This window comes from Elephas maximus, chromosome 22, assembly GCF_024166365.1.
Source record: "Elephas maximus indicus isolate mEleMax1 chromosome 22, mEleMax1 primary haplotype, whole genome shotgun sequence".
In the NCBI taxonomy this organism is placed as follows: domain Eukaryota; kingdom Metazoa; phylum Chordata; class Mammalia; order Proboscidea; family Elephantidae; genus Elephas; species Elephas maximus.
In genome coordinates, this window is record NC_064840.1 from 56808431 (window position 1) to 57385146 (window position 576716).

At 41.1% G+C, this 576716-nt stretch overlaps 5 protein-coding genes and 1 non-coding gene across 26 annotated transcripts; 2 read left to right on the forward strand and 4 right to left on the reverse strand.

Moving 5' to 3' along the window:
- Positions 1-391: 391 nt before the first annotated feature.
- Positions 392-394679, reverse strand: CSGALNACT1 (chondroitin sulfate N-acetylgalactosaminyltransferase 1). 13 transcript variants are annotated; one of them, XM_049866770.1, is made up of 12 exons: positions 394520-394679; positions 335889-335994; positions 331806-331960; positions 204525-204615; positions 186158-186336; positions 99697-100604; positions 59066-59282; positions 36715-36816; positions 19052-19230; positions 18011-18105; positions 6445-6526; positions 392-2610 (listed from the first exon to the last, which is right to left on the reverse strand). In XM_049866770.1, exons 6-12 carry the CDS (start codon positions 100328-100330, stop codon positions 2321-2323), a joined length of 1599 nt encoding a protein of 532 aa, XP_049722727.1. In that variant the 5' UTR covers positions 100331-100604; positions 186158-186336; positions 204525-204615; positions 331806-331960; positions 335889-335994; positions 394520-394679; the 3' UTR covers positions 392-2320. The 13 variants fall into 13 exon arrangements, with proteins under 13 accessions (XP_049722727.1, XP_049722724.1, XP_049722725.1 ...); XM_049866767.1 differs by lacking the exon at positions 186158-186336; XM_049866768.1 differs by lacking the exon at positions 186158-186336 and having other exon boundaries at positions 331802-331960.
- Positions 355743-355813, reverse strand: TRNAR-UCU (transfer RNA arginine (anticodon UCU)). The gene has a single exon. It is a non-coding gene; the product is annotated as a tRNA-Arg (tRNA).
- A 56623-nt stretch (positions 394680-451302) lies between the features above and the next one.
- LOC126065476 (small EDRK-rich factor 1-like) lies at positions 451303-452942 on the forward strand. Its single transcript, XM_049865498.1, has 2 exons — positions 451303-451463; positions 452891-452942. The coding sequence occupies exons 1-2, from the start codon at positions 451303-451305 to the stop codon at positions 452940-452942; spliced, it is 213 nt and encodes a 70-aa protein (XP_049721455.1).
- A 14148-nt stretch (positions 452943-467090) lies between these two features.
- On the forward strand, positions 467091-497025 carry INTS10 (integrator complex subunit 10). Of its 5 annotated transcripts, none has more exons than XM_049866764.1 (18): positions 467095-467335; positions 467934-468001; positions 469474-469577; positions 470309-470448; positions 473481-473562; positions 473991-474131; positions 474588-474759; positions 475641-475810; positions 476651-476784; positions 478755-478911; positions 479531-479613; positions 480298-480450; positions 483266-483374; positions 488417-488496; positions 489765-489927; positions 491074-491167; positions 494375-494452; positions 496626-497025. In XM_049866764.1, exons 1-18 carry the CDS (start codon positions 467207-467209, stop codon positions 496780-496782), a joined length of 2214 nt encoding a protein of 737 aa, XP_049722721.1. In that variant the 5' UTR covers positions 467095-467206; the 3' UTR covers positions 496783-497025. The 5 variants fall into 5 exon arrangements, with proteins under 5 accessions (XP_049722718.1, XP_049722719.1, XP_049722721.1 ...); XM_049866765.1 differs by having other exon boundaries at positions 467096-467335; positions 478758-478911; XM_049866761.1 differs by lacking the exon at positions 494375-494452 and having other exon boundaries at positions 467091-467335.
- Positions 497026-500389: 3364 nt separating this feature from the next.
- On the reverse strand, positions 500390-540859 carry HGSNAT (heparan-alpha-glucosaminide N-acetyltransferase). Its single transcript, XM_049866766.1, has 18 exons — positions 540544-540859; positions 534050-534165; positions 528959-529095; positions 528613-528734; positions 525685-525754; positions 522154-522223; positions 520841-520950; positions 518425-518501; positions 517776-517806; positions 514938-515098; positions 513432-513547; positions 511411-511532; positions 510232-510358; positions 508444-508530; positions 505316-505393; positions 504619-504689; positions 504415-504527; positions 500390-502890 (listed from the first exon to the last, which is right to left on the reverse strand). Exons 1-18 carry the CDS (start codon positions 540842-540844, stop codon positions 502709-502711), a joined length of 2091 nt encoding a protein of 696 aa, XP_049722723.1. The 5' UTR covers positions 540845-540859; the 3' UTR covers positions 500390-502708.
- Positions 540860-547921: 7062 nt separating this feature from the next.
- On the reverse strand, positions 547922-575301 carry POMK (protein O-mannose kinase). Of its 5 annotated transcripts, XM_049866464.1 has the most exons (6): positions 574992-575118; positions 564486-564576; positions 563255-563354; positions 559343-559412; positions 557952-558254; positions 547922-551628 (listed from the first exon to the last, which is right to left on the reverse strand). In XM_049866464.1, the coding sequence occupies exons 5-6, from the start codon at positions 558231-558233 to the stop codon at positions 550858-550860; spliced, it is 1053 nt and encodes a 350-aa protein (XP_049722421.1). In that variant the 5' UTR covers positions 558234-558254; positions 559343-559412; positions 563255-563354; positions 564486-564576; positions 574992-575118; the 3' UTR covers positions 547922-550857. The 5 variants fall into 5 exon arrangements, with proteins under 5 accessions (XP_049722421.1, XP_049722420.1, XP_049722418.1 ...); XM_049866463.1 differs by lacking the exons at positions 563255-563354; positions 574992-575118 and adding an exon at positions 575279-575301; XM_049866461.1 differs by lacking the exon at positions 563255-563354.
- Between the last annotated feature and the right edge of the window lie 1415 nt (positions 575302-576716).

Below are 576716 nucleotides of genomic sequence, written 5' to 3' on the forward strand. Positions count from 1 at the left end.
CACATGGAAGGCGAGAATTCTACCACTGGGCCTCCACTGTCCCCCATGGGACACTTATACCTGCCTGACTCCATGGTCAAAACATTTGACCAAGGCCACCACCCTTATTGGAAATGCGTCCTCCTGACACTGGGAGAACGTGGGCAAGAGGATGCAGGTGTGTCACAAAATACAATAGCACCACTGGGGAGACAGCCAGAGGTCAGCCCTGAGTCTCCAGTATCATCATTCCATGTGACAACATTAAACACAGAGTCAAAAGAGACCTTAGAAATCATTCTCTATTTCTTCTAATTACAAAGGTCAAAAAATGGATAAATGGCTCTTCGTTATGGTTCTCACCTCCTTCCAGACCAGTGGTTCCCAACCAGGGGTGATTTTTGACCTCTAATCGACTCGAGGGCACTGGGTTTAGGGGATATCTGGCAATGACTAGAGACATTGTGGCTGTCACAGCTAGGTGAGAGATGCTATACTGGCATCCAGTGGGTGGAGGCCAGGGATGCTGCTAAACTTCCTGCAGTGCACAGGACAGAATGATCAGGCCCAAATATATCAGTAGCGCTAAGGTTGAGACATCTGATCTACGCTCAAGATAACTGTTTTCCAAAAACTAAAGACATGGCATTCTTACTCCAGGGTTCCAATATAAATCATGGTTTATTAGCTATCCAATGCTACCTTCCATTCATGTCCTGTGTTTTAATTAAATTTTATGAAGTGCCAGTATAAATCAATACAATGCATTTTTTTTTACACACCAACAGCTTGAATGTTCTTGAAGGTTTTAAATAACAAGTTTACTGTGGGCAAACAGAAGGCAAGGAATCAGAGAGATAATTAGCTCATGCATCTGGTACTGGCTAATAAATGATTTTCACATGAATGTAGAAATCAGTGTTAACTGTATTTATTTTTTAAAAATAGTTTGAAACTGTAATAAAATGCAATTCTCAGAAGCATCTTGGTGACTAAGGAGAACTGCTTAATTAAAAAAAAAAAGAGTTCAGTTTCTTCCCCCAAGACTGGGGTGGGTGAATACGTAGCAAAAACTTCCGTTCCACTAGACACTGGCAGATGGATTGATCTGTCACCAAAATGTATTTTTCTGCATTTCATCTCAGTGAAGCCAGAAGCCAGGAAGAGCACCCTGCTTTGAAAAAAGATTGTTTGGTTCACACAGTATACTTTGGTTTATTTAAACAGGTAAGAAAGTCGTCCCCAGTTTTCCTGAGGAGAAAATATGTTTTCTGACTTTTAAATATATTGAGATACTACCAGTCTGAATATTTTTTTTTCTGTGAAAGGTGAAAAGCTTTTTTTTTTTTACTCCTCCAGTGTTCAGTTGCTCCTCTTCAGAAATACTCTTCAGATAAAGTAGCTGTCTTATTCTATCAGTAACCCCCAACTATGCCTTCCACATGACTAAAAGATCTGAAGCTCAGTGTCTGACAGGAGGCAGCATTTGGCATTGTCCTTGGGTACGGATCTGGGTACTGTACGGATCTCAAGTTCATGTTTTGAACTCAACGTTCCCGTAATGCTTCTAAAAGCATCGCCTTTAAAACTATAAAAACGTATGGTAACTTGTATTTGCTTAGTAAGGCCTGCAAATCGGTATTTAAATAAGCAGAATCTAACTCACAAGCAAAAAGCAAAAAAAAAGTGCATTTTTAAACCGAATTAACCAAATGGAGATGGCTATAAGTACAAAAGAAAAAATGAACAGATTATTTTTGGCTAATGTTGGGGGGAAATGACATTTATGGTTTCTTTCTTTTTTTGGTCCATTTGGTTTTGCCTAATGGACTCACAAGGATGGCGATGGGTGTATCTCCATATTTCCTAAGGCCTTCTGGTATTTTAGCATTCTTAGCAACTACCGATATAATCATTCATATGGGAAAAAATGTGCTTGCCTTTCATTCTAATTAACTTTTTACAAAACTGCTCTTAATTCATGAATATTTCAGTGAGCACAGAAAACAATAGATCTCATTTTGCTGTAAACACCAAACAATACCCAACACCTCCTCACTTCCAGGCTCCCAATCTCACAATCATTCTGCCTTTGTTGAGACCCTGGCCAGGGTGCATGTGGGCTACTTTTGCAGGCAAAAGTGGGAGGTTTTCATTTCTGCTGCATACAAGCCAACTCAGCAGAGAGAGAATGGCGGGGCTCTCCTCTTGTCTCTTTTCCTCATTGGTCAAATTTTTCTGTTGCCCTTTATAGAAGTCTTTTCCTTGTTGCAGCCAATCTTTCGGTAATTGCAAAAGGAAAAAAAACAATAAAATGTCTTCAAAATCCATCCTTGGGAGCTCATGTCTTTTTGCTACTTGTCTTCTGTTTCTGCCTGCGGAGGTGAGCCTCGATCTCGTGCCTGAAGACCAGCATCCCCAGGTGCCCGTGGGAGGCCTCATTCATGGCCTTGGACTGCATACACATCTTGTACTGCTCCGGGGTCAGCTCATCCACACAACGCTTCTCGTGCCAGAGATGGAAGAGTCCCCGCACGGGCGTGCGCACCACTATGAGGTTGCTGTGGAGGTACTTGCGATAGAGGTGAACATCCTCTCCTCCCCAGCCTTTGATGTCCAAATCAAACCCACCTGTCAGGAGAAAGCACATGGTTGACTACTGCGGCCCATGCATTTTCAGATATATAGTTGCTTCTCTGATCTACACAAGGACTCCCTGGGTGGCACAATCGGTTAAGCACTAGACTACTAACTGAAAGGTTGGCAGTTCAAACCCACCCAGGGTTGCCCGGAAGAAAGGTCTGGTGATGTGCTTCCAAGAGGCCACGGCCTTGAAAACCCTGTGGAGCACAGTTCTACTCTGACACACATAGGGTCATCACGAGTTGGAATCCGTCTGATGGCAACTGATTTGGTTTTTTGATCTGCATAGGCACAGAGCTTCGCATGAGAAGGCATTTAGGAGGTGCTGTGTGCTTCCGAACCCCTGTGAGTTACCAGAGTATCCATCCTGGTCAGAGGCCTCAGAAATCCCTCAACAGAGACCATCCTCATGACAGACAGCACCAAGTTCTTGACATAAAAAGACTACAAACAGAATTCTAAGCATTTTCCTGTTTGAAGAGCTATCAGCAATGCTAATGAATAGCCCTAGACTCAGATTAAGAGCTACGGCATCAGCCCAACTTTTTAACTTGAAACCTCCCAGTGGAAATTCTTGTGTTTCTTTCTGTTTGAATGTGTTTTCCTCTTGCCATGGCAAACTGGGAATAAACCAGGGGCTTGCAGTACGGAAGAGTGAATCAGGATACCCACGTGAAATGAATTACTTCCCACAAAAGCACTCTTCCTTTCATGGATCACACCCGCCCCCCGCAAAAAAACCCCAAAACCAGTTGCCATAGAGTCAGTTCCAACTCAGGGTGACCCGTGGGTTACAGACTAGAACTGCTCTTCACAGTGTATTCAAGGGTGTGGACTTTCATAAGCAGAGTCCCAGGCCTTCCTTCCAAGGAGCCTCTGGGTGGCTATGAACAGCCTTACATTCAGTAGTCCCGCGCATAACTATTTGAACCACCCAGGGATAGCGGTCTTGATAAAGCTCTGTGTCCACCACAGGCTGGCGAAATCAGTCATTTTAAAGAGAACTGGTAAGGTCCCTAGGTGGCGTGAATGGTTTGAGCTAGACTATTAACCTAAAGGTTGGCAGTTTGAACCTACCCACCAGTACCGCAGCTCTACCCTAGAACACATGGGGTTGCCATGAATGGGAATCGACAGCAATGGGTGTGGTGTGGACTCAGTCAATTCTGAAGCTCTATTCAAAGAGAATCTTGTTTCGCTTTATAATGAACTCCGTCATAAAGTAACGGTCCTAAAGTTCCACCTTTGTAGACTGAGATGCCCCACCTTTTCCTAACTAAAGCCCACCAAGTTCCAGATAAAGCCAAAGAAGCACCAGCTTCCTGTTGTCATTGATCCTTCCTCACCAAGGAGATTTATTCAACTCTTACAAGAGACAGTGAGTGATCCTCACCATCTTCTTTCCTTAGAATTTATCATGGAACCTCACCCAGCCAGAGCTGCTCTGGTCAAGACTATCACTGGAATGGGAAAAGGGGCTTCATGCACAGGGAAACCACAAGTACAACACCTGAGCTATCCATGTGAGGGATTTGAGACCCCTCAATGGTGGACAGGCAAAGAAAGGTGTACAGTTATGAGTTACCTAACGCCTTCCCGTTGATTCCAACTCATAGCAACCCTATGGGACACAGTAGAACTGCCCCCACAGGGTTTTCAAAGCTGTAATCTTTGCAGAAGTTGACTGACATATCTTCCTCCCACAGAGCAGCTGGTGGGTTCAAAGTACCAGCCTTTCAGTTAGCAGCCAAGTGCTTAACAACTGCACCACCAGACCATCTCTAATTATGAGTTAAACCAAGAAACCAAACCCATTGCCGTCGAGTCAATTCCAACCCATAGCCAAATGCTTAACCACTGCGCCACCAGGGCTCCAATTATAAGTTAGGGGGCCAGAATTTGAGGCCTGGTTCTCTTGGAAGCTGTCATTTAACTTCTATTGAGTGTGTTTTGGAGCCCTGGTGGTACAGTGGTTAAAAGCTGGGCTGCTATTCAAAAAGGCAGGTAGTTTGAATCTACCGGTTACTTCTTGGAAACCCTATGGGGCAGTTCCTTCCTGTCCTATAGGGTTGCTATGAGTCAGAATTGACTCAATAGCAATAGGTTTGGTTTTGGAGTTTGTTTTTCCCTTAAGTGCAGCAGGTGTCATAATCAAATGAGTTAGTCGCAATAAGCGTTCTTGGTGAACTGTGACTGATTTATTATTATAATTGTTATCATTCTAGCTTATTAAATAGGAGTTACATAAGTAACACTTGCAAATATATTCAAGATTGCAAGAGAATGACTGTGGTCCAAAAGTGACCAAAAGACTCTGAGGTCATGGCAACAGCTGACTGAGGGAGTGCATCCTCTCAGCCTACCATTTCCGCTTTTTGCAATGAGACCTATGACTCATCGTTAGGGAAATCCAATGGACATAAACTCAAATTCTGTAAACATAAGCATTGTCACAAAACAATCCTTCCCTGTACAAAGAGCAAGGAAGTATAGGATTTCTCGCCATGGAAATCTCCTTTAGGAAATGAATATGTAGGTCACTTTTGGAAATTTGGTTTGCACATAACTGCCTATGGCTATTTCTCCAGAACACCTGTAGTTAGCTGGCGGGTGTTTGCGGAGCACACGCTACTTAGTGACCTGCATCCTGGGTGCTCTGCTGCTTCTAACAGGTCTTGATTTTCAAGTTTTGTTATGTTTTTTTCCTTTTTAACTCAGTGATTTCTTTGAGGGTTCTGTGATACCCTGTCTTTCACCTCATCTGAATTAAAAAAATAAAAGAAGAAAAACCTGGGGCTGCCCCTACTCACAGATTTTAAAAGGAGAAGTTTTGGACCTTGGGCCTGAGTGGGAGTAGACTGGGAAGGAGCAAGACTAGCCCACTCACAGGAGGTCTGCAGGGGCAGTGAGGATGGGCACCTCCCTGCTGCTTGCTGTGAGGAGCCTCCCCACACCACCCAGAGGGCAAGGCCTCCCTGACCCTGTGGGTCCAAACTGGGATCAAGGTTTTGGCCTTTTTGTCCATTTCCTTGGTCATTTATAACCCACAATTCTATTCCCTTCAGAGGAACGTAGGTATATGCTACTGTGAGAAGGTGGTGTGGTATTAAGGGGTGGGGCCGGAGACCTCTGTTCTAATCCTGGCTCTGTGTCCTTCACTTACTGTGAGGCCTGGAGAGGTTCCTTTGCCTCGAGACCCTTGGTCTCCTCATCTACGACCTAAAGGCCTCTCTTCTCTCTGTTCTGGGAACCTGTGTGTGTATGCATGTGTATGTGTGGTGTGGTGTGGCATGGTCAGCGACTGCACACTCAGTTAGGACTTGAAGTGACAAAAGGAATTTTGAAGGTTCCACAGAGAGAAATTCATATTTTTTCTGATACACATTTTTCCAAAATTTTCAATTTTCCCGTTTTTTTTTTTTTTTTTTTAATGGATTCTCCTGAAATGGCGGCTCAGGATTTTCTGCTTGAAAAGGCTCAGGAGTGAGAACCTGGCTGAAAAGTGGCACTGGAGGACTTGCTTTTAACTACCTTTATGCAACAAGCTCCCCTTTTTCCTTAGATTGTGTCTATTATTTGGGGGTGAATGAGAGGTGCTGGTGATGATAAGAGGGGCTTAAGTGCCACCCCCAAACCTCCTTTTGCTTCAGCCTCCTAATCCCTGACATGAGAAACCACTGTTTTTTTTGGAGGGAGGGAAATGGCACCACCTTTGCCCCCAAACTCCTGTGAATCCTGACCTGATTCCTTGCGGCCCACGCACAGGCCAGTGGCCTCTGGGTGGCAGCAGAGATGTAGTTTTCTCCATCCGATTTTTCTTACCGATATTGATGAAGTCTGACCGATACTGACATGTCATCCCAAATCCAAAGTCTCTCCAAAATCCAGTTTCCTTCTTTATGACCTGCAAGAAAAGTACTGTTATCTGAGGCGGAAAGATATGGCGGAAATAAAACTGACGAAGAAATCTTCACAAACTCATTTGAGCAGTGTTAAATGTGGCCCCGTCCCATCCCTGATAAACAGCCACAAGTCTCTGTGGTTTCCAGTGCCTTCAGAGAGGAATACAGTAAACTCACCACTGTGAAAACGGAGCCTTGTGATTTTTGGCACCTCCGGCTGGAATGTTCCTAGGGTGTAGGCATGAAAACACACACACATACACACACGCATGCACACACACACACACACACACAGTCAAAAACAAACGGGGTGAGCAAGTTTTTGAGCAGCACCCTGGAAAAGCCACCTACGTGTCTGGCCCCACACCAGTGCCAGAGAGAATTCAAGGCTTCAGCCCCTCACACAGGGCCAGGCAGGGAGCCAGCAAAGGGCTCAGGAAGTTGAGAAGAGGGATAGAGAACAACTCAGAATTCAGCTACCCTGGCACAGTCCACAAACAGGACTCCCTCGGGAAATAAAAAGGAATAGAGAGCCTTCAGTGGGTTACCGGTTCTCCAGCTCTGCTAACGCCCGCTTGCTGAGGAAAAGGGCACTCAAAGTCTAGGTTCTGAAGAAAGACTCTGTCCATTCATTTTTGCACCATTTTAAAACCAAACTGCTCCAAAAAGCACATGCAGCGATGCCAGCATGAGGGCTCCCTGCCGGAGGCCATCCAAGCAGTGGCTGTCTTTACAAAGAGACCCTGCCCAGCTTCTTAAACTTGCAAGTAAACTTCGAATCCATTTGCTGAAGCAGCAAAACTGTTTTTCAAATTTATAGATTTACTGGCTGAGGTAATTCTGGGAATTGTTTTAAGAATTTTTTAATGTTTGATACTTCATGTAATTTATGTCCCTTTCATTTATGTAATTCAGCTATTCTACGTGATATTTTCAATGGTCTGGAGGTCATGATAGTTATTTTTCATGATTCATTCTTACAGTAAACATCGAAGGTTAGATGAAAGTCCCCTGCCCTGGGGGACAGGAGGTGGGAGGGATGTAGCAGGTCCCCTTTCCCTGGGATTTCTGCCTTTTCTGTTTGGGACATCTGGCTCTGCTTGTGGCTAATTAGAAACTGTGTGTGGTGAGAGGAGCCCAGGGTCTTGTCCCAGTGTGACCACTGGCTGGCTTTTCACCTCAGGCAGGTCCAGGTACTTCTGTGAGCCTCTACTTCCTTTCATGTAAAATGTGGGGGTTGAGCTAAATCACCCCTAAGGTCTCCTGTAGCTTTGACATCTGAATATTTATCATATCACTATTATTCCACCTTCCTGAAGGCTCACCTTATCCACAAGGCAAAAAAAACAAAAACAAAAACGCAAATCTGCTGCCAAGTCGATTCTGACTCATGGCGACCCCATGTATGTCAGGGTAGAACTGCTCCATGGGGTTTTCTTGGCTGTAATCTTATGGAAGCAGATTGCCAGCCCTTCCTTCTGCACTGCCCCTGGGTAGGTTCAAACCATCAACCTTTAGGTTAGTACTTGAGCACAAACTGTTTGCACCACTCAGGGACCTGAACTTTACCACAGGCTAAATTATATTTGACAAATGGTTGGAAGAAGGGCTAATGAATCATAAAAATTCTTTTACCCTGTAACCTATTCAACGATCTTATTTTTACTACAGCATACAGTCCTGTTAGTATGCATCAGGATGACCTAAGGAAAACAAATATCAAGGAAGGTTCTGTCAGTAAAGTTGTCTCCAGCAGATGTTCTCCAATTTCACTTCAGAACAAAGGGCTGTTATACAATCTCTCCCAAATGGCAAGGCAATTTCATTAGTATCAACTGGAAAGAGTTTGCAGGGCAGGAAATCCTTGGGAAAAGCTCCGCTGAGTCATTAAAAAAAAAAAAAAAATTGTTCCATACTTGTCATACTAGGTGCATCATTTCTGTTGTGGCTAACGCCTTACTACCCCTTCTGCTAGCCAGGACTCAGACAAGTCCTCTAAGCTTCTAGAAAATATGGAGTCAGACAGAAGTGCCAATATCCAAACTTCAAATATTTGCCTGAGTTCTACATGGACTTTAAAAGAGAAAGCTTCAAACAGGAAAAGCAATCAGCCAGAGCTTGGAAAGAAAGGCAAGATGGAGAGCCCTTGAGGTGGCCAGCCCCCAGCCCTGGTTTGAGCTGGTGGAGGGCCTGACAAGATTGAAGGGTAAGCCTCACCTGGAAACCCTGCAACAGAGACATACTGATTTGTGAGCTGGGGAGTGAGGTATACAAACATTTATTAATAATAAGCGCCCCCCCCCAAAAAAAACCCACTGCCGTTGAGTTGATTCTGACTTATAGTGACCCTTCAAGACAGAGTAGAACTGCCCCATAGGGTTTCCGATGAGCGGCTGGTGGATTTGAACTTCCAAACTTTTGGTGAGCAGCTGAGCTCTTAACCACTGCGCCACCATGGCTCCTTATTAATAATAGCATTTATTAAAGCTGGCAAGCCACCTAAAGCCGCCATCTGAAGAGCTCACTGAAACTCAGCACTTGGTGGAAACTGATTTTGTTGTGCCCACAGCATATAATTTAGGGCAAGATGGAGTTCACATATTAAAGGCTGTGCCACCCACAGCTGTGCTGAGTCACTAACTGGAGCACTGCCCTTGCTGAGCAACCCAGTGGGAGCGAGAGCTCTCCAGTGTGTGTCAGATGACGTCGCCGTCCTCTTTAAAACCCTGCAAGAAAACAGCTGCCGTGGAGTCGACTCAAGGCAATCCTGTGTGTGTCAGAGTAGAACTTTGCTCCCTAGGGTTTTCAGTGCCTGATTTTCAGAAGTAAATCGACAGGCCTTTCTTCCTACATTTGAAGCACCAACTTTTCAGTCAGCAGCCAAGGACTTAACCGTCTGCACCACCCATAACCCACTGCCATCGAGTTGATTCTGACTCAGCGACCCTATATGACAGAGTAGAACTGCCCTGTAGGGTTTCCAAGGAGCAGCTGGTGGATTAGCAGCTGTGTCACTCACCCAGGGACTTAAAATCCTGCGGTGGTTTCCGAACGCAATGAAAATAAAATCCACGAGGGAAGCTCTAGCCTACAAAGGTCCTACACGTGCTCTGGCCCCTGCCTGCCTCGCCCACCTCATCTCCTATACTCCTCCCTTCCTTACTTCTAATTTACTATGCTCTGGCCACGCTGCTCTTCCGTCTGCCCCTTGAACTCAAAAAGCTCGCCCGTCTTTAAGGCATGGAACTTGCGGTCCTCCCTACCTGCTCCAGCTTCACTTCCTCAGAGTGGTCGTTCAGACCCTCAGTCAGCGTCAGTACTCCCTCCTCCACCATGTCACTCTATACCATCACCCAGGTTTGTTTCTACTTAACACTTAAAAAAAAAAAAAACCCAAACCTGTTGCCGAGTCGATTCTCAAACATAGTAACCCTAAGGGACAGAGAACTGCCTCACAGGGTTTCCAAGGAGTGCCTGGTGGATTTGAACTGCTGACCTTTCGGTTAGCAGCTATAGCTCTTAACCACTAGACCACCAGGGGCTCTCCTTAACACTTAGCACTCTGAAATTATCTTGTTCTTGTATCTGTGTCCTTGTTCGTTGATTGTCTTTGCCCACTGGTGCACATAAGCTCGGGGAGGTGAGGACTTGGTCCTGTTCACGGCTGTGTCTCCAGCACCCAGAACACTAACACAGCAGTACTAGTACCGGTTACCAGTTGTGTCAAGCCGACTCCAACTTATGGTGATCTCACATGTTTCAGAGTAGAACTACCCTGTGTGGTTGTGAATGGCTGATCTTTCAAAAGTAGATCGTCAGGACTTGGGGAACACAAATCTCCAACCTATTGGTTAGCAGTTGTGCCCGTTAACTGTTTGCACAACACAGGAGGACTCCATCACACACAGCAAACACTCAATAAATACTTCTCAGTGATGAATGAATGAGGAGCAGTCCCAGGGCAGGGATGGCTCCAAGCCACTGGATACAGACACGTTCCAAGTAGGGGAGTCTTGTCAGCAAGTGGGTCAGTGAAGGCTCAGGAATTCTAGTAAATTTTGAAAAGTCAAAATCGTGTGCCTCTGGACCAACAGACAAAACGTTTTCACCTTTGGGTCTAATACAGAGGGCGTGACTTCTTAGAAACTGCAGCAGGCATAAGGAGCCCCACTGTTCTGTTCAAATGTTAAAAAGATACCCTGCTCAGGGTCTGTACCAAGGATGTTTCACTACAACAACTGAGAAGGAAGAAACCATAAGATAAAGATTATACTTCAACAGAAAAACATCTCCTGTCCTGGATTTCACTGATAAGTTTTCAAGTGCTATCCTCGTTTTCTAGAATGTCCGTCTATGGCCGGCCTCCTCTCCCACCTTAGATCTCAGCGGAGCACTGCAGGCTTGAATACACCACAAAAGGACAATTGTCAGGCCTGCTCTCCCACAGGAAGTTTCCAGAGCTGCAGCTCTGTGGGCGATTCACGTGACGGGGTGACTATTTTCTATGAGGACCTAAACACAAAGCACAAACCAGCATCTTTCCCCAAAGATGCAAGAAGGCACTGCCCTGCAGCTGCAGGGTGGCTGCGAAGGCAGTCAGCGCCTCTCTGGTTTAATAGTGCTGACTTGGACACCTGCCCGCCAAGCAATCTGGGCCCTGAAATTAAATAAACAACAAATACTCACGCCGAGTGTTTCCTCTGCATCAAGAGAGTCTCCCAAGAACTGAAGTTGTGTTTGACCAGCCTCACAGTCACCAGGAATGCCCCCGAGCAGGGGTTGCAACCCAGCAGTCACACAGGGCTCCACGATAAGGCCCCCAGTCCTGGTCTAACGCTTTGCTGTTGCCCTCTTGAAATGCTTAATGATTTTGAACAAGAACCCCACATTTTCATTTTGCACTGGGCCTTGCCACTTACGTGGCCAGTCCTGCCCGCGGTGGGCAGCAGACACCCTGAGCTGCAGGGGCCTCTGTGACTGTACTGACTGCTTGCTGGCCCTGCACTCTTTATTCCTCATTATCGTGGCCCTGCAGGCTTGGTGATCATACCACACAGAAGCCAGGAAAGCTCCATAATCTCTTCTTGCTGGGGTTCTTTGTACAGAGGTAGAATGACTTGCCCAAGATCACACAACCAGGTCGTGTCCAAACACAGACCAACACCAGTATTGCTGGGACAGGTTCCATTTCTTGAGCAAAGAGGTATTCCAGAGTCACAGATGTCAAAGAATTCGATTATGAATGGGCTCAATGCCATCTCCTCCCAGATTTGTAGTAAATGTCCTACATTTTTCTATAAGCTCCCTTTTATCATATCTGCATAATGAAGTTGTTTAGTGTATCCGAAGGGAATCATGCTGGACGAGGAGCTCGTCCGGATTCTCTCTCCTAAGAACCTGCGACCTAAAATGGGGCTCTTTACTCTCCTTTATGCCTGCCTCCTGCCTCTCAGTATCGTTGACTCCGGCTCAATCACACGTGCGGGATTTGAGTCCCTGTCTCTGCTACTTAGTGGCTGGGGGACTCTGAGCACGGTACTTACTCTCTTGGAGCCTCAAACTTCTCATCTGTCAGAGGCGAATAGTAATGTCTCTCCGCCTTATTGAGTACTAAGTGAGATAACGCAGGCACCATGCCTGCTGTGGGAAGGCTCCGTAAATGGCATCTGTCATTGTTATTTTGGGTACCCAGGGAGTGCATGCTAGCTGAATACATAAAAACAGAGTGTCGGGAAGCACAGGGTGTACTAGGCTCAGTCAGCAATTTAAAAAAGTTTAAACTGAAATGCGGGCCAGTGGATGGAGAGGGTAAGAACAGGCACCAGCCTACCACGCCCACACTGAACAGAGTGGAACTGTCAGCAGACCGAAATGATGGGAGAACCACATGAGATCCAAGCGTTAAAGTGGTAAGGAGATGGCCCAGCAGTAGAACCACAGCACTAGGAGGCAAAGCAAGTGTGCCTACCTCAATTAGTACAAATCTTGAGAGTCCATCACTCTAGTTTCCATTTACTGGATGCTTACGATGTGCCAAGTGCTGGGGTGTACAGACGTTTTCTCTGTAATCGGTTCGTGAGTCAGTTTGTGGAGGGCCATTAATCTTAATAAGGTATTATGGCTTACAATGGTGTGCCGGAGTTATTGGGCATCAGCTCCTAAGAGCCAATGACACACATCTCCCCCCCGGTCTGTGTTCAGTGAAGTCACATTGGTAGCCTGAAATAGGCCCTGGTGGGAGTATTTACACCATGGAAATTGGCAAATGCTACAAGTCAAGGCTATCTTCCCTCCTCCAGAGAGCAGGTTGTTCAGCAGTTATCAGCATACCACTGGCTTTTTGCCATAAAAATTTTGGGAAAAAATTGACTAAATCTGTTTTACAACATATCTCAGGCAGGAAAGTGAAGGAAAGACTGGAGTGTGTGTGTGGAAACAGTTGCTGTCACGTTTGTTCTGACTCATAGTGACCCTGAAGGACAGAGTAGAACTGCCCCATAGAGTTGCAAAGGAGTACCTGGTGGATTCAAACTGCTGACCTTTTGGTTAGCAGCCACAGCACTTAACCACTATGCCACCAGGGTTTCCAAGATGTCTCAAGATAGTGAGAAGTAGGAGGAAGCTCCTGCAATGGCCAAACAAGAACTGACAACGCTTGAACCAGGAAAGTGGCACATTAAAGTTGATATTTATTTAAATTAGAGGCATTCCTTGCTCAGAGAGCTTTTTTACATTAAAGCACCAGGAAGGTTTAGCCCATGGTTTAAAATTAAATAAACTAATTATGACTATAAAATCCCATGATTTCATTTATTTATTACTAATGGTTTGTATTCAAAGGTAAAGAAACAAGTGGTCTGAAAAAAAAAAGAAAATCATAAATTTGGCTTCTTGCTTTTGTCTGCAGGCAAAATGTTACCAAATGACAGTGGCCAAGAGCCATGAGAAGAAAGACTGGCACATTCACTAACCAAACCAGTTGCCGTGAAGTTGACTCCAATTCATAGAGGTTCCGTGTGTGTCAGAGTAGAACTGTGCCAGAGGATTTTCAATGGCTGATTTTTTTTTGGAAACTGATTGCCAGGACTTTCTTTCCAGGCACCTCTGGGTGGAACTGAACCTCTAACCTTTCACTTAGCAACTGAGCGCATTAACTGTTTGCACCACCCAGGGACTCCTCACACTCACTACCCAGGTCATATTTGCAGGGCTGTGTCTTTTGTTTGCAGAAGTGAGTGGCTTTCGTTACAGCTGCATTTGAGATCTGTGTCCCCCCTTCACCTTTGATACCAACTGTTATAGACTGAATTGTGTCTCCCAAAAATGTGTGTCCACTTGGCGGGGCCATGATTCCCAGTACTGCATGGTTGTCCACCATTTTGTGCTCTGATGTGATTATTCTACGTGTTGTAAATCCTAACCTCTATGATGTTAATGAGGCAGGATTAGAGGCAGTTATGATAATAAGGCAGGACTCAATCTATAGGATTAGGTGGTATCTTGAGTCAATCTCTTTTGAGATATAAAAGAGAGAATGGAGCAGAGAGGATAGGGACCTCATTACCACCAAGCAAGAACTGGGAGGGGAGGGTGTCCTTTGGACTTGAGGTCCCTGTGCTGAGAAGCTCCTAGACCAGGGGAAGATTGATGAAAAGACCTTCCCCCAGAGCCAACAGAGAGACAGAGCCTTCCCCTGGAACGGGCACCCTGAATTTAGACTCCTAGCCTACTAGACTGTGAGAGAATAAATTTCTCTTTGTTAAAGTCATCTACTTGTGACATTTCTGTTTCAGCAGCAGTAGATAACTAAGACATGGACTTATTCCAGGAAGGCTACTTAGGATTTATGAATATATGTGTATATATATTTTATATATATATACACATATGCATCATATCTTTCAAAACAGAGCCAAAATGCACCCTTGGTAGGACATCTTTCCTGACCTACCCATCTCCAATCATTAGTTTTGATTTTATATCTTCTCAGCACCTACATGTTTTATCTCCGTTTTATTTCTGTAGCTTGATGTTATGCTTTGGAATTTCTGTTTACTTCCTTTATACTTCAGCTGTCATCTAGATCCTAAGCAAATCTATTTCTACCACGAGAGTAAGGAATTTTGCTGCTGTTACTTCTCATTTTGAGTTGTGCCACATTAGTAAACAAAGGTCCCAAAGGCTTTACTTCATCTGTGTCACTAAGTTCAACTCTACTTTGATGAGGCAGCTTTTTCTCCAGTACTATTTTGAGTGTTTTCCAAACTGAGGGGCTCATATTCCAGCACTATATTAGACAATATTCTGTTGTGCTCTGTGATGGTTAAGGTTGTGGGTCAACTTGGCTGGGCCATGATTCTCAGTGGTTTGGCGGTTATTATGTAGTTTGGCAGTCCTATGATGTTGTGATCAGTTTCATGATGAGATTTGATATAATATGATCACCTCCATGATGGGGTCTGCTGTGAGCAGCTAACCATTTGAAAGAGAGTTTCCTTGGGCCTGTGGCATCTAATATAAGTGGACATTCTGGCAAGGCTGGTGAGCTTTTGCTCGCTCTGGATCCTGCAGTTGGCTCCTGTTCCTCTGAACTCTGGTTCTTAGGACTTGAAGTAGCAGGTTACCTGCAGTCTTGCGTGCCGATCTTGGGATTCCTCCATCTTTGAAGCCTGTGAGCAAGAGCCTTGCTCTCTGACCTGCCAATCTTGGGTTTGCCAGCCCCTGTGGCTACGTGAATCGGGGAAGCCTCTATCCTGACCCAGAGACTTGGGAAGTTCTAGCCTCTACAACTGTGTGAACCATTTCATTGATATATATCTCACTGTGTATATTTATATACTTTATTGGTTTTACTTCTCTAGAGAACACAGCCTAAGACATGTTCCATAGGGTTTCCACTGGCTAATTTTTAGAAGTAGAGTGCCAGGCCTTTCTTCATAGTCTGTCTAGTCTGGAATCTCTGCTGAAACCTGTCCACCATGGGTGGCCCTGCTGGTATTTGAAATACTGGTGGCAGAGCTTCCAGCATCACAGTAACACACAAGTCACCACAGTAGGACAAACTGACAGATGACTGTGGATTTGCTTACTTTGAACACATCATCAGCAAAGACCAAATTCTCGAAAAGGACATCATGTTTGGTAAAGTAGAGGGTCAGGAAAAATAAGAGAGCCCTCAGTGAGATGGGCTCACACAATAGCTGCAACAATGAACTGGGACATACCAATGACTGTGAAGATGGCACAGAAATGGGCAATGTTCTGTTCTCTTATACGTAAGGTCACCAGAAGTCGGAGCCAACTAGATGGCAATAAACAACAACAACAGACTAAAGAAATCTTGGTTTTGATCTGGGCTCTGTCACTATCTGACTGTGTGATCTCAGACAAGTCATTCTACCTCAATAAAAAGTAGAGAGTGAATGAATGACACGAGCCCACAAGTCACTTCAAAACATACTAAACTATTATTGTTATATATTACTATATACTAAAACATTATCTGGGTTCTTTTGACTTCTCCAGTTGCACCTAGACTAGTGCTCTGTAGTCACAAGGCACTCAGGAAATGGTTCATCAGGTAAAGAAACATAATCATGCATTTTCTTTTTTTTGGATGGGTGCCCTTTGCCTCAAAGAGGAGAAATGTGTTTCTCCTGACTCAAGAGTCATAAACACTGAACTCTAAAATATCAGACTTATTCGCTCTAGGAAAGCGCAAAGGTGTATTTGGAAGTAAATGTCAAAGGTTATGGGGTGATTCAGAAGTTCTAGCAGTGAACACAGGGAAACAGATCTGGGGAAATTCTGTTTCTGACTTGACCACTAATTCTGTAGGATCTGAGAAGCTTGCTTAATCACGTCATACCTCTAGCTTCCCCTTGTACCTGCTTCCCTACAGGAATAATAATAAAAGGAAAAACCTCTCAAATTGTGAAATGAAAATAATTCCTGGTAAGTGAATGAGGTCTTTATGAGTCTGAAGTGGAAACATTAATCACATTCAATCTCAGATGTAAACCAGTACTTTATTTAAAACCAAATGAACTTTTATTTTGATTGGTTGAGAAAACATAACTCCGGTATCCCATTTTTCCCTCCATCCCTTTTAGAAGCTTAGAACTCTTAAGGAAAGAGGCTCAAAGGGTGTGATATCACCCTTAAGGGGATAAACACTGATTCTTGGGGAGCTAAAGACTCTTACTACTTTTATGTATAAAGCACAGATATACATACAGTACATAATAGATACACAGTATATCTGTGGTGTTAAAATTTTGCTGGGGAGGTGGGAACTATCTTTACTGTTAGGATAGTGTCTTAAGCCCAAGGGACAAACCTTGTCCAACTTGAAGGAACCCCAGCTTGAAGCTTTCTGGAAAAAGTTATTACATCAGCTGCCAGAGGTTAATTAGAGAGGGCATAGGATGAGGATAGAAAGAGCTGGTTTTATGGCTTCTGGTCAGTTCTCCAGAAGAATTTCACAGGATTCATGTTTTCAATGAAAGCCCATTTATTTACTCCCTCAGCACAGGAGCAGACAAGACCTGATCCCATCACAGCTTCACGTTCACGAAGCAGATTTCCTTCCTTCACCCTAAGAGGCTTTGCCACAGCTGGAAGCAGAGCACACAAGGCAGTGATGCACAGACAGCCCCCCACCAGAGGGGAACCCTAAGCCTTGGCCTGAGCTAGAACATGGCTTTAGACAAACCCAGCTGATCTCCCTGCAGGGAAAGACCACAGGCCAGCTTGAGGGTGGGAGAAGGGTCTTCTCCTCTCTCCATCAATGCTGGCAACATTGCAGAGGCGCTTGCCTGCATGTGGCCCGAGATCCTCTTCTGGCTTTCATTATCCTCCTGCCCCCTGCCTACTTCTCTGCTGAATGAACTGCCTGCCTAGGACAGAGACATCCAAGCTTACAGAGGTCCTTGGTGCTGTGTGGTTTCGCTATCTATCGCTTATGCAGCCAGGATCTTAGCACCTTTAAAAGCCACCTTATCGGTGACAACTCTGATGCTAATGTCCACCCAGAGGCATGGTGATCTGGTGCGAACTGTGGCAATGATGGGAAGGGTACCGACAGCCTAGGTCCAGAAAACTGGATCTGGTCCTTGCCCCTCCCCTCCCCCGACTCTATTTTCTATCTGTAAAATGGGACCATAAATCTCACCTTATTTGTAATAATACCGAGAAAATGTGCTGCTGGTTTCCAAAATGTGATACTAGTTTCCAAAACCATCAAAGGAAACCATGAAGGTGTGAAATGACCTTTGTGTAAGGTACTATTCCTATTTATTTTCCACTTTTAAATATTGCAAGCACTTTCAATCAATAAGGCACTGGAAGCAAAGGCCATAAGGTCTGTGAAACTTAAAAACTACAGAGGGAATCAGCCCACAGATTGCCCCTCACTTTTACTCATGGTCAGGCACCCCCAGTAATGAGGGGAGCTGTACGCAGGCATCTGCAGGGTAATTACTCACCAGCTGCTGCTCCAAGGGAGGAATTGAGTCATGATGGCCGTAGATTATGCCAGGATTGTACTGACTGAAAAGGACTGGATAAAATACCTTTTTCCCTGCAAACAAGAAAACACTCACTTAAAGCTACAGATGAAACTATTGGGTTTGTTCATTTTCATTCAACCCCATGAACCATCCCAGGTATTTGCACTCGCTTTTCTTTCCCCGTTCACTTGACTCTTAAACAGATCCTTGAAATAAACTCAAGCTCTTAGATCTACTGCATCGGCCAGGCCAGAAAGACATTCAAATATTTCTGCCTCAAAGACCTCCCAGCACAAAAGTGATATTTAAAGTGTTAAAAGGCAGTGGCTCTGCTGTGGGCATCAACCCATGGGAGTGAATATAAGTGTAAAGTCCAGGCTGCCCCTGCCATGTCAGAATTAACTCATTAGTTGCTGGGTCCCGGGGCAATGTGAAAGGTTGCCGGAAAGGGACCAGGGTGTCTGGGTGGCAGGAAAAGATGTGGAGAACCTGGGGTAGTAGCTCTTTACCCATTTATACAGAAGAATTTCGATATTTTAACAACCAATATGGCCATGCCAGTAATTATCAGTTGAATATCAGCCCTGCCTCTGAGTTAACTGTATGAAAATAATTTTCATATTTTGGGTTCTTTTTTCTTCCCTTGGTACCTGCCCACAGCTGGGTTTGTTTTTTTTTCTTTTCCTCTTTAGGGTAGCTTTTCCAGGTACATGCCCCGCCCCCCACTCCCTCTTGTTCACCAAAGCAGGCCTCCCAGTTGAAAATGGAAAAGGGGTTATAAATACAAACTTGGAACAAAATGTCACAGAACTGTGGTGGGGTGGCTGACAGGTCCATAATGTGGCACCAAAGGAGAAATCAAACCAGACGATTTTCCTTTTCTCTGTCACTGAGGTAAAATAAGTAGAACATGAGCATGGACTGTGAAGAGAATGGCCAGTGAGTGTAAGCGAGCTAATACCACCCTGAGGGACGGAGGGGAAGGGAAGAAGGGAAGAGCCACCCCACAGACTATACCTGGCTGAGTGTTCAGCCTACACGTATTGAGGAATTCAGTGGTGAAGTAAATGTCGACATCACAGAAGAAGAGGAGAACATTGCTTCCCTTCCAGAAGCGGGCACCAATATCAAGTCCCTTTCCTCGAGAGAATTCTCCATTCAGTTGGATGAAGGTAAAGTTCCTGAAGTTGGCAGCTCTAAAAGGGAAGAGCAGACGCAGTCACTCAGGTGCCCGTCCTTCCCAGGCTGACAGCAATCCTCTGGAAATACGTGACCAGGGACCACCCACATCTTGCCACATCTCTTTAGTGACTCTGAGGGCTCTGGGACTACCCAAGCAGTTACAGAATGACCCAGACTCACTGCAAACTCATTGGAATAAAAGGTATCAAGAACACCTAGTGAAGTGTTGTTGTTGTTGTTAGTTGCCATTGACTTGATTCTGACTCGTGGCAACCCATCCATGTGTGCAGAGTAGAATTGCTCCACAGGGTTTTCAGGACTGTAACCTTTAGGAAGCAGATCACCAGGGTGCCCCTGGGTGGGTTTGAACTGCCCACGTTTCAGATAGTAGTTGAGTACTTAATGGTCTGTGCTACCCTGGGACTCCAGTGAAGTTTTAGCATCAATGTATTTCTTGTTTCTCTGGTAATTTTCCCATACTCAAAATTGTACTGACGTCACTAATGAATCTCCTTTTTCATGGAGAAAACTTGAACCAATGAAGATGAGGTCAACACAACCCAGGAACATTTCCGTGGTTCCTGAACCACTCAAATGAAACCAATGAGCCAAGGAAATAAAATCACATTGGAACAACCCCACCTAGCATCTTCTCATCTTTATTCAAATCCAGAAGCCTGGCAAAATGTTCTTGCTAGATAGCTATTCCAAAAAAATATTTAAATCTGGATTCCTTCCCCACTCTCAGATACAGCACCATAGCATGGTAGGAAAAATAACAGAATTTGGAGTCAGAAGACTAGGACTGTCTCAAACCTGGCTCTCTCTAGATTAGTTCTGTGATCTAGGCAAGCCATTAATCTCCCTGAGCCTCAGTTGCCTCATCTGTAAAATGGGAATAATAATACCTTCCTTAAATACCTCACAGAGTTAGTAATTAGATAAATGGTGTTAAGTATAAAGCACTGCATCAGCACGTACTACCGTTATAAGCACAGGTGAGGATTCCCAGGCCTGTGTTAGTGAAGCTGAGGTGTTTCTTCAGTTTGCTAGTCTCTCCCAGGAACAGCAGAACCTTCTGAGATGGGGAATGTCTTGAGTTAAACTCATTCAGTACCTAGTGAAACAGGGATACTGCCATCTACCAGAGAAAAACCAGAAAACCACTAAAGGTCCTACTTCTTGCCTATTCAGAGGCCTTGCATTTGGCAAATCTCCCTTTTCCTACTGACACCACCCCCTTTTCATAACTGTGTCCTTTCCTCCCACATCACCCAGTCCTCTGCCTCTTCACTGGGCCTATCCCTATGCCTCAACTTGATATATCCAAAACAAATACCGAATACATTTCCATTTCTTCAAGTTTGTATTCAAAGTAACTATCTTGGGTAAAGGTCAATACAAACACAGAGTTATAACAACTTTTCAAGATGCTAAACTGTACTCGTGTCTGGTGATTTAATCAGGGGAATTAGTTCTGCTACCCCTCCCTTGACCTACCATCTTCTTTCAAATCTGGGCATGAGCTTGGTTTTTTATCTTGGGAATCTGGCGGCTCAACATTGTCTAAGTTCAATGCCAGACAGACTTTTCAGACTTAGATCAAGGCAGAGTCATCGTGATAGAAAGAGCTGGTCTGTAAGTGAGTGAAGGCCTGAATCCCGGGTCTAGAACCATGTCTGGCACCTAGTAAGTGCTCAATAGGTGTTGGTGGACAAATGCATGAATCAATGAATGATTCTAGCCTGAGCTCAGTCTCTAATTTATTTGGGTTAAGTCCCTTCACCTCTCTGGTCTCAGTTCCTCATTGTAATATCAAGTGGTGATAGAGCTCAAAGGTCCTTTTACACCCTAAAATTCAATCATTCTATAATTCTGCATTCAGTTTGCCGCTGCCCTACATTTGGGAGGATTCTCTTCCTGTCCCAGAATCTTAGCTTGAATTTTTTCTCCGGGTAGGTGGCCCCAGTTCATATTTTCTACGAGTAGCCTTCAAGTTATGCTCTAAAGCATTTTCAGTATTAGGTATGATCCTAGGCAAGGAAGGCACTACCTCCTTGTCCCCAAAATGTTCAGGTGATGTGCTCCTTGTAGTCATCTTAATATCTCCTGGAGGTTTCTATAGTTTTAGCCCAACCCATTTGGTCAGTATTTAGGAGAATTTTACTCTTGGGAGAGGCCTGGATTTTTACTTGTTAATCTGAGGGAGTCTCCAGCCAAGTCTCACAGTTATTTGTTCACCATCCCGGGCTGTCTTGATTTTAGCCTCTTTCTCTAACAGCCAGAAGCAGGTCTCCTTCTTCATTTGTTTCAAAGTTCATACCATTTGCAACCCTCCCAAACTGCTGGGACATCTGTGAGCTAACTTGCAGAGCAGGGATGACTGACATTTCCAAAGCCCAATGAATGAGCAAGTCCTTACTCAGAGACCTCATCCAAGAGATTTTCCAGGAGATCTCAAATATATAAATACTTTATATTTGAACAACAGCAAGCAACTTTCTCCAAGGGAAGGGGAACACAGTCAATATACTGTGTTAAAAACAACGATAAGGTGCATCTGAGACAAATCATGGTCTTTTCAATTGCCTCATATGCATGCAAAAGTTGGACAACGAAAAAGGAAGACAGAAGTAGAACTTCTGTGTTTGAACTGTGGTATTGGTGAAGGATACCGAATATATACCACTGACAGCCATAAGAATGAACAAACCAGTCTTAGAAGAAACAGAAGTAGAATGCTCTTTAGAAGTGAGAATGGCGTGACTTTGACTCACTTACTTTGGCCGTGTCATTAGGAAAAACCAATCACATCACGTTTGGTAAAGTAGAGGGCCAATGAAAATGAAGGAAACCGTCAATGAGATAGATTGACACAATATCCACAATGGACTCGAACATACCAATGATCATGAAGATGATGCAGGACCAGGCAATGCTTCATTCTATTATATGGAAGGCTGCGATGAGTGGGAGTCAACTGGATGACAACCAACAATAACAACAACAGGATATTCACTCTTGAGTAGCCTACAGCCCATTTGAGTAGATATGTCAAATATTTACAAAAGTCAAATAGGAAGACAAGACAGAACTAGAAACTGAGATAACAACAGTAAAGCCAGTAGGTAATCAACTACTGAGTCAATGGTGCGAAGACAGTCGTGTGCTACAAATTCAGAGGGAGCGTAGGAATCTGGGGAATACGCTTACCCAATACATAATTTAGTTTGTTCTGTACAAAAATTCCCCAGTCCCTCACTTGAGATGCTGCTAATAAATGCTATTCTTTTCTGTTCTGTCACAGCAGAGGGTTGAGGGAGAGGGAGCCAGGTTTGCCTGTCAGTTACAATTACTCAAAAAAAAGAGTTGGAGAACTCAGCTGCCATTGCATCTAGTGTTTGAAATGACCTTGAGTTGGAAGAAAGTTAAAAAAAATAAATAAATAATAGCCTTAAAACACAAACCTCTATGACTCAACGTGTGTTGCCTTTAGAGAAAGAGAATTTAGAGAAGTGGATGTTGGAGTAGTGTCTGCTATGGATTGAATTGTGTCCCCAAAAAGATCTGTTGAAGTCCTAACCCTTGGTACCTGTGAATGTGACTTTGTTTGGAAACAGTGTCTTTGAAGATGTTATCAGTTAAATTAACATGAGGTCACACTGGAGTAGGCTCGGTCCTAAGCCAATATGAATGGTGTCCTTATAAAAGAAGAAAAGAGACACACAGAGGGAAGACAGCCATGTAAAGACAGAGGCAGAGATTCAGAGCGATGCATAAGCTCATCACAGAATGCCAAGGATCGCTGGCTGTCACCAGAAGCTGAGAGAGAGGCCCTCGGAAGGAATCAACACAACCGCCATGCTGATTTCAGACTCCTGGGCTCCAGAACTGTGAGACAACAAATTTCGGTTCTTATAAGCCACCCAGTTAGTGGTACTTTGTTAGGCTAGTGCTAGGAACTGAATACAGCTTCCATATGGCCTCATGCAAAGGCAGTCTGCTTCCTTTCACTCTCTTCCACCCTCCAAAGGGATGTGACAGCCTTTGTTACCTCCAAGGCACTACCCAATCTGAATATGCATTTCAAACCCACTCCTCGCATGTCTGCAGGCCACACAGAAGCCCTGGGAGGCAGCATCCAACTTCTCTCAATGCATTATTTACACTGTTCCCTTCCCCCACACAGAGGCCAGTCCAAGGACTGCACCAGCAGTCTCTGGTGCCCACACACAGCCCTGTCCTGTTCCAGCTCTGCCTAGTCTCCTCATCCAGCCAGATCAACACTGGCCAGAGCCAACATGCTTCCTTATTTTTCACCTGGCAGGCTGGATACCTTGTAGCTTTTCTCTGAAGGACAACTCCCCAGGCCTGATTAGGGAACAGGACATGTGTAGACACTGAGGCAGGAAGTGGTGACAGAGTCATCGCTGGCCTGGAAAGCACCATCGGTCAGTCACAGGCACGAGGGAAAGCCTGGGTGCGAACACTGTCATCCATCTGGGTTTCCCAGTGTGGCTACCAGGCTATTGCAGTCAGCTCTGAGCCTGTCTGCAGATGGATAATGGAGCTAGTCTTCCCCCTGGTTATTCAACCTAAGTGTTTCTTTTAATTAACCAGTAATCTGGGAAAGCCCCTCATTTTCCCCTCTTGCCATCAGGAAGCGCTTCTGATAATTAACAAGATATCACTGCTAAGAGGTGAGTTGGAAACACTAGGAAAAGAATTGAAACAACCTCGTTCCCTCTCTCTCAGAACAGAGGGGTTAATGCGTTGCCTAATCTTCTGGGCCTGGTAGTGGGATACTCTCCCATCTCAACAGAATCCCAGATTTACCAGCACCAGCCATGTGGTCTCCAGAATATAGGATGCAACAGGATGAGGAGACAATGGCTTCAGAAAGATAGCCAGGCCTCTTCCTTTCAACACATCCCATATCTTCACTCAGAAATGCTGCTCATTGGACAGATCAGAGTGCTCCCTGATGAAAAGGTATCAAAAGCAGCAAAACCATGCAAAAACAATGACACATCTCAACCCAGACCACTGATGGTTATGGTTTGGTGGCTATGCATTTGAGATTGTGCACAAGAAGACAACCCCAAAACACGGACAGGGAAGATGCTCAGTCAGGGAGCCTCTTTGGCCTTCTTTTTCTTCCCCATGCAGTGACCAGCCAGGAATAGATCTCAATGAAAAACTAGTCACCAAGATACAGACATGGCTGGAACTCCTGTCTCTGCTCAGTGTTCTCTCCCATATAATATGCTTTCTCCACCCATACCTGTGACAATTCCACTCATTCTTCAAGGCCCCTCTCAAATGTCACCACCTCTATCATGCACTACTGCAAACTGAGCTCCCAGAGCATGTTATTTAGTCCTGCCTCCTTGTGTCACAATGCCATCTGGTGCCATTGCTTACATAGACTTGTGCATAATTATCTACCAGGCTCTAAAACCGTCAAAGACAGGGATTGTCTTTTTTTTTTTCTACTATCTTCCGAGATTGTCTAGCATTGTGTCCAGTAAGTGGGTAGTGGACATGATCCATAAATACTGGATGAATAAATAAAAACACCAAGGTGCATTTCAGATCTACCACTGAGTGAGGATGCTGTCCAGAGACACCTCAACCGTCCCAAGAAAGCTGCAGCCCCCTCAGGTGGGGCATGGAGAAGCTCCCACAATTGGTATAGCCTCATGCTTCTTTATTTTTGGCCTGGCAGGCTGGATACATTGTAGCTTCTCTCTGAAGGACAACTCCCCAGGCCTGATTAGGGAACTAGACATGCCTAGACATAGAGGGAGGCTCTGACCAAGGGATTACAAAGGACAGGCACCAACCCAAGCTTTTAAGAAGATGACAAATATGTAAATAACATGGAAGAAAGAGAGCTGGGGAAAATAAAAAGATGCAATTTGGGTTGAAATACCTAGTTTACCCATACAAACAATTGTAATAGAGTCATGCCTAAACTAATAGCAGAGAAAGGAACAGACATTTATCATGGTAGAAAAAGGACACCATATTCTATACTATGGAATTTCCTATTATAAATCTGAACATGCAGTTCTAAAAGACCACATAATTTACTCAGAATTATTTCTTCTTCTTTTTTCTTGAATCCTATTATTGACTGATGAAACTCTTGAATTTCCCATTCAATTCCTTTCTTTTATGAAATAAATCTGGTATATGGGGATTCCTCCAAGTTACAGTTACTTTTAAAGAGGTTATAATGACCTGAGGAAGGTCATTGTTTCCACTGGAGATTTAATTTCAATAATTGTATTTCCCAGAATTGCTGGATTAAAGATGATAAAATAACTTGCTGTCTAATACGATTTATTCTAATACAGACTTCTTCCCACAATTGCAAGGAGATTCTTTAATGTGGCACTTTCCACAATAGCCCTCTATTAAAAAAAAAAAAATTATATAGAAACATATGATATCTAGTATATAATTTTAAATTTTAAATCTCAGTGCCCTAAATATTAAAATCACTAAAGTGTTCTACTTATGAAGAAATTTGAATACAGTGAAGAATTTAAAACTAAACATGTTCTCAGTCAGATTTTCATAGTCAAAAAACAAAACAAAACAAAACCCATTGCCGCCGAGTCGACTCCAACTCACAGATCTCCTATAGGATAGAGTAGAATTGCCCCCCCTCCCATAGGTTAGAGTAGAATTGCCTCATACAGTTTCCAAGGAGTGCCTGGTGGATTTGAACTGCTGACCTTTTGGTTAGCAGTCATAGCTCTTAACCCCTACGCCACAAGATTCCATAGTAGGCACTTTAAAACCAACTAATTTAGAATTTTATGGAGTTTAAGCTGATACTACTCTGTCCTATAGGGTCGCTATGAGTCGGAATCAACTCGACGGCGCTGGGGGTGGCTGGGTAAGCTGATACAAGCCTGTTTATACAACTCTGTTTTTTGCAGGTTTCTTTGGTGATCTTGTTTTTCGCCTTTCCATTGGCTCTAAAATTGAGTGTAAAAATGAGACACTGCCCATTAAGAAGAGCAAGTTCCCATGCTTTGAACCTCAGAGTGATGGCAACGCAGGCATCAGCTAGTTAGAATTCATCATCTTCCAGGCTAAACACATAAAATGTCTTTTCTTTCTCACTGTATGCATAGGTTTTTGTTTTGTTTTCCTCTAAATGTCAAATGTGGCTGGCACCAAGCAAATTCGCTGATGCGCCGAAAAATAATGAGATTCAAAGATCTGGTGTGATCCTCTGTCATGGGGTATTCATTGAAAAAGAGATGGTGGGAACAATCTGAACACCACCAAGCTTTTGCGTGTCTTTGCTACTGGGCAGCGTGAGCATTTTGAAGGTGGCAAATGAGAATGTGAAGCTTCTTTCCTAACCAGTGACTCCTTACCTCCCTAACTAGGAAACCTGTCTCTTCTGGCTGTAGGACAACCACTACCGAGAATGTGGGCAGTGGCCTCGAGGTGGTCACACTCCAGGAGGACATAGCACTTCCTCTCTCCCTCTGCATCCCCACAGGTGGCCATGAGTCTCAGCCAAGGCTTGAGTGCTCCAGTCTAACTCCTGAACATGCTGCTTCCCCTTGCTCTGCAGTCTACACATATAATTCCCAGCTCCTTCCCGATCTCCACCCAGGCACACTTGCCCTTACTGGCAAACTGTTCTTAGACGTGCCAGCATCTGGGTCTCTCCACACATGGCCCTGCGTCAGCTTCCCCAGCATATTTATAGGCTCATAGTGGGTGCTCAGTACACACTTCTCCTTTTTGTCTTGAATAAACTACTCTACAGCAGCTTATTCAACTCAATTCACAGAGTAAAAGTGCCCCTTGGTCTGTGCTAGGAGATGCAGAGGACACAGAAGGAAGATGGGGTACTGTTTGATTTGAGAGAACATGCTCTTAAAACAAGACATGACATGCGTGTATTTTTTTTATTGTGCTTTAAGTGAGAGTTTCTAATTCAAGTCAGTTTCTCATACAAAAACTTATACACACATTGTTATGTGACCCTAGTTGCTCTCCCTACAATGTGACATCGCACTTCTCTCTACCCTGTATTCCCTGTGTCCATTCAACCAGCTCCTGTCCCCCTCTGCCTTCTCATCTTGCCTCCAGACAGGAGCTGCCCACATAGTCTCATGTGTCTACTTGAGCCAAGAAGCACACTCCTCACCAATATCATTTTATGTCTTATAGTCCAGTCTAATCTTTGTCTGAAGAGTTGGCTTTGGGAATGGGTTTAGTTTTGGGCTAACAGAGAGTCCGGGGGCCATGACCTCTGGGGTCCCTCAGGTCTCAGACCATTAAGTCTGGTCTTTTTACTAGAATGTGAGGTCTGCATCCCACTTTTCTCCTCCTCCATCATGTGTTCCCGACATACATATATTTTTAATAAAAGTAAATTCGTATTAACTTTTCAGGGCCATGCAACAACCCATATACCTGAGGTGACCACAAATGCAGGGCAGAAATCACTATTTTAGAGGGCAATGACCTCATTCTCTCTGAAGAGAGACTAATACACACCATTATTTGGTGCTTGCTCTTTCTGTTTTGGGGCGAGGATGAGAATATCCACAATGCTGAAAAGAAAGATTCAACGAGCAATCATGTATCCTTAAAAGAACATTTTTTTTTTGACATATTGGATAAAAAAAAAAATCTTTAACATACTTTTTTCCCTCCAGTATGTGCTAGGTCAAAAATAGAAAAATAAATCAGAGATTATAGGATGTGAGTAACGTAATTAGTGATTGCTCAGATAGCTGTACCCCAAAATATATGCCCTTTAACTGCATATAATCCTTTGAAAGAACCCACTGAGCATTTACTGAAACTGTCACAGGCTTAGCCATGAAGAGAGCCAGAGTAAACTCTCCAAGAGCACATTCGACTCTTCCTCTTTGTTTTTTTTTTTTTTTTTTATGCATGTATGTAGTGGAATTTCTGGGTCATATGGTAACTCTGTTTTTAACTTTTTGAGGAACTGCCAAACTGTTTTCCAAAGGGACTGTACCATTTTATATTATCATCAGCAATGTATGGAGGTCCCAATTCTTCCACAACTTTGGTTAACACTTGTGATCTTCTGTCTCTTGGATTTTAGCCATTTCAGTGGGTGTGAAGTGGTATCTCAATGTAGTTTTGATTTGCACTTCTTTTTAATTACAAATGATGTTGACTCTATTTTCATGTACTTATTGACTATTTGTAGTTCATCTTTGGAGAAATATCCTTAAAATATTTTGCCTATTTTTAAAATTGGGCTGTCTTTTAATGTTGAGTCATAAGAGTTCTTTATATAATCTAAGGCAGATTAATATCAACTTAATTTCAAAAGTATGCACAAACTTTGTTCCTATATAGCTCCATTCCCTCTCCCCTCCTTTGTTGTGCTATGCCATACAAATTGCATCTTTATAAATTACAAATTATAATTACTGCTTTATGCACTTATCTTTTAAATAAGATAGGAGAAAAGAAGCCATAAACAAAAAAATACATTTATACTGCCTTTTATACTTACTGATGTAGTTAACTTTACCATTGTCTTTATTTGTTCATGTGGAGCTAACTGCCTAGTGTCCTTTTATTTCAGACTAAAGGACTCCCTTCTGTGTTTCTTGCAGGGCACACTGGCTATCAGTGAAGTCTCTCAGTTTTTGTTTATCTGGGGAGATCTTAGTTCCACCTTCATTTTTGAAGAATAGCTTTGCTGGATATAGATTTCCAGGTTGACAGTCTGTCTTTCAGCACTTTATATATGCCATCCCACTGTTTTCTGGCTTCCTTGGTCTTTTTTGATAAGAGATCATCCATTAATCTTACTGAGGATCCCTGTTCATGATGAGTTGCTTCCCTCTAGCTGCTTTCAAGATTCTTTTTTTTTTTTGCTTTTGGCTTTTGACAATTTGACTGTGATGTTTCTAGGTGTGGCTCTCTTGTTCATTTTTCTTCACTCTTTTTTAATTTCTGTTCCTCAATAGAGTAGATAAACTGAATTGACCTAGCTTCGAGCTCACTGATTCTTTCTCCTGCCTGTTAAAATCTGCTGTTGAGCCCTTCTAGTGAAATTTTCATTTCAGTTATTGTACGTTTCAACTCCAGAATTTCCATTTGTTTCTTTTTATAATTTCTATCTCTTTATTCACTATTTGATGAGACATGGTTCTCATACTTTCATTTAGTTCTTTAAACATGGTTTCTTATAGTTCTTTAAATATTCTTAAAATCGTTGATTGTGCCTACTAAGTCCAATGCCTAGGCTTTCACAGGAACAATTTCTAATGATTGCTTTTATTCCTGTGTATAGGCCATACTTTATTGTGTCTTTAATTTTTTTGTTAAAAAGTGGACATTTTAAATAATGTATGTGGCAACTCTGATAATCACAATATCACCTCTTTGCGGGCTTGTTGTTGTTGTTGTTTGGTTAGGAACTTTTTGGAACTAATTCTGTAAGTCTTTATCCTTTGTCATGTGTGGCCACTGAAGTCTCTGCTCAGTTAGCTTAGTGGTCAGCTAATGACTGGACAGAGGCTTTCTTAAATGCCTGGGACCAACAAGTCTCCTAGTGTTTGTCAAAGGACTCTGTGTGTGTGTGTGTTTGTGTGTGTGTGTGTGTGTGTGTGTTGGGGCACCTTCAACACTCAGTGAGGCAGTTGACAACTCTGTTTTAGTCTTCACTTCCCGCTTGCACAGAGCCTCAAAGTCAGTCAGACATGAGAGCTTAGGGCCTTCTCAGGTCTTTTCTTAGCATGTGCACAGCCCTATACATGTACCTGGTCTTCTATATTCCCAGGAATTTATTGGAGCTTTTCAAAGCCCTATGGATATCTCATTTCCCAGTTATGCCTTTTCAATTTTTTGGTTAGTCTTTTGTTTCCCCCAACTTTTATCCACCCCTTCAGGCAGGTGCAAAACACTTGTCTGTAATTGTCTTCAATAAACAGCCCCAGGAAAAAGGCTTTGCACTCCACAAGCTCTAAGTCAGGTCAAATAAAGACAATCTTCTAGTGGGGGCTTTCAGGGAACCATCAGTCAGGCCAAATGACAATTCTCTGAGAATGATGCTTTAAAGAAGCCCCAACCCCATTCCAGATTGCTGTAAGCCTTTTGTTAATTTCCAGGGTAGAGGCAAAGTAAGCATGGTCCTTACTCTCCTCACCAGATCATCTGTAGTGAACAATTACACATTTTTTCACCCCATCAAAGATTCTCTGCTTCTAGGGATGGCTGGAATCTGTCTCTCTCCCAACTCTACAGCACCTTCCTACAGAATTAAAGCCTCTTTTCAAATTTACAATCCCTGACAGGGGCAGATGGCCCAGTAAGCAAGATTAAGCACGGGCTGACTTACTAATCTTTAGTGAATATGTTCACTACAGATGATCTGGTAAGCAAGGTAAGCATGGTGCTTATCTTGCCTATTGGATAATCCTCCCCCGTCCACGGTTCTGAAAAAGTTGACTAGCAATTTTTGCCAATTTTCTTGTTGTTTTTATGGAGGAGAGAATTTTTGGTGCCATTCTTTTCACTGACATCACCCTTTCTTTTAACTGCTGTATTACATTCTGATATATGAACTTAATATCATTTGTTTTTTTCATAATATATTTTTTCTAAATTTTTATTTGGAAAAATTTCAAGCCTTCAGAACAGTTGTAAGAATAGTACAATAAACACCCACATACCCGCCGCTTAGATTCACCAACTGTTAACATATTGCCCCATTTGCTTTCATTTGAGAGTTAGCTGCAGACATCCTGACATTTCACTCTCAAAGACTTCAGCACATATCTCCCAATCACCAGGGTACTCTCCTGAAAAGCCTAAGTATAATAATCGCACTCAGGACATTTAACATTGTCACAACATTATAATCTATTCTCTAGGTCATATTCACCTCTTCCAAGAACAATTTAAAATGCCTCAAAATGCAGGCACATAGTCATAAAGAGCTGGTACATGAAGCAGAATCATGCTTAGCCCCTTCTCTGGCAAATGCCAGATGAGATGGCCACAGGTCTGACAGGCGGCTCTGTGTCTGTGTGGTGCTATCCCCCTGCCACTGCGTCCCAGGGTTAAACACTCCTTATCTGCCTTGGGAGGCATCTGCTGTATAGCTTATTTCATTTTAAGATTCTTATCTAAAAGCTCTTTGTTCAAGGAAAAAAAAAATTCTGCTTAAATTTCACAAAACAAGGAAACAAAACCAAAGGTTCCCTCTAAATTTTGTTCTGTGATATCCTGATATAATCTTCCAGGGGGTACTTGTCTAACAAATCCCTCCAAAAGAGGCATGAAATACTAACACGCAACAGCAAAACACAAACACAAAAACACGCCTCTGACTACCACGTACTTTAAGTGGCAGGCTAGTGTCTCATTTCCAACACCTCAATCTCAGAGATAATTTCTCTGGAAAGACACCTTTGCATCCTCATGACTGGACAAAGACAGGATGGCAAGGTAGTAAATGTCAGCTTATACCAATTCATCCACCAGTTACAGTTTTTTGAATTTCCCAGCACATAACTCCAAACGAATATCTACCCTGGCCAGCGTTTCTCAAAGTGCAGGCCACAGACCACCCACATCAGCATCACAGGGGTAACTTGTTCTAAGCATTGTTTCCCAGGCTTCATCTCAGGTCTACTGATGCAAAGCTTTTGGGACTAGGCCCCAGGAATATGCATTTTTAAAAGCACCTGAAGTGATTCCAACACATACCTGGATTTGAGAACCACCAAGCTAAGCTTTAGTATAAGATTAACTGAAGGTTAATATAGAGAATTCTGTGGAAGACTTCAAGTATTGAGAACTGGGAGTCCTGGTGGCACAGTGGATAAAGTGTTTGGCTGCTAACCAAAAGGTCGTTAGTTCAAACCCACTAGCCGCTCCATGTGAGAAAGATGTGGCAGTCTGCTTCTGTAAAGATTACAGCCTTGGAAACTCTATGGGGCAGCTCTACTCGTCCTACAGGGTTGCTATGAGTCGGCATCGACTCAACAGCAATGGGTTTGGTTTTTGGTTTGGTACTGAGAACTGGTTTGTGCTTATCTATGGCAGTAGCTTTTGAGCGTTTTGACCACAACCCATACAAAGGACTATATTATACATCATGACCCAGTACACACACATACACACACACACACACACACACACACACACACACAGAGAAATGAAAGTTTCATGAAACAATACATATCCTTGCTTGTGATGTACTCTGATTTTTCTATCCTATTTCAATTTTTTCTTTTTATAAACAATGGGCATGACCCACTAAAGTGATTTCACAACCCACTAATGAATCATAAAGTGCAGTTTCCAACACACTGATCTATGACAATCAACTGAAATACAATGCTCAACTCAGTAAGCATAAGCCTAGGAGACAAGAGTATGTGTGTGTGTAAAATACTGCACACTAGTTATTAAACTAGATTTTTTAGATGTTCTTAAAATATATGCATTTAACTGAATTTAGAATAGTTTAATCATAATACTGATCTCCAAATAGAAGACACTTATAAATAGAATAAGATTTCAAAACTTCTCACCTTCAACTAACTATATGGCTTTTGAGAAGGGGCACATGGGAGTGAAAATTTCATACAGTGTTAAATTCTAGAACTTAGTAAATGAGATTCAGATCCTCGCTCTCCCAAGTGCCAAATATATGACACCCTGAATAACAATCTCTCTAAACCAGTTTCCTCAGCTAAAAAGTGGGAATAACCACAGCATCTCTCTCATAAGGTTGCTGTGAATGTTTAATAATTAATATAAATAACAATTTTTATTATTCAAAGATAAGATACCTTGCAATAAAAGTTTTACCATTCAGGGAATGATTAAAAAAAAAGATATTTAAATGAAGCCTCATACAGACATTTACATACAGACTTCTAAGTGTACAAATTTACTATATACCTGGTGTATTATCCTTCCCTTAATGATCAAATATTGAACATTCTCTGTGTAAGGCACTGTGCATAGTACTAGAGTTTCAAAGAGGTATAAGATATAGTCCCATTTATTAAGCAGTTTATAATCTAGTTGCAAAGTTAGGACAATAGAAAAAAAATGTAGATAGCCAAATCATATGCCAAAACAAAAACAAAAAAACCAAAAACCCATTGCTGTCGAGTCGATTCCGACTTATAGCGACCCTATAGGACAGGGCAGAACTACCCCGTAGAGTTTCCAAGGAGTGCCTGGTGGATTCCAACTGCTGACCTTTTGATTAGCAGCCATGGCTCTTAACCACTATGCCACCAGGGTTTCCAGTCATATGCCAAGTGCTATAAGAGGTGTATAAGAGGTGCTGATGGCGAATGCAATCAGAGTTCAGAGAGGAGAGAGCTAGGACAGTCAGGACAAGCTCCAGAAGGGGGGTGGCACTTAGAAGGGGATGGAAGGGTGAGAAGGTTTAGTAAGCAGAAAGGAGGATGATGGAAATTCTAAGTACAGGAAAATAATAAGAGGGAAGACCAAAGGGGTAAACTATGCCCTGACAATCACAAAGAGTATTAACAATTCGGCTTCATGGGCTGCAGTAAGTCATAAAGACAAGACTGGAAGCATTGGTGGTTCGTGGTAGAATTCTCACGTTCTAGCAGGAGGGAGACTCAGGTTCGATTCCCAGTCGATGCACTTCACGCACAGCGACCACCTGTCTGTCATGAGGCTTGTGTGTTGCTATGATGCTGAAAAGGTTTCAGTGGAGCTTCCAGATTATAATGGACTAGGAAGAAAGGCCTGGCATCTACTCCTGAAAATCAGCCAATGAAAACTCTACGGACCATAATGGTCTGATCTGCAACAGATTATGGGGATGGCACAGGACTAGGCAGCATTTTGTTCCATTTTGCGTAGGGTACTCATGATTTGAGAGCCAACTCAATGGCAGCAAACAAGAAGAAGAAAGAACCAGTTTGAGTGCCAGGCTAAGGCAATGGGTGATACAGGGAGACTCATCTGGAAGGTGGAGTGGCTGTATGGCAGTATGAAGTCAACTCAGGCTGGCAGCAGCAGTGGGGGCATTCCTGCAAGACCCATTGGGACCAAAGAGGCAGGATGTGTCCCAAAGCATCGGTGACAACAACACTACAGGTAGCACACATTTATAGAATGAGGAATCAGCACAGAAAATGGGGTTCAAATTAATTTTGCCGAAGTTTACGTAGCAATGATTGGTTCGGTCTCCAGCGCCATGTCCTCTGTCGTGGGGTAGGTTAATCTGGAAGTTTTCTAAATTTTAGGTAAAATATTCCTGCCACTCAAATGTTTCTACTTTTGTTGCTCAGATTCTATGCATTCTTTGCTCACCAAGCAACCTTCTGATCGAGAATTCAGCTGGCCAAGTAATTTGATACCAAGAAGAGTACCTTGATAAGAGTACTTAGACATGGCAGTGACCAGAAGGGCTTTTTCCCATTGCAATGCCTAAATTGGCCTTCCGTTTATTAATCAGACTCATGTCAATTTAGTTATATGTGTCTATTAGCAAATATCTGGTCATCCTTTGATGTGCTGGGGAGGCCCCATACCAGGCTCAGTAGGATAGAGGTTCTCAATCCTGGCTGCATTCTAGAGTCACCGAGACAGCCACAGCCAAAGCCATTGCCAACAAGTCGATTCCAACTTATAGCGACTGCCCCAGAGGGTTTCCAAGGCTATAAATCTTTACAGAAGCAGACTGCCAAATCTTTCTTCCGTGGAGTGGCTGGTGGGTTCAAACTGCAGCCTCTCGGTTCACAGCTGAGTGCTTTAACCACTGAGGCACAAAGGCTCCTCAGTAGCTACTGTAAAATACTTCAGAATGGGGCAGCTGGCTGCAATCAAGGCCTCTATGGACAGCCCCTGAGATGGACTACCACCTTCCCATAAGATAATTTTCAATATCCTTGCCGCATGTTAGAATCATCTGGGAAACTTTAAAAAAACAAAATTTGTGCCCAGGGATGGATACTTCCAGAGATGCTGAAAACTACCTACTGGGCAAAAAAAAAAAAAAAAACAGAGGATATCAATTCTAATAATTCATGCTCGTTGTTCCCAGGCAGAGATGAGAAAGAGGTTGTAATGCCCTGGAGTGGAGGGGTTTTTATTTCACTTACATTCAGAATATTGAGTTATTTCACTCTATTTGATCTCTTTGAGACGAGGGCCATAGCCTTAAGTTGTTATTAGTGCTAAACTGTTAACTCCTTACGGCTTTAGGGGTCAGCAAACTTTTTTGTAAAGGCCCAGATAGTAAAATAGTTGAGGCTTTGCAAGTTGCTCATGGTCACAACTCCACAACTCCACAGCTGTAGGTCAAAAGCAGCATAAACAGTATGTGAACGAATGGGCATGGCTGTGTTCCAATGAAACGTCATTGACAAAAAACGTGGCAGGCAAAATCTGGCCAGTGGGTTGTAGTTGGGCAACCCCAGCTTTAGAATGCTTGAGTAATTATAATTAGCATCTGATCTTGTGCCCAAGGTTGGTGTTACTAATACAAAATTAGTAGCAAAGCATGAAAATAAACACAAAATACATACTCAGTCTTGGAATCTTGTCCTTCAACTGTCATCTTACTATTTACCAGAAACTCTAAACAAGAGTGCTCTGCTGATATTTAAACCATATGGACCTATTCAGAGTATTTCTGCCCCTGTTTAATACTAACTTGTGAAGGAAATAAATGTCCACCTGATTCTTGAACTGGAGTCCTGCAAACCTCAGTGATAAACCTGAGGGGGCATGGAGTGTCACCTGGTTTCCGTCCTGGTAGAAAGTGCATGCAATTAAGTTTTTGAAGTTTTGGGGTTTTTTTGATAGAAAAAGAAAAAGCCATCTATGCTTCTTTTGAATACATGTATTGCTCCATGCAACTGATCAATTTGGTATAAATATATACAACCCTAGCTCTAAAGTTTTTGGTTAAATCATTTCTGTTCAACTAAGCAGGTTTATTTAAGGATCCTGCCCCAGCCATCACTTCTGGCTTCCCCATAATCTCTCAAAATACATAATGAATAAAGCGTAAAGGGATGAGACCACTTGCTAAGTGGATAAGATCTGAACACGGGTATAACTCTTATCCTTACAATTTGTGGCTGAGACAGCACTCATTACACAGCTGCGCCCTCCCCTAATTCCCACTCTGCAATGTAACGAGCCAAAGTCTGTGGTGCTAAGAGTGATTATGCCCAGTCCTGCAGAAGCCCCAAACCGCCCACGCTCCCACCCTGGCTGCTCAGGGAGTTTATCTCAACTGCCAAAGTCATCACCCTGCACAATGAGGACCAGTGTCAGGCGGGTGGTCTCCTGGGAAAGAAGGGGACCTACACGTGGCCAGCAACCAATCAATCTCCCAGTCCCCCCCCGCCCCAAAGTGTTAAGGAAAATATAACTAAGCAAAAGCTTCAATCGTGAATGTGGACTTCTGGGCTCAGTTACCGTGACTCCTGATTACGGATCCATGCCATACTCACTTGGAAGTATTTTCAAGTATTCCTTTGACCTCATTCATTTGTTCTTTCCCAAAATAAACAACGGTGAGATGAATTCGCCCGTCCTGTTGGATACACATCTCCCTAGAAAACAAAACACAAGCATGTCTGTTCCTATTTGCACACTAACAGGCAAGGACAAACAAATAATTTTTTCATCAAGTGCAAACAGGTTTTACAGTAAACTCAGTGATAGCTAAGACAGCAGAGCTGGGGCTTAGAGACGTTTCTAGTTGGCTGCCATGGTTGCCTATATTTATACTTATCAGGAAAACACTGAAATTTAAATGTACATATCTGGTAAGTCAAAACTCAGATGCAAGGGGCTACAGATCCAATCTGCCACATATACATGTAAATATACAAATACACATATATCTACATATGCAAACACATACACACGTAAAGTGAATGTGGTACCTTTCATATAATTTGTGTGTGTGTGTATATATATAACGTGTTATGTAAATGTACACATACATGTATGTGTATATGTGTGTATAAAATTTCAAGGATAGTTTTCTGAAGCAAGTTAATGGAAAGATTCTACTGGGTAGGATGACATTTTGAGATATTCTGCCTGTTCCTCCATTTTGTTCCTTTTGTCTCTGTGTTGGCGTTTTTCCTTAACACCTAGACAACACTTCACGTCATAGTTTTCCAGGAATCTCAGAGCTCTATTTGCAGAGGCCAATTGCTTGAATGCTTTTTATAATGACATCAAAAAGGAGAGATTGCTTTGCTGAAGTTGCTGGGAGAAATCCAAAGAAATAGAAGACATGGTTCCTGTCCTTAGAAAACATTATTTGAGAAATAAAATGAGCTCAAATAAAATAATCAGATACTCCATAGCACATATTAAAATGATATGGAATTCAGAAAACATGGCAATCCCTGTGGGCTGGAATGGTTGGGGTCTTGAAGGATGGACAGGGTTTAGAATGGTACAGAGAAGGAAGAAAAGAATTCTAGGTGGGAGGATTATCAGAGAAGATAATATTGACCCCGGGCAAGAAACACACAGGGTTCATCCTGTTAACATGCTCGGTTCTGAGATTTCTGTGTCTCTCCCGTGGGAGGAAGGTAAGAGCTGCTTTGGGAACCCAGGCAAGATGGTGGAATTCCTAGAAGCAGACAAGGGACAAGGAATAGAGACCTGGGAAGTGACAACATGCTTCAAAACTGAGAGCTCACTCATAGCTGTAGTCCCTACAGGCTGAATTGCTACCTACCTACGGCAGAGCTCTCTTTACATAAAGGATCCCTTTCTCAAACTCGCCAGATAATGCTTTAACTTCCTTTGCCAGGGTAGAACAAAAGCACACACACAGAGCCAAAGATTGGAGAAACTGTGCTTTGAAACTGTGCACAGTTGGAAAAAATCCATCCCAGAATCTGGAGAGGGTCACCGACTGAGCCTAAATGAAAAGAATTCCTCCTATTTTTCTAGGAACATCTTTGCTGTATCCCTCTCTGGTATTCTAAAATCTATTCAAAGCACTTCCTGTTTTCAAGAAATACAAGAGACAGGCATTAGGCCTTTATTCTTCATTGACTCAGCGAGGCTTCCCAAAAAGACAAGGCAGAATTTGTTCTGAAGTCCACCTCCAAGCTCCCATTCTGTTTATCCATTCCTTCCTTCATTCGTCCAAGAAACATATGTTGACAACATACAATGTACCAATATTCTACCAGGGGACCTTAAAAAATGAGTAAGACATTTCTGCCTTTCAGAAGTTCTCTGTCTGCTGTCCATAATTAAAACTATGTATCATTTGATAAAGGAAAGCTCTCAGAGAGTATGCACACAGCAGTACCGGAGCGCCATGCTGCCTGTTCGAAGAGTCTCAGGGGTATTTTTAAATACAGTTCTCACTAGACTCCATCCCCTGGAGAGAAACGTGTTAGGAAGAGCGTGTGTGTGAGTGACTACACACACGAGTATGTTTGGGTTTTAGGGACAGGTTAAAAAAATAAAGGGAAAAGGATCAGAAAGGAGGAAAAAATTATATTTACTGAAGACTCAGGCTCCTGGCTTCGTGCTATTAATTATTTATACCTGGAAACACACTGCCTGGGTTCCTTGGGTTGAATTAAGTGTCCCTGATATCTCATCCCTATAAACACCATGTTGGTGTTTTACATAAAACTTTTGGAAATGAATCTTAGGGAGCTCCTACTTCCTAAGACCCCTTTAGGGAAGCTCTTCATCTTTCCATGGTTGTTTTGCAATAAATCCCCAATTCCCTCCTGGTCATTTTCCCACCTTAACCTGGAAGCCTGAAAATTCTGTATTTCTCAAAAGCTTTGTCTTTTTAGGACTTTTTAATTTTCCTGAAATCAACAGTTTCTTCTTCCCCAGGACACTGCAGCACCTAATACAGCGACTAATGAAGATAAATGTTTTCAGTCAGAAAACATGTATCATAGTCACTGACACACCTATATTTCTATTTCCCAAGAGTCCAAACCACTTCATGGTCTCTGAGCTCTGTTATTAATCTGTACAACTGCACCGTGGACAGTGGTAAGTGATCCCACCGCACCCTTAGTGTATAGATGAGTTCTGGTGACCTGCCTAAGCTATGGAGTCACCTAGGCATGCAATCCAGGTCTCCTAAGAACCAGCCTGGTATTCGTCTATCCCTAGGTCACCTTTGCAGGATGAAGGTGTAGCTATGTAATATGACAGCTTTGGTCTGACTGTCTAGGACTCCACCACAAAGCTTAGTGGTTTGTATGGCCAGGGCGAGGGTAGAAGTTGCAACATTAACTCCGAACGTCAAATGTCTGTGGGATGGATTGTTGAACTTGATTTCACAACTGGACTCAGATATGACTGAGGAGAGCTGGTGGGCAGGTTGACCAGAGGTCTGCTAGGAGGAGGAGTCCAATAATAGCTTCATGGCTGAGACTCAGCATAAAACAATTCCCAGAAGGCGGAGATCAATCACACACCTGCGTTCCCACCTTGCCATCATTTCTGACACCAGCCACCCATGCAGCACACTCTTGTCTCTGACCCTAGCCACCTGAAGCTAGGCAGATCTCAGAGGTTAAGACGACACCGTGCATGGGTTCATTAAATTCTCTGGAATGACTCACAGAAGTCATAGAAGATAACTATACTTATGACTACCGGTTTTATTATAGTAAAAAGATATAAATCAGGATCAGCATAAGGAAGAGATGCATGGTGAGGTCCAGGAAGGTTCCCCATGTGGAGCTGCCATGTATCAGAAAAGACACTTCATATTCCCTTCACTGACTAGGAAGCTCTCCAAGCCTTAGTATTTCGGGCTTTTATTGGCCAGTCCCACATGATAGGTTAAATCAAGCCTCCTATGTGGTCTGGAAGTCCCAGGCCAAGGCACCCCAATAACTGCAAGGGTTATTTCTTTGGAACCAAGGACAAAGGCCACGTTATTTTGGGTAAAGCTCCTTAGGGAGAGAACTCATCCTAAGGTAGGGTTTCTCAACCTTGGCACTATTGACATATTGGACCAGAAAATTCTTTATTGTGGGAGGAGCTGTCCTGTATATTGTAGGATTTTTAGCAGTATCCCTGGCCTCTACTCACTAGATGTGCTCCCCCAGTTGTGATAATAAAAAAAAAGCCTCCAGGCATTGCCAGAAGTCCTAGGGGGTACGGAGGAACACAGAATTGCCCCCAGTTGAGAACCACTGGCTTATGGAAGAATTAGCCTTAGAAACAACACCTGATTCATCAGAGGGGTGGTGTGATTGTAAAAACCAGGCACATTACTAGGATTTGTCCTGTTCTTCAAGCAGCTCTTGAGGACTCATGTGTGAGTCCCAGGGAGAGACAGAGTTGCAAGAAAGAACTGAAAAGGTTTTTTTTTACAGAGAACAAAATTATGAGAGGTGTTGAGAGCTCAAGCCAGGGCTTCTGGGGAATTAATGTAACAGTGGGTGGCACAGTAGAAGGTATCATAGCATCGGTAGCAGCTCAGTGGCACTGATGAGTGCCAACAACACTAGCCGTGGTCCAAAGCAGAGAGACTGCTTCATGCAGCTGATGCCTGGCCAGGTGCTGGAGGCTGATCTCATATTTGAGCATGTGTGAGACATCCTGGGGACACCTAGGAGGACTGCAAGGGGTTTAGAAAGTTTGAGGTTTTACCATAGTAGGTGAGAGTGGCAGCAGAGAAACTATGTTTACTGCAGTTAGTGCTGCCTGTCTTTACACCTCAAACTGAGCGACCTAGGGAAACATGATTCAACGGCAAACACCCATTGAGCACCTTCCTTGCCCAACACATTATTCTTGTTGGAGTAAGATGTACAAAGTATAATCATGTCTGGTCCCTGTAGGGAAACCCTGGTGGCGTAGTGGTTAAGTGCTACGGTTGCTAACCAAAGGGTCGACAGTTCGAATCCACCAGGCGCTCCTTGGAAACTCTATGGGGCAGTTCTACTCCATCCTACAGGGTCGCTATGAGTCGGAATCAACTCAATGGCACTGGGTTTGGTTTTTTTTTTTTGTGGTTCCTGTAGGGGGACCAACCACCCAGGCTCTCCTGAGACTCTGCTGATTTTAGCACTGAAAGTCCCACATCCCAGGAAACTCCACCATTCTGGGCAAACCAGGTACACTTGCCTCCCTACCTGCCTCCGGGACCTTTGCAGAGAACAGACAGCTGAACAGCTGCAATATGAAGCAGGACAGAATAACTGTAATAACAGAGACACAGGGGGTGCAGAGGAGAGAATGGCTTATTTCTAATGGGGCATGAGGTGGGGAGGGGTATCAAAGATGAGGGAGCTTCTCAGCTGGGTCTTGATAGGTAAGTAAACGCCACACAGGTGGAGGAGAGAAAAGACCTTCATAGCTGAGAAATGGCACAAAGGTTAAGGAAATCGCATCACTTGTTATTTTCTAAGACAATTTTCTACTGAAATATATCTGGCATGAAAAGAAAACCCACTTAGACTTTACGTGTCCCTATTTAAATGAAGGGATACATAACAGCCTAGCAATCCTCAAAATGTGCCTTAGGGTCTGCTATAACAAAAGGAAGAAAATTGCTCAGCCACAAAGGGTTTGGAAACAAGGACCAGGCACTACCCTGCGGTGGGAACAGAGAGGGATTAGGGACCTTTGGAAATGGCTTTAAAAGAATAATAGTCTTCTTTTGGTTTGGTGCTTCTCTTTCTCTTCTCCCCAAGATGAAGAAATACAAAATTCCTCAATCCCATTATTTTTTTTGCAGGGGGAAGTCTGATGAGTGTTAAGAAATCAGAGTGGATTTTGACTCACAACCAAGCTATTGGGGATCTACTTTCCTGGTTGGCTACTTCAGAACGGAAAATGAGGTCATTTCCAGATAACCATTTTCTACTCTTCAAGAGATGTTCCTGTATAATCAGTAGGTCAAATGGAAAAAGAAACAATTTCTATTAGGTCCAAAAGGGAAATCTCTATCCAAATAAAGTGAACGATATAGATTAGTGTTTCTGAAACATGTTAACTCTAAAGCTTTTTTGGTGTAACACTGGTGTATGAACAAAGAAATGGCTCATGGGAGAAAAGAGGGGGCTTGGGTAAGGTGAGAGGATGAGTCTATGAAAAATACATGATTTTCCTTTTGAGAAACACAAAGAAAACCAGCAATCTATCACAATCCCACATTTGATGGCCTGAGGCCTTTCTGTTACCTATACCATGAGCCTAGCCATATGTTGAAGGCTCGTTTCAATTTCAGATTATACAGTCATTACTTAAAAAAAAAATCAGAAATTTCCAGAACCATTTGCTCTAGGCCAAAAAGAGATAAAAGAGAATTGCTCAAGAAAACTCAAATAAAGGATTTCTCTGATACTGCATTAAAATATAATCAATGTCTTGAGACAAATGAGAGAAGAGTCAGGAGCAGGAAAGAACATTAAAAAAAATCCAGCAAAATCTGAGCAGGATCATAACAACATGAAAAAGAGTTTTCAGTCCAGCTGGAAGTAGTCAAAATAAAAATTAAGTATACTTGAAATGAATTGAGAGAGAGTTCTCAGTCCGGCTGGAAGTAGTCAAAATAAAAATCAAGTCTATTTGAAATGAATTGAGGGGGATTAAAAAAAAAAAAAAAAAAAACTGTAAAGAACAGTTTCCATAAAAACTAATTCTTCTGGGAGAGGCCTGGAAATAAAGACCCAAAGAAAACCTACAGCATTTTTATTATGTGGCTCTTCCTACTATCACAAAGTATAAAATGAAATAATAGATGAGTTAAAAATCTATAACTTGGGCACTAAGGGAAACTAAGCAGCCAAAAAGCAAATGTGAGAATGGCTTCAAAGGCAAAATGCGGTGAATAAAGAAAAAAAAAAAAGAAGAAGAAAAGCATGTAAGTTTAAGCTAACACACTACTGGGCAAAGGGGAAACAGATAAAAAATGGAACATTTGAAGCAAATTCTCCTGGGTGCTACAAGGTCATTGAAGTAGTGCCCTCTCAATTCCTGGCCGCAGGTGAAGGAGTCCTAAGGATGGAATTCAGGGGGACCCTAGGGAGGCACATGGAGCATTGACGACAGCAGGGAAAGCATGTGGAGCCTGTGAGGCTCTACAAATGCACCAGGATGATGACAGCAAATGAAAAAGAACCTATAGAGCAAAAAGCCCTCTGATCTCCAAGGCCAGAAATGGAGTCATGGAGTGTAGGAGCCACAAAGCAGCTCTATAGACCAAAGTGGGAGCTATAAAGTAGTCTGTACTGGGTAATGTGGACTGAGGGGGATGGCAGGGTAACTATTCCTACTCAGGGAGATGACAATACTGAAGCTTTAACTTCACGTTTCTTTGGTAAATCCTAGGAATATCATTCATTTGGTGTCCATTGTCTCTAATAGAAAGGTCCTAAGGATCTAGTGCTAGGAAAAAGCTTTTTCACCCAACACATGGCAGGCTTCTTTTCATTACATACTGAGGGCTGAAGTAAGCTCATCTCTATTTTTCCTTTTTTCCTGTCTTCTGGGAAGTTCAGACCTGGCTGTTTTGATCGGTTGATATATCTGTCCCCTTTCCCACATTGTTACTGAGTCCTTGTTCATTTACCTCTTTAAAAATGGTTTTATTAAGTTTGTATCTTTTGCAAACACAAATAATTTTTAGGGTTGGTTGAGATAATCATAATAACAATGAGATACAACAGAAAAGACAGTAAGTATCTCTGTATTCCATGTACCTTGGGATCACTTTTGTCAGCAGGGCCAACCCCAAGCACAGCTGAGAAGTGCGACAACTTGGTCTTTGGTTCCTTGCATATCGCACCCCATGCACAGCCATCATCCCAGGTGAGCCATTTCCTGGGGACTTAGCCTCCCCTAGGTAGGAGCTGCTTTGTGTCTCTGACCAGTCCTACTCTCTTGAGAATTTCAGGTTCCATATCTATTTCTTTTGTCCAACAAGACAATTTGTTCTATTTCTTAGTCATTTGAGGTTCCTTCTTTAGGTGAGGGAAAATGCATTGGAATGTTCCATAGAAGCAAGGATGGCAAAACTTTGTCTTGCTTACTTCGGACATGTCATCAGGAAAGACCAATTGCTAGAAAAGGACAGCATGATTGGTAAAGTAGAAGGTTAGCGAAAACAAAGAAAACCCTCATTGAGATGGACTGACACAATAGCCCCAACAATGGGCTCCGACATATCAAAGATCAGGGAGCTGGTACGGTACTGGGCAGTGTTTCATTCTGTTATATGTGGCAACTTGAAGGCAACTAACAACAAATTATCAGATTAATGCTTAACTGTAAAAACATAAAACTACCTGTAACAATCAGTGTCAGAGCTACAAGGGGACCTATCTGGGCCAATAGATGAGGATACGAAAGCCTAGATATATGAAGTTGACTTCTAAAAGATTCCTCAGCCAACTGATGTCAGTGAAAATTTTACATTTTAAAGGAGATGCGTTGGAAAGATAAGGTTTTAAATAAATTAATCAGAAATAGTGATAATGGCAAAAACCATGTTTCAAAAGTAGTGGAAAACAGTAAAAATCTTGCCACCAATGAAAGGGACACAGTCTACTGCCATAAACTTCACAAAAAGGAGGCCAAGGAAAGAAACGGAAGATTTTATTTTAGCCTCATGTGGCTCCCAGCTACCTCCAGAAATGGAGCTAGAGGGTGAGGCCACATAAAAGAAGCAGACTGAGGTGGTGAAGAGATGGCCCAGAGGAACGTCTGGGGAAGACCATAGGAGCTCCAATTTCCCACCTCAGGAAGGGTGCAGGCAGAGGGAAGAGCCACAGCAGAATATTCTGGTCTCTCCACATTGTGAGGAGAATATAGAAGGAAGGCAGAATTATCCTAACTACACAGCATAAACTAACCCTAACAACAACAAAAATTTGGATTTTACATAACCAGAAAAAAAAAAATCTATCGTTTAGTCAAGATCTTTGTCAGAGCAGGAAGAACAGAAAGGATGAGAAACACTGAAAGCCCCCAGATGAAGTATTTTAGATGTATCCCCTACCTCTTCATCCCCCATCAAACCATTAAATACAGGGCCAAACTTTTATCTTCCCCTCCCCCACCTTTTTGATTTGTAGGAGTGGAACTGCTGAAGACAATAGGTGAGTGAGACAAGAGAAGTAAACAAATGGGATTGTTTCTCTCTGATTTTCCTAGACTTGGCCCTTAACTGAGGGCTCATTCTGAGGTCGAAATACATCTGCCCCTCAGGAAAAGGACTTACCTCAAACTGGGCTGAGTCAGTCTGGCACAACCCATACACACCAGGCTCAAAGAGCCACAAGCACTGGGAACTTCCAACAAAGGCTGTAAAAACCCCCAGCAGCAAGCTCTTTCTTTCCTCCACCGATTTGCTCAGCCTATGAAAAGTGGATTGAACAATACTCTGCCTCAAAAAAGTGGATTGAACAATACTCTGCCTCAAAATATAGCTAGAAGTGGAACGCAAACAATTAAGATGAGGAGGTAGCCAAGGAGAATTCACCCATACTATGTTAGAGCAAATATAAAGTCTGGGTAGCCCTCTGCATGTCATGCAGAAATAAGATGAAAAGAAACATCATAGCAACCTCAAAAAACACATCTAAGAATAACAACAAAATTAAAAGGAAAAAAGAGATTTAAAAAGGGAGAGAATTAAGAAAGGAATAGCACTTGAAGAAAAAATGAAAAATCCAGCCTGAAAGAAAATATAACTGAAACAGAAGAAAATTTCTAACAAGTGTCACATACTTTCTTAATAAAAACATGAATTCAATAAAAGAAAGCTGAGAGAGGAAATAATAAAAAAAAATAAGATTAAGAGACACACTGTGTGTACAGAGAACAAAGTGATAGCCAAAGTAACACTATTACAGAAGTGTGTAATAAATTAGAAATAGCAAGGAACATAATAGAGATATGAGGAAATGGAATTACTGACAGAGAGAAAGACTTAAGTGAAAGCAAACAAAAGACTAAGGCATTAAAAAATAGAGAGACGCTAACGCGTGGAAAAGACCTATGAAATACACAACTGTGCCCTGAAGCAGATAATCCGACACTTGAAGCATGAGATGTATTAATACAGAATACCAAAAAAATTTCCTGAAATGAAAGAACTGAATCCACAAAACAAAAAAGGAATCTGTACTTCACGAAAAATTGATAAGAGAACAATAGTCATTGACACATAACCTGATTAAGTTATTATGATTCAGAACTAAGTAAATTCTTCAGTGAGGCATTCAGGCAAAAGTAAGTCATTTTCAGGAGACACAAACTTAAGTTCTCCAAACACATCTCCACAGAATCACTGAATGCTAGAAGAGTGTCTACAACGTCCTGAGGAAAGAAAGTGTCCCAAGAATTTTAGACCCAGCCAAGCTATCCTTACACTATAACTATAATAGACATTCCATTTTCCAGTGTTTAGGGAAAACAACACTTATGACCCTTCTTGAAAAAATGTCTCAACCATGAAATCTAGCCAACCAACAACTCAGGAATAGAGAAGCTATGGTAAGAGGAGTAGTGAAGAATATACTAAATTCACTTAAATATTGAACTAAGACTACAGGAATTGTGATTAGAAAGCAGAATGTGTATTATACAAACCCTGACAAGGTAAAAATAATATAAAGCTAATAAAAATTAGAAGATGGGGCATGAGAGAGAAGGGAGAAAGTGCAGGTGTGCTAATTTTCTCTTCTTATTGCAATTTTTCAACCAATCCAGTCTAAAATTAAATCATGTAGTAAAAAATATATCACAATTCCAACTTTTAAAAAAATTACTCTTTTTTTTTTTTTTTTTTTTTTATAATAACTTTTATTAAGCTTCAAGTGAACGTTTACAAATCCAATCAGTCTGTCACATATAAGTTTACATACATCTCACTCCCTACTCCCACTTACTCTCCCCGTCTTGAGTCAGCCCTTTCAGTCTCTCCTTTCTTGACAATTTTGCCGGCTTCCCTCTCTCTCTATCCTCCCATCCCCCCTCCAGGCAAGAGTTGCCAACACAATCTCAAGTGTCCACCTGATATAATTAGCTCACTCTTCATCAGCATCTCTCTCCCACCCGCTGACCAGTCCCTTTCATTTCTGAAGAGTTGTCTTCGGGGATGGTTCCTGTCCTGTGTCAGCTGAAGGTCTGGGGAGCATGGCCGCCGGGATTCCTCCAGTCTCAGTCAGACCATTAAGTTTGGTCTTGTTATGAGAATTTGGGGTCTGCATCCCACTGATCTCCTGCTCCCTCAGGGGTCCTCTGCTGAGCTCCCTGTCAGGGCAGTCATCGATTGTGGCCGGGCACCAACTAGTTCTTCTGGTCTCAGGATGATGTAGGTCTCTGGTTCATGTGGCCCTTTCTGTCTCTTGGGCTCTTAGTTGTCATGTGGGCTTGGTGTTCTTCATTTTCCTTTGCTCCAGGTGGGTTGAGACCAATTGCTACATCTTAGATGGCTGCTTGTTAGCATTTAAGACCCCAGACGCCACATTTCGAAGTGGGATGCAGAATGATTTCATAATAGAATTATTTTGCCAATTGACTTAGAAGTCCCCGCAAACCATGTTCCCCAGACCCCCGCGCTTGCTCCGCTGACCTTTGAAGCATTCATTTTATCCCGGAAACTTCTTTGCTTTTGGTCCAGTTCAATTGAGCTGACCTTCCATGTATTGAGTGTTGTCTTTCCCTTCACCTAAAGCAGTTCTTATCTACTGATTAATCAATAAAAAACCCTCTCCCACCCTCCCTCCCTCCCCCCCTCGTAACCACAAAAGTATGTGTTCTTCTCAGGTTTACTATTTCTCAAGATCTTATAATAGTGGTCTTATACAATATTTGTCCTTTTGCCTCTGACTAATTTCGCTCAGCATAATGCCTTCCAGGTTCCTCCATGTTATGAAATGTTTCAGAGATTCGTCACTGTTCTTTATCGATGCGTAGTATTCCATTGTGTGAATATACCACAATTTATTTACCAATTCATCCGTTGATGGACACCTTGGTTGCTTCCAACTTTTTGCTATTGTAAACAGAGCTGCAATAAACATGGGTGTGCATATATCTGTTTGTATGAAGGCTCTTTTATCTCTAGGGTATATTCCTAGGAGTGGGATTTCTGGGTTGTATGGTAGTTCTATTTCTAACTGTTTAAGATAACGCCAGATAGATTTCCAAAGTGGTTGTACCATTTTACATTCCCACCAGCAGTGTATGAGAGTTCCAATCTCTCCGCAGCCTCTCCAACATTTATTATTTTGTGTTTTTTGGATTAATGCCAGCCTTGCTGGTGTGAGATGGAATCTCATCGTAGTTTTAATTTGCATTTCTCTAATGGCTAATGATCGAGAGCATTTTCTCATGTATCTGTTGGCTGCCTGAATATCTTCTTTAGTGAAATGTGTGTTCATATCCTTTGCCCACTTCTTGATTGGGTTGTTTGTCTTTTTGTGGTTGAGTTTTGACAGAATCATGTAGATTTTAGAGATCAGGCGCTGGTCGGAGATGTCATAGCTGAAAATTCTTTCCCAATCTGTAGGTGGTCTTTTTACTCTTTTGGTGAAGTCTTTAGATGAGCATAGGTGTTTGATTTTTAGGAGCTCCCAGTTATCGGGTTTCTCTTCATCATTTTTGGTAATGTTTTGTATTCTGTTTATACCTTGTATTAGGGCTCCTAGGGTTGTCCCAATTTTTTCTTCCATGATCTTTATCGTTTTAGTCTTTATGTTTAGGTCTTTGATCCACTTGGAGTTAGTTTTTGTGCATGGTGTGAGGTATGGGTCCTGTTTCATTTTTTTGCAAATGGATATCCAGTTATGCCAGCACCATTTGTTAAAAAGGCTATCTTTTCCCCAGTTAATTGACACTGGTCCTTTGTCAAATATCAGCTGCTCATACGTGGATGGATCTATGTCTGGGTTCTCAATTCTGTTCCATTGGTCTATGTGTCTGTTGTTGTACCAATACCAGGCTGTTTTGACTACTGTGGCTGTATAATAGTTTCTGAAGTCAGGTAAGGTGAGGCCTCCCACTTTCTTCTTCTTTTTCAGTAGTGCTTTGCTTATCCGGGGCTTCTTTCCGTTCCATATGAAATTGGTGATTTGTTTCTCTATCCCCTTAAAATATGACATTGGAATTTGGATCGGAAGTGCGTTAAATGTATAGATGGCTTTTGGTAGAATAGACATTTTTACTATGTTAAGTCTTCCTATCCATGAGCAAGGTATGTTTTTCCACTTAAGTATGTCCTTTTGAATTTCTTGTAGTAGAGCTTTGTAGTTTTCTTTGTATAGGTCTTTTACATCCTTGGTAAGATTTATTCCTAAGTATCTTATCTTCTTGGGGGCTATTGTGAATGGTATTGATTTGGTTATTTCCTCTTCGGTGTTCTTTTTGTTGATGTAGAGGAATCCAAGTGATTTTTGTATGTTTATTTTATAACCTGAGACTCTGCCAAACTCTTCTATTAGTTTCAGTAGTTTTCTGGAGGATTCCTTAGGGTTTTCTGTGTATATAATCATGTCATCTGCAAATAGTGATAACTTTACTTCTTCCTTGCCAATCCGGATACCTTTTATTTCTTTGTCTAGCCTGATTGCCCTGGCTAAGACTTCCAACACGATGTTGAATAAGAGCGGTGATAAAGGGCATCCTTGTCTGGTTCCCGTTCTCAAGGGAAATGCTTTCAGGTTCTCTCCATTTAGAGTGACATTGGCTGTTGGCTTTGCATAGATGCCCTTTATTATGTTGAGGAATTTTCCTTCAATTCCTATTTTGGTAAGAGTTTTTATCATGAATGGGTGTTGGACTTTGTCAAATGCCTTTTCTGCATCAATTGATAAGATCATGTGGTTTTTGTCTTTTGTTTTATTTATGTGATGGATTACATTAATGGTTTTTCTGATATTAAACCAGCCTTGCATACCTGGTATAAATCCCACTTGATCAGGGTGAATTATTTTTTTGATGTGTTGTTGGATTCTATTGGCTAGAATTTTGTTGAGGATTTTTGCATCAATGTTCATGAGGGATATAGGTCTATAATTTTCTTTTTTTGTAATGTCTTTACCTGGTTTTGGTATCAGGGAGATGGTGGCTTCATAGAATGAGTTGGGTAGTATTCCGTCATTTTCTATGCTTTGGAATACCTTTAGTAGTAGTGGTGTTAACTCTTCTCTGAAAATTTGGTAGAACTCTGCAGTGAAGCCGTCCGGGCCGGGACTTTTTTTTGTTGGGAGTTTTTTGATTACCGTTTCAATCTCTTTTTTTGTTATGGGTCTATTTAGTTGTTCTACTTCTGAATGTGTTAGTTTAGGTAGGTAGTGTTTTTCCAGGAATTCATCCATTTCTTCTAGGTTTTCAAATTTGTTAGAGTACAATTTTTCATAATAATCTGAAATGATTCTTTTAATTTCATTTGGTTCTGTTGTGATGTGGTCCTTCTCATTTCTTATTCGGGTTATTTGTTTCCTTTCCTGTATTTCTTTAGTCAGTCTAGCCAATGGTTTATCAATTTTGTTAATTTTTTCAAAGAACCAGCTTTTGGCTTTGTTAATTCTTTCAATTGTTTTTCTGTTCTCTAATTCATTTAGTTCAGCTCTAATTTTTATTATTTGTTTTCTTCTGGTGCCTGATGGATTCTTTTGTTGCTCACTTTCTATTTGTTCAAGTTGTAGGGACAGTTCTCTGATTTTGGCTCTTTCTTCTTTTTGTATGTGTGCATTTATTGATATAAATTGGCCTCTGAGCACTGCTTTTGCTGTGTCCCAGAGGTTTTGATAGGAAGTATTTTCATTCTCGTTGCTTTCTATGAATTTCCTTATTCCCTCCTTGATGTCTTCTATAACCCAGTCTTTTTTCAGGAGGGTATTGTTCATTTTCCAAGTATTTGATTTCTTTTCCCTCGTTTTTCTGTTATTGATCTCTAGTTTTATTGCCTTGTGATCTGAGAAGATGCTTTGTAATATTTCGATGTTTTGGACTCTGCAAAGGTTTGTTTTATGTCCTAATATGTGGTCTATTCTAGAGAATGTTCCATGTGCGCTGGAAAAAAAAGTATATTTTGCAGCAGTTGGGTGGAGAGTTCTGTATAAGTCAATGAGGTCAAGTTGGTTGATTGTTGTAATTAGATCTTCCGTGTCTCTGTTGAGCTTCTTGCTGGATGTCCTGTCCTTCTCCGAAAGTGGTGTGTTGAAGTCTCCTACTATAATTGTGGAGGTATCTATCTCGCTTTTCAGTTCTGTTAAAATTTGATTTATGTATCTTGCAGCCCTGTCATTGGGTGCATAAATATTTAATATGGTTATGTCTTCCTGATCAATTGTCCCTTTTATCATTATATAGTGTCCTTCTTTATCCTTTGTGTTGGATTTAAGTCTAAAGTCTATTTTGTCAGAAATTAATATTGCTACTCCTCTTCTTTTTTGCTTATTGTTTGCTTGATATACTTTTTTCCATCCTTTGAGTTTTAGTTTATTTGAGTCTCTAAGTCTAAGGTGTGTCTCTTGTAGGCAGCATATAGATGGATCGTGTTTCTTTATCCAGTCTGTGACTCTCTGTCTCTTTATTGGTGCATTTAGTCCATTTACATTCAGGGTAATTATAGATAAGTAAGTTTTTAGTGCTGTCATTTTGATGCCTTTTTATGTGTGTTGTTGACAATTTCATTTTTCCACATACTTTTTTGTGCTGAGGCGTTTTTCTTAGTAAATTGTGAGATCCTCATTTTCATAGTGTTTGACTTTATGTTAGTTGAGTCGTTACGTTTTTCTTGGTTTTTGTCTTGAGTTATAGAGTTGTTATACCTTTTTGTGGTTACCTCATTATATACCCCTATTTTTCTAAGTAAAAACCTAACTTGTATTGTTCTATATCGCCTTGTATCACTCTCCATATGGCAGTTCAATGCCTCCTGTATTTAGTCCCTCTTTTTGATTATTGTGATCTTTTACCTATTGACTTCCATGATTCCCTGTTATGTGTATTTTTTTTTTTTTTAATTAATCTTAATTTGTTTGTTTTTGTGATTTCCCTATTTGAGTTGATATCAGGACGTTCTGTTTTGTGACCTTGTGTTGTGCTGATATCTGATATTATTGGTTCTCTGACCAAACAATATCCTTTAGTATTTCTTGTAGCTTTGGTTTGGTTTTTGCAAATTCTCTAAACTTGTGTTTGTCTGTAAATATCTTAATTTCGCCTTCATATTTCAGAGAGAGTTTTGCTGGATATATGATCCTTGGCTGGCAGTTTTTCTCCTTCAGTGTTCTGTATATGTCGTCCCATTCCCTTCTTGCCTGCATGGTTTCTGCTGAGTAGTCAGAACATATTCTTATTGATTCTCCCTTGAAGGAAACCTTTCTTTTCTCCCTGGCTGCTTTTAAAATTTTCTGTTTATCTTTGGTTTTGGTGAGTTTGATGATAATATGTCTTGGTGTTTTTCTTTTTGGATCAATCTTAAATGGGGTTCGATGAGCATCTTGGATAGATATCCTTTCGTCTTTCATGATGTCAGGGAAGTTTTCTGTCAGAAGTTCTTCAACTATTTTCTCTGTGTTTTCTGTCCCTCCTCCCTGTTCTGGGACTCCAATCACCCGCAGGTTATCCTTCTTGATAGAGTCCCACATAATTCTTAGGGTTTCTTCATTTTTTTTAATTCTTTTATCTGATTTTTTTTCAGCTATGTTGGTGTTAATTCCCTGGTCCTCCAGATGTCCCAGTCTGCATTCTAATTGCTCGAGTCTGCTCCTCTGACTTCCTATTACGTTGTCTAATTCTGTTATTTTATTGTTAATCTTTTGGATTTCTACATGTTGTCTCTCTATGGATTCTTGCAACTTATTAATTTTTCCAGTATGTTCTTGAATAATCTTTTTGAGTTCTTCAACAGTTTTATCAGTGTGTTCCTTGGCTTTTTCTGCAGATATCCTAATTTCATTTGTGATATCATTAAGCATTCTGTAAATTAGTTTTTTATATTCTGTATCTGATAATTCCAAAATTGTATCTTCATTTGGGAAAGATTTTGATTCTTTTGTTTGGGGGGTTGGAGAAGCTGTCCCGGTCTGCTTCTTTAAGTGGTTTGATATGGATTGTTGTCTCCGAGCCATCACTGGGAAACTAGTTTTTCCAGAAAATCCGCTAAAAAAAAAACTGCAGTCAGATCCCTATCAGAGTTCTCCCTTTGGCTCAGGCTATTCAGATGTTAATGAAGCCGCCTGGGAAGGGTGGGGGAGGGAACAGAGAGATAGGAGAGTAGCACCTCAGAATATAGCCAGAGTTGCTTGTCTTGCTTGGAATGACTGTTATATCTGAGATTCTCGCGGGCGCGTCGCCTATGTGTGCTGGCTGTGTGGAGATTGCCCCCGGGGGGTCTGGCCCGCTGGAGTCACGGTCAGATCCTCCGCTTCCAGCCCCACGCCCAGCGTCAAGGCTCCCCTACTGGGACGGTGCACTCTCAACTCCAAAATCAGTCGCTGCCTCCCGGGGACTTCTCGTCTCTCCAGCCGCGTGGCCGTGCCGCCCCCGTGAACTAGGTGGGCCCCCTCCCGGGGTTAGTTCAGATGGGTGGAGTAGCTCCCTGTGCTTGTGCCGCGACCGAGTGTCCTGGCTGGAACGCTGTTCTCCCCACTCCAATACCAGTCGCTGCCTCCCGGGGACTTCTCCTACCGGCTGCGTCCCACGCCGCCCGCGCGACCCGGCTGGTCCCCTTCCCGGGGTTAGTTCAGGGGGTGGAGCAACTCTCCGTGTTTATGGCGTACCTGCGTGCAGTCCTAATCCCTGCGGGACGGTTCCCCGGCTCGGATGCTGCTCTTTCTGCTCCAAGATCAGTCACTGCCTCCCGGGGACTTCTCCTACCGGCTGCGTCCCACGCCGCCCGTGGAACCAGCTGGTCCCCCTCCCGGGGTTAGTTCAGGGGGGTGGAGCAGGTCTCTGTGCTTGTGCCGTACCTGACTGGTACGCTGGCTCCAGGCTCTGGAAACAATCGCTACTTCCCCGTATTAGTTCGTTCTCCGTCTCTAAATCTGTGTTTGTTGTTCAGGGTTCGTAGATTGTTATGTATGTGATCGATTCACTTGTTTTTCCGTGTCTTTGTTGTAAGAGGGATCCGAGGTAGCGTCTGCCTAGTCCGCCATCTTGGCTCCGCCCTCCAAATTACTCTTTTTAAAATATCACTTTTTAACTTTAGAAGGATCTTTTAGGAAATAATATCTCTTACTGTGAAGAAACATTTTCTTAAAATTCAGTAAGTTCTTCTGTTATATTCAGAATCTCTTTGATAAATTTAAGTAAGATAAAATTTATTTCTTCAATTAAAAATAGTTGTTCTTGATAGGTGCCATCAAGTCAGCTCCATGGTGAACTTATGCATAACAGAACAAAGAGTTGCCTGTTTCCGCACTAAGTAAAAAATAGAACATATAGTATATCCCATATTTTATTAAATTACTCCTAGCTTGTTTTTTTTTTTAGCAAGCTATTCTTCTATCTGCATGCATGCAAAGACAAGTAAGTGCCTGGGATGGTGGTCATCTAACGTTGCTGTCTTTAGATGCTGTCATGTCATTTTCAACTCAATAATGACTCCATATGACAGAGTATAACTGTCCCATAAGGTTTTCCAGGCTGTAATCTTTATGGGAGCAGATTGCCAGGTCTTCCTCCCATGGAGCTGCTGGGTGAGTTCGAACTGCCAACCTTTCACCTAACTGTTGTGCCATCAGGGCTCCTTTCACCTAGTGTTAATAATAGCTAATTCTGGGAGGCAGGATCCGGAGTGATTTTTAAATAATTTGTTCCTTGTACTATTGTAAATTGCTTAAACATCTTATAGTAGCCTTTTTTTTTAAGACAAAATAAAAGGTCATGTTTAAATTATAAAAGCTCCCTAAAGCTCTTATTGAATTTTTTAACAAAATATAAAACATATTGGTAACTATATATAAATTTATAAAGCAGAGATAAAGATCATAGTGTCATTTTCAGAGGCAACCACAATGAATAGTTTTCAATCTTGGGATGTAGTCCCTGGGTGGTATAAACAAGTAGTCTGTTCAGCTGCCAACCAAACGGTTGGAGGTTCAAGTTTACCCAGAGGCACCTCGGAAGAAAGGCCTGGTGACCTCCTTTAGAAAAATCATCCGTTGAAAGCGCCGTGGAGCACAGTTTTCCTCCGACACACATGGGGTCACCAGGAGTCAGAGCTGAGTCCACAGCAGCTGCTTAGGGGCTAATCTTGGGGTGGAAAGGATTTCACAAATACAACATCAAACATTTAATAAACGGTTCCTTATATTTTTCCCTTCTAACTTTATGGTCATATTAATTACATTTAAATATTTAATCAATCAGGATTTACTCTGGTTTTAATTTGAAATAAGGATTAAATTTTTTCTGCTTTGGTTCGAGGTTAATTCATTGAATAATCTATTCTTTGCCGACTGAGTCAGAATGCCACCTTTACTAAGTTCTTACACGGAATGAAATCCCTACAGGTTTGAATGCCCTCCCTCACCCCATTTTTTCAGAGACCTCAACACACTCAACACGGAGCCCTGGTGGCGCAGTGGTTAAGAGATCAGCTGCTAACCGAATGGTCGGCAGTTCAGATCCACAAGCTGCTCCTTGGAAACCCTACAGGGCAGTTCTACTCTGTCCTATAGGGTCGCTAAGAGCTGGAATCGACTCAATGGCAACAGATTTTAACAGGTCAACGTACTCAGAAACTCCTTGACTACAGAGCTAACTCTCCATTCAGCCTTCTGTTCTAGTGTCGTTGTTCTACGAAGCCTTTCTTTGTGTCTCAGTGTCCCTTGTATATGTCTCTGCTGTAACATCTTCCACTACAGTAGCGGGCACCTTAGTACTTCCCATGGAGGCAGGTACTGCATCTCAAACTCATCTTCTTATCCCTAGCATCTGGGTAGAGTGCCTGGACACACAATGCGTGTTCAAAATACCCTCCTCAAGTGACATGTCTTCCCCGACCCCATACTCTTCTACCTACATGCAACAATAGACACCTGAAAAGTAAAAGTCAAGAAAAAAATTCCCTAGGATTTTTGTTTGTTTTTAAACATTAACTATAATTACGTTTCATTTCATCATCTCAATTTCAGAGACTTGACAAACACTAATATCACTTTCCTCAGCAACATTTTCCTTCCAGTTTTATTCCTATTGTTAATCGCTTGCAATTCTCATGATGCTAAGACAATAGCTGGTCATATGTGCCCAGTAGAATATGGCTATTCCAGGTACCCTGAGTCCTATCATTAAGCAGACTTCCTTTAGTATAAGCACTATCGTATCAAGACCAAAATGTTCAACGACTGGATTTTGTGCTGAAAAAAATCTCAGGACATTTAATCTGCCAAGCTATAGGCAGCTTCCTAGCCAGAGGAACTTGCTATAAACTAGTTCTAGAAATGGGCACACTCAGCCTCTGGGTATAATGATTTGAGTTAATTCCTAGTGCCAACCACAGGCTCGTTAATTCTCAGGATGGAAGTCTCACCTGGCACTCTGCCATTCCAAAGGGGAGACAGAAAGAGAAGGCACAGAAACATCAATAAAGACCAGAATAAGCCAAAGCTACACAGACACTCCCTTCGTTACTGGAGCCAGAGGGATACTGCCACCATTAAAGTGAGTGTACACCATGGAAAATTCCACAAACTGGGAGGAGTGAACAGGTTAGCCCACTCTTATTCTGGATTATATCATGGCTAACTCTAGCTTATCAAGAAAGGTCTAAGAACTAGGGAATGCGAGAAAAGGTTTGGGAAAATAAGAACTGTTGAGTCCAGAGAAGAAAAGACAAGAGAATTGTGATGGTTTTCTTTAAATACTTGAAAGGCTGTGATGTTTAAGAGGAAACAGATTATTTCAGTATTTTTCCAGAGACTGAAACTACACCTAGTGGGTAGAAATTACAGTGAGGGAGACTTCAGGTACAAATAATAAAGAACTTTCTAACTAGAGCCATTCAACAAAGGGGCAGCTACCTTGTGAAGTAGGTAGTTGCCTGGTATACACGTTGTCTTGAGCACTGTATGTCAAGGGTGTATAACGGGATTCTGCATTAAGGGGGATTGGACCAGATGACCTCAAAATGTCTTCTAGATTATTTGATTTGAAATGTAATATTTAAACAGAAAAGGGCTGTTCTTCAAATAAAAAAAAAAGTGTTCAGTAACCAGAATTTTGAGAAGTATCAACTATATCCTTAAACTAGCTAGCTTTCAATAATATGAATTTCATGATATGAGATTACAAATCAGTTTGATCTTTTAAGATTTATAAGTAGACAGATACGACTTTCTACCTTTAAAATAAGCTGGTTAAAAAATATTAGCTGGAGACCAGAAGAACTAGATGGTGCCTGGCTACAACCGATGACTGTCCCGACAGGGAACACAACAGAGAATCCCTGAGGGAGCAGGAGAGCAGTGGGATGCAGACCCCAAATTCTCGTAAAAAGACCAGACTTAATGGTATGACGGAGACTAGAAGGACCCCAGTGGTCATGGTCCCCAGACCTTCTGTTGGCCCAAGACAGGAACCATTCCCAAAGCCAAATCTTCAGACAGAGATTGGACTGGACAACGGGATAGAAAGAGATGCTGGTGAAGAATGAGCTTCTTGGATCAAGTAGACACTTGAGCCTCTCTTGGCATCTCCTATCTGGAGGGGAGATGAGAGGGTAGGGGGGTTAGAAGCTGGCAGAATGGACACAAAAAGAAAGAGTGGCGGGAAGGAGAAGGCTGTCTCATTAGGGTGAGGGCAATTAGGAGTATATAGCAAGGTGTATATAAATTTCTGCATGAGAGACTGACTTGATTTGTAAACTTTCACTTAAAGCACAATAAAAATTACAAAAATATATATTAGCTGGCTAGCCTCAGCCAACATGTGAATATTAACTATAAAAGATGTAACACTGCACAAGAAAGAGCTTGAAGACACATCTGGAAAACCTACACTGCTGCACCTGAAGATGAAGCCCCACTGAGACTTTCCTTCTCAAGTAGCTACAAAAATGGACTCTGGGAAACTTCTCGGCATAATGCTAGGTTTAATCTCTGAGAAGATGTAGATCAGAATAAAGAACTGATTCTGATGCAGTCCATTCTGGCAGCTGGAGGCGAAAGCAAGGCAAGAGGTGAAGCGCCAACCTCAGCCGAGTCCACATGGGCTGTCGCCAGCCATCTCCTGGCTGTTCCCGAAGACCTAGAACCCCTCTTGCCTTTGAGAGTCTAGGAGAGAGACCATTCCATTGGTATGATAGCACAGTTCCAGCTTTCTCCAAACCTGAGTCCAAACTCCAGTCAGAACTGAGCCAAAAAACAAAAAACCCAAAACAAAACAAAAACCAGTTGTGATTGAGTCAATTCCAACTTATGGAGACCCCATAAGTACAGAGTAGAACTGTGCTCCATAAGGTTTCCAAGGCTGTGACCTTCTGGAAGCAGATCACTGGGGCTTTCTTCTAAGGCACCTCTCGGTGGGTGTGAACCCGCAACCTTTCAACTAGTAGTTCAGCGTTCAACCATGTGAACAACTCAAGGACTCCCAGAACTGAACACAACAAATATTAGGTCATCTCTGTAGGTCCTAATTAAAAACCAGTCCTTTCTAGTTTTGACTTCTGAAGGTAAATATGCTTATCCAGGATTTTTCTAATTGCTTTAGAGAAAGGCAAATACCAATGATAAACTTCATATGAAAAAACAGATTTGAACAAGAAGAGAAAGCAGCCTTTATAGTTGGCAGGGGAAATGAGAGAAATGACGGAAATGATATCAGGGCTCTAATACACACCACACTGGGGAAGATAAACATGTACAAACAAACCTGAAATTATGCATGAACTGCCGGAATTTGTCCACCCTCTTTGCCAGGGGCACGATAATGTTGATAAGCGTGCTGGCCATGTTGAGGTTTTCTTTTTTGACTTTCATGATAGGGCCAAACGGTCGGAACAAGACAAGTCGTTTGAATTCATGTTTTTGGTCCCCTTTGAACGTCAGCTCGTACAAAGTGCCTTTATCTTTTTCTGTTCGGTAGATCCCTGTTAACAGAAAAACAAGGAAAGATAGTTTTAAAAATCAACCTTGGCTGCTGAGTGTTTTTTAATAGCAAAGATATAGCACAAAACGTCTTTTTTTTTTTTTTGAAGGAAGAAAATTCAGATCAAATGTCTACATCGAACAATTATTATCATTGTTGTTGTGTGCCATTGAGTCGATTAGGGAACTCAAAATGCTCCCAGTTAAAAATCCCAAAAGAAATCAAAATACCATCTATTTAAATATCACAGTTATGAAGGCTTCATAAAAACATGGAAAAAAATTTTAATGTTGGATACAAAACTATATTTATACTATATACATAAAGGAAATAGTTGCTGTCGAGTTAGCAGTGACTCATGGTGACCCCATGTGTATCAGAGTAGAACTGTGCTCTGTAGGGTTTTCAACAGCTGATTGTTTGAAGGAGATCGCCAGGCTTTTCTTTTGAGGCACTTCTGGGTGAACTCAAACTTCTGACTTTTCAGTTAGCAGCCATGCAAGTTAACCGTTTGCACCACCCAGGGACCCCAGAGAGGCGTTTCAAAAAGGATTATAAAGAACTAAGCCAAAATAAGACTGTGATGTGGACTGGGACTGTGGATGTTTTCTCTTTTACGTTATTTTTCAAATTTTCTGCAATGTGATTAGATGAATATTATAATTATATTTATTTAATTGTTAAAGTGTGTGTTAAATTCTCACAGAAATTATAGCCATTTCAGATAAACTAACCATCGTGATATCTGGGGCACCTGGGAGTGGCTGAGGGCCCTCTGGAAGCTTCTTTAAGCATTAAAGCAGACAACACGTAAAGTACCCATCACAGTGGCTGGCACACATCTTATTTACTTTCACATCTTCCTACCTCTGAGCAGGTAGCTTAATGCTTCAGAGCACAGACTCTTGAGCCAGACTGCCTAGGTTCAAATCCTGGTCCCCCAAGTTTACTTTGGGAAATTAACCTTCTGTGACTCATTTTCTCCACAGGTGAGTGTGAGACTTAAATGCATGAATACATGTAAAGAGATTAGAACAATACAGGGCACATAGAAAACCCTCAATAAATGTTAGCTGTCATCATTACCCTCTTCTTTTGTCAGTTCTGTTGAAACTGCATATTGAGAAGTCAAAAAAAAAACCCCAAACTCATTGCCGATGAGTTGATTCTGACTCATAGCGAACCTATAGAACTGCCTCATACGGTTTCCAAGGAGCACCTGGTGGATTCGAACTGCTGATCTTTTGCTTAGCATGCGTAGCTCTTAACCACTATGCCACTATTTATATCCCTTCAAACTGTGTTCCAGCCCATGTGATTGTTACTGAAAGCCAACAGAGTGCTCACTTGGTAGGCCGAAGATGTGAACACAGCTCAACTTTCAAAAGGAACCTCCTGAGGGCCAGACCTGACAGAATTCTCTGACATCATAGTTCCATTCCTCCCCAATATCACCCGTCTTTTATACTACAGCAACAATGAATCATCCGTGAGGAAAAAATCTTGTAAAATTCAACAAATCACCAGATAAGCTCCTACACTCCTTTACCTCTTTATCTTCAATTTTTTATTCCGAGTCGGTTTCTCCTTCTTAATACTCACATTCACTGAGAATGTACCTCTCAGTATTTAAACGGAGTTCCTAGGTGGTGCAAACAATTAATGTGCTTGACTGCTACCAAAAGGTTGGAAGTCGGAGTTCACCCAGAGGTAGGTGCCTTGGAAAGGTCTGGCAATCTACTTCACAAAATCAGCCATCGAAACCTTATGGAGCACAGTTTTACTCTGACACACAAGGGGTCATCATGAGTTCGAGTCAACTCAATGGTAACTGGTTAGTCTTTTAAAATCTACACAGAAAATTTTCTGCCTATGGTCAGTCACAGTTTTTCAAGGCCTCTCCAAAGCACTTCTCTTTTCTGCCTCCCTCTTGTTTTTTGTGAAACTATAGCCCCCTTCACAAACATGGTGAAGTCTCTTCTCTGTTTTTTGCCTTACAGGAGTTCTTTTCATCCTTGTGTACGCTGTCAAGTGAATTCCGTTTGACTTACAGCCACCCCATGCGACAGTATAACTGCCCCATAGGATTTTCTTGGCTGTGGTCTTTACAGAAGCAGACCGCTAGGACTTGCCACTATAGAGTGGCTGGGTAGATTCAAACCTCCAACCCTTCCGTTAGCAGCCAAGTGCTTAACTGTTGTGCCACCAGGGCTCCTTCTTTTCATCCTACAGTCCTGGTGGCGTACTGGTTAAGTGCTATGGCTGCTAACCAAAAGGTTGGTGGTTCGAATCTACCAGTTGCTCCTTGGAAACTCTATGGCGCAGTTGTACGCTGTCCTATAGGATTGCTACGAGTCAGAGTTGACTCCTCGGCAATGGGTTAGGTTTCATTTTTTTTTTTTTTTTGGTCCAGGTTCTACAGCCTCTTTAATCCTGTTCAAGGTTTGGATTTCCCTGAGGGGCCACAGAGTCGAGTTTGGTGCTACAAATTTCCAAAGTAGTTTCATTTTGCACAGCTGTTTTGTGGGCCTGGCCGAATATTCAAAACGCACGATCCACTGACAGTGAACACGAGTGGTTTAAGGACCTGGACATAGAGTTACAGGGGCCAGGTTCTCTTCTGAAGTGTTCCCTGATTCCTCGGCAACAGGGCATGCTGCTCAACTGCTCTCAAAGACCTGGTCTTCCAGAGAAACTGAGTTCACTTTGGGAAAAATTTCAGATTCCCTGCAGGGGCCAGTTATGGAAGAAAGCAGAAGGTTCATTTCTGAGGAAGCTCAAAGGACTTCTTTGAAAAACAGTAAGTGGTTCCCTTCAAAGTCTGTTAATTCTTTCAGGCAATTAGCGTCCATCGAGGAAACAGGCTTAGTCCCTTCCTCTCCTATTCTCTAGAGCAGCTGGGTAAGCCACCAAGTCCCAGGAGCCAAATAAGACTGGGCAGAGTCAGAAAGGAACCCCATTCCGTATCTGAGAGTATCTCTGCATAACCGAAAACAGGTCTGCCTGGGTCGGTGGTTGTACCTGGTCAAGCTTCTGTTATTTGGTGTCAGCAAGTATACCTTCTTCACAACAGCCATAAATACAGAGAAGGCTGCTGACAGCTTACTACGCTGATAAAAATGTACGTGGGCTGAGGGACTGTTTTTTGAACTGAGTCATTTTCTTTCTCAGCTGCAGGATAAGAATCATTAACTCTTTAAAATCCAAATTCACAGAGTTGGATACACAGGTAGAAATGTACTCAAGCCCATCTAAAGAGATGGGCATCTATAAAGAACCCAGAGAATGTAATAATTCTTACTAATAGTGCTTCTTATGTAACAATAGCCCCTTTGTGGTGTACACATCGTTTGTGACAGGTATCATCACGCCACGGCCTTTGGTAGCTGTTTTCAGGTGTAGTAATTCTTCCTCTCAGGAAGCTCATCATACCCAGGTTAACTTTGGATTTTTCCACTGTTAGCTGCTTTCTCCTTGTCTTCCACATACTGTGCACCTTGCAATAGTCATTACATCTACTTTTTAGTATGTTTCTCCATACTCTCATTATTTTAATTATAACTTACAAGCCTGATTTTAGAACCCTTCATTTCACTCATTTTAAATGAGTTATTCAAAACTCCCTTGCAACCTTTAGCCACCAAAAGACACTCCCAGCCAGCCATCTACCCACACCCAGAAGTACACACTCACAGCCTCGCACACAGTAAGCACTCTCAGTTTGTCTTCTTTGAACACAAAAAACAACACCTGAAGGAATCCTTTTGCATCCTGGAAATCTGCCCGTGAAAATGCAAAGGGACCAAGAGAGAGGGGAGGAGAAACATTCTGAGGCAGGAACGGCTTTTCAGCTATCCTTTTGAAGCTGGTATGCACCAAGGCAAATGCAAAACAAATCAGCCACACAGACACTTTTCCTTGTAATATTTTATACCATAGTATCGTTTTTACGTGCTACTCAAATGAAAGATCAAAGGAGGAGCTCTTAGTAGCTCTAAGGAGTTAATTTAGATCTTCACTTAAACATCTTGACTGTACCTCTTTTCCCTTCTTTCTCTCCAGAAGTGCTAAATTTACTTAGAGTTTGGTGTTTCTGCCCCTGTGCAAGCATCCCAATACTTATCATACTCAAGGGGATCCCCAAACTAGGTGGGGACACCTCCAGGTATCCAAGATACAACTCCGCAGTCTGCTACAAATGTTTGTTCTTTTAGGAGGCAAGAGCTAATTGGGCACAGGTTCCCTCTCCATCCTACATTCAACTTTTTGTTGTTAACTGCCATCGAGTCAACTCTGACTTATGACAATTTTCCAAGTACAACAGACCAAAACATTGCCAGGTCCTGCAGCACCTTCATGACTGTGTGCTCGTGTCCACTGTTGCCGCCACTGTGTGCTTCCAATCTATGCAGCTCATCTTCCAGCACTATATCAGACAATATTCTGTTAGACTCCACAGGGTGTTCACTGGTTAATTTTTAGACTAGATTGCCAGACCTTGCTTCCTAGTCTGTCTTAGTCTGGAAACTCCATTGAAACCTGTCCACCCTGGGTGACCCTGCTGTTATTTGAAATACCAGTGGCCTAATTTCCAGCAACATAGCAATACATACACTACCACAGTATGACAAAGTGACAGATGGTTGGTGGATTTTCAACTTAGGATCTTGGAAATCATGATGCTGAAAAGCAAGGAAAGTGCCAAGCCTTCATATTTCTTACCATTACTCATAAGTGTATACAGGTGGTGACCAGTGTTACACTGTAGAGCCCATGATGAACTTCTCCAAACCTCCTGCCTGCAAAACGTTCACTTCATTCTCATGAGCCCCAGCTGGGTGTCCACATTCATCCGTGCTTTCCTATCATCTTATATGGAGGCTATGTCTCTCGGCTGGATGACTGCAATCATGTGCCAACTCACATCTTGGCCTCCAGGGACAATCCATACTGCACATATCCCTTGGCCCTTTGCCCTCCCTCAGTACCACTCTAGCCCTGCTATTCCTCTAAGCTCAAGAGCCCTCACCAGCCTCCACTGCCTACAGATTAAAGAGCCAGCTCCACACCTGGCTGTCAAGATCCTTCATAATCTGGTGCCTATCTACTGCTCTAACTGCATGTCCTGTCCCTGCTTTACATGAACTCTGGGCTCCAGTCAAGCTGGTTTATGCTGAGCACTTTCTTTGCTCTCCCCTGAGAAGGTCTTCCCTTCCTCACAGACATACATCCCCACCAGTCCATAATGCCTTCTCCCCTTCACAGACCTCCTAAATCTGACCCTCCTCTTCTGGAAAGATTCCTATGACATTCTCAACCCAAAGTGATCACGCAACCTTCCAGACACGTTGGTCTTACAACTTTTAAACTCATCTTTTTTATACTATGTTCCCAGCACATGAGATTATGAAAAAACCTTGAAAGAATTATCTAGTCCAACCTTCAAACATTGGAGATGAGAAACTGAGACCCAGAGGAGTTGTGATTTGCTTGCGTTCATCTAACTTGTTAATGGTTAATGGGAACACACCCCTGTTCAAGTATTTACTCCCTAGAGGCCACCTTTCATAAGCAATGTTAACAATTCAGAACATAGAAAAGAATGAAAAAAAAAACCAAACTCAGTGCCGTCGAGTCGATTCCGACTCATAGTGACCCTATAGGTCAGCGTAGAACTGCCCCACAGAGCTTCCAAGGAGTGCCTAGAGGATTCGAACTGAAGACCCTTTGGTTAGCAGCCATAACACTTAACCACTACGCCACCAGGGTTTCCAAGAAAAGACTTAGGAACATGAAAAAAAGCTTCCAAGAATTCAGAATGAACCATAGTAAGTTTATGTGAAAACCCACTGCATGGAGCTCATTTACCTACAAATAAATCCTCATGTCAACCCTAGAGCTTTGCTTTCACTTTACATACAATTTTAACAGTTGTCTGAATTCCAGCCTATAACACAGTGAAAGCAGTAAATTTGAAAGAGGGGGAAGGTGGGTTTTAAATGAAAAAAAAAAGAAAAGATATTTCCGACAAGAAAAAAAGCGTATATGAGAAAAAGAATATCTATAACAGGCAGAAATGAGAAGTGCTGACAGTAATAAATAGTGACAGGTATCTTCCTGACAACAGGGGAGGGGGCAGAACATTCTTTTTGTAAATAAAGAATTTTAAATGTCTGGAACCACTTTAAGATACAAAAAAATGTTCCACTCATCTAAACTGCTTTTGGGGACATCACCGTAAGAGCATACCCCCAAAGAGGAGGGACATTACGTTCAGCTTACTCTGTTCCGAAAGAGAAATGGGTAAATACCTGGGAAGAATTTCACTCCAAAAGTAGTTTTTTGTTTGTTTTTCTCACCATATTAGTGCTTCACTTATCTGGAATGTTCCACTGAGATGGAATATCTCATTCCTATACCACACGAGATAAATGAGACATCGTGACAGTGCCAGCTGCTGCCACCTCTATTTTTGTAGGTAAAGTAGTAGACATCTGATATTTGTGAAAGAGATGTACTACGACTGCTACGAATCCCTCGAATGCTCGGCTACTATATAGTAAATAACATATAAATAGGAGTACATAAAAAAAAAAAGACCACACAATAAAAATGTGTGCACTTTCAGGCTTTCTACCATCTGCTGGGTTATGGAAATGTTGCTCACTTTCTCCTGTATTACACAACTGATCAGTTCATAGCATCCTCTGGACATCAAGTTTATCACTGTTTCAACTTTCACTAAAAGTTTCTTTCCTTTGATTAGATACACACTTGCTGAAACAATTCATGAATCACCTTTTCTTATTTCTATACAGCACATTTGGCGTGTACTTGTTCATATCCTACATCTAAGCAGACAAATCCAATACGTGGCTCTTAGTTTACAGAAATTTCTAAGAATCTCACTTACTTAGAGCTCCTCCTTACATCAGCACTAGTACTGGCAGTCAACTTTCTCTTCAGAGCCATCCTTCCACAAAACAACAAACAATCTATTACTTCATGAAGCTACTGTGTATTTGACAATCAAGGAAAAAATGGAGACGCATTCTGATTCTGCAGTGGCCTGCCAGCCTCACACCAATTCATAGTCAACTGACGTGGTTATTTTTGTCATTATTGATTTTTTTCTCACGGTTATTATTGACCATGGATTGTGCTGAATGTTAGAGATATAAAGATGGACATGACAAAGTTATTCTGTGCTAGGAATTCACATTCGAGAGAGGAAGACAGACAGGAAAGCCAAACAGTCCTAAGTAACATAAGTGCCGAACAGTCTGCCCAAGGTGTGAGGGAACAAAAAGGAGGGAGTGTATCCACCTGGTGGAAGGTGTAGGCAGACTGACAGAAGTTATTTCACCAAAACTCACGACCGAGTAGGTGTTTGCCAAGACTACAAAATCAGAGAGGGATTCTAAGGAAAGATCACAGCACAGGCAAAGATACTGAAAAAACAAAACAACGTGTTACTTTTGGCAAACTTGAAGCAGCTCAGCAAGGCTAGGAGTATGAAAGGTAGGTGTGGGAGAGACGTGGGAAAAGGAGCTGGAAAGTCAGGTAGAGCTACACCATGCAGGCCCACTAAGTCCTACTTACAGGTGAAAGCTCTATCCTGGAGCTAGGAGCAGCTAGGTTGATCCTTTAAGGGGGCAAAGACATGACCATTTTGGGTCTATCATGTCATAGCAGTATGGCAGAAGGACGAACCAGAGGGGTCGAGATCAGAGAGTAATCAGGAAGGAACCACAATTGTTCAATGGGAAATGACAAAGGCCTGAACTAAGGCAGTGGTGGTGGAGATAAAGAGAAATGGAAAGAGGAAAGAAAATTGAGAGAACTTAGTTAGAACCTGGGATGGCAGGTGAGGGGGAGGGAGAAATGTACGGTGATGCCTACATGTTTAGTGTGGGTAGCTGGTACGTAGTGATATTATTTACTGAAATGGGTGGCACTTACAGAAGGGAAATGGATTATGAGTTAAGATTTGGATAAGTTAAAAGGTCAAAGGAATGTGTGACCATGATTTGAGAAGCCTGTGGACGTCTGCTGTAGCAGTAGGTCTAGAGCTCAGAGAATAAGTCTTTTTAAGGCTTACAGACTTAGGCGGCCCCCACATATGAGCTGAAGCTGTAGGTGTGAGTTACATCAGCTGGGAAGAATCTGTGGAATAAGAGAGAGCCCAGGATGTAAGCCTGGAATTTACCAAACCTTAAGGTGCACTGTGCCTGGATTCCGTATGAAGTTGTATGAGAGAGGAACACGGAGAACCCGAGAAACCCAAGGGATGAGTGAGGAACTGCTCAACAGCGCTGCCTTAGTTTCTTAGTGCTGCTATAACAGAAATACCACAAGTGAATGGCTTTGACGAACAGAAATTTATTTTCTGGCAGGAGGCTAGAAGTCCAAATTCAGGGTGCTGGCTCTAAGGGAAGGCTTTCTCTGTCCCCGCTGGGGAAAAATCCTTGTCTCAGCTGCTCTAGCTATCTTCCAAGTATTTCTTGGACATCTCCATGTGGCATCTATCTTTCCCCAATTCGGGCTTGCTTGCTTCTGTGCCTAATCTTTGATATCTCAAAAGCGACTGGTTTAAGGTATGGTCTCATTAATATCACAAAGAAAAAAACCTATTCAGAAATGGGATTACATTCACAAATACAGGGGTTAGGATTGACAACACATGTACTGGGAGACACAGTTCAATCCAGAACAAATGTCAAATGCTGCAGCGAAGCTAAGTGAGATGATGAAATTGGTCCACATGGTGTGCCAACCAGGTGACTGGTGATCTTACCATGATGGTTTCAGAGAAGTGACAAGGACAAAAACCAGACTGAGGTGGATTTGAAAGATGAGAGATGAAAAAGCAGCAACAGCGAGTTGAGTATTTTTCATTTCCTTTAAATTGTCTGGTTTATTCCTACCTCAAGATCCCTGTTCTTGCTTCCGCCTCTCCAGTCACTCTCTGTCATCTCTTTCCTGTTACCCTGTTTTTCTTAATTCATCACACGTATGTCCTTACCTACCTATTCATTACCGTTCCCTCCACCAGAAGGTAAGCTCAATGGAAACAAGAACTTTGTTTTTGCAATCCTAGTAAATATCTGTTACACCCAGAGCAGGGAGGGAAAGAAGGAAGGAGAAAAGGAGGTAGGCTGGCCAAGAAGAGAATGAATGCAGTAGAGTGAGCTAGAGGAAGTTATAAAGTTGATAGTGTTTTCTTTTTTTTTTAGAAAAATAGGAGAAACTTAACTCCTTCATATGCTGAGAGGAAGGAGCAGATACAAATGGATGACGATATGAGAATGAAATGAGAAGGTGAGAGGTGAATGGGCTCTACTGGCCGGGTGGAGAATTGGTCTTGGACAGAAAAGAGTCACCCATTCCTGGGAACAGGAAAGAAGGAAGCAAGCAAGTAGATAGTGCAGGTTCGGGGTAAGGCGCTAAAGTAGTCTGTGAGAACTAACGTCCACTAATTGCTCAGTGAAACAAGACGGAGAGAGCTGCCAAGAGTGAGGGAACTAAGGGTGGAAATATGGGCTTGAGAAGTGTGCTGATGGGCTGGGATGATGCCGGTGGAGCACGGGAGATGGCGGTTAACTAAGAATGTGTGAAACCTGTTGCCATGGTGTCAATTCTGACTCCTAGCAACCCCATGAGTGTAAGTTCAACTGCCTTTCATAGGGTTTTTAATTGCTCTGATCTTTCAGAAGCAGATTGCCAGGCCTTTCTTCTAAGGCACCTCTGGATGGGCTCAAACTGCCAACTTTTCTGTTAGTAGAGGGCACTTAACATGTATGCCATCCAGGGATCTAAGGATGTGTAAAGGAGTTATAAAATAACACAAAGGAACAGCTGGGCTGAAGATTATAAATTTGTACTGACATGCAGTATAGATATGCAGTGATTTTTCTCTGTGTTCTTTTCATGAAGACCGTAGATAAGGGAGGAGAAAGGATGATGACCGTATGGATCTCGGACAGGGCTTTTCAGGCCAGGTATGGAGAGCAAGGAGGTTGAGGTGTTGGCAAGAAAGTGGTAAAAGGAATACATCATGAAGTCTGAGCTGGAGAGGGGAGGAGTAAAGCCTAAGGAATAGCATGGTCAAAGACAAGATGGATCAAAAAAACAAATAATCCAACTAAAAAAATGGGCAAAGGATATGAACAGGCACTTCACCAAAGAAGATATTCGGGTGGCTAACAGACACATGAGGAAATGCTCACGATCTCTAGCTGTTAGAGAAATGCAAATCAAAACTACATCTCGCCCCCAACACTACTGGTACGAATCAAAAAAACAGAAAATAACAAATGTTGGAGAGGCTGTGGGGAGATGGTAACTCTTAAGCACTGCTGGTGGGAATGCAAAATGGTACAATCAGTTTGGAAAATGATATGGCGCTTCCTTAAAAAGCTAGAAATAGAAATACCACACAATACAGCAATCCTACCCCCAGGAATATATCCTAGAGAAATAAGGACTGTCACATGAACAGACATATGCACACAGATATTAATTGTGGTATTATTCAAAACAGCAAAAAGATAGAAACAACCTAAGTGCTCCTCAATAGATGAATGGACAAACATACAATGGAATACTACACAACAATAAAGAACAATGATGAATCTGCAAAACATCTCACAACATGAATGAATCTGGAGGGTATTATGCTGAGTGAAATAAATCAATCACAAAACGACAAATATTTTATAAGACCACTCTTATGAAAACTTATGAAAATGTTTACACACAAATAGAAACAATCTTTGATGGTTACAAGCAATGGCTAGAAGCAATGGTTACAACAGATAAGTGGCAACTTTGGTGAAGGATAAGACAGCACACAATACTGAGGAAGTCAGCACAACTTGACCAAAGGAAGATCATGGAAGCTTCATATACACATCCAAACTTCTAGAGGGACCAAATTACTGGGCTGAGGGCTGGGGACCATGGTTTTGGGGGACATCTAGCTCAACTGGCATAACACAGTTTATAAAGAAAATGTTCTATATCCTACTTTGGTGAGTAGCATCTGGGATCTTAAAAGCTTGTGAGTGGCCATCTAAGATACTCCACTGGCCCCACCCCATCTGGAGCAAGGGAGAATGAAGAAAACCAAAGACACAAGGGAAAGATCAGTCCAGAGGACTAGTGGACCACAAGTACCACAGTCTCCACCAGACTGACTCCAGCACACCTAGATGGTGCCTGGCTGCCACCACCAATTGCTCTGACAGGGATCACATAGAGGGTCCCAGACAGAGCTGGAGAAAATGTAAAACAAAATCCTAACTCACAAAAAAAGACCAGACTTACCTGGTCTGAGAGAGACTGGAGTATGGCCCCAGACACACTTTTGACTCAGTACTGAAGTCACTCCTGAGGTTCATCCTTCAGCCAAAGAGTAGACAGGCCCAGAAAACGAAACGAGACTAAATGGGCACACCAGCCCAGGGGCGAGGACTGGAAGGAAGGAGGGGACAGGAAAGTTGATAATGGGGAACCCAAGGTTGAAAAGGGGAGACTGTTGACATGTCATGGGGTTGACAACCAATGTCCGAAACAATATGTGTATTAATTGTTTCATGAGAAACTCATTTGCTCTGTAAACATTCATCTAAAGCATACATACAAAAAAATAAATAAGAGAAATGGATCAAAGAGTAGATGCGGTAAGAATAAACAACAGAGAGGCTGAAGTTGGAAAAAATTACATTTTTCTGCCATTTCATCATAAGAAACCCACAGATGTTTGTTCTAGAATCATATCTGAAGGATATTGAAGTTAAAGGCAAACATGGGGCTTTTCCAGGCGATGAATCGGCTTAGGATGTGGCTGCCTCGCAAACCCGGCCTCTTGGCACTTTATCTCCCTCAGGGGTGTCTTGAATTGGCCAGACACATTTGCTGCTCAAGATCCCAAGTAGCCAGATCTCTTTTTGATCTTGAGCTCTTACTAAACAAGGATTGTGGGTTTCTTACCAACAATTGGCAGATCCACCTCTTTCTGTAACCTTATTTAAAAAACCAAAGGTTAGAAATTACTAGGGCTTTGAAACTGTTTGTTGTGGTTCGAACCCCTGCTGAGAATTTGCATTTCTAACAAGCTGCCAGGGGAAGCTAATGCTGCTGGTTAGGGGCCAATTTTGAGAACCATTAGTAGGGCAATGGTTCTCAAAATTTATTATACATAAGAATCGTCTGGGGATCTTGTTAAAATGTAGATTCTGATTCAGTAAATTTGGGGTAGAAATGCAAATTCTCAGCAGGGTTCAAACTGGAACAAACTGGCTGGAAGCTCTAGAAATTACACAGGGGTCACCATGAGTCAGAATCAACATGACAGCAGCTAACAGCAGACCCCTACCTAGACTAAACCAAGAAAAACCAGACCAGTTGCCGTCAAGTTGATTCTGACTCACAGACGGAGTTTAAACTAGTCTCATAAAAGTGAAAGAAAAGAGTCACCAGGCAGTGGTAGTAGAGACTGAGACAGCGAGAGGTTCTGCAATGATTCCAGAACAAACATCTGAGGAAGGGAAGTCAGGGCAGCCATCATCACGGTAAGTTTCCCAAACAGCTGCCATACTTCCTCTCAAAGCGCAGGGGACAGTGTATCCAGGATGCTGCGGAAAAGCAGAAAGCTGAAGATACAGGCAGCAAGAATGAGCAGGAGTTAAAAGGTCAAAGACCAAGGAAGGTACAACCATGCTATTGACTTCAGCCAACCATTGAACTTCTCCAGGCACAGCTACTTAAGCAACTTACCACCAAAATAGAGGCCATATGGCCAAACTATTAACGAACAATGAATAATGATAGTAACCCTGACATGAGTCTGTTTACCAAGCCACATTCACTGTATATTATCTTGAAAATAGGTTAAAAAAGTCTTTCAAATAAGTACATCATTTACCCATTTCCTTTTACAGATAAGTGAATTGAGGCCTATTTAGAGAAGTTAAACAAATAACTTGTTCAAAGTTACAAATGATATGCTCACAAAATGCTGGGCAGAATGACTGTGCATTTAAGAACAATCTGTCATGGCAAAGCTCTTTAAAAGTAAATTAACTTTACCTTCAAAGAGATGTTTATAGGCTCTCTTTTCACTTCTTCCTTTTTTTTGGAGGCTAACTTTTGAGAATAGAAAAGCATCAAGAAAGAAGTTTCAGAAAGTTAATCAACTTTCCAGAGTATATCAGAAAAGTCTGTCTTAAAACTCACCTTTGAGGAGTAAGCTAAGGTATTATTGATTGATTCACTGACATCAGTTTCTTCATCTTTAAGACAGGGGATTAATAATAATATCTACTTTTTCATAGGATTGTTGTGATAATTAAATAAAACATACCTATGCACAGGAAGTATTCCATGATGCTGGCAATAACAATAATTACTATGTCATCTTACTTTGCTCCATCAATGATTTAATGTATTATCGTTCTTAGGCAAGCATGCCAGGACTCCAGAGCAAAGATCTCCACAAACTAGCAAAGATCTCCACAAACTAGCATTAAATGTTTGGAGGAAGAATCCAATTACTCATTTTTTAAAGTTAGCACTGTGGATCCAGATTCTTGATATTCTAGTTAAAACCTGGCAATATACGAATTAAACTCCGACTCATGGCAACCCCAAGTGTGTCAGAGTAGAACTGTGCTCCATAGGGCTTATTTTTCTAAGCAGATCACCAGGCCTTTCTTCCAAGGCACCTCTCAGTGGACTCAAACCACCAACCTTTCAGATAGCAGCGAGTGTTTTAACCATTTACACTGCTCAGAGACTCCAACACACAAATTAGCATATGTGATATTTGAGTCAAGGTAACTTTTTAGAGATATTGCATCGGATTTGTTAGCCATTGTTGGAGAAACCCATTTCCAATATATAACAGCAACTGAAATTTTCAAATCTTTGACCCCATAGCCCTCTGTCAGTTAGCATGACCTTTTATCCACCTTGTTTTTGCTGTATGCTGTCGAGTTAATTCTGATTTATAGCAACCCTATAGGACACAGTAGACTTTCCCATAGGGTTTCCTAGGCTGTCATCTTTACAGGAGCAGATAGCCAGGTCTTTTCTCCTGCAGAGCAACTGGTAGGCTTAAACCACCAACTTTTGGTTAGCAGACAAGATCGCTTAACCATTGTGCCACCAGGGCTCCTTTTAACCATTCATACTGGTTAGCAAAACATTTCACCATATCACACCTACACCATCATGCCCAATCAGTAACATAATTAGAACAGCTTCCTCTCGTCTGCCAGACACAGAGTTTCCTGACTCATCCTAAATGGCCCTCTATGACTACCCAACACCCAAGCCAAAGACTCACACTGTAAGCCTGGCCTCACCACAACTTTGTCCACGTCAAGCAAGTTATTTAATGACTCAGATTTCCTATTTCCTGGTCTTAAAAACAGGCTCACAGTGCTTCATTCACACACACACACACACACACACAAAATGCTGTAGAATTTTTGTATGAAATCACCATACTTTGAAGGTATCAAAAATATTATAGTATTAAAGTACTATAGATATTTATTTTATTTGACTAATACAGCTAATTAGTCAGTGGTATAGAAGCCCTGGTTGTACAGTGGTTGAGCGCTCAGCTGCTAACTGAAAGGTTGGCAGTTCTAACCTACCAGCTGCTCCACGGGAGAAAGATGTGGCAGTCTGCTTCTGTATAGATTACAGCCTGGAAAACCCTACGGGGCAGTTCTACTCTGTCCTAGAGGGTCGCTATGAGTCAGAATCGACGGCATCGGGAAGAATTCATTTTAGTTTTACAAATTGGCTATAAGACTGAATCCCACTGGATATTTGGGATAAAAATGTATGTATATTTCTGTGAAACTTCTAAGCTACAGATAAACCACAGCACATTGAAGAACAAGAATAAAACCATTAGCATTCAAACCAAAAAAACCAAACCCAGTGCCGTCAAGTCAATTCCAACTCATAGTGACCCTCTAGGACCGAGTAGAACCGTCCCATAGAGTTTCCAAGGAGCGCCTGATGGATCTGAACTGCCGACCCTTTGGTTCGCATAAAAAATAAGTCATTATGTTCTACCATAATAGGTACTAATTGACCAATACACCACCATCAGTCTGTACCAGTAGAAACCAGTGTCGTTGCTGTTGTTAGGCGCCATACAGTTGATTTCACATCTAAAACGCATGAAGCGGCTGGATGGCGCCAACCTTTTGGTAATCAGCTGAGCGTTTAACCATCTGTGCCACCAAGGCTCCTTAGAAACCAGCAAGCTTTACAAAATTCAGATTTTTGGGCCCCACACCTGACCACTAAATTTGGTCTGAGGACTTGCTTTTGGTACTCCATACTGGTACATCATGGGCTTTCAGTAAACGCTATAGAGTAACAATGAAGAATTAGCCATTGGAATAACTAATAATGGTCAAAGTCAATGGTGTTTCGGGTGAGAGATAAGCTATGAGCAAAATGTCCATACACTATGCACAATTAAAAAGTCTGGATCTGTTAACTCTGTTCTAACCATAGTGGCCACAAAAAGAAAAAAGAACTGACGCCCCCACCAACCAAGAAAATCAATGTAAAAACACACTTTTAGCCACCAATTCTATTTGGGTGCTTACAGAATTTTTGAGAATTATTATTATTATTTTGGTCTTTGAACACCTGCTTCCTAACATAGAGAAAGTTGGCCCAAGCTTTAGCAGTATTTTAAATGAAATCTGAATAATGTATCATTTCTTGCAAAAGTTCTGGGGCAACAAGGGCTTTTGTCAACCCATTACTTGACTTATTTATTCAGCAATCCCTCAATAAGCATCTTCCATTATTGGTAATAGATAAGAATATACAAAAGTGAGCAAAACTTTGGCCCTGCTCTGAAGGGGGCCCAAATTCTGTCCTGAGCATAGACAGAGAAATGAGCAGCTATAGTACCGTGGTGAGAAACTCCTAACTCTGCTTGGGGAATTCAAGGAGAGCTGCCCCAAGAGGCATGTATTTGAGCTCAGTCATAGAGAAGGAGCTGTGTAGGAGGCAAACATAATATGGGGTGAGCGAGGAGGACTTTCCAAGTAGCTTGACCAGAATACATAAACAGCACGGAGAAAGAATATGGTGCACTTGGAAGTTCAGTAAAGCTAGAAGAGTGGCCAGGTGTAGAACAGGTCAAGACATGAACTGAAGAGCCAGGCAGGTTCCAAACCATGGAAGGCCAAGAGTCTTCCACTTGCCAACATGTGGGCTGTTGTTTTTGTTTAAATCTTGGTTTGGGGTTTTCTTTTATTTTAGACACTCCTTATAGCTAAACACAAACTATAGCAATCCAAATCTTAATTATAATAATGTCCTAATCACCATAAAGTTTTAAAGTAAAATCAGTGGAGATTTGCTTTCAAACTTCAACCACTTTAAAAGAATCAAAATCATAGAGTCCATTTGCTGACCATAATAGAATCAAACTAGAAATCAGTAACAGGGAGATTACAAGAAAATCTCTAAACACCTGATGATTAAACAACCCTTCTGACTTCTAAACAATCCATGGGCCAGAGAGGGCATCTCAAAGTCAATTTGAAAATGCATATAACTAAATAGTTACTTTCTGCATAAGGTTTTAGACGTAAGAGTTGGTGTTGTAGGACATCTACCAAAAGTAATTATTTTGAAACAACTGATGTTATTTTACTGACAGCCATTATACAGGTCTGTTGTCTGTTAAGTTGCCTCTAGTTCATTACAGTAAAACTACAGCAGTACCAGAAACTGTGCCCAAGTACCCCAGAGCAGTGTAGCATACATAAGAGGTGCTCAGTAAATATTTGCTGAATGCATTAAGCAATGCCTGACTTTCTCTGTGTGTGTGCACCCGAGAGGCAAGAGGGCAAAGCAGTTGAAAACACAGACTCGAGGGCTGGGAGTCTGGGTTCATGCTCCAGTTGAGTAATCTTGGGCAAGCTACTTAACCTTTCTTTACCTCTATGTCCTCTGTTGTAAAATAAGAATGATCATGATAAAACCTTATCACATCAGCTTGCCGTGACTACTGAAGTACACACATAGCACTCAGAACAATACCTAGCATATTTAAGCACTCAATTTATTAGCTAGTGTGTTATTTTGGTTGTTGTGGTCCACACAGTTTGTGGTGGACTACTAACCTAAAGATTGACAGTTCAAACCCACCCAGCAGCACCATGGAGGAAAGACCTGGCAATCTTCCATAAAGATTACAGCCAAGAAAACCCTTTGGAGCAGTGCTAATCTGTAACACATGGGGTTGTCATGAGTCAGAATCGACTTGACTTCAACAGGATTGTGGAGAAAAAAGACTACAGTTCTCTCCTAAAATAGATTTAAGTCATGTACTGATTAAAGAGAGGTCAAATATATTCCATGATATCCCACTAAAAGTATTACAATCTCCAGGGATCCCAGCCCTGAACAAGCTTGAGAATTAAAATCTGTAAAGTCATCTACAGCTCTGTATCTTGTGATTCCTTTAAGACAGTGGTCCTCAACCTTGGCTGCACATGTCGATCACCTGGGGAGTTTTAAAATTACTGATGCCCGGGTCCCCCTCACCCCCAAGATTCTGAGTTAATTACCCTGCAGTGCAGCCTGGGCTCCCCCAGGAGATTGCACTGCCCCACACTCCCGGTCAGCGCCTTACCAAACACTGCCTCCTTTTATTTCCATGTGTTTGTTATGCCTCATTTGCCCAACTAGAGAAGCGGTTATATCTTATTTTTAAATCTTCCCCACAACTAAAATAAACTAATTGCTGTTGAGTCAGTTCTGACTCACGGTGACCCCGTATGTGTCGACTAGAGCTGTGCTCCATAGGGTTTTCAACAGCTGATTTTTCAGATACAGATTGCCAGGCCTTTCTTCTGAGGCACCTCTGGGTCAACTCGACCCGCCAATCTATCAGTTAGCAGCAGAGTGTGTTAACTGTTCGCACCATCCAGGGATTCCGCCTATACCTCAGGGCCTAACAAATGGTTAGGCAGTTACCAGGAGCTCAATAAACACTTGGGGATAGTTGACCTTATAGGTTGCCATGTGGTCGGGGTATAAAGATCACAGTTCTCTAGCTACCTACCCCTGCCCAAGGTATTTATCAAGAGGCTATGGAAATCGCCCCTTGCTCCCCAAATCACAGCACAGGGCACACCTGAGTGGACCTTAGAACCACCCTGGGGAATGAGTCCAGAACAGAGGGCAAGCGTACATTTTTATAGTCAAAACATCAAGATTATATTAGGCTGTATTCATTTCTGTATCCAACTGCCCAGCACACAGGCCGGAACATAGCAAGTGCTCGGCACGTTTGCCATGTAAGTATACAATATATTACATTATTGGAACATGGATGGCCCAGTAGTTATTTGGAGCTTAAGTCAGCGAACATGCAGCAATCCCATTTTATACGCGAAGCTAAAAATTAGGGAAATACAAAGAAAAAGCAATATTTTGTCTTTCTAACTAAACTTTTTTACACCTCCCTGGAAGTATTCAAAGTAATCTTTTAAGGGTTTCAAAATGCTGGCAGGACAAAGGGAATCTTTTTTCTATACACTGGGGCTACCAGAAGGGATACAGGCAAACGGATATGCACGCTTTTCACATATTCACTCTTCACGCTCGCCTCTCGTTAAATACATACACACACACCATCCCCCACACACAAACACAGAATCCTCAGGAGGGCTACGTTTCTATTTCTCTCCCCTTCTTCCCTAGCAAGCTTCTAGATCTGCACTGTCAAACAGATTTTCTACAGTGATGGAAAGGTTCAGAATCTGTGCTGTCAAATGGCTATTGGGCACTTGAAATTGGCTAGTGAGGTTTAGTTTTATATAATGTTAATTAATTTTATTAATGAGACCAATTCTCATAAGCCAGAAGCCAAACCCATTGCCTTCGAATAGGTTGACTCATGGCGACCCCATGTGTTACTGAGTAGAGCTGCTCCGCAGGGTTTTCTTGGCTGACTGACTGCTAGATTGGGCAGTGCAGCTCTAGACCACTTAGTCTACACCTGAGGACTACCTGTCCTCACCTTCCTTTCATCAACCCATTGGAATCTTACTTCGGCCCACGGCACACCACTTAAAATGTTCTCACCAACCCAGATCATCAATGACTTCTGTGTGGTTAAATCCAGTAGACACTGGAAGTCCTAATCTTGCTTTACCTCCTTCCAGTAAAGGCCACTCTTCTCTCCATCTAGAACTGCTTTATTTCCTTTAATGGATTTATACTTTAAGAAATATTATCGACATTCTCATTTTCGGAGTCAATTGGCCTGGCTGCAAGACAGATGAATCACACACTACGTTCAGATTCACAGACATCTATGATGACTAATGACGACTCCATCATAGGGTCTACTGCCCCAGAACACATATACATATATATACATACGTTATGGGAAAATCCATTCATATTAAAATATGTTTCTGAAACAAGTTTCATGCGGTTTAGATGTCTGAAAGACATCTGCAACTTGTAAAACTGAACCCCCGCTCTTCCCCCAACTCCACCACACCCACCCTTGCTCCAGCCTAAGCCTCTCGGCCTCACTTGGCATTGCACCCTTCCAGCTACCCAGGCTAAAATCCCTGATTCCTCTCTTTCTCTCATCAGTACGTTAGCAAATCATGCTGGTTCTATACTCAAAATATATCTAGAATCCAACCACTGGTAACTATCTCCTCGGCTACCACCCTGGTCCCAGCCCCTATCATCTGTGGCCTGGATACTGTCATAGCCTCCCTGCTTCTCTTCTTGCCTTCCCGTGGCTGGCTTTCAACACGGCATCCAGAGTGATCCTCTCAAGACCTAAGGCAGATCATGTTACCCTTTTGCTCCAAACATCCAGGGTCTTCCCATCTTGCTGAGGGTAAAAGTCAAAGTCTCTACAGTGGCCTAAAAGGGCCACATGGTGTGCCCCTCATGGAGTCCCTGGGTGGCACAAATGGTTAAGCGCTGGACTACTAGCCGAAAGGTTGTTGGTTCAAACCCACCCAGAGGCACCTGGGAAATAAGGCCTGGTGATATGCTTCCAAAAGGTCACAGCCTTGAAAACCCCATGGAGTACAATTCTACTCTGCACACGTGGGGTTGCCACGAATCAGGATCCACTCAACGGCAACTAACAACAACGATGTGCCCCTCTCCCTTACCTCTCTGGCTGCACATCCTACTTTTGCTCCCTCACCCACTCTGCACTAGCACACTGACCCCCCACAGGCTTCTCCGGCAGACTCCTGCTCAGGGCTTGTGCGCCAACTGCTCCTTTTATCTGCAAATACTCTTCCTCCGGCTCCTCTTCAAGTTCCTGCTCAGAAGTCACCTTCTCACCAAGACCCAGTCTGACCATCTTAATTAAGAGTGCAGAATCCTCCTCAGCAGCCCCCAAGCCCTTAAACTCCTTTATTTTAAAAAAAAACAACCCGTTGCCATCAAGTCAATTCTGACTCAGAGCCACCATATTGGACAGAGTAGAACTGCCCCATAGAGCTTCCAAGGATCAGCTGGTAGATTCGAACCGCTGACCTTTTGGTTAGTCGCTGAACTCTCAACGACTATGCCACCAGGGCTCCAAAACTCCTATGCCACCAAACTCTTTTACAGCGGTAGGAAAACTAGAGTTCTGGCATGTAGTAGGTGTTCAATGCTATTTGTTGAATAAATTAATGCGTGAATGGTAACTAAAAAGGCTGTTGCTGTTGTTCCAAGATCTGCATAGAAGGCAGGAATTCTACCACTGAACCACCAGGCCTTCAAACTAAAAAGGCTGTTGTTCGGGGTTGTCACAGCGATGCCATGTGACCGAGTAGACCTGCCCCATAGGGTTTCTTGGCTATAATCTTTCCAGAAGCAGCCCACCAGGTCTTTCTCTTGCAGAGCCTCTGGGTGGCTTTGAACTGCCAACCTTTTGGGTTGCAGCCGAGTGCTTAATCATTGCACAGCCAGGGATCCTGACTAAAAAGGCTACCAACTGCTTAATGCCTGTGCAAATGGCTACAGGATTTACTGCATGTCTTCTTAGGGAGCCAAGGCAAACAGAAATGCTTCTTTTCTACCATCATTTTTGGGGAAGAAAGTTAACCTACATTCAGATGCCAACTCACACTTATATACAATGTTTCCTTTCTGAAGAATTACCTCAATTTTTTCTCAAACTGGCAACTCTAAAGAGCTTAAATTTTATCCCTGAAAGCTTTTGCCTTAGCATTTTCTCATGTTCTGCCGCAGAGACTCATCTATCATGATAATATTTGAAAAGTACTATAAAACAAACTGCATCCCAAAACACACCATTGCTTTAAAAAAGACAAACAACTTTCCTCTGAACCACATCCAAAAGTGAGCAACATTCACTTTCCCTAACAGTAGCTGTGGTGTCTGGAAAGAAAAGAACAAGTCTCTTGGACTGTTGTTTTTACTTAGGCAAATCGGTTCCAAATCCAAAGAGCACTGGACGTCTTGTCTCCATGAACAGGGAGGTCCTGGAACACAGCCCCCAGGGAAGGAAGGTGCCACCATATGTCAAGACCATGGCAGAGGCTGTACCAAGAACAAAGGGCAAGACAAATGAGCACAGGCTGGAAAAACTAGAGTCTAGTCGCCATTAAGGTGATGAATGGGAAGTAGATAAGAATAATGGATAAAATTCCAGAGAAGAAAAATGGCTAGGCTTTGAAAGACTCAACTGTATACAAACTCCAATGGGCGAGAAGCTACAGCCCTAATAAGACTGCCTGCAGTTTCAGCTAAGGTACATGTCTGATGTTCACAGCGGCTTTCAGCATACAAGTGTCTTTTCACATGCTGATTACCCTATCCTTCACATACCACCCACCTACTAAGAGAATTTCTAACTAGAAAAACACTGTAGGACTCATTAAATCTTTGAGATCTCTAGTCAAAGAAGGCTTGGTGTTTAAGAATGGACGCACAGAAGCCCAAAGAAAGAAATGAGAAAGAACTAAAATTCACATTCTAAGATAAATGGACACACAGGAGCCCAAAGAAAGAAATGAGAAAGAACTAAAATTCACATTCTAAGATAAGCTGAAATAAATGTGAAGGAAGATTCACATTCATCTTGGAGTCAAATTCTCCATCTCACAGGCTTCCCAAGATCCATTCCCTCACCTCTGCAGATCCTGTATGTACGAAAAAATAAGCTTAATATACTTCAGACATTTTTTAATGTGGCCACTGATTACCATAAAATTAACATTAAGTTAGATCAGAGTTTTCACTTTGGGAAGAGAAATGCTCAAAACTTCTTCCTTAAAAAAACTTCCAGTTTTGTTTATGTTAAATGTTATTTTGGAAATGATTGAAGGAAGGGAAATGCAGTGGACGCTACTTCAGTGGGGTCTTTGGAAGATCAGCTATAAATCAGGTGGGTGTGAGCAGCCAGGGAAGGAGTCAAAAAATTTCTGGGACTATTAAAATGCTTCCCCCCAAAGGTCTACCAACAAATTCCAGTAATAGTAATAACAACAATAACTTACATTTATTGAATGCTTACCATGTGTCAGAAAACCCTGGTGGCATAGTGGTTAAGTGCTATGGCAGCTAACCAAAAGGTTGGCAGTTTGAATCTACCAGGTGCTCCTTGGAAACTGTATGGGGCAGTTCTACTCTGTCCTATAGGGTCACTATGAGTTGGAATTGACTCAATGGCAACAGGTTTGGGTTTTTTTTTGACCATGTGTCAGGCACTGCTATAAAAGCATTCTGTGTATTAAGCCATATTCCTTACAATGGCCCCTTGAGGTATTGTTGGTCAGTGATGTTGAGTCGATTCTGACTCATAGTAACCCCACGTGACAGAGTAAACTGCCCTCTAGGGTTTTCTCAGCTGTAATCTTTATGGAAGCAGAACGCCAGGTCATTCTCCTGTGGAGTCACTGGGTAGGTTCAAAGCTCCAACCTTTGGGTTAGCAGCCAAATGCTTAACCATTGTACCACCAGAGTAAAAAAAATACTAATAATTTCCCATGAGGTAGATATTAATTATTTCCATTTTACCAATAACAAAACTGAGGAGCAGAGAGGTTAAGCATCCTGCTTATGGTGACACAGTTAAGTGGTTCCCCTGATATTTAAATCCAGGCAGCCTGACTTCAAAGCCAAACTTACAATAAGATGATGGCATTGGGTTGGAACTGTCTAATAAATGTTCCTAGACCACAAGTCACAATAGAATCACAGGGTTTTCATTTTCCACACAGACAAAATTGTTGAACATTAATTCTATGCAGTTACGACTCTGTGGTATTATGTCCAAGAAGAAACAATAGCCGCCATCTGTACCAACAGGTACAGTACGGAGGAAACAGAGAGACAGGCCACCAGAGAAGGTTTAGTGGCAAGGAAAGAAGTGTGAATATGCAGTGGGACTCTGGGTGTCCTCGGAGGAGAGAGAGGACGGAAAGAGAACAAAGTTAGAAAATCAGAATGATTACTAAAACAGAAACCCCAAATCCATAGTTAAGTTAGGTTTCTACTTTAAAGACTCAAATCAAAATACACGGACAAATGGAGGAATAAAAATATCAAAAATGAGATCATCATTGCTATTGAATATCTACTACAGAGGTTATTTTTATATATATTCAGATCCTTTAAATTGCTAACCTCTTTGCCAGAGGAAAAAAACAGATAAAAATTTAATCAGCAAAATGTAGAACCATCCTATCACCATTGACCGCCCTGACAGAGAACACAACAGAGAGACCCTGATGGAGCAGGAAAAAAGTGGGGTGCAGAGCTCAAATTCTAGTAAAAAGACCAGACAATGATCTGACTGAGACTGGAGGAACCCCAGAAGACATGGCCCTGGACTCTCTGTTAGCCCAGAACTAAAACCATTCCCAAAGCCAACTCTTCAGATAAAGATTAGACTGGACTATAAGACATAAAATGATACTTCTGAAGAGTGTGCTTCTTGGCTCAAGTAGATACATGAGATTAAACCGGCAGCTCCTTCCGGAGGCAAGATGAGAAGGCAGAAGGGGGCAGGAGCTGATTGGATGGACACAGGAAATCTGGGGTGAAAAGGAGGAGTGTGCTGACATATGATAGGGATGGATAGCAACTAGGGTCACATAACAATGTGTTTATAAATTTTTGTATAAGAAACTAACTTGAGCTGTAAACTTTCACTTAAAGCACAATTAAAAAAAAATGCAGAGCCATCCTTTCCTGTGTCTCAAAGAAAGCATTCTCCCTCCTTCTATCCAAGACTAATCCTTCTGTTCTTGTTCCTATCTGCTCTACAAGTTCATTCATTCAACAAACATTTATCCATGTCCATGTACCAGGCACTGTACTTGGTGTTAGGTCTACAAAGTGATATGAGAAATGGTCTGTCATCTCAGTCTAGTGGCATGACTTAACCAACAATCACAGGACACAAATGTTATGAAAGAGGTGGACTTGGGGTCTTTGCACCATCAAGTCCTATATTCTATTTTCATTGGTTCCCTTTACAATGATGTCTTTCCCTAGTTCTATGAAACCTATTTAAGTGCTCCGATAAATTAAACAAAAAAGCCTCTCCTTCAACCTTTTGCTAGGAACCTTTCACTTGAGAAGCCAAGCTGAGCTGATATTTAGTAGCTGTAGAGATGATAATTTGACACACATTCTCTAGCCACATGTGTTCTAACCATAAACCTCTATCCACCTCTTGAATGGCACAAACAGAAGCAAAATTCTGCTGCAAGCTGAGAAAATGGCCAATGGCTTCTGTGGACTGATTACCATAGTGGACCACACAGGCCAGCTGCCTTCTCAGACCATCTTTCTCTTGATGTCCCCCAAATCTCTCTAACTTCTGGGACTTGAGGATAAGAACCAGCAGCCCTCAGAAACAAATGCTGATCAATAGCCCTGCTCTTCCATCCGACTTTCCAGCTCCTCTTAAAATAGGACACGGAACGCTACTAATTTAGGCATTCTAAATATATGGCACGTAATACAGACCACGTGACAGACAGAAGGCTACATCTGAGAGGCTGCTGCAGCTCACACTGGTTTTCATAAACCGACTGCGAAGCATATTTTAGGGAAGTAAGGGAAAAGGGAGAGACAGGCTAAAAAAAATTTTTTTTTCAAGCACTGTCGACAGACAGTAGGGTCTTTTTTTGAAGGGAAGGAAAAAGAGGTGTTTTGTTCTCTCCCCTCTTGCTATGGAAATGCTGGTGGCGCAGTGGTTAAGAGCTATGGGTGTTAACCAAAAGGCTGGCAGTTCAAATCCACCAAGCATTCTTTGGAAACGTTATGGGGCAGTTGTACTCTGTCCTTTAGGGTTACTATGAGTCAGAAAAGACTTGCTGTCAATGAGTTTGGTCTTTTTTTTTTTTTTTTCCTTCTTGCCACTTAAAACTCATATTTATCTCACAGAAGTATCGGGAGAGCTAAAAAAAAAAAAAGTTAGAAAGCAGTGAAAGATGCTCCAAGGAAAGGGACTCTGGCAGTGAGCCCCCGGGGCTGCAGTGACCAGAGTTGGAAAGGGGTTCCATGCAACTGTTGTTTGGGGCCACAAGGAACCAGAGCCACAGTTCTGCAGAGCTAAGTGATGAGAGTAAACCTGCACCCGCTAAGAGCTTTATAAGTCCTCTCCAGCTCAGATCGTGATAAACGCAGAGATGGAACTCAGGGCACAAAGGACTTGTGCCCAAGAGGCTGAAAATTAGCTTTCTTAAAAGCAACCCTTCACGTTTCCACGCTGCCTCCTCCAGTCTGTTTTCAGGGAGAAACTTGGTCAAGCAAGACTGAGAAATTGACCTGCATTTTTTTTTTTTTTTTTCCCTCTTCTTGATTCTCCAGATGTGCTAGATAACAAGAAGGAAAGTCCACTGATACCGCCACCCTGAATTCTGGGTCTGTTTCAACCCCTAGATTTCTTCACGTTTGGGAAGTCAAAACTCTGTTTTCTTTTTTAGTCACGTCAATGTGATTCAAGCACTGGTGTATCTTTTTGCTAAGTATAAGAGTAACAGATTTTCAAAGTAGAACATTTGGAAAATATAGCATTACCATAATTCCATCATACAGAAAAAATTATAAATGCTCTGATTATAATATTTTCTTATCTCAGTCTTTATGTAAGTACATAGATAAACCAAAATCAAACCCACTGCTGTCAGGTCGATTCTGACTCATAGCGACCCTATAGGACAGGGTAGAACTGCCCCATAGAGTTTCCAAGGAGCGCCTGGCAGATTTGAACTGCTGACCCCTTGGTTAGCAGCCATAGCACTTAACCACTATGCCACCAGGGTTTCCGAGTACATAGATAGAAACTTTTTATTATTTTCACAATTAAAATTGTATACTTTTTCATAACATACACTTTGCCCCATGTCACTTAGTGATTTTTAATAGCTGTACAATATTCTACTTTATAGACACTGCATAATTTTACCAATTTCCTATTGTTAGACACTTGGGTTGTTTCTAATTTTTTGCCAGTATAAATACTTCTATGATGCACATTCTTGATATAAATATTAATGTACATTTCTGAGAATAAGTTTTCAGAAATGAAAATACTGGGAAAAGGTCTGAGCATTTTAAAGACTCTTGATATAAATTACCTGACAGAATCTTTATACCAATTTATACCCCCATTACTAAATATAAATGTTCATTGCACCTCATCCTCACCAATATAATGTGTTGTCATTTTTTAAATTATGGCAACTAATATTCTACTTTTTCATTTTTATCTATTCTCGGTCAGGGTTGAACAATTTTTCGTAAGTATATCAGATTCTTGTATCTCTTGTTCTGTGATGTTCATATCTTTTGCCCATTTATCTTTCATGATTTTTGTCTGGGATTAAGGATAAGCAAGAACTTGGCTTCATATTCATATGTATCATTAACCAAATAAAGAAAAGTCTTTTTTAGACTTCACTATCATATCAGCATTTCATGTGTTATCTCTCTGTTGTCTAATAATTTGCAAAGGGATTGGTACATAGTTAAAGGGTACCAAGATACATGTTTACATTTCATACACTTTACATGAAGCCATATATTCTGCAATTTTTCGTGAATTTCAGTACAATTAATTTGTGGTTAGAGTCTACGGAGATTAATCGTTTCATTAAACACGGAGCGAAGACCAGCATATACTCTGTACTATTAATAAATTCTATTTACTTATTGACCGTAAACATATTCATAATTCAAGGAGATTCATCTGTGAACTTGAAAATGAATAACATGTTTAAACTGCAGCCTTATAGGCAAGTTGGTAATTAATGAGAATCCTTTAGAAAATGTCTAGAAACGTACAGAATTTAAGTAACAAAACATTAGCAATATAAGAAAAGTGAAGCTCCTTTTTCAGAAGCACATACCCACCTAACACTAGAGTCAAGAGCAGACGGCACTCATCCTGACATCAACCAACATATCATTGGGCTGTGCCTGGCACTGAATAAATACTGATTCCAATGTAGCAACTCACCTGCCTATTCAGATTCAGCATGCTGTTCCTGGTCTCCTGATTCAGATTGCATCTCCTGTTTCCTGGTGTCCAGTGTGAACCTCAAACTGCCACCATCCATGTTCAGCCCCTTGAACTCGGTACCTGCCAACCCTGCTTGGACTTGCCCACCACCTGGAGCTGTGTCTGGCCTGTTGGAGCCTGAAGCCCCAGCCTGATTTGGGTTTTGCCCTAAAGACTTTCAGGCTAATGGCATATTTCACTTCAGCACCATCTGGAGGCCCAGCTGTGTTGTGGTTGTGTCACTGTTTCATCCTGTCAGCCCAGCTCCTGGACCTCAGCCACCTCCCAATGAAAGTGTTCATGCTTTCAGTTATTATGTTCAGTGTTTAGCCTTAAACTAAAAACAGTATGTTTTGAAAGTTTTTTTTTTTTTTTGCCCCAAATTGGAAATTAATTTCTATGGTAATCAGTTAACTATGATCAGAAACGTGTAAACAGAGATTTTTCATATTTTGTTCTGTTGACTTCATCTTACAATAAAAATAAGATTTGGGTCTTCCTTCTTTCAGCCTGGGCCACCTCCTCTGCCACGTGTATGTCCACATTTGTGTCCTTCCGTAGGAAGGATGATACGATTTAGCACTTACATGACTGAGAAAGAGACTTGACATCAATCAATACTGTAATTGCCTTAAACCCAGTGCCGTCGAGTCGATTCTGACTCATAGAGATCCTATAGGACAGAGTACATAAAGTTTCCAAGGAGCACCTGGTGGATTCAAACTGCCGACTTTTTGGTTAGCAGCTGTAGCACTTAACCACTATACCACCAGGGTTTCCGTAATTGCCTTAGATCATCTCTTTTATTATTATTATTTTTTTATTGTGATTTAGGTGAAAGTTAATAGCTCAAGTTAGTTTCTCATACAAAAATTTATACACTTATTGTTATGTGACCCTAGTTGCTCTCCCTATAATGTGACAGCACACTCCCCCTTTCCACCCTGGATTTCCTGTGTCCATTCAACCAGTTCCTGTCCCTTCCTGCCTTCTCACCTAGCCTCCGGACAGGAGCTGTCCATTTAGTCTTGTGCATCTACTTAAACTAAGAAGCACACTCCTCATGAGTATTATTTTATGTTTTATAGTCCAGTCTAATCTTTGTCTGAAGAGTTGGGTTCGGGAATGGTTTTAGTTCTGGGTTAACAGAGAGTCCAGGGGCCATGTCTTCTGGGGTTCCTCCAGTCTCAGTCAAACCATTAAGTCTGGTCTTCTTACTAGAATTTGAGTTCTGCACCCCAGTTTTTTTGCCTTAGATTATTTCTTGAAAAACTCATGATAAAATAAATATGTTCATAACAGCTTCTTCATGAAACGCTCTTGAGAAATGTCTATGAAAATGTCCAGAATTCTACAGTTAAGCCTAAAGAATTATAAAGCCCTGGTGCCACAGTGGTTAAAGCACTCAGCTGCTAACCAAAAGGGAGAAAGATATGGCAGACTGCTACCATAAAGATTTACAGCCCTGGAAACCCGGTGGGGCAGTTCTACTCTGTCCTATCGGGTCAGAATCAACTTGAAGGCAATGGGTTTGGTTTCAGGGTTTAAATAAACTTAGGAGCCCTGGTAGCTCCATGGTTAAGCACTCGGCTGCTAACCTAAAGACCAGTGCAGCAGTTGCTGTTCGGGACAGAGATGTGGCAGTCTGCTTCCATAAAGATTACGGCCTTGAAAAACCTATGGGACAGTTCTACTCTGTCATATACAGGGTTGCTATGAGGCAGAATGGACTTGTCGGCAATGGGGTTAAACATATTTATGCTCTCCTTCCCATTGATCTCACTGAAATAGCCTTAGTTCAGGTGCACCTCCACTATTTTTAAAGCCTTTTAATAGACTGCAATTGACTGATTGACTGAAAAATAGATTTACTGAGATATAATCCACATACCATGTCATACACTCATTTAAAGTGCACAATTCCATGTTTTTTTTCCTGTTGGTATATTCACAAGGTTGTCCAACCATCACCACAATCTAACTTTAGACCATTTTTATTTCCCACCCAAAAAACTCCATACCTATTACCAGTTGCTGCCTAGTCTCCCCACACACCCACATGCAGCCCCAGACAAACATTAATCTACATTCCATCTCTATAGATTTGCCTATTCTAGACATTTCATATAAATGCAATCATATAATATATAGTCTTTTGTTACTGGTTTCTTTCAGTTATTGCAGCGTTTTTAAGGGCTATCCATGCCGTAGCATGTATCAGTACTTCATTTCTTTTTATTACCAAATAGTTTTCATTGTATGAATATGTCAAATTGTTTTCCTCCATCCATCAATTGATAGACAGTCGGGTTGCTTCCCTTTTTTGATTATTATGAATAATTCTGCTAGGAACATTCATGTATAAGTTTTTGTGTGGACAGGTGTCTTCATTTCTCTTGGCTATACACCTAAGGGTGGAATTGCTGGGTCACTGTTTAACTTACTGAGGAACTGCCAAACACTTAACCCCTCGAACATATCCTCTACACTAACAGAGTTACCCAGGTAGAAAGCAAATTTAACCAGGACAGACTCCCTATTTTAAATGGTCAATCATTTCACATGCTTTGAAGGATAAACTGTAAATCCTTAGAAAGCAGATAAACTTTTGATAATCTTGGCCCAGGTTAATTATTCAGGGTCATTATCTTGCCCTGTCCTCTCCTCCCACCCTATCCTATCATGCATGTACTTAATACTCTAGCATTATCTAATTACCTGTAATCCTCTGAACACAGCAAACTTTGCCATGCCTTCATGTTTGTCCATGTTACTCCAACTGCCTAAAACGCCACCTTCCCCTCAACAAACACACACTCGTCTTGAACCAATTCATATTCGTATTTCAAAACATCTTTCAAAGGTAGCCTTCCCTGTGATGCCCGTCCCAGCCATCCCACCCTTGGGCAAATTTTCTCTATCCCCTGTACCACTTGTTTAATATATGACCCGGTGCTGTCATTATCTGTGGTACAAATCTACAAAAATCTCAAAACATTACAGCCAAAACTATAAAGTTCCTGAAAGATAATTTAGAGGCAGAACTATGGGACCTAACATTTTTCAGTAATAGGTTACCAAACACAGTCACAAATGTATAAGCAAGAGAAGGCCACTTAGATAACTGGGACCTCCTACAAATTAAATAGTTAAGCTCATCAAAAAACTTTATCAAAAGAATAAAAAGAGAAGCTACAGATTGGGGAAAAAAATCTTTGGGAATGATGCATCTGATATGGGTCTAATCTCTTAAATACATAGAAAACTTCAACAGCTCAACAACAAAAAGACAACCCAATTAAAAAATGGGCAAAGGACATGAACAAACACTTCATCAAAGAGGACATTCAAGCAGCCAACAAATACATGAAAAGATGCTCCTGATCATTAGCCATCAGAGAAAGGCACATCAAAACTATAATGAGGTGCCATCTCACCCCTGCAAAAATGGCACTAATCAAAAAAACAGAAAACAAATGCTGATGATACTGCTGGCAAGATTATGGGGAGACTGGAACCCTGCTCCACTGCTGGTAGGAATGTAAATTGATTCAACTACTATGGAAAATGGTATGGTGCTTCCTCAAAAAAACTAGAAATACTCTATGATCTAGCAATCCCACTTCTAGGTATATGCCCTAGAGAACTAAAACTACTGACATATACAGATATGTGCACACATATGTCCATTGCAGCATTATTCACAATAGAAAAAAGATGGAAACAACCTAACTGCCCATGAACGGATCAGTGGATAAACAAACTGTGGAACATATACACAGTGGAATACTATGCAGCCATAAAGAATAATGATGAGTTCTCAAAATATACTATAATGTGGATGAATTTGGAGGACATTATGCTGAGTGGAGTAAGTCAATCACAGAAGGACAAATACTGTATGATCTCACCATTATGAAAAGACAAGATAGGTACACATATAGAAAGCAACATTCTTTGGTGGTTACCAGGAATGGTTACCAGGAATGGGGAGGGAGAAGGAATTACCCTCTAGACAGTGGACATTTGTTAAGTTTTGGTGATAGGTAAGGCAATATCAAATAATGGTGAAGTTAGCACAACTTAACCAAGGTAAAAGATGACACTGAGAAGTTTATAAGAATAAGGGATGATTTGGTAAAAGACATATACACTTTTGCAACAACAGTAATAACAACAAAAAAACATGTGTGTGGTTACACTGGCAGATAACTATGCTTATATATGTATAGGTAAGCACATATGAAAATACAGGTAAGAATGTATAGGTGTTTCTGTAGGCAAATGTATATGCATGTTTGTGTGTGCTGCATATATATTCATATATAAAATAAAGTACATGGTGGTACAGTTATGGATACTTCCTAGACATAACCAAATACCTTGCGGGACTGGGTTACTGGTTTGGAGGTATTAGGACTATAATCTTGGGGGTCAGCTTGGTCAACTGGCATAACATAGCTCATAAAAATAATGTTGTACATCCTAGTTTGGTGAGTAGTGTCTGGGGTCTTAAAAACTTGTGAGCGGCCATCTAAAATACAACTACTGGTCTCTATGTGTCTGAAGCAAAATAGAAAGAAGCAAACCAAAGACTCAAAGAAGAAATTAGTCTACAGGACTAATAGTCTACACGAACCATGGCCTCACCTACCTTGAGACCCAAAGAACTAGATGGTGCCTGGCTACCACTACTGACCGTTCTGACCAGAGACACAACAGATGGTCCCGGACAGAATGGGAAAAAATGTAGAACAAAACTCAAATTCCTAAAAAAGCCCAGACTGATTGGACCAGTAGAGACTAGAGGAGCCACTGAGACTATCACCCTGGAATGCTCTTTAAACTTGGAACTCAAGCCACTATCGGAGGTCACCTATCAGCCAAAAGACACAGTGGCTCATAAAATAAACGATATCACTCATGAGTACTGTACTCCTCTATAAGCAATCATCTAAATGAGATCTAGTGGTCAACACTGACCCTAGACCAAAGATGAGAAGGTACGGACAGGGACAAGGAAGTTAGATTAATGGAAATAGAACAGCTAGAATGGAAATAATGAGAACGCTGACACATTGTGAAAAGTATAACCAATGTCACTGAATAACATGTATAAAAATCGTTAAATGAGAGCCTAATTTGCTATGTAAATTTTCTCCAAAATCGCAATAAAATATATATTTTTTAAATCTCAAAGCATAAATCTCACTGTATCCCATTACACATCTACTCCTACATTTAACAAGCTAAGAAGTTTCCACTAGCACTTAGCCTCATTACCTCCTCTTGCAATTTAATTTCCTCTGGGTCTGTTCTGTACAGTCAGTATCCTCCCTACAGAAACCTTCGGATGAAGGTACCTCTCAGAATTGTATTTTCCATGACAACTGATGAAACAAAGGTAACACTCCAAATCCTCTATTGTAAGGATGGAAATGTCTATTCCTTCCTTTCTTCTATGTCCCATAGTAAAAACCGGAGACATGGGAGAGGGGAAGAGGCAGCAGGACAAAGGCAGCATTTGCAGTCCTGAAGCCACTCTTCTCTCTGTTTCCTTCTCCACCACCTCAGCGCCTTTGATTTCTCTAATGGGAATAAAGTCATCTGGGCAAAAGGCTCAGCAGACCATTCCCTCTGAGGAAAAACAAGTCCGCATCTCTCTGTAGATGGATGTTGACTTCTGGTCGGAAACCTCAATGGCAACAGATGGGGAGGGAAGAAAAGATGCTTCACAGACCCTGTCTCTTGACTACAGTCAAAATAATCTCATCACTGCAACCACCTGCTCCCTTTCTCCAGGAAATCAGATCAATTCTGACTTTCGGTGCAGAGAAACATTGCCTGCAGCTGACAGACATTTACAAAGCACGGGAATACAGGGAGATTGTCCTCTATTTACAAAGGAGTTGTGTTCAAAAGCGCATTTGTAAGTCACTGGGAAGGCACAGAAACAATAGACTAGCCCACAAAAACCTCTTTAGCCAATTCTGTGCCTGGAGCACAGCATTTTGTTGTTGTTAGCTGTTGTTGAGTCAACTCCGACTCATGGAGACTTCATGTGTAACAGAACAAATTGTTGCCCAGTCCTGCACCATCTTCATGATCATTGCCATGTTTGAGTCCAGTGAGACAATATTCCGTTCTGATCCATAAGGCTTTCACTGGGTAATTTTTGGAAATAGATTGCCAGGCTTTTCTTTGTAGTCTTCCTTAGTCTAGAAGCTCCACTGAAACCTATCCACCATGGGTGACCCTGCTGCTATTTGAAATACCAGTAGTATAGCTTCCAGCATTGTAGCACTAGGTTAACCACCACAGTATCGTGGACAGCATTTATACTAAAAACCAAACCCAGTGCCATCGAGTCAATTCCGACTCATGGCATTTACCCATTTATATCAAAACCAAAAACCAAACCCAGTGCTGTCGAGTCGATTCTGACTCATAGCGACCCTATAGGACAGGGTAGAACTGCCCTATATATTTTCCAAGGAGTGCCTGGTGGATTCGAACTGCTGACCCTTTGGTTAGCAGCCGTAGCATTTAATCACTACGCCACCAGGGTCACGGCATTTACAGTGCTATCTAAAACTAACTAAGCATGTAACTGTGAAATTTAAAGTAACTATGATTAATACATTAAAGACTCTAGCAGCAAAAGTGGACAACATGTAAGACCAGATGGGTAATTTCAGCAGAGAGATGGAAATTATAAAAAAAACAAATGCAAAATCTAAATGAAAAATACAGTAATAGAGATGAATAACATCTTCGATAGGCTCGTAAGTAGATTTCTCACTGCTGAAGAAAGAATTAGTCTGAAGATAGGTTAATAAAAATTATTCAAACTGAAACACAATGAGAAAACAAAATGTAAACAAACATCACATACAAAAGCTGTGTGACGATGTTAAACACTATAACATACCCATACTTGGAATTCCAAGACAGAAGGAATGGGACAAAGAAATATTTGAAGGACTACTGGCTGGGAATTTCCCAAAATCAATAGCAAACACCATGTCACAGATTTAAGATGTTCAGAGAACACCGACAGGAGAAAAGAAAAGAAAAAAAAACCTAGGTGTAATTTAATTACTAATATTGTACCAATGTTGATTTCTTAGTTTTGATCACTGTACCACAGTTATGTAAAATGTTGACATTAGGGGAAGTTGAGTTAAGTGTAGGCAGGAGCTCTCTTTACTGTTTTGTAATTCTAAATTGTTCTAAAATAATTAGTTTTTAAAAAGTGGTTTCAGTGTTATGAACACCTACATTGAGAACATACCAGTAATTCTTAGAACAGAAACTGGAGATAACTTACTTATGAAGCTACTCTTCACATCTGTTCATCCCTATAGAAAAAAAATTTTTTTTTTTTTCTGTTCTTGAGTTTGATTTTAAATCAGGCTTGTGGTCCATCCCAGGAACCCCTGTACTATTTATGGTATTATTTCTACGGAAAATATTTTTCAAGCCAAACAACTAAGTTATAACAGAACTTTAAGAGCAGAGCAATTTGTAAGGTGGGTGTTTATGCACCTTGAATTTTATATGAACTTTTCTTCCAAAAGATGTATAACAACTTCCTTTAGATAGATGACAGACAGACAGACAGATAGCACAGCATATACAATGGAGTATGGGGGATGAAAGCTAAATGAGACATGGGTCCTGTCCTCAAGGAACGTCAGCATAGAAGGGAGGAATACGAGAACTAATTCTGAGTCAGGAGATTAGGCTCCTCCACTAATCAGCAGAATAGGACCTTGGGTGAGTTACATATCTCTAAGCCTCACTTAGCACTAAAATGCATAACACAGAACACAAAGACTGCAGTAAGACCAATGCAATTAATTAATGACTATGGAAACCATCTGTGTGCCAATTACTATGCTAGAAGGTATCAATAAAGACTGGCTGAATCTAAGCAAAAACTAGATAGAAAAATGTTAAGTTCTATTTTACCAGGAGCACAATACACTAATTTGGGAGTTCAAAAGAGTAAAAGAGGACTTCCAGCTAGAAGAATCACAGAATATTTCAGAAAGGAGACAGAATGTAAAATATGTGAGCATTTGGATATACAGAGGTTGGGAAAAAAGGGCTTTCCCTTTGTAGGAATCTGCTGAGGGGAGGAGGAATGCCAGGGCCTAGATATGGGCGCTGGACTTGACTTGTCTAGAGAAGCTTTAGCACAGCGGTGGCAGAGTCCCTTAGAGGTTACCTGGCAATATACTCAGTATCTCCACTCCATGCATTAGCTTCCCAGAAAGCATGAAGTCTTGGTTGTAAATCGTGTGCAGGAGGTTGGGATTTGCTTGTTCAGCCTGCTGCTAAGTTTTTATAGCTACATCCGTATCCTTTGTTTTAAAGCATATCTCAGATGCCGTCTGTCATGGATTGAATTGTGTCCCCCCAAAATATGTGTCAACTTGGCTAGGCCATTGTTCCCAGTACTGTGTGGCTGTCCACCATTTTGTGCCTTGATGTGATTATCCTATGTCTTGTAAATCCCAACCTCTCTGATGTTAACAATGCAGGACTAGTGGCAGTTATGTTAGTGAGACAGGACTCAATCTACAGGATTAGGTTGTACCTTGAGTCAATCTCCTTTGAGATATAAAAGAGAGAATCGAGCAAGAGGAGAGAGACCTCATTACCACCAAGCAAGAAGAGTCAGGAGCAGAGCGTGTCCTTTGGACCCAGGGTCCCCGCACTGAGAAGCAACTAGACCAGGGAAAGATTGATGCCAAGGACCTTCCCCCAGAGCTGACAGAGACAGAAAGCCTTCCCCTGGAGCTGGCACCCTGAATTCACACTTCTAGCCTACTAGACTGTGAGATAGTAAATCTGTTAAAGTCATCCACTTGTGGTATTTCTGTTATAGCAGTACTAGATAACTAAGACACCCTCGAAACCTTTACTTTCCGACCTCGAGGGTCATGACTTGGCTCCATCTCACCCCCAAATCAAGTCCTTTGCCATCTGGCCCACTCTTACCACACCACTAATGCTGGAGGAGAGTGGGCTGCGCAGGCGGGTGACAGAACAGCAACCCATGGAGAGAGTAGACAAATCCTCCCATAGGATTCACAGGCTCAGATGGTGGATTGTAAAAGAGATAATTGGGAACTCTTAAATGGTTTTATGGAATCCTATCAAACTTATGTCCAAGAGCTATATTTAAAAATATGAAATCAGAGCCAAAGATGTGCCACTCATCAGATTTAATTATTAGCCTGCATACTCTATACCAAAGGAATAGCTAAGTTACAAGCATAAAGAAAGGAATTTTCTGTTTACTTGAGGAGATAAACAGGTTTTCTGAGATACCGGATCAGATCACATCTCTCTGCTTTAATTTTTTTTCCCAGATGGTTTTAAAAAGTGCTATTATGTGCAAATTCAAGACAAAAATCCATGCCAATGAAATATCTGGGGAAAGAAGAAAGCAAGGAAATACTGTTCCCTCTGTGTTTTAGAGATAGATAATAATTAATAGACAATAACTAGCCATCAATGTGGTAGTCTCCCTCCATGATCTTCACAGAATTGTGCAAAGTGGCCCCCAGCCAAATCAGACTTATAAATAATTTATCTCAATTCCTCCTTTTACAGAGGAAGATCCCTGAGGGTAAGGTGGCTTGTCCTGGATCTCCAAGCAGAGTGGGTGATGGCCACCTGGCAAAGCTACGAACAAAAGAAGTAGGAGCAGTGCTCTGTATTTTGCAGGTAAGACAGACTCGAAGGCTGGGGCTGAGTATGGCCTTGGAGGGCATCTAAATCAAGCCTCATGTTGAAATGATGGGGAAACCCAGTCTCAAGGTGTGGCAGCGTCTTGGTAGTCACCCAGCTGCCCATCCTTGTCTCATCATGCTAGCCACCTCACAGTTAGCTTGAGGCTTGACATAACTATTACCATCTGGAAGTACTTCACAGGCTTTTATTATTATTTTATAAACACAAAGCACCCCCATCTTTATCGAACTAGTTCAGGGTTTGACGAAGCACATGTGTAGCCTTCATTTAGCACTGAGACTGTGGAATGCTTCCACATCTCACCTACAAATTTAGCATGGATTTTTGCTGAATTGCTCCAGCTTTTGGACTACTGAAACCCAAAACACAGTATCATTCTCTCTAAGGTTATGCTTAGAAACACATATAAGTTATTTTAAAAATATTTCTCCCATATAGTGTTTCATCACTTTCTCTAACTCATCATAGAAAGGGAGTTCACATCAGACTCTTCGATTCCCTTCATAATCCTCAACTAGGTATACAGCAAAGAACTACCAACAGGATTGACCAAACCAAAAAACCAATCGAGTCGATTCCGACTCATAGCGACCCTATAGGACAGAGTAGACCTACCTGGTAGAGTTTCCAAGGAGTACCTGGCAGATTCGAACTGCCTACCCTTTGGTTAGCAGCTGTAGCACTTAACCACTATACCACCAGGGTTTCCAACAGGATTGAAGAGGCCCTCAAATGTCAGCTAGCCCAACCGCCACTCTGATGCTGGAATCATGACTTATAGCCAACCACCTGACCCAGTGGTCATCAGTGAATGCTAGAATTCTTGTAACGACAGGAAGCCACGTGGTTCCCAAGCATCCCATTCCGGTTTGGATTATTTGAAGGTTACTCCTTATTTTGAACTTAAATCTGCCTTCCTACAGGGCTTCCTCTGACTGGTAGACTCTTTCATAACATCTCCTTTCCTGTGAACACAAAACATTGCCTCAGCAATCTTTTGTGCTAAGAACGAAAAAATGAAAGAAACTATGATAGCTGCGACAGTCAAGTCTGTGTAAATATATTTAAAGTGTTTGCCTTCTTTTACACATCACGTATGAGAATGGTTGACTAGATTCTCAGCAAATGTGGCAGGTATGTGTGGATTTATCTGTCTGAAAATACACGCTGGGTACTGTACATAAACGCAACCCTGGGTAGCTATGACGAGAAAGCCAGATGCCACTGAGTCAATTCTGACTCCTGGCGGCTCCATGTGTGTCAGAGTAGAACTGTGCTCCACAGTGTTTTCAATGGCTGATTTTTTAGATTTTTTAGAAATCACAAGGCCTTTCTTCTGAGGAGGCTCTGGATAGACTTAAACCTCCAACCTTCCATTTAGCAATCAAGCAAGTACCCAGGTGGTACAAATGGTTAACGTACTCAGCTACTAACTGAAACACTGGGGGTTCGAGTCTCCCCAGAGGTGTCTCAGAAGAAAGGCCTGGCTATATACTCCCAAAAGATCAGCCATTGAAAACCCTATAGATGAAAACCCTATAGATGAAAACCCTATAGAGCACAGTTCTACTCTGACATACATGGAGCCGCCAGGAGTCAGAATCGACTCATCGGCAACTGGTCATTACGATGACAGTACCTCTAAAAGAAAGTTAGCCATACCTCAAAGCAAATAAACTACCCTCCTGTACCACTGCTGCCTGAGAAAGACTGGCCTTATCATGAAGATATTGTACACAGAACAGCAGACAGAGATTTCAAATACGAGTGCAGACTGAAAATCACAAGGGCAAACATTCCAAATTGCAGGCATTGATTTGTAATCAAGTTCCTTTGAAATTACTTGGTATGTGGACAGTTCTGTGTAGCATGCTTCGGGGTGAGTGGCAACCAGGATTTTTTTTTTTTTAATGATGTTCAGAGATTCTCCCTAGGGTCAGCTAGTAAGATAATATATGTGGAAATGCTTCACAAACTGTTAAGTGCTGTAAAGTGTGATGCTGTGTCATCGTTATATTTTGAACTCTTACGTGCTAGGTGCTGAGGTGTTGTGCTAGGCATTTTTAAGACATTGTGTAAATAAGTAAAAGAAACAAAACAAAACAAAAACCTGTACACCAAAAGCTTGATCTTACAAAGATTTCTTTACCTGGCTCCAGGTATATGAAAAATGATACTACACTAAAATTGTATGAATTTATGCTTCACATATAAGGTGGAAAAAAATTGTAAGACATGAAGGTGCCCAAAGAGACATACATAAATAGCAGCAGCGTTTTGGATGTGACTAAAGATCGTCTGTCTAGCCTGTAGGCTGATGAGATGGTGGCTACATAACCTAAGTAGGGGCTGGTGTTAGGTGGACACAGCTACATTTCTGGGCAAACTGAAGCAGATCCTACCCAGGAATGGGAGAAAGAGCTACATGGCCTTGAAGGGACTTCCTCTCCCAAATTATTAATTGAATTTCAAACTACTAACAATGGGAAGTAGCTCTGGTGCCCACAAAAGGTGGGCAGTTCGAATCCACCAGCTGCTCCCCGGAAACCCAATGGAGCAGTTCTACTCGGTCCTATAAGGTCACTATGAATTGGAGTGGACCTAATGACCAGGGGTTTGTTTTTGGTTTAACAATGGCAAAATATAAGAATATACTAAAGAGCATTCCAAGAAACTGGACAAAGTGTCTTTCTTTTCAAATGAGGCATAAAAAATGAATACTAAACTATCCTACGGCCATAAAAAAAGCTGAGCCATTCTTCTTACTAGTTTCCATGTGCTCTGATGAGCTGTACCATACATGGACTCTCATACTCTCTTTAGGTTTCAGAGTTTTATGTTTACATTTTATTTAATTTCACTTTCTTAAACTACAGCAAGAAGTTCTGCCAAGAACCAATGAAACTGTTCACTCCAGGACTGTGGTTTCCATAAGAAAGTAAGGGGAAACAGATGTTTTATACCTACGGGGAGGCTCCCACAAAACGTCCTGCCAGCCATATCCACAGCCTCCCTCCTGTAACCTGCACCACGGGTGCCTTTTCTACTTGCCACCCTCATTCACAAACATGCCAACCTTCTATGAAATCCGAGGCCGTGTAGGTGCGCTGAATTGGGCTGCCCTCCGCTGGGTTGTTCAGGGTCTCCAAGGCTGATTCAATCGCTTCAACCAGCTCATCGCGCTTGTCCTTCCTCACGGGTTTCTCCTCGGGGTGGCGGGTCAGGCCCGTCTCCAGCTGGTAGACTTTCTGCAGGGTGAAACTGTCAAAAGGTACTGCTGCGTACTCCGTGGCCAGCTTGACGCCGGCGTGCACCTCCGCCTTGTCCACCTGGGAGTGCAGGAAGGCCAGGAGGTCCGCCTGGGTTTTCTCGGGGGCGCCCCGGTCCACGCCCTGGCCCGCGGGGTCGCTGGCGTGGTACTGCACGTTCTTGAGCTGCTCGCTCCTCTCCTGGAGCTCGTCCTTGAGCTGCGCTATCTGCTTCTTCAGGCTGCTGATGTAGTGGCGGTGCTGCTCCTCCCACTCCTGCAGGACAGCCTGGTACCCCTCTTTCCCTGTTGGGCCGTTGGCCCGGGGCAGCCCCAGCTGCTCCTCGTCGCCTTTGGGGGTGCAGGCCAACATGTAGAGGACGGAGATGGCGCAGCAGAGGAGCACAAGCAAAATCACCACCCGAGAAATCCAGGCCAGCAGCCCCCGGCGAACCATCATCATTCAGCAATCAGCCATGCGTCCAGACCTGGCGACATCCCAGAATGCCAGGGCCCCACACAAGGGCTTCCCCGGACTAGACCACGGCAGGCATGCGTTTGGCGCGCCCTGAGCTCCTTCCATCCGTTTCCTTCTACAATGTGCTCTGTCCCTTGGAGCCAACTACCATATGGAGCAGCTTTCCTCCTTCTAGAAGACGATTTTCAAGGCAGAGGCAACGCCTTTTCACATTAATTCCCATCACAGCCTTCCTGATGTGCAGCAGACCACAAGAGACCTGAGAAAGAGACAGAAATAACAAAAACATTTATTCAGGTCAACAACCCTAAGCTCACCACTGCAATATTCAATAGCCCTCCCATGAAGTTTATGTGTTTATGATAAATGATTAAATATTTTTAAATGTTTGCATATCAGAATGCAAACGTGTGTCTGCAGTGTAAGGCAAATAAAGAACAAAGGACACAGAAAAAAAGGTCTGAAGGAAATAGTCAATTACCAAAACCAAACCGAACCCACTGCCGTAGATTCCAACTACTAGCGACCCTATAGAAAAGAGGAGAACTGCCCCACAGGGTTTCCAGAGCTGTAAACGTTTAAGGAAGCAGACTGCCACATCTTTCTCCCTTTTGGTTAGCAGCCGAGTGTTTTAAGCACTATACCACCAAGGCTCCTATACAGTCAATTACGTTCTATAAAGTCCCTGCGAACACTGAAACGGTGAATACCAAACCAGCCTTGTTTGACCTCAGCTGTGGCACACAACACCTTTCTCCCAGGTGTGCGCATATGCATGCCGGCGAATGCTCACGAAAGCACCAGGATACTTAGCAATTGGGCTACGGTCGCAATACGGAACATGAAACTAATGAGGATTGCTATGTGCCAAAATGTTGACAATACTACTCTCTGGATGGATGGACTAAGGGTGATTTTTCTGCTTCTCTATATTTTTCTGTATCTTGTAAATTCTCCACAATGAGCATATATTATTTTGATGATTGAAAAGGGAAAAAAGCAAAAAAAAAACTTGAATGACATTGAAGTTGTGGGCAGAGGACAACGCGGGACTTCTGAGGCCAGGGCCAACCCAGCAGGGGGAGATGTAACAAGATGAACCCTGGACAAGAGTGTGCATACATTCAAGGCAGGGCTAGAAGCTGGCTCAAGTTGTTTTCAAGCTTTCTGACAAGGAGATGGAGAAGCTCCTGGAGCTTCAAACATAAATTGATGAAATGGTTAGATAGTAAATGTGGATGATAACTTGTCCACCAGGGGTCAGGAGACAGGTGTTCTAACCAGCTCTCCAATTCTGCATACAGACAAGGGACAATGTGTTTGCCAGAGAAAGTGACAGGGTTGGGAGAAGAACAGAGACCAGAAATACTGTCCCATCAGGACTCAAATCCCCAGGCATATTTCTTCTGTAGCCTCTGAGAGGAATTCTGTGTTCTAACTGCTCATCAAAAATACTGAGATGGTTACTGATTAGTTAGTAGATAAGAACTACTTTAGGTGAAGGAAAGGACAATACTCAATACACGGAAGGTCAGCTCAACTGGACTGGACGAAAAGCAAAGAAGTTTCCGGGAGAAACTGAATGCTTCAAAGGTCAGCGGAGCAAGTGCGGGGGTTTGGGGACTATGGCTTAAGGGGACTTCTAAGTCAATTGGCAAAATAATTCTATTATGAAAACATTCTGCATCCCACTTTGAAATGTGGCGTCTGGGGTCTTAAATGCTAACAAGCGGCCATCTAAGATGCATCAATTGGTCTCAACCCACCTGGATCAAAGGAGAATGAAGAACCCCGAGGTCACACGATAACTATGAGCCCAAGAGACAGAAAGGGCCACATGAACCAGTGACTTTCATCATCCTGAGACCAGAGGAGCTAGATGGTGCCTGGCCACAACCGATGACTGCCCTGACAGGGAGCACAACAGAGAACCCCTGAGGGAGCAGGAGATCAGTGGGATGCAGACCCCAAATTCTCATAAAAAGACCAGACTTAATGGTCTGACTGAGGAATCCCGGCAGTCATGGTCCCCAAACCTTTTGTTGGCCCAGGACAGGAACCATTCCCAAAGACAACTCATCAGACATGGAAGGGACTGGACAATGGGTTGGAGAGAGATGCTGATGAAGAGTGAGCTACTTGTTTATCAGGTGTACACTTGAGACTGTGTGGGCTTCTCCTGTCTGCAGGGGAGATAGGAGGGTAGAGAGGGTTAGAAACTGGGAAAATTGTCACGAAAGGAGAGACTGGAAGGGCTGACTCATTAGGGGGAGAGTAAGTGGGAGTATGGAGTAAGGTGTATATAAGCTTATATGTGACACACTGACTTGATTTGTAAACGTTCACTTAAAGCTCAATAAAAATTATTAAAAAAATATACTGAGATCGATCTCAGGGCTTTTCCCTCAAAAACATGCTCTGCACCTCAATTCCAGACCCCTCTTAACAAATGAGCCAACTTGACACACCTCCGTTTTCTCCAGGCACCCCACTCTCTCCTCCCACCCATCGCGCACATCCCAATAGCACATTCCGTTTTCAATTTCCTTCCTTCTTTAATTCCCTTTTCTTGTCTCCCCCTACTCAGCCATATATACACACCAAATAAAATTTCATCTTAAGCGACTTTTTCTAAAAATTGTCTAGGTGTATCTTTCTATATCACTTCTCTTAAAAACGAGCTCCTTAAGAATACCGTGTGTTTGTCATTTTATAAAAACTTGACATTTTTAACAATCCCAACAATAACTAAATTATTCTCTAGTCTTCAGTGGACCCAGGAAATCCAGATTCTAGACCAGTAATCATCTCAATTACCTGTGATCTTTCCCATGGACCCTTCCATGGTGGTCCTTACTGGAAGAAGGATCCTAGTCAATTATCAACTTTGGTATCCCTGGGAGAAGACAGAGAGGTGTTCCTTCTACCATTCTCTCTACGCTGAAGATAGAATAAATGAGAATAGGCTCATTGACTTTTTCTAAATATTCACCCACCATGTTTCACGGCCATACCTATTACCCAAGAAAAGTGCCTCTTGCGGATATTATTATATTATCAAAATAGTTTATTTCCCAGTTTTCCTTAAAAATTCAACACTTACCATTCTTTCTAATGTTTCCCTTGCCCCGAGGATTCTCTCTACTATAATTTAGAACAATACACAGTTATTAGTGCTAAGTCGAAAGTGCATGTTTAGCCCTGGAAGCCTTTTCTGTCTGATGAAAATCTTGGGATTTGTATAATTACTATAATCCTATGATTAAAAGCATCTCTGCTTTAGTATTTAGGCACCTTGCTGTTTTTAATAAAATCTCTCAGATGAACTCATTATATTCAAGTATTAAATTACCAGTGAAGACATGTTATCATGCTATTCTGCCACTTTAAAGGCTTTTACTTTACGTAGATTGTCATTAAAAAACAAAATAAGCAAATCAAAAATAATAAAAATGGAACATTTAACACAGTTTATTATGCTGTGAAAACTTAGAGCATGCAATCTTTCCAACGGAATTTTTTTTAATGAAAAATTTTTGTATTTGCATAATAAATTGAAATCCTGTTGGTAAACTGAAGCAATATGTATTAAGGTTATGGTGAAAGAAACTTAAAGCTGTAGAAAAAAAATTTTTTTTTCCTATTCTGTAAGTCTCTTTAAAATCTAGTCCAGCTTTCAAAATTCACTAGTGTAAATTTCAAGATAATTTGGTATTCCACCCTTCGGGATGTAAAGGGAGAAAAAAGGGGATCTTTAGCAAGAAATTACTTTTTAACAGAAATAACAAAAAGCAATACAAATTGCTGCTAAGTGGTGAATTTCTCCTTTTAAATAACAGGGCAGAAAATGTATGTCAGAAACAAAACTCTGCATCTTTTAACAGATAAAATATTCTGTAGTAATTCCAGTAATCTAAACTTTAATCAAAATAGTAACTGGCTATATCGTAGAGCCCAGGAGATTTCAGATTTTTCATTTGAATGTCACTCTTAAGAGTGGATGTCACTTTACCAGCTCTGTCGCAGTCAGAGAAGAACACCTTGGTAAGACTTAACCAAAACCAAATGTACAGCTAAGCCACAAAGGCACCTTGCAAACAACATCTCTCTGCAGAGGCGGTGGGAGAATTAAAGAGTTAACATTTATAAAGTGTTTACAGATTTGCAGATGGAAAACACCATGTAATTACCAAGCACTATTAAAGTTAGAGATGACAGTGAAAATATACCCTTATCTGATCACAGAAGCATTGTGCTACTATTTAAAAACTTGGAAAAGGCACACAGATTTTTAGATTAGTTCAGTCTCTTGGATCAGGTTGGGAGGGAGCAGAAAAGGAGTAAAGAGGGAGAAGGAGTCCCTGTCAATAATCGATTTTAGGGCCCTCAGGAGAAGAGAGATGGATATTCCTAATTTTTTATTAAAGAAAATTCTTTGTGCTCATTCGGTTTCTTGCCTCTTAAGTTTTTAAATATGCATCCTTATTAATGACGTTCTACAATAATTTCCTGTCCCTGTCCAAACACCCAAATAATGCTTCTATGATGAACCATGTCAGAAACATTGGATTTATTTATTAGACTGAAGGGGACATCAAGCACAATGACTTTACCATCACTGTCACAATCTCTGGGCAAAAAACAGGGGGGCAAAAGAAAATATTGTTATAGAGCAATGGTTTATAGTGCCCAGCTGGTACTAACCCTGCCTAAAACCAGGGTATTCCAAGAACTCTTGGACTAGAAAAGGGGCGGATTGGTGCTCGACTTTGTCCATCACCCTCGGGTCAGACTACTCCTAGGGGCTATTTTCCTGGGAGTATAGGTAGGAAACTGCTTAAGGAACTGACAGCACTTCTCTACTTTCTGAAATTTTAAGGAAAGAAGTTTGAAAGGCACAATGGTCACGAGACACTTGTAACCTCTGCCAAGGGGTCCAACAACAGAATAGATTCCTCCGACTTCATGTGGAATTTGTCCAAGAATCCTGATATCCCACCCAGATGAGGAACCATCCTGGACCTCCCCCAGACCTCCAAATAACATAGCAATAACCTAGTAATGGGTCAAAGTTCACTCCATCCAGAATTCTTTCTTTTATTCAACCATATTAAAAAAAAGTAATTAAATACCTACTATAAGCATTCAGCTGCTAATCAAAACGTCAGCAATTCAAATCCACCATCTGCTCCTTGGAATCCCTATGGGGCAGTCCTACAGGGTTGTTATGAATCAGAATGGACTCGACAACAGCAATGGGTTTGGTTTTGGTTTATGTACAATGCACTACATAAAAAATTATAAGAGATGACAAGAACACAAAGGAAACCAGAAAAAATGGTGCCATGAGCATATCCATGCTCCTGCACCACCCCCTCCCCGCAATATCACCAAGGAAAACAACTACAAATTGGTAGTCAATTTTGTAAGAACTGTGAAAAATGGCTGAGGGTTGTAGCAACTAAGGGAAAACTGAATAAAAAAACAAAAGTGACTCTTAAGTGGTAGGAAAGCTTTGGTTTTCTACTTAGCTGAGCCCATTCCCCTGTTCCTAGTGTGGTGGCTCCATCATCTGAAAGCAGCAGCAGCAGATGGTGCTCCCAGAAAGGGGGCTTGATCTCTAGCTCTGGAGAGAGCACAGCCAATAGTGGATTATAGTGGAGGTCTATTCTGAACTGGCTGGGAGCTCCCTGTATGAAGGACTGATGCAGATCCTTCTCTAGGTATGGTCCATCTGATAATCTATGCAGGCAAAGGGGGAGTGATGGGCAATGCTGGAAGGCTGTGACTACCTGTACACACCTGGGACTAAGCAGTGTGATTTGAGCATACAATTAATGACTAAGGGCTGAAGAAGATGCTGGAGTGAGTTTTTTTTTTTTTTTTTTGGAACTTAGAGTTTTCAGACGCACCATATATATGGGGAAACTGAGGTGGCCTCACATGTGCTCAGAGGTACCATATATATGGGGAAATTGAAGTGGCCTCACGTGCTCAGGTTAGGATGCATGCACAAAAGTTACCTGGGTATCCTATGCTTTCACTTTGAACTTACTGCAAGCCAGCCCAACCTTGCTGTGAACCAACCCTCATATTGAAGAAGCATCCCAACACACAGACAATTTGCAAAAATTGGAGGAGAGTTTTTTTTGTTTTTTCTCTTTCTCTGTTTTTTGCTTTTTGTTTATCCCTGGAATACAAGGAAATCTCTTTCAAAACACTAGTTGGGTATGGGCTGGGGAACAGAGTCCTTGAGGTCTGTAAATGTCTAGGAGGACAGTCTTTGCAAAAATAGGAGAGGTGGTTCAGCAGATGAAATATTGTAGCCTTTAACAATTAAAAAATAATGCAATACCTGGCAAAGAGAAGAATCTGAGTTCCAGAGTTACCATATTATAATATTCAAATGTCCCAGTTTCAACAAAAATCACAAGGCATGCAAAAAAAAAAAAAAAAAAAAACAGGAAAGGTTAGTCCAAGCAAAAGAAAAAAGTGAGTAAGGAAATTCTCCCTATGAAGCCCAGATAATGGACAGACCAGAAGACTTTAAAACAACAATATTAAATATGCTCAGAAAACAAAAGTAAAACACAAGCAAAGAACTAAAGGAAATCAGGAAAACGATACAGGAGCAAACAAGAATTTCATTAGAGATAGAATTTATTTAAAAAAAATTACTGGAGCTGAAAAATACAATAACTGAAATGACAAATTCTCTGGAGGGGTTCAACAGCATATTTGATCTGGCCAGAGCAAGAATCAGCAAACTTGAAGATAGAACAATTGAAATTATCAAGGCTGAAGAACAAAAAGATAGAAGTAAAGTTAACAGAACCTAAGGGACTTGTGAGACACCATCAAATGAACCAACATATACATTATAGGGATGCTAAAAGGAAAGGAGAGAAAGAAAGGGGCAGAAAGAATATTTGAAGAAATAATAGTAGAAATCTTCCTAAGTTCAACGAAGAACATGAATCTTGACATCCAAGAAACCCAAAAAATTCTAGGTAAATAAACCCAGGAAGACCCACACTGAGACACATTATACTCAAACTCTCAAAAAGCAGAGAAAAAGAGAGAATCTTGAAAGCACCGAGAGAGAAGAAAATTATCATACACATGGGATCCGCAATAAAATTTACCACTGATTTTTCCTCAGAAACCATGGAGACCAGAAGGTAGTGGGATGACATCCTTAAAGTGCTGAAATAAAAGAACTGCCAGCCAAGAATTCTGTACCTGGCAAAAATATCCTTCAAAAAGAGGGTAAACCTCTTAGAAAAAAAAAAAAAATTAGGAGCAATGCTTCAGCACCTAGTTTTCAACAATAGGTTCATTGATATGACACCAAAAGCAAGAGCAACAAAAGACAAAATATAAAAATTGGACTTTATCAAAATTAAAAATGTTTGTGCATCAAAAGACTTTTTCAACAAAGTGAAGAGACAGTCTACAGATTAGGTGAAATTATTTGGGAACAATTTATCTGATAGGGGTTTAATATCCAGAATAGAAAAAGAAATCCTACAACTCAACAACAAAAAGACAGCCCAGTCACAAAATGGATAAAGGATTGGAATAGACATTTCACTAAAGAAGACATAGAAATGGTCAATAAGGACATGAAAAGATGCTCAGTATCATTTGTCGTTAGGGCAATGGTAAACAAAAACCATAATGAGATACCACTTCACACACACACTAGGATGGCTATTATCATAAAAATGAAAAATACCAAGTGCTGGTGAAAACCTGAAGACGTTAGGACCCCTATTATTGCTGGTAGGAGTATAAAATGGTCCAGCTGTTGTGGAAAACAGTATGATGAGTCTTCAATAAGTTAAACGTATAATTACCAAAACCAAACCCAGTGCCATCAAGTCGATTCCGACTCATAGCAACCCAGCAATTCCACTCCAAGGTATATACCCCAAAAGACTCAAACAGATACCTGTACACCAATATTCATTGCAACAGTAACACAATCAAAAGGTGGGAACAATAGATGAATGGATAAATAAAATATGATATATACATACAATGGAATATTATTCAGCCATAAAGAGAAACAAAGATCTCATACATGCTGCTGTCATTGTTGTGTGCCATTGAGTTGATTCTGACTTGCAGTGACCCTATAGGACAGAGTAGAACTGCCTCATGGGGTTTCCTAGGCTGTAAATCTTTAGAGAAGCAGATTGCCAGGTCTTTTCTCTCAGAGAGTGGCTGGTGTTTTTCAATTGCTGATCTTTAGGTTAGCAGCTGAATGCTCAACTGTTACACCACCAAGCTCTCTTCATATGTGCTATAACATAGATGAACCTTGAAAACATGCTGAGTGAAATAAGTCAGTCACAAAATGAAAAATATTGTACAATCCCACTTATGTGAAATATCTAAAATAGGCAATTATATAGAGAGCAGAGTTTTTTAGTGGTGACCAAGGGCGAAAGGGAGGAGAAAAGAGGGAGTTATTGCTCAGGGTGTGCTTAGCTTCTATTAAGGGTAATGGAAAAATTTGGAAACAGAGAGTGGTGATAGATCTACAACATGATAAATATAATTACTGTTACTGAATACTACACATAGAAATGGTTGAAATGGCAAATGTTTTGTTATATATATTTCACCCTAATGATTTTTTTTAAGTGAAGAAACTAAGACATACCTAGAAAACAAAAGCTGAAGGACTTTATTACAACCAAACCTGCCCTAAAAGAAATGCTAAAGAGAGTCCTTCAGATTGAAGTGAAAGGACACTAAATAGTAGCTGGGAGTTGTACAAAGGAAAAAAAGATTTCTGCTAAAGTTAACTTTATGGACAAATATAAAGGCCAGTTTAATGGTATCTTTGGTTTGTTACTCTAGTTGTTAACATCCTATATGATTTAAACTGACAAATGCATAAAACATAATTATAAATTTATATTATTATGCACATAATTTATAAAGATACACTTTGTGATAACAGCAACATAAAGAAGGGGAGGAGGGGAATAGAAACAGAGTTTTTGTAGAAGTTGGTATCAATTTAAGCTAGTTGTTTAAACCAGGATATTAAATGTAATCCCCATGGTAACCACAAAGAAAATATCTTTAAAAAATACATAAAAGGAAACAAGAAGAGAATCCAAATGATTCACTACAAAAAATTAACTAAAAACAAAATAAGACAGTATTAGGGGATTTGAAGGACAGAAAAAGGTGTAAGACATACAAAAAACAAATAGCAAAGTAGCAGAATTAAGTCCTTCCTTCTCAGTAACCACTTTAGATGTAAATGAATTAAACTCTGCTATCAAAAGGCAGAGAGTAACAGAATGGATAAAAAAAAAAAAAAACCATGACCCATCTATTTGCTATCTACAAGAGACAGACTATAGACCCAAAGACATAAACAGCCTGAAAGTGGAAGGATAGGGCAAAAAATACCCCGTGTAAATAGTTAATTAAATGAGAGCAAGGGTGGCTATGTTAATATTAGACAAAATAGACTTTAAGTCAAAATTTGTTACAAGAGACAAAAAAGGCATTATATAATGATAAAAGGGTTAATTAATCAAAAAGATATAACATATATAAATATATATGTACTCAACATCAGAGTCCAAAAATACATGAGAATACTGACAGAATTGAAAAGAGAAATAGACAGTTCAACAATAATAGTTGGAAGCTTCAATATGCGACTTTTAATAATGGATAGAACATCTAGAAAGAAGATATATAAGAAAATAGAAAATTTGAACAATACTATAAACCAACTAGACCTAACAGACATATATAGAATGCTCCACACAATACACATACCTCCCCAGTGCACAAGGATCATTCTCTAGAATAGACTGTATATTAAACCAAACCCAACCCAGTGCTGTCGAGGCGATTCCGACTCATAGTGACCCTGTAAGACAGAGTAGAACTGCCCCATAGAGTTTCCAAGGAGCACCTGGAGGATTTGAACTGCCGTCCCTTTGGCTAGCAGCTATAGCACTTAACCACTATGCCACCAGGGTTTCCAGACTGTATATTAGGTCACAAAAAAAGTCTCGATGAATTTAAAAAGACTGAAATCATATAAAGTATCACCTGTGACCACAATGGGATGAAATTAGAAATCAGTAACAGAAGGAAAACTGGAACATAGATAAATATATGGAAATTAACACACTATTAAACAACCAATGGGTCAAGAAAGAAGTCACAAGAAAAATCAGAAAATACTTAGAGTTGAATAAAATGAAAGCACAACATACCAAAACTTATGGGACAAAGCAAACGCAGTGTTCAAAGGGAAATTTATAGATATAAATGCCTACATTAAAAAAGAAGAAAGATCACAAATCAACAACCTAACTCTACAACATTAGGAATTACGAAAAGAAGAGCAAACTAAGCCAAAAGCTGCCAGAAGGAAGAAAATAACAAAGATTAAAGCAGAGATAAATGAAATACAGCATAAAAAAATAGAATCAACAAAACCAGATGTTTGTTCTTTGAAAAGATAAATAAAATTGACAATCTTTTAGCCAGAGTGACAAAGAAAAAAGAGAGTAGAAGTAAAGAACTAAAATCAGAAATGGAAATGGAGACATCACTACCAACCCCACACAAAAGGAAAATGAAGTTGTAATGCACGCTTTGCCATAGACAACCCTTGAAAACATTATGCTAAGTGAAATAATTCAGACTCGAAAGGACAAATACTGTATGATTCAACTGATATAAAATATCAAAAACAGGCAGATGCATAGAGACCAAAGTTTAACAGTGGTTACGAGGGGATGGAGGAGTAGGAGGAAATATGGAGTTATTACTTAAGGAGTACTGGGTTTCTGTTTGAGGTGATGAAAAACTTTTAGAAATGGATAGTGGTAATATTTGCACAGCATGACGAATGAGATTAATATCCCTGAATTGTATATAGAGTGGTGGAAATAGAAAAAAAAATTTGTGATATATATTTTATTATAATGGAAAAAAAAAGGAAAAGAACACACACTCACAAATAATAATAACAGAACAAAGAAGTTACAGAAGAGGAAAACGTGAACCAAGAACAAATTCTAACCCCAGCGAGCATAGAAGCTTGTAAAACCAAGATCTTCTCAAATAACTATGAGAGAGTCCCAAGCAGACAAATGCCATACAATTGATATAAAGTTTTAATGCCATGGTGAGTAGCGTCTGGGGTCTTAAAAGCCTATGAGCAGCCATCTATGATACTCCATTAGTCTCACCCCTTTGGGAGCAAGGAATAATGAAGAAAACTAAAGATACAAAGGAAAGATGAGTTCAAAGGACTAATGGACCACTAATGGACCACATCTACTACCGCCTCCACCAGACTGAGTCCAGTACAACCAGATGGTGCCTGGCTACCACCACTGACTGCTCTGACAGGGATCACAATAGAGGGTCCCAGACAGAGCTGGAGAAAAAGGTAGAACAAAATTCCAACTCAAAAAGAAAGACCAGACTTGCTGGCCTGACAGAGACTGGAGAAACCCTGAGAGTATGGCCTCCAGACATTCTTTCAGCTCAGCAATGAAGTCGCTCCTGAGGTTCACCCTTCAGCCAAAGAGTGGTCAGGCCTGTAAAACAAAATGAGACTAAAGGGGCGCACCAGCCCAGGGGCAAGGACTAGAAGGCAGGAGAGAACAGGAAAGCTGGTAATAGGGAACCCAAGGTTGAGAAAGGAGAGTGTTGACATGTTGTGGGGTTGTTAACCAATGTCATAAAACAATATGTGTACTAACTGTTTAATGAGAAACTAGTGTGTTCTGTAAAGCTTCATCTAAAGTACAATAAAAAATAAAGTTTTAATGCCATATTCCAATCTACCAAATATGTGTGGGGTGGGGGAGGGGAGGAGTTTGAAAAGAGAGGTAATTACATACAATTTTTAATGACAGGAGTTTAAAACAAATGTTAAGAACAATCAGTATTTGCTAATATTATCAACATTTGCGAATACAAGATATGCAAGTGGCTGCATGTACTGTTTGTCATTTCATCTCAGAGTGGAAGCTCTTAGAGGGCAAAACTAAGGCAGGTCTAAGTCTGGTCCAGAGTCTAACACTTTTTGCAGATTGTGGACAGTGAATGTTAGGATTTCCAATGCCATACAGAAGTAGCTGTTATGATGGATATATGCATCTCACTCTACAGATTCCAGTAAACACTTTGGTCAAATGAGCTGCACACTGTGACAGAGAGCCTGCCAATATGTTTCTATTAATGTCCACAAGAAGCTCGTAAATCATGCAGGACTCTAGGATGACAAGCCCTGCTGATGAAATGCTGTCAGGGTCAGCAGTAGGCAGACAGGACGGTGGTTTCATGGAGAAATCAGGTCAGGCAGTACTTCGCACTACAATGACAAGCCTTGTGAATAATGAAGGAAACTATTCAAGGAGAGTCAATAAATTCTACAAGACATTCCCACCCCTTGGGCCGACACAGCCAAAAGGGTTGATGGGGGAAAAGAACAAGAAGTGTTGACTGGGTCTAAAAGTGGTAGACCAAAGCCGGAATGCTGCTGTGTGAGTCTATTTCACTTTGGCACATAACAATCAGCTCTTTGATGGCAGGGGAACAGCTAACCACTCTCCAGTCAAAGGATTAGCTGTGCTAATAGAACATAAGCTGAAGTCACATCTCCACAGCTTGGATCAACCTTCCATCTTGAAAGGTGTGAAAAAGGCATGGTGCAAGTCTTACTCAAAGACTCTTCAAAAAGTGGCATATAAAGCAAACACTGTAAACTTTACTCAAGCACATGGCTTTACTTAGAATTTCCTCTACCTCAGTTTAAATCCTGTGTATAGGGTGTGGCAGCCACTTTCCAAGATGGCTGCCAGTGGTAGCTGCCTCCTGGTATTTATACCCTTGTGTATTCATCTCCCATATTGTACTAGGCTTGGCCACTCAGACCAACAACATATGGAAGAAGTGGTGGTATGCCATTTGTGAGATGAAGTTATAAAAGACTTCAGCTTCTGTCATAGGTGTCACATTCTCTATGTGTACCTCTGCCTCTGTCTCTCTCTCTAGGGTCCCTTGGCAAGCTGCCATGTTGTAAGTAGCCATATGGAGAGGTCCACGTGGCCTCCATCCAATAGCCAGTGAGGAACCGAGACCTGCCAACAGCTTGGAAGTGGATTCTCTGGCCACAGTCAGACCTTGAGATCACTACAGTCTGATAGGTTGACTGCAATCTCATGAGAGAGACCCAGACCCAGAACTACCCAGCTAAGCCATTCCTGGATTCCTGACCCTCAGGTGCTGTGTGAGAGAATAAATGTTTGCCATTTTAAACTGTTAAATTTTGGGGTAATTTGTTACCCAGCAATAGATAACTAATCTACATACAGTGTCACAGACTTTAGATTCACGTAACACACTACCTCCTAACCACATAGTTATTTACAGTTTATAAAATGATTTATATTTATTATCTTATCTCCTATGCTACAGTAGTCCTGTGAGGTCAGAAAGACATTATTATAATCACTTCTCAGTATGGGAAACAGAGGCTCAGAGAAGTAATATCAGCTGTATGCAGCATTGAGACACGGACCCATGTCTTGTTCTCCAAGTCCAATGAGCTTTCTGTCATAGCACACACCTCTAAAAGCCCTCCAAGTTTTTACATTTGCAAGATGGTCATTTATCCAAAACACTCTTTTTTTTTTTTTTTCTGTTAATATCAAGGGCTTTGGGAAACCAGTAAAATTGAAGAGAAAATTTAATTATGTTTTAGGGGACGTTCCAAAGACTGGGGCCAACGATGGAGAATGGCTGAAAGAAGGCTGACTACCATAGCATGTCTACCACAGAACTCAGACTGGGGAGACCCACCAGATCTGCTTCTCTTATAGTCTTCCTCATAGCAGTAAATGGCACCACAATCCATCACACTGCTCAAGTTAGAAACTTGAAAGCCATCCCTGAGTCCTCCCTCTCCACCATCTCCTGCAGTTGATTTATCACCAAGTCAAGATGGTTCTACTTCCAGATATACTCAGATCAGTCCTCATATTTCTACCTCCACCACTACCACCCCAATCAAGGCCCCATCATCTCCTGCCTGGATGATGTGCTAGCCTCTGAGTATTGGGAGAAGAGGGACACATGGGGCATGAGAGAAAGGGGCCGATGTGGTACATTGGAGGAAAATTCCACAAAATTCAGAAGACAGACAAAAGCCCCTACAAGAGTTAGAAGATAAAAGTTCCCCAGCCCCTATTCCCATTACATTCTGTTTTTTTCCTTCCTTCCCTCCCTCCCTCTCTCCTTCCTTCCTCTCTCTCTCTCGCTCCCCTTCCTTCCTTCCCATTTTCCTCCCTTCTTTCCTTCCTTCCCCTCCCTTTCTTTTCCATCTGCCTTTCTCTTAAAGGAAATAACAATATAAAACCAACCCTGTAACTGCTACGTTGAGTCCACAATAATCTGCCTCTTGGACACACTTAATTAGCTTAGAGCCGAGGTACTTTGAGGTAAATTAAAATGGCCTGGAAATGAGCATAGCAATAGCTCCCAATCCCCTAAACCAACATCTTCCTGGAAGCTTTAGGAGCCAGCGTTTCTCAGGTGCCACAGCTCTTTTAGACAGAGGATTTCTTTTTTCCATTGAGTCTTCATTCAGCACCTATACATGTGCCCAGTGCTTTATCTTCAGATTTGTTCCTGATAGCACTTGGAGAGGCTGAGGCAAACTGATCAGTATTATGAAGTACAAATTAAGAGACACTGAAGCCAAATCCCAGAAAGAAGAAGGAGCTTTTTCACATGTAAGTCAAAAAATCAAGGATCAAGAGTTTCAAGTAGGTTGTGAAACAATCTGAAGCTTGTTTTCCCTGAACTCCTCTAGTCCCGATCCCAGGCTCCCTCTCCGGGGCCCAGAAATGGAACTCCATCAGGGGCTGCTTGGGTCAGTCTCATCCATTTTGTTGCTTCCCCTCCTCTGACCTTGGTACTCTAGGTCAGTTCTCTCCAAGCTTATTAGACATAACACATTCCAGGCAGTAAATAATTTTTGAGCGAGTACCCTATGTGTAAATTTATTCATTTACAAATTATAACAAGTCTTACAATAATACTGTATTATGCATTTACAAAATGATATTCCTAAAATAATGAAGTGTACAATTAAAAAAAGAAAAATGTTTCCTCACCACAATGGACCCTCCTGGGCCTCCCCAGCATCCCCTGACTTGACTATAAGTTTCCATGCTCCTGCTGTGCCCCATTCCAGTGCCCCAGTGCTAGGCTCCTGCCTCTCTCTCCGCAACTTGCAGCTCAGTGGACCCCAGTCTCAGAGTGACTTTCTTGCTCCTGTACCCCTTGTCTCCATCACAGAGTGCCAACACCTGTTTTCAAACTTTGTGCTCTGCTCGCACCTCCAGGAGCATACTTTCCTTCCTTCTTCACTGGAAGGATTTGGACTTGCCCTTCAAGATGTCACTCAAGAATGTGCTCTATGACTACATCAGCCTGAGACCAGAAGAACTAGATGGTGCCCGGCCACAATCGATGACTGCCCTGACAGGGAATACAAGAGAAATTCCCTGATGGAGCAGGAGTGCACTGGGATGCAGACCTCAAATTCTTGTAAAAAGACCAGACTTAATGGTCTGACTGAGACTGGAGGGAACCCAGAGGTCATGATCCCCAGACCTTTTGTTGGCCCAAGACTGGAAACATTCCCAAAGCCAACTCTTCAGACAGGGATTGGACTGGACTATGGGATAGAAAATGAGACTGGTCAGGAGTGAGCTTCTTGGCTCAAGTGGACACATGGGACTATGTGGGCAGCTCCTGTCTAGAGGGGAGATGAGAGGGCAGAGGGGGACAAAAGCTGGCTGAATGGACACGGGGAATACCGGGTGGAGAGAAGGAGTGTGCAGTCTCATTAGGGGGAGAACGGCTAGGAGTACACAGCAAGACGTATACAAATTTTTGTATGAGAGACTGACTGGATTTGTAAACTTTCACTTAAAGCACAACAACAACAACAACAAAAAGAATGTTCTCCATGACACTCTCCCTGCAAACTGTTCTAAGAGCCTGGACACCAGGGCTCAGCACAGACCAGCCCAAGGGATGGGCTGACTGGTGACTTCTCAGTCAGGATTCCCTTGTTGGGATGTGCCCCTCCACGCTGGTCTCTGAAAGAATCATATGATTCTATTTTCTTTACTTTGAAGAAAGAAAAGGGACATGTGGCAAAACAAAATTGGGTACTACTAGTCAGAAAATCTACTGCCCGTCTGTCAGTTTTCAGTGCTGTGGTGGCTTGTGGGTTGCTATAATGCTGGAAGCTATGCCACTGGTATTTCAAATATGGTGAACAGGTTTCAGCAGGGCTTCCAGACAAAAGAGAGACTAGGAAGAAAGGCCTCACAATCTACTTCCAAAAATTAGCCAATAAAAATCCTATGGATCACAACAGAATATTGTATGATATAGTGCTTGAAGGAAACCCTGGTGGTGTAGTGGTTAAGTGCTACGGCTGCTAACCAAAGGGTAGGCAATTTGAATCCACCAGGTGCTCCTTGGAAACTCTATGGGGCAGTTCTACTCTGTCCTATAGGGTCGCTATGAGTAGGAATTGACTCGACGGCACTGGGTTTGATTTTTGGTATAGTCCTTGAAGATGAGCCCCACCCATCCCACCCAAGGTTGGAAGACACTCAAAATACACAGTGGCCACAACAATGGACTCAAGCATACCAATGATTGTGAAGATAGCACAGAACCAGGCAACTTTTTGTTCTGTTGTATATGGAGTCATCATGACTAGAGTTAACTCAATGGTAACTAACATCAGAAAATGAAAGCACGGAAATTAATACAACTCCACATGCAGAAAATCCAGGGGAAAAAAGTCTAGGTCCGTTTTGTTCTTCTCTTTTGTTTTTAATTTGCTCGCAAGTCTGTGGAGAAGACTTAATATGGCGTTTTTTCCTGTCTGTGCATATATTTTTCATTCCCACCCCTTGCCACCTCCCACCTTGTTTCAGGTAGGACTAAAGGTGGTAAATCTGCGTAGGTGGCAGCTGTGGAGCCCAGAGAGTGAAGAATGGGGAGGATGCTGGCCTCAGAAGGTACTATTCAAGCAACTTAGGTAGAATAAAGAACCTTTTCCTAGCAGTACTAATTCTGTCTTAAGCGTGTATGCAGGGCTGAGTCACTTGCCAAATCCCTGCAGGGAGAGCTGCCTGGTCTCCACCTCTTCTGTTGGTCCTGTAGGGCTCTTTGTGGCTGGTGGAGCCACCCCTGGCTCCATGAACCAAGCTTCCAACACCTTCCTATTGCTCCTAATTACAACCACTTACTGAGCACTTACTATGGGCCAGACATCAGACTAAGCACTCTACAAACATTGTCTCAGTTAATCTCCAGGACAATCCTATGAGCTAAGTCTTATTATCCCCATTAAAGGTAAAGAAACTGAGGCTTACAGCAGTGAAGTCACTTGCCCCCAGGGGCACAGCTGGCAAGTGGCCAAGCCCAGCTTCAAACCCAGCTCTGTCTGATTCTAAAACCCTGCTCTTAGCCACTAGGCCACACTGTGCAACACCCTTCATGATCCTCCAACAGCTTGCTAAGACCCGTTCAGCTTTCTGTACCCAACTTGTCCAATTCTTCTTGCTTCTAGACTCATGACGAGTTTTCCTATTTATGAGCTTTGTGGCCCCTCAGATGTGACATTAAGCACATCTTTATTAGCTATACTTCTTTGCTTCCCCATTTAACTGTGATTTGCATTTCCACATCTCTTATACCCTTAGTCGTTGATACAAACTCACGCTATCCAGATAAGTAATGCGTATTCTAACCACATCACGTGTGGGTATTCCTCTGACTCCACAGGTACGGCCGTGACAAAATACCACTTGCAACATTCAGATGCTTCTGAGCAGACTGTTGTTAGCTGCCATCATGTTGACTCAGACTCATGATGACCTTATGTACAACAAATAAAACATTGCCCAGTGCTTATACCCAGACATCAGATATAAGACAGCTCAACTAAAAAGCATCTTAATGAGTGCAGTTTTTAATCAACTGAGAGATACTCTCATTTGAAAGGAGGGAAAGAGAACATCTCTCAATCAGTTAAAATGCTGGCTCTCATTCTACAGAATGCTCTCCCGCCAAACACTGAGTTCTTTCTTCTTTGCTCCAGAGCACGGCAAAAGTGATGGCCATGCAGTGGCCAAGCACCATATGTCAAACTAATATCTTCATGCGCAGGCAAAAGTCAGCCCTGGCATCGGTGGTGACTCGGAGAAGCAAGCCCCTGGGGAGATCAGGTCTCGGGTCATGCTGCACAGCTTCCAGGGAAATGCACGCTGTTAATTAACAAGGAGGTAACTAATTAAAAGTGAGCAATGCTCTGCAGCCAAGTGCTTTCTATCTAAGCAATAAGCGCAGAGCCCTCAGCAGATTGCCAAGGGGAGTTGCTGAGTGGGAAATATCAGCTACAAGGTGAGGTCAGAGGTGTGAAACACACCACACTGAGCTGCAATACCAAGATGGCTCCTGGGGTGAGATGGGCTTAACTTTATTTATAGTGAAAAGGAGCATAGAGAGAGGGGAGATGGAGCGCTCCCTTCCTGATAAAATGATTCACGTACCTTATTTGCTGTAGAAGGGAAGAAGAGGGTGAGGACTAATGTTTACTGATTGCTTCTACCTTGTACTAGGCAATGGTTTTAAAGCATTTTTAGACACAGAGCTCTGAGACCAAAGCACCATGGAAAGCCCAGTGCATCAGCAGGTAAAGACAGAAGTGCTCACTTGGAGTCAAAAGTAGTGGTCCAGTACCTTCTCAGGCAGCCTTCCAGGGGGCTCCTCCAAGTACTGTGAGAGAATCATTAGACCTGGTGTATTACCTGCTTCACTTAAACCTCATGGTAACTTTAATGGTGAGTCACTGACCCCCCAAGACAAGGAAACTGGGGTTCAGGAAGGCTAGGTGACACACATAGCTTTCAGGCTCCTCCATCCTAAAACACCACCGCAATTGCCTACAGTCAGTCCCTGGGTTACGAACATCTGACTTACAGACAACTCATACTTAAGAACAAACTGCCATAAAGCATATTATATTAAAAATTTCATTTGAATACAATGGTTCAGGCTGAGGGCTGGGGACTACAGTCTTGGGGGACAAACAGGTCATTTGGCATAACACAGTTCCTAAAGAAAATGTTCTACATCCTATTTTGGCAAGTAGGGGTCTTAAAAGCTAGTGAACACCATCTGAGATACATCTATTGGTCCCATCCTGTCTGGAGCAAAGAAGAATGAAGAAAATCAAAGACAAGGAAAATATTAACCCAAAGGACTAAAAGACCACATGAACCAGAGCCTCCACCAGCCTGAGCCCAGAAGAACTAGACGGTGCCCACCTACCACCACTGACTGCTCTAACAGGGGTCACAACAGAGAGTTCCGGACAGAGTGGGAGAAAAATTTAAATTCATACAAAAAAGACCAGATTTATTGATCTGACAGAGACTGAGGGAACCCCTGAGACTACAGCCTCCCGGACGCTCTGCTAACTCAGAACCGAAACCAATTCCAAATCCCATTTTTCAGACAAAGATTAGACAGGCCCGTAAAACAAACAACAACACACATAGCTGAACCTTGTATAGGAGACTGAATGGACATACCAGCCCAGGGGCAAAGACAAGAAGCCAGGAGGGGACAGGAAAGCTGGACGAATGGAAATGGGAAACCCAGGCTAGAGAAGGGAGAGTGTTGACACGTCTAGGGGTTGGCAACCAATGTCATAACACAATTGGGTATTACTTGTTCAATGAGAAACTAAATTGCTCTGTAAACCCTCATCTAAAGCACAATTTAAAACAAAAAAAAACCCCTTCATTTTGTTTATGGAGCTTTAACAGATCCTTGTGGGTTTCATATGTCACTCTTTTGCTCTTAAGTTCCCATCACCTCTTCTCAGTTCTGCTTGGGCAAGTGACAATTTTTCTGAAACTGAATTTTATCCCTTTTTGGCTGTTTCCTGAACCCCTGGTTGCTTTTGTCTTGGAGCATATTTATATTAAAACAATCTTGCTTGACTAAAAAAAAAAAAAAAGAATGAAATAACTACTTTCAGTCAAGACAAGAGACAAATAAACTAACTCTTCTCAGTTCTCCTCTTCCTTTCCCACCTAAGAAGACGGAATCCGTACACAAACAAGCAGCTTTCTTTTGGAAAGTGTTCATTATATAACAGGAGAAGAGAAAGCACTTACTGTGTAGAATTATTTTAGAGACTCCAAGAAGCTGGATCAACAAAGCCTTCTCTCTTTGTGCTATGTACAGGGAGTCTCTGACTTACAGGGGATTCCATTTTGACAACTCCATATAAGTCGGTTCTGACGTATATCAGTTCTGACCTCATTTTTTTTTTTAAGTTTTCATTATTATTGCCTTTTATTATCGGTATCTTCATTAATTCAATCTTTATTTGTCTTTGGGGATTGGAAACATTACATATAAACTTATGGATCTGATGACAACAGAAAATTACATACTGCAACTTTGTATGTAGTACATATTACTCAGGGTAAGAAGTAAAAAAACCAGATGGTCATAAGCCTGGTTCGTCCTAACTCAAATACACTGTAAATGGGGGACTACCTGTATCTGAGTATGGAAATAGAACAAAAAATATAGGGAAAAAACTGACAGAGAGAAGTCCAATGTCTTATAAATATAATAAATATAAGATACAATATTATTTCAATAAAAAATAAGACCTAGAATGACTGCAGACAATATTTAAGGATAGAGTTGTTTTGGCCAGCCCACCCCATCTATTAACACCTCTCCTAGCATCCCTAACCCTTTCTTCAGCTTCCCCCTCCAGGGTGCCAATCCTATCTTGGAGTCAACTAATCCCTGCTAAGGAGTTAACTGATCATTAAGGTATTAGCTAAAAACAGTTTATTACTCCCATAAAGAAAACTGCCTGCAATAGAAATGGCCCTACTGCTACACAGAGATTGATGGCACAGAGAATTTATTCCAAGTTTGTTTTATAATTTAACATTCTTCTAATGTGCTCTCTCTGCATCACTCTTAAAATATTCCACACTTAGCGGGTGGGAGGGAGGGGGAAAGAAGGACTCAGTGCTTAGAGGACATTGAGTTTCTTTTAAGGATGATGGTAAAATTTAGGAATGGATAAGGGTGATGGTCGAACATCATAATGACCATAATTAAAGTCACTGAACTGTACATGTGAAGATTGCTAAAATGGCAAATGTTCTGTTCCATATATATCCCACCCTTTTTCTTTAAACTTCCATCGTCCTACCTATGACACCACTCTATCTGCACCTGCCTCCTACATCTCTGATGTCTTCTATGAGGCACATTCTACTGCTATCATGCCCACTTTGCAGATCAGGAAATAGAGGCAGAGGTTAAATAACTTATCATGTCACCCAGCAAAACTGTGTTTCTAATCCACACAATGTGTCTCTGGAGCCTGTGCTCTTGATCACTAAGCCATACTGCTGCTCTACAGTTTAATACAGAGCTGTGTTAAAGCATCGTGAAGGGAAGCACGGAGGTAGAGAAGGTTGGCCTGGAAATGTGCTGGAGTATAAGAGGGGACTGGACAGGAGTTGGGAGAGGTTTTATAGAAAAGGGCCCTTATATCATGACAGGACTGGGCAGTGTTTCATTCTGTTGTACATAGAGTCGCTATGAGTTGGAACTGACTTGACGGCACCTAACAACAACAACATCATGACAGGAAATTTAAACTTTATCCTACAGGCAGTGGTCAGCCAGCCATCTAAGTTTTTAAACAAGGGAGTAACATGATCAGATTCTGAAAAATAGCAAAAGGGGAGTGTGGAGACGATATCGGAGAGGGAACAACTGAGGAGGCCACTGCAATGTTCTAAATAAGAGACCCTGTGGACTTGAACCAAGGCAACAACACTACAGGTAGAGAGGGGGTGTGGATCAAGAACTACTCCTTGGGTAGCATCCATAGGACAAGCAGTCCCTGGGTGGCACAAAGGATTAGGTGCTCAACTACTAGCCTAAACGTTGGTGGTTCAAGCCCACTCAGAGGCACCTCGGGAGACAGGGCTGGTGATCTGCTTCCACAAGTTCAAAGCTTTGAAAACCCTATGGAGCACAGTTTTACCTGGCACACATGCGGTGGCCATGAATCGGAATCAACTAATGACGACGACAACATCTATAGCACTTGACGACCAGTCAGCTGAGGACGGAGAAAGAGAGCATCCCTCAAGAATGAGGTCCAGGTTTTAACCTGCATAACCCAGAGGATGGAATTCCCATTGAAAAAGGGAAAACATACAAGAGCAGATGTAGGAGAAAGAAGAATTTGATTTTGGACACGCTGATTTTGAGCTGTCTGTAGGAGTGATAGGTAGAGAGAGGAGGGCTTTGGAATGAGGGCTCCGCCTGAATTCTTCAAATTACCTGCACAGGCAAGTGCCTACTCTGCCAGTTCCAAGCCCTGATAAGATGTCACATCTGTATTTGTTTTGACACTCTGGAGCATTTTCATATCTCATGTCTCCTCTTATGCTAACAGTATAGATTTACAGTATGCTTCTGTGATTGAAAGTATGACTCTGGAGTTCAGAAGAGACTGCCTTTGTGTCCTGACATTACTTAGCTTCTCTCGGCCTTTGTTTTCCAAATACAGGGAGCACAGAAGTGCCTGTTTCAGTCTTTGTGAACAGTAAATAAGATAACTGCATGTGAGCGGCTCAGCATAGTCCTGGCACAGAGTTAATATTCCATCAGTACGAGCCAAAATAAAGTCAAAGCCATATCAAAGAGATAAACCTGGCATTGGCAGAGTTTTACAGATGAGAACAATTAACCTCCGAGAAAGAGCCAATGTTTATACAAAGTTACAGAGCTGGTTGAAAGTACGGTCAGAACTAGAACACAGAACCCTAGGCTACCAGGCTCTTGCCTCTAAATCGTTAACACAAATTTTTAAATCAAAATAACTTTTACAACATCCTTATCATCCCCCAAAGCCCAGCTTATTAAAAAAAAAAAAAAAGACTAAAGAAATGTATTGAATCTGAAAAGTTCATGTTTCTCCCCAAACTGTCATTTCAACAAATTGGCATGGATCTCATTGGAGTTGCCCAGAAATTTTAAAAAGGTGATTTACGTGAAAGGCTTAGCTCAGGGTGCAGGCACGGTGGAGGGGCACATGGGTGGTTTTCTGTATGATTCTTCAACACCATTTGGGTCTCAGGACAAGCTATGTTCTGTGGTCGTAGGGAGGGAACTGAGCTTTTCTGTATCACAGGCCTGACCAGAGAGAACTGAGGACAACTCCTGTGAAGTCACCGTGAAATAATCGCAGGCCATACTTGGGAGAAATCTCAGAACCTCACGAGATATTGTTCTATTGCAATTTTCCAGGACTTCAAAAGGATATAACTCTAGACATCAGTTTTTTGTTTTTTAATTTTAGAGATATCCTTAAGGTTAAAAAAAAAATTTGTTTTTTTAATATATAATAAAAGGTGCTTCTCAAAATAACCCTTCACACCGTCTCTGGTGATGACATACCATCTTGATATATAAAAGCTCTTAGTTCAAAGCTGCCAAGGACAGGCAGCAGGAAATGCCTCCTCCTAGAAGCTAAATCAGAATATGACCTTTTGGATTACACACGTGAATCTACAACAATTGCTGGAAGTTACTATGACCAAAAAAAACAAAAAAACCCTTGCGGTTGAGTTGATTCCGATTCATAACCACCCTACAGGACAGAGTAGAACTGCTCAGTAGGGTTTCCAAGGAGCGCCTGGTGGATTTAAACTGCTGACTTTTTGGCTAGCAGCCCGTAGCTCTTAGCCACTACACCACCAGGATTTCTGGAAGTTACTATGCCTGCACTACAAAGTCTCAAAGGTGCAAAACCAACAAGGTGTTCCATCCTACACTGATGACGACTTGCATCACAGCCAACACCTGCGGAGGGGGAGCCTGGGGTTCTGGAATCGCCACACACTCATTCCACATGGCACCCCGTTTTACCAAAAAGGGAACACATGTGATTCTTGCTTGTAAGAAGCATCTACTCCATAGTAACGTGAACCCCAAAAAATCACTGTTCTGAAAGCCAGTAATGGTGTTATAATTACGGTAACTTTTGTCCATCCGTTCATTAAATATGCACTGAATGCCTTCTGTGTGAAAAGGACCCTGTCGGCTACCATAGGGGATAAAGAGAAGGGTCAGCCGAGGTCCCTAACCTCACAAGAGTAATGGGCAACAGGAGGGAAAGATATAAAAATAATTACAGTACCGGGGGAATGTGATAAATCATTAGTGATATAAAAATGCTGCTGTGGTTCAGAGGAGACCAAGATTGTTTCTAGTTGGAGGGATCAGAGAAGCTTCAGCCGAGCCTTTCAAGGTCAGTGTAATTTATTAGGTAGAAATGAGGACATTTGGAAGAATGCCCAAATTATTATGGATATAAAATACATGGCAGATCTAATTAGGGTTTTTCCATTCCCACCCCAATTCCACTATTAAGGATGAATATCATCTTAATACAAAAAGAAAAAAAATTAATTAAAGAACTCTAAAAATTCACCATGTCGTGGACCGTAACTAAATTTTTTTCTAGATTTTTCTCTTTCCCTAGCCTGATGGTCTCTTCATGTTCAAACCTTTTTCATATGCCCGAGAGCAAGGTGGAAATTCAATGGGCCTTGTCACAGTCCTTATTTATTTTTTTTAATATCAGATCCTGCTATGCAGAAAGGAGCATTGGAATTTTATCGTTTTTAAAAAAACCAAGATAATGGGTCTCAAGATTGATACAAATGCAATTATCCTGTGGAGTAGTGAGTATATGGGGAGTTCAGCTTTTAATGAACGCTGTTTTATCTCTACTAAAAGCCTATAATGAGATAAGGTTTTTAAAGAATTTCCTTAGTGCCATAGAGATCTAACACTGTTGCTTGCTAAACCTGCAAATCCTTATCTCCAACTCTCTGGCTCGGTGATGCAGACTGACATAAGCAAAAACAAAACACAAGGAAACGTACCTTTGTCAAACATTCCACAACCTCGGCTTAAGAAGCAGACTAAAGACGATGAAAAGAAAATAAGAAGGAACCATCCCCACTGCTGTAAGTTGGCCCGCCACTCATGGGCGACCCCATGCACAAGGGAACTAAATGCTGTCAGGTCCTTAGGGATCAGACCATTGTGAGCCACGGGGCTTTCACTGGCTGATTTTCGAAAGTAGATCATGAGGCCTTTCTTTTTAGTCCGTCAAATCCACCAGGTGCTCCTTGGAAGCTCTGTGGGGCAGTTCTACTCTGTCCTGTAGGGTCACTATGGGTCGGAATCGACTCGACGGCAACGGGGGTTTGGTTTTTTTTTTTAGTCAGGAAGGGAAGGAGCCCTGGTAGTACAATGGTTGAGCATTTGGCTGCTATCTGAAAGGTTGGCAGTTTGAATTCACCAGCAGCTCCACAAGAGAAAAGATCTCAATAGGTACTGGTTTGGCGATCTGCTCCCCTAAAGATTACCACAACAGTACCCATTGCCATCGAGTCGATTCCGGTTCATAGTGACCCTGTAGGACAGAGTAGAACTGCCCCATAGGGTTTCTGAGGGGCAGCTGGTGAAGTCGAACTGCTGACCTTTTGGTTAGCAACTGAGCTCTTAACTGCTATGCCACCAGGGCTTCCCGTTAAACATTACAGCCTAGGAAACCCTATGGGGCAGTTCTACGCTGTCCAATAGGGTTGCTATGAGTTGGAATCAACTCAGTGGCACACAACAACAATTCTGGAAGCTCTGCTGAAACCTGTACAGCATCAGAGCAAAACACAAGCCACCAATGACAGACAGGTGGCAGCTGCTCATGAGGTGCTCTGGCCGGGAGCTGAACATGGGTCTCCCTCACGGAAGGTGAGAATTCTACCACTGAATCATCAGTGTCCCCACACTTGTAAACAGTAGCTTTGAGAAGAGGCCAAGGAAATCCAAAAATAGTGCAAAACACAAAAAGACCTTATCTTCAGGCCTCAGTGTTGCATGTAATTCCCCTTTGCCTGTTTGGCTTTTACATCTAGGAATTCAGATAAGCAAGCATACTCTTCAGTAAGGAAACTTCATATTCCTTGTCCTCTGTATTTACTGGTGCCCGCCGTGGTGGCACAGGTGGCTAAGAGCTCAGCTGCTAACCGCCAGGTCAGCAGTTCAAATCCACCAGTCGCTCCTTGGAAGCCCTATGGGGCAGTTCTGCTCCGTCCTACAGGGCCACTATAAGTCAAAATTGACTTGGCGGCAATGGTTTGGTTTTGGTTTTTCTGTATTTACCAGGCTAGGGTTTCCTCTGGGGCACACAATCCCAGTTGCAAAGCTAGGATTGAAAAAATAACGTCGATTTTCTCTAAACCAAAATGAAAATGCTTTGCAAAGAACAAGCTAGAACACTCACTATGGGTGGCATCATTACTGCTTTTCTCTTCATTGTGATTGGCACTAAGAACCTGTGAAAATTTCAAAGTATTACAGCTCGAGAAAACCAAATTAGGAGGCGATAATCAGGAAAAAATAAATCATAGCTTACAAAGAAATTGCAGTTCAAGTCCAAGTTTGTTTACAGATCATGAGCACCCTGGCTCTTCCTCCCCATTCCTTTCTCCTACTGTCTCATTCCCCCGAACACACACTCCTGTCCCTCACCTGCTGTGTTAGGTGTGTTTCCATGTGCCCTCCCTGCCCATGCCCCTTACCCGAGATTCACACATACCCCAGTCCCCGCTGAGTGAGTGACCCTGTGCCTTCTTCCTCCCCTCAGAGGCAGGGATGGGCACCTGGCTCGAGGAGAGATGTCCCCAGCTGGCAGAGATGGATCAGTGTGTGGTCTGGCTCAAAAAGATGAGCTGAGCCAATTGTAAGCCACTCTCAGAAATTTGTAGTAAAAGACACAGAGGGAAGTTGCCAATTGGAAGCAGGGAGAAAGCAGACAGCCTGCAGAGCATAGCTGAGTCATATGAATGTGCCAGAACCAGGGGTCACAACCTTTGAGTGCCTTAAACCACCACCTTATCAGCCTGGTTTAACAAGCCTGGGTGAGGGTCAGACATGGCTCCTCTTTGCTGCCCCGATGTGGGATTGCCGTGGAAGTAGTTTAAAGCTGCTTGCTTCCACAAGGCCCCAAACTAAACCGGTTGCCGTCAAGTCGATTCTGACTCATGGTAACCCCATGTATGTCAGAGTAGAAGTGTACTCCATAAGGTTTTCAATGGTTGCTATTTTGGAAGTAGGTCCATAGGCCTTTCTTCCGAGGTGCCTCTGGGCAGACTCTAATCTCCAACTTTTGGGTTAGCAGCCATAGCATTGACTGCACCACCCAGGGATTCATCCACAAGGCTCTGGTGCCATCAGATCCTACCTCTTCACTATGCTTCAGCCAAAACCCACTTCTTCCATGAAATCCAACTACAGAAAAGAGCACGAGACTGGGAGGTTGGAGACCTAGTTTCTCTGTCAGAGGCTTGCATTTCCTTAATTAGGAGGGTTAAAACAGGTATTATCTGAGGTCCCTACTGCCTTTAAAATTATACAATTAAATGGAAAATGCTTATTTTACTAGTAAAGATATTACTTAGACAGCTGGGAGACATAATAAAATGGCAACCAATCAAAAATGAAAAGAAACCACTTCTGAAAACACCACGTAATTTAGTAGGAAAAAGCTGAGCACTTTACCAAAATCCAACCTAGACACTACTTTTCTGAACTGTATCTCATGGGTAAAGCAAAATGCAACCAGATAAAATACTTGACTTACTCTTGTTTAACACTAAAAATAGCAAAGCTCTGGTCATTTCAAGACTGGAAAATATGCTAACAAAATCTTTAGACAACAAGCAGTTTACTGAGCGCATATTAAGTGCCAAGTATGATTCAAGGTATTACAGATATAGAGATGAATGAGAGTTAGTTCTGAACTTGAAGAGTTTAAAGTCCAGTAGAGGAAACAGACACATATATGGCTAAATCAATGAGCTAATTGCTATGATACAGGAATTACAGGTATGAAGGGAACATAGAGAAGGAACATTCAACCCAACCTGCAGGGTTCAGAAGAGGCTTTCTGTAGGAGGAGACTCCTGGGCCAGGTCTTGAAGAAGGAGTTTAGCTAGGCTGAAGAAGGACGAAAGAGCCTTTCTGGCAGAAATGGCTAAATGGCAAAGGCTTGGAGGCGTGAAACAACATTGTACGTAGGAACATTGTGCAAAGAGGTTAGGGTGGCTGCAGTGTGGCAAGCTGGGCTGGAGTGGCAGGATCAGGCTGAGGAGAACCTGATATATCAAATTTAGGGAAAAAGATTATGAGTTTGGCCTTGGACATGTTAAGTCGCGGTGTCTCTGAAACATCCAGGTGGAGATGGTGACTGAGCATTTCAGAGAAAAGGTATAGACTAGAGATATAGTGGTCATCACCAAACCATAAGAATGGACAGGATAGTCTAGGAAGAGAGTAGAGCATGAGAAGAAAATCTGGTTCTGACTCTGTAGGACCTTCAACACTGGGTGGCCAGGAAAAGGATATGAGCCTACAAAAGAGGTTGAGAAGGAACTTTCAAAGAAGTAGGATAACTGTATTTATTATCATCTTGGAGGCAAAGGTCCTGCCTCAGTGGGCTAGGCCTAAGCATTTCCAGAGCTAAAAAAAGAAATCTACTGGTTTTAACAACCTGGAGGTCATTGGTAACTTTAGTGAAAAACTCTTTCAATGGATTGATGGGTATGCAAGACAGCTTAAACCAAAAAAAAAAAAAAAAAAGAAACAAAAACAAAAACAAGGGTTGACATAATGTCAACTGGTTTTCCCCATTACCGACTAATAAGTATCAAGAATAGGGGTGAGCCAAAGGATAGTAAGGGAGAATGGTGTTTATCCACTGAAAACCCCCAAATACATATAATTTCATAACATCTGCAAGTCTTTCCTTCATTAACAAAGACAAATGCTATGCTTTGCACTTACGGTTTAGTCCCTATAACTATGAATTATATTCAAGATACGTAGACTTTACTATAATTCAGCAGCTAAACTCTTACTTCCAAAAAGTTTGTGGAAGCAATAATAAAGCAGGAAAAAGCAGATTGTCCACAAAGTTCCCAAGACTTTACATGGTGCCTCATAGATATCCGAATGAAACAGGGGTCAGTGAAGAGAAAAGAGTCACACAAAATGATCAATGGGAACAGTTTTGTTCAAAAAAATATTTCACTGCATTCTGGCATCTGTGAAGCCATTTCTTCCAGCCCAGCAGGCCTGAGGCTATAGGTATGCTCTCTGCTATTCCTCACAGCAACAACCTTCATGCAACTGAGACACCAGCTGATCTGAAAGCCTGGAGCATTAGCTAGGTTCTGAGTGCTACGAATCTGAATGAGTGACTACTTGGCAAAGCTAACATTTGCTGCTAAATGTAAACATCACAACGATAAAGTAAAAAACTAAAAACCTTAGACTAATTCCAGGAAGCTGGAAACTCTTCATGACAAGATTATATTATAAATCCCTGTAAATCTGAATCGATTCCAAGGCAATGGGTTTTTTTTTTTTTTTTCTCCCATGATATGCTAAGTAAGGGAGACAGATATCTATTCTCCTTGTTTTAGAGAGGGAAGAACTTAAATCTCAAAAGAATAAGCTTTCTAGAAGAATGTAAAACAATTAGTCTGCTAAAATTTTCCCTAGCCTCATATCTATGCATAATCATGAAAGTAAATGTGTATCAAATGGAATTCTGCCATGCGGATCAGATGAATCCTCGGCTGGTGGAGAAACTCTGGACCAGGAAGCAAAATTCCCAGCTCATCCCTAACTAAATATATGGCTTTGAGTTGGTCACTTCATTTATTTAAAGTTCTTTTATTTGGAAAAATTTAGAATCAGACTAGATAATTTCTGATGTCCCTGTAGCTTTCAGTCAAAATTCACTATTCAATGACAACAAAGTTTGGGCATCTCCATGTCCCATTCCCACCACTGCTTACCAATTCTCTTAGTTATCTAGTGCTGCTATAACAAAAATACCATAAATGGATGGCTTTAACAATGAGAAATTTATTCTCTCACAGTCTAGGAAGCTAGAAGTCCAAATTCAGGGCACCAGCTCCAAGGGAAGACTCTCTCTCTCTCTGTTGGCTCTAGGGAAAGGTCCCTGTCATCAATCTTCCCCTGATCTAGGAGCTTATCGGTGCAGGGACCCTGGGTCCAAAGGACACACTCCACTCCTGGCGCTTCTTTCTTGGTGGTATGAGGCTCCTTCTCCTCTCTGCTCACTTCTCTCTGTTATATCTCAGAAGAGATTGACTCAAGATACAACCTAATCCTGTAGATTCAGTCCTACCTCATTAACATAACTGCCTCTAACCCTGCCTCATTAACATCATAGACGTTAGGATTTAAAACACATAAGATAATCACATCGGAGCACAAAATGGCAGACAACCACACAATATTGGGAATGACGGCCTAGCCAGGTTAACACACATTTTTGGGGGGACACAATTCAATCCGTAACACCAACTCATTAACCTTGATGCATCACTGAACTTCTCTGGGACTAAGCTCCTGAAGTGTAAAATAGCTATAACATTTCACCCACCGCAAGGCAGCAGCCCTGCACATTCCACCTCTTCACAGTGCAGCAGAGTTGAAATTTTACATCAACTGTGACTTCTCTGGAAGAAAAGGAACTTCATTTTCAGCAACTGAATTCAAGTTTGCTTGCACAGCCCCAGTCTGCACAGAGCAGACCACCTAACCTATCCCATTTTGCTATACTCACTGCAGTCCCGTGATACTTTTTGGACACATTCAAGTATTATTATGTCAATGTCCAGTTTGGAGCTCAATCCTCTTCCAGAAAATAGTGCCTCAGGGTTTCTCCTCCCTGCTCCTCCCCTTCTCCCCAGATGCAAGGGTTCCTGGGAGGGAGTGGGGGAGCCTGTACCCTCTGAATCTCTCTACTTTCTGTCTCCTGTTAGATTTTTTTTCTTTTTCCATTCTCAGGAAAACTGTCCTGACATCATATCCTGCGTCAACACTGTGATTTAGAGTAAATTCTACGCCTAGACTGTCAGCTTTGATTTGTAGGAAAGCATAGGTCCTTTTTATTTTCCTCTTTCTTTTTCAACAAAGCCTAGCTTTTGAAAATATAAAATGCTTCCTTTCAGATTATGGTCTCACTATGGACCTTAAAAAAACAAAAAACTCTCATTTTGATCCTGGAAGTTCAGTAATAGCTGCTTTATCCGGGCTGTATCCACCCTCCCCCAGGAAGAATAAATCTCCCAATTCCAATGAATGGAAAGCTGCAGGGCAACTAGGAACAATTAGGGGTTACTGGGAATGAGAACACATGGGTTTGGTATTTCCAAAAACATTATCCATGTTACAAAGCCCTTTGCATCTGTTCTCTCCTTTCACTTCCCTGAAACATCTCTCTGCGTTAGATTCTGATTACTACAAAATAGCTCCCCAGCCTGTCTCCCCACTCCAAATCCTCCTCCACAGCTGCCATTACAGTTTTACTAAACCACATCTTTAATCACGATTGAAAAAAAGTAACTGCGAACTCCTCATGCTGACCTTCGAAGTCCTTCCAATTTGGCCCTTCCCACCCTCCCCCACTCCAGCTTTGCCTCCCACCAGATTCCAATGGTGGGGCACTTCGAAGACCAAAAAAACCCAAACCCATTGCCGTCAAGTCAATTCTGACCATAGCGACCCCACAGGACAGAGTAGAACTGCCTCATAGGGTTTCCAAGGAGTGCCTGGTGGATTCAAACTGCTGACCTTTTGGTTAGCAATCATAGCACTGAACCACTATGCCACCAGGCTTTCCACTTTGAAGACAAAGGTGCCTAAACAAGCAGTGAGTTCCCCATCTCCATGGACGTCTCTTGAGGTTGGCATGCACCTTGGCAGAGATGATGCAGAGAACTAGGTTTCACCTAAAATGGCTAGACTATGAACCATCAAGCCCTGACAGACAACGTTTACACGAGCTCTCACTTCCTGGTACTACCATTGAACCTAGAGAGGAAGCTGCTTGTCAATCACACCCAGGACTTTCCTACCGCCACGTCTTTGTTCACATTGTAATCTTTGTCTCAAACAGTCTTCTCTTCCTTTTCCTTCCCAATTTTCAATGTATCTCTTTCCAAGTCCCACTCCTTCTTTTGAGACATATTAAATGCCAAATTGTTCACAGAGCTTTTCTTTATTGCTACATATTCTACCCCATTTAGTCTTTAAGAGTATACTTTGATTTTCTCTTTCTTATGGCTCATGTCATATTCTGTCTCAGATCATATTTATGCATTTCGTATTCTTTTAAGTGACAATAGGCTCTTTGAGAGCAAGGAACGGATCTTGCTCATTTGTACATCAAGAGTAGACGGCATAGAAGAACACTGTCAATTTGTTGTTGTTATTGTTGTTAGGTCCCGTCGAGTCGGTTCCGATTCATAGCGACCCTATACACAACAGAACGAAACATTGCCTTGTCCTCCACTCTCCCACGATATACTTAGCATAATGTTCTTTGCTATGGGAGTATTAAAAAATAAAAACCAAACCCATTGCTGTAGAGTCAATTCCGACTCCTAGTGACCCTATAGGAGAGAGTAGACCTGCCCCATAGGGTTTCCAAGGAGCGCCTGGTGGATTTGAACTGCTGACCTTTTGGTTAACAGCCGTGGCTGTTAACCACTATGCCACCAGGGCTTCCAAATGGGAGCATAGAAACAATTTTTAAAGGCCCTTTACTTCAAACAATATAAAATCTAATTGGAGAGAAAAAATTAGATACACGAAGAGAAAAAAACTGCTGAAAAAGACTAAAATCATAATAATAAGATATTCAAAATCATAAAAGCGGGGGGAAGAATCTTTAGTTTATACCAAAGTGGGGCATCCCAAAACTTCCTGGCAAGTCTCTCCCTACCCCACCTCCTCTAAGAAACTAATTTTTTTCGGCAATTATTATTTACTCAGATCTAGCATTTGTTCTTCCTTTCAAAGATCCCCAAATTTAAAATGAGTATAACAATGAAAATACATCATATTCAGTGATATGGGGAAAATGAAGTTTAAAAAAACACACTTGATATTAGCAAGCTCATAGTTTTATACAATATTAAGCTGCATAAGCAAGTTATATAAAAAAAGTAATAAATTCTATGAGAATCAAACACCAGTCCCTCCTATTCCTGCGAATGGTGGTGTGTATGTGGGAACGCTCACTGATCATGACCCTGCAGAAGCCATTAAGCCAGGGGCCAGAGAAGATTAAATGAAATTCACCAAGAACTATTTCTTGGCAGGACTAAAGGAATAGAAATTGAATCAGAAATGGAAAAATCCCCCAAGTGACCTAAGCTCTCTCAAACATACCTAAAATGCACAGGGAATGACAGTTTAAGGAGGCATAAAAAATGCAGGGTAGAAATCAAATAGCAATAATAAGCAGTTCGTTAGGGTTCAGCTTGCATTTGGCAATAATTTTTCCTCAAGTCAAGTGGGGAGTTTATAATCCAAGCCGTCTTGGTAATTTTAACAATATATTCTGTGTATATCTGTTGCACTTCACAATATTTTTCTCCCAGAAGAAGCTACAGACCCAAGAAAGTTGCCAAAATATGTGTGGCATTTGGTGCTGCCTAAAGATATCGCCAGGATCAAGAAAGTCAGGCACAGTTAGCAGTGAGGGCCAGAAGGAGGGCTTAGAAAGGAGAAAAGCAAGGGCTTAAAGCCACCTGTGGTGAGAGAAAGAAGAGCTAGGTTTCTAATACATTTCAACTATTTCAACCTTTTTCCAGATTATATCCAGATCATGCCTATTACCCACATGTGGACTACACCACAGAAGGAATAAGAAGAGAAACATTCTCTCCCAGTTTTAATTTTATGGAATAATTAGTGAAGCTTTCCAGCTTTCTAGAGGTTGGGAAAATGTAAAGGTGTTCTTTTCGTGGCATCTCAAAGAAGGATTCATTATTCAAGCTGCTCCTTAAACTGTTTTCCAAAACCGATGCTCTAAGATAGCTTAATAAATTATGATTATTACAGCAGGAGGAAGTGGGACGAAGGCTGACGACTATTTATAATGGGCCTCCTTTAGTGGGCAATTCATCAACTCTCCTGATTAAAAAGTTTAGAAGGAAATATATATATATATTATACTCGTTCTGAAGTTCGTTAGTTCAATTAAATGTCTGTTAGTAATAACAATAAAATTCTATTACACCTAAGCAATGATTAATGAACCCAGATTAACAACTGAGAAGTAAGACCATGTTTCCTATAACTGAGACAAACATAATGCTCCAATTCAATTTCTGGCAATTTAAAAACTAAATACGATTCCACTTGAAAGATGGTGAATTCAACTGATGCATTTATCTCTTCTCCTTTTTTAATTCCCACTGAAATTACAAAAAAAATGAAATAATAAAGGAAGTCTTTGTACAGCAGTTACATCTCAATTGGGCATCACTTCCATAGAAATCCTTATCCTGTTCCCAGATATCCCTAACGTAGCAGGTAGGATGGAGGGCAGTCTGGATAGGGAAAATGAAAGGATTTGGGGACTTCACCCTGTCCTCTGTACAAAGTGGCTGCGTTTATCTGCGCTTGTCCCTGAGCACGTGCAGACACTGTGAGAAGTTGAGGCTTTCCTGCCACAACCACCTTGCCACTACACTGCTTCCTCTGGAAAACAGGCTAGCCTGATTGTCCGCCCTAAACTGCACACCTTCCAGGGAAGTCTGCCCTAGGGAGCCCCTAGGGAGCTCTCCACCCCCTCTCCCCCTTGTGCTCAGGGGCAATAGAACAGTGGCCTATATGATGACTGAGGAAGCCCACATGAGCTATGAACACTGCCATCTGGGCCTTCACACATAAGCACAGACAATGAAAAATTATGAGACATATGAAGAGAATCACAGCTTAACAGAGAGGTCCAAGCTGGGCAATCAGAGCAAATGGCCATGGATGGAAAAGGTCAATTCGGGAAAAAGACTAATTCTAAACTGCTTTCCTCGGTGAGATTCAAAAATGTTACTGCATACATAAAAAAAAAAAAAAACAGGCTGCTGTTAAAAAAAAAAAAGCAGACGAAAGCAATTTAGGTAACAGATATTAAAAAACACAATACCTAAAATGAAAGATACAACAGAGATAGTATATAGCATAATTGACGCATCTGAGATTCAAATTTGTGATTTAGAAAACCAATCTGAGTAATTCTCCTAGTGCCCTGGACGAAGCACAGACATGGGAATTATGAGAGAGACAGACAGAGAAAAAGAAAAGAGGTAACAGGGCAAAACTTAGGCACTACAGCGGCAGAGTTGGACAGTGGTTAAGAACATGGCTACGCAGCTCGCTGCACATTCCAGCCGTGTGACCCTGGCAAGTTATTTAACGTCATTGAGTCTTGGGTTTTTTCTTCTGTAAAAATGAAAATAAACATGGCTGTGAAGGCTAAAAGAACAATTCTCGTAAAGACTTAGAACAGTGACTGTCACATACAAAGTACTCAAGTTTTTATTATTAACATTGGAAACCCTGGTGGTGTAGTAGTTATGAGCTATGGCTGCTAAGCAAAAGTTCAGCAGTTCGAATCCACCAGGCACTCCTTGGAAACTCTAGGGGGCAGTTCTACTCTGTCCGACAGGGTCACTATGAATCGGAATCACCTTGACGGCAATGGGTTTGGTTTTTTTTTGTCTTATTAACATTTGGTTCCAGAAGAAGAAAATAGACCAAATGAAGAAAAAGCAATAATTAAGGAAATATCAGAAGAAATTATTTCCTGAGCTGAAGAATTTAATCTTGAGATCAGAGGAGTGCCAGGCATAAATATGATAAAAAAAATAAATATACCAAGACATACTATGGTAAAATATCTGAATTCTTTGGATAAACAGAAAGTCTTAAAAGCCGTTAGAGGGGAAAAGATTGTCCACACAGAAAAGAGAATCAAACTGGTGTTTGGTCTGCTCTGCAACATGGAATTCAAGAAGACAATAGAGCTGTGGTCACAGAGTTCTGAGGGATAGATCGGTGGCCAGACCAATTATCAACATGTTGTCATTAATTGCCATCAAGATGGCTCTGACTCATGGTGACCTTATGTATAACAAGACAAAACATTGCACAGTCCTGTGCCATCCTCACAATTGTTGGTATGTTTGAGCACAGTGTTTCAGCCACCATGTCAATCCATCTCATGGAGGGTTTCCCTCATCTTCTCTAGCCCTCCATTTTACCACACATTGTGTCCTTAGTGGGTGACCCTGCTGGTATTTGAGATATCAGTGGCATAGCTTTCAGCATCACAGCAACACACAAGCTAGCACAGGGTGACAAACTGACAGGCTGCTGGTGGAACTGTCAACATAGTTGAGAATTAAAACTATTTTTTATCAGCTATATAAGAATTTAGACAGTATACCACCTAAGCACTTTTTCTGAAAGGGATAAGTCTGTGAAAAAAATAAAGAACAACTCAACCACATATAAAATGATAAAGAATAAAGAAGGCAAAAAGGAAAAACAGCGAACAATATAGTCAATAAAACATCTACTTAAATCCAAATAATCATAGGTGATGTGAATTTAATGACATCAGTAAGAAAAAATTCTCAACACAGAAGGGACACTTTAAAAGGTTAATGGCAACCTGAACTTTAAATTCCAGATGACTTCAGCAAAACCTTAAATGGGGAAAAAGGGTGAAGTATACTAAGGCCATGCTGTTCAGTAAAAAGGTTAAGAAAATTGAGATAATCTTGACAAATATGGAGGAATATAGGTTTAAATAAACTTGTTAAAAGTTTAAGGGTAGCCCCTAATAAAATAAAAAAATGATATAGAATTTCCAAAATACATAAGAATTTTTCCAAAACCCAGTTAATCCACAAGAGTTAAGAAACAAGAAAGCATAATATATAGAAAACATAAGAAAAGTGATACAGGTAAACTACTATAAAAATTATCCCAGAAGGAGAAGAGGAAGAGTGAGCGACTGAAAAAGTATTTCAAGAAAATAATGGCTAAAAACGTCCCAAATTTGACAAAAGATATAACCCTACAGATTCAATAAACTGAGTAAGCTACAAACAAGATGACAAAAAAAAGTTGCCATTGTCGATTCCAACTCATGTTGACACCATGCGTATCAGAGTAGAACTGTGCTCTATAGGGTTTTCAATGGCTGATTTTTTTAGAAGCAGATTGCTAGGCCCTTCTTCCTAGGTGCCTCAGGGTGACTCAAACCGCCAACCTTCTGGTTTGCAGCTGGGTGCATTCACCACCCAGGGACTCCTTAACAAGTCAGACAGAAAATTTTCCTTCAAGGAGATTATATCCTTTTATAAGAAAAGATATTGCATAAATAACTACTGTTTGGGGTACAATATTCATAATCTGAGACTTGTAGGGACCTTTTAGGTTCTACTCCAAGTTTTTGGAATACCAAAGGAATGTCAATGAGTAAGACAGGAAGTCATGAACTCATTATTACCCTAGATAATGGGTGTATTCACTTCCTAAGACTGCTGTAACAAAATGCCACTAACTGGGTAGTTTATAAAAACAGAACTTTATTGTCTGACAGTTCTGGAGACTAGAAGTCCAAATCAGGGTACTGGCTGTGTTGATTCCTTCTGAGGGCTCTGAGAGAAAGAAACCTTCCCCTAGCTTCTGGTAACTCCAGACGTTCCTTGGCTTGTGGCTGCAGCATCACATGGCAGCGTCCTTCCTCTGTCTCCCTGTCTCTGTGTATCTTCTTCTCTTTTACAAGGACACGAGTCAGACAGGATCAGGACCCACCCTACTCCAGTATGACCTCCCTCACATTAAGCTAACAGATAATATCTTCGAAGACCCTATTTCCAAAAAGGTCATTGTCACAGGTACCAGGGGTTAGGGCTGCAACATATCCTTTGGAGGTCACAATTCAATCCATAACAATGGGTTGCCCAGAAGGTTAGGGGGAAGGGATACAACTAGTGTGGCAGGAGGTCCTGCCTTCAGTGGGTACGCTGAACTGACCACTGGGAGAGCCTACCAACTAGCAAGGAAGCAGAGGACAGCAACATTCTTAGCTTTTTTTAGGAGCAAGAAGCTATTACTAATTCTTTGTAGGCCTGCTCTTGGTAGCTTCTCATTTTTTCGGTGGAAGGCTGGTCCCTCATATCAGAGTTGGTTCAACACTAACCTCACCTTTCCCTTCATGAGCTTGATCACTTTGAGTTCTATTATGTCACTTCCTCCCACCAAAATTCAAATTTCCTAGACTTTCAGTAGAGTGGGATACTGGTTTTATGAAACGCCAATGGTAATTTGACTTTTAGCATGATGTGGTAGCCAATCTTTCTTCTCCTGATTCTGACAGCTAGTTGTTGCTCCTTCTAGTTCTATCATCAGGAATAAGCTTGAAACCTCAACAACAAGTTAGTCTTACTAGCATTCTTGCCTTACATGTAATCTTCCCTCATATAACACTGTTATATGTTCATGGGCACTTGTCATGTATGTCAGCATAAGCAAAGGCAAGAAAAGGCGTGTAGGACTGTGAGACAGAGAAAAGCCATGACTTGGCTCTGTGGGTAGGGCTCTGGTCTCCAACAAACTTGCTAGTTGCCTATAATTTCAGAAAAAAAATATAAGTACAAACATGGTAAAAAAAAAAAAATTTTTTTTTTTCATGGTAAGCACTGTGAAACAGTACCTAACATAGTGAAGGGTGGCCACCATGAGAGCTCCCTGCTGGCCAGGCTAAGTATTTTGTACTATATCTTAACAGCCAGGACTGGTCATTGAAAGGTCTTAAGCAGGGCAGTGGCAAGACCACATTTGCACTTCTGAAACAGCACCCTGGCAGAACTGGACTGGAGGGAGAAAGAGAGTATGGTGGGCAATCAGACAGGAGGCCAGGTAATGAATGTTTCAGGCAAAAGATAACAGTGGTTTGAATGAAAACGAGGGCAATGAATACAGACAGGACTGAATGAACTTGAGCTCTACGTTGGATGTAGGATTGAAAGACTGAGCAATTTGGATAGGGATGTGAGGAGGAGGTGTTAGGGATGACATGAGCCATTGGGTGGATGATGGTTTAATTTCCTGAGCCGGTGGAAGCTGGAGGAGGTACAGGCTAGGGGGTGAAAACAATGAGCTGTGCTAAAGCTGAGCAAGTTGGAGATGTCTAAGAAAAGATTAGTGGAAATGGCAGTTTGTATTATTCCACACAGCTGGGTCCAGGTTACAAAGCTGATGTTCTGCCCCCATTTTCTTGTACCCTGGATTCCTGCCACATGGGCTTGCTGTCTCCTCTACGAGCCCAACAAGTTCGCTCTTGCCTCCAGGCCTTTATACTTCTCTTCCTTCTGCCCAGAATGCTTTTCCTGAGATCTCGACCCTCTTGTCTCCTTCTCATATGTCAGGTCCAAGCTGAGATATTTTCTCCTCAGGAACCCAGCACTGACCACCCACCAGAAAGTAGTACTCGACCCCCAGGCACCCTGCATCACATTTTGTGTTTTGTTTTCTTTATAGAAAAAAGTTAATTGAATTTATCTTATTCACTAATTTCTTATTTATTGTCTGCCTTCCCCCCAAGAAAATTAAGTCCATTAGAACAGGGATCTTCGGTATCTCTGTTGTGATAACCCTAGGGTTTAGGACAGGGCCTGACATACAAAAGGTGCCCATTTGGACCAGAAGAGCAGGAGGAACAGAGGGAATTTAAGTCCAAGTCTGCATAAATAATGAAAATCAGTAGGGTTGTTAAGTAGAAAAATGTCCTCTTAAATAACGCCAAACAATGTAATACAGCTAAGACTGTCCTGATAAAAAATATGCTCCAGATTAAGGGACGTAGCAGTCCTACAAAATACTGCATAGTGAGACGATAGGAACCCTGGTGGTACAACGGTTAAGCACTCGGCTGCTAACTGAAAGATTGGGGCTCCATGGGAGAAAGACCTGGTGAACTGCTCCCATAAAGGTTACAGCCTAGAAAATCCTATGGGGCGGTTCTACTCTGTCACATGGGTTCCTAAGTGTTAGAATCAACCCAACAGCACCTAACAGCAACAGTCATACCACAAAAAAACCAAACCCGTTGCCATCGAGCTGGTTATGACTCATAGCGACCCTATAGGACAGGGTAGAACGGACCCATGGAGTTTCCAAGGAGTGCCTGGTGGATTCGAACTGCCGACCTTTTGGTTGGCAGCCGTAGCTCTTAACCACTATACCACCAGGGTTTCCAGTCATACCACAGCAGGAGTATATATTGAGATGTACAACACAGCAATATTTGTCATTGAGAACAAAACTGAAACAACTGATACTACACGTTAGCCACGGTGACTGCGATGCCCCCCAGCCGCTTCCACGAGGTGAAGACTCTCCCACACCCTCTGTTGTTAGATGACCCTGGGTTGTTGAACACAGGTGGCCAGGCCAATGAGATAGCCTTGGTGGAGGTGGGAGAGGTGGACATCGACGAAGTAGCCTGGAAAGAAAGTTCTAAGAAGAGCGATAGTAAATAGCTGGGCCCATCAGACTCTCCCTCTTGAATGAAGAAATACTAAATTAGATAGTTGGTTGGTGGAAGTTACACAGAGACACGGAGTAACAGCCAAAAAACGCTGGATTAAAGATCCACAATTTCCTGATGCTAAGAAAGCAACAAGAAAACATCTCTACAGTTGCCTCTCACCCCACCCCCCCAAAAAAACCCATTGCCACCAAGTTGATTCTAACTTCTGGCGACCCCATGTGTTAGAGAACTCTACATTAGGTGCCCCAGATTCCTGAAAAATGACCATTCCTTGTTGCCATGAGAATCTTGCCTCTCTCCTGTGTTTCTTTATAATAGTGCAGTTCCATACTTGGGAGCTGGTTCCTTGTCACCAAAATAATTTAACCACTTAAATATGCAATCAGAATATAAGAGCTCATTATGATCCTTCCATCTGTTGAATTATCATACAGATGTGTTAAATGATTGTTAAAAGGACTGAGTGGTAATGTGGGACAAATGCTTAGGCTATAATGTCAACCAAGAAAAGCAGATACAAAATAGCTTAAATTTGAGTTCAGAACACAACAGAGAATCTCTGATGGAGCAGGAGAACACTGGCATGCAGCTCTCAAATTCTCGTAAAAAGAACCAGGCTTAATGGTCTGACTGAGACTAGAGAGACCCTGGAGGTCATGGTCCCCGGGCCCCTTGTTAACTCAAGACTGGAACCATTCCCAAAGCCAACTCTCCAAACAGAGACTGGACTGGACTATATGATAGATAATGCTACCGCTGAGAAGTGACCTTCTGCACTCAAGTAGACACATGAGGCAACGTGGGCAACTCCTGCCTGGAGGCGAGATGAGAAGGAAGAAGGGGACAGCAGCTGGCTGAATGGACACAGGGAATACAGGGTGGAGAGGAGGAATATGCTGTCTCATTCAGGGGAGAGCAGATAGGAGTACACAGCAAGGTGTGTATAAGTTTCTGTACGAGAGGCTGACTTGATTTGCAAACTTTCACTTAAAGCACAATAAGTAAATAAATTTAATTGAAAATAAAATTTTGAGTTCAGAGTTTCTAGCACATACCATAAAAAAAATTACCATATGCTTCACAAATACCTATTAGTGAATGAATGTTTGCACTGTGATTACAACTGTGGAGAAACCATTATGCATAGGTAAGGGACTGGAAGGAAAGACACAAAAATGAAAAATTTCAAACTTCCTAAAATGGCACATCAGGTTCTTTGCAATATGCTGCCCACCTACATCTCCTGCGTCAACTCTCAGCACTCACTTCTTGTGCTCTATACTTCAGCCACAATAAATTATGTTGCAGCTTTCTCAGTGTGTCATGCTTTCTTCTCACCTGTAAAGCTGTGTTCATCCAGTTCCCTTTGCCCAGGAAGCCTTTCTTCTCCCTCCTCCACCTCTGCCAGAATAATCCCTACTTAACCTTCAGCATCGGCTTAGACGTCAAGTCCCAGGTTAAATGGCCCACCCTTGTGCTCACCTAACGTAACACTCCTCACCCTGTATTATACCATCTGCTCTCTCAGCTTTCTCCATCCCCCACCCCGTCCCCAGACCATAAAGTCATTTAAAGCAAGACTTATGTCTTCTACATTTTTGCCTCTACCGTTAAGTCATGTCTACGATATATAGGGTGCAATTATACTTTTTTCTTTTGTTTCTGGTGGCAGGCCAATAAAGAATTTTTACTGTTGTTTGGTTCCTCCAAGCTTTCAGTACCTATTTTAATAAAAATATGTTTTGTAACAAAAAATAAATACAATTCTTGAATGCTTCTATTTTCCCATTTCTTAAAATAAGTGTCTAGAATGAAAGAATGGAAGTCCACTTTCAAAGCAAGTCCCTTTAGGTTCATGTCACATACTGCTTTTGGCAGATCTCATTTGACTCTCATAACGTTTGACAGAAAAGATTCTCAGTTATCAACAAATACTGCAATGGAGACAAGACATGCTCATACAAAAGACGAGAAAACTCTGGCATGGGTAAATCTTATTATGAAAATATTCCCTATCCAAGGAGATTGTCTAGCTTTATTGTGGCAAGAAGAGGATTTATACGACAATGATTCATTTTCGGGATGTTCTCTTCTGTAAGCTACTTGGTTTTAACAAGAATTTCATTCCAAGTACCCAAGAAAAAAGAGAAAAATCACAAGGAACACATACACACACACACACACACACACACACACTGTTATTGTTCACTGAAGCCTATTAGTTAAGCCCCAAGGCAAGCTATTTAAATTCCCTGTAAAGAAAACACTGTCAGTCAAACTAGAGCTGTGTCACTTAAGCCATAACAAGAGGGGAAGAATGTTCATTTCACAGAAGATTGAAACTGTGTTAGTGGCAAAAAAAAAAAAAAGGAATCATTAAATATTCTAAACAAGAGGCTCGATAGTATGGCTCCTTATGACAGTCTCCTAAGTCCCAGATCTCTCAACCTATTTTTCTCCTTTCCTCCATAAGTGCTTGCTGCCCTCCCTTTTTCTAGTTTCCTCGGGTTCTGAATGACACCTCGTGCAATCCTAATGGAGTCACAGAGACAGAGATGATGATTAATGTGTACGGGGGTGTTTTCAGAACCTGTGTGGAGGAGAAAAGCACACTTATGTCTTTTAATATAAAGTTAAATAGGCAGTCACTTCTGCTAGCCCTTTCCTCCCCCATCTCATCAGTTTTATTTATTTAGCTACCTAAGACTTTTTAATAATTCAAGAATAGCTGTTATTCAAAACAAAACCAAAAAAAGAAGAAAACAATTTCTAAATTGTTTTAATTGCCTAAATGGCTCTAAGGCTGTCGGGTTAATTTTATAAAAGTACTACTGTAAGCACTTAAGACGCTGAATTCTGCTTCCTGATAAATCCAATTTGCTTTTCACACTTCATGTTGAAATATCAGAGAGATATGAGCTATTCCAAGAGTATTCACCCATGGGTACAGTTAGTTGTTCAACAATAAGCAGGTCACATGGTCCAGGCTAAGTCACTGGCAATATGAACCAGTTTAAATTGTCTGATGCCCAACTCTGAGAATTTCAGAAGCAGTCAACATACGCACAATGTAACACATATTATGAATTGTCATTAAAAAAACATAAGCACTCATGAGCTTTTTAAAACTAGAAGTATACTGAACAGAGAATTCTCAATTTGTCTCATCTTTGGTTCCAGATATCTTTATCAAATGCAAAGACTGATCTTGAGTACAGTTCAGAGACCTGATCGCACACTGCCGTCCCCCATTGTTTTCACGTAAGGTGCCGTCAGCTTTTGCAAACTATTTGCAATAAATGAAATACAGGCCTGTTCAGAAAAACAGTTCACATAGCAGGCCTGAGGATGCTATTCTTAGAAGGGCCTGATTGTAAGGTTGGTCCTTGGCTGGCATCTGGAAACTACACTGATACAAATTGTTCCCTAACTGATAAGGTTGTTTTGCTGGCCTTGGCTGTTTGTACAAACAATATGATTTTAAGTGAACACCTGCTTTCCTTCTGAGAGTCTGGAATTTTAGTAGCGGTTGCTGGACAGAGAATGCCTCTATGGCCAGCCCAACTAAGAACCTTAAACTCTGAGTCTCAATCAGGATTCCCTGGGCAGAAACACTGCACGTATGTGGCTGCGTTTTTCACTGCTGAAGGGAGAGCGTGCCCTGTATAACATCTCACGGGGGGCGAGAGCACAGGAAGCCTGCAGATGGCTGCATAAGAAGCCTCCAAACTCACCTGGAGCAAGGACACACAGCCCTTACTGATGGGCTGTGTATCCTTGCTGTGTCATTGTAATAAGTATTAGTCATGCATGCAACTGTATGTTGAGCCCTGTGAGTTCTCCTGGTGAATCACTGAACGTGTGGGTGGTCCTGTGGACTCTGAAAACAAAACACTAGTTCTTCTTGGGTAAATACTTTGCGCTTGCTAATTTTTCTAACGGGGAAAATAGAGTACTAACACTAAATCCAGCCTAATCAGTTCAGAATTTTAGGACAGGAGTATGAAGGTGGTTGTTCTCCTTTCATGAAATACATTCTAACCTGATGCTGCTCACGTCCTGAGTTTTCTATGATGGAAACACTACTGTAACTGTTCACAGGGTATTTTGTTGCTATTTAATTTATAAAAAACAGTTTGGTGACCAGAAGGACATGGCTGTCAAACTATAGATTTAGACAGGGCTTGAATAATAAATCTGCTCCTTGCCAGAGGCGAGAAAATAAAATGGAGCAGACAGCTGGAATATGTGCTACCCCTACGGTGACTAGGATTTTATAACTCTAATTCAATTTGAAGCCAAACATAATTTAACAGGACTCATCTCCACAATTTTTAAACACCTAGTTTAAAAGATATTCAGGACAAATTATCACTGGATGATTTTTATTACTGAAACACTGTACATATTAAACAGAAAAACTCAGATATTAAAAATAAGAATTTAAAATTCCCCTCTCATGGTGGGGGAAAAAAAAAACAAACTATGTAGCTTCCTGATAACTCTGGAAGAAGAAAGCCCTGCTTCCAGCTACTTTAGAAATACATAAAACTGAACCAAAGGCTCAATAAACTGACTCCAAGTAGATACGCACCTGCTTGAATAGCCTTCTTGCTATTTTAAACACTCCGATGTTAGAAATCCTACAGGGGATCTGAACTGACTTATCTAACCATTGAACTGTATTTCTTAGAGTATTATGGAATATGGCCCAATAGCTAGGCTAGGAGAATGCCAGAGGTAAGTTAATAAACCTCTAGAAGCTAAGAATTCAAAACAATTTGGGCAACATTTTGACTATATAATCGGTCCAATCTTCATCCATCTTGCTGGAAAACTACTGACAAACAACTTCATCCTCCAAATGGGAGATACGCATCTAAGAAACAAAAAAAGTCCTGTGAGGAAGAAAATAAAGAACTAGACTATAGTCTATGGAACGAACTTTAGACCTCCTTCCCTCCAAAAATAAAAGCTTTCAAAGAAAAAGAGTGAGACATGGGAGAAGCTAGTACATTCTCTCAGACATCTTCTAGTTTCAATAACTTTGCTCCTAGGCCAAGGGTGAAACCGCAGCTACACAAGGACTCCTGGGGTAGACTGAAAGCACCCCTTGTGGCTAGAAATTTCATTTTTCTCCAGTGAAACCATTAGAATCCTATTTCCAGACTTGACTGAATAAAGACGAAGCTTCATCTGTCAGCAGTGAGGAGGCCTTATTCACAGCAGTTAAATGGTCACCATATTTGATATCTCTTCTCCTGTAGCAGGATTTTAGATGCTTTCTGGGTTGAGCAGAGAAGAGATTAATGAAATCCCAGAAAAAGGTTTTTCTATAGAACAATAGGGGCCAGGGGTAGAATTCTCACCTTCCATGCAGGAGACTTGACTCAGTTCCCAGCCAATGCACCTAGAAGGCAGCCACCACCCATTTGTCAGCGGAGCCTTGTGTGTTGCTATGATGCTGAACATGTTTCGATGGAGCTTCTGGACTAAGACAGACTAGGAAGAAAGGCCTGGTGATCTCGTTCTGAAAATCAACCAATGAAAACTCTACGGATCACAATGGTCCAATGCCATTTGCGCACAGGGTCACCATGAATCAGGATCCAGCTCAATGGATGGCAGCTAACAACAACATAGAACTAACATTTATTTGAAGATTCATATTCACAGATAAGACTCTCATGGAAAATACATTGAGAGAACTTTCTCACAGGTTTATCCTAGAAAAGTAGCCCCTTGTCTAAAACTTTCTTTTATTTGATATTAACTGACAGAGCCCTGGTGGCACAGTAGTTAAGAGTCTGGCTGCTAATCTAAAGGTTGGCAGTTTGAATCCACCAGCCACTCCTTGGAACCCCTATGGGGCAGCTCTGCTCTGTCCTGAGGGGCCACTATGAGTTGGAATTGACTTGACAGTAACAGATTTGGTATTAACTGACAATAAGAAAGAAAAAAATACCATCATTGATTGTCCCAGATGAATTACTAGATGGCAAGTTTCTTGTCAGCAAGGATTTTGTCTTATTTTCTTATTCCTCCCCAATGCTAATATAGTGCTTCTGCTGAGCTGCTCATGTAGAACTAAACACCTCATGGAATTTAGTTCCTTGGTTTGGAGGTTTAGGGTCATGGTTTCAAGTGACACCCCAGTTAGTTGGCCTAATAGCATGTTTAGTGCTTCTGTTCTACCTCCTAGTTTTCTGTGTAGTACCTGGGGTTTTAAAACCTTGCAAAGAGCCATCCAAGGAACAACAAACGGTCTCTATTTACCTGGAGAAACAGAGGAAGAAGGAGAGTCAGGTATAGGAGAAGAATTAGAATGTGAGGCTGAATGGCTCCATGAACAACTTCCTCCTTTGCCATGAGACCAGAAGAACTGGATGGTGCCCAACTACCATTACTGAATGTTTTGATCAAAGATTCTATAGAAGAACCCTGATCAAAAGGGAAAAAATGTAGAACAGAATTTCAAATTCCTATGGAATCCAGTCTTTCTGAAGCCTTGAAGGCTGGATGATCCTCTGAAACTATTGCCCTGAGATACCATATTTTTACACAAATAACGCATAATATAATACAGTGTTTCTGTTTCTTTGGAGAACCTTGAGTGATACAGATTTCCTCTCTGCAGGTACCTGGCTTCCAGTTTTCTTCCCTCTAATTACTGAATGTATCCGTTCACCCATTTGCTTCCCATCAAAAAACTTGTTGATATCCCTCATCCACCAAGCTGCATCTTCCATTTTCTTTGTCCATGTGGATTTATAACTTTTTTATTCATTATCCATCATTTTGGGCAGTTTTAGGAGGAAGCAACGACAAATAAGTATGTTCAAACTACCATGTATAAGTGGAAGTCCAAATATGTTTTTTATCATGAACATTTTCAGGTTAAAAGTCTTAGTTAGAGAACTCTACAAAATAGTGTCATACCTATATAATTCTATAAAATAGTGTTATCCCAATACCTAACATTGGGCATAATCTGATGTCTTAGATTCCTAGTGTTGCTGTAACATAAATGCCACAAGTGGGTGACTTTAAAGAACAGAAGTTTATTTTCTCACAGTTCTAGAGACCAAATCAGGATCTCAGCCATGTGGATTCCTTTATTCAAAGTAGTCCTAAGCATTCCTTGGTTCCTTGGCTTGTAGATTATCCCCAAATGTTGTCTGTTTTCCCCCAAGTGTGCATGTCTTTGTGTCTAATCTGTTCTCTTTATAAATCAGAAGTGATTAGATTTAGAAGCCACCCTACCTGGGTATGTTTAACACAACAAAGAAATCCCTGTTTCCAAACAGGATTATATCCAAAGGCATAGGGGTTCTGGTGACGCAGTGGAAAAGAGCTCGGATGATCTGCAGTTTGAATGCACCAGCCACTCCTTGTAAACCCTATGGGGCAGTTCTACACTGTCCTATAGGGTCCCTATGAGTCAAAATCAACTTGACGGCAACGGGTTTAGTTTCTTTCGTTTTGGTTTATAGGGGTTAGGATTCCGACACATATGGGACACAATTTAATCCATAACATGTGGCAAAAGTATTACACTTTTGTTCTACAAATCATAATTTATAAATGGCATGGAATTCAGATGGGATAAAATAGTAATTAAAGGGTATAAAAAGAAAGAGCTAAACATTTTAAGATTATTCCATGAAGAGAAGGCTGATGGGGGAGTTAACGGCCATCCAGTAAGTAAAGGATTATTATAGTCACAAGATGGTTGGCCCAATTTCTCTGTTTCCATTTGAACAGGATACGAAAACAGACTTAAGACAGGGCGTGAGAAAAATTCACTGACAGTCAAGGGCATTAAATATTACCAGGAGAGGGTGTAGAGCTTTCCTTCCTAGAATTATATTAAAAGTGAGAATGGCCCATTTCTTAGAGGTAAATTCTACACTCAATGACATCTGAAATTCCTTCCAGCTGTATGTTTCTTTTCTTTCCAATAAAACTATACACAGAAAATAATCGCTGCTATTCCAAGCTTCCTTCCCCACCCCCTCCCTTGGCTAATAGAAACATTCTTCTAGGAATAAGAAATATTATTTTTAATGCAAGTCTAGTTCAATTTTTGCAAAAAAATAAAAAAGATTCACACTTGGAAGTTCCAGAAATTCTTAAGTGAAATCAAAGATAACTTTCTATGCAACACATTAAGAGCCTGACTACATTCAAAACGTGGGTGGCCCTTGAAAATTCAGACTAAATTAGCATTGTTGATGTTTCAGATTTTGCTTTTCAATAAAGTTGCATTTCAAAGCAGTATTAGTCTCCTCCTGTGAAAAGTCTCATGAAAATAAAGACAAACTACAGCTAAACAGGATTCTCAGAAAAACGGAAGATAAGTCACTGCTCCTTTTCTATCCCCCTTCCCTAACCCAAAATCCCCCTTCCCCCTTCCCTAAAAAAAAAAAAAAACAGCTATTCCTTGGAGGAAAAAAAAAAAAATTTTTTTTTTTTTTACTGCCAAAGAGAAGAGCAGGAGGGTGAAGGTGTCACTGTAAGGGACAGAGGAGGGGAAGATGTACTCAGGATGAATGGAAAACACACCATGAGGACATGCCAAAAGCTGAGCCACATGAGATCTTTCCTCCATCACGTGATTTTTGTACTGTTGTTGTTATTATTGCCATTAAAAGAAATACAGGTTTATGTCTATTGGTTTTTAGTACAGAATTGCATTCTAATACGTGGTGCTAGGATATTGGATATCCAGGTAAGAAAAAAAAAATGAAGTAAAATTTGAGCCTGACCTCATACCACACACAAAAATCAAACACAAGGTAGACAGAGACTTAAATGTGCGGAACAAAGCTTTTAGAAAACAAATGAAAGAGAATATCTTCTTGACCTCAAAGATTTCTTAACAGGACAGAAAACGCACTAACCACAAAGATGGATCAATTTGACCACATTAAAAAAAAAATCTGTTTATTAAAAGATGCCCTAAAGGAAGTAAAAAGGCAGGCCACACAGTGCCAAAAGATATTTGTAGCACAAGTAACTGACAGATAAGCTTTATCCAAAACACATGAAAAACACTCCCACAACTAAAAAAGAAAAAAATTTATAGCAAAGAAGAAATCCAAATGGTCAACTAGTATGTGAAAATAAGTTCAACTTCATTAGTAATCACAAAAATGCAAATAAAAGCCACTATAACATACAGTTTGTACCCACCAGACTAACAAAAAAAAAAATCAGTATCTAGTGAAGTTGAAAATACACATGCCCTATGACCAGCAAGGAGGCCCTGGTGGTGTAGTAGTTAAGAGCTTCAGCTACTAACCAACAGGTTGGCAGTTCAAATCCACCAGGCATTCCTTGGAAACTACGGGGCAGTTCTACTCTGTCGGAATCCACTTGACAGCAACCAGTTTTTTAAATTTTTATTTACGACTAGCAATTCCCACACCTCAATATATACCCAGTGGAAATGTAAGTACATATTTATCCAGATACTTGTACGAGAATGTTCACGGTAGCATTATTTGTACGAGTGCACAACTAGAAACAACTCAAATGTCCACGAACAGTAGACTGGCCAAACAAACTCTCATATATTCATACAATGGACTATTTTGCAGTGAAGAAAATGAATGAAATTCAGCCACATGTTAACAATGGAATGAATCTCACAAACATGAAATTAAGGAAAAGAAGCCAGACACCAAGGAAGGATTCCATTTAAACACAATTCTGTATTCTGAATCCACTTTTGGAAAGTTCTAAAAAGTGGTTACAAATTCATACTTAGGAGGTGAAACAATAAAGAAGAGTAAGGAAGTCATTACCTTACAAATCAAGATAGTGGTTACTTTTGGGGTTGAGGGAGGGCATTGTGATAGAGAAGGGACACAAGTGGCACTTCTGCAGTACTGGCAGTGCCCTTTCTTTTTTTTGTTTTATCTGGATGTACATTTATATTTTATGCACACATCTTTGTTCCTGTTGATGGGCGCTGTCAAGTCGATTCCAGCTCATTGAGATCCCATGTGTTACAGAGTAGAACTTCTCCATAGGGTTTTTGAGGCTGTAATCTCATGGAGAAACCTTGGTGGTGTAGTGGTTAAATGCTATGGCTGCTAACCAGAAGGTCAGCAGTTCAAATCCACCAGGCGCTCCTTGGAAACTCTATGGGGCAGTTCCACTCTGTCCTATAGGGTCGCTATGAGTCGGAATCGACTTGACAGCAGTGGGGTTTTAATCTTATGGAAGCAGATCACCAGGTCTTTCTTCCAAGGAGCTGCTGGGTGGGTTCGAACCACCAATCTTCCAGTTAGCAGATGAGTGCTTAACCATTGTGCCACTGGGGCTCCTGTCCATATCTTTAACCCAACCCAGTGCCGACTCCATATCCTTACTAAGGTTTATTTGAAGATTAAAATAGTTAAGGAAACAAATACAGCTACAGCATTGTGTAAAGCAGAATCTCTGGCTCTTTACCCCACACTGAAAAAATAGCTGCTGTTAACGATCTGGTGTGTATCCTTCCAGATGAGCCTGTATGCTTTTTTGTAAGATTTAAAAAAAAAAAAAAAAAATTGAGAAGGAATCCAAAATGGAATACCCAATTCACTGCAGAAGTGTTACAATGAAATGTGAATGTATCTCCTTCCCATATTAGTGAATCCGGACTAGTGAGTATTTGGCACCTCCACATTCTGGCATTTAGGAATCCCAGAATGGAAGGGTTTCCCACCCCATCCTCACTACCTATCACCAGTCACTCAGAAGCAAAGCCCGCTGGTCAACAAGCCCAAACCATTTATACACAGCTCATTGTCAGCCTTTCTACTGCTTCTTTCTTATGAACGAGCAGATACCCAAGAACCGTTAAGGCAGGGAGCCACAGAGAATTTTGCACTTCAACATAAAAGAGAAAAATCAAGATAAACAAATGGGATGTGTGTGGAGAGTGAGAGCCCCAGAAGAAATAGAAAGCTCAGAGAAATGAACAAAAGAAGCTTTAAAATGTAATTATTATTCTCAGAGAGCTGAGAAAACATTGCATTCATAAAATGAGTACAGAATATCGTGGGAAGAAAAAGTCACTGAACAAAAAAGAGCTATTAGAATACAAACACACACATACACATACACGCACACATATACACAAACTAAGTATTTTAAAATCAATAAAAGCTGTAAGACAAAGCTGAGGAGGTCTCCTGGAAAAGAAAAAAATAAGAAAATACAGTCATCAAGAAATGTAATTTCCAGTTTGTCTCAGAAGAAGTGAACACAGAAATTGGGAGAAAATTAGAAGGAAATAACAATTTCTTATAGCTGATGGATAAGAATTTCCAAAACAAAACAAGTTACCAAGTGAATGAATGAAAAAAGAAAACACACATGCACATAGCTAAATGCAACGTGGGGAAAACTGAGAACCCCAAAGTGTGTGTGTGTGTGTGTGTGTGTGTGTGTGTGTATAGCCTTTAGGTTTCTAAAGAAAAAGCAGAAATTACCTACAAAAGAAAGAGAATGAAACTAACATCAGACTTATCATTAGCAACACTGGAGGCCAAAAGACAAAGGAGCGATGTCTTCAAAGCTCTGAGGGAAAATAAATTTTAACCTGGAATTCTACACCCAGTCAAACCATCCATCAAGCATGAAGACAAATTTAATTTTTAACCCTTGCAAAGATTTTTAAAGTTCTCCTCCTACATACGCTTTATTAGGAAATTCCTTAAAGATGCTCTTCAGAAAAACAAAGGAGTTACCAAGCCAAACAACGGGATATGGGAATAGAGGTTTTGACCCAGGAGCTCAGAGAAGGGCACTGCCAGGTACAAGCCTAGAGAACAGTCCATCCAAATTGGAACCACAGGTTAGATTGCTGAAGGGGGTAAGTCTCGATGGGGTGGGGGGAGGACTTGACAGAAAGTACAATATGATGAATTGGGGGGGAGAGGGAGAGAGTAATTATATGATCAAAACAAACAGAGGAAGGGAAAAAAAGAAATTAAAAATCCCAAGGAAGGGTGGAAAATGAAGTAGAAATGTAATTATTGTATTCTTCTTGGTCCTATGGTAAGTAATATTTAGTCATAATATTATAAACACTATTAATTTTGAACATAGAATATGGACAATTTGATTTGATTAAAGATTGAGTGTAAATGTTACTAATTTTGGCAATGGAAAAGTCAGTGCATGGGACAGGTCAGATATAGCTGGGTAGAAGGGGGGAGAAGACCTAAAAAGAAGGGTGGAGGTGCTAAGATCCTTAGAGTGTAAGTCAGGGACCAAGGAAGTCCATCTAAGGGTGATGAAGCAGAATGTAAAATACAACTATATTACTTAAATAAACCAAAAAACCCCACTGCCGTTGAGTCGACTCCGACTCATAGCGACCCTACAGGACAGGGTAGGACTGCCCCATAGAGTTTCCAAGGAGCGCCTGGCGGATGCAAACTGCTGATCACTTGGGTAGCAGCCGTAGCACTTAACCACTACACCACCAGGGTTTCCGATTACTTAAATAGAGGAACTAAAAATTGTGATGCAACTATGTTGGGTAAAGCAGTGGGGAGAGTGGAAGAGCACGGCAGGAAACCAGCAGATGCTGTCAAATGTTGGTAAGTCAAGAAATAACAATGCTAGCATAGAACTTAGATATCTGAAAATAACTAGCATAAGCAGCAGCCACAGGAGTTAAGAGTGGTTTCACTTGGCAAGAGGCAATGGGGATAGGTAGGGATGAGGGGAAAAAAGTTTTTTTTATTCTAAGTCTTTCTGCACTATTTGACTTTTTAACCATGGGCACGCATGACTTTAGTAAAAAATTAAAAGAAATCTCTAGAAAAATAGGTAGGTTTTTTTTTATGGTTATTGATTTGGTGTTGCAGAGAATGTTGAGAGAAGAATCTGGGATGACTTTTAGGATCCCAGTTTGAGTGTCTGAGTGGGTGGATAGTGGTGCCACCAATAAAGACAGCACTCAAATGAGAGACCAGGCTGTAGGGTAAAATGAAAAATTTGGTTTTGAACCTATAGCATTTGAGGTGCTTATGGGACACCCAGGAAGAAAGGACTAACTGGGTTCAGATACACATATCAAAACCTTAAGAGAGGTTTGGGCTGGAGATAACATCTCTCTATAGGTTTTTTTATAGGTTAGTTAAAACCAACAGTACTTGAGACTGTCCAGGAAGACTATGCAGTGGGATTAAAGGAGTGGGCCAAGAAACCCTAGAGAACATCAGTATCAAGCGGAGGGTGGAGCCTGTAAAAGAGAACCAGGAATGTTCAGTGTTATGGAAGCCAAAGGCATAGAGTTTCAACAAGGAGAGTGATAAACCATCAAGTGCAACATAGAGGCCCAGGTAGGTAGGAACTTAAGAGTGCCATGACTCCCAAACTTTCCAAGATTTTGTATGCTGCCCGTAAGCACTCTCTGGCCTAAGCATTTGAAGTCTGTCCGACATACTGAAGCACAATTTCCCACGTTTAATAAAAAAATAAAACAAAACCTTGACACTAGCTCAATAAGGAACATCTGTGAACATTCAAATGCATCTCTGTAGTTAAGATGCTGTTTAGTGCTTCAAAATACAGGCTTTTTTAGAATTCACTTAGCATGTTACAGGTGGTTAGGTTCCAAGGGAATTAAGAAGATCCATTTCTACTCATATTTGCTTTCGAAAGGAAATGTATTGTCACTCTGCCTAAAAATCTGGTATGTCTGTTTTGTGGGAAATATTCAACCAGGTACCTAAACTACTGAAGATGCAACTGTGAAAACACACCATTGCCACATATTCATCCCCTTGGTAACGTGGCAGTAGGAGAGAGTCACAGGAATTGAAGAAGTAAAATGCTCATCTCCATTGTGCCTCTGGAGTCCCATTTTAAAGACAGCCATCTGGAATGCGTATTCTGTGGTGCATTTTTTTCCTCAAAGATAAGAAAAACAACAATAACATTGAAAATTGTAATGATAAGCCTGAGTAGCATCCTGCATTAACAAACTACACGGAAAGGAATATTTTATTAGTGAATGAAATACTAATTTAACATGTGTTCCTTTTAGAGAGGAAAAACACAATTGACAATCAGTATTAATCAAACCCAATGGATCTGTCTTTGGCATCAATCCAGAGTCAATATTCAATGTCACTGCACCACAGCAATGGAGACTGCTGACCAATAGCGTTGTTCTCCAGTCAGTTTAATGATGTGGCACAATCAGAACTCAGCATTATTGGAACTTTTCAGTATGCAAGCTTCTACCTGCTGCAAGCAGGCACAAAACTAATAGATTCCCTTCTTTTTTTTGAGGGTAGTGTCTTCAGTGCCAACACCCAGTGCTTTAACACTCATAGCAATGTATCATTTATCTTGAAGCAAATCTAACCTCAAAAAGACTTATCGAGTCTGAGGTCAATGCAGACGTTAAAATAAAACATTATGAAGTTTCCAGATGGTAAACTAAAATGAAACCAAGTACAGTAAATCAATTATAAAGTAGGTGACACCTGCAGGCAGATTAACTATGAACAAACAATACCACTGCAGATGAGAAGGATCATTGCCCGGCAAGAATTAAACTTTGACTTGAACATCCTTCAGAAAAGAAAAGCAAATGAAATCCTGTAAAAATATCCTAATATGGTTTAGTCAGTTGAAAGGGACATGGCATGATTGTTGAGGAGCCCGGAATATCCCTTACATCCTCCCCCATCAAATTCTTCTGAAAATTTTGTCGACTCTATTTTTAAAACATATCAAGAAGCCATCAAGCTCTCACTATCTCACTCACAGCCCCAAATTCCCAGCCTTCTTGACCTCTCATGATAAAACCACCACAGCCTCCTCAAGGATATCCCTGCCTCCATTCTTGTCTCTCTTTAGACTATTCCACTGCAGCCAGAGTGATTCTTTCAAAGCTGAAGTCAGATTGTGCTATTTCCCTGCCGAAACCTCTCCAATGTCTTCACAACACACTTAGAATAAATCCCAAAGTCCTCATCATGGCCTGTTGTTTTTGTTAGGTGCCATTCAGTCAGTTCTGACTCATAGCGACCTATGTACAACAGAATGAAACACTGCCTGGTCCTGCGCCATTCTCATAATCATTGCTGTGTTTGAGCCCATTGTTGCAGCCACTGTGTCAATCCATCTCAGTGAGGGTCTTCCTCTTTTTTGCTGACCTTCTACTTTACCAAGCATGATGTCTTTCTCCAGGGACCCATCCCTTCTGATAACATGTCCAAAGTAGGTGAGAGGAAGTCTCGCCATCCTTGCTTTCAAGGAGCACTCTAGCTGTACTTCTTCAAAGACATATTCGTTTGTTCATCTGGCAGTTCATCATATATTCAATATTCTTTGCCAACATCATAATGCAACGGCATCAATTCTTCTTTGGTCTTCCTTATTTATTGTCTAGCTTTTGCACGCATATGAGGCTATTGAAAATATCATGGCCTGGGTTAGGTGCACCTTTTTAATACCTTAGAGAGGTCTTTTGTAGCAGATTTCCCCAATGCAATACGTCGTTTGATTTCTTGACTGCTGCTTTCATGGGCTTTGATTGTGGATCTAAGTAAAATGAAATCCTCAGCAGCTTCAATATTTTTCTGCTTATCAGGATGTTGCTTATTGGTCCAGCTGTGAGGATTTCTGTTTTATTTATGTTGAGGCGTATCCATACTGAAGGATCAGTAAGTCCTTGAAGTCCTCTTTGCTTTCAGCAAGCAAGGTTGTGTCATCTGCATATTGCAGGTTCTTAAAAAGTCTCCCACCAATCTTGATGCCACGTTCTTCTTCATATAGTCCAGTTTCTCAGATTACTTGCTGGCATATAGATTGAGTAAGTATGATGAAAGGATACAATCCTGACATACACCTTTCCTGATTTTAAACTATGCAGTACTGTTCAAATGACTGGCTCTTGGTCTCTGTACAGGTTCCACATGAGCACAATTGAGTGTTCTGGAATTCCCATTCTTTGCAATGTTAACCATAATTTGTTATAATCCACACAGTCAAACGCCTTTGCATAGTCAATAAAACACAGGTAAACATCTTTCTGGTGCTCTCTGCTTTCAACCAAGATCCATCTGACATCAGCAATGATATTTCTCATTCCACATCCTCTTCTGAGCCTGGCTTGAATTTCTGGCAGTTCCCTGTCAATGAACTGCTCCAACTGTTTCTGAATTATCTTCAGCAAAATTTTACTTGTGTATGAGATTAATGATATTGTTTGATAATTTCCACATTCTGTGGAATCACCTTTCTTTAGAATGGGCACAAATATAGATATCTTCTAGTTGGTTGGCCATGTAGCTGTCTTCCAAATTTCTCGGCATACACAAGTGAGTACTTCCAGTGTCGCTTCTGTTGCAACCATGGCCTGTTGCCATTGTTGTTAGGTGCCATCAAGTTGGTTCTGACTCACAGCAACCCTTTGTACAACAGAATGAAACTCTACCTGGTCCTGCACCATCCCACAATCATTGTTATACTCGAGCCCATTTTTGCAGCCACTGGGCAATCCACCTTGTTGAGGGTGAAGACTGTTTTTTGCTGACCTTCTACTCAACCAAGCATGATGTCCTTCTCCAGCGACTGATCCCTCCTGATTACATGTCCAAAGTAAGTGAGACAAAGTCTCGCAATCCTGTTTCTAAGGAGCATTCTGGCTGTACCTCTTCCAACACAGATGTGTTCATTCTTCTGGCAGTCCATGGTATATTCAATATTTTTCGCCAACACCATAATTCAAAGGCATCATTTATTCTTTGGTCTTCCTAATTCATTGCCCAGCTTTCACATGCATATGAGGTGACTAAAAACACCATGGCTTGGGTCAGGCATGACTTAGTGCTTAAAGTGACATCTTTGCTTTTTAACAGGCCCGTAAATGATGTGGCACATAGACTCATCTCCCACCTCATGTCCTTTCTCCCCTTGCTCACTCTGCTTTAGCCACACTGACTCCCTGCTGTTTGTTATGAATTGAATTGTGTCTCCAAAAAAGATACGTTGAAGTTCTAACCGCTGCTACCTGTGAATGTGGGTCTTTGAAAATAGGGTCTCTGAAGAGATTAACATGAGGTCATACTGGAATAGTGTGAGCAGTAATCCTGTATGACTAGTGTCCTTATAAAAGAGGAGAAGATACACAGAGGCAAGGAAACAGAGTAAGGATGCCATGTGACACTGCAGATACAAACGAAGGAACACACAGAGCTACCAGAAGCTAGTAGAGAGGCATGGAAGGGTTCCTCTCTCAGAAGAAATCAACATGGCCAATACCCTCCACGACTTCTAGTGTCCAGAACCATGAGACAATAAATTTCTGTTCTTATATGACAATTTGTGATACACTGTTACAGCAGCTCTAGGACACTCTACACTGTTCTTGGAACATACCAAGCATGTGTATGTACTTTCTGTTCTCTGTTTCTAGAACATTCTCCCCCAGAATATCCACACAGCTTACTCACTCATTTCACTCAGGTTTTGCTCAAAGGTCTTCCTCAGTGAGGCTTTTCTTGACAATCCCACCCAAAAGAGCACCTCCTGTCATCTCTATTCCCTTAACTTATTTTATTTTTCTTCTTGCCACTTCTCAACGCCTGCCATCTTTTTTATTACATATCTCTTTGTTTATTGTTAATCTCCTACTTTAGAATACAAGCCCCATGAGGGAGGAACTTAATTTTGTTCACCACTCTACCCTCAAATATCTAAAACACTACTCTGCACATTTTAGAAGGCTCTCAATAAATTTGTGTTGAATAAAGAAAGAAATATAATCCCATCTCTAGTAATAAGTGCCTTTCTGGTCTTAGGGAGATCACTGGTCTTCACCTCTTGGATGAGGAAATTAGACTGGATGGTTGCTAGTAACTCCTCTCATTCTAAAACTCTACTATTTCCTTAATCGGTTAACTACTGCTATAAAGGCTGGGAAGCTAGCATTTGATTCATATAGATCTCTGCTATAAATGATATTAAGAGCTCAGGCATACACTAAAACTACCTTTTAGCATGCTATTTCAGAAATTTGTTTTTCTGTAATGAGGGACTCAAGGGTCCCTATATCAGAGCAAGTTATACCTCTAAAGTTTCCAAGTGTTTTCTGAATATTTTTTAAAGAATATGTTGACACAAAGAAAAGGAATATGTATGATCTGGAAAGTTAATTAACATAAATCAAAATTAAATCATCTATTTTACATTTTGTGCCTCTTATCCAGATTTTTACTTAAAAAAATTTTTTTTAACAGTTGTCTTTTACTTCCAAAAATGAAAAACATTTTTAGAAAATACAATACCCACTTACTGAGTCAACACTCAAACTATTAGTGTCATGGGTTTTCTGAGAAAAGAAAAATTTTTTCCACACTGATGTTTAATTTAGAGACTGAGATGAAATACTGAACGAGTTTTAAATCTAGTTATCTACATACATATTACTAACATTCTTGTGAAGATATTTTGAAGGGAACTCTTTATTTAGGGGTATACCAAGAAAGACATGCATCAATTAATAAAAAAGAATTTTCTCCTTATTAGCCAACCTGAAACATTCTGAACATGATTAAAATTTTCCAAAGGAAATCATTTCCTAAATGTTTGATATTCCCTGAACTACACTACATGCCTGGGTAAACAGTTACGGTTCAATGAAACTGGACCTTTCACATAATAATAATAATAGTTGATAATAATAATGATGTTTGCTCTCAGGGAACTGTGAATGAAATTAAATATTTCAGTGCCTTATTGAACAACAAATATGGTCTGAGAAAGGAAAATTACACAGTAATATCTCTCATGAACATAGATACAAAACCCCACACAAAACATTAGCAAACTGAATCCAGTAACACAGAAAAATCATCTTTACTAAGTTGGTTTTATCCCAGGTACTGAGGTGGCTTAATATTCTGAAATCAGAAATTTAATTTCTCACATTAACAGACTAAAACAGAAAAACACTTTCCCAAAGAAGAAATTCAAGCAGCCAACAAAGACATGAAAAGATGCTCGGCATCATTAGCCACTGTTGTTGTTGTGTGCCTTTGAGATGATTCCGACTGCCAGGTAGGGAGATACAAATAAAAACCACAGAGATACGACCTCACCCCTACTAGAATGGCAAAAAAAAAAAAAAAGAAAATAACAAATGTTGGTGAGGATGTGGGGAGATGGGAACCCTTACCCATTGCTGGTACAACCACTGTGGAAACCAGTATGGCAATTCCTCAAAAAATTAAAAATAGAACTACCATGTGATCCAGCAATTCCACTCCTGGGTATATACCTTAAAAAGTAGAGATATGAACAGACATGTGTACACCTATGTTCACAGCAATAGTAGTCACACTAGCAAAAAGGTGGAAACAGCCTAAGTACCCATCAACAGATGAATAGATAAACAAAATATGGTACATACACATACAATGGAATACTACTCAGCCATAAAGAGAAACAACGTCCTGACGCATGCTACAACATGGATAAACCTTGAAGGCATTATGCTGAGTGAAATAAGTCAATCACAAGAGGATAAATACTGTATGTCCTCACTTATATGGAATGATAAAAATAGGTAAATACATAGAGACCAATGGTTATTAGTGGTTACCTGGGACAGGAGGGAAAAGGGAGAGAGGAAATCATTCTCCGGGAAATAGTGAGTTTATGTCTACGATGATGGGAAAGCTGGCATCAGTTAAGGGTAATGGTTATACACTTGAGTAATGTAACTGATATCCCTAAGTTATACACCAGAAAAAGGGTGAGGTGGCAAATTATGCCGCTGCTGCTAATACTTAGGTACAACCAAAGACCTCATGGGATTAGTTCTCTTAGTTTAAAGGTTTAGAGTTCTAGCTTCGTGGAACTGCCCAGACAATTGGCCTGACACTCTTTTCAGAGTTTTCTATTCTACCCCCCACCACCAAACCACACCCCCAGCTCAGTAAGTAGTTCCCCTTAACACAGAATAGTAAGGAATTAGAAACAAAAGAAAAAATCCTGTTCAACATGTGGAAGCAACTAGCCAGTCAGAGCTCACCTGGGGTCATCTTTAACTGCTCCCACTCTGAGTGCCCATTACCCACCTTCCACACCTGTCAGTCAAGAGTCGAGTCCAAGCGTCACCACAATCTTTCTTAAATCTATCTCCTCTCTCCTATTCTCACTGCCCTACTTTAGGTCTTCATTCATGGGTGGTAAAATGACTTACCACAGCAGTCTCCCTACCTCCAGTCGTTCCTTTAATCTTCAGAGTCACTGGAACCAGTCTCCTGAACCACAGGTCTGCTCATGCCTCTGTAATCCTCAATAGTCTTCACTAACTCCTGGTGGCTCATAAAGACAGTTAAACCTTCTTGCATAATACTCAAAGGCCTTCACAATCCGCCCCAACCTACCCCTTTCAGCTTCTTCCTCAACCACATTTCTTCCCACACCCTAGACTTCTGCTCTCTGCACTCTTCTCCATGGGCTGTGGGCGCCGTGAACACCCACAATTGTACACCTCAGCCATTTCTGAAGCCTAGAAGTCTGTCTTCTTGGCTCTACTCACCGAAGAGGGGATTCTCTCCTAGAGCCTCTGAAGAGAGAACAGCCCTGATAACACCTTGATTTAAGACTTCTGGCCTCCAGAAACTTCAGAAAACTTAAAACGGAAACTTAAAGCTCCAGAAAACTTCTATTGTTTTAAGTCAACACTTTGCGGTCATTTTTTACAGCAGCCACAGGAATCCAATATACAGTTACTGATTAACATATACCAGACATCATGTAGAACATGGTGGAGAACGCTGTGGAGAACAAGGAATTTTTATGGTTACCAAAAAAAAAAAAAAGTTTTGATTTCAAAGTAAAGAATTTTTAATATTAACGTTTCAAATAAATGTAATTTAAATATATTCCATTTCCATTTTGTAGATCAGATCTAAAATATAATTCTCCATTCTCATGGTTTGAAGCCACTGACTTGATGTCTCTGTGAGGTAGTTTCTCCATTTGAAAACAGAAGATTAAGATACTCAACTCCCTCAGGGTCACTGAGATAATGTGAAAGAGGGTGATAAAGGGTCACCCTTCAAAAAGCCATCAATTCATAGAGCTAAAATGGCCTTTGAAGAACAGTTAGTGCCAATCCCTCAGTCTAGGGATAGGAATGCAAAGGCTTATGATAGTGAGGCCCGCCCAGGATAGAGTCAGGAAGACTCCAAGTACTTCGATTCTGGCTCAGATCCTTTCCACAGCTTTATGCCACCCTACAGAAGAATGAGGATGATATCCCCAATTCACCCACACTCTGACTTCTTCCTCCAGTAACAGGGGAACGTTTTCACTAATGTAATGCAAACACTTGGTCACCTTTAGGGCTAATGGCAAAATATGCAGTTGGGGTACATACTGAAAAGACTCAAGCCTAGGCCTGGTTGGGAAAAAAAAAAGGAAAAATGACAAAACAAAAATCTAAAATGCATGGGGATGACAGGAGCCAGTCATTGCTCTAAAGCAGACATCTTCCAGAACAGAAAGAAAGCCTTGGGCAATTGTAAATATCAACTCTTCTAGTGTTAATTAGCCAGGAAAGGGGGTGAAAGGATTAGCCGGGAACTCAGCCCAGGTAATAAAAAACAATCCAAAAGATCGTGTCTTAATGACAGTCAGTACCACCATCTTCCCATTAAAGAGATGGAGTGAAAGACAAAGTGTATGATAAAATTCACCATTCATTCACGTTAAAAACCCTAAACAACTAGGAATAGGAGGCAACTTCCGTAATCTGATAACAAGTATTTACAAAAACTGTACAACAGACATCATAACTTATTGGTGAAATCTTAAGTTTCCCTCGGAGATCTCTTCAACACTGTACTCAAGGTCTGAGCCTAGGCAGTAAGGCAAGCAAACGAGATAAAAATTATAAGGAATGGAAAGGCAGAAATAAAACTGCCATTATTTAATGATGGTGCGATCATATATGTAAAAGATTCAAACGAAAGCATAGGTAAAATATTAGAATTAATAAGAGTATTTAACTAGGTTGCTAGATTAAAAAAAAAAATCAATTGCATTTCAATGCACCAGCACAAAGACTTATAAAATATTAAAAAGGACACCATTTACTATATTGTCAAAAATATACAGTACCTAGAAATGAATTTAACAAAGATGTACAAAACCTATACAAAGAATTTGATACAAGTTGATTGAGTTTTCTAACCTAACTCAGGTATATGCATTGATTTTATTTTCCAACTATCAAAAAAAAAAAAAGCTGGTTATAATTATCATCATATCTCTCATTCAAACACTGGTGTCTAAAATCTAGAGGAATTTTGATGTGTTATATAAGGATTTTGATGAATGCAACGTTAGTTCTGATGATGACCATCTCAAATCAAATTTACAGAATCTTTATCATTATTTCGTGTCTTATCTAAACATTGAAGGAACATCTGAATTTCCATTCAGGTACTACATTAACTGAAGAATAAAAAGATTTTAATTAATGAGTACACAGAGAAACCAGGCAGTGTTTTGTTCTGTTGTGCATGGGGTCGCTATGAGTTGGGAGCGATTTGACTACACCTAACAACAGAGAAGTCTGTTGGATCATAAGATCTAAAGTGGCATTTTATGGGTGTATAAAACTTCAATATATCTGAGTTTCTACTCAGACAATGGATTCTGAATTAAGTGGTCCAAATCAACAGATATATATAGTATTCATTCACCCTTGTATTTGAATGATTTGAAAATTTTTGCCTTATTCTTTAGCTCTTCCCTTTTAGAGCTACCTTTAAATGTAGGTGAAATAGACAGCTTCGTTTACGTGATATTTATAAAGACTTCTCCAAATTCTTCTCCATTAGTCTGAAAATGTCAAAAATCCAACCACTGATGATTAAATTTCTTGGAGATAAGACACTATGTCCCCTGGAATCCATTATTAAAATGCAAATACTTCTAGGAGGGGGTACCATAAATAAACCACTATCCAATTTTAACACCGTGACTTAATTTATCTGACTCATAAGCAAGATTCTGAGGGATCAATTCTAGTAATGTAGAGGAGAAAAGCAGAGTGCTCTCAGGGAGGTGGATCCAGAGCACACAGTGCTACCATTAGCCAGATGGGTTGGCACAGTGGGGCATCCTGGAAGTAATAAGTTGCGACATCCAGTGTTAAAAGTGAAAAGACACTGGAGATAAGTATAATGCTCATTACAATTTAGCTGAAGACACAGTCCTGCTGTCAAGTCATGTCTGAAAGACTATCGATTATGGCACTTTATCATATCTTGATTTTCACTGCTGATGGACTGTTCTCGGTGGCACCCTAGTAAAATATAGCAAACCCATGAAAAGAGGAGTTATGTTTTATTCTCTTATAGACCTTGGGACACACACAAAAAAACCGTTGCCATTGAGTCCATTTCGACTCATAGCAACACTGTAGAACTGGGTAGAACTGCCCCATTGGGTTTCCAAGGAGCGGCTGGTGGATTTAAGCCGCCAACCCTTTATTTAGCAGCTGAGCTCTTAACCACTGTGCTGCCAGGGCTCCTTGAACTTACTAGTACTCAACGATACCACTTGGTGAATTGAAAATTCATTTAAAAACAAGTAACTGAACTCTGAGGGCATAAAAATTACGTTTTGAAATCAGAGCTAGCATTTCTCTTAGTAGTAAAAGTTGGTTGTAGACAATATCAAGTGTTTGCAAGGATGCAGAACAACTGGAACTTACATACTTGCTAGTGGGAGTCTAAATTGATACAACCAAGTTTCCATAGGCCTACTCAATTTATACACCAATAAATCAAGAACAGACATGTCCACCAGAGAAGTGTGTTCAAGGATATTCAGAAAAGCTTTATTCACAATAGCCCAAACCTGGAAAAAACAAATTGTCCACCAAGAGTAGAATGGACACTAAACAGGATTCTACAGAGCAACAACAACAGAAACTACTGCTATATGCAGCAACATAAATGAACCTCACAGATACAGTGAAAGGAAAAAAAAACTTATTGCTGTCAATGGAAACCCTGGTGGCAGTTCGAATCCACCAGGCACTCCTTGGAAACTCTATGGGGCAGTTCTACCCTGTCCCTTAGGGTCGCTATGAGTTGGAATCAACTCCATGGCACTGGGTTTGGTTTTTGGTATTGCTGCCAAGTCGATTCCAACTCATGGAGACTACATATGGTACAGAGTAGAAATGAGCCCTATAGGGTTTTCTTGGGTGTCTTCTTCACAGAAGCAGATCACCAGGACTGCTTCCATGGTGCCACTGGGTGGGTTCGAACCGCCAACCTTTTGATTAGTAGTCAAGTGCAAATCATTTGCACCACCCAGCCAGACACAAGAATATGTACCTTATGATGCCATTTATATGAAGTTCAAGAACAAGCAAACTAATCCAAGATGATAGAGGTCAGAATAGTGGCTGTCTTTTTTTGGAGGGACACTAATGTAGGAAGGCCATCAGGAGCCTTTTTTGGTGCTAGAAGTGTTCTATATTTTGACCTGTGTGGTGATTACAGGAGTATATTCATATGCAAAAATTCATTGAGCTGTACACATGTACACATTACTGTGTATAACTCATGCCTCATTAAAAAGGTAAATAGAAAAAATGCTTGTTGTTTTCCAGTTCTTAATATTTGTTTTAATCACTTTAATTATGGGAAGCCAATTTTCTTTAAGCATATTTTGGCTGTTGGCTATAATTTGAATGTCTGAACACTTGAAAGGATCCTTTAGTAAATCAAATAAGTAATCGTACTCTTTCTTCCCCCTACACAGGTATATAAGCCATTCTGTCGCAACCGAAACCATTTTCTCCTCATTAACATCTAAAACGAGCCCTAACCAGAATCCCTACACAAATAGAGAGCAAGAGATAATGAGGCAGGCACAGAAAAGAATAGCGCCTCCAACTCTAAGACTGAAGGAGCCCCATGGGGCTGAAGGCAGTAGCTCATGCCATCCCTGAGGCTTCTACTGATTTAATAAGGCATGTACAGAGATGCCTCTGATTCTTGAGGCTTTACAACTGACATGCATAAGACACTTATCAGCTAAGTCCTCTGTCTTAGCTCTCCAGTCTTGCTATAACAGAAATACCACAAATGGATGGCTTTAACAAACAGAAATTTATTTCCCCATGGTTTAGGAGGCTAGAAGTTTGTACTCAGGGTGCCCGATCTAAGGGAAGGGTTTCTCTCTCTGTCAGCTCTGGAAGAAGGTCCTTCTCTCTTCAGCTTCTGCTTCCTGATTCCTTGGAGGCCTCCATGTGTCTGGACATTTATCTTATCTCTCCTCTGCTCATTTGTTTGATTTCTTTTATATCTCAAAAGAGATTGACTCAAGAGACACACTACACTAATCCTTTCTCATTAACAGAACAAGGTCAACCCATTCCCAAATGGGATTATAATCACAGGCATGTTGTTGTTGTTCGGTGCCGTCGAGTCGGTTCCGACTCATAGCGGCCCTATGCACAACAGAACGAAACACTGCCCCGTCCTGCGCTGTCCTCACAATCGTTATGCTTGAGCTCATTGTTGCAGCCACTGTGTCAATCCACCTCATTGAGGGTCTTCCTCTTTTCCACTGATCCTGTACTCTGCCAAGCATGATGTCCTTCTCCAGGGACTGATCCCTCCTGATTACATGTCCAAAGTATGTAAGACGCAGTCTCACCATCCTTGCTTCTAAGGAGCACTCTGATTGTACTTCTTGTAAGACAGATTTGTTTGTTCTTTTGGCAGTCCATAGTATATTCAATATTCTTTGCCAACACCACAATTCAAAGGCGTCAACTCTTCTTCGGTCTTCCTTATTCATTGTCCAGCTTTCACATGCGTATGATGCCATTGAAAATACCATGGCTTGGGTCAGGCGCACCTTAGTCTTCAGGGTAACATCTTTGCTCTTCACAGGCAAAGAGGTTAGGATTCAAAACACATGTTTTTTTGGGGGGGACATAATTCAACCCATAACACCCTGTATCTTACATAAGGCAGTCCTTAGCTGTTGTTGCTGTTAGTTGTGTTGACTCTGCTCCAACTCATGGCGATCTTACGTGTAACAGACTAAAACACTGCCCGGTCCTGCATTATCTCCATGATCTTTGAAATGTTTGAGCTCATTGTTGAGGCTAATGTGTCAATCCATCTCATTGAGGGTTTCCCTCACTTTCTCTGTCCCTCTACTTTACCAAACACGATGTTCTTTTCTAGCAATTGGTCTTTCCTAATGACATGCCCAAAGTAAGCAAGTTGAAGTCTTGCCCTCTTTGCTTCTAAGGAACATTCCAGTTGTATTTCTTCTAAGACTGATTTGTTTGTTCTTCCAGCAGCCATGGTATATTCAATATTCTTCACCAGCACCACAATTCAAATGTATCAATTCTTCTTCTTTTTTTTTTTTTCATTGTCCAGCTTTTGCACGCATATGAGGCAATTGAAAAGACCAACGCTTGGGTCAGGCACACTTTAGTCATAGGGAGTCATAGAAATCTAGAATAGGAGGCCACTTGAGAATTATTCCTCACACAAGTCTGGAATCTATGGTGAAAGTGCAAAAGGCAATTAAGAGCAACCAAAAATCAGAACCAGGGAAAGAGTCACGGTCAGCTGCCATCTCTTTCTCCACTGATTAACATGGCTAATATGGCATTTGCACAAAGAGGTTGTCATGGATTGAATTGTGTCCCCCAAAAATGTGTATCAACTTGGCTAGACTATGATTCCCAGTATTGTTTGGTTGTCTACCATTTTATGATCTGATATGATTATCCTATGTGTTCTAAATCCTAACCTCTATGATGGCTGCAACAATGGGCTCAAACATAACAATGATTGTGAGGATGACGCAGAACTATGCAGTATTTCGATCTGTTCTACATGGGGTCACACCTAACAACAACAATATGATGTTAATGAGGCAAGATTAGAGACAGTTATGTTAATGAGCCAGGACTCAATCTAAAGGACCAGGTTGTATCTTGAGTCAATCTCTTTTGAGATATAAAAGAGAGAAGCACAGAAAGGAGAGGGACCTCATGCCACCAAGAAAAAAGTGCCAGGAGTGGGGCACAGCATCCTATGGACCCAGGGTCCTTGTGTTGAGAAACTCCTACACCAGGGGAAGACTGATTACAAGGACCTTCCTCCAGAACCGACAGAGAGAGAAAGCCTTCCTCTAGAGCTGGTGCCCTGAATTCAGACTTCTAACCTCCTAAACTGTGAGGAAATAAACTGTTAAAGCCATCCACTTGTGGTATTTCTGTTATAGAAGCACTAGATAACTAAGACTGAGGTGTTCAACATATTTTAAGTTAATGATTAAAGCAGAAAGGAGTTTTTTTTGGTAAGTAACTCCAGGAAACCCTGGTGGCGTAGTGGTTAAGTTCTATGGCTGCTAACTAAAAGGTTGGCAGTTCGAATCCACCAGGTGCTCCTTGGAAACTCTATGTGGCAGTTCTACTGTGTCCTATAGGGTCGCTATGAGTTGGAATCGACTTGACAGCAATGGGTTTGGTTTTTTTTTTTTTTTTTTGGTTTTAAGTAACTCCAAGTGAAAATTATCAAAATTTGAAGAAATTCTATTGAAAAAGATGCAGATAAAGATGTTAACTTCAACTTTCCTGGTCAAAGTCCACTGAAAAATGGCCTCAGTGATTTTACCCACAGACTTTTCAGAGAGACTTTTAAAGCAAGCCTACAGTCCATCAGCAAAATGGGAACCGAAATCTTTGCCTCCTTTGCTACCAGACAATGGCTGCGTGAAAAGCTAGTGAGTGATGTGTCTGAATTTCTTAGACGAATGCAGTAAATGTTCTGTGGGCACTACATAGATAAGTTGGATTCATTTCCAAATATTTGGATTAAAACTGCTGGCCTCATTTTCACCAACAAACAAGTCATTAGATTATTTTTCTGGGCCCTTTATCAGACTTCCCACGTGAATGGGTGCACACTCATCATTTATCACACTGTAATTTCATGTTTTAAATAGCTAGACAGAATCATCCACCATCAAGTGTTTTTCTCATATTGAAAAGAGCAAAATCTGTCAGTCAACCAGAAAAACATTAGCAAGTACAATAAGAAATCTTAAATATTTCCCTTTAAAATGATAATCATGTTTTCCTAGGCTTTTTTTAATTTTAGAGTTCCATTCCTGTCCCTATAGTATCTTAGAGCCACTTTTCCAAAAGACCTAAATGTTTGCCCATTTATAAAATTTCATCTCTCTGGATGAAAGTGATGAAAACTTTAAAATTCATGCCATTTATTTGTTCCCTTTCTTTGATTCTTCATGGATATGATGGAGTGTAAAAAAAGTAGTAACTTAGGCTTAACACTGATTCTAAGAGAAAAACCACAATAATTTTCAGAAAACAGGTTAACACTGGAAGTCAAGAAAGCAAAACCAAGATTCAAGAGTTCCTTCTGAAAAATGAGCCTTGTCAATGATGAAGGCCCAAATAGCAATACATGGACAATGGGTTTTCTGGTCAGCAAAAAAAATAACTTTCTGTGTACATATTTCTCACAAGGAAAAAAAATTAACTCAGCAAATAGAATAAATTATTCCAGTGGCTCAAAGTAATTCTATTTACACAACTACAAATAAATAATTTTACCCTTTGGGTGGACGATGTTTCAAGGTATACTTTCTATGCAAAAGGAAGGAAACTGGGCAGCAAATGCTAAAAATGATACTTCATAAGGATTATTTATAAAATGTGTACACAACTTCATGTTTTATTATTCTTATGACAATTCATGAGCTGCTCATGAATCGAAACCCACTCAACGGCAATGGGTTTCTGGCTTTTGTGGGGGAGATTCTGATTGCTGAAAATCTCTCTCCTCAATGCTCCTAACCTGGATGGACGCATCTCAGTGCTGGATCAACTCTTGCAGCAACCTGGGATCTGGCACCCAATTCCAGCCTCTTGCTCCTGGGATCCTTCCACATACCCCAGGTTACTGGACAGAACCTAAGAAGATTCGCTGCTCTCTCATGCACCACCCACCTCGAGTGCACCAACAACAATCACTTAGCCTCTCCTTGCTCAACAGATTCCGGCAGGGCAGAGGGTTTGCAGTACCATAGCCACTCCAAAAGCCGCAGCCAACCCAGCTCTCACTGTTTGAGGTTCAGGAGTCCTACCGCGCTGCACCCTCCACCTCACAAAACCCGAAAACCAAACCCACTGCTGTCAAGTCGATTCCAACTCATACAGACCCTATAGGACAGGGTAGAAGTGCCCCATAGGGCTTCCAAGGAGCACCTGGGGGATTTGAACTGTAGACCTCTTGGTTAGCAGTTGTAGCACTTAACAGCTACGCCGCCAGGGTTTCCCTCCAGCCCCCAGGAGTCACAATATCGGCACTGCAGAGAGCCCCACTGAAACCCCCAACCCACCCTGCAAGGTTACAGGTGAAATTCTCTTTTCAAAGCCCTCTCTCCTCTCCATACTCTAGGTGCTCTCAAAATTGCCTTGTCTGCCAATTCCTGCATCGACTGAATTTCAATCCCTAGCGGAAAGTGCAATTTTAAAATTCCATTACACCTCTTCTCTGTAACCAGAGTAGCCGGAGAGGCTCAACTCATTATTGAGTAATAAACACAGAGTGGATTCATTTTATCCAAGAGCTGCTAGCTACCTATAGCTGCACACCATCATGCCCTTTTCCCGCTGGGGAAGTAAACAACCTTAACAATTCTCAATCCATTCCAAACTTTTTAGTTACCTTTGTTATTTAAAAAGCCCCATATACACAGCATCACCTCTGAAATATTCTTGCCTTAAAAAAAAAAAATTGAACCTGAATCTAATCACTTTTCTAAATCTACTAGCTTACAGAAAATACCAGGGATAGAGAAACAAGTTAAATAACACCATCAGGAAGCAATTGTCAAGAAAGTGAAACTTGCCATAAGACGAATGACCCTGCTTCTCCATCAAATCAATGTCATAAAGAAAAAAAGAGAGAAAGAGATGAAAAACTGCATAAGAGAAACTTACAAAACAGTAAGCAAACGCAAAATATATAAATTTGAAAGCAAGTGTAAAAAGACACCTTTGAAACAACTGGGGAAATTTGAATATGGATCCAGTATCATAGGACATTAAAGAATTAATATTAATTTTTTTAGGAACAACAATGGCATAATGATTTTGAAAAAAAAAGTCCTTATAGGTTAAAAATATATACAAAAGTATTCATATGTGAAATGAAATAATGGCTGGGATTTGCTTTAAATTATTCCTTTAAAAATATTTTCTAAATATAAAGAAAATAAAAGTTAGGAGGTGACAGATTAAACCAAGATTGGCAAAGTGTTCATAACTGTTGAGGTGGGTGATGGGTCCATGATAGTTCATATACTATTCTCTCTACTTTTCTGTATGTTTGAAGTTTTTCACTAAAAAAATTTTTTTCTTTAGTTTTATGATGAAAATCTTCAAATTTGTTTTGTTCTGAGGGCCTTTTTATCCCACCTGCTGATAGGCTCAAGCTAGGGGGCAGTGATGGCTCAATGGTAGAGTTCTTACCTTCCATGTAGGAGACCTTGGTTCAATTTCCGGCCAGTGTACCTCAAGCACAGTCACCACTCGTCTGTCAGTGGAGGCTTCCATGTTGCTATGATGCTGAACAGGCCTTAGCAGAGCTTCCAGACTAAGATGGACTAGGAAAAGAGGCCTGGTGACCTACTTCATTGGCTTCTGAAAAAGCCAGTGAAAACCCTATGGCCCACAGCAATCCAATCTGGTTGTATATGGGGTCCGTATGAGTTGGAGGCCGAGTCCACAGCCCCTAAAAACAAATAGCCTTGTTTCCTCTGAAATTAGTTCTACCACCACACCTTCTCTCCTCAGTGCTCTGCCCTACACTCCATTGGCACTAGAGAAGCCAGACATCCAATCAGAGGACACCTGCATAGTCTTCCTGTCTTGTAGACCCTCAAAATTCTATGAGCAATCCTCTTGCCTCTCCCACCTCCGCTTGAAAGCATAGAAACACCACTCAAGCCCACTTATCCTCTCTGATCCCCTTTGGGAAGGAGAGTGAAGGGGTAGCCTTTATTCACAAAGATTGTACTCCAAAGCCCACCTCCTTCTCTGTCCTAGGTCACCTCTTTAGTCTCTCACTGGTAAAGTTTGACAAACTAGTGTCCTTTCTTGCACCTGGAAACAGACCGGGAGTTGTATCTGGCCTACGAAAATTTGTAATTTTGTTCTCAGCAGGATGTTACCTTTGTTGTTGTGGGGGTGAGGGGAGAAAGGTGGCATAAAAAGATCTCAATCGGCACCTCCCACCACTCTTGCCTCTAGTAGGTATCAGGTTACAGTGCCAGGCAATGGAGACACCAGGCAAATAAGACACATGCACCCTGGGTTTCAGGTTGGGTCCAGAATCTGCCACTTCCAGCCACAGGACCTGAGCAAGACCCTGGAGCAGCCTTGAGAGTTAAGACTGGTGTCTTTAACTGTAAAATGAAAGCAGTGGCTGAGATGACTCCCAGATCCCCTGGGGATCACACCACCAATGACTGAACAAAACCATTGGCAACACCTCAAGTGAGACCTGAGTCCAGCCCTCTGCCATAGTTAATTCAAAAATAAAATAGTTAGTTGGCATGCAGGATAGGTGGATCCTGTAGGAGTGGTTGCACTGAATGGAGTGGTGGAAAAAATTATGTCATCGCCTTTGCCTGCTTTCCCTCAGCAGATGGCTGGTGAGTGTTCCGGATCAGCTGCAGCCTTCATGGCTCACGTACAGGTGGTGCACACAGGCCTTCCCTGAGGCCTAAAGCAACATGTGAGAAACAGACGCCATCGCTGAATTCTATCCCTCTAGCTAGTCACTATGCCACAGGCATTTAGAATCACACTATGTCACCATGTCCAATGTTATCTCGCTCAAACAGCCTACCTCTATTATGTGAGCTAGGCCAGTACACAGCCAGCTGAGAGGATTTTAGGATAACACATCGTAGTGGGCATTTGTCATGCTCTGGGACTTGCTGTACACCCTTCCTATACTTAGGAATCTCTCGCTTATGAATCCAACTGCCCCAAGGGAGAAGACATTTATTTTCCCAGGCTCCCTTGCATTTAGGGTGAACCACCATCTCTGGGTGTTAAGTGAATAAATAAGTAAATAAATAAACAAGCTTTTATCTAAGTAACTGTATTTGGGGTAGCTTTGCCTGTACTCTAACACAAGCAAAATGAAAAGATCCTGGTCTACAGGACTAAAGGCTCTTCCATCTCTGTATTATCTATGGATTTAAATATAAACTCTGTGTGTGTGTGTATGAATATACACAGACAGAGACAGAGACTCTCAAAAATGTGTGATATATCTTCTCTGGCCCTTCACAGTCATGTTTCTCAAAACAGTTGTCCACCCTTGCTTTCTCCATTTTCCCATGTCTCTATTACTCAGCCTGGCTTCCGCCTCTACCACTACACTCAAACTCTTCTTCCTAAGGCCACTCTGGATTTCCATATTGTCAAATTCAAAAGACACTTTTAAGGCCCCATCTTTCTTGATCTATTGACAGCGTTGACACTGTCAATCACTGCCCCCGTCCTTAAACAATATTTTCTCTTGGGTTCCGTGGCACCACCCTCTCCTGGTAGGTCCCAACCTTTGGTCTCCTCTTTTTCACTCTCCTCTACCAGCTCCAGTTCCTCTACCAGACTGTTAAATGTTGGGAGTTCCTAAAGACTTACTCCCCTTCTCTTCCTCCTCCTCTGAGGCAAGTCTATCTACTCTCATGGTTGATTTACATCCTCAGCCTAAATCTTGTTGTTGTTAGGTGAGGTTGAGTTGGTTTCGACTCATAGTGACCCTAAGTACAACAGAACGAAACACTGCCCAGTCCTGCACCAACCCCACAATTGTTGCTATGTTTGAGCCCATTGTGGCAGCCACTGTGTCAATCCATCTCGGCCAGGGTCTTCCTCTTTTTCACTGACCCTCTACCTTACCAAGCATGATGTCCTTCTCGAGGGACTGATCCCTCCTGGTAACATGTCCAAAGTACATAAGACGAAGTCTTGACATTCTAGCTTCCAAGGAGCACTCCACTGGTACTTCTTCGAAGACAGACTTGTTCGTTCTTCTGGCAGTCCATGGTATATTTGATATTCTTTGCCAACACCATAATTCAAAGGCATCAATTCTTCTTCAGTCTTCCTTAGCCATTGTCTAGCTTTCGCATACGTAGGAGGTGATTGAAAATATCATGGCTTGGGTCAGGTGCACCTCTGTCCTCAAAGTGACATCTTTGCTTTTCAACACTTTAAACCTGCCTAAATCTCTTCTGGGTTTCAAGTGCATTTCTCCAGCTTCTTACTTAACCTCTGTACTCAAATATTTAATGCATTTAATACGTTCAAAGCTGAATTCTTGATCCTCCTGCCAAATCCCTTCTCCCCCTGTGTTCTCCATATCAGTAAATGGTACCTCCAACCTTCCAGGTGCTCATGCCAGAAAATAGGGCATTATTCCTGAGCCCCATTCTCTCTTACCCCTTCATCTAATCAGAAAGTTCTATTTATTCTAATTCCAAAATATACCTTAAATCTACTCACTTGCTCCATCTTTACTGTCACCATTCAGATCTAATCCACCACCATCCTGGCCCAGACCACTGCAATAGCTTCTCAACTGGTTTCCCTGCTTCCACTCTGGCCACCCCTAATTCATTATCCACACAGCTGCCAGAGTAATCATCTTAAGCCATGAAACTCCCCTAGTCAAAACCCTGCAGTGGCTTCCTACTATATTCAGGAAAAAATCTTAAATCCTTTGCATGGTGTAAAGGGCTCAGCACCATCTGGCCCCAGCTCCAAGTTTATCTCACGTCGCTCCCTCCTCCCCTGAAATCCCTTATAACCTCTACGCTCCTGAAAGCTACACTGGCATTTTGTCAGTTTCCATGTGAATCAAGTTTTTGGATCTCAGGCTCTACACACATGCTGTTTCTTCTAAAAAGTTCTGCCTTCTACTCTTTGCCTTGTTAATTCCTATTTGGTCAGTAAGACCGAGTTCACTAACACCGCCAAAGGGGCACATTCTATAAAAACTGTGCCCCAGTCTAAATTATTATCCTATTATTCTATTCCGTAATCCTTTGTTTTTCCTTTGGAGTATTACAACCATTTATAAATACATATAGATGTATATTTAGACAGAAAGAGTTGTAATATAGAGATCTGTCTCTGCTACTAGACTGTAAGATCCCCAAGGGCAGAGATTATGCTTACTTAGTTCCTAGCAATAGCCCCAGCTTCTACAATGTTCAGTAATGAATGAAAAAAAAAAAAAACTAAATGGATGAACAAAAATAGTACGCATCATGATTTTAAACTAAAAAAAAGTTACAATATATTGTACTCATCTATCCTCAGTTATGGACTGAATAATATCTCCCCAAAATATGTGTTGAACTCCTGGCCCTTGTATCTACTGAGGTGTCCTGTTTGGAAATAGGATTTTTCTTTTGTTGTGTAAATAAGGTCATACCAGTGTAGGGTAGATCCTAAATCTAATCACTTCTGAGTTCTAAAAAGACCAGAAGAGACACAGAAAGGGAAGAGAGATACCATGTGAGGGTCATCTAAAAGCCTAAGACCAAAGAACTCCCAGGCCTACTGACAAGGAAGCAATCAACATGGCTGAGACTCTGATTTGGACTTCTAGACTCCAGAACTGTAAGAAAATATATTTCTGTTCTTTAAAGCGAACAGCTTGTGGTATTTGTGTGACAGCAGTACTAGGTAACTAAGACACCCTCTTTTCATGAAGTAAAATCTTGTTATGAATAGATGTTATTATCACATTAGGTGCCATCAAGTCGGTCCCAACTCGGGAGAACAAAACACTGCCCGGTCCTGTGCCAACTTCACAATCACTGCTATGTTTCAGACCATTGTTACAGCCACTGTGTCAATCTATCTTGTTGAGGATCCTCCCCTTTTTGCTGACTGTCTACTTTACCAAGCATGATGTCCTTTTCCAGGGGCTGGTCCCTCCTGATAACATGTCCAAAGTAAGTGAGATGAAGTCTCACCATCCTCACTTCCAAGGAGCATTCTGGCTGTACTTCTTCGAAGACAGATTTGTCCATTCTTCTGGCAGTCCATGGTATATTCAATATTCTTTGCCAACACCACAATTCAAAGGCGTCAGTTCTTCTTTAGTCTTCCTTATTCATTGTCCAGCTTTCTCATGCATAAGAGGTGGCTGAAAATACCATGGCTCGGCTTAGGAGAACTTTAGTCTTCAAAGTGACATCTTTACTTTTTAGCAATTTAAAGAGGTCTTTTACAGCAGATTTGGCCAATGCAATATGTCTTTTGATTTCTTGACTGCTGCTTTCAGGGGCATTGATTATAAAAAAAAAAAAATAGAGCCAAGTAAAATGAAATCCTTGACAATTCCAGTCTTTTCTCAGTGTATCATAATACTGGCCCAGTTGTGAGGATTACTGTTTTCTTTACGTTCAGGTGTCATCCATACAGAAGGCTATAGTCTTTAATCTTCATCAGTAAGTGCTTCAAATCGTCTTTTCTTTTCACAAGCAAGGTTGCATCGTATCTCAGGTTATTAATGAGTCTTCCTTCAATCCTGATGCTGCATTCTTCTTCTTTATATAGTCCAGCTTCTGGGATAATTTGCTCATCATACAGATTAAATAAGTATGGTGAAAGGATACAACCCTGATGCACACCTTTCCTGATTTTAAACCATGCAGTATCCCGTTGTTCTGTTCAAACAACTGCCTCTTGGTCTCTGTACAGGTTCCTCACCAGAACAATTAGTGTTCCGGAATTCCCATTCTTCACAGTGTTATCAATAATTTGTTATGATCACAATTAAATGCCTTTGCAGAGTCAAAGTTATGAATAGATACTACTGCTATATTTTTGGGAAAATATATTGGGAAAGCTTGGATTGCATAAGAATTCCAAAACATAAGGCAACATCAGACTAAGTCCCCCATTAAGAGAAGCTACAAAAGCTGGATTTTTTTTAAATAAAAATAAAAAACAGCTGTTTGAAGATACTGGTAAGTAAGCAAGGCAAAAAAGGCTTGAGGGGACAAGAGCCCAGAGAGAAGGAAAAGACATTAAGGTGAGACTTATATTTGCTACTACTTTCTACTTTCAGGGCATTTATCGATTCCTGGCCCGGCCTTAGAGGCCAAGCAGAAAGTTGCAGACCAAAGCTTATAGCTGACTCTGGGCTTAAAGACAAAAAATTGAAATCAGGACTACCAGTACCATGAGAACTTGAGGAGACAAAGTCCTGGAGAAAAGGGAACCTCAAAAAAAAAAAAAAATGAATCTAATATTCTGCTCACTTTTGAACTTGAGGCATTTACTGAATCCAAAGCTGTATGTTGTAAGAAGAAAAAAGAAGCAGAAAGCTGCTGATAAGAGGTTCAAAAGCTAAGCAGAGTTTTTAGCACTTTCACTCTGCTAAGGGAAACAAAAATTGGAATTCAGGGACTACCACAGACAAGACCAAAAAAACCCAAAACCAAACCCACTGCCATTGAGTCGATTCCAACTCATAATGACCCTATAGGACAGAGTTGAACTGCCCCATATGGTTTCCAAGGAGCGCCTGGTGGATTTGAACTGCTGACGTTTTGGTTAGCAGCCTTAGATCTTAACCACTATGCTACCAGGGTTTCCACCACAGACAAGAAGGCCTGGTAAATACCTATGGCTTTCAGTTGAGATTCCCAGTGGGCTATTTTTCTGTAGGAGTCAGACAAAAAGAAACAGACCAGCCTAAAACTCCACCCCACTCATCATAATTATTGATTGAATCTGATGAATAGCTTTACTCTAACCACTTGCCAGAAAAAAAAAATTACATGTTCTCTGGAGGAAGATAGCAGCATCCAGAAGCCCTACAAATTTTCATATAGGATACTAGGTACTTGATAAAAATTTATGAAGTATAACAGGAAACACAAACAAATGACCAAAAAATCAGAGAAGAGACAGGCAATACATAGACTCACAGGTGATCGAGACATTACAGCTATCAAAAATGAATTTTACTTTAACTATAATTACTATGTTGAAGAACATATATTACAGACGGGCAATTTTATCAGATATTGGGAATCTATATAAAAAATCTAATGGAAATACAGTTATTGAAATTAGAAACCCAATAGATGGTTATGGTTTAAAGAGCATACTAGACATAACAAAAGAAGGGACCAGTGAAATAAAAGAAGGGTCAGTAAAAAAAAGCCAAACAGAAGCAAAGAGAAAGAAAAGAATTGAAAATACAAAAAAAAAAGTTTAAATGACACAGGAGACATGGATAAAAAGATGAACACACATGCAATTGGAATCCCAAAAAGAGAAGAGAGAATGAGATAGAAGAAACACCTGAAGCGATATTAGCCAAGAATTTTCCAAAATTGATGAAAGGTATCAAGCCACAGATCCAAGAAGCTCCATGAATTCCGTTAGAAGAAATACAAAGAAGACACACCTAAACCCATTACAGCAAAACTCCTGAAAACCAAATATAAAGAGAAAACCTTAGCAGCAGCTAATATGGGGAGAGGGAAGAAAGGAATAGCAGATATAAGTAGACTTGACTCAGTTTTATGCTCAGTCATGAAATTTTGATAGCTTCTCTCACACACTTTGCTATTAAGTGAAACTAAGGATAAAAATCCAGATAATGCCCTCTTAAAATCCCAAAGCTAAAATTTTATATTAATCTGGGACAGAGTTCTACACGATATCAGTTGTGCCATGCAAATTCTTTATTTCTTTTTAGTTTTAAAAATCTGTCATTTACTATATAAAGAAAAAAGATTTTCATTGAAGTCTGATGCTTCTCTAACTCCCCAGGTGAATATAGAAAATACATCTGCTGCTGAGAATCAACAGTATACTAACATGTATTCAGAACTTCATTTTCCAGCAACCCAAGGCCCCTATGGTAGAGAATAAAAACGAATTATCATTAGGGTGTGGTTAGATGGCTCTCAACATGTAGACAAAAGCTGCTATTGGTAGATAATTAAGCATGATGAGCTCATTATAATTTCAAAAGATTCAAAAATTTACTGTGATTTTTCTAACAACTTATAAAATTGTTCACCTTTGTTAACAGAATTCAGATACAAAGCCTTAAAGATATATTTATGATAATCATCTACCAGCCCAGGCTCTGTATGAAGTATTTCTCTTACCAAATGAGTCCAGAAATTCTGGGATAGAAAAATGAAGCTTGAAAACATAACTTCCCTGTCACATAGCCGTTCCTCGAAAAGATCATGGCTGTTACTAGGCACTACAGGTGACTATATATCCCCATTAATTGTGATTTTAGATACTGACCTAATGAATGATAGCATAATAAAAAAAGATGGAAGGCGATTCAAAGAAACCAACAGAATAAACTTATGCGGGAAAAAAAAAAGGTCAAAGCTTCCACGTAAAGACTTAGACCATTCAAAACCTCTAATGTATATTAATAACAGTGTTTATTTGTTTTTGTTTTAGTGCCAGTCATGTAGGTCAAGGAGAAATAAGACCTCTGTTGCTTATTCCTCCTCCAAGGCCTGACATTTTGATTTAATGACCCTGAGACTATCTACTAGAACTAACATTTTTTCTGGTCCATGTTTGAAGGAAATCCTCTCGCAACAGGAGTGAGTCACGTTATCCAGAGGTGGCCAGATGGGCAATCCAATCCCCCTGACCACTGTGATGAAGGATCCCTGGTGGCACAATGGTTATACTGCTCATCTGCTAACCAAAAGGACTGTGGTTTGAACCCACCAGCTGCTCCATGGGAGAAAGATGTATGTACCAGTCTGCTTCTGTAAAGATTTACAACCTTGGAAACCCTACGGGGGCAGTTCTAGTCTGTCCTATCGGGTCAGAATCAGCTCAACACAATGGGGTTATTGTTTGCTTGTTTTTTGGCCCCTGTGATTGGTTCAGAGATGGACACATGACCCAATCAAAGTCACTGAGAATCAATCTTAGGATTTTCTGGAAAGGCTGAGATACAGGCATGCTCCCTCCTCAGACACACTTATATCTAGGGATGCTGTAAACTTTTTCCAATATCTAAAAATGAAGCCAAAATAAAGAGCAGAGCCAAGAGATCCAAATCCCCATATCAAGCCATCCCAGAAGCCAGATGCCCCTGACTACTTACATAAGTCAGTACATTCCTTTTTTGCTTGAGTCACTGTGAGCTCAGTTTCCTATCACTTGTAATAGAAAAAGTCCCAACTAATACATTTGCTCTGGAGAAAGGCATCCATTTCAATAGGTTCTTTTGTGAGACACCTCAAAAGAGTTCACAGCTGTAAGTGCTGGTGACTGGAGTGAATCAGGTTAGGTCTCAGGGAAGTCACTGACAAGGACAGATATACTTTGGAGGAAAAGTTCTAAGCTGCACTGGATCTAATGCAAATCTACGGAGTATGAATAGTGCCACACCAGCATCTTGCATGAAAATAAAAGTAAAGTCATTTGATTCCATTCTAAGTGATCTTTCTCCAACTTACCAGGCTACCAAATTTCTCAAGTCCTTTCTGGTAATTAGCAGGCATAACATGAAACATAACAACAAAGAACTACATTCAGTTTCCATTAAAATTATCAATTGCTACAAATGCAGTTACTTTTACAATAGACCATATTTGGAATCATGCTCATTTGCAGGCATTCAGTTCCAGTTTATTTAAAGTCTATAGTCACCTTGCCTACCATGCATCTATCAGTTTGTTGTACTATGGTGGTTTGCATGATGCTGTGATGCTAGAAGCTCTGCCATCGGTATTTCAAATATCAGCAGGGTCACCCACAGTGGACAGGTTTCAGCAGAGCTTCCAGACTAAGACAGACTAGGAAGAAGGACACAGTGGTCTACTTCTAAAAAAATTGGCCAGTGAACACTTTATGAATACTCTCTGATATAATGCTGGAGATGAGCCCCCCAGGTTGGAAGGTACTCAAAATACAACTCAGGAAGAGCTGCCTCCTCAAAGTAGAGTCATCCTTAATGATGTGGATAGAGTAAAGCTTTCAGGACCTCCATTTGCTGAGGTGACATGACTCAAAATGACAAGAAACAGCTGCAAATATCCATTAAAAACCAGAATGTGGAATGTAGGAAGTATGAATCTAGGAAAATTAGAAGTCATCAAAAATTAAATGGAACCCATAAAGATTGATATCCTAGGCATTAGTGGGCTAAAATGGACTGGTATCGGCCATTTTGAATCAGACAATCATACGGTATATTATGCCAAGAATGACAAATTGAAGGGGAATGGCATCGCATTCACTGTCAAAAAGAACAGTTCAAGATCTATCCTGAAGTATGACGCTGTCAGTGATAGGATAATATCCATACACCTACAAGGAAGAACAGTTAATACAACTATTATTCAAATTTATGCACCAACCACTAATGCAAAAATGAAGAAACTGAAGATTTTCACCAACTTCTGCAGCCTGAAATTGATCAAACGTGCAATCAAGATGCATTGATAATTACTAGTGATTGGAATTCAAAAGTTGGAAACAAAGAAGAAGGATCAGTAGTTGGAAAATATGGCCTTGGTGATAGAAATGACACCGGAGATCACATGATAGACTTTTACAAGACCAACGACTTCTTCATTGCAAATATCTTTTTTTCAACAACATAAACCATGACTATACAGTGGACCACACCACATGGAAAACACAGGAATCAAATCGACTGCATCTGTGGAAACAGACAATAGAAAAGCTCAATATCATCAGACAGAACAAGGCCAGGGGCCGATTGTGGAACAGACCATCAATCGCTCTTTTCAAGTTCAAGCTGAGGCTGAAGAAAATTAAACACAAGTTCACGAGAGCCAAAACACAACCTTGAATATATCCCACCTGAATTTAGAAATCATCTCAAGAATAAATTTGACATATTGAACACTTATGACAGAAGGTCAGACAAGCTGTGGGATGGCATCAAGGACATCATACATGAAGAAAGCAAAGGGTCATTAAAAAGACACCAAAGAAAGAAAAGACCAAAATGGGTGTCAGGAGAGACTCTGAAACTTGCTCTTGAATATTGAGTAGCTAAAGCAAATGGAAGAAATGATGAAGTAAAAGAGCTGAACAGATTTCAAAAGTCGGCTCAAGAAGACAAAGTAAAGTATCATAATGACATGTGCAACGACCTGGAGTTAGCAAATCAAAAGGGAAGAACACTCTCAATGGTATTGAAAGGATGGTATTAAAGGAAGAAGTCCCAGCTACACTGAAGACATTGGCAAAAAACAAGGCTTCAGGAATTGATGGAATACCATTTGAGATGTTTCAACAAATGAATGCAGCTCTGGAGGTGCTCCCTAGACTATGCCAAGAAATTTGGAAGACAGATACCTGGCCAGCTAACTGGTAGAGATTTATACCTGTGCCTTTTCCAAAGAAAGGTGATCCAAACGAATGTGGAAATTATCAAGCAATATCATTAATATTTTTGCTGAATTTTGCTGAAAATCATTCAAAAACAGTTGCAGCACTACATTGACAGGGAACTGCCAGAAATTCAAGCTGGCATCAGAAGAGGATGGGGAATGAGGGATATCATTGCTGATGTCAGATGGATCTTGGCTGAAAGCAGAGAATACCAGAAAGATGTTTACCTGTGTTTTATTGACTATCCTAAGGCATTTGACTCTGTGGATCACAACAAATTATGGGTAACATTGTGAAGAATGGGTATTTCAGGACACTTAAATGTGCTCATGCGGAACCTGTACACAGACCAAGAGGCATCATTCGAACAGAACAAGAGGATACTGCATGATTTAAAATCAGGAAAGGTGTGTGTCAGAGTTGTATCCTTTCACCATATTTATTCAGTTTGTATCCTGAGTAAATAATCTGGGAAGCTGGACGATATGAAGAAGAACGGGGCATCAGGACTGGTGAAAGACAATACGCAGATGACACAACTTGCTTTCTGAAAATGAAGAGGACTTGTAGATCAAAGACTCAGGCCTTCAGTTTGATTAAAAAAAAAAACAAAACCCATTGCCATCAAGTTGATTCTGAATCACAGCGACCCTATAGGACAGAGTAGAACTTCCCCATAGAGTTTCCAAGGAGTGCCTGGTGGATTTGAACTGCCAACCTTTTGGTTACTAGCCGAAGCACTTAATCACTATGTCACCAGGGTTTCCCAGTTTGGATTACACTTCAAAATAAAGGGGAGAAAAAAAACTCACAACTGGACCAATAAGCAACATCATGACAACTGTAGAAAATACTGAAGTTGTCAAGGATTTCATTTTCCTTGGATTCACAATCAATACCCATGGAAGCAGCAGTCAAGAAATCAAAGGACACATTGCATTGGGTAAATCTGCTACAAAAGACCTCTTGAAAGTGTTCAAAAGCAAAGATGTCACTTTGAGGACTAAGGTGCACCTGACCCAAGCCATGATATTTTCAATTGCCTCATATGCATGCAAAAGCTGGACAATGACTAAGGAAGACTGAAGAAGAATTGGTTCATTTGAATTACGGTGTTGGCGAAGAATATCAAATATACAATGGACTGCAGAAGAACAAACAAGTCTGTCTTGGGAGAAGTACAACCAGAGTGCTCCTTAAAAGCAAGGACACTAGACTTCGTCTCATGTACCTTGGACATGTTATCAGGAGGGATCAGTCCCTAGAGAAGGACATAATGCTTGGCAAGTAGATGGTCAGCAAAAAAGAGGAAGACTCTGGCCAAGATGGGTTGACACAGTGAGTGCAACAATGAGCCCAAACATAGTAAGGAGTGTGAGGATGGTACAGCATCAGGGAGTGTTTCATTCTGTTGTACATAGGGTCACTATGAGTCACAACCAACTGGATGGCACCTAACAACAACAACAACAACAACAGTCACCTTCCTGCTATCTTACATAAGAGAAACCATAAAGTCTCCACATTTGGGTTGGAACTATCAACAAAGACCTGATGACTGCTCTATGGTAACTTAGCAACTGGATGAATATTTCAAAGGCTTCCAAATTTTGCTCTCATTTGGGGTTTTGAGAGGACTCAGATCAATAAGGCTGAACACTGACAACTGTCATTCTATGCAGTCAACAGCCCCTGGGGTATGTTTACATTGTTCAATTTTAATCAAATGACAACAGAAGAAGCATAAATAGGGCCAAGCCTAATAGTCTGCTACATTAAAGGGCTTAGCTTCAGTGTTTCCTAAAAATACTCCAATTAAAGGCAGCTCTATGTAGTGAAAAAATTTTAAACTTAAGCTTTGCAACTTTTGAAAAATCACCCACTTCTGCAGTTTTTTCATCTGTAGAACAGGAGAGTCAAACTAAATGATTATTACCACCCAGAGCTCACATTTGAGAAATCTGTGATCCTTAAGCCTGGAAGCTTCTAGTCATGTGTCTCCCTGGGCAATGTTATTTGATATTCTGTAATTAAGTTATGGGGCCAGTTAATATTACTCATACTGCTGTTTTGCAAGTCTAGGGCAATTTTCATATTAGCATGTCAAACAGCTGAAATAAAGTTGTTTGTTTTTTGACAGAGCGAGGCTTTGCTTGGATTTTGAATTAAGAGAATGCTCAGGCTAACAGCTAACCTCGGATTAATATTTATTTTGTTAATGTCAGCTTTATGTCACACAGTGATAGTCTATTTCCGCCAGGAAATTGTTTATGCCATTGTTAAGCTCCAGCTAATGCCGCTAAATTCTAAACATAAGACAAAGGCACTAGTGAAAATCATTAATTGCCTATTCAAAGACCAATTGTTTATTTATAAAATCATAAGAGCATAAACTAAATATGCTCAGCAGAGCTAAACGAGTGGATCTTCTGAGTCGGTACCATACTCTTTTCTTCCACAGTCTCTCCCAGAATAACTGGTGACAGAAAGCACTCTCAGACCCACGGCTCTCAGACCCACGGCTGGTAGCAGTATATAGTAAGCAGCAAGACATCCATTACAAGCCATCTCTTTTTTTTTCCTACCAGAATTTTCTACCAGAATCATTCAGCTTAACTGCAAAGAGGATGTTCTGAAGCAAGAGGTGATGAAGACACTGACATGGGGACCAGCTGTAGACAGCTGGATGGTGCAGGGGAACACAAAGCGGACTTTGAAATCAAGTAGACTTCATTTTGAATTCTAGCCATTTCACTCTCTAGCTGTGTAAATTTGAACAATTTATCATTACAGTTTTTTAATCTGAGCCTCAGTGTCTGACCTCTGAACTAAGTATTTCTCAGGGCTACTGTAAGGAACAAATGAGAGAAATGTATACGTAAGATAAGCTAATAGTGCTTGGAACACAGGAAAGTATACAGAAATTGATTCCCTTTTCTTCCGGCCCACGCTTAGGCGGATCACTTCACAGCAGCCATCAGAGAGAATGTAAACTGAGTAAAGGCTCTCTTCTTCAGCCACAAATCAACAGAAGGGGCTACTTACCATGTGAGTTTACACTTTAGTAATTATTGGCATAATTTCTGTGTCAAGGCTAATGACCATATGTGACTGAAGAAGAAAAGGCACAGTCTTCATCGAGTCATCCCACTGGCCATGTGAACACAGCTTGACACTCTCGTCCCTGATTAAAAATTTAGCTACTCAGGCATTTCCCACAATCTATGACATACCACTGCGGCATCAGATTTCCTTGACTTGGTTTCGGTGTCCTAAGTTCTCCCCTGGGCTCTTTCTTGGTAAGATTGATTAGAGAAGCCTAGGGTTGCGCCACACCATTGTATTACTCCTGCGTTCATTCCCTAAGTGTAACTGTAAAAACCCACTAATGTTACTGAGCTATTTCCTGCCTGGCTTCTCATGGCATGATGCCAAGGAACAGAGATTCCAGACAATATTAGGTCATGAGGCATAAGATGATATGGACCCATAAGAAAGAGAATTTCTCCAAGAGAACTTCATGTCAACCTTTGTTTTACCAAATTCTCAGTTTTATTGACAAAGCAGAGTTCCAGGTCTCTGTGGCACCCACCTTTGAGGAGCTCAAGAACAGAACCTTCAACAGTGGTCCTCCTCTTTATCACTTCCTTACACCCTTCCAGCAGGAGTCCCTGGGTGGGGCAAATGGTTAATGAGCTTGGTTACTAACCAAAAGGTTGGGCAGCTTGAGTCCCCCCAGAGGAGCCTCAGAAGATACCTAGAGATGTACTTCTGGGGAAAAAAAAAAAATACATATATATCAGCCATTGAAAACCCTATGGAGCACAGTTCTACTCTGACACACATGGGGTTGCTATGAGGCAGAAGTGACTTGAAAAAAACTGTTTTTTGTTTGTTTGTTTGTTTGTTTGATGCCCTTCCAGCAATCTGCGTGTCCAGACATGCAATGGAATCATGCTAATGCCCAGGCTGAGAAACAGCAGGGAGAGCTCCCTGGAGGCTAGGACCTCTGAACCATAACAACATCACATCAGTTTTCTTTCAACATTAAACTATTTCCATTCAGGAAGCAAGCCTGACATCAAAAAGAAGTTTAAAGTGGAGACACCTACTGCAGCCTTATAGAAAAGAAATAGAACTTAGAGACCTCTTCCAAGGACAGTGTGATTCTCAACCTCTGATACATATAAGGGCACCCAGGTAGCACAGGGGTTAAGAGCTCGGCTGCTAAGCAAAAGATCAGTAGTTCGAATCTACCAGCTGCTCTTTGGAAACCCTATGCGGCAGTTCTACACTGTCCTGTAGGGTCGCCATGAGTCAGAATCAACTTGATGGCAACAGGTTGGTACGTATAAGACCACCTCTGGAGCTTATTTAAAATGTAAGTAATTGGTATGACCCCATACATAGAAAATCAGAAACTCTGAGGGAAGACATGGGCATCTGTAGGTTTTTGAAACTCCAAATGGAAGGCTGCCAAGTACTGGCTTAGTATAACACTGCTAGGGAGGGGTAGAAATCAAACTCAGAATTGGGGTTTCCCAGAGTGCACTGTGGGTGCTGGTCTGTGGTACGCTGTTCCTGAGAAGGGTAAGAAATGTATGCTGGAGGAGTTGTGTGGAGAAAAAAGCTGGCGAGCCACTAGGTTAAATAAAACATATTTCTTTACTTGAGCTCCTAGAACCTGTCACGGGATAATGTGCGTTGTCAGATAGGAACAGATTATACAATATCTTCTCAACTTATTTGATCACAAACATCACTTGTGAAAAGCATCTCACAGCACTATGGTAACCTCTGGAAAACGCTTGGGAAACGCTGGTCTGATACAAGCGTCCTTTATTGTCTGTGGAGGTGTCCTGGAAGGATGGTTTGGTGGAAGTATTCATTTCAAAATGTGTTTACTTTATTGCCCTCGGGGCTTTGCTGACTATAAACTGGGGCTGGAGTGCAAGAAATAGCCATCATTGAAAAATCATTCCACTCGTAGCCTAGTTTAGAATCAGGTGATAACGATACTGCTGGCCACATCTCCCCACCTGGGATGCAACTCTGAACAACTCAGCACTTCAGAACTTGGTCCCCATATAAACAAACATCAGCCCTAAATGAGTAATAACAGCCACATTGGGAATTAAAATGAGACTGTGCACACATCACTAAATTTCTTGGAATAAAGTTGCCAGGCAGATTCACGCTCTCAGCAATGCTACCCATCTTTCTGAACCTCCTTATGTAAAGATGATGCTATAGAAGCCCTTTGTCCTTCTACTAGAGAGTGGCAAGGCCACAAAAACCCCAGCATTACATAAGGGACCATTAAAAGGTGCCTTCCAACCAAGGGGTCAGATAATACCACAGTTTTCAAGAGGCAAGACTTTCCTCTTTGTTTTTGCTTTCCCCCTTACCAAAAAAAAAAAAAAAATCATTGCTGTAGAGTCGATTCCAACTCATAGCAATCCTACAGGACAGAACAGAACTGCGCCCTAGCGTTTCCAAGGAGCAGCTGGTGGGTTTGAACTGCCAACGTTTTGGTTAGCAGCCAAGCTCATAACCACTGCACCACCAGGGCTCCAAAAACCAAATTCACTGCCATTAAGTTGATTCTGACTCATAGCGACCCCGTAGGGTTTCCAAAGCTGTTAATTTCAATAGAAGCAGACTGCCACGTCTTTCTCCCACGGAGCCAATAGCAGGTTCGAACCACTGACCTCTCCGTTAGCAGTCAATCACTTAACTGCTGCGCCACCTTTTAAACTCTCAACACAAGCAACAGCCTTCTAGTTATGATTGGTTTACTCCTTTTGTAGGTAGCATTACAAATACTCAATGATTGAAAATCCATAAGCAGGGTATACAGCTGATGATGACAAAAACATTACTATCATCACACTACCTTCAATATCATATTCTAGCCAGGGAAAACAAGTCATCACAGGTATTATTATTATTTCAGTAGCTTGTGGCTTGATTCTAAGTAACTTAGGAAAAAAAACTCACCGAAGCAAATTTTGGAGCCCTGGTGGCACAGCGGTTAAGAGCTCAGCTGCTAACCAAAAGGTTGGCAGTTCAAATCTACCAGCTGCTCCTTGGAAACCCTATGGGGCAGTTCTACTCTATCCTATAGGCTTGCTATGAGTCGGAATCAAGTTGACGGCAACCGGTTGGTTTGGTAAGCAAATTTTATTTGGTCAGAATTCAGTAGCTCACACCCTGCCAGAATACTGATTACCTAAATATAAACATTACCCATTGTAATGGTTTTTCAGAAGTAGATCGTCAGGCCTGTCTTCCGAGGCAACTCTGGGTGGACTCTTAACTGCCAACCTTTTGGTTAGCAGCCGAGGATGCTGACTGTTTGCACCACCTATGGACTCCCTATTTTGTTACACAAAGCCATAAACCTTATCACAACCCTGGCTTTGAGGAGATTTATACCATTCCTCCAAAGCCTGAAATGGATAATGCCAAAATACTTTACAAACAAGTCATTAATTCATAGAAAGTAGACAGCTCGTGGGGAGAATAATACGTGAGCCAAGCCAAAAGCATAAGGTTAAGAAAATCTTCTCAAATAAGCAATGTGGTTAAATGGCTATTCTTTTCTTCACTGGAAAGCAAGGTGTAATGCAATACCATACAAGAGGTTAAAATCAGGCCTCTCCAGCAGAGAACAAATCCTATTGAAAGAAGAAATTTTCCCTTTTTGCCAAGTAGGCTGAAACGTCATCCCATCACCTCTGCCTCCCTGCCCTGCTCCCACCTTGTGGGTGCTACAATTATAATCTCTCCTTGTAGTTATTTGACCCCTAGCCTCCCCTTAAGGTACACATTTGGGTGGTTGAGGGCTATGAAAGGATTATAAAACATCCCCCAGAAAGAGTCTCTTATGTAAACTGATGGCAAGGCACCCCAGGGTACCGCAGGGTATTCTCAGTGGTGCTATAGGATGCTTTAAATTTGTGAGCAAGATATAGCTACACCTGGCATCCGTCAAACGTTGTGCAAACTATTCACTCAAGGTAGTTCACATTTTCAACATCCCATGATATTCAGTAGTTGTGGTTACTTAAGAACAAAATAAAAAATATTATTTTCTTTAAATTTATGGGCATTTTTTCAAACAGCAACTAAGTTGTTAAGATATAAATATTCATAAACTGACGGACCTAGCTACTTAATAAACAAAACTGCCAGGCATTTATTTTGATCTAGGGGTGTCACAGAAATTAATAAGACACTAGGGGTGCCACTGGAAACCCTGGTGGCATGGTGGTAAAGAGCTACAGCTGCTAACTGAAAGGTCAGCAGTTGGAATCCACCAGGCACTCCTTGGAAACCCTACTGGGCAGTTCTACTTTGTCCTATAGGGTCACTATGAGCCAGAATCGACTCGACAGCAGTGGGTTTGGTTTTTTGGTTTAAGGGCACCATAAGAAGCCCAGGTGGTAGAGTGGTTAAGTCCTTGGCTGCTAACCGAAAGGTCAGCGGTTGGAATCCATCAGCCATTCCATGGGAGCAGATGTGTCAGTCTGCTTCTGTAAAGATTACAGCCTTGGCAAACCTAAGGGGTGGTTCTACTCTATCCTATAGAGTTGCTATGTGTCAGAATCGACTCAATGGCAATGGGTTTAGTTTTATTTGGCGAGGGTACCATGGAGTCCATGGGTGGTATAACGAAAGGTTGGAGGTTCAAGTCCACCCAGAAGCCTGGTGATTTACCTTCAAAAAATCAGCGACTGAAAACCCTACGGAACACAGTTCTACTCTGACACACATAAGGTCACCACAAGTCGGAATCAGCTTGCCAGCAACTGGTTAAGGGCATCATGAACCAAGAATGTTCAAGAGCCTCTAATCTAAATCTCTTGGTCAATCTCCAAAATGGGGCAGAGAATAGGCAAGTTTCTTTTTCGAAGAGAAGATATTTGGAAAAAGAGATCAACTCCTGAACTACCTCCTCACCCTGGCACAGCAGCAGCAACAGCTGCACTGGCCCCATAGAAGGGTCCAGACCACCAGATCATCAGCTCCATACACTGCATGGCCATTGCCACCTTTGTAGCTGGGGAGTTCTAGGATGGGAGGGAAGAATGGCTGAAATGTATAATAATTACAGCCTAAAAGCTAATATTTTTATATTGTCACTAGACCTCAGTTTTTTATTGTGAATTTAGGAGTTTGGGCTCTTCAAAATAACTCACCATAATACTACACATTCTGAAAAAAAAAAAAAATTGGCGATAGCTCCTTTAGTCCCCTTCCAGTTTTATATTTATCAATATTCAACTATCCCACTGAGGCTCACCGTAAAATAAAGGAGGTGGGAGCCTTGGCTATAAACCAAACATGGTTTATAAAGGCCATGAGACAGATGGACTTGGGGTGCTATGGGAGTAGGAAGAGGCAGCCCGGGGTAAGGAATGTATCAAGCAGCCCCAAAAAGTGAAGCCTGAGCTCAATTCTTAGGATGTGTCGGAACTACCTAGCTAGACTCAGAGGCTATCTTTTTCATACCCCATGTTCTCTGTACTGGGTCTTCAGCTCATTTAATTTCAAATGAAAACCATCTTCCTGGAAGTTTTTTATACCTTGTAAAGAAATGTGTGGACTCCTTTAATAAAATAAACCATGATCCTTTAAGTTTGGGAAAGGTCAGCGAGAACTTGTAGTCCATAGCGTGGTCCTTGGGCTCTCTTCAGCAGAGTGTTCTGGGACATTTGAAAAAAAATCCAGAACCCCAGGCTTCCCTGTGGATCTACAGAATCAGAATCGCCTGGAAGGCTCAGTGTCCCGGCTGACCCATGGAGGACCACAGAAGAATGCTGACTTCACTTCCGCATGGGAAGTCCCGGCAATCACAGCCACTGAAACCTCCGTCCTAGGCTTGACATCTTCCATTCTTTCACTGCTCCAGTAGGTCACGCATTCTAGATCTCCCAACAGGCTGATGACTGTTGTTGGTTGCCTTCGAGTCAATTCCAACTTATGGCAACTCCATGTGTACAGAGTAGAACTGCTCCATAGGGTTTTCAAGGCTGTGACTTTTCAGAAGGAGATTGCCAGGCCTGTCTTCTGAGGCTCCTCTGGGTGGGTTCAAATCGCCAGCTTTTCAGCTAGTAGTCAAGCGCTTTACCATTTGCACCACCCATAACCTCTTTATATGTGCTTTGGTATCATCACATTGTTGATTTACAGTGAACTTCCTGTCATTGAAACCATGTGTTCCTGATATATATGTTCTTTACCTGTTGGTGCAAATGTCTGTTCAGTTACTGAAGTAGTTGGTTTCTTGAGCCCAAATGTGGTATAGTACTTAACTTTTTAAAAATATTTTATTTAGAAATAATTTCAACTTACAGAAAAGTTGCAAAAATAAGAATAGTATGAAGAACACTCATATGCCCTTTATCCAGATTGACAAATTGTTAACATTTGGGGCCATTTGCTTTTCACTTCTTCTTCCTACACAGACACACAGATGCACACACACAAACATACACACAATTTTTTTTTCCTGAATCATTTGAGAATAAGTTCATACATCACGGTCCTTTACCCTAAGTAGTTCAGCATATATTTTCTAAGAATATTTTATACAACAACAGTGCAGATGTCAAGATCAGTAAATTTAATACTGATATAATACATTTATCTAATGTACTGTCAGAAACCCTGGTGGCATAGTGGTTAAGAGCTATAGCTGCTAACCGAAAGGTCGGCAGTTCGAATTCACCAGGCGCTCCTTGGAAAGCCTATGGGGCAGTTCTACTGTGCCCAACAGGGTCACTATGAGTCAGAATCGATTTGTTCCCAAAACCAAAATGAAACACCTTATGTGTCTGTGCCACAAATTAACAGCAAATTAGAAGTGAAATAAATAGGAGAACCAATAACTATTTTTCTGATGCACATTTGACTCTTTCTTAAAGTTAAATTATTTTCTTTCATTGATACACTCTTTTTGCCTTAAGTTTCTCCCATGATATCGTTCAGGAAAAAATGAGAATCCTTACTTGAGAAGTAAGAAGAAACAGTGTTTCAAACTGATTTAAGGATCAAATCCCTTGCCTTGCATTTAATCACCTCCCTTCTCAGGATAGAAAGAGGTTCCATTCACTACTCACTCACACTCACCCATTAAATCAGTAAACATTAGTTGAGCAACTCCTATGTGCCAGGCACTGTGCTAGTTGCTGAAGATTTAAACTTGTACCCAATAGGATCCAGTACCCTCAAGAAATCACATGCTAGTAGGGGAAATAGGCAAGAAAATCGAATGGTCATAACACCATTTTGTAAATGCCATAAGTAGGGAAAACTCATTCCAACAGGCTGAGGAGAAGTGGGCCAGGAGAGGGGGTTGCCAAAATTAAGTCTTGGAGAATAAAGTGGAACTGGCCAAGCTGATGAGCTTGGAAATGGCACTCTAGAGAGAGGAAGCAGCAAAGGAACTGGCTAAGGGAGAAGGAGTCAGTGTTAGGGAACCACAGGAAATTTGGTATGGTTAGCACACCAGAACATGAGAAGTGGGTAGAAGAGAGGCCTTTACAGGTTACCTTGGAGGTGCTGGGATGCCAGGAGTGGATTTTGAATGGAGCAACATAGTCAAAGATGCGTGTTAGAAAAGCCACTGTAGAGGGCTGGAGAGACTGAAGAAGCAGGGAGATAAGTGAAAGTGAGCGCTGCAGTTGTCCATATGAAATATGGTCATTAAGGGCCTGAACTAACTCAAAAAACTCAAAGATGGTGGAAAATAAGGGTTGTTACTGCTGTAAATTGCCATTGAGTCGATTCCCATGTGTGCAGGGTAGAGCTGCTCCACAGGATTTTCAAGGCTGTGACCTTTTGGAAGCAGATTGCCAAGCCTTACTCCTAAAGCGCCTCTGGGTGAGTCTGAACTGTCAACCTTTTGGTTGGTAGTCAAGTGCGTAACCATTTGTGCCACCCAGGAAAGTAGAGGCAAACTTGAGACATAAACACAACTTAGAATAATGGCATTTGGCAAAAGACTGGGTGAGCATGGTGAATGAAAATAAGGAAGTTCAGAATGCCTTCAGGATTTCTGGGCTGGGTAACAGGAAGGAAGGAGAAGGCTGGTGGCTGAGGTGAGAGTTGAGAACTTTAGAGTTCAGTTGGGGACATAACGGTTTGAGGGTGCTGGTGGGATATCTGATAGAGATGGGCAGGAATCTGCCACTCAGGGGAACAGTTGGCACTGGAGGTACAGGTTTGGAAGTCGGCAGTTAACAGATGGCAGCTGGTCATTTAGGTGACAGATGATGTAGAACGAGAGGTATAGAAGGCTAAGTATGGAATCTTTATTTAAGGGATGGGGAAGGAGACTATGATGGAATAGCCAGAGAAGTTGGAAAAACCACGAAGAGCTTTATTATGGTTATATAAGTCAAAGAGAGTAAGAGTTTCAAGGAAAATGGTCGACGGTGTCAAATGCTGGAAAGAAGTCAGGTTAAGACTTAATATCCATAACTTGGCTTTCTAAGTACTAAAAATAAGAATTAAGATGCCTTGTATCAAATTACAGTGAGCTAAACAATAGCACTGAGTTTAAAAAACACAACAAGCACTTCAAGGAAAGAAAGTTGGGTGATCATATAACACAAAAACAACTCAAGCAACCCACATACAATTAAATACCCCACCCCCCCCCCCCCCCGCCGCCCAAGTTCAGTCTTTGTTCCAACTTCAGGCCATGGTTCAAATTAGGGCAAATGTGAATCTTCCAAGGCTGTAGGTAAAGGCTTTATTTTCACTTTGTTGTAAAAAAAGATCATAAAAATCAAATGTTATAAATAACAAGATGGCACTTAATTTAGTTTTCATTTAATCTGTATTTTCCCCCTGGCAATCCCTCTATTCCTTGGTATATGTCACATAGACATGGGATGAGGTTGGCTATTCATGTGCTTTATAAACTTAGAACACACATTTGAAGATACAAGTAGCCCTGGCGGCAAGTTTTTATTAGATTTTGGTTTTGGAAGAGTTGGGGTTTGTGTGTTTTTGTGTGTTTCTAGTAGTCAGAAGACAGGAAGAATGGAATAATGAATGTGCTTCACTACATGTCTTTTCTTGCTTCACAACATCCCGTGCTTTCACCCACAGTCTCCTCCTCTGAAACTTTGTTTAAAAAGCATTCCTGTTATTAAGGGAAAGAAGGGAGAGGGAATTTTTTTTTAAGGATAGAAAGATGGCTTTTATTTTATTTATTTATTTATGGCCATTTCTCAATGGCTTAATTCAAGTTTTTTCTCTATAGTACAAATTCAATGTGTCTTTTTAAGAAAAAGCTAAGAGATATCAAATAGCTGGGGATCTTACTCTCAGAGATCTTTCAGGCCAATGAATAAATAAAGCAATCCATACACTTATGATACCCGTTGCACCATGACTCCACGGCCATTATCCATACACAAACAAAACATATGTCCCATTTTAAAGCAGTTTTCAAAAAGTTTAAGTCTAGTCACCTCTGAATAGTTCCAGATTTTTAAATTTCATATGAAATTGTACAGTAAATTTTTGATTAGGGACACTAACAGGGCTCCCAAGGAGAGTAAGTCTAGTTTGTTTTGCTGCCTTGCATCCTAACCCCTCTTTAATGGTGAAAAAGAGGTTCTAACTACCCTATGGAAACCCTGGTGGCGTAATGGTTAAAAGCCTCAGCTGCCAACCAGAATGTCGGCAGTAGGAATCCACCAGGCACTCCTTGGAAACCCTATGGAGCAGTTCTCCTCTGTCCTATAGGGTTGCTAAGAGTTGGAATTGGCTCATTGGCAACGGGTTTGGTTTTTTGGTTTAACTACCCTATCCCAAAAGGGACTATACACCCCAGCTCCTCGCGCATCAGCAGTGGCAGCACAGAGCATGACCCAGGTTAGGCCAACTGGATGTTTCCACCTGGGACTTATCTTGACGCAAAGACTGAGGAGGAATGTTGTCCAGTGGGGTTGGCAGCAGAATTACCAGTGGTGGCATCTTAATGAGGCCACAGTGTGACCCCAACTGGCTTTCCTGCTGCCTGGCCTCCCTGGTTTCCTGCCTGTTTCCAAGCCTAATTCTCCACCCTTCCTAACAATTCTGTGAGCTACAAGACATTCTTCCTATAGATTCCTTTCCTGATTACATTAACCTACTTGATTCCTGTTTCTTGCAACCAAGAACACTAAATAATATCTAACATTTGATTTTGCCAAGAAATAAATTTTTTTAAAATAATTATCATTACACATTATAAGAAAGAACATTTTAAATTTTAATAAATAAAAATGGGTCAGAATCTCAAAATACAGAATATTCCTTTAAAGTGAGTATCAGCTCTTTAAAAGAAACTATCTCTTTTCCCCTCATTTTCTGCAGATGATTGAGAACTTCACCAAGGACTGGGTTCCAGTACAAGAACTGGCACTTGATAACCACAAAGAGCATTTAAAGCCTAACACAATATATGTTTTGTTGTTGTCCTTGAGTTTTTATTAAAATGTTGAAGTGTAAACCTTAACTACTATTTATAACTACCATATATTTTTAAAGAACTTTAGAAAAAAAGTGAAAGTACCAACTTGGATTAGATACTTGCCTTGGAGTAGAGATGAATTTTCTTTTTTCTGGGGATCTTGACTATGTGATCATGTTTATAATGTTAAGTAATGCTAAGTAACAGCTGAGCTGGAAGTTTCCAGAAGGTTATAATCCTTTCTTTAGCCCACCTTCCACTCATTAATTTTCATCCCTGCTCTCATCTCAAAAAAATTTTTTTTTTTCCAGTCTCTGCCAGACCAGTAAGTCTGGTCTTCTTTTTTTTTTAAAATTAACTATTTCTTTTCTTTTTCTTTCTTTCTTTTTTTAATTGTACTTTAGATGAAGGTTTACAGAACAAACTAGCTTCTCCTTAAACAGTAACATATGTCTTATGACACTGGTTAACAACCCCATGACATGTCAACACTCTCCCTTTCAACCTTGGGTTCCCTATCACTAGCTTTCCTGTCCCCTCCTGCCTTCTAGTCCTTGCCCCAGGGCTAGTGTGCCCGCCTCAAATTTTTATACCCAATTCTATCAGATTCTTGCCTTCTCTTCTCAGCTAACATGTTTCTGGGCTGATTCAAGTTTAGTTTTAAATTCTTCAGGAAAGATACAGTGGGTCAGAACCTTCTGAGTAAAAAGAACTTTTTCTTAAGTATCAGCTGAATGTTTTGGAAATTTCGCTCTTTCACGCACCAGAGTGTTATTTACTGATTTAGAGCTGTGAGTTTCCACATGAAAGGTCCATTAGTATGATGGAAAAAAAAAAAAAAAGACCAAAGAAGCTGACTCCTCATAAGCAATCAAATCAAACCCTAGAGTGTGTCATACCCTCTGCCTGTGACAGAACAAACATTTCTGCTCTTAATCATAAAAATAATTTTGAAGTGTCATACAAGTATTTCTGGATGAGCAATAGGCTCCTAAAATATTTGTTGAAGAAAAACAATTGAGGAAGTCAGTAATTGTGAATCAGATTTTAACTGTAAATATAGGCAAGAGGTATTTTTGTTTTTGGGTGCCATCGAGTTGATGACGACTCACAGTGACCCCATGTGACAGGGCAGAACTGCCCCATAAGGTTTTCTTGGCTGTAATCATGAAAGCAGATCACCAGGTCTTTCATCCACAGAACCACTGGGTGGATTCTAACCACTAACCTTTTGGTTAGCAACCAAGCACTTAACTGTTGTGCCACCATTAAATTCCAAGGATTTTACCACCATAAATGTTTTTTTACTGCATAATTCATTTTTTTTAATCAAAAGTGATTTAAAATCTGTGCAAAAGAAACATAAAAAAACTCATAATAATAATATACTTAAAAAGTGATAAATAAGCATGGCAAAAAGGAGATGAGGTAGCTCAAGATCAGAGACACTAATTAACTTTTCCCAGGTCACACAGCTAGTAAAGGGAATAAAAATTTTTTTTTTTTTTTTTTTTGATAGGATCAATACCGAGGATCTCTTTGGACTTCTCAGTACAAGAAAAGTTATAGGAACTGACTTCAGGTAACTGACTTGGAAGGTAAAATCTCATAATTGAAGAAATTCCATGGATTTTTTTTTAACTTTTAAAAGATAATTATCTGTATAATGTACAGTCTCACCACTGCTATTCAATATTGTACTAGAAGTCTTAGCCAGAGTAATAAGGCAAGAAAAAGAAATAGAAGGTACCCATATCGGGAGGGAAGAAGTAAAACTACCCCTGTTCACAGAAGACATGATCCTACATATATAATCCTAAAGAATCCACAGGAAAGCTTCTAGAGCTAATAAAGGAACTCAGCAAAGTTGCAGGGTACAACGTCAATACATAAAAATCTTTTGGGTTTCTATACACCAGCAATGAACAAACTAAGAAAACAATTTGCAATAGCATCTCAGAGAATAAAATATCTAGGAATAATTTTAACCAGGGATGTGAAGGATTTATACAATGAAAATTATAAAACCCATACACCTACAGTCAACTGATTTTTGACAAGGTTGCTAAGTCCATGCAGTGGAGAAAGAATAGCCTCTTTAATAATTGATGCTAGGACAACTGGATATCCACATACGAAAGAATGAAGCTGGACTGAAGCTTCACACCATACACAAAAGTTAGCTCAAAACGGATCAAGGACCTAAATGTAAGAACTAAAACCATAAAACTCCTCAAAGAAAATATAGGGGTATTGCTCCAGGACCTAGCTTTTAACAATGGATTCTTAGATCTGACAACAAAAGCACTAGCAACAAAAGACAACACAGATAAATTGGACTTCGTCAAAATAAAAAACTTTTGTTCCACAGAGGACTTTAAAAGTGAAAAGACAATCTACAAACTGGGAGGAAAATTTTGAGAACCACATAATGGATAAGGGTTTCATATTCAGAATACATAAATAATTAACTCCTACAACTTAACAACAAAAGACCAACAACCCAATTTAAAAAAAAAATGGGCAAAGGATATGAATAGATATTTCACCAAGGAAGAAAAAACAGCCAACAAGCACATAAAAACATGTTCAACATCATTAGCCATTAAAACCAAACGAAGCATGTTGCCATCAGGTCGATTCCAACTCATAGCGACCCTAGAGGGCAGAGCAGAACTGCCCCATGGGGTTTCCAAGGAGTGCCTGGTGGATTTGAACTACCTACCTTTGGCTAGCCGTAGCATGTAACCACTATGCCATCAGGGTTTGGGTTTCCTATTAGCCATCAAAAAAAAAAACCCAGTGCCGTCGAGTCGATTCTCACTCACAGTGACCCTACAGGACAGAGTAGAACGGAGATACAAATCAAAACCACAACGAGAATCCACTTCACCTCCACTAGGATGGCCAAGATTAAAACAAATGTTGAAGAGGATGTGGAGAAATTGGAATCTTTTATCCACTGCTGGTAGGAATGTAAAATGCCACAACCACTGTGGAAAAGAGTTTGAGGATTTCTCAAAAAGTTAAACTCATGACCCAACAGTTCCACTCCTAGGCATATACCTGAGAGATTTGAAAGCAGCAACGCAAACAGATACATATACCAAGGTTCACTGCAGCACTATTCACGATCGCCAAAAGGTGGAAACAACCAAAATGCCCATCAAAAGACGAACGGATACACTAAATGTGGTGTATACATACAATGGAATATTATCAGACATAAAAAGAAATGAAGTCCTAATAAATGCTACAACATGGATGAACCTTGAAAACATTACGCTGAGTCAGTCCATCACAACGGGACAAATATTGTATGATATGACCCATATAAAATATCTAGAATAGGCAAGTGTACAGAGACCAAAGTTTATTAGTAGTTACCACTGGTGGGAGGGAGGGTGAGAGGGGGAGTCATTGTTCAGGAGGCACTGAGTTTCTGTTTATGGTGATGGAATATGTGGCAACAGAGCTTGGTGATGGTAGCACAACATGATCAATGCAATTGATGTCACTAAATTGTACACGTGAAAAACATTAAATTGGCAAATGTTGTGTTATGTATATTTTTACAACTGTAAAAAAGGTAATTCTCCTGTGATGCTTACCCAACATGATCACAGCTAGCGTCACCAAATTGTATACATGAAGAATTTTGAAATGGCAAATGCTTTGTTACATATATATTTATCACAATAAAAAAAAAAGGTTATTATCACTTTTAAAGCAAAGACTTTGACTTACTTTAAAAAAAAATTATTTAACTAAGTGGGCACAGCTGCTGGAGTCAGACTGCCTGGATTCAAATTCCTCATATTCAGAAAATACAAAAGTTAAAAAGAAAGGAGACCGGGGAAAGGCTGGTACGCCATCAACTGCTGAGGCAATGAAAATACCGACAATGTCTGGTTCTAATGAGAGTTTTCGCATACCAGAAATTCATTCCAACATTTGCTTATAAATATGAATGTGAACGAATAGAACATACGCTTGATGCAAACATGCAGACAGCACCTCCTTTGAGAGCAATGAGGGTCTAAGGACAAACACATAACAGATAAATAAACAATGGGGGGATGAGGTGAGAGGGATTGTCATACAAAGGCCCAGCCCCACCCCAAGCTGAGGGTCAGGAAAGGCTCCCCTGAGCTAAGCCTCAGAGAAGGAACAGGAGTCAGGAGGGGAAAGAGGAAGGAGGCGCTGCAGACAGGGTATGAGATACAGAGGTGAGTAGCTGTAGCTGGGGCTTGGAGATAAGAAACTAACTCAATGAAAAGAGAACCCAATAAGCAGAGTCCTAAAACATAAGAGGAAAAAACAAGAAATAAGGTATAATTAAGTATCAATCAATAGGAAGAAATGAAAGCCCTCTAGAAGGCGCCCATCACTGGATATCCATTCTGGTGCCAGAGTGCATCTCCTGGCCCCTGCCTGGAGCTGCCTCAGTCTGCTGAAATGAAACTGTGGCTCCGGAGTGTAAATTAAAATGTAGAAGTAGGTAAAAGCTGACACTCATTAAAAGCTTACAGGCTTTATGTCATACCTCATTCTATTAAATGAAAATATTTAGAAGTCTAAAGCATGTCCAAAAGAAGTCCACTTTATAAAGTAAAAACTGCTCTTGTTAATTCTCTGGGTTTTCAAATATGAGTAACTTGCCAAGTTACTACATTATATAATGTGTATATATGTTTTTACAACTGAACCAATAAGCAACATCATGATAAATGGAGAAAATATTGAAGCTGTCAAGGGCCTCATTTTACTTGGGTCTACAATCAATGACCATGGAAGTACAAGTCAAGAAATCAAACGACTTATTACATTGGGCAAACCTGCTGCAAAAGACCTCTTTAAAGTGTTCAAAAGCAAAGATGTCACTTTGAGGACTAAGGTGCACCTGACCTAAGCCATGATATTTTCAACTGCCTCATATACTTGCAAAAGCTGGGCAATGAATAAGGAAGACTGAAGAAGAACTGATGCCTTTGAAACATGGTGTTGGCAAAGAATGCTGAATATACTGTGGACTGCCAAAAGAACGAACAAATCTGTCTTGGAAAAATTACAGCCAGAATGCTCCTCAGAAGCAAGGATGGTGAGACTTCACCTCACATACTTTGGACATATTATTAGGAGGGACAAGTCCAAGTCCCTGGAGAAGGAGATCGTGCTTGGTAAAGTAGAGGGTCAGCGAAAGAGAGGAAGACCCTCAACAAGATGGATTGTCACAGTGGCTGCAATGATGGGCTGAAACATAGCAACAATTGTGAGGATGGCACAGGACCAGGCAGTGTTTCATTCCATTGTATATGAGTCAGAACTGACTGAATGGCACCTACCAACATTTATTTATAACACCTGGTTCATTCAAAAAAACCCTGAAACAGTTTTTATTACACGCTATTGAGTAGTCCTGTTTCATGGCCCTGTCAAACTGCAAAGGACTTGTAACACTTAGGTGTTTGCAACTAGAATTGCTATCCCCTACATACTACATTAGCACAATGGTTAAGTGCTTGGCTGCTAACGGAAAGGTCAGCGTTTTGAACCTACCAGCCACTCCGTGGGAGAAAAGACCTGGCGACCTGCTCTGTAAAGATTACAGCCTAGGAAATCCTACGGAGCAGTTCTACTCTGTCATATAGGGTTGCTATGAGTCGAAATTCACTTGACGGCACACAACAACAACAATAACACACACTACACTAGGAGCTAGACCACCAAAAGGAGAGAGGTGCCCTGTTCAGGAAAGAGTTCAGGAGATCATCCTGCAAACAGTAATTGTAATGTGATGGAAAGTGCCAGAACAGAAGTATCTGGAAGATGTTATGACAATAGGAGGATGCAAGTTCCAGGTACCACACGTCCCTATTCATTCTTTCATTCACTCACTTACTCATTCATTCCATTTAACAAACTTTTATTCAGAGCCTTGTGAGAGCCGGGTGTTGTCCTAAATGTTGGAGATCTCCACAGGAATGCTTTACAGTAGGGACTGCTTTTGAAGTGAGTTTTGAAGGATGAGGAGAAGTTCCCTGAGGAGCAGTGAGAAGGAAAGTATCCCAGGCAGAAGAAGAGTGTGGAGACCAACTCAGGAAAAGATCTGGATGCTTCAAGTCCTCATGGAGATTGGGGGAGGGAATGGGAAGGAGAGGGACCAGAAGACCAGGAGATAAGAGAGGGCAGAACCAAGAGCACAGGTCAGAGGAGAGAAGAGGGGGCACCACAAGACAGCAGCACACCTATGTCCTTGACAAGAGGGAAGGATGTGTAGAAATGTAGATAGGACGAGGCAGGAAATACACATTTCAGGACAAGACGAGGCAGGAAATAGCCATGACAGGCTACGGATAAGGGTAAACTTGGCAGCAGCTTCCCTGAGAAGGAATAGTAGGTGGAACACATTCTACAAAGGAGATGTTTAAGACACAGTACATCCCTATCGCAAAACTTTGATAGCCTGGTGCTATTCAATATTTGAATCAAATAACTAACTCTTCTTGCATGGATTCCATGATGACCATTCATGCCCTGGTGTAGAGTATCTGCCTACCAGGGTGAGATTAAAAACCATTCCTTCTCTTCCCAATATACATTTTTGTTTCTTAGGGGTCAGCAAAGGTCCACTGCCAGAGGATTTTCAAGCTTCCGAGCCTATAAAGGCAAGGAACAGACTCTGGGAAACTTTTCTAAGCTAATGCTCCCCTGGGGGGGCCTCTGGGCTTCCCTGGCAACACCCTCTGTCTCTGCACAGGGATTCAACAAACAGCATCATGCCGGTCACTGAAATCTAGCTCATGCTGTACAGTTCTGCTCTTCTGCCACCCAAACATCCCCTATCTTGTACTCTAATGGCTGAATGTTCGAGCAGAAACGTCCTCTAATTTTGCATTTGCCCACTTAATCAGCTTTAGATTGCTTCTCTATTTTGCAGTTTACTTCGATGCTTGTCTAATATTATCTCAAGGTTTTAATAATTACGGTCTACGTGGTGTTCCAATGACGCTGTTCTCTTTTGCATCACCCAAGGCATTCTCAGAAACATTCAACATCACAAGACCTAAGATTAGAAAAATTCCACATGCCCCTCAAGTTGGCCCTGAGTCACAGAGGCTTCTTAGTCATTTTACCTCTACTCAGAAAAGGATCCGCGAGGAATTATTCTTCAGTTATTTTTGCTTGTGTTATTTTCACCATGACTGTTCTCACTTTTCTATTATTAATTTTTCTATTAATGCAAAATCATATCTAATGCTTTGACGTACACTCTTTTATTTTAATCAGCGTAACAAAAGTAAAGACCAAAAAATGAAAAATCATGAACAAAATCAGCTAAATGGAGAGGGAGGGTAGAGGAAGCAACTTGAAGATACGTATATGCTGAAGGCAGCTAACCTATATTCGTTTTTATGTCTGTTGAATCATTTCTAGAAAAACTAAAAAAAGTTTGCTCTGCTAAAGATAACCGAAACCAAACCCACTGCCATCAAGCTGAATTCTGAGTCATAGCAACCCTCTAGGACAGAACACAATGCCCCATAGGGTTTCCAAGGCTATAAATCTTTACATAAGCAGACTGCCACATCTTTCTTCCGTGGAGTGGCTGGTGGGTTCGAACCACCAACGTTTCGGTTAGCAGCCAAGTGTTTTAACCACTGTGCCATCAGGCCTCCTTCTGCTAAAGACAGGATTCCTATATACAACTTCCCGTTTCATACTTTTGCATTTCAACATTAATAATGTCCGTACGGTTCTTGTTTTTCGGTTTTGTTGGTTTTTTTTTTTAATGTTTAATCTTGCCAGATGTAATAAAATATCTTTTTGCAGAGAAACTCAAAAGTACTGGTTACAAGAGCAGGACTAAAACAACGTTCCGCAGATTTACATTTGTTCTCAGACTAAAATGAACCATATACTCCGTTATGGTACTATTCTCAGAGCTCTAGCAAGTAGATCCTTAAAATGGTGTCAGTTTCAACAAAGGAAGAAAGGAGTAAAAGAAAGACAGGAAAATCACTCTGTAATTTTTGAAATTATGTGATTGAAATAATTATTTTGTAGCACCCATTTCATTCCTGGTTGAATATTTTAGAAAGCTTAATATTCTGTCACAATTGCCAACAGGAGAACAAATGTTCCTATTTAACTGCACATATTTTGAAAAGAAGTATGTAGTTCTTCAGGTATTCTTGTTTAAAGTCACTTGCCACTTTGAGAAGAGATAAATTCTGAGAAAGTTGGTCACATTTATTATAGATTTCAGGCTTTAAAAAGTGAGTAGAAAGTTTCAAAGCAGCCAAGTAACTGTATTACTTTGAAAAGGTATTTATATCTTCAAATAATAATTTGGTTCTAATCAAACCACTGAAAGTAAAATGGAATTCAACACATTTAAAACATACCCAGAATGTTGAACACAAGTCAGACCATGCGAAGGTCCATTCTGACACAATTCATGATTAACAGGCTCACTTACCTGGAAATATAAGACTGTCAGGATGGAGTTATGTCATTCCTCTGATGGGTAAAAAATTATATTGGCTTCTCTCCTTGAAATTGGAAGAAATCTAAAATACAAAAATAAAAACAGAGAGGCAACCCCTGTAAATTTCCATGTCTTACATTCAGGTGTTATTACAAAATGCTGAATGTATAAATCATTTAGGATATAAAATACAATTTACCTGAAGTATTACCTCAAAAAGCAGGATGGTATTGTCCCCTCTCTATTTTAATAAATAAAATGCAAAATGTTTGTAAAAACATAACCAAGGTTTAAAATAAATAGGGAGAGAGCCACGTTGATGCGTCTGTAAAAGCAAAGCCAAGTCACTTCCACACAAACAGAAAGCCAACTTAGCCAGGTCCTGCCTTCCTAACTCGCGCCTTTGCTTCCAAAGCTTCACAGCCACTCAGGGCACACGTGGGCTCCCAGGTTGGGGACAGGAGTTAAAGCGCTGCCCTCCTCTGAAAGGAGCGCGTTCAGCACCACCACTTAAAAAAATGACTCCATGGAATGAAATGTCAAAAAATAGAAATCCTCATATGAGTTTTCCCCCGAGGGAAAGAAAGAATCCACAAGCTTCAGAACGGTTTGAGGCAGCCAAGAAAACCCAGCGCTTTCTGAAGCACCATCAAAGACCCCAGTGTGCAGCCGGAACAGCGCGTGGACTTGTGGAGAACGGCAGGCCCGGCTGACGACAGCGTTTCAATCTGCTCGCAGCCTCGTCGCCCCTGACGGCTGGAGCCCGGCCCGCTGCTCTTGGACAGCAGCTGGGCAGCTTCGGGGGCCCCAGGGACAGCGCTGGGGCCGCTCTTGGCGCTGTTTGCTACGTGCTGCCCAAGCAGGGACACTTCTCAAGGAGCACACAGGTGGCAATGGTGGTGGCGGGGGGGGGGGGGTCCTGCTGGATGGCACCGCTGCCACGTTCCGCATAGGGCAGGAAACACCCAGCCTCTGCCCCTTCCCCAGCTAGCTGCTGGCCCTCATGTTATTCAGAGTGAGGTGCAGGGCTAGGAACAGCGGGGGAGGGGGAAGGGGGAGAACAATGGGCCCCACACCATCCCTGCCTTTGAGAAATTTAATGGGAGGAAATAGATGCTTCAAGTAAGATAAAAGCAGAAAGGAAGAGAGGTACAAGCACAATACTTTGGGATCAAAAGTGAGTGGAAAACATTCTGGAAAGAGACTACCCCTTCCTGTTAAAGAAGTGTCAATCTGATTTTAAATTTATTAATGCAGAGTCCTCTTTCTCAAGCATTTGTGATTCAAGTAATGGCAATAAATAAATAAACTGCTGTTTCCAATCCACGTGCTGGAATGAAAAGGACCCAGAATGCTTATACAGAGCCACATCAAGACTAACGCACAAGCTGCTCAGGTCTGCAGATGGCTGGCCCCCTACTCTCTCCATGGGGACTGCCCTCTGGTAAGTAAAACCTGTCACATTTTCCTTTCTTGTTCACCTAAGTTTGAAGGTTTTCTCTGATGCATTGACATTAACAAAGGCAGTAGAATTACAAGATATAATACTATAAAAGTTTAAAATCTATTTCGTATCCCCACACTCTTAACCCCAGTTTAATGTGGGTTTAATGTTCTAGTCTAAGGAGCCCTGGTGGCGCAACGGTTAAGCACTCAGCTGTTAGCCACAAGGTTGGTGGTTTGAACCTACCGAGCAGCTCTGTGAGAGAAAGACCTGATGGCCTGCTCCAGTGAAGATTAGAGCCTAGGAAACCCTCTGGGGGCAGTTCTACTCCGTCACATGGGTCGGAATCTACTGAAGGGTACCTAGCAACAACAACAATGTTAAAACGGGCTGCCGGCTCACTGGGACCCATTCTTTCAGGTCCCAAGGTGGTGCCCTCTACTGACAGCAGGGTCTGCAACCCCACCTCCTTTGGCTTGGCTCTCACAATCCATTTCCGTCTCTGCCCGGCTAATTAACCTATGTCTAAATGGAACTGCAGTTGACAGAAAGGCGGCACTGCCAAAATGGAATAATCACTTGGCCTCAAATCCGAGTTGTTTTCCATTCTTGACAAAAAATAATGTTGCTTCAGAACTGCGGCAGGCCGAGAGTTGAAGTGAGTTTATAATTTGGCTTCCAAGCTCACATTCTCAACCGCTTCATTTTTCTTTTCTGTCTTTTAAGCATGCAGTGGGCACCTTTGGAGGCTGAATCACTGGCATGGTCTGTATTGACATCCTTAAATATTCTTTGCCATCTAAGTAAAAAGGGAGAAAAAAATCCTTACCATCCCAAATCACACTTGTTTTATACAGAGACCAAATAGAATGTCAGCTTATGCCTCCACATGATCATGAATAATCTATACTCCTCAATCAAGCAAATTGAAGAGAAACATTCTGTTTTTTTATCTACACACAGCAATCCACACTCATCCGGCCCCTAAGATCTGGTTGTAGCAACGCCACAGTGCAGGTTAGGAGCCACAAAAGGGCTGAGCGCCTCCCTCTTTTTCTAATGAGAGAACTTATTAAAACTCTGCTCCAAGACTCTGGGAAGTACATGTTTCCTTAGCAGTTCCAATTACGCTCTCCCAGAAGGGAGTCATCTCAAGCTAATGACGGAAAAGGAAAAAGACAGGAAGTTGGAACCACTGGCAAAAGCCCCCTAGAGATGGAGGCGGAATTGGAGTAGGCATCACGAAAAATCACTGATGTGAACTGCAGGTATGCTAAGAAGAGTGGGTGTCTCAATGGAACACACCCCTGCTAGTAAAGGGAAGGAACATCAGCTCCGTGCCTACAACGTGCCATCGTGTGCTAGCTGCGTTACATATAAAACCAAAAGCCAAACCCATTGCAATAGAGTCAGTTCCAACTCATAGCAGACCTATAGGACAGGGTAGAACTTCCCCACAGGGTTTCCAAGGCGCAGCTGGTGGATTCAAACTGCTGACCTTTCAGTTAGCAGTCATAGCTCACTGTAGCTCTTAACCACTGCACCATCAGGGCTCCACATTATGTATGAGCTCATTTAATCACCACAACAATGCTGTGGACATATGTGTTAATATCCCCATTTTACAAATGGGGAAAATGAGGCTCAAGGATGTTAAAAAACCTGCCCAACTGGTATATGGTAAAAAAGCCAGGATTTTTCCTACTTTAAAGCTCATGCTCTAAAAATAAAAGGGAAAACAAGCCTTTTACCCTTTCCACAATGCAGCATTACCTTACCTGCAAGTACTAGCCCCAGTGTGTGGCTCTTTAACAGTAAATATGGGCTTATAAGGAGCCCCTGGTGGCGTAGTGGTTAAGAGCTACAGCTGCTATCCAAATGGTCGGCAGTTCGAATCCACCAGCCATTCCTTGGAAACCCAAAGGGGCAGTTCTGCTACATCCTATAGGGTGACTATATTGGAATTGACTGAATAGCAGCCCATTTTTGTTCTTTAATGCTACCTCTGTGTGCAATGGTTAAGAGTGCCGCTGCTAACCGAGAGGTCAGCGGTTCAAACACACCAGCTGCTCCACAGGAGAAAGCTGTGGCAGTCTGCTTCCATAAAGATTTATAGCGTTGGACACCCTGAGGCAGTTCTGCTCTGTCCTGTAGGGCCGCTATGAGTCGGAATCCACTCGAAAATAACAGATTTTTGTTTTGTTTTTTTAAGGGCTATAGGCAGGTATCTGCATTAAAGTGGTAGCTTGGCATTGAGGCCTTAGTAACATAACCCTCCCCTTATCTTCTGAAGCCCCCATCCTTCATAATAAATCACAGCAACAAAAACACACTCTTGGTAAGTCTTCCCGTGTATCAAATAAATAGACAATAAAACGTGCTAAAAACAAAAGCTAAATTCAGGAAAGTGATTGCTGGTACATAAAGTAGATATAGTACCTTGCTTGGTTCAATTCAGAAAATATATCTCAACAACATCTGTCTAAGAACTGTGTCCAGGTCTGAGGTACCCTCCCCTGTCAGGTGATGCCCAGTGTGATCTTGACAATCTGGCATAGGGAGCTAGGATTACGGAGGCGCTTATATGGCTTCACGAGTTTTGGTGAGGAAAAGAAGTGGGCTAGAGACGGTAGATGTGCCTAACAGTGGCTGGGAGAACTTCCATGGAAAATCCCATATTTTGCAGCCCCTGGGTTTGGAAGTTTCCCATTTGGGATTCTGAAGGTTGGGAAATTTGCCCCACCCCACCCCTACAGTAATAGAACTTGACATCCATTAACTAGCAGTACACCATAAATAAGTCAGCTGTTAATCACAGTAAGAGAAGACTACCAAAAATCATTTACTGAAAAGAACTGTCAAAATGTGAAAAATAAGTACATGCACTGAGATACAATAATATTTTACCAATCTAGGATGCTGCCCATTCTATTCAATGTGCAATCAGTAAGTGAAAGCTCCCAGCATTTTAATTTCCAAAGAGCTTCAAAAACACATTGGCCTAATGCTGTGACAATACCACAGCTACCTTAAGTTCCAGAGCTTTCTCGCCCTTATAAATCTAAATCCTTCACTCTTCAGTCCATCTAAACCATCTGTGTGTCAGACACATTGATTCCTGAAATGTGAAAAACAAGAAGAGAGGACTAAAGGGCCCGTTCACCATCGATGTGCCTTGAATAACAACTAAAAACCACCAAGAGACTGCATAGGTAAGTGCCAACTGAGGCTGCCCGGTGAAATTTTTCTTAATATTATATATATATTTCTAAATCTTGAGGGTAATTTTTTTTTTTTTTAATTTGTATGAACCAACTGATGTTATAGTACTGGAAGGCAGAGTAGGGACGGGGTCAGAAACTGTGTAGCCAACTTATAAAATTATCATCTTTCTCAAGAATCTGTTTCCAAAAATAAAGTGCCCTTGGATGCTACACATTACAAATTTCATGTTACTATATTCTTTCAACCACATTCCTTGCGCATTAAATAATTTTACTGAAAAGGGCATGTTTTAGGGCACAACGGACTTTAAAAAGCATGAGTTCCTTCCCCAAGGACAAAGGTTTCTCTGTTGTTGTGTAAAATGAAAAACAAAATCTCTGTGTCCTGGTCTTGTGTGTACAGAAGCAGACTAAATGAGAAGATAGGTATTTGTTATTCCTAATCCTTCCACTGAAGTAAGTCACCCTAGTTTTCTTGACCTCAGTTTCTCCCTCTGATAAATGGGGATAATCTCAGATACTCTTAGCAAGACTATCAAGACTGTGGAGTCCTTGGGTAGTGCAAATGGTTAACATGCTTGGCTGCTCACTGAAAGGTTGGAGGTTGGAGTCCACCCAGAGTCACTTAGGAAGAAAAGCCTGGCAATCTACTTTCGAAAAATCAGCCACTGAAAACGTTATGAAGCAAAGTTCTACTTTGACACATACAGAGTCACCATGAGTTGGAATCAACTCGACAGCAACTGGGACTGGTATCAACACTATGAACACAATTACATGGCTGAATTATTTGAAGTCTCTTTGAAAATGTGTGGGACTTCCAAAAACAAAAACAAAACCAAACCTGTTGCCGTGGAGTCGATTCCAACTCATAGCAACCCCATAGGACAGAGTAGAACTGCCTCATAGGGTTTCCAAGGAGCAGCTGGTAGATTCAAACTCCCAACCTTTTGGTTAGCAGCCAAGCTCTTAGCCACTGTGTGTCGAATGATATTTTCTTTATGCTCTAAAGATTCATCAAGCGCCTCTCCTGCTAGCCAGTGGGAATTGGTGAGCTCCCTGTTTGATCCATCTTCACAACGCCAACATTTAACATATAAAACACTAACATGATAGAAAATAAAATGACTCAAGTGCTAAGTCGAGATACAAATAATATGCCTTTAAAGCATAAAAAAAGACTGAACAATTCGTGCTGGAGAGGATCAGAGTAATAACTAGTCTCTTGGAAAGAAACTAGATTGCTTCTGTTTGCTACTGGTCATGAAAGCACTAACACGATCTTTCTTCTAAATCAGTGAAGATACAGACTGACGGCAGATGCACCTCCGTAAAAGAGAGCTATTTTCCAGCACGCTGTCTGCAGCGCCGCAGCCACACTCACAAGCAATTGTTTATTTTGTTAGATGCACTCTCCCAGTACATCCTTCTGGCTGGTCCTGCCCTTTTCAGATATTGTGGCAGCCCGGCTGATGCTAGATATCACCACAGATGCTAATGAGGCATGCACAGTGGTGTCTCAAGGAGATGTGCTACGCTTAATCCTGTGCAGAACAAGAGATTTGGGTTTTCATCTCAAATCAGTTACTTTGAGACTTTAGACAAGTCCCTAAGTTCTACAGAGGAGCGTGGTGCAGTGATTAAGTAAGCATTTGGCTGCTAACCAAAAGGTCGGTGGTTCGAACCCAAGTGGGAGAACCACTCCATGGGAGAAAGTGTGGCAGTCTGCTTCCATAAAGATCTATAGCTTGGAAATCCTATGAGACAGCTCTACTCTGTCCTATAAGGTTGTTATGAGTTGGAATTGACTTGACGGCACGAGGTTAACTTCTATGAGTCTCCATTTCCATACCTATAAAATAAAAGGGTTGGACTAAATCAGGGGTTCTTAGTAAGAGAGAATGCTCTTGTCTGTTGCCTTCCAAGCCCCAGCTAAGATTCATTGTGCCTAAAAAGATGTATCAGAGATGGGAACATGCTGCACAGACCAGTGATGAAGATGCAGGACAGCATCTAGACTTAGATGTTAAGACTAGGGAATGCAGCTAAGAAAACAGAAGCTACCGTAACAGGTAAAGTTATGGTCTTGCTGAGTATACCAATTTTTCCAGACCAATTGATAATGAGTAATTAGACAATCAAAGAAAACCACAGGTTTATCTATCCATGAATGCTGGCTGGCAGAGTGAGACAAACCCAACCCTCCATTAAACAAATAATCAAGAACGATGAAGAGGAATAAGTCATCAAGGATACACTGTTCCAGGCAATAGGGAACCAACCCCACAAGGTGATGAGGCTCCCAAAAGTTGTAACATACAGCCCCCAACCAAGAGTTGTTGTTAGGTCACACTGAACGGGTTCCGACACACACTGACCCTATGAACAACAGAACGAAACAACGCCAAGTTCTGCGCCATCCTCACAATCATTGCTGTTTGAGCCCATTGTTGCAGCCACTGTGTCAATCCATCTCGTCCAGGGTCTTCCTCTTTTTCGCTAACCCTCTCCTTTACCAAGCACGATCTCCTTCTCTGAGGACTTGTCTCTCCTGATAACATGTCCAAAATACATGAGGCAAAGTCTCACCATCCTCCCTTCTAAGGAGCATTCTGGCTGTACTTCTCCCAAGACAGATTTGTTCATTCTTCTGGCAGTCCATGCTTCGCCAACACCATAATTCAAAGGCATCAATTCTTCTTTGGTCTTCCTTATTCGTTGTCCAGCTTTTGCATGCATATGAAGCTACTGAAAATATTGTGGCTTGGGTAAGTGGTACCTTAGTCCTTAAAGAGATATCTTTGCTTTTTAACACTTTAGAGAGGTCTTTGGCAGCAGATTTGCCCAATGGAATATATCGTTTGATTTCTAGACTGCTGCTTCCATAGGCGTTGATCCAAATAAAATAAAATGAAACCCTTCACAATTTCAATCTTTTCTTCGTTTATCATTATGTTGCTTATTGGTCCAGTTGTGTGGATTTTTGTTTTCTTTATGTTCAGGTGTAATCCATACTGAAGGCTGTGGTCTTTGATCTTCATCAGTAACTGCTTCAAGTCCTCTTTGCTTTCAGCAAGCCAGGTTGTATCACCTGCATATCCCAGGCTGTTAATGAGTCTTCCTCCAATCATGATATCACATTCTTTTTATTCTTATAGTCCAGCTTCTCAGATTATTTGTTAGCATACAGATTGAGTAAGTGTGGTGAAAGGATACAACCCTGACAAACACCTTTCCTGACTCTATACCACGCATTATCCCCTTGTTGTGTTTGAATGACTGCCTCTTGATCTATGTACAGGTTCCTCATGAGCACAATTAAGTGTTCTGGAATTCCCATTCTTTGCAGTGTTATCCATAATTTGTTATGGTCCACACAGTCGAATGCTTTCACATAGTCAATAAAATCCAGGTAAACATCTTTCCGGTATTCTTTGCTTTCAGCCAAGATCCATCTGACATCAGCAATGACATATCCCTCATTCTGAAATGACAGTATTGAATAATGGCTTGTACAAAGGCCCTTCTTTTCACAATATATTTTCCAAGGTAAATGCTTAGACACATCTCAAAGAGAACAAATATCCAACACCTTACAAACCGAAGAATTAGCAACATGGAAAAGGCACAGGTTCAAGGTTAGAAGTCCCAGGTCTAGTCTCAGTTCTGCCAGTAAACAGTTATGTGACCTTGGGCAAGTCACCTGTTTGGACCAGATCATCTCCAACCTACCAGTACAAAAATTGCACCTATTTTCTCTTGTTCTACGTAAAAATCTATTTGCTCCTAAAACCCTTGTACCATCTTTAAGGTTGGTATATATATCTCCGTGACTGGCTCAATTTTTAAATAACTGCATTCCCAGGCTTATAAGGTGCAGGGAGCTCTCAGGACAACTGCCCAGAGCACAAGTTTGAGATGCACAATGTGAAGTTTGCTTTCACTGGCTTCTTTTCAAGTCCCTCTGGCTAAATTCTACCCTCTACCCTGCCAACTCTTCGTACTTCCGGCACTGGCATAGTATTCATAGGGTTTGTGGCACTGTGCTACATGAATTAAATCTTTCACCAAACTTGAAGGGGTGTTTTGAATGGTAATTTTTATCTACTTCCATCCCAGATGCAGGAATGTTAATAGCTGAGAGATGCTATAATGATGGTAAAAAGTCACTGTAAAACTGGACTTGCCTCCCAAAGGATCTCTCATTATCTTGCAAATGTATTACTTTTGCTGCATCAATTTTTTAGTTTACTTCATGGGACGCTCCAGCTGCAAGGGAATTGAGATCATACAGCCCATGTGGTTAAAAAAAAAAAAAAGACTGTAGCAGTAACAGAATAAATATTTCAGTGTAAAAATGAAAACTTTATATAAACATTTCTATCACTGAATTTATTCAGTCAATCCACTGGGCTAGGCCAATGGAGGGAAGCTTGCTTTATATGGAGAACCAGGGAGACAGGAAAAAATTTTAATCTCAAGATTAAAATAAATAAATAGTAATATTGCTTGTAGAAGTCATTTACAAAATATGTACTTGTAAACGGGTGTCAGTCTCATGGAACCTACAATGGCTGTACACATTTACTATGTATGCTGGCTAACAATGGAATGAAAAATAAGAATGGGAAACACAAATGTTTAATCAATAAATACGTTAAAATTATTACAATGTATTTTCATTCCAAATCATGGTTGGTTAAGCAAGACATGGGTACAGGGTAAACAAAGAAAAAATTATTGGACTACTTAGCAATAAGTAGGAATGAACTATTGGTACTCGTATCAACATGGATGATAATTATGCTGAGTCAAAGAAGCCAGACCAATAGAGTTCATACTGTATGATTCCATTTCTATAGGATTTACCAGATCAGTGATTATCTGGGGCTATAGTGGGAGACAGGGAGGCGTGGGAGCGAGGGATTACCAAAAGGCACAAGGAAACTTTTAAGTGATGTATATGCTCATTGGAAACCCTGGTGGTGTAGTGGTTAAGTGCTACTGCTGCTAACCAAAAGGTCGGCGGTTCAAATCCACCAGGAGCTCCTTGGAAACTCTATAGGGCAGTTCTACTCTGTCCTATAGGGTCACTATGAGTCGGAATCGACTTGAAGGCAGTGGATTGGTTTTGGTTTTATATGCTCATTATCTGGATTTTGGTGATGGTTTCATGTGTCATATGTCCTGAGCTTGTGTGTACAGAAGCAGACTAAAAGAGAAGGCAGATATTCTTATTCCTAATCCTTCTACTGAAATAGGTCACCCTTATTTTCTTGACCTTAATTTCTCCCTCTGATAAATGGGGATAATCTCAGATACTATTAGCAAGACTATCAAGACTATGACCAAAATTATGTTGCTAAATTATTTGAGGTCTCTTTTAAAATGTACAGGACTGTATTATATGTGCCATATGTCAAAACTAATCAATTGGTATACTTTTAAATATGTACAGCTCATTGTATATCAATTATACCTCAATGAAGCTGCAAAAAAATCGTTGAATAGAGAGACAAAATGGAGAGATAAGATCTAAAGAAAAATCATAGTTAAATTTGGGGGTGATTAAGGCAGTTGCTAAATGAAAAGCTACAGAAGAGATATGCTACACTGTACACATACGATAAAAAATTACCAGAAAAAGAGTTCTGATTACTGGGAGCTCAAGCAGTCTTATGATCCCAGAAATGTCTTTCTGAGCACCCAAACACTGTGACTAAATAATCACCCTCAAAAAAATCTATGATTTTCATTTCCTTATAATTTTTGACAGAAATAATCTGACTGCCTTCAGAATAGTGATAACAGTAACGAGCTACCTTCGAGTCAATTCCAACTCAAAGCGACCCAATGTGTGTCAGAGAACAACTGTACTCCATAGGGCTCCAGTGGCTAATTTTCTGAAGCTGATTGCCAGGACTTTCTTCTGAGATGAGTCTGGGTGGACGTGAACTTCCAACTGTTCAGCTAACTGTTTGCACCACCCTGGGACTCCAATGAGTGGGACTCCAATGAGTGGGACTCCAGTAATAACAATAGCTAACATTTACTGAGCACTTATTATAAACCAGGCCCCCAATCTAATGGATTATCCCATTTAATCTTTACAAGAACCCTAAGGGATAGGTAATATTATTATCCCCCATTTTACTGATGGGGAAACCAAAGTTCAGAGAGACTAAATAACTTAGCGTCACCCATGTAGTCAGAGAGGTCAGCTAATTCCATAGATGAGCTCTTGAAATTAAGCTTCTCTCCTTCTGCTAGACAATCAGGATCCTAGAAATCTGCTGCATGTCAAGATTTGCTGACTCATTACTCCCGCAGGCTTAAAGAGACTTGTTGCATTAAACAGCTACATTTCTAAGTCTGAAGACCAATTTTTTGCATGATAGCAGCAGAAAAGCTCAGTAGTAAAGTGATGGTGGAAGGGTAGGGGGAATTGCAGCAAGAAATACCAGGAAAAATAACGGCAAGCATCAATAGAATTGGTTTTGGCCATGTCCTCACTGATGATTATAAACTTGGGCAAGCCATTTCTCCTACTTGGGCCTGTTTACTCTTTGGTACACTCAAGAATTTGGACTAATTGTTTCCTAAGGCTCGTTCCAGCCCTATAATTCCGCTGGTCCATCTGGGGGGAATACTCCCTATATTTTGTGAATTGGGACAGAAATTCTCCAAGAGACTAACACATTTCAGATACAAAGCTTTCTCCATTCCCTGAAACCCCTGGGCCCCTCCCACAAATGTCGAAGACTCCTCTGTCCCAAGGGACACCACTCAGAGAAGGTCCAAGAACAAGGAAAGGAAGGACTCTCAACCAGGGGCCGCCATGTTCTCCTGCGCACTCCAGGAATCTTTTTCACTTCAAAAACACTTCAAGAGTTGATTTGGGTTTCAGATGGTGAAAAGGAAGCACCCCGCCACCCAGCAGCTCATTCCCATCCCATTTTCCCTGCCTAACATCTGACATCTGAGATGATCAAAAGTACTTAGTATATTGTGGCTCTAGTGGCCAGATTCCATTTATTTCCATTCTTGTTGGTTCTCTGAAGTGGCTATTCTCTCTTTGCACTAAAAACACATCATTTTCTCTTTTTAAATGGATGGATTTTGTGACCCTTTGAGGAGACATAAAAAGTAAGAGCAACTAAATAAGGCAATTGTAAATCATCTAGCATCTATAAAGCCTTCTCCTTTATCACAAAAGAAAGGAGGAAAAGCAGCTGGAAAAAAGTGCAGCTGACAGAGAACTCGCTATCTTTAAGAATAACTTCTCTCATAAATTTTCATCTCCATATTTTGAGGTTTTAACTAAATTGAAAATTATTCTGGGAAAAGCATTTCTCAAGTGTAAGAACTACTTTCAGAATGTGTTGGTGAGGAAAACTCTTATAAATTACAAGGATTATATAATACCTATTTTCTACACCTGTACCTCTATATTTTTTTTTTTAAATATCTGCTCTGCATTTTTATTTTACATTTTATACACTGTCTGTTTTCATAGATGCTCTGGTCTATCTCAAAATATATCATTTATATTTCTGCCTTATTTTTATTGACTCATTTAGCAATCATGATACCATAATAAACCAAAAATAAAAATATAGACAGTCTTTTCCTACAAAAAACCAGAGATTTACAAAATTCAAACCTTTATCATTGCACAGACATAGGTTTTATATGGTTGCACTCACTGTTATTGTTGTTGGGTGCCGTAGAGTGAGTTCTGATTCATAGCGACCCTATGTACAGCAGAATGAAACACTGCGGGTCCTGCGCTATCCTCACAATCATTGCTATGCTTGAGCCCATTGTTGCAGCCACTGTGACAATCCATCTCATCGAGGATCTTCCTCTATTTCATTGACCCTCTACTTTACCAAACATAAGGTCCTTCTCCAGGGAATGGCCCCTCTTGATAACACATCCAAAGTACATGAGACGATGTCTTACCATCCTCACTTCTAAGGAGCATTCTGGCTGTACTTCCTCCAAGACAGATTTGTTTGTTCTGCCAGAGCAGTCCATGGTATATTCAATATTCTTCATCAGCACCATAAGTCAAAGGCATCAATTCTTCTTTTGTCTTCCTTATTCATTGTCCAGCTCTCCCATGCATATGTGGCGATCGAAAATACCATGGTTTAGGCCAGGCACCCTTAGTCCTCAAAGTGACATCTTTGTTTTTCAACACGTTAAATAGATCTTTTGCAGCAGATTTGCCCAATGCAATACATCGTTTGATTTCTTGACTGCTACTTCCTTAGGGGAGCCCTGGTGGTGCAGTGGTTAAGAGCTCAGCTGCTAACACAAAAGGTCAACAGTTCAAGTCCACCAACTGCTCCTTGGAAACCCTGTGGGGCAGTTCTACTCTGTCCTACAAGGTTGATATAAGTCCGAGTAAACTCAACAGCAATGGGTTTGGTTTGGTTTCAGGTCACTTCCATAGGCGTTGATGGTGGATCCAAATAAAATGTAATCTTTGACAACTTTAAACTTTTCTCTGTTTATCATGATGTTGCTTATTGGTCTAGTTGTGAGAATTTTTGTTTTCTTTATGTTCAGGCATAATCCATACTGAAGGCTGTAGTCTTTGATCTTCACTAATAAGTGCTTTCAGCAAGCAAGGTTGTGTCATCTGCATATCCCAGGTTGTTAATAAGTCTTCCTCCAATCCTGATGGCACATTCTTCTTATTCATATAGCCTAGCTTCTCGGATCATTTGCTTAGCATACAGATTGAATAGATATGGTAAAAGGATACAACCCTGACACATACGTTTCCTGACTTTAAACCATGCAGTATCCCCGTGTTGTGTTTGAATGACTGCCCCTTGGGCTACGTACAGGGTCTTCATAAACACAATTAAGTGCTCTGGAATTCCCATTCTTTGCAGTGTTATCCATAATTTGTTATGATCCACACAGTCGAACACTTTTGCATAGTCAATAAAATCCAGGTAAATATCTTTCTGGTATTCTCTGCTTTCAGCCAAGATCCATCTGACATCAACATTGTTATCCCTAGTTTCACATCCTCTTCCAAATCCAGCTTGAACTTCTGGCAGTTCGCTCTTGATGTACTGCTGCAACCATTTTTGAATTATCTTCAGCAAAATTTTACTCGTGTATGACTCGACAGCAGTGGGTCGTTTTGGGATTATGATATTTAATGATATTGTTTGACAATTTCTGCATTCCGTTGGATCACCTTCCTTTGGAATGGGCACAAATATGGATCTCTTCCAGTCTGTTGGTCAGGTAGCCGTCTTCCAGATTTCTTGGCATAAACAAGTAAGCACCTCCAGTGCTACATTGATTTGTTGAAACATCTCATTTGGTATTCTGTCAATTCCTGGATCCTTGTTTTTCACCAATGCCATCAGTGCACCTTGGACTTCTTCCTTCGGTATCATTGGTTCTTGATCATATGCTACCTCCTGAAATGGCTGAACATCGACCAATTCTTTTTGGTACAGTGACTCTGTGTATTCCTTCCATCTTCTTTTGATACTTCCTGTGTCGTTCAATATTTTTCCCATAGAATCCTTCAATATTGCAACTTGAGGCTTGAATTTTTTCTTCAGGTCTTTCAGCTTGAGAAATGCCGAACGTGTTCTTTCCTTTGGGTTTTCTAAAGGTCTTTGCCCATTTCATTATTAATGCTTTGTCTTCACAAGCCGCCTCCTGAAACCGTCTGTCCAGCTTTTTTCCTTCATCATTTCTTCTGTTCTCTTTAGCTATTCCATGTTCAAAAGCAAGTTTCAAAGTCTCTTCTGACATCCAGGTTTGTCTTTTCTTTCTTTCCAGTCTTTTTAATGACCTTTTGCTTTCTTCATGTATGAATTCACCCCTCAACTCAACCTGGTCTTCAGTCATTAGTGTTCAATGCATCAAATCTATTCCTGAGATGGTCTCTACATCCAGGTGGGATACACTCAAGGTTGTATTTTGGCTTTTGTGGACTTGTTTTAATTTTCTTCAGCCTCAACTTAAAGTTGCATGGAGCAATTGAGGGTCTGTTCCACAGTCAGCCCCTGGCCTTGTTCTGACTGATAATATTGAGCTTCTCCATTGTCTCTTTCTACAGATGTGGTCAATTTGATTCCCGTGTATTCCATTTAGCAAGGTCCCCATGTGTAGTCGCAGTTTATGTTGTTGAAAAAGGTATTTGCAATGAAGAAGCTGTTGGTTTTGTAAAATTCTATCATGCAATCTCAGGCGTCAATTCTGTTGCCAAGGCCATATTTTTTGACTACTGATCCTTCTTTGTTTCCAACTTTCACATTCCAGACACCAGTAACTATCAAGCATCTTGATTGCATGTTTGATCAATTTCAGACTGCAGAAATTGGTAAAAATCTTCAATTCATCATCTTTGTCCTTAATGATTGGTGCATAAATTTGAGTAATAGTCGTATTAACTGGTCTTCCTTGCAGGCATATGGATATTATCCTATCACCGACAGCATTGCACTTAGGATATATTTTGAAATGTTCATTTTGACAATGAATGCGATACCATTTCTCTTCAATTTGTCATTCCTGTCATAGTAGACTATACGATTGTCTGATTCAAAATGGCCAATACCAGTCCATTTCACTCATTATAGCCTAGGATATCTATCTTTATGCATTCCATTTCATTTTTGACTTCTTTCAATTTTCCTGGATTCATACTTCATATACTCTACATTCTGATTATTAATGGATTCACTAAGTGCACACTATAACTTTTTGCCTGACTTCCTTATTCTATATATCTGTCATTTTAAATACAGCACTATTTCCATTTTATTGTAATACACAGTTTAATTAACCATCTTTCAACTAGTTTTTTATACACATTATTATAAACCAGTGAAGCATTTTTAAATAAACAAATTTTGTTTTTCCTTTTTGGGAAATTTCCTTAGGCTATAATCTGAAATTTTTTTTTTTCTTTATAATCTGAAAAGTGGAATTAACAGTTAAAAAACCCTAATCAGCTCTGTGACTTTTCTTGTAAATTGCCACGTAGCTCTCCAAAAGAAAAATGGCTTATTTGCAATGTCACCAGCAAAATACGAGTCCAGCTTTTTTTTTCATAGTCTCTTTAACACTGGGCTTTCTAAGGAGTCCCTGGGTAGTTAGTACAAACAGTTAAGCTCTCCACTACTAACCAAAAGGTTGGTGGTTCAAATCCACCTAGAGGCACCTCAGTCTGCTTCTGAAAGATCGTGGTCATTAAAAACCCTATTAAGCACTGTTCTACTCTGAAACACATGGAGTCACTAATGAGTCAGGATCAATTTGACAGCAACTGGGTTTTATTTCTCTTTGGATGATTTCAAAAGAACAGTGTAAAACCTTTATTTCTTTGAATTTGTCAATTGTTTGTTTAATACTTTTACTGCTTCTTGTTAAAAATATTTATTGATCACCTACTACATGTCAAGTGCTTTATATGCCTTATAATTCAGTCAATATCCCTGATGGCCCCATAAACTCAGTATTACAAACTTTATTTTTGCTAAGGAAACTGAATCTCAAAATGTTAAATAATGTGTATAAGATTCCAGGACTCAAACTCAAATGATTATCTACTTCCTGTGATCCTCCATTATATCATCCTTCCTCATAATCATAACCTTAAAATATCTTCCTTTTTTTTTTTTTTCCTCTTCTTTGTTTTACCATAGATTGGTTTTGTGTTTCTCATTTTATACAGGGCCTGGTATGAAAACCAAGCAAACAGATGCTTAATAAACTCCACTTAATCACGGAAGGATGGAATTAGACGTGACCTCAGAGATTATGTGTTCCAACCTCTTAAACTTAAAACCGGTTGCATCAAGTTGATTCTGACTCATAGCAACCCTAGGACAGAGTAGAACTGCCCCATAAGGTTTCCAAGCAGACTGCCACATATTTCTCCAGTGGAGTAGCTGGTAAATTCAAACTGCCGACCTTTTGGTTAGCAACCAAGCGCTTAACCACTGTGCCACTAGGGCTTCCTTTCTTAAACTTACAGGTGCAGAAGTTGAAGCCCATAAGAAAAATGACTTGCCTAGAATCTAACAATCAGAGCTATTTCTGCCACACCATGCTGTCCTCGGTGGCCACTGGCTGGTTGTCTACACTCTTAAAGACATACTAGGGGCTGACAAAGGAGGCAGAGTGCATAAGAGAGAAAGGAAAGCAGCTAAAGATTTTTTTTTTTTATAGTAATCTTTATTTTAAATGACCGTTGAAGGATCAAACAGATGGAGAAATGCACACTAAACTGACCTTAATATGGGATACTGTTTTTATATAAAAATATCAATACTTTCAAATCAAACGAGTTTTGCCCTTCAGAGTAGTCTACGTAGGAGGATAGACTGTTATTCCAAAAATGAGTCATCATTCAGAGCTTCTTTTGAAACCCCTCCTTTAGATTAACCTCCAGAGCTAATTTGAGTCAAACCAATTTTATTTCTAAAAACTACAAAATCAGCAGCAACAGAATAAAAACCAGGTGTGTGTTTTTCAAATCACTAGAAAGAAAACAAAAATATTGTCCATATAGCAAAAGCAATAGAGAATGGCAAGAAGCATGAAACACAAAATTTTTCTTAATGACAAAAGATCAAACCTATCAGTTATGACAACAAATATGAATGGGTTAAATATTCCTAAATATAACACAGATTCTGAACATCCAGCTATATGCTGTTTATAAGAAAAACCAAAAGTCAAATGACTCAGAAATTAGAAATAAAAGGAGAGGCAAAAGGTATCCAGAAAAGACAAATGAGAAGGAAGTTTGGATGGAGACATCTGTCAAAGAAAAGAATTTGAGGCAAAAGTAAATTTAACAGGACAAGGACTATGAAAAATTTCTACCTCACTAACAATTAAAACTCCATTTTTATTAGACTAACTTATTAAACTGGAAATATGTTTTAATTATAATAATTGTATTATTGAGGGTACAGCCAAATAGACACTTCCATATGCTGCTATTAAGAGGGTGCACCACACATGTCTTATCTGTGTTGTTCATAAATATCACGGCCATTTGATCAGAGCCAGAACACACAAGACACTCCCAGAGTATTAGCATATGGCATGTAAACGGCACACGATACATAGAAATCAATGTTCACTCTTAACTAACAGTTTCATGGTGAGGAATCCATGTTTACTCTTATGTCCCTGGGCTGGCACATCTCTTGGTTCTGCTCCCTTTGCTGCTGGTCCAGTTCTCAACCAGCAGCCTCAGTACACTCCTGGACCAGTGTCTCTCAAAACAGAACTGCTCTGAGGACAACTCAACATAGGGTGTACCTGGGCTCAGTAGGTGGGCCCCCTGTGCCTTCTTGGACAGGCCCTCCTGTGCCACCCCTGGGCCTCTCACTCTCAGCCAGGGTTTCTGCTGCTGCCGGGCCTATCATGGTCTCAGCTGCCTCCAGCGCTCCTGCGGCCCCCAGGGTGTTACACTTCTCAGCCCACTCCTCTCAGACTGCTCTGCTGCCACTTCTCATTTCTGCTTCTCCTGGCCTCTGCTGCTATTCTCTCCCGGCTCTGCTCTTCTATTGGGCCCAGGGTTTCCACTGCTTCTGGTGTGAATCCCTTCTGATAAACCTTCCAGTCTCTTACCCCTTGAACAGACATCTCCACCCTGGGACAAGGATTCAGGGATGGGAGGGGTGGGGGGGGTGTTCTTTGCACAGAGCTACTGCATCCTCAGGGGACATGCTCATTCCTTCTCCGAGAGCCAAATGTTCACCCTCTCCAGCCCAGGATGCTCCAGCCAGCCTCTGTCTTCTAAGGCTTATTGCCCCCACCACAGACCTCCTGAGGCTTGCTTAGTCAGCGTCGGCCCCCAGGTGCTGTTCCCCTTAGTTAGGTTGGCCCTCACTCATCAGCCACAGGTGTGGTCCTACCCAGAGCCAGGCCCAAAAGGCCAAATCATTCACTGCAAAAGAGGTTCCATGCCTCCCAGGGGGCAAAAGCAAAGTGGTCAATACAGTATGAATACATACGACGGAATAAAGTGCAACCATTAAGAGTCATGTTTTAGAAAATATTTAATGGCAAGGAAAGGTACTCACTATGTAATACAAAGTAAAAGAGGCAAGATACAAGTAGGAGCTCAATCTGGAGGATCTCAATTTATCTCAAATAAAATATAGATGAGTTTTTTTTTTTTTTTTTAACTAGAAAAATATACTAAAATAATACCCTGGTTGGTTAAATTAGGGGAGATCTTTTTCCAGATAGACAGATTGGTAGGCAGGTAGACAGATAAATGAGGGCCTGAATTCCAAGATAAATGAAAAGACAGCAAGAGAGCACTTGGCTTCCTTAAATGGATTCAGGCATCCAGATGCAGACAAATTACACCCCAGCACACTGACAGGGGAGTCACAGAAGAGACGTTTTTGTATTGGATGAGAATTCTGGGCCTCAGTATCACCTGCAGGCTCTAAAACCTCATGATTTTTATTGTTTTCTTCCAAGGACTAGTTAATGTTCAGCTGGAATACATGCCTTTTTTTTTTTTTTAAATAGGCTATTTTTTAGAACAGTTTTAGGTTTATAGAAAAATTGAGTAGATATCAGAGTTCCCATATATCCCTCCCCCCTCAGCTTCCCCTCTTATCAACTTCTCACATTAGTGTAGTACATTTGTTACTGTTGATGAACCAACATGGACATATGGTTATTAATTAAAGTCCATAGTTGATATTACATCGTTTGTGTTGTAAAGTTCTATAGGTTCTGGAAAATGTATAGTGTTATGTAGCCACCATAACAGTACCCTACAGAATAGTTTCACTGTCCTAAATATCCCCCATGTTCCGCCTACTCATCTTTCCCTTCACCTCCTCCTCCGAATCCCTGGCAATCACTGATCTGTTCTCCCTCACTTCTTGAGAATATCACATAAATGGACTGATACACTAATCTTTTGAGATTGGTCTTTTTCACTTAATACAATGACCTTCAGATCTACCCAAGTTGCTCACGTATCAGTAGTTTGTTCCTTCTTATTGTTGATTAGTATTCCATTGTATGGATATACAGCTTGTTTATCCATTTACCTGTTGTAGGACATTTGAAGTGTTTGCTCTCAGCACTAGCTATCACAAATAAACCAAACCAAAACCAAACCTGTTGCCATGGAGTTGATTCAAATTTATAGCAACCCTATAGGACAGAACAGAACTGCCCCACAGGGTTTCCAAGGAGTGGCTGATGGATTCAAACTGCTGACCTTTTGGTTAGCAGCCAAATGCTTAACCACTGTCCCACCAGGGCTCTGTTACAAATAAAGCTGCTATGAAAGTTTATGTACAGGTTTTTGTGTGAACGTAAGTTTTCATTGCTTAAGGACAAATATCCAGGAGTATGATTTTGAGTCATATGGTATGTACGTTTAGCTTTTTAAGAAACTGCCAGACTGTTTTCGATAGCAGCTATATTATTTTACATTTCTACCAGCAATATTTGAGAGATGCAGTTTCTCCATACCCTCGTCAGCATTTGGTGTTATCACTTTTTCTTTTAATAGGTGTAAAAAAAAAAAAATTTTTTTTTTTTAATAGGTGTGCGCTATGAGTCGGAATCGACTCGATGGCACCGGGTCTGGGTAATAGGTGTGCAGCGGTATCTCACTGTGGCTTTAATTTGTATCTCTCTAATAGCGATTGATGTTGAACATCTCCTATGTACTTTTTGCCATTCATATATTCTCTTTGGTGAAGTGTCTGTTGAAGTTTTTTTGCCATTTTTTTAATTAAATTGTTTCTTTTATTGAGTTTAGCAAGTTCTTTAGTCTGAATACAAGTCATTTGTTGGATATGTGATTTGCAAATATTTTCTCCCCTTCTGTGACATGTCTTTTCATCCTCTTCGGATCTTTTGCAGAACAAAAGTTTTTAATTTATCAATTTTTTTTCTTTTATAGACCATGCTTTTGGTGTCATGTCTATGAATTCTTGCCCAACCATAAGTCACAAAGGTTTTCTCCTAAAAGATTTATATTTTTATGTTTTACATTTAGATCTAGGATCCATTTTGGGTTAATTTTTGTATACGCTGTGAGGCTTAGGTTGGAGCTCTTTCATCTATGGATATTCAATTGTTCCAACACCATTTGTTGAAAACACTATCCATTTTCCATCAAATTCCCTTTGTATCTTTGTAAAAAATCCATTGGCCATGCTTGCGTAGAGCTATTACTAGGTCCTCTGTTCTTTCCCATTGATCTACATATGTATCTCTCTGCCAATACCACCCTGTCTTGATTACTGTAGATATATAGTAAGTCTTAAAATTGGATATTGTGATTCCTCTAAACTCTATTCTTCTTTTTCAGTATTGTTTGTTAACTCTTTCAGTTCCTTTCCTGTCCATATAATTTTTGGAAGCTTGTCCATAACTACAAAAAAAAATCTTGCTGGGATCAGCTATTATTTTAAATGTTATTATTACTTTCTTTATTCTTTTTTTTTATTATTATTATTGTCTCACTTTACAGTTCTCTTGTTATCATAGAGCTAAATGGGCCATTAGAGATCATTCATCCCAATCCCAACATTTTGTTGTTAATGTTAGGTGCTGTTAAGTTGGCTCTGATTCATCAGGATCTTGTGTATAACAGAATGAAATAACTGCCTGGTCCTGCACTATCTTCATGATCACTTTGTTTGAGTCCATTGTTGCAGCTATTATGTTAGTCCCCCTGGCTGAGGGTTTCCTTCATTTCACATGTCAAAGTTGGATTCCCAATATTTTAAAGTGAATAAAATGTAAGCTATTTTCAGAACAGATTCTATGAAGTTAAGTAACTTGCCAAAGGTCACTCAAGAAGTTTTTTGGTCTAGGATCAGAATATATGGCCTCTGACTCCTCATTCCAAAGGATTTTAAATTTGCCAGAAGGCCTCCCCTTTTAAACCTACTGAATCTTAAAGTTGTTTTGAATTTAACTGTTACATTCCAGAGAGAGCATCAAATAGTGTAGAACAGAGTTTCCTTGGAAATTCGTTAAAAGTACAGGTTTCCAAGCTCTATCCCTGAAGATCTGTATTCAGTATGTGTGGTGTGGGGCTCACAAAAGTTTTAATAGATATTCCCAAATGATTCTGATGCATTTGGGCTGTGGGCCACACTTTGAGAAACCTGGGATTATAAAGGAAGAGGTCTGGGCTTTGGGGTCAGGTAGACCTGAATTCAACTCCTGACTTTTTTACTTACTTATTTAACATCTCTATGCTTCAATTTCTTCATGTAAAATATGAGGATAATGGCATCTATTTCAAGAGTTTTCTTTCAGCCTAAACAACAGTGTTATGGGTTGAACTGTGTCCCCAAAGTATGTATTGAAATCCTGACCCCTATATCTGTAGATAAGGCACTCCAGTGGTGCAGTGGTTAAGCACTTGGTTGCTAATCAAAACGTTTTTGGTTCCAACCCACCCACTGGCTCCGTGGGAGAAATATTACAATCAAAAAAATCCTTGGGGCAGTTCTATTTTGCACATGAGGTCATTATGAGTTGAAATCAACTGGACAGCACGTACTAACGACATACCCATGGATGTGATCCTGTTTGGAAACACAGTTTTCTTTGTTATGTTAATTAGGTCATACCTGAATAGGGTATAGAGTGGATCCTAAACCAAATTACTTCTGAGTTATAAAAAGAACAGGACAGACACAGAAACACACACAAGGAGAAGACAGATGCCAAATAACACAGGGACTACCAACAAGAAAGAACTTCCCCCTAGACCCATGCCTTAGCTGGGACTTCTAACGTCCTGAATTCTGAGAAAATACATTTCTGTTCTTTAAAGTCACCCATTTTTGGTATAGCAGCACTAGGTAACTAAGGGAAACAGTATGTTTAAAGTTCATAGCATTATCCTTGGTACCCAAAATCAGTGAATGCTATTTCCTTTCTTCTTCCTTAATTGACTGTGAGGTTTTAGATCTCAGAGAGGCAGAGATTGTGTTATTTGTGGAACAAACCACTTTATTTTCCTTCTGCTCACTGGGAAGACCATATTTGCCAGGCCCTTTGCATCTAGGAAGGAGGCCTGGTGGTGCAGTGGTTCAAAGTGATTGGCTACTAACCAAAAGGTTGGCGGTTTGAACCCACCAGCTGCTCCATGGGTGAAAGATGTGGCAGTCTTCTTCTGTAAAGATTTACAGCCTTGGAAACTCTATGGGGTCACTATGAGTTGGAATCGACTCGACAGCAGTGGGTTTGGGGTTTGGGTTTGCATGTAGGTAGGCTCATGTGACTAGCTCTGGTCAACAGGATGTGAGTGCAATGGATGTGAGTCACTTCCAGGCTGAGGAGGCAATGTATTTGATGTGTCTTCCCCAGTGTGCACCTCTTCTTTTGCTGGCTGGATAACACCAGCACAACAGTGAAGCAACAACTTGGGGAAGCCACAAGATGAAAACAGCCTCAGTCCCTGGGTCACTGTTTGGCGTAGATTTCCTCAATTAGCTGCATTTGACTATGATTCAAAAGAGAAATAAACCTTTGTTGTTTCAAGCCACTGAAAATTTGGGGTATGTGTTACAACAGCTAGTGTTAATTATTCCAACTAACACACAACTGACTGTTTCTAAAACATAAAACAAAATTACTTCTTGAATATTACATTTATCGTAATATTCTAAATAGTTTATGATTTACATGAGCAACAGGAAATACAATAAAACATGCAAGCAGTTCAGTAGGAGGTTATAGCTTGAGGAGATAGTCATTTGTGACAAATATATATATATTTTTAAGCACACACCTCTGAATCTTTTTGTTGGTTTTATGTATATGACCTCAAGTATCAGAAGACAAGTCTCTTTGCCAATGAAAGTCTAGATAAAATTCTCTTAAGGATAAGGGCCATAAGGAACCAGAGGTGGAGAAAGTATGGATTCCCACAGGGTCTATACAGTTGAGGGGGTTGTTCAAATAGTCTAAGTAGGCTGGGCATCCTACCACTGGGAGGGTAATGCTGGACACTGGAAAAAAAGGCAATGGGTCTTTGTTGTTGTTCTACATACAGCTCTTGGACATAAGTTTGATAGGATTCCATAAAACCATTTAGAGTTCCCAATTATCTCTTTTACAATCCAACATCTGAGCCTGTGACTCCTATGGGAGGATTTGTCTACTCTCTCCATGGGTTGCTAGTCTGTCACCTGCCCGGGCAGCTCACCCTCCTTCAGCATTAGTGCTGGGGTGAGAGTGGACCAGATGCCAAAAGACATGATTTTGGGAGATGGAGCCAAGTCGTGATCTGTAAGATCAGAAAGTGAAGGTTTTGAGGGCATCTGAGATAAGCTTTAAAGCAAGGGATAAACCTTAGCAACAGGCTGCACAGGTAAATCCCAATCTCTTGTACTCGATTTACAAACCAAGACCTCATGCTTTCTGGGAAGCTAAAGCACAGAGTGGAGATACTGGTCCAGTGTACCAGTATTGCCAGGTAACCTCGAAGCCACTCTGGCACCCCTGTGCTAAAGCTTCTAGACAAATCAAGTCCAGACCCCAGGTTCTAGGAGCTTGGTAAGCAATGTGTCAGGCACTGTGTTGCTGTTGTTAGCTGCCGTTGAGCTGGCCCCTGACTCTTGACGACCCCCACATACACCAGACGCAAGCACTGGACAGTCTTGTGCCACTCCCATGAATTGGACCATTGTGATCCATAGTGTTCTCACTGGCTGATTTTCGCAAGTAAATCGCCAGGCCTTTCTTCTTAGCCTACCTTAGTCTAGAAGCTCTGCTGAAACCTGTTCAGCATCCCAGCAAAGGAAAACCTCCACTGACAGAAGAGCAATGGCTGCGTATGAGGTACATTGGCTGAGAATCAATCCCAAGTCTCCACACGAAAGGTAAGAATTCTACCACTGAACCACCACAAAGGGTCTCTGGCACAAAATGAACCATGTCATCTCTCAGTGTTAAAAATAAAAGAAGATTCTTGTGTTGTATAGGTTACCTTGCCCAGGGCCCAGATCCAAGATACTTAACCATTTGCCTCAAGTGACCTCCTAGACCTGGAATCAGGTGGAGGCCCATTCGTAGGCTCAAGCTCAACCTATGATTCATGTGAAAAAGAGAAAGATCTCGCAGGCTAGCACATCACTGAGGTAGAGTAGATATCTTCACCATTTTCAATGGATAGATCAAAAGACCATTCTTGGCTTAAAGCTTTTCTTTCTGAAGGATTTATACCTTCATTAAGTTCTAAATAGCTTCTGATTCACTATTTAAAAGTCTATTGGTATCTTCATTTCCCAGGGCTTCTACAACAAAATACCACAAAAATGGGTGACTTTAAAGAACAGAGATTTATTTTCTCACAGTTCTGGAGGCTAGAAATCTGAATTCAGGGTGTCAGCCTGGCTCTGGCCTCTCTGTTGGTTCTAAGGGAAGAAAGAACCTTCCTTATCTCTCTGAGCTTCTGTAGCCCTGGGCGTTTCCTGGTGGTCCACGGCTTGTAGACGGGTTTTCACATGCTGTCTTGCCCCTGTGTATGACTGTTTCCATGTGTCCTTCTTTTATAAGATGTCACTCAAAAGAAATTAGGATATACAACCTTTTTACAGTCTTACTTTTCTCTGCTTATCTCTTCAGAGCACAAAATAGACAATTTCCCTAAAGGCAGAGGTGGAGGGAGGACGTAACAAAGAATAGCATGAGGGAGTTTCTTTCAGGTACGGTTCAGGTGAAAGCCACGACAGACCAAATGTCGCACTAGGCAGGACTCTCCCATCCAGGTCAACAGGGACTCATGACAGTCATGGACTCCTCGCCTCCCCTCTGAGCAGATGATTATAAGTGGCCACAGTTAAAATGCCAGGAAAGATGTGTCACCAAACTTCCCTAAAATGTATTTTTAAAAGCACACTGTCCAACTCTTTAAAGTAAAAAAGCATGTCCTAATAAACCGCCAGGATTCAATCCACAAGCAATAACTACCATCCTCAGAAAGCCCGTCCAATCTAACAGGAAGGCTCTGTTTAGAGAACAAAGTTCTTTAGCACGACTAATTCCTATTGCTAAAGGCAGGACTAGTCTTAATTAGTAGATGAATACAATGACCTTGAAAAAGCCAAAGCAAAATTTGCCCCTTTGTCATCACTAGCATACTAAAATCAATGCTCGGGCACACGAGGGTATCTAAAGTATAGAGATAAAAACTCTCTTCTATTGATCACACACAGGCATTGTCTTTGACGTGGCTCGATTTCATTTTGTTTCATAAAGCTCTCAGACTTAAAGAAGCAGCGTGGGGCCATAAATTGCTTTGTGCTGTTTCTAAGACTCTAAAAATTGTAGAGTGAGGGGGGTGTCCGGTTTTTCCCTTCTTCTATAGCTTATCCAGATGTTCTTTAACATGTCTTATGGAAACTGCAGCAATGGAATGATGGGAAGAAAGTTTTTGTTGCATATTATTACACCTGCCGTAGCTTGAATTTTCAAATAATGAAAGCGACTTTCTTACTTGATTTCAAAGCAGCATTTCACACCTGCATGTTTATATAACGGCTTTGATGCTCATTAGCTTTACAAACATTCAGGCAATAAAGTGCAAAAAAAAAAAAAAAAAGAAAACTCATCTGATATATTTTTTGCAAATATGTCAACTTTCCATAGTTCTGACTTTATGATTATGAAAACAACACAATCAAAAGTCACATAACACATCTACCCTTGACAAATTCTTGGCAAGGATCTTGAAATTTTAAATGCCTCATTTTATGTTCTTGTTCTTAACATGCAAGATCAAACCATATAAAACAAGCACTTTCTCCTCAATGATGTATCTGCTGGTTATGGCAGCCCCTCAAAAGCCTTGGAAATAGTCCACAATGAGGTGGCTAAGAGGTCTGATAACTTCCAAACCAAATGGCAAAGCATTTAAGAGAAACACCTGAAAAGCTGTTGGCAGGAGTAAGTATAGCACTGGAATACCTTTTCTTTGTACCTTTATCACTGCGTTTTAGAAAAGTAATGTTCAATTACATCTGTTCTTTTTTTAAAATAATTTTTATTGTGCTTTAAGTGAAAGTTTACAAATCAAGTCAGTCTGTCACGTATAAGCTTATATACACCTTACTACATACTCTCCCCTTAATAGTCGGCCTGCTCCCTTCTTCCAGTCTCTCCTTTCGTGACCGTTTTGCCAGTTTCCAACCCTCTCTACTCTCCCATCTCCCCTCCAGACAGGAGGTGCCAATACAGTCTCAAGTGTCCACCTGATACAAGTAGCTCACTCTTCGTCAGCATCTCTCTCCAACCCACTGTCCAGTCCCTTCCATGTCTGATGAATTGTCTTTGGGAATGGTTCCTGTCCTGGGCCAACAGAAGGTTTGGGGACCATGACCGCCAGGATTCCTCTAGTCTCAGTCAGACCATTAAGTCTGGTCCTTTTATGAAAATTTGGGGTCTGCATCCCACTGATCTCCTGCTCCCTCAGGGGTTCTCTGTTGTGCTTCCTGTCAGGGCAGTCATCAATTGTGGCCGGGCACCAACTAGTTCTTCTGGTCTCAGGATGATGTAAGTCTCTAGTTCATGTGGCCCTTTCTGGCTCTTGGGCTCATAGTTATCATGTGACCTTGGTGTTCTTCATTCTCCTTTGATCCAGGTGGGCTGAGACCAATGGCTGCATCTTAAATGGCCGCTTGTTAGCATTTAAGACCCCAGACGCCACACTTCAAAGTGGGATGCAGAATGTTTTCATAACAGAGTTTATTATGCCAATTGACTTAGAAGTCCCCTTAAGCCATAGTCCCCAAACCCCCGCACTTGCTCCACTGACCTTTGAAGCATTCAGTTTATCCCAGAAACTTCTTTGCTTTTGGTCCAGTCCCGTTGAGCTGACCCTCCCTGTATTGAGTATTGTTCTTCCCTTCACCTAAAGTAGTTCTGATCTATTAACTAATCAGTAAATAACCCTCTCCCACCCTCCCTCCCTACCCTCTCTCGTAACCACAAAAGAATGTATTCTTCTCAATTTATACTATTTCTCAAGAACTTATAATAGTGGTCTTATACAATATTTGTCCTTTTGCCTCCGACTAATTTCATTCAGCATAATGCCTTCCAGGTTCCTCCACGTTACGTAATGTTTCACAGATTCGTCACTGCTCTTTATGGATGCATAGTATTCCACTCTGTGAATGTACCATAATTTATTTAACCATTCATCTATTGATGGACACCTTGGTTGCTTCCAGCTTTTTGCTATTGTAAACAGAGCTGCAATAAACATGGGTGTGCATGTATCTGTTCGTGTAAAGGCTCTCATTTCTCTAGGGTATATTCCGAGGAGTGGGATTTCTGGGTTGTATGGTAGTTCTATTTCTAAATTTTTAAGAAAACACCAGATAGATTTCCAAAGTGGTTGTACCATTTTACATTCCCACCAGCAGTGTATAAGAGTTCCAATCTCTCCACAGCCTCTCCAACATTTATTATTTTGTGTTTTTTGGATTAATGCCAGCCTTGTTGCAGTGAGATGGAATCTCATTGTAGTTTTAATTTGCATTTCTCTAATGGCTAATGATCGAGAGCATTTTCTCATGTGTCTGTTAGCCGCCTGAATATCTTCCTTCAGTGAAGTGCGTGTTCATACACTTTGCCCACTTTTTGATTGGGTTGTTTGTTTTTTGTAGTTGAGTTTTAACAGAATCATATAGATTTTAGAGATCAGGCACTGGTCAGAGATGTCATAGCTGAAAATTTGTTCCCAATCTGTAGGTGGTCTTTTTACTCTTTTGGTGAAGTCTTTAGATGAGCATAGGTGTTTGATTTTTAGGAGCTCCCAGTTATCTGGTTTCTCTTCATCATTTTTGGTAATGTTTTGTATTCTGTTTATGCCTTGTATTAGGGCTCCTAAAGTTGTCCCTATTTTTTCTTCCATGATCTTTATCATTTTAGTCTTTATGTTTAGGTCTTTGATCCACTTGGAGTTAGTTTTTGTGCATGGTGTGAGGTATGGGTCCTGTTTCATTTTTTTGCAAATGGATATCCAGTTATGCCAGCACCATTTGTTAAAAAGACTATCTTTTCCCCAATTAACTGACACTGGGCCTTTGTCAAATATCAGCTGCTCATACGTGGATGGATTTATATCTGGGTTCTCAATTCTGTTCCATTGGTCTATGTGCCTGTTGTTATACCAATACCAGGCTGCTTTGACTACTGTGGCTGTATAATAGGTTCTAAAATCAGGTGGAGTGAGGCCTCCCACTTTCTTCTTCTTTTTCAGTAATGCTTTACTTATCCAGGGCTTCTTTCCCTTCCATATGAAGTTGGTGATTTGTTTCTCCATCACTTTAAAAAATGTCATTGGAATTTGGATCGGAAGTGCATTGTATGTACAGATGGCCTTTGGTAGAACAGACATTTTTACTATGTTAAGTCTTCCTATCCATCAGCAAGGTATGTTTTTCCACTTATGTAGGTCCCTTTTAGTTTCCTACACTAGTACTTTGTACTTTGCTTTGTATAGGTCTTTTACATCTTTGGTAAGATTTATTCCTAAGTATTTTATCTTCTTGGGGGCTGCTGTGAATGGTATTGATTTGGTGATTTCCTCTTCGATGTTCTTTTTGTTGATGTAGAGGAATCCTAGTGATTTTTGTATGTTTATCTTGTAACCTGAGACTCTGCCGAACTCTTCTATTAGTTTCAGTAGTTTTCTGGAGGATTCCTTAGGGTTTTCTGTGTATAAGATCATGTCATCTGCAAATAGAGATAATTTTACTTCTTCCTTGCCAATCCGGATGCCCTTTATTTCTTTGTCTAGCCTAATTGCTCTGGCTAGGACATCTAGCACCATGTTGAATAAGAGCGGTGATAAAGGGCATCCTTGTCTGGTTCCTGTTCTCAAGGGATGTGTTTTCAGGCTCTCTCCATTTAGAGTGATGTTGGCTGTTGAGGAGGAATTTTCCTTCAATTCCTATTTTGATGAGAGTTTTTATCATGAATGGGTGTTGGACTTTGTCAAATGCCTTTTCTGCATCCATTGATAAGATCATGTGGTTTTTGTCTTTTGTTTTATTTATATGGTGGATTACATTAATGGTTTTTCTAATATTAAACCAACCTTGCATACCTGGTATAAATCCCACTTGGTCGTGGTGGATTATTTTTTTGATATCTTGTTGAATTCTATTGGCTAGAATTTTGTTGAGGATTTTTGCATCTATGTTCATGAGGGATATAGGTCTATAATTTTCTTTTTTTGTGGTGTCTTTACCTGGTTTTGGTATCAGGGATATGGTGGCTTCATAGAATGAGTTAGGTAGTATTCCGTCATTTTCTATGCTTTGAAATAGCTTTAGTAGTAGTGGTGTTAACTCTTCTCTGAAAGTTTGGTGGAACTCTGCAGTGAAGCCATCCGGGCCAGGGCTTTTTTTTGTTGGGAGTTTTTTGATTACCGTTTCAATCTCTTTTTTTGTTATGGGTCTATTTAGTTGTTCTACTTCTGATTGTGTTACTTTAGGTAGGTAGTGTTTTTCTAAGAATTCATCCATCTCTTCTAGGTTTGCAAATTTGTTACAATGCAATTTTTTGTAATAATCTGATATAATTCTTTTAATTTCATTTGAGTCTGTTGTGATATGGCCCATCTTGTCTCTTATTCAGGTTATTTGTTTCCTTTCCTGTATTTCTTTAGTCAGTCTGGCCAATGGTTTATCAATTTTGTTAATTTTTTCAAAGAACCAGCTTTTGACTTTGTTAATTCTTTCAATTTTTTTCTGTTCTCTATTTCATTTAGTTCAGCTCTGATTTTTATTATTCGTTTTCTTCTGGTGCTTGATGGATTCTTGTGTTGCTCAGTTTCTATTTGTTCAAGTTGTAGGGACAGTTCCCTGATTTTGGCTCTTTCTTCTTTTTGTATGTGTGCATTTATCAATATAAATTGACCTCTGAGCACTGCTTTTGCTGTGTCCCAGAGATTTTGATAGGAAGTGTTTTCATTCTCGTTGTATTCTATGAATTTCTTTATGCCCTCCTTAATGTCTTCTATAACCCAGTCTTTTTTCAGCAGGGTATTGTTCAGTTTCCAAGTATTTGATTTCTTTTCCCTGACTTTTCTGTTATTGATTTCCACTTTTATGGCCTTGTGGTCTGGGAAGACGCTTTGCAATATTGCGATGTTTTAGATTGTGCAAAGTTTTGTTTTATGACCTAATATGTGATCTATTCTTGAGAATGTTGCATGTGCACTAGAAAAAAAAAGTATATTTTGTAGCTGTTGGGTGGAGTGTTCTGTATAGGCCTATGAGGTCAAGTTGGTTGATTGTAGCAATTAGGTCTTCAGTGTCTCTATTGAGCTTCTTACTGGAAGTCCTATCTTACTCCGAAAGTGGTGTGTTGAAGTCTCCTACTATTATTGTGGAGGTGTCTATCTCACTTTTCAGTTCCGTTAAAGTTTGTTTTATGTATCTTGCAGCCCTGTCACTGGGTACATAAATATTTAATATGGTTCTATCTTCTTGGTCAATTGTCCCTTTAATCATTATGTAGTGTCCTTCTTTATCCTTTGTGGTGGATTTAACTTTAAAGTCTATTTTGTCAGAAATTAGTATCGCTACTCCTGCTCTCTTTTGATTGTTGTTTACTTGATATATTTTTTTCCATCCTTTGAGTTTTAATTTGTTTGTGTCTCTAAGCCTAAGGTGTGTCTCTTGTAGGCAGCGTATAGATGGATCGTGTTTCTTTATCCAGTCTGAGACTCTCTGTCTCTTTATTGGTGCATTTAGTCCATTTACATTCAGTGTAATTATAGATAAGAATGTGTTTAGTGCTGTCATTTTGATGCCTTTTTGCGTGTGTTGTTGACAATTTCATTTTTCCACTTACTTTTTTGTGCTGAGACGTTTTTCTTTGTAAATTGTGTGTTCCTCATTTTCATAGTAGTCGGATTTATGTTTGCTGAGTCGTTACATTTTTCTTGGTTTTTATTTTGAGTTATGGAATTGTTAGACCTCTTTGTGGTTACCTTAATATTTGCCCCTATTTTTCTAAGTAAAAACCTAACTTGTTTCGTTCTATATCACCTTGTTTTCCTCTCCATATGGCAGTTCTATGCCTCCTGTATTTAGTCCCTCTTTTTAATTATCGTGATCTTTTACATAATGACTTCAATGAGTCCCTGTTTTGAGCATTTTTTCCTTTTTAAAATTAATCTTAATTTGTTTTTGTGATTTCCTTATTTGAGTTGATATCAGGACGTTCTTTTCTGTGTCTTTGTGTTGTGTTGTTACCTGATGTTATTGATTTTCTGACCAATTTCCCTTAGCATTTCTTGTAGCTTTGGTTTGGTTTTTGCAAATTCTCTAAACTTGTGTTTATCTCTAAATGTTTTAATTTCGCCTTCATATTTGAGAGAGAGTTTTCTGGATATATGATCCTTGGCTGGCAGTTTTTCTCCTTCAGTGCTCTATATATGTCATCCCATTGCCTTCTTGACTGCATGGTTTCTGCTGAGCAGTCTGAACTTATTCTTATTGATTCTCCTTTGTAGAAGACCTTTCTTTTATCCCTGGCTGCTTTTAAAATTTTCTCTTTATCTTTGGTTTTGGCAAGTTTGATGATAATATGTCTTGGCAATTTTCTTTTTGGATCAATCTTAAATGGGGTTCGATGAGCATCTTGGATAGATATCCTTTTGTCTTTCATGATGTCAGGGAAGTTTTCTGCCAACAGATCTTCAACTATTCTCTCTGTATTTTCTGTTATCCCTTCCTGATCTGGGACTCCAATCACACGTAAGTTATTTTTCTTGATAGAGTTCCACATGATTCTCAGGGTTTCTTCATTTTTTTTAATTCTTTTATCTGATTTTTTTCAGCTATATTCATGTCAATCCCCTTGTCCTCCAGATCCCCCACCCTGCATTCTAATTGCTCGAGTCTGCTCCTCTGACTTCCTATTGAGTTGTCTAATTTTCTAATTTTAGTGTTAATCTTTTGGATTTCTGAATGCTGTCTCTCTATGGATTCTTGTAGCTTATTAATTTTTCCACTATGTTCTTGAATAATCTTTTTGAGTTCTTCAACTGCTTTATCGTGTGTTCCTTGGCTTTTTGTGTAGATTGCCTTATTTCATTTTTGAGGTCATCCCTGATGTCTTGAAGCATTCTGTAAATTAGTTTTTTATATCCTGCTTCTGACAATTCCAGGATTGTATCTTCATTTGGGAAAGATTTTGATTCATTAATTTTGGGAGTTGTAGAAGCAATCATGGTCTGCTTTTTTATGTGGTTTGATATCGACTGTTGTCTCCAAGCCATCTATAAGATATTGTAGTGATTTATTTCATATTTGCTCACTGAGTCTTATCTTGTTTTGTTTTCTTTCAATATACGTAGATGGGCTACTAGATTGCACTGTCTTGATTGTTGTAGGCTTTGAATCACTTATGTCCTATTACCAGCTGGTTTGGGCTGGTACCAGAAATATAAGCCTAAGAGTCCGTTCACTATTCTTGACTAGAATCTGATTTTGGGTCACCAAGTGTGTGGGGTAGACTGTCACCTATTCACTTAGAGGAGTAGTGGTAATGGTTGTGTGTACCAGAGTCTAGTAGCAGCAGGGGGTCACATTCCGGGGGGGGGGGGCAGGATGCTGACAGGCTTCCCCCAAGTGCCAGTGAGGGAGGTGTGTCTGTATTCCTAAAGCACTTTGGTGGGTGGGCTCTGCAGCTGTACCTTAGGCCCCCAATGCATGTCCATCTACAGATTGGTAGATGTCACTATCCTCAGACCCCTATGGCAGGAGGTTAGGTGGTTTGGGTGGAGCTTCAGCCCTCAGTTCCCCGTTGTGGGTCAGTGAGGGCTCTGTTGAATATGCAGAGATATCAGACCTTGGAAACTTGTCTTTCCAGTAATCCGCTAAAACAATTACAGTCAGATCACTATCAGAATTGCCTTTGCATTATAATAGCCACCTTGTTCCCTGTAGGGATGAAAGCCCAAGACTGTGGATCACAAATGCTTGGCTGGAGCTGGCTCTGTATTTTTAGTCCAATTTCGGGAAGTCAGGGAAGGATTCTTGGTCCCTGGGTTTTTTGTAGCTGCTTCTCTCAGGCCAGGAGAATGGGTTAGGAAAAGACAAAAAAAAACAAACAAAGAAAAAAAAAAACCACCGAGCACTTCACTCTCTGGCCATGAAATTCCAATGTTAATGAAGCCGCCTGGGAAGGGATGGGGAGGGATCAGATAGATAGGAGAGAGTACACCCAGGAATATAGAGAAAGCTACTTATCTTGCTTGGGATGACTGTTTTACCTGAGATTCCGAGGGGCGTGTCGACTGTATGAGCTGGCTGGGTAGAGATTGCCCCCCAAGGGTCAGGCCCGCTTCCTGTGCTTGTGCTGTCCCAGAAGCCGTGGTTAGTTCCTCCGCTCCCAGTCCAAAGCTCAGCGCCAAGGTTCCCCGGCTGGGATTCCACACTCCCAGCTCCAAAATCAGTCACTGCCTCCCGGTGACTTCTCCTCCTATCAGCCGTGTCGTTACGCTGCCTGCGTGCACTGGCTGGGCTTCCCCCGGGGTTACTTCAGGGGGCTAGGGCTGCGCCCCATGTTTGCGCCATCTCAGGATGCCGTGCTCAGCTCCCCTGCGCCCAGTCCAAAGCCTGGCGCCAAGGTTTTCTGACTGGGATGCTGGCTCCAGGCTCCGAAAACAGTCGCTGCTTCCCCGTGGTTGTTCTTTCTCTCGTTAGGCCAGTCACTGTGCAGCCTGCTTGCACTGGCTGAGTCTCTACAGAGGTTACCCCGGGGGGGGCTGCCCCGCCTCAGCAAGCCGCAATCAGCCCCGCCACTTGGCACCAGGGAACTGCGGGGGCTCAAGGCTATGGGGTGGGTTGCAGGTTCCAGAAGTGGTCCCTGGTTCAGGGTGCAGCTTTTCACTCACCTATCACTCAGGTCAACTCTTTAGATCTGTGTTTGATGGTCAGGGTTCATAGATTGTCATGTATGTGATCGATTCACTTGTTTTTCCGAGTCTTTGTTGCAAGAGGGATCTGAGGTAGCGTCTGCCTAGTCAGCCGTCTTGGGCCCCTACATCTGTTCTTAACCACTGGCTACATACAGGAATCAATACTACATGTCCTCATATTTCATATGGCAACATCCTCTACTGGAAGAAACTTCAGATAAAAAGCTGAAACACCAATACTTTAGAAGCACCAAAAAAATTCTCCCCATTATTTTGCTCTCAGCCTAAGCAGAATGACTATGCAATCTGCTGAGGGCCTTCCTAAAGGTAGTTTGTGGGATGATAAAAGAAAAAACCTAACTTTTTAAAAATGTCCAGTGAGGGACTTCTGGCCCAGTGGATACCAAACCTTGATTATTATTGCCGAATTGAAGGTGTCTTTGCCAGTTCACCTGTATATCCTTAACTGATTTTATTTGAGAGTCTCAAGAACAGGACAGTTCCATATATTTATTATTACACAATCCCAGTTTAAAAAAAAAAATGTTGCTGTCAAGTCAATTCAGACTCATGGCAACCTCATGTGTATCAGAGTAGAACTGAGCTGCACAGAGTTTTCAATGGCTGATTTTTTTGAAAGTTGATAGCCAGGTTTCTCTTCCAAAGTACCTCTGAGTGAACTCAAACCTCCCACTTTGTGGTTAGCAGCCAAGCGGATTAACCACTGGCAACACGCAGGGACTCACTATATAATTAACTGGATGCTTTTTGTGATCCATGTTAAACATTCCCTCCCTTTCTTATCTTCCAGTTTGATAGACATACGACTCCCATCCACACCACAGACGTAAAACGTTGTAGCATACTTTGGGAAAAAGGGGCTGTGGATTCAGATGGGTTCAAACCCTTCTGTCAAGACAAACTCTCATGGAGTTCACAGCACCTCTGGGACTGGGTCCCAGCCTTGCTGCAGTAACCCCTTCCCAGGGACCAACATCCTTCCCAGAATGTGTCAAACTTCGCTTACTAGGGAGGCAGTCTCCAGGGATACAGGTTAAAGGTCCACACACACAGCCCATTGAGAACACCAAAGATGTGTGTTTGCTCCTTATTTGGTCAGTCATTTTAATAAACACAAAACAAGCAGGGAAATTCATAATTTCACAGATGTACCTAGGATATTTTATGCCATATTTATTAATCCTAAAAATTGATTTTATTACTTTTTTTTATGCTTTGGAAACTCTATGGGCCAGTTCTCCTCTGTCTTATAGGGTCGCTATGAGTCAGAATCAACTCGACGGCAACAGGTTTTTTTTTTTTTTTAATGCCTTGGAAACTCTATGGGGCAGTTCTACTCTGTCATATAGGGTCCCTATGAGTTGGAATTGACTGGACGGCAATGGGTTTGGTTTTGGTTTATGCATCTAAAATAGCTTTGGCTTAAATGTTGTCATATATAAATGAGAGCACAATTTAATGAAATGATCAAAACACCTTAAATACAGGAGTGATAATCAGATATTACTGGGTCAGAAGTCTCTCACAGGGAATTTAGGTGCTCTAAGTATTAACAACCGGGAGAATGATGTGGCTGTCTGCTTCAGTAAAGATTACAGCCTTGGAAACCCTAGGGGGCAATTCTACTCTGTCCTACAGGGTCGCTATGGGTGGGAATCGACTGGACAGCAGTGGGTGAGTATAATGAACATTTACATTAACTTGCTGTGCTCTTTTGCTTTCAATAATAAATAAGATCTGGTTGTTTCATGTTCCACTGGGCCCTGAGGTTGGCTCTTAAAGCAATGCAGAATGGGAGGAGGGGGAAGAGAGCTGGCCTTTCCTCTTCCCAAGTGCCCACTGTTGCTGTGGCTGGGCACCTGCCAGAGCCAATCTCTAGGGCCTGTGCAAGGTCCGAGGCCTGTTGGAGTCAGGGACTTGGGGGTGGATCGGGTGCTCCTGTGTCCAACTTCCCTGATGCCCACTCCTTGTCTGTAGTATCTCCTGATGTCTACTGCTCCACCTCCGATGCCAGGTCCTTCCCACTTGTCTACTGGGATTTCTCCTCAACACTTCCATCTAGGCCTGTTGCCCCATGCTTCCCCACCTCACTGGCCAGACTGGTTGCAGTTTCCAGTTTTTCCCAGGTTGCTCTGTCTTGCTGTAAATCAAAACTTCCAGACTAGCAATTGTAGATATCTTACAATGCAATTTCTCAAACCTCATGGTAGTTTCTGGGAAAATTACAAATACGAAGTTCCAGAGCCCGGTGGAAACAGCACCTCTGCAAATGCCTGGTCCGAGCTCCCCCTTGCATTCTCCATCTGCCTGTTGGAGTCAGGGGCTTGGAGTGGACCTAGGTGCTTCTCTGTCCAGCTCCCCTGATGTCTACTCCTTGTCCATAGTATCAGTAGATGTGACTTCTTCCTCGCTCCCTCTCTGCCTTCCCTCCCATGCCCCCATCCATCTCTGAAATCAGCACTCCTTCCTTGGTACATTGGGGTTACTTAGTAAGGAAGGGGTGCAGAGAAGGGACCAGGTGTGAGTGAAGCATCCTGACCTTTAGAAAGTCTTCCCACTCTCCTTGTCTTTTCATCCCCCTGCTCCCCTCAAGCTTTTTAGAAGGCTTTCCACACAGTTTCTCAAATTGCACGGTAGTTTTCCCAGGAACTCTATATATGTAAGAACCCCAGAGAAATAGTACCTCGGAAAGTAGCACCATTTTTACATTGCTGGGGGTTACTTTATAGAGAAGGCCTGACTTTTTTTTTTTTAATATTTTAAATTTGTCTCTGAAAAATATTAACAGGTCTCACACAGACACAATTAGTTTGTCATTTTTTATATACCTGGACAATAAGGTCTTTCTGGCCAAAATCAACAGTCACAGCAGTGAAGGTTCACGTAATAACCACCTGCCATTGAGTCAACTCTGACTCATGGTGACCCCATGTGTGCCAGAGGATAACTGTGCTCCACACGGTTTTCAATGGCTGATTTTTTGGAAGTAGGCCTTTCTCCTGAGGTACCTCTGGGTGGAGTCGCGCCTCCCACCTTTTGGTTAGCAGCTGAGCACATTAAACTTGTGCACCACCCAGGGACTCTCACACCAAACCAATACTGCTTTCCCCAACTTCAGAGAGATCTTTGTAGCATCCTCTAGAACTCTGTATTCAGTGTAAATATCTTGAGAGGCTTCCTTCTTGGAGGTTTTATGAAGCTTTGACCTTATTGATGTAACGCATTATTTTATACCAGGTGAATGTGAATGATTTCAAAGGCTAATCAGAACCTTAAGACAATTGTTTCAATTTCATTCATTAAAGAAAGCAATGACTTATGTGGTGTCATCTATTTTCATGAAAAAGTCTTAAAGGAAATTGTTCTGCCTCTTTGTTTTCCAGTGGCTATGCCACCAAGCCACCTCCTTATTTTCCATGAAAAAACTTTATTTTCTCAAGCAAGACTCGGTAATTTTAGTATTTAGTGATAGTGGCAATCATTCTTTTTTATTTACCATAGGCAGCTGATAAGATTTTTATTTTACTGTTTTCCTTTCCAGTTTATGATAATGTTCTCTTCTTTTGTATGATAATGTTATAAGCTCAATTTTCCTTTCTGTCAGGTCTCGATTATTTGCCCCAAAGGCTGATATTTACCATGAAAGCATTTCAATCTTAATGTCAGCAGAACAGTTACGGAGCCTCGTGCATACATGGGAGAATAAGCCTACAGATACTCTTAATATTATCCTATGCTAATTAAGCCTAATGCAGCACATCTAATAAGCAGGTTTCCTTCAAGGCTCATCTAAAAGTAAAACTGAAGCTAGAGATGTTAAAAGGTAGTAAGTCAGGGAGAGGTCAAAGGACAGGCAATCACGTTCGTCCTGTGGTTATAAGACTGACTTCCGAGTGCCATTTGTATCTGACAAGGAAAATTATGATCTAAGATTTATACCCATTGTATGAGTCTATTCAAACTTAACCTGGCCAGCTTTTTTATTTTGGCAGTTTGTTTGTCTGTTTTTGTTTTTTTGTTTCTTAACAAACATACCAGAACCGGGAGTTTGATGCAGACATTAACCGAGGTTGGCCAGTTAACAGCCGCCTTCAAGTCATCTAGAGTCAGATGGCAGGTCAAAGCCGACAGCTAGCACAAGGGTTAAAGGAAGCCAGCAGGATGTGGCTTCAGGAAGTGGCAGTGGATCAAGCTTAGGGGCTTTTGTCAACTGGTAAGAGGAAGCTTTGGATGGAGGTACAGCAAAAACCTTGACAACCAGTCTAAGCTGTCAGTTCCATGAGAACAGGAATTGTCTGAATAAAATCTGTCTCTAGCTTCCAGCCCTGAGTTTATTCTGAAACATTCTCTGTGCCTGAAATTCCCTTTCCAGCCTCTTATCACAGCTGGATCAGCAGGGATGACAACTCCTAAGAGGTGCCTATGTTGACCAGTCCGTGACCCAACTCCTTCTACTGCTACAAATGGCTGAGCAGAGAATGAAAATCAGACAAGGGCAACCTGAAGGAAAGAAATGCGTAGGAGGCAAATGACCTATTGAACCATTAGCAAATGTAGCAGCACACCCCATCAAAGCCTCCTTGTCTTTGGCTCAACCTAACCCAGATCTACGCTTCTTTTTCCTGCTCTATAAAATTGTTAATCTCACTTGGCTCATTGTTCTAATTAATTATGTTTCTCAGCAGCATCAAAATTATTATCCTAAAGGAAGGTAAAAGAAACTGGAAGAATTGGAAAGAGAACAATAGACAAAAAGGACAATAAAGGAGAAAGGGGTACTTGAAATGCATTACACGCTAATGGTGTCTAAATACGCAAAAGAATGACCCATCTGTAATTTAGAGTTTTGTGAGATCTTTGCAAGGAGTAATTATGTAAGTGGACTGAAAAGAACAGGGACAAAAAGGAGATGTCGCCGTGTGATCACTTCCCCCAAATCAAGATATATAAGCTCGGTTCACTGCTCACCATTGAAAAGGAGTGCAACTGGGTCTCTGAGAAGGTATTTTGTAAATTCAATAGATTATCAATCATTTTTATAGACCATACTTAGATATAAAAGCACATACAAAGACTTATGTAACTTCCAAGGTCAGTTAAAACCACCACATACATAAACGTGTCAAAAGCTTTTAATACAATAAATGCCTAATTTTTGTGTCCTTTTTCTGATCTTCTATGGCTCACCAATAAAGAGGTGAGGAGCCCTGGTGGCGCAGTGGTTAACAGCCCAGCTGCTAACCAAAAAGTCAGCAGTTTGAATTCACCACCTGCTCCTGAGAAACCCTATGGGGCAGTTCTACTCTGTCCTATAGGGTCACTATGAGTCGGAAGAAATCAACTCAAAGGCAATGGGTTAATAAAGAGGTGTGCCTTGATAATCTCTTCTCTACTGAGACTCCTCCCAGCCTCTTCAGGACTCTGAAATGGGAAAATTGGGAGGACATGTAAATGTTTCCCTGGCTCCTTTAAAAGGAAAAAACTAAAGCAGCCCGTTACCCTGTAATGAAAATGTTCTACTTAAATGACATCTCATTTTCAAGTGACCCAACCACAGAACAATCAACAATAACAGGCTTTATGTCGAAAAGGGAGTGAGGGGGAAAAGCATAGCATGTTTGCCCTTGGTTAAGAAGGGTTAGATTTAAACAATGAGAGACAAACATGCCTATAAGATGGGGGTCTGAGAAAAATATGCTGGGTATTTTTTTTTTTTTTTTAATTAATGGGAAGTTTCCTCCCAAATGTCCACAGAAACTTTTCTTTTTCTTTTCTAATCTTATTATTCATTGCACGATTAACCACTCCCAGAAGAAGTCAAAGGACTGTTAAAATCTATTACATCACATCTGAAGCAATAAGGGGCAGGAGTGACATAAAAACAGGGTAACCCCCAGTGGGCCACACGTTCCGACATGACTGAGCATTGCCAGGAGGGACAGGAGCAGAGAGATGCATATAAAATATCAAGCTCGGGAAACCCGCAAATAAAAAGAAGCACATTTTGAGAACTACAGCATCTCACCAAGTTTTGGGAAACCAGGAGGCTGGTGTAGGCAATTCAATATATTTGACAAAGAAGTTTCTCCTTTCCTCCTCCACCTACAGGGGGCTGTTTTTCCTGATTTGCCCAAAAATGACATGTAACGGCTTTGACTCACTCTGTGTCACCATGAATAGATGGCAAAGTTATTAAAGAATCTCCTGAATTTACAGTGACACATTCGTTGGCATTCTCTGGTGGTATTCTTTGCATTGCCTGGAAATACATTTTTTTAAGAGCAGTTTCTGAAAACTCCTATGATAAAAAGAGGGGAAGGGGAAATAGAAGGTAAGAACTAACAAAACTAGTCAAAACTTAACATCATTTCAACCTAAAGTGCCTGGAAAAGAGTATAGTAATAAAGTTAACCTTTATATTATAACTTACATGGTATATTCTTTTGCAAGGAAAACAACTACGTGTACCAAGATAAGTTAAAGAATTTATGTGTTCCATGAGAAGCAACTTTCTTATAAGAACCTTGAAGGATGCTACATGTGAAAAACCTGCATGAGACCACTGCAGAAAACAGGTATCAGGAATAATGCCTACGTATCTTTATATGGAAACCCTGGTGGTGTAGTGGTTAAGTACTATGGCTGCTAACCAAGAGGTCAGAAGCTCGAATCTCCCAGGCGCTCCTTGGAAACTCTGTGGGGCAGTTTTACTCTGTCCTATTTTTTTTATAGGGTCGCTACGAGTCAGAATCGACTCGACGCAGTGGGTTTGGCTTGGTTTTGGTATCTTTACGCGGTATATTATGGCTCTTGGGGTGCTATTATACGCATTACTTTATATTATACTTATAGTAATTTTTATTCCCATATAGGGAAATCAGCCCAGAAAAGTGCCTTCCAAAAACAAAAACCAAAGTTGTTGCCATCGAGTCAATTCCAACTCACAGCAACTCAATAAGACAGAGTAGAACTTACCCCGTAGGCTTTCCAAGGAGCGGCTGGTAGATTCCAACTGCCAGCCTTTTGGTTAGTAGCTGAGCTCTGAACCACTGTGCCACCAGGGCTTCAAAAATTACCTTAGCTACATGAAAAAGCAAGTCAGTGATGGAACCAAGCCTCTCCTCTTTGGGTCTCAGGTTTCTCATCTGTAAAATGGGGATAATTATAGAACTGACCTATGATAGCCATTATTGTTATTCATCAATTCTCGGTTTCCCTTCCCTTCCCAGCACTCAGAAGAGTACCAAAACCAAACCCAGTGCTGTCGAGTCGATTCCAACTCATAGTGACCCTATAGGACAGGGTAGAACTGCCCCATACAGTTTCCAAGGAGCACCTGGCAGGTTCGAACTGCTGACCTTTGGTTAGCAGCTATAGCACTTAACCACTACGCCACCAGGGTTTCCCAGAAGACTACACTTCTCTGCATATCAGCCACTAGTTCTGACCAATGAAACATAAACCAAAGTACAGAGAGTGTGTTGTGCCCAGGTTTGGGCAATGAGATGTCCATGCATGATGTTCCAGACTCTCTCTTACCCAGCCTGGGTTGCGATGGTGGAGTCACATTGATTAAAGCAGCCTGGATCACCAAGTCATTTCTTGGAGTGTAACTGTCCAGGCTTCAGTGAACTTTGCTCTGCTGAGTTAAGCCACTAAAACTGTGGGGTTGTGACCGCAGCATAACCTAGCTACCCTAACTAGTAAATTCCTCATGGGACTGTACAACTAACTCTTCATGGGTTGTTGTGAAGGCCAAATGAAATTATAAGCGAAGTTCTTGATACAGCAAGGTGTACAGTCACCAATCAATAAATGTCAGTCATCGTTATTATAATGATAGAGCAGCTGAATGTGGGAACTAGGATCATAACCTCAAAACACCTCATTTATAGCTTATTTATTTCCTCAACAAATATTTAGCGAGTACCTACAATGTACAAGGCACCATACTGGAAGCTGAATATATGGTGATGAACAAGATAGACACAGTAGCTCATACCATCCCAAGAGATAAATGAAGTCTTTAAAGATTGTCTAGATGCCCATTTCTGAGAGCATTTAGTTACAGTTCTTCAGTAATACATACGGTATGTTCTAGGGACTCGGAAAGGGATGAAATGTTGCACTGGCAAGGATCTGAGGCATTGTAGGATCCATCTTGGAAGCCCCTAAAGCTTCAACCTTTCCCATCCATGAGTCTCACCGAGCCATTCTACCTATTGATGAGAGCTTTAACTGTTCAATCCAACTGAGTGCAAATAACAAAGAAACACAGTGAAAGATCTTCAATTTTCATCAATATGTAATGCCCATGATATTTTACTGAGTAAAAAGCTTTTAGCATTAACATCTCATGTCACATCCTATAGCACGTGCTAGGCATAGTATCAGTGTAATAAGAAATATTTGTGTATCCAATACTGCGGAAGCCAGCACAACTTGACCAAGGCAAGGTCATGGAAGCTTCATAGACACATCCGAACTCCCTGAGGGACCAAATTACTGGGCTAAGGGCTGGGGATCATGGTTTCAGGGGACATCTAGCTCAACTGGCATAACGTAGTTTATGAAAAAAATTTCTATAGCCTACTTTGGCTAAGTAGCATCTGGGGTCTTAAAAGCTTGTGAGCAGCCATCTAAGATACTCCACTGGTCTGGCCACATCAGGAGCAAGGGAGAATTAGCAAGGGAAAGATTAGCCCAAAAGACTAATGGACCATAACCACCACAGCATCCACCAGACTGAGTCCAGCACAACTAGATGATGCCAGGGTACCATCACTGACTGGTCTAACAGGGATCACAATAAAGGGTCTCGGACAGAGCTGGAAATAAATGTAGAACAAAATTCTAACTCATACACACACACACACACACACACACACAGTCTAACAGAGGCTGGAGAAACCCTGAGAGTGTGGCCCCTGGACACCCTTTTAACTCAGCACTGAAGTCACTCCTAAAGTTCACCCTTCAGCCAAAGATTAGGCAAGCCCATAAAACAAAACGAGACTAAATGGGCACACCAGCCCAGGAGCAAGGACGAGAAGGCATGAATGGACAGGAAAGCTGACCATGGGGAGGATGTTGATGCGTCGTGGAGTTGGCAACCAATTCACAAAACAATATGTGTATTAATTGGTAATAAGAAACTAATTTGCTCCGTAAACCTTCAACTAAAAGAAAAAAAAAAATTTTTTAAAGAAATATTTGTGTATTGAACTCACTTTATGAAAAAAGTATGTATATATATATGGAAATGACTAAAAATTAAAGTAATTTAAAGTGAATGTTCCACACATATAATTCTCCCAACATTTTAATATTGTTTTGTCCTTGACTCCTGAAATGATACTTCTTTTGAGCAAGAAATTCTCAATAAATCCCTTGGAGTTCAGCTGCAAAATATTCTTGCCTGAATATCAAACTGCTGCTAGACACTTCTCAACATAATCTAATAGCTTTGAGTCCCTGATCCAGTCATATTTTCATTACTTGGGTAAAACAATTACATCTGGAAAATGTATATCCTTGGGCTCAAACCTCAAAATCAGGCCCCCACTGTATCGGAAAAACAACAATATTAATTCTAGGCAGATTCCTGTAGAATTTAACAGCGAGGCACTACAGCATTACTCAGTAGTCTATCTGTCACACTGAAATCTAATTTAAATTTCCAGCAAGGTTACTTTGGAAGCTTTCCCATGAAATTTGCTCTTGCCTGCTGTAAATTCTATTAACCAAACTCTGCAGGACCTTACATTACTCTTGAATAATTCTATACTTGGAGAAAAAGGGGGGATTATGAAATTTCTAACAAACACCTTCTATATTTCAGAAAGTAAACTTACGTGCCTAAAACGTAACTTTGATTTGGGTTGTTTCCCCTTTCAGATTATACAAAAGGCTGGATTCGATACCTGAACAACCGTAATTCCCAGGACACAGGAGAGAAACTCTCATGAAATTCATTAGCGTTCAGACCCACCCTGTGGGGCTTTGGCTGCTTTTAAACATGAAACCAGGTCTCACTTGCTCCTCTCCTGCCCTTTCTTTAGCAGCAATGGAAACACATGGAGCAGAGGCAGAATCAGTTCATTTTTCTGGTTCATCTCTCTTAAACCCCTCCTTCTGGAATATGGACTCTATCCACGTCACCATTAATAATGTTGTGTTCTTAGTGCCATCAAGTTGGTTCTGACTCATGGTGACCCCATGTACAACAGAATGAAAGGCTGCCCAGTCCTGCTCCATCTTCATGATTGATGGAGTCCATTACTGTGGCCACTGTGTATTTTGAGTGCCTTCCAATCCAGGGGACTCATCTTCTAGCATACTTCCAGAACATAATATTAGATAGTATTCTGTTGTGATCCACAGAGTCTTCAATGGCCAGTTTTCAGAAGCAGATCATCAGGTCTTTCTTCCTAGTCTATCTTAGTCTGGAAGCCTTGCTGAAACCTGTCCACCATGGGTGACCCTGTTGGTATTTGAAATATTGATGGCAGAGCTGAGACCTGTCCACCTTCAAGCTTCTGCAGGATAACCAGAAGCCTCCATTGTGGTACTTCCTCACCTGACCATGTAAAACAATGCTCTTATTGTCCATCCCCTGGAGAGTCAGACTCTGTGCTTTCTCAAGTGATAATAAGCCAAAACCAAACCTGTTGCTGTCAAGTCGATTACGACTCATAGCCACCTTATGGGACAGAGTAGAACCGCCGCCATGGGGTTTCCAAGACTGTAAGTCTTTACAGGAACAGACTGCCCCATCTTTCTCCTGCAGATGGGTTCGAACCACTGGCATTTCAGTTAACAGCATAGCTCTTAACCACTGAGCCGCCAGGGCTCCTTCATGTGATAATAGATGGAAATTAATCAGACAGTAAACCAGATGACGTCATGTTAAAAAAAAAAAAATGCCTTAACCTAGTGAAGAAGATGTCTACAAAATGACACTGCTGTTGAGATTTGGAGCATCAGGGCAGACTTGGGAGGCCTCAGCTTTTGCAGCTCTTCGGATGTGGCTATTTGGGCAGTTGCTGCCCTCATCAGCCCTACTTCATGGGATATGCTGTTAAAAGGAGACATCCACGCTGGCAGACATGATTCTTCAAGAAGAAGTATATTTAAAACATTTTTCACAACAAGCACCCAAAACTTTTTTTTCTTATATGTATGAAAATATCTTTTGAAATGTAGGGAGAAAAAAAAACCGTGGGTGTTACTCTATCCTCACATAAAATTACCTTAAATGCACTAAACAAACAAACAAAAAACCTCCCCAGACAATGTACTGAAGAAGTAAAAAGTCAATGAAAGAAATGGCTCATAATTAACAGTAAACTCTGAATGCCTTCTGTTTGATTGACAGTGCTTTGCTTTTGTTTGCTACACTGTGCCCTCGGTAAATGTTTTGTGTAAACGGTCACAGTGCAGATATTTTAGGCTTTGTGCGCCATATAAGGTCTCTGTCACATATTCTTTTCTGGTTTATTCTACAACCCTTAAAAAATATAAAACCCAGTCTTAGCTCGAGAGCAGTAAGAAAACATGCCTGGGCTGCATTTAGCCTGCAGGCTCAACTTTGGCCACCCTGTCTTTAGACTGTCTTTCGTGCTCAAACAGCCATGGATAATGGTCATCTCTAACCAGATAAATTTATTAATAAAGCAAAAATAAAGGAAACTAAGAAATGTCTGTTCAAAAGGACAGGAGCTTTCTAGACACGAACTACAAAGGAGTTCAGTTCTGCCTAAATCATTTATTGGTTTTACACAATTCCGATGGAAAGCCCAGAACCATTGGTTTCGTTTTGGTTTTTATTTTGTTTGTGTTTACTTTTTTATGGGGGTTGAGGGGATGGAGGGGACAGGAGAAATAGGGGCTAAAGAATTTAGCGAAATTATCCTATGGTTCATATAAAGAAAAATTAAAAAAAGGATAAAATATCTACATGAGCTCTGGAAAATAACTGTAAGAAGGAGAAATATAACCTCCCAAATAATAAAACATAAAGCTAAAGTAATTAAGAGTGTAATCCTTGGGTAAATAAGAAAACAAATCAATAAAACAAAACAGCAGTAGAAAAAGACTCTGAGATATATGACATTAATACATAGCAAAGTGATAACAAAAGCCTTTAGGGCATAATAAAATCTATTAAAAAAACATTCTGCATCCCACTTTGGAGAGTGGCATCCGGGGTCTTAAATGCTAGCAAGAGGCCATCTAAGATGCTTCCATTGGTCTCAACCCACCTGGAGCAAGGAAGAATGAAGAACACCAAAGACACAATGTAATTATGAGCCTAAAAGACAGAAAGGACCACATAAACCAGAGACTACATCAGCCTGAGGCCAGAACTAGATGGTGCCTGGCCACAACCAATGACTGCCCTGACAGGGAACACAACAGAGAACCCCTGAGGGAGCAGGAGAGCAGTGGGATGCAGACCCCACATTCCTGTAAAAAGATCAGACTTAATGGTCAGACTGGGACTAGAAGGACCCCGGAAGCCATGGTCCCCAGACCTTCTGTTAGCCCAAGACAGGAACCATTCCCAAAGCCAACTCTTCAGACAGGGATTGGACTGGAATATGGGATGGAAAATGATATCAGTGAAGAACGAGCTTCTTGAATCAAGTGGGCACATGAGACTATGTTGGCATCTCCTGTCTGGAGGGGAGATGAGAGGGCAAAGGGGGCCAGAAGCTGCCCGAATGGGCATGAAAAGAGAGAGTGATGGGAGGGACTGTGTATCTCATTAGGGGGAGAGCAATTAGGAGTGTATAGCAAGGTGTATATAAATTTTTGTATGAGAGACTGACCTGATTTGTAAACTTTCACTTAAAGCATAATAAAAATTAATTAAAAAAAAAGCCTTTAGGGGTGCAAGGGCTTATTCAACAAAAAATTTACTGGGTCCAACTGATTATCTATGAGGTGAAAAGCATTAAAGTTTCTTATCTCAAAATACACTTCAAAATATGTTCTAAGTAAATCATAGAATTAAAAGTTAAACATTCTATTAAAAATGCTAGAAGAAAATATAATTAAATAATTATCTTCTTTCTGTATGGGGAAAGACATTTTAAAACTGGCCAAAATCTCTCTCTCTCCCTTTCTCTCACACACACACATACACACATATACATACACACACACAGAAGATATATTCAACTGGACTTAAAAATTAAATACATCTACACGCCCCCCCAAAAATTTGTTAAAGCCAATGATATTTTCAACAAATATAATAGAGAAAGGGTCAATATCCTTAATATGTCAAGATTCCTCAAAGGCTTAGAAGAAACAATAGATAAAAAGTAGACAGTGTTGTTTTTGTTTTGTTTTAAGATGAGAGAATTAACATACAGGAAAAAATGTTTAGCTTCTCTGGTAATCAAAGAAATGCAAATTGAAGAAACATCATTAGTTTTTGCTTATCATATTAGCAATACACAAATTAGCAAAGCACTGAAAACCTGTTAAGGGGTACTGAGTCCCAAGCTCTCAACCACTGCTGGATGGATTGGAAATTGGCTCAATCATTCTGGTCAATAATTTCATAAGCATGACATAGCAAGTATTTTTAAAAGGGTCATACTTTTTAACCTAGTAATTTCACCTCAAGGAATCAATTTAAATGAAAGTATCATATATGTGGACAAAGATTTATGCACTAAGGTGTACATGGGAGCATTATTTATAAAACTGGAAACAACTTAAATGCCTAACACTACAGGAATGGTTAGTAAGTCATGGCACATACATACCATGAAATATTATGTTGTTGTTGTTAGGTGCCATCAAGTTGGTTCTGACTCATATCAACCCTACGACGCACAACAGAAAGAAACACTACCAAGTCCTGCACCATTCTCACAATTTTTGCAATGCTTAAACTCATTGTTGCAGCCACTGTGTCAACTCATCTCATTGAGGGTCTTCCTCTTTTTCACTGACCCTCTATTTTACCAAGCATGATTTCCTTCTCCAGGGATTGACCCCTCCTGATAACATGTCTAAAGTATGTGAGACGTAGTCTTGCCATCTTTCTTTCTAAGGAGCATTCTGATTGTACTTCTTCCAAGACAGATTTGTTCATTCTTTTGGCAGTCCATGGTGTATTCAATATTCTTCACCAACACCACAATTTAAAGGTGTCAATTCTTCTTTGGCCTTCCTTATTCATTGTCCAGCTTTCAGACACATGTGAAGCAATTGAAAACGCCATGGTTTGGATCAGGCGCACCTTGGTCCTCAAGGTAACATCTTTGTCTTTCAACACTTTAAAGAGGTCTTTTGCAGCAGATTTGCCCAATGCAATGCGTCTTTTGATTTCTTGACTGCTGCTCCCATGGGTGTTGATTTTGGATCCAAGTAAAATGAAATCCTTGACAATCTCAATCTTTTCTCTGTTTATCATGATGTTGCTTATTGGTCCAGTTGTGAGGATTTTTGTTTTCTTTATGTTGAGGTGTAATCCATACTGAAGGCTGTGGTCTTTGATCTTCATTAGTAAGTGCTTCAAGCCCTCTTCACTTTCAGCAAGCAAGGTTGTGTCATCTGCATATCTGCAGGTTGTTAACAAGTCTTCCTCCAATCCTGATGCCCCATTCTTCATATAGTCCAGCTTCACAGATTATTTGCTCAGCATACGGATTGAATAGGTATGGTGAAAGGATACAACCCTGACGCACACCTTTCCTGTCTTTAAACCATGCAGTATCCCCTTGTTCTTTTCAAGCGACTGCCTCTCGAAATACTTTACTGCCATTAAAATTATGCTTATAGTTTTTAACAATGAAGAATTTCCTGTGATACATGTTAAATGAAAAAGAAGAATACAAAAGGGGATAAGCATTGGGATCTCCAGTATGTAAAGAATGAACCCAGACATACACACAAGGATTGAAAGGAAATATGCCAAAATTCTTAACAGTGGTTATCACTAGCAGGTGGGATTACGGGTGACTATTGGTTTATTTTTTACGTGTTTCTACATTGTCCACAATTACCAAAAACCGAATCCATTGCTGTCACGTCACTTCTGACACAATTAAAAATATATACTAATTTCCTAATCAGAACAAAAACCTCAAAGATAGCCTCAACTCCTCAAAACAAAAAGACAATAAGAAAGAAAATGTTTATACTTAACAAGCCAAAACTGATTCTAAACCAGGATTACAGAACTGAAAATTAACCTCAGACATCTCATCTCAAACTTTGTACTGCAGATTAAAAATCATTAAAAGTCTCTTATGGAAGTGAGATATATTCTAAATTTATCAAGGTTTTATCCCAATCTGCAGTCACAGCCCAGTGCATAAACAGCCCGGTATTAATAATATCCCTGTGCAATGGTGGTTTAGTGGTAGAATCAACAGTGGTGGGTCAGTGCTAGAATTCTCGCCTTCTATGTAGAATACCTGGATTTGATTTGTGGCCAATGAACCTCATGTGTAGGCCACCACCCATCTGTCAGCAGAGGCTTGCAGTTTGCTATGATGCTGAACAGCAGAGTTTCCAGACTAAGACAGACTAGGAAGAAAAGCCTCATGATCTAATCCCAAAAATCATCCATTGAAAAACCCTACGGATCACAACAGTCTGATCCACCACCATCAATCATGGGGATGGCACAGGATCAGGAGCTGTTTTGTGCATGGGATCATCATGAGTCAGGGGCCAACTCAAGAGCAGCCAACGACAACCACGAACATCAGCAGAATGCTCTGTATAGGCAAGTCACAGCTTAAGAGTAAAAAAAAAAAGTCAGTATCAATAAAAAGGAAAGGACCCATGAAAAACTCTGAGAGCCCTGCCCTGACAGGGAACATAACAGAGAATCCCTGATAGGGCAGGAGAACAAGGATGAAGACCTCAAATTTTCGTAAAAAGACCAGACTTCACGGTCTGACTGAGACTAGAAGGACTCAGAGGTCATGGTCCCCAAACCTTCTGTTAGCCCAAGACTGGAACCATTCCCAAAGCCAACTCTTCAGACAGGGATTGGACTGGACTGTGAGACAGAAAATGATACTGGTGAGGAGGGAGCTTCTTGGCTCAAGTAGACACCTGAGACTATGTGGGCAGCTCCTGTCTGGGGGCTAGAAGAGAAGGCAGAGGGGGACAGAAGCTGGCTGAATGGACACAGGAATACAGGGTGGAGAGGAGGAGTGTGCTGTCTCATTAGGGTGAGAGCAACTAGGAGTACATAGCAAGGTATATTAAATTTTTGTATGAGAGACTGACTTGATTTGTAAACTTTCACTTAAAGCACAATAAAAAAAAAAAAAGAAAAAAACTCTGAGAGCAGCAAAGTTTAATTCATAAAAAGGAAAATAATCAATAATCTTGATTTTGATGTTATTAGATTGTCAAAGATATAATTAATTTGGGCCTCTCCCTGCAGCAGGAAGCTGAGAAACAGGACTCACCACATACTTGATTCTAATACAATGAACAAAGGAAACAATGTACTGGGATTATTAATGAATCAAATATGGAGAGGTAAATAACTCCAGGGAGCATGATGCAATAGTATTAAGATACAACAGTAGGAAATACCCAAGACACCCGCTAATTAGGACACAAAGAATCTAACCCCGCTGAAGATAACAAAAGGTGTACAGAGTAGTCAAGTACCAGATTCATTTTGCCAGAGAAGGATATGCTGTGGTGGAAGCAATATAGATTTTAGAGTCACACAAACAGGCGTTTGAATCCCAGTTCAGTCACTGACAAGCTCTGTGCTTTTTGGCAAGATTCTTCACCTCCCAGCATATCAGTTCCTTCAGTTGTCAAACATAGATAATAAGGAAACTTCAAAGGGCAGTGGAAGATTTGAGATAATAGTTACCATGCCTGGTTCAAAGCCTAGCATATAGCATGCATAACAATAAATGGCACCTATATTTTTAGTATTATAAGGAGCCCTGGTGGCACATATGGTTAAATGCCAGCTGCTAACCAAAAGGTTGGTGGTTCAAACCCACCTAGCGGCTCTGTGGGAGAAAGACCTGATGACTTGCTTCTGTAAAAAATTTTTTTAAAACTCGTTGCCATTGAGTCAATTCTGACTCATAGCGACCCTATAAGACAGAGTAGAGCTGCCCCACAGGGTTTCCAAGGAATGGCTGGTGGATTTGAACTGCCGATCTTTTGCTTAGCAGCTGAGCTCTTAACCACTGTGCCTCCAGGACCGAAAAAACCCCATGGAGTAGTTCTTCTCTGTCACACGGCTCGCTCTAAGTGGAAATCAACTTGAGGGCACCTGACAACAACTAGCGGAGCCTTGGGGGCACAGTGGCTAAGCATTCAGCTGCTAAACAAAAGGTCAACAGTTCAAATCCAGCAGGTGGTCCTTGGAAACCCTATGGGGTAGGTCTCCTCTGTCCTGTAGGGTTGCTGTGGCCTGGAATCAACTCGAGGGCAACAGGAACAACTAGTACTATGAAAGATCAAGGGGCCATAGAGGCCGGTTATGGGTCTCAATGCTCTTGGCCCTGTTTTCTCTATCCCAGCGGTTTGCATGCACCAGGGAAAGGCGTGGTTGGCACTGGCAGGGGAAGCTGGAACAGGTAGGAAGAGAATCGTACAGCACTAACCAGTGGTTATAATGAGTCCAGGCCCTGAAAATATCTTGCTGGTTTCCCAGAGGCAGTGCTGGCCAGCGCTCTGATCCACCAAGCCTCATCTCCAAGACTCAGTACAGCCTGAAGCAAAACTGGGAACAAAGGCAAAGAAAAAAAAAAAAACAAAAACACCAGAAAAGGAATAAAATAAACATGGCGGGGCGGGGGGCAGGGGATGTTATAGAAAATAAAACAAGCCATATAAACAAAAGAAAATAACAAGAATTAAGAATGAGAAATCAACAAATTAAAATAAGCCTATTGAACAACACTTTTAACAGAGATGTTGAACACAAAGGGTGAAGAAAATTGGCAGTGACAGGAAGAATTAATGAAGACAAAAATCAATACGACTCAGTAGAAAGACAAGAAAAAATGCTAGAAATTCAAGATGAATATGTGTGAAATAAGAATGCTGCCTGGCAGGCCTCAGGATCCTAAGGGGATCAGAAAATGACCTTGCTGAGAACAACACTTTGTGGGGGGGTGGGGGGATGGGGTGGTAGGAGGAAAAGCAAGCATTTGCAACGCCCCAGTCATCACGGGAAGCTGATGAAACACCTCTCATGGTATTGCTCATCACTGAAAAGTAAAGGGCTATTCTGACAACTCGTCAATGAATTAAGCCTCAATTCTCAGAGAAATAATAAATTAGAGGAGATACTGAAAATCATTAGCAACATCAAAACTGATCATAATTGCATTAAAGATAGTTGAAGTAGGAGTAACAATGAGTCCCTATTTAGAAAAAAATGATTATGTCAGACAAACGTGGTGTCTCCTTAAATTGTTTGGGTGCTTAGACTTTCAGCTGGCAAAATAGCAGAGCGGGTAAGAATGCACCACCCTCATCGTGAGAAAGGCCTGGGTGTGAGTCTGTGTTCTGCTCCCTTTCTGGTTTGCACGTGCTACTTTATCTTGCTAAGCTTCAGTTTCTTCATCAGTAAAAAAACCCAATTGCTGTCAAGCCGATTCCAACTCCTAGCGACCCTATAGGACAGAGTAGAACTGGCCCATATGGTTTCCAAGGCTGTAATTTTTACTGCAGCAGACTGCCACATATTTCTCCCACAGAACAGCTAGTGGATTTGAACCACCAACCTGTCAGTGAGCAGTCAAGTAGTTTAACCACTGTGCCACCCGGGCTCCTTTTAATCTGTAAAAGGGGTATATAAATATCTGTCTCATTGGTGCTTGTGACAATTAATAATTAAGTGGCATAAGAACTAGCACATTTCAAGGGTTACATAAATGGTACCCATTGTGAATCTTCTACTAGCTGCCTATCAGCTTGTACTGTGGTGGCCTGCACATGGCTGTGACGTTGGAAGGCACGCCACTGGTATTTCAAACAGCAAAGTCATCCATGGGAGACAGGTTTCGGTGGAGCTTCGGGAGTATGACAGACTAAGAAGAAAGGCCTGGGGATCTACTTCCAAAGATTAGCCACTGGAAACTGTATGGGAACATTGTCCAACGCAGTGCTGGAGTATAAGCCCCCGAGGTTGGACCAAAAAAAAAAAAAAGCCACTGCTGTCCAGTTGATTCCAACTCATAGCGACCTCATAGAGTTTCCAAGACTGTAAATGTCTGGGAAAGCAAACTGCCACATCTTTCTCTCACAGAACAGCTGGTGGTTTCGAACTGGCAACTTTTCGGCTAGCAGTTGGTCACTTTAACTGCTGCATCACCATGGCTCCTTCGTAGGTTGGAAGGCACTGTAAATACACAGTGACCAAACAACAGACTCAAGCATACCAAGGATTGTGAAAATGACACAGGGGCGACATTTCATTCTCTTGTACATAGGGGTCGCATGATCAGGGCCCACTTGATGACATCTAACAACATTGTGAATCTTAACAGCATTTATTGTGTTCAGCTATGTTCCAAAGAGGGAAAAAAGGCATTGCCTCAATTTCAAGATCTTGTCATGTTGCTAAGAAGAAAGAAAGACAACCATGTTGGTAAGTATTGGGTTGGTGCTCAGCTCCTCAGAGAATGCATGCATTATCTCGTTTGGTCCTCACCACAAGGTGAGTGCTAAGGAGCTGAACGCTTCAGGTCACCGCAGAGCATCTGTGAGCCCTACCTGCCCATTGGGGCCCTACATAAGAAGCCAGCCTGGGCCGAGGACGAAATTTCTGCACCAGTGTAGAATCCCCCACAGTGGGCCTCACAGGCCCTCTGTAGCCAAGCACCAGCATCATGGGCTACCCTGAGTGAGGGTCAGCTGGGGGAGTCCCGCAGCAGCAATGGTCTCCCTACCAGGTTGGGAGAGGTCAGCTAACACTCAGTTGTATTTCATGTTCACCAGGTGCCACCTTCAACATACTTGATATCCAATAAGTATTTATTGATTGATGCAGTAACTAAAATGGGCCATGGTTTTGCATGCCTCTTGGAATGTTATCTCTGCTTCTCCTCTTTCAATTCCTCAGCTCATGTGAACATTCCAAAAGAACCTAGCAATCATCTGTTAAATAGATAAAAATGTGTATCTCCAGTGATCATTGCACAGCATTGTGAATGCCACTGAATTGTACACTCGAACATGGCTAAAATGGCAAATTTTTATGGTACACACACACATATGTATTTTACCACATTTTAAAAAATGTATGTTTCGATCCTGATCATAATTTGCACCACAGACTAGAGTGATTTTTCTGGAAAGAAGTAAGTTAAATTCAATGGCTGAATTATTTACAAAATGTAAAACAGGTAAGAAGGGGAGTGTATCTCAAAATTTACTAAGCGAAAGTCAGATGTTACAGGATACTAGAATCTGGTACAAGCTTTACTTCTTATTTACTTCAGATATTATATTAATATTTAAAAGTATTTAGAAGAAACTGTTTCGCTGACTACCCCCTAAATAAAAGCTCTACAGTCAGCTCAGTTGGCAGCAAGAATTTGTATAACGAGATGTCAGAGGAAAAGAAAGAGGCGCTCTACGTTGTGCCAATCTCAGGATGAATGTAACGTAAGCCAAGGCACTTCAAGACGCGTTTGAAAGGCAGGGCACTGATGCAAGCGAAAGCGTGAAACACACTGCTGTTTGGGGTTTGTTTTTCCAAACTCTTTGTTTTGCTTCAGTGGCTCATGAATACCTTAGGAGTTGGTGAATATAATGACAATTTCTTGTATATTTTCCAGGTCCTCTTTACAAACAGCTCACTGTACCACTTTGTTGTCCTTGTAACACTTCAGAATAAAGAGTTATCTTCCTGTCCCTACCCCCAAACCTGTTCCAAAGAACCTAGCAATCCTAATCAAATTTCCACACAGGTATGGATTTTTTTTTACCTTATTACATATTCATAAACAAAATGGCATTTTAAAAATTAAAGCTCAAATCTGACTGTCATGAAGCAGATACTCTCATACTTTGCTGATGGGATTGTGTCATTTGTGGAGGTCACTTTGCCAATATCTGTGAAACTCAAGCACCCGCTCTGACCTAGCATTACATTTCTAGAAATTTACCCTACAGACACGCTGCCGCACGTACACGTGCCATTTCACCAAGCTTTTTATATCAGAAGAATAAAAACAACCTAAACGTTCATCAGTGGAGACTGAATAAAGTATATCCATAAAACAGAATACTGTGAAACCACTAAAAAAAATAAGGCAGCTCTATAGGAATAAGGTGCATATACTATATACGGAGTCCCTGGTGGTACAAATAGTTCACACTTGGCTGCTAACCAAAAGCTTGGAGGTTCAAGTCCACCCCAAAGAAAGGCCTGGTGATCTACCTCCAAAATGTTAGCCATCGAAAACCCTATGGAGCACAGTTCTACTCTGACACACGTGGGGTCACCATGAGTCAAAATCGACTGGATGGCAACTGCTTTTACTGGTATACATAATACAGTAAACTAATATCCACATTGTTGTGTGAAAAATCTCACATCGTTAGGTGACAAAAGCAAGATGCTACTAATAATGTATAAAAAAAGATAAAGACAGAAACCCTGAGAGTATGGCCCCCCGGACACCCTTTTAACTCAGTAATGAAGTCACTCCTGAGGGTCACCCTTCAACCAAAGATTAAACAGGCCCATAAAACAACATGAGACTAAACGGGCACACCAGCCCTGGGGCAAGGACGAGAAGGCAGGAGGGGACAGGAAAGCTGGTGATGGGGAACCCAAGGTTGAGAAGGGGAGAGTGTTGACATGTCGTGGGGCTAGTAACCAACGTCATAAAACAATATGTGTACTAATTGTTTAATTAGAAGCTAGTTTGTTCTGTAAACCTTCATCTAAAGTACAGTAATTAAAAAAAAAAAACTAAAAAAAGATAAAGACAGAGAAACGCTCACATATAATGAATTCATATTAGTGGTACGTGTTCTGCGTGCCAAGAATTGTTCTCAGCACTTGACACGAACTATCTCATTTGTTCTCCTCAGCAAGTCTATCAGGGATACTATTAGTGTTTCCATTTTGCAGATGAGAAAACTGAGGCACCTACCCTCATAGTCACTGCTATATATGGTCTCCAGGTGCATATACTATCTGTGAAAGCATCCATAAGAAACTGGTAAGAGCAGGCTGCCTCCCAGGAAGCAACTGCATGGCTGGGGGTGTGACGGTGTGGAGGGGCAGGAACAAAGAGACTCACTTTTCATGGAGCCTGCGGAAACGTGTGTTTGGGCAGGACCAGCCCAAAAATCAATAAATGCAATATCCTCTTACTGGGCCTGCTTGGACTAACTGATAAGAAGGAAAATATGAATTAACGTTATATCCGAATTATATACTCTTAAATGTGTATCCGCATCACCTGGGGATTTTGTAAAAGCTCAGATTCTGATTCCGCAGGTCTGGGGTGGTGGGACCTGAGACTCTGCATTTTTAACGAGCTCCCAGGTGATGACCATGCTCTGGTGGGCAGACCACATTTTGAGTAGCCAGGCACTGGGCAGTATGCACAGCTAAACACAGCTATAATCTAATAAAGCAAGTTGTAGAACTAAAATTGCAGCTATTAAAATCTTAGCCCCTTCAGAGGGTTAGCATTTGGAAAGCAATTAAAGAAATAGATTTGAACGGATTTGCATTTTCACTTGAACTCCGTGAGCAGTGGGAAATAATGAGGGAATGTACCTGTCAATTCTTTGCTTTCAAATCTGGCCAATAATTCAAACTGGATTTCAGAAGATTCAGGAGGTGATCTGGTTTAAAGAATGGTCAAGAAGGGCTAATAATTAGCATACCATGTGATTGTAAGTCAGCAATTTTGAAACAAAAAAAAAAAATTTTTTTCAACTTAATCAGAATTCATCTGAGGAGCACCAATACTGTAGAATGAAAGATGCTGATGACAAGGTCAATACAGCCTCTGTCCTCCAGGAGGCCTTTGCGCTAGGTGCAGAGACAGTACACACGCCTCCTCCACAGTGGGGGAACGCTCTCAGGCAACAGGCTATACTAGAAAGATGGCAACGATACACTTCAGTGCTGAGGAAATTCAAAACAAAGAAACAAAACCACTGGGGCAGGAATAAGGAATACATGGGGGGTTTTTCTGGTAATGATTTCAAACGAAGCGAGTCTTGGCTTCTAATAAAAGGTGAAGAAAAGCAATTCAAGAAAAGCAGCTTAAATCAACACATCCTAGGACATGGAAAAGAGAAGGACGTGTACCAAGAATAAATGCGGCACTTCCCTACCTTTAGCACATTGTCACTTTATGGAGCACTAAGACAAAGTTGAAAACCCTGGTGGCATAGTGGTTAAGAGCTATGGTGGCTAACCAAAAAGGCTGGCAGTTCAAATTCACCAGGTACTCCTTGGAAACCCTATGGGGCAGTTTTACTCTGTACCATAGGGTCGCTATGAGTTGGAATAGACTCAACCGCAATGGATTTCCACTGGATGAAGACAAAGTTGTGTGTGTCTGGTGGGGCCGGGATAGGTTTGAATTTCATCTAATTTACAGCTGTAGCCATTGAAAGTGCTTGAGAAAGGCATAACCAGAGAATTCTAAAAGAGTTTGCGGCATCAGGAGAACACCAAGAAACACAGAAGAAAAACTGGGAGTAGGGAGGTATCTTCTGACAGTTAATATTTCCTCTGAGCCTTGGTCTTTATCAACTGTACAGGGGTCAGTAAACTTTTCTTTCTTTACTTGTGCTTGTTTGTCAGTAAACTTTTCTGGAAAGATCCAGATAGTCAATGTTTTACGCTTTGCCACTGTTCCACAAAAGCAGTCATAAACAATATGTAAATAAACAAGCATGGCCGTGGACCTATGAAACTTCATTTACCCAACAGGCAGCAGGCTGGATTTGGCTTATGGGGCATAGTTTGCTGACACCCCTGGACTGTAAAATGAGGATAAGAATACCTTTACTAATATTGACTATTTTGGATGACAACCAAGGTAAAGTTGATAAAAGTAGCACTGTAGAGATACCAATTCAAATATTCATTGACTATCACCATCTATGTCCATCTAGAAACAGTGGTATGCCCACCCATCTTTACGTCCATTCTTCCTAATTTGGAGGATGAAGCATTTCTCCTCCGGTCCACCTCCTACCTCCTCTGGGACCTCTCTTCTTAGATTTTCCCCTCTCCAGTATCTTCAGTCTCCTCTCTTTCTTGCCTATTCCATCTGCATACAAACTACATATGCTGAAGGGAACAACCTTCTGTCTTTCTCAAGCACCCTCAACAGCTACAAAACTTATCCTGGTCCAAAAAATAACAACCACCACCTCCTTGACCCTCAATATCTACCACTCCTTCATTTGCAAACAACTTCACAAAACAGCGACCTGTACTTTCTCTACTCTTCCATTAAAAACCCCCTGTTAACTGGGTTTTGATCCCATCACTCTTCTGTAATAATCTTTGCCAAAATCAATGGACATTCTCAGTCAGAAACTTACTTAATCCCTCTCTACACTGGAAACTGCTGATTTTCACCCCTGACTCCAAACCCTCTCCCCACTTGTCTTACCAGATGACTAGCTTCTGTTGCCTGTTACCTCTCTGGCCTTTGAGCCTTCTTCACATGCTACTTCTCCACCACCCTTCAATGTTTCCACTGACCAAGTTTCTGCTTTGACCCTCTCTTTATATGTAATAATTTATGTAATTTAGGTTTGAGAATCAAAAACTTATAATTTAATTAAAGCCATGGAAATGAATCATGAACTGATCGAAACCAAACCCAGCCCCTTCCCTTCCAAGCTGCCCCACCCTTCCAGATGCGCTGTCCCTCTTTATGGAACTGTCATCCACCTAGCTGCCTAAGCCAAAATACTGCTCTCCCCCTACTTCTCCTTCAACCCACATTTCCAATTGTGGCTCATTTCCTATCACTTCTAACTTTCTAAAAGTTCTCATAGCTGGCTAAATGAATCCAATGAATACTTTTCAATTTTACTATGACACTGTTGAGTACTCCCTTCAATGACAACCCTCTCTTCACTGGACTTTAAAAGCCCCAACTCCTCTGGTTTTCCTCCCACCTCTTTGGGAATTTCTCCCATTATCCCCTGCAGGTCTTTTTTATGGTCTATGGTGTGTTTTTATGGTCCTACCCTTGGCCCTCATCCAACCTTATAACCTTAAGTCCCATCTTTCTGCTTAAATACCATATCTGAATCTTCAACCCACATCTTTCTCCTGAACATCAAATCCCTATATCCAACGGCTCACTCACATCCCTATTTAGCTACCGTGAAGTGCATGATAATGCCTGTAGTTTCTGATTCCCTGACACGCCTTTGTGCCCATCCCTCTTCCTCTGTAAGGGAATGCCTCTTCTGTGTGAGGAGCCCATTCTAGGTGGTTCATGCAAGGCAAACCCCAGCTCCCACCACAGCGAAGCTACAGGGTCTAAGCCTGGCCAACCAGAGTACCACACCCCCCACCCCCACCCCACTTCACAAAAAGCTGCCTTGTTCAACAATCACTGAAAACACACCTACTGACTACTTTTAGAGCACTTTAGGACCTCCACACAATGACATAAACATTAGTCATTAAGCCAGTAATAGTCATTGACCATAATATTTTCCAGCTGTTTCTCCAAATACAAACAAAGCAACGGAAACTAAAACTCTGTCACTTTCCTACAAGGTCATATCCTGTTAACAGTAATGTTCTGTGAATTTCAAATGGGAGAGGAAAGAGTTTAAATGTTTAAAACCTAAAATCGACCAAAATTTAACTAAAACTATAAAGGTATGATGTATTAGAAGGAGAGCAAATCCTTGGAGTCACATGAACCTAGATCTAAATCACAATGGTCCCACCCCTTAATGGTTGAGTGACTGGAAGGAGTTACTTAACCTCAGTTTCCTTGTCTTTAAAACAGAGGTCTTATGGGATCTTTTAATATTTAAAACAGATAGTTTAAGAAAAGGTCTAGTATGAAGCAAATTTTCTATAAGGATTAAAACCTGTTGCTGTCAAGGCGATTTCGACCCATAGCAACCCTATAGGACAAAGTAGAACTGCCCATAGGGTTTCCAAGGAGCAGCTGGTGGATTCAAACTGCTGACCTTTTGGTTAGCAGCCGGAGCTCTTAACCACTCTGCCACCAGGGCTTCTCTATAAGTATTAATAAGTATTAGATAAGGCAAAATGTTAGCAAATTCAAGAATGTAAAGAAAGCATTTCTCCAGTTCTACTTGCAAAAAAAAAAAAAAAAAGCTGAAAATCACATGATAATGGACAAGACTTGGAAAGAAGGGAAAATTGTAACATGCGTTCATTCATTCATCTAACAAATCAAGTAGTAAATATTGAGTAATAGTCAAATAAATCTTAAAGTAGTAATTTTCATAGAACAGCATAGCCTAATCTCTCTTTGAAAAAAAACAATGATTGGTAGAAATCTTTCTCCTGGTGTGGTACAAAGATTTTCCTCTGTAACAGATATTTCTGACTCTATTATGGCAGACAGCAGTTATGCCAAACCACTCTAAATTTGGTGCTCCAACAATGCAGAATAACCCAAGCCCTTTATCACATAGTAGGCTATCATTCAGAGAAGTCTTTTACTTGCTTTGACAACACTACTGAATACATGTAGTATTTGAAGAAACCTTATGCACCATCCTAACTGGTAATCTCTTTTAATGTTTTGCTTAGTAGGTTCACCTCCTGTTATTCAATTACATTCTTTCCTTTAATTATTGAACAAAAATATTCACAATTACCTGTTTAAGGTCTTCCACTGAGTGTTATGGGACATAGAAATATGAAGAAAGCACATAGCTTTCAGTTTGGTAATGGAGATAAGACAAAGAAAGAATAACTAACAAAAGGTAGTAAACATGGGATAAATGTATCCCTGATACATGCTAATTTAGAGGAGGGGGATGCCATTTGGAGTTAAAAGCCCATTGCTATAGATTCTGACTCATAGCAACCCTATATAGGACAGAGCAGAACTGCCCCATAGGGTTTCCAAGGTTGTAACCTTTACAGAAGCAAACTGCCACATCTTTCTCCTGCAGAGAGGCTGGTGGGTTTGAACCAATCTTTCAGTCAGCAGCCAAGTACTTAACCACTGAGCCACCAGGGCTCCATCCATTTGGGATTAGAGGGGGAAATCATGAATGCCTTCTAGGAAGATGGAGTACCTGGCATTCATTTGAACGTTGGGCAGGACTTGGTAGAGCAGAATGGGGAGGGGGCGTATTCTAAGCAGAAGTGAGGGCAACTTGAGCTTAGCACAACTCTAGGAATTCCATTAATTTCATAGTCATCTTGAATTTTAATGTTATTATTAAAATCTTATGACCAAATATCTTGAGAGAGGGGTGCTTTTCTTCTAATTTACACAATATTACCATATCAACAAGTAGTACGGCTGTCCCACAGAAACTACAAGAAAACTACCTGTCTCAAATTTTGTGAATAAGTGGAAGGAAAAAAAATCACCCCTAAAACTTTGTAATAGAAATCTATTCTTCACACAGGATGTCCAGTCCAAATCCACAGTACCTGCATGCCCTGAATAACCCCAAGCCATGAAATTTCTTTTAAGGTCATCCCAGGTTGATAGTAAAACCTGTCAAATATAAAATCTTTATAGAGAAACCCACCTTTAACCTAGACCTCAAAGAATCTCTACAGACAAATATCCAAGAATTCACGCTTAAAAATCACAGAACAGCTCAGGGCTATGGGGACCGTGTTCTTGGGGAACATCTAGCTCAACTGGCATAACATAGTTTATAAAGAGAATGTTCTACATTCTACTTTGGTGGTATCATCTGGGGTCTTAAAAGCTTGTGAGTGGCCATCTAGGATACTCCACTGGTCTTACACTGTCTGGAGCAAGGAAGAATGAAGAAAACCAAAGACACAAGGGAAAGATTAGTCCAAATGACTAATGGACCACAAGTACTACAGCCTCTACCAGCCTGAGTCCAGCATAACTAGGTGGTGCCCAGCTACCATCACCGACTGGTCTGAAGGGATCACAATAGGGGACCCTGGACAGAGCTGGAGAAAAATGTAGAACAAAATTCTAACTCACACACACAAAAAAAGACCAGACTTACCGGTCTGACAGAGACTGGAGAAACCCGGAGCGTGTGACCCCTGGACACCTTTTCTGCTCAGTAATGAAGTCACTCCTGGAGTTCACCCTTCAGCCAAAGATTAAACAAGCCCATAAAACTAAACCAGACTAAAGAGGCACACCAGCCCATGTGGCAAGGATGAGAAGGCAGGAGGAGACAGGAAAGCTGATAATAGGGAACCCAAGGTAGAGAAGGCGAGAGTGTTGACATGTCGTGGGGTTGGCAACCAATGTCACAAAACAATGTGTGTACTAATTGTTTAATGAGAAGCTAGTTTGTTCTGTAAACCTTCATCTAAAGTACAATAAAAAAGATTAAAAAAAAAGTCACAGAACACACAAGAGCAGCAGAAATCACACACAAAGAAAAATCAGCAAAGACTTCAGATATCAAAATTATCAAACACAAAATATAAACTAATTATGTCTAAAGAAATAAAAGTAGCAATTGAGAAAATTAGTATTGAGCAAGAAGCTATAAAAAATAAGCAGACTTTTTAAATAACTAAATAGAACTTCTGGAAATAAAAGAACGTAAAATAAGTTATAAGCAACTCTTTGGCTACCACTATGTCACACTCAGTTACTCAGGCTCTTCCCTCCATCCTAGGTGCTTTCCACAGTCTTTGCACCAGCCCAAACATATTCACTCTCATCGCCATTCAAGCTCTTCCACAAACCCTTCTACAAATTAAGGGTTTTCAACAAGACTGAACGTTCCTCAGGAGTACACAATCAGTCATACAAATCCCCCAGAATTTGAGTCTCTGTACTGGTTGCTGTTGTTGTTGTTAGCTGCCATCAAGTTGGCCCCCACTCATGACAACCTCATGGACAGTGGAACAAAACACTTCCCAATCCTGTGCCATCCCTGTAACCAGTTACAAATCGGACTGTTGTGATCCATAAGGTTTTCATTGGCTGATTTTCAGAAGTAAATTGCCAGGCCTTTCTTCCTAGCCATCTTCATCTGGTAGCACCACTGAAACCTGTTCAGCATCATAGCAACACACAAGCCACCACTGACAGACGGCTGATGGCTGCACATGAGGTACACTGGCCAGGAATCTAACCCAGGTCTCCCATACGAAAGGCAAGGATTCCACCACAGAACCACCACTGCCCGCTCTAATTATACTCAAATCGAATTTGCCTGGACCTTATAAAATACAATAAAAATATTTTTGAACAAATTTTTCATTTTCTTTTTTTTTGCATAATAAAGGTATAGAACACGCATCCTGTTAATCTCTGCCTAGGTTGCCAGCTAAAGACTAGCAGGTGATCCAGGCTTTCCCGTGGTTAGGAGCTTTAGGGCACCCACTTAGAGCATCGTGTTCGCAGACCGTGACCATCAAAGCACATTACTCCCCAGCAAGGCACTCCCAAAGGCGGCAAGAGTTATGCTTCCTGCCAGCCAGAAAGTGCCAACCTTTTCTCTTGCCTGAATATATGACAACGAATTATGGCAAGAATAATAATGGCTCACATGTACTGAATACTTATCATATGCTAGACTCTGTTCCACTTCATTTAACTCTAACAACTATAGAGTAGGTACTATCATTGTCCCTGCCTTGTAGATGGGAAAACTGAGGGACAGACAGGTTAAATAACTTTCTCAGTTTGGCAGTAGCATGTGGCTGGACAATGACTTCAACCTGGTCAATTTGTTGGACTCTGAGCTTCGTGTTCTTTAACCATGATTCCATAACACAGATTTTATAAAGGACATATTGCAATATCCCATACATTTTGTCATGGGGTCAGAGAATAAAAATGTCTGCTCCACAGAAAAATATGAGAGGGTGCAGCAGATTTGAGGATCCATCAGTCTGGGAAGAAACCCTGGTGGCATAGTGGTTAAGAGCTACGGCTGCTAACCAAAAGGTCGGCAGTTCAAATCCACCAGGCACTCCTTGGAAACCCTATGTGGCAGTTCTGCTGTGTCCTACTGTGTCTACTTGAGGGCAAAGGGTTTGGTTTTTTTGTTTTGTTTTGTTTTTGGGTCAGTCTGGGAGGCAGACAGGCCTGACTTAAGGTCCTGGCTCTTAACTGTGTAACCTTGGGCAAATTATTTAATATCCCTAAGCCCCAATTTCCTCATCTGTAAATTGGGGATAATTATTATACCTGCTACCACTGCTGATGAATGGTAGCAGTAGAATTCAACTCCCTAATCTTTCTGTAACACTATGGTACCACATCCTCCCGATGACTATAATCTTTTGACATTGTGGTAATACCAATGCTTTGCTGCCGCCAGCTAGTTTCAGGGGCAAGAATCTCCTGTTTCCACTAGACTAAGAAGTCTGGGGTTCTAAGTACCTTGGTTTTCCATGTCATGGGACACACTGAGAAAGACCCTCCTCTTCCTCATCAACAGCTTCATTTAGCCCTAGGTTAAAAAAAAAAATTTTTTTTTTTTTTTTATTCTCAGGGCCTGCTTCCATGTTGATTTAGGAAATAATATTGAGTCTATTCCATGGCCTTGAGCATGGAGAATGTGGCTGGGCTCACAAGGACTCACAAGGACACGTCCACTAAGCCCTGAGATAAAGACAATACATGTGACAATTCTAGAAATTTTCTTTTTAGGGAAGAAAAATATCTTTTAGCGAACCTTTCACATAAGCCAGAACACAAAGGACTTTCCACTCTTATCTTTTTCTATTAACACAAAGTGAATAGAAATTTGTTGGACCAATGAAAACCCTCCTGATTGTCGGTCACTGAAACCTGTACCAATGATTGTTAAGAAAGATGATTCGAAATGTAGGCTCACTGTTTTTAGCCGATCTGTGAAAAGGTGAAGCTTTCAATGGTTTTGCCCATTTGTAATGTTAATACACACTGATGACTCCGTAATGCTCTTCGGACTTGGGCAGACTCAGCTGTGGCAACATGCTTGTCCATTTCCCATTCTTGCCTATTCTGTAATACTCCTTGGACTCGGACAGACATGGCTGGGTCAGCATGCTTCTATCCGTTTTTCCATTCTTGCTCTATTCTGTAATATTTCCTTGGATTTGGGCAGACATGGCTCTAGCAGTATGTTTATCCGCTTCCCACTTTTGCCTTTTTGAATATACGCCAAATAAAACTTTCTTTTTGCTTTACTAAACTTTGTGATGTTTTTTTCCCCAACAACGTCATCACTCAAATCAAAGGTGACAGCATCATAGATGAGAGTCATTAGCACCTGTGACGTTGCTGCCTGCTTTCCCCGGGGCAGCACACTCCCTTCGACACACAGGAACACACAAGGCTCTTCAATATAGTGCCCATCCCTGAAAGTTCCTGGAATGACCTCAGAACTCCATCGGATTGCTCAGTCCTACCATCTCCCCAGCCACACCCGACTGCCAGTCTGTCGTGCTGTGGTTGGTGGCTTGCATGTAGCTGTGATGCTGGGAGCTATGCCACTGATATTTCAAACACCAGCAGGGTCATCCATGGTGGACAGGTTTCAGCAAAACTTCCAGTCAGAGAGAGACAAGGAAGAAAGGCCTGGAGATTTATGTCCAAAAATTAGCCAGTGAAACCCCTATGGATCACAACAAAACATTGTCCAACTCGTCTGTTTTCGACATGTCCTCAGGAGGGATCAACTGCTGAAGGAGGAAATCATATTGTGGAAGTAGGGGGCCAGTGAGGGTAAGGGAGACCCCCAGAGAGATGGATTGGCAAAACAGCTACAACAATGAGCTCAAACATGCCAGCGGGGCCAGGCAACGTTTCATTCTGTTGTACATGAGCCTGCCCTGGGTCAGTGTCAAATCCACAGCGGCTGCCTATCACCATCCTTGGACCTGCAGACTGTTCAAAGCCACACTCCATCAGCCCGGAGAGGGCCCTGGAGGCCTGGCAAAGACTCTACTCAGAGCACATGAACATGAGTCATTGAGTGGCAAGTACCTCCTGCTCTCATCTGGGCCCTTCCCCTTGGCAGAATACTACAAAGTCCTCTCAAGAACTCACTATGCGGCACCAAGGAAAGTGGTTTATAAGATGAAGGTAAAAAATCAAAATGAAATACTAGGTAAAACCTAAGCGATGCACCAAACTAACAGTGTTTGTGTTAGGGCTCTGGGAGCATGGCTAATACTTTTTTTTATAAACTTTTCAAATTTTCTGTAATACAATACTATATAGAGAGATAGAGAGAGAGAGCCCTGGTGGTGAAACGGTTAAGCACTCAGCTGCTAACTGAAAGGTTGGAGGTTTGAACCCCCCAATGGCTCCATGGGAGAAAGACCTGGAGATCTGCTCCTGTAAAGATTAAAAGAAACCTTGTGGGGCAGTTCTACTCTGTCGTATAGGGTCACTACAGTTGGAATCAACTCTACAGCCCACAACAACAACCATAACTGTGTAAATATATAGGAACACAGGCAATGTGTAGCCTGGATTGGAAGAGACCTAAGGATCTTCATCTCTGATCTATTTCATGGTCCTCTGTGTTATGCTACCTATAAAAGTAATGGGGCAGACACCTGAAATATTCTGTTATTGTGGGAGAACGTGGTCATCTTTTTTCACGTCAAATAGAAGTTCCTGGTGGAGCTGCCCTTCACACATAAAGTCATGTATACGCCTTGTCGCACCTCTTGAGTAATAAGGTTCATAAGTATTTTCGCCTCTGTATGAATAGCGTCTCCTCTTCAGGAACTTATATTGATTTTTAACCAAAGGGTGATTTTTCATCCTAATATTTCAAGATTTGAGGAACCTTAAGTTCAGATTTCATATCAATCATTCCCCTTCCAAATTTTCCCTATTCTGGGATTAAGAGTTTAGGTATTTTCAGATTGTCCCTACCTGCAATTCCTTTTCCACTGTCACTTAAGATTGTCCCTCTGTATTGTCACCAGCTCCAGCTGTTCAGTAACAGTCACTGGCCAGAAATATGAAGCTACAATTGCCACATCGTTTTACAGTCTCAACACCCTTACTGATTTAGAAATCAATGATAAAAAAACATTAAGGTGAGGTTTTGGTTCAAAAGGTTTGTATCATCCAGTAATCAGACGTAACCGAAATAGTTAACAATTGTGTATTCCTAGTAAACAGTACTTCTCCTTCATAGGAAAGCCTATTATTCTAATATTTCCTCTTTCTTGGTAGGAAGCCTTTAAATCCTGAAGTGAAACACAGCAGTTGGCCCCAAATATTGAAAAATACACCTGCTAAGTGGACCTTGAAGTATGTGGAGTAAACACATCAGAAAGAGGTGATATTTGGTTTTGCTCCTTTGATAACAGTGGCCAACGCCATTATACTCTCATTTGGCTTTGTCATTCCCATCCACTGTGGGCGATGGAGAGATGGAGAGACCATCTGCGTGGTGTTAGCAGAGCTGCCATCTTCTCCACCATGCCAGAGGCTACATGGCATATCCAGCTATGCTGAGCCTCACCCACACCCAAGACAGAAGGCGCCTCTACTTCAATCTCTCACCCCATGGACACCACCAAAGGCAGAAACCCAGGCATCCGCCTACGGTGCCAGGCACATGTGTAATGAGGGAAGGAAAAGAGAGGAAATTGTTAGTGCCACAAATGTCTGGAAGGGGGCACAAAGAGCCATGGTCTCTGTCCGTGTATCTACTAGGATTATGTTTCTCAACATTTGCTTCATCCGTCACAATCACTCTGCCTCTGCAAAACCACAAATCCCCCAAACCATTGGGGGAACATTTCCTTGGAATAACAACTCCTACGAAAAAAACAACCAGTCTTAGAGATGAATTTTTCCATCTTCCATGATTTAGGATCAGGCTTGTACTTACTGTATCTTGTCTTTCTTGTTTATTTGTTTTTGTTTTTAATCTCTTCCCATAGTTTAAAGATAGAATACTATAAAACCCTGTTTTTTCATTTGGATGATTATTTTTCACTTAAACAAACAAAAAATCTAAAAGCAAAACTTATGACTTGCTACAACTGAATGTATTCAGAGCAAATCTTAAATTTAAGACAACCCATGACTTGACGCCTCCATTTGCCTCTACCACCCCCATTTCCCCCATGATGGGCTCCCTTCCAAACGGTGCAGGATTCATGCTTCACAGGCTAGTGAGAGACAATCCTGGAAGCTGCTAAGAAGGCCTTATTGACGTGCCAGGCCGGCATGGCCAGGGATGGTGGGGTTTCCTTAAGCTTTGACAACTCAGACCTTGGACAAAGGCTTAAAGAATCACTACCAACTGGGGCAGAGGAGGGAGACGCTAGAGAAAATTGTATACACAGTGAAACCTGTGAGAGCCAGAACTCAGCAAGACTGCCTTGTTTTTCCAGGTCTCGAAAGTTTTTCACCTTTGACAGGGTACAGTCTTACCACTTTTCTATAGCTCTCTGTTAACCCAGAACCAAACCCAGTGCCGTCAGTGGGAAATATTTGAGTTTTCCTTCCCTGACAGGGTTCCACCTTACACAGGTTCCAGCTTTTCCAGGTTTAACTGTATCATACTTGAGACAAACGGATTACAGAGACAACTCGGGTAAAAACTGATGCATCATTTCTGTTGTGTGAAAAGTTTCAATTCATCAAGAAGGAATCTGAGGTAAGAGAACTGGTAAGCACCAGGGGGATAATTCAGCTCTCCTTCTTCTCCTCAATACTACAGTTCTGTCCTCCTAACGATTGATAATGGCCCTGAAATTGCCTTCAGATCTGGGTTTGGGCAGGCCCGGGCTTTTATGGGAAGCAATTTTAAAACAATAGGCAAATGTCACTTTTTACACAAGATGAGAAATGACTCTCTCCTCTCTGTGAGGACTTTCCCAGCCAGCCAGCAGAGGAGAATGCACCTCACACATCTCCTGTCAGGGCACTCCCTGGACGACCTGAGGAGGAACCTATGCGGTGGGTTCAGACTGGGCCCTTGGAAACACAGCAGTTTCATCCATATTACCTCCTTTTTTATTGCTGTTATTTTATTGTGGTAAATATGTATATAACAAAACTTTTACCAGTTCAACACTTCTCACATGTATGATTCAGTGCCACACACCATGTCCATTATGCTGTACGACGACTTCCCTTATCCTTTTCCATATTATCCCACCGCCATTAACAGAAACTCAGTGCCCCCTCAGCCATGACTCTCCCTTCCCCCCCTCACACACACCTGGTGACCACTAATCAACTTTATTCTTTACACATTTGCCTATTTCATGTAAGTGGGATCATACCACGTTTGTTGTCTTGTTTCACTCAACGTAATGTTTTCAAGGTTCATCCATGTTGTAGCCTGCATCAGGACTTCATTCTTTTCATGGCTGAGTAATATTCCATTGTGGAGCCTAGGTGGCACAAGTGGTTTGCAATTGACTGCTAACCTAAAGGTGGGTGGTTCAAACCCACCCCCACAGACCCACAGAAGAAAGGCCTGGCAAGCTGCTTCTGTAATTATAGCCAAGAAAACCCTACTCCATACGCTGTAACACGTGGGGTCAGAATCAACTCAACAGCAATGGGGTAATGCTCCATTGTGTCTATGTGCCACATTTTGTTTATTCGTTCATCTGCTGATGGACATTTAGGTTGTTTCCACCTTTTGACTACTTTGAACAGTGCTGCAATGAACACTGGTATACAAGTTTCTGTTTGCATTCCTACTTTCAATTCTTTGGGGTACATATCTAGGATTGGGGTGGCTGGGTCATGTGGTAGTTCTATGTTTAACACTTTGAGGACCCACCAAACTGTTGTCTACAGCGGCTGTACCATTTTGCCTTCCCACTAGCAATTTAGCCATCGTCCCCGTTACCTCGTGCTATTAATATACTCTCCCCAAATATTCTTTAGACTTACATTTTACATTGAAAAGATTTTTCAAAGCTGTAAAGCTAGGAGTAGAATGAAGACATTACGGTTTTACAGGTGTTCTGGATAAAGAAATGGTATTTTTACCTAGCCTCACACTTTCCTGATGGATAAATGTTTGGATTTGTAAAAGTAAAAGACAAATGTTTTCGTAAAAGTTTTCACTACTGAATTGCATTAAACATCTTGGTTCTTTCAGGCTCTTAAAATGCTATTTAAAATAGTTACAAAGTGTCTATTTACAAACAATTTCCCTCCTAAAATAATATATAGGATCCAGAACTCAGAGGGAAGGACCAGGAGAAGGCAACTGCCTCATATATTTTTAGGCTGTGAGTGAGTATTGGATGATATAAACGCTCTTCAATCCCAGCCTGTGTTGGAATCTCCCTGCATTAACGATTCCTCACCACGCCTCTTCCTGTTATCAATCCTGGGATACATGGCCCTCACCACTTTCATCCCTGACTTGCAACCCTGACCTGGACTTGCAACTCACAGTCCACCTAGCACAGAATTCAGTTCTGCCATCAGAACCAAGGATGGACTTGTAGCAAAGGAAGTTGTGATCCATCTTCTCCCTCGTTAACTCCCCCAAAGATCATGAATTTTCCCCAATGCTTTGCCCTGATACAGTATGTAAACAAAACCAGTGGTCATAGAGTCGCTTCTGAATCATGGCGACCCTACATGTTTCAGAGTAGAACTGGACTCCATAGGGTTTTCAATGGCTGATTCTTCTGAAGTAGATCTCCAGGCCTTTCTTCTGAAGTGGACTTGAGCCACCAACCTTTAGGTTAACAGGCACAGTGCGTTAACTGTTCGCACCACCCAGGAACATTATGTAAGGGTGTTGGTTAATTACATTTGGGATAATGAATAACTAAAAATGTATTATCCCCTTGGTAAAGCAGCACATCCTCTATTCACTTAAACTTGACATTTCAACTTCCTAGAGGTAAACTCTCAGTCTCCCCTCTCAGGACAAGGTCAATGGGCCCACATTCACCTAACCATGTTCTTGATGACTTTCCAGACTCCAATCCTCTTTTCTCTATTTTTTTTTTTTCATCTTCTCTATCTTTCAGCCATCCAGTCAAAGATTCCTCATCTTTTTACATTTTCTTTATGACATTTTTCACATGGGAGTCCAGATTTGGGTTATTTTAATTTCTTTTGGAGTCATTTCAAATTGTCACCTCGCTTACATCCAGGCAACTTTCAAACCTGGTTTGTGTGAAACATAAAACAGGAGGTGTTCTATGCCCCCTAAAGATCGCGGTAACCAGTAACTAGATCTACATTCTGGAGGAAGAGAACTGATGTCCTCTCAGTGTTCCTCACCTAGTGCCATCTCTGAAATTAGTGAGGCCCAAGTCATTGGCCTCTAGCAGCCAGGCCATAAAATGTTAGCGCTGAAAGGGAATTAAAAGCATACAATTCATTCCCCTCACTTTACAACTAAGGGAATGGAATTAAATACTTTGCCCCAGGTCCCATGAAGAAGGAGCCCTGGTGGCATAGTGGTTAAGAGTTTGGCTGCTAACCAAAAGGTTGGCTATTCGAAATCCCATCTCTTCTACTTCTCTTATTCTACTTAGTCATTCACCCAAATTGTTTATCCTCATTTGTTAGTCAAAACACAAGATTTCTATTTCTATCTTAGCGCTCTCTGAAGAAGCAGGTTTAAACTGTGAGGTGATTAAAGTGTTACTTCTCACAACAGTGAGAGAAATGGGTCAGTACCGTTTCATCCCCTTTGTACAAAGTCTGACTGAAGTATGAGCAGGTTAAGACCCTTAATCCAAGATGATCACTAAATGACAGCAAGGAAAAGGTATCTGCAATTCAAAGCCTAATGTCTCTCCCTCAAATGAGGAACGCTTTCCAGAAGCTGAAAAGATCATTTGCTGCTTTGAGAGAGAGAATGTGAAAATCAAGGGCCATAAATCACTGTAACTTAAAAACCACAGAGAATGGAATGTAAGATTATGTTATCCACATAGTTTCATTATAAGAGTATTAAATAGTGGTAAGAATTCAAAAATCTAATAAAGCATATGAAAAAAGCATTAAACTGTATGAATGATCATGGAATTTCCTTCTACTAAATATTTTAAAAGGAAATATAATTAAAGCACAGACCATAACTCCTCTGAAAATGAAGATAGTAAAATTAATCTGAAGGAACTATAAGAATCCAAATATTAGAGAAAGAAATTGGAAATTCAGTAAGTAAAGACCTGACCAGCAAATATTCTACCCTTTAACTTTTCCAGGGGAAAAGAAAAAAACTGACTCTAAAATATAAAATGGAGAAAATATTGATGTTGTCAAGGACTTCATTTTCCTTGGTCCATGATCAATGCCCATGGAAGCAGCAGTCAAAAAATCAAATGACGCATTGCACTGGGCAAATCTGCTGCAAAAGGCCCCTTTAAAGTGTTAAAAAGCAAAGATGTCACTTAAAGGACTAAGGTGGACCCGACCCAGTCACCTCATATGCATATGAAAGCCGGACAATGAATAAGGAAGACTGAAGAATTGATGCCTTTGAATTATGGTGTTGGCAGAAAATATTGAATATACCATGGACTGCCAGAAGAACAGACAAATCTGACTTGGAAAAAGTACATCCAGAATGCTCCTTGGAAGCAAGGACAGCAAGACTTTGTCTCTTGTACTTTGGACATGTTATCAGGAGGCACCATTTCCTAGAGAAGGACACCATGCTTAGTAAAGTAGAGGGCCAGCAAAAAAGAGGAAGACCCTCAATGAAATGGATTGACACAGTGGCTGCAACAATGGGCTCAAGCAAAACAACGATTCTGAGGATGGCGCAGGACCACGCACTATTTCGTTATGTTGTGCGTGGGGTTGCTATGAGTTGGAATTGACTCGATGGCACCTAACAACCTTGTAATAACAAAATAAAAAACAAAGTAGTTTACACAATGAAAAATAGTTTTGACAAGTATTTTTTATATTTTTATTCAAAAATGTGAAAAGGTAAAATCACACATAATCCTACCACTTCTTTTTTCTAAAAGTATATAAAGTAAGAGGTGATTGTCCCTTCACTCACTCCTTCAATCCTACCCTCGTCCCTAAAGGTTACCACAGTGAGCAGCTCAGGGCACACACTCCTCAGCTTGTTTCTCCCCTTACAGAATCCCAGCACACACTCATTATTTTACAAAACTAAGCTAAACTTTCACATATCAGTCTTCAATCTTTGCCTTTTTTTCCTAAATATTTTAGAATTTAAAAGCTATAAAACTGAGTAATAAGTTGAATAGTTTTTAAGTAATAATAAAAAAAAAAAAAAAACCCAAACAATTCTTAAGTAATTGATCAATTATTTCATGAGTAAACTCAAACCCAAAGTTTCTTAGGTGTGTACTTCCAGAATGCTGATGTATTTTAAGTGAGAAAATCATACAAATCTCCTAGGGTTAGGGATACATACATACTTGCTAAACCTCATGAAATACTACCAAAAAAATATTTTATGAATTTTCGGGGATCAGGGTTTAGACTCCACCTCAAAATTCTGAGAAAAAAAAGAGAAAGAGCTTGTTATAAATGACTCTTCATTGACTCTGAAACAAATTCTGCTAAAAAATGATAAAGAGAAACGTTATTAATAACAGGGCACTCACTGCACTAACGTGGTATCAACCATCTTGATAACATTCAGAAAATCATCACAAGGTCTCACTCTCTAGAGTCCAGCCATATGGTTTCTAGTCTAAATTATTTTCATAATTTGCTACATGACTTAGAAAACAATTTAGCCATTTAAAATGGATCTCTGTTTCCCCAAGATTGGCTGCTATTGGGTAAATCTGCAAAGGAAAGCACTAGTCCGATCCAGTAGATACATAACCACAGGAAAAAAAGAAACTCTACCTTGCCAGGGCAAACGACTTCGGTCTTACTTTTCTCTACCCTTGCTTATAAATTTCATTCTGAGATAAAAGGCACCGTCATAAATAACACAAATAGCAAAAGTATATGGTTATTCTTTTATTTATCAAACCACATGAAAACTGTGAACCTTTTCTTTCAAAACTCATTTCTAATGCAGATTTTCCAAAGATACTTGGGAAGGGTAAAAATAGAGCTTCTAATTCTAGCATGAAGGCCTTCCACATATCACCCAAGACTACCCTATAGCTTCCTCTCCCCACCATTCACCTGTGTGGGCCCTACAATCCTGTCCAACTGTTGAACCCACTATTCCCCCAAATGCCTTCTTCACTGTCACTTTTCAATTCTATTATCTCTACCTGGTATCCTTTATCGCCCCCCAAATCTACTATCTCTTGCCTACCAAAATTCATAATTCTGGGCTCACTGCAATGTCCCTGTCTTAGTTATCTAGTGCTGCTATAACAGAAATACCACAAGTGGATGGCTTTAACAAGGAGAAATCTATTTCTTCACGGTAAAGTAGGCTAAAAGTCCAAATTCAAGGCTTTAGCTCCAGGGGAAGGCTTTTTCTCTCTGTTGGCCTTCTCATCAATCTTCCCCTGGACTAGGAGCTTCTCCTCACAGGGACCCCAGGTCCAAAGGATGCACTCTGCTCCCAGCACTGCTTCTTTCTTGGTGATATGAGGTCCCCCACCCCCTGCTCAATTCCCTTTCTATTTTATCTCTTGAGAGATAAAAGGTGGTCCAGGCCACACCCCAGGGAAACTCCCTTTACTTTGGATCAGGGATGTGACCTTAGTACAGGTGTTACAATCTCATCCTAATCCTCTTTAACATAAAATTACAGTCACAAAATGGAGGATAACCACACAATACTGGGAATCATGGCCTAACCAAGTTGACGCATATTTCGGGGGGACACAATTCAATCCATGACAGTCCTCACACCATGCACATTCTACCTGTCCTAGCTCATGTATCCTATCTTCCTCCTTTGAACCTCAGCTAATACACCTTTCCTTCTCTTGAGCACTGCACTTATGTACGTACAATCTCACCTCTGGGAGTTCAGGCACTTCTTCTGGCTGACCTCTCCGAACCCCTTCAGTGCCTATCGCAGAACTTTGTAAACAGCAGAATCTCGATAAGCATGTATTGAATTAAATAATCTGTTATTGAGTATCCTGCTTCCTTAAAATAGATTTGCAGGCCCTGACTAAAAAACGTACGATTTTAACAGCAGGTTACCGCAGCCAGGTTATAGCTTGACTATTTCACTTTGGTTTATTAGCTTTTCAAATTATCGATAACAAAATGTCATTAAATATGCATGTTCATGCATATCTAATGCCTTCTAAGGTGCTCAGATCACTGCCCCATATTATTCTAATGCCATATCAGAAACCACATTTATTTTATATATGGAAAACCAAGGTTCAACCAACTAACAATAATTTGATACCAACTTGGAGACCAGAACTGTTTATGTGCTGCTGAAGACAAGAAAAGTAGAAAATGGAAATTTTTTTTCAAGCAGCTTGTCATTTACTTGCAGAGACAAGTGGAGCATATGTGCTTAAATTATTTCTATGATTTTTGGTCTTAAAATAGATTGAGCCAGATTCCACTTGGCATCCACCAGTGGCATCTTTTGGCCTCTCTGGCTAATGTCCATGGCAAACATGGCTCCCCTGCAGCCCAGCTGTGAAGGGCACTGAACTATCAATACAGGCAGGGCTTCCTTGACACCAAGTGTTTGGTCCACCCAGCAACATCATGGGAAGTTATGGGAGGGTTCAGGCCAGAGTGGTCATGAAAGATCACAAGAAAGCCAACTCAAATTAGCATTTGAAGACAAGACAGCATTTAGAAACGTGCAGCCTAGGAAGGAGAGAGCGGGAGTAAGGCCTGGAGACAATCATTAGCACGGAGTGCAGGAACAGTGAGTTTGGGACTGGCCTAACCCTGGCAGAGGAAAAAGCAATGAGGGAGACCGTGAACAGGTAAGGTAGGTATTGGCTCAAAATTCAGTGGTTAGTCCAGCACAGAGCCCAGACCAGACCGCATATGTCCTAAGATCCATCTAGACAATGTTCTCTACATACAACCCAAGGCTTTGATTCTGCCCTCTTTAATCATCCATTCAGCAATTCCCCCCCAGGTAAACTAGTTAGGTCTAGGTGAACAATTCACATGTAAAAATAATTTATTGAAGTTGTTCTTTTTTTTTTTTAAGTGTTTTCCATAATAACAGAGGTAATCCATGTTTATTATAGAAAATAGGGAAAATGGAAAAAAGTACACAAAAAGATTAACACAGTCATCTATAATTCAACCCCATTTCCGTCATTTGTTTATTCAATAATTATTTATTAGGGTCTGCAATGTGCCCGACACTGTTCTAGGTTCTTGGGACACATCAGTGAACGAAGTAACGAAAATCCCTGCCCTTAATCAACTTACATTCTATCTGGGACAGAAAGGCAATAATATCAGCAAGTAAATGACACGGTATGTTTCAAAGTGACAAGCACTACAGAAAGCTAAAGCGTGGGGCTAGGTATGGGAATTGCGAGTGCAGAAGTAGAGGGTGGCTGCCAGTTTCAATACTCACCAAAACCAAACTAAACTCACTGCCATCGAGTCGATTCCGACTCATAGCGACCAAAGTGGGATCATATTGTTTTATGGGCTTTTTTCCACTTATTACATGGTGAACATCTCCCCCATGCCACTAAATATTCTTTTGCAATATGATGTTTACCAACTGCAGAGAACTCCATCTCATGAACACACCATAAATAAATGAACTATCAATGGGACAATTACATTTCCTCCTTTTTTTTTTTTTGAACTCTTATAAATAATGCTTTCATTTCCTTAAGAGAATGTAAAGAAGTGGAATTACGTAGAATTAGGGATAGATAATGTCATGGATCGAATTAGGTCCCCCCAAAATATATGTCAACTTGGTTAGGCCGTGATTCCCAGTAGTGGTTGTCCTCCATTTTGTGATTGTAACTTTATGCTAAAGAGGATTAAAAAAAAAAAAGAGGATTAGGGTGGGATTATAACACCTACTAAGGTCACATCCCTGATCCGAAGTAAAGGGAGTTTCCCTGGGGTGTGGCCTGCACCACTTTTTAACTCTCAAGAGATAAAAAGGGAAGGAAAGCAAGCAGAGAGTTGGGGACCTCATACAACCAAGAAAGAAAGCACCAGGAGCCGAGTGCGTCCTTTGAACCCGGGGTTCCTGCATAGAGAAGCTGCTAGTCCAGGGGAAGATTGATGACAAGGACCTTCCTCCAGAAGCAGAGGGCATCCATTGGGCCCAGGGTTCCTGCGTAGAGAAGCGCCTAGTCCAGGGGAAGATTGATGAGAAGGACTTTCCTCCAGAGCCGAAAAAGGGAGAAAGTCTTCCCCTGGAGCTGACATCCTGAATTTGGACTTCTAGCCTACTGGACTGTGAGAGAGTAAATTTCTCTTTGTTAAAGCCATCCACTTGTGGTATTTCTGTTATAGCAGCAAGAGATGACTAAGACAGTGTTGAAGCTCATCATATAGCTTAACTACATAGAGCGGCAATATCTTGAAGCGATGTGCTCCGATTCTTTTTCTTCCTCTTTCTGCCCAAGGTTCTTATCACCCACACATGACTATCATTTCATCAGGCTCACAGAGCTGCTGTGGCTTCCCAATTTCTCTACCATCAGCTACTCTGTTTATCAGAGAGAATGTAAGACACAGAACTCTACCAGAGACACGTACCTAGCACAGTTCCTGGTACACAGGGTAACATGTCACAGCTCTTGGTTAATAAATGAACAAATGAATGAATGAGAACTCAAAACACTCTTTGGCTTTCAGACAGCCAGGGAGAGACTTGGCTATGTTTCGCTCCCACTAAGGCTTCCTTCTACCAAGAAGAGTGACTCACATCTCAGACATATTTAGCATCTTCCCAACAGAGCTGTGAAGTTTTTCCTTTAATGCCTTTAGGATGCTGAAAACTGCCATACTACCTGGAAAGCTAAAAAGTACTATTAACTATCTAAAATAAATGCCAAGTAGCACATAAAAAACCCACTGCCGTCGCGTCGATTCCAACTCATAGCAACCCTATAGGACAGAGTAGAACTGCCCCATAGCATTTCCAAGGAGTGCCTGGTATATTCGAACTGCCAACCTTTTGGTTAACAGCTGTAGATCTTAACCACTACCCCACCAGGGTTTCCAAGTAGTACGTAGAAAGTGCAAAAGTTACTTCCATTATCTTCCGTCTTTCTAGTTATTCAAAGACAATATTAACAATGCCTTAACACTTGAGAAATAAATGAGAAGTATATCTTCTAACGAAGTCTCTGAGTGGGGCAAACGGTTAATGTGCTCACCTGCTAACCAAAGGGTTGGAAGTCCAAGTCCACCCAGAGATGCCTGGGAGAAAGGCCTGGTGATCTACTTGCAAAAAATCAATCATCGAAAACCCTATGAAGCACAGTTCTCCTCTGACATACATGGGGTTGCCCTCAGTCAGAACTGGCTTGGCTGCAGCTGGCTTTTTATACATACATACAGCTTTTAATATTCCAAAAACCACTAAAAAAAAAACAAACACCAAACCCAGTGCCATCAATTCGATTCCAGCTCATAGCGACCCCATAGGACAGAGTAAAACTGCCCCATAGAGTTTCCAAGGAGCGCCTGGTGGATTCAGGCTCCCAACCCTTTGGTTAACAGCCATAGCACTTAACCGCTACGCCACCAGGGTTTCCCCAAAAACCACTCTTCACCCTAAATTCCAACTGTAGCACTATTAAATGATCATTTTTATTAAAAAAAAAAACTTACATTGTCACATAATTGGGAGGCGGGTTCTAAAAATCACTTGTGTAAAACTTGACAATCGAGCAAATACTGCACTCAAAAGAAGCCAAAAAACCAGAACACAAGCATACATCAGTTATTTATCACCTAAGCTGGTTCATTACGGGGTCATGCTACTAAGTAATAACAGTGTCACTGTCGAGGCAATGAGAGACTGTCAGTTGTAAGCCGTATGTTCCACTGCTTTCCAACATCCTGGAAAATCCTTTCCTAAGGCCCACTCTCAGAAGTTAGAAGCAAATCCAGAAAATCATCTCAAAAGATTTCCTAAGCTATAACACAACCCTAGAAAGAATAAGAGGCAAATGTTCCCTTACACTCCACGGCAGTGAGAACACACACCCTGGTGTGACAACTGTCCTTTCTGTAATTAACCCATGTGGTCGTTCATCCACAGCACTAAAAAACCACATAGATGGAAAGAACATTGGTGCTGTGTATTTTAGAATCTTCCTTGGGTTTCTGAGTATAACTATTTGAGCCATATAACTATTGTATCTTGACAACTAACTTAGCTGTGCTTCAGTGATGCTGAAAGTAGAGGGCGTGAGCATTCTAGCCATAGTAAATGACTGTTGCTCAGATTCAGGTCTGTACATAAAGACTCTTCACTCATGATCATGGGATCTGGTCACAGTAGAACAAGATGGTGGGGTAATGAGGCTAAAGTGGTTATATACAATGTGGTCCATGCTGGCTTCCACAGTGCTCTGCTCCACGCTTGTCAGTCTTCCAGAGGCATTATGGGATACGAGAATGAAAGCTAAGTATTACCATCTTTGATTCCAGAAGCTACCCCTAGAAACATGGCCCAATGGGAAGCAAGCATCCCAGGCCAGCCTCTCAGAGCCAGAGATCAATTTATATGCTTCCACCAGGACAGTGACGCTCTGTACTCCACAGGTGGGCTTGCAGATGCCAACATCTTAGGACACTTGCTACCCTAACAATTTCTGAGTCATTCTTTTAGTACAGCGTTTTTGAAAAAGATTAGAAAGTAACTCATTAAAATTTCTTTTTGTAACTAGATACTCTGAGTATACCGTTTGTCTTTTAGTTCATTCAACAAATACTTTTGCTAAAAAGGTCCCTGGGTGGCACAAGCGGTTTGCAGTTGGCTGCTAACTTTAAAGCTAACAGTTGGCGGATCAAACTCACCCAAAGGCTCCAAGGGAGAAACAGCTGGTGGTCTGCTTCTGTTAAGATGACAGCCAAGAAAACCCTACGGAGCACAGTTCTATTCTGTAACATGCGGGGCTGCATAAGATGGAATTGACTTGATGGCAACAGTTTAGCTTACTTTAATGTTATTATTATGTGCTAAGCATTGTTCGAGACAGCCAAGATACAATACACCAGTTACCATCAAGTCGATTCTTGTTCATGGCAACACTATGTGTCAGAGTACAATTGTGCTCCATAGGGTTTTCAATGGTTAATTTTTTTGGAAGTAGGTCACCAGGCATTTCTTCCCAGGCACCTCTGGGTGGTCTTGAACTGCCAACCTTTTGGAAAAACCAACAAAGAAATTGCTATCACGGAGCTTACACTGGCAGCAGGAGGCACACAAACAAATATATAATGTGTCAGGCTGTGGTGATGCCATAACAATGCAGAGTAAGACAGCTTAGCGAGCAATGGGGAAGAGGCCTCTGTGATGAGGTGACATGCGAACAGAAATTACAAGGTGGATGAGCTACCTGGGGGAAGAGGATTGCAGGTTGAGGCAGGAGTATGATAAGCGTGCTGGGGAACAGCCAGGTGCTGAGGTAACTGGAGTCAAAGGAGGAAGGAGAGTAATGGGGGAGAGGAGGGATGAGGGGTGGTCAGCAGTCACTTAGGACCTTAGAAGTCACTGCAGGGACTGTGGCTTTTACACAGGGTGAAATAAGTAGTCATTGGTGTGGGTGTGGGGACAGAGATTGGACAAAGACAAGATATGATCTGAGTTACCACAGCGTGAAGATCAGAGTGAGGGGGAAAGGCTGGGAGCAGGGGCAGCGGTTCCTGGGATAACACAGCTCTCTAGGTAAAAGAGAAGAATCCCTGGTAGCGCAACAGTTAAACACTCGGCTCCTAACCGAAAGCTTGACAGTCTGAGCCTACCTCACAACTCCCTGGGACAATGCCTGCCAATCTGCTCCCATAAATATTACAGCCTAGAAAACCCGATGGGGCAGTTCTGCCCTATCACAGGGGGTCACTATGAGTTAAAAACCGACTCGACAGCACCCAACAACAATAACAGGTAAGAGATGACGATAGCCTGAAAATGGCAAAAAGTTGTCTGATTTCAGACATATTTTGAAGAAAGCTGTCGGGACGAGTTAATGCTTTCGATGTGGGGTGTTAAAAAGGAAAGGAGCTATGGATGACTCAAGGTTTCTGGCCTGAGCAAATGGAAGAATGGCAGAGATGGTGGAAGGCTGTGGGAGGAGGCTCAGGGAGGGAAATCAAGAATTCAGCTTCAGACTCATTAAGTTGAGAAGCCTCTTAGACGTCCAAAAGAAGGTGTTGAGTTGAGGGGAGAGGTCCTGGCAGGAGATACATATTTGGGAGCTTCCCATATAGCATTTAAAGTCGTGGACCTATCATGGTGGTGAAAGTCCACTATAGCTATTCTACTCCGATTACAACTAAAATCTCTGGACAAAAGCAACTACCTGAGGGTTCTGAAAAGGGAATATAAGCAGGCAAGTGATCTGAAAAGGGGTTAATTTCCCTTATTTTTTTCCTCTTTTCTCTTGTGGTTTTGCCCCAAGGGTGGGCCCAGTTGCAGAGGTCCATAGCAGAGTGGCAGCAGTCAGCTAAACCTCTGACAGAAAATACATCTGCAAAAGGAACCAGGAAAAGGGGCTCCTGTGAGCCAGAAAGTATAGCAGGGAATCACAGACAGGAGAGAATAAGAGGAGATCCCCCAACTCTCTATGAACCCACCCAAGTCTCAGGCTTATCCCTGAGTTGTACATGTACAGAATAGACCCAAAACAGCATAGCAGAGGCAGAGAACTGAACTAAGATTGAAACCAGGGCCCAAGTCTCAGACTAACCCATGGTGGTACATGTGCAGGGCAGACCCAAAGGAGAAAGTAGGGGTTTTGAAAACTGACCTGGCTTTGGAACCACCACCCACAGAAGGTGAGGCAGAACTTACAGTCTAAACCTAACTATGTCGACCATCTGCTAAAACCAAAAAATCAGCATTCTCCAGGGTTTCAAAAGGACTCAGAGCTTACAAAGTATTCAAGAAAATACAAAATTACTTGATTACAAAGAACCAGAGAAATGTGACCACTTCCCAAGAGAAAAGACAATCAATAGATGCCAACTCCAATGTGGCCCACATGTTGCAAGGATCAGGCAAAGGTTTTACAGCACCACTTATAACTATACTCTGTGAGGTAAATGCACTTGAAATGAGTGGAAAGCTAAAGAAGTAGAAATTTAAAAAAAAAAAACCCAATAGAAGTTATAGAACTGAAAACTGAATAAAAAATCAAGCATAGTCTCATTAGAAGACTCTCCATTCTACTAATGACAGAATAAAGACAGTAAACTTGAAGATGGATCAACAGAAATTTTCCAATCTAAAGAACAGAGAGAACATCTGGAGCAACAGAGGAAGGAGGAGAGTCAAGAATAGGAGGAAGAAATGGAATGAATGGCTAATTGCCTCCATGAACAACTGCTTCCTTTGCCACGCAACCAGAAGAACTAGATGGTGCCCAGCTACCATTACTGAAGATTTTGATCAAAGATTCTACAGAAGGCCATCTGAGATACAACTATTTGGTCTCTTCCTGTCCAGACCAAAGGAGAGTGAAGAAAACCAAAGACTCAAGAGAGCAAATAGGACAAAGGACAAACGGATCACATGAACCACAGCCTACACAGCCCTGAGACCAAAAGAGCTAGACAGTGCCTGGCTACCACTACCAATCACTCTGACTGGCCTCACAACAGAGGGTCACAGACAGAGTGGGAGAAAAATGTCGAACAAAAAGTCAAATTCACAAAAAAGACCAGACTTACCAGTGTGACAGAGACTGGAGGAACTCCCAAGACTATGGACCTAACACACCCTTCTGACTTGGAACTGAAGCCATTTTCCCAGAGAGCACCTCCCAGTCAAACAAAAGACAAGCCCATAAAATAAACGATAATTATAGGAGATCAAAAGGGTAACATTTGCCCAAAAGCTAAGATGAGAAGGAAGGAAGGGGTAGAAAATCAGGGCGAAAGAGACAGGGAGCCCAGGGCGGAAATGGGGAGTGATGAAACCAAGGCATGAAACACTTTATATACAAACTATGGGAATCTATTTTGCTCTGTAAACTTTCACTTAATGCACAGTTTTAAAAAAAGGGAGGAAGGACCAGAATTCAGTTATAAAGAGAAATGAGGTTCTGATACATGCTACAACATGGATGAACCTTGAAAACATTATCTGAGAGAAAGAAGCCAGACGTAAAAAGACAAATATTGTATGATACCACTTATATGAAGGAGCCGTGGTGGTGCAGTGGTTAAGCATTTGATTTCTAACCAAAAGGTCAGCAGTTTGAATCTACCAGCCACGCCCTGGAACTCCCATGGGGCAATTCTACTCTGTCCTATAGGGTCGCTATGAGTCAGAATCAACTCGATGACAATGGGTATACATACTTAAGGGAAATATCTAGAATAGGCAGAATATCTAGAATACACAGAAAATAGGATAGTGGTTACTATGGGATGGGGAGGGGGAAATAGGGAGTTATGCTTAAGGAGTGTTGAGTTTTTGTTTGGGGTGATAAAAAAGTTTTGGAAATAAATAGTAGTGATGACTGCACACCATGGTGAATATAATTAACGACAGTGAATAGTACATTTGAATATAATTAAAATGGAAAAAAAAATTATTGCAGTTTAGATGAAGGTTTACAGAGCAAATTAGTTTCTCATTAAATAATTCATACACATATTGTTTTGTGACATTGGTTGCCAACTCTCCCCTTCTCGACCTTGGGTTCCCCATTACCAGCTTTCCTGTCCACTCCTGCCCTTCTCGTCCTTGCCCCTGGGCTGGTGAGCCCACTTAGTTTTGTTTTATTTTATGGGCCTGTCTAATCTTTGGCCGAAAAGTGAACTTCAGGAGTGTCTTTAGTACTGAGTTAAAAGGGTGTCCAGGGGCCATACTCTCAGGGTTTCTCCAGTCTCTGTCAGACCAGTAAGTCTGTTTTTTGTTTCTGTTTTTTTTGTGAGTTAGAATTTTGTTCTACATTTTTCTCCTCTGCCCAGGACCCTGTATTGTGATCCCTGTCAGAGCGGTTGATGGTGGTAGCTGGGCACCATCTGGCTGTGGCTGGACTCAGTCTGATGGAGGCTGTGGTACTTGTGGTCCATTAGTCCTTTGAACTAATCTTTCCCTTGTTTCTTTGGTTTTCTTCATTCTCCCTTGCTCCAGACAGGGTGGGACCAGTGGAGTATCTTAGATGGCCACTCACAAGCTTTTAAGACCCGAAGCACTACTTACCAAGTAGAATGTAGAACATTTTCTTTATAAACTATGTTATGCCAGTTGGGCTACATGTTCCCAAGACCATGGCCCCCAGCCTTCAGACCAGTAATTCGGTCTCTCACAGTTTGGATGTGTCTATGGAGCTTCCATGACATTGCCTTGGTCAAGTTGTGCTGGCTTCCCCAGTACTGTGTAGTGTCTTACCTTTCACCAAAGTTACCACTTACCTATTGTCTATTTAGTGTTTTTCCATCCCCACCTCTCCCCTCCCTTGTAGCTATCAAAGATTGTTTCTTTTTGTGTATAAACATTTTCATGAGTAGTAGTCTCCTATAATATTTGTCCTTTCATGATTGACTTATTTCACTCAGCATAATGCCTCCAGATTCATCCATGTTGTGAGATGTTTCACAGATTCATCATTCTTCTTTATGGTTGCGTAGTATTCCATTGTGTGTATGTATGAAAATTTGTTTATCTATTTGTCTGTTGATGGGCGCCTAGGCTGTTTCCATCTTTTTGCTATTGTGAACAATGCTGCAATGAACATGGGTGTGCATATCTCTATTCATGTGGTGGCCCTTATTTCTCTAGAATATATTCCTAGGAGTGGGATTGCTGGATCATGTGGTATTTCTAATTCTAGCTTTTCAAGGAAGCACCACATTGTTTTCCAAAATGGCTGTACACCAGTCTGCATTCTCATCAGCAGTGCACAAGAGTTCCAATCTCCCCACACTTCTCCAACATTTGTTATTTTCTGTTTTTTTTTATTCATGCCAGTAATGTTGGGGTGAGATGGTATCTGTACTTTTGATCTGTACTTCTCCAATGGCTAGTGATCATGAGCATTTCCTCATGTGTCTGTTAGCCACCTTAATGTCTTCTTTGGTAAAGTGTCTGTTCACATTCTTTGCCCATTTTTTAATTGGATTATTTGTCTTTTTTGTAGAGGTGTTGGATTCTCCCATAGATTTTAGAGATTAGACCTTTGTCAGATTTTTCATAGCCAAAAATTTTTTCCCAGTCTGTAGGTTCTCTTTTTACTCTTTTGGTGAAGCCTTTTCATGAGCATAAGTGTTTTAATAAGCATAAGCATAAGTGTTTTAGAAGATCTCAGTTATCTAGCTTATCTTCTGGTAGTTGTGTATTTTATTGTTAGTTACGGTTTGTATCCTGTTAATGCTGTGTACTAGGGCCTCTAGCATTGATCCTATCTTTCCTTCTACGACCTTTATAGTTCTTGGCTTTATATTTAGGTCTTTGATCCATTTTGAATTAGTTTTTTACGTATGGTATGAAGTATGAGTCCTGTTTCATTTTTTTTTGTATCTGGACATCCAGTTTTACCAGCACCATTTGTTAAAAAGACTGTCTTTCCCTCATCTGAGCCCTTGTCAAAGATCAGGTGACCATAGGTGGATGGATTTACATTTGGGCTCTCAATTCTGCTCCAATGGTCAATGTGTCTGTCATTGCACAAGTACCAGGCTGTTTTGACTACCATAGCTGTATAGTAGTATCTGAGGTCAGGTAGTACAGGTCCTCCTACTTTATTCTTCTTCTTCAATAGTGCTTTACTTATCCAGGGCCTCTTCCCTTTCTATAGAAAGTTAACGATTAGTTTTTTCATCTCCTTAAAGAATGCTCTTGGTATTTGGATCAGGATTGCATTGTATTTATAGATTGCTTTGGGTAGTAATTAAAATGGAAGAGCTTATGTTAAAAAAAAAAGATTCTCTAGAAGAATCTTGATCAAAGGGGGAAAAATGCAGAACAGAATTTCAAATTCTCATGGAATCCAGCCTTTCTGGAGCCACGGAGGCTGGACAAACCCCTGAAACTATTGCCCTGAGATAATCTTAAAATTTTAAACCAAAAATATTCTCTGAAGTCTTCTTTAAACCAAACAATAGTTAGCTTAATTAGTAAAGAATGTCTCCCTTGAGCAATGTGCCCTTTTAAAGTACTACTATGTGGGGGCAAACTGACAACAACAGCAACTCAAAAGGTTAGATAAGAAGCTCAGTGGGCAGTGAGTTTATGCTCACCGTGGACGAATAATTCAGAATAGAAGGGTAAGAACTGTTGCACAACTTGAAGCATGTAATCAAGGTCACTGAACTGCACATGTAGAAATTGTTGAATGGGTGTATGTTTTGTTGCGTATATTTTCAACAGCAACAACCAAAAAATAAAATAATTTTTTTTTTTAAAAAAAAGAAGAAAGGAGAGAACAATTGTGTCCAATACTGCTGACAAATCAAGTAAGGTGAGAGATAAGAGCCAACCACTTGATTTAACAATGTAAGATTTATTGCTGATCTCGACACCTGTTTGGAGAAGTGGAGGCAGAAAAGAGTAAAACTAAAGGGGATTCAAAAGAGAAATAAAGAAAGGGAGTATCAACAATATTTTCCAAAAGTTTCACAGTAAAGGGAAGAAGAAAAAAAAATGTTTTTAATTGAAGATGTTTCTATGCTGATGGGACTGATATAGTAAGGAGTGAAAAATGAGGAGGGTCAGTTATAGAGCAACGTCCTTGAGTAGGTGAGGGGGGATAGAATCCAGTGCACAAGAAGAATGGTAGGCCTTCGACTAGCATATGGTAAGACTATAGATATTTTGGGAGCCCTGGTGGAACAGTGGTTAAGAGCTCGGCTGCTAACCAAAGGTTGGCAGTTCAAATTCACCAGTCACTCCCTGGAAAACCTATGGGGCAGTTCCACTCTGTTCTATAGGGTCACTGTGAGTTGGACTTGGCAGCAATGCTTTTTTGTTTGTTTGTTTGTTTAATGGATACTTTACCAGTAAGGAAGTCAGGGTATACAGCACAGATATGGATAGGTTTATAGTTTTAATACTGAGAGGATACACTCACTGTCGCCAAAATGCTTTACTTCCTCAGTCAAATAAGAAGCAAGGTCACTTGAGATATCTTCAAACCTTGAACCGAAAAAGCCCCTGAAGTCACCTTTTAGCTAAGTAACAGACTGGCTCACAAAATAAAGAATATCACCCGTGAGTACTGTGCTCCTTTAAAATATCATCTATAAGAGACCCAACAGTCAACAATTACTTCAAGACCAAGATGAGAATGTAAGGGGGCAAGAAAGGTAGATTAATGGAAATGGAACAACCAGAATGGAAATGAGAATGTTCATGCACTGTTAAGAATGTAACCAATGTCGCGGAACAACTTGTGTAAAAATTGTTGAATGGGAACCTAAACTACTATGCAAACCTTCACCGAAAACACAATAAAATATTATTTAAGAGAAGAAGAAGAAGCAAGGTCACTGCTTGGTCTTAAGGAAGGGTAAGGAGATGTTGGAGGTTTGAGGCGAAAGGAAAAGTTGTGAAAAGTCATTTGGAAAAGCAAGAGAATAACTGGACTAGGGAGCACAGCTGTCGCTGAAATTCAGCAAAGATGTAGGTAGGATTCCTTGCAGGGAATGTTAAAGCTCACAGATAACTGGGATTTTCAAATTGTCTGAAAAACATTGTATCTCACTAAATGCTACCTTTTGTTGTTTTTGTTGTTAGTTGCCCTCCAGTCAGCTCCAATGCATGGTAACCTGTGTACAACAGAACAAAACGTTGCCTGGTCCTGTGTCGTCTTCATGGTGGTTGGTATGTTTCAGTTCATCGTTGTGACTATTGTGTCAATTCATCTCATGGAGGATTTCCCTCATTTTCTTGACCCTACTGATAGCACAGTGATTAAGAGTTCGGCTGCTAACCAAAAGGTTGGCAGTTTGAATCTACCACCCACTCCTTGGAAACCCTATGGGGCAGTTCTGCTCTGTCCTGTAGGGTCACTATGAGTCAGAATCGACTCAATGGCAGTGGGTTTGGTTTGTTTTTTTTTTCTACTTTACCAACCAGCAATTGCTCCTTCCTGATAACATGTCCAAAGTAAGTAAACCAGAAGTCTCACCATCCTCACTTCAAAGGAGCATTCCGGTTTTCTTTCTTTTAAGACTGATGTGTTTGTTCTTCTGGCAGTCCACGGTATATTCAATATTCTTTGCCAACACCACAGTTCAAATGCATCAATTCTGCTTCTGTCTTCCTTTTTCATTGTCCAGTTTTCACACGCATATAAGGCAATTGAAAAGACCATGGCTTGGGTCACGGGCACCTTAGTAAATGCTACTTAGCCACATTATAAGGCATTTCCTAAATTATTTTCCCAGGGACTAATCCAGAATTTTAGACATTCATTTTAGCCTTAACAATCAGTCCCCCTCTCCACCCCTCACAAACCGCCACGGGAACAAGGATGCATCAGGAAGTATAAGAGGCCTCTACCCATGTGCTTTGTGGCCTAAGGAGGTGAGACAGTGCAAATTCCTGTGAAATACCGAAACCTAGAGAACAGACAGGGTCAGGAAAGGGAGAGGAAGACTCTAGACCGGAAATGCTCTAAACAACCAATGACAGAAAACAAAAACTTGTCAAGAGAAGCCACAAAGAAATATCACTGAACTTAAAAGGTTTTCTCTCATTTTGTCTTCATAACCCATCAGTCACCGATTACATTTGACATAAGTGCAATTAAATTACCCACCTAACAGAGGATGCAAATAGGCTCAAGGGATATCCTCTCCCCGCCACCGCCCCCAACCTTTTAAGAAAAGAAGGGTCCGAGACAGACGGTGCAAAGGAAACTTTTTTTTTCTCTTTTTATTGTGCTTTAAGTTGAAAGTTTACAATTCGAGTCAGTTTCTCATACAAAAACTTAAACACACATTGTTATGACCTTAGTTGCTCTCCCTACCATGTGACAGCAGACTCCTCTCCACCCTGTATTTCAAAGAAAACTTCCAAGGAAAAAAAAAAAAAGCCATAACTGAAAAGACTTCAAGACAGAAGAGAAGAATCAAGACTCATTTCTAGAAGGTAACAAATCAAAAATCTTAAAAAAGAAGAAGAAATCCTATACCTCTTGACCCATAAGCAGGGCTCTTTAGAATACGAAACAGGTTCCTCCGGAGAATAAGAAAATATCCCACGTTAAGGAGTAAGCACCAGGAAGCACAAGGAAATTTAATGAACAGATAAAGAAGAGACTCTTAGCAGTGAACAGGGATTCCCTAAATAAAAAACAACAATAGTAGAAACTTCTACATTAGTGATCACTTACTAAACGCCAGGCATGGTGCTAGGTGCTTTATCCTATAATCCTGCACAAGGATTAAGCGGAAGGTGTGAGAATCCTAATTTTAAATATGAGTAAATAGCCTCACGGATATTATGCAATCAATACTACAGAAAACAAACGTCATAAAGTCTGTAGCAACAGTAGCTATCAATCTACGTACAGGAACTCTTACAGGTAAATTCAAGACTACTGCAAAGCCATCAAAATAAAAAAAAATTTTTTTTAATCCAACCATTTCACTCCATAGGCACATCAATCTAATCTTACTGTACAAACAGGGATCTTGTTTAAGGATGTTGATCAAATGACCCTTTTGGCACCTTAAAGTCTGAGAAGCTGTGATTCTCGCTGCTTTTCTTCACATCTCCTTTTATGCGGTCTCATGTGTGAAATCTAAGGAACGCTCACTGTGCTGTGAGCTCTCTCCATCTCTTTCAAAGTCTCCTATGCACACAGGCTGACTCCAGCAGCAATCTGCTGTTGTTGGAGGCAGTCCTGCTACCCTGCACGCTCCCCCGTGATGTTGTTGTTGTTAAGTGCCGTCGAGTCGGTTCCAACTCATAGTGACCCTACGTATAACAGAACGAAATACTGCCCAGTCCTGTGCCATCCTTACAATCATTGTTATGCTTGAGCTCACTGTTTCAGTCACTGTGTCAATCCACCTCACTGAGAGTCTTTCTCTTTTCTGCTGACCCTGTACTTTGCCAAGCATGATGTCCTTCTCCAGGGACTGATCCCTCCTGACAACATGACCAAAGTATGTTAAGACACAGTCTCACCATCCTTGCTTCTAAGGAGCATTCTGGTTGTACTCCTTCCAAGACAAACAGGTGCTGGTGCTCAAAAGCTTCAGGTCATCAAAACGGCATGCTGAGGTTCTGGTAGTCTGTAGTTAGCTGCTGCAGTGCAGTGAATTACTTAATATGGCCTTTCTAGCCATTTTTTTTTTTTTTCATAGTTTTTGTGATTCCAACACAATGATTGGTTGGGACTATCCAAATAAGGTGTATGGAACTTGTGATGATTAAGATTAGATGTCAACTTGGCTGGGCCATGTTTTTCAGTGGTTTGGCAGTTATGCAGTGATGTAATATGGCAGTTATGTAATGCTGTAGTCATCCTCCACTTTGTGATCTGACATAATTATCCTCCATTTTGTGATGTGTTGTAAATCCTACCTTCTATGCCTGTGGTTATGGTCCCATTTGGGAGTGAGTTGTCTGTTATGTTAATGAGACAGGATTAGGGTGGGATGTATCTTGAGTCACCACCTTACTTGAGAGTATGACTCAAGTCACCACCCTTATCCCAGTCACCACCCTTACCACCTGTGATGTGGTTAAGGTTGTGTGTCAACTTGACTGGGCCACGATTCTTAGTAGTTTGGTAGTTATGTAATGTTGTAATTTGGCAGTTATGTAATGACGCAGTTATCCTCCATTTTGTGATATAATGTAATCACCTCCATGATGTGATCTGATGTAATTAGCCAATCAGTTGTAAGGGGAGCTTCCTCAGGGACATGGCCTGCATCCAATAGATATGGATGTTCTGGCAAAGCTTGCTGGCTTTTGCTCACTCTGGATCCTGCATCTGACTCATCATCATCTGACCTCCAGTTCTTGGGACTTGAGCCAGCAGCCTGCCATATCACCTGCTGATCTTGGATTCATCAGCCTCTGCAGTCTGTGAGCCAACAGCCTGCCATATCACCTGCCAACCTTGGATTCATCAGCCTCCACATCCTGTAAGCTAGCAGCCTGCCATCTGACCTGTCGATCTTGGGTTCATCAAGCCCCTGCAACTCCATGAGTCAGGAGATGCCTCCAGCCTGATGCCTGACCCACAGACTTGGGACTCGCCAGCCTCTACAACTGCGTGAGCCATTTCCTTGAGATAAATATATATACCACACCAATAAAACCCAAACCCATTGCCGTTGAGTCAATTTCAACTAATAGCAACCCCATAGGACAGAGTGGAACCACCCCACAGAGTTTCCAAGGAGCATCTGGTGGATTTGAACTGCTAACCTTTTGGTTAGCAGCCATAGCACTTAATCACTACATCAACAGTATTTTATTTTTATATATATATACAAACATATACACATATATATATACATACACGTGCACACACTTCACTGGTTTTGCTTCTCTGCAGAACCCAGTCTAGGACACCACCTTTATTCAAATTACACCCTTACCTGAGTCATACCTTTTATCCTACAAGAGATAAAAGGTGAGAGAAGCAAGCAGAGAGGGAGGAACCCACTACCACCAAAAAGAAGAGCTAGGAGCAGAGCACATCTTTTGGACCCAGGATCCCTGCACAGAGAACCTCCCATACCCAGGAGACAGAGAGCTGTAACATTGGAGATGGCACAAGATGGTAAGAAGCAACAGCAAGCAAGGCAGAGAACCAGCTGCAGTAGAACCGGGAGACCAGTGCAAGACGGTGTAATGGGCTTTCTGACCCATGAAGCGAGATGGCTACAGTGGGTGTTCCGACCCACAGAGAAAGAAAGCTGAGTGTGTCTGGGCAGGGGAATTCCTGGTGGAGTGGGGTATCTCCAGGCACATATCAGTGCAGCTAGGCTTGCCAACCCACTGAGAGAGACCTCCGGGCACTTATTGGTGGAGCTAAAGAGATTTGTAACTTCACTGAGCAGGGCAGAGTCCAGCCGAGGGGCTGAGGTTATGTCTGACCTCAGCCTCGCAGGAATCAACCTTGAGCTACTGATGCTGCTAGTGATTCTCCTTCCCCCTTGTGAAGTCAGAGGAGGCCAGATGCCATTTTTATAGCTGCAGTCAATTCGGACCTAGATTCACGGCAACCCCATGTACAACGAAACAAAATGCTGGCTGGTCCTGTGCCATCCCCATGATCAACTGGGAATCAGACTGTGATCCACAGGGTTTTCATTGGCTGATTTTCAGAAGTAGATCACCAGGCTTTTCTTCCTAGTCTTGTCTTAATCTGGAAGCTCCACTGAAACCTGTTCGGCATCACAGCAAAACACAAGCCTCCACTGAGAGACCCTGAACCATCGGAGACTGGTCCCTGACAAGGCTTTATGTTTGACTCTGTATAAATCATTTCATGTTCCAGGATTCCCACGTATTTATCTATAAAAATAGGAAAGGTGGGCTAAACTCGCAGCCCTTCAGAGTTGGAACGGGCCTCACAGGTCAGGTTGGATCTGATTCAGTTCATTTACTGAGCCTGACGTACACACCACACCCTTTCAGATCCAAAACTCTAAAAATAACAACAACAATGACAAACATGTTTTGTTCTGAAAGTTCATTTGTAAATCAGTTCCTTGAACCTGGGAATGCACTTCTCCATAGAAATAACATCACTGGAGATAGTTAGGTTTCCATGTCAACCCACAAAAGCCTATTTAACTTGTAAAATATCTGAATATAGTACTATAATAATAATATCACAGAAGCTCAATGGAATGCAAGGCAAGTGTCTTCTCCCCTCTCCCCGCAAATCCCCCTGCTCCTGCAAACCACCAGCACCAAGCAACAGAAAAAGAAATTCTCAGGTGAGAAAAATGAGAATGGAAATGAAGTGGAAAGACAGGTATTGGGCAGGGGTGGGCAGTGGAGGCAAAGAATAATGACCAGGCCAGGCAGTGCTGTATAAGGCAGAGTGAGGACGAGAGTAACAAAAAGAGGGATAATGCCATTTGTCCTCCCTTCCTCCCCACCCATTACTAACTCCTTTCCTCACGGCAGACTCCTGTAACCACAAACACCAAAGACACATAACAAAGAAGAAGTGGGATAATGGAGGACCGGGAAGGAGAGAAGTCTGGGATCCTTGCAGGACACACCCACTGGGTCTACATCAAATAATGGGTAGAACAAATCTGTTTTGGAAGAAGTACAACCAGAATGCTCCTTAGAAGCAAGAATGGCGAGACTGCGTCTTACATACCTTGGACATGTTGTCAGGAGGGATCAGTCCCTGGAGAAGGACATCATGCTTGGTAAAGTACAGGATCAGCGGAAAAGAGGAAGACCCTCAACAAGGTGGACTGACAAAGTGGCTGCAACAATGGGCTCAAGCATAACAACGATTGTAAGGATGGCATAGGACTGGGCAGTGTTTCCTTCTGTTGTGCATAGGGTAGCTATGAGCCGGAACTGACTCGACGGCACCTAACAAGAACAATATTGCCCCAAATCCAGAACTAATAAAAGAGTATTTCTAAGACCGTCATTTGGCACTTCCCAGGGCCCTCATCCACCATCTGTCAATTTGTCCTACTGGGTGGCTTGCATGTTGCAATGATGCTGGAAACTATGCCACTGGCATTTCAAATACCAGCAGGGTCACCCATGGTAGACGGGTTTCAGGGAGCTTCCAGGCTAAGACAGACTAGGAAGAAAGACCTGAGGATATACTGAAAAGTAGCCAAGGAAAACCCGATGGATCGCCACAGAATATTGTCCAATATAGTCCTGGGAGATGAGACCCCTCTGTTGAAAGGCACTCAAAGTACACAGTAGAGGCAAAAATGTACTCAAGCATACCAGGGATTGTGAAGGTTGTGCAGGGCTGCACAATATTTCATTCCGTTGTATGTGGGGTAACCATGAATCAGAGTCCACTTGACAGCAACTAGCAAGGCCTGACATGCCTGATCTTAGCCCTTATAGCACCTCACCTGCCCTGGACATAGGTCTTAGCTGCCATCTACTCTCTCCACTCCTCTCATCTCCATCGCCCTCTGTGAATCGTGGACTGAGAAGAGGCTGGAGCCCTGCCCTGGGCACCATGCTTAGAAGGAGGTTCACACCCTGCTCCAGCTGTGCCACTCCATGGGGCAAGGAGCTTAAAGAGTCCTTCAGACATGCCCCCCAGGCCCCCTTCTAGACGCACTACAGGTCCCTGGGACCTGCTTCAGTAGCTGCCCGAGCACCTTCCAGGGCCCATTCTTTTAAGGGTGGGCCACCCTACAGTCTGTATAAAGGAGCCAGTTTGCAGGGGCTGTAGACAGACCTTGGGAAATGTGGCAGGGAATATCAACCTGCTAACATATGAGGCCCCTTGCTGTGTAGGACTGAACAGGGTGTGGGAAGAGAAGAGGGCTCTGGGCGCGTGCTCAGGGCTGGCTATCTTTGAAGCGCAGGGAGATTTTGGACAAGAAACTTCAGGATTCCAAGAATTTTAAATTAGAACATGGCTTTCTAGGTCACTGTGAAGGTATATTTATCAAGATAGTACAGAACTTGATTTACATATAAAAAACAAATTAGTTGTCGTGGAGTCTGTTTTGACTCACAGCAGCCCCGTGTGTACCAGAGCAGAACTGTGCTCCATAGGGTTTTCAATGGCTGCGACCTCTCAGAAGCAGATCACCAGGCACCTGTGCACAGGTTCGAACACCAATCTTTCTGTTAGTGGCCAAGTGCTTAACCAGGAACTATGTAATTTAAATTATACAGCTTGATTTCTAACATCGAAATATTCATTTAGACATATGGTATGTGGGTCTCCATATGTACTCCTGCCCCAGGTCCAGCACGTGTTAGGGGTGGGCCTGCCTCTCTGCTCCCTGCTTTCAGTCTCCAGGCAATGTACTCTAAAGGTCTAATCAGAACGTTTACTAATAAGCTGGTAAGCTGACTTGTTTGCCTTCCTAGTAGGTCTTCTTAATTAGAAATAAAATGGCTCCCAGCTCTCCCCAAACAGAAGGTTCCCCAAATTTCACTTCCACTGGTGTAAACTTCCCTCTGCCACACACCCACACACAAGAGTTCAAAGATGACAACTATCGTTACCACACCCTACATTTGTGGTCTTTCTCCTTCTCGGTTCTCCTCAGTACTTCACTCCCACCGTTTCCACCGAAGTACAACACTCACACGCAATGGGGCTTTCAGCTCCACAAATTATGTTGCCTGAACATGAGACAATACTCACGCAAAAACAATCTAAACCTCTCAAGCAACGATGAAAGGGTAAGGGGACAGGGAAACTAGATTACTGGAAGGGAAGCACCTAGAAGGGAATTAACAAGAATGTTAAAACACTGAAAAAATGTAACCAATGTCTCTCAACAATTTATGTAGTGATTATTAAATGGGAACCTAATTTGCTGTGTAAACTTGCAATGGAAACACAGTGAAAGACATTAAAATAAAATAAGTGATCAAAGCGAGAATGTTCCTTAGATGCAAGGATGGCGAGAGTTCATCTCACTTACTTTGGACATGTTATCAGGAGGGACTGGTCCCTGGAGAACGACATCATTCTTGGTAAAGTAGAGGGCTACTGAAAGAGAGGAAGACCTTCAACAAGATAGACTGACACAGTGGCAGCAACAGTGGGCTCAAACATAGCAACAATTGTGATGATGGTACAGGACCAGACAGTGTTTTGTTCTGTTGTTCATAGGGTTGCTATGAGTCCATAGCATCTAACAACAAACCGCCAGTAAATCATAGATAGGGGCCTCATGTTACTCACTTCTGAGGTTCAGGGCCATATAACAGCACAGTTTGAGCAAGACGGCTGATCCCAGGACTAGCCTATCTGACCATGTTTTAGGTCTGGTTCTAAGCAACCTTTGAGCTGAGCACAGATACCCCAACCCCATTGCCACAGAGTTGATTCTGGCTCAAAGCAACCCTATATAGACAGGATAGAACTACCCCATAGGGTTTCCAAGGCTGTAATCTTTATGGAGCAGACTGCCACATCTTTCTCCCACTTAGCAACTGGTGGGTTTGAACTGCCAACCTTTCAGTTAGCAGTCTAGCACTTAACCACTGTGACACCAGGGCACAGATAAAGGATAACAAAACTTCATTCTGCATTCAGAGGCAGGGTGCTGCTGAGGGGAGCCCAGATTGCTATCAAGCAAACACACCTACATTTAGATTTACGAAATCTCTATTATCTGTGTTTATCTATCGCTAGTTCCATTTGGTGCAGTCCTTTATACAGTGAACAGCAAGTAAAACGAGTTTCACCCTGAACACAGTGTCCCTTTAAATGACCCTGGGGAAACCGATTACCCACTGTCGGGACAAACAAGATAACAGATAAGCAGCCCAGTCTTCCCGCTGAGCAGTAATGGAGTTAAATGTCAGATTAGGGTGTGTGATTGGATCTGTGCTATAGTTGAATCTGTGGTATGTGATTCACACTTTATCAACCTTTAAATGATTTGTAGTCAATTCTACAAGTCCTAAAGACTGAGTATCATAACCTTTACCCTACTTTGTGCAACCACAACTATTATGATCAGGAATCCTGCCTGCCGACCCCATGCCCTTGCCTTAAATATGCTGCCTCCCCTCCCCCACCTGTGGACCAGTCACCACAGCATTTTATCAGGATGCTACTATAGGGTCGCTATGAGTTGGAATCGACTTGACAGCACTGGGTTTGGTTTTTTTTTTGTATTCATCAGAAACCACAAAAAAGTGGATCTCAAAAAACGGAAACAAGACTAAAAAGTCTGATAACTGAAAAACTATTAGAACTACTATTGGTAAGGTGTCTACTTCTTTTAAAAATAACTACCTACATACCAACAACCAAACAAAACCAGCTGCTGTCGAGTTGGCGCCGTCTCATGGCGACCCCATGTGTGTCAGGGTAGAGCTGTGTTCTGTATGATTTTCGATGGCTGATTTTTTGGAGGTATATCACCAGGGCTTTCTCTGAGGCACCTCTGGGTGGACTCAAACCTCTAACTGAAAGGTTAGCATTAACCTTTTACACCACCCAGGGACTCATACTAACAACAGCCAATTAGAAAAGATTATGGGAAAAGACTATAAGTTCCCTTTTATAAGAACAATAGCAGCCCTGGTGGCACAGTGGTTAAGCACTTGGCTGCTAACCAAAAGGTCAGCAGTTCCAACCCACCAGCCACTTCATGGGAGAAAGATGTGGCAATTTGCTTCCACAAAAATACAGCCTTGGAAACCCTATGAGGCAGCTCTACTCTGTCCTATAGGGCTGCTATGTGTTGGAACCGGCAATGGGTTTGGTCTGGTATGGGTTTTTATAGGAACAATAAAAAATGGCTATCCAGAACTAAAACATAAAAAATTTGCAGAAAAGAAAAAAACTTACCAAGCACATAAAAGGAAAGCAGAATAAAGACACACTGTGTTTCTGAAGAAAAAAAAATTTAATATTATATAGATTTCAAGTCTTTAAAAATTGATTTAAATTAATACTAATCCAATCAAATCCCAGCAGGACTTCCCCTGCCCTGGAGTTGGCAGAAATAATTCTAAAGACCACTCAGAATAATAAATATGTAAAAAATAAAGAAATGTTTTTAAAAACAGAAGTATTGAGGGAGAGGAGAGCCCACTCTACCAAATATAAAAATATATAATAAAGTTCAATGATGAAGTCAGTAATGACCCATTAATAGGCAGGCAGCTCAATGCAACAAAATAAAAAATCCAGAAACACATTCAAGAATAAATAATAGAGTAATATACGGTAAGGGTAGCATTTCAAATCAGTGGAGAAAGGTGGATTAGGTAACAAATGGTATTCAAGCAACTGGGTGAGCATTTGTTAAAATAATAATAATAAATTGGACCCCTACTCCAAAACAAGGAGTCCTGGTAGCACATCAGTTAAGTGCTAGGCTGCTAACCAAAAGGTTGGTGTCTTGAGCTTACACAGTGGCACCACGGGAGGAGAAGGCCTGGCGATCTGTTCCCATAAAGATTACAACTTATACTGAGTTTGAAGGCTCAGAACCATAGTGTTGTGGGACACCTAGGTTAATTTGCATAACATAGTTCATAAAGATAACGTTCTGCATCCTAGTTTGGTTAGTAGCATCTGGAGTCTTAAAAGCTTGCAAGCAGCCCTGTAAGATGGTCTCTTCCCATCTGGAGCAAAGGAGAATGAAGGAAACCAAAGACTCAAGGAAGAAATTAGTCCATAGGACTAACAGCACACACAAACCACAGCTTCTTCTAGCCTGAGACCAGAAGCACTAGATGGTGCCCGGCTATCACCACTGACCATCCTGACCAGGAATGCAATAGAAGACCTCAGTTAGAATGGGAGAAAAATGTAGAGAAAACTCAAATTCATAAAAAAGACCAGACTTACTGAACTGATAAAGACTAGTGGAATTCCTGAGGATAAATCAAAATTGCACAAGCTTCAGGCCCACAAAACTTGGATCCATGCCTGCTCCCATAGTTTCTACTGCAGCACAGTGGTCAGAAATTTTGCACACAATCTATCTTGCTGCTGCATGAACACATTTTGGAGGGTTTGCACTCTACGTAGTCATTTAATAACTATAAAATTATAATATATGCATTTATGTTTATAGTTAAGAGCACAACCTTTGAAATTAGACATGCCCCTCTGAGCCTCAGTTCCTGATCTGTAAAATCAGGATTATAATACTTTACACACCTGATCTCATCAAGCTGGGCAGACTTGATGAAAGCAGGTATAAAAAAATGCATAACATGGTAAAAAAAATTAATAGTAAGAAAATCTAAAACAATAATATGTTAACAGTTCCATGTGGTAAGATAAGGAAAGACTTTTTTCTTTCCTTCTTTTGTTTATTTGCATTTTCTAATTTACCAATAATGAGTGCATTAAAAAAGGAAAAAGAAAAGTTATTTGGGGATGATCCTAATTAACATTAACGAGCTCTGAAATTAGTACTGGGTTAGCTCTGAAATTAGTGATAGCTGGCTCTTAAAAAAGTAAACTACATTTGTCAAAACTCATAGGACTGTACAACACAAAGAGCAAACCCTAGGGTAAACTCTGGACTTCAGTTAACGCATCAGTATTGGTTCATCAGTCATAACAAACGTACCACACTAATGCAAGATATAGAGATACTAGGGGAAATGTGGGGGAGGTGAGTATAAATGGGAACTCTGGGCTTTATGCACAATTTTTCTGTAAACCTAAAATTGTTCTAAAAAATAAAGGCTATTTAAAATAAAATAAACTACAGGTAGTCCCTGGGTTATGAAAGTCAGGCTTGTGTACAATCCATAGTTATGAACCAACTTCCGTAAAGCCTATTATATTAAAAATCGGAGGTACATACAATTGTTCGTAATAACAGACGCTAATTATCAACACACATCAAAATATTATTATTACTGTATTATTATGTTAAAGATGTTTTAGTGTATCTGGGAATGGAACTCGTTCCTAATCTGGGGACTGCCTGTACCCTTAACTAGTAACTTTAATACAATTTGGGAGCTGACCTGTCATGCCATGGATTTTCCTGAAGGAGCTGCAGAAAAAGTCAGACTAGATGGAAGGACCTTTTCCTGTTGCCCCCTCTCCCCCCACCTAGTTATGGATTCTGTTTTTTGTCCATCGTCAGTGTTGACTCAAACGGAGATGTGAGACAGAAGATGTTCAGTCTAACCAGCGCCTGACCATCTCAGTAACAGGACTGAATGTGGACCGCATGCCCCCTGGAAACTCAGAACTGGACTGCCTATAGCATCCCACACTTGCTGGTAATTGTCCTTGTTCAAGGGCACCTCATTTGCAACTCTTCGTCCCTGAGTTGTCCTGAATCTGGCAGGCCTGATATTTCATTGAAGGGTGTTTCATTACAAGAGTAATTTTGCCGTATCAACCAGAATTGAGAGGGAAAAGGTGGTTTTGGAGCCAGGGAGCCTGGGTTAAAGTTCTATTTCTGTCCATTAATACTCATTTGACCCTGGGCAAATCATTTAACTTCACTGACGTTATCTGATCAGCTGTAAAACTTAAGTAGTAATATCTACATCAAAACAACCATGTGTGTACATGCTCTTTGTGAACTTCGAATGTAAAAATTACAATAATGACTACCTTTAACCACACGCAACAAAGGCCAAAGGATACAACTAATTCTTTCCCTCCTGCAAATCAGCCTTGGCTGATGGAATCTGTAAACGGTCAGCACCCTGCTTTGCATTCCACTCAGGGACAGGAACTGGCAAAACCAAAACTGCTAAACCAAACCTGTTGCTCTCAAGTCGATTCCGACTCATAGCAACACTATAGGACACAGTAGAGCTGCCCCATAGGTTTTCCAAGGAACGGCTGGTGGAGTCGAACCGCCAACTTTTTGGTTAGCAGCCCAGCTCTTAACCATGGTAGCACCAGGGCTCCAGAGACTGACAAGGACCCCCAAAAATACAGGGCCAACAGAAAGTATCCAACAATGGCAAGGAGGCCAGACAGGGTGGTCACTCTGTCAGTTTGGACTCTTGATAACAAGGGATAAAACTAACACTTGTCAGTTTAGGAAAGAATATGAAAACAAGCAGAAGGTCATTATCATTTTATCCACAGCAGACAGAGCTCCTAAAGGTCACGGAAGCCAACCAGAGTCTTAGGAGCAGCAGGAGTGCTGCCATGGTGAATGCCCCTGCTGCTGCTACCACCACAGATGCCATAAATAAATTCTAGCCATCTTTGCCTTTTGCACTGCTCACCAAGATTCAAAGTTCCAGGTAGAAGCATCCAGTTAGCTAACCTAGGAGGTGTGTCTACACCTAGCCAGAGCGAATGTCTCCCTCCCACCAAGACTACACATGAAAGGGGAGTTCAAGAAATGCAATGGACAGTAGAAACAAAAAGGCAAACATCCACTGTGACCTGGCTGCCACATACTGGTTCAAGGGTAAATATTGGCAACATAGAACTAAGACTCCTCCACAGACTACAAAAGGAGGCAAGCTGGCTACAGGAAGGACATTCAGGAATTTGACAACCCCAGAGAGGGATGACATCAATCCAATAACCACCCTGGGAAAATATCACAGCAGGCACCACGGTTGCTGGACTAGAGATAGGATCCATGGTTGGCCACGTCTGTCTCCCTTTTCTGACTCAATGTCCAACTTATTAACATAATGTTTACCTTTTAAACCTGGCACAGAGATTTCTATGAGGACACATTTGTACAGAACACAAAAGCACACACAACAAAATGTGCAAAAAAAATGCATTTTCTCAGATGTCCTCTGTGTTATTTAAATGTTGTTTATTACTGCAGTTTGGATATATGTCTGGTCTCAGGGTTTCTACTTGCATTGTTGTTGTTAGGTGCCATCAACTGGGTTCCGACTCTTGTTGTTAGGTGCCGTCGAGTCAGTTCCCACTCATAACAACTCTACGTACAACAGAACAAAACACTTCCCACTTCTGCGCCATCCTCACAATTGTTGTTATGCTTAAGGCCATTGTTTCAGCCACTGTGTCAATCTGTCTCATTGAGGGTCCTCCTCTTTTTTGCTGATCCTCTATTTTACCAACCATGATATTCTTCTCCAGGGACTGATCCCTCCTGATAACATGTCCAAAGTATGTGAGATGTAGTCTCGACATCCTTGCTTCTAAGGAACATTCTGGTTGTACTTCCTCCAAGACAGATTTGTTCATTCTTTTCTCAGTCAACACCACAATTCAAAGGCATCAATTCTTCTTCAGTCTCCCTTATTCATTGTCCAGCTTTCATATGCATATGAGGCAATTGAAAACACCATGGCTTGGGACAGGTCCACCTTAGTCTTTGAGATGACATCTTCACTTTTCAACACTTTAAAGAGGTCCTTTGCAGCAGATTTGTCCAATGCAATGCGCAGTGGGTTGTTTGATTTCTTGACTGCTGCTTCCATGGCTGTTGATTGTGGATCCAAGTAAAATGAAATCCTTGACAACTTCAATCTTTTCTTCGTTTATCATGATGTTACTTATTGGTCCAGTTGTGAGGATTTTTGTTTTCTTTATGTTGAGGTGTAGTGACTCCATATACAGCAGAACAAAAATGCTACCCAGTCCTGTGCCATCCTCACAATCATTGCTATGTTTGAGCCCACTGTTGCAGCCACTGTGTCAGGCCACCTCATTGAGGGTCTTCCTCTTTTTTGCTGACCCTTTACCAAGCATAATGTCCTTCTCAAGGGAATGGTCCTTCCTGATAACATGTCCAACGTAAGTGAGATGAAGTCGCACCATCCTCGCTTCTAAGGAGCATTCTGGCTGTACTTCTTCCAAGACAGATTCGTTCATTCTTCTGGCAGTCCATGGTATATCCAACATTCTTGGCCAACACCATGATTCAAATGCGTCAATTCTTCTTTTGTCTTCCTTAGTCATTGTCCAGTTTTCGCATGCATATGAAGCAACTGAAAATACCACGGCTTAGGTCAGGCACGCTTAGTCCTCAGAGTGGCATCTTTGCTTTGTAATACTTTAAAGAGGTCTTTTGCAGCAGATTTGCCCGATGAAACACATCATTTGATTTCTTGATTGCTGCTTCCTTGGGCATTGAATGCAACTAAGACGAAATCCTTGACAACTTTTCTTTTGCATTAGGGACTGCAAAACTGTGCACAGTATGACAGTATTTATGATTTTTGCTCTACCAGAGAACCTACCAGTGAGCTTTTTTCTGAGCATTCTAAACAACCCAGTGACAAATTCCTCAGCAAAGCATTCAAGTATCAATCTCTAAATGATCATTTAAACACACACACTTCCTCTATCAAGCAGAAAAATTTAGGAAATAAATGCATTATCTATGTCTCATCGTTTGTCCCCATTATAAGTTTTGCTTTAGAAAGAGTGTGTATTTGCTCTGATATGCCTTATTAAATATTATGCATGTGTACTGCAATAATACTCTAAATGTGGTGAAAATTGCTGAAAAATCAAATTAACTGAAGCTGAAATTTTCTTAATACAGCAGTTAATTAGCACAAATTATAAAGCGGGTTGTATTATTGTATGTTGTATGCCTCGCCTCATTACCACACTAATTTGAGTAATTCCTGAAATGTCTTCAACCATTTCTCATGTGTCAGAGAATATTTGGCTTCTAAAGACATGCAGTTCCAGAGATCTACTGAATCTCCCATTATCTACTCTACCCAGAGGTTTTTACTCCTTAGAAAGAAAAAGACCTCATAAAGAGAGTGCTGCTGTTACTACATCTATTACTACTATAGATTATGAAGAAAAACATATCTATATTGCAATTTTTCAATTGCTGACACTTCCAGGCCAAGTTCTTGCATAAGCTAAAAAATAGAGACATGACTGAAACTGATACCATGTGACCCTCAGAGGAAAAATCAGAGTTCTGATAAAACAAAAACACATACTGGACTACAGGACAATCAGTTCCTTATGATTATACGATGCTTTACAGCTTACAATTTTCACAGTTTAGAAAGTGCTTTTATGAGGAAGCTCACAACCTTCCTCACAACAACCCTATGAAGTAGGTATTGACATCCCCATTTTATAGGTGAGCAGTTGATGCTCAGAGAGAAAACAACTCACTACATCAGTGTTTGGTCCCTGGAACGATCTATGGGCTCTTCTTGAAGCCCTCCAAGCCCTAGGTCTTCCTATGGACTAACTTGCTTCAATGTATCATTTGGGAAATGAGGTAGAGTTTGTTGTTAAGATGTTTGAGGTTAGGCATGAGAAGTCACAACCATGTGGTGGTCACTGGGAATGACAGCAGCATCCATCAACATGGGACACTGATTTTATTAAAAATCTCCTCCGTCTATTGTAAAACAAAATGTCAGCCAAAAGGCCACACACTGAGGGAGAAGGAATGAGGTCTGAGTGTGATGGCAAATGCCCCACATCACAGGGTGTGGGCCATCTCATAAACGTTTTCATATATGTAGAATTCCTTTGTCTAACAGCAAATGTTTATCAAGTGGCTAAACACTTTGCGTTGTGTGACTGTGCCAAGATCCTTGCCCTTAAGGAAAATATCTAGAAGAGAAATTAGTTCACAATACCACCTTTTATTGGCTCCTTCCCTTCACTCCACAAATTTTCCCATCCTTAAGCTAAAAAGAAAACAAAAGTTCTCTTGGCCTGTTACGGTTATTGCCCTTTCTCTCTTCCTCTTGCCTCAGCTAGGCATTTGGAAAGTTCCTTCTATACATGCTGTTGCCACATCATTGTCTCCCAATCACTCCTGGAAGCCCTGCAGTCTGACTTCCACCCCTACTACTCCACCAAAACCGTTCTCGCCAAGTTCATTTGGGCCACCAAGGCGCAAACCTGATGAACGCTATTCAGCGCTTACCTAACTGGGCCAAGGGCTGATTCCAGTTAGGCTGTGTAACGGTGTTGCCTCATCCTATCAAGTGACCAAAAGTCTTCCACTGAAAAGCCACAGTTTGGCCATGAGTATTAAGTTAAATGTTCATCAGAATAGTTGGTAAGAGGTTCCTGATAAAGAACGGTGGTTTTAAAACTTGTCTTTAAATTCTTTGACACTTCTCCCATCAACAAGTGGGGTCTATGGCCCACCCCCCTTGAATCTGGGCCAACTCTTATGACTGGCCTGTCAACAGAGTACAGCAGAAGTGATGCCATGTGACTTCCAAGGCAAAGTCATAAAAGACTATATTACAGCTTTCCACTTGGTTCTCTGGGGATGTTCACTCTTAGAACTCAGATGCCATCACGTCAGAAAGCTCACGCAGCCTGTGGAGTGTCTTACAGGAAGAAGCCTATTTAGAGAGGAAACGAGGCCCCTGCACCCTCATCCCTAGCTAACAACTTGCATTGGCTTGCCAGCTATGTGAGTGGCCATCTTGGAAGTAGATGCTCCAGCACCGCCCGTCAAATGACTCCAGCTGATGCCACATGAAATGAGAGTCTTCTGTGCCAAGCTCTGCCCAAACTGCCTATTTGTGAACTCAGTAAATGATTGTTATTGCTTTGAGCCACTAAGTTTTGGGGAGGTTTGCTTCACAGTGATAAATAACATATACCAAAAACCAGTTGCCATCAAGTATAGAGACCCTATAGGGCAGAAGAGAAATACCCCATAGGGTTTCCAAGGCTGTAATGCCTCAGAGAGATGAACTGACACAATGGCTAGAACAATGGGCTCAAAACAGAGGAACAATTGTGAGGATGTCGCAGAACCAGGTAGTGTTTTGTTCTGTTGTACATAGGGTAGCTATGAGTTGGAACCAACTCAACAGCACCTAACAACAATGACAGTCTTTACAGCAGCAGACTTCCCCATCTTTCTCTAGCAGAGTGGCTGGTGGACTGGAACCACCAACCTTTCAATTAGCAACCGAGTGCTTAACTACTGTACTACCAAAAATAAAAAAACCCACTGCCATCGAGTTGATTCCGACTCATAGCAACCCTATAGGACAGGATAGAACTACCCCATAGAGTTTCCAAGGAGCACCTGGCAGATTCGAACTGCTGACCTCTTGGTTAGTGGCCATAGTGCTTAACCACTATGCCACCAGGGTTTCCACTGTGCTACCAGGGCTCCTCAATAACTGATATACAGGACTATATAAGACTCTGGCTTCTACTTTAAAATTTCTAAGTGAAAAATAGTGAAATTTTTCTATCTTTTAAGTCCATTATATAAAGCATGATATTTGAGAGACAACTGAAAAACTGTAGGTTTACCTTTACCAGAATCTGAATAAACTGCATTTTGAAGAAAAGATCACAAGCACATATTTTCTAATATATTTCTTAATATTGATTGAGCAATAATTTGGGAATCAATTTCTAAAGTAACAGAAAATATAATTGTACATCTTTTCCTTCCAGAAGGCAACATTATAACATTTATAGCCAAGTAAAGCTGTTTTAAAATCTTTATTATCCAGATTAATTATATTGTTATAAATTCATCAATTTTTTCTAATCTAATTCAGGTCCCAAAACAAAGATTTCTCTACTATGGGTCTTAACTCTCTATTTCGGCAAAGGAAACATGATGAAAGCTACTGTATGTATGATATATATATAAAAAAAAAAAAATGATATATAGAACCATTAAATAGTAAATGAGTTAATATTTCTCCTAACTCAGAATTTAGCTCCAGTTTACCAAAACTAAAAAACGGAAATCATATCTAAAACAGCTTTTTCGTCTACCAGCAAAGCCCATTTGTCAAAAACTACATGAGATATTCAAATACGCTTGATCATAATAGAGCTCTTTAAAAATACATGGCTAGAAATCACATTTGCAGTTTGCAAATGGAACAATAAAGATACTGAGTTAATAATTAATAGGTGGTTTAAATCCAGTGGGGAAGGAGGACAACGTGTCCCCATGCACACTACCCACTCTTTTTATCCTTCAAGCCCTAGTTCTTCCTCCTGGTTGTTTTGTTCAATGGATAATTTGGGAAATGAGGTGGAGGTTTTTGGGTGAGAAGAATTCACTATTGTTTGAAGATCACTCAGGATGGCAGCAGCATCCACCTATGTGGGAGACAGATTTTATTAAAAAGGTCCTTGGTTTATTGTGAAACAAAATGGCAGGCAAAGGGCCATACTCTGATGGGAATGGAAAGAGGGTTGAGTGTAGTGGCAAATGCTCCATACCACAGGCAATGGGTCTGCAGTGTCCCCCCACCCCCACCCCGCCCCAAGCCCGCTGGAAGTCCCTGCGCAGAGTTTCACCAAACATGCAAAGGGTCCGTCATCTGAATGCTGCTGAGGGAGGGACTCCAAATCTCACTGCTTCAGACAACCCAGCCAGCCTCAGTTAGCAGGGGTATTTGTACCAAAAGGCAAAAAGTTACAAGCCACTAACCAACCCAAATAGGGCCTGTCTTAGTCGTCTAGTGCTGCTGTAACAGAAATATCACTAGTGGATGGCTTTAACAAAGAGAAATTTATTCTCTCACAGTCCAGTAGGCTAAAAGTCCCAATTCAGGGCACCGGCTCCAGGGGAGGGCTTTCTCTCTCTGTCAGCTCTGGAGGAAGTTCCTTATGATGCATCAGTCTTCCCTTGGTCTAGGAGCATCTCAGCACGGGAACCTCACAGGTCCAAAAGACGCGTTCTGCTCCCCACACCGCTTTCTTGATGGTATGAGGTCGTCATGACTCTCTTTTATATCTCAGAAGAGATTGGCTTAAGACACTATCTAATCTTGTAGATCTCATCAATATAACTGCCACTAATCCATCTCATTACATCATAGTGGAGGATTTACAACACAGGGAAATCACATCAGATGGTAAAATGGTAGACAATCATACAGTACTGGTCATCACGACCTGGCCAAGTTGACAGATACTTTTGGAGGACACAACAGGGCCCAATTAAAAAATATATAGATATATAAGGTAGGTAGGTAGGTAGATAGATATAACCCACTAATTCACTTTCACCACAGGATAAAATTTAAGAAGCAAAGGCACTGGGACTGTAATGGCAAACTACAAATCCACGGGGGTCAGTGGCCTAGCCCACTGAGAATCATGTAGCACGGCAGCCCTGATGATGGTCCAGGCCTGACCATCATGCACAGATGGCCCAGGAGGACACCAACAGCTGACCCAAACAATGACCTCCCACTACTGCTTCCTAGCCATGTGGCCTTGAACTAGTGACTTATCCTCTTTAAACCCCAGTTCCTTCTGCTGTAAACTGGAGATTAATAACACACACACACACACACACACACACACACACACACACACACACACACACACACACACACACACACACACACACACACACACACACACACACACACACACACACACACACACACACACACACACACACACACACACACACACACACACACACACACACACACACACACACACACACACACACACACACACACACACCCCGCCCAGTACTTTGTAAAGAGCCAACATTCTAGTGTGGTTCCTTGACTAGCGACATCAGCACCATCTGAAAACTATTGAGAAATGCAGTCTCAGGCCCTACTGAATCAGAAACCGGGTGGAAGTTTTAAGAGGGGAAGTTATCTGTGTTATAATGAGCCTTCTAGGTAATTCTGATTTACTTTAATGTTTGGAAACCACTGAGCTACTGTTTGTAAAACATTTGGCACAGTGTCTGGTATGTATTAATAGTTCAGTAAATGATAGGTATCATTGTTACAAGGAAACCCTGGTGGCGTAGTGGATAAGTGCTATGGCTGCTAACCAAAAGGTCAGCAGTTCAGACCCACCAGGTGCTCCCTGGAAACTCTATGGGGCAGTTCTACTCTGTCCTATCAGGTAGCTATGAGTCGGAATTGACTTGATGGCAATGGGTTTGGTTTTTTTATGGTTATTGTTACAAAGAGCGGAACTCAGCTTACCTCTGCCTTTCTCTGCAATGCAGATAACACAGTGTTCTATGTGATAATGACAATGTCAACGGTGATAAATTATGGTGGGAATTAAAGTGGCAATTTTTTAAAATATAGAGTGGTCAGAAGGGGAAGAACAGGGACCAAAAGTTGTCCTAATTCATGGTTGGGAATTCATATGACTAAGTCAGAAGAGCATTGCCTCTGTGGCCATTCAGGGCATAAAGGTGTGAAATGAGCTTTACTTTAAATGTTCTATATAAAACAGAACTTTATTTTAGTATTCGTTGTAATGGACGGTTCCATCATTCATCTAGAAATCATCAACCATGTAAGGGTGTTTTTTGTTTGTTTTTTTGTTTTCTTTTGGAGCCCTGGTCAAAAGTCCAGCTGCAGAGACTTCCCATGGTGGTAGGGATCTAGCAAAGAGTGCCTGGGTCACGAAAAGGATCTGCAAACCCATTGCCACCGAGTCAACTCTGACTCACAACAACCCTATAGAGAGAGCAGAGTTGCCCCATAAGGTTTCCAAGGCTGTAATCTTTAAGGGAGCAGGCCGCCACATCCTTCTCCCTCGGAGTAACTGGTGGGTTCAAGTCACCCACCTTCTGGTTAGCAGCCAAGCACTTAACCACTCCGCCACCAGGGCTCCTTGAAAAGGATTCACTTCCCCCAAATCAGCCTGAGCTTCCATGGGCCAGAGAAGACAGCAGCTGCCTGACATAAGGGCTATCAGGGAGACAAGGCCACAAGCACAAGCCTTGAGAAATCAAATGAGTCTGATGTTCCTGAACGGCTTGACCTGCCACCCAACAGCATCCATTAGACTATGGTCTCCTAGTGGTCAGCACAAGACTTCCCAGGACTGAGGATGGTCTCTCCAACTCTGATCCAGCCTTATGATTACGTGTTGGTCATCTGCCTGTTTGCCCTCAGATCCATTCCCTGACTTTCCCTGCAAACTACTTTTTCCAGGTTCATTTGCCAACTGGCTCCTAGCTAGTTCAGTCAATGGGAATAACAGGTGGAAGGCTGGAGGGTGGGAGGAAGAAGTCAGAATATTCCTGCTTCTTCTTCTCTCTGTTTTGGATGGTATCTTCTGCAGTGGCTGTGTCTTCTCCATGGTTCCACCTCCCACAAGATAGGCCTTCCCTCCCTCCATGGTGCCAGCTTCTGGGGTCTTCCATGTACTGTATATCCAGCTCCTGGCAGATAGCTCAGGCTCTTGGCCTATAGTAACACCACCATCTTTGTTCCCCCAGCCTTAGGAGTGGTAGTAGTTTCTTGCTGCTGCTAATCTCTGGGTGGCCTCATCATCCCCTATTCAGCTTTTCAGATCTTCCAAGGAACTTTGTTACTAAGTTCCTGTATTAACGTGCTTCTATTTGACTGTATTGGTCATGGCTAATGCAGCCTCCTAATGAAAATTCGATCTTGGTCATGCCTTCCCTGATGCCTACCCAGCTGATTCACATCCCCATCCATGACTTTCCCTGGGCCTAACTATTCCTATGGTGAACCCCTGTTCACATCTAGGTCTTCAGTTCTTAATTGTTTGTGACCAACCAGTTTTGATACTAGTCCATGGAACTGGGCCCTGGCTCCAGCCCAAGCCCTAATCACCCAAACTTGATTCCCATCTAACTCCAGCCCTACTGGTATCTACCACCTGCCCCTCCTTGAACCCAGAAACTAAGTTAACACACCCACTGAGCTTCTCAATCAATATCTTACATTTTACATTTTTTCTAGGGGCAACATAAGCCATTAGGTGACTATCTCAGTAATTCAGGCACAAGTAAATTTGTGACTTGAAATAACTATCTGGCCCCAAATTCACCTGATATTTTCACAACTTTCTGCTTCCTTTTGGCTAGAAAGATACAGCAGATGTACAAACTAGAGTCAGAACACAGTGTTCCAGAAGGTGATTATGCTTTTGGCAAGTACCCACGTAAGTGCAATAAGTCCAGTATTAATGGCTATCCTTGCTTGATACTCCTTCTTTTCTAGAGAGATGGGCCCCATTTCAAGTCTTGCATCCCAAGAGAAACCGTGGAATTATCCTAAACGACCAGCCTCAGAAAGCTCAGCTTCTCTAATTAATTTTTCCAAAACTTAAAAAACCAGAACAGAGACAACTGCATGTAGTGAAGAGTGTGGTCTTGCTGACTTGGGATTAGAGCCAGAACTGGCAAAGGCAATGACTTTCCTAAGCAGGCAGGCACTGTATTTATACATGTTGCTTACTGCGCTACAGCTTTTGGAAATATGCAGTTAGTTCCCCTGGGATCTTCTAGAATGGAAAAGGGCATGGGTTCCCTTAAATGTTAAGTAAACTGCTAGAAGTGATCAACTACCTTAATATGGGCTTCTAAACTCTTCTTTAGTTGCTTAGCTAGTCTCAGTGCCCTTAAGGGAAAACAGGCTGCTGTCTTAAGAAAAGCACATTAAAAAAAAAAAAGAAAAAACAAAAGAAACAGGCACAGGTTTGCAGATTATTTTCTACAATGATCCACTGCACAAAGGTACAGGGTCCCTCAAGAGTTTGTGCCGGATGCTTATATAGCAAAGATGGAACAGAAAGTTGGCGGCATCTATAGAAACAGCCAAGGCCACTCCCACTCAACAAGCCCCCAAGACCAGACACTGAGGTGCCACAGACCCACACCAGTCCCCCATCTAATGCTTACTCTTCCTCTGCTTGCTTTGTATTTTGTTGCCAAGAGAGTCTAGTATTTAAGTTCCCTTTACATTGGTCATGATGATGGAAAGTCCCAAGAATATCTGTATATATAAATAATGTAAAATTAAGTGCATCTTAAAAGTGTTGTTGTTAGGTGCTGTTGAGTCAATTCCACCTCATAGTGGCCCCATGTGACAGAGCGGAACTGCTCCATAGGGTTTTGTAGCTGAGCACTTAACCATTGCACCACAAGAGCTCCTCATGTACATTGTTATTATCTTCTTAAAACCATGGATTTCATCTCGAGTTGCTAATAGAATTGCAAGTAGTCTGAATCATAATATCTTAATTAAAAAAAATAAGAATTGGAGCTTTTATTATTTCTACCCACTCAGGTTTCTGGATGATTTTATCCCCAAAAACTCATACGAAGGAATAAAAACTCAACTAGCAAATTTCAGCATGTTGGTATTTCACGTGGATTTATTGAGAATAAGGCTCTTGTCCTGATTATTGTCTTTATTCTGTCACTAGCTAGTCATGTGACCATGAGTGGATTTCATAATCTCTCTCCTGGCCCCAATCTCTTCCTCGTTGCACTAAAAAATATCAAAGATCCCTTCAAGTTCTTAAATGCTCTGATTAAAACGACTGTATAGTTGACTCCCAAAAAATTACCTAAGAAATGAAGATTCTACTTCAAGGTAAAATTGAGGCACGGTAAAATTAAAACCGGGCTTTTAGATGTCTAAACTTATTCTGCAGACTCCTTTAAAGCTGGGGCAGAGACTGTCAACATGAGAGAAACAACAACGTCAAGACAAAGGAACGTGTGTGATTTAGAACCGCCTCCAAAAGTTACTAATGTTTCACATGATGTAATGCATATTTTTTTTTTTAAATTTGGAGTCAAAAGCTTTTTCTTTCAGTACAGAAGATTCTGCAGTATTTCTAAATGCTCTAGCCCGACAGCATTTGCGAAAGAAAAAAATCAAACTTTACACTACATAAGCTTTCATCTTGTCACAAAGCCATTAGAGCTAATGAAAAGTGATGGCACTGTTAAGCTTTATTTATAGTTTCTTCTTAATAAAATGAAAAATGAATGGGAAAACACTCTGAATATAAATTTTTGAAGACTTTAAAGATCCGAGAAGAGGAGCAAAAAAGAAATCTATATAGCTATAAGCCTACGAATAGTCTTTGGGGTTTTTTACTTAATGGCAAGAAAGCACTGCTGATTGCTACTGTTGATTCCTGCCTTTCTCCATGGCATCATCAATAATTACACACACTGCAGTCCAAGGTCACTGTCATCAGGAATTTGGAGACCTAACAACGTAAACCACTATTCGTCTGTCAGTTTATCGTACTATGGTGGTTTGCATGCTGCTCCGATGCTAGAAGCTATGCCACTGGAATTTCACATACCAACAGGGTCACCAATGGTGGACAGATTTCAGCAGAGCTGAGGGGAAGAGCTGCCTCCTCAAAGTAGAGTTGACCTTACTGACATGGACGGAGTAGAGTTTTTAGGTCCTTCATTTGCTGGTGTGGCATGACTCAAAATGAGAAGAAACAGCTGCAAACATCCACTGGTAATCTGACTGTGAAATGTACAAAGTATGAACCCATGAAAATTCAAAGTTGTCAGAAATGAAATGGAACGCTTGAAGATGGATATCCTAGACACTAGTGAGCTAAAATGGACTGGTACTGGCCATTTTGAATTGCACAATTATATGGTGTACTATGCTGGGGATGACAAATTGAAGAGAAAATGTGTCACATTCATTATCAAAGAGAACATTTCAAGATCGTTCCTGGAAGACAACACTGTCAGTAGCAGGATAATATTCATATGCCCAAGAAGACCAGTTAATATGACTATTATTCAAAATTACACACCAACAACTAAAGCCAACAATAAAGAAATTGAAGATTTTTGCAAACTTCTGCAGTTTGAAATTGATCACACATGTAATCAAGATGTATTAATAATTACTGCTGATTGGAATGTGACAGCTGGAAACAAAGGAGAAGGATCGGTAGTTGGAAAATAAGGCCTTGATGACAGAACGACATAGATCTCATGATAGAATTTTGAACAAAGGAGAAGGATCAGTAGTTGGAAAATAAGGCCTTGATGACAGAACGACATAGATCTCATGATAGAATTTTGCAAGACTAACAACCTATTCGTTGGCAATTTTCTCAACAACATAAACGGTGACTACACACGTGGACCTCACCAGATGGAACACACAGAAATCAAATCAACTACATCTGTAGAAAGACACAATGGAGACACTCAAAATCATCAGTAAGAACAAGGCTAGGGGCTAACCTCGAAACAGACATCAATTGTTCTTATGCAAGTTCAAGTTCAAGCTGCAGAAAATTAAAACAAGTCCATAACAGCCGAAGTACAACCTTGAGTATATTCCACCTAAATTCAGAGACGATCTCAAGAACAGATGTGACTCATTGAACACTAATGACCCAAGACCAGAAGAGTTGTGGGACAACATCAAGGACATCATACATGAATAAAGCAAGAGGTCATTGAAAAGACAGGAAAGACCAAAACGGGTGTCAGAAGAGACTCTGAAACTTGCTTTTGAATGTAGAGTAGCTAAAGCAAAGAGAAGAAATGATGAAGTAAAAGAGCTAAACAGATTTCAAAGGGCAGCTCGAGAAGAAAAAGTAGTATACTATAATAAAATGTGCAAAGACCTGGAGTTAGAAAACCAAAAAGGAAGAACACACTCAGCATTTCTCAAACTGAACAAACTGAAGAAAAAATTCAAGCCTTGAGATGCAATCTTGAAGGATTCCATGCGCAAAATACCGAACACAGGAAACATCAAAATTAGGACAGAAGAAGTACACGGAGTCACTGTACCAAAGAGAATTAGTTGACCTTCAGACATTTCAGGAAGTAGTATATGATCAAGAACTGATGGCATTCAAGGAAGAAGTCCAAGCTGCACTGGGGCATAAAACAAGGCTCCAGGAATTGACAGAGTACCAACTGAGATGTTTCAACAAATGGATGCGATGTTGGACATGCTCACCCATTTATGCCAAGAAATCTGGAAGACAGCTACCTGGCTAACAGCCTGAAAAAGATCCATATTTGTGCCCATTCCAAGGAAAGGTGATCCAACAGAATGCAGAAATTATCAAACAATATCATTAATATCACACACAAGTAAAATTTTGCTGAAGATCATTCAAAAATGGTTGCAGCTGTACATCAACAGAAACCTGCCAGAAATTCAAGCCGGATTCAGAAGAGGAAGTGGAATAAGGGATAGCATTGCTAATGTCAGATACATAATGGCTGAAAGCAGAGAATATCAGAAAGATGTTCACCTGTGTTTTATTGACTATGCAAAGGCATCGGACTGTGTGGATCATAACAAATTATGGATAACATTGCAAAGAATGGGAACTCCAGAACACTTAATTGTGCTCATGTGGAACCTGTACATAGACCAAGAGATGAGTCTTTCAAACGGAACGAGGGGATACTCCATGGTTTCAAATCAGGAAAGGTGTGGGTCAGGGCTTTCCTTTCACCATACTTATTCAATCTGCTTGCTGAGCAAATAATCCAAGAAGCTAGACTATATAAAGAAGAACGCAGCAATGGGATTGGAGGAAGACTAATTAACAACCTGCAATATGCTGATAACAAACAATCTTGCTTGCTGAAAGTGAAGAGGACTTGAACTACTTATGGATGAAGATCAAAGACTCCTACCTTCAATATGGATTATACGTTAACATAAAGCAAAATCCTCACAACTGGACCAATAACCAACATCACAATAAACAGAGAAAATATTGAAGTTATCGAGGATTTCGTTGTACTTGGATCCACAGTCAACATCCATGGAAGCAGCAGTTAAGAAATCAAATGACAAGCTTGCATTGGGCAAATCTGCTGCAAAGAATCTCTTTAAAGTGTTAAAAAAAGATGTCGTCTTGAGGGTTAAGGTGCATCTGACCCAAACCATGGTATTTTCAATGGCCTCATATGCATGCAAACTCCGGACAATGAATAAAGAAGACCAAAGAAGAATTAATGACTTTGAATTATGGTGTTGGCAAAGAATATTGGATATACCATGGACTGCCAGAAAAGCAAACAAATCTGCCTTGGAAGAAGTACAGCCAAAATGCTCCTTAGAAGCAAAGATGGCAAGTCTCCCCATCCTTGATTCTATGGAGAATTCTGACTTTGAACATGTTATCAGGAGGGACTAGTCCCTGAAGAAGGACATCATGTTTGGTAAAGTAGACAGTCGGCCAAAGAGAGGAAGACCCTTGGCACAGGACTGGGCACTGTTTTGTTCTGTTGTACATAGGGTTGCTATGAGTCACAACCAATTCAATGGTACCTAACAATAACAATGAGCACCACCCAATTATGTGTTATGAGTACATAGCACAGAGCATTCTCTCATCAATGTCCACAACAATCCTTCCATACAAACATCATCACATTGTATAGGAAAGGGTCACAGGCTAAACAACCTGCACCTACTCCCAGCCCCTTTCTCACTTTCCTATCACTGCTTTCATACTTCAAGCCCTCCAGCCAAATTATTCCCCTGGGATCTTCCATCTCAGACTCTGGCTTACACCACCCACCCTGCATGAATGCCTACCCTCACTCATCCCTCCCCCAGATTCACGTGTTCTCACCACACTTCCTCCTCAAGACCCAAGTAAAATATATGCTTCCCCAACAAGAGGTGCACCCCCCTGCCTCAGAACCGTCGAAGCACTTTATCTCTGCTTCACACATGGCGCCCGGCACCTCATGCTCTGAACTGTAGCCAGCATGGGTCACAGATGTTTCCTATGTTACCTGGAGGAACTCAGGTCAGCCATGGTCCTCTGCTCAGAACCCTCCGATGGCTGCCATCCCACTCTCGGTAAAGCCCAGTCCTGTACAAGGGCCTCCAAGAACCTGCTCAATTGACCAGGCCCCATTACTGCTCTAACTTAATCTCTTACTGTCCCCCTCATTTCACTCTTGCTGTCTCCTCACTATTCCTGAAAACGGCCAGGCACTTTCCCACCTGAAGGGCTTTCAACTGGCTGTCCCCACGGCCTGGAGGCTCTTCCCCCAAGTGTCCACAAGGCTCACACCCTCACTTTCTTCACATCTTTGCTCGAATGTCACCACCTCAGTGACAGCTTACCTGAACCCCATTCAGAATTGCAAAGCAAGCATACACACACACACATCTACCCACTTTTCCTCTTCATTTTTCTCCTCAGCCCTTATCATCATTGATATACCATACTTCGTATTCATAATCTTCTACCGTCTGTCTCCCCACACTGGATTGTAAGCTCCATAAGGATAGAATTTTTGTTCTATTCACTGTATTTCCAGTGCCTAGAACAGTTATCTGGCATAGAAAAGATATTGGAAAAATGTTTTCATGAATTAATGAAAGACAACCTGTTTTGGTCTTCTCTACCCAACTTCACAGTTTGACAGAACTGAGCACCCTTAACACCTGGCATTTAAAAAGAGAGAGAGAGAAATAAAGAAAGAGTGACAGAATTGATAAGAGGCCTGTTTGTTGGTGTCATGGTCAAAGAAGCAAGTGTCTCACATCGTGTTAACGGATCTGGACAAGGGCAGAGCTGCCAGGGTCTCTGCCATCCATCCATGTCAGGAGGGAAAGCATTGGCTTTCAGGATCTTACCTCAAGACAGTAAGTGTAGTCCAGCCCTGAAACAGCCCCTGTCTAAGGACAGGGCCTGGACTGGATCCAGTTCTCCTGCCTCCTTCTCCTCCTCCACCCCCCGCCCCAGCCCCTTTCCTGGTCCACCTTGTTCATGGTTGATACATATGTAGGGGCTTACTTCTCAGTGGTCATTTTATTCCTAAGACCCTCAGAAAATCAGAGGATTGATTACTGTTAACTGCATAATCTTGCATAGAAAACACAGTTTAACCAGTATAAGGAATCCTCTTATGGCCAAGTTTCACTGATGGGTACAAGGTTATCTGATTCATTTACTCAAACCAACAATCTAAACCAAGTCACGCACAATATCAACCCTAGAGTTACTCCACAGGACTGGTTTTAGTTCTTCTCAAAGTCAGTGAAGCCTACCAATGTTCTCTAGGAAACTGCCCACATACTTGATACTTGCTTTTCCTCCCTCAACTGTGAACAACTTTCAAAAGCCTCATCGATCTTTCCTAATAGCGATTAGCTCCTTGTGGGTGGGATCTATGTCTGATTTGCTTTTCCAGCCACCAGTAAACCTCGCAGGCTACAATGCACATGCTGGTTTTGTTGTTGTTGTGAATGAATGAATGAAAGAATAAGAATGCTCTGAACCAACCATGTTTAATGAATAGCATGGGAGAAAGATGTGGCAGTCTGCTTCTGTAACGATTACAGCCTTGGAAACCTTATGGGCAACTCTACTCTGTCCTATAGGGTTGATAAGAGTCAGAATCAACTCGACAGCAACAGGCTGGTTTTTGTTTAATGAACAGCATTAGGCAACACGGTTGATCATTCTCTCTCTCTTCTCTCTCCTCCTCTATCCCTACCCCTACTCCCGAATGAAAAACAAGACACTAATGAATGTGCTCAGAGCCCTGGTGGCATGGTGGTAAAGAGCTCAGCTCTAACCAAAAGGTCTGTAGTTCAAATCCACCAGCTGCTCCTTGGAAACCCTATGGGGCAGTTCTACTTTGTCCTACTCTGTCCCGGTTTGGATTCCCAACCAATGCACCTCCAACACAGATGCTGAACAGATTTCAGCAATGCTTCCAGACTAAGACAGACTAGAAAGAAAGGCCTGGAGATCTACTTCTGAAAATCAGCCAATGGAAACTCTATAGATCACAACAGTCTCTTCTGTAACTGACTATGGGGATGGCACAGCACCAGGCATTATTTAGTTCCGTTGTACATGGGGTCGTCATGAGCTGGGGGCTAACTGGATGGCAGCTGAGAACAACATCTAAATGAATGTGCTAGCAGAGAAGAGAGAAGAAAAGCGGTAGCACATTTGAACCCTCGGGGAGCCCCTGTTACATTGGGGGTTAGATGGAAGGGAAATTCTGTTTCACTTCCAAAGTTGCACTAATATAGCCTAAAACCTGTAGAAGGCAGGAAGAATCTCTTTCTAGCTTCCAACCACGAGAGAAGAACAGGGATCACTTTAACGGGGTTTTTAGTAGGTAGCGGTAATAAATGTCTGCAGGGAGGCCTCGCAGGTTGTCTGAAGGTCAGAGTACTTCCGAAGGGTAAGTCCCAGCACTAGGCATTGTGTGGTATGCACTCACTTCCCTCCACTGCTTATCTGATGAGAACAAACACCACCGACAGTTTTCAAGCTAAAAATATTTCATAAAAGGGAAATTCATAACCTGAAGGATGTGTGAAGGGAGGGGGAGGCGGGAGGCCTTGGAGAAGCTCGTAACACCAAGGGGTTCATACAATATGAGGTTACTGCTTTCTGATCTACTGACCAAAATAATCCAAGTCACGTGAATCCAGAACATAGCTTAAGAGGAAAGCAGCAGGCTGTTGAACAAGGTTTGAAACAAACAACAGTGTTAAGGAAGATACTGTTTCCAAAGCCAAGAAATTCTTGGCTGGCTGAGGATCAGGTAGTTCCGTGTCCAAAAGCACTTTGTAACTAAGCATCACAAATTCCTACTTTTAAATCCCAATTAATAACTCTGGGAACTAAGAGATCCAATAAACAGTTGCCAATCTATTTACTAATTGTTTCCTTTAAAGCTGCCCAATTCGAGGTAATGGCATGCACACACGATAGGTCAGCAGCAGGAAGAGCCACGTCTCCTTAGAATGCTGCATATAAGTAGCACAGGATCAGAGCTGGGAAAGTTTGTATTTAAAGAGTCATTGATCAAAGCAGGAGCTGGGGAGAAGATCACTGTGAAGTAGACCAAAAAAAATCAAACCCATTGCTGTCGAGTCCATTCCGACTCATAGTGACACTATAGGACAGAGTAGAACTTCCCCATAGAGTTTCCAAGGAGTGCCTGATGGATTTGAACTGTCGACCTTTCAGTTAGCAGCCATAGCACTTAACCACTATGCCACCAGGGTTTCCCTGTGGAGTAGGAACCTCTATAATTTATCATCCAAACCTGTACACTTCTAAGAGTAAAAGGAGTCTCACAATTGCCCTGGGACAACAGACACAAACTGAGACTCTCCTCAGGGGTCAGATAAAAATAAAAATCAATGATGTGAGGACTAGGCAAATATTATATGTGTAACTAACATGCTTTTTTTAAAAACCCACCCAAGACAATGGTTTCAGGGGACATCTAGGTCAACTGGCATAACAAAGTTTATTAAGAAACTGTTCTGCATCCCACTTTGGTGAGTGACATTTGAGGTCTTAAAAGTTAGTGAATGGCCATCTAAGACACATCAATTAGTCCCAACCCACCTGGAGCAAAGGAGAATGAAGAACAGCAAAGACACAAGGGAAATATTAGCCCAAGAAACAAAAAGAGCCACGTAAACCAGAGACTCCATCAGCCTGAGACCAGAAGAACCAGACGGTACCCAGCTAACACCGATGACTGCCCTGACAGGGAACACAACAGAGTCCCTGACGGAGCAGAAAAGAAGTGGGGTGCAGAACTCACATTCTAGTAGAAAGACCAGGCTTGATGGTCTGACTGAGACTGGAGAAACCCCAGAAGACATGGCCTCCAGACTCTCTGTTAACTCAGAACTAAATCCATTCCCAAAGCCAACTCTTCAGACAAAGATCAGACCGGACTATAAGACATACTTGTGAAGAGTGTGTTTCCTAGTTCAAGTAGATATATGAGACTAAATGGGCAGCTCCTGTCCAGAGGCGAGATGAGAAGGCAGAAAGGGACAGAAGCTGGTTGAATAAAAAAATGGACACAGGAAATCCGAGGTGGAAATGAGGAATGTGCTGTCACATTATAGGGAGAGCAACTAGGGTCACATAACAATATGTGTATAATTTTTTGTATGAGAAACTAACTTGAGCTATAGACTTTCACTTAAAGCACAATAAAAAAAAAAAATCCACTCCAAAAAAACCTTAAAACTGTATTCCATATAAACAACAAAAATCCACTGCAGTTCCATACTGAGAAAAGAGAAAGAGCTAAGCAGAAACAGGAACAAAGACAGGTACAGTACTGAGGACAGAGAAAGTGAGGGAAAACTGGGAGGAAAGCTGTTTAGCTTGGTTCTGAGGTCAAGCTCAACGGTCACATTACCCTGTTTAATTTTTTGTTTATAATGGCTTATGTAATATTTCCTACATGCAAAGGAACGTATGTCATACACACGCCTACATTACGAAGCACTCTATTAAATCAACCACCCGTGAGCCCACCACCAATCTAAGAATCAGAGCAGTACTGATACCACTGCACCAGCTGGGCACCCACCAAGGTGAGGTATTTAAACCTCTATTAATTTTTAAACTGATCCATTGATTAACAGCTATTCCAGATTCTACGGTCTTTTCTTGAAACTCACAGGAGTTCTACCATGAGTAGGGAATTCACAACAGTACACAGTGTGAAGGGGAAGATTTCTGCCATTTCTGGCTCCAAGTGAAATAAAGCCAATGGGCTCCAACTTCTCAGCTACAGTGTCTGCTACCCTCTGGTTCACCCAAGTTAGGAAAGTCAGATCCAGAAGGTGCCATGAGCTATTAAGATAAAGGTATTAAGCTCTGTATGAGCTAAAGACCCTCAGCACCACACTAAAAGAGAGAGGATACAACACACAGGGCAGAAGGCGAGAAAGACTCCCTCCTCCCCACCTCTCCATCCTTTCTCCATTTTCACTCACTATTCTATTGCTCCCTGTGATTCATTAAACCAAGGAGAGCACAGAAAGAATGTAGCTATCAGCATTCAATTAGAACAATGAAGAGGTAGGTCAGGTCCCTAACCCTAGCAAGGTCTGACACTCTCATCCTTTTCCTGGTGTTCCAAAAAAGGTATAAATCCTGATTCCATTACTTATCATTTATGGGGACTTGGGTAAGCTATTTAACTGCTCTGAGCCTGCTTCATCATCTGGGCATGGTCATACTCATCCCACAGGAGAGGATCAAGTCAGATAACGGGTACAGGTATACCTTGTGAGCTGGTTGTCACTGCATGAATGTTTGTGCCCATGTTTTTGCTTTTAATATTAGTATTCATTAGGAGATATTGAGGGCCAAACCCAAAACCAAACCCGTTGCCATTGAGCGGATTCCAACTCATAGCGACCCCACAGGACAGAGCAGAACAGCCCCGTAGGGTTTCCAAGGAGCACCTGGTGAATTCGAACTGCTGACCTTTTGGTTAGCAGCCTGCACTCTTAACCACTATGCCAACAGGCACAATCAGAAAATAGAGCCAGGGCTGGATTTCAGGATATGTGGCTGTATGATCTGATTTAAACTACCAAAAGATAGGTACATCTTTTCAGAACGGAAGTTAGCTCTTCTTTACATCTTACAAAAAGGACTTAAACTTATGCTCAGTGGTCCTTCAGTGCATCTTTATAATTCTTTCTATTCATCTTTATATTATAATTCTTTCTTATTTGACAAATATCTTAAATGTATGTGCAGTGAAACCTGTGAGAGCTGGAAATCAACAGACTGCCTTGTTTTTCCAGGTCTTGCAAGTTTTCCACCTTTGACAGGGTGCAGTTATCACTCTCTTACTGTTCTCTATTAATGATAGGTTTCCACCTTACATATGTTCTAGCTTTCACGGGTTTTACTGTATTATGCCAGTCACTGTCTAGGCACCAGGAATACAGTTATAAGCAAGACAAGCAAGTTCCTGCCCTCAGCGCGCTTACATTCTAGTGAACGGTAAGGGAAGAAAATAAACAAGCAAACAAATTAACAGACAATTTTAAATTACCCTAAATGCAAGGAAGAAAATAAACAGGGTGCTACACTACGGTGAAGCAGTCTTGGTGGTGCAATGGTTAAGTGCTCAGCTGCTAACTGAAAGGTCAGTGGTTCAAAACCATCAGCAGCTCCGTGAGAGAAAGATGTGGCAATCTGCATCTATAAAAATTACAGCCTTGGAAACCTATAGGGGCAGCTCTACTCTGTCCTATAGGGATGCTATGAGTTGGGATCGACTGGACAGCAAACAGCAACATGCTACGATTAGAGGCATTGGTCATTCAATGATAGAATTCTCACCTTCCATGCAGGAAATGCAAATTTGATTCCCAGTCGATGCACCTCAATCTGTCAGTGGAGGTTTGCATGTTGCTATTTATGGTGCACACAACAACAAATACGACCATGATGCTGAGCAGGTTTCAGCAGAGCTTCCACATGAAAACAGATGAGGAAGAGAGGCCTGGTGACCTACTTTCAAAAATTAACCAATAGAAACCCTCTGGAATGCAACAGTCCGATCCACAACCAGTCCATCATGGGGACGGCACAGGACCAGGCAGCATTTCCTTCCATTGTTCGTGGGGTCACCATGAGTCACGGGTCTGCAGGTGAGGTGTGGGGGACTGTTTTTGATAAGCTGGTCAAGGAAGGCCTCTCTGAGGAGATAAGATTTGAACCAAGAGAAAAAAGTGGTTCAGGCAGAGGGAATAGCAAGTGCTCCTGGGACTGGAAAGCCCTTGAGGGTGAGTTTAAGAAACAAAAAGGCTAGGATGGCTGAACGGCTTTACAACTGTGATTCTCACCGTGGCTGCACACTGCCTTGTGCACTCCTGAGGCTTAAGTCTGACCTCTAGAGACGCTGATGTAATTGTCTGGGATGCAGCCTGGGCCTAGGGAGTTGTCCAGGCTCTGCAGGCATTTCTAATGCACAGCCAGGCTTCAGGACCACCACACATAAGAGCGTGTAAGTGGGCTCAGGACAGAGTTCTAGGGCACTCCACTGCCTATGTCTTCCTTTCTGAAAGCCCATTTCGGAATATTTGCTCCAGTCAGCAAAACAGACCAAAAATGGAGTGCAGGTTAGTTCAGACAGTGGGCCCACAGTAGGTACAAGTGACTAATTACTTTTTTTTTTTAATATTTTATTGTGTTTTAGGTGAAAGTTTACACAGCAAATTAGCTACCCTTTTAACAATTTTTATACAAATTGTTCCGTGACGTTGGTTACAATTTCTACAATGTGTCAGCATGCTCATTATTTCCATTCTCTTTGTTCTGTTTCCATTGACCTAGCTTCCCTTCCCCTCCTTGCCTTCCCATCTTTGCTTTGGGGTAAATGTTGACCTTTTGGTATCATAAAGTTAATTGTTTAAGGAAGCACATTACTTATGGGTGATATGGCTTATTTTATAAGCCAAGCTATTATCTGACTTAAAGTGACCTGAAGAACTAGCTTCAATTCCAAGTTTAAAGTGTATCTTAGGATGATGGTCTCAAAGTTCCTCTAGTCTCTATTGGTCCAATACATCTGGCCTTTGTTAAGAATTTGAGTTTTATTCTACAGTTTTCTATTGTGTCCCTGGTCAGTGGTAGCTGGGCACCATCTAGTTCTTCTGGTCTCAGGTTAGAGGAGGCTGTGGTTCACGTGAGCTATTAGTGCCATGGACTAGTTTCTTCTTTGAGCCTTTGATTTCCTTCATACTCTCTTGCTCCATATGAGTAGAGATCAATAGTTGTATTTTAGATGGTTGCTCACAAGCTTTTAAGACCCCAGACAATACTCACCAAACTAGGATATAGGACGTTATCTTTGTGAACTATGTCAGGCCAATTGACTAAGTTGTCCCCCAAGAGACTAATTACTTCTTAATTTCACTTCACACCCTAGAAGGAGGTACAACATCCTATGTGAAATATTTACTCTCTGGAGGCTTGATTTTCCCTCCTTAAGGAATACTTCCAGGAAAACATGGAGACAGCCCGGCTGATCCACAGCCCTAAAAATTCTTTGACTTCTGATTTAAAGTGTTAAAAAAAAAAAAAAAGAGCCATATATTAATCACAATTGTCTCTGTCAGTCCATAAAATGCACAAAATTAACACAGCATGACTATACATGGGGAGTGAACTGCATTTATAATTCACATGTCAAGAAATAACTACGAGCTGAGAGTCAGTTCAGCAAGGTTGCTCCAGCCATCTAGTTTATTTTATGGCATAGATCATAAAGTGGTAAAATCATCTGAAAAAAGGATGGTTCTTATAAAAGAAGTAGGTCCCTTTAAGGATGACTACGTGCTTGGTGACAGGAAGCATGCCAAGTTCACCACAGTGGTTTCCTCTGGGAAGGGGGGGGTGGTACAAAGAGTACATTTATCAAAAATATTTTCTTTCATTAAAAAAAAATCTCAGGCAAACATGACACAATCTTAATGTTTCTTAATTCTAGGGAGTGGTACATGAGCATTGTATTGGTCTTCAGTGCTTTTTTTCTATGGAAAAAAAAGAGATGTGTGTATAGGGTAAAAATCTTTAAGACTTCTTGCATAGTGTGTTAAATGAGGCAGAAACCCTATAATTATTTCTCTCACCATTACTGTTTGCCAGTTTTGGTGGCAATGCTCCTGAATTCATCGTTAGCGTTTGTGCTCCGGTTATATTTTTATATAACCGTGTATTTTACACACAAGAGCTGAGGAGAGTGCAGTTAAGTACTTCCTAGAACGTCTATTTCACATCCTCCTCTTTTATTCGATTGAATCGCCCCCTTTGGTTCCGCTCTGGAGTTTTTCCTGAAACTACTACCAGAAGGATTAAGAAGACAGTCTCCATACTCTGGTTGATCTCCAAGTAAGATTAGCTCCATGGTTCACAGCTCCACCACAGCTCTGGCTGACTTAGAGATTTCTGGTCAACCTTTACTTACTCTTTTTTTTTTTTTCTTAATTTATGCTTTCAAATCAGACGAGAATACAACGTTAGGCTCTGGTATGTCTTTAAAAGATAATTCATAGCCCTTATTTGCTAAGTCAAGTCCAATAAAAAGCAAGTAATCATCAAAAGTGATAGCTGAGTTGTGCTGAGGCGGAAAAAAAAGAAAAAGGAAGCTAAAAGTTTGAAAACTGATATTTTCATCCTGAAATTTTTATCAATCAATTTTACAGCAGGAGAAAATATTTCCCACCTTCAGGAAGGTGGGGTGGGGGAGGAAGTAGATAAAGAAGCAGAGGAAGAGATTCTAGCAACTTCGACAGTAAATTTTAAGAGGGTTTACTTTGATGGTGAAATACAGTAGCTCAAATCCAGTGTGCCGAATGGTAAGAAGTAATAGATTGCAACACCATGATGTCTATTTAAAGAAACATGGCAAATAAAACTTAAACTTGTATAGAAGCTTTTATAGTATAAACCCCTAAATCCACATTATTATTAGATTTAAAAATAATTTTTCTTGGAAGTTTAATTGCCAAATACATTTGGGCTATAAAAAGAACAGAGAATAGGAAAAGTGTAACACCCTGAAGCCTTCTGGGGTAGAAGAATGTAATCCTGAGTTGGCGTCTCAGAGCCTGACAAAAGCACCACTCGAACCAATTGACTTTTCCACAATATTATCTAATGGAAGATCTATTCCAGGCTGGCACGTGGCATGCCCACAGACAGTCATTTCACCTCTGTCTGCCAAGGAGTCCCACACTCTGTAAAACTTCACTGTCGTTATTGTTAGTTACAGTCAAATCAGCTGCAACTTACGGCAACGCCTGGTACAGTAGAATGAAAGCTTTGCCCAGTCCTGCACCATCTTCACGATTGTTGGTATGCTCAGGTCCACTTTACAGCCACCGCGCATTTTGAGTGCCTTCCAACCTACGGGGTTCATTTTCCAGTACTATATTGGACAATAATCTACTGTGATCATAAGGTTTTCACTGGCTAATTTTTGGAAGTCGATCACCAGGCCTTTCTCCCTGGGCTGTATTAGTCTGGAAGCTCCGTTGAAACCTGTCTAGGACGGGTGACCCAGCTGGTATTTGAAATACAAGTGGCAGAGCTTCCAGCATCACAGCAACACACAAGCCACCACAGTATGACACACTGACAGATTGGTGGTGGCTGAAAAACCAAGAAAAGAGAAGCTAACAGCATGTGGGCACCTTCAACATGCCAGGCACTAGTGGGCTGGCCACTTCGAACATTGAGTCTTCCCAATAACCCTGAAGATGGTATCATCCCCCATCTCCATTTACTTTGAGTTAAACATAGTAGCTCAAATCCTTTGTGCTGAATGGCAACAAGTAAGTATTTCTACACCGTTACCTACTGGAAATTGTCCAGTATCCCAGAAGTGGTAAGTGGTGAATCCAGGGTTGGAACTCAGAGCGATATAAGACCAAAACTCATGCTCCTTCCTTTATGCTCCACCCGACTTCACAGGACCAGTAAGAGCAGGAACGCACCTATGCAGGTTTTAGCTGCCTGAAGAAAAGGACCAAGGAGAGGTTATAATGACAGCCTTTTCAAGTCAGTCTGCTTACCTCTAGTCACTGAGTACTCTGTTTGTAAAAATTCACTAGACTTGTTCTCCAGAGTCCAAGTGATCCTGTAGGACCTGCTGAGTGTCTACTGAGCTCAGCATAACCTAACAACAACCTCACACAACTCTTCCTTATCTCCACCCAGTCCTACCATCTCTCTGCTCTCCAACCACCACAAAAAAAAAAAACGGAAATACCAACGAGTGCATTTTTTTTTTTTTTTAAACTGCCTTCCTGGCCAAAACGATACTGAAGAAAATTGCATGGACGGACAATTTCTGCTATCTTACGAAAGACAGGTGACCGTCTCACTGAGGTGCTTCTATTCAGACAGTAATGCAAGTGGGATATCCAGAAACATGCCGAGGGCAGAGTGCAGAGCTTAGCAAGAAACATCCCAAGCATAACTGTGAACGACTAATTCAACAACCTTAACTGACTGATTTAACAGCTGTTGGATAAGCCCTGTTCAGACCATTCAGAAAAACATAATTTTAAGGAAGCAAAGTTATTCTCTCACTCTCCAAAACAAACAAATAATGCTTTCAATAAACAGCCTGGAATGTTCTCTTTTCCTCACATCCATCAAATGCCCTATCCTGTCTCTTTCAGAAAACTCGCCTGCTTAGTCTCCATCCACTGCTATATCTATATCTCCTTTATCCTGTGTTTCCTCTAAATTTCCAAATGATGTTTTGTGTTTGCTTATTTGACCTTAAGTCATTCCACGAGGAAGCATCTCTGGTTTGTATGAAAGGTTCAAGGAGGAGTTAGATGATTTCTGCGCTCGGGCAGATGAGTCACCCTGGGCAAGCAGGGATATTCAGCCAGGTAAGAGATATAACTTGTTTGGGAAGCATGAAAGAGAGAGCTGTGAGGAGGGAAATTCATGGGAGGTTTCATGAAGGACGCAGCATTTCAGTGGACTTCAGAGGAAAAGGTGGATTACCCTGGAAGAAAATTTTGTCAACAGGGATAAAGACTTAGTAGGGAATTGAAAGAAACAGGAAAAAACAAGACGTAGTGAAAGGAATCTATAGAACATATTCAGGAAATGCCTTCTCTAACTCTGCAGAAGACCTGTGTCCTGCTTTACTTACAGGATGCAAGACCTCTGGAATGAGCTTCCCTCAGTATCGCTCTTCTCTGAGTCATCCAAAGCGTTCTCTAGCTTCACATCCCGCCTTCCTATCCTGACTTTTAAAAATGAGCTGATTCTCCTTTCAAAGGCTAACTCCACCCCCTATAAGCTTTACCCAGTTACTTCCCACTCCTTTCGATGTCTTGCTCCAATAATTTTAAGCTTTTGTTGTCTTTTGGGTAACTCGCAGAAACTTCCTACAACTGCACTTCCTCCCACTTCCTTTCCTCCTTCACCTTCCCATCTGCAGCCCTCCACGGAGCTGAGTCTCACATTTTTCTTTCAAAAGCAACCTATGCTCTGGCATTAATCCAAAAAATAATAAACGTTAGAGAGGCTGTGCAGAGACTGGAACACTTACACGCTGCTGGTGGGAATGTAAAATGGTACAACCACTTTGGAAATTGATTTGGCGCTTCCTTAAAAAGCTAGAAATAGAACTACCATATGATCCAGCAATCCCACTCCTTGATATATATCCTAGAGAAATAAGAGCCTTTACATGAACAGATATATCCACACCCATGTTCACTGCAGCACTGTTTACAATGGCAAAAAGATGGAAGGAACCAAGGTGCCCATCAATGGATGAATGGATAAATAAATTATGGTATATTCACACAATGGAATACTACACATCGATAAAGAACAGTGATGAATCTGTGAAACATTTCATAACATGGAGGAATCTGGAAGGCATTATGTTGAATGAAATTAGTCAGTAGCAAAAGGGCAAATATTATATAAGACCACTGTTATAAGAACTCAAGAAATAGTTTAAACAGAGAAGAAAATATTCTTTGATGGTTACGAGACGAGGGAGGGAGGGAGGGTGGGAGAGGGGTATTCACTAAATAGATAGTAGATAAGAAGTACTTTAGGTGACAGGAAAGACAACATACAATACAGGCAAGGTCAGCACAACTGGACTAAACCAAAAGCAAAAAGTTTCCTGAATAAACTGAATGCTTCGAAGGCCAGCGTAGCAGGGGCAGGGGTCTAGGAACCATGGTTTCAGGGGACATCTAAGGCAACTGGCATAATAAAATCTATTAAGAAAACATTCTGCATCCCACTTTGGAGAGTGGCAACTGGAGTATTAAACAGTAGCAAGCGGACATCTAAGATCCATCAATTGGTCTCAAGCCACCTGGACAAAAGGAGAATGAAGAACACCAAGGACACAAGGTAATTACAAGCCCAAGAGACAGAAAGGGCCACATAAACCAGAGACTACATTAGCCTGAGACCTGAAGAACTAGATGGTCCCGGGCTACAATTGATGACTGCCCTGACAGGGAACAAAACAGAGAATCCCTGAGGAAGCAGGAGAACAGTGGGATGCAGACCCCAAATTCTCATAAAAAGATCAGACTTAATGGTCTGACTGAGACTAGAAGGACCCCGGTGGTCATGGCCCCCAGACCTTCTGTTGGCCCAGGACAGGAACCATTCCCAAAGCCAACTTTTCAGATAGGGATTGGACTGGACAATGGGATGGAGAGGGATGCTGGTGAGGAGTGAGCTTCTTAGATCAGGTGAACCCTTGAGACTATGTTGGCATCTCCTGCCTGGCGGGGAGATGAGAGGCTAGACGGGATTCAAAGCTGGCGAAATGGACACAAAAAGAAAGAGTGGAGGGAGGGAGGGAGCGGGCTGTCTCATTAGGGGGAGAGCAATTGGGAGTATGTAGCAAGGTGTATATAAGTTTTTGTGTGAGAGACTCACTTGATTTGTAAACTTTCACTTAAAGCACACACAAAAAAAAAGCAACCTATGCTAGATTCCTCCACTATCTTGGCAACATTCAACCATTCGTTAAAATGGTGTCTCTATGGAAACCACTCTGGAAGGGTACTAATGAGACTGTCTGACCGCTGGGTTTTGTAGACACTATCATTTGCGTTCTCCTCAAATTCTCTGCATCACTTAACACTACCTTCTTCCTGCCTGAAATGCTTTCTTCTCTTGGCTCCTGGAAGAGTAGTCTCTCCTAGCTGTCCATCTACCTCCCTGCCTGTTCTTTTTCTGTTTTCTTTATGGGATCAAAAATGCTTAGGTACTCCTTTACTATGTTTCCACTGTACTCTGTACAGACCTCTGGTATAGCAATTATTTTCAGCACTTGCCATAGGTTTACAATATACATCTTTAATTCATCAGTTTTTGTTGCTGTGTGCTATCAAGTCGATTCCGACTCAGCATTCTATATGGCAGAGCAGAACTGTCTCAGATGGTTTCCTAGGCTGTAATCTTTATGAGAGCAGACTGTCAGGTCTTTTCTCCCTTGGAGTTCCTGGTGGGTTCAAATAAGCAACCTTTCTGTTAGCAACTGAGCACTTTAACCATTGCACCACCAGAGTCTACCTTAAAATTGTGGGCAGTGGTAGTTCAGTGGTAGAATTCTCACCTTCCATGAAGGAAACCAAGGTTTGATTCCCAGCCAGTGTACCTCATGTGCAGCCACCACCCATCTGATAACATCTATTGGTCCCATCCCATCCAGAGCAAAGGAGAATGAAGAAAACAAAGACCCAGGAAAATACTAGCCCAAAGGACTAAAGGGCCACATGACCCATAGACTCCACCAGCCTGGGACCAGAAGAACTAGATGGTGCCCGGCTACCACCAACGACCACTCTGGTAGGGATCACAACAGAAAGTTCTGGACATAACAGGATAAAAATGTAGAACAGAATTCAAATTCACAAAAAAAGACTAGACTTACTGGTTTAACAGAGACTGGAGAAATCTCCAAGACTACGGCCCCCGAACACTCTGCCAACAACTGAGCCCGTTCTGGAAGCCCACTTTTCAAACAAAGATTAGCAGGCCTATAAAACAAAAGATAACACACATGAGAAACATGCTTCTTAATTCAGTCAAACATAGACCAAATGGGCAACTCCTATCAAAAAACAGGACGAGAAGGCAGGAAGGGACAGGAACTGGACTAATGGACACAGGTAACCTGGGGTGGAAAGGAAGCACATGCTATCACATTGTGGGGATTGCAACCAATGTCACAAAACAATATGCACATAAATTTTTGAATGAGAAATTAACTTCAGCTATAAACTTTCACCTGAAGCACAATAAAATTAAAAAAAAAAAAAAAAGAATGAGCTTCCTATTACATGGTCAACGATTAAAACAAAGATGAGAATGTAAGGGGGCAGAGAAAACAGATAAATGGAAATGGAACAACCAGAACTGAAAAAATGAGAATGTTCACCCATTGTGAGGAATGTAACCAATGTCACTGAACAATTTCTGTAGAAATTATTGAATGAGAACCTAAACTGTGTAAACTTTCGCCAAAAACACAATAAAATATTATTTAAAAAAGACAACGATAAATCCATCTCAAATGTTACACATGCATTAGGAACATTCATTTCCCCATCCTTAAGTCAACTCCCCTTTCTTCGTGTTCCAGAGAACTGCATTTATATCTCTCTGGTTGGAACTTACCACATTCTGTCTGGTAGAATAATACCAAAACCCATTGCCGTCAAGTTAATTCCAACTCACAGTGACCCTGTAGGACAGAGTAGAACTATCCCACAGGGTTTCCAAGAAGCAGCTGGTGGATTCAAGCTGCCAACCTTCTGGTTAGCAAACAAGCTCTTAACCACTGTGCCACCATGTCTCCATCTGGTAGAATACTTATTTCTTACCTCACCTATTAGAATATAAGGTCTTCCTACGATGGGAATTTTTCTTCTTATTTTATAAGAAGAAAAATACATGCTAATCTTGTATCTCAATTAAAACTATTTGTTCTTCCATCACATAGTACAAACTTCTTCCTTTTTTCTTTTTAATTGTTGTTTCCCCTTTATACCTCCTTCTACTCTCCCCTAGCCTCAAAATACACCAAGAGCACAGGTTAGGGTCCCACTGATCCTTTTCTGCTAGTTATCAGTGTATAGTAGTAATTATAAAGGATAGTCCCATATTAGGAAACCCTGGTGGCATAGTGATTAAGAGCTACAGCTGCCAACCAAAAGGTGAGCAGTTCAAATCCACCAGGTGCTCCTTGGAAACTCTGTGGGATAGTTCTATTTTGTCCTGTAGGGTCACTATGAGTCGGAATCGACCCAGCTGATGGATTTGTTTTGTTTCGTTTTTAGTCCCATATTAAAGAAGCCCTCGTGGCGTAGCGGTTAAAGTGTTCAGCTGCTAACTGAAAGGTCAGAGGTTCAAATGGGAAAAAGATGTGGTGATCTGCTTCCGTAAAGATCACAGCATTGGAAATCCTATGGGGCAGTTCTACTCTGTCCCTAGGGTCGCTATGAGTTGGAATTGACTTGATGGCAATGGGTTGGGTTTGGTTTTTAGTGGCACAGTGGTTAAGTGCTCGGCTGCTAACTGAAAGTTCCGAAGTTAAACCCATCAGCCTCGCTTCACGGGAGAGAGATGTGGCAGTAGCTTCCATAAGTATTTACAGTTCATGGTTCTACTCTATATGAGTAACTATGGGGCAGTTCTCCAGCTCTACTCTATCCTAAAGGGTCGCTAAGTTGGAATCTACTTGTGGGTAATGAGTTTGTTTTTCATTTTTAGTCCTATATTAAGCAGCCCTTGTGGCACAGTGGTTAAGCACTCTGCTGCCAATTGAAAGGTTGGTGCTTCAATCCTACCAGCTGCTCCTCCGGAGAAAGATGTGGCAGTCTGTTTGGGCAAAGATTTACAGCCTCGGAAACCCTATGGGGCACTTCTACTCTGTCCTATAGGGTCGCTATGAATCAGTATTGACGGCAATACTATATTAGAGCCACGGTCCCTCCTTCCAGTGGCCGTGTGGCCTTAGGCAAATGACTTAACCGGTTAAGCCCCAGTGGGGATAAATGGCAATAAAACTAATACTTAATTCACAGGGTTGGTGCAAAGGTTGAATGAGATAATGCATACGATAAGCACTATGCAGGTATTAGTTTTTTGCATAGTTATTGTTTTAAGAAATAGTCATTTTTGGCAGAGAGAAGGAATGGAGCGAACATTTACAGAGTCCCAGGCACAATGCTCCTAGTTTTGCATTTTTTTTAATCTAATTTAAACCTCACACTTAAAAGGCATATATATTATCATCTGCATTTTTTTAATGAAGAAATTTAACCTCAGAAAAACTAAGTCACTTGCTGAAGGTCATTTAACTGATAAGTGACAAAGTCCACATTCAAGTGTCGATGTCTAAAGGCTGTTCCACCAGCCCTCACCGCCCCACCGCCCCACTGGGCCTGAGGATTTGTGCAGGGATGTCTTAGCTTCTTAGTGTTCCTGTAGCACAAATACCACAGTGGGTGACATTAAAGAACAGAAATTGATTTTCTCACAGTTCATGATGGTAGAAGTTTGAATTCAGGGCACCAGCTCTAGGGGAAAGCGTTCTGTCATCTGCGGGGGGGAGGTTCTCGTCTCAGCTCTGTTGCTATTGTTGTTTTCAGGTGTCATCGAGTTAGTTCCCACTCATAGCGACCCTACATACAACAGAAGGAAACACTGCCCAGTCCTGGGCCATCCTCATGATCACTCTTATGCTTGAGCCCATTGCTGCAGCTACTGTGGCAATCTATCTCCTTAAGGGTCTTCCTCTTTTTCACTGACGCTCCACTTTACCAAGCGTGATGTCCTTCTCCAGGGACTGGTCCCTCCTGATAACATGTCCAAAGTATGTGAGATGAAGTCTCGCCATCCTTGCTTCTAATACGTATTCTGGCTGTACTTCTTCCAAGATAGACTTGTTTGTTCTTCTGGCAGTCCGTGGTATAGTCAATATTCTTTGCCAACATCATAATTCAAAGACATCACTTCTTCGGTCTACCTTATTCATTGTCTGGCTTTCACATGTGTATGAGGCGGTTGAAAATACCATGTCTTGGGTCAGGTACATCTTAGTTCTTAAAGTGACATCTTTGACTTTTAACATTTTAAAGAGATCTTTTGCAGCAGATTTGCCCAATGCAAGGCACCGCTCGATTTCTTGACTGCTGCTTCCATGAACGTTGATTGTGGATCCAAGTAAAATGAAGTCCTTGACAATGTCAATTTTTTCTCCATTTATCATGATGTTGTTTACTGGTCCAGTTGTGAGGATTTTTGTTTTATGTTGAGATGTAATCCATATTGAAGGCTATGGTTTTTGATCTTCATCAGTAAGTGCTTCAAGTCCTCTTCACTTTCAGCAAGCAAGCTTGTGTCATCTGCATATCACAGCTTGTTAATGAGTCTTCCTCCAGTCCTGATGCCCTGTTCTTCATATAGTCAAACTTCTCAGATTATCTGCTCAGTATACAGACTGAATAAGTACGGTAAAAGGATACAACCCTGACACACTTTTCCTGACTTTAAACCCATAGTATCCCCTTGTTCTGTTTGAAGGACTGCCTCTTGGTCTATGTACAGGTTCCACATGAGCACAATTAAGTGTTCTGGAATTTTCATTCTTGGCAATGTTACCCATAATTTGTTATGATCCACACAGTCCAATGCCTCTGCACAGCCGATAAAACCCAGGTAAACATATTTCTGGTATTCTCTGCTTTCAGCCATGATCCATCTGACATTAGCAATGCTATCTCTTATTTCACTTCCTCTTCTGAACCTGGCTTGAATTTCTGGCAGCTCCCTGTTGATGTACTGCTGCGACTGCTTTTGAATGATCTTCAGCAAAATTTTACTTGTGTGTGATATTTATGATATTGTTTAATAATTTCCACATTCTGTTGGATCACTTTTCTTTGGAATGGGTACAAATATGGATCTCTTCCAGCTGGTTGGTCAGGTAGCTGTCTTCTAAATTTCTTGGCATAGCGAAGGGAGTGCTTCCACTTTTGTTTGTTGAAACATCTCCACTGGTATTCTGTTAATTACTGGAGACTTACTTTTCACCGGTGCCTTCAGCGCAGCTTCTGTAGCCCCAGCATTCCTCAGTTCTCTGTTATCTTCGCAAGGCATCTCTCTTTCCCTGTTTGTGCTCATTTGTCTCCGTGTCTACTCTGCTCCTTATAACTCAGCAGTGATTAGGTTTTGGACACACCCTACATGGATAATGCCCTCATTAACATAACCAAGAAAACCCTATTCCCAAACAGGATTACATCTACAGATATTTGGGTTAGGATTCTGGCACATATTTTGGGGGATGCAACTCAATCCATAACAAGTGGTTTCACAGTGATTCTGCTCATGCTGAACATTGAGGCCACTAGAACCACAAAACACTATCCCCTGACGTAAACTCTCTGTGGTCATAGGATAGTAGTCACACAATGCGTTTGGCAGAGGGAGGAGGGTGTGGTCTTCCCCACATCCTTTCAGAAAAGGCCACACATTACAGCAACAGCAGTGTACTCCAAGCACCTAGTGATCTACCCATCGCTGCCAGCGCCTCACAGCAGCAATGAGGGAAGGTTCTGCTGAATGGGCACCCATATAAACCACAGAAGAAGTTTGCACAGGACTGATCCTCCTCTGTCCTTTACGCTCTCTCATATTGTTCTGCCAGGCTCACAGAGTAGCTAATGAGCAACTTTACTTCCTTGGAGGAAGCCACTACCACTGTGTCTCAGTCAATACAGGTTTGAGTGACAGTTACCTCATGCAACAGATGTGGGATACAAACAAATTTACTTGGTCACTGCTGACATGGCCTATACAGCAATGGATTTTTACTTTCTTCTTATGACCCCAAAAAATCAGCCATACAAAATGGAGGTTACTGAGCAAGGTGGTAGCCAAGTGCCCTGCCAGGCCCGCTGGCTATGAATTTGTCACCAGCCTCCAGACTCAGCAGGCAGAGTGCAGAGTTCTGTGGATTTTGACAAATGCAGTTGGAAACACAGTTCCATCACCCCAAAAATTCCCTCATGCTACCCACTTTGGTTTGGGGGTTAAGGTAACACCATACAGCTAGCATGCCTGACTCGGGGAACTGATTTCCTGAGTTTCTGATTGGGACTGAGCTCAGCAACAACCACAGCTTGGCCATCTGGCCATCTTGAACCTATACCTCATTTCTGTAGGCTATTTTCCTCAAGGCTAGAGACCATTTCTAGTTTCTCTCACTCCAAAAGTGTTCTCTAGTCTAAGCTTGGGCACTGCTACCCAGCAGACACCAAGCATCTCTGAGGTCAAGAAGCCCTACAATGTCCCCTACCCTGCCCACCCACCCACCAGGACTGACACCCCTGACAGTAGGATTGGGGTATATGGGGAGAGATCTCAGCATACTTTCTCCTTTGAGTTCCAGAGCTCAGTGCTACAAGTCCCCATTTTTGCTACCTAAAAAGGTCTAAAACATAACAGGCTTTCTATATTTCAGCCTTTTTCCTGTTTACACAGCAGAAGCCAAGACTGAAGCTAAAACAAGTCTGTATAATTACTACGCTGTATCGACAGAATGCAGGAAATGTATGTGTTTTTGGAATGATCTAGTTGAACACATCACATTTTCTTTTTTCCTTGCCATCAATGTACTGTTTTATTTATATGAACTGATCATTATTACATGCAATGTTTTCCAATCATGAGCACTGCTTTGATCATCATTTCCCTGCCCCCAGACATCTTGTGGTTTGCATTGGTGACCTGATAAGGTCCAAACCATTCAGCCTTGCATCCAAGGCCATCCCTAAATTTGCCCATGTTGCCTCTCACTAGCCCTCCACACAAAACACTACTCTGGCCAAATGGGACTTTTTTCCATTTGCTCTAATCCTACCCCACCTGCAAAGGTCACCACCCCGTGAAGCCCTCTCAGACCACCACGGACAGGCATGAACTTCTCCCTCACCTGGCTTGCTATAACACAAGCTCTTCATCATCCTAAGCCACCTTAAGGTATTACGGCTCTTAACAGGTCTGCTCTCTCTAGATCTCTCAGGATTGGAAAGAGCTGAGCTTCTCCCGAGTAACCATCTTTGCCTTGTGACACCGTGAATTGTGTAACAGATCCTCTCCTTCTTCCAGCTGACTGCTATAAACCTTCAAGCTAAATTTGAATCCTGCTTCTAGAAAATATATAGGGCCTTATGGCATACATTTTGTGTGCTGACTTCAACTTCAGCCCTGGTTCAAATCATAGCTTCCTGCCCTTCTTTTCTCTTTGACTCATTTTTCTTTCTTACTTATAATTTATTTTATCTTGCTACGTTGCTTGGATTTTTCTGGAGGGAGGGAGGAGAGTGAGGGTGTGTAGAGGAAGCAAGACTCATTCACAACCATGCCTGGCAAAAACGGCTTGCACTCCCCGCGCCACCCCGCCACTTCCCCACCCCCGCAATGCCTGCAAGAAGGGTCTTACATGCTGAGATTTGTCATGATATAAAGATGGGTCTGGGAGTAAGCAGAAGTTCTTCAGGCTGCTGCTGTTATGACCAACCCATACTCATGAGGTATTTAACCCTGGTGTATTAAACCACACCAAGGCCCTGATCTGGCGTGGAGTCAGAAACTTCCTATTCCTTTAAGATATTTTCAGAAAAACTACTAGAAGAAAATAGATGCCCGGGAGCTAAAAGGTCAAAAATAGTCTTGATCAAAAATCCCTTGTTACTGGTTCTAGATCTTGCTTTTTCCTCTTGCTACATGGCTTCTTGTACACAATGAAAGCCACTCATTCTGCAAGTGTCTGTTTGAGTCATTTCTATGTGGGCGTGTGCCAGACAACACTAGCTGCCTATGTTCTCCTTTCTTCTTTACCAAGAGAATCCCAATTCTGCTCCAGGCAGCAATGTACCCTCCTTTAAAAAAAAAAAAAAAAAAGCTATTTCCCTGGCTCTCTTGAAGCTAAGGGTGGCCATGTGGCATGCTTCTGGCCCATGTGAGCAGAAGCCTACTGGTTGGGGCCTTCAAGGAAAGTTCTTGTTTTCCTAATAAAAAGAGGCACACTCAGCTGGCCCATACCTGTTGACCTCACCATTTCCCATCTTATGCCTAGAAGGTGGATGTCTTGATGGAGGCTGTAATGTCACTATATTCACTAGTTCTCAGTGAAGGACTGAGCAGAGCACAGACCAGACACTTGTAATGCATGATCAACAGGCGTTTATTACTTACAGAATAAACAGGACAGCGATGAGTAGGACAGTACATATCATCAGCCTAGGTTCCCCGAAGTTAGGCTCCTGTCTACACCCCACTTCACATCTTCAGAGGAAACTAAGTTCCTCTCTCCCAGGATTAAACACTAATCAAACAGCCATGTCTATGTACCAAATAGCTTGTACCGAAAACAGGTAGGGGAAGGGGCAACGAAAGAGGGCAATAAAAGGTAAACCAAAAACCCAAACCCCTTGCCATTGAGTCAATTCAGACTCATAGCGACCCTGGAGGACAGAGTAGAACTGCTCCATAGGGTTTCCAAGGAGTGGCTGGTGGACTCGAACTGCCAACCTTTTAGTTAGCAGCCAGGCTTTTAACCATGGTGCCACTAGGGCTCCATAAAAGGTAAAAGGGGGTAACAAAAGTAGAAGGTCCCCTGTAGCAATGGACATCATTCATTGCCCCTGTTCAGCTTATTCTAGATTCACTGGCGCCAAAGAACAGCCCTTCCTCCTTTACCCCACTAAGGTAGGGTTCTGGGTTTCTTCATAGGGCAATCGTCTCTCCTTAAAGCACTTCCTTTACTTTATGTCCATTAAGAGCTAGGGAGGCGGTTTGGTGGCAACTGTAATATAGCACACCTGTGCATCCAGCGAGGCACAGAGCCATTTTGTAAACCTGAAAATGGTAAGAAAAGCAGAACAGAAAGCTAAAGGATCCTGGGACTCTGGCAACCCCACTGCCCCAGTCCTGGACCGCTACCTCTGCACTTCTTGCTGCAGGAGAAAATGAAGCCTATATTTCAGGCTAGTGTTTTAGGCTTTCCATTACATGCAGTCAAATTCAACCGCTAAATGATTCAGGAAGACAATGTGCTTATAAACCCCTTGTCATTGATTCAATTTTGATTCACAGAGACCCCATGTGTTACAGAGTAGAACTACACTCCACAGGGTTTTCATGGCTGTAATCTTTACGGAAGCAGACTGCCAGGCCTTTCTTCTGTGGTGCCACTGGGTGGGTTCAAACCACCAACCTTTAGGATAGTAGTCAAATGCAAACCATTTGCACTGCCCAAATGAAGAAAGAACCCACTGCCGCCGAGTTGATTCCAACTCAAAGCAACTCTACAGAACAGAGGAGAACTGCTCCATAGGATTTCCAAGGAGCAGCTGGTGGATTGCTAACTTCTAGGTAGCAGCCTGAGCTCTTAACCATTGTGCCACCAGGGTTCCTTAATAATAACCAAAAACCAAAAAAACCAAACCCACTGCCGTCGAGTCGATTCCAACTCATAGCGACCCTGTAGGACAGAGTAGAACTGCCCCGTAGAGTTTCCAAGGAGTGGCTGGCGGACTTGAACTGCTGATCTCTTGGTTAGCAGCCGTAGCACTTAACCACTATGCCACCACGGCTTCCTCCTTAATAACAGGAGAGATAAATAAGACGTAATCCCAGCCATCAAACAGTTACAACCTACCAGGGAGAGTAAAGAAGCTTAGAGGAATAATCCTAATAGGAGGTAGAACGTGACAAGCACAAGAGCCAGAGCTGAGGTGCTAAGCAGAGTTCAGAGGAGAGAGAAATGACTTCTGGCTAAAAGCATTTAAATTGTGCCACTTCATACTAAACTATTACATTCAACCCACCTGGAGATACACTGTTAAGTCCCAGGGAATAAATCTCTACTGGTGGAAGTGCACACATTTTGGAATTATAAGAGGAGTATTTTGTAAGCAGTAGCTCCCCTCCTGTGGGCAAGGCTAAGGAGCACGGCTGTGCCCGGCGTGGGCATGGCAATGAGTCACGATGAGTTTTCTCCCAGCCCTCTCTCCCTCCCTTTTTTTTACCCACCCACTTTGTCTCAGAGGGTTCTGTGTATGTGTCCTCTGGGTCCTAAGGAGGAAAAGCTTTCTTCCATCCCTCTGTAGAGGACACGGTGCAGCTGGCTCAAGAGTAGCATGCCAGGGAAGGGTGCTGATTTCACGTTTTAGGCCATTGCAACAAAACCCTTCATAAGGGCTGTGAGCACTGAAAGCAGACATGCCATGGTGACTCTCTGGCCTTGACCCCTGTAGGGCTGCACAGCCAGGATACCCAGAGAAACACACAAAAAGGGCTCAAAGCACTGTTTTCCCAGACACACTAGGTCTGGGCAATAAATATGGGGTCACGAAAAATAGTAAGAGCACTGCACAGCTGGCCCTCTCCCACCCTGCTAGAACTTGACCACCCTGAAATTTCCCCCATGGGGTTCTCAGTATAAGGCTGGGGCTCAAAAACCCTGTCAGGGACACCTGCCAGTCTCATCCCCTCAGCTCACCAGGGTGAGTCCTGTATCACTCACTGACAATCACCAAAAACCACTGAGGAGGTGGCACCTTCTACCGGGGCATACTGGGCTCTCTCCCCCTCTTCCACTCCAAGTCCCTGTTATCCCAAATGAGGGATCCAACCTTTGCCCTCCCCACTGTGCTCCATGCAGGCTATGTAGGAGGGCTGTCCTGCACAAGACTCTGTCTCGTTTTCACACACTCTGTTTTGCAAGGCACCACTGCCCACTGGGACTCAGGAATGAGTTCATGGGGCCAGGCAAAGAGAGGCCAATGTATTGGGCATAAATCCCACCTTCCTCTCTGAAACTGACAACTGCTCCCCACCCAGAGCCTCAGAGCCACGTTTCCTGGTCTGCAATCCTTCCCAGAAGGCTCTTCGGTCATCCTTGTAAGCAACAGCCTGGAAAAAGAGTTTTCCAAACACGTTGAATAAGCCTGAGTTGCCCAGCTAAGACCACAAGCCCTGTGCCTACACTGCACACTTAGAAGGATTTTGATCCAAAAAGTATAGAAGATAGAAACCACTGTTTCGCTCTGAAAGCAATAACTACAAAAATACTAAACTGGTGGATTCGAACTGCCAACCTTTTGATTAGCAGCTGAGCTCTTAAACACTGCGCCACCAGGGCTCCAACTACAAAAATATTTTACCTAAAAACACGTAGGCTGTAACAGGTCAACAGAATTCTGTTTTCCATGTAAAAGGTTAAATTTGAGAAGACAGCAATATCTCCTCATCATATCATATAGTCAAAAATTACCACACACGACATTGAAAACACATTTATGTTTAATGAACTGGACTACATATGCAAATTAGTATATGCTAATTGGCTTTGGCTGTTTCTTTTACATAAAGTCAATATTTTTATGGATTATTAAATGTATTCCTCAACATATTAATTTGAAAAGAAAAATTAATGGTTATACAGACAAATTTCCAGGTGCAGCCAATGCACAGATTTGAAACCAGAGTGTTGCCCCAGTCAAATGTCTTCACATGCTAGCTATCAACCTAGTAGGTCTCCAACTTAAGCAAAAAAATAAATAAATGTTTGATCACAATTGTGTCTGTGATTTTAAGCTGATTAATTGATCCTGGTTTAAGTTCGATCTGCTTACATTTTAACCTGGGTTAAAATTAGTATTTATCTATGCTTTTTTTCTGATTAGATGAGAAAAAGCACATAAAAATCAAGAAGGCAACAAGAGAAATCGGGCCTGAGACTTCATTGCCTGCCCTGTTGACAGTTCTCACCCCAGAAATTCATGATGTCTGACATAAAGGGCCCTGATGAATATTTTTATACAGGTGAGCGAATGAATTAGCTGTGTTCAGGGTCTTAGGATGCTGTTAGTTAATTGAAATAATAATAATAGTTAAAATTTCTTAGATGGCTTACTACGTACTCAGGTATTGTGCTAAAATACATGTCGTCTAGGTTAATATTTAAAATAATCCTAAATTGTAGGTTGTTGTTGTTAGCTGCTGTTGAGTTGACCCCTGACTCATGGCAGCCCCATGCACAACAGAACAAAACACTGCCCAGTCCTGTGCCATGCCCACGATCGGTTTCGGATCAGATCATTGTGACCCATAGGGTTTTTATTACTTGATTTGTGGAAGTAGGCCTTTCTTCTTGGTCTGAAAGCTCTGCTGAAACCTGTTCAGCATCAGGATAGACAACTGGTGGCTGCATATGAGGTGTCCCACATGGAAGGCAAGAACTCTACCACTGAACCATCAATGCCCCGCAGAACAGGTAAGAAATTTACAGGTAAGAAGACTGAGGTCCAGAAAGTTTAAGTAACCCGCCCAAGGTCAAGGCACTAATAAGCGTCAGAGCCAAGATACAAACAGAAATCTGACCACAAAACCGGTTCTTCAGTCCCCAACACGACCTGCACGTTGTTTCCACAGCCAGGTAGTGCCCGTGGCAGGCACTGGGCAAAGTGTGCAGACGGGGGTGGGGGTGGCCACCAGATATAATCTGGCTGGTCACCTCACAGGAGGCTTCACATCCCCTGATGAATTTTCCACAGTGGGAAGTCACGATGGGGCCCTCGACCTTGCACACTCAGAAACACTGAACCAGCCAGGGGCAGAGGCATGGCTCAGAGAGACTCAGATAAACCAAGCTCACAGGGCTGGGTATGAGCTGAGTACCAATTCTTTGTAATGGGAAATAACATCAGAGGGACCAGCATATTCTCCCTGAGCAGCAAAATATGCAACGTGGGAAGCCAAGTAATCATCAGAGCGTTGCTGGGGAAACGAGAACAGGGTCTGGGGCATCCATTTTACAAGTCTTTTCAGAGCGACTAGAATATGTGGATTTCACTGGCTGTCACTACCTGCCACCAATCTCTATTCTGGGGACAAAGTTTAGATAGGCACTGCCAATGTCTGTCTCAAGACTTTGTTTTCTCAATCATTACTATTTTGGAGCCAGCTTCCTCTGTTTGCATACTCTCATTCATCCAGTCAGGTTACCCTCAAGCCTGAGGTCCTGGGAACTCTCATCTCCACAAAGAGATACAACATACAGGGCTATGGATGATCAGAAAACCCAACAGATTGATGTAAAAATTAAGATCCACCTAATTTCCCTTATTTTCAAGTTCTTTATTTGGGGGGCTTTTGGCATAAACCTGAAGAACTGACAACAATTTAGTGAGTGTGTGTGTGTGCGTGTGTGTGTGTGTAAGAGGAGCCCTGGTGGTGCAGCGGTTAGGCACTTGGCTGCTAACCAAAAGGTCAGCAGTTCGAACCTACCAGCAACTCTGCAGGAAAAAGATGTGACAATCTGCTTCTGTAAAGATTACAGCGCTGGAAACCCTATGGGGAAGTTCCACCCTGTCCTATAGGGTCACTATGAGTTGCAATCAACTAGACGGGCATTTGTTTGTTTTTTTGTTTTTGTTTTTTGGTATGTGCATTTAATATTTTTAACATGCTAATAAGGGCACCAATGACAACAATAAAAATCTTAAGGTACTGATCCTTAGCAAAAATATTACTTATATCACTGAAAATGTCACATCGTCTTCGTGGTATTTGAATGCCAGGTGCAGTTGTAAAAAAGAATAAATGTTTATCTCAAATCTCCAGGGCGCTGACTTTGTTAGTTCTCAGGTTAGCAAATGTTAAAAAGGAGAATGGAGTTTATAAAGCTATCCACTGAGGAATGAAAGCTGCTCGGATGAAGAGTGGTGACGAAGGTGGGGAAAGAGGTAAGTCAACAGGTTTGTTTTCTAGTCTAGGACACGGAGGTCGTGGCTAACTCCTCCCACGCTGGGTCACTGTGTTCTTGGAAAAACAGACTCCTTTGAGAAGCTCATAATTAAGTTTAATGATATACCCGCGCCATTTAATGGTACTGTGTAGGAGACAATTCTAAAAAACACTTTGGAAAACGCAAGTGGCTATATTATGATCCATAAACAGTCCTGGTCCCAAACTCAGGTGAAAATAAAAAACATTCACCTGAAATAGAGCTCTGATCTATAGTTCTATTCTTAATGAAAGACAATATCTTTAAAGAGTAGGTAACTTGTTTCTATCAATAGAAGTAGTAACATGTTAGCATTTCTTTTGAGATTGCTGTTGTTGTTGCTAGTTGCCATGGGTCCGACTCATGGTGACCCCATGTAAAACAGAACAAAATGTTTCCCAGTCATATGCCATTTTCATGATCACTGGTATGCTCAAATTCATTGCTGCTGCCACTGTGTATTTTGAGTACCTTCCAACCTAGGGGAAACCCTGGTGGAGTGGTTAAGAGCAACGGCTGCTAACCAAAAGGTCGGCAGTCCTACTCTGTCCTATAGGGTCACTATGAGTCAGAATTGACTCAACAGCCACGGGTTTGGTGTTTTTTGGTTTCCAACCTGGCGGGTTCATCTTACAGCACTAGATCACACAATATTCTTGTGATTCGTGGGGTTTTCATTGACCAATTCTTGGAAGTAGATCTCCAGGCCTTTCTTCCTACTCTGTTTCAGTCTGGAAGCTCTGCTGAAACCTGTCCACGATGGATGACCCTGCTGGTATCTGAAATACCAGGGGCAAAGCTTCCAGTATCACAGCAACAAACTGACACACAAGCGGTGGTTCTTTTGAGAGGGGCCCTCAAGTCTCCCGTTTCTAAATCCCTAGAATTTTCAAGCTCTTGGGTATTTATGCCTAAATTCTCCCCCGAAGTGGGGTTTCTGAACAAAACCTCCATGCTGGTTTTCTGGTTTCCGATAACCTGAGCAAGGGTTACCCAGGGATGCAAGGTGACCACTACGTAGCAGCATGCTCGTATTAGGTTCCCACAGCTGCTGTAACAAATCACCACAAACTTGGGAACTTCAAACACCACGAATTTATCATCTTAAAGTTCCAGAGGTCAGAAGTGCAAAATGGGTTTCAGTGGGCTAAAATTAAGGTATCAGCAGGCCTGTGTTTCTTCTGCAGGGTCTAGGGGTGACTCTATTCCATTCCCTTTTCCAGCTTCTAGAGACTGCCTGCATGCCTTGGCTCATGGTCCCTTCCCTCATCTTCAAAGCCAGCAATGGCCAGCCAAGTCCTTCTCACGCTGCATTACCCTGGTCCTCTGCTTTCATCACATCTTCTCTGACTCTTTCAAGGAGCCTTGTGGTTACACTGAGCCAACCTGGATAATCCAGGATAATATCTCCCCACTGCAAGGTCCTGACTTAATCACACCTGCAAAGCCTTTTTTCCCTTGTATGGTAACATTCAGAGGTTCCAGGGATTAGGACATGGACATCTTTGGGGGGCCATTGTTCTACCTGCCACAATCCTCTCTACTAATAAATAAGTATTGACAAAATGGTATAAAAGTACAGTGGATTCAATCTTTAGAATAAAAAGAAGCCCTAAAAGCATAAGACTGTTCGGCTCAGACATGCTGGGTTCCACAGACCCCTACGTCCTCTGTGTTGTAACCTTTTAGGGCAGGAAGAGGGCTGGCAGAGGGGTCAGATAGACAGGGACAGAGCACCACACACACCTGGTGCCCCACATTCTCTCCCTCGGCTGGTGATATCCAGCCCTCTGGGCCCTGCTGAGCAGGGAGCTTGATCCTCACACCTCCCTGGCCCCTCCTGCCTGTGACCTGGCACTCCAGGCTTCATCTCAGTAGTCTGACTCATGAACTCCAACCTTGCTGTTCTGCCCATGCCCCCACCTACCCATCTCTGACCGCTGCTGTTTAACTTGACCCCGCTTTCATCCTTATCCACCAAGCTATGTCAGATCAAGGATAAGCACCGAGTCTTTCTCTGACAACATGGATAGTTGCCAATTTTCAGACGGGTACAGAATTCCAAGGCACTAAGTGGTGGCAAGGCCCCTGGGTGGCACAAATGGTTCGTATTCAACTACTAACCAGAAAGTTGGCAATTTGAATCTACCCAGCGGCACCACGGAAGTAAGGTCTGACAATCTACCTCGGTAAGATCACAGCATTGAAAACCCTATGGAGCACAATTCTACTCTGAAACACATGGGGCCGCCAGGAGTCAGAATTCACTTGGTCACAGCTTCTTTTTTTCTAGGCTATGATTTTTTTTTTTTTAATGATAAGCAAGGTAAGTTCTGGAATGTGCAGCTATCAGAATCACGACCTGCTGGCTGTCCAAGACACTGGGGAGCACCCAGCGTGGCTCTGGAAGGCAGCCTGACAAATAAGATGGAGGTCAAGACAATGCTCCAAAAGACCCGAATGTTTGCAAAGACTGTGTTCCCTATTACCTAGGGAAAGCCATGGGGCTTCTGATTTCCTAACAAAATAGTGCTAATTCTGCCTGAATTACCTGTATGTTTTTTTTTGAAAGCATAAAAGCGCCACATATTTGTATGAAAAAGGCATACTCACAAATTTACCAAGATTTTATAATGAGTGTCTTTATCCACCTAAGCCCAAACAACTCTAAGTGAAGATTTATCTTAATGCAACATTATATAGGACCTTTAAGTAACGAAATAGCTCTATAGTCCTCAAATGATACATATTATAGAAAAGGGCGTTATTTATGACACAAAAAAATTTGTTAACAACCTAAAATATTCACAATAGGGGAATGGATAATAGATATGACTAACCATTCAATCTAATATTATATAGCTATTCTTGTGACGTGGACAAAATACTTATTTTTATAAGGGATATAAAATTGTATGAACAGTATACTATCCACTACATAAAAATATATTAAAAGATAATAAATGTATTATATAAATACATTTATTATATATAAATGTATTAAAACAAATAGGTGCTACACATGCTGATATTTCTTAGACATAACCATTACCTCACGGGATTAGTTTCCTTGGTTTAAAGACTTAGGGCCATAGTCTCGTGGGATAACTCAGTCAACTGGCATAATACAGTTCATAAACTTTATGTTTTACATCTTAGTTTCGTGAGTGGCATCTGGGGTCTTAAAAGCTTGCAAGCGGCCATCTAAGACACAATTATTGGTCTCTATTTTTTTTTTTTTTTAATTCGCCTGGAGCAAAAGAGAAAGAAGAAAACCCAAGAATCAGAGAAGGAAGGGGTTTATAGAACTAATCGTCTCCATGAACCACAGCCTTCTCTACCGTGAGACCAGAAGAACTAAACGGTGCCCAGCTAACAACACGGAACACCCTGATCAGGACCACAGCAGACGGATCCTGAGAGAGAGAAAAATGTTGCACAAAGCTTCAAATTCTCAAAGAACTCAGACTGACTGGGCCCTATGAGATTGGAGGAATCCCCAATCTCATAGAATCCCCTGAACTCACCTTTAAACTAAATAGCAGGTTAACTCAAAAAGTAAAGAATGTCACCCTTGAGTACTGCACTCTTTTAAAAATTATCTACGTGAGACCACATTGTCAACATTTACTCTAAAACATATGTAAAACTGCACCTCTAGACTCACCTCTGGCATTCCTGAACCCTGGGGACTGCGTCGCCCCTGGGGACTCACTGCACCATCCAGACTCCCCAACACAACGCCATGTCTGAGGAGTCTGGGGGCAATGAGACAAAGTCAATGGGAATGGAACAACTAGAAAGGAAATAATAAGAAAGTTGACACAATGTAAAGGATATAACCAATATCACTCAACAACATGTATAGAAATTGTTGAATGGGAACCTGTTTTGCTGTGTATATTTTCACCAAAAATACAATAAATGTTAACCAAAAAGAAAAAAAAATGGAAGGAAATATACCAAGTGTTAGCAGAGATTTCCTATGGATACTAAGGGTATCAGTTAGGGATCTTTAGTTTCAAATAACAGGAACCAGTTCTAAATTAAAAAGGGGATCTATTAGAAGGATACTGAGCACTCAGGGGAGTGAAAGCTGGGAGGCCAGCCTGGAAATAAATGAGGATAAGACAGCTGTACAGGCTTCTAAGGAGCCCTGATGGAGCAATGGTTAAGTACTCAGCAGCTAACCAAAAGATCAATGGTTCAAACTCAACCAGTACCAGTTACTGCCGAGTCGATTCCAACTCATGGCAACCCCATGTGCGTCAGAGTAGAACTGTGTTCCACAGGGTTTTCAAGGGCTGCTTTTTCAGACGTAGATCACCTGGTCTTTCTTTTGAGTTGCCTCTGGGTAGACTCAACCCCCAACCTTTCAGTTAGCAGCTGAGGTGTTAACCGTTTACACCACCCAGGGACTCCAAAGTGGAATATGGAGTGACTTTTTCCTCCTTTTTTAATATTTACTTGTCAGGTTTCTTATAGTGATATTTTTATCAAGATAATTATGTTCTCCTTCTTTTACACACATGTTGGGGATTGCTGGTTGCCCATCAGAATCTGCTCTCCTGTTCTTCCTAATCCCATGGCTAGATGACATTTCCCATCCTTCCCAGTCCACGTAGTTAGGTGTGGCCAGGTGACTAAGTTCTCTGCAATGGAATGCTAGTGAAGTACCGTTCACCACCATGCCTGAGCCAAGAGGCCTTAGGACAATGGTGTGCAACCTCCCTGCTTCCTGCTGGATGGAATCTGAGCATGGCCATCACTGAGCTCCCATGGTGCAGATGACAACAGCTCCCTAAAGATGAGGGAGCAATGACTTGGAAGGAACCTGGCCATGCAGTAAAACCCTTCTGACCCAGAATGTCCCCCTCAGACTATATGAGAGGGAAATCAACTTTTATTTCATTAAGCCACTAAAATTCTTGTTGAGTCTCTTTGTTATACCATCCTAGCCTTATGCTAATTAATCCAACATAAAGAAGACGCCATTACAAGGGGAGATTAGTTCTACTAGCCACTTTCTGAGAGGCAGTGCCACGGACTGATTAAGAGTCCATGCTCAGGAGCCAGGCCACCAGGGCTCAAATCTGGGCCCCACCACTTACTAAACGCCATAGCCTGGGCGAGTTATTTAGCCATTCAGTGCCTCAGTTTCCTCATCTGTAAAATGGAACTAGTAATAATTGTAAGGCTTAAGGGAATTAAACAGAACAGTGTAAAACAGAACAGTGATTGGCACACAGGAAGCACTATCTGTGTAAGGTATAACTGTTATTTCATAGGAGCCCTGGTGGCACAGTGGTTAAGAAAGAGTTCAGCTGCTAACGAAAAGGTCAGCAGTTCAAATCCACCAACCGCTCCTTGGAAACCCTATGGGGCAGTTCTACTCTGTCCTATAGGGTCGCTCGCTATAAGTCAGAATTGACTCGACAGCAATAGGTCTGGTCTGGTTATTTCATAAGCAGTCTCATTCTTTACAGTCATACTTCGGCTTTTTAATTTGGAAAAAATAAACACATTTGCAGGTCAACCCTAAAAATCAAAAGCGAACAAGAATATTAAAAAAAAAGAACAAGGATGAAGGTTAGGTATTGAGCATTCTTCATGTAGCAGGAATATTTAATACCATAGTGAGAATGATCTGTTTGAGAAACCCACAGAGGTGCTTAAACTCATGGGGGTGAGTTGAAGATAGAGTTTCACTCTAAACACTGCCGTTCCTGGGTTCTGTGAGTTGAGGTCAGACTTTTAATCTTCTTTGCACAGAGTCGTGCTAATCTGCACACACGTGCACACACACCCTCACTGACTTAGAGGCCGCGTGCTCACGCCACATTTCAGCTCACGATTTATGCGGCAGTGGAATAAAGTGCCATTCATTCAACGGAGAGGCACGCTGCTGCGGCATAAAAAGGCGGCTTGTTAATTCATTTCTCAAGTTTTAATACTTTCTTACAATTTCTACCAGAGATTCTGGAATGCTTTCAGGTATGTATTACTGTATTATGGGAAAGAAAATTTAACCCCTTCCTCAACCCCAGAAGGCTTAATCCACCTACCTTTAGTCTGTGCCTATCAAGAAGGTGAAGCAAAAGGATTTTAAAATAAAACTGTCCTTTAGGCAAACAGCCCTGATTTCTAAGGAGCTCCGGGTTACAAAAGTCATGTTACTAAACGAGTTTACTAAGGGCAAATTTTTGACTGTTCCATCTCTTGTTTAAGTTGATATATTTCCCCCAAGGCATTAATACAAATTCCCTCTTATTTCTTCTCACAAAATATCCCACAATATTTTCATAACAATATAAAAAACCAAAAACCTGTTGCCGTCAAGTCAATTCCAACTCATAGCGACCCTATAGGACACAGCAGAACTGCCCCGTAGGGTTTCCATGCTGTAACCTTTATGGAAGCAGACTGCCACATCTTTCTCCCTTGGAGCGGCTGGTCGGTTTGAACCACTGACCTATTGGTTAGTAGGCAAGTGATTAACCACTTAGACACCACGGCTCCTTATAACAATATAAGACGTTTAAATATGACCTACCAGATGTAATTTGTTCAAATGTACTGCTGTCGCAAGGAAGGAAAGTAATGTCTTTTGAAAGTAAATGCAGACATTCAGAAGCTTTTGAATATGTTCAGCCAGGAGAGTTAAACGACACTTGGTGTTAAGAAGGAGCCTCAGGGACCCCACGCACGATGGAGCTAGGTGTCGCCCGGTCCTGCGCCATTCACATGATCAGTTTCGGATCAGACCATTGTCATCCACTGAGTTTTCATTGGTTGATTTTCAGAAGTAGATCGCCAGGCCTTTCTTCCTTGTTGATCTTTGTCTAGAAGTTCGACTGAAACACGCTCAGCATCATAGCAACACATGGGCCTCCACTGACAGACAGGTGGTGGCTGTGCACGAGCTGCACTGGCCAGGAATCGAACTCGGGTCTCCCACTTAGAAGGCGAGAATTCTACCACTGAACCACCAACACATTGTAGCAGACATCAAAACTGTAAAACCATTCTTGGTTGGAAACATGAGCCTTTGAGAGCGGTCACAAATACAAGAAAGTTGATTATGGAACTTGCTCACATGTTCAAAGACAAAGGTTGGGAGTGAAGAAAAAACTTGCCATTCTGTTTTGAATACAATTTTTGTGAAGACAACCGTAAACACAATGGAAACAAAGGAGTATCCTGGTTGTCAAATTTTCTTGAATTTTAACCTCATAGCCTAGCGGCAAAGCTCATGACACTCTTTTTAAGATTTCTCTGGCCTATTTTCCTTGGGGAAACCCTGGTGGCATAGTGGTTAAGTGCCACAGCTGCTAACCAGAAAGTCAGCAGTTCGAATCCACCAGGCGCTCCTTTAAAGCTCTATGGGGCAGTTCTCCTCTGTCCTATAGTTACTATGAGTCGGAATCGACTCGACAGCAATGGGTTTTTTGGTTTATTCTCTTTGGATAAGAGGTCCCTTCTTGTAACTATCTTCTTATTTATGTAGTTATTTCTGAAGTTACTGACCTCCTTTTTCTAAATTCTCATGCTCTGAAGAGTCAACCAACTGATGATCTTTGACTGCCTGCTAATTTCTTCTTTTAATCAATGCTTTTCATGGTTGAATTTAGCTATCCATGTATCTACCTAAACACCCTGACTCATGTCAGTTAAAAAAAAAACAACCCGTTGCCATCGAGTCAATTCCAACTCACAGTGACCCTACAGGACACACCAGAACTGCCTCATACGGTTTCCAAGGAGCACCTAGTGGATTGGAACTGCCGACCTTTTGGTTAGCAGCCGTAGCTCTTAACCACTGAGCCATCAGAGTGTCAGTAGAAAGGTAAAATGAGAACTTCTAAAGAACATAGGGATGGAGCCTCTCTGTATAAAAATGTCTCGCTACCACTCTTTTCTACAATGAAGACAATAGAGTGTCATAGTTCATATTATAAAAACTGCAAACATTATAAATTAAATGGGTATTCATCTCACAAACAAATTGCTAAAGCGTCCATTGAGGTAGCGTCCAGAAACAGCCACTAAATTTATACACCAACAGTGTTATTAGCTATGCTCAAAAACAGAGGACCTCACAATTTTATATAGGTTATCAAAGTCCGTGGGAGGAGCTGTCAAATCAAATGACGTATTACATTGAGTAAATCAACAAATTGCTGCAAAGACCTCTTTGAAGTTTTAAAAAGCAAAAATGTTATTTTGATGACTAAGGTGCAGCTGACCCAAGCCATAGTCTTTTCAATCACCTTATATGCATGTTAAAGCTGGACAATGAAAAAGAAAGACAAAGAATTGATGCATTCAAATTGCAGTGTTGGTTAAGAATATTATTGAATATAACTTGGACAGCCAGAAGAACAAACAAATCAGCCTTAGAAGAAATACAAACAGATGTTGTTTAGAAGCAAGAATGGTGAGACTTTGGCTTGCTTACTTTGGACACGCCATCAGGAGAAGACCAATCGCTACAAAAAGGACATCACGGTTGGTAAAGTAGGTCAGCAAAGGCGAGGAAAGCCCTCACTGAGATGGACTGACAGAAGAGCCACACAACGTTGGACCCAAGCATACCAACAATCACGAAGATGGCGCAGAATCAGGCAACTTTCGTGCTGTTGGGCATGGCGTAGCCATGAGTCAGAGTCGACAACGGCAACTAACAACTACCACAATTAATGGAGAAATGTGTCTAACGTTAGTATTTTATTTATTTAAACAAATAAGATGTCTTACCTAGAAATCAAGTGAACTAATTATTTTAAACGACTGTATACCTAGAGATAGAAGGATAATGTATACCTAGAGATAAAATACATTTATTTTTCACAAACATTTATCTCTTACCCAGTTGCGGAAGCTGAAAATTATGCCTTTAATGGTAATAATAATTTACACATCCGTTTTTAAGTGCCATGCCCAGTTCCGTGAAGAGAGTTTACTGCTGGACATGGTAAAGTTCCGAGTTCATACTCTACTATAAATTTTTATGTCTTGCAGAAAAATAATTGTTTTTGCAAATCAAAGGAAAATTTAATATTTGAAATATACTAGGTTGTATTAATTTTTTGCAGAAAATATTAAAACCGTAAGATAGGTTTAATTTTTTTTAATGAACTGATATTTTATTTGCTGGATTTGTGTAAAAACTGAGTTGCAAACATGCAGACATTATTGAGGTGGCATGTGTTTTGTTGAGTATATTTTCATCACAACTTAAAAAAACCTGAAAAAAGAGGAGCCTCAGCCAACTCTAATATTTAATTACTTGTTCATTCATTCATTTGTTTATGATTGCATGTATATTTGTGGATAGTGTTCATATGCAAATTAGTGTCCACTCCGGCCCACTGTCCTTCATGTCCTAAAGGGCAGAATTTAAGACCAATGGGTAGAATCTGTAAAGAACATGTGGAAAACTTTCAAGTGGAGCCATCCAGATTCAGAATGGCCTGCCTTGTGAAGCAGTGAGTTTGGCTGTTCCCAGATTTCAACACAGACAGGGCAACCAGGGATGTTCCAGAGAGGCTTCAGGAGGGCTAGCGAGAATAAACCCATTTGAAAGTTCCTTTCAACTCTGAGAGCCTAGAACCTTACCAAGGGAAATTAAAAAGTTGTAGTTCATTTCATGTCAATCTAACAATGGTTTTCTTCTGAACTGTCTGTCCCAAGGATACCTCTGAAGAGGAGACTTGGGGTTCATACCTAAGAATGTGGTAGGAATGTCCATCCTCCCTTCCTTGCCCTTTGCCTTGACCACACAGAGTTCCCAGCACCTGGAGAGATTCCTGGGCTCCCTCTGACAAGGCATCCCAGAGTAGTTAGAGTAAAGAGCCTGGAGAATAAGGAGGAGCAGTGTCCCAGAAAGGAGTTCCCAACCTTCTTTATTGGGAAGCCTCACCTTTTGTAAGGAGGCATCATTCTTCATTGCCCCAACATTAGGAAGGAGTTTACCTTTAAGCAGGAGAAACTGGGACACGAGCAGGACCGGAATGCTGACGTCACCTGTGTGCAGACGGGGAGACGGCAGAGTGGGGTTCCCAGTGGTGCCCACCAGACTAGAGAACTCCAAGATAAAAACATCAAAATATTATAATTTCCATGAAACATTTAGAGATTCCAGATCTAGAGTCATAGCTCACATCTGCATTGGTTACAGAAAAGCAGAAATGAGAAATACAAAGCCAAAATAACATTAAAATCATCACGCTCTCTTTCTTAGCCTCTCAACATCACCATTCCCAAATCTGAATGCTAGGAACCAACCAAAGGATTATGAAGGCCGAGATAGAGCAAACTACAAGGAAATATGACATGTGGCTCCTAAACAGCCCCCAGCTGGCTGTCAAGGGGTCCTAAAATCCAGTCACTAATAGAACTTGTTATGATGTTGGTGAAGAATCTTGAATATACCATGGACTGGCAGAAGAACGAACAAATCTGTCTTGGAAGAAGTATAGCCAGAGTGCTCCTTAGAAGCAAGGATGGCAAGACTTTATCTCATGTACTTTGGACATGTGATCAGGAGGGATCCATCCCTGGAGAAAGACATCATGCTTGGTAGAGGGTCAACGAAAAAGTGGAAGACACTCAACAAGATGGACCGACACAGTGGCTGCAATGATGGACTCAAGCATAACAACAATTGTGAGGATGGCGCAGGACCGGGCAGTGTTTCCTTCTGTTGCACATAGGGTTGCTGTGATTTGGACCTAACTCGACGGCACCTAACAACAACAATACAACTAGCATACTGGAGGATCTCCAATCAAGTTGCTAATAGAGAAATTATGCTAGATAACTAAAAATGCTCTGCATTGTTAAACTTGTAGTATGTACTTGCTGAGGTTGGAATTATAATGCTGAAGTGGGTTGCTATTCTGATAGGATTTTATCCAAAAAAATTAAAATGTGTACTTAAGGATGAGCTAAAGTGAAATGTATAAAGGAGCCCACATGAGGGAATAACTAGGTCACCCCCCTCAGCTGACCGCAGTCTGTCCTTGTGTGCAGAGCTGCCGACGTGGCACCTGCGTGGCAGCTGCACCTCCCAAGTCCACCCAGAGTCCAGAGTGACATGCAGGAGCAGCCAGCCCATAGGGCCACAGAGTGTTTAAATGTCCCTAATCATTCCTGGGGTTCAGTTCTCCCAGTGGTGTGTTCTTTAATAAATCACTTCTATTTATTTGTCAGGGACACTGGAATGCAGTCCCTGGGTGGTGTAAATGGTTAACACGCTCGGCTGCCGACTGAAAGGTGAGCCGTTCGAGTGCACCCAGAGGCAGTAGGATTGACAGGGATCCCCACTTGGGTTAGCAGGTGTGGAGAAGTGAGAAGACTTCTGGAAAAAAATGGGATCATGAGCCCTCTCAAATGGGTGTTTGGTGACACATGAGACAACTTAAAGACTTGAATGACTTTTGATGTGTCATCTTTCTGTAACAAAATTCTATCAGGCTAGCTGGGATACAATGCCTCAAAATAACTAGTAATAAAAACAAGCTGTTGGTTAGGCTCTAATTCTTTTTTTTATTTATTTATTAACTTTTATTGAGCTTCAAGTGAACGTTTACAAATCAAGTCAGTCTGTCACATATAAGTTAATATACATCTTACTCCTTACTCTCACTTGCTCTCCCCCTAATGAGTCAGCCCTTCCAGTCTCTCCTTTCGTGAAAACTTTGGCAGCCTCCAACTCTCTCTATCCTCCCATTCCCTCTCCAGACAGGAGATGCCAACACAGTCTCAAGTGTCCACCTGATATAATTAGCTCACTCTTCACCAGCATCTCTCTCCCACCCACTGTCCAGTCCCTTTCATGTCTGATGAATTGTCTTCGGGAATGGTTCCCGTCCTGTGCCTACACAAGGTTTGGGGACCATGACCGCCGGGATTCCTCTAGTCACATCCAGACCATTAAGTATGGTCTTTTTATGAGAATTTGGGGTCTGCATCCCACTGATCTCCTGCTCCCTCAGGGGTTCTCTATTGTGCTCCCTGTGAGGGCAGTCATTGATTGTGGCCAGGCACCAACTAGTTCTTCTGTTCTCAGGATAATGTAGGTCTCTGGTTCATGTGGCCCTCTCTGTCTCTTGGGCTCTTAGTTGTCGTGTGACCTTGGTGTTCTTCATTCTCCTTTGATCCAGGTGGGTTGAGACCAATTGATGCATCTTAGATGGTCGCTTGTTAGCTTTTAAGACCCCAGACGCCACATTTCAAAGTGGGATGCAGAATGTTTTCATAATAGAATTATTTTGCCAATTGACTTAGAAGTCCCCATAAACCATGGTTCCCAAACCCCAGCCCTTGCTCCGCTGACCTTTGAAGTATTCAGTTTATCCCGGAAACTTCTTTGCTTTTGCTCCAGTCCAGTCCAGTTGAGCTGACCTTCCACGTATTAAGTGTTGTCCTTCCCTTCACCTAAAGCAGTTCTTTCCAGCTAATTAATCAGTAAAAAAACCCTCTCCCTCCCTCCCTCCCTCCCCTCCTCGTAACAACAAAAGTATGTGTTCTTCTCAGTTTATACTGTTTCTCAAGATCTTATAATAGTGGTCTTATACAATATTTGTCCTTTTGCCTCTGACTGATTTCACTCAGCATAATGCCTTCCAGGTTCCTCCATGTTATGAAATGTTTGACAGATTCGTCACTGTTCTTTATCGATGCGTAGTATTCCATTGTGTGAATATACCACAATTTATTTACCCATTCATCCGTAGATGGACACCTTGGTTGCTTCCAGGTTTTTGCTATTATAAACAGAGCTGCAATAAACATGGGTGTGCATATATCTGTTTGTGTGAAGACTCTTGTTTCTCTAGGGTATATTCCGAGGAGTGGGATTTCTGGGTTGTATGGTAGTTCTATTTCTAACTGTTTAAGATAATGCCAGATAGATTTCCAAAGTGGTTGTACCATTTTACATTCCCACCAGCAGTGTATAAGAGTTCCAATCTCTCCGCAGCCTCTCCAACATTTATTATTTTGTGTTTTTTGGATTAATGCCAGCCTTGTTGGAGTGAGATGGAATCTCATAGTAGTTTTAATCTGCATTTCTCTAATGGCTAATGATCGAGAGCATTTTCTCATGTATCTGTTGGCTGCCTGAATATCTTCTTTAGTGAAGTGTGTGTTCATATCCTTTGGCCACTTTTTGATTGGGTTGTTTGTCTTTTTGTGGTTGAGTTTTGACAGAATCATGTAGATTTTAGATATCAGGCACTGGTCGGAGATGTCATAGCTGAAAATTCTTTCCCAGTCTGTAGGTGGTCTTTTTACTCTTTTGGTGAAGTCTTTAGATGAGCATAGGTGTTTGATTTTTAGGAGCTCCCAGTTATCGGGTTTCTCTTCGTCATTTTTGGTAATGTTTTGTATTCTTTTTATGCCTTGTATTAGGGCTCCTAGGGTTGTCCCTATTTTTTCTTCCATGATCTTTATCGTTTTAGTCTTTATGTTTAGGTCTTTGATCCACTTGGAGTTAGTTTTTGTGCATGGTGTGAGGTATGGGTCCTGTTTCATTTTTTTGCAAATGGATATCCAGTTATGCCAGCACCATTTGTTAAAAAGACTATCTTTTCCCCAATTAACTGACACTGGGCCTTTGTCAAATATCAGCTGCTCATACGTGGATGGATTTATATCTGGGTTCTCAATTCTGTTCCATTGGTCTATGTGCCTGTTGTTGTACCAGTACCAGGCTGTTCTGACTACTGTGGCTGTATAATAGCTTCTGAAATCAGGTAGAGTGAGACCTCCCACTTTCTTCTTCTTTTTCGGTAATGCTCTGCTTATCCGAGGCTTCTTTCCCTTCCATATGAAATTGGTGATTTGTTTCTCTATCCCCTTAAAAAATGACATTGGAATTTGGATCGGAAGTACATTGTATGTATAGATGGCTTTTGGTAGAATAGACATTTTTACTATGTTAAGTCTTCCGATCCATGAGCAAGGTATGTTTTTCCACTTATGTCCTTTTGAATTTCTTGTAGTAGAGCTTTGTAGTTTTCTTTGTATAGGTCTTTTACATCCTTGGTAAGATTTATTCCTAAGTGTTTTATCTTCTTGGGGGCTACTGTGAATGGTATTGATTTGGTTATTTCCCCTTCGATGTTCTTTTTGTTGATGTAGAGGAATCCAAGTGATTTTTGTATGTTTATTTTATAACCTGAGCCTCTGCCAAACTCTTCTATTAGTTTCAGTAGTTTTCTGGAGGATTCCTTAGGGTTTTCTGTGTATAAGATCATGTCATCTGCAAATAGAGATAATTTTACTTCCTCCTTGCCAATCCGGATGCCTTTTATTTCTTTGTCTAGCCTAATTGCCCTGGCTAGGACTTCTAGCACGATGTTGAATAAGAGCGGTGATAAAGGGCATCCTTGTCTGGTTCCCGTTCTCAAGGGAAATGCTTTCAGGTTCTCTCCATTTAGAGTGATGCTGGCTGTTGGCTTTGCATAGATGCCCTTTATTATGTTGAGGAATTTTCCTTCAATTCCTATTTTGGTGAGAGTTTTTATCATAAATGGGTGTTGGACTTTGTCAAATGCCTTTTCTGCATCAATTGATAAGATCATGTGGTTTTTGTCTTTTGTTTTATTTATGTGGTGGATTACATTAATTGTTTTTCTGATATTAAACCAGCCTTGCATAAAAAAAAAAAAAATCCTGGTATAAATCCCACTTGATCGTGGTGAATTATTTTTTTGATATGTTGTTGAATCCTATTGGCTAGAATTTTGTTGAGGATTTTTGCATCTATGTTCATGAGGGATATAGGTCTGTAATTTTCTTTTTTTGTAATGTCTTTACCCTGTTTTGGTATCAGGGAGATGGTGGCTTCATAGAATGAGTTGGGTAGTATTCCGTCATTTTCTATGCTTTGAAATACCTTTAGTAGTAGTGGTGTTAACTCTTCTCTGAAAGTTTGGTAGAACTCTGCAGTGAAGCCGTCCGGGCCAGGGCTTTTTTTTGTTGGGAGTTTTTTGATTACCGTTTCAATCTCTTTTTTTGTTATGGGTCTATTTAGTTGTTCTACTTCTGAATGTGTTGTTAGTTTAGGTACGTAGTGTTTTTCCAGGAATTCATCCATTTCTTCTAGGTTTGCAAATTTGTTAGAGTACAATTTTTCGTAATAATCTGATATGATTCTTTTAATTTCAGTTGGTTCTGTTGTGATGTGGTCCTTCTCATTTCTTATTCGGATTATTTGTTTCCTTCCCTGTATTTCTTTAGTCAGTCTAGCCAATGGTTTATCAATTTTGTTAATTTTTTCAAAGAACCAGCTTTTGGCTTTGTTAATTCTTTCAATTGTTTTTCTGTTCTCTAATTCATTTAGTTCAGCTCTAATTTTTATTATTTGTTTTCTTCTGGTGCCTGATGGATTCTTTTGTTGCTCAGTTTCTATTTGTTCAAGTTGTAGGGACAGTTCTCTGATTTTGGCTCTTTCTTCTTTTTGTATGTGTGCATTTATCGATATAAATTGGCCTCTGAGCACTGCTTTTGCTGTGTCCCAGAGGTTTTGATGGGAAGTATTTTCATTCTCGTTGTATTCTATGAATTTCCTTATTCCCTCCTTGATGTCTTCTATAACCCAGTCTTTTTTCAGGAGGGTATTGTTCATTTTCCAAGTATTTGATTTCTTTTCCCTAGTTTTTCTGTTATTGATTTCTAGTTTTATTGCCTTGTGGTCTGAGAAGATGCTTTGTAGTATTTCGATGTTTTGGATTCTGCAAAGTTTTGTTTTATGACCTAATATGTGGTCTATTCTAGAGAATGTTCCATGTGCGCTAGAAAAAAAAGTATACTTTGCAGCAGTTGGGTGGAGAGTTCTGAATAAGTCAATGAGGTCAAGTTGGTTGATTGTTGTAAGTAGGTCTTCCGTGTCTCTATTGAGCTTCTTACTGGATGTCCTGTCCTTCTCCGAAAGTGGTGTGTTGAAGTCTCCTACTATAATTGTGGAGGTGTCTATCTCACTTTTCAGTTCTGTTAAAATTTGATTTATGTATCTTGCAGCCCTATCATTGGGTGCATAAATATTTAATATGGTTATGTCTTCCTGATAGATTGTCCTTTTTATCATTATGTAGTGTCCTTCTTTATCCTTTGTGGTGGATTTAAGTCTGAAGTCTATTATGTCAGAAATTAATATTGCTACTCCTCTTCTTTTTTGCTAATTGTTTGCTTGATATATTTTTTTCCATCCTTTGAGTTTTAGTTTGTTTGTGTCTCTAAGTCTAAGGTGTGTCTCTTGTAGGCAGCATATAGACGGATCGTGTTTCTTTATCCAGTCCGAGACTCTCTGTCTCTTTATTGGTGCATTTAGTCCATTTACATTCAGGGTAATTATAGATAAATAAGTGTTTAGTGTTGTCATTTTGATGCCTTTTTATGTGTGTTGTTAACAGTTTCATTTTTCCACATTTTTTTTGTGCTGAGACGTTTTTCTTAGTAAATTGTGAGGTCCTCATTTTCGTAGTGTTTGACTTTATGTTTGTTGAGTCGTTATGTTTTTCTTGGCTTTTATCTTGAGTTATGGAGTTGTTATACCTTTTTGTGGTTACCTTATTATTTACCCCTATTTTTCTAAGTAAAAACCTAACTTGTATTGTTCTATATTGCCTTGCATCCCTCTCCATACGGCAGTTCTATGTCTCCTGTATTTAGTCCCTCTTTTTCATTATTGTGATCTTTTACATATTGACTTCAGTGATTCCCTGTTATGAACATTTTTTTTTAATTAATCTTAATTCGTTTTTGTGATTTCCCTATTTGAGTTGATATCAGGATGTTCTGTTTTGTGACCTTGTGTTGTGCTGGTATCTGATGTTATTGGTTTTCCGACCAAACAATATCCTTTAGTATTTCTTGTAGCTTTGGTTTGGTTTTTGCAAATTCTCTAAACTTGTGTTTATCTGTAAATATCTTAATCTCGCCTTCATATTTCAGAGAGAGTTTTGCTGGATATACGATCCTTGGCTGGCAGTTTTTCTCCTTCGGAGCTCTGTATATGTCATCCCATTCCCTTCTTGCCTGCATGGTTTCTCCTGAGTAGTCTGAATTTATTCTTATTGATTCTCCCTTGAAGGAAACCTTTCTTTTCTCCCTGGCTGCTTTTAAAATTTTCTCTATATCTTTGGTTTTGGCAAGTTTGATGATAATATGTCTTGGTCTTTCTCTTTTTGGATCAATCTTAAATGGGGTTCGATGAGCATCTTGGATAGATATCCTATCGTCTTTCATGATGTCAGGGAAGTTTTGTGTCAGGAGATCTTCAACTATTTTCTCTGTGTTTTCTGACCTTCCTCCCTGTTCTGGGACTCCAATCACACGCAAGTTATCCTTCTTGATAGAGTCCCACATGATTCTTAGGGTTTCTTCAGTTTTTTTAATTCTTTTATCTGATTTTTTTTCAGCTATGTTGGTGTTAATTCCCTGGTCCTCCAGATGTCCCATTCTGCATTCTAATTGCTCGAGTCTGCTCCTCTGACTTCCTATTGCATTGTCTAATTCTGTAATTTTATTGTTAATCTTTTGGATTTCTACATGCTGTCTCTCTATGGATTCTTGAAACTTATTAATTTTTCCACTATGTTCTTGAATAATCTTTTTGAGTTCTTCAACTGTTTTATCAGTGTGTTCCTTGGCTTTTTCTGCAGTTTGCCTTATTTCGTTTCTGATGTCTTGAAGCATTCTGTAAATTGTTTTTTTATATTCTGTATCTGATAATTCCAGAACTGTATCTTCATTTGGGAAAGATTTTGATTCTTTTGTTTGGGGGGTTGTAGAAGCTGTCATGGTCTGTTTCTTTATGTGGTTTGATATGGACTGCTGTCTCCGAGCCATCACTGGGAAACTGGTTTTTCCAGAAAATCCGCTAAAAAAAAAAATGCAGTCAGATCCCTATCAGAACTGCCTTTGGATTATAACCGCCGCCTTGTTCCCTGTAAGGCTGAAAGTCTGAGATTTGGATCATATATGCTTGGCTGTAGCTGGTTCTGTGTTTTTAGTCCATTTAGGGGTGGATTTTTGGTCCCTGGGTTTTTTGTGTTTCCTTCTCTCAGGCCAGAAGAGTGGGTTAGGAAAAGACCAAAAAAAAAAAAAAAAAGGCGGGGGGGGGGAAGCAAAGCCTCTGTGGAGCCGGAGCCATTCTCCCTCTGGCTCAGGAAATTCCAATGTTAATGAAGCCGCCTGGGGAGGGTGGGGGAGGGATCAGAGAGATAGGAGAGTAGCACCTCAGAATATAGCCAGCGTTGCTTGTCTTGCTTGGAATGACTATTTTATCTGAGATTCCCGAGGGGCGTGTCGCCTATGTGTGCTGGCTGTGTGGAGATTGCCCCCAGGGATCTGGCCCACTGAAGCCGCGGTCAGATCCTCCACTGCCAGTCCCACGCCCAGCGTCAAGATTCCCCTGCTGGGACGGTGCACTCCCAACTCCAGAATCAGTCGCTGCCTCCCAGGGACTTCTCATCCGGCCAGCCACGTCGCCGCGCCGCCTCCGCGAATCAGCTGGGCCCCCTCCCGGGGTTAGTTCAGGGGAGTGGAGCAGCTCTCCGTGCTTGCGCCGTGACAGTGCCCAGTCAAATGCCCGGCGGCAAGATTCCCCAGCTGGGACGCTGCCCTCCCAGCTCCAAAATCAGTCGCTGCCTTCCGGGGACTTCTCGTCCCGCCCGCCGCATCGTCTCACCGCCCTTGTGGACTGGCTGGGCCCCCTCCCGGGGTGAGTTCAGGGGGGTAGGGCTGGGCCCCTTGTTTGCACCGTCAGCTCCCCTGGGCCCTGCCCTAAATCAGGCGGCAAGGTTACCTGACTGGGACGCTGGCTCCAGGCTCCGAAAACAATCGCTGCTTCCCCATATTTGTTCGTTTTCTGTCTCTAAATCTGTGTTTGTTTTTCAGGGTTCGTAGATTGTTATGTATGTGATCGATTCACTTGTTTTTCCAAGTCTTTGTTGCAAGAGGGATCCGAGGTAGCATCTACCTAGTCCGCCATCTTCGAGTTTGCTCTAGGCTCTAACTCTTGATCAACAAACAGTACATATTTACTTGTCAGCATCCTCTATAATTTTATATTAAGAACCTCTTTTAAACTGGTACCATGGTTAATAATTCAGAAAATAAATTAAAATGTTGAATCAAATAATAACCAAGTTGTCGGGCCATGCCCGCAGCTCTCTCTTTGGCATTTCAATTATGTATGGTGTTATAAGAGTTTTTTATTTCCATAAATCGTTGTTAGTATGTATAAAACAAGACCATTTTTATAAAACAGCCATTTGCTAAATCCTTTCTTACAGTCTATTCTAAGTCTTCCAAGTTAAGACATTTAAGAAAGGTAAACTAATGTTACAATTTGAATTAATCTAGCTTCAATGATTCACCCTTTCTCCCAGAAATTAGTGTGCTAAAAATGGTATGTTTTCAAAGAAACATCATGGTTAACTATATTCCTCCAACTGTCTTTGATGGATATTTGTCAACAAGAAAAATTTCTACTCAAAAACACCGTTTTCAATTTCCGGAAGTGCAGGAGTTAAAGAGTGTTTAATGCTATTTCTAGAACAAGATAGGCCAATTTAAGATCAATAAATGTCTGCTGTGGTTAACTTTATCAGCTGCCATAAAACATGGACTGGGTAGGAGCGGAAATCGACTCCACAGTAATGGGTTTGGATTTTTTTGGTTTGGAATTAATTGCTGTGTTCAAAACCCATCTCTGGAAAACAAGAACATGAAAACAAATTCTGACTCACAGGTAGTTGACTTTTCACTGAGATATTAAGACTTCCCTGATCCTGAAATTGGAATAAAAAGCAGCTGAGTCTTTGTGTGACTTTTACCCCGCATAAGCACAGTGCCTGGCCCACAGTAGTGGCTCAATGATCATACATTAAAAGTGTAAACAACCAAAATGGCATCAAGGTTCAGTAGTCTACAATATATACTTAGGAATAAGAAGTATTCACAGACAGTTTACTTTGGGCAATAGATCAAGTTGCAAAGCAAAGTTACAGATGAGGATTTTTATAAATTATGCCATTTCAAAATACACTGACTTGTTATATGGGTTGCTATCGTATTACCTTGCATTATTGCACCCTAGAAAGGGGATTTTTTTTTTGTTAATAGGTCTTTTAGAAGGTAAATAATTTCGCAGTTTATCTATTTTATAACTGCAATGATACTGGATTTATTTTTGTTGGTATTGGCTTATTCTTTTTTAAAGTAGAACATACAGATATTTCAAATTCATTTTGGAAGTACCTTGTTGTTAGGTGCTATCAAGGGGATTCTGACTCATAGTGACCCCATGTGACAGAGCAGAACTGCCCCATAGGGTTCCCTAAGCTGATGTCCCTACCAGAGCAGACTGCCAGATCTTTCTCCCATGGAGCCACTGTATGGGTTCAGACCACCAACATTTCAGTTAGCAGCCAAGCATTTAACTGTCGTGCCACCAGGGCTCCTTTCTGGAAGTATAAAAGGAACAACATATAAATAACTGAAAAGTGGATTACCTGTACTCTCAAATGATTGTACTACTTGATCACCCCTTTCTACTGATACAGGGAGCCCTGGTAGTGCAGTGGTTAAAGCGCTCAGCTGCGAGCCAAAAAGTCAGCAGTATGGACCCACCAGCCGCTCCACGGGAGAGAGATGTGACAGTCTGCTTCTGTAAAGATTACAGCCTTGGGAAGCCTATGGGGCAGTTCTACTCCATCCTATAGGGTTGCTATGAGTTGGAATCAACTCGACAGCAGCAGGGGTTTGGGTTTCTATGATATGTTGGAGGATGGTATAGTAGTGAAAGAAGATTTCTGAGGATTAATAATGATTTTGATAAAGTGTGGACTGTTTAGGCGGGAGTGGTGAGAACAGAATATAAAACTAACAAAATCCATTGTTTTTTTTTTCTTCTGTTTTCCACAACAGCGCTTTATACAGAAGGTATCTAGTAAATTAGAGTTAAATAACAATAAATTCCTATTTGTATTTTCTAAATACATTAGTTTATAAAGCACTCTTGTCAATTTGGGTCAGGCTCCTTGGAGTATGTCACCATTACAAGATCGCATTCAAGGCCAAGCTCTACCAATCATTAATGTGAAAGTCTATTTGAGTGTAAAAGAGATTCCATTATTTCCTACCTCAAAAACCTATACTTTCCATTAGTAAGAAGAAATCAATTCCATGTCCAAGACAACTACCAAATCAAACTCCACTGTCCCAAACTTTCTAAGTTAGGAGACGGCGGCTGTGTGACACATGAAGTTCTATGACAATGTGGATTATCACTAACCTCACCATTCCTGAGACAGAATTTCAACCAAAGGTAACAGAGCCAATGAGTAAGGCACTCAGTGTGCTGAGGGGTCTACTGTCCTTCTGCTGATGGTGCTAAACTAGGCATGAGTTTTCCATATGCCTGGAATACACCAGCACACACACTGACCTTTTACTAGCGAGACTAGCAGAGGTAAGGATTCTACATCTTGCTTCTGCTCATGAGAGCAAGGAGTGAGCTTTAATTGTTATTACTAATACTGTATTTTTTGTAAATAATGTGCCCATGTAAATAATCCACCCACGTATATAACGCGAAGCATAGCTCACTTATGAAAATAGTGGCGGGGGGGTTGTAGTTGGCAAAAAAATGTATAACACGTGCATTATCTGCATAAAAATACAGTAACCATCTTTTTGTTTGTCTGTTTTCAAGCACCTGGAAGTAGCCAGGGAGGAACCTCTGTTGCCATCCCTGGGCACGGCAAAACGAAGAACAGTTTCTCTCCAGCATTCCAGAATCCAATCACTTTATTTCTCAAGCCCAGGAGTGCACACCCAAACCATGGAAGGGGACTGAATTCACATTAAGAAATCTACCCAGCCAGCTCCACAGGATACCAGGGAGCCAGGCCTGTCGGTCCATCCTCCATGTAACCCCAGGTATTCTGCACTCTGAACTGCTCAGGACCAGGCTAGCCCCAGACCAGAAGAGCTGTAGTAGAGCCAAATGCAGTGTGGCTACTCCTCTGTATCTCACTTTCAATTCAGTATCAAGCTTCTGAATCAGAAATGGAAGATTCCATAGTAGCAGCCTCTTCCCCACAGTCTGAAAGCTATACGTTGTACTGAGAGAGAAGAATTAGGAAGCACTATTCCCTTCCACAATGAGCCCCGGTGGTACAGTTGTTAAGCTTTCGGCTGCTAAGCAAAAGGTCGGCAGTTCGAATCTACTGTGGCAGTCTGTGTCCATAAAGATTTACAGCCTTGGAAACCCTATGGGGCAGTTCTACTCTGTCCTATACGTTCACTATAGGGTCGCTAAGAGTCAGAATCAACTCAATGGCAATGAGTTTAGTCTGGGTTATTCCCTTCCACTATTACTCTTGGCTGAGCATCAGAGAGGTCACAGCAACATGTGAGGAAGAAGAAAATACAGGCTCTCGTTGTCAGCAATATGGCAGACTAGAGGGCTGGAGAAAAACTATACAACGCCTCAACTTACTGAACTCGAACATACATACACACATTGTTGACTTGTTCTTTATTAAAGTAGAATGTTTGGGTATCTCAAATTCATTTTGGAAGTGTAAAAAAAATTAAAAAGCTTCAAAACTTGTGCTTATGAATCCAAACTGGTAAGAGAGATCAGGTTTGCCCTTGGGGCATCTGCCAATCCCTGGAGACCTAAAAATTAATTTTAGTGGGCCATGTGTAGGGGACAGGAGATTGCATGGAGTATGTGTTCAAACCAGAGGGTGTACTGGAGATCTTATGCATAGAACTGGGACCCCAAAATGCAACAGCATCAGGAGGTAAACTAGAAAAACTTGACCCCAAAAAAGAAAGTGGGAACACTTGCCTACCTCAGCCGTGGCTCTGGAATAAAGGGGGGAAAGGGCTCCCCTAAAAATGCCTAACTACAAGTCCTCCTTCACAAAGGTTTAGAGTTGAAATTGATACTATATGACCCCAGTATATTCCGTGCTAAAGATTTCATTTAACAAAAGTGCTAGAATGGTAATACTCCCAGATAGCTCCCAGAAATAAATGTAAATCCCTTTTGGATGAACACATTTTAAATACAGGCCTCAAGGACTTCCCAAAGACAATGTTCCAATGACCAGGAGCTCAAATCAAAACATCACAAAACTCATGGGGGAAAAAGCTGTCATGAACAAGAAACGGAAAAAAACAAGCTGTGAAATCATTTGCCCCAAAATTGCAAATGCTGGAATCACCAAATAAAGAGTATAAACATGTTTTGTATTTCTAGAGACACAAAGAAATACGACAAAAGAAAGGGAGACTATCAAAAATTATCAGATAGACTTGGGAAAGAACCAAATAAAATTTTAGATATTAAAAAGAGAGCAAAAAACACCTGACTCTGACATAACACCTTCTTGCTCATGGCAGTTTACTAAGTAAAAACTTGTTAAATGAGAAAATAGTTCCAATAATCTTAATGGAAAGAAAATTATGATACATTCCATCTCAACCCAAGACACCCAAACAATTTTCACAGATAGAAGAATATATTACTTGAATAATGAAAATACCTAATAACAATTTGAAAGTGAAGAAATACAGATCAGTACATAAAATGTAGTATAACGGAGGTTTATATTGGACTAATTTTTTCTCTTTGTTATACTATTTTCTTCATCAGTCTTCAATCTTTTGGGGTCTTATTGGTATTCTGCATTCAATAAACATGTAAAAGTAAAGTTGTAACACAAGAAAACACCTTTAAGGCAAAATAAAAATGCTTCAAAACCTGTGCAAATAGTGCATGCCCACAACAGGCTGAAGAGTTGTTGACTATGCTCATTTCTTCTCTCTATCATTTGCATAGGAAATGTTTTGGTTCAACCAAACATGGAGGGTGTCTAATAAAGTTTTATTAGAACTCAGCTATGTTAATTCATTTCCATAATGCCTGTGGCCACTTTTCCACTACCACAGACTTGAGTAGTTGCGACAGAAACTGTATGGCCAGCAAAGCTTAATATATTTCATAGCTGGCCTTTTACAGAAAAAGTTCCTATAAGATAGTCTCTGACTAGAAACTATTGTGTTAAGTGAATTGGTGATTATGTATTTTCCTGAAAGCCTCATGCCAAAATTTTGTTTCCTATAGGGTTTTATTTAGTGTGTGGTCGGAGCTGAAAAAGTCCTTGCCCCAAAAAGAAGGCATCATTGTCCTAAAAGTGATATAACTTTCCAAAAAGACATTGCAACAAAAAAGTTATTAAGTGTATGGTTCTTATGTGCAATAAATCTGTAAATTGAAATTACAAACTTAATATATGGTCTAAAAACCATGTTAGACACGGCTAAAAAGGGAATTAATAAAATATAAGATAGAACTCAAGAAGTTACCCAGAAAACAGCACAGAGAGGGAAAAAAGAATACAAAGAATGAAACAGATTAAGAAACAGAGAGGAAATCTACAATATATTTGATTGAAGTTTCAGAAGGAGAGATTAGAGAGAATGGGAAAAGAGGTAACCTTCAGAAAAAATAACAGCAGAGAATTTTCCAAGGCTGGTGAAAGACAGTTATCCTCAGATTCAGGAAGCCCACAATACACTAAACAAGCTTAGTCAAAAAAATATAAAAAAGGACAGAATGAAGAGAAAGATATGTAAAGCAGTGAAGAGAAAGGGCATATTTCCACAAGCAAAGACAGAATAATAGCTGACTTCTCAAAAACCAGTGTAATACTGTGTCTACAGTACTGAAGGCAATAACATTCAACCTAGGAGTCTACACCCAATGATACTATCTTTCCAAAAATGAAAATAAGAAAAAGTCACTGTCAGGTAAACAAAACTAGCAGAGTTTACTTCCACCAGTAAACTATAAGAACTGGTAAACATGCATTTTAGTAAGTATATACATCCCAGAAGGAAGGTCCAAAAATGCAAGAAAAGAACAGTGAATTTAAAAAAAAAAGATAAATACGGCAACATCCAGTGTCTAATAAAACAATAATAATAATATTTAATTTTTCGATTTACAAAGTATAAGATAAAACAAAAATATTAATCAGAAGAAGACTGGATAAAAATATTAACAACTAATTTTATAATTTGTTAAGTTAAATATATAATTAAAAATAACCAAGAGAACAACTGAAAAAAAAATAGAATATATAACTTGCAAACTAATAGAAGAAAAAAAATTGGAAAGAGAAAAAGTAATTCAAAAGAAGGAAAGAAAGGCGAGAAAAAGAAACATAAAGAAGTAAGACAAGACTAGAAATGTATCAGTAATCACAACACATTTACATGGACTAAGGTTCTAATTTAAAGACTGAGCTTGTCAGAATAGATACTTTTATATCTAGCTGTATACTATTTTTTTATTAACATAAAAGAATATACAAAATAAAAGGACAAGAAAGGTATAAAATTAAAGGCTAGAAAATATATACTGAGCAAATACTGAGAAAAAGAAAATCATTTTAGCATTATTAATATCAGACAAGCTAACCTCTTAGACAAAAAGCATTACTAAAGATAGAGGGTCATTATATAATGATCAGAGTCCCTAGGTGGCGCAAAAGGTTAAGTGCTCAACTACAATCAAAAGTTGCTGGTTCAAATTCACACAGAGGCACCATGGAAGAAAGGCCTGGCATTCTGCTCCTGAAAGATCACAGTCATTGAAAACCCTATGGAAAGCAGCTCTAATCTGGCACACACGGGGTTATCTACTCAGTGACAAGTGGTTATATAATGATTAAAGGGTTTAACTCACCAGGAAAATGTAGCCATTCTAAACTTATGTCTCTAACGCCACAGCTTCAAAATATATAAAGCAAATGCTTACACAGCTACAAGGAGAAATCACCAAATCCACCATTATAATGAGATATTTTAACAAATGTCTCTGACTAGTTGATAAATCAAGCAGACCAATTATGATATAGAAACCAAAAAATTTTAAAAACCCAATTATCGAGCTTAATCTAATAGGCATATACAGAACTCTGCATCCAAAACTGAAAAAATATACAGTAAGTGCCCGGGTTGTGAACGTCCAACATACTGATAGCTTGTACTTGCCCTCTAATGTTTTGTAAATGTGCCCTCACTTTGAAATGACTAAACCAATCCCTACTCGCAACAAATTCTTCGTCACAGTCACCTTCACTTTCTGCATGTATAGCTTTTAAGTCATTGAAAAGGCTTACAGCCTTTTCTGCACTAAAAAACCAAAACCAAACCCATTGCTGCAGAGTCGAATCCAATTCATAGCGACCCATAGGGTTCGCAAGGAGCGGCTCGTGGATTTTAACTGCCAACTTTTTTGGTTAGCAGCCGAACTCTTAACCACTGCACCACCAGGGAATGGACATGGAAACACAGGGTGGAGAGAAGAAGCGTGCTGTCTCATTAGGGGGAGAGCAGCTAGAAGTACACAGCAAGGTGTGTATAAGTTTTTGTATGAGAGACTGACTTGACTTGTAAACTTTCACTTAAAGCACAATAAAAAAAATTCAAAAAACATTAAAGACAAATACAATGAAAACAAAAAAAAAATGGATAGTATTGCCACAAGGATGGATTTACTGAACAATACAACTAATTACAAAGCCTGGAAACAGACCTACACATATGTGGAAACCTAATATATGACTGAGGAAGTCAGTGGAGAAAAGATGATGCTGGTACAAATGGCTGCCCATATGGGAAAAAAGAAAACAAAATGGATCTCTGTCTCACAACATATACAAAAATCAGTGCAAAATGGGTTATGGTCTTGAGCATGAAAGTCAAAACTTTGAAACATTCAGAATAAAACAAAGACTCTTTTATGATATCAGGGTACAGGAGGATTTCTTAAGACAGAAAAATTGTAAACCCGAAAGAATTTCTACACATTAAAATTAAGAACCTGTATTAATCAAATATATCACAAAAAGATTGAAAAGATAAGCTACGAACTGAGTAAAATATTTACAGTGCATATAACCCATCAAGGATTATTATCCATAATATTTTTAAAAAATTATGAATCAAGATAAAGATAAATAACTCAACTTTTTGAATGAGCAAAAGACATGAGGTATTCACAAAAATGGAACTAGGAATACCCAAGTTCAAAGGACACCATATCTCTTTAGTAATCAGAGGCTGTTGGCTTCCTCCCAATATCCACTATCCCCTTCCGCTTCACAAAAAGAATCCCAGCTTTAAGCTGAACCCATTTCTACCCAACAATAAGTCTGTATTTCCTAGCTTCTCTAGGAGGTAGGTAGATATGACCACGTGACTGAACTCTGTCCAATGGGATATAAGCAAACATGTTGGGTGGTATATCCTGAAAGTACCCTTAAGGTAGATTCTTCTTCTGTCCTTCCTTTCCTCCTGCTGCCTGGAACATGATGTGATGGCTGGAGCTACAGCAGTTATATCTGACCATGAGCAAAGAGGACCACATTCAAGGGATATAGAAACAGAGGACTAGGAGGCTTTCCTTCTGATAATTTTGTGGAGCCACTGTTCCATCCCTGAATTGCCTACTTCCTGACTGACTCCATGTAAGAGAGAAATCAACTTTTATTTGGTGTCACCCTTCATTTGTATACAAGCAAACTTAATCCTAACTAGTGCACATGGCTTCCCACTCCCTGAACGAGCAGATACTTAAACCAGACTCTCTCTTGTGGGTACTTTTGTGGGTTCTTCATGGGTTCCCCAGGTAAGCACCTCTGCCTAAAATTTCTATGATAGTCCTCTGTCTGCCGCTTTTCACCCCAGTCCCTGAAATTCACTCCACAAGCCCTCTGCTGGGTTTGCCTCTTGGGCAGAAGTCAAACTGTTCAGGCTGACTCCCCATGCCCACATGGGCCACATCCGGTCCCTGGGAAGCACACACACGACCTTTGCTCCAACCAAATCTGGGGAGGCAGCCCTATCCCAACAGAGCGACTGCTCTCCTTCACTCCACCACCAAAACGTCTCACCAGACAGCAGTCCTCCCCGCTCCAGGGGATGGACACAAGGACAGCTCTCCAGGTGGCTCACCGAAGCCCTCTCTCCAGGCTTAGAGTGAGGGGGTAGCACGCCCACCCCTCTCTTCCTTTAGGAAGAGGGAATGATAACAAACTCACAGCAGAGGCTTCTTCAAATAAATCCCCTTACAAATCCTGAATCAAGGCTTTTGATGCCCTCAGAGTGAAGGAGGATTTTCAAGAGCTGTGCACCCGTTGTTCAGTATTTCCTTTGAAAATCTGGTATTTTGGTCTTTCTCACAACTTATTTCCGTAAACTGCTATCTAGTATATCTTGAGGCATTGAGTCAAAATTTCGAATTCAACAGCCTGTCATAACAAAAGAATTTATTTAAGAATGCACATTTGTGCTAAACTCTAAACAAAAGCAAGGAAATGATTAATACAATATTTGGAAGAGCAGTTACCCCTCGGGGGACGGGTAACAGGGAGAGGAAGGAAATGTGACCAGCAGAAAACACACGTGAGAGGCTTCAAAGGCAATATTCTAGATCCTTATCTGGATGGGGATCCAGTTTTTTTATTAGTGGAAACATAGATACATGTTACATACACACACATACACATATATGTATCCATAATTTACAAATTTAAAAATAAATAAAAGGAGAGACACAAAATAATACCTAAACTCCACAGCAAAACAATTTGGAAATAAGCTTGCACTCTGTTTTTTTTTTTTTCTGATTTAGGCTATGAACTCAACACAAAATGGAGGAAGGTGGTCAAAAAATAACTTTTAGAAAGAGGTGAAAATATTTCCTCAAAGGATTAGAGTGTTGTTCTTAGGGTCTTCTGCAGTGGTGGTTAGTTCGTTGGCACAGAGAATACCCTCAACACATCTAATCGACTTAATGGTCTGGACCAACAACTTAGAGAAAAACATTAGAGATTTGATCCTTGGTACCCTCTGAGCCATCTGTTGTAGGACAAGTAGGCCCTCAGAACAGAAAAGGAGTCTTGGCCGAAAGACTCAAGTGAGCTGGTCTCACTGGCCAGGCTCTTCCTTGCCTCTCCCAAGGCTATCTGAGCTGTAGAGATGCTTTGTAAGGTCTTCTGAACTTTTTGCATCAATTGTGTACTTCCCAAAGCAACTTTCTGATTATGATCTAGTTTCCTGTGGAGCTTGTCTGGGGGGGGGGGGGCGGCGGTGATCCTGCAGATTTTACTGTTGTTGTTGTTGTTACTAAGACAATGTGAGCTTTATTACAATGAATAATGAAGATAACTAAGTAATATTTCTTATGTGCTTATCCTACCTGATCCTCACAATAATTTTAATCCTGTTGAGAGGCAGCATAGGGAAGCCATAAAGAGCGAAAGGCTACTGAGGCCAAATCTTGGCTCTAACCCTTAATAGCTGTGTAACCTTGAGCGATGCATTAAATCTCTTTGGGCCTCAGTTTCCTTACCTGTAAAATGGGGATAACAGTAGTACCTACTTCATGGTGTTGCTCTGAGGATTAAATGAGTTAATAAAACTAAAGCACTGAGAATAGAACTTGGTCCACAGTAAGCACAATACAAATGTTTGTTATTATTCCCATTTTACAGACAAAAAAAACTAAGGCTCAGAGTGGTACAGTAACTTGCCTAAGTTCTGTAGCTAGTAAATGGCAGCTAGTCTAACCCAGACCTGTTAGATATCAGACCTCACATACTTAAGCACCGTGCGGTACAAGCTGAGTATTCCAGTTACCATGACAGTCATCTGTCAAGGTCATTTCACCCTTGTGCCTCCTCAACCTTGGTGGTTTCTTGCTCTGATGACTTATTCAGGGCCTGGTCATCACCCTTACAGGCTGAAAAAGGCAAGATTCTGGGCCTTCAAAACAGAGAACGGGACCCTCCAGCCACGCCCTGATCTGGCCCAGCCACGGCCACTCTTCTCCTGGATTATCAGTCCCAGGACAGCTGTCTACTGTCCTGACTCCCTACTGAGCTCTGACATTCTCAAAGGCAGATATTGAGACTCTCCATCACTGGGTTCTCAGTGCCTAACAATCCGCCAATTAACAAATGTAAAATGTAAATTCCTTCAGCGACCCCCGACAGAATCTGATTATACCAACCCTAATCCTCCCCTTCCACGCAGGACACCCAAATCTGATTCCTGGACAATGCACCCCTGTGCAGACACCACTCATCTGTCAGTGGAGGCTTGCACGTTGCTATGATGGTGAACAGGTTTCAGTCGAGCTTCAAACTAAGATGGACTAGGAAGAAAGGGCTGCCATCTACTTCTGAAAATCAGCCAATGAAAACCCTATGGATCACAACGGTGTGATCCCAAACCAATCATGGGGATGACCCAGCACCATTTTGGTCCTTTGTGCCTAGGGTCTCCACGAGTCAGAACTGACTCAATGGCAGCTAACAGTAACAACCACAGTGTCTTCTTCAGCTGTCCAAAAGACAGCAGCCTTTCCTTCAAAACCTTTCTAACCTATCCAGGCCAAGATACTGTACTTGTGAAGGGCCAAAGAAATGGGAAATGGTCCAAAACATCATCATCCGCCAAGGGTCCTCATTGTGCTGAAGAAAAAGGTAGCAGAGTGGAGAGGAACAAGCAGGGTTCCAGTTCCATTTCTGCCACCAGCATCCACGTGAACTTGGGCAAGCCACTTTACCTGTCTGAGCCTCAGTTTCCCCACTTGTGAAGCAAGTGTGAAGTAAGAAAACTGGCCCAGGTGACATATAAATTCCCTTCTGTTCTTTGGTCTTTATGCCTACATTTTAATTCACAATTGAATCTCATCTTTATTTGGTCACATTCAAAAACTACTCAAAACAAATTCTCACGTTAAGGAGACAAGACATACGGCTTTCCATAATGCATCCCTAAGTGGAAATCTGGTGCTTTCTGCAACTGCAAAAGGGTAAAGGCACTTACGAAAACCCAAACGTGAGCTGCTGGAACCAGGAGAAGGAAAAACCTGGTAACCATACATTTCACGAAACTTAGGACTTAAAAGCTTTTCTCTCTAAGAATAATAAGTAATCAACTGGCCCGTTCCTAACCTAGAGCTTGCCAATCAGCCCTAGATTATGTGTGTGTATGTGCATACATGCTTGCTCATGGTAGACTGCAGGCGGTTTTTTTAGAAGCAAGGATGAAAGACTGCCTCTCATATGCTTTGAACATGTTATCAGGAGGGATCAGTCCCTGGAGAAGGATATCGTGCTTGGTAAAGCAGAGGGTCAGTGAAATAGAGAAGACCCTCAACAAGATGGATTGACTCAGTGGCTGCAACAACCAGCTCAAGCCTAAAAATGATTGCGAGGATGGTGCAGGAGCAGGCAGTGTTTCATTCTGTTGTCCACAGGGTCGCCATGAGTCAGAACCAACTTGATGGCACCTAACAACAACAACAACAAATAATAATAAATGAAAAAGTACTGTGAACACCTAGAAGAAAAATAAAGGCAACATTCATTACAATGGCTATCTCAAAATGTGATCAAAGATACTAGAGTGATTCATAATCCTATTTTTAGCCCCAAATGGATAAAATACCAGTCTTGGTGGAAGTGTGCCAGAATGTTCCTTAGAAGCAAAGATGGCTAGACTTCATCTTGATTACTTTGGACATGTCATCAGGAAAAGACCAATTGCTACAAAAGAACATCATATTTCGTAAAGTAGAGGGTTAGTGAAAAAAAGGGAAACAATCAGTGAGATGGATTGATACAAGACAGCCGCAACAATGGGCTCAAACATGCAAATGATCATGAAGACGACACAGGACGGGGCAACCTTTCGCTCTGTTACACGTAAGGTCGTTGTGAGTCGGAGCTGACTGGAGGGGCAACTAACAACAGCTGATACAAAATACTTGCTATGAAATCAATGATGCAAATAAATTCTGAATTGCACTGCCTAGAGAAATAAGTTGAAAAAGTAAATGGATCACATGGACTTTCAGATGCTAATGGTTGCTATCGAAAAATAGTCTTTTTGTCAGCAGCATGTATAAAATGTAACCACTTGTGATTGGTTTTTTCACCTTCCAAACACCAAGATTTGTACTTGAATTTTTTTCCTTTCAAGCTCTTTGAAGATGCCGTAATTTAGTAACATTAATTTCATCAAATAACTCAGTATATATCTGTACAGGAGTCTGAATCATGGAAAATGCAAACTATAGATAACAGGTTTCTCCACATGGCCCATTTTTAAAAGATTTCATAATCTTCGTAGTATGATTCCTCTTAACAGCCCGGCAGTGCTGACCACTTCATCAAACTTTCAGGTACTCTAGTTGGTACACTGGCGCTCTGACAGGAGAAAGACGAAAAGACAAATGAGCCGGGAAGCTGAGGTGTGTCACAGGTAATGGCCAGGCTATTATTCTGAATAATAACCCTAGGGCTGCATTGAACACGTTGCCTAATTAGACTTCACGCGAGGGGAAAAAATGCTTTAATATTTAACAAGCATAATGGTATAATCAATGTATACAGATCAGGCCTGATACAGAGTATGCCTTATTAAAGAGAGAGAGAAGGACGGCTACGGGAAAGGATATAATCATTAAATGTAAACATCTCAGCAGCTCCAACTGGGAACACCAACTATGTACCTGAAAATTACCGCTTCAGCCCCAGAAACTCAATGCATTATTTAGTCCTGTCCTCTTGCTCAGAAGACCGTAAATACAGCCACACCACAGATTTAATAAAATCACTTGATTCAGGTAGATCATCTTTGCTGCTTCTCACAGCTGTCTTTTCTTAGCCACTTTTGCCAGTATCTAACGCCCAATATGCCAAGATGTCCAGCATCTCTCTTCTAATCGTTTCAGTTAGATAATTAGTCCTGCATTTTATCACCTTCAAGAACACTTAATGTGCTGGAAGCCTTCCTGACTCTATTAAATGTGCTCAGCCCGCTACAGGATTATGAATACATAATTTGCTTATAGGTAGGTTTTAAGAAAACGCACAGTATGCAGAAATATAGTTAAAAGCAGACATGCTTATGAGCAGCAAATTATAGCAAAAGAGATTTCTAAGGGTGGGTTTTCTGTTTGGTTTTTCCAAGATTAGCTTTACAATCGAATACAGAGACCCTAGAGTATAATTTGCCCATTCCCGAACACAGTTTCTTGCTTCCACATATTCATTCATTCATTCGGCACATTTTTATCAAGCAGTTATTTTGCCTAACACACAATGCTATCTTCTTGGGAATACATCCAAAAACTGTATAAAAAAATTTTTTTTTTTAGGCTCCAAGGGAGCCCCTGGGTGGTGCAAAGGGTTAACGCGCTCAGCTGCTAACTAAAAGATTGGAGGTTCAAGTCCACCCAGAGGTGCCTTGGAAAACAGGCCTGGTGATCTACTTCTGTAAGATTACAACCATTGAAAACCCTTTGGAGCACAGTTCTACTCTGACATACAAAAGGTCTCCATGACTCGACAGCGACTGGTTTAACTGGTATGCGCCAAATGTCTACAGTCTGGTCCAAATATGACATAAAAGCAAGGACGACACCCACCACAGTATAATGTGTTATGCTTGGAAGTACCAAGCCGATCTTGGGGGTAGGAACTTTAGAAGCAAAGAGTCCTATGTTCAAATCCTGGTTCTGCCTCTCATATTGTCTGAGCCAGACAAGGTATTTCACCTCTCTCAACTTCAGTTTCTTTAAGTATTTTTGCATGAGTTAAAAAAAATCCCACATGTAAAGTGCTTCGGATAGTATTTAGCACATAGTACATTTCTTTGTAATCTTCGGCCATTTCTGCATTGCCAGAAGGAAAAAAAAAAAAAAAAGGCCTCGTTTTAATTGGAAAACCCATTATTCAATCCCTGACTTGGCTGCAAGGATACCCATAAGCACAACTTATCTCTCTTTGGGCACCTACAATCCCATTTTTTCCTTGTGTTCCTAAACAAACTCCTGCAGGTCTATTCTTACCAAGTGTTTCCAGGAAGATCGTGGACTTGAAGCGATATAAACAAAGGATTTCAATTTTTAATCCATCAGCTGGATAGGTACAAATGAAGCTGAGATCATTTTGAATCAGCTTGATTCATGAAGCTTATTGCCTTCATTTCCATTTCTGATGTCTTAAAATCCACTGGGAATAAAAACAAATTCCATTAGCCTTGAAGTAGGTGCTGATAGTTCACCATCCGGTCGTGGATTAAATTGTGTGCCCCCAAAATATGTGTCAGCTTGGCTAGGCCATGATTCCCAGTATTGTGCGGTTGTCCTCCATTTTGTGATTGTAATTTTACGTTAAAGAGGATTAGGGTAGGATTGTAACACTCTTACTAAGATCACATCACTGATCCAATGAAAAGGGAGTTTTCCTGGGGTGTGGCCTGCACCACTTTTTCTCTTAAAAGAGATAAAAGGAAAGGGAAGCAAGCAGAGAGGGGGGGACCTCATTCCACCAAGAATGCAGCGCTGGGAGCAGAGTGCACCCTAGATTCCTAGACCAGGAGAATACTGATGACAAGGACCTTCCTCCAGAGCCAGCCAACAGAGAAAGCCTTCCCCTGGAGCTGAGAGCCTGAATTTAGACTTCTAGCGTACTAGACTGTGAGAGAATAAACTTCTGTTTGTTAAAGCCATCCACTTGTGGTATTTCTGTTACAGCAGCACTAGATGACTAAGACACATCCTAAGGGAAGACGTTCCATGTCTTGTTAAGTCATAGCTTGATAATATTTTCTCTCGTTTTGTTTCACTATTCTGTAAGCTCCTTGAGGTCAGAAACCCATGTCTTTTCACCTGTGCATCTCCAGCACCAAACACAGTGCTGGGCACACAGTAGGAGCTCCATAACTAGATTCTGAGCTTCTTGAGAGCAGGTAATTGTGTAGGTGGCATCACTTTATACCCATTGCCATCATGTTGATTCTGACTCATAGAGACCCTGTAGGACAGAGTAGAACTGTCCCATAGAGTTTCCAAGGAGTGGCTGGTGGATTCAAACTGCCAGCCTTTTGGTTAGCAGCCATAACTCTTAACTACTGCGCCATTTTAGGGGCACTAAAAAATACCTGCCATGGCATCTAATGACACCGTGTGGCACATCAAGAACTGATGATGAAAACAAGAGACCTGGATTCCATTCCTAACACTATCATTCCACTAAGTAGCAGGGTCATGTTAGATATGTCACTTTACCTCTCTGGCCCTCCATCTGCTCATCTGCAAAATACAGGGTTAGACCAGATGACCTCAAAGGTGTTATCATTTCTACAAAACACGACGTTAGACCAAATGGTCTCAGATGCTATAATTTCGGCTCATTCATACCTGCTAACAAATAGTCGTCTCATTATCTCTAACTCCAAGTTATTAACCAACCATTAAATGAAGCCTATAAGTTTTTCAGGAACTAAGTGTTTCTTTCAAATGCACGATTTTGCTATTTCAAAGATTTCTAGTCTGTGTAGATAAAACAAATGAACATGGCCAGCTTTATTCAAAGCTTCTCCATTCATACTCTCTGGCCTTCACTCCTAAGGGACTGGAGCAGAAAAAGAAAAGGTGACTAAGAGCAGCAGCAATAATAGCTGCCCACTTCACTCAGGCATGTTACCTGCCCAAGAATAATCACAACGGGGCCAGAGTCCAAAGGAGCTCTGCCTCCCACATGCCTTCACTCCAGGGTTGAACCACTTCCACAGACCCAACAAGCACCAACTCCTGCTTCAAGGCAACCAGGCAGACAAAGGATCCACGCCCTCCTCTCACCTGCCCTGCCCTCACAAAAAGTACAAACACTCACTGGGGCAAACCCAATGGCCACCAGTAGAATGTGCCATCCTGAGAGCATGGGAAAGAAACCACAGCCCCGATACTCAGGGAGAAAATGATTTCTGCATGGGTCCATAAAGTCTTGAGTGGGACAGAATCCAATAAGTGTATAGTCTCTGCATCTTCTCCTACTTCATTCAGATCAAAACACAGAACATGACACCACCTGTCCTGCCATAAACTGTCTAAGGGTTATCCGCGCTAGTAATAACCCAGACATGGTCCAGACTAGTTCCTGGAGGAAGGTAAAGTGGTTTCTCCAGTGACACTGAATAAACTTCCCCGTATACCCAAGAAGAGTAACAGGAAAAGAACTGCAAGACTTTTCATTATTGAAGTGAATGATACGCCCTCTACAAAACTATTTTCGAGACAGCCAAGACCCAGGATGTTGAACCAGCTTTGTTGATCAAATAGAGTAAACTCATTTTATGCTCAGATCTTGGCCGTCCCTTTTGGTTTTGGCCACCGTTTGGACTGATGAATCAATTCACAGTCCAGAAGTTTCACTGTTTCACATCTAATGGTCTCTGAGTCTACATAATTAAATTCCTACTTTACAGATTAAGAACTTGTTCATGGCCACAAAGTGAGTCTGCTCTGGAATGCTGTCTCCACCTACCTTGTCTCCTTCTGTAGCAACTTTTCTACGCCTCCATCTACAGGAGAAATACAAGAAAAATCTCCTCAAATTCAGATCCCCCCTGTTATTTCAGATTCAGAAATCTATGGGCCATGAGTTTAGTGAAAAAAACAAAAGGAATCTCCCCACCAAAAAGCATGCTTTAGATAGAAACCAGAGCTTGGAGGTTATAGGTACATTCAAAGAAATGTCCCCAAAAAAACCAAGTTCCTCCACCCCCGTTGGTTTTCATTATGTAGCTACAAATGTACTCAAGTAAACCTTATTTCTATGCAAATAAAATGTTCAAAAGCACCCTGGGTATTTTCTGTTACTTCTGTCTATGGAGGGCCAAAAAGTAATTGTTTCCTGTCTGGGAACTAAGCAAAGGAAAAGCTACGATCCTTTGGACAGCTCATGAAAAGAGCTAAGAGGCATTAGGAATTCCTTCTTTAACAGAAAGTCCCGTCTCTGTCTCATTCCCCTCAGTCTTAGACCGTAAGCTACATAAAGACACCCTGTGATTTTCTGACATTGGTTTCCATATCCAAGCACCTTAGCATGGTAACATGCACACAGTGGGTATTCAAGACACATTTGACTACAGTAATCTAGAACTTTTGATAAGAAAAAACTAAGAGTAGAATTGGAAGATTCAAGGTCCAGCACAATATAATACGGAACGTTCCTCCCAGTCTTCCACATGCTCCTTGATCTTTGTTTCCTCTCCCATGCTTCCTTCTCGGTGTCTCAGTAACAATAATTGCTGGCACGTATTAAGTATCCATACTATGTGCTAAGTGGAGTTCCTGAGTGGTGCAAACAGTTAACATGCTCAGCTGCTAACCGAAAGATGGGAGGTTTGAGTCCACCCAGAGGTGTCTCTGAAAAACCAGCCATTAAAAACTCTATGGCATCTTGAGGTGCCTTGGAAGAAAAGCTTAGCAACCTATTTCCAAAAAAATCAATCACTGAAACCCCTGGGGAACACAGGTCTACTCTGACAAACAGGGGGTCACCGTGAGTCAGAATCAACTCAGTGGCAACAGGTTTGTTTGTTTTTAGTTGCAATGGCAAATCCCACTGTTTCTGTACTCAACCATCATTCCAATAAAGGTTCCAGAATTGGAAAAAAAGAAAAGCTTGTAAATCACAGTTCTACCCTGACACACATGGGGTCGCCATGAATCGGAATCGGCTCCACAGCAACTGTTTTAGGTGCTACGCAGTTTACATACGTTATCTCAAATAATCGGCAAACCACCCAATAGGATGGGCCCTATTTCCCCCTTTTATTGACAAGAAAACTGAGATTTAAAGAGTTAAGTAGCTTGCCCAAGATCACACAGTTAAGAAAGAGTGGAGTTTTGAACTTGGGTCAACTTGACTCCAACTCCAAAGCCCATTTCCTCTTGGTGCTGCTTCCTCATTCCGTTCATAATTTTCCATATTTTCTCACTTATCAGAGTACTCATGTACATTCATCCTACTAATCTTCCCAAAAGCCATATGAACTAACTTGGATTTCTTTTCAAGGCATATTCTTCCTCCTCCCACAAAGCTATCCTTCTGGTTTTGTTTTTTTTTTTTTTTTTAAGCTTGCTCATTGGTTTCATTTTAATACACTCTATTAACTCTATAAAAGGGGCTTTTGAAAATTACACCAATTTGCTTTAAATAAACTATTTCTCAATTTAATACTGTGTTTAAAAAAAATTTTTTTTTAATCCTGAATCAAGCATCTTTTGCACCTGGGCAGGTTCTGTTTGCTTATTCACAGAAGGGCTTATGTCTGTGTGCCGTCGCATAATAAAAAATGAGTCAAGCCCTCCTGCCCCCCCCAGCCGAGGTAGACATTTCTGAACTGTAATGATTTTGTAATCCCCGCATTCCCTGCCTACCACACACAGCATCTACCCTGGACACCAAACAAGGCAGCTCACTATCATCAAGCAACTAGGAACATCTCTCTGAAAACGCTCCCTGACCCAACAACTGCAGAAATGCCAGCAGGAGCTTATGGGGAGGCTCCCGTGGGTCTGAGCCCCTGCCAGCCCGTGAAGCTGACCTGGATGTACTTCACCCTTCTCCAAGGGAAAAAAACCCAAAGGGCTCACCTATTGTGTGGCACCAGCTACCCCCCGCAGATCTGGAGTGAGCATTGGCAGACAACTAATAATTCTGAAGGAGCTCTTTGCTGACAGTGGATGCATTGCTTTTGGAAAAACCCTGCAGCCCGAGACAAGGGAGCTGGAAGTGTCTAACAGGCAATGCAGCAATCTGGGGGTGCAGACGAGCTGCAGAGCTCCTAGTTCTGAAGCAGAGCCTGTCTGGGCTGGTTCTGCACATCTGGGCCAGCTGGCCCCACCTTATGCCCCTGAAAGACAAGATGCTGGCTTGCATCCTGACCTTGCTCTCCACCTACATCCTAAACCCTCTCCCCTCAGCCAACCTCGGGCTCCATCTCTGACTTGTTCCCAATTTCCATGAGACCTGAGTTCTTGGCAGCTCCCCATCCATAGCCTCACACTTACCCCTTAGGCCCAAGCCTTATTTCACACCACAGGTACCTATCCTGGGCTCCAAGCTACCGTTGCCTCCTGGGATTTGTTCTCCTCTGATCAGCCTGGGTAATAGCCCAGTGTGACAGGGAACCTATCCTGGTACCAGCTCAACCCAACACCACTGTCAGGTTTGCCCCAAACCCCATAAGACAGAACCAGAAAATAACTTTTTAAATAAATTGATCACATTCTACCTTGGATTTTAGATACCTTTCTCTCTACCACCCGTTGTAGTGTGTGTGGGGAGAAGGGAGGGAGGCAGGCACGGGAAGGAGAAAGGAGATAGATGAGAAAGGAGAAGAGGAAGGCATCACTACTGGTTAGTACCTACTACCTCAGGGTGGCTCAGCATTACCTACACATCTCATTTAATTCTTGTAGCAACCCCATAAGGTGTTCTTATCCACATTATGCACATGAGGAAACTAAGCCTCAGAGACGTTCAATAATGAGACCAGACCCACCCAATTAGTACGTGGTGGAGCTGGGACTCAAACCCCAGGATTGGCCAGCTCCAAAGGCTCAAACACTTTCCTGTGGTCTTCCACGTTTGTATTCCCTGCAGAATCTAACAACGTGCCTTCACATAATAGGTGCTAAATAAATATTTGTTGAGTGAACGCCTGAATGGTTGATTCCACCCTTCACACCTTAACATTCTGCAACCCACACATTTGATTTTATTCATACAGTCTGCTTATAACATGCCGGCAAACTGCCTTGATAAGAAGCTAAAAGTTACATAGAAACAGGTCATACTATACAGTGTTTTGAGCTACTAGGAAAAATTACATATACAAACCTATAAATAAAATGTGCTGAAGCCCACCCACTGATAAAAATTCTTTAGTCATCTTGCTCCATCAGGCGTAGGAATGGTACAAAATACATTAATCTAAGTAAAATTATTATTATTTTTTTTTAACCCTCAGAACTTCAAGACATTTTCTGGGCTCCTAATTCAATGAGTATTTATGCTGGAAAAAACTGTAAGGAGGTTATGAGCTCAAAACCAGGAGTCAGGCTGACCTGGCCTGAAGTTCCAGCTCCACCACTTACTTACAGCTGACCTTGGGCAAGTGACTTAGAATTTCTAAAGCTTAGTTTTCTTATCTGTAAAATGGAGATAATAACTGTGCATACTTGATAAGGTGGTTGTGCTGATGAAGTGAGTAACTTGTGTACCATGCTTAGGAGCACCTCTGTGTAGTTAAGTGCTGGGTAACTGTTAGCCATTTTATCGTGTGAAGAGAACTGTAATGCAATTGCAATGAGAAACCTTAAATGAATTACTTGCTTTTGACTCATTATAAGCATCATTCCAGATTACTGTGACTAGGATTATCTACCCTGAAAGCAATGCAGTCAATAATAACGACCAACAGTTTTATACACACACACAGATACACTGTTCTGTGCTGTAGAGTTAATTCTGACTTACAGCGACCCTACAGGACAAAGTAGAACTGCCCCGTAGGGTTTCCTAGGCTGAAATCTGTACGGGAGCAAATTACCCGGTCTTTTCTCTCGTGGAGCCACCAGCAGGTTTGAACTGCCAACCTTTTAGTTAGCAGCCACGCGCTTAACTCTTGTGCCAGGCGCCGTTCACCTTTAGAAACAAGAGCATCACACACAGTTGGGCAGACTGTCCCCACACAAGGGAATATCCAGCAGGAAAGTGAATAGAAATTCCATTCACTCTCTGCTTACCAAGCTGTGTACCCTGGCACAGAACTGTACACCCCAGAGGAAGGGGCACATTTTTCTAAATTGCACAAAGGCACTTTATGGGCTAACAGCAACTGTGTTTACATATATCAGCCAATACATTAATTTTAGCAAGTTTCTAATGAATGGGAGAAAGTCACTTGCAAGACTACCCAGGACCTAAGGCAAAGATCACCATTTGAGTAATTTGATTAACAGAGGAGATGGGCAGACCACAAGATCATCAGTGAACAGTTCCTATTATGAAGCCGCCTGGTGTGTGCCCGTGTGCCTTGGGAACACAAGTAACTCATGCCCTAATGTTTAGTATAAATAGTTCAAATCTACCTCCTCTATTTTCCCACCCCTTTTCCTTCATCAGCTCAAATGTCCCCTGTGTGTGCGTGACCCCAAGATAACCAAATCCTATTCTTTGCATTGTCTAAAAACAACTATCTGTGAAGCAAAGTGATGTTTTGCTAAGTGATAGGTTCAAAACATTTCATTGAAAAGTCTAGCAAACGGTTGCCATTTTTATCCAGGAGGCACCTCCCAAGTGCCGATTCCTAAAAATGACTCCCAGGTATAAAGACTCATTCATTTCCTCAGGCATCCATAATCTCAGCCAGCTGAAGGGCTCTTGCCCAAACTAGATGACCTGGTTCTGCATTAAGCTTTCTACCTATCATTTTAACCTAGACGCTGCTTCCGTCTGGGAAGAGGCAGGGAGGCAGGGAGACGCCATGGCCTTTGCTAGCTGGATGTTTGAGGAAAAAAGCAATACTCTTCCAGTCACAGAAAAGCATTAGCCTGTGAAAACTGGATCTGTGTAACTCTTGGCTATGTACAGAATTCCTCCCCCGCCCCCCCCCAAAAATTTAACTGAATAAGAAGGAAATGATGATAAAAATTATCCGCGACCTTCATGTAAAATTTGTTCTTCTTACCCTTTTCTCTCAGCCCTGGTGGCACAATGGTTAAAAACACTTGGTTGCTAACCGAAAGGCTGGGGTTTGAACACTCCGGCCTAATCCACAGGATAAAGATTTACAGACTTAGAAACTCTATGGGGCAGTTCTACTCTGTCCTATAGGGTCACTATGAGTTGGAATCGACTTGACGGCAGTGGGCCTGGTTTTCTGGGGGGTACTCTATTCCCTAAAAGGAGCCCTGGTGGCACAGTGGTTAAGAGCTATGGCTGCTAACCAAAAGGTCGGCAGCTGGAATCCACCAGTCGCTCCTTGGAAGCCCTATGTGGCAGCTCTACTCTGTCCCGTAGGATCACTATGAGTTGGAATCAACTCGACAGCAATGGGTTTGGCAGTGGTTAGGTGTTTAGCTGCTAACCAAAAGGTCAGCAATTCTAATCCACCAACTGCTCTTGGGAAGCTTATGGGGCAGTTCTACTCTGTCCTATAGAGTTGCTATGAATCAGAATCGACTTGACGGCAACGGGTTTGGTTTGGCTTAAAGAGTGCTAGCCTAGATCATTCTGGAGAGAAAATCAGATTGCCTTGCTTTAAGATCTCTCCATGTGAAAATCATAACTGAATGATAATTTTCTGAACTCAGAGAAGTCCTGCTAAATAAGATAAGAAAACCCCTAGTAAGATTTAAGCTGAACCCTAACTGTTGCTAATTTTACTTTTACAGATTAATGGTATTTAGTTTGTCACTGTAATTAGATTTTGCTGGCTACCTGAAAAATAAAATGTTCTATTACTAACTTATAAACAATATGGCAATATTTGGGGTAATAATGTTTGCTTACATACATTTTCAGAATTTTTCCTACCCAAACAGCAAATTAAATCTACAAATATAAACACCAACATACCTTTGGGTTGTTCAATAAATAGTCTCAAGCCTGACTAGCTTCATTCAAATTACAATTTAAAAATAAGAGGTCTTTTCAAAAACTCACACAGAAGAAAGGTGCCTTTCAAAGATACACCACGGAATGTGGCAAAATATATCTTTGAAAGGTGGAATTTAATGTGGCACCCTTCTAAAAAAAGAAAAGACACCAGGAGCTTCTAGTGGCCAGACAAAAATTCCTTGAGAAACAATTCGTACTGTTCGTTAGTACTCTAAGTACCTATTTAGGACATGAAGCAATTTTAAACACATGAAAAGATAAAAATTAACCCCCCTAAAGACATACCAAAAAACTGATAATTACCAGATCAAAATCACGTATTCGAATATAAAATCAAAAAAACCCATTGTCATCGAGTCGATTCTGACTCATAGCGACCCTAAAGGACAGAGTAGAACTTCCCCCATAGAGTTTCCAAGGAGCACCTGGTGGACTCGAACTGCCGGCCTTTTGGTTAACAGCCGTAGCTCTTAACCACTATGCCATGAGGGTTTCCATTTGAATATAAGCATATACAAAGCAAAAATTCCAGTCCTCAGATGGCCTTTAAAGCCTTAACTCTAGAGTTATTCTAAAATGGTACTGAATATATCATTGAAGACCACCCTCATTTATTTTTAGGCCTTTGGTCATGCTTTTCACACAAGGTTGCCCTTTCTAATGAAGTATTCTCTGTCAGGAGTCCAGGAAGTTAAATTGCTTTGCTACCTTAAAGGACAGAATAACGGCAATAGATGACAGCTCAGGCTGATACACTATGCAAAGGAGGCCCCTAGTGGTGACACTTCTGCTCCAACGTGGCTTCCTACATTTTATAAGACTGCTTCCTCATGAGGGCAAAATCAATAGGTAATAAAGTCTACCTGAGCTTGGCCTCTTTAATAATCGCTATTAGCCTTAACGTGTAGTAGGGCCATCATTTAGAATCCCGGGGTCCTTTCATAAGAAATGTAAAAAGAAAGCTGTGGCCTGCAGAATAACTTCATTACATTCTGTATTTCAAATCAACAGAATATTTGAGCCTTTACACCCTGCCAGGCACTGAGCTGGGCATGGAGACACAGACTGAACAGGAGAGAGGAGCACCCTCACAGAGAAAAAAAAAATTTTTTTTTTACCCACTACTATTTCTTTTCGATGTAATCACATTGCCTTAAGGACAGAGCTAGAAAAAATGCGAAGATTCGGAACTGCAACCTGTCATCGTCTGTCTTTATAACCGAGCCTTACCAACAAGAAAAACCTGAAGTATTGCCCAATCCAACCCCAAAGTGTCAGCTTCTCATTTTCACCATCCCAAGTAGGGCAGCCTCTGAGGTTGTTCAACCAATGATGGATGGATGAATGAAAAGTAAGACTGCATAGAAGAAGGGATTTTAAAATATGAAAATCATTTATATATGCCAGAGTTGGGGATTTCTAAAAGTAAAGGAAGACAAAGGACAAGAAACAACATTTATGGAGCACGTCCTATGCTCCAGGCACTGGGATCACCTCCTAAGTGTGATTTCATCTGTCCAACATCTCTGTAAGGTGAGGAGTCTTACCAGCATTTTACAAATTATAACACCGAGGCTGGGAAGGAAGGGGTAACTTGCCCAAGGTCATACAGTTGATAAACAGGAGAAACCACCTAGAACCCAGGTCTCCAGGACAGCAAAGCACATGCTTATCTCACTATAGTGTAAATTGTTGAATCCACATTTTGAGATTTTGCTTTGAACCCCATTAGTACAGTATACAAATATACATGTGAGATTTGAAATCCAAGATGAACAGAATTAAAGCATTTGAATACTGTCTTATTTAGAATACACACAGGGTGGTAGCTCAGTGCAAAGCAATCATTAAATTTTCATTGTGTTCCTATGAGTATGGCCCTTCTCTTGCTTTCCAGGGATTGACATTCTCTGGGAGCCCAACACACCACCCCATATCACATTATGCACTACCAATGACACGTGTTCAAGTCGTCTTATGTGCCTAAGGTCTAAGTTAGTATTGTTTTATGCTTCTACTACCAAATTTGACAAAGACTTTTCTCCTTCCAGTTAGCAACGTGACAGCACCACACGAGTTATTAACGCTCACTGTTACAAGTGTCACCACGATAATTATGACTTTCTTGTACGAACAACGTTCACAGAATTCAAAATCCGGTGGAATGAAATTTAAATTTCTAGTAAAAAAAAAGTGAAAGAACAGTTAATAATCTTTATTAACTAGATATATCTAATGACATTCACACATAAACTGTGCCAGGGCTTGGAAATCAGAATAGAAGTGGAGTTGGCAAAGGAACCTCTCTCGTTTATTAATATTTCAATAATTAGTATTTCCCAAGGCTAGCTGTTTTAGCATGTCCGTTGCTGTTGAAATCTTTTTTTCTCCCATCCTTCTTTCTTTGCTCAGCGATGAAAAGATAACTTCAAAATTACTGACGGGAGTGCAGGTGCAGGAAGCGTCACGGAAACAAACAACTTTGCCGGGGCTTTGCAGGGCTTTCCTCCTCTTCCCGGCCCTCCAGGCCCCGGCCCCCGCGACTATGCCTTCGAATAGCTTCTCCTCACCGACCGCACAAAACCCTGCCTCCGGCCATCGTCAGGTCGCAGTGACCCTGCACCGCGGCCCTGGTTCTAGCAGAAGACGCGGCCCACCCGCCACCTTCGGCACGCCCCCTCCACCCTCGCCGTCAGGGCAATAATAATACAACAATATCAGCAGAGTAGTCATGGGCACAGGAGTAAAGGGTACTTTTTGGTGGGTTTTGGAGAAAGTCATTAAACAGTCGAAGGCCACGAGAAAGGTTAGTGAAGCCAAGGGACCCTGGCAGCCCTCCTGCGCGACCCCGCGCCATCCACCTGAAGGCACCGCGCCCTCCGCGGACACCGAGCGGCTCGCCACCCCCGGCGCCGCGCAGCCCCCGTCCCGCGCCGGCGCCCGCCGCTCCGAGCCCGGCAGCGACCGAGGGAGGCCGGGCGCGGCACATCCACCCCGGCTGGCTGCGGGAGCCGCCCCGAGGTCGCGGGCTGGGGCGGCGCGAGGAAGCGGCACCGGCGCCCCCGGCGGCGCGCCGCGCCCGGCCGGCCGAGGGGACCGACTCACCCCGAGGCGCTCCGCGGGCTGCCCAGTCCCGGCTCGGCGCTCCTGCTGCTCCGGCCGCCGCCGAACTTTCCCTCCTGCGCGGCCGCCGCGGGCTCGGCTCCACCTCCCGGCTCCGGCAGCCGCGGAGCCTCCAGGGACCCGGGGGGCGGGGAGCGGCGGCGCGGCGGTTCCCGCGGGCGGGCTGAACCGCGGCCAAGCCCCGGCGCTCCGCCGCCGGCTGGGAGCCGGGCGGGGGCCGCGAACCCGCGCTCTCGCGGCGGGAGCCGGGGATGGGGTCGGGCTCGTCTGCGGGACCCGTTCCCCCAGCGCGCCCCTGCAGCGCGTCCCTGAGGGCTGTCGCCGTCGGAGCGGGGCGCCGGGGCCAAACCCCGCGCCGGGCAGGGGGCTGTCGGGGCTCTCCCTGTCTGAAGGGAGCGCGCCCGGAAACCAGGGGTGCCCCGCAAGTGGGCGGTTTTACACGTGACTGGGCACTGAGACCTGGAGAAGCCGAGGGAAGCGCCCCAGGAGCGGGGTACAGTACCCTCCTTGCGTGTGGTCCTTTCTCTTTCGGGAGAGTTCTCCAGCCCCCTCTCTGTTTCCTTTGCCTTCATCTTGTAAAGCCCCACTGATCTGCCCTCGCCTACTTAGGCCGACTTACATACAAAAACTTTGTAAATTGCGGAATTCTTTAGTCTCTGTCTTGGCTTCTCTGGTAAATTACAACGCCTTCTCTAGATATCTTTTCTTTACAAGCAAAGGTCAGAAACCCCTTTAGCTCTGACATTCACCGCTGTGGGATTTCAGTGATCCCTGCAAGGACCTCTGACGGCCACTAGGAGGCCTAATAGAGGAGAATAAAGACTTAAAAAAAAAAAAAAACTTTAGCCATCAAGTCGATTCCAACTCATAGTGTATCTACAGGGCAGAGCAGAACTGCACCCATGGGTTTCCAAGACTGTATTCTTTGCATAAAGGGCTAGTGGGTTTGAACCACCAAACTTTCAATTAGCAGCCATGTGCTTAACCACTGCACTGCCGGGGGTAAAAAGCAAAAACCAAATCCGTTGCCTTCGAGTCAATTCCCATTCATTACAACCACATAGGACAGAGTAGAAATGCCGCATACGGTTTCCAAGGAGCAGCCGGTGGATTCGAACTCTCGACCTTTTGGATAACAGCCGAGCTCTTAAAAGTCCCTCACACATACGTATACACTGGGAGGGTGGGGCACGGGTCGCCTTTTATTGCAAGTGCCCTAAGCCTTTTGTGGGCCCTCCTCTGAGGAAAACGAAGTTTGGAGGTATTGTAATCCCCAATTTTCAATATAATGAAGGAGACTCAGGAGGAATTGGTGTTGGCATGGAAGAAGTCTCTCCACTCACAGATGCAGCTAAGCAACTTACAGAGGTCCCTCTACTGAGCTTTGACAGAATCGGAGCTAGAAGCCAGTCCTAAAATTCCTGGTGCAGTGCTCCTTCTGCCTGGCACTCAGAATGCTTAACGTCCCCATCTGGGCGATTGCAAGGCACCAGACTTTAGGGTGGGCACCAGGTAGCAATCCCAGGGGCAATGGACACAATCCTGAAGCAGCTGGTTTTCCTTTAAGCAGTTATTTACCTGCAGAGAGCAGCCCTGAAGCAAGCCCACCACCCATCACCACTCCCCAGTCCACCCACCCCTTGTCCATTCTCCTTGCAACTCAGGCTGCTCTCAACCTCAGGAGCTCTATCCCTGTGCCCATTCCACCCCTCTGCAGTGAGTTGTTCACCCTTGTAACTTGACCCCACAGCAATTCAACTGGGATTCAGGAAAGAGGGAAGAAGCAGGTGTTTACCAAATGAATGAAAAATACACTGTCTATTCTGTTACTGCCAAAAATTACTGCATGACAATGAAAGTAATAAAAAGTTAACATAGCGTGCACACATAGATACGAGGCATTGGCCAAGCCTCATCCATACATTATCTCACAACAACTTCATCAGGCAAATCGAATGATAATCCCCAGTTGGCAAATGGAGGGGACGGCACGGAGGCTGGAAGTTAGTTATGCGTTGTGTCAAGGTTACAGCTTTCACAATCAAGCACTCTTTGGGTAACCAAGTATCATGGATTGAACTGTGTCCCCCAAAAATATGTGTTGTAAATCCTAACCTCTATGCCTCTGGTTATAATCCCTTTTGGGAATGGGTTACCTTTGTTTTGTTAATGAGGCAGGATTAACGTAGGGTGTGTTTTGAGTCAATCTCTTACAAGATATAAAAGGAGCAGATTAAGCAAGCAGAGATGGGGGAAGATAGATGCCAAGCCACACGAAGATCTCCAAGGAACCAGGAAACAGAAGCTGAAGAGACAAGGACCTTCCCCCAGAGCTAACAGAGAGAGAAAGGCTTCCCCTAGAGCTGGTGCCCTAAATTTGGACTTCTAGCCTCCTAAGCTGTCAGAAAATGAATTTCTGTTTGTTAAGGCCATCCACTTGTGGTATTTCTGTTGTAGCACCACTACATAACTAAGACACCGAGTAACCTCTTCAGAGCCTTCTATCACCTATATGATAGGCTTTAAGGAGGGAAGCTAGTTTGGAAGATAGTTCAGATGGCTTGAGCAGGAGCTACCTAGCCCAGCACAATGTTTGGCTTAGATTCTATGTCTATGTGGACTGGCTTGGGCAGAGCAGAGATACCCTGGTTGCTGCAATTGTCTCTATTACAATCCCCTAAAACAAAGAGGAGGGCTCATGTTGTATAAGGATGTAACTGGTGATAAAAACAACATAAATAGTTGTTTATGGTATAAAACTGCATAGGTATAAAAGTTTTTGTATGTTATAAAGTAGGTATCAATTTAATCCAGGATGTTATAAGTGCAAGATGTTAAATGCAAGATTTGTGGTAGCCACAAAGAAAACATCTAAAAAATACACACGAAAGGAAAGAAGGGACTCAAAATGGCTCACTATAAAAAGTCATGAAACACAAAAGTTGTCAATATTTAAGGAAATAAGGGACAAAGAAGGTATAAGGCACACAAAAAAAACAACAAAATGAAAGAAGTAAGTCCCCTTTACTGACAATTACCGAAAGAAAAAAAAAAACCCACTGCCGTCAAGTCTGACTCATAGCGACCCTATAGGACAGAGTAAAACTGCCCTGTAGAGCTTCTAAAGGAGCATCTGGTGGATTCAAACTGCTGACCTTTTGCTTAGCAGCCATAGCACTATGCCACCAGGGTTTCCCTGAGAATTACAGGGAATGTAAATAGGCTAAATGCTGCAATCAAAAGGCAGAGAGCACCAAAATAGATTTAAAAAATAATAATAATTCAACTATGTGCTCTCTGCAAGAGTCACATCTTAGGCCCAAGGATATAAACAGGTTGTAAGCGAAAGGATGAAAAGAAATATTCCACGCAATTAATAACCAAGAGAGCTGGAGTGGCAGTTTTAATATAAGACAAAACAGATTAAGTCAAAATTTGTTAGAAGAGACAAAGAAGGACATTACACAAGGACAAAAGGGCCAATTCATTAAGAAGATATAACAATTATAAGTATATATGAACCTAACATCAGAACACCTAAATATATAAAGCAAACTTTGATAGCATTGAAGGGAGAAATAGACAGCTCAATTATATTAGTTGGCAACTTCAGTACACCCCTTTCAATAATGGACAGAACATCTAGAAAGAAGATCAATACGAAAACGGAGGATCTGAACAACAGTATAAACCAACTAGACTTAACAGACATACATACTCCACTCAACAACAGCACGATACACACTCTTCTCCAGGGCACATTGATCCTTCTCCAGGTCTGACCACAAAGCAAGTCTCGATACATTTAAAAACATTGAAGTCATACAAAGTAATTTTCTCCAACCACAATGGGGCAAAATTAGAAATCAATAACAAAAAGAAAACTGGAAAATACACAAACATATGGAAATTAAACAACACACAGTTAACTGTTGGATCAAGAAAGAAATCAGAAAATACTTAGAATTGAATAAAAACAAAAGCAGAAATATCAAAACTTATGGGATTCAGCAAAGGCAGCGCTCAGAGGGAAATTTATAGCGGAGCGAGCCTACAGTAAAAAAGAAGAGCGAGCACGAATCAATAACCTAACTTTGCAACTTGAGGAATTAAAAAAGAACAGCAAACCCAAAACGACCAGATGGAAAGAAATAACAAAGGTCAGGGCAGAAATAAATGAAACAGAGAATAGGAAAACAACGGAGAGAATCAATGAAGCCAGAAGTCGTTTGTTTGTTTTTTTTTAAAGGATCAATAAAAGAGAGAGGGAGATCACTTCAGGGTTGATTACATTTCCTTTAGGGGCTCTTAACACACTTGTAAAAGTACCTGAGGTTATCATTTTCCAAAGTTTTTCCATTAGGATACTGATATAAATCAGCATAGCGTATACATATCAATATGCATCGTATCAGTATATAGCAATAGTCATAAAGGCAAAGCTAGCTGAGGGTTTGATGCCCTTAGCTATATTTCGACAGTAATCAATACATGAAAAAATAAGGAAGGTGAAAAGATGATAAAATAAAGCTATGAAATTAAGTAATGTCGTATGAGAAAAGATACATTTTCTGGACGTGCTACCCGAAAAGAAAGCAGATATATAATAGCCTTTGGTCTATCAGTTTGGGGGCCGATATTATGAACCAGCGTCCGAGTCTGAGACAGCAGTGGTTGACGGGAAATGGACAACCAGCTTACCTCTGAAGCTCCTGTTCTTACCGATACCTACCAAAATCGAGACAGTGAAACCAGTAGAAGGATGGGTTCCTTTAGACTTCAAACGCCAAACCCAGATGTAAAAACGATTTTTAAGACTTCTGACAAAAAAAGGAAATGTTTCCCATACAGATTTTAGGTTTTAGCTACAGTGTTCTTCTGTAGTTAAACATATTTTATAAATAAAATGATTTAGGAATCAGAATGTTGTTTTCATTTCTGAGGCCATTAGAAAGTTTCCTAAATATGTTGATGATGATGTGGTAACAGTAAAGAAACATATAGAAAGTTCTGGAAATAAGTGAACTCAGATGCCAGAGTGATTTTATCCTCTTGGAGAAAAAGGCAGTCCATGTAAAAATAGATAATAATACATACAGTGTGGAACTTTTACATTTACAAAACACGAAATATGTATATTTAATGTTTTGTTTCAAATATATGCTGCATAGGTATTAAACTTTAAATACAAAAATATTTCACACATTCGAGGTCAGACTTCTCAACCTGACCAATGTTTGGTCAGGATCCTTGAGAACCTTGATCCCAACCCATCCAGGAGCTCAAAGAGCGATTGTAAAGCTCATCTGTTAAAACTCAATTACTTTGCTTTCTAAGAGACACATTCTTATTTTAAATATAATTCTAACAGTCAGGGTTATCTGATTTCTTAGATCACAGCAAACGTGGTGTGTAGTCAGAGATAGCTCATTAGATGGGAGAGGTTTGCTGTACTCAAGCGTAAAGACTGTGGATGAGTCATTAAGATAGGGTTAAATTATATTCCACACAGTCTACTTAAGGCATCTTGAAAGTGTGCAGTGTGCTTCCAAAGAGTCTTTCATTTAAAATGGGTAAAATAAATAATGTTTGACCCAAAGAGGTAAACTTTGTTTTTCTACGGGAAAAAAAAAAAAAAAATCATATCGTTTTTCTCCCTGTCAGTCCAGGAGGAAGACGAAAAAGAGAAAATGTGTTCCATTCATGTCACCACTCCCAAGCAATCTTTCCCAAACAACAGCTGGCTGGGGAAGCTCCCCGGGGCAATGCTTTCAACAGAATAACTGAGATCTCACATAAAGCCATCTAGTACATGAGGCACTTCACAGGTTGACTTACATTCTACTTCTCTGCACTCAACACTGCCGCGCCTCTCTCTATAGAGGAAAACAAAAGGGTGAGAGAGGGAACTACAGAAAAACAAGATCAGTGAGGCAGCAGAGACTGCTTCACGTGTGGCCTGCATCCACCTGATATAAAATCCAGATATCCAAACACAGATCAGTGTAAATGTTGCTCTACAGTAGCTGCTCTAATTCAGAATGTGTAGGTGTCTTAGTTATCTAGCGCTGCTATGACAGAAATATCACAAGTGGATAGCTGTAACAAAGACAAATTCACTCTCTCACAGTCTAGCAGGCTAGAAGTCTGAATTCAGGGTGCCAGCTCCAGGGGAAGGCTTTCTCTCTCTGTCAGCTCTGGGAAAGGTCCTTGTCATCGATCTTCCCCTGTCTAGGAGCTTCTCAGCACAAGGGCCCCAGGTCCAAAGGACACGCTATGCTCCTAGTGCTTCTTTCTTGGTGGTATGAGGTCCCCATGTCTCTCTGCTCGCTTCTCTCTTTTATTCCTCAAAGAGATTGATTTAAGGTACAACCTAATCTTGTAGATTGAGTCCGGTCTCATTAACATCATAGAGATAGGATTTATGACACATAGGAAAATCACATCAGATGACAAAATGGTGGACAATCACACAATACTGGGAATCATGGACTAGCCAAGTTGATACACAAATTTGGGGGGGGAGGAAACAATTCAATCCATAACAGTAGGTCTAGTTCACCCTAGCCTTTATTTATAGGTAGGAATACTGGTTTTCAAACATTTTCCCTGTAATAACTCATGTTTTTATGATTTACAGAAAAGGGGCCCTCCAACTTTCACTCTAGCTTTATTTATTTATTTTTAACTCTGATGGATAGACTGTTTTAAATTATTATTGTTGTTTTACTTTTCTTTCTTTTCTGAATGTTATTTGCATCTTAAAATAGATTATTTATCATTTAATTAATGATCTGCAAAGATCTATCCCACATTCAGGTCTCATTCTGTGCCCATTTACTGCTATAAATATACACTGTGGTAAGATCTCCATTAATAAAGAGAATATGTTTCAACAACACACACACATTAGCATAAGAGTCTTTATTACCAACAATGGAAATAGGATACATAAAAGTGCACTTAAGGATATTAGAAGAGCTACCATATAAAATATTAACACTGAACAAGGAAAATGACCTTAGAGAGAGGAAGGCGGTTGTAATTGGAATCAATAGGTTCAAAGATGAGAAATGGTGAAAGGAAAAAGCAACAAGTGGTATAAAAAAAAAAAAATAAACCCTTGCCCTCGAGTTGATTCCAACTCATAGTTACCCTACAGGACAGAGTAGAACTGCCTCATTGGGTTTCCAAGGCTGTAAATTTTTACAGAAGCAGACTGCCACACCTTTCTCCCATGGAGTGGCTGGTAGATTCGAACAACTGACCTTTCAATTAGCAGCTGAGTGTTAACTACTGAGCCTTGAGACCTCCTTACAAGTGGTAAAGCCACCAAAAAATGAAAAAGTCATAGAAAGGCAAAGGATGGGGATGCTGAAACAAGCTTTACCAATTTCAGAAACAAGAGTATTTCCTTTCCTCTCTTCATACGTATCTAAAAGCTGCGCAGGGAGGCGACTCATTGTGACGGCCACTGAGAAGAAAATTTGTCTTCATGTTAAATGGTGCCAGTTTGCTTCCCTTGCTATATGAGACATGCTTTTCCTCTTTGGCAACACAGAACCAGAGAATTTTTTAATCAAATCATTATTCATCCAACGAATAATAATGGAGCAGCTCCTACGTGCCTATCAACACGCCAGGCACTGTGGGAACAACAAAAAATGACTAAACACAGTCCTTGACCTCAAGAAACCAGGAATCTAGTAGGGAAGATGGAGCATAATGTTATAGAAATTCAAAAAAGAGAAAAGAAGGAGAGGTCCCTGTGATATCTATGGACAGCTTCATGTTAGAAGGGGCTTTTGAGATAGTTCTGGAAAAGTGAGTAGAAATTTGATGGGCAGAGTGAATTGGAGGGTGGGATCCAAGAAGTAAGGCATGACCAGTGAGGTAGAGGTGGAAGTACTAAGTATGTCCTGAGAACGGGGATCTAATACAGCCAGAATATTGGGGACATTTATGAGGGAAGATAAGCATCTAAAAGTGACCTGTATTTAGACAACATGGGACTTTGAATGCCCAGGTTTCTTAGTTTCCTACTGCTGCTCTAACACAAACAGGGACAGATTACCCAATAAGCAAGGTACACACAAGCTTACATGTGCTTACTTACTAACCTGGAGTGCACAGTTTCAACTGTTTTTCATCACAGGTTGTGGTGAAACCCATGTGAAATGGTGCACTACGAATTAGTAAATAAACACAACTAAGCCCATGCATACCTTGCTTACTGGTTAAGCTGACCCTGAACAGAAATGTCATACCTGGGTGGCTTTAAAGAACAGAAATTTATTTTCTCACAGTTCTGGAAGCTAAAAGTCCAAATTAGGGTCTCAGGCATGTCAGTTCCTTCCTTGTAGGCAGTCCTGGGCATTCCTTGTTTCCTTGGCTCAAAGACAATCCTCACATAGTGTCTACCCCTCAAGTGTTTGTATCCGTGTATCTAATCTGCTCTTCTTAGAACTCCGAAGTGATTACGTTTAGAACCCACTCTGCTCGATCGGATATGATTTAATTAACATAACAAAGAAAACCCTGTTGCCAAACAGGATTACATCTGAAGGTATAGGGGTTAGGACTCCAGCAAATATTTGGGGGGGGGGACCAATTTTATGATAACAGCAGATAAAGAATGTATTATATGAATTTTAGTGGGGTGGGAACCTGTCAGTTGTCTTGTCGGCAGCTTTTCTTTCTTGCTGGAAGAACCCTAATTTTGTTCAGAACTCATCTCCATGAGGTCCCCCATGAGGTTCTGAGAGGGAGGTTAACACCACCCCTATCTCTCAGCGTGGAGGGGGTAGCGTGAAATATGATTGGTTTAAGCCAACAACATCAATTAACGTGAAAAATGGCTGATCTTATGGTACCTGTGTGATGCCCCAGAGGAGTGGCCTGGCTATCAGTTAGAAATAGAGCTCTAGAGCTCCAGGTAGGCTAGGACTAGAGACACAGAGACAATGGGGAGTCCTCAATGTACAAAAATGTAATCATTTAAATAATGAGAATGAGTAAGATCAACTAGTGGGAGCATATAGTGACAGAAGGTAGCTGGCAGCATAATCCCAGGAAACAATTAGAATTAAAGGGACAAGGAAAGAGGATCCAACAAAGGAAACTGAGAAAGAAAGGTGTGAAAGACAGCAGAACCAGTCAAGTGAGGTTCTTAGGAGCCAGAGAGCTTCAAGAGGCAGGACAATGGCTACCAGCATAAAATGCTGTGGTATCCATTGAGTTCATCAAGAAATTACTTTAGCTAAACAAAGACACGTGAGTCATTGTCAGCATTTCAAAAACCCGACAGAAAAAAGTGCACTTACCTACAACAGGGCTGCCTAGGCTAACTAAATATAAAAAGCCTCTGTTTTTCACTAAAATCATATAAACCCAAACCCAGTGCCATCGAGTTGATTCCGACTCATATACACTGTATAAAATCAGTGAGCTTACACTGACATTTCACAAGAGACCCAAGCTGATTCACTGTTAGTGGCATAATAGGACTTTGTGGGATGTGATTGGTGACCCTTTCACTGTGCACACAGAGTCGAGGTACCAGGCAGAATTGAGCATCCAGTTTGCCATTGGCCTTGGCCCAGAAACCAAGGACAATCAGAATTAAGCAGCCAGAAGCAGTAAACAGTGCCTACTTGTCTATCAGTTTACTTAACCTGATTTTTTTTTTTTTTTTGGCATCACAATCACATCAGTAATCCATTATATAATATAATATAAATTATATATTATATAAATATAAAAATTATATAATAAATTGTATAAATTTATTATATAATTTTGACAATTGTGAATCTTTGGTTAAAATCTGGCTGAATCAGAGATAAAAGAGAAATATAATGATAATACAAATGGGAAAAGATTAGCTTTGTATGTCACTTTCTTCTCCAGCCCTGCAGTTACAGGACCTCAAGACCTTTAGCTGGCAGATTCAGCCCTGCTCAAGTCCTGAGTTTGCTCTAAACAAATATGGCCATCTATCAGGAAGCCCAGCCCGCCATCATGAGGGTGTGCGATTAGCCTTACTGCCCTCAGTCTGTTCCCACCATGAGAATCTGTCTGCCACCAGGTACACCTTTTTCTCTTGTTCTTGTCAGTTGCAGTTGAGTCAATTCTGACTCGGGACAACCCCATGTGTGCAGAGTAGAACTGTTCCAAAGGGTTTTCAAGGCTGTGGCCTTTTGGAAGCTGATCTCTAGGTCTTTCTGCCAAAGCGGCTCTGGGTGGGTTAGAACTACAAACCTTTTGGCTAGTAGTCAAGGGCTTAACCGTTTGTGCCACCCAGGGATGCCTCCTTTCCCCTCAGCACCTTCTTTTTACGGACAGTGGGTTTTGACCTTGGTTTTCTGGGGGGATCTTAGCCCTCCTCTGGGAACAATCTCTGCTACGAAGCCCACACTATCTGGCCTGGGCCCAGAACCCTTCTTGTTTGGTTGGGTTTTTTTTTTTTTTTTTCCTTCAGTTTCACCTCCATCCCCCACCCCCACCTCAAATACTACTTCCTTTCTGAACCCTGCTTCCACCTTGACAGCCCAAGCAAAATCAGGGAAGACCTCTGTAACGGAAACAAAGTACCATCTGTGCCCCCAAATTGCTGCTGTGCACTCCCACTCCACAGGGCACATCCCCTTAATGATACTGCAACTCAGTGATACTACCATTAATGATACAACCAAAGTTTGCTATATCCCTTTGGACATTATAGATGGGACTGCTAGTCAGCTCCCAAAAGGGCCAACCCTTCAACCTGGTTTGTTATAATAATAAAATAAATACGTAATAAAATACTGTTTCTATTATAGTTAGGAATTTTTTTAGGACTTTTACCATGATTCAGGCACTAGTTTAAGCCATATATATTTAAATATGTATTTATATACTTACCACAATCCTATCAGGAAATGAGGCTTGTTGTTTTACGTGCCGTCAAGTCTGTTCCGAAAGACAACACAACGAAACACCGTGCAGTCCTGTGCCATCCTCACAATTGTTATGCTTGAGTCCATTGTTGGAACCACTGTGTCAATTCATCTTGTCCAGGGTCTTCCTCTTTTTCGCTCACCCTCTACTTTACCAAACATGATGTCCTTCTCCATGGACTCGTCCCTCCTGACAACATGTCCACAATAAGTGAGACAAAGGCTGACCATCCCTGCTTCCAAGGAGCGTTCTGGCTGTACTTCTTCCAAGACTGACTTGTTGGTTCTTCTGGCGGTCCACAGTATGTCCAACATTCGTCGCCAACACTGCAATTCAAAGGAATCAATTCTTCTTTGGTCTTCTGTATTCATTGTCCAGCTTTTGCACGAGTATGAGGCAATCGAAAATACCAGGGGTTGGGTCAGGTGCACCTTAGTCCTCAAAGTTTCTTTGCTTTTCAACACTTTAAAGAGATCTTTTATGACAAACCTATGAGGAAATTGAGGCTCAGAGAGGTTATATAGCTTTCCCAAGATCACATGGCCAGTAACCAGTGGGGCCAGAATTTGCGCCCAGTCCAGATTCCTTTCCCCATGGACACAACTCTGGGGTGCCCGTATACTTACAGCCTGGGATAAAGCGATGTAGGTAACTAATAAAATCTTTCAAAGCATTGTATCTATAAGCAAAAAAAAATGTGAAATAGGTTCTTTGTGATGGAAAGTTGGGAACTACTTATCTATCTGTCAGGTCAAGGCAAATCCAGAATTGGGATCTAGCCCAGCTGACTCTTAATCCAGCGCTCGTCTGCTATCTCATATGTGTTCTTCTAACGTTCTAAATACAACTTGATTAGAGTTGTTAGGAACCCTAACTAAGTAATACAATGGAAAGTTAAGTAAGATTTTAATCAGTGGATTTGCTTCTTCAGCGTTTGCTTTGTTCTTTTGTCATACCGTCCTGTCGTGTACTGTAATTGAGCTGATAATCAACATCACATATGTGTTCTCAATTTATTCAGCCAACAACTAGAGTCACTCTAGCAATGTGTATGTAACTAAAGAGAGAAACTTGTTTGTTTGTTTGTTTCTTCTCACAGAGCAGATACTTCTTCATTTTTTTTTTTCCTGGCACTTGAAAGACTACCAGTGCCAGGATCTGTAACAGTCCTTCCCTTCAGATAGGGCTTTTATCTTGATTGAGCAGAGAAAGACAGATTGCTCCCTCACTGATAAAGGGATTTTTGAAGAGTTTTACATAACTCCTGCTGTGAGTTGGAGAACAATGAGTCAGGAAAGAGAGGAAAATATTAAACTGTCATTGCTATATGTACAGTTCTTTTTTTTTTTTTTTCCAGAGCAATTGGATGGCTACAGATAAAATAAGAAATAATTGTAAAATACCACACTGCAGTTGAGTCTCATCAAAGGGGAGTATTAGTCCATTTAACTCAGGGGGTAATTTGCACATGTTGCCTCTTTTCCTAGGAAAGGAAGAGGCTGCTAGAACCAACTGTTCCTGCAAAATCTAGCTAAAGCTCTAGCTAACATCAGCATTGGTTAGGCTTATTCTGTCTTCCAAACCTGCCACCAACCTACTCAGAGAAAATCTGGGGTAATAACACTGTATCTGTCTGAAAGGCCAAGTGATTAAGAAGTTGTCAGACTTAAACATAAAAATGTTTTCTAGTCAGGACTCCCTGTGGTCATTCTCATGCAGAAGCCCTGAAAACCCAAAAAACCAAACCAGCTGCCATGGAGTCAATTCCAACTCACAGAGACCCTATAGGACAGAGTAGAACTGCCCTATAGGGTTTCTAAGGAGTGGTTGGTGGATTCAAACTGCCAAACTTTTGGTTAGCAGCCGAGCTCTTAACCACTGCACCACTAGGGTCCAGAAGCCCTGAAACAACTCTAAATTTCTATTTACAATTAACTGGAGATTAACTATAATTATGCTATTTTAGATTTGGGGCTTTTGCAAAGTCTAGCTACATAATAATAGCACACCTAGTCTTGGCTTTAGATTCTCTTTCTTCAAAGGGACCACTCAGAGCCAGATAAATTGAGAGGCCAGGCAGCTTCCAAGAGCAACAATCTATAAGACGAGACTATCAATACTAAAATAAATCAGAAACATAGTTCCACATTAAAAAAAAAAAAAAAAAAAAGTTCCACATAGCCTGAGTAAAATGCAATTGGTCTCACTCCTCTTGAAATAGACAATATTCTGGAGTGGGAACTCACACACACACACACACACACACCTCTCTTTTGAGTGTATTGGCAATGTGTGTGTGCTACAAAGTAATTAGTTGCCCTCAGCTGAAATTCTGAAATTAAATAATAATAATACAATTTACTGAAATCAACCAATTTTTTTTATCCAAACTTTTTTAAAAAATCCTAAGATATTGTCTGGTTCAGGAAAACACAAATTAGAGCTGTAGAAAGTGGAAAATAAATTTTAAAAAATTCATCATTGGCCAATGAAGTAAAGGAATTGACTCTGTTTTCATTAGTATAAACTAGTTTCCTCCACTCCCACTAGATAAATATTAAGTATTTACAGGATATGAATATAAGTGGTGATGCACTGTTGGCTCACTTGGAATGCTTACAAAAGGGTACTGAGCCAACGTGAGACCCACTTATATTTTTCAATACCAAAAATGGAGGGAAGGAGGGAAGGAAGGAAGGAAGGAACGAAGGAAGGAACGAAGGAAGGAAGGAAGGAGGAAATGGCCTCTGTCACATTGGTAAACAGTTTGGCAATTTCTTAAAAAGTTAAACATGTATTCACCACATGATCCAGCCATTCCACTCCTGACCTGTTGCTGTCGAGTCAATTGTGACTCATGTTTTTGTTGTTGTTAGGTGCCATGGAGTTGGTTTCGACTCTAGAAACCCTATGTACAACAGAATGAAACACTGCCTGGTCCCGTGCCATCCTCACAGTCATTGTTATGCTTGAGCCCATTGTTGCGGCCACTGTGTCAATCCATCTCATTGAGGGCCTTCCTCTTTTTCATTGAGGGTCTTACTCTTTTTCCTCTTTTCCCTCTACTAAGCATGATGTCCTTCTCCAGGGACTGATCCCTCCTAATAACATGTTCAAAGTATGTGAGACATTGTCTCGCCATCCTTTCTTCAAAGGAGCATTCTGGCTGTATTTTTTCCAAGACAGACTTGTTCTCTCTTTTGTCAGTCTGTGGTATATTCAATATTCTTTGTCAATACCATAATTCAAAGGCATCAATTCTTCTTCAGTCTTCCTTACTCATTGTTCAGTTTTCACATGCATATGAGGCGATTGAAAACACCATGGCTTGGGTCAGGTGCGACTCACAGCAACCCTATAGCAACCCTATAAGACAGAGTAGAACTGCCCCATGGGGTTTCCAAGGAGCAGCTGGTGAATTCAAACTGCCAGCCTTTTGGTTAGCAGTGAAGCTCTTAACCCTTGTGCCACCAGGGCTCCATTTACTAAATGAAGAGGAAATATATGTCCATACAAAGATTTGTACACAAAAGTTCATAACCGCATTGTCTGTAATAGCCAAAACCTGGAAAAAACCCAAATATCCATGAACAGGTGAATGAATAAAGAAATTGTGATATAGGCATACAGTAGAATACTACTCAGAAATGAAAAGGAATGAACTATTGAGACACACAACAACATAAATATAGATATATCTCAAAACTATGCCACTGAAGAGAAAGAGTGAAAGAAGCCAGACCAAAAAGAGTATTTACCATATGCTTCCATTTATAACAAATTCTAGAAAATGCAAACTAATCTATAGTGACAAAGCAGATCAGTGATTGCTTGGGCATGAGATGGCTGGAAGGGGTAGGACAGAAGAATCACAAAGGGGTATAAGAAAATTTTTGGAGGTAATGGTTGTGTTTATTACCTTGATTGTGGCGATAGTTTCATTAATGTATATATGTATGTTGGAAAACCTGGTGGCGTACTGTTTAAGAGTTACAGCTGCTAACCACAAGGTAGACAGTTTGAATCTACTGGGCTCTCCTTGGAAACCCTGTAGAGCACCTCTACTCTGTCCTTTAGGGTCACTATGAGTCAGAATCGACTCGATGGTAACGGGTTTTTTTTTTTTTTAATATGTATACCAAAACTTAGAAAATTATGTACTTTTAAGTATGTACAGTTAATTATATGTCAATGATACTCCAGTAAAGGTTTTTTGTGTGTGTGTGCTTTAGATGAAGGGTTACAGAGCAAACTAGTTTCTCACTAAACAATTAATACACGTACTGTTTTGTGACATTGGTTGCCAACCCCGCCACATGTCAACACTCTCACCTTCTTGACCTTGGGTTCCCCATTACCAGCTTTCCTGTACCTTCCTGCTTCTACACCTTGCCCCTGGGCTGGTGTGCCCCTTTAGTCTCGTTTTGTTTTATGGACCTGTCTAATTTTTGGCTGAAAGGTGAACCTCAGGAGTAACTTGATTACTGAACTAAAAGGGTGTCTGGGGGCCATACTCTCAAGGTTTCTCCAGTCTCCATTAGAGCACTAAATCTGGTCTTATTTATTTTTTTTTTGGTGAGTTAGAATTTTGTTCTACATTTTTCTCCAGCTCTGTCCTGGACCCTCTATCGTGATCTCTGTCAGAGCAGTTGGTAGTGGTACCTGGGCACCACCTAGTTGTGCTGGATTCAGTCTGGTGAAGGCTGTGTTACTTGTGGTCCATTAGTCCTTTGTACTGATCTTTCCCTTGTGTCTTTGGTTTTCTTCATTCTCCCTTGTTCCAGACAGGGTGAGACCAGTGGAGTATCCTAGATGGCCACTAACAAGCTTTCTAGACCCCACGTTCTACTCACCAAAGTAGAATGTAGAACATTTTCTTTATAAGCTATGTGATGCCAGTTGAGCTAGATATTCCCCGAGCCCATGGTCACCACCGCCCTCAGCCCAGTAATTCAGTCCCCCAGGAAGTTTGGATGTGTCTATGGAGCTTCCATGACCTTGCCTTGTACAAGTTGTGCTGGCTTCCAGCACTATTGTGTACTGTCTTACCCTTCATCAAAGTTATCCCTTATCGTTGTTGATTTAGTTTTTCCATCTCCACCCCTCCCCTCCCTCATAACCATCAAAGATTGCTTCTTTTTGTGTGTAAACCTTTACATGAGTTTTTATAGTAGTGGTCTTATACAATATTTGTCCTTTTGTGATTGACTTATTTCCCTCAGCATAATGCCGTATAGACTCATCCATGTTGTGAGATGCTTCCCAGGTTCATCATTGTTCTTTATTGTTGCATAGTATTCCATTGTGTGTATGTACCATGGTTTTTTGATCCATTCATCTGTTGATGGGCACCTAGGCTGTTTCCATTTTTTGCTATTGTGAACAATTCTGCAGTGAACATGGGTGTGGATATGTCTAGTCATTTGATGGCTCTTATTTCTCTAGGATATATTCCTAGGAGTGGAATTGCTAGATCATATGGTATTTCTATTTCTAGCTTTTTAAGGAAGCGCTATATCTTTTTCCAAAATGGTTGTACCATTTTGCATTCCCACCAGCAGTACAAAAGAGTGCCAGTCTCCCTGCAGCCTCTCCAACATTTGTTATATTCTGTTTTTTTGATTCATGCCAGTAACATCGGGGTGAGATGATATCTCACTGTTGTTTTGATTTGCATTTCTTTAATGGCTTTTTTTTTTTTTTTTAATGGCTAGTGATATTGAGCATTTCCTCATGTGTCTATTAGCCACTTGAATGTCTTCTTTGGAGAAGTGTCTGTTCATATCCTTTGTCTATTTTTTAATTGGATTATTTGTCTTTTGGTTGCAGAGGTGTTGGATTTTCCTATTGATTTTAGAGATTAGACCTTTGTCTGATTTGTCATAGCAAAACATTTTTTCCCAGTCTATAGGTTCTCTTTTTACTCTTTCAGTGAAGTCTTTCGATGAGCATAAGTGTTTAATTTTTAGAAGATCCCAGTTATCTAGCTTATCTTCTGGTGTTTGTGTATTGTTAGTTATGGTTTGTATCCTGTTAACGCTCTGTATTAGGGCCTCTAGCATTGATCCTATTTTTCCTTCCAATAAAGCTATTTTTAATTAATAAAAAAATATTTTTAAAAGCCTCTTCTTTTAAAAGAACACAGTCTGTGTCATGCTTTCTGTAAGAATCAGGAAAAGCTTTTTGAAACTAAATTGAATAATCCTGATCTTTTTCATTCAGTAGCTAAAACAGTGGTTCTCCAAATTTAGAAAGCATAAGAACATGGAAATGCTCATTTAAAATGCAGATTACTGGTTTAACTACCAGCTCTCCAAAACGAAAAAAAACGTAGACATGCCTATATATACATGAGCATATTATATATTTTCTGGAGCCCTGCTTGCGCTGTGGTTAAGAGCTTGACTGCTAACCAAAAGGTCAGGAATTTCAATCTACCAAGCCACTCCTTGGAAACCCTGTGGGGCACTCCTTGGAAACCTTGTAGAATCGCTATGAGTTAGAATGGACTCAACAACAAAGGTTTTTTTTTTCTGCTGAGGAAAAGGATGTGTAGCACACATTTACAAATAATAATAGAATATACATCATTCTTCATTGTAACTTTCATAAAGCCAACTGGTTCTTACAGAATTATTTTGGTGATTTTTGACAAACTGTCTTATCCATAGCCAATCTATGGTTGCAACTGATGAAAAAATATAGTTCCCACGTAAATGTTGGTTGATATTTTTATTTAAATTAACAAGTGAAACAACAAAAAACTTTATTTATTAATGATATAGTGATTTTTCTTTGCTGAATTGGATAATAGTTTTTTGTTTTTTTAATATTGGAGAACTGCTCCCTCAATTTTTGTACTATTCACTATGTAATGGCCACAGGTATGACACACTTCTAAATTTAATCTGCAATATTAACATTTTCTCCATCACTTTCTTAAGTCTAGACAATCAACAAAACAATAAAGCAAGCCTGGTTTGTATTTGTCAATTTCTATAATGTAAATATTCCACATGGCAGATTACAAGCTACCACTGAACGTGGAGTTGAGAAAAGACGTTCAGCAACCACGCCATTATACCCTACTGCCTCCATACTAATACAGCGAACATAGACAGCCTCAAGAGCGTAGCCATTGCTACTGAGTTGATTCAAACTCATGGCGACCAAGAGTGTAGATGATAGTAAAATGTAGGGAAGTCGTTAGGAAGCGCTGAATTTTAGTATTTGTTATCCTTGTTTCTAAAATATAATTTATTTAATTCAAATTAATTATTTTAATAATTGGCTCACAAAATTCCTTAAAATTTAATAGTTGGCTCTCAAGAGCCAGTATAAACTGACTCTACCACTGATAGCATGCTAAAAACAAACCCATTGCTATAGAGTCTATTCCGACTCATAGCGACCCCATGTACAACAGAATGAAACGCTGCCCAGTCCTGCGCCATCCCCACAATTGTTGTTATGCTTGAGCCCATTGTTGCAGCCACTGTGTCAATTCATCTTGTTCAAGGTTTTCTCCTTTTTTGCTGACCCTCTACTATACAAAGCATGATGTCCTTCTCCAGGAACTGGTCCCTCCTGACAACATGCCCAAAATATGTGGGACGAAGTCTCACCATCCTCGCTTCTAATGTGCATTCTGGCTGTACTTCTTCCAAGACAGATTTGTTCGTTCTTCTGGTAGTCCATGGGTATATTTAACGTTCTTTGCCAACACCATAATTCAAAGGTTTTTAAAATCGTACTATTTTCTTTAAATCTGAATTTCTCTGTGTTATACTGGTAATAAACCTTAAACTTTAGTCTTTCATGCTATTAGTTAAACTTTCCCAATTATTTCATGGAACTGTCAAATACTATATATGAACTTTTTTTTTTTTTTACTTTTTCACATAAAGTTCTTTATATATTTAAGATTATTTCTCAGAATGAGTTTATCAGATATGAAATTATTGGGTCAAAGTTATGAATCATTTTAGAGCTCTTAAATGTATTGCCAAATTGTTTCACCAAAAGGTTGTACCAATTCATACCACTATCATCTCTGGTTTGCAATAATCCCATTGACCAGAGAACTCTACTAAAACAATAAGACTTTTTCCATCTACCTTGAGGATAGATGGCTTTCTCAGTTCTTTAGAATGCTTTCCAATTTCTAGAAACCTTATTGCTATGATCAAAAGCGAAAAGCTTCTTTTATGGCTTTTGACCTTACATCTATTGATTGGCAGTTATCTGTTGTCTAGGTTTTAAAGTGCTACCCAAAAAAAAAAAAAAAAGAATCAGATATATGCGTATAGAGAAGCATGTAAGTTGTAGTTAAATTCAGAAATAAAATATGTGAGTATATGAAACAAAGAAAATAAGATATATGTAAATGATCTTCCTCCTCGTACATTGCCAGGGGGTGGTGTCATGGCCGAGGCTGTAACATATCTGATATTATACGCGAAACAACGGTGCCACATCTGAATGTCGTTGCACCGAAGTCACAATAGATTTTACTATGATGCCTGGAAACTCCTTATTCTGGAAACACTGCAAATTCAATCTAAAAGCCAAAGCCTTTCATCCTGACTCAAGCCACCAATGAAGGCCCTTCAGCTTTCCTTTATTTGCTCATTTAAATCTTCCCTATGTAACAAAGTTAGGGTTCCAAAACTTTGGTTCCAAATATTGCCCTCCAAACCACGTGAATTAAAAATAAACATGTTTGTGAAAAACTTTAATTCAATAAAGTATTTCTCTTGAAAATTTATTTCATGCTTTTGTCATATTATTTATACAACTATACTAAAAACAGGGAAACCCTGGTGGCTTAGTGGTTAAAAGCTACGACTGTTAACCAAAAGGTCGGCAGTTCAAATCCACCAGGTGCTCCTTGTTATTGTTGTTAGGTGGCATCAAGTTGGTTCCGACTCACAGTGACCCTATGTGCCACAGAACAAAACACTGCCTAGTCCTGTGCCATCTTTACAATCGTTATGCTTGAGCACATTGTTGCAGCTACTGTGCCAATCCATCTCCCTGAGGGTCTTCCTCTTTTCCGCTGACCCTGTACTTTACTAAGTTTGAGGTCCTTCTTCAGGGACTGATCCCTCCTGACAACATGTTCAAAGTATGTAAGATGCAGTCGTGCCATCTTTGCCTCTAAGGAGCATTCTGGTTGTACTACTTTCAGGACAGATTTGTTCATTCTTTTGGCAGTCCATGGTATATTCAATATTCTTCACCAACACCACAATTCAAAGGTGTCAGTTATTCGGTATTCCTTATTCATTGCCCAGCTTTTGCCTGCATATGATGCAATTGAAAATACCATGGCTTGGGTTAGGCACACCTTAGTCTTCAAGGTGACGTCTTTGCTTTTCAACACTTTAAAGAGGTCCTTTGCAGCAGATTTGCCCAGTGTAATGCATCTTTTGATTTCTCAACTGCTGCTTCCATGGGTGTTGATTATGGATTCAAGTAAAATGAAATCCTTGACAACTTCGATGTTTTCTCCCTTTATCATGATGTGGCTTATTGGTCCAGTTGTGAGGACTTTTGTTTTCTTTATGTTGAGGTGTAATTTATACTGAGGGCTTAGTAAGTGCTTCAAGTCCTCTTCACTTTCAGCAACCAAGGTTGTGCCATCTGCACAACGCGGGTTGTTAATGAGTCTTCCTCCAAGCCTGATGCCCCCCCGTTCCTCTTCATATAGTCCAGCTTCTCTGATTATTTGCTCAGCATACAGATTGAATAGGTATGGTGAAATGATACAACCCTGTCACACACCTTTGCTGACTTTAAACCACTCAGTATGCCCTTGTTTTGTCGGGACAACCGTCTCTTGATGTATGTACAGCTTCCTCATGAGCACAATTAAGTGTTCTTGAATTCCCATTCTTTGCAATATTATTCATAACTTGTTATGATCCACACAGTCGAATGCCTTTGCATAGTCAATAAAACACAGGTAAACATCTTTCTGGTATTCTCTGCTTTCAGCCAGGATCCATCTGACATCAGCAATGATATCCCTGGTTCCACGTCCTCTTCTCAGTCCAGCCTGAATTCCTGGCAGTTCCCTATCGATATACTGCTGCAGCCACTTTTGAATGATCTTCAGCAAAATTTTGCTTGCATGTGATATTAATGATATTGTTCGATAATTTCCACATTCGGTTGGATCACCTTTCTTGGGAATGGGCGTAAATATGGATCTCTTCCAGTCAGTTGGCCAGGTAGCTGTCTTCCATATTTCTTGGCATAGATGAGTGAGCACCTCCAGCGCTGCATCCATTTGTGGAAACATCTCAATTGATATTCCTTCAATTCCTGGAGCGTTGTTTTTCACCAATGCCTTCAGTGCAGCTTGGACTTCTTCCTTCAGTACCATCGGTTCCTGATCATGTGCCACCTCTTGAAATGCTTGAACATCAACTGATTCTTTTTGGTATAATGACTCTGTGTATTCCTTTCACCTTCTTTTGATGCTTCCTGCATTGTTTAATATTTTCCCCCATAGAATCCTTCACTATTGCTACTCGAGGCTTGAATATTTTCTTCAATTCTTTCACCTTGAGAAACGCTGAGCGTGTTCTTCCCTTTTGGTTTTCTATCTCCAGCTCTTTGCACATATCATTATAATACTTTATTTTGTCTTCTGGAGCATCGCTTTGAAATCTTCTGTTCGGTTCTTTTACTTCATCATTTCTTCCTTTTGCTTTAGCTGCTCGACATTTGAAAGCAAGTTTCAGAGTCTCCTCTGACATCCATCTTGATCTTTTCTTTCTTTCCTTACTTTTCAATGACCTTTTGCTTTCTTCATGTATGACGTCCTTGATGTCATTCCACAATTCATCTGGTTTTCGGTCACTATTGTTCAAGGTGTCAAATCTGTTCTTGAGATGGTCTCTAAGTTCAGGTAGGATATATTCAAGGTCGTATTTTGGCTCTCATGGACTTGCTCAGATTTTCTTCAGTTTCAGCTTGAACTTGTGTATGAGCAATTGATGGTCTGTTCCACAGTTGGCCCCTGGCCTTGTTCCGACTGATGATAATGAACTTTTCCATCGTCTCTGTCCACAGATGTAGTCAGTTTGATTCCTGTGTATTCCATCTGGTGAGGTCCATGTGTATAGTCACCATTTATGTTGGTGAAAAAAGGTATTGGCAGTGAAGAAGTCGTTGGTCTTGCGAAATTCTGTCATTTGATCTCCAGCATTTTTTCTATCACTAAGGCCATATTTTCCAACTACCGATCCTTCTTCTTTGTTTCTAGTTTTTGCATTCCAGCCACCAGTAATTATCAATGCATCCTGATTGCATGTTCTATCAATTTCAGACTGCAGAAGCTAATAAAAATCTTCAATTTCTTCACCTTTGGCCTTAGTGGTTGGTGTGTAAATTTGAATAACAGCCGTATTAACTGGTCTTCCTTGTAGGTATATGGATATCCTATCACTGACAGCATTGTACTTCAGGCTAGATCTTGAAATGTTCTTTTTGACAATGAATGCAACACCATTCCTCTTCGAGTTGTCATTCTTGGCATAGTAGGCTATATGATTGTCCTATTCAAAATGGTCAATACCCATCCATTTCAGCTCACTAATGCCTAGGGTATCGATCTTTAGGCATTCCATTTCATTTTTGACTATTTCCAATTTTCCTAGATTCATACTTGATACATTCCAGGTTCCTATCGTTAATGGATGTTTGCATCTGTTTCTTCTCACTTTGAGTCATCCCACACCAGCAAACAAAGGTCTCAAAAGCTTTACTCCATCCACATCATTAATGTCAACTCTACTTTGAGGAGGCAGCTCTTCCCCAGTCGTCTTTTGAGTGCTTTCCAACCTGGGGGCTCATCTTCCAGCACTATAGCAGACAATGTTCCACTGCTATTCACAGGATTTTCACTGGCAAATTCTTTTCAGAAGTAGACTGCCGGGTCCTTCTTCCTGGTCTGTCTTAGTCTGGAATCTCAGCTGAAACCTGTCCTCCATGGGTGACCCTGCTGGTATCTGAATACCAGTGGCATAGCTTCCAGGGACTCGCAAGCCTCCACAGCACAATAAACTGACAGACAAGTGGGGGTGGTGCCCCTTGGAAACCATATATGGGGCAGTTCTACTGTGTCTCATAGGGTTGCTCTGAGCCAGAATCGACTCAACAGCAGTGGGTTTACAGGGATAAAAACAGAATGAACAGATAGTTTGAGATGCCAACTAAGCAATTGTTACTATTGTTGTTGTTAGTTGCCATCGAGTCAGCTCTGATTCATGGCAACCTTATATAGAACAGAACAAAATGTTGCCCAGTCCTGCACCATCTTCACGATCATTGGTATGTCTGAGTCCATTGGTGTGGCTATTTGTGTAATACCTTCCAACCCAAGAGGCTCATCTTCCAGCACTATATTAAACAATATCGTATTGTGATCCATAAGATTTCCATAGGTTAATTTTTAGAAGTAGATTGCCAGGTCTTTCTTCCTAATCTTTTTTAGTCTGAAAGCCCTGCCGAAACCTGTTCACCTTGAATAATCTTTCTGGTATTTGAAATATTCATGGCATAGTTTCCAGCATCATAGCAGTATACAAACTGTCACAGTATGACAAACTGACAGACAGGTGGTGGACCAAGCAATTAGCCAGTTGAAATCAAGTTTTTAATGGATGAACCAAAATTTGAAAATCTACTCCCACAATTCACTTAAACACAGTTAATTCCTGGTCCTATATGATTCAGCTAGATACTCTACCACATCACGTTCTTTAGATGGCAAAATTTGGTACTTACCAATTGTCTTAGGCAGAGTTCTCTAGAGAAGCAAAGCCAGTAAAGCATATAAATATATATAGAAAAAGAAATTTATATGAAGGGAATGGCTTATGCGGTTGTAGAGTCTGGAATACCCTCATGGGTCAGGATAGAGTTCTCTCCTGATTCTCGTAGCTACAGGGGCTGGAGAACCCAAGATAGGAAGGTCAGACAGAGGGGCTCTTGCTTACAGGCTGTAAAGATGGATGAATCCCAAGATCAGCAGGCAAGACCACAGGTAAGCTGCTAGCTCAAGTCCCAAGAACTGGAGGTCAGATGAAAGGAGCTAACTTCAGGGTTCAGAAAGAGCAAAAGCCCATGAGTCTGGCCAAAAAGTCCACTTACATTCAATGCAGGCCACACTCCCAAAGAAACTCCGTTTCAACTGGATGGCTACTCACAGCAGATTCCATCATGGAGGTGATCTCATTATATCAAACGTCATCATGGAGGTGATTACATCATCATATGACTGCCAAACTACATCATAACTGCCAAACCACTGAGAATCATGGCCCAGCCAAGTTGACACTCAACCTTAACAATCACACCAACGCTCTAAAAGAAAAAAATATGGTTCTTAATTAGGACACAAAAGGACCTAATTTTCGTACTTAAAATGAAGGGTTTACAAAATCAAAGGGAATAAAATTAAAGTACAACTTTCTTTAATAATTCTTTAATGATAGCATTCAGCCATTTATAAAAAAGAGACCCCAGGCAAGTCCTTGACTTCTTCTGTAAATGGACTTAGCATTATCTACACCACCTTCTCTGACTTGCCCACTTCCTCCAGTCTCTAAAATATATGTACACCTGAGTAGAGCTCAGACTCGAAACTGAAAACAAGAGAATGCATAATCTTACTTTTCTTATCTATGTCTAAAATTACTCGACTCAATGGCAGTGGGGTCGGGGATGTCTAAAACACATCTTAAAAGATATATAGCACTTTTTAGAAAAATATTAGGCAAATCCTGGGAGAAAAAATAGCTGTACTAAGTAAGATTTTCCCAGGGATGCAAAAAGAAGCCTTGCTGTATTTTGCATGAAGGGAAATCTAGTCTTACTAAAGTGTAACACCTATTTTCATGTAACACTCCTTTGAAATAGCATTAAATGTTAAGTCAATAGAACATGATTCCCCAGAAAGAGGTCCTCTTATACATGAGAATTTAACGGATGATGATGAAGGCAATACAAATCATGGTTTTGGGGCACCTGGCTCCAATAAGGAAAAAAAAAATTCCATTTAGATAATCATTTCACAATGTATACCAAAATAAAAACCATAACAAAGCCTAGCAGAAAAGAGAAATTAATATTTATTGAGCCTTCAAACGAAAAGGGCTTTCTAAGCTGAAAAGAATGGAAAAAAAAAAAAAAGCACAAGGCAAAGATCAGCAAATCTGCTTGCAACAACAAAAACAAAAATTAAAAGGCAAACAACAAACAGAAAAATATATATTTCTAACAAGACATAGGTTAATATCTTTGCTTGATAAAGAATCCATATCAAGTCCAACCCCCTCCACCACCAAAAACTAAAGCTTCACTCCCCAGGCTTAGAGAAAGCTCTGGAATGTATTTGCCAAACCCCGAGTTGTGGGTCCTGGAAAGTGAGATTAATAAGAAGCAGTGAAGCGGAGGACTTTCTGCTTTTATTTACATTTTATGTGGTTTTGATATTTTACAATAAGCATTTATTACTGTAGTGATTTTAAAAAGGCATACATTTTTCAGAATAAATACAATATCACAATAGATATTCAAAAACATAAGAAAACAATTCATAAAAATGGAAATAATATTAGTAAACATGGATAAATGTTTAAACTCAGCATAACCAGGAGAAGCCAATTTAAAACGTGCTATAATTGCTTCTATCAAATTTGAAAAGAACAAGGAAACACAATTCCCAATGCTGTAATATAACATTGTGTCTGTATATATTGGTATAGCACTTTGCGTAAAGCAATTTGGCAATACAGTCAAGCACTCAAACTATTTATAACCTTGATCCAACAACTTCATTGCTGATAAATTCATTCTAAGAAATAACCTTATATATATAAAGAGCTTTATATGAAAAAGTGGAAATTACAAATGTCCAAAAATATGAGAATGGTTAAATGAATTATATACATACATTCAATGAAATTTTAGATGAGTAAATGGATACTTCAAAAAGGCTCTTTGATGTCTACAGAAAAGACATCAAATACTGCATCACAGAAAAATACTTTATGAAAAATCAGAATTCAAAATTGTTTATATACTATATTTATATCCATATACTTTTTTAAAATGTTGGTACACAGAAGAAAAGGAAGGTCAGAAATTAATAATCCAAATAATACTAAAAAATGGTGATGTTTGCTTATGCCTGTAATCTTTGGTTAGCAGCCAAACTCTGAACCACTACGCCACCAGAGTTTCCTACCACAGGGCTGGCTCATAGGAAATGTTCGATAAAGAGTAACCCATTGCCACTGAGTCAATCCCAACTTATGACGACCACATGTGACTGAATGGCGCTGCCCCCTAGGGTTTTCTTGGCTATAATCTTTATGGAAGCAGATTGCCCGTTCTTTCTTCCACAGAGCTGCTGGATAGGTTCAAACCACCAATTTTTGGTTAGCAGCCAACAGGGCCAGGAATCTTTCAATAAAGAGTGGCTATAATTATTTTTTTGTTACTATCATTATTAGTAGGACCAAGTGTTTCTTCTACTTTTCTAATTTTTTAAAATGTAATTATCGTGTATTACTTTAAAACAAAAACTAATGTTTTTGGAAGGCATTAAAGGCTAAATATTGATCGTGGTTACCTTCATGTATTGGAATTATGGGTAATCTATATATTCTTTTTCATTTGTCCATTGTCTGACTTTTTCTGAATTTCATACAAGAAACAAATATTCTTCATATAAATTTTGAGGAATTTTTAAGCTTTTTTATATTTAACACACATATTTACCATATGTGATTATTACTGATCTGAATACTTTGCAGTTCCTGAATTCATGCCGAGTTAATTTACTGAAAACATTTTCAATATGATACATTGAAATCAGTCAATATAAATGTCCTAGGAGGCGAGTGTTACGCTTTTTACACTGTATACTTCTGCACAGTCTTACAATTTGATGTTGAATGTGTATAAATGTATTACCTGAGTGTCTTAGTTATCTAGGGCTGCTGTAACAGAAATTTCACAAGTGGATGGCTTTAACAAACAGAAGTTTATTCTCTCACAGTCTAGTAGGTTAGAAGTTCATATTCAGGGTGCACCTCCAGGGAAAGACTCTCTCTATTGGCTCTGGGGAAGGCCCTTGTCATCAATCTTCCCCTGATCTAGGAGCTTCTCAGTGCAGGAACCCTGGGTCCGAAGGATGCTCTTTGCTCCCAGCGCTGCTTTCTTGGTGGTATGAGGTCCCCATGTCTCTCTGCTCACTTCTGTCTTTTATATCTCAGAAGACATGGGCTTAAAACACAACATAATCTTGTAGATTGAGTCCTGCCTCATTAACATAAACCAAAAAAAAAACCCCACTGCCGTGGAGTCGATTCCCACTCATAGCAACTCTAGAGGACAGAATAGAACTGCCTCATAGAGCTTCCAAGGAGTGCCTGGTGGATTTGAACTGCCAACCTTTTGGTTAGCAGCCACAGCACTTAACCACTACGCTACCAGGGTTTCCTCCTCATTAACATATCTGCCCCTAATCCTGCCTCGTTAACATCATACAGGCAGGATTTATAACACCTAGGAAAATCAAATCAGATCACAAAATGATGGACAGCCACACAATATGGGGAATCATGGCCTAGCCAAACTGACACATATTTTGGGGGGACACAATTCATCGAGTAATTTTTAAAATAAATTTAAAAAAAAACGCAAAAACTCAGACTATAAGCAGGACACATATGCTCTTGCTAAATAATTAATTCAGTAACTACTCAACTACAGTAGTCTCCAACTGGTGCACAGATACATAACTTTTAGGATGGAGATTACTGTATTCGGAAGGTAGTTCAGAAAAAGACAGAAAAAAATTAAAAAACCAAGCAGTCAGTTATTTCTTCCTTTTGTTGCTTGGTAACTAAGGCAGCTATATGAACTGTTCTCTATTATTTTCCAGTCCTGTCACAGAAAGAAATTTTTCAAATGGGAAGGAAGATGTGCCAAGGGTATAATTAATCTCTCTGAAAATAGCCCATTAAAATAATGTCAGTGGACATAAGAACAAAAACGAACCCAAACAAAAGAACTAGAAAAATATAAACCTAGAGTCAGAGAGTATTGCACATTTGGTTCCCTTTATACAGTAATATGAAGGATTTTGCAACAGGCCAAAAATCTCCACAGCTAGACTCTAAGGAGGCCCAGGCAAGCGCAGCTTACTCAGAAACTAGTCAGAGTGGGAAAAAGCTTCCTTGGGCCAAAATCACTAATACAGAGGAATAAAACTTCCACTGGAGAAAGCTCCAAAGGAAAGAGTATGACTTCATGGGACAAATTCTTCTAAATGGAGTCTGTTTTCAACCAAATCCAAAAACCAAACCTGTTGCCATCAAGTCAATTCCAACTCATAGCAACCCTACAGGATAGAGTAGAACTGCCCCATAGGGTTCCCAAGAAGCAGCTGGCAGACTTGAACAGTCAACCTTTGGCTGGCAGTCAAGCTCTTAACTACCAGGGCTCTCTATTTTCAACAGCCGTGTGTAAATAGGAGAAATTCATTCTATCATAAGTAGCCCAGTCAAGAAAACAAACCTTTGAACAACTATATGCAACTAATATTACAGAGCCTTATTATTCTCATGCCATATCACAAACAAACCACTCACAACTATGCAACTTTCTAAATCAGGTCAATTATAATCAGTGACATACATTCTATCACTATCTGCCAAGTGGGCATTTAAATAAAGATAGATTGCTCTTGGTTGGCTTAGATATTTGGCTAGTTTCAAGTCAGCAGGACTTGACGTAATTGGAAATGTTGGCAAATTTTTATTAGGCTGTGAGAGTGTAAAAAAAGATCAGAAATCTTGTTTTTTACTTTTTGTTTTACTTTTCACACTGCCCAGCACAGATTAATGAGTTCTCTTTCAGTAAAGCAAAAAACCAGCTGGGAAAATGTCAAAGAATTTTAAATTAAAAGAGAGATACCCTCAGATTTAAGCACTAGTAGATAAAATAAACAGAATTATTTTCTGGGTAGGCTAGCTTCAAATAAAAAGATTTTTTAAATTTTAAATAAACTCACAGAGGACTGACAGAGACTGGAGAAACCCCGAGAGTATGGCCCAGACACCCTTTTAGCTCAGTAACGAAGTCACTCCTGAGGTTCACCCCTCAGTCGAAGATTACCCGTTAACCCCTTGCCATCGAGTCGACAGACAGGCCCATAAAACAAAATGAGACTAAAGAGGCTCACCAGCCCAGGGGCAAGGACTAGAAGGCAGATGGGAGCAGGAAAGCTGGTAATAGGGAACCCAACGTTGAGAAGGGAGAGTGTTGACACATCTTGGGGTTGTTAACCAATGTTGCAAAACAATATGTGTGCTAACTATTTAATGAGAAGCTAGTTTGTTCTGTAAACCTTCATCTGAAGTACAGTAAAAAATAAATGAATAAAAGAGATTTTAAAAAATCTCAGGTCATCCTAAGAAACATATTACTTGGATTACCCTCTACACATGATGGAAAAAAAGTTGAGTTTAATTAGAGGTCATTTTTATATTAAAAGATAAAATTTCTGGTTTTACTTTCATTACCAAAAAAAAATTAAGAGGAAGAGAAAAGAAAACTGAGACAAGCAAAAGAGAAAACAAAAGGAGCACAAAGCCCAGTCTCCCAAAAACTGCCGTTGTGGACAATCCTGGCATATACATGTCCAGATTCTTTTCTTTGCATATAAAAACTTTTTCCCCAAATAGTTTGTTGTAACCTTTTTTTTTTTTCACTTAAAAATGTATGTTGTTTCTTCGTCTTCCCCTTTCTCTCCTTCTCCTCCTTTCTCTCCCCTTCTCTTACTGAACAATTTGGTCCAAGAGTTATGTGATTGTTACGTAGGGCCAAGCAAGGTAGGCATCCCTGGGTTGTTGTTGGGCGGTGGAGTGGGGGAAGCTGTGGCAGCCCCGCATGCAGGGTGTCAGAGCTTGAGCAGAACGAGAAGAAATTGCGGGAGGGGGGGAATAAGAGCAACATTGACAGCACAGTGTGTGCTCTCAGAATCCAAGTGGGTGAGGACATCAACATGAGGGATGGCCTAATGCACAGCGGCCCCTCACGGAAGGCTAGAGACTAAGCAGGGTGGGGAGAGCTTCTGTGAGGGGGTGGGGCAGCGGTGGTGATGGGAGGGAGTCTACATACATACACAGGGCTCATCTATTAAGTAAACATATTGAGGCTAGTGGGAACCAGGATTCTCACCGTTAGAGAAGGGAGGTACTAATATGGAAAGCCACCATCTGTCTGTCAGTTTGTCATACTCTGGTGGCTTGTATGGTCTTATGATGCTTGAAGCTATGCCACCGGTATTTCAAACACCAGTAGGGTTATCCATGGTAGATAGGTTTCAGCAGAAGTTCCAGACTAAGACAGATTAGGAAGAAAGGCTTGGTTATCTACTTCTGAAAATTAGCTAGTGAAAATCCTATTGATCACAACAGAATAGTGTCCAAGGTAGTGCTGAAAGATGAGCCCTCTAGGGGCCACAACGGTGGACTCAATCAATGATCATGAGGATGGCACGGAACCAGGCAGTGTTTTGTTCAGTTGTACATGGAGTCAACATTAGTCAGGGTCTACTCAATGGCAACTAACACCAATATGGAAAGAGATATGAGTGTGAGTCAGGGTTTTTTTTGTTTTGTTTTTTAATTTATTTATTGTACTTTAGATGAAAGTTTACAAATCAAGTCAGCATCTCATACACAAAGCCATACACACCCCACTGTGCACTCCCAGCTCCTCTCCCCTTAATGAGACAGCACACTCCTCTCCACCCTGTATTCCCTGTGTCCATTCAACCAGCTCCTGTCTCCCTGTCCCTTCTCATCTCGCCACCAGACAGGAGTTGCCCACATAGTCTAGTCTCATGAGTCTATTTGAGCCACGAAGTTCACTCCTCACCAGCACCATTGTCTATCTTATAGTCCAGGCCAGTTCCTGTCTGTAGAGTTGGTTTCAGGAATGGTTCCAATCTTGGGCTATCAAAGGGCCTGGGGACCATGACGGTCACGGTCCCTCCGGTCTCAGTCAGACCATTAAGCCCGGTCTTTTTTTTTTCGAGAACTTAAGATCTGCATCCCACTGTTCTCCTGATCCATCAGGGATTCTCTGTTGTGATTCACAGTTTTTAACACACGTATTAATTTACATATATATATGGACCCCTGATGGTGCAGTGGTTAACTGTTGTTGGGCTGCTAATTAAAAGGTTGGCAGTTCGAATCCACCAGCTGCTCCTTGGAAACCCTATGGGGAAGCTCTACTCTGTCATATAGGGTTGCTATGAGTCAGAATCGACTCAATGACAACAGGTTTGGTTTTTTTGGTTTATGTGTGTGTATATATATATATTTTATATATATATATATGAATTTATATATTCCCTAGCTCTGGAAACAGGGACTTCACAATAACAATGGGCACATCTAGCACCAAGATCTTGATTTCTGATACTACTGGGAAGATGGTGGCATAAACAGACCATCATTCCAACCCTCCCCCACAAGCACAACAAGGAAACAGTGCTTAACATTGAGGAACTCTGAATCGGGGAGCAAAGGAAAGCAGCAAGGAACTGAAGACACGTAAGAAATCAATGAATCAACAACGAGTCATTACAGCAGGAAGATCGATTCTCCCATCATCTCTGCCCCTTCCCCAACCACACAGGCTGCCAGCTGCTGTGAACTATGGAAGCAGCCCTAGTAAAAGAGCCAGCTTTCCTAACCACCACACACCAGGCCTGTACAAAGAGACAAGAACCAAAGCTTCTGCTCTAAAATCAAAATCAATAAGACAGACCCCGCCAGGGGTCCATTTGGAGTGTGCTAGCACCTCCCCTGCTCAGACACCATCGGCTGCAAGTCTCCTCTGAATTGCTACACAGAAGGCACTTGTGGTGGAGTCAGCTCTTAGAGTTAACATGCTCTCTGCCTCTCTGTGCACCCCACAGCTCAGGCCTCTGAAACCAGCAGTACAGACCTCCCAGGGAATTAGCTTAGATCAGTCTGCACCCCCTGCCAGCTTGGGCTCAGGACTGCTGACTGAGGTTGCTGTGTACTAGGAAGCAGGCTTCTTGGGGGGGGGGGCTACACCCCAGTAAACATTCTACAAAGGAGATCCTGATAGCAACAAGGCAGCCCTTCCTGGGGGTCCATTTGACGTGACAATCCCTTCCCCACCCAGACACTGTCACTTCCAAGCTGGCTGGGAATTGCTACAGAAGGCCCCTGCGGTGGAACCTTCTCCCATAGTCAGCACTCTAGCTGCCTCCCTGTACCTCCGAAACAAACAGGACAGACCTCCTGGGGCATGAATTTGGGTTAGTTTACCCCACTTCTGGTTGGCACTGAGGACTGCTGCCAGAGACTGCTGTGTGTTAAGAAGCAGGCATTTTGAATGGAGGCTGCACTTGCAGCCAACAATTTGCCAGAGCAGAGGGCTCTGATACCAATAAGACAGACCTCATGAGAATCTGAACAGAGTGTAAGACTCCTTCCCCCACCTGGTAACTGTTGACCGCCAGGTTGCTGCAAGCTGCTACAGAAGACTTCTGCAGTGGAGTGTACTCCCATGGTCAGCACTTCACCTGCCTCCCTGTTTACGTCATAGCTCATGCCTCTAACCAAAAGGACTGACATTCCTGGGGGACACTTCAGGTCTGTCTGCTCCCCCTTCTAGTCAGTGATGAAGAATGTTGACTAGGGCTGCTGTGTGCTAGGAAGAAGGCATCTTGAGTGGTGGCTACAACCACAACCAACATACTACAGGGTGTGATCTGATAGCAATAAAGGAACCTTCCCTGGGGGTTTGTTTGGAGCATGGTAACCCCTCCTCTACCTGGTAAATGTCAGATGCTGGACTGATACAAACTTCTACAAAAGATGCCCTACAGTGGAGATAGGAGGAGGGTCACCTAAGTGAAGACTGCTCACTACCACCACAGGGCCACTGGGGCTCTGAACAAACAAGAAAGATCTTTCAGAGGTCCTTCTGGGGAGTGCCAGTCCCCCTTCCTCCTGATACAGAGGAAGGTCTGCCTGTGCTTCCCCTTAATGTCAGCTCAGATATAAGCAACTCCCACAGAGCCAAGGAAGGAAACTTTGGACAAAACTAAAGAGCAATAACCAGCCCAGAAGAGGGTTCGCTGGGGGGTGGGTTTTCTGACTGAAAACGTGGTTGCAGAAACAGAGAAGGGAAGAGAGTAATAACCAGAGAGAGAAAGAGAGAGAGAGGACTGTGCCCCCTGGTGGACAGGTTGATTACTGTATGATATCTCCCCTGAGTACCGGTGTGTACTGGTGGGCAGACTGACCACAGTGTGTTCTCTGGTGTGTTTGGGAGACACTAGAAGTTGAAAACTGAGGTCTGGAACTTTCAAATCCTAATTAAACCACAGAGGGAGAAGGCGCTATCACAGAGAGAGGAAACATTAAGCAAAGGTCAAAGGCTCTGCCTGTGTAAGAGTTTTTTGCGGAAAGTAGTGCAGGCAAAAATACCAAATACTGGGGAGAAGGGGGAAGTTAACTCCCTCGAAAATTCCAATGCCCCAACAAAAAAATCACAAGACAGGCAAAGAACATGGAAATGATAGCTCCTCTAAATAAACATGATGAAGGAAGTGAAAGTGCATCTAAGGATAACCAAATAATGAAAAAATAGAAGAATATAATACGACAATGTCAAGCATATTTAAAGAATTAAGGGAAAAATAGACAAAATCTCAAAGAAATTAAAAAACAGTGCAAGAACAAAATGAGAATCTAAAAAAAAGAGATATTGCAGCTGAAAGGGACAATACATGAAATGAGAAACACAATAGGACTGACCAACAGACTTAACCAGACAGAAGAATCAGCAAATTAGAGGATAAGATAGTTAAAGTTACCAAAGCTGAAGAGCAACAAGAATGGAGGCTCAAGAAGGCTGAGCACAGTTTAATGGAACAATGGGACAACAACAAGAGACCTAATATATGCATCAGGGGAATTCAAGAAGGAGATGAGAGAAAGAAAGGGACAGGAAGAACATTTGAAGAAATAATGTCAAAAAATTTCTCCAATCTAACAAAGGACACGAAGCAGGATAAACCCAAAGAGATTTAAACTAAGGCACGTCATAGTTAGGCTCTCAAAATTAAAGATAAAGAGAGAATCCTGAAAGCAGTGAGAAAAAAGCAAATAGCCGCATACAAACGATTCCCAAAAAGTGTCAATTTCTCCTCAGAAACACTGGAGGCCAGAAGGCAATGGAATGAAATGTGTAAAGTGCTGAAAGGAAAAAACTGTCAGTCAAGAATACAATACCCAGCAAAACTTTCCTTCAAGAATAAGAGTGAAAATAAAACATTCCTAGAGGAACAGAAGCTGAGAGAGTTCCTAACCACCAGACTGGCCCTACAAAAAATATTAATTGGAGTTCTGTAGCTGGAAGGGAAAGACATTTGAAGGCAATTCAAAGACATACAGAAAAAAGAAAGATCCCTAATAAAGGGACTTGTATGGTCAAGTATAAGGGCTAGTAATAAGGTATTCATGCTTGATAATTCTAATTATTGTGTCCTTCATTCTTTTTAATGACAAATGTATAAAAAGCAGAAATAAAATTATGTTACAGGGCACATGAAACGTAAAGACATAATTAGTGATAACAACAAAATGAGGAAGGGGACAGGAGAAATGGTATAAGTTCAGAATTTCTTCTATGTTATTGAAGTTAAGTTGGTACCAACTTACCCTAAACCAAAAACCAAATCTGTTGCCATCAAGTCAAGTCCAACTCATAGCAACCCTATATGACAGAGTAGAACTGCCCCATAGGGTTTCCAAGGAGCAGGTGGTGAATTTGAACTGCTGACCTTTTCATTAGCAGCCAAGCTCTTAACCACTGCACCACTAGGGCTTCCAACTATGTTATAAATACAAGCTGTTAAATGTAACACTCATGGTAACCACTAAGAAAATATGTAAAAAGCATACAAAAAAGGAAAGGAGAAGAAAACAAAAATGGCTCACTACAATAAAACACAAAAGCAAGCAGTAGTAAAGGATAAAGATGAAGAAGGCTTAAAACAGTCAAAAAACAAATAACAAAATGGCAGAAGTAAGTCACTTCTTATTGGTAATTACAGTGAGTATAAATGGACTAAATGCTCTAGTCAAAAGACAGAGTGGCAGAAAGAATTTAAAAAAGATCCAACTATATGCTGTTTACAAGAGACACACCTTAGGTAGAAAGACACAAATAGGTAGAAAGCGAAAGGATGGAAAAGTATTCCACGCAAATAATAGCCAAAAGAGAGCTGGCGTGGCAATCTTAATATCAGACAAAGTCTACTTTAAGACAAAATCTATCACAAAAGTTAAAGAAGAACATTATATAGTGATAAAAGTTCAAATAATCAAGAAGATTAAGCCATCATAAACATATATGCACCCAACATCAGAGCACCGAAATATATAAAGCAAACACTGATAGAATTGAAGGGAGAAATAGATAACAATACAATAATAGTTCAAGACTTCAACACACCACTTTCAGTATTAGACAGAACATCTAGAAAGAATATCAACAAGGAAACAGAGGACCTGAATGATACTATAAACCAACTAGACTTAACAGACATGTATAGAACACTCTAACCAACAACAGCACAACTCACAATCTATTCCAGTGCCATGGGTCATTCTCCAGGATTGATCACATTTTAGGTCACAAAACAAGTCTTGATAAATTTTAAAAGATTGAAATCATACAAAGTATTTTCTCTGACCACAACAGAGTGAAGCTAGAAATCAGTAACAGGAAAAAAAAAAACTGGAAAATATATAAACATATGGAAATTAAACAACACACTATTAAACTATTAGTGGGTCAAGGAAGAAATCAAAACAAAAACCACAAATTTCCTAGTCAAATGAAAATGAAAGCACAACATACCGAAACTTATATGCTACATCAAAGGCAGTACTCAGAGGGAAACTTATAGCAATAAATGCCCACATGAAAAAAGAAAAAAGATCTCAAATCAACAGCCTCACTCAACAACTCCAGGAACTAGAAAGAGAAAAGCAAACTAACCCTAAACCAACCAGAAGAAAGGAAATAGCAAAGATCAGAGCATAAATAAATAAAATTGAAAACAGAAACACAATGGAGAGAATCAATAAAACCAGAAGTTGCCTCTTTGAAAAGATCAATAAAATTGACATTTAGCTAGTTTGACAGAGAAAAGATGCAAATAACCAAAATAAAAAATGAAAGATGGGACATTACAACTGACCCAATAGAAATCAAGAGAATTATGATACAGTATTATAAACAACAGTACAGCAACCAACTAGATAACCTGGATGAAATGGGCAAATTCTTGGAAGCACACAACCTACTTGAAATGACTCAAGGGAAAATAGAAAGTCTCAACAGATCCATAACAACTGAAGAGATGGAATCAGTGATCAAAAACCTCCCAAGAAAAAAAAATCCTGGACCAAATGACTTCAGTGGGGAATTCTACCAAACATTTAGAGAACTGACACCAGTACCTTTTAAACTCCTCCAAAAGATAGAGAAGAATTCATTCTGTGAAGCAAACATAACCCTGACACCAAAACCAGATAAAAACACCACGAGAAAACTACGGACCAATATCTGTTATGAATATAGGTAGAAAAATCTCAATAAAACACTAGCAAACAGAATCCAACAGCATATTGAAAGAGTCATACACCATGACCATGTGGGATTTATTCCAGGAATGCAGGGATGATTCAACATTAGAAAATCAATCAATGTAATACACCACATCAATAGAACAGAGGAAAAGAACTATGTGACCACCTCTATGGGTACAGAAAAAGCATTTGATAAAATCCAACACCTTTCCTTGATGAAAGCCCTAAAGAAGATTGGAATAGTTGGTAAATTCTGCAATGTGAGTGAGGGCATATGTCTTAGGCTGGGATCTCTAGAGAAACAAAACCAGTGAAGCACATACAGATAAATATGTATATATATAGAGAGAGAGATTTATCTCAAGTTAATGGCTCACACAGTTGTAGAGGCTGGAAAGTCCCAAGTCCATGGGTCAGGCATTAGGCTGGAGGCTTCTCCTGACCCACGTAGCTGCAGGGACTGATGAACCCAAGATCAGCAAGTAAGCTGCTAGCTCAAGTCCCAAGAACTGGAGGTCAGATGATGATGAGCCAGGTGCAGGATCCAGAGCTTGCTGGAATATCCATTTATATACTTGCAGCAAACCACACCCCCAAGGAAACTTTCTTTCAACTGATTGGCTGCTCATAACAGTTCTTACCATGGAGTTGATTACATCATTACATAACTGCAAAATCACATCATAACTGTCAAACCACTGAGAATCATGGTCCAGCCAAGTTAACACACAACCTTAACCATCACAGCACATATAAAAAGCCGACAGCCAACATTATACTTAATGGATAAAGACTGAGAGCTTTCCCCTTGAAATTCAGAACAAGACAAGGATACCTGTTCTCACCACTTCTATTCAGTATTGTATTAAAAGTCCTAGCCAGAGCAATGAGACAAGAAAAAGAAATAAAAGCTATACAGATTGTAAAAGAAGAAGTAAAACTATATCTATTCACAGATGATATGACACTACATGCAGAAAATCCCAAAGAGTCTGCAAGAAAACTTCTAGTGCTAGTAGAAGAATTTAGCAAAGTTACAGGGTACAAGGTCAACAAAGAAAAATCAGTGGAGTTTCTATACACCAGCAATGAGAAATCTGAAAGGAAAATTAGGGGAACAATTCCATTTACAATAGCATCTAAGAGAATAAAATACCTAGAAATAAATCTATCCCAGGGCATGAAGGACTTATGCAAAGAAAATTATAGAACACTGCTGAAAGAGACTAAAGAAGACTTAAATACATGCAAAAAGGTTCTGTGTTCTTGGGTTGGAAGGTTTAATATTGTTAAGATGTCAATACTACCCAAAGTGATCTATAGATTCAATACAATCCCAGTCAAAATTCCAATAGCCTTCTTTACAGAAATAGAAAAGCCAATCCTCAGCTTTATGTGGAATAGCAAGAGGTTTCGAATAGCTAAAGCAAGGTTGAAAGAGAAGAACAAAGTAGTACACACACTTCCTGATTTTAAAACATATTACACAGCTACAGTAATCAAAACAGCCTGGTGTTGGTATAACAATAGATAGACTAATGGAATAGAATTAAGAGTTCAAAAATAAATCCACACATCTATGGTCAACTGATTTCTGACAAAGGTGCTAAGTCCATTCAATGGGGAAAGAAAATCAATAAATGATGTAGAGAAAATTGTATTTACACCTGCAGAAAAATGAAACAGGATCCATGCCTCACACCATACACGAAAACAAATTCAAAATGGATTAAGGACGTAAATGTACAAATTGAAACCACAAAATTCTTAGGAGACACTTATGATCATGAAAAGACTTCACCAAAAAAGTAAAAAGAGAGCCTACAACTAGGAAAAAAATTTCAGCTATGATATATCCAAGAAAGGTCTAATCTCTAAAATCTATACGAATATATACCTCTATAATAAAAAGGCAAATAGTCCAATTAAAGAAATGGGCAAAGAATATGAACAGACACCTCACCAAAGAAGACGTTCAGACCGCTAACAGACACACATGAGGAAATGCTCACGATTACTAGCCATTAGAGAAAAGCATACCAAAACTACAAAGAGTTACCACTGCACTGCCTCATTACTGGCGCTAGTAAAAAAAAAAAAATAACAAAATAACAAACGTTGGAGAGGCTGTGGGGAGATTGGAAATCTTATGCACTGCTGGTGGAAATGCAAAATAGTACAACCATTCTGGAAAATTATATGTCATTTCCTTAAAAAGCTAGAAATAGAAATACCATATGATCCAGCAATCCCACGCCTAGAAATACATCCTAGAGAAAGAAATAATAGACATATGCACACCCATGATCATTGCAGCATTATTCACAATAGCAAAAAGATGGAAACAATCTAAGTGCCCATCAACAGATGAAAGGATAAACAAATTATGGTACATACACACAATGGAATACTATACAACAATAAACAACAATTATGAATCTGCAAAATAGCTCACAACATGGATGACTCTGGAGGGCATTATGCTGAGTGAAATAAGTCAGTCACAAAAGGACAAGTATTGCATGAGACCACTACTGTAAAAACTTATAAAAAGGTTTATATACATCAAATAATCTTTGGTGGTTATGAGGGAGGGAAGGGGTGAGGAGGAAAAACAATAAGAAGACAATAGATAAGTAGTAACTTTGGTGAAGGGTAAAACGGTACACAATACTGAGGAAGTCAGCACAACTTGACCAAGACAAACTCATAGACGCTTCATAGACACATTCAAACTCCCTGAGGGATCAAATTACTGGGCTGAGGGCTGAGGATCATGGTCTCCAGGAACACCTAGCTCAATTGTCATGACATAGTTTAAAAAGAAAATGTTCTACGTCTTACTTTGGTGAGTAGCATCTGGGGTCTTAAAAGTTTGTGAACGGCCATTTAAGATATGTCTACTGGTTCCACTCCATCTGGAGCAAGGGAGAATGAAGAAAACCAAAGATATAAGGTAAAGATTAGTACAAAGGAAAAATGGACCACAACTACCACAGCCTTCACCGGGCTGAGTCTAACACAACTAGGTGGTGCCCAGCTACCACCACTGACTGCTCTCTGACAGGGATCACAATAGAGGGCCCCAGACAGAGTGGGAGAAAAATGTAGAATAATATTCAAACTTAAAAAAAAGACCAGACTTACTGATCTGAGAGAGACTGGAGAAATCCTAAGAGTATGGCCCCCACACACTCTTTTAACTCAGCACCGAAGTCACTGCTGAGGTTTACCCTTCAACCAAAGATTAGACAGGCCTATAAAACAAACAATAACACATGTAGTTCAACCATATATATGAGACTAAATGGGCATAGCAGCCCAGAGGCAAGGATGAGAAGGCAGGAGGAGACAGAAAAGCTGGACAAATGGAAATGGGGAATCCAAGGTAGAGAAGGGGAGAGTGTTGACACATTGTGAGGTTGGCAACCAATGTCACAAAACAATATGGCTATTAATTGGTTAATGAGAAACCAATTTGCTCTATAAGCTCTTATCTGAGGCACAACAAACTGTAAAAAGGGAGGGAGGGGCGGTGGAAAGACACAGAGGGGAGATGGATTTGTGAAGACAGAGGCAAAGATTAGAATCATCTACGAGTCAAGGAATGCCAAGGATCTCTGGCCATCACCAGAAGCTGGGAGAGAGGCATGGAACAGATTCTCCCTCAGAGTCCTCAGAAGGAGTAAACATAGCTGATACCCTGATTTTGGACTTCTAGCTTCCAAAACTATGAGACAATAAATTTCTGTTTTTATTTAAAAAAAAAAAAATCTTAGAAGAAAATGCAGTGGCAACGGTGTTGGGCCCAGCTTTTAACAATGGATTACCTAGTTTTTTTTTTACCTAGTATGATAACAAAAGCACAACAGCAAAAGACAAAATAAATAAATGGGACTTACAAAAATTAAAAACTTCTGTTCATGAAGACTTTGAAAAAAAATGAAAAGGCAAGCTACCAATAAGAGAATATCTTCAGAAATCATATATCCGATAAGAATCTAAGAACCAAAGTATATATATACCTTTGACTACTTAATGACAAAAAGACAAATAACCCAATCATAAGATTATATGACCTTACTTACATAAAATGACAAGAAAAGGCAAATGTATAAAGATGGAAGTTTGTTAGTGGTTACCAGGGGCTGGAGGGAGGGGAAAAGGACAGGTTAATGATGATGGAAAATTGCATTGCTTCAGGGTAGGGTGGCACAGCTGATTATTGTAATTGCTGTCAATAAATTGTACACCTGTAAAAAGTTGAACTGGCAAAAGTTGTGTGATAGGTATATTAACAACAAAACAGTAGCTGCAGAGGCTGCTAATGTACAACCAAAAACCTCATGGGGTTTGGTTCTTGGTTTGAAGTGACATAGTTTCATGGGACACCTCAGTTAATCAGCCTAATAATATGTTTAGTTCTTATGTTCTACTTCCTAGTTTGTTTCACAGTGCGTGGGGCCTTAAAAGCTGGCAATCAGCCATCCAAGGCATGATATTGGTCTCTATTAGCCTGGAGCAATAGAGGAAGAAGAAGGGTCAGGAACAGGAAGAGGATATGGAATATGTGGCTACTTGCTTCCATGAACAAGTGCCTCCTTTACCAGGAGACCAGAAGGACTGGATAGTACCTTGCTAACATTACAGAACATTTTGATCAAAGATTCTCTAGAAGAACCGTGATCAAAAGGGGAAAATGGAGAACAGAATTTCAAATTCTTGTGGACTCCAGCCTTTCTGGAACCATGGAGCCTGGATGAACCCCTAAAACTATTGCCCTGAGATAATTTTCAAACCTTATATTAACAGTATCCCCTGAGATCTTCTTAAAACCAAATAATAGTTAGCTTAACAAGTAAAAAAGCCTGCTTTGAGCATTATGCTCTTTTAGAACTATATATATATGGGATCAAAGTGACAACAGCAACTCAAAAGATTAGAAAGGATCCTTAGGGGGCTGTGAGTTTGTGTTAATGAGGAAGGAAGAACTCAGAAAAGGAGGGTAAGAATGATTGCACAACCAGAAGAATGTAATCAATGTCATTGAGTTGTACATGTAGAAAAAATTAAATTGGTGTGTTTTGGTGTGTATATTCTCAACAACAACAACAAAATAAAATTTAAAAAAAGATCTTGATTTCCAAAGACGATTCTATACTAAAAGGAACCAGGACTTCTTGGAGAAATGGCTTATTCCAGTACTAGAGCAAGGAAAGGGCATTGTATTAGGTTATTCAGCCTGCTATAACAAATAACCACAAACTTGATGGCTTAGAACAACAGAAATTTATTCTCTCACAGTTCTGGAGGCCAGAAGTACTAAATTAATGTGTCGGCAGGGCCACATTCCCTCCAGAGGCTCTAGAGAACATTCCATTCCTTGCCCCTTTCAGCTTCTGGTGGCTGCTGGCATTTATTGGCTTGTAGCTTCATCACTCTAGTCTCTGCCTCCGTATTCACATTGCCTCCTCCTCTTTTGTCTGTCTTACACCTCCCCTGTGTGTCTCCTATAAAGGTACTTGTCATTGGATTTAGGGCCCTCCTGGATAATCCAGGATGATCTCCGCATCTCAAGATCCTTAACTAATTATATCTGCAAAGACCCTTTTTCCAAGTGAGGTGACAATCACAGGTTCCAGGCATTAGGACGTGAACACACCTTTTGGGGGGTCACCAATCAACCCCCTATAGATATGATGATCCTGCAATATCTCGCTGTGCCAGAAAGTAAGAAAGAGCTCAAAAAATGATAGGGACATGTCAAAAGAACACAGAAGACAGCTTGAAGAGGTCTTTAGGGGCCAAATACAGGAGAGATTGAACTTCAAATAAATAATGCCAGTGACACATTATAACCTAGTGAATAAAATAGGTACCTATGCATCCATATGGAGCACTGATGGCACAGTGGTTAAGAGCTCGGCTGCTAACCAAAAGATCAGCAGTTGGAATCTGCCAGCTGCTCCTTGGAAACACTGTGGACAGTTCTACTCTGTCCTAAAGGGTCTCTATGCGGCAACAGGTTTTTTTTATGCATCCATATAAACATAAATAAATAACAAAATAGTAAGATAAAGAACAAGAAGTTTGCAATGTCTCAGTGTATCTCCCCATGAAATACTTATTAATTACAATGGAAAAAAGAGTAACTTGACAGTAGTAAAGACAGGCAGGCTCCACGGAAATCAAGCGTCCCAGTAATGAGACAAACAGAAGATGTACACCACCTGGTAGAATGCAACGAGAAGCATCACTTCCGAGATTTTGCCAAAGATGCATTACCTGAGTCTAACCGTGAGAAAACATCAGACAAACCCACACTGAGGAACACTCTACAAAATAACTGGCCTGTAATCTGCAAGGATCAAGGTCATGACATCAAGAACAGACCAAAGAACTGATCCAGATTGAAAGAGACTAAAGAGACAGGACAACTAAATGCAATGCACAGTTCTGAACTGGACTCTTTTGCTATAAAGGGCAATTGTTGGCACAATCAGAAAAACCCAACTGAGGTCGGAGGATTAGATGGTAGGAAGACATCGGTGTCAATTTCTTGATTTTAATGGTTGTATTGTGGTGATGGAAACCCTGGTGGTGTAGTGGTTAAGAGCTAAGGCTGCTAGCCAAAAGGTCAGCAGTTCAAATCCACCAGGCACTCCTTGGAAACCCTATGAGGCAGTTTTACTCTCTCCTTCAGGGTTGCTATGAGTCAGAATTGACTCAACGCCAATGGGTTTAGTTTTTTTTGTTTTTTTTTTTGTGGTGATGTGTGAGAATAACCTCACAGCACAGAAGTATTCAGGAGCGATGGGACATCGTGTTGCCAACTTACTTTAGGATAATTACGAAAAAGCATTCTTCTTGCAACTTTTCTGTAAATTTGAAATTATTTCAAAATAGAAAGTATTTTTTTTTAATTCAGCAGTGCATTTTTAAAAAGGATATTGTAAACACCTTTTCATCTTTTCACATCAGCAAATATATTCATGTGACACCATTTTAGATGGTTTTACGCATTGAATGTGGCTATCATAATGTATTTATCCAAATATCCTACAGTCAAACATTAATATTCTTCCCAAATTTGCATTACTTCAAACAGTCCATCATTGGGTATATCTTTAATTACGTCCTTAACACAGATTTCTGGAAGTGAAATTGCTGGGTCAAAAGGCATTCATTTGAAACTTTTCAATACATAAATTGCCAAACTGTCTTCTGGACTACCAAATTCCCTTCATATAATCAAATCTAGACCATTACGTAAAATGATAAGCCACTGCTCAGCCAAAACTCACAACTTCTTAAATGCCCTAGCCTAACACTCAAACTCTCCAAATCTCGGCTCTAACTTCTCTTTTCCACACTAAGTATTTCTTAACATGAAGCCTACAGGTCAGCCAGATGGTACTGATATTTAATGTCCTTCAAAAGGAAAACCACATATGTGGGCTGAAAATAGGCTTTGGAGTCAGACCTACATTTGAATACTAGTTCAACAACTTATTAGTTATTCAGCTTTGAAAAAACACTTACGTGGTACATAGTCTTAGTCATATTATGTGCTTTTTTAGATTCTAAGATTAATTTTTTTTTTACATGAAACTACAATGTCCTGTGTGTTATTCCAGGTCCTCTGAGACAGAAAATGGGATGCAAATCCAACCCCAAGTAAAGAGGGAAGGAAAGTTGAATGGGAACGTCCCAGGCAGCGGCGGCCATGTAGTTAGTCTAAGGAAAGTTCAGCAAGGCCCGGAGGAGCCCTCAAGCCAAAGTCAGACAGCAGAGGAGTCTTGCGTCTCTCAGGAAAGGGCCTGCTTTCATACCCCCATCACCCTAGCCCCTGGCTAGAGCAACCTGTGGGAGCACAGCCTTGGTGCAAATGTAGCGGAGATGTCAGGACACAGCCGTGCAGCCTTGGTCAGTTATGCCCCCTGAAGTCAGAGGGCTACAAAGCACATGCTTACAGCTGCCACAACCTTGGGTCCCCCCATCCCGGCAGTTTTCCAGTTTTGCGACATTTAACCACATTTGGAGAGTCAGCAGTCCATACTCTGGAACCAATCCTGTCTCTTGAAAGAAGAAGACAAGGGGTTATATTTTTTAATCAAGAATAGATTTGGAATGGGCTCCAGACACACTTTTAGCTCAGTAATGAAGTCACTCCTGAAGTTCACTCTTCATGCAAAGATTAGATGGACTCATAAAACAAAATGAGACTAAAGAGGCATACCAGCCCAGGGGCAAGGACAAGAAGGCAGGAGGGGACAGAAAAGCTGGTAATAGGGAACCCAAGATCGAGAAGGGAGAGTGTTAACCTGTCATGGGGTTGTTTACTAACGTCATGAAACAATATGTGTACTAATTGTTTAATGAGAAGCTAGTTTGTTCTATAAACGTTCATTTAAAGTATAATAAAAAAAATTAAAAAAAAGAATAGATTTGGAAGGCCTATAGGAAGAAATTGACAGAACCAACTGAAGACTATAGAGAAGACTAGAATAAATGAAGAGTTATCTACTGTTTTTCCTGAACAGAAAAACATCAACATTATAAAAATATCCTTTCTCTCCAAACTGTTTGCCATTCTAGTCAAAATACCCCTGGAATTGTTGAAATTGTTCTAATATTCATGTTAAAGAATAAATGAGAAGGAATAGTTAAGAAAATGTTGAAAGTTCTTGAATTGACCAGATACTGAAAATTATAAAGTTCTGATAATTAAAATAGCACTATACAGTCACAGAAATAGACCGACAGATGGAAATGATGACAGAGCTTAGCAATAGACCTAAGTACAAAGAATATTTAGTCTATGATAAACGAGACCTTTCAAATCAGTTCTGAGTTAATTGAGCAAATGGTATTGGAAATGGCAGTTTGGAAAAATAAGAGGAGGCCCTGAAATCTCACCAAACACAAATAAAGCAACTAAAAAATATATGAGAGACTACCTATCGGAAATTAGAAGGGAGGAAGCCTTTCTAAGTATATGAGAAGAAGCATAAAACCATAACGTTAAAGACTGATAAATTTAACTACATTAAAATTTGAGTCTTCTGCAAGCTCCCCTCCCAAAAAAAAATCACAAAAGATTCTGGGAAGACGGTGGCAGAGATAACATAGTTACTGATACTTCCTGAATCCCCAAAGACAGAAACTAGATAACAGAGTCAAAACCATGGCTAACGTTGTCAATAAACCCAGGAGACAGGGCATCACCACCCACCCCGAAATACAAGCAGATAGAGATAAGCCATCAACAACCACATGCCTGCATGGTATTCACATCTCTGCAGGAGGAGGTAGAGAGAAGCAATGAGGCATCTGATGCATTTTCAATAGTAAAGTGGTAAACTAGCTGACAGATGTTCACTGAGAACACAGCAGACCACCTTGAGAGCAAAAGCTAAAACCGTACAATTCAACAGCAGGTATGTGCAGACCTCATAAACTGACCAACCAATACTCCCAGAACTGGACTCCAAAGTAAAGAGAAATTACTGGAAGTGAAATCCAGATTGAACAGTATAGGGACAGTACAGACAAAGGAACAGCCAAGTACAAATAGAAATGGGAAGGGGAACTGAACCAGGAAACTTCAGAAAGCAAGTTGCCATATTTCTCAACAGTACACAAAAACAACCAAAGAGGGAGCTCTGGGAAGTTAGGAAATTTTTCAGAACTACTCCTCCTTCAAGAAGTTCAGGAAAACTAAATTTATTACAAAATGAGCAGCTGAAAATGATCCAGGTTAAATCCCACATAAAACTACTACAAGAGAAATGAAAATATGGAGCAGAATAACACCCGTACAGGCAATGAAAACACTCCAGAAAGACATGCCCACAAGACATATCAAAACTTTTTCCTATTTCAAATGAACTAAAAAATTAGCAAGATGATTCCAGACATGAAAGAGCAATATAAATTAGAATTTTAAAAAATTCACAAATGAAGAAATATAACTCAGGAGGAAAAAAAAAAAAGAACTAGAAATAAAACAAAAAAATAATATGAGAAATGGAGACCAAGGTTGTCGTTGTTAGTTACCATGCAGTCAATTCTGACTCATGGTAGAAGGAATCAAAAAGCAAAGAACACAATACATAATGCCTTAGAGGAAATAGGTGACAATAAAGACATTTTAAAAAATAAAAACAAATGGAGAAAGAGATGAAAAGGATTTGAGGGAAAAAAAAAGTTGAAGGTGACCAAAAAATATCAAGATATGGATAAAAAAAAAAATAATAATAAGTGCCTCCAAATAAGAAAAGCATGGGAACAGAACAAATACTAAAAATTACACTTCATAAAAACTTTCCCGAAATTAAAAAATACATATTCAAAACTACATATTGTAAGAACACACCATGTTCCAGAGAACATCAACCCAGAATGACTCAGACATATTCTAATAAAATATTTTAAAAGAAACTTTTAGAATACGAGGAGCTGACTTATAAGAAACTTAGAGTAAGAAACTTAGATGATCATAAGACTTTTTGAAAACAACATTTTATGCCACAAATAAGTACAGTAATATATTTAAGTACTCAAGGAAAGCAAGTTTGAGCCAAGGGTTTTTGACCCCAGGAAGCTAACTTTTAAGTACAAGGGGTAGGAAAGACTACTATCAAAACATGCCAGAACTCAGGGAATAATGTCTCCTGAGCCCTTTTAAGGTATCTACTAGAAAGCCAGCTTCGGACAACCAAAATTACAGGTGATGTGCATAAATTTTTGTATGAGAAATTAACTTGAGTTGTAAACTTTCACCTAAAGCACAACTAAAAAAAAAATTTACAGAAGAGACTTTGACATAGGACTGGTTGGTTAGTTGTTGTGGTTAGGTGCTGTCAAGTCAGTTCCAACCCTATGTACAACAGAACTTAACACTGCCTGGTCCTGAGCCATGCCCACAATCATTGTGCTTGAGCATATATAGCAGGGAGCATTGTAAAGGAGGCTTGGTGGTGCAATGGTTAAGTGCTTGGCTGCTAATCTAAAGGTCAGCAGGTTGAACCCACCAGCCACTCCAAGGCAAAAGAGACCTGGAGATCTGCTCCCGTAAAGTTTGCAGCCTAGGAAATCCTGTGGGGCCGTTCTACTCTGTCATATAGGGTTGCTATGAGCGAGAATCAATTCAATCAATTCGACAGCACACAACAACAACACCTGACAAGGTAGATAACGTATAACCATTTAAAAATTATGAGATTGGGGAAAGAATATGCAAACAATCTTAAGTATACTATCAGTAACCATTTTGGTGATATTAGTATTAATTAGCATTGTTAGTCTAAGATTATTGTGGGGTAAAGCAAATGTGTAATATGGGATATTCTATTCCATTATCTCCTGTGTTTTTGAGAACCAGGATTCCAAGTATGAAAGAAAGGAAATACAGTAATATAGAAGACTTAAGTAAAAATTCTAACTTTGTAAGTACTAACTTCCAAGTGGAACATGTGTATAATTCCTAGCTCTGTCCACTGAAAAGGCTAAGAAACAATAGCTATCCAAATAACAATGGGTATACATCAAACCTGATTGTGATCTTGAAATACCATTTCCCACCATATTAGTCAGGGTTCTCCAAAGAAACAGAACCAATAAGGTATATATATATATATAGCTATGAGCTAGAGATTGATAGGAAACCAATTAATTATCTTGAAAATTTGGTTAATAAAGGAGATGAATCGAGCATTTATTTTGCCTCTCCTATATGAACTGCATCCTACATGAACTACATCACTGGGATAACTAAAATCATATTTATAAAAATATTCCAGCCAATAAATGAAAAAGAAATGATAAAATTAGAATACTACCATTTTGCAAACTCCCCCTACTCCTCCGTGAATTAATGGATCTAGGCATTGAACATCAACAGCCACTAACATCACAAAAAGAGAGACAATCAAACATCACTGTACTCTTGACATATCCCCACCACCTTGTCAAACGCATCAAGCCAGAGTCTGATCCAGCGTCTGCGTCTAGCTGCCACTTTATACAAATCAGATGACCAAGGAACATTTTAAATTTCATCAGTTTGCAATTAGCAAATCTCCTCAAACTGTGGCAAATTCTACAGGTCAGCAGATAAATTATTAGGACCAGAAAGGGATTGGGGGACAGGGGCTATAGATTAAAAGAATCTTCAAAGACATACGAATAACAAGTATTGGCAAGGATGTGGAGAAACTGAAACCCTCATACATTGTTGGTGGAAATGTAAAATGGTGCTGCTACTACGGAAAATATTAGATTGGTAGTTCCCCCCAAAAAACTAAGCATAGAGTTACCATACGACTCAGAAGTTCCACTCCTAGATATATACCCGAGACAACTGAAGGCTGTGACCATACAAAACTTTGTACACTAATGTTCGTAGCTTCATAGCAGCATTATTCATAAAAACAAAAAATGGAATCAACCCAAATGTCCATCAACTGATAAATGGATAAACAAAATGTAGTATATCCATACAATGAAATATTATTTGGTTGTCAAATGGAATGAAGTACTAACACATGGATGAACCTTGAAAATATGCTAAGTAAACGAAACCAGACACAAAAGGTCACATATTGTATGATTCTATTTATGTGAAATATCCAGATTAGACAAATCCATAGAGACAGAAAGTAGATTAATGGTTGCCAAGGGTTGATGGAGAGAGGCATGCAGAGTGACTGCTAACGGGGATGGGGTTTCTTTTTGGGATGATGAAACTGTTCTGGAATTAGATAGTGGTGATGGTTGCACGACTCTATGAATATACTAAAAACCACCAAATTGTACACTTCAAAAGGGTGAAGTTTATGGTATGTGGATTTTATCTCAACTAAAATATAACAAATAAAAAAGGACATATTAATTTTTTAATATACTACGCTAAACTACAGTGTCCAGGGGTGCTCACTTGGGTGATAAAACTATAAAGATACACAAGGAAGCGATTTTATAAAAGTCAGGATAGCATTACTTGAGGGTGGGGGAAAAGGGAGGAGATTGAGGTGGAGAACATGAAGGGGTTTCTGAGGAGACAAGTAAAAGTTCTATTTCTTGAACTGGGTGGTAATTATAAGAATGTTTGCTTCATACTATTGAAGAAAAACAATAAAGAAGGTCTCCCACTACTCGACTTCAGAAACTACTAGACAGCTACAGTAGTCAAAACAGCCTGGTGCTTGTACAACGACAGACACATTGACCAAAAGAACAGAATCGAGAACCCAGATATAAATCCTATAGGGTCACTATGAGTCAGAATCGACTCAACGGCATTGTTTTTTTTTTTTTTTTTAATGGTCACCTGATCTTTGACCAAGGCCCAAAGTCCATTAAATGGGGAAAAGAGTCTTTTTAACAAATGGTGCTGGCAAAACTGGATGGCCGTCTGTGAAAAATTGAAACAGAAGCCATGCCATAGGGTCAACGCTAGAGGCCCTAATACACGGCATGAATAGCATATAAACCATAACTAACAATATGCAAACAACAGAAGATAAGCTAAATAACTGGGATCTTCTAAAAATTAAACACTTATGCTCATCAAAAGACTTCTCCAAAAGAATAAAAAGAGAACCTACAGACTGGGGAAAAAAAAAAATTGGCTATGACGAATTCAACAAAGTTCTAATCTCTAGAATCTATAGCAAAATCCAACACCTCTACAACAAAAAGACAAATAATCTGATTAAAAAATGAGCAAAGGATATGAACAGACACTTCACCAGAGAATATATTTAGGCAGCTAACAGATTCATGAGGAAATACTTGAGATCACAAGCCATTAGAGAAATGCAAATCAAAATTGCAATGAGATACCATCTAACCCCAACATTACTGGCACAAATCAAAAAAACAGAAAAAAACAAATATTGGAGAGGCTGCGGGGAGATTGGAGCTCTTATGCTGATGGGAATGAAAAATGGTGCAACCATTTTAGAAAACGATATGGCACTTCCTTAAAAAGCTAGAAATAGAAATACCATAAGATCCAGTAATCCCACTCCTAGGAATATATCCTAGAGAAATAAGAGCTGACACATGAATAGATACATGCACACCCATGTTCACTGCAGCATAGTTCACAATAGCAAAAAGAAGAATACCTGCCCACCAACAGATGAATGAATAAACAAACTATGGCACATACACACAATGGAATACTACACAACAATAAAGAACAATGATGAATCTGCAAAACTTCTCACAATGTGGATGAATCTGGAAGGCATTATGCTGAGCGAAATAAGTCAATCACAAAAGGACAAATACTGTATGAGACCACCATTATAAAAACTCACGAAAAGTACAATAAAAATAAATAAATAAATAAGAATGCTTGCTTTGGAATAATTCACTAAGCTATATTCTTTATGGAATTGATGGAATACCGATTGAGATGTTTCAACAAATGGATGCAGTGCTGGAAGAGCTGGAAGTGCTCACTCAGGTATGCCAAGGAATTTGGAAGACAGCTATCTGGCCAACCCACTGGAAGAGATCCGTATTTATGCCTATTCCAAAGAAAGGTGATCCAACCAAATGCAGAAATTATCGAACAATATCATTAATATTACACGCAAGCAAAATTTTGCTGAAGATCATTCAAAAGCGGCTGCAGCAGTATATCGACAGGGAACTGCCAGAAACTCAAGCCAGATTCAAAAAAGGACGTGGAACCAGGGATATCATTGCTGATGTCAGATGGATCCTGGCTGAAAGCAGAGAATACCAGAAAGATATTTACCTGTGTTTTATTGACTATGCAAAGGCATTCGACTGTGTGGATCATAACAAATTATGGATAACATTGCAGAGAATGGGAATTCCAGAACACTTAATTGTGCTCATAAGGAACTTGTACATGGATCAGGAGACAGTTGTTCGAACAGAACAAGGGGATACTGTGTGGTTTAAAGTCAAGAAAGGTGGGCATCAGGGTTGTATCCTTTTACCATACTTGTTCAGCCTGTATGCTGAGAGAATAATCTGAGAAGCTAAACTAGACAAAGAAGAACAAGGCATCAGGATTGGAGGAAGACTCATTAGCAACCTGCGTTATGCAGATGATACAACTTTGCTTGAGGAAAGTGATGAAGACTTGAAGCACTTACTGATGAAGATCAAAGACCCCAGCCTTCAGTATGGATTACACCTTAACACAAAGAAAACAAAAATCCGCAGAACTGGACCAATGAGCAACATCATGACAAATGGAGAAAAGATCAGTGTTGTCAAAGATTTCATTTTACTTGGATCCACAAGCAACGCCGAAAGAAGCAGTAGTCAAGAAATCAAATGACACATTGCATTGGGCAAATCTGCCGCAAAATTGAAAGTGTTGAAAACCAAAGATGTCCTCTTGAAGACTAAGGTGCACCTGACCCAAACCATGGTGTTTTCTATTGCCTCATGTGTATGCAAAAGCTGGACAATGAATAAGAAAGACGGGGAAAAAATTGACTCCTTTGAATTACGGTGTTGGCTAAGAGTATTGAATACACCGTGGACTGCCAAAAGAACCAACAAATCTGTCCTGGAAGAAATACAGCCAAAATGCTCCTCAGAAGCAAGGATGCGAGACTCCATCTGACATATATCAGACATGTTATCAGGAGGGATCAGTCCCTGGAGAAAGATATCAAGCTTGGTGAAGTGAAGGTCGGAGAAAAAGAGGAAGACCCTCAACAAGATAGACTGACACAGTGGCTGCAACAATGGGCTTAAACACAGCAACAATTGTGAGGACGGCGTGGGACTGGGCAGCGTTTTGTTCTGTTGTACACAGGGTCGCTATGAGTCAGAAGTGGCTCAACAGCACCTAACAACAAAAACATGTTTGTATTGTATGGGCATTACATCCATGTTTTCTTTTACAACAAAAATATTATTTTTAAAAACCACAGCAAGCAAAATTCAAAGGCAAGCTTGAAAAAATACATATGTGACCGCAAAAGATTAATTTTTTATAATGATTTTTTAAACTAATAAGGAAAAAAATTAATACCCCAGCAGGAAAAAATGGGTAAAGGTACTTCATAGAAGGCCTACAATAGCTAGTAAACATATATTTTAAATGTCCAGCCTCACCAAATATCAAAGAAATGCAAATTCAAGCAAAAACATGAATTTGCTCAATTGGGAAAATTTAATAAAATGATACCTAAGTTGCCAAAGGAAGCCCAGGTGGTGCAAACAGTTTGCGATCAACTGCTAACCTAAAGGTTGTTGGTTCAAAGCTCCTGAGCTCCAAGAAAGAAAAGGCCTGGCGATGTGCTTCCATAAATACTACATCGAAAGAAACCCTATGTAGCAGTTCTGCTCTGAAACACACGGAATCACCATGAGTCGGGGGACAACTCAACCGCAGCCAACAATAATGATGTTGTTGAGGATAGAAAGAATAGGTATTGTCCTACAATGCTGACAGGAAAATGGTTTGTCATAAGTTTTTTGAAAAAGAACTTAGCAACATTTTTCAAAAGCCTTAATTTAAAAAAAAAAAAAAAAGTACGCACTTTATTTAAATAATTTCACTTCTAAGAATTTAGCCCAAAATCAAATTGACAACAGCAACTCAAAAGATTAGATAGGAAACTTAGGGGGCAGTGAGTTTATATTAATGGGGAACAAACAACTCAGAAAAGGCGGATGAGAATAGTTGCACAACTCAAAGAATATAACCAATGTCACTGAATCATAAGTGTAGAAACTATTGCATTGGCATATGTTTTGCTGTGTATACTGTCAATGACAACAAAATAAATAAAAATTTTAAAAAGAATTTCACCTAAAGACGCTATTGTGAAACTTTGAAAAGATATATTTACAAAGATGTTTAACAAATCCTTATAATAAGAAGAAAATACTAGAAACAACCAAAACGTCCAATGGTAAGGAACTTGTTAAATAAATTATCAATCCAAGTAGATATAATGCAGCCATAAAAAAGTAGACCATTTAATGACATTGAAAATGTTTACAAGATACTGTTTTCCAAAAAGCAAATTTGAATGCAACATCTAGTGCAATATTTTTTTTTTCTTTTTAACCCTTTTCAGGGGAGTTCTACTCTGTCTTATAGGGTCGCTATGAGTCGGAATCAACTCAACGGCACTGGGTTACTGGGTTATTATTCAATATAACACACACACAAAACAATGTAGGGAAAAAACGTGCTGCTGATTTATCACAAAGTGAATACCTGTGCAACCAACACCCAGGTTGAGAAACAGAACCATGCAAGCAGCCCAGAAGTGCCTCCTGCCACCTTCTGATGTCTACCTCCGCCCTCCTCCCCAAATAAAGCACGACCTTGACATGATTGTGATCATTGGCTTTTCTTTACAGTCACCATTTTCATACACATCAGTAGATGCTATAGTTTAGTCTTGTCTATTTTTTAACTTTGTGTGAATGGAATCATATGACACATACTCTTTTGTGCCTGGCTTCTTTCACTCCACACTATGGTTGTGAAGCTCATCCCTGATGTTGCACGTAGAAGTAGGTTTTCATTGCTCTATGTTGGCATTGGAAAAGCCTTTCTAAAGTACTTTGTGAATATACCACAATTTATTTATTCATTCTGCTCTGGAAGGACATTTGGGTTGTTTTCAGAGTTTGGGCCTGTTGTCAACAATGCTGCTATGAACATTCTTCTATATATATGTCTTTTACTACCCAGGAGCATACATCTCAGTAGGGTACATATTTAGGAGTAGAATAACCAAAACCAGTTGCCTCTGAGTCAATTCTGACTCATGGTGACCCCATGTGTGTCAGAGTAGAACTGTGCTCTTCTTAGGGTTTTCAACGTCTGATTTTTCAGAAGTAGATCACCAGACCTGTCTTCTGAGGCACCTCTGGGTGGGCTCAAACCGCCAACCTTTTGGTTAGCAACCAAATGAGTTAACTGTTTGCCCTACTCAGGGAGTGGAATAGCTAGGTGAAGTAATATGTGGCTTTTCACTTTCAGCAGATAATAATCACTTTTCCAAATAGCTTGTACCAATTGACACTCTCATCAGCCATGTGACAGTTTCCATTGTTCCACGTCATGAACAATACTCTGTATTGTCAATCTTTTCTGTTTTATCCTATGGTTATGTAGCAGTATCTTCTTGTGATTTTCATTTGCATTTTTTTTTTTACTTCTGATGGATTTATTGGCTATTTAGACATAATCTTCTGTGAAATGCCTGTTCAAATTTTTCGTGTTTTCTGTTTTAAAATTAAATATAAACTGGAAAAAAATTAAAAAAAAAAAAGACTGGATAGATAGTTCATAATGGTAATAAAAGTTATTTCTGGGTGATTGAACTATGAGGGATTTATATTTTCTTCTTTGTGTTTTTCTGTACTTTTTAATTAAAATAATTACAAATTACTTTTAGAAAGTTAACAAATGTTGCATAATTCTAGTGAATAATAAATAGTGGGTATTTGCAAAATCACCATATAGGGAATAAAGTTTGAATGCTGAACCATTAAATTTATGAGATATTTGGATGATTTATAGTAATGATTCTTTAAATATTCCAAGGTGTTCTGTGACTAAAATTGAATAATAGTGCCCTTTTCCAATTTGCAATGGTTTCATTTGTTTTGTTTAGTGCTGTAGAACCAAATACAATACATCAAGTTATCCACTTATATATACACACCAAAGAACTATTAATGTGCCAAATAGGTTCCAGCAAAAACAGAAGTTAAGAGAGAAGTTTGATAAGGAGGACAATCATATTCCTATATTAAGAATTTCTGCTTTCATTTCCCATAAGAACTCCTATTAATCTGGCAGCTTCTAAATTAAAATATTTCCATCCTGATAAATAATAAGTGAAAAAGTCTTAGATTGATCAAAATGTGAATAAGTAATTAACAAAAATTAACTTAATAACAACTATACTCGAGACAATCTTTGATGGTTACGGGAATGGGAGGGAAAAACACTAACTAGACAGTAGATAAGTGGTAACTTTGGTGAAGGGTAAGACAGTATACAACACTAGGGAAGTCAGCGCAACTCAACAAGGGCAAAGTCATGAAACCTTCACAGAGACATCCAAACACCCTGGTAGACCGAGCTACTGGGCTGAGGGCTGGGGACCATGGTCTCGAGGAACATCTAGCTCAGTTGACATAACATAGTCTATAAAGAAAATGGGAAAGATTAGTCCAAAAGACTGAAGGACTACAACTACCACAACTTCCATCAGACCGAGCCCAGAACAATTAGATGGTACCCAGTTACCTCCACCGACTGCTTTGACAGGGATCACAATAGAGGGCTCCGGACAGAGCAGGAGAAAAATGAAGAACAAAATTCAAATTCACAAAAAAACAAATAAATAAATAAAGACCAGCCTTGCTAGTCTGACAGAGACTGGAGAAACCCCGAGAGCATGGCCTCCGGACACCATTTTATCTCAGTACTGAAGTCACTCTTGAGGTTCACCCTTCAGCCAAAGATTAGACAGATCTATAGGGCCAACAATTACACACATGAGGGACATGCTTCATTGTTCAATCATGTATGCAGACTAATAGGCATACCAGCCCAAAAGCAAAGACAAGAAGGCAGGAAGGAACAGGAAATTTGGACGAATGGAAACAGTGAAACTGGGGTGCAGAAGGGGAGAATGTTGACATGTCACAGGGTTAGTAACAATGTCACAAAACAATTTGTGTATTAACTGTTTAATGAGAAACTAATTTGCTCTGTAAACTTTCACCTAAATCACAATAAGTAAAAAAAAATAGTGTGCAGCACACAAAGAAATAAAACGTTATGCTTGACTTCAAGGAATTCCCATCTAATTGAAGAAATAACTGAAATCCTTAGGAGAATCCTTAAAAATTATAAATTGCATGATGTAAGAGATCAGGGAAAACAGATCTGAAAAGTAGGACTAAGAATGGCACAGAGAGATTGCCCAGTGAAGGGCCAGCAAGGGCTCAGCCTTCCAGATAGACAGATGGTGACCCTGACAGTGTGTGCGAGGGAACCAGTGCCTTTCTGAGTCGCTGTCTTCCGGGTGCTGTCTGGTGGTCGGCATGGCATGTGGAAGTCAAAGAGAACTTGCTCGCCAGAAAAACATGAAGAAAACTCAGGAGATTAACAAAGAAAAAAGAAAGGAAGGTAACTTGCCTACCTCTCAGAGAAAGCAGAGGGATTCTGGGATCATACAACAAAAGCAGAAGGCAGCTAATGAGAAGTCTATGTAGACAAAAGAAAACTGATGACTGCCTATTTGGAAAACATGGGTGCTACTGTCAACTAGGTATATTGTAAGCTCTAAGATCAAGGTTTTGTGGAACGAACAATCATTACATATATTATAACTTATCCTAATAAAACTGTCTATTTTATACTTTATCTTTCAGCCTGACTTGCGAAACCAAAAAACCAAACCCAGTGCCGTCGAGTCTATTCCAACTCGTAGCAAACCTATAGGACAGAGTAGAACTGCCCCATAGAGTTTCCAAGGAGCGCCTAGTGGATTTGAACTGGCGACCCTTTGGTAGCAGCTGTAGCACTTAACCACTACACCACCAGGGTTTCCCTCAGCCTGACTTAGTGTTGTTTTTAAACCATTCCTCAAAAAATAAAACACTAACCGTGCATGTAAAAAAAAGAAAAAAACAGCAGGATTAAGCAGCAAAGGCCTAATATCAGAGGAACAAAAACTTTGGGTAAGTATTTTTCCTTCCTTATATAGACTTGACTTACTTGAGCACTTTGTCCTGCAACAGATGCAACCATACAACAATGTAAGATTTAATATCTATGTTATGCTACCTTATATTGTTATCTTAGTGGCAAGTCTGTATTTTCAGGATGGCCTCTAAGCTAAAATTCTACAGGATCCCAATTCTTTCTCTACTGCTATACTATCTTCTACATTCTAATTACATACACATGCATGCCACTTCTTTTGCCCGTGGTCCCTTAGGTAACCTGGAATATAACTCAACCTAACCCTTAAAATGTAATTAAAAATTTATCTCTAGGGAAAGTTAGTCCAGAGGACAAATGGACCACAACTATCACAGCCTGCACCAGACTGAGTCCAGCACAACTAGATGGTGCCTGGCTACCGTCACTGGCTGCCCTGAGAGGGATCACAGTAGAGGGTTCTGGCAGAGCTGGAGAATAATGTAGAATAAAATTGTAACTCACACAAAAAAAGTCCAGACTTACTGGCCTGACAGAGACTGAAGAAACCCCAAGAGAAAGGCCCCTGGATACCCTTTTAGCACAGTAATGAAGTCACTCTGGAGGTTCACCCTTCAGCCAAAGATTAGACAGGCCCATAATACAAAATGAGACTAAAGGGGCACACCAGCCTAGGGGCAAGGACTAGAAGACAGGAGTAGACAGAACAGCTGGTGACTGGGAACCCAACGTCAAGAATGGAGAGTGTTGACTTATCGTCGGGTTGGTAACCAATGTCACAAAATAATATGTGCACTACTTGTTTAAGGAGAAGCTAGTTTGCTCTGTAAACCTTCATGTAAAGTACAATAAAACAAAAAAAGAATTCAAAAATTATCTCTGTTTGCAGATGACATGATCCTATGTATAGAAAACCCTAAAGAATCCACTTGAGAGCTTCTAGAGCTGACATGATCCTATATAGAGAAAATCCCAAAGAACACAGAAGAAAACTTCTAGAGTTGATAGAGGAATTTAACAAAATTGTAGGGTTCAAGGTCAACACACAAAAATCAGCTCGATTTCTATACATCAGCAATGAAAAATCTGTAAAGGGAACTGTTATGGATTGAATCATGTCCCCCCAAAATGTGCGTTGTAAATCCTAACCTCTATGACTGTGGTTATAATCCCGTTTGGGAATGAATTGTCTTTGTTATGTTAATGAGGCAGGATTAGTATAGTTTGTATCCTGAGTCAATCTCTTTTGAGATATAGAAAAGATTAAATAAGTGAGCAGAGCAGAGGCAGAGGAAGAGATGTCAAGCCACGTGAAGATTGCTGAGAAACAGGAGCTCAGAAGAGACGAGGACCTTCCTCCAGAGTTGACAGAGAGAGAAAACCTTCCCCGAGAGCCAGCACCCTGAATTGGGACTTCTAGGCTCCTAATCTGTGATAATAGCAATGCTTATGAGGATGGTGCAGAACCGGACAGTATTTCGTTCTGTTGTATAATAGGGTTGTTATGAGTTTCTACTAAGTAGAAACTAAGCAAAAAAAAATTCCACTTACAATAACATCTAAAAGAATAAAATACCTAGAATAAACTTAGCCAGTAATGTGAAAGACTTACACAATGAAAATTATAAAACACTGCTGAAAGAGATTAAAGAAGACTTAAATAAATGGAAAGATGCCCTGTGTTCATGGACTGAGAGACTCAATACAGTTAAGAAGTCAGTATTACCCAAAGTGATCTATAATTCAATGCAATTCCAATTGAAATTCCAACAACGTTCCTTATAGAAATGGAAAAACTCACCCTCAATTTTATACGGAAAGGCAAGAGGTCCCAAACAGCCAAAACAATTTTGAAGAAGAACAAAGTAGGAGAACTAATTACTGTACAAAGTAGGAGGACAGCCTGGTACTGGTATAACAAGAGACACATACCAATGGAATAGAATTGAGAGTCCAGAAACAAATTCACACATCTACGGTCAGCTGATTTTCTATAAAGGCACTAAACCCATCTAATGGAAAAGGAAGTCTCTTTAATACATGGTGCTGGGGAAACCGGATTTCCACATGCAGAAGAACGCATCAAAATCCATGCCTCACACCATACACCAAAAACCAGTTCCAACTGGATCAAGGACCTAAATGTGAAAACCGAAATGGTAAAATTTTTGGAAGAAAACATTGAGATGTAGCTACAGGGCCTAGTTTTTAACAATGGATTATCAAATATTCTAACAAAAGTACAAGAAGCAAAAGACAAAATAGGTAAACGGGACCTCATAAAAATTAAATACTTTTCTACATCAAAGGAATTTATCAAAAAAAAGTGAAGACAGCTTATAGATTGGGACAGAATCTTTGAGAACCATATGTCTGACAAAGGTCTAATATCTAAAATATATATAACACTTCTACAACTTAACAACAGAAAAACAAAAAAATAATTGAGAAATGGGCAAAAGACTTAAACATGTCACCAAAAGGAATATTCAAATGGCCTACAAACACATGAAAAAATGCTCAACTTCATTAGACATTAAGAAACCCCCCAAAATTATTAGAGAGATGCAAATAAAAGCCACACTGCCCTGAGAGAACCTTTAAAACTTAAACCAAAAATATTCCCTGAAGTCTTCTTAAAACCAAACAATAGGTTAGCTTAACTAGTAAAAAAAAGTCTCCTTTGAGCATTACCGTATTTCTTCAAAGAGCATACCCACGTGGGCACACACATACGTACATAATGCACCATAGCTTGCCTAGAAAAATATCCGCAAGGGAGTTTCGCAGTTGGCAAAAAACTTATAAAGTGAACGTTATTTGCATAAGAAAACGGAAAGCTCTCTTAAGAACCATATATATGGGATTGAAGTAACAACAGCAACTTGAAAGATCAGACAGGAACCTTAGGGGGCAGTGAGTTTATGTTAATGGGGGAGGAACAACTCAGAAAAAAAAAGCAGGGTGAAAATGGTTGCCCAACTTGAAGAATGTAATCAGTGTCACTGAGTTGTACATGCAGAAACTGTTGAAGTGGTTTACGTTTTCCTGTGTATATTCTCAACAACAACGAAAAATATATATTTTTTAAAAATCTGCATAAGGGGAACACAACAGAGAAGCCCTGAGGGAGCAGGAGAGCAGTGGGATGCAGACCCCAAATTCTCATAAGACCAGACTTAATGGTCTGACTGAGACTAGAAGGACCCCAGTGGTCATGGCCCCCAGACCTTCTGTTGGCCCAGGACAGAACCCATTCCCGAAGCCAACTCTTCAGACATGGATTGGACTGGGCAATGGGTTGGAGACGGATGCTGGTGAGGAGTGAGCTTCTTGGATCAGGTGGACACTTGAGACTATGTTGGCATCTCCTGCCTGGAGTGGAGATGGGTGGGTGGAGGGGGTTAGAACCTGGCGAAATGGACATGAAAAGAAAGGGTGGAGGGAGAGAGTGGGCTGTCTCATTAGGGGGAGAGTAATTGGGAGTGTGTAGCAAGGTGTATATGGGTTTTTGTGTGAGAGACTAACTTGATTTGTAAACTTTCACTTAAAAAAAAAAAATTAAAGCACAATAAAAATTACCAAAAAAAAATCTGCATAGGCGTTCCCTTGGGTCCTTGGACAAATCCTGAGCTATGTACGTGAAGAACAAGACTCCAAAAAGCCTAGCAGAGAAAAGTTGCTGAGGGATTGAGAGGTAAAGAGAAATCTCAGAAATTTCACAGCCCTGGAGAAACACTGACCCAGCAAAATGGAGAGACCTAGGTCAATATTCTGGCCACCAGAAAGGCCATGCCCTAAAAGTAGAGACCAAAAAAACCAAACCCACTGCCATCGAGTCGATTCTGACTCATAGCGACCCCATAGGACAGAGTAGAACTGCCCCATAGAGTTTCCAATGCCTGGTGGATTCGAACTGCCGACCTTTTGGTTAGCAGCTAGCACTTGACCACCACGCCACCAGGGTTTCCAAAAGTAGAGACCATATCCTAGAATTAAGGGCAAAACTGAAATAGTAGTTGTTGCTAGGTGCTGTCAGGTCGATTTCAACTCATAGCAACTCTGTGTGACAGAGTAGAACTGCTCCACAGGGCTTTCTAGATTGTAATCTTAGTGGGAGTAGATTGCCAAATCTTTTTTCCATATTGCTTCTGGGTGGGCTCGAACTGCCAACCTTTTGGTTAGCAGCCGGGCACTTAAACATTGCACCACCATGAAAAAGTCTAGAACCAAGCCTTAACAGGATCAAACCATCCTTATTAATTTAGCTACATGCAATGATAAAATTCAATACCCTTTAGAAGCAAATAATCCAGAGCCTTTACAATAAATTATCAAGTGTCCAGCATACAGTCAAACATCACTACAAATGTAAAGATAGAGAAAAATATCATCTGAAGTAAAAAGAAAAACCAGTTAACAGACATGCAAATGCCCCAGAAGTTGAAATTAGCAGGAACAAAGACTTCTAAATAACTTTTATAAATATGGTAAGGAACCTAGGAGAAAAAATGGATATAACGGGTGAAGAGATCAGGAATTTTAGGAAAGCCATAAAAGCTGTTAAAAAAGAAAAAAGAACCCTATGGAGTACGTTAGCTGAACCCCTTCGCCCTTACGCTTCTGGTTGGGTTTATCCAATGGGAAGAACCAGCAGGACCTCAGAGGGCAGGAGGAGAGAGAAGTCAGGGTATTTTTTTTCCACTCTCTCTGCCTGTATCAGCACAAGAGCTTTAACGGTAGCTACATCTCTCTATAATGACTGCTTCTGTTGGGACGCCCTCCTGTATGACCCCAGCTCTCATCCTTTGGGTCCAGGAAGACCCTCGATGAGTTGGATTGACACAGTGGCTGCAACAATGGGCTCAAACAGCAACAATTGTGAGGATGGCATAGGACCAGGCAATGTTTCACTCTGTTGTACAAAGGGTTGGTATGAGTCGGGATGGACTTGACGGCACGTAATGACAACAAAGGGTCTCCCTACAGTTTGCTTATTGTAGCAAGAAAGAAAGTAGTAACTATGCAATGGAGAAATCAGTGACAATCAAAATAAACCTCACCAACGACGAGATGGACAATGTGCGCCCCGATGTAATACTCTAAGAAGGACTTATCACATATGTAGTATTACAGCTGAGAGTATACAACCAAATGTGAGGAATGAGGAAACACCAGACAAACCCGAAATGAGGGACTTTCTGCTTTTTAAAAAAAGGGGAGTGGGGATTATATTCTTCAAAAATGCCAATGTCATGAAAGTCAAATAAAAACTGTGGAAATAGTCCATATTAAAGAACACTAAAAGTCAACTAGATGAAATACCTGACCCAAAATTGGATTCTGTACTAGAGGGGGCAGATGCCATAAAAGACATCCTTGGGTCGATTGAAAAAAATAGGAATTGAGGTGGTAGATTGGGTAAAATTATCTTATTAAGGTTAAATTTACTGAAGTTGATAACTGTACTGTGTAAGAGAATATCCATACCCTTAGGAAATACACACCGAAATGTTTGGGAGTAAAGGGTCATGGTATATGCAATTTACTCTCGAAACTGATTAAGAAAATATATATAGTAAACCCAAACCAAACCCATTGCCGACAAGTCAATTCCAACTCATAACAACCTTATCGGACAGAGTAGAACTGCCCCATAGGGTTTGCAAGGAGCGGCTGGTGGATTTGAACTGTCGACCTTTTGGTTAACAGCCGTAGCTCTTGACCACTATGCCACCAGGGTTTCAATATATATTATACATATGCATATATATGTATGTATGCACAGATAGGAAATAGTTAAATAGAGGGAGAGAAAGAGCACACACACAATTGATAAAGCAAATTGGGTAAAATGTTAACAAGTGAATCTGGGTAAAGGGTATCTGGATTTTTTTAATACTATTCTTGCTCCTTTAGCTGTTCCATAAGTTTTCAATTATTTCCAAATAACAAGTTTTTTAAAAAAAAAGAAAAGAAATTCCTGTATGGCCCAGAGGGTGAATTACAAAGCCTACTCCAGGAAGAGATAAAGTATATCCCAAAGGAGTTGCAAGATTCTACGAAATCCAAAATACTTGGACTAGATACCCAGGGCATTAAACCAAGCAGGATGTGTGTACAAATTATATGACGTTGTTGTTAGGTGCTCTCGAGTCGATTACAACTCGTAGTGACCCCATGTGACAGAGTAGAACTGCTGCAAAGAGTTAGATAGGACCAAATTTATCACTATGGGTATAATTAACAGGGATTTAATATGTTAAGTAGCAAACTAAAAACTGCTTTTCAAAGGGACATATATTTCTCTGTGACTTTCCTGTTAGGCTTTGTCAGAGGCTCCACGAAGCATCTCTATCTGTCACAGACATTTCGAATACTACTGGATCTGTTAAAATAGTTGCAAAGCCCTCTCTTGCCCTGAAATGGTCTGTTAGCACATCTGAATGGCTCTAACAATTTGTTTATATTTCTGAAGGAAGCCTGGTTCAAAAATGGCCTAGGCTGAGATTCTGGAATTTTCCTAGCATACTTTAGAGAAAGGAGGCTGAAGGCTTAAAGAGACAGGAATCTTGGAGTGAATTCATTACATGCAGCCTGCTTAGCCAGTCCCATCCATACACCCAAGGAGGGCCCAAAAATGCACTGATGGGGAGAAGCACCAGCATGCCTAAAAACGTTCGTGTGGACCATCCTTTAGTCAAAGATGATGGTGGGATATATTGCTATGAAATTGGGCTTCTGGATGTCAATGGGAATAATGAGATCCCTGAGTAGCAGAGGTCAGGTGGCAGCACTTGGCCATCAGAGACAATGTGATAGAATTACCATAATCAGCCAAAGGGGCAAACTGTCTATTAAAGTATTTGGTTCCAGGGACTGTGGTAGTAGCTAACTGATCATAAAATTCCCAGGAATGAAATAAAGGAAAGTCTAAAATTAAAAAAAAAAACATCTAAAATGGGTTAGCAGAAATCTGCCTGAGTGACCATAGAGGAAGTTACCCAGTTCCAAGACTTACACCAGTTCCCAGACCCAGAGTTCCTTCATTCAGGTGGAGCTCAGGTCCCCTTGAGGAAGAACTGACTCTCGATCACAATTTTATATTATAACTCTTCTATAAAGCCTTCCACTGAGGGACTTGCAGCCATTTACCAGGGTGACTGGGAAAAGGGAAACACCCAGGCTTCCAGAAGATCATTAAAGACCAACTCTGAATTAACATTGATTTTTTTCCTGGCAGGGAGAGGGCACAGCACCACATTGGTTTACTGGTCAGGTGTCTTGGTCCAAGTCCATCTCACAATAGGTCCAACAGAGCACACAGAAAATAGACATACCTAGCAACTAACTATAGGGTCGCTATGAGTCGATAGCACTCCAAAAAAAAAAAAAAAAAGCAACTAATAGAATCCTCATCTTCGTTCCCTGACTAGAGGACTAGGGAAAAAAGAAATGCCACCGAGTCGATTCCAACTCTTAGAGATCCTATAGGGCAGAGTAGAACTGCCATGCAGGGTTTCCAAGTCTTCACAGAAGCAGACAGCCACATCTTTCTCCCACAGAGTGGCTGGTGGATTTGAACCATCAATGTTTACATTAACAGCTGAGCCCTTAACCACTGAGCCACTGGAGCTCCTTATTATGTAGTAAGGGCAGAATAAATGTCCCTGAAATTATCCCATCTTGTCAAAATAATAAACCAAAAGCAATACTGTATCATCAAGGGAATTACAGAGATTAATGCTACCATCAGATACTTGAAAGTTAACGCATAGATGGTGATTCCCATTACTTCCCATTTTGCTCACCTGATGGTTCATCCTTGAAAAAGCCAGACGGACCTTGAAGAATGACTATGGATTGTCATAAATGTAATCAAGCAGGAGTGCCAACTGTGGCTGCCGTTTCAAATATGGATCTTTACTAAAGCAAATTAGCTCAGTTCTTGAGGCTTGGTAGGCAGCTGTTCACCTAGCAAAGGCCACTTGAGTGGGGCCCAAAGCAAGAGAGGGCTCGGCAACTATTATAACAGACCCAATAGTATTCAAAATGTCTGTGACAGATAGAGATGCTGTATGGAGCCTCTAAAGAAGTCTTACAGGAATCACAGTGCAAGCCCATAAGGCTTTGGAGTAAAAGCACACCCATTGGAAAAGCAGTTCCTAGCTCGCTACTGGACGCTGGTAGAGGCTGAACCCTTGACTATGTAATATCAAATGACGTGTGGTCTGAGCTGCCCATCATAAGCCTGATGTTATTAGAACCATCAAATCATAAAATTGGAGGTATGTACAAGCATTCTATTACTTAATGAAAATATAATATACAAAAGAGGGCCTGAGCAGGTCTGAAAGACACAAGAAAAACTTCATGAATATGGCTCAGATATCCACGTAGTTCTACCTACTGCTTCACTGTCTCTCTCTGAACTCACATCTGTGGCCTATGGGGGTACTTGGTTTACAGACGGATGAGCATGGTATGCTGGCATCTGGAAGTTGGCAGCCACTGAATGACAGCCATACTCAAGGGTACCCCTAAAACACAATGAAGGGAAATATCTCCAGTAGGTAGAATTTTGAGCAGTTCATCTGATGGTTCACTTTGGAAAGACAGCCTGAGGTATGGATCTCTACTGACATAGGTAGTGGCTGACAGATTGTCTGGAAGGTCAGGGACTTGGACAAAGAAGCTTAGGAGAGACGTATGTGGACTCTCAGCATGGGCACATAGCATGAAGACATTCTTGTTCAATGTAAATGCTCCCCAGAGGACATGCACAGCAAAGAAAAAAAAAAACAGCAAAGAAGGCTCTCATTAATCAGGTAGAAACAGGATGACTCATCCTGCCAATGTTAGTCAGCCTCTCTCCCCAGCCAACCAGCGTTTGCTCAATAAATCCACAGAAAAAGTACCATGGCAGCAGGGATGCAACGTATGGGCTCAACATGAACTAGACTGATGTGGCTAGCACTACTCTTGAGTGCCCAAATGGCCAACAGCAAATCTAAAACAAAAACCCCAATATGGCCCCATCCCCTAGGAGGGCCAACCAGCCACCTGGTGGAAAATTGATTACATTGGACCATTTCATCATAGACAAGAGAGTTTATTTGTCCTCGTGGGTGTTCACACTATTACAGATTCAGATTTCCCTTCCCTGCCCCATAACACTTCTGCCTGTTCCACTACTCATGCACTTACAGAATGCCTTATTCATCACCACTGCATCTCATACAATTTCACCTCTGATCCAAGAAGTTATTTTATGGAAAAGAAATGGGGCAGAGAAAACAGGCCCAAAGCATTCACTGCCTTGCCATGTCACCATCACTCAGAAGTAGCTGGCCTGACAAAATGGTGGAATATGGTTTACTGAAGGTCTAATTACAATGTCAACTAAGTAACATCTTTTGAGGTTGGAGTTTTGTCATATAGACACAGGAGCTTTAAATCAATCAAGGATGGGAGGAAAGAATGGCCCCGTTGAAATACATGTAGTAAACAAGTGATGGAATTTTTGCTAACTGTCCCCTCAATCTTGTGCTTTGAGAATTCGGAAGTACTCTGTCCTATAGGGTCGCTATGAGTTAGAATCGACTCGTCGGCACAGGGTTTTTGTTCTAATTCCTAGGAAGGAAACCCTGGTGGCGTAGTGATTAAGTGCTACAGCTGCTAACCAAAAGGTCGGCAGTTTGAATCCACCAGGTGCTCCGTGGAAACTCTATGGGGCAGTTTTACTCTGTCCTACAGGGTCGCTATGAGTCAGAATCGACTTGATGGCAATGGGTTTTGGTTTGGTAATTCCTAAGGGATGAGGGCTTCCCCAAGGGAACATAGTCATGGTTGTTCCATTGAATTAGGAGGGAAACTTCTCCCTGACCATGTGGAGCTCCTTATACAACTGAACCAACAGGCAGAAAAGAAATGGTTGCTGCTACACAAATAGTGCCAGGGGGCTATGTCTGGCACTCAGGGGATTCACTGAGGCATCTTATATTACTCCCAAGTCCAGCAATAATTATTGTCTCAGGTTGGGTTACATAGAAGCAGCCCCTGCTACAGAGACATGATTGCACATGATTTACTGAGGGAGTGCCCTCCACAAAAAAAAAAAAAAACAACTGTAAGAGAGGGAATCAGGCTAGGGAAGAGGAAAGAGCCAAGCAAGAATGTGGTCTCAGGCCTAATCTAGCCTTGGTCTGATTCACCAGAAGTGGGCTCTGGAGCATAGACTGTGGCACAGATTTGCCTCTGTTAGTGGCGAAGACACTAACTTTTTGTACTATGTAGCCACACTTGGAGGTGGCTAACTTCTCAGAGAAGGTGAGGGCATTTCTCTAAAGAAGGGGGCAGCTGTGAATAGTTAGCAGCCAATATTCACAGCAGTAAGGATGGGTGCACTAGCGTGGTAAAGGGAATATGAGAGGGCAAGAGCATCTACTATAATAATCAACAGGAAGCTGCGGCCATTCAATAAAAGCACACCCTCTTCCGGAAGGAACTAGCAGAATGAGATTGAAACTATAGACGTGAGGATAACTGATAAGGTAGATTCTCTGAGGAAGCCAGAGGGAGAGGATTCAGAGCATAGATGAAGGTTTTGGCCTTGAACGAAAAGGGACCCTTTATTCCCTGAAGGTAGAAGGAATGAAGTTTGTATAAAATTAGAGGTTTTATGCAAATCTGTAAGCAAAGGGTCACGAAATTTAAAATTCACCTAATATTTGGTCATTAAAAAAAAGTTGCCCTTGAGTTGACTGTGACTCATGATGACCCACATGTGCTCCATAGGGTTTTCGATGGCTGTTTTTTTGGAAGTAGGTCATTAGGCCTTTCTTTTGAGGCACCTCTGCATGGACTAGAACAGCCAGTTTTGGTTAGCAGCTGTTATGGACTGAATTGTGTCCCCCCAAAATATGTTTTGTAAATCCTAAACCCCATACCTGTGGGTATACTCCCATCTGGGAATACTCCCATTTGGGAATAGGACTTTCCTTATTATGTTGCTATGATCATATCAGTTTAGGGTGTGTCGTAAGCCAATTACCTTTGAGATATAAAAAGAACAGACTAGGCCCAGAGAAGAAAGCACAAATGAAGAAGACTTAAGCTAAAAAAAAACAGGGAGAGATGAAATGAGGAAATTACTGAAAAGAACCAAAAAAGGGAGTGAGAGTAGGATAGTTAGATTACGTTCAGAGACTGCAGTATTGGAATTTTATGATTTGAAAGGAAGATAAAAAGCATCTGTCTTAGTCACCTAGTGCTGACATACGAACATACACAAGTGGGTGACTTCAAAGAACAGAAATTTATTGTCTCACAGTTTTGGAGGCTGGAAATGCAAATCAGAACATCAACTCTAGGGGTAGGTCCGTCCTTGCAGGTGGCCCTGGGCATTCTTTCGCTTGTTAATGAGTCTGCCTCCATCGTCACATAGCTTCCATCTTCCCACTGCGTGTGTCTGTATCTATTCTGCTCTTTTTATAAGACACTAGGCAGAAGGGATTAGGTTTGGGACCTACCCTTCTCCAGTATTATTTTGTTAATGTAACAAAAAACTTTATTTCCGAACAGGGTCATATTTACAGGTACAGGACTTCAACATAACATGTTAGGGAACACAATTTAATCCATAACAGCAATGTAGAGTTGAGTACAACTCATTGAACTACAGTGTTTGAAAATGGGCATTTCCATGACTTAGAAGTTGTAATGAAGAAGAACATGAGCTAGGAGTTCATGTTTCTCAATAAGTCTTCAAGTTCACAGCAAGGGGGGCAAAAGATGGTAAACTCACTTAGTGTGGTGCCTCCTTTCTGTACTTTGAGATGTTCGCATGAAACCCCAGTAGAAATGTTTAGCTGGAGAACATTAGAAATGAAGAGGCCGGCTAGAAAATAGACACAAACTTATGTCGTATGTTGGCAAAAATTAAGAAGCAATCTTATTTGGTTGGCATCAAAATATAGCCAGAGTTCCCTTATTTAAGCCCTAGATTTCAAAATTTAGTTTACAATTGTTATTGAATAAAACACTAGAGAACTAAAGACTCAGGAACAAGTGTACAATTCTTTTACTGTAGTTCTAAGACTCAAAACAGAAAGTGTAATGACCAAATCAGCCATTTTTTGCCATTTGAAAATCCTTGCATAAACTTCACATATTAAAATCAATGAAATAGTGAAAAAAAGATAGTCAAGCCAGTAATCTGTTTTTATGACCTACACTTTATAAGATAAAAACTATCCCGATAATCTATTTAAATTCAATTTTCTATCTTCTTCTATTCTACAAAGCTAAAAGAATTGTCACTCAGCAATCTTGGCCTACAAAGCGATCAGTCAATTAGGCTGTTCCTGGGCATAATCCAAGGACATTAAATAGCATCTTTGGAAGCATAATGCTGCCTGGCATACTAATACCACAACCGGTACATCATACGATGACTGAAGCTCATGCAGTGAATCTTGCTAAGAAAATCATTGAGGATACTGACAAAACAAAATCAAATTTTTAAGAATTACTATTACTTTAAAGAATGGAAGCCCTGGCGGCACAGTGGTTAAGTACTATGGCTGCTAACCAAAAGGTCAGCAGTTCAAATCCACCAGGCACTCCTTGGAAACTCTGTGGGGCAGTTCTACTTTGTCCAGTAGGGTCGCTATGAGTTGGAATCGATGCAATGGCAAGGGGTTTGGTTTTTTGATTTGGTTTCAAGAATAGCAAAATAGAAGAGCTTGAACATTAATGGATTTTATAACATAGATTTTATTACATAGCAGTCCTTTGGCCCTGCCCTTCTTGTTACTTCTCTCTAAATCTAGCACACTAACTCATCGCTAACTTTAAAAAGTACTAGTTTGTTTATAAATTATTATAACCAGTAAGTATATAAGTTATATTTCATATGTAACCATGAATATTAATGTATATAAGTTGTTCATTTATTAAAACTTTTATAATGTTCTCATGTATATAAGTACTTAGAAATTTTTTTTCAAGGAAATTAGCTTTGAAGCTTAAACTCTTGGTTTTAAATGCCAGGTGTCAGTGGTAATGGAACTCTGCTAACATTTTGTGTAGCTAGAACTTGGACTCCAGTTCACTCCAGTGAACATTCTGAATCCACTTCTAGAAGGACGTACGAATAGGCCAACTCTAAACTCAGAGATCTTACTCAGGATGGCTTTGTACATTCCTCCAATTAGGCAAATAAATACTGTTTTCTCTGGCTTTTGAATGCTGCCTCTCTTCACCAAAGCAGGTAGTTTTCCTTCTCCCATATGGAAAACAAAAATGAAGTTTTCGTGAAACTGACATTGATTCTGTTGGAAGAGATAATTAAATAGTTTTTTTTATTTCTCTGTAGGTCAAGCTTCCATAACACTGTAAAACCCTCCCCGAGACAGTAATTTAGTCATCTTTGTAGCTCTCACAGCATTCAGCAAATAACCTTCCCAGTACCGATTACTAGAAGAGCTCAATATATGTTTGTCGGATAAACTAGTGCATAAAAGTGAAACAATAAAACTTGGCTATATATATTGCTGTTGGTTGCCCTCGAGTTGACTTCGATTCTGTTTTAGGGTAAAAACACCACAAAGTTCAGTAAAGCAAAAAGAAAAGTTTTATTCGGTACGTTCAAAGAGGCAAAAGTAGGAAACGGACAAGCATGCTGCCAGAGCCATGTCTGCCCAAGTCCAAGAGATATTACAGAATAAGCAAAACTGGGAAAACAGACAAGAATGCTGCCACAGCCATGTCTGCCCGAGTCTGAGGAAATATCACAGAATAGACAAAAGTGGGAAAACCGACAAGCATGCTGCCAGAGCCACGTCTCTATCCCAGTCGGAAGAGTGTTACAGAATCATCACAATGTATTAACATTACAAAACGGGCAAAACCATTGAAAGCTTCACCTTTTCATACATCGGCTAGAAACTGTTAAGTCACCGGGATTCTACATTTTGAGTTGTCTTTCTTGATCATTGCTATGGGTTTCAGTAAGTACAGGGTCTTCATTGAGCCAACAAATTTTCTATTCACTAAATACTAATAGAAAAAAGATAAAGGTGGAAAATCCGTGGGTCTTTTGTGTTCTGTTTATTTGAAGGATTCCCTAAAAGATGTTTTCCTAGATTGTCCTAGCTATTGTCTTTACACCTCAGGACCCAGATGATATATCCTTACGAACCCAGCTTCAGCTCCATCACATTCTCTGAAGCCAGGAAATAATGGCCCCAATGTTGTCTTCTAAATCAACTCTGAGCGACCTCATATGACAGAGTAGAACTGGCTCGTGGGGTTTTCTAGGCTGTAATCTGTATGCAGAAGGAGCCTCGGTGGCACAGCTGTTAAGGGCTCAGCTGCTAACTGAAAGGTGGGCTTTCCAACCGAGCTGCTCCCCAGGTCCGCAAAGATTTACAGCCTTGGAAACCCTATAGGTCACTATGAATCTGAATCCATGGCAACAGGTTTGAGGGGTTTTTTTTTACTTTTTACTGTAGCCGATCGCCAGGTCTTTCTCCCGCTGAGCAGTTGGCTGGCTCCAAATATCCGGGTGCTTAACCGTTTGCGCCACCAAGGCTCCTTTGGACATATTTAGGAAAGATAAAAACCATCAGACAAAACAATAGGCATTATTATTCTCCTCTGTGCCGAGGACCGTCACCGAGAGCGATTCCCTAGCAAAGCGACCGTGGGGCAGGTTTTTCAAACCCTCCAGGGCCGAGGCAGCTTCCCGCGCAGTTCCACCTCGACCGCTCTCCAGGGTCACACAAGAGGGTTCCCGCTGCCTTTTCGTCACAAACTTTTCCAACCTGGTCCCAGGTACCAGACCTCAGGAGACAGCCGGGGACCACACACTACGCCCGGTTAGCCGTAGACCTGCAGCGGCGACTCCGGAAAACTACAGCGCAGGACGCTGCAAAGGCCGGGGCAGGTAACCAGCGACTCTGTGCTCCCGCGCATGCTCACTGGCTTGACTAGCGTCACGCTGGAACCCCCACGAGCGAGAATCCACTTCTCCATATTTTGGAGGTGACCTGGGAGCGCCAATACACCAGCACAAGCTCCTCCTCCGAGGAAGGGGCCTGGTAGTACTGAGAGCCGCCGGAGGAAGCTATTCATAAACCCCGGAAAAACGTTCCCGATCCAGTCTGTTTGTATTTGTGCGGCCTCAGACATGCGCAGTAGCCTCCCCCGCGGCGGCAGAGTTCCGGAGCCGGAAGGTCCGGCTGCTTGGGGCTGGGGGGGGTCCCCTTCTCCTGGGTCATGTCTGCCCAGGGCGACTGCGAGTTCCTAGTGCAGCGAGCCCGGGAGTTGGTGCAGCAGGACCTGTGGGCGGCCAAGGCTTGGCTGATCACGGCCCGCAGCCTCTACCCGGCCGACTTTAACATCCAGGTGAGGTCAGGGCCGTGCGTGTGGCCGCCCCGCGCAGAAACGTGAGCACCGCCCAGCTCCCCGGCCGCTCGGGGCCGCTTGGGGCCGCTCGGGGCCAGGGGCCGCGCCAGCCTTGGGGCCCGGTTGCCTCCTGTCCGAACCGCCCTTTTCTCATCCCTGTTTCTGCCGCCCCGCACCCCGGTGCTCCTACACCTTCCTCACGCCCTCTCCCCGCGAGGCCAACACCTGAGCAGAGCAGACCCCACTAGAGGTCGGCTGGGGTTAGTGGGGGAGTGTTACGTTTTCTGGCCCAGAGGCGCACCACCCCAGTAGACGAACGTTCATTCAAAAGAATGGCAGCCATTTGTCAGCGCCTGCTACTTTTTTGACATCAGCCCATTTAATCCTGAGAACCGAGGGGTTGCAGTGAGCCCGAGAGTTGCACTCCTAAGCCTTTCTGTCCACCCAGGCTCCCATCTGTTGGGCACCATGTCACCCGCAGGGGTATCCTCTGGGCCCTCTCCCACGCGGGGAGGGTGCGCAGTGAAGGCAGCTGGGACCAGCCCCGGGCCGGGGTAGTGCCCGGTGGTAATGCCCGGGGGTGGCCTGTCTGTTGCAGTATGAGATGTACACCATCGAGCGGAATGCAGAGCGCACTGCCACCGCTGGGAGACTGCTCTACGACATGTGAGTGACGATGCTGGGCTTCAACTTCTACCGCGCTGCGTTTCCCCATGAGGTTTTGTGTCTGGGGAACTGAGTTAGGGGAACGTCTTCAAGTTCATCTAGATCTCTGGTACTTAGTGATGCTGTAGGCCTTTCATTAATTGTTAACATGACTTTTGCAGAGAAGTCTTCGTATTCTTATTTTATGCCTGTTCGTATGTATTACTATGCACCATTCTATCCAATATTGTTTTTATTTTAGAAATAATATGAGCTCATTGTAAAAGTTCAAACAATACTGAAGTATAGAGAATAAAAAGTGAAAATCCTTTCTAAACTCACCATAGTTGTTTTGTGTATCTGTATCTGTCTGTTTATCTATCTATCTAAATCTGTCTGTATATCTGTAGTGGTGCAGTGGTTAAGAGCTCAGGCTGCTAACCAAAAAGGTCAGCAGTTCGAATCCACCAGCCACTCCTTGGAAACCGTATAAGGCAGTTCTATTCTGTCCTATAGGGTTGCTATGGTTCCGACCCATAGCAACCAAGTGTAACAGAGTAGAACTGTGCAGAGTGGCTGGGTGGGTTGGCACCACCAACCTTTTGTTAGCAGCCAGTTGCTTAAGGATTGTGCCACCAGGGGTCATTATATATAAATACATACACAATACGTATAAATAAGCTTTGGGGGGAGATTACAAAAATGAGATCATATGCATTTGATTCTACAGCCTGCTTTCTTCACTTACTATAATGGAACCCTTTCCATGTCAGTATGTAGAGATCTACTCCGTTCTCTTTCATGCTCACAAAGCATTTCCTAACTACTGATGGACATCTAGGCAGTTTACAATTATTTGAAATCATATTCAGAGTATCGGTAAACAACTTCATGCCCATATTTTGGTATTTTTCTGTAGATCCATAGACGTAGATTTTCATAGTCAAAGACTATGCACATTTTAAGTTTTGACAGATGCTGTCAAATTGCTCTCCTAAAAAATACTATTCCTGTTCACATTTTTACTACAGACGTATAAGAGTGCCCCTTTTCCCGTATCTTTGCTAACATTGGATATTACCAGTCTTTTTAATATTTTGTCAGTGTAATAGAAAATGGTATCTTGTTTTTTTTTTTTTTTTTTTTAATTTGTATTAATCGTACTACTGGTAAGGTTGAGCATCTTTTCAAATGTTATCTTTGACTACTTGTCATTTGCCTCTGCCAGTTTTTTCTCTGGGATGGTTTTATTTTGTTGATTCTTAGAAGTCCTTTATATATTATAGTCACTTGTTTTCTCACTTATAAAAACCTCTAAAAACTTCAGTGAGTATCCTCAGTTTTCTTAACTAGTTGTGTTTTATTTTTGTATCTTTATTTTGGTTTGTTTTGGCACATCTAAGTCTTCGCTTGGAATAAATGTTCTTACTTTCTTTTTATAATACTATATAGAATTTTAACATTTTAATTTGATGCATTCATTTTAAAAATAGGTTTGTGAATTTCCCAGACCAGCCGGTGGTGTGGAGAGAAATCAGCATTATTACATCAGCATTAAGGAATGATTCACAAGATAAACAAACCCAGTTTTTAAGAAGTAAGAACGGAGTGACAACTTAACGGTCCATAAATTGCCATTTCTGGAATACCAAATTATATCTGACATTTTCACAGAAAAGTCACATCTGTGCTGTCAGTACTCATATATATGTTTTATTCTTGGCAACTAGACTTTACAAATGATGTCAACTGCTCTCTTAAGCGTTTACTTAGAACTCTTGAAGCTTCCTTTAAGGATGTGGATTTTTCAGTGAGCCCAGGTAGCTGAATATATTTTTAACAGGTTTTTAAGTAATCAGAAAGCATCTATAGATGAGGCATAGCTCCACAAAACAGGAGAGAAACTTTTATTACTTTATGACATTCCTCTTTCATTTATGACTGATTAATCTATGACCTCATTGTTATAGCCAATAAAAGATTTCAAATTCTGGATAAAAAAGAAAGTAGATGGTTTTGGTCATTTCAACTTTAACAAGTGTGTGCTCCATCCTAGCCTGTAATGAGCACTGTTGTGACCCTTCACATGCATCATTGTCTTCTGGACCCAATAAGGTCTCCAAATGTTTTATGGTCATTCAGCAAACATCTTGTGTCAAGTACTGCCTGACCCAAAAGCCTGCCAGGTTGTGGGTGAAACCCAACAGCAGTGATTCTTCAAGTAGTATTTACTGTTCTATACATGTTAATGCCTTACACTTTTGCTTCAGTACTTTCTTTAATTTTTACCTTCCAAAAACTTTTAAAAGTGAAATGTGTTACATACAGGTTTATTTGAAACTCTTCCTGGTCGAGTCCAGTGTGAAATGTTACTAAAGGTTACAGAACAATGCTTCAACACCTTGGAGCGATCAGAAATGTTGCTTCTACTTTTGAGGCGCTTCCCTGAAACAGTGGTGCAACACGGGGTAAGATTTGATCCTTTCCTTTTCTTTAAGAGAAACTAAAATTGATCATCAACAGATTCATCAGTATGGTTAGGAGCAATAGCATTTACTAAAGCAGAGATTGTGAGGAGCACTGGGTAAGATCAAGGAATCTTTGTTAGTAAAAATAGAAGGATATCACTGTTATCAAACTTTATACATTTCCATTAGAAGTTGTCTTATCAGTGGGTAAAGGGTGTATAGCTTGACCAAGATAAATGATGTCACTAAGAAATATGCAGAAAAAAGGACGTTTTTGGTAAATGCTATGACATACACAACTGTGCAGCAACAGCTAAAAAATAGGAGTATAGTTACATCTGTATATAAGTATGTATAGAAGTGTATAGGTATGTATATGTGTATATGTATGTGGGTATGTATAGATGTACCTGTATGCAAGTGTATGCATCCATATACCTTAATATATAAAATGAAGCACAGGGGGCACAAACACGGGATATCTCCTAGACTTAACCAAACACCTCGCAGGATTGGTTTACAGGATCTGAAGGCTTAGGACCATAGTCTTGTGGGACAACTCAGTCATTTGACATAATATAGTACATACAGTTTATGCTCTACATCCTAGCTTGGTGAGTTGCGTGTGCGGTCTTAAAAGCTTGTGAGTGGCCGTCTGAGATATAACTGTGTGCATCTGGAGTAAAAAGAGAAAGAAGGAACCGAAAAACTCAGAAGAAACGAGTCCACAGGACTAATAGTCTACACAAACCACGACCTCATCTACCCCGACACTAGTAGAATTAGATGGTGCCTGGCTACCACTACCTACTGTTCTGATCAGGAACACAATAGATGGATTCTGATAGCATGAGAGCAAATTGTGGAACAAAACTCCAGTGCTTAAAAAGTCCAGACTTACTGGACCAGTGAGACTGGAGGACTCCCCAAGACTGTTGCCCAGAGGTACTCTTTAAACCTTGAACCCAGACTATTCCATAAGGTCATCTTTTAGCTAAATAACAGTGGCTCACAGAATGAAGAGTGGCACCTCTGAGCACTGTGCTCATTTAAAAAATCTTCTCCATGAGACCAAATGGTCAATATTCGCTCAAAAACAAAGGCAAGAAAGCAAGGGGGCAGGGAAACTAGATTATTGGAAATGGAACAACCAGAACAGAAATAATGAGAAAGCTGACACACTGTAAAAAATGTAACCAATGTCACTGAATAAATTGTGTAGAAACTGTTAAATGGAAATGTAATTTGCTATGTAAACTTTCACCAGAAACACAGTAAAATATTTTAATTTAAAAAAAAGAAAGGTGGTCTTATCAGTAGTATGAAAACAGTCAATAAGTGTTGATACTATTTATTTACAATCTGTAAAGTTTTTAAAAAATAATCTTATCCCGTTGTATTCAACAATGTGTTTGAACTTAAGTGAGAGGCATAGCTTATAGTCTTAACAGATATGTTTTTCACGTGCCTCTGCCCTATGGATACTGTTTTCCCTTTATTCCTGCCCCTTCCCTACATCTGCAATAATGAATGAGTCCTGTTGGTAGGCATTGTTAATTGCTAGGTATCTCCTTCTATCGTCCCAGGCCCCAAGAGGTAGAGAGTATCCCACTTTGTAGATGAGGATACCGGTTCTGATTCTTAGGTGTGTTCAGTGACTTCCCATAGCCAGTAAGTGGTAGAGTCTGGATTCACATCATTAACTCTTATTAATTCAAACTCTCTTGCTTATTCTTCCTCTTGCCATTTTTTCTGGCTTCAGACCCTGGTTAACTTCCTCCCTACCTCGCTGTATTGGTTCCCTAAGGATGCCATAACAATGTACCACAAATGGGTGGTTTAGAACAACAGGAATTTATTCTCTCACAATTCTGGAGGCTAGAAGTACAAAATCAAGGTGTCAGCAGGGCCATGCTTTCTCCGTCTGAAGACTGGGAGAGAATTCTTCTTGCCTTTTTCTAGCTTCTGGTGTCTACAGTCAGTCTTTGGCATTCTTTGGCCTGCAGCTGCGTTGCTCCTGTCTCTGTCTCCATCATCACTTGGCCTTTTCCCCGTGTATCTTTCTCCTTGCTTCATATAATACTAGTGATTGGCTAGGAAACCCCCCCGCCCCATCGAGTATGACCTTATCTGAAGTAATTACATCTGCAAAGTCCATATAAGACCACATTCTGAGGTTCCAGGTGAACAGATCTGGGATGCTATTCAGTCCAAAACACTTGCTGGTCATTACTCTGACTTTTATGTGATGTTTCACATTGTTCCACCTGTACCATTTATCATCCCTGTGTGGTTGCAAGGAAGACAATGCAAACGGCTTGGTGGATTTTGATGAGCAGACTTTCTACTACGGTAGGGCATCAGTATAAGGAGCCCTGGTCGCGCAATGGCTAAGCGCTCAGCTGCTAATCGAAAGGTCAGTGGCTCCATGGGAGAAAAGACTTGGCAATCTGCTCCTATAAAGATTACAGCCCAGGAAACCCTGTGGGGTGGTTCTATTCTGTCCTCTGAGCAGGGTCGCTATGAATCAGAATCATCTTGACAGCACACAACAGGGCATCAGTAATGGAGAGGTGTCCTTAAAACTCCAACAGTTCTGTCCAGCCTAGCCCACGCTGTATGACCACCTACTCCTGAGAACTCTTGAAAGTGATGTTTTTAATACATCTTGATGTAGAGAATAAAGTTAGTGTCCACACTTCTTAAAAAAAATCTCTGCATCTCCATTATTGTTCTAATTCTAGTTCCAATGCTTTCCTTTAGTTTCTATAGACATTTTTTTAACGTTTTAAATTTGCTGGTTTAGAGGCAAATAACCAAGACAAAGTAAGCAAGTCATCGGATGAATTCCCTCCTGAGCTGTGTTGCTAATGCATTCTTTTATTTTCTAATTTTTTAAATGAGAATGTTTAATTTCTTGGGGAAATTGGAATATACAGCTATGTGATAAATACAAAAATACACTGCTTCATGTAATTCTGACATCTTACACTTTAACACATTTTTAAATGATTAATTTCATTTTGAAACAGGTTGGCCTTGGGGAGGCATTATTAGAGGCCGAAACTATTGAAGAACAAGAATCTCCTGTTAACTGCTTTAGAAAATTGTTTGGTAAGAAAACTTGTATGTATAGAAAGCAAAGGAGTTCTTCACATTATTGCATAATTTTTTCTCTATCTAGAAGGCATTTTAAGAAACTTCTAAATTTTTACTATATAATATTTGGTATCTCTGAAAAAAGGTATATAACTACATATGTAAGTGTGAAGTGTAATAAACATCTGAACCTACCACCCAGCTTAAGAACTAGAGCCTTACCAGTAATGTAGACTCTACCTGGGTGTTTCCTCCTTGACTCTATCCACTGATGTCCCTCTGCCCAGTGACTTTTAAATAAATGTACCAAAAAGAGTTTTTTTGTTTGGGATTTTAAGATACTACATTACCATATTAAACGAACTCTAAAATATATCTTGTTTTTGCTGGAACCTTAGGGTAGACAAACAACCTAATCATTTTTTTTTTTTCCCCTTTAACAGTTTGTGATGTCCTTCCTTTAATAATTAATAACCATGATGTTCGATTGCCTGCCAATTTATTATATAAGTACTTGAACAAAGCAGCTGAATTTTATATCAATTATGTCACTAGGTCTACTCAGACAGAAAATCAACATCAAGGTAAGTGTGAATAGTCTGAAATTTTATTTAGACAAACATTAGTAAAATTTCAAATTTGGGAATGCCTCATCATTCTACGTATCCTCCTTTGGATGCATACCAGTTTGATAGTGTTTCCAAAATGTGAAACCTTAAAAAAAAAAAAAAAGAAACCTAGGAAATAATGCCGCAGTTAAGAGATGAGACTTTTCTGGAACCGGTTGAACCTTAATTGAAACAGTCTGCTTTGCTGAACTATAACTTTAGTGCACTGAACTTGATACATGTGGTACAACTCAAAATTCACTTCCTTATGCCATTGGCCAGTTGTGTGTCCTTGAACAAAACATACAACCTGTTGGGATTCTGTGCTCCTGTTTTTTGAATAGAAATCAGACATTAGTCTTTGTCTATCAATTACCACATAAATAGTAAATGCTAATGTTAATTGTAGGCTACTTTTTTCTCAAATCGCAGGTACCCAAGATACATCTGATTTAATGTCACCCAGCAAACGTAGCTCTCAGAAGTACATCATAGAAGGACTAACTGAAAAATCATCTCAGATCGTAGACCCCTGGGAGAGGTTGTTTAAGATTTTGAATGTTGTTGGAATGAGGTGTGAATGGCAGATGGATAAAGGAAGACGGTAAAAAATCATTTATTTCTGAAATGACCTATCAAATCTTGGGATTGCATAATCTCAGAATCCTTGTACAATGCAGAAACACTTTTTTTAAAGTGTATAATGTATGGGTATGCTTCTCTTTGGGCAAGCTGTTACACTTTGTATTATGCCAAGGACATTGACGTAGTTTTCCACTTTATTAAAGGATTCCTAACTGAAGTATGAACTCTTAAGATGATGTAGAGTTTGAAGTTCTCCTTGGCAGTTCAGAGGAAAGAAAGGCCACTTGGCATGTTTGTGTCCTGATTTCTTTCTCCGATCGTAGTCCTAATTCAGAAGGGGAAATTTGCCACGATATGCAGACAATAGGAGTCCCTGGGTAGTATGAATGGTTACTCACTCAGCTACTATGGGTTGGGTTACTAACCAGGAGGTTGGTAGCTCTGATCCACTCAGAGTCTCCTCAGGAGAAAGGCCTGGTGATCTACCTCTGAAAGGCCACGACCATGAAAACCCCATGCAGCACAGTTCTGCTCTTCGACACGTGGGGCTACCATGAGTCAGAATCGACTCAATAGCAACTAATGAGCAACAATAGAGAATTTTGTATGCCTAGAGCTATATTTGGGCCCTGGTGGTACAGTGGTTAAGAGCTCAGCTGCTAACCAAGGAGTTGGCAGTTCGAATCTACCAGCCACTTCTTAGAAACCCTATTGAGGCAGTTCTACTCCGTCCCATATGGTCACTATGAACTGGAATCAACTTGATGGCAACAGGTTTAAAGCTACATGTGGTAAAAATAATGGTTTTATTGGTATTGGTTCTACCAGTGGTTTTTTTTTACACCTTTTGCTGACAAGCCCAGTGTAATTGAATAAGTTTTATCATCCTTCATCTTTCAGAAGCTATGGTGATATTTTGCATAGAATGAAGGATCTCTGCAGATACATGAACAACTTTGATAATGAAGCTCATGCAAAATATAAAAACCAAGTGGTTTATTCCACTATGTTGGTCTTCTTTAAGAATGCATTCCAGTACGTCAACAGCATACAGCCATCTCTGTTCCAAGGTTGGTTTAAGAATTTTAAAGGTACCCCCAAATTTTAAAGGTAGCCTCAGTGAGGATGGTGAGGAGAATTTAAATGTTTACTTTAGCTGCTGATCTTGGATCCAAATAACTGCAGAATGGTGCCAGTGGTTTTTATTTACTTATTTATTTATTGGTGGTACTTTTTATGTAAGTACATTTGCATTAAAACTTTCTATATCAAAGGATGTAGTATTACTGTGAAACGAGACCCAGATATTAAATGCCTCTGTTTTGAAAAAACAACAGGCATAGCGAAGTGTTGAAGTAGATTTCACAAAGATCTCACAATAGGCCCCCCCCGCAAAAAAATCATATATATATTTTCTACAAAGTTTAAAAATTAGAAATATGAGGGTAAAATCATCCACAATCCTTTTAGTATGACACAGGTCATATTTTTGTAAATTGCCTTTTAACCTTTCACATATTCAGATTTTGTTTGGAATTTGTAACCATAATATACATGTAATTTTGTAGTTTTTTGGTAATTTAATGGTTCATATTGCTGTCAGAATCGACAGCAACGGGTTTGGTTTTATTCATTGTAATATTTACAGGTACATAAGAACAAATACAAAGAAGGAAATACCATTTGTAATCTACCACTGAGAGAGAACCCTTATTATCAGTTTCGTATATATCTATAGTTTTTTTTTTCTTATGGATATAAACTTGTTTGTGTACCTGACTGGGATCAAATGGAATGTTTTTTTAATAACCTGTATTTTCAAGTGACAGTTTGGTAAACTTCCTCCTGGTAATAAGTATTCTCTTCCTTGCTACATTTTTCAATATTTGTTGTGTTCCCCCCATCCATAGGTCCTAATGCCCCGAGCCAAATTCCACTTGTTCTTCTTGAGGATGTGTCAAATGTGTATGGTGACGTAGAAATCGATCGTAATAAACACATACACAAAAAGAGGAAACTAGCTGAGGGAAGAGAAAAAACCATGGTAATCCTTTCAGATATAATTATTCAAAGATTATGTTTGTGGTTTGCTAGAGATGAGGCTTTGTTAAATATGGCTGTGGAGCTAAAACGATAAAGCTTAGGTTTTATAGTTATAAAATATAATTCCTGTATATCTCAGAGGTTCTCAACTGCAGGCAGCATTGCCCTCCAGGGGATGTTTGGCATTCTGGAGACATTTTAATTGTCACAATTGGGTGGGGAAGGGTTGTTGTTTGCATCTAGTAAGTAGAGGCCAGGGATGCTGCTAAATGTCCTAAGATTCACAGAACCTCCTCCTACGAAAGAGAACTGTCCGACCCAAAAGGTCAGTAGTGCTAAGGCCGAGACATCCTGGTATAAGTTATTTATACCTGTTTTGGCTGAATGGTATTGATTAAATTTAAAAAACAAAACATAAAAAACTGCATTGGACATCTAAGCCTGGCACTGGGATATATACTGGCCTCAGAATGGGAAGTGCCAAGGTGTTCAGGGTAGGAAGTAAGTTACAACCCACGGGGAGATGCCAAAAAGATTTTATGAAGGAGGTCAGCGTTTGACATCAGCCTTGAAGGGTGTAAACGGTTTTGTCAGTTGGAATTGGTAGATAGATTTTGTTGAGAAGAAACCGTTTGCACAAAAATGCAACAGGCCAGAGAATGTGAAGAGCATCAGATTGTGGCAATCGAATGTAACCATCCAGTGTGGCCAGGCAGCAAGCTTGTGCAGGACAGTGATTTTCAAACTTTTTTTTTAAGCAGAGGAACCCATTCTTTCAATAAAACTTTTAGTGGAGGCCCAATGTGAAACATGAAAGTATAGATGCTCTGGTTCAGAAGTCAGCAAAGTTTTCCTATAAAGGGCCAGATAATAAATATTTCAGGCTTTGCTGGCCGTACGCAACTCTGCTGTTACAGTGTGAGAAAAGCCCCAGACAGTACGTGAAGAGATGATGTGGCTGTGTTCGGTAAGACTCTACTTACAAAAACAGGGCTGGGGTTGGCCCGCAGGTTGTGCCCACCTCGGCTGTGGTTGAAATGCCTATGGGAGCCAGAAACCTTTTCTCTCCTCTTCTCCCATATGCTCAGTCACCTTTCTCCCCTCCCGTTCATCCTATGAATCATTTTCCTGGACCCTGGGCATGATGAGAAATGTGCCTATCTGCAGCCCTCTCTTTTCTTCCTAGTTCTTCTCTGTCTCCCATTTCTATTACTTGAGGTGAAGAGCAAGAGTAGAACTCTTTCTCATAAAATACATAGGACATTACTAGGTAAGTGCAGACAGATTAATTCCTGAGTGGACACCTTGCATTGATGGGAAACAGAACTAAAAAGAAGGGTTTCCATTGGAAAGGACCAATGTGCATTGAGCAAAAGACAAGTAAGTCTTTTCTCTGACATTATTCCTGAGGGAACTCAGGCTTTAATTTTATACCACTACATGATATATCATTATTTGGAAGCAAATTGAATAATACCACATGTTGGAAAAAGTAAACCATAAAACAGAAGCGACTTAAGCTGTACCTCTCAGGGTAAAAATCTCATTTTTAGCTTTTATAAAATTGATATGTTTTTAAATTATTAGAAATTTTAACTGCATGGCTTTGCTCTTAAGCCAACATAAGCTTTGAATTTATTACCAGAAAAAAAAATAAACTTAACTTTAAAAGTAAAAATTGAACGTGTGAGGTTACACAGTATTGTGAATGTAATGTCACTGAGTTGTACACTTAAAAATAGTTAAAATGGCAAAATGTATGTAGTATATATTTTACCACAATAAAAATTTTTTAAAAATTGATTGTGTGAACGTAAAAAGATTAAAATTTTGTATTAATTTTCAAAGCTAGATTTTTAAGTTCAAAAAATTTTCTTATCCTCATGATAGTATCCTTCGATATTAATAATCAGAATAGGCAGCAACAAACATAATGCTGTTTATAACTTCGAATTCTGTTTTTCACATAAGCAGAGTTCCGATGACGAAGACTGTTCTGCAAAAGGAAGGAATCGTCACGTCGTAGTCAATAAAGCAGAACTTACTAACTCGATTGAAGTTTTAGAAAGCTTTAAATTGGCCAGGGAGAGCTGGGAGTTGCTCTATTCTCTAGATTTCCTTGACAAGGGTAAGAATGTGTTTGTCGTATTGGTGCTGCTTAATTTTTTTATATAAAATAATTGGTCTTAAAATATTACTATACTTTTTAAAATGTCAAGCCACTGATGGTTAATTTAATTGATGACAATAGTTCACACATTTTATAGGATTCTTTTTTGAGCAGGATACCTAATTAGTTATTAAGATTCAAGTAACCATTTACTTCTGCTCTGAGGGTATAAGATAATGGAGTTTGGGGGAGAATTTTTGGTCTTAATGTCACCCAGTTACTTTAACTGGGTGAAAATAAGACAGGATCTTATTCTGGGAAAAGCAGAGCATTTTAAAATATTAAGAAGGTAATATATGAAAAGCAGTTTGAACAGTTTTTGGCATATGGTACTTAGTAAATGTTGTTGCCTAATAAAAACATTGTTTGCATATTACTGATAAGTGTTATGTTCTAACTTTACTTCCTAATAGAATTTCTAGAATATTGTTTTGGAAATCAAAGTCAAAAGTTACTATACATTTCTTGGTAATTTTCCATCTTGACCATTGTTCTCTCTTGCTGGGCTTGTTAATTTTGCTTTGTGTTTCTGTGTTACATGTTTTTTTAGTAAATTTGTTTTTGAATTCTCACTCAGAATTTACGAGAATTTGTTTGGCATGGAAGACAGACACTTGGCTTTGGTTAAGAATCTTCCTCACTGATATGATCATCTATCAGGTAAAATAATACGTACCTCAGATACCTGTAACAGAATGATTTTTGTTGTGAACCAACTTTAATGTGCAGGATATGCTGAGTTCCCCCTGCGTACTAATCCATGCTCGTTTAGAAAGGTTGTTTTCAATGGCTCAGGGGTTATGGCCTTCTGCCATCTCAAAATAACTTCAAAATGACAAGTCTGCATTTTCTGTTACTTGTGGTTTGTCCAGTCACAGCCCTGTGTAAAAGTAAGATTTTTCACTTTTCAGTAAAAGGTGAGTACTTCTTACTCCTCCTCCTCTGCCTTGCTGTGCTGTACTTGAGCGCCTTATATCTGGAATGGAGAGAATAGATAGTTCACTGAGATAGTTTTCAACTTCATCATTGAAATGACAGGTTGCAGCTCACAGCCTTCATAGAAAAGAAGTCGTGTTAATAGAAAATATTCCTAAAGAAATGGTGTATCCAAAATGTACTTTATCAAAGGGCTTGTGTAATTTTGTTTAGTCTTAAGACTGAAGACCATACTTAGAAAATGGGATATAGAACCTCCATCTAGCTTTAATTAGTTTGATTGTGTTCCAAGTCTCCTTTCTCCTCCTCAGGTGATAAAGCAACAGTACGTTATGTGTAGTTGCTTGCTAGTTGCTTAGTTAACTCTGGCTATGTTTCTTTCCCTCCTTGCTGTTATGTCTTTCTAAGGGTCAGTATAAAAAGGCGATAGCCAGCTTACATCATTTAGCAGCTCTCCAAGGCTCACTTCCTCAGCCACAGATCACTGGACAGGGGACCCTGGAACACCAGAGAGCACTCATCCAGCTAGCAACTTGCCACTTTGCTCTCGGGGAGTACAGAGTAAGTACTGCAGGCCATGCGTAGGAACTTCAGATGCACTTGGCTGCTCTGGGGGCTTTCTCCATTGCCTACCGTGGAGAAAGCTGTTTAATTCAATATACGTTTACTTAACATTTTGATCTGCCTCTTAGATCTACTCATCTAATCTACTAATGAGTCACAATGATTTTGTTTTACTCTATTTTCTCTTTACTATTTCTTACCTGAGATTAGGTTTCAGTACTTTGCAAATTTCCTGGTCATTGTACCGTTCTGTTGGAAGATGGCCTTTTTTTACTTTCTTGCCTGCAATTCCTTTAAAGTGAATCAATTTCCTTGTATTTAGAAAGAAGAGGCCAGTACTAAGTGGGAAATGGAGGAGGAGTTATACTTAGCTTACCCAAACGTCAGGTTCTCCCTTTATAAATGGTAATGCTGCCTCATGGGGGTGCTGCAGGAAAGGATTCATACATGGGTCTGTTTCCTGCATGAGATTGGGAGCCCCTCCTACTGCAGGTGTGAACCTCACAGCATCTGGCAGGTCTTTTGCACAGAGTGGATACTTAACACCCATTTGAAATAATTAAAAGTGATACACACTTGATATGTATATAGGTCCTATATAAATTCATGGCCACAGCTTAACACACAAACTATGACTTTTTCTCATCTCTCTATATGGTAAGTTAATTATGATTAAAACCCCAAGTTGTTTAAACTTGAACCCTGAAGTATGATTCTTAATTTGCCATTTAAAATTAAAAACACTTTTCTGCCATCATTTATGTAATTATAAGATACCTTATAATTCTAAGTTTCAATTAAGACATTCTGAGAACTTAAAAGAAGGGCATATCTTCACCCGCACAGATCTACATAGATCCTATAAGCTTAGAAGCTCATCAGGCACTCCTTCATTGTAGTAAGACATGTAAATTAAACTCAAATTTCTTTGAGCTAGGCAAACTCATTCTCTTTGAGGGCTTCAGCTAACCACCCCTGAGCTAACCACTGTTAGCTCTCCATCTGTAATGCCTTACCGAATTGATTCCTGAATCTTCCACTGCAGCTCAGCGTTTTCACCTCCAGCTCCACATCTGTAGTGTGGGTTTCTTTAGTTCCTCAGCCCTTAGACACAAAACTTTCAAGTCATGGGTGACTTACTCTAATCAATTATTAACTCCTTTTTTTGATTCTTCCAGTGTGGTGCTAATCTTTTGGTATTTTACCTTTTATCCATTGTACCACCCTAATCCGTGCCTTTTAACTGGGCTTTTTGTCTCTGATTTCTTTTTTTCCAACCTAGTCTATAAACTATGGCCACTGTGTTTTTAAAATATTACTCTCATCATTCCACTTAATTTAAGTACTGACTTTCTAGGTACCTAGTGTCACTGGTACCAGCAGGGTGTGGAGAAGACAAGATTGCTACATTTAGGGGTATGTAATTTGAGTTGGACAGAAAAATACAAGTATATATATAAGACAGTTTAAAATCACGTATTAAGTGATACACCGCAGGTTTTCATCAGGGTCCACGTAGTCAAGGAAAGATATAAAGTAAAGATTGGCTCCAGGTAGGCGTCGAAGGATGGTGGTACACAACTCCATTTTACCTTACATTCCTGGCGCCACCACTCACTTAACTAGCTGTGTGACCTTAAGACAAGTTAACTTGTCAGGATTGTCTGACTCCAGAGTTCAAGTTCTTAACTACTAAGCTGCCAGTCTCTCTAAGCTAGAGCTTCACAACCCTGTGGCTTTAGATAGGTTCCAGGTGTGTCAAGATATGAGCCCCTTTAGCCCTTGGGGCAGTCAGCTGTGGCCTAGGGCAGCTAGATCTCCTAGGGTTGGTTGATGCCAACTCTGAGTAGTGTCTTCTCTTTACTCTGGTATACCATGCAAATATTATTTTCTGGGAATGCCAAGACATGAAAAAGGTTGAGAAGTATAGCTTTAAGACTACTTCCTTATCTGCAAAATGGAGATAATAAGAGGGTTATATCTGACACACAGAAAATGGTCGCTGAATGGAATCTTACTATTACTAGGATTTAAATAGGTAGACAAAAGTTGAGCAGCAGTGCCTTACTTCCTGTAGATCAAAACCAGTCTGCTCAGTGTGGCATCCGAGGCTTCCTCTAATCCGCCAGTACTGCATCTGCCCAGTTTCATATCTCTGTATTTCTGAAACCAAATCCTCCTTTTCCTCAAGTCAGTCACCTATTGTCAATACACACCCCTTCCCCACATCTTCCTCTCCTGCTTTAAAAGCCCTCTTTTCTCCTTTCCACATGCCAAATCCTTCCCCTCTCTAAGGCTTAGTTCAGGGTAACCTTCCTGCCTGAAGCTTTTCTTGCTGGTTTAGCCTGTGTGTATTTCTACTTTACTTTGAATTATGGTCTACATCATACCATTTCATTCTTTTCTTGTTCATTTTTATTTTCAGTGAGTTAGTAAATGTCTTTAAGGCAGAGACATACTTCCTTGGGATGCCATTATACAGTTAAACACCTTGGTAGAAGTTTAGTCCTTGATTAATTACTTGATTAGTTTTTAAGTTTTAGTCTTTTAACAGCAAAAGGGAGGGTTATTATTATTCCCTCAAATGGCTAGTAAAGATTCAATCTTATTGTTATACTTTTTCTACATTCACTGTTGAGTAAACGGTAATGATCACATTAAGAATGTATAATCTTGCTGCAGAGCTACAGACTTCCATGTGTAGATGTTACCCAGTATTTCTATTGCATTTGTATGTTGCCAACAGTAGTATGTTTAGTTTGATTTTGGTTTCAGAAAAACTTCTAGTTGCTTTTGGTCTTATCTTCTTTAGATGATGTGTGAAAAAGTCCTTGATCTGATGTGCTACATGGTACTTCCCATTCAAGATGGAGGCAAATCACAGGAAGAACCATCAAAAGTAAAGCCCAAATTTAGGAAAGGTACAGTGACATGTTTTACTTTTATTTTGTAAAAATTGTTTTGAGACCCAAGGCTGGGAAATACTTTACAGTTCCAGATAAGATAATGCTGTTGTGATCTGCAGGGCTTGATAAATTATATAAAAAATTAATCCCTGGCCAAGTTTTTTCTTTGCTCTGATTTTATTAGCCGCTATAAATCTGTGTTTCTTCTAAAGCTCTCTTCATTTCCTGACTTTGTTATCTCTTTGAAGATTATCAGTGAACTCCTTTTTCTGTCTTTACCAATTCTAGGAAAACTTGTAGATAATTAAATAAAAAAGTATTAGTGTATTTCCCTCTTGGGCCATTTTGGGCTTCACCTCAAGTTGCACACTGCTTGAAAAGATACATAAATTTATAGTTGGAAATGCTTATATAAGAAAGAAGAAAGGTTCACTATTAAAAAGTGAGAAAAAAAGCCACAAGAAAGTAGAAGGCAAGAAATAAAGAGCAGAAATTGATGAAATAAAACACAAAACAGGGAAAAGTAATAAAACTGGAAGTTGATTCCTTAAAAAGATTAATGAATTAAAGATGGATCAAGAAGAGAGTAAACACAAATTACCAGTACCAGGAATGAAAGAGGGTATGTCACTCTAGATCCTGCTGAAATCAGAGGGACAGTGGGAGAATAAATTAGGAATAACTTTATGCCAGTAGGTTAAACAACTTAGATGAAATGGAAGAATACCTTGAAAAACACAACTTACCAAAACTGACGCAAAATTAAATAGAAAATCTCATTGTTCCTGTATCTATCAAAGAAAATGAATTTATTATCAAAACCTCCCCACAAAGAAAGCTCTAGGCCCAAATGACTTTACTGATGAATTCTATCAAACATTTAAGGAAGAAATATCACCAATTGTATATAAATTCTTTCAGAAAATAGAGATAGAAGGACTACTTCCTGTATACCTGTAGTAACAATACCTGAGGTCCTCTAACTTCATGAAAAGAGAGAATCACCATCAGCACAGAGCTGATCCCTATAGGTGGAAGTCAGACATACCTCTACTCTCTAGCTTCTTTACCATTTCTGACACCAGCCACCCTTTCCATGGCACTTTCTACTTCTCTGCTGGGTTCAGTAATCTGTTTCAGTGGCCACACAGAAGTCATGGACCACACTTACAGTTAAGTGGCTAAGGAAGTAACAGGGACAACTTGGGGTCAGGATCAATAGGCTACAACTCAGGGTCAGGATCAGGAAGCACCTAGGCAATGTCTGGAAGGCTCCCCTGAAGTGGAAAGTACATCCCTCCCTTCTTCAGTGCAGAAAAGCTCTCTCACTCCTCTCAGCTGTGCAAGCAAGCAGGCCCTTCTGTCTGCTGTGCACACCCCGTCTCAGCCATGCAGGCTCCCTCTCAACCTCCTCAGGACCGGCTTCTCCTCGCCCCCGTCAGCCTCGCGGCCTCCAGCCTCCCTGCTATCTTCCTCTCCGCTGCTAACTGACCCAGCTCATAGCTGATGGCAGCAGTTTTGTTCAGCTCCCTTAGCTGCATTCCTAGCAGTGGGTTTCTGCCATAACCATCTTCAGAGTTCTAGCCCTTGATCTGTGTTACAGCTCTTTTCGGAGGTTCCTTGCCTCCTCTCTCTGATTCTTCTCTCTTCTTGGCTTTTTTCCTTTCTGCTGCTACTTCCTTTCTGTCTGCCAACCTCTGTGGGGTTGGCTACGTATATGAGCAAACTCCTGGTCAGTTTCAAGGCATGACCCCTCCCCCGCCCCGGGCCACAGATTGACCAATCCCTTCTCACTAGGTCACCACTTTATTTGCAGAGCAGGCTATAGTCACTTCATTTGCATGTGTATATTGACCAATCCCTACAAGGTATATAAAATAGGCCAATCACAGGCCAGGCTGCAGCCCAGGGCCAGACAAAAAGTATCAAGCTATCAAGTTGTTTACAGCTTACCAGGGAAATGTCAGTCAGCCTGGGCAAAAGTAACAGACCCTCTGGGGTAGAAGACTAGTGCAAAGGTAACTCCTCAGGGCTTAGGGGAAAATCTCTCAAGCTGTTTTTCCAAAGAACCAAGGCAAAAGACCACATGAAGAAACTCATTTCACCATACTTCCCAATTTATTTTATGAGGCCAACATAGCCCTGATACCAAAACCAAATAAGAGCATTACTAGAAAAGAAAATTAAAGACCAGCGTCCATCATGAACATAGATGCTAAAATGCTTAACAAAATATTAGCAAATCAAATACAGCTATACGTAAAAAGACTAATGTGATCAGATATCCCAGGAATGCAAGGTTGGTTTAACGTAGAAACATCAATCAATGTAATTTGTTACATTAGAAGATTCAAGGAAAAGAATCATGATTGTTTTAATAGATACAGACAAAATTCAGCACCTATTCATGATAAAAAAAAAAATCCTTATGTCATTTGGGAACAGAAGGAAACTTCCTCGAGATCGTACTTAACATCATATTTAACCGGGAAAGACTGAACACTTCCCTCCTTAAGATCAGGAGCTATCTAAGGGTGTCTGCTCTCACTGCTTCTGTTCAGCATAATGGAGATCCTGGTCAGTACAATAACATGCAAAAAAGGAATAAAGGCATCAAAATTGAAAAATACTATCTTTACTCACAGATGACATATTTGGCTACATAAAAAATCCTAAGGAGTTCCCCAAAAAACTACTAAAACGAATAAGCAAATTTTCTAGCTGTGAGATTCAAAGTCAGTATATAAAAAATCAATTCATTTATGTACCAGTAAGCAATTGGCAAGTAAACATTTTTAAATACTGTTTATAGTAGCAACAGAAAAATAAAATACATAGGATCAATTTCATAAAAGATGTTCAAAACCTCTACACCGAATATTATAAAACATTGCTGAGAGAAATTAAAGAAAATCTAAAAAAAAAAAAAAAAAAATGGAAAGCTGTATCGTACTCATAGATCAGAAGACTCAATATTGTATAGATGCCAGCTCTTCCTGAATTTATAAATTTATTGCCATTCCAACGAAAATTCCAGCAGGGCTTTTCTTTTTTTTGTAGAAATTAGCAACTTGATTCTAAAATTTATATGGAAAAAATACAAATGATCTGGAATGGTCAAAATAGTTTTAAAAAAGATGACAAAGTTGAGGAGTTTTATTACCTGATAGCAACACTTAATACATGAAGCAGGACAGTGCAATAATATTGCGTAAGAATGCGAAATCTAGAAATAGACTCACACAAATATGGTCAAATGATTTTCAATTAAGTCACTAAGGTAATTCAGTGAGAAAAGGTACATCTTTTCAACAAATAGTGCTGGAAACAAATGAGGGGAAAAAATGCCTCACTCCTTCCTCATTAAAAAAAAAATTGTAGTGGAGAAGAGACTAAATGGGAAAGCCAAATGGTAACTTCTTTGGAAGGAAAAAAAATGCCTTCACAAATGGTCTAGAAGAAAGAGTGAGTTTTGATATTTATTCAAACTCTTTGAAGAGCACTTGGGAGTTCATTATACTATTCTGTTTGCTTTGTATCTGTTTGAAATTTTCCGTCATAAAAAGTTAAATAAGTAAGTACATATACTTGTACATACATACATCGGAATGGCAAAAATTCGAGTGGCGATGCTGAGTGTGAGTGAGGGTCAGAAGTGCTCACGTGCTTCTGGAAGGTGTGGAAGTTTGTAGAACCACTTTGGAAACAGTTTTGCATTGCCAGTTTGAACATATCTTTGTCTACCATATATACCTTGTCTTTTAGTTACATACCTCAGATCCGTACTTCTCAAACTGTGGCTTCTCACTCTCTGGCTCACGAGTTTCAACCAGAAATTTTCTTTTTTAATGAATTAAAATACAGTTTTTTTTTTTTAAATGAGTGTATCACAAGTAGAAAGAGTAAATATTATTTCATGAGCCTTTTGTTTCTGATATATGAACATGTGTAAGTAATGTGTACAAGGCCTCCATGTAAAAATGTATTTATTTTCTGCAACCTCTTGCCCTCCTGGTAGAGAAGATTTAAGATATAAAGAGCATGTACCACACAGGAAACATCGGGGTCTTGATTTGAAAGCCATTGCCTAAAAAAGTTTTTTTTTTTCCAAGTGCCTAAGAAAATATATTTAAAAAATGTTTATTTCAGCATTGTTTGTAACAGTGAAAAATTGCAAGTGTCAATGTCTATCATAAATCAGTTGTATGTAAACAACACAATACTACAATGTCGATTCTCGTCACTGCTGAAGGTTATGTTCTGTAAAGCCCCCAAGAATAGTGAATTAGCCGATAACAGAGCCAGCCTTGTTTGACCTCCTAGCCAGGGATTTTTCACCACTTTGGGCATGCCCATGTCTGTGAGTGACGATGAAAGTGCCTCGAGAATTTTTAGTGAATACCCGGCTTGGCAATGAAATCCATAAATAATGGAAACGTCTGTATAAACAGTGAAAAAATGTATGAACTATATGTTTAAGTGTAGATAAATCTGAAACACGTGAGTTTGAGTGAAAACATCTTGCAAAAGAATACACATCACAGGACACCATTTATAAAGTAGACTAAAAACATACCCAGCATTTCTTCTGTGTTGTTTATGGATACATACGGATGTGCTGTAAGTATGCAGTGTGCAGAGCACTGATAAACACATTGGGAATAACGTTTACCTCTAGGGAGGAAGGAAGAGAATAGGATCAGGGAAGGAAATACAAGAGGCTTCAACTGAATTTGTGATACTCTATGTTGATATTATAAAGCAAGGTGGTGAGTCCGCTTGTGTTTATAATATTCTCTCTATATAATTTTCTATATATTTGAAATATTTTATAATAAAAGATATTTAAGCAAGTTTAGGGAAGAAGATTGATAAATGAAATCCAGAAACCATCAAAAACCAGTTTCATCATCACTGAGTATAATCATAATTTAATTCCATTTGAAGTCATGTGACTGTTGCTTATCTTTTTTTTTTTTTTAAGGTGAACATCTTAAACATTTGCTTTTCAAAGCTGTTTTCTTTATAATAACATGTATTTTGTGGACTTTTGTTAGGTTCGGATCTGAAGCTTCTACCTTGTACCAGTAAGGCTATTATGCCGTATTGCCTGCATTTAATGCTAGCCTGTTTTAAGGTAAGGTTTAAGTTGATTAGTCTGAAAAAATTTTAAGTTGAAAAAACATTCTGATCATCTTGGATGACTTGAATGGAGAGCCCTGTGAAGGAATGTTAGTTTAGTACTTTTAAAGGGCAGGCTGTTTTAGTGGTAAAAGCACATTGACTAGGAATTAATAAATATTTACTAAATAACAACTGTATTTATTAGGCAAAGGTAAATAGGAAATTATTCCCATCCTCAAGAAGTTTACAAATAATAAAAACAAAACCTGTTGCCATTGAGTTAGTTGTGACTCATAGCGACCCTATAATAGTGTGGCAAAAATGCAGATGACCTTGCCCACAGGAGCGTTCAGTAAATATTTTATGAATTAACATACAAGTCAGAATACATTAGCTACCAGAAGAAGGTAATACAATGCTGTTGGGTTCATAGAGAGATGGTTAGTTTATTATCTTAAAGATATGATGGGTGAAAGCCTTTTAGGCATTAGGATAAACACCAGCAAAGGCCCAACAGAGTTGGAAAAGGTCAAGGAGTGTTGAAAGAGCATCAAGGTCCTCGGCTGCAGGAAGAGGGAGACTTATAGCAGAGAGGCCTAATCGTTTCACAGAGGTTCATGGACAAAGGAGCAGCCATACTGGGTTTCCACTTTAGTGCGGTAATTCCCACTCTGAAGTCATCATCAGAATCTCTTGGGCCAATGGGAACCATTTAAAATAACGTGTGATTTTAGACATAATTGATCATTTAAAACAAAAAGTCCTTTGGCTGTTTCTCCAGTTTATACTCCAGCTTCCTGCCTCATTGCTCACTGCCTTTCTTTCTCCCCAATCCCATGTTCTCCTCAAACCCTTCTCTCCTAGATGGCCTCTTGTCCACTCTCCTCCCGTTATCTGTCCCCATAAAAGAAGTCTCCAGATTCTTTTCTCTGTTGTACAGAACTGCTCATCCTTCTTTAGCCCTTATTCTCAAATTCAAAAGCTTCAAGCCCACCCACGTATATCCAGCTTCTATCAACATTCTCATCTACATACGCTGCCAGCCTCTTTCACAGTCTCAGGGAATCCTGAGGCTTCTTCTACTAGGATCCACCCTCCTTAGAAGGCAGTTGTGATGTGTAAATAGCAATTTTGTTTTCTGTGTTGTTTTCTCAATAGTCTAATGACCTTTCTCACACATTTTCATATAGCAGCATTTTTTAGGAAGTGATACTTGCCTTAGTTTAAATTACCCCATGATTGCCTTTTCCTCTGTGTGTTGCATAAATCCTTGTCTTGCAGCTCAGAGCCTTCACGGACAACAGGGATGACATGGCATTGGGGCATGTGATCGTACTGCTTCAGCACGAGTGGCCACGGGGAGAGAATCTTTTCTTGAAAGCTGTCAATAAGATTTGCCAACAAGGAAATTTCCAATATGAGAATTTTTTTAATTATGTTACAAGTATCCTTTTTTCTTGTTCAAGCATAACAGATTCCATGTTTTTAGAATGAGTGCATGATACAGAAATGAATGAACCATTCTAGGTAGAAATAATGGTTTTGACTATTATTATGTAGAAAAGGAATAGCAATGAAAGATGGGGCTGCAGCATCTTGTCTTGTGAAAGTCATAAAGAGGTTCAAAGAGGGTAATTCAAGAAATCAGGAATGTTAACCTTGTACCACTTTCTGTTTCCAGCCAGCTTCTGGGAAGGTACCCCAGTGCCCTGAAGAAATAGCCTACAGGTTCCGGGCGGGCTCAGAATGGCTGGTCTATCTATAAAAGAATGTACTAATTCATTAGCCTTCATCTGTCAAAGAGTGCCTGCTGTGGCCTGTCCTGGGACATTAGCTGTCTCCTGGGACCAGTTGTTGGAGTACAATGCCATAGCTGCCTCTGAGTACCCACCAAAGATGCTGCCTGACACAGTAATGGCTTTATTTCATACTGTTTACCAGGGAAAGACCTTCTTTGAGTTGAAGGTCACTCATCAGCGTGGGTATTTATATCCATTGCTTATCTAGTTGTATATTTCTGGGTTGCAGGGAATCCAATAACCTTGTCCAAGTGCCTAGAGAAGACATTTCTAACCTTTTTTGGGGATACAGACACCTTTTGGGAGTCTGTATGTGAATGCGTCATTAATGTTTTACACAAAATTTGGGGAGTTCATAGAAACTTCTTCCCCTGAAGCATCTAAACATCCTTGCACGCTAGATATGAAGAAACAGCCAGTTTATTTTTATAAACTATATATTCTATAACCCCAAACAATCCCTCCTTTTCATTTCTTATTAAGAAAACAAAGGCTCTTGCTCTTATCACTATGTAAAAGCTTTTTAATTATTATATACATGGGAAACGTGTTGTCCTAATATCCTTTAGCCTGGCAAATCTTAGGCCAAGAATTGTCTTCATGAAGTACCTTGTTTGGTGTAAGAGTCGTAACTTTGTAATCAGACAGACCTGGCTTCAAATACTGACTCTGCAGTTGTTAGTTGGATGGCGATGGGGAAGTTCCTCAGTTACTCTGAGCCTCTGCTTCCTCATCTGGGAGAACAGGAGCCCCATTTCTTCACATGTGGTTAACCTGAATCTGGCCTACAGATATCGATATGCTGGAGGAATTCGCCTACTTAAGAACTCAGGAAGGTGGGAAAATTCACCTGGAATTACTACCCAATCAAGGAATGCTGATCAAGTAAGCATACTGTCTTTTGCTCTTCTTTGCTGAATGCTCACCTTCTATGTACTTGTAGGAAATAGATCTCTACACCTTTCAAAAATTTAATAGGGGGTCCAAACGTGGTCTCTGTTTTTGAGAGTAGATGTAGTTCTGGGGACCTTTTGAAAAGCTGGCATTTCCTTAACTACATTTCTGATTCAACATTATTTAAACTGGGGCATTTCTGTCACTTTCAAAACTGTTCACTAGACAGGAGTCTCATACATGACGTTCATTTCCTTTCCAAAATTTAGAGACTGAGTCTGTAAATTCCTGATGGACATAGAGTGCTTTTAATTAAGAAAAGCCATTCTTAATTCAAGTTGTACTGCATTGGGAAAATTCATTAGAAGCAACTAGTTTTTGTTTATAAACTGTATATGGATTTAAATATTTAGTTGAGGTCTTCCTAAGCAATCTGCATTGCTCTCATAGTAAATAGTAAAATAGCCATGTCTGTTGCCTCCAAGAAAACACCTACTTCAAGAAACGGTGGTGGGAGAGCTCTAGCCCATTCATAGCCTCCCATGTCCACCTGATGTGGACATCTTAGCCTAGATGAGAATACCAAGTTAGTGACCATTTATGATTTTTAAATAGCTCATAAATCTTGCTTCTATCCTTTAATACTCATTGTAATTTGGACAGCATATCTTTTCTGCTGTAAATGCCAACTGCAGTTTTATTTTCATCCCTCCTCCTTTGCTTCCTGCATATTCAGTGTGTCTATCAGTCAGTATTAGAGTCACTGAAATAGAGCAAACCCTGAGTTAGAACAAAGTGTTACTAAGACTTAAAACATTTTTCTTTTTCTCTCAGTTGTAGAAAAAATGAGTTTTCAAGTTGTTGAAAGGAAAAGTCCGCATCTGTTCTGTCTTTGTAGAGTCTTAGAAACGTTGAGAGAAGAAAGTAAGAAATATTTACTCAGGGTTTCTATAACCTTAGAAATTTGGTGCATAGCAAACATTTTTAGGTCCTATCAAGAAGAGAGAAACCCTGGCAGCACAGTGGTTAAGCATTCAGCTGCTGACTGGAAGGCCAGCAGTTCGAACCCACCAGCTGCTCTGCGGAAGAAAGATGTGGCAGTCTGCTTCCATAAAGATGACAGCCTTGGATATCCTATGGGGCAGCTCTGCTCTGTCCTACAGGGTTGCTATGAGTGGGAATCGACTCAACAGCCAAGGGTTTGTTTTGACGAGTTTATCTAGAATAGAATCTTGTAGAATCCTTTCTGAAAAATGGAAAGGTTAAGTGGGGTTTTGTTCTTCATTTTGCAAATGCTATTACATATTCTGAACATTTAAAATAAAAGAATTCTATTTTTTGAAAAAAAAAATGAGACCTTTATATATTAGGTTGCTTAGGCAGGATGGACTAGGTACACTCATCTGCCCATTTCTACTTACCTCCTAAGAATGTGAATAAAGGCTAAAAGAAAAATAATTGCATGGTTCAAAAAATGTTAACAGTGTTGAGAATAAAGATTACTTATTGATGTAGGAGCCAGGTAATGACTTTTATGTTATGATTTCTTTTCTAGGTTTGAGGCTGGTTATAAAACTTACCTTTAATAGCTTTTTACTTTATTTCCATTCCCCCTCACTGTAGACATTATCATGGTATAGAGACAGGCAGACAGCCACAGTAGAACCAAACTCTGCCTACTTGGAATTAAACCTACAGGTGATTCTCACTTTACTTAGGGAATGCTTAACTGTTGTGGGAATGTGAGAGACTAGATTGTCAAAGTCAACATTTAAACCACAGGTTACATTGCACTGAACCTTTCTTCCCTTACAAACAGTTTTTGTTGAGTTGAATGGTTGCATGGATACACTCAGACAATCCCTAGGACAAGGAATTAAAGCAAAGGGGTGTTGGATGCCCACATAATAGTAGCCTAAAGGGCTCTTTGGGTAAGGCGAGGAGACACATCACACATTTCTAGGCTTTTAAGGGATGACTTCATGCTCTTCCACCTTGGTCAGTATAACCCTTAATTTCTTCTAACTTCCCATAGAAGACCATTTAGGAAACTTGCTGCTTCGTCGGTTAGGAAGCAGGAATAGGGATTGTTACCTAGTGGGCTGACCTTGTAGGAATCTGCTCAGTCTTCATGGTGTGAGTCTCAAAGTTAATTTGAAGTCTGCGTTTCACAGTCCTTATGCCTAAGCTGCAGAGGTGGAAGCACACTGCCTAAGATAGAGAGCTCTTACTAACAGAGGTATGATTTGAAGCTTGAATAAAACTGTATATTCCTTTTCCCTTCGGGTTCCAAACAAATTTTCTGAAGCCACTGCAGACCTGTGGGGTGGCCCTCCAGCTGAGTGGCAGAGATGTGAGCAGTACCCAGCTCTCCCCCTGGGTAAGCTTGTTGAGCCCATCCTAGTTGTGGCATCTGGGATGCAAGCAGGTACAGTACAAATGCTGAGGGGACCTGGTGCCTCACCAGAAGGAAGAATGAGCTCTTGACTGTTAACATAGACATTTTGCTTTTATGTGTTTTAAAATAGAGAAATGTTCCTATGCTGATATTTGTAGTATCTTAGCTCATTAGACTGAAAATTGAAAACATTGTCCTGTAGATGCTCTGAATAGGGTAGAGAATAAAGTTCTATGAGGTGATCACTCTGCTGATAACACTAAACCCATGTGGCTACAGAATTCCACAAAGCCATTGGGTCCCAGGCTCCCATCTGTTCCTTTTCACATTTTTTGTTTTGTTTTGTTTTGTTTTTAAATAACCTAGATCTACTAATAATTTCTGAAATTCAAACAACCTTTCTATATCAAAAGCATTGCCAACCGCTCAGTCCCCTTGGAAAAACCCCTGCAGTTTGGTGCTTAAATCCTGTCAAAGGCAGTTACAAAAAGTGACCAGGTACATTCTGGGATTGGTGGAGAGTGGAGGAGACTGGATTTGAAAACACGTCTTCTCAAACGTTAACCCTTCTTCCTTCCACCATTCAGTTGCACTTGATCAGCCCCACTCCTCACTGGTTGCCTTTTGTACCAGACCTCCAGCGGGCTGAGCTCTGGGACGTCTAGACGTGCCCCGGCAGCCAGTGCTTGCTTCTGTGTAGCCAGCCTCCAGCCTTCTGCATTGTCTGTGCGGTGTTGTTTTTGCAGTGCAGGGTGAGTCGGTGTGGGTGTTTGAATGCTGCTGTTTGCTGTTTTTTAAAGGCCTTCTAGCCCTCCCATGGGGTTACTGCAGCAGGAATTCTTACCTGTGCCTCAGCCCAGCATACAGACTGCTGACAGGTACCAAGTGGAAAACACCCGCTCATAGTGTGCTGTTTTGTCAACATGTTTTACTGCCCATGGTTTTCAGCTCTGTGTCACTCAGTGCCCTTTGTCATGCTTTATTTTTTAATTTGTTCTGCATCCCTTGGCAAACCATCTGGGTGTAACATTGTAACATTCCTTATTTTTTTCCATAAGTTGCCAGTGTGTTTGTGTTCAATTTAAAAATCATTATGGATCTGGAAAAAAAAAAAAGAAACTTATGTAAAGCTGTATTAGGTTTAAGTGCACATGAGATTAGGGGCTAAGCTCTGACTGTCTTGCTAAAACATAAGGCATTCAGTCATGAATATTTAAGGACATTGAAGCTTACGTTAAGTTCATTTTTATTTTCGGATTTGCATATGAGTGGGCAGTGTTGAGGTTTCTGTGATCTAAGTAGGTTTTAGCATGTTTTTTTTTTTTCCTGCCACTGATACTGTTTGCTTTCAGAATTTGCCTTTCTGAATTGACAGTATTTGATAGGCTTGAATGCACACTTATTAGCAAGTTTTCCTGTTCTTAAACACAGAAGCTAACGAATCCTCTTCATCCAAGCCTACCAGGGTGGTAGAGGCACTAATAGCAATATAACTGAGTTGAGCTGCTCTTATATAGGGAAACCCATCAGCAAGCTGTAAGATTTTATTATATATTTGTAACTAGTATTAAGGGGGAAGGTTGCTTTGGACCATCCATAGATACCCTGTAGCTTAGTGTCTGCAAATACTTATAGTTGGTCTGAAGGTCAGCTCCAGTTCAGGGTTGCAGTCTGGGACCCAGAAGAGAAGCATCTCAGGGCAGCACAAAGTGGTCTGCACCCATTCCCAGCGGGATCCATGGCTTTGACCTCACTGACACTGTGTACTGTGCCCTAATTGCTGAGCTAACCAGCTAGAAATGCCCACAAAGACCTGTATTTGCCCATGGCACTGCTCCTTTACTACGTAATTTTTAGAAACGTCCATGGGCGTTGTAGACGATCCTGGAAGGTCTTCGCTAGTCTAAAAGCCTGATTTTTTTTTTCTTTCTTTTGTTGCATTGCAACTTTTTCCTTTGACTCCTGCTGTACTCATTTATATGGTACTACATTTTTAAAAACAGAAACATTTTAGAGTGGTTGCAACAGTTTTATTTTGACCAATGCATAAAACCAATTTTCAATCCTTGTCACTGTGTCTGAGGCAGTCAGGCTGGAGGGTGGGAGTGGAGTTGACTTCTCTTTGTTTGCATCTACCAAACCTCTCGCCTCCTAACTGAACCCATTGATCTTTGCTAGATTTTTCTTCTGCATTTTAATGTGTTAAGTTTTCTGAGATTTCACTGGTAATTTCCTTTTCTAAAGTTCAGCTTTTGGAACGTAATTAGAAACCTCTTTGCTTGTGCTGCCACTGACCCCTCCACAAATGTCCAGGTCTCCTCTGAGCACCTGGGCTAGACCTGGTCCATCAGTAGGCCCCGACTCTGCTCTACCAGGATTCTGCCTTTCCCCCTGCCTGTGCCAGATTCTTGACTCAGGAACCCCAACTTCCCCTGCTTTTTCTCAAAGAGACATGAGTCTGGATGGGCTCAGCACTTAAAGGAGCCGCACCGTTGTGGCATTTTGGGGAGAGAGGTGTGCTGTAACCCTGGTGGCTGTGCAGAAGCCCCTAGCCTTTTATAGAGCAGTGGCCGTGGGGCCATGGGGGAAACTCAGTTGGTGATTCGCTCATTCTGGTCTCCTCCCCCTGCTGCTGCCTCAGCAGAGTCTGCTGGCCTGGCTGGCCGTGAGGGCTTCGTGGCCAGTGTGGGCTGGCCCCACTCATCCCAGAGTCACTGAATCGTGCAAGCGCCAGCAGCGGGGACGTGTAACATCAGAGCTTCAGGAATTCAAAAGCAAAGCAGGTGGCATTTTGCCAGAAATTGAGATGTTTAAAATAACCTTTGATAGAGTTGAAAAGATACCTCTCTAGTTTTAAGTCTTTCTGAAAAGGAATGCGTGAAGGGGTTGTTTGGTTAGGGCTTTTTCTTTCTTTTATTTTTTACTTCTTTTTACTTAGATGTGAGTCAGGCTTTACTTACTAGGTCTTATCCTCCTGGAGTAACACTGTCTCCCGATCCTGAAGCCAGTGCTGACCCCTGGTCTCGTCTGTTTCCCTGTCACTGACCTCAGGCACCACACGGTCACTCGGGGCATCACCAAAGGCGTGAAGGAGGACTTCCGCCTGGCCATGGAGCGCCAGGTTTCCCGCTGCGGTGAGAACTTGATGGTCGTGCTGCACCGGTTCTGCATTAACGAGAAGATCTTGCTCCTTCAGACTCTGACTTGACCGGAGATCTTGCTGCCAGAGACTTGGTAGCTATGTCATTTTTTTGGAAGACATAAAGCAGTGGTCGGCGTTGCTGTGACAACTCTTAAAAACCAGAAAACCATCTGAGTTCTAACTCATTGGTTGCTTCCAGGGTAGTTCCCAAGAGTCTGAGAAGCCATTTCTATTTTTAAGAATCATTTTTTTATAATTTTTGTAAAACAAAATAACCCATTTTGTAAATAAAAATCATCTTAAAATTCAGGACTATACAGTTATTTTAATTTTTATGAGTTTTGTAATGGGGTGCATTTTTCTTCTGCTCTTCTAAGCACAAAGCAAGGGAAAAAATCCAACACAATTGAATTGAGTAATGAATTTTAATATTCTAGCTACTTAAAAAGACATTATGCCTTCCATGGTCTCAAGATTTTATTTTCCATAGTTAAAAAAAATAGACTTTAGTAAATGTTACATGGCAACATAACATTAGACCTTTTCATTCAGGGAGTTTTAATATCAAAGCTTTTATACAAAAATGAACCCACCCAATATTCATATGCGTTCCTTGAGCCTTGTCCTCCACCCACTGACATATCTTAGCACAGACCATGCAGGGACGGTATGCTGAAGGAGCAATGCACTTGGTCTGTTAGAAAGCCCAAGAAAAGAAAGCAAAGTAGAGGCTGAGTGGGGGCACGAGGAGCCTTCTCCCTTAGGCCGCAGGAATAGCCTGCTGCATGTGCCTCGTGGCCCAGTGGTTGTTGGTCATGGGCTCTGGGGCCAGACCTGGCTTCAGACCCTGGCTCTGGCCTGCCAGTGGCACTTCCATCAGGGTTGCGGGCAGGAAGTGTGTGACAGAGGGCCTCGTACGTGGCAAATGCCTGGCCAGTGTTAGCTGTTAGGTTTATTTTTTCTTTCGCTGTTCCAGAAATACATAAGGTAAGTATCAAACACACATTTGCTTCTAGGGGTTATTTAAGAATGAAAGACCTAAGAAGTTGTTAGTTACTTTGCATAGTTTCTCATATCTTCACTAAATAAGACTCTCTTTATAGATACATTAACGTGGTTTAAATAATAGACATCTGATTCACTCTTTCAACTAGCTCATAACAGTATTTATCTCTGTAATGAGTTTATTACAGATACATGAACCACCCTGTTGTGTTTTATCAATCATGGTGTGCATTGCTCCCCAACTTTTAAATTAAAACACTCTTACCTTTTGGTTTTATAGCACCTTCCTCAGACCCATGTTCAGGGTCAGCTCTCGTCAAAACAAGACTTTCTAATTTGGGAATGGTGATGGTTGGACAAGATGATGAATATATGTAATGTCACTGAACTGTGCACGTGAAGATGTTGAAATGACAAATGTTTTATTCCCTATACATTTACCACAATTAAAAAAAAAAAAGTATAGGATAAAAACAAGACTTTCTAATACCCAAATCTGTTGATACGAGGTCAAAAAGGACCAATCATCTTAGGTAACAAGTTTAATCAGAGAGGGAGGGTAAAGTCATTTCACCTCTGATGATACAGAAAGGGTTTTGATGAGTTTTGATTATGCAGACCTCACTAATAAATTCTCACAGGTCGGCTGACGCTGGGGATATTATTCAGCCACGCCACTTCTGTGTGAAGGAATTGTAAGAGAAGGGCCATAGAATATACTGGGAAATCAGGCCCAAGTTTGCAGAAAAAATGCACCCAGGCAAGCATCACAGGTGTTTTGTTAAACATAATACCTATGACTAATAAGCTGTCACTTAGGACAGATAGGATTTGGATGGATGGAGGTGCTGGTTTGTAAGCCAAGTAACATTGAGAGTTTAATCAAGTACCAGATGAAAAACAGCCTTGTCTGGCAAAGTGGAAGGGTGTGAGGACAAATGGGATAAGATACAAGAACAGCAAGCTGGGGGAAAAAAAAAAAAAGCTGGGAAAGATGGGAAAAATGAAACAAAGAGTTGATTTCTATATGGAAGGTCCCAATAAGGGTTGAGTTCTACCAGAACCCAAAACGGTAATGGATACTCTGGGAAGCTGTGTGCTCCCCCGAAGGAGCAGGGCCAGCTGTCAGTTTTACATCCAATGCTTTGGACGGAATTCTGGGAAGGAAAGCCAGCAAGATAATGGCGTCTTTTGTCTACTGCAGTGTTTTGACATACATGATTAGATAAGGGGTTTATAAAGTCTGAGGCATTTTATGGACATAATATAAACATCCAGCATTTCCATCAACTTTGAATTTAGAATTGCGTGTAGCCTAAGGAAAAACAATGTTTTGGAACTAATGCCTGACAAAAACTGATTACACCAAGAGAAAAATGTTGGCTTACTACACTCTGGTGAAAACAGATTACACAAATGTGCAATTGAAGTCCACTGCTCACAATGTGTTTTCCCACCTAATTTCAAAATTTAAACCAGAGCTGTGTTAAAGATTTCAAAATTCTGAGACAAGGGATTATTCCAGAAGTGGCATTATTAACTGGTTTTCATAGCTTACGTGGTGTATTGCTTACCAGTTTAAAAAATCTAATTCTTTTATGATTGATAGAGATTTCTGTCTCAACAGTGTAGCATGTTGAAGATTTTTCTCACAGTCTGTCTCCCCAGGGTTATTTGGAACACATGAGTATGTTAAAGGAAAAAAAATGTTGGAATTTAAGTAGATACCCTTTGGATATAAACTGTGGATTACTGTACATTTATAAAAGAAGCCACAGTGAAAAGAGGCAATTTATAAGTGAAGCAGTTAGTTCACTTAATTGTAAATACAAACTAATATGAAAACATGAATATGCCAAATTATTATGTCTCTACTCTGCATTTTTTTTTTGTTTGTTTTAATTAAAAACTCACTCCCACTTCCCTGTAAGATGCAAGGTGCCATGTATTTGAGCAGCCATTGTTGGTTGTCCTCCCCTCAGCCATTTCCCCACTCTGCCACTCACCCCCAACATACTTCATTGTCTCTGACTACAAGACCCTGATTTTATTCAGCTTACTCACCTTCCTCCACACAGCCATGGGCTTGGTTAGTCCAAGGTCCCCTGGCGTTGCTAGTTTTGGAACAGCCAAGTGAGGTACTTCTAGCCAAGGAGGAATGAAGGGAAAACTGCTGAGAGGCTTCTCGGAAAGGATTTCTGGCTAACAAAATTCTGAGACACACAGAGATGCCTGCTTCTTCCACTGGGTGTTGTTTTTGTGTAGCACCTGGATTCATGGCAACCACCTCACAACCAGGAAGTGAGCTAGCTGACAACAAGCTGATGTGCTAGAGCCAGGACTTCTTATGTGAGGTAAGTGTTCCTTGTAACTCAGCTGAATTAGGATTTCCTGTTCCTTATGGCTCAAGACATCTTAACTGGTATAATAGCCAATTTGAGAAATACTTCTAGATAACTCATCTGAAGAGGTCTGCCTCTGCTCTGATTGCTGGGATTTGGGATGGGTAAGCTACGGCCATCCATAATGGCTCATTTCAAGAGAAAAGCAGGACCAGGCTTCCTCAAAGATGACTGTCCCCATAAACAGTAGCTCCATGAACATCTTCGTAGGGATTCCAGGCACATGATTTTACCAGCACTTAAATCTCAAAAAATAACACTGTTGCTTTAATAAATGTTTATTTCACGCCTGCTACATACAAGGCACTGTGTTTCGTGCCACGAAGAATATACAGATGAACAAGGCATAATCCTTGCCCTTAAGATCACAGTCTAGCATGAGAAATTAGGTACACAAATATCAGACAAGGCAAAAAGTGATAAATGTCGTGACATATCAAAATATTATGAGAATCCAAAGGAAGAAAATCTTACTTGTGGATGAAAATAAGAGATTAGAGAAGACTCCCTAGAAGGAAACCCACTGCCATCGAGTCGATTCCAACTCATAGCGACCCTATAGGACAGAGTAGAACTGCCACAGAGTTTCTAAGGAGCGCCTGGTGGATCTGAACTGCCGACATTTTGGTTAGCAGCCATAGCTCTTAACCACTACGCCACCAGGGTTTCCTCCTTAGAAGCAGGGATGTTTAAAATGATAGGTCAAATGTAGACAGGAGAAAATTAAGAGGAAAAGATAATCCCGTGAGTTTATGAACAAAGAAGCAGGATACGCTGGCTCTGTTACGGAGGTGGCATGGAGTCTAGCTGGTTGCAATAAGTAGGGTGGGTCAAAGGAGTTGGGGAAAAGAAGCTGAGAAGACATGCTTGGCTCAACTGTAGATGGTGATGTGTGCCAGACAAAGACCTTTCCACTTCAATGGAAGGTTTTGAAGAGAGGTGATTTGATCCCAGCCTTCCTTTACAAATGGCGGCAATAAGTCGGTGACTTACAGAAGGAGGGACTGAGGGAAGGTGGCCAGTTTAAACTGATTACCAGAGTCTGGACTACACTAATGAAGTAGTGACAATGAGAATGAAGAAGTTACGGTGGAAGATGGAGATAGAATTGAGAGGTCTCAGCCATGAGTGAATATGGAAAAAGGGAGGATAGAGGAGTAAAATAGGTGAAAAGATGATGACAGTTTTATACCAGGAACTGATCCATTCACAGAGCTAGGAAAATCAGAAGGAGAAAAAAGTTTGAACTTGGGGGGAAAGAGGAGGAAGATGATGAGCCTGAGATGCTGGTGGACATCCAGGTAGATGGGTCCAGTAAGGAGTTAAGATTGGGCTAAGAGGCCAGGGTAGAGGTCAGAGCTGGAAACAGACTGGGAAGTCGTCCTTGCAGTGACGATAATTGAAGCAAATAGGTTGAGATGGCACCATCTCACCACAGAAGGGTGAGATGTACAATGCTATTGTACAACCCTGTTGTCGCATTTTCCTTAATTATGGAGTTCTCACAGAAAATCCGTAAATATGATGATGCATCATATGAAAAGTGCTGTTCCCCTCTGTGTGTTCTCCTACTTCACTCCTGAGAAACCATTTCTTCGGTTTTGTGATTACGAGCAGCCAAGGTGCCTCCACTGTGGAGGGTCACTTTGAAAAGATTTACTCCAATGAGAGCTTTTTTTAAAAAAAAAAAAAAAACTTTCCATTCTCATTTAATTTGAAGACATTTTCTGTAATTAAATTATTTTCTGAGGGTTTCAGAAAAATCACTGATGTATCCTACTTCACTGAGGCTAAGAGCTGAAAGAGATCTAGGAAGTCATCTCCCTTCCCCTCATTTCACAAATGAGGGAACTGAGGTCCAGACAGGCCAAGAGATGTGCCCAGCATCTCACACAGCAGTGATGGCAAGGCTGGACCCAGAAACAGTAACAGTGTGCTATCCCACAGCTACATCCCTGGATACTTAGCTATCCTCTAGATGGATGGATGGATGAATAGACAGACAGACAGACAGGCAGATAATTATAAGGAAGAGTGGGAATAACAGCTGTATTTTAACTTTTTTTTTTCAGTGAAGAAGAGGAGAAAATGGCTTCTGAGGAAATTACTCTGGTTTTCTTGAAACATCAAACTGCACTTAAATGAAAAATATTATACTATGTTACTACATACCACACACAGTAAGCTTCAGAGTCAGCCGCAATAGAAATGATGGTACTCTTTGTTGGCACGTGCACATACAAAAAGGCAGTCGGCAGGAAAACAAGGTCAATAAGAACCAGTCCTTAGATTGTCTTAGCCATCAGAGAAGCAAGATGTCCATGGTAATTCCCTCTCGGAAAGTTAAATGAGATCTCCTTAAACTGAAGTTCCAAATACATCCATTTATATAGAAGATGGAGAACAAAAGACAATGACATCGGAAGCACGTAAGTCACAAACATACAGGCAGAGTTCTGATGCGCCATGTCATAGTAAACCAGCTTGAGCACAACAGCATCTTTATACAATCAATAATGCCCTTGAGTAAAGGCTGTCTCAATCCTCTCCCAGGCCTTCTAGAGTCTGCCAGTTAGCGGGAGCAATCAGATTTTAAAAAAAACCTTCTTTTTGTAGAGAATGTAGGCAATGAGCACCCAGAGGGCGGTGGCGACGATGTTCTGAGTTAGGTGCTCTTTGTGCGACTGGTTATCCTCCAGCTTCCACTGAAAGGGGAAGTAGTTCTTAAATACCTCATGGCCAACGTACACCAGAATGGAATTCATTCCTGAAGGAGAGAGGAAGGAGATAACGTTTTCCTGAGACACCTGGTCATTTATTTTTTTTAATTTTGGTAAAAAATATATATATACATGTTTTTTTACCAAAATATATATATTTACATTTATCATTAATTACATTTATCATGTTATGCAACCATCAGCACTATTTGTTCCAAATTTTTCCATCACCCTTAATGGGAACCCAGTGCCCCCTAGGCAATAACTCCCCCTTTTCCCTCTCCCACCCCTGGCAACCGCTAATGACTTTGGTCTCTATACATTTGCCTATTCTAGATATTTCATATAAGTTGGATCACACAATATTTATCCTTTTGTGACTTATTTCACTCAGCATAATGTTTTCAAGGTTCACCCAGGTTGTAGCATATACAAGAACTTCATTTCTCTTTATGGCTGTTGTGTGTACATATATACCACATTTGGTTTATACATTCCTCTGTTTCCACCTTTTGGCCTTTGTGAATAGTGCTGCAGTGGCGTACAAGTGTCTGCTTGAGTCTCTGCTTTCAAGACTTTTAGGTATATACCTAGGAGTGGAACTACCGGACTATATGGTAATTCAATGTTCAACGTTTTGAGGAATCGTCTAACAGTTTCCCACAGAGGCTGTACCATTTAACAGTCCCACCAGCAATGCAGAAGTTCCAGTTTCTTCACACCCTCACTGATGCTTGTTGCTTTCCATTTGTTTATTGGTTTGTTTTATCACAGCCATGCTCATGGGGGTGAAGTGGTATCTCTCTGTGATTTTGATTTGCATTTCCCTAATTACTAATGAATATTTCATTCTTGAAATCTATGTCAGTGAAAAAACATAAAGCAGGCATGTATTATTGGCTACTGCCAAAAAATAAGTGATGCCTAGCTTAGGTACTTAAGTGTGAATTATATCCAAAAAATGATTAGAAAATACTCACTTTATCACAAAACTAAATCTCAAAGGAAAGCTAAAATGGTTAACATATTATATTTTCTAGATAGAGGATTTGAGGGCCAAAGGATGTCACTGTTACTAGACTCAAGGGGCTGAAATGAGTCATCTATCCCTCAGTCTTCTGGTAGAATTGGATCTAAGCCACTTCATTTATTTCTTGATATCATCTCAGACATTTCTTATAATGAATAATCTTTAAAGAAGCTGATTATGTTAAGAAAGAAAGTATGGCCCCGTAAGTATTACAAACTGGAGAATATGCTCGGGATCGTTTCTCATACCCCCTAGTTGGGTACTGACTGAATTAAATGTGAAACGACTGGGGCACATAAACTGTCACACAACAACCCCACAAGCTAGATGGGTAAAAGTGAGGTGGGCTGCTTCCCAACAGGTCGAGTGAGGTCCTGTGCAGCCTGGACAATGCGAGCCCTGCTGCTTTCATCCTCAGCCTTGGAAACATGCCACCAAGGCAGTGGCTTGAGGCCCTGGCATGAACATGGCCAGCAGTTCTCTGAGCCAGTTGCATGTGGGCAACCATCACTGACTCTCTTCGGGGTTAGGGGTGACTTGCCTGGGTAAAAGAACGGGGTTCCTGTCCACAGTCCCTTCACATCCACAATGGGATACAGGACCAGCAGGATGAAGAAGGCAAAAGAGCTCAGCGTAGTGACATAGGAAATGGACCTGAAGGAGTGAAATGAGGGTCTCAGTGCTCCTGAGGAACACAGGCGATTTCAACAATCAAAATGAAAGTTGTAGTTTCTTCTATACCTACCACAGATTTTTGTTTACTGGGATAAAACCTTCGTTTTCAGAAACTTTCGTCAAAGCAGCAGAAGTAAGCCCCTATAACAGGAGAGAAAGATGTAAAAGATTTATACATTCTCCCAAAATAACAACTGTTTCAAGACCAAAAAACGTTAGTTAAGCTGTTTAGGGAGGGTCGAAAATTGGGCCCTATATTTTACTTTTTTAACCCGAAAAACATTTTTAAGATTATAATTAAAAATTATTCTCCAAAAAAAAAAATTTTTTTTAGCATTTCTGTGAGGGGAAGAAAGTAAACTCATTGATAAATTACGTTGACTCCGGAGGGGAAACATGACTGTATGGTCTCAGGTAAATCATCAGGGTTGCAAACTCTTATCACACGTGAATCTGGGACGTGATGTTGAACACCTGTGTCTACTCGTTCTAGGTGGCTCCCCACGCAGAACTCATAACTCAATTCCATCTTCACAGATTCCCGACTGGCTGTCGTATGGCAAACTGTCTTACTTATAATGACATTTTCCTAAGAAAATAAATCTGAGCATTTAGGCGGAAAGATTTGCTCCTCTGTCATTCAAATGAAGAAGGTTATTGGTTGAGATGTGATGACTGCTGCTACAGTAGTGTTGTTACACATTTTATTTCCTCTTAACTATATATGTAGAGAAAAGGAACTTTAATGAGGAACACTGGTTACTTACTAGAATACAACACCAGGCAGTGAATCTAATCACGATGTCTTTGGTCTGATCCTTATAATACAGTAGTATTTTTCCTGCCTAGGGAAGAAAACATAATATGACCAAAAGAACTGCCTAAAGTATATTCTTATTTTATATTCATCCATTGTCTTTGACTCAACAAACATTCATTTGCCAGCACACTGCTAGATACTGGAATTACAAAGGTGAATGGAATATTATTCCTGCCCTGGATTAATGGAGAGTGAGAGTGGACACCTGAAGCCATGGAACCAAAGACAGGAAGCATTGTCAACAGATCACAAAATGGAGGATAATTACATCAGATCACAAAATGAGCCACCATACAATACTGGAAATTATGGCCTAGCCAAGTTGACACATAACATTAACTAGTTAACAAGTGCCATCTCAGGGTGGGAGGGAGACATCAGAGAGGATGTGACGTCGAGTCAGGCTATGAACAGGGGCAGCAAGTCTCAGGTGGTCAAAGCAGGGAAGAGCATTCCAGGTAGCATGGAACAGCATGCACAGAGCATGTAAAAAAGTGTGAAAAAGCACAGCATTTATGAGACATTACAGGTAATACAGAAATGCTGGAGGGTGGGGAAGGCCATGTAAATGGGGTGGGCAGGTAGGCACTGAGAAGCATGGGCTTTCCCCCATAGGTGATAGGACCCCGGGAAGATTACTGCAGGAGAGTGACAAGGGACCAGCTCAGATGAACCTGGTAGATGGCCCAATCTGCAGCAATATGCAAGATGTGCAGGAACAGGGTGGAAGTGGAGACAGGGAAGTATTTTAAAAACAGTAAAATGCATAAAAATCCCTCCAAAATTAGGAATTAATCTCTGAAACATCAAAGGATAAGAAAGTGTTAATAATAATTTACAAAAAGAGCTAAAATTCACGAATGTTTTCTGTGTGCTGGTTCTTAGAACTTTACAAGAGTTATATAGCAACTTTATGAAGAAGGTGTTACTGAAGCATAGAGGGGTTAGGTGACACATCTGAGGTTACCCAGCTAGTAAGTGGCAGACGTGAGATTCAAACCCAGGCAGGCTGGCTCCAGGTCTGTACTCTCAACCCCTACACTACACTGTTCCACAGGTACAGATTCAGCTGGACAGCTTCTATAAGGATTAAGCAAATATACATGAAATCACAATATAAACTATGAAGTGCTATAGAGGTAAAGATAGTATTTCTAAACCTAAAATTATTTAATCACCCAAATTATATGCTTTAGGCCTACACTATCAAGTATGTGCACTGGCAGTATGTGGCTATTTAAATGTTAACTAAATTTAATTAGAAATAAAATTAAAAATTCAGTTCCTTTCTATAGAAGAATTCTGATCAAAAGGGAGAAAATACAGAACAGAATTTGAAATTTTCATAGAATCTAGACTTTCTACAGCCATGGAGGCTAGATGAACCCCTGGAACTATTGCCCTGAGATAATCTTTAAACTTTAAACCAAAAATATCCCCTGAAGTCTTCTTCAAACCAAATAACAATTTAGCTTAACTAGTAAAGAAAGTCTACTTTGACCATTGTGCTCTTTCAAGATCTATCTACATGGAATCAAATTGACAACAGCAACTCAAAATATTAGATAGGAAGCTTATGGGGCAGTGAGTTTGTGTTAAGAGGGGGATGAACAATTCATAAATGGAGGGTGGAAATGGCTGCACAACTTGAATAATATAATCCATGTCACTGAATAGTACATGTAGTAATTGTTGATTCAGTATATGTTGTACTGTGTATGTTCTCAACAAGAAATAATACAAAAAATTGAGTTCCTCGGTTGCACCGGTCATATTCCAAGGGCTCAGCAGCCACATGTGGCTGATGACTACCCTACTAAAAAGCACAGCTATACAGTATTTTCATCACCACAGAACGTTCTGTTGGACTGTGCTACTTTATACATGTTTTCCTACCAGTGAGCTCCCCTCAGTCAATAGTTTCAAACAGTGATAAGGAGAACTTTAGGCAGAAAAATCCACTCTTTAGAATTTTAACAAAATTGCATGCGAGGTAAACCAAGAATAACCAGAGCCTGTATTGACTTTGGCATAAATGATGTGCAACGTGAAGCCATGAAAATGTACATGAAAGAAATGTGACAAGAGACATGGTGACCTCCCAGTGTACCGTTACCCAAACACACTCAGCAGAAAAGTCTTTTATCCAAAAACTGTCCGGGATTCATTTCTAAGATAAGTCATATAAATAAGATTGTTTCTAGACTACAGTAAAAAAAAAAAAAAAAAAAATTTAAATATGCTGGATTTCAGCGACTTGAGCATTTATTAGACCTATACCATGGAGCCCTGGTGGCACAGTGGTTGAGAGCTACAGCTACTGTCATGGATTGAACTGTGTCCCCCAAAAATATGTGTCAAGTTGGCTAGGCCATGGTTCCCAGTACTGTGTGGCTGTCCTCCATTTTGTGATTTTCCTATGTGTTATAAATCATAATCTCTGCCTGTGGTTAAAGAGGATTAGGGTGGGATATGACACCCTTGTTCAGATCACATCCCTGATCCAATGTAAACGGAGTTTCCCTGGGATATGGCCTACACCACCTTTTATCTTACAAGAGATAAAAGGAAAGGGAAGCAGAGAGTTGGGGACCTCGTATCACCAAGAAAGCAGTGCCGGGAGCAGAGCGCGTCTTTTGAAGCCGGGGTTCCTGCATGGAGAAGCTCCTAGTCCAGGAGAAGATTGATGACAAGGACCTTTCTCCAGAGCCGACAGAGAGAAAGCCTTCCCCTGGGGCTGACACCCTGAATTTGGAATTCTAGCCTACTAGACTGTGAGAAAATAAATTTCTCTTTGTTAAAGCCATCCACTTGTGGTATTTCTGCTATAACAGCACTAGATAACTAAGACAGCTACTAACCAAAACTCAGCAGTTCAAATTCACCAGTCACTCCTTGGAAACCCTATGGGGCAGTTTTACTCTGTCCTATAGGGTCGCTATGTGTAGGAATTGACTCGACGGCAGTGAGTATGCCATGGAAAAGAACAGGCTTGCTTATTTTGTTTTGATGAAATCATTTTTGGATTAGGGATAAATCAACAAACATTTTCAGAAAAATGAAACGAACAGACACCTGAACTCCTAAAAATGCCATCACGATGGAATTGATGGTTCCTAGGATTCCTTCTGGATCGTAGGCCATCTCAGTGTGGTACAGCACCTGACGGAGAGAATGAGAAGACAACACTATCTGACCATGAAAAAGCACACTGCGACTCACCTTCCCTGGACTTCCTGAGACTAAATGCAAACCTGAATGCAGCGCACCACTCCGTGTTTTGTGTTTCTGCCTCAGAAGCTCATTGCCAACTTATGGGGTCACAGGCAGACTAGCTCTGGCCAAGAAAGTGTGGTGTGTGGCACTTCAGAAGGGAATGCAGAGCCCCGGTGGGGAGCCAGCTCCAGCAGCAGCCGCGTCAGCTTCAGCCCCTCAGTTATTATTTGTTCTTTTTAGACAGCCCTGTTACAACATTAACAGGTCCCTGTCTTCTTTTAAGACAAATAATAACATTTAAAAAATGCATGTGAATGAATTTCTGTTAAGGGTGGTAAAATAATTCCAAACGGGATAGTGACCAATCATGGTTGCACAGTATGAGGGATATAACGAATGTCACTGAATTTTACATGTAGAAATCGTTGGATGTTTTGGTGCGTATACCTCACCACTATAAAAACATAATTTAAAAAATAAATAAATAAAATGCATTTGTATTTTTTTGTTATAAAATGAATGTCATTATAGAAATTTGGAAATACACGGTTTAACGGATGCTGTAGTGTGTCACTCAGCTCTCCTCCCACTTTCAGGACTGAGGCGTTCATTCCCCCAGCTGCTAGAATTATGAGTAGCCAGAAGCTCTCAGCCAAGTCCATCTTCTGGATTTGTCCTTGGCTAAAGAGAGCTGCCTCATCAGAGGTCACAGCCCCTTGTTAGGGACAGTCCAGATTCAATCAGGGATACAAAGGGCCCGATCCCTCAGCTCAACTGAAACAACTCTGAAGGGCCACCCCGGGCTCCAGGATGCCCCGGGGGATTGGCAGAATCCTCTGTGGTGACTGAAGTGCAGTTTAACTTCTCCCCCTGCCCAGTCTTGCTTCCTTCAGCCCCCGACAGGTGCTGGTCCCCACAGAACTCCTCAGCAAACGTGAATCTCTGCCATACAGTCTGCTGCTCAGGAAATCTGAGACATACAGAAAACCACTCCGGTACACATTTTATACAATGCGCTCTCACTCTAAAATCTAAATTAATGTTTACATACTGCCACATAATGAGCAGCAAAGTCACCTAAAGTTTGCCGGCTTTTAAAATAAAAATTCACCCCAAATATATTTTATTAAGGAGTCCCTTAAAGTGGTTAAGCACTTGTCTGCTAACCAAAAGGTCAGCAGTTCGAACCCACCAGTCGCTCCAAAGGAGGAAGATGTGGCAGTCTGCTTCCATAAAGATTTCAGTCCTGGAAATCCTATAAGGCAGTTCTGCTCTGTCCCACAGGGTCGCTATGAGTCAAAATCGACCCCGTGGCAATGGGTTTGGTTTGGCTGGGTTTGGGTGGTGCAATGGTTAAGCACTCAACCACTAACTGAAAGGCTGATAGTTCAAACCCACCTAGAGGCACCTCAGAGGAAAGCCCTGCAATCTGCTTCTGAAAGGTCACAGTCTTGAAAACCCTATGGAGCACAGTTTTACTATACACACATGGGTTTGCCATGAGTTGGAATCAACTAGACAACAGTGGTGTTTTGGGGCATTGTATTTTATTAAATGGACACAGTTTGAAGTTGGCCCGCTCTTTCTACTCCCTTCACTTCAGAGAGCCTAAGTTTATACATCCAAGTACAAGCCAGTGTCACTCACAGCAGAAGAAGGATGCTGGTAAAGGTGCTCATCTCCCAGAAGCACACGGTCCACGTAACCAGCAGCTCCTCCAGTACAATTCGGATACTTCCCCCAGTCTCCAATGCCACCAGGGCCAAGATAACCACTAGGCAAGTGAAAAACATATAGTGACTTGATAAGACTTCAGAAGGGATAAAAGTATTGGCTCCTTACGCAGCCCAGCAAAGAGCCTGAGACGTGTGCAATCCTAAAAATCTCCTCTGGCTCCATGCACTCTCGCCAGTGCCTTTCAACTTGACTGCTCCCCACGGTGTGAAGGCAGGAGGCCCAATTTTTGTTAGAACTGACACACGTGCACACACACAAAAAAACTTCACGGAGATATTTCTCTTGACACACATCAAACTCCTCTACCAATACAAAGCACGCTTCAGAGGAGAAAACCAAATGAAAGAAAATTCCTCTGATTGAGTGACTTGAAAGCTCTAAGCCCAGAAACCCGAACTTGGCAGAAAATGACGTGCAAAAAGGGGTGACCTATCTAGCGATGGCCTGCACTAGGGCTGGAACAAAGGGACTGGAAGGAGGTGGACAGATTTGAGAGACACGATCAGATGTGAAGGGTGGGGGAAAGAAGTAGGAGTGCAAAGAGAACACCCAGGTTTCTGGCTTGGGAATACAGATGATGCCACCAACTGAGACAAGATAAGAGAAAGAGACAACCAGCAGCAGAACAGCCAATAAACATTAGTCTCCCTTCCTCACCTCTTCTCACTCTATTAGGTTCTTAAGCTGCCAATGGAGCCCTGATGGCACAATGCTTAAGAGCTTGGCTGCTAACCAAAAGCCTGGCAGTTCAAATCCACCAGCCGCTCCTTGGAAACGCTATGGGGCAGTTCTACTCTGTCCTACTAGGTCACTATGAGTTGGAATTGACTCAATGGCAATGGGTTAAGCTGCAATGACTCCACAAGCTGTAGCACTATGGCCAATCCGTGTTGGCTGGTGTTATGGGTTGAACTGTGCACCCCAAAAAGACATGTTCAAATCCTAACCACAGTACCTGTGAATGTGATTTTATTTGGAAACAGGGTCTTTGCAGATATAATTAATTACATTAACAGGGTCATACTACTGTTTTAAGCTGTCATGCCCCCTTCCCCCACCAAAAAAGATTACCTAGAAGGGTTCACTTACGTAGGGCATCCAGGAACTGGTAAGAAGAATGTCAAGGTCAGCCAAATGCTTTCCAGCGTCAGGATGAAGAGCCACTGTGGCCAGCTGGCTGTGAGGTCCCGAAGAGAAAAGCAGCTTCTCTCCTAAGTGAGGAGCAGAAAGAAACAGACATAAACTACATGCAAACAGAATGAGAGGTCATACACAGTGTACGTATTTGGAAAACTCCTTGAAATGCTTTCCTTAGCCCTTATAGTAAAAAGAAGAATATATATATACACACACAAAAAAAACCAAACCCAAATCTGTTGTTGGAGAGTCGATTCCGACTCATAGCAACCCTATGGGACAGGGTAGAACTGTCTCATGGGGTTTTCAAGGAGCAGTTGCTGGATTTGAACTGCCAACCTTTTGGTTAGCAGCTGAGCTCTTAATCACTATGCCACCAGGGCTCCATATATATATATATATATATATATATATATACATATGTATACATATATTATGTTAAAAATACTGGTAGCAAAGAAATCAGTGGACAATTGCATTTCTAGTTATGTGCCCAAGAGAATTAAAAACATATTTGTTCACAAAACCTTGTACACGAATGTTCATAGCAGCAGTACTAACAATAGACAAAAATATTAACAACTGCCCATCAACTGAAGGATGGATAAATACAATGTGGTATACCCATACAATGGCATATTATCATCGATAACAAGGACTGAAGTACTGATACATGCTACAACACAGGTGAACTGTGAAAACACCATGCTAAGTGAAAGAAGCCAGACACAAAAGGCCACACAATGTACGATTTCATCTATACGAAATGTTCAGAATAGGCAAATCTATAGAAACAGAAAGTAGATTAGTGATTGCCTGAGGCTGAGGGTAGGAAGGGGTGAGGGGCAATGGGAAGTAACTGCTAACGGGTATGGATTTCTTTTGGGGGTGATGGAAATGTTCTGGAATTAGAAAGGAGTGATAGTTGCACAACTCTGAATATACTAAATACCACTGAATAGTATATTTTTAAACGTGGATTTTATGATATGTGAGTTATATCTCAATAAGATGTATATAGAAAGAAATTTTAAAATATTAACCTTTTGGAGCTATTCTAGTTGAAGATGGGGTGTCAACTATTCTTGGTATTCCACCTTCCATCTCCCACCCAACCTCTCACCCAATCATGGCACCCCAGAATAATCTCCACAGAACCCTTAGGTTCCACAGAAGGACTGAAAACGACCACTGTGATACTCATGGTTAACCAAGCTCCATGTGCACTTGTGCACGTCTAGTCTTCACTTCACCTCAAGGAAAACTGACAGCCAGAGGATAACTGATCCATTGATAAGGACGGGCAGGGGAGGTAAAGTAAGAGTGATTAAAAATGCACTCCAAAATGATTAAAACTAAGCAACTATTGTAGGAAGAACCAAGAGAATTTGAGATTCCACGATAAATTTGCTAGTTACATATATTGAAGATAGCTAGAAAACAAATAAAGCTTTATTAATTTATTAAGTAGGGCCTCAAATGGAAGAATTTAAACATTTCCACTTGATTTTTTACCTCTAGTAAAAGAAAAATAAGGGCTGCCACCTGGGTAAACTCAAGTCTATATTTATAGTAAGACAGGAAGTAACCACAAGAGGTGAGATTTTCACATACTATCATAAAGAAGTAAAAACTAGCCAAGTACAGTATTGTCGTTCTCCCATTTCCCACTCTAGCATTTTTCTCAAAGTTAAATTCTTACAGCATTTGTATAGATACCAAAATGCTATGTGAATTTTTTTTTTTAACATATATTGCCACCATAAGGGAGTTGAAAAAATGTCAGTTATGCCCCTAAAGACTGAATACAACTAGAAGATGGTGATACCACCCAATGTCGTCAAGAACATATGATTAAGAGTTAAAGAATCTACTGAGGTACTGCACTCATAACTAATAAAGTTCTGAAAACTCTACACCAAATTCCAAAGTGGCTTCTTTCCCTCTCTTTTCGTAACAGCAAGGTTTCTCACCGAGGCACAATTTTCAGGCACAGGTTTAGCAAAGAGGAGCTCTAACACGGCAACCACAAAGTAAGTCACTCCCAGCCGCTGCAGCACACCAGGAATTCGTACCTTATCCCAAGACACTGAGAAAACACAAATTAGGTCAAGTGTTAGCCAACATTTCTCATCACCCCAATGCAACACTATTTTTTTCCCAAAGGGGAAAACATACCTATATTGTATCTAAGCAATTCTTTTTTAAGCCTTAGAGAGAGACATATAATACGGTCAGGAGACATGGCTCCAACTCAAGTTCCAAGAACAGGCCAATCTCACTCAGTAGGATTGTCAGGGACATAGCTGAAATTCATGACAGGAAGCTGGCCAGTTGAGAGACTGAGCTAAGAATAAAAATGTCTTACTTGGGTATGAGGATAAAGCCAGGACTACCTATGGCCCTGAAGTTCATCTCCTGGCCTTTTCCCAGCAGGGATCTAGATTCAATTCTCATGCCCACCAGGAGACTACAGACCCAGAATAGGCCACCAACTGCCTCTCTCTGCCCAACAGGCTACATGACTGTATCACTGGCAGAGAGTAACCCTAAATGAGCTAATCCTACAGAAGCAACGGCTGGCTACTTGGAGATCCATCAAAGCAACTTTTACGTGACGACTTCCCCTATGGTTCCAACTGGAGGTGACCTCTACTCCTGCTAATGGCTACAGTCTTGCAGTAAAAGTGCTCATTGCCTGAATCATTTGGCTAATGACATCATATGCCTCTGCAGGAGAGTGACCACCACCTTCCCCAATTCTGACACTGGTACCGAGCTCAGGGCCCACAATCTTCCGTCAGCTTGCTAACTCACTAAACCAAAACCTGCTGCCATTGAGTCAATTCTGACTCATAGCAACTCTGTAGGACACGGTAGAACTATCCCATAGGGTTTTCAAGGCTGTAATCTTTACGGAAACAGACAGCCACATCTTTCTCCTGTGAAGTAGCTAGTGGGTTCGAGCCACCGATCTTATGGTTAGCAGGTGAGCACTTAACCACTGCACCACCAGAGCTCCTTCCTGTCTCGCTGGACACCCCTGAAGTAATGACAAAGTAACCCAGCTGATATACAAGTGTTGACAAAGGTGGATTCTTGAACTACTATACAAATGGCAAGTTGAGGAAATCAAGGTGTCATGAAGGTAGGGTCTGAGAACCAGGTGATGGTCTTTGCGCTGCTCCTCATTACACTTAGCATGATCTAGAGAGAGCACTGCCATCTCTCGTGACCTCAGATTCCTCCTCTGTACAACAGAGGGACTACAGTACTTTTGGAGGCTCGTCCCAGGTCTAAAAATCCCATGAAGATAATAATAATGCCCAAAGTTAACAAGCATTGTATATACTTTTCTAGTCATTATTTTTTTTGCAGGTAACCGAGATGGGAAAATTACATTTTTTTAAATTATAATACATAGTTTCCATATTTCAACCTGAATAGATAGTAAAAAAGGGGGAAAAAAAAAAACTTACATGGACCAAGGCAATAATTGGGATTCACAATGACAACTCCTATGCAAATCAGCAGGAAACTCCTCCACGCAATTTTCCCCAGGAGTTTGACTTTTGAACATCCCCGCTGCAGTATGGAAGTCATTGACAGAAAAATCGAAGACCCCATAATAAATACAAACCTAAAAAATAAACAAAAACTACTAATAGGTGGCCTTTGCCAATTTTTTAATCTAATTTATATCATTATCATTTTATAATATACTCCAGAGACATAACACATTAATTTTTTAAAGTAGCCAATTATTGAAATAACATCAGGTTAATACTGAAAAGAAAGATTAGAATGTAACTCTGTTGGGCTATGTGGTTTTTGGATAGTGAATCTTCAAGTCCTATCTGAGGAGGAAAATTCTTTAGTATTGAGTGGAATTCCAAAGGACCACCCTACCACTGAGTTATCATAGAGAAATGATAAAGATGCTACAATTCAAATAACATGGCATTCACCAGCAGCCTCTTTCAAAGTTCCTCAGAAACAAAACATTTTAATAATTTCTAAATTCACTCCAGCTCCTAAAAGCAAAATGAAAACTATTTTCCCTCCCTCCTTTGGTCTGAGCTACACATCTCTTTCTTTTTTTTATTATACTTGTTTAAAAACTAATCAGGTTACGAGGGTGGGGAGGGATGGAGAGGAGTATTCACTAACTAGACAGTAGACAAGAATTATCTCAGGTAAAGGGAAGGACAACATACAATACAGGAGAGGTCAGCACAAATGGACTAAACCAAAAGCTAAGAAGTTTCCTGAACACAACCAAACACTTCAAGGGACAGAGTGGCAGGGGCTGGGGTTTGGTGACCATGGTTTCAGGAGACATCTAGGTCATTTGGCATAACAAAGTTTATTCAGATAATGTTCTGTGTCCTCCTTTGGCGAGTGTCATTTGGGGTCTTAAAAGCTTTTGAGCAGCCATCTAAGATGCACCAATTGGTCCCAACCCACCTGGAGCAAAGGAGAAAGAAGAACACCAAAGACACAAGGAAAACATTAGTCCAAGAGACAAAAGGGCCACATAAACCAGAGACTCCATCAGCCTGAGACCACAAGAACTAGAAAGTGCCCAGCTACCACCAAAGACAGCCTTGACGGAGCAGGAGAAAAGTGGGGTGCAGAACTCAAATTCACATAAAAAGACCAGACTTAACGTTCTGACTGAGACTGGAGGAACCCTCGAAGACATGGCACTCGGACCCTCTGTTAGCCCAGAGCTAAAACTATTCCTGAAGTCTACTCTTCAGAAAAAGATCAGACTGGACTATAAAACATAAATTAATACTCATGAAGAGTGTGCTTCTTAGTTCAAGCAGACACATGAGACTAAATGGGTGGCTCTAGTCTGGAGGCAGGATGTGAAGGCAGAAAGGGACAGAAGCTGGCTGCACTGATACCGGAAACGCAGGGTAGAAAGGGGGAGTGTGCTGTCACATTACAGGGATCGCAACTAGTCACATAACCATATGTGCATAAATTTTTGTATGAGAAAATAACTTGAGCTGTTAACTTTCACCTAAAGCGCAATTAAAAATAATAATAATAATCATCAGACTACTAATTGAGAAGCCCCGGTGTTGCAAATGGTTAAGAGCTCAGCCGCTAACTGAAAGGCTGGCGGTTCAAACGCACCCAGTGGCTCCACGAGAGAAGGACCTGGCAATCTGCTTCCATAAAGATTATAGCCAAGAAAATCTGTGGGGCAGTTTTGCTCTGTCACATGGGGTCGCCATGACTACAAATGGACTCGAGAGGCATCTAACAACAACAACTGTTCATGTTATTTGGCTAAGGATTACAGAAAAGAAGAGTTTGCCCTTGGTGTCCTCTGGCTCCCCATTCTGGGGTCAACCTAATCAGATGAACGTCCCAGATAACAGGAATAGGAGCCAAGCCACTTTCTCTGTCAGGAACCTCAGAGAGAATATATGTAAATAATTACCAGACTTCCAGAAATGCAGAGCCTCCCCCTACCAAATCCTCCCCAAATAATATCTCCAAAAAACTGAATTCACATTAACAGTGGGATCAAGGACACAAAACAATGGATGGTACTATTTCCTAATGATGGAGCAAAACAGCTCAAAGAATCAGAGCAAAGATATAAATTTCACATTGTATAGGAAGTATTCAATACGAACAACAGGCCATGATGGTCAGAGAGAGAGTTTGGTCACTCCGCCATGATTTTAAATTTTAATTTACTACTACCATTTCCTTGTTACATACTTATCAGTACTCACTGATACCAATATACTGCATTTCTTTTAGGAAACATGATTTTATACTTACTTTCAAGATTAGTGGAATTTAACTACATATTCAGAATTTATGATTCCCTACAAGATTCAAAAAATAAAAAACAACCAAACCCCCTGCCATCGAGGCAATTCCAACTCATAGCAACCCTATAGGACAGAGTAGAACCGCCCCATAGAGTTTCCAAGGAGTGCCTGGTAGATCCGAACTGCCAATCTTTTGGTTAGCAACCATAGCCACCAGGGTTTTCTACAAGATTCCAAGACCTAGTATATCCTATCTACACTAACAAAATGTTTTCCCTTGCAAACCACACGTTTATGCTCATATGTCTAACAAGAACTATGCCAAGTGTAAGAATTATTTAGTAACACAACTTTTGGAAGGACCTCATAACAGCAGAGACCTATAATTGACACATGCCTGTGGCTCAGAACTAAAGACTAATCTCAGAAAGAGGTTCCAGCATCATTAAAAAAAAAAAATAGAGCTGAACTATATAAGAGATGACGTTAAACAGGAAGAAATCATTGCAAACTCACCATGGAAATACGAGGTCAGCCACTGTCAGTCCTGCAGAACAACACAAGCATAGATGTTAAGAAAAAGCACTCAGGAATATAAATATGCCCAATATCTAGAATGGATTCTGCTATGTACTGACACAGAAAACAAACTCACGAAGAGTCTAGAGGAAACCACTGAAGTAAAACACATACAAACGGATGACTCCCTCGAAGCTCTCAGCCAGTCATAGGCTGAGGCGTTTCCTATGAACATTGCTGGACGTCAGAGGACCAAACTGGAAGTATGTAGACAAGTTTCCGATCTTCAAGTAGTGTGATAAGAGCTATTCAAAATCCGTTTCCAAACCAAACCACCAAGCCAGATTCACAGGAATCATTTAGCACCACAGAAATGAATCCCAGTTCAATGACGCCCCACAGTCCCCCAGTAGGGACATTTGAGGTCTCGAGGATACTACAGTGAAGCATTACAGATGCACTGCACACTGAAGGACCAAGAAAAGTCAAGGGCTAACAGAATAATCTACTGGTCACTCTAAGGGGCTCAGAGGGGGCTACTGGGGCCTCATCTCTGGAGCTGCTAGGGTTTGCTGGGTGATTCTCCCGCCCTACAGTTCTCTGAATGGACCTGTGGGAACCATGCTGCCTTTAGGAAACACCTTACCGTTCCAACTTGCATGTTTGAAGTACCAATATTTTCCTCCTCCATAATTAACAAAGACCATGATTATGAGAGCGAGCCTATAAAGCCAACAAAGAGAGTGCTTTCAGGGTTTGCCCATGTGACATGAAATGACCCAACTGCAAGAGATACGTGCATACATACAAGGTACAGGCATGCAATAATGCCACTCTACTGAACAGTTTTTGACACAAAGTGAGATTTATAGGGCAAGAAACGATTATTTTTCTAGTCACTACAAGTAGAGCCATACACTTAATTAACTTCTCCTGTTGCCAACATGGGGGCCCTGGTGGTGCAGTGGTTAATGGCTACAGCGAGCTATGGCTGCCAACCCAAAGGTCAGCAGTTTGAAGCTACCAGCCGCTCCTTGGAAACCCTATGGGGCAGTTCTACTCTGTCCTAGAGGGTCGCTGTGAGTAGGAATTGCCTCCTGGACAATGGGTTTTTTGGTTGCCAATATTTGCAACATTATGTCTTAGGAAAAATTTACACTGGTACTGAACTATGTAACTTGAAAACAACGCAGAACATTTCCAATGACTCAATTCTGCACTAATCATTCAGATGTTTCAAGCTAATGAACTGTATATGTAGAAGGCGGCACAGGGACATCTTGGGTCCTTCTCTCTTACTAGACGCAAGACCATGGGCAAGATTCTCATCGGTCATGTGCCTCCTTATCTGTAAGGGGGGGAACAACACACCATGGCATGTAGGGCCTTTTAATGAGAAAGTGTTATAGCACCTCAGCAGTGCACGTAACAAATGTTAGCTCCTGTCTCATCTGTGAATATCTCAACTCCCACAGTGGCCATGATAATCAGAAACAAAGAGGAATACAATTAAATGTATTCTGAATATGCTACTGTTGGGTGCTAATTCTGCAGAATGCAGGGAACGAAGACTGTAGTAGGTTAATATGGGGAGGGCGGGGACTCTGGAGCCCAAGCGCCTGGAATCAAATCCAGGCTTTACCGCTTAGTACCTGAGCGATCTTGGGAAAGTTACTTAACTCTATGGCTCAATTGCTTCACCTGAAAAACAGACATATTAAAATATCTACCTACCAGTAACTGCATTGTTGGAGTCTCTGGGTGGTGCAAATGGTTAACTTGCTCAATTGCTAACTGAAAGACTGGAGGTTTGAGTCTACCCAGAGGTGCCAAGGAATAAAGGCCTGGTGATCTACTTCCAAAAATTCAGCCAAAACCCTATGGAGCGCAGTTCTATTCTGACACACATGTGGTCACCATGAGTCAGAACTGACTCCATGCCAACTGGTGTGGTTAACTGGATTGTTAAGAGGTTAAATAAGACAAATTAAAACAATGTCTGGCTCACGGGGAGAACTCAAAAATCATGTTGTCAGGTGCCACCCAGTCAGTTCTAACTCATAGTGACCCCAGAGGACAGAATAGTGCTGCCCCATAGGGTTTCCAAGAAGTGGCTGGTGGATTTGAACTGCTGACCTTTTGGTTAGCAGCTGAGCTCTTAACCACTGCGCCACCAGGGCTCCTCAAAAATCATTAGCAATTGTTATCATTATTATTACTATTATTACCTGGCTTCAAATATAGCCACCAAGAGTACTCAGAGCTCTGCCGTTTGCACTGGGATTATCACTGGGGTTTAGAAGGCCTCAGTGGATAGACATGGAAGAACTGATGCCTAAACATTTATTTTGAGCTAAATAATTTTATACTTTATTTTCAGGGTTTGGTCTTGGTCTTCATTTTTCTACCAGCTCTACAAAATAATAACCATCTACTATATGAGTCTATGAACATAAAAAACCAAAAGCCAAATCCACTGCTATCGAGTCGACTCCGACTCATAGCGACCCTACAGGACAGAGTAGAACCGCCCCGTAGTTTCCAAGGAGCGCCTGGTGGATTTGAACTGCCGACCTTTTGGTTAGCAGCCACAGCACTTAACCACATATCAATAGGTTGAATACCAAGAGTATTCAAGGTGCTTTGCTAGCACGGTGAAGGATACGCACTGACTTTCCTAGACTGTGGTGTTTCATTTCTAGACCAGCACATCTTTTCATTTGACAAGCTACCGACTGGACATGGTGGTGTGGTCTGTAGCCTCAAGTGCAGCTCCTTGCCCAGATGTAAATGACCTTAACTCAACAGAATCTATAAATGAGCGGGAGCTGGTTCTGGCCTTCTTCCACTACTCTCTTCTCTATCAACATGTTATACTGGCAATCACGACAGTTTCTAAGTAAGGAGAGACTGCTGACATTATTTTTATACCCAAGAAATCCTTTCTAGCCTAGAAAATCAAAGATACATAAACGATTACCTTAAATTACCAGTGTGTTTTACATAAATGTGTATTCCTACGACTACCTGTATCCACCGTGTTACATGGGGGCCCCACGTACCCCCTGAATGTGTCTACGCAGCGGAGGCGGGATGGGGGTGCAGACGGGCGCCAGGCTTCCAGCTGGATGTCACCACCGAGAGGGTCCGCCCTGCTTGGAGATCCTAGCTCCTTCAGGGAAAAAAGGAGAAAGAGAAGATAATTCATAATGCTAAAGAGCAAATTTCATTTTTCTATTTTTTAGGGAAGAAATTAACAGAGTGGAAAGGTAAAGACAGTTTTTCTGAGCAATTTGTTTTTGCAAAGATTCCATCGAGAGGTTTGGTCTCTCACATTATCTGCTTTTTGTGATTTTTGCTTAGCTTGCTAGGGGCAATGTTGCTAATGCAGCCACAAAGAACTGGTAGATAGGTGCATCCGGTACAAAAGCGGAAGCCAATGTGTCCATAAATGAGACTGAGTTTATTAACACAAATTTATTGATATATTTAATCGGTACAGTAGGTCATCAGCATTTATAAATTTAATATTGATGCCTTAGTCTTTTGGTTTAATCTTAATACTTTCTCTACTTAACTTGACCAATTCAAAATTGCTGCCCTGCAGAGTGAAAAATGTCTCCACACTGTAATGCAGCCCAGAGTTCCAATTTCACTAAGTAAAAAGGACGGAGCCCTTGAAAGAAGCTGAGGAGAAGGCTGTTTTTTATGAAGAACACAGACATCCTTTGCCACGAGACCAGAAAAAGTAGATGGTGCCCAGCTACCATTACTGAATGCTTTTATCAAAGATTCTACAGAGCCGGGGGAATGTAGAGTAGCATTTCAAATTCTCATGGAATCTAGACTTTCTGGAGCCATGGAGGTTGGATGAACCCCCAAAACTACTGCCCTGAGATAATCTTCAAACCCTAAACCTTAAACCAAAAATATCCCCTGAAGTCTTCTTTAAACCAAGCCATAGGTTAGCTTAACTAGTAAAGAAAGTCTGCCCTGAGCATTGTGCTCTTTTAAAGAACTATCTATATGGGATCCAACTGACAAAAAAACTCAAAAGGTTAGGTAGGAAGCTTAGGGGGCAGAGAGTTTATGTTAATGGTGGAGGAATAATTCAGAAAATAAGGGTGAGAATAGCTGCACAACTTGAAGAATGTAAATAATGTACTGTAGAAAGTGTTGAAATGTATATTTTGCTATGTATTATTTCCAAAAACGACAAAAAATAAATTATTTTTAAAAAAAGAACACAGGTCACATGATGTGGCCTTCCACGATATAAATACGATGAATTAAACTAGCTAATTTTTAATAATAATTAGAAATAGGGAATTACAAATTTCATCCAGATTTTATGTGATGAAATCTAACAACTCACAGAATTGATGAGACGATCAGTTTCTCGAGAATTGATTGCTTTAGAAATCCAATTATTAAAGTCCTGCAAACTGCAAATAAATAAGAGGATCCATTAATTTATTTTCCTTGTCTGGATTTTCAAAATGATTGGATATCATATTGAAATAAATTAATCTAAAATTCATATTCTATATGAGTCAAAGAATTAAACATCTTAAAAAGTTTTTTTTCACAAAATAAAAATAGAAACCAAAGTTTATAGAGGAAATAGTGGTACACGATCGATCCTTATAGCAGCTGCCTCATCAGTAAAATAGGAATAATGATAGGGCCTTTTAAAGAGCTGACCTGTCCTGAAGGTTAAATGAGATCATCATTCCCTATGGCTGGGATTTTTATTAATGACACTGTTAAAAGTAAAATAGTGAAAAACTGGAAACGACCAAAATCCCCTTGATACAAGAATGACTAAACTAATGTGTAACGTACATACAGATGACATACAGCTGGTAAAAATAACAAGAACATGGGCTCTGTCCATACAAAGAAATATGAATATAAACTACTAAAAACAAAAAGCAAAAACCCAGTACATTGTCTATTATAACTAATTAAAATACATGTTTATGCATACTGAGAAAGCTGGAAAGTAACTTTGAAGTGATTCAACTGCTAACGTAATACTTATTGGGCTCTTTTTTCTATATGGTTGCTTTAGGTAAAATAGATATCCAAACGATCCTGAACTGATTTACATGATAACGAAAGATAAATATATTAACTGTGTTTTCTTCAAAATGAGATGTCTACTGAGAAAAAAAAATCTTGCAAAAACAAAACTACCCATATGTATTGCATAAACTTTGCCAAATTTGAATTATCCGATGCATAGAATTTTTTTTTTCTTTTCCTTTTTGTTTTTTCCCCCTTGACATGGAAAGTTTCAAGCATATACATAAAGTAGAGAAACTAGTATAATAACCTCCATGGACCCATCACTCAGCTCCAACAAGTATCTACTGGAGGCCAATCTTATTTCACCTATACTTCTGCCCACCATCCCTCACCACCGCCTTGGATTGAGACTTTTAAAGAAAATCCCAGACATCATATTGTTTCATCCATACATACTTCAGTAGGTATGTCTAAAAGATGCTCTTTTTATTTTTACATATAACCACAACACCACTACACGTAAAAATATGAACAATAATTCCTTATATTATCAAATAGCTAGTTCAAGCTTCCCAACAGTCTCACAAATACATTTTTACAGTTGAATTGCTCAAATCAGCATGATTCACACATCCAGTCCATATATCTATCATCTCTTCTCTTTTTTTGCCCCCACAACTCGGCTCCCATCCTGGTTTATACAGCATTGATAATATCATCATCGCACGAAAAACATTAAAATACAGACATCTGAAGAAGGGTGAAAAGGAGAAGTTATTAAAAACAAAAACAAAAAACTGAATTCTCTTACACGTGCTTGTTACCCTAGTGAAATGGAGGAAGAGGCTTTATTCTCACTATTGGTTCAGACTCTTTCTGGTTCAGTCTAACCTGAACTTCCCTGAACTTTTATGCGTGTGACTCTGGCTTTGCCAACAACAGCCTTCTGCCCACAGGCTGCAGGGCTGAATCACGTGCAGAGGGGAGTTCCCGTTTCACAGTAGGGTAAGATGGAATTTCTTTTTGCAAGTGCTTGATGACAGCTACCAATTCCTTAAAAAAAGTCATGTAACAAATCCACTCATATTAAAGGCACCAAATGAAAACACCCTAATAAACCTGAATATCATTTGCATGTTATCAAAAGATTGACAAGATTAACACCTTAGTTCAAAGAAATGAAACTCCTGCTAGAATTACGCTTTGTCCCTAAAAAGCAATTAAGTTAAATGCTCTAAGCAGCAAGTCATTCTACCGCTATATATATACAGGCAGGTTTCTCATACCTGGAACTAAACTAATTCTAGGTAGAGCATCAGAGTGCATAAACTCCCCAGGTGTCAGGGTTTCCCCAAGCTAGCTGACTTAAAGGCTAGGTTTTTGTTGTTGTTTTTCAATTTGGATACAACTCGCCAATAAAATCTTGTCATCGTTCCTGATACCCTAACATAAAAAAAAAAAAAAAATTTTTTTTTTTTTAGAGCACATGAAAATTCAAACTATCTTATTCCTTTTAAAACAGGAAAGAACTTTCCTTTGAAAGGCGATGAAACCAGGCCTGGATCTATTTTACTTCCTTTTTCTTTCTTTTCCAGTCTACTGATTGCTCTCAGAAAAAGCACTGTTAACCAGGCAGAGGACAACAGAATCCCTCTTGCTACTAGTCCAGGCGAAGATTGAGAGAAAGCCTTCCCCTGGAGCTGACGCCCTGAATTTGGACTTCTAGCCTCCTGGACTGTGAGAGAATAAATTTCTCTTTGTTAAAACCAACCACTTGTGGTATTTCTGTTATAGCAGCGCTAGATGACTAAGACAGTGGCCCTCAAGTCTTAGAAACAAGGAAGAGGAAAACAACCCAGTGTGGCAGCCTCCACCTGAATTATCACAGACCACATCCACTAGATACAAAGTAGAGATGTGAGATTTTTTTTTCAGGAAAAAATTATTTCTCAAGCATTTTCTTTTACCTTTTCAGCCATGTAGGAGGATTAAAGAAAAATCCATTGGAACTAGGTTATCAATACCCTGAAGTCATGGGCCATGTCTTATTCTACACTGAATCCCAAACACCTGGGACTGGACTCGGCATGGTGGACACACAATAAATGTTCATTTAACATTTTGATCAAGGCCCCAATCAAAGGATCTTGATCAAAAGGAGGAAAAATGTGGAATAGAACTTCAAATTCTTATTGGAAACCAGATTTATTGGATACATTGAGATTGGAGGAACCCCAAATCTATTGCCTGGAAACAACTTTTAAACCTTGAACTGAAACTATACCATGAAGTCATCTTTAAACTACAATTTACCTCCTTTAATAAAGTTTGCCTTGGGCATCGCACTCTTTTAAAGGATTATCTATATGAGATAAAATGGACAACCAAAAAAGCCATACCAAACCCACTGCCGTCGAGTCGATTCCAACTCAAAGTGACCCTATAGGACAGAGTAGAACTATCCCATATGGATTCCAAGGAGCGCCTGGTGGACTCGAACTGCCAACCTTTTGGTTAGCAGCCATAGCTCTCAACCACTAAGCCACCAGGGTTTCCCACATGGACAACAGTAACTATAAAACACAGATGAGAACTTTAAGGGGCAGAGAGTCTAAGTTAACAGTGGTGAAACAATACAGGCAGGGATAGGGAGGATGGTGACACGATGTGAAGTATATAATTACTGTCGATGAACTGTACATGTAAAAGTTGCTTTGCTGTGTATATTTTCACTGAAAATAAAAAACTAATAATTAAAAAAACGTTCGTTTAATCAAGAAATAATGGTCATTCGAGGGGTCAAAACTAGCCTTTCTGAACAGATTATTTCTATGTTCTACTTTCCCCAATGTGTCCTCTCCTAACGTCAGCTTACCTCAATAAGAACCTTAGAAAGGATATCGCAATGATGAGCGCTAGACCAATAAGGAACGCGATACTCACAGCTATAAAAGAGAAAAGAAATATTACCACCAAAAATGTCATCATTAAAGCTGATCACGTCATTACATTTAATCTATAAATGAAAACAGGTGAGAGACAATCTCTATATTCTTACGCTATGTTTCCAAACAACAACTTAGAATGTTCTTCATGAGGGGAGTACTAATTTTCATATATCAAACACAAAAGTAGAGAGAACTGTATAATAAACCTGCATATAACCATCACTCAGACTCCAGAACTACCAAGATTTTGTCACTCTTACTTCATTTTTTGGCTGAAATATTTTAAAGCAACTCCCAGGCATGATGTCATTCCATCCCCATGTGAACCTCTAAAGCATATGAACTCGTAAAACCAACATCATGAGCCTCCTGACATGATGCACAAAGAACTGCATACCAGCACGTCTGCAGTATCCATACCAAAAATGCATAACCTCTACCCACTCATGAGAAAACATCAGGCAAATACAAATTGAGGGGCAGTCTACAAATTAACCAGTTAGTACACTTCACAAGTGTCCCTATTTACTCTAAAGCAAAAAGGAGAAGATAAGGGGGCAGGGAAATTAGAGTACTAGAAAGGGAACAACCAGAACACAAAGAGAATGTCGACACACTGTGAAAAATGTAACTAACATCACTGAACAATTTGTATAGAAGGTTTCAAATGGGAAGTTACTTTCCTCAAAAAATATATTATTTTAAAAAAGTGTCAAGGTCATGAGAGACAAGGAAAGACTGAAGAACTGTCATAGAATGGAGGAGATTAAGGAGACTTGACAAGTCAGTGTAATGAGAAATCCTAGATTCGATACTAAACCGGAAAAAGGACATTATAAGGGACAATCACAGTCGAAAAAATTTGAATAAGTCTGTAGAGTAGTGGATAGTATTAAATCAATGATAAATTTGTGGTTTCAAGGACTGGGATTATTACCATGTGATAATTGTACTATGGTTATATAGTTTAGAAGTTTAGGGGTGAAAGGTATATAGGAACTCTTTTTGTATAATTTTTCTGTAAGTCCAGTTTGGAAAACTATTTCTAAATAAAAAAAAAATTTTTTAATGGACTTCTGTTATATAACCACAATGTTATATAAAATTTGTAATAATTCCCTGGTAAACATCTAACAGAGTCCATATTTAAATTTTCTTGATATCTCAAAAATGTGTTTTGCAGTTAGTGTGTTTGAATCAAGATCCAAACAAGGTTCACACCTTGCATTTGCTTGTTATATCTCTATGTTGCAGTTAGTCTTAAGCAGCCCTCGTCCCCTCTCTTTTCCATGCCATAGACCTGTTGAAAATACCAAGTCAGCTCTCCTTTATTCATGTCTCATATTCTAGATTTGTCTGTATACTTCCTCAGGGTATCATTTAACTTGTTCCTCTATCCCCTTATGTCTGTAATAGTAAATTTCATTCTAAAGTCTTGACTAGACTCAAGTTCAGCTTTTGGGGGGCAAGATGGTACTGTGTGCATCCCACTGACTAATGGATGTGTTCAGCTGGTGAAAGCCTAATCCCTACGTTGTAAAGTTTCCCTTCATCCGATGGCTTGATCCACTCATAATTTTTTTCCTGAAGCAATTATTTCATTAGGAGTGGCAAAATATTCTGTCATTCCTACCATATTTTATTAGCTAGAATTCTGCCGTAAAGAAATTACCTTCATCCACAAAAGCTATTTGGTTATCACGAACTAACAGTTAAAATAAAAAAAAGCAGAATGTTTTCATGAAACATTTAAATTTAAATTTTTCCTTTAAATTTACAATTTTCGACCACCCTAGTTAACATCCACAATCACAACAATGGGCTCAGACATACCACTGATACTAGATATGTTTCATTCTCTTATATATAAGGTCTCCGTGAACCAGAGCTGACTTGACAGCAACTAACAACAGTTAACATCAGGTGCCCCCGTTACTTCCAAAGGTGACCAAACTGTTCTTTTTATTTTTGTTGGGGGGAGGAAGGAAAGGGGCTCTCTCTTTTGAGTTTCATAATGAACTCATACTTTTTTATGTATATTCATTGTGTTACTATCAATTAACCCATTATTCTTTTGATGTTTAAATTGCCTCACTTCATATTGGCCTCTTCCTAGTGGCTTTTACATTCTTCTGACATGACCCCATAGCCTCAACGGCTTCCTTGTGAACCAAAAAAAAAACCATCGAGTTGATTCTGACTCACAGCAATCTTATAGGACAGAGTAGAACTGCCCCATAGGGTATCCAAGGAGCAGCTGGTGGATTTGAACTGCCAACCTTTTTGTTTAGCAGCCATAGCTCTTAACCACTACACTACCAGGGTGTCTTCCTTGTAAACAGTACTTATTAATGGCACAGGGATTCATTAGGCAGCACACCCAGTATTTTCCAAGGGGGGAGGTCAGGGTGACACATTTTCCTCACTGGAGTTAGTAAAGAATGAGTGATCTTTCCTTAATCTAAATGAACTCTGGACTATCAGTGTAAGAAGGAAAACTATACAGGAAACACTGTACCCTAAATCATGAAACAAGGAAAGATACTTGAAAAATCCATTGTCCTACTTCTGATTTCTTTCCGCCGCATTAACTTTTTTTGGATTCTTTATGTTTTGTAATTAAGCTCAATGGCAACTATGAGAATATGTTGATATCTCACCTGATTTTCTTGGTATACACCAATGGTGCAATATATACACTATAATTATGTCATAACTATATGAGACAGATAACCTAACTCGAGTTTTAAATTATGGAAAGGGTCATGAACTGCTTTGCTGTTCAAACAGCACCCAAAGAAAACTAAAGCCTTTAAAAACACAATTAGAAAAATCAACGAAGAGTTTATACTTACGAAGGTTACTGTCAACTGGATCCTTATTGACCACCAGGTCACAAGAAATTTCATTGCTTCCATTATTAGGGTGCTTTACCAAGAGAGAATAGTTTCCAGATTCTCCAAATTTGTATTCCAGCCTACAAAAATTAGGTAAGATTAAGAAAAATGGTGAGACGAGGAACAGACTTGGATTTGACTAATGTCATCAAGGCAGAGGGATACGCATTCCTGGGTACAGACCAGGAAAGATACAGAACGCTATCTTAAAGGGTGGAAAGGCTAAAAACAAAATAGGGAAAAAAAAAAAAAGTAGAGAGAAAATACAGACTTCAGTTATGTCGACCTCAAAGCAGGTACAAACCTACAGACTTCTCTCTCTTCCGAGGTATTGTTAAGCCGCAGGAAAGAGCCATGCTGGGTGTTCACCGCCACAGCTGCAATGCTAGGTGTCCCAGGTTTGCCACTCCTTGAAACATTTACCAGAACTTGATATAAGCACTATGTAAAAGAAAAACACAAACGGTAAACTGCTAGGGGTTTTTTGAAAATCTGCTGCTTATTAGAGGATACGAACATTCACCTGAAGACCTGAGATGGCTTTCCCTTCATACTCATAAAATAACTTTTAATTTCAACAATTTAGATAAAATTTACCTATAATGTTATATTAAAACCATAACTAGCTTTGTGTGTAATAACGAATTACACGATGTATTCATAGGTAGTTTTTTTTATGTAATTAATGAATATCGCATACATTAAATTTTCCACATTTCCTTCTGTTATACATAGGGTCGCTATGAGTGGAAATCGATTCCACAGCACCTAACAACAATTGTTTCACTTTAAGGAGTCCCAGTGGTGCAGTGGTTAATTGTTTGGCTGGTAACTAAAAGGTCAGCAGTTGGACTCCACCAGTTGCCCTGAGGGCGTAAGATGTGGCAGTCTGCTTCCACAAAGATTAACTGGAAACCCTACGAGACAACTCTACTCTGTCCTATAGGGTCATTATGAGTCAGAATCAACTCGACATCATCAGGCTTGGTTTGGGGTTTTTTTATTGTTTCAAGTAATGTTATTTAATAAATACATTTCCATGATCCTACCTAATTTGCACGCTTATAATTTTTAATGGTTGCATTATTATATTTCATCAAATACTATAGTTGTGCAAATTAAGGTTTCTTTAAAAACTTTCTTGGCTTATCTTTTTGCTATTTTTGATATATAAATTATACTGTTTTAAAAAATCTACATATTCTTGTGCCTTTAAATTCTTTTCCTAAGATAAATTTTCAAAAGTAGATTACTGGGAGAAAAAAATAATCATTTTAATGGTTCTTGTTACATGTGGCCAAACAGTACTCAAATAAGTAAAATTATAATATATTTATTTTTCATTAGCCTTACCAGGATTTTAAAATAATTTTTCTTTTTATTTACTAGATATTCATGGTATCTCTGAGTTAAGATTGTATTTTAAATAATCAGCAGATTAAATAAACGATTACATATTCTTTTGCTATTTTGTTCCCTATCGTGTGAACCATCTATGAATAGAATCCTATAAATATACCCTCATGGGGTCTCTAGACTTGCTATGAGTCAGAATTGATTTGACAGCCACAGGTTGGGTTTTTTTGGATTATAGTGTAATACTGGGAGCTCCGGTGGCACAGTGGTTACGCATTTGGCTGCCAACCAAAAGGCTGGCAGTTTGAATCCACCAAGTGCTCCTTGGAAACCCTATGGGGCAGTTCTACTCTGCCCTATAGGGTCACTAGGACTCAGAATGGACCCCATGGCAATGGTTTTTTTAATAGCGTAATATAAACTTTATCTCAAGTATTTCCTCATTCTAGTGCTTTCCTTTTCATCTTATTGCATTTTGTTGTTTCAATTATAAGTTTTAAAATTCTTGCATAGTCTTACTAATCTGGCTCATTATTTCTTTTATTGCTTTATTGGTTTGTTTTTTATTCTGCCTTTTTTAGTATTTTTTAAGTTTGTGAGTTCTGAATTTTTTTTTTTTCAACTTGGCAGTTTTAACTTGGCTTTAGTTGTAGCATATTAAATTCTTATGTAAATTAGAGTCTACTTCTTACACTCACTTTGGTCTGTTTTGATGTCTCTTTTTTGGCTCCATGAATGACTCCGGCTTTGTAATATATCTTACCTGGTACAGCAAGGCTGCAGATTGCCTGCTGGTCTCTTGGGTCATCCTTTGATACTCTTGTTCACTTCCTTTTTGTATGAATTTTTGAAATTATTTCTACAGATTTTTATAAAGTAGTCCATTGGTACATTAATAACAATTGTGTTAAATGTATGAATTAATTTGGGAAGTACTGTCATTTTTCCTCCGTTCAGTCTTCATGTCATAATACATGACTCTCCACTCAACTGCTACTTTTCTCATTAAAATTTTACCATTTTCTTTATATATGACCTACATAGATTCCTCAAGGGAAAAAAATGTAAGTCATCATAAATAAATCTTTCAATATGTTAACTTACTCTACTTGATAGAATTTTAAGATTTGTGCATCCGAATTAATCAGAAAGACTGATTTGCATTTCTTTTCATGCCTTCGCCAGATTTTAAGATTTCACATCCCACCTAAACTGCAGAGCAAATCAGACAGCAAGCCATCTTTTACTTGGGGTTATGTTTAGGATCAGTTTATATAGGATGAAAATTATTTATTTGAAAACGTAGGACAAGATTACCTACTTTTTGGTGGTGAAATTCTTAATCATTTTTCAGATATCTTAATTCAGTGATTCAGAAATTTTTTGATCTATTTATGTTCCCATATCTTGAATCAATCTTTGCATAATTTTTGAAGGAAATCATTCTATTTTTAAATTTGAAATGTACCAGCTTTAACTGTTCACTGGACTATAATTATCTCAGTTTCAGTTGATATATATATTTCAATGTATATATATAATTAAGATGTACATATGTATACAAGGTCTTATATACATTATTTCTAATTTTATTAACAACGCTGGTAGCACAATGGTTAAGTGTTTGGCTGCTAACCAAAAGGTCAGCAGTTGAAATCTACCAGCCGCTCCTTGGAAACCCTATGGGGCTACTTTGTCCTATAGGGCCGCTATGAGTCAGAACTTCCACTGTTCCTTTAAATTTATCAATAACTTATGAATTATGACACTTTTATTTTTTTAAAAATCATCTCTTGACTCATTCTTATTTCTCATTTTACAGTTTGCATATTTGTTATTTTTATTATGTCCTTTTTCTTTTTGTTTGGATGAGTACACTATTTGCTTTCCAAAATCCTTACTTAACAGATTGGCATTTCCCAAACTTTTCTTTCTGATTAATATAAGGCAGGATCCTGAGAATACAGGCTCTGAAGTTGGAGTGAGGCTGTGAATCCCAGCTCTGCTACGTAACATCTGCGTAACCAGGGGAAAAAGTCACTGTGTTTCTCTTACTCTCAGTACCACCATTTATAAAATCCAGATATATCCTTTTTACTGGATTGTTGTGAGCATTACATGAGATAGAAAATATCTAAGACAGAGCAGACCCTCAGAAAGCAGTAGCTGCAACTTCTATTACCATCATCTTTATTATGATAAACATTACAAAAATTTTTTTCCTAAAAATTGCTTTGGCCGCGTCTAAGAATTTTTCAATGAAATATTTATGTTTGTGTTATCTCCTCCATTATCTTTTGTTGTACGGAGGTCTGAAACTGTGGAATGTATAATGTCTGCATTATTTATTTATTTATTCTTTTGTGACCTAACACGTGATCAATGTTATTGTGAAATATATAAAGATTTTTTTAATTATCTATTTTTTTCTATTTAATTCTTGCCATAAACATTATTTATGTTTATTGCTAATAACATTGACACTTACATAGAGGTCTTACTCTGTTATTGTAATTTGCATTCCTTTGGATATTTGTCTCTCCTGTAACCTACATTTGCTTAAAGGTTTTAAAATAATCATTAAATTTCAAAATTTGAAAGAGTTTATGTCTAGACATCATTCTAGTTGTTCAACCTTTAAAGGGTCATAAACCAAACCAAACCCGTTGCCATCCAGCGGATTCCGACTCATAGTGACCCTACAGGACAGAGTAGAACTGTCCCATTGAGTTTCCAAAGGAGCGCCTGGTGGATTCAAATTGCTGACCTTTTGGTTAGCAGCCATAGCACTTAATCGCTATGCCACCAGGGTTTCCTTTAAGGGTCATAAATGCCCTTCCACTTCCCACTCTAAGATCTTTTATACAAGCATGGAACCTTTTCTGTTATTATGATTGAGGACATACACTGTACCACCCCTTTACACATTTTCCTAAGACATAATTTTCTCCATACTCTCTAAATAAGTTGGTTGTTTTTTTCTTGAGCTTTTTTTTTTTAGTATAATCTAGCTAATTGAGTCTTCTCTGTTTTGAAATCATCACTGAGTCAGTGTTTTGTGCCATTGATTCTACTTCTTTTTATTCTAGTGAAGATTTTATTTGCATTACGGCTAATATCCTGACAATGCGATCTTCTTTATCTCAACTGATTGCTTTCTTAGTTTTTTAGATCTTTCTTCTGTCTTTGTAGAAAGCATCTTGGCCATTCCCTAAATTGTCTGTGAATCTTGTAACTTTTTAATTTCAGCTATTGTTGATTTTTTACCCCCAGGATTCTTCTAGGTGCTTGTTGACTGTTAAATCTTTTCTTTGTCTTGGAGTATTTTTTTTTTAATATTATAGATTTTCTTTGTTTCATATTATTTTACAAAGCTTTTAATGTGTTTAATAAAACTGAGGTTGTATCGTGTATCTCCATTATCTTTTCAGCTAGTGCCTATATTGGGTTTTTTTTGTTTTTTTTTTAAGCTACTTACAGTAAGTAGAACAGTATACATTAAATTCCCTCCTCTGAGGGTAGGAGCTCCCAATTTGGAAATAAATGATATTTTATTTTACGTGGAAGAATAGCCTTGTCCTTAGAAAGCAACAAAGTTTAAAACAGGAGTAAAGCTTCAGATAAATTCTTTATCATCAGAGGCAGCTCCCAGGGAAAAATCACTGCCTCAACTCGGCCCCTCCCTCTGCTCACGCAACACCTGCTCTTGGAGAAGACCCAATTGTCTCACTCCTTCCTTCCTTCTCTGGTCCAGTAATAGGGTTATGTATTACGCACAGAAGTTAAACAAAACACAGCCTCTCAATTTTGTTCATCACTGAGAAGTTCTTTTTAAAAAGATGGGTAGGAAAAAAAAGAGATGAAGCCGACATTACATTGCTAGACATTCTCCCCTGATTATATTTCTCTCTGCCTCTTTACACAGCCTGTTTTCCTTACCTGTAAACATGTGAAGGAAGAGCTTCAGGTCTGGGAGTATGAAGGATCATATCGAACTAGCCCCCAAAGCCCACAAAATCGTAATGCACATGATACATACATGATAACAGCTTTCGGAATTCCAGTAGACAGTCAAGCTTGTCCCAACAAGCTCGTTATGGATAAGTAGCAAAGCCTGGTCCATCTTCAGCTCTACATGCTTTTTTTGGTCTAAATCTGGTAAGAATTAGAAAGAAAAGTTAAAAAATAAAGAAATAACCAAACCCACCGCTGTCAAGTCAATTCTGACTCATAATGACCCTGTGGGACAGAGTAGAACTGCCGCATAGGGTTTTCAAGGCTGTAAAATTTACGGAAGTAGCCTGCCCCATCTTTCTCCCTTGGAGCCAGGGCTCTGAACCAGTTCTTTTCCGTTCAAACCCCTGCTGAGAATTTGCATTTCTAACAAGTCCTGGGATCTTGTTAAAATGTAGATTCTGACTCAGCATATCTAAATGATAAAGAAATCATTAAAATTAAAATGTTCTGTTGACATAGCTCAAGACTGAACTTCCAGAAGTGAAATTTTTAACCCAAACTAACTTTAATAGCTTTCGAAACATAGTGCCAAACTCTTCTCCAAATTAGTTGTGCTGATTTATAATAATTATGGTTATTAAAAACTAGCCCATGGGCCTAACCTTTCTGTTACCAAAACCAAAAAACCAAACCCACTGCCATAGAGTTGATTCCGACCCATAGCGATGCTATAGGACAGAGTAGAACTGCCCCATAGAGTTTCCAAGGAGCGCCTCGGGGATTTGAACTGCAGACCTCCTGGTTAGCAGCCCTAGCACTTAACCACTACGCCACCAGGGTTTCCTTTCTGTTACCAGTCTCCTGAAATATGTGTGTATCTGTTCCCTGGCAACTGTGCCAGCAATTAGTTTTGTAATTTTTTTTCTCATTTTTTAACCTGATGGATATAAAATGTTGCCTCCTTATTATTTTAGTTTTGATTTAAGGATAGGCAAGTTAGAACAAGCTTTCCAAATATTTACCATCAGTAATTTCCCTTCATGTGAATTGTTGGAATACTAATTTAACCTCTTCATTTAATCACTGAAGCCTTGGGATTCTTCCTAGGCATTTACATCATTTCTTTAATAAAAACCAAAACCCGTTGCCGTCAAGTTGATTCCGACTCATAGCAACCCTACTGGACAGAGCAGAACTGCCTCATTGGGTTTTCAAGGAGTGGCTGGTGGATTCGAACTGCTGACCTTTTGATTAGCAGGCAAGCTCTTAACCACTGGGCCACCAGGGCTCCATGTTTCTTTAATAGCACATGACAGATCCTTTATCATGTTTGTCATAATTATTTTTAAAGTATTCCATTCTCATTTTCCCTTGTTCAGCTTTAATAGTTTCCATTTTCAAATTTATAGTCATTCTTTGTTGGCTCTTGCCTTGGTACTTCTTCTATGAATCATTATCCCTTCATAGTTGGAATAACTACGGTTTTTACTCATTTCTACAAGTTGACTTTTAGTCTTTTCCTGGGAGTTTGCTGGTAGGTGGTGTAAGGTTCTTTTTCATGCTTAGGTTTTACATGTGAATTTTAAAATTTTAAAAGCTTTGAAAGCTTTTAAATATCACCATTACTAATTGTTTTGTACAGGCATATTTAGTAAAGTTTAATCCTAACTGAACATCAGAATTATTTAAAAAAAAACAAACAAACTGTTGCTGTCAAGTCAATTCCAACTAAAAGCAACCCTATTAGACAGAGTAGAACTGCCCCGTAGGGTTTCCAAGGTACGTCTGGTGCGTTCAAACTGCCAACATTTTGGTTAGCAGCAGAGCTCTTTTTTTTTTTTATATAATTTGTATTGTGCTTTAAGTGAAAGTTTACAAATAAGTCAGTCTCTCACATAAAAACTTATATACACCTTGCTACATGTTCCCAATTACTCTCCTAATGAGACAGCCCGCTCTCTCCCTCCACTCTCTTTTTTCGTGTCCATTTCACCAGCTTCTAACCCCCTCTACCCTCTCATCTCCTCTCCAGGAAGGAGATGCCAACATAGTCTCAAGTGTCCACCTGATCCAAGAAGCTCACTCCTCACTAGCATCCCTCTCCAACCCATTGTCCAGTCCAATCCATGTCTGAAGAGTTGGCTTCGGGAATGGTTCCTATCCTGGGCCAATAGAAAGTCTGGGGGCCATGACCACCGGGGTCCTTCCAGTCTCAGTCAGACCATTAAATCTGGTATTATGAGAATTTGGGGTCTGCATCCCACTGCTCTCCTGCTCCTTCAGGGGTTCTCTGTTATGTTCCCTGTCAGGGCAGTCATCGGTTGTAGATGGGCACCATCTAGTTCTTCTGGTCTCAGGATGATGTAGTTTCTGGTTCATGAGGCCCTTTCTGTCTCTTGGGCTCGTAATCGCCTTGTGTCCTTGGTGTTCTTCATTCTCCTTTGATCCAGGTGGGTTGAGACCAACTGACGCATCTTAGATGGCTGCTTGCTAGCGTTTAAGACCTCAGATGCCACTATTCAAGGTGGTATGCAGAATGATTTCTTAATAGATTTTATTATGCCAATTGACTTAGATGTCCCCAGCAGCAGAGCTCTTAACCACTGCATCACCAGGGCTCCCAGAATTACCTAGGAAGCTTTAAAAAAAAAAAAAAAGGAAACTACCAGAGCCCTGGCCTGATACAAGACCAACTAAATCAGAATTTAAAACAGCAGAATTTAAAAACCTCCCAGGTGATTTTCACGTGCAGCCAAGGTTGAGGACCATAAGTTAGAAGAGACTGTGATTTGACATGCTTCTTGGTACTTTTTTGCAATGTTTGAACTTATTTTTCTAAAATAATGAGTCTAGCTCAAAGAAAAAACCAGTCCACAGGACTAAAAGCCCACACGAACCATGGTCTCCTCTGGTCTGAGACTGGAAGAACTAGGTGGTGCCCAGCTACCACTATCGACCATTCTGATCAGGGACACAACAGAAGGTCCCGGATAGAATGGGAGAAAAAAGTAGAATAAAATTCAAATTCCTAAAAAAAGCCAGACTTACTGAACAAATAGAAACTAAAAACCCCCAAGACTATTGCTCTAAGATACCCTTTGAACTTGGAACTGAAGCCACTCCTGGAGGTCACCTTTCAGCCAAATAATAGATTCACTTATAAAATAATCAATATCAGCCGTGGCTTCCTAAACTATCAACTATATGAGACCAAACAGTTAACATTTACCCAAAAGCAAAGATAAGAAGGCAAGGAAGGGAAAGGAAGCTGGATCAATGGAAACAGAACAAACAGAATGGAAAAAATGAGAATGCAGACACATTGAAACCAATGTCACAGAACAATTTGTATAAAAATTGTCAAATGGGAACCTAACTTGCTATATAAACTTTCACCTAAAACCCAATATTTTAAAAATAAAATCTTGAGTCTGTATCATTCACACACACACACACACAAAAGGAGCCAGTTACTAAGCCACATGACCTCTATATGGAACCTGGTGCTCGGCTTCAAGAAAAAGCTGTCAGATTCCTATACAGCGGACCCTAGAAATATCTGAGCAACAATCATGGAGCATTATATACAAAAGAACAATTTTTTTCTCCTATAGGATTTTTTTTTTATATATATAGTCTACATTGTCTTGGTGAGAAAACAGACCAAGTAAAGTCACTTTCAATAATGCTGGGGTTACTATTGGACCTTTATTTCACTACCCTGGTGGCGTAGTGGTTAAGTGCTACAGCTGCTAACCAAAGGGTTGGCAGTTTGAATCTACCAGGCGCTCCTTGGAAGCTCTATGGGGCAGTTCTACTCTGTCCTAGAGGTCGCTGTGAGTCGGAATCGACTCGACAGCACTGGGTTTGGTTTTGGTTTGGTTCACTTCCGAATATTTAATTTCTGGTTCTAGCTCTCTGCAAATGAGTACCTCTGCAGGGCATATCTTAAAAGATGTATTTTAATTTGTATTGGGGCAGATTATCCAACAGACAAGGTAAGTATGGTGCTGACTTTGCTTTCCACATCCTCTGTAGTGAAACTGCTCACACAGAGCAGTAGGTAAGCGCACGTAAGCCCGTGCTTACCTGGCTTACTGGGTCATCAGCCTCTGTCAGGGATCGTAAATTTGAAGAGAGGCTTTGATTCTGAAGGAAGGTGATGTGAGGTTGGGAGAGAGACAGATGTCAGCCATACCTGGCACTCTGGTCTTTGATGTGGTGAAAAAATGTGAAATTGTTCACTACAGGTGATCTGGTATTCAACCCTGCTTTTTATTTCAACAAACGGTTCAGTCCTCAAGTCATCTGAGGCTGGAGTTCTTAGTAGGAAATTCTCAAGCCCAAACATGGGCACCAGGTGGCACCAAAAGCCAGGGCTGTCCTCTCACCCAGCTTCCTGAAGGTTCTGGAGGTGAAGTGCTTAAGAATACTAATGTCTTCCTCACTACACAGAAAGAGTATTTATAAGCTCCCCTTTCCTCCCTTAAATAACTATAAATTGGTGTCATATACAAAAAGAAAAGTGTCTGACCCTGACAAGCTGTGTGACTGGGCAGATCATGGAATCAATCTCTCTGGGGTCTGATGGGAGCTGGGTAACACGACAGCATTACCTGAGGAGCATTTTCAAAACTCATTACCTCTGCCCTACAGGATGACGGGGAGGCGCAACTTGAACTACACACACACCCCAGAGCCCCCCCACCACCGACTCTGATGGGATGTGTGGGAAGAGAGAGACAGGTGACTAACCTTCCCAGGTAATAGTCAGGCCCTCCCACAAACACTGGACTGAAAGGGGGTTGCTCCATATGACTGATCCTACAATCCCTGATCACAGAATCACCAGGAGGGCTTGTGAAAATGATCTTCTCCAGCCCTGGTGATTCTTGTTCTATGGGGTCTGAAGGGAACCCCTGGAATTTGTATTGAGTCCACTGACCAGGCAAGTTAGGGGAACATCCAAAAACCAAACCAAACCCAGTACTGTCAAGTCGATTCCGACGCATAGCGACCCTATAGGACAGAGTAGAACTGCCCCAGAGAGTTTCCAAGGAGCGCCTGGCAGATTCGAACTGCCTACCCTTTTGTTAGCAGCCGTAGCACTTACCCACTATGCCACCAGGGTTTCCAGGGGTACCTCAGAAGGACAAAATGCCTCTCTCGCACAGATGTACCTAAGAATCACCCGGGGGCTTTTAAAAGTACTAACTAGGCCCAGCCTCCGCTGCGCAGTCCCTCCCAGCCTGTGTGAATCCTCAGGGTCCAGCCTCATCCAGGGGTGTAATTTCTCTGCAAAACAGTAAGGCGCCAGCAAATTAACACCTCGACTGTTATTCCCAGCACCTTACAAGAAAGCTTTGCCTAAGCCCCCCTCCCCCTCCAGTTATTACGACGACCTACTCTGGCGATCAAGGAGTCCTGGTGGTGCAGTGGTTAAGCACTTAGCTGCTTACTGAAAGGTCGGTGGTTAGAACCCCCCAGCTGCTCCTTGGGAGAAAGATGTGGCACTCAGGTTCCATAAAGGTTATAGCCTTGGAAATCCTATGGGGGCAGTTCTACTCTGTCCTATAGGATCGCTACGATTGGGAATTGACTCCACAGCAGCCGGTTGGGTTTTTTGGGTTTTACTCTTGCAATCAACACCCCTGCCCCCGCTGCCTTCTCCTGAGCCTTTTATTACACGTTGGAAATTTACTCTGGAGTTTTAATCCAAGCGCAGTGGTGGTCGTTCCTCATCCTTCGTCTGACCAGGGGTTACGTGCTTCTCGTGCTCCCAGCTCTAGCGACCCGGCCAGAGACAGCGTCCCCGCGCTCCTGCAGTCCCCAGCTTTCCCACTCCGCAGGACGCCCAACTGATCTTCCTCCATCCCGCCAAGGGCCTTTGGGGGACTGCGCGTCTGCATTTTTGTAACCCCTTAAAGTCTGTCCACAAAGTACAGTAGATAAGGGATGGGCGTTGTGTAAGTCACTTTCTTTGCCAGTACGTCTCTTATTTAGTTTTGCATTTGGGGAGTCACGGGTCTCTAAACCAAAAGCACTTTAACGTTTAGATGACATAATTCTAAAGACCTGCTAAGATGCCCCGTATAGTCTGGTCTCGGGGGACAAGTGTGCCCAGGTGCCCCGCACACGCAGCTCTGGGAGAGGCCGGGCGCGGGCCGGTGCGTCCTCACTCCCGCTCCCAGCGAACGCGCCCGCGCCACCGGCTTGCCAGCTGCACAGCCAGCGCGGCCCGCGCCACGCTTATCTGGTTTTCCCATTTTAGGGGATTTTGCTTGGACGCTGTTGTCAGGATCCTCCACTCCACTAATCCCCAGGCCTCACGATGCTGCCATGTGTGGTGCCTTCAAAAGCGGCCAGATTTGTCTAAAACAGGAAGATCCCTGGACCAGGTGCATCACACAAAACCGTAAACAAAAATTTCAGTTCCGGGGAATTGTTTTTTTCAGAAGGCTGGCTCCGCGTCTGGACGCGGGAGCAGGGCGGCGCCTCTCCCCGAGGGGAGGGACAGTCGCGCGCGGCCTCCCCGCGGTCCCGCCAGCCGGAGGGGGCGCCGCAGCGCGCACTCACCTTGCGGCGGCGCGGACTCGGCGCCGCGCTCGGGGGACTCGCCGGGGGCCAGCAGCGCAGCGCTCAGCACCGACGCGGCCAGCAGCAGCGCCGCCAGCGCCCAGCCCGCGCCCGCCGCCCCGCTCATGCTGCCCGCCGCCGCCGCCGCCAACTCAGGCCGCCGCTTCTGGCCCGGCGCCGCCTCAGCCGCCGCTCCTCGGCCTCCGCCGCGGCGCCGCTCCTGCGCTGCACACGCGGGCGAGCCGCCCCCGCGCTCCCCGGCCCTGCGCTCCTCCGCAGCGGACGGCCGCGCGCCCGTCATCGCCTCCCCCTCCGATGCCGTCACCGCCGCCGCCTGAGTCACCCGCCGGTGGGGGGGCGGGTGCAGGGGAGTGGCGGGAGGGTCGGAGGGGCTGGGCCCCGGGTCAGGGGCGGGCCACTCTCCGCCCTGCGGGAGGGAACGCTTGCTTCTTAGGGCGCAAAGTTTGTTTTTTCCCTAGAGGAGAGAAGCACGCTGCGAGGCCTCCTGCAAACCACTCCCCAGGCCCTCACCACTCTCCCGTGAAAAATCGGTTAAATGCCTGCATCCAGCCATTCACCGTGCAAGTGGGTGTTAGAGTACTCTGTCCTAGACACTGTTCTGAAAATGCCATGGTAACCGAGGCTGGCAGAGTCCCTGCCGCCAAGGAGTTTACTATCCTGAAGGGAAGACACGACTTAAATAGCTGCCATGTGGTACCGCCATTTGGAGAGCCACAGGCAGGCACAAATCAAGAAAACCAAACCCTGCCATCAAGTCGATACCGACTCATAGCGAGCCCATAGGGCAGAGTAAAACTGCCCCCATAGGGTTTCCAAGGAGCAGCTGGTGGATTTGAACTGCCAGACTTTTGATTAGCAGCCTGAGCTTTTACCACTGGGCCATCAGGGCTCCACGCACAGACGCAATGACCCTAAATTCCACTTCTAGCTCTATGCCCAGAGAAACCCTCACATATATATGCGTGCATGTACAATAATGTTTGTAGTGACATTGTCTGAAATTGCAAAAACCTGTAAACAGTGTGAATGTCCGTCAGTGGAAAATGGATAAATTGTGGTATGTTATACATGCTAAAAAAAATTACAAGTTTTGCATTATGAAAAGAGAAAAAGGTTCTTCTACCCACAACACTAAAGGTCATCTTGTTGAATGTCAGAAATCTATACATGGTAACAAATAATCTTTTAGCTATGCTTTAAACTATAACTAACCTTTAGAAGTAGCTTGTTTTGTTTCACATAATTGTTTCTAGGTGACCAAGCTCACTAAAATCAGAGACTGGTTTAATTATTCATTAGTTTTCACATAAAACTTACTCTTTCAGAAGCCAATCAATTAGTGAACGTAACATCTGTTTTCAAAACTTCAGGGGCCTTGTAACCATGACTCATCGATCTTGATTGTCTTGTAATTGTTTAGCAGTTTTTATTTAAACTTTAATAATATTTGAACCCATACTGTTTTTTAACATGAATGTCAAGTGTCTTAGGCAAGGTTCTCTGTTGTTAGGTGCCATTGAATTGGTTCCAACTCATAGCGACCCCATGTACAACAGAACTAAACACTGCCCAACCCTGTGCCATCCTCACAATCATTGCCACGCTTGAGTCCATTGTTGCAGCCACTGCATCAATCCATCTCATTGAGGATCTTCCTCTTTTTTTGCTGACCCTCTACTTTACCATGCATGATGCCCTTCTCCAGGGACTGGTCCTTCCTGATAACATGTCCAAACTACGTGAGACAAAGTCTCACCATCCTCACTTCTAAGAAGCATTCTGGCTGTACTTCTTCCAAGACAGATTTGTTTGTTCTTCTGGCAGTCCATGGTATACTCAATAAATACTCTTTGCCAACACCATAATTCAAAGGCTGGGTTCTCTAGAGAAGCAAAACCAGTGAACAGTGAAGTATGTATATAGAGAGAGATTTATCTCAAGGAAATAGCTCACATGGTTGTAACTCCGTTGCCATCACGTTGACTCCAACTCATATCGACGCTATCGGACAGAGTAGAACTGCTCCCATAGGGTTTCCAAGGAGCAGCTGGTGGATTCAAACTGCCAAACATTTGGTTAGCAGCTGAGCTCTTGACCACCGCTCACATGGTTGTAGAGCGAGGCAAGTCTCAGGTCCGTGGGTGAGGCATCAGGCTGGAGGCTTCTTCTGACTCACATAGTTGCAGGGGCTGACAAATCCAAGATCGGCAGGTAAGAAAGCAGACTATTGGCTCACACCCCAAGAACCAGAGGTCAGATGATAATAAGCAGGATGCAGGATCCACAGCAAGCAAAAGCCAGAGAGCTTTGCCAGAATGTCCATATATGTTGGAGGTGGGCCACACCCCCAAATAAACTCCCCTTACAACTGATTGGCTAATCGTATCAGATCACATCATGGAGGTGATTACATTATATCACAAAATGGGGGATAACTTTATCATTACCTAACTGCCAAATTACATCATTACATAACTGCCAAATTTCATCATTACATTGCTGCCAAACTACTAAGAATCATGGCCCAGCCAAGTAGACACACAACCTTAACCATCACAACAACTGATCAGAAATTTTGTTCAAAGTTCTTGATAACATTATATAAGTGCTTTAAAAATCCTAATTAATTATTCAAAGTATGGATTTACTGGGTAATGATGTGCTGCCCAATTTGCAAACTGACTGCATAGCAATCTGTTAATGGTGTTCTGAATTGTTCATTTTTGACAGAAATGATCTCCCTACTTGCATATAGAATGACTGCTCGGAATAAACCCTAGATTTTAATTTCTATGTGTTTTGATTATTTTTAACATACAGCAGTTAAGAATGAACTAGGGCTACATGTTTCAACATGGACAGATCTCAAAAATAAGGCTGAGGGGAAAACGCAAGTTGCAAACTACCTTTGAAATAACATTTATATACAGTTTAAAACCAAGTAAAACAATCATATATATTCTTTAGGGATATATAAACAAACAAAAAAAGTCCAAACTAGTTGTTAGGGAGTCGATTCCGACTTATAGCAACCCCAAGTGTTTCAGAGTAGTACTGTGCTCCACAGGGTTTTCATGGCTGTGACCTTTTGGACGCAGACCAGTGGGCCTTTCTACCTTTCAGGTTAGTATAGCCCAGTGCTTAACTGTTTGCTCCACCCAGGGACTTCTTTAGGGAGAAAAAAAAAAAAAACCCACTGCCATCGAGTCGATTCCAACTCATAGCGACCCTATAGGACAGAGTAGAACTGCCCCGTAGAGTTTCCAAGGAGCACCTGGCGGATTTGAACTGCGGACCTTTTGGTTGGCAGCCATAGCGCTTAACCACTATGCCACCAGGGTTACCGGTGTGTATATCCCTCTTTAGGGATATACACACCTGCAATTAAAGTATGAAGACTCACATGGAGAGATAAACACTAACTTCAAATAATGGTTGGGGGTAGGGAAGGAGCAGAATGTTAAGAGGCTCAGCCTCACGGGGGGCTTCAACTGGCAATGTTTTACCACTTAAATTGAGTGAACTGAATGAGGCAGAACTGGTTCGAAACCCTAACCTGAGGGATGTTAGCCAAAAGAAGAGAGGAAGAAGAGTGTTCCTAGCAGAGGGAACAGCATTCGCAAAGGCTCAGAGAAAGCACAGCTTGGTGAAGGAACTGAAAGAAAACCAGTGTGACTGGAGCAGAATTCTGTGAAAAGAGAGAGGTGACAGGGGGTGAGCTAGCCGGAGTTGAGTTTAGGCTTCTTCCTAAAGCCATTAGGAAGCTGTTGATGAGTTTTAAGGTAGGGAATAATTTTCAGGGAAGTAATGACCATGAACTACTTCATGAGCTCAAGTTAGGTCACATGATTTTTCTCAAATACAAGAAGCCACCCATTCCAGAATGTCACGAAGAAATTTAGTTACTCCCTCTTTCCTTTTTGCCCTCCACCTCATTCAAAATCCCAGGAGTGGGAGGAAACTGGTGTCTGAGCAGTGTGCCAAGGCCATTGTTAACTACTTCTCTGCTGTCCAACAGCTACTGCTGATCCACACAGCAGTGGCCTGCTCTAGCCCAGCTCTGGCTCAGGCCATGGCAGTCAGTGGATGAATGTGCCCTTCTCTCTTCCTTCTTTAAGGACGGCATTTTCATCATTGTCACAGACCTCTGTGCCCAGGAGACCCTGGAGCTCCTGCCTTGTTGTTCTGCACCCGCCATTCCCTCTACCCAGAGCACCTTTCCTTATCTCCGATACTCTCATGGCTCACTCGCACTTCATTCAAGTCTCAGCTCAAGTGTTACCTCCATCAAGGAGGCCTTCCTCAACAACTCTGTCTAAAACTAGCACTTCTTCATTCCCTATTTCCTTATCCTGCTTTATCTGCTTTTTTTTTTCTTCATTGTTTTCACCCCTTTGTTGTTAGTTGCCTTCCAGTTGATTCAGACTCATGGCAACCATAGGGTTTTCAAGGCTGTGACCTTTTGGAAGCAGATAGCCAGGCCTGTCTTCCGAGGCACCTCTGGGTGGGTTCCAGTTGTCATCTTTTCAACTAGTAGTCGAGCACTTAACCATTTGCACCACTCAGAGGCTCTTTGTATTCACCCCTACCTGACGTTATAATGTATATTTTTCTATCTGCTTTCCTTGCACTAGAATGTAAGCTCCATGAAGGCAAGGTTTTTTTTTCCAGAGGGCAAGAACCTTCTCTGTTTACAGAAGAACTAGATGGTTTCTGGCTACCACCAATGACTGCCCTGACAAGGAACACAAAAGAGAGTCCCTGACCGAGCGGGAAAAAAGTTGGATGCAGAACTCAAATTCTAGTAAAAAGACCAGACTTAATGGTCTGACTGAGGCTGGAGGAAGCCCAGAAGGCATGGCTGCTGGACTCTCTGTTAATCGAGAACTAAAACCATTCCCAAAGTCAAATCTTCAGACAGAGAATAGACTGGACTATAAGACATAAAATGATACTCGTGAAGAATGAGCTTCTTAGTTCAAGTGGATAAATGAGACTAAATGGGCAGCTCCTGTCCAGAGATGAGAAGGCAGAAGGGGACAGGAGCTGGATGAATGGACATAGGAAATATGAGGTGGAAAGGGGGAGTGTGCTGTCACATTATATAGGGAGAGCAACTAGGGTCACATAACAATGTGTGTATAAATTTTCATACGAGGAACTAGCTTGAGCTGTAAACTTTCACCTAAAACACAAAAAAAGAGAGAGAGAGAGAGAAACCTTCCCTGTTTGATGTGCTGCACTAACAAACAGCCCCACGGCTTATCCCAAGAAAAGTTTATTTCTTGCTTAACTCTGCGTGTCCACTGCTTCACGTCAACAGAAGCTTCCGCCATCACTGAAGCAGTGGTAAGACCATGTAACAAGTCACACACTGGTTTTTAAAGCTCCTGCCTGGAACAGATATCTGTGACTTCCCTCACACTTCACTGGCAAAGCAAGTCATGTGGCCCCATGTGACCAAGGAGACAGGGAACCCTGATCCGGTATGTGCTGCAAGTGGGGAGACTGGAGATATTTGGTAAGCAGCATTCATGACTACCACGAACCTGCCCAGTGATGCATCCTCAGAGCCTAGAACAGTGTCGGGGCACAGGATGGATGCTCAAATATTTGCACCTCTTTTCCTTGAGATTTAAACGTCTGTAATCCTTCCTTTCTAAGTCTTTCCATTCGAACAAAGGCTTTTCCTTTTCAAACCTCACCACACTGATGGTGCCCCTTGGCCCAGAATGGAGGCTATGAGAATCCCCTTTCCAAGAGGGTCTACACTAAATAATTCCAACACATACACACTTCTTTCAAAGAGCTGCTTCCCAGTCTTAACATTGGTTCCTCGTCTAAAAATAAAATTTTCTGACAACTTCTTTGCTGGTGGGGAAAAAAAAAAGTCTTAAGAGGCATGCCTCTGGCTGCAATATAAAGAATGAATCAGAAGTTGTGAGGATGGAGGCAGAAAGATTGTCTTTGCTGTAATCTAAGGGCAAAGTGATGCTGGCCCTATACTGTCCTGCCACCGCCCCTACCTCTATGTGCCTCATTTTAGGAATAACTGCCAGGTATTCTGTCTTTGCTGAACCATTAATGGTTGGCTAGAGCCCCCATCCCTGGGTAGCACAAAAGGTTTACACTCCACTACTAAAGCTTCTGTTCAAATCTACCTCATGGTGCTGCAGAAGAAAGGCCTGGCAATCTGCTTCCATAAAGATTACAGCCAAGAAAATCCTATGGAGCAGTCCTACTCTGTAACAGAAGAGGGTCACCACGGGTTGGACTCATTTCCACAGCAATGGGTTAAAGGCCCCAGTGGCTTGGAGTACTTGTAGTATCTCATGAGATCATGTAAAAGCACATTATAAACCACCTGGTGGTGATGGATTTTTTTTTTTAACACTTGGAATAAGGTAACCAGGGAGAAAGCATGGGCTCCTTGGCAAAGCTTTGAGAATGGCTTACCTCACCTGGCTCCTCTGATTATAGATGTATCTGCTGAATGTGAGCCAACAGCTATGGGCAATGAATTTTCTTTTTTTCCTTCTTTTTTTTTATTGTACTTTAGATGAAGGTTTACAGAACAAACTAGTTTCTCATCAAACAGTATACATATTGTTTTATGTCACTGGTTAACAACCCCATGACATGTCAACACTCTCCCTTCTCAACCCTGGGTTTCCTGTTACCAGCTTTCCTGTTCCCTCCTGCCTTCTAGTCCTTGCCCCAGGGCTGGTGTGCCCCTTTAGTCTCATTTTGTTTTATGGGCCTGTCCAATCTTCAGCTGAAGGGTGAACCTCAGGAGTGACTTCATTACTGAGCTGAAAGAGTTTCCAGGGGCCATACTCTCAGGTTTCTCCAGACTCTGTCAGGCCAGCAAATCTGGTCTTTCTTTTTGAGTAAGAATTTTGTTCTACATTTTTCTCCAGCTCTGTCTGGGACCCTCTCTTGTGATCTATGGGCAATGAATTTTGCCATCTAGGTTTTAGTAGAACTTCTTTTAGGAGGTTGCAGTTCTGCTGATATTGAATTATGTCCAAGCTCAAGCTAAAGATTGAACCCCAACAGGCAAAGGAACTGTTTGATGTCTCGCGTTGGCATTACAAAGTACCAAAGAAAACTCAGAGACACACAGAGGAGCTTGCAAATTACTCCCCCAACTCTCTCATTTTAGAGATCAGACGCGTCTGAGGCCATAAATTAATGAGTGGCAGAGCTGGGATTATAACTCAGGCAAGAGACCTCTCTTGCCTCCTAGCTAGACAGTGCCCTTTCCCCAGCACTGTGCTGTTTATTTTAGCCATATTGTCAATTTTAAAACCAAACTTTGTGCCAATGAGAAGTATGCCTGCTAAAGAAAACCCTCAAACAAGAATTACATGAATAGCCTAATATCAAATCAACAACTCCACAGAGTAACTGCCTGTGCCGAGCGGAAAGGGTCATAAGGGATGCAGTGCCTTGTGGCGAAGATTTTTTTTTTTTAAATAACAGCTTTATTGAGATATAATTTACATAAAGGTCACATCATTTACATAAAATACAATTCAGTCATTTTTAGTGTTATTTCCAGAATTGTGCAACCATCACCCCCATATAATTTCAGAACATTTTCATCACCCTCCCCGAAAGAAACTCCATACCCATGAGCAGACCCTATCCGCCCCCTCCCCAGTCTGTAGTAACCACTAATCTACCTTGTTGCTATGGATTTGTCTATTCTGGACATTTCATGTAAATGGAATCGTACAACATGTGGCCTTTTGTGACTGGCTTCTTTTACTTAGTATGACGTTTTTGAGGTTCATCCATGTCATGGCATGTATTAGCACTTCATCCCTTTTATTACCGAATAATAAACCACTGTACGGATATACCACATTTTGTTTCTCCATTCATCAGGTGACGGGCATTTGAGCTGTTTCCACTATTTTGGCTATTATAAATAACACTGCTATGAAGACCTGTGTACAAGTTTTTGTTTGAACATATGTCTTCAATTCTCTTTGGTCTATATATGCCTAGGAGTGAAATTTCTAGGTCACACATAACTACGTGTAACCATCTGAGGAACTGCCAGACTGTATTCCAAAGTGGCTGCCCCATTTTACATTCCCAGGGGCAATACATAATGGCTCCAATTGCTCCCCAACCTTGCCAACACTTCTTATTGTTGTCTTTTTTATTACATCCATCCTAGTGGGGTGTGGAGACCTGGTGGCGCAGTGGTTAAGGGCTCAGCTGCTAACCAAAAGGTCTGCAGTTCGAATCTACCAGTCACTACTTGGGAACCCTATGGGGCAGTTCTACTCTGTCCCACAGGGTCGCTAAGAGTCAGAATCGACTCAACGACAACAGGTTTTTGTTTGTTTGTAGTGGGGTGTGGCAGAGGTTTTACAACAAAAAATGACAGCGTATTCTCTAATCAGCCATACACCCGAATCAACCGCAGACGGAAGAATGGTGGATAAAACTGCTAACAGTGCCCTATTCCTACTCCCTGTGGTTCCCTCCTTCTTGACAGTTAAGGGCAGTGGTTCACGGAATGTGGTCCCCAAACCAGCAGCATCAGCATCACCTGGGAATCTGTTAAGAAATGCAAATTCTCAGGCCCCACACCTGACCCACTGAATCAGAGACTGGGGTGTGGGGCCTAGCTCCCCATGATTTCAGTTGACTTTGAAGTACCCCTAAGGTTCCTATCTAACCTTTCTAGTTGCTCTTGTCACTTTGATCCCATATAGGTAGCTCTTAAAAGAGCATAATGCTCAAGGCAGACATTTTTTACTAGTTAAGCTAGACTATTGTTTGGTTTTAAGAAGACTTCAGGGGATATTTTTGGTTTAAGATTTAAAGATTATCTCAGGGCAATAGTTTCAAGGGTTCATCCAGCCCCTATGGCTCTAGAAAGGCTAGATCCCATGAGAATTTGAAATTCTGTTCTGCATTTTCACCCTTTTGATTAGGATTCTTCTACGGAATCTTAGATCAATATGTTCAGTAGTAGTAGGCTGGGCACCATCCAGTTGGTCTCATGACAAAGGGGGCAGTTGTTCACGGAGGCAATTAGCCTCACATTCTATTTCTCCTCTTATTCCTGACTCTCCTTCTTCCTCTGTTGCTCCAGGCAAATAGAAACCAATTGTTGTACTTTGGGTAGCCATTTGCAAGCTTTTAAGACTCCAGGCACTACACAAGAAACTAGGAGGTAGAACAGAAGCACTGACCATGTTATTAGGCCAATTAACTGGGATGTCCCATGAAAATATCACCCTAAACCTCCAATCCAAGGAACCAAATTCCACAAGGTTTTTCCTGTTTATAAGCAGCCTCAGCTGCTACTCTGAAGAAAGAGCTTTTGAAAGATTCAATCATGCCATCCAAGTGGACAGGTTTAACACTTTCCAGCAATTAGCGACACTTGGTGGGGTAAAAGGTTCACAACAATTAATTTTGGACACAGAACACTCAGCTGGAAGGTAGATGAGAATTTCACAAGGCAGCAACGCAGATAATTTCCCTCATAATTGCTGTTCTGAATATTTCTGTTCCTATCCATTCAAAATTTTAAGGAGATTTCTATTACAGCTCTGCTTTCGCTCCTTGGAAAGAAGCTTCACAGAGCAATCACTTCCAATGGTAAAGACAACTTCACTGAAACACACCATAAATAATCCGGTGATGCCATATGTGGATTACCATTTTAAAAATTAGGGGGAAAATGTTCTCTGGACAACTACTGTATGTTTCTTTAATATACTGCCATTTTAAAATCTTCTCTAAATACACTTCTTCCAAAACCCAAAACCAAACCCACTGCTGTCGAGTTGATTGCGACTCACAACGACCCTTTAAGACAGAGTAGAACTGCCCCGTAGGGTTTCCAAGGATTCAAACTGCCGACCTTTTGGTTAGCAGCCATAGCTCTTAACCACTGCACCCCAGTGATTAAGTTAGGTGACACCTCTTTGTGGCTACACCTTTGTCACTTCTTTCAAATACCTGGTCAGATTCAAGGCTTCTTTGCATCTCCATCAGACGGCAATCGCAGTTAGAAATGTGAAGCCAGATTTATGTAAATCAATTGCGGTTTTGCTCTTGCTTAGGAACTTCAGCCCAGGCTGCCAGGAGAGGTAGAATACACTCAAAGGTGAATGTGGATGTAGACAAAGTACCACATGGCGAAATTGCAAAATAACCACCAAACACTAAACCCAAGCAAAAAACTCCACATCAGAGTAGAACTGCTTTGACTATTGCATTCCAGCCTTCAATGCCACCCTTCACAGACTGGACAGGTTTTTATAGCATTTCTCTTGTCTGAGTCGTGACAGTATCTCGAAGCAAGTTCAAAACCTTCTGATAAATGTCCAGGACATCCTGAGCAGTAGGTCTTTCTGCAGAAGTCTTGCTCTTACATGCCTTATGAATCTCAAACAAATGGAATCGAACCATATCACTGCCTTCAACATGCCCCAGAAGGAAACTGGAGACATCTGGAATTTTCCAGATGTCGATCTTCTCGTCGTATGAAGGCATGAGGTCGTCGTGAAAAGGCAGGTCCTCTCCGTAGGGCCACAGCTGCTCTGGGGCCACAAAATCCCCGTGAAGTTCCCTGTGGCCGCACTTCACAAATGTCCTAGAGCTGTGGTTCACCAGGGGCAAGGCGTCCAGGTCATTGGCCACGATGCTGAAGTTACTTGTCAGCAGGTACTGGGAGAGCGTCTTGGGCAGGTCATTGGAGTCGCACATGACCAGCGTGCCCAGGGGGCTGTTGTGCAGATAATTAATGATGCCCACGTAGTCCATGGCCAGCTGCAGCCTGTTTTGCCAGGTGTTCACATGTTGATACTTGGAAAGGTTTAGGGTTTCTTCCAGGTTGCTCAAGGAACCTAAGGGGTGGTATTCGGTAAGGATAGTGTTGTCATCCTCACAGTAACCAAGCAGCGTGACGACATGCTTACTCTGCAGAGATTTCAGCATCTGCAGGCCGTGGAGGAAATCATCCTTCATCTCCAGACTAGTGAGCCGTGAGAGAGCAACTTTGCGTTCCTTCCACTCAGACAAGAAGACCTGAAACAAAGCCACAGGAGAACGTCAGACTGGAAACTTCCACCTAAAGGAGTGAGCCAAGAAGCAACTCCATAGATGTCTCCTAGGGGCCAGATGTGGTGCAGAGGATACAGAGATGAACGAGACACAGATCTATCCCTAGAGTTCCTCTTGGTCTAGGTACAAAGACTGACTATGACCAAACACTAGACATTCAGCGTGGAAAGTGTCACATCCGTGTGTAAAGGCTCAGGGCAGGAGAAGGGGGAGAGGGACTGACTGTGGTTGGGGGAGCGGCTCCTGGAAGTTGGTCTTTAAAGAATGATCAGGAATTGCAGCGTGGACATGGAGCTGCCAAAACACTGCCAGTTCCAAATTGCCGCAGCACAAAGGATGGGGAAAGGAACAAGGATGGGGACAAGACTGGACAAGGGAGTGAGTTTAGATCCCAAAAGCCTCCATAAGCGAGTCGAGCCCAGACCATGAGACATAACAATATTACTGATTTTAAAAAGCAGCATTGTAAGCTATAAATGGAAACATTTCTATGCAAGGAAAGATTTTCACATGCCTGCGTGGTCTTTACATAGCAACCCTATAGGACACAGTAGAACTGCCCCATAGGGTTTCCAAAGACCAGCTGGTGGATTTGAACTTCTGACCTTTTGGTTAGCAGCCAAGCTCTTAACCACTGCGCCACTCCACCTACAAAAGCAGGAGTTGAAATGCTACACACGCACTAGACCTGTCCGTCCGAGTATTCAGCTAACAGAAGGTTTGCAGGCAGCAGAGTAATTAAGGAAAGAATCTAACTGGGAAGGCAGAAGATGACAGACAGAAAATAAGCTTGGAAGTCAGGAAACCCCTGCCCCAGCTGGCTTTTCCCTCAGTTAGCTGCGTTGTGTCTCCCTGGGCTTTTGCTTCTTCCTCATTAAAATAAAGGCTGTGGTCATGGAAGGCAATTTTTGACATTATTTATCAAGAGCCTTTAACACCTAAATCTATTGAAGGCAATAATGTGAAATACATCAAAAGATCTAGGAATAAAAATTAGGCATAATTTATAAAAAGCGTAAACTGGGACCTACCCATCCATCAAAAAATAAGAAGTCGTTAAGTTATAATAGGAAGTATTATGTGGGCATCAAAATGCATATACTTATAGAGTTCATAATAGATAAAAATAATGTTATAAACTAAAAAGGATACAAAATTGTTTACACAATACTGTTCCAACTGTATAAAACAGGACAAAAATGAATTGCACAGAAACAGAAGGAAATATGCTAAAACTTTTGTTGTCTTTATGTGCTGATATTCCAGGTCATTTTTTTTTTTATTCATTCTTTTGGTGTTTTTCCAAATTTTCTATAATTGACTTATATTACTTTTACAATTAAAAACATTTTTTAAAAAGAACTAAAAAATATTCTATAAAATAGAGGGGGGCTAGAGGACTCTGAAGGTTTCTTCTGGATCTAAGAAGGGCGGGTCCATTAGGATAAAACCCAGGTAACTACAGTCGACCCTTAATTTCCAAAAGAGAAATCTTTCAAGACCCTCTCAAGAGAAATTTCACTGTGGATCACAGTTTCTATTAAAAGTCATTTTCATCTGGCTATAACATCCACTACAAGTGTCATGAGTAGCTTTTTCTTATTTCCACATTGAATACAGTCTCTCCATAGATCCGCACTGAATTTGTTATTTGACGCATCCAAAAGTCTTATTTTGGGTTAGCATCCCTCACTTCCTTAGACCTTCCTCTTTGCGGTCACCACCAGAGCTGGCAGATTGCTTTAGGGAAGCCGGTACTGTACAGTCAGCAATAAATAATGGCAGCTGCTCAACCACTGGCCATGTGACCTCCTCTCTAACCCTCGCTTACGTTGGATTCATTTTTGTGCCTCGGATCAAAGAAAGATTATTGAGTATTATTAGCTTTTGGGATCACCTACAAATATTTGAAACCTCCAATGTTAAGTCTCTGTAACTCAAAGATTGTTTTAGTCATTTCCCTGCAATCTCTAACTTAAGTGGCTTCGTAACACTTTCAAGAACTCTCTGATTTGCAGAGAAAAGTTAATATATTTTACTTTTTTAATTGTCAAATTAATCCATGAATACTTTTCTTGGTAAAAATCCAAATACAGAATGATATAGGGTAGATTCTCTCCCCAAGTTGCTTCCTGACGTGAAGGAAGCCTTTGTTAACTGCTGGTTGGTACCCTCCCAGAACACTCTCCGTGTCTTTCATGCATTAAGGTACACTCACAAAATAGCCTTTTGGTCTGCTTTTACATAAATGGGATTATTACATATCAAATTGCAACTTGCTTTCTTCATTTTACTGATGTCTTAGAAATCCTTCCTGTATAGACACACAGACAGACAGACAGACAGACCGATCGATCTAGGTCATTGTTTTTAAAAGCTGTATAATATTTCAAAGTAAGGGGATACTAGCTATGCTGCTATACCTTTATTAAGGCTTTACAGATGATAGTCTTTTTCTTTAAAGTATAATAAAAATATACAAAATTTGGAATGGATACTGTCATAGCAGATTAATTTTTTCCTCTTAAGTTACTGTGTAGTTCCATAGATTTTGTAAAGACCTTTAATAAGATCTTATGTGATCTATTTTTAAAGACTTGACGGATATTTAAATTATTTCCCTTTTTTCTTATTAAAAACAATACTATAATGAAGAACCTTATACTGACATCTCTGTGTACATATGCAAGTATCCTATAAGCTAAGTAGATGGGTCACTGAATGAAGAATATATATTGCCACCATTGCCCTCTGAAAGCCTGTGCCAATATACACTTTTACCAGTGTTGTAGGGGAGAACCTCATTCTTAGTCACACTAAATACCAAACCCGACTCATACCAACCCTAAAGGACAGAGTAGAACTGCCCCATAGGGTTTCCAAGGAGCAGCTGGTGGATTCAAACTGCTGACCTTTTGGTTAGCAGACGAGCTCTTAATCACTGTGCCACTAGATGTTATTAATCTTTGTAATTTGTGCAAATCTGGTGGATGAAAAACATCTTACATTATTCCAATTTGTATGTCCCTGATTACTAATGAGGCTGTGCCTTGGCATTGTAATTGGCACTTCCCTATTTCTTCTGGGGAAAGCCTGTTCATTGCCCTCTATAGGGATGTTTGCCTTGTGCTAATTGATTTCTAGAAACTCTTTATATATTACCCATGCAAAAGATATAGAAAATAATTAGTTTATGTGGTCTTTTGTAGTACGAAGAATTTAACTGCTGTATACTCGACGGCACTGGGTTTTTGGGCATAATCAAATCTGCCTTAATTTAACAAGTATTTATGTCAGTTAAAAAAAAACTGATGTAAATCCCTACCCCCATGGAGTTTACATTCTAGCATAGAAGACAATAAATAAAATATATAAGAAATTTATAAAGTATATTGGAAGGTAAAATGTGCTTTGGATAAAAACAAAGCAGGAAAGGGTTTGTAGGTTCCAACAGGTTCAGGGAAGTTCTCACAGAGGTGATGTCTGAGCAAGAACCTGAAGGAGGTGAGGCAATGAGCCATGTGACAACCTGGGGAATGATACCTCAGGTAGAAAGAACAGGAGGTACAAGAGGATGGTGGGTTGGATGGGGGGTGCTGGTGGAAGCATTAGGAAAGGTCAAAATCTGGATCTATTTCACGTGTACAGACAATATAATTTGCTGGTGGACTGAACGCGGACGTGCGAGAAAGAGAGAAGTCAAGGATACCAGCCTCGGCGGCCTGAGCAACTGGACTGACAGAGCTGCCATTCATTGAGATAGGGAAGGGAGCAGGAAGAGCGGACCCTGTGGGGAAAGATCTGGACAAGCTAACTTTGAGAAGCCTTGCAGATATCTAAGTGGAGATGTGGGATAGGCAGTTGGATAGAAAGCTCTGGTGTTCAGGGGAGAGGTTTCGGCTACAGATAAAGCCATGAGGTTGGACAAGGTCACCTGGGGCAAGCACAGGTGGAAAAGAAATGTTCAAGATTTAGAGAGATGAGGAGGCACATCCAGCAAAGGAGGCTGAGAAGCAGACACTGTTACATTAGTGCATCTTTTAAATATACAATTTATATAGCATCTGCCCTCCAGAGAGCTGTCACCATTGATATAGATTTGTAACATCCTTCTAAAGGTTATATAAAAGTAGAGGGCTACAAAGTAATACAAAAGAATCAAATCCATTCTTCTGACAGGATCCAATCCAAATTTTAGCGATTTTAATGTCCTATAGTTCAATTTTAAAGAAAAAAACACCCCACTGCGAACAAAACGTGGTCTATACACACAAAGGAATACTACTCAGCCGTAAGAGAAATGAACTCCTGATGCCTCAATGTGGACGAGCCTTGAAAACATCCTGCTGAGGGACATCGGTCAGTCACAGAAGGACAAATACCATATGATCCCACTTACATGACCAAAAATTATTAATAGTTACCGGAGGTGGAAGGGAGGAGGAAATGGGACATTTTTGCTTAGAGGGCACTGAGTTTACATTACAGGTGGTGAAATGACTTGGAAAAGGATAGTGAGAACAACTGCAGGACTTAAAGAGTGTAATCAATTTCATTGAATAGTACATGTAGAAATTGTTGAGAGATGGCATACATTTTGTTGTATATATTTTTACCACAATAATAAAAAAGTAAAAAAAAAAAAAACCACTCAACCATAAAAACTCTAGTCCTGAACAGCCATTGGCGATTATCTCGGGCTGGGAACACGGAAACAGACTGTGTTGGAGGCACAAGCAGTGGCACATTGGCCACGCTGCCTTCTGCTCACCCAGATCAAAGCGAGCTGCGACCTAAATCATGCCGTGGTTCTCCACATGGTGTGGCTGGACCTTCTGCCTTGGGAAGAACAGATGCCACCGTGATCTTCTTGCTCATTTGTACCACCGTCCCAGATCTATGTTTTAGAAAATGGGCAGCCACCTGAGACGTGGGTACGACTGCCCTTGAGATGGTTAGGGGAGTTGTGTATCTGGCTTTTTCCATGTAATCTCAGGTTTAAAAATCCAAAGGGATGAATCCCCATCTGTTATCCCTAGGGAAGAGGGTTGGGGATGGAGAGAGCAAGAGAGAGGGCCAGGAACTTTTACTGTGTACCAAATATTTTGGTACCTCCTACTGAATATTTGAATTGTACACACGGCTTTTACAGTTAAAAGACAGGAAGGAAAGAAGCAATAGGTCAATCTGCCTTTCACAAACCAATCTGCACAGTTTTAGGTGGCAATGTTGCATGTTACTCCAGGCAAAGGACACAATGGCCCTGGCAATCTCAAACACAAACCAAAAACACATGGTTTGGGAGAGACGGGAGAGGGAATGTGTTTATATACTAAGGAAACCAACAAAGTGAGACCAATATTTTATTTTATATAAGGATTCAACTAAGGAGCCTTTGTCTTACACCCCCTAAGATGTACCCTATGGTGCTGGGCTAGAGGCTGAGGACACACCTTCCATGCCCTTGCAGAACTTACATTTATGAGACAAACAAACAAGATGAGTATAGAAAGGCAGGTCGTGAGGGGTGAGGTTTAGATCAGGATCAGGGGAAGCCTCTTAGAAAAGTGATACTGAGCTGACCCCTGAATGATGAGGAGTTGTCATCAAGAGTGAGGTCATGAGAAGGCAAGGGTCAATCCCTGAGCTGGTAGGTTTATTGAGCTGGTGGCGGGAAGATGAGAAGATTCCCTTCTGGTGGCTGAAGTTTTCTTAATAACTTATGAACTGAGGTCATTAACTAAGACTGGAGCAGGGGGCACTGTGTGGGATGTTTGCGGCAATATCTGTCTCAGAGGAGGGGAAAGAGCACTCAGTAAGGGAATCAAGTAGCACTGCCAGGCTGTCCTGAGTGCACACCTGAGGTTTGTGGTCATGAACTGTGTGGTGGTGGGGTTTCTCTCTGGCCACCTTTAGTTGCTTTTTTCACCTCTCATCGTAAGTTTTTTGTTTTTTTTTTTTATGTTACTCCGTGGGGTTCCTAACTATACTTAATGGCTGCAGAACATTCCATCAAGTGGTTGGGCCATAATTTAATTAAATATTCCTCCATAATTACTCTTCCTAGTTTTCTGTTGCTATAAATCACAAAGCAAAGTACTCCTTTATGTCTTTAGCTTGTTTCCTTCCTCTGGATTATTTTATCAGGATAAATTCCCCGGTGTGAGATTATTGGACTAGAGGGTAGAAATACTTTTATGGTTCTTAAGACACAACAAGACAGCTCGCTTTCCCCAAGGGCCACCCTACGTGCGTGCTGATGGTGATGTAGAACAAAGCAGACTCACTCTCTTCACGGCGCCTTCCCCAACGCGTTTTAACTGCCTCACTTCTGTTCTCAGCTCCTCGCAGGACAGCCATGGTGAGCAGTTTTTCATCTGTCCGATTCTGAAGGAACCAAAGGGGCAGTGGCTGGGGTCCACGGTGGAACGTAGGCGGGAAATAAAGAATTGATCCAGGCAGAGGTAGAGGAGTGCGTTCATGAGCGCCATCCCGAGCAGCAGCACCACTGCCGGCGGGACTTCTCTGTGGGTGGCGCCCTTTTTACTCTCCTGGGGTTTCTCTTCCATGTTGGTATCTTCTACAATTTCCTAAAACAGAAAAGTGAAACAAGAAGGCATATGTTAAAAAAACAAACAAAACAGTTGCCGTCAAGCCAATTCCAGCTCATGGAGACCCCATGTGTGTCAGAATAGAACTGTACTCCAGAGTTTTCAGGGGCTGATTTTTGGAAATAGACTGCCTTGCTTCCTAGTCCGTCTTAGTCTGGAAGTCTCACTGAAACCTATTCAGCATCACAACAACCCACAAGCCTGTGCTGACAGATGGGTGGTGACTGCACACAAGGTACACCGGCCAGGGACAGAACTCAGGTCTCCCACATGGAAGGCGAGAATTCTACCACTGAACTCAAAAGCTACTCAAGGTCTTTAACAAGCAAAGGCTACTTTTCACTGGTGTGAAAGATGGATTTGGGGTGGAAGAGACTGAGGCTGGGAGACCGGTTAGGAGGCCCTGGCAATAAGCCAGGATAAGAGCTGATGAATACGTGAGCTGGAACAATGGTGGTGAGACTGGAGAGAAGATGATTCAAAAGTGATGCTCCGAATACTTAACCACTGAAAAGGCACAGACACTTGCCGATCCGAAAGCACTCTGGCTCTAGTGCTGGAGCCGGTCCTGGAGGCCACCGCAGAGCCAGGCATTACTGGCTTAGCTGTTGAGTGGTGCAGGGGTCAGGACGGTGGGAGGCATGGGGAGGAGCCTGGACTGCAGGTGTTTGTCACTCAGGGTGCTTGGCCAAGGCTACTTACGAACCAGAATGGAAGTGTATCAATACCGTGATGGCGGATATGGCCACACCAGTTGGATGCATGGTCTAGTAATGTCTGTTGTTGTTGCTATTGTGGGTTGCTGAGTCAATTTTCGACTCATAGCTACCCCATGTGACAGAGAAGAACTGTCCCACTGAGTTTTGTAGGCTGTAATGTTTAGGGGAGCAGGCTGCCAGGTCTTTCTCCCACAGAGCTGCTGGGTTGTTTCGAACCGCCAACCTTTTATTTAGTAGCCGAGCACTTAACTGTTGCGCCACCAGGGCTCCTGAATAATGTCTAGTAATGACAGAGCTGCCACTGTGCTCGTGTGTCAGAGAGACCTGTGATGTCAGGGGCTGGCTCACCTTCAGGAGTGTCTTCCTTCTCCCAGCTCAGGTCTCCATTCAGACTAACCAGTCAGTGTTTGAAAGCATTCTGCCACAAAGTACCGAAAAAAAAAAAGGTTTTGTTAAATAAAAATTACAACTCTGCAAACAGACAGACCTCAATAATCCAAATGGTCCCCTTCCCCAGGGCCCTCCTAAATGCCTGGATGGCCCTTGTGCTCTTGAAGCCTCAGGGTCGTCTTACATAATCTGGCCTCCATGCTGAAGCCCTGTCAGCTCATCTGGTCTCAGATGCCCACCTCTCACCAGCCTCTTGTTGGTCCCAATCTGCTCCCTCTCCCTGGACTGCTACCTTCTGGCCATTCACTTATTCAATGTGTGTTAAGTAGCTACTCTGTGGCCAGCCCTGCAATGGGAATACATTAGTGAAAAAACCAGATGAGGTTCTTATTCTCTGGGAACTTAGTAGGAAATCTAGTGCAGAAGACAAAATAAACAGATAATAAAAAGTTTATCATTATATAATCATGATGAAAGTTCAAGGATAGAGACTAGCAGGATAGGGAACTAACTGGATGAGGCAGTCACACAAGACCTCTCTGAAACTGTGACATACGGCTGAGACTGAAGCATGAGAAGCAGCCAGCCAGGAGAAAAACCAAGAGAAGACAACTATTTCATACTTTCTCCCTGTTCATCGAGCTGGGATAACAGACGGTGATAAAGCCAGCTCCAAGGTTAACAGGAAACAGTGTTTCTCCTAAGGATCTGCTGAGGCTATGAAGTGTCATGACAACCCCCTTCTTTGAATGACGGCTGCTTCCTTTGCTCTCTAAAACCACAGACTATCAAAAATTTCACTGTTTGAAATGCTATCAGTAAGAATAAAATACCCTCCTCTTGTCTGGAGGATCTAAGACACAGAGAAGCAGCCTTGATTTCCAAACCAGGTGCGGAACTTCAGATAAGGGGTTTCTGGAGAGAATACTGCACATCTACCTTAACCTTGTAGTTTCCAGGGAAACAGGACCCTTGGGGGATGGTCTACTTTGTAGCCCAAATGGGTAATGGCTCCTTTACACGCAGCTCTGAGCCTATCCAAATATGGCTTCATTTCAATTTTGCCTAAACCCACCCTTCCCCAAAATTCTATAATAACTCTATCTTTTTCTTTGATTGAGACATCCCTGAGTTCCACTGGTGTGTGGACTCCCTCTTTGCAGAGGCCTTAGGCTGACTGGGCGAGGACACCCTCTTTCTTCAAACTTCTATTACCTGCTTCTCTACCCTTACTCTTAGCCAATGATGTTCTTTCTTATTTTGTTGGGGGAAAAAAAAAATAGTAGAAGCACTCAAAAGAATTTCCACAAGCTCCCAACACTACCTCCCAGTTTCCTGCACACTCCACCTTCTCTCCTGTTTCTATGGACCAAGTGGCTGAGCTCTCAGCCCAGGCCAGCCCTGTGCCTGTGTGCTAGGCCCTTCCCTTCATGCCCACCCAAAACTGCTCCCGATATCCTCTCCTCTGCCCCTGAATCAGGAATCTTCCTTCTCTACTAAACCATTGCAAGTATGCCATCATCTCTCCCATTATTTTACCCTACTTTTCCAATTCTAGGACCCAATTTCTCTCTTCCCTTTTCAGCAAAATTCCTTTAAAAAGTATCTATACTCATAATCTCCATTTCTTTCCTCCCATTCTCTTGAACTCACTGCTACTCTACCAAAAACTCATTATCAAGGTCACCACCAGTGACCTCCACATCACTAACTAGTCAATTTGCAATCTTGGTTTTACTTGACCTGCCAGCAATATTAAGGAGCCCTGGTGGTGCAATGGTTAAGAGTTCAGCTTTTAAGTGAAAGATTAGTGGCTCGAACCTGCCCAGTGGCTCCGCAGGAGAAATACCTGGCCATCTGCCCCCATAAAGATTAGAGCCTAGGAAGCCCTATGAGGCAGTTCTATTCTGTCACATAGGGTTGCTATGAAAATCAACCCAATAGCACACACAACGACATCAGCAGCACCTGGCATGGTGAATCACTCCTTCCCTCCTCCTTTACTTGGTTTCCAGGATACCGCACTCTCTGGCAGCTCCTTCTCAGACTCCTTGGTTGGGTCCTTCACATCTCTCTGACTCTAAATGCTGACGTGCACCAGGGTTCAGACCTTGGCCCTCTTCTCTTTTGAACTACACTAGCTCTCACCCAGTGCCATGGCTACATTCCCATATGCTGCTGGTTCCCAAATGTATGTATTCAATCCAGGCCTCTTCTCAGAACTCAGCACCTGCCTCCTTGGCACCTCTATCTGGATGTCTGACAGACAACTCAAAATTAATATTTCCTCTCAACAATAAACAATCCAATCAAAAAATGGGCACAATAAAATATTATTTAAAAATAATGGGAAAAGGAAGTGACCAGACATTTCTTCAGAGAAGATACATAAATTGCCAACAAGCACATGAAAGGATGCTCAACATCATTAGTTACTGTTGTTGTGGTGTGCCATCGATGCTGATCCTGACTCATAGTGACCCTACATGACAGGGCAGAACTGCCCCATATGGTTTCCTAGGCTGTCATCTTTAAGGAAGCAGATTGCCAGGTCTTTTCTCCCCTCAGAGCAGCTGGTGGATTCGAACTGCTAACCTTTCAGTCAGCAGCCGAGCACTTTACCATTACACCACCAGGGAAATGAAAATCAAAACCACAATGAGATACCACTTCACATCCACAAAGATGGCTATAAAATTAAAAGACAAAAACAAAATAATAAATAATAACAAGTGCTGATGAGGACGTAGAAAAATAGGACCCCTCACTTATCGCTGATGGGAATGTAAAATGGTACTGCTGCTCTGGAAAATCCAGGTTAAACACAGAATTACTATATATATAATTCAGAAATTCCACTTCTAGGTACACATCCCAGAGGATTGAAGATACATGTCCACAAAAAATCTTGTACAGAAATGTTCATAGCAGCATTGTTCATAATAGCTAAATAGGGGAAATAAATATCCATCAACAGATGAACGGTTAAACAAAACATGGCGTAGCTACATGATGGAATATTACTTAGCCATAAAAGGAATGTAGCTCTGACACATGCCACAACATAGATGAATCTTGAAAACATTATGCTAAATGAAAGAAGCCAGACACAAAAGGCCACGTGTTGTATGATCCCATTCACGTGAAACATCCAGAACAGGCAAATCCTTAGAAATAGAAAGTGGATTAGTGGTTGCCTAGGGCTGAGGAGAGGGCAGATTGGGGGTGACTGTTGATGCATATGGGGTTTCTTTTTGTGGGGATGAAAATGTTCTGGAATCAGAGAGTGATGGCTGCATGACCTTGTGAATATATTAAAAACCACTGAATTCTACTCTTTAAAACGGTGAATTTTACAGGTATATGACTTATATTTCAATTTTAAAAATATAACAAAAATATTTCCTAAAGCTGGCAAAATTGTCATGAAAGGAGAGACTGGAAGGGCTGACTCATTAGGGGGAGAGCAAGTGGGAGTATGGAGTAAGATGTATGTAAACTTATATGTGACAGACTGACTTGATTTGTAAACGTTCACTTGAAGCTCAATAAAAGTTAAAAAATATATATATATATATTTCCTAAGCTCAAGTTCTTATCTTTCTGCCAAAATCTGCTCTCTTCAATGTTCTCAATCTCAGTCAATTTCAACTCTATCCTGGTCACTAAAGCCAATGAGGCTGCTGGGAACAGGCCAACGCAGCCGTATTGCTTTCTTAAATGAGAAAACTTTAGTTTTTCTTCATTAATAAAAGAAAATGCCACTTTGCTTATCCCTGCTGTCATTACCAGGGCTGGGTAAACCCTGGTCCAAGTGAACTGCTTCAGCTTCACTCAACATCGTTTATTTTCTTAAACTGACCGTCATACCCGTCCACATTCAGGATGGCTGGTGGCTCACCCGGCCCATACAGATTCCAGGCCCATATCTTTCTCTCCCATTCCCTCCTGTCATCTTCAGGAACTTCAGCTGAAACAATGACAAAGGCTATTACCCCTCAGACTTCTCTCACCTGGGCCCAACTTTTAGATAAGACCAAATCTGTTGCTGTCAAGTCGATTTCAACTCATAGCGAGCCTATAGGACAGAGTAGAACTACCCCACAGGGTTTCCAAGAAGTGGCTGGTGGACTCGAACTGCTGACCTTTTGATTGGCAGCCATAGCTTTTAACCACTGCACCACCAGGGGTCCCTAGTCTTAGAAAAAAAAAAAAAAAAAGGTGCTCTTAAAATAACGGATACAGTAATCACCGTCTCTCCTTCACGCTACTGAAAGTGAACAAGTACATCTCAACTTACGCCTTAGGTCAGGCATTGGCAACCATTTTCTGTAAAGGGCCAGACAGTAAATGTATAGGCTCTGTGGGTCAAGAGTCTAACTGAGTTATAACTGAGTCAGTGTGACTGGTGGTGTGCTGAGCAGCAGTGCAAAGTGATGAGGCTGCCACATACCATCCTTGCTGTTATCCAATTCTGTCACGGTGGTGTGAAAGCAGCCCCGGAAGATACATAACAAATGAGTGAGCTGTGTCCCGATAACACTTTCTTTATGGCCACCAAGATTTGAATTTCATATAATTTCCACATGTCACAAAAATATTATTTTTTTTTTGACTCTTTTTTCCAACATTTAAAAAAGTAAAAAGCATTCTCAGCTCACAGGCCACATAAAAATGGGTAGTAGGCTGTAGCTGGCCTGAGAGCTGCAGTTTGTTGAGCCCTGCCTTATAAAAAAAAAAAAAAAGAGCCTCAATCCAGATGGTGTCAAGTCGATTTCAACTCATGGCAACCCCAGGTGTGTCAGAGTAAACTGTGCCTCATAGGGTTTTCAATGGCTGATTTTTCCGGAAGAAGACCACTAGATCTTTCTTTCAAAGTACCTATGGGTTAATGCGAACCTCCAACTTTTGGGTAGCAGCTAAGTATGTCTGGACCACCCAGGGAGTCCTAATCACCCAACAACAACAAAAAAACCCAAACCCATTGCCTTCCAGTCGATTCTGACTCATAGTGACCCTATAGGACAAGACTTCTCAAATCTGTTCACTCCTCTCCTTCCTTGCTGCCACCACCCCGGTCTAGGTCACCATCATCTCTCACCTGGGCTCTCACAACAGTTTCCTAAGTGGTCTCCACTTCTTTCTCTTTTCCAATCCATTCTCTACACAGCAAACAGGGACTCTTTTCCTTCCTGAAAAATTTCAAGCACAGGGGAAAACAGAGAGTAAGATAATGAACACCCATTCAGCTTTGTCAAATAACATTGTATCATTTGTTTCCGGTCTTCTTAAAACATAGAAACATGACATAGATAGTTGAAGCCCCTCTATATCCCACCCAGTCCTATTCCGCTCCCTCCCAAGAAGTAACCCCTATCCTCAAATTGGCATATGGCAGCAGTTTCCAAACAGTGGTTCCTGGACCGGAAGCATAAGCACCACCTGGGAACTTGTAAGAAATGGAAATTCTTGAGCCCCCACCCCAGACCAATGAAATCAGAAGCTCGGGGGTGGGGCCCAGCAATCTGTGTTTTAACAATCCTCCAGGTAATTTGGATGCACACTACAGTTTAAGAATCACCGGTGTATATGATTCCCATACATGCTTTTTATTTTTACCATACGAGTATGTGCCCACAAAAAAACACCCCAAAAACATAATGTATGATTTAAACTTTTTATAAGTGTTATACAGTATATGTGTCCTTTCGCAGCTTGCTTTTTTAAAAGCACAACATTATGTTTTTGAGATTTATCTGTGTAGATACATTAGACTCTTAAGTTCATTTATTTTCCAATGCTTCACTATTCTGGAAGTCTCTCTGTAGTACGGATGGAGTCCCTAGGTGGTTCAGTTAATGCTCTTGGCTGCTAACAGAAGGGCTGGAGGTTCAAGTCCACCCAGAGTTGCTTCAAAAGAAAAGCCTGGCAATCTGCTTCTGAAAAATCAACCAATGGAAACCCTGTGGAGCAAAGTTCTACAGTGACACACATGGGATTGTCATGAGTTGGAGTCGACTTGATGGCAACTGGGATAGACAGGCTGATCCTTTTAAAGCACAAATCTAATCATCTCTTGCCTAAAAGCATTCGGCAGCTCCCTATACCCTCAGGATAAAGTCCAAACACTTACAAGGCCGCTGACTCCTCCGGGTGCTCCATGCTCAAGCTGCCTAGGCAGTCCTAAGTCTGATGACATCCTTTTTGAGAGGCCCAGGCTCCAGCATATGTGGGTTCCTTCCTCCCCTGGCTATCAGCTCAGAAGGACCCACTGCTGTTTCGTTTACCACTGTATCGTCAGTGCCTGGCATACAGCAGGTACCCAGTGAAAAGGCACTGACTGCTTCATCATTCAAACTCCTCCACCTTCCAGGTCTCAACCTCGTCTACTCTTTTCTCTGTCTCCTGTGTTCCCACTCCCAGTGAATCTGCTCCTTATCTCTTCGTGGTACATGCCCTGTGATCCTTTCATCCACCTCCTTCTCCAATCTGAGCCCACCACCCCAACCCCACGGTTGTATCTTTCCACCGCACATCAACCGTCCTTCCTCCTGAACGCCTACTCATTCTTCTGTCCCTATAAGGATGGATTCAGGTTTTTATGGGACCTGAAGCTTATACAGAAACCCTGGTGGTGTAGTGGTTAAGAGTTCAGCTGCTAACCAAAAGGTTGGTAGTTCGAATCCACGGGGCACTCCTTGGAAACCCTGTGGGGCAGTTCTACTCTGTCCTTTATGGTCACTATGAGCCGCAATCGGCTTGACGGCAGCAGATCTGGTTTGGGTTTGAAGCTTATACAGGAGTCTCTGGATACTACAAGGTTAAGCACTGGGCTGTTAATTTTGGGATCCACCCAGAGATGTCTCAGAAGAAAGGCCTGGCAATTTACTCCCCAAGAGCCACCTACTGAAAACCCCATGAAGCACAGCTCTACACTGAAGCACACGGAGTCGAATGAGTCAGAACTGACTCAGCAGCAACTGGTTTGATTTTTTTGGTTTTGAAGGTAAACTTTTTGGGGGGGAGGGGCTCTTAAAAAAATTTACAATTATGAATAAAAAATTATTAGTGCCCCCCACCCACGGCTTTGGAAAGGATGTGTGTAAGTGAAGGGTCTAGAAGCTTCATTATAAATCCACACCTGCTTGTCATTCTCCAGCCCCGTGTAGCTTCCCCTGTCCACTTTCTTCATTTCCACTCAAAGGCTACCAACCATCAAGTACAAAAGTCTCCTTAGGGCTCTAGAAACTTCTACTTTCTAATCTGTAGTGTTCAATGCATCAAACCTATTATTGAGATGGTCTCTAAACTCCGGTGGAATAAAGTCAAGGTCATAATTTGGCTCTTGTGGACCAGAGAGACCAGACGAGTTGTAGGATGACATCATACATGAAGAAAGCAAAAGGTCATTAAAAAAGACAGAAAAAAATAAAAAGACCAAAAGGGATGTCAGAAGAGACTCTGAAACTTGCTCTTTAACATAGAGTAGCTAAAGCAAAAGGAAGAAATGAAGAAGTAAAAGTGCTGAACAGTAGATTTCAAAAGGTGGCCTGAGAACAAAAAGTAAAGTATAATAAAGAAATGTGCAAAGACCTGGAGCTAGATAAAAGAATTTAAAAAAATAAATAAACCTTAAAAATCATGTGGGACTCTATCAAGAGAAATAACCTACAAGAGATTGAAGTACCAGAACAGGGAGGGATATCAGAAAATAGAGAGAGAATTGTTGAAGATTTGTTGGCAGAAAACTTCCCTGATATTGTGAAAGATGAGAAAATACCTATCCAAGGTGCTCATCGAACCCCACATAAGGTAGATTTTAAAAGCAAGTCACCAAGATATGTTACAATCAAACTTGCCAAAACCAAAGATAAAGAGAGAATTTTAAGAGCAGCTAGGGATAAACAAAAAGTCACCTACAAAGGAGAATCAACAAGAATAAGCTCAGACTACTTGGCAGAAATCATGCAGGCAAGAAGACAATGGGATGACTTCCATAAAGCACCGAAGGAAAAAAAATTGCCAGCCAAGAATCACATATCCAGCAAAACTGTCTCTCAAATATGAAGGTGAAATGAGGACATTTCCAGATAAACAGAAGTTTAGGGAATTCATAAAAACCAAACCAAAACTACAAGAAATACTAAAGGGTGTTCTTTGGTTAGAAAAACAATAATATCAGGTATCGATCAAGACTGGAACACTGGACAGAGCAATCAGGTGTCAACCCAGACAGGGAAATCACAAAAATAAGTCAAGATAAAAAACACTCAAAACAGGGAAACAGCAATGCTATTATGTAAAAGAAGACAACGTTAAAACAACAAAGAGGGAATAAGAAATGTAGCCATAGGTCTTTCATATGAAGAGGAAGACAAGACGATATAAAGAGATAAAAGTTAGGTTTATAGTTAGAACAATAGGGGTAAGTATTACAGTAATCAAAGGACACAAACTATCCTACACATCATAATAAAATACAAGAAAAAAATAGAGACTCAGCCGAAACAAAATCAACAACGAATAAGAGAAAAAGACAATATATAAACTACTCAGCCCAAAAAATTAAGTGGGAAAAAGAAACTGTCAACAACACACAAAAAAAGACATCAACGTGACAGCACTAAATTCATACCTACCCATAACTACCTTGAATGTAAATGGACTAAATGCACCAATAAAGAGACAGAGAGTGGCAGAATCGATAAAAAAACACAATACGTCTATACACTGCCTACAAGAGACACACCTTAGACTTAGAGACACAAACTAAAACTCAAAGGATGGGAAAAAATATACCAAACAAACAACAATCAAAAAAGAGCAGGAGTGGCAATATTAATTTCTGACAAAACAGACTTTGAAGTTGAATCCACCAAAAAGGATAAGGAAGGACGCTATACAATGATTAAAGGGACAATATACAGGAGGATATAACCATATTAAATATTTATGTGCCCAATGACAGGGCTGCAAGACACATAAAACAAACTCTAACAGCATTGAAAAGTAAGATAGACAGCTCCACAATTATAGTAGGAGACTTCAACAGACCACTTTCGGTAAAGGACGAGACATCCAGAAATAAGCTCAATAAAGACACAGAAGACCTAAATGCCACAATTAACCAACTATACCTCATAGACATATACAGAACACTCCACCCAACAGCAGCCAAGTATACTTTCTTTTCTAGCGCACATGGAACACACTCTAGAATAGGCCACATATTAGGTCATAAAGCAAGCCTTAGCAGAATCCAAAACACTAAAATATTACAAAGCATCTTCTCTGACCATAAGGCCATAAAAGTAGAAATCAATAACAGAAAAAGCAGGGAAAAGAAATCAAACACTTGGAAACTGAACAATATTCTGCTCAAAAAAGACTGGGCTGGAAGACATTAAGGATGGAATAAAGAAATTCATAGAATTCAATGAGAATGAAAACACTTCCTATCAGAACCTTTGGGACACAGCGAAAGCAGTGCTCAGAGGTAAATTTATAGCAAAAAGTGCACACATAGAAAAAGAAGAAAGGGCCAAAATCAAAGAATTATCCCTACAACTTGAACAAATAGAAAGAGAGCAACAAAAGAAACCCTCAGGCACCACAACCCATTAAGAAGGAACGAAATAATAAAAATTAGAGCAAAATTAAATGAAATAGAAAAACAATTGAAAGAATTAACAAGGCTAAAAGCTGGTTTTTGGAAAAAATTAACAAAATTGATAAACCATTGGCCAAACCAACAAAAGGAAAACAGGAGAGGAAGCAAATAACCTGAATAAGAAATGAGATGGGCAATATCACAACAGACCCAACTGAAATTAAAAGAATCATATCAGATTACTAAGAAAAACTGTACTCTAACAAATCTGAAAATCTAGAAGAAATGGATGAATTTCTAGAAACACGCTGCCTACCTAAACTAACACAAACAGAGGTAGAACAACTAAATAGACCTATAACAAAAGAAGAGATTGAAAAGGTAAAAAAAAAAAAAATCCCTTGCCCGGATGGCTTCACTGCAGAGTTCTACAAAACTTTCAGGGCAGAGTTAACAACACTACTATTAAAGGTATTTCAGAGCATAGAAAAGGATGGAATACTCCCAAACTTATTCTATGAAGCCAGCATATCCCGGATACCAAAATCAGATAAAGATACCACAAAAAAAGAAAATTACAGACCTGTTTCCCTCATGAACTTAGATGCAAGAATCCTCAACAAAATTCTAGCCAACAGAATTCAACAACATATCAAAAAAAAAAAAAAAAATCACCATGACCAAGTGGGATTCATACCAGGTATGCAGGGATGGTTCAACATTAGAAAAACAATTAATGTAATCCATCACATAAATAAAAGACAAGAATCACATGATTTTATCAATTGGTGCAGAAAGGCATGCGACAAAGTTCAACAACCATTCATGATAAAAATGCTCAGCAAATTAGGCATAGAAGGAAAATTCCTCAATATAATAAAGGGCATTTATACACAGCCAATAGCCAACATCATCCTAAATGGAGAGAGTCTGAAAGCATTCCCTTTGAGATCTGGAACCAGACAAGGATGCCCTTTATCACCACTCTTACTCAACATTGTGCTGGAGGTCTTAACTAGAGCAATTAGGCTAGATAAGTACAGAGCATCCAGATTGGCAAAGAAGAAGTAAAAGTATCTCTATTTGCAGATGACATGATCTTATACACAGAAAACCCTAAACAATACTCAAGAAAACTACTGAAACTAATAGAAGAGTTCAGCAGAGCATCAGGATACAAGATAAACATACAAAAATCAGTTGATTCCTCTACACCAACAAAAAGAACATTCAAGAGAAAATCACCAAATCAATAGCATTTATAGTAGCCCCCAAGAAGATAAAATACTTAGGAATAAATCTTACCGGAGACGTAAAAGACCTATACGGAGAAAACTACAAGACACTACTGGAAAAAACCTATATAAGTGACCTACATATGTGGAAAAATATACCTTGCTCATGGATAGGAAGACTTAACATTGTAAAAATGTTTATTCTACCAAAGGTAACCTATAGATACAACGCAAATTCCAATCCAAATTCCAAACAACATTTTTTAAAGAGATGGAGAAACATCACCAACTTCATACGGAAGGGAAAGAGGCCCCTGATAAGTAAAGCATTACTGAAAGAGAAGAACAAAGTGGGAGGCCTCACTCTACCTGATTTTAGAACCTATTATACTGCCACAGTAGTCAAAACAGCCTGGTACTGGTACAGCAATGGATACAAAGACCACTAGAAAAGAATTGAGAATCCAGACATAAATCCATCCACGTATGAGCAGTTGATATTTGACTAAGGCCCAAAGTCAGTTAAATGGGGAAAAGACAGTCTTTTTAACAAATGGTGCTAGCATGACTGGATATCCATCGGCAAAAAAATGAAACAAGACCCATACCTCACACCATGTACAAAAACTCAAAATGGATCAAAGACCTAAATATAAAATCTAAAATGATAAAAATCACAGAAGAAAAAATAGGGACAACGTTAGGAGCCCTAATACATGGCATAAACAGTACATAAAACATTACCAACAATGCAGAAGAGAAACTAGATAACTGGGAGCTCCTAAAAATCAAACACCTGTGCTCATCCAAAGACTTCACCAAAAGAGTAAAAAGATAACCTACAGACTGGGAAAAAGTTTATTAGCTATGATGTTTCCAATCAGCACCTGATCTCTAAAATTTACATGATATTGCAAAAACTCAACTACGATAAAGACAACCCAATTAAAAAATGGGCAAAAGATATGAACAGGCACTTCACTAAAGAAGACATTCAGGTAGCCAACAGATACATGAGGAAATGCTCATGATCATTAGCCATTAGAGAAATGGAAATCAAAACTGCAATGAGATTCCATCTCACTCCAGCAAGGCTGGCGTTAATCCAAAAAACACAAAATAATAAATGTTGGAGAGGCTGTGGAGAGACTGGAACACTCATACACCGTTGGTGGGAATGTGAAATGGTACAACCACTTTGGAAATCAATCTGGTGCTTCCTTAAAAAGCTAGAAATAGAACGACCATAAGATCCAGCAATCCCACTCCTTGGAATATATCCTAGAGAAATAAGAGCCTTTACATGAACAGATATATGCACACCCATGTTCACTGCAGCACTGTTTACAACAGCAAAAAGATGGAAGCAACCAAGGTGCCCATCAACGGATGAATGGATAAATTACGGTATATTCACACAATGGAATACTACGCATCGATAAAGAGCAATGATGAAACTGTGAATCATTTCATAACATGGAGGAATCTGGAAGGCATGCTGAGTGAAATTAAGTCAGCTGCAAAAGAACAAATATTGTATAAGACCACTATTATAAGATCTCAAGAAATAGTTTAAACAGAGAAGAAAATATTCTTTGATGCTTATGAGAGGGCCCAGGGAAGGAGGGAGGGAGGGAGAGGGATTTTCACTAATTAGATAGTAGATAAGAATTATTTTAGGTGAAGGGAAAGACAACACACAATACAGGAGAGGTTAGCAAAGCTGAACTAAACCAAAAGCAAAGAAGTTTCCTGAATAAACTGAATGCTTCGAAGGCCAGCGTAGCAGGGGCGGGGGTCTGGGGACCATGGTAGTTGTTCAAATAGAACAAGGGTATACTGCATGGTTTCAAATCAAGAAAAGTGTGTGTCAGGGTTGTATCCTTTCACCATACCTATTCAATCTATATGCTGAGCAAATAATCAGAGAAGCTGGACTATATGAAGAAGAACGAGGCATTAGGTTTGGAGGAAGACTCATTAAGCCACAATATACACATGACCCAAATTTGTGTGCTGAAAGTAAAGAGGACTTGAAGCACTGATGAAGATCAAAGACTAGAGGCTACAGTCTGGATTACACCTCAACATAAAGGAAACAAAAATCCTCACAACTGGACTAATAAGCAACATCATAATAAACAAAAAAAATACTGAAGTTGTAAAGGATTTCATTTTACTTTGATCTACAATCAATGCCCGTGGAAGCGGCAGTCAAGGAATCAAGAATGTTTTGCAGAGGGCAAATCTACTGCAAAAGACGTCTTTAAAGTATTAAAAAGCAAAGATATCACCTTGAGGACTAAGGTGCACCTGACCCAAGCCATGGTATTTTCGATGACCTCATATGCAAGCGAAAGCTGGGTGATGAATGAGGAAGACCGAAGAATTGACGCCTTTGAATTGTGCTGTTGACGAAGACTATTGACTATACCATGGACTGCCAGAACAATGAACAAATGCCTTGGAAGAAGTACAGCCAGAATGCCCTTTGGAAGCGAGGATGGTGAGACTTCATCTCACATACTTTGATGTGTTATCAGGAGGGATCAGTCCCTGGAGAAGGACATCACGTTTGGTAAAGTAGAAAGTCAGCGAAAAAGAGGAAGACCCTCAACGAGATGGACTGACACAGTGGCTGCAACAATGGGCTCAAATATAGCAACGATTGTGAGGATGGTGAAGGATCAGGCAGTGTTTCGTTCTGTTGTACACAGGATTGCTATGAGTCAGAACTGATTAAACCACACCTAACGATCTGTGGTGGACCTTTGTCATTACCCAAACCCGCTGCCATCGAGTTGATTCCAACTCACAATGATCCTATAGGACAGAGCAGAACTATCCCACAGGGTTTCCAAGGAGCAGCTGGTGGATTTGAACTGCCAACTTTTGGTTAGCAGCCTGAGCTGATAATAACTGTGCCACCAGGGCTCCCATCATTACCCAGCATTATCCTCTAATACACGTCTTGTTGACTCCGTATTTTATAGTCTTCAGTGGTTTTTCAAGTCTCTTTCTTCCCAAGTCCTCACATCCGCTTCTGAATCTTCTCTCAGCAAAACACTCATCCAAGAACTCAACTGACTTTTACACAGTACTTATTTCATACCAGTTCTGTGAGGTACATATAGTTATTATATCCATTATACAGATAAAAGGACTGAGTTGGAGCTGAAGGGACTTATCCAAGATCACTCAATTCCACACAGAAGAACCAAGTTTTCTGGACTCCAGCTCACATTCTTCCTCTAAACCTACAATGCCCAGGTTTTGGACAGAATTGAACATGGTTTGGTCACTGTAAGAAAATGACACTAAGACTGCCATTTCTTAAGCAAGGCTTTGGCTCACCTTACCACCTGATATTTTTGTTTGTTTTCACTTTCTAAACCGTATTTCTGGAGTAGGCTGCTCAGAACTTAGGATAAGGCTGTGTGACTGAAGGGCCTTTTTTGGACATAAATAAGCAAAAAGCGACTGCAAGTTACTGGTCATGACAAACACCCTGAAAGTGAAATAATAATGATTGCACGGCTGGTTGGGCAGGACAAACTGAAGTACAGTTTCAACACAAAGGATTTCTGGCACTGATAGAACGATATGGGTAAGGGGTGGGGGTTGGGAAACTATTCTACAGTCACAATTAAAAAGAAACAATGGAATGAAATTTGTTTTTTTTTTTTACCAATTCACAGACTATACAAGTAGAGAAGAAATGCATTAGCGCCACCCAATAATATTTGGAGTAGAACCCCATCTTGCCAATAAAGTTCAGGGTACCTTAAAATAATTATTCTGGACGCTTACTTAGCCTTAGGGGCTCTACGGTGAGGGTAAAGATGAAGACAAACAAGGTCACTAAATAAAACTGCTGTTGTCAGCTGCCTAGAGGCTGCAGTCCGCTGGACTCAGGGCAACCCCATGCACAACAGAATGAAACAGATGGGTGTGATCCACTGGGTTTTCACTGGCTGATTTTGAGAAGCAGATCACCAGGCCTTCCTTCCTGCTCTGCCTTAGTCTGGAAGCTCCGCTGAAACCTGTTCAGCATCAGGGCAACATGCAAGTTTCCAGCGACAGACAGGTGGTGGCTGCGCGTGAGGTATACTAGCTGAGAATCAAACCCAGGCGGCCTGCATGGAAGGCGAGAATTCTGACACTGAGCCTCCAACACCTCAAATAAAACGGCTACATCCTCCTTTAAAAAAAAAAAAAAGTCGGTATATGATCCCACTTAACACAGAGCACCGCACCTGCAGGTAGGTGGCTAACAGTGGTTAACACGAATGAACGCGCGCACAGTCAAGGTCCGGGGACAAGGAGCGGACCGCAGCCCGGCGCGGAGGCGCCCGCCATGCAGTCAGTGCCCATCTCGGCAGCAGGGCTGGGCGTGAGCTGGGGGCTGGCCGAGCGGGCCGTTCGCCGTCCGCCCAGCTGCGGCCTCTGGGTTAGGCTCCGGCCGGCGGGCCGAAGACCCACCCGGCGGGAGCTGGCCCAGGGCCCGGTCGGCCTCCGGGCGCTGCCACCAGCCCGGGTCCGGGATTGGGGGTCGCGCGGCCAGGCCAGCTGCAGGCCTAGCAGAGGCCGCGGGCTACGCCCCGCGCCGCCGGCCAGGCGCCCCTCGCTGGCGGTCGTGCCCAGCGCCGTGGTCCGGGCCGGACACCTCACCCTCCGACCCGCCGCCGCCCCCGCCCCCGCCCGCCGCCGCCCCCGCCCGCCGCCGCCCCCGCCCGCCGCCGCCCCCGCCCGCCGCGCCTACCTGCCGCCCCCTGGGGCCGCTAACACCGCCTTCCAGGCCGGCGCGGCCGGAAACGAGCCGCCGGGAGGGCGAGCGCCCGAGGCTGCCCCCTGGTGTCCGCCTCCCGCCGCGCACCTGGAGGCCTGACGTTAAAACGCGAAGGCAGGCTTTGAGTGCCTCCCGGATTCACCGGCTGGGTGCATTTGGATCAGTTTCCTATTGGGGCTGCTGTTTCCTGACCACGTAAGGACGATTGTGTGTCGGCCTATCACTGTTTTAGTTCGAACGCGCAGCCTAGTGGTGCGTACCGTGCAGAAGAGCTCTAAGATCCACCCTCTGCAAAAAACCTCCCAGTCTTTGCAAAGCAGTGTTTTCTGAAGAGTGGTCCCCAGACCAGCAGCATCGGCATTGCCAAGGAACTGGTTAAAAATGCCAATTATCACCCCCATGCCAGAGTCGCCGAAACTCGGGAGGGGCGGGGCAGGGCAGCAAGCTGCGTGTTAAGGAGGCCTCCTCGTGATGCTGAAGCAGCAGAAGTTCGAGAACCACTGGTGCGAGGGGAACTAAGGCGCTTAACCCACAAAGCAGAAAGCTGAGCTTTGCACATTCAGGGGCGCAGCAGGCAAGAACTTGACCAAGATTCAGAGCAGCGGTAGGTCTGGAAAAGGGGAAGGAGGCAATCTGAGTGAGGGGTCAAAGACCTCAACACATCATGCCTGATTCAAGCGTTTGTGCCTACTGGAAAAAGGAGGAAAAGGCTGCGAAATTGGAAGTCAGGCGAAGGATTAGATAACTTAAAAAAAAAAAAGAATAAGTGTTCTCTTACGCGGATGCATTTTCTAATTTGGAATCTTTTCTGAGTTTCTAAATTTAGAATCTCTCTTCTGAGAGAGTAACATGCACTGGCCGTCCAAACAATGAAAATTAAAATAACTAGAATTTCCTGCCAGATTGGCAAATAGTAAAAAGAACGGTAATATCTGTTGTTGATAAACAGAGTCTGGAAGTTTCCCCAAACCAATATATGGGTGTAAATTGGTATAAAAAACTAAACCAAACCGAAAGGTCAGCAGTTCGAATCTACCCGCCATTCCTTGGAAATGGGGGCAATTCTACTCTGTATATATATCATATTGAGTCCCTGGGTGGCATAAAATGGTTAAGCTTTCGACTATTAGCTGGAAAGGTTAGCAGTTTGAACCCACCGTAAGCGCCTCAGAAGACAGGCCTGGCGACCTACTTCTGAAAGGTGACTTCCTGGAAAATGCTAGGAGTGAATTCTGAAACGTAATGACCCCATATAAGTGTATATACGGAGCTCTGGTGGTACAGTGGCTAGGAGCTATGGCTGATAACCAAAAGGTCAGCGGTTCGAATCCACTAGCCATTCCTTGGAAACCTTATGGGGGCAATTCTACTCTCTCTCTATCATGTTTCTAAGTCCATAAATCTTTAGGGAAGCGGACAGCCGCATCTTTCTCCCATAGAATGGCTGGTTGGTTCTAACCACCAACCTTTCGGTCAGCAGCCGATAACCTATACCACTTTCTCCTGCATATTCAGGACCCTGTTGTTGAGAGCCATAGAGTCGATTTGTGACTCACAGCGACCCCATGTGACGAAGTAGAACTGTCCCATAGGGTTTCCTAGGCTATAATCTTTAAGGGAGATAATCATTGCCAGATCTTTCTCCCAGGCGGAGCCTCAGGGTAGGTTCAAACCGACAACCTTTCTGTTAGGAGCCTA

What these genes read in the sequence shown, in the direction of transcription:
- CSGALNACT1 (XM_049866776.1), bottom strand. Translation starts at nt 100,330, where the DNA reads ATGATGATGGTTCGCCGGGGGCTGCTGGCCTGGATTTCTCGGGTGGTG. An exon ending in GGCCTCGGATTTCATAGAAG is followed by an intron (nt 59,283 to 99,696) that starts GTTGGCATGTTT and finishes TTCTGTTAACAG; the next exon opens with GGATCTACCGAACAGAAAAA. An exon ending in ATACTTGAAAATACTTCCAA is followed by an intron (nt 19,231 to 36,714) that starts GTGAGTATGGCA and finishes CTTCCCTTTTAG; the next exon opens with AGCTGCCAACTTCAGGAACT.
- LOC126065476 (XM_049865498.1), top strand. Translation starts at nt 451,303, where the DNA reads ATGGCATGTGGAAGTCAAAGAGAACTTGCTCGCCAGAAAAACATGAAG. An exon ending in CAGAAGGCAGCTAATGAGAA is followed by an intron (nt 451,464 to 452,890) that starts GTCTATGTAGAC and finishes TCCTATATAGAG; the next exon opens with AAAATCCCAAAGAACACAGA.
- INTS10 (XM_049866764.1), top strand. Translation starts at nt 467,207, where the DNA reads ATGTCTGCCCAGGGCGACTGCGAGTTCCTAGTGCAGCGAGCCCGGGAG. An exon ending in ACAGCCATCTCTGTTCCAAG is followed by an intron (nt 475,811 to 476,650) that starts GTTGGTTTAAGA and finishes CCCCATCCATAG; the next exon opens with GTCCTAATGCCCCGAGCCAA. An exon ending in AATCAAGGAATGCTGATCAA is followed by an intron (nt 491,168 to 494,374) that starts GTAAGCATACTG and finishes TGTTTTTTAAAG; the next exon opens with GCCTTCTAGCCCTCCCATGG.
- HGSNAT (XM_049866766.1), bottom strand. Translation starts at nt 540,844, where the DNA reads ATGACGGGCGCGCGGCCGTCCGCTGCGGAGGAGCGCAGGGCCGGGGAG. An exon ending in GCTGACCTCGTATTTCCATG is followed by an intron (nt 515,099 to 517,775) that starts GTGAGTTTGCAA and finishes TTTATTTTTTAG; the next exon opens with GTTTGTATTTATTATGGGGT. An exon ending in TGGCATTTTTAGGAGTTCAG is followed by an intron (nt 505,394 to 508,443) that starts GTGTCTGTTCGT and finishes TTTCTTCCCTAG; the next exon opens with GCAGGAAAAATACTACTGTA.
- POMK (XM_049866463.1), bottom strand. Translation starts at nt 558,233, where the DNA reads ATGGAAGAGAAACCCCAGGAGAGTAAAAAGGGCGCCACCCACAGAGAA. An exon ending in GGGAAGGCGCCGTGAAGAGA is followed by an intron (nt 551,629 to 557,951) that starts GTGAGTCTGCTT and finishes GCTTTGTTTCAG; the next exon opens with GTCTTCTTGTCTGAGTGGAA.